Source organism: Symphalangus syndactylus, chromosome 10 (genome assembly GCF_028878055.3).
Source record: "Symphalangus syndactylus isolate Jambi chromosome 10, NHGRI_mSymSyn1-v2.1_pri, whole genome shotgun sequence".
NCBI classification, from domain to species: domain Eukaryota; kingdom Metazoa; phylum Chordata; class Mammalia; order Primates; family Hylobatidae; genus Symphalangus; species Symphalangus syndactylus.
The window spans coordinates 100,854,160-101,392,500 of record NC_072432.2 but is presented as its reverse complement, the minus strand read 5'-3'; the positions used below and the strand labels follow the sequence as shown (position 1 = coordinate 101,392,500).

At 39.3% G+C, this 538,341-nt stretch overlaps 1 protein-coding gene, 3 long non-coding RNA genes and 1 pseudogene across 4 annotated transcripts; 3 read left to right on the top strand and 2 right to left on the bottom strand.

The window, feature by feature from the left end:
• Positions 1-51,194: 51,194 nt before the first annotated feature.
• Positions 51,195-332,627, bottom strand: LOC134731655 (uncharacterized). Its single transcript, XR_010114113.1, has 4 exons — positions 332,537-332,627; positions 330,742-330,858; positions 76,696-76,837; positions 51,195-53,711 (listed from the first exon to the last, which is right to left on the bottom strand). It is a non-coding gene; the product is annotated as an uncharacterized lncRNA (long non-coding RNA).
• LOC129491261 (mitochondrial carrier homolog 2-like) lies at positions 268,835-269,335 on the bottom strand (annotated as a pseudogene).
• Positions 332,628-490,825: 158,198 nt separating the features above from the next.
• Positions 490,826-492,857, top strand: SOX14 (SRY-box transcription factor 14). Its single transcript, XM_055296285.2, has one exon. It carries the CDS (start codon positions 491,304-491,306, stop codon positions 492,024-492,026), a length of 723 nt encoding a protein of 240 aa, XP_055152260.1. The 5' UTR covers positions 490,826-491,303; the 3' UTR covers positions 492,027-492,857.
• An 8,416-nt stretch (positions 492,858-501,273) lies between these two features.
• Positions 501,274-505,309, top strand: LOC129491774 (uncharacterized). Its single transcript, XR_008660611.2, has 5 exons — positions 501,274-501,445; positions 501,552-501,815; positions 502,747-502,869; positions 504,508-504,661; positions 505,225-505,309. It is a non-coding gene; the product is annotated as an uncharacterized lncRNA (long non-coding RNA).
• A 119-nt stretch (positions 505,310-505,428) lies between these two features.
• On the top strand, positions 505,429-507,290 carry LOC129491775 (uncharacterized). The gene is made up of 2 exons (XR_008660612.2): positions 505,429-505,609; positions 506,473-507,290. It is a non-coding gene; the product is annotated as an uncharacterized lncRNA (long non-coding RNA).
• The last annotated feature ends 31,051 nt before the right edge of the window (positions 507,291-538,341 follow it).

The window sequence follows — 538,341 nt, the reverse complement described above, 5'->3', positions numbered from 1 at the left end:
AAGAGCAGAATCCCTTGGTCGTGAAGCTGAAAAATAGGACACTACATCTGTTATACTGAGGCTTTAGGCATCTTGGTGTTAGTTGCCCTCAAGATTTCATAATGAGAAGCAAATTTCTTTCTTCAAAAGCTTTAGTTTTCAGATATGAAGGAGCATAAATAGGCATTGTGTTGTTGATGTGGGCTCCTGGAAGAAACTTGACTTTCAGACACATACAATAACATCAAGATCATAGATGGCTCCTCGAGGCTCCTCCAGTACTTCACAAGGCTAAATGCATGATTTAGGGCACTTTTGGAAATAAAAAAGTAATGAAGTTGTGCATATATGTTACTAAAACAAATCCACTGAAACTTGTTGGGTTGCTGCTATAGGATACCGGTTTGCTGCGCATTAGAATCACCTGGTCACATTTTAAATCTACCAGTATCAAGTGGCCTACCTTAGACTAATTATATCAGAATTTTCGATGGTAAGACATACCAAAGATATTTTTTAAAAAGTTTTTCAGGTGATTCTAATGAGGAACAAGGGTTAAACAATGCCATTGGAAACAATAACATAAGTAAATAATGCCTACAAAGAGAGGAAAGACCAAATGTTAAACAGTGCTCCCCTGATAGCTCACACTCTCCTCCAGAATGGCCAACCAGTGGCATCATTGGTGTTCTCTCCTCTCCACTCTCTTCCAGTTTGAGATGCCAAAGACATGGGCAAAACAGACACCCAGCCTAGATTTGTTGACAGATCTATGGCTGGCTGGCTTGATGGGGGTTAAATGGCCTAAGGGTAGGTCAAGCTAAGGGATAATGGAGTAAATGGAATAAAATGGGGTAAAGAGTCTCTAAATTCTCATGAGTTAAAGAGTAGAATATAATTCTATCTTGGTAAAATGTATTATTAAGTTTCTAATAAACTTAACGTCAGATTATATTCTTAGATTGAACTTTCTTCATACAATTAAAGCAGATAAGTTCAATGTCAGCAATAGCTTCCCAACAATGTGTTAGTCATGGTACCCCAAAGTCATTCAATTTAACATTTATCAGGTGTCTATTGTCTGCCAGAGAATGTTCTACTAGGAATACAGAAAAGAAATTAAACTAGAAGAAGACAGACCAGAAGTCAAAATTAAGGTGTTTGTACTTTTCTGGTGTCTGGAAGTCCAAGCCATTTTCCAATGACTACAGGTTAGTGAGAGATTGCCAGGTGATAAGATGACCACTGCAGGAGAATGGGAGGCCACTGATTTGATGATCATCACATATTCATACAATGCTTTATCCTTGTTGCAGTGCAAAGGACTTTGCAAATTTGGTGGTCTCATCACTTCTCCCAACATTCTCCTGAATAAGGACATTTTAAAAATCATGTATATACATAGTCATACATACTGAAATATTTGAATGGCATGACCCATCCTCAAACTTTAAAAAATAAGTATCTAGAGGTGCTTTGGACATTTTATGTTTATATTCAGCAGTTTATTTTTCTTGTTAAAATATGTAGCAGTTTTACCATCTAATTTACTTATAAATATATATGGATCAAATTGTGTCTATATTTTCTAGCTCATTTGTCGTTGTTTGAGAGTTCACTATCTAGGGTGCAGGTTGTCCAGGGCTAGCACCTCCTCCTCCTTTCTCTGGCTGATAATTTTGGGGCCTCACCTATCCAGCACTAGTGATATGAGCAGGCAGACTGAGCCTTTAAAATGCAAATCTATTCTCTGTTAGGTAACCATGTTGGCTAATAAACTTTGAATTACTTGTGAATTTCTATTGTCTATGCTAGCCTCTCTCATTTCTTCAGAGGAGTAATCACTGACCTCTTCATTCTCTCTCTTTTTTATTCCCAGGAGGCCTAAAACGTCTAATCTTGGCCTTATTTGGAGGTTTTGTTGCTAGATAAACCACTGTGATCCTGGGCCCAGCTCCCTGGTCCCTGGCTGGCCTGGCCTGCTGCGTGCCAAACTCTCCTGAGGTCCCTGGAGTAAAGTCTAGGGCTGGAGGAGATCCTTTCTTCATCTCCCTGATCATGGTAGCACCACGCCTAGCAGGTTCTTACTTGAAGATGAACAAAGAAAGAGGGTGGGAAATATGGGAGAGACACCATTCAGAAAGTTCTCTCTCTCTCTTTTCCTCCACTGCAGTTAGTGCTTTGAAAACCAGTCTTGAGAGGAATCCAAATCCTCTGAGATGAAAACTCACATCATTCTGCAGGCCCTGGTGGTAGTGATGTGGGTGGAGGGAGGCAGAGAATTAATATTTTGGATGGGCCAGTGCCTTGCCTGCCCAGGTGTCTTTGGAAACCACCTCTTGTCAAAAGAAAGGAACAAATGAAAAAGGGAGAAAATAGGGGGTGGGGGAGGGAGAAACAGAAACAGAGAAAGGCCTTTGCTGAGCCCGTGCCTTTGTGCACCGCATTCAAACTGATTTGTACCCTTTGTAGTCTTAATTATTTGTGAGAGCAGGATAACAGGAGTACCCAGCTCACCCATTATTTCCTGCATAAAAAAAGGCACACAGAAGCCGCTGATCATTTCTGAATTAGCAAACATGATACTAAAAAAAAAAAAGCATAAAAAAATTCATTAATACCATCAGGGATTAGGAGGCTGATTAAAGTGTAGCAGTTAGCGTATGCAAATGAGCGATAGGCATTTATCGGGGCCTGTGCAAGCTGTCTTGGAGCTGTAAAGCCCACGTATGTTTTTCAGCTGATTAAAATAGTTTTAAGTTCTGCAGAATTTTTTTTGGTAGGGAATTAAAAAAAGAGACCATCTCCACTTTCCTTTTTGGCGAAATTTCTCTAAAGTATACTCCAACCATTCCACTTGACTGCACCCTCTCGTTCAGCCTCTTCTGAGAGTGAGGAGGTTGCTGCATTTCAGTTTTAGTGAGATGAGCTCTTTTCCATGTTTTTTTTTTCCCCTCTGGAGTTTACCAGAACTCCTGTGGCAAGGCAGATGGGTCCCTTAGCATTGGCCCAAGGGGCTACCAGGACTCCAGATTCTCCCCCAAGTTGAATACCCGCTTCTGGTCCCATTTCCCGACCCAGGCTAAAGGGAAATGAAAAGGTATTTGTTGCCCAAGCACAAGGTATCAAGTGCTCCCTTATATGAGAGGAGGCTGCATTCAGTCCAAGAGCCTTGGTTTTGTGAGGAAGGAAGGGTAGAGTGAATGAGAATGTCAGAGCTGGGAGATCAGGACAGATCCGTGCTGACATAGGCACAATACGAGTTGGGTGGTTGTGGCTGTCCTTGGTCTTGAAGCAAAGACATTGCGGGGAAAAGGACCCACTTTGAGTTCAGATTAAAATCTCATTTTCAAGACTTTCTGTTAGCATATGAGAGTGTTATTTTCACTTCTAGGGTTATGGAGGGCCATTGACAAATGGCCTATGAATAATAATAATAATAATAATGTTGTTCATTAAGCAATTGCTATGTGTCAGACACTGTTATAAACTCTCTACATGTTTAATTTTATTTGGTCTCTATCACAAGTGTAAGAGATTAGACTACTCTTATCCTCATTATGCAACAAAATAAATCCAGAATCTGATCCCATCCTAGCATCAACACTGCTAACATGCTGGTTCAAGCCACTCCCTTCTCTCATTTGGATCCTGCAGTATTTTACATAACAGTCTCCCTGCTTCCACTCTTTCTTTTGTCCTCTGCCTGCTGTTCTAAGAATAGACTGAGAATAGATAAAAGCATATCATATCATTCCTCTGGTCAAAACCCTCAGTTGCTCCCCTTTTCAGCTGGAGTAAAGGCTAAAGTCCTTTCAATGGCCCCACAGCTATACAATCTGAATTATTACTTCTCTCAACTTCTCTCACTTTATCTCTGCTTCCTCTCACTTACTCTACTCCTGCCACACTGGATTCCTTGGGTTTCCTCAAAAGCTCCAGACACACATTCCTGTCTTGGCTTACTTTTTCTTCCTTCTATATACTTATTTCATCTAATATAGGTTATACAGTACTTATATATTGTGTTTGTTGTCACACCTAGCTAGACTATAAACTCTCTGAAAGTAGGGATCTTTATCTATTTTACTCACCAATGTATCTTTTTTTTTTTTTTTTTTTTTTGAGACGGAGTCTCACTCTGTCGCCCAGGCTGGAGTGCAGTGGCACAATCTCCGCTCACTGCAAGCTCCGCCTCCCAGGTTCACGCCATTCTCCTGCCTCAGCCTCCCAAGTAGCTGGGACTACAAGCACTCGCCATCGCGCCCAGCTAATTTTTTTTTTTTTGTATTTTTAGTAGAGACAGGGTTTCACCATGTTAGCCAGGATGGTCTCCATTTCCTGACCTCGTGGTCTGCCCACCTTGGCCTCCCAAAGTGCTGGGATTACAGGCATGAGCCACTGTGCCCGGCCTCACCAATGTATCTTAACCATCTACACTAGGCACTAATTATGAGCTCAGTTATTATTTGTTGATTTAAAGAGCTCCAAAGTAATTTATGAAATTCTCATAAATAATAAACAATGTATGATAAAAGCTCCAAGAGGCTAGTAACCATGTCTGTCTTGTTCATCATTCTATTCTTTGTACTTAGCCCGTAGTAGACAATAAAAAATATTCATTGAGTGAACAAATAAAAAGGTTAAACTTGGCAACGAATATTTTTGTACAAAAATATCAATTTCCAGTTCTGGTCACACATTTTAAAATAAATGACCTTAGCCACATACTTAAATGATGATTGTTTTTAGGCACCCAAATATTTATTGTATTAAAATTTTTTTTTTTCTAGCTGACAAAGCCAGGTCTCCCTTGAGGAGTGTTTTCTTTCTCTGTACTGATCTGAAACCCAGAGCTGCCTGAGCTCCCTTTGGGGTGAGAGGTGTCTAAGAGTCAAGGTTATATGACAGGCAACACCAGAATAAGTTCCAGTCCCATAGCTGCTCCACCACTCCCTGTGGGGCCCTGAGGGTGTTGCCCCCCTGGTTTCACCACCTCCAAAGCCCATCTTCCTATCCACTATGGGGCCTCTATGAGAATCCAGGAGGAGGACTTCCCTGGCTCACTTGCCCATGTTACTGCCTCTGCTTGCCATGCATATGAAACAAGCTGGTTAGCAGGTGGGAATAAATGGGAGTTTGTTGAAACATCAAACAAAGGAATTGATTTATTGGGCATTAACTCAGTTATCTAATAGGAGGTTTGTGTGTGTGGGGGCGGGGGTGGTGAGGAGTGGAAGAGAGGATGGAAGGAACAATAATTTTAAAAAAGCGCTTGGTTTTAAGAAGTTTAAAACTTACTTCTGAAGTTAGTGAGTTTGGCCTGGCCTACATGGCCTGGGCCAATGTGGAGGCAATGTAGGATCTGAGCACAAGGACAGGGAGCCAGTCAAAGGTTCAGGAGGTGTCTTTTGAGGGAGGGAGTGGATCAAAGCTTTCTGTGTTGGGTGAAGCGGAGAGAAAAGGGACAGTGAGTGAGACAATTAGTTTGTTGGATTGGAGCCTAAAGATCAAGTTAGAATGGTAAATGGAAGTCATTCTGTGGAGGCCTTGACCATCATGTGAAGTGTTTCAGGCTTTGCTGTGTAATCAAGAGCTCCTGAACAGGGTCACCTCTAGGGTGAGGGAAGAAAGGCATCGGTCTCAGATGCAAAATGTAAGGGGGTGCCAAAAACCTCAGAAATCAAGAAAATAATACTTTAATGAAATATCATAAAAAATCAAATCGACAAACTACAGTCAGTGTTTTCGTAAATAGAGTTTTACCTGAAAGGCTTGATTTGGGGAACAATATGCTCAAAGGACCATGTGGAAGACTGATCTGGCAGTGGAGAGGCTCATCTGGTTTGCAACCACATCCTACCTTGGCCTCAGCAGAATAAAAGTGGGAGGCCCGGAGCTGGGGTAGCAGGTGGACCAGGAAGCACATCTTGCTACTTTTTTCCCTTTCATAATGCTGCCTTTCTGATTTCTGCTTTCTGCTGTTTACTGTTTTCAGGGACATTGAGAATATCAGAATTGAGTGGATATGTAAACAATTATCCAAGTCAAAACAAAATAACGGCTGTAAGAGAAGCACCAAGTGGTGTGAAAGAGTTAGCTGATTCCAGCTGGGAAGACCTGAAGGTGGTGGCATTTAAACCCGGCTTTGCAGCATGGTCTGATTTGACCAGACATAGATAGTGGGAAGACTGACTTGGGTTCAAATTTTAACTCTGCCATTTACTAGCTATGTTACCTTGGGTAGGTCTTTTGACTTTTCTGAGCCTCATTTTCCGTATCTGTAAAATAGGGATAATAATTACGTTTTCCTTACAGGGTCATCATGAGGTTTATGTGAGATATATGTAAAACCCTAAGATGGTGTTGTTAAGGATCGTTATTGTTAATAATGTTTCACAGGGCAGAGTCACAAAATAGTTCATTCATCAAATAAAAGGCAGTTCTATGAATGAAGACAGCATTGGCAACTTAAGTTTTCTGGAATGAAGTGTAGCCATTGTCTAGTTAGTAGAAGGGATTTGAGTAAATGCCAGAGTGATTTCTAATGTTAGATTTCCCAATTTGGCTAAATTAATCAATTAATTAACCATCACATGCTTATTGAATACCAGTTTTTTTTTTTTTTTTAATAAACTAGGCATTCTCTGGGTGATCCAAAGAAATACAAGACACACTCTCTGTTTCCATTGAGCCTAGACTGTGATAGATAAGATCTGATATAATGGGCATTCATTGTTTGCAGCTGGACATCCATTTATCCTTCTTCTGGTAATGCTACTTAGATTTTTCTGTAGGAAACCATCTGTCCCCCACTCTCAAGGTGGTTTGCATAGTGTTGGAACGAATCGTACTCTAGGTCCTGGGTGTATTTATGGCTCAGCCTCAGCCAGCAGAGCATTGACTTTTCCTGGCCACAGATGGGTTCAGGACTGGGCACATGACCCTAGCAAAGCCAGTGAGACCCAGTGACTTTTGCGGGGCCTGCAGCTTTTCCCACTAGACTTTAACCCAGGAGGAGGTAAGACTAAAGTTGTAGTTAACATATTGCCACGACAAATGACATTCTGAAAAGGGAGCCCAATTACAGAGCTGAAGCGGGGGGAGGGGGTGGAGAGAGCAAGAGCGAGAGCCAGAGCCAGAGAGAGAGAGAGAGAGAGAGAGAGAGAGAGAGAAACATGTCCTAGTGACTATTTGAGCCACAGAATCAAACCATATTTGAACTCAGATATTTCAGTTATTGCACCAACAAATCCCCTTCTTGCTTAAGTAAATTTGGGTTGAATTTTCTGTTTCTTGTGACACCAAAAGAATCCTAACTCATGCACTTAATATTTATTCATGAAAAGGCAAACCAAACCAAACCAAACCAAACCAAATGACAACAATAACGAAACCACCACCACCACCACCAAAAAAGCAAGACCTCAAAACCTTGATAAATAACAAATAGAAATCTTTCATGGTTGGCCAATGAGCAGACAAAATAGGAGGTCTCTAATCCAGGAACTAGTGGCTGTAGGAGCAGCTCCTCTTTTTTTTTTTTTTTGAGACTGAGTCTCGCTCTGTCACCCAGGTTGGAGTGCAGTGGCGCGATCTCGGCTCACTGCAACCTCCGCCTGCCCAGTTCGAGCAATTCTCCTGCCTCAGCCTACTGAGTAGCTGGAATTACAGGCGCACGCCACCATGTCTGGCTAATTTTTGTGTTTTTAGTAGAGATGGGGTTTCACCATGTTGGTCAGGCTGGTCTTAAACTCTTGACTTGTGATCTTCTCGCCTTGGCCTTCCAAAGTGCTGGGATTACAGGCGTGAGCCACCGTATCCCACCGGAGCAGCTCCTCTTACTCTGCCTTCCTTTGCAGCTGCCATGGGCTCTTGTAGTTGGTTTTGGGTGATTTGGGAGCCAGGTGGTTGGTGACATAAAGCTCATACCAGCTCTCAGATACCCTTCCTTACCAATAGGAGGGACGTTGGTTCAGGCAGCCAGAGTGATGGACAATCCAAATATAAATTAGTGTTGGCATAAAACGCCGTCTTACAAAGTGCTGAAACTTTATGATAAGTTTTGCCCAGCCAGCCTTCAACACATTCTGACTTATTTTCTCTGAATGTGTCCTATTCTGTACTCCTATCAGCCTATGTTTTTTAACCTCAGCTTTGCACATAACTCTGCTAGTGTTCTTTGGCAGACTACACAGGAAGAGCAAAAGACCTCACGGAGCACATACTCCACTTTTTTGACTTGTTCCCAATGAGAGGACTTATGGTTCTATTCAGTACAAATACCTAAATTTTTAATTCATACTGAGGACAAAATACAGCCATTGGCCCATAAAGATATTAAAGTGTACAAGATTTCAATTTACAAGATAAATCACCTCAAGAAGCCTTATGAAGTAGCATCAGTGCGTCATCTTCATTTTAAGATCGCTCCTATGAGTTTGTATTAGTTTTCTCCTCTCAAAGATCACAGTGGTGGGTTTAATTAGTCAGTCTCCCTTTTCTGTTTACATGCCTGGATGCTGTCTGTTAGGCACAATTGGGAGAACTAAATACCAGAGACACACGTTTCGCTATCATTTTTCCCATGTACTATATCTTGTTAGTGCCACCGATTAGCTGTTTTTGGTCAGAACTGCCAAATCTCTTAATCACATTCTTATTTGTTTTCTTTTATAAATTATTGGTGTTATACAAATTGCATGTCTATTTAGTAAGCACATAGTAAGTGAAGAAATAAAATTATTGGCTCAAGGAAGGGAATTGATAGCAAATACCTTTTCTGACATAGTAGGGTTCATTGTGACCAGCCAACATGTTAGCACAATTGAAGTTAGCATCACAACAGGGCTCCCCACTTGCAAATTAAATAAAAATGTTATGGTAAGTCATTGCTTTTTGGGTTAGTACTCAATCACCTATTGCGGATAAATTTGAACCTGATTTTGATCCTAAAATTTTTAGAGAAATTACAATGCATATTTCATCAAGATATTTGGCATCAATTTCCTTTCCTGAGCCAATGCTTTGATTTCTGCAACTACTATATGCTTGCTAAAAAGGCATGCTATTTATATGATAAAGACAATCTCCAAAAGGAGAAAAATAAGAATGCGAATAAGAGATTTGGCCATCTGAACCAACACAACTAATGATGCCTGCTTTGCCTGAGGTGAAGGCTGAGGCTTCCACATTCATAGGCCATGACAAATTGGAATGAGAGGACCTGTCCTTTGTGTCCAATTCTGTGGCGTAGATTAAGACCTAGCCATAAACCAGCACTGGTTTCTGCTCCTGATGACACCATTATCATTTTTAAACTTATCATTTATTCATTAAAGCAATCCCAGAGCCTATGGGGTTGTTGACAGAACATAAATACAAACATAAAAATAAATCACACAATGAAAGTCTTCTGGAGCTTCCTGAGATGTCAAGATCAACTGGTCCATTCCCCTGTTGCAGTGATATAGTTATCACCTTCTTTAGCTCTGTTCCTATGTCTTCATTTCTAAAATCTCCTTTAAGATGAAAGACCTCTCTGAGGGGTTCACTAGGTCTCATTCTTTTATCTGGTCTGTATGATAATGTGCCCTGTGGCTTGCTGTAACTTTGGTACACCTCAGCTGGGACCTCTCTGTTTCAGGGCGTGGGGCACGTCTACTTATGGATCTCACACCCTTTGGTCTTCTCAGGCCCAGGCTGAATATGGTTGAGTTCTCCTCAGCTTTGTTCCTATGTTGGATTAGCTTATTCTCTGGCTATTGACATCACCTAGCTGGGTACCTTTTTAAAAACATCCATGCTTACCTTTAATTGATATGTAGATCTGGACACAATGATAGTGAATAAATTTATTGAACAGCCAGATGAAAATCTTTTCACATATACACACATTGCTTTAAGTTATGTGACTTCACACAAGTAACAACTTTTCTGACTTTCAATTATTTTTATAAAATGATGAGATAAAGTAGATGATCTCTATGATCCCCTTCATGGATCTGTCTTGATAGATGAAGACTGAATATTTACACTTTCAGAATGAATATAGGAAGCAATTATACTGAGATATTCCCTTTCATGTGCCAATAATTTCACTTCTGATAAATTAAAACTTTTGAGTAGGATAGAAGAAAATAGAAAGTTATAAATCTCTTCCCTAAAGAAATTTACCTGTGCAAAATATGAACCTGACTCCCTCTCTTTTAAAAAACATTACTTGTAGTCGTTCAGCTTACTTAATTGGTAAAATAAAAGCTCTTGAGCTGAATAGCTGTTACAAAAAGGGCTAGTTTAAGTATTTTGGAAATGGAAGTTTGATTTTAGTTCCTGTTGCCAACATTATTTTTAATAAAATTCCTTCCTTTGTGCCCCTGTTTTGCCTCCAGTAAACAGATCCCATGCTACTTTACAGAAAGTTTATAAATTAAGTGAGGTACTGGATTTGGGTCGTACCACGTGTATTGCATAGAAAGCTTCGTAGTTCACAGTTTTTTATGCCTATGAAGATGTGCTGAGCTAGATTACGTCCTCTTTAGAGTAGCAGTCAAGTCTGGCATTCCCCTCTGACCCTAGGACACAATAACATTCAGTAAAGCCTGGTGAGTGATTGACAGCATGCCAGGAACCCCTGGGCTAAATCAAGGCATTCACCCTTTTCCATCTTGAAACAACAGGCAAACAAGTTTTCTGATAAGAAACTTGAGTTTTATCTTTTTTTTTCTTTTTTGCTAGCAACAGTTATGGTGATCACATTTAGCATTCTACTGATGTTTGAAGGGAGAGGAAAAGGGGAACAAGAATGGACAACCTTCAGAGCACCATATGTGAAATGTAAATACCTGAGTAGCACTTGTTCTTTCATTAAACTATAAGATGCTGTTTTCTAGTGATTTATATTTTGCGACAATAAAAAAGCATAAAGTTTCAGATGAAAAATGAGTAATGAGGCTATGGAAGATGCTTACAGCATTATTTTCATTGTTCAAAAAACCAAAACAAGCCTAAGCTAAAATGTCTTGCTGATGTCCCTAAAATATTCCATCTTTGGACAGAACCATCAACTATTTTTAAAAAGTCAATAATCAATAAGTCTTAATTTGTTGCACTGACATTTGTGCAGGTTTCATCTAGATGAAATTAATTAGAAAGAAAATGGTTTTTCAGCGATTGGTGAGAGGAAGAAAGTCCGTGGCAAGATAAGTTTGACCCTGTGTCGTGGAAACATTCTAATGAGGTTAAGCCTCAGCGCATTTGGATCTGGCTGCTTGTTGAGTGTGCACTGACATTTCTAATAGGCTACTAGAGGCTTCCAAAATGGGCCAATGACTTTGACGGCATTTTGTGGGTCATTGGAGTTCTAGCTGGATAGAGATAATAACAGGACTGAATAAAATGTAATAGTATGTGAAGTGAACACCTGGGAGAGGAAATTGTGAAGAACAATATTACAGCAGCCTTCTTTCCATATTTCTTAGCTGGGATACCCTAGTTTCTGAACACTATTAATTGAAGTGAGGTCAGATCCAATTTGCTGGCACCAAAGGGCGCTGTGCCTCTGTGAAGGTCTCTCTGCACAGCCCTGCTTGTGCTTATCACAGGGGATAGCCAGGCTCTGAAAAGAGTAGGGAAGGGATATTTATTCCAGAGCCCTCAGGGGATAGCACTTGCTTTAACTGCTCTAGGAACCCTTCCTATCAATGAGACTGATGGGGTTAGACAAAGAAAATACTGGCAAGACTTGATCAAATACATTGAATTTCCCCCAGGCATATAATTAGGTTAAGAGGAGTGATTCAAAGTAAACTCAAGCTACAGGCTCATCATTAACTGGTCTCCAGGGAAGCCCTTAAGGGCCTGGACAAGGAGGTTTTCAGTATTGGAGTTGTGGTGTTGCTTGGAAGAGATGGGCAGTTTTGCTCTGGTCCAGGACCTATGGAGGGGCAGTGGAGGTTGAATGTGGTGGCACTTTTGGTCACAACAGGGCTGTTCTCTTTTGAATTGTCTTTTACAATTTGGACCCCCTTTCTCCTTCCTGTTCTACCTTACTTTCCCTCTTGCACAGACTCAGAAAAACATCTTTTGTTGAGCAAGGGATCTCCCTCATCAGGTTAGAAGATGATAGTAGCTAAGTGAACAGTAGGAGACAAGAAGACTTAAAAAAAAAACAAAAAACCCTAAGAGTTGTGGCCAAAAAAACACAGTTTTTCAAGAATATAGCTAAGGTTTATGAAGAGCCTTGGGAAATGAGGGCAGCAAAATAATGTTTTTGGGAATTAGCAGGTTGCCTGCTACCCTTGTGTTCTATTTAGAGTGATAACAGTAATAAGAATGAACATTTATTTTGCAATCACTATGTGCCAGGTATTGTGCTAATCATTTTACATGCACGACTTTTTTTTAATGCCCATAACAACCCAAAAAACAATTTATAGAAAGGAGAACTGAGTTACAGAGTTTAAAGAACTTAACAAAGGTCACACAGGTGGCAAGTGGATGAAGACGGTTTGAGTGCATTTTCCTCGCCAGTTACGTCTGCTGTGTGCAGCCCAAGTTGGCCTCACTGAGCAAGAACAACTCTCTCTATGGTGGAGTATTAAAGGTATAAATGATGGCTTGCCAGAGAGGATAGCAGATAAGATTGCATAAGAAAGTTAGAAAGAAACAGAGTCTGTAAGGATGAAGGGAAATCAATATCAATGATGGTGACACATGACAGTGGAGAAAGGAGTTCTGCACCATTAGAGCTACACAGGTGTGAGACTCTTTGCAGGGAGAGTGAATTTAGCCCCTCTAATAACACCCCTCCAGAGGCACCTGGAACACTAGGCAGGCATTGGGGTGACAGGAATCTATATACTACCCCAGGAAAATAGTGTGTCTTGCATTTTGAGGGAGATGTAAGGGCAGTGGCATGTGCACCTGAATGTGGTTCAGTTGGAGGTGGGCAGCCTTCTAAGATATAAACACACATGACCTCCCAAGTCTTCTGATTTGCATGCCTTCATTCCCAAATAATAATTTACCCTCCACTGTGTGCCAGGAGCTGGGGAGACAAAAGCAAGTAAGGCAGCAACTTTGCCTTCAAGGTGTTCAGGGTTAAAAAGACATAAAACCAAACATCGCAGAAGAAGGAAACCTGATAGCGATGTTATAGTGGAGGTATAGGAATGTCACAGTTCAGTGCTAGAGGTCAGTTCCACTTGAGATGGTGTTTGAGGTCCTTCAGAAAATGTGATAGCTAAGAATAAAGAGAAATACCAGGTGGAAGCTGGGAAGAGGGAAGGACATTTTGGGAAGAAGAAAGGGAAACAGTGTGTTCAAAATGATTTGCAAATTCTGGGTAGGAAGTTGAAAGTCTTGGGAGCAGAGAGAGAATTTTCTTCTTCTATGTTGGTCTGTTAAAAGAAAGGAGGCCATGGTCAGTGAAGAATAGATTATAGATGATATCAAAGAGAAGAATTTGTTTTCCCAACCCATTTGAGAATTGATGGATAATGACCAAGGACACATTCTAAGGCTGTGTTTAATTAATGACCCACAGGTTTGCTGTAGAGACTTTCAGCCTAAGTATTAGGAGAGAGAGAGAAAACACCTAGGCAAGCTTGGAATACTCAGAAGGACCATGTGTATGATCCCTAAGGAAAAAGCAACATGGTTCAATGGAAGGAGTATATCATGGGAAGTCAGATATAGAGTTTTAGCTCAGGTTTTACAATGAATTTTGTTAAGTAACCTTGCATAACCGATTTTCCCCCTCTGGGCCTTGGTTTCACTTCACTTCCTTAAAATGAAGGAGTAGGAGCAGATGACCAAAATGTTCCTTAGCTGTGATAAATTCTTATTTTCTCTTATTAGAATTCTCTGGGAAATGGATTGGAAAAAACACAATTTTTGTAGGGCCTCGGCAAGAGAGGAAACACACACAAATTTAACACAAAAGAGTAAAGGCATTCCACTAGACATAGTTGAGACCTGTTGCTTAGTGCCACAGAATTGACAGAACCAGATGGCACTGAGAAAAGGAAGAGGCGGAGCCTTGCAGTTTCTTAAGAAAGGCTACTCCTACAAGAAATCTTGGGCAAACTGAAGAGGAGCTTCCAGGTAAGTTCCTTTCTCAGGAGAGAGGAGCAGAGCTTTTATAGTCAACACTGCAGCTCAGCCAGTGAAAGAGAGTCTGCAGGGCGAGGCTTGAAATATGGGACCTGAGGCCAGTAAGTGCAGGGTTGAGGGCTTCCCCACCTTTGCTAGAAACTGGATGTCTGTTAAATTCTTGGCATAATCTGCAATTTAATCCTTTAGGGAGTAGAGACGGCTGTGAGAGGATCTGCTCCTCTGAACTCAATTCTGGTCAAAAGGCCTAGGGAAAATATGCTCAAGGCAACAGGAAAAAATGTTCCTTAAAAAATAAACTTTGTGGAGTAAAAAGTTTAAGAAATTAGTAGCTCCATTACTGGGGAAAATTAGTGCAACAGTCTAAAAAAGAATAACTCTTATTTGTTTTCCATGTTGAGCCTCACCAAAACCCTACAGGATGGGTTGATTTTACACATGAAAAAGCAAGCGCAGAATGCAAAGATCTGGGCAAGAACCTGGCCTTCTGACACTCTATGCCCTACCCTTTCTGGGGCATCATCCTGCTGCCCTGATCATAGTTGGAGGAAAGTGCATGGATAGACACATTTTTATCCAGTATAAAACAATGACTTTCTTATTACATAAATATTTGGAAAACATAGAATAAGAATAAGAAAGAAAATTAAACACACTCTATCCAGAGATAACCAGCATTCATTTTTTTAGATGTTTCCCCCCAACTTCTTATTTTGAAAAAATTCTAAGCTACAAATGTTGACAGATAATGAACTCCTGTTAACTCTTCACCCAGATTCACCAATTGTTAACATATTGTGGTGTTGGCCTTATCTATCTTTGCTTCACTATTTGGAAGTAATGGAAAGACCTGACATTTCGCCACTTAATCTTTCAGCATGGTATCATTAGAAGAAGTTCATATCTCTACTAAGCCACAGTAACATTATCATATCCCAAAATTTAATATTCATCTAGTAATTTAATCTAAGAACTAGTCTACTTTCAAATTCTCCAATGGTCCCCCAAATGTCCATTGTAACCTTTCAATTTTCATTGAAGAACTAATTGAGTTTCGTGTATTACATTTATTGTCATGTATCTAGTTTCCTTTAAAATAGTCCTACCTTTTAATTCTTTCATAATGTTGACATTTTTGGAGCGTTCAAAGCAGTCCTCTCTGAATAATTTTCAGATTTTGTTGTCATTATTAGATTAATGTTAAACAGTTTTGGCAAGAATACTACATAGATGATGCTTTGTATAATATATTTTGGAGATTTAATTTTCTATACTAAACCTATATTGTTTCTCTAATCAGAAAACATAATAACACTTATTATTGTTTAAAAGAGCTTTAAAAATATTTCAACAATAGCGTAACACTTAGCGCCTGGCACTATGCCGAATATATTTAATACATTTATAAATAAATTTGGGAACTGCCTTGACTGGTAGTGAGCCTCTTGTCTTTGGAAGTATTCAAATGGAGGTTGAATGACCCCTGAAGAAATGAGTTGAAGAGGGGATTTGGCATTGAAAGGAAGGCTTCCCCTTTGGTGGCTTTTCTGGAAAGATTTCCTCTCATACTTTAAATTAGAGCTTAATATGAACATCATTGTTCTGTGTTCTCCTATTTTTCTCTCTCCCTCTGTTGCTGAGTCCCTGTTTTCTCTCTTTCAACATCATTTTCTTAGTTGCACTTCTCAGTGCTGTACAAGTCTTTTCAGCCTGTGACACCAAGAATGTACCTTCATGATCTTTTGGAACAAAAGGGGAGTTACACTGTCCCAAGGAAAATTATGCAATAAACTTAGCCTAGGGGAGAGCAGTTTGTTCCAGAAAACTACTTCAGGATGCCCAAGTGGGAATCTCTCAGCTGAAAGATGTGAAGAGTCCCAGAAGTGGTGGGGTGGTACCGGGAAGACACCTACACTAGGTTTCTTGTGAGGTTGTTTCTGCCACATTTCCTAGTTTTATCAACAAATTCTGGGGCCTGGGTTGACTTTAATTTCAAAGAGTCGTTTTGGAGTTTGTGCCCCTGCCTTTCCATAGTGCATGGAAAGAATAGCTTGCATCTGCCTGTGTGGGGCTGTTACATTATTCCACTGGCTTTTTTTTTTTTTTTTTTCCTGGGCTTGCCTGGGTAATGTTCTTCCCTTACAAATTTCATCTCACTGCACTGTGCATTGAAACGACGCAGTTATGGAGCACACAGGGAAAAAAATTATAATGCCATTAAAAGTTATCATAAATTTCAGATCAGCATCACTTCTAATCCGATACACAATTTTACTGCCTCTATAAAGTAGGTGATTTGCAGTGGTCTGAGGCGTCTCCTGGAGCGTTTTACTTCTTTTTAAATTAAACACACCAACTTTGTGCTGAATTCGGAGTGTGGACATAAAAAAGGGGGTAAAAAGGAGAGGGAAGGGACATCAGATGGGAATTGCAATTGAATCTTTATATATGCCATCTTGGCACTGTGGTACTAAATATAGTGCCAGGTAAATAGATGTGCTGAAATATTCAGAATAAAAAACAAATATTCCAATAGCAGAAGCTGTGAGCCCGGAGAATGTTGCCACAGTGGGTGTGCTTAAAATAATAAAATACTGTTGTTTAAAACTACTCAATCCTAGAAAACCCTACGTTGTAAAAAAATATAGTGCTGGTATATGTGTGAGGGGCTATGTGTGCTGAACATATATATGTATAGAAAAACTCCTAGGAAATTAAACAGAATATAAGGGGCTTGATTTTACTGGTTGGAAGGTTACACTGATTATTTCTTTGAGGTATACTAACTCTTCCTGGAAGTTTAGGACATCAGAAGTTGTCATTTACTAAATGGCTACCTAATATTCTAAAATGTAATGTCCCCAGCAAGGGCTGACCTGTTAGCCTATGTGCAAATGTGTATACTTGTGTATGTAGAAAGAGGTGGTACACACTCAAGTGCTAGTACAAAAGAGAATGTTTTTCACAAGGTTTCTGGTTGAAAGAATTTAATTGAATTGTGACGTTTTTTCTCCCCCACATCCGTGCTCAGTCAGTTGTTCTTAGCTACTAAGAATGCTAAGTCTACTGAGTACCTACTTTATGCGATAATCTGTGCAATACTGAAGATACAAAGGAAGAAACAACCATAGGTCTACCTGCAAGGAAGTCAGAGTCTAGAGTGGGGAGTTTACAGGAAGTAAACTCATGATGACAGTAGAGCTTGTTCAGTGCTATGATAGAGGAGAGCACTCACTTGGAGTGCACAGAGGAGTGGAAGACATATGCCTGTCATGACAAAATGACATACAGCATCTTATATCTCTCTCAAATTGGATCTAAGTTCTCCAGTCCAAATATTATCAGCAATATTAATTTATCAGTCAACAAATAATATACTAAACAAAATATGTATTGTTGGGCCTGGTGGCCTGCACCTCTAAAAGAAGCTACTTGGGAGGCTGAAGTGGGAGAATTGCTTGAGGCCAGGAGTATAAGGCTGTATTGCACTATAATCACATCTGTAAATAGCCACTGCACTGTAGCCTGGGCAACATAGTGAGATCCTGTCTCTAAAAATAAAACTAAATAAAAATGTATTAAACTGTAGCTACTGTATGTTATTCATTCCCATGTCTTTCCTCTAGAGCTTGCACAGTTCCTAGAGCAGGCAAAAATGAACTTAGTATATTTTGAATGAATGAAGCTATTGATACAAAATGAATAACAACATCCAGCGTGCAAGGCATTTTTACATTGGAAAGGTGTTCTTACTTAGGTTATGTCGTTTAATCCTTTACAATGAAGTAGGCATTATTTCAACTTTGCAGATGAGGAAACAGAGACTCTGTGGGGGAAAGTGGTTTTCCCCAAAGTATTTATTGGACTGGACCAAATCCAGATCATATCTTGAGACGTATCCCCTATAAATAAAAAAGGACTACTGTGCCTGCGCCTGTCAGCACATTATAATTTCTTTCAGTCTCACCACAACCCTACAAGGTACATACTATTATTTACCAAAGTGTCGGTCAACACTTGACAAAAGAGCTTTGCCAAAGAAGCTCCTGATATAAAATGAAATCTATTGTGAACTCTAAATACCTATTAACTAATGCATTTAATAAATTAATTTATCAAATATTTGTTAAATACCTACAAATGTGCTAGATACTCTGCTATGTGTCCGTTAGAACACTATTTCTTTTAATCAAGTCATACTATCTTACCTGAAACATACAGATGTTTAACCTTTAAGTGAAAATAAATAACTCTTAAAGAGTTTGGTGATGGCTTTTCCCTCCTGTGAGTATTGGGTGATATTTAGTTTTGACATGTAGCTAAAATTCTGTTTGAATACACACTGGAACGGATTACATTTGGAATAGATGGGAAGTCTTGCATCTTGCCCAGTTTCGGGGGACTTCTTGAAGAGAGTGAAGCTTTGACCTGACCTTTAAGACTGAATTTAGCTGGCCTTGGGGGAAGAAGAGCAGTTTCAGCTGTGGGACTATGTCCTGTGTCTGGCCAGTTGTTAATGCTCTTGACATATGTGCGTTTGCCATCTTACTGAGGGAGGCTGGGACTCATGACTGCCTGAGGTCATGAGCTTAAATAAAAGTACAATTGGCAGTGATGGAAGTAGGGCCGGAAAAAAAGTATTAATTAGTCTTTAATTAATGAATTTATTAATTCAACAATAATTCATTTCACTTTGTAAGGATTACTTTAAAACTAGTTTTAAATAGCTTTCAGATTCTCTGGTGAAATAATCCAACTGTGCTGAGGAAATATGGATAGAATTTTTTAAAATGGCATTTTATTCTTCAATTCAAATAAATGAAAAATTTCAGTTAGCAACAGATATTAGCATTGCTTCATAGAGAAGAACATAAATTTATTATACATGCAATTCTATATAACAGATTAGAAGAGCTAGAAAGTGTTTAACTGCAAGTAACAGAAAAACTAACTTACACTGTATCCTTATAAGTCCATCCATCTCTGGACATTTTTAAGCAAATCCTAGACATTATATCATTTTATCCATAAATATTTTAGTATACTTCTCCACCAGCTAAGAACTATTTAAAAAACCCTTATTACCACTATCACTCAAAAATTAAATAAATGAACAAAAATTATCTAATATTATGAAATATTTAGTTCATATTCACATTTTAACATTTTTTTTAGTTTGCTTGAATCAAGATATAATGTATTTTCTCTAAAGAATTAGCTATTTATGGTGGGGCGTGGTGGCTCATGCCTGTAATCCCAACACTTTGGGAGGCCAAGGTGGGCGGATCACGAGATCAGGAGATCAAGACCATCCTGGCTAACACGGTGAAACCTCTTCTCCATTAAAAATACAAAAAAATTAGCCAGGTGTGGCGGCGGGCGCCTGTAGTCCCAGCTTCTTGGGAGGCTGAGGCAGGAGAATGGTGTGAACCTGGGAGGCGGAGCTTGCAGTGAGTGGAGATTGCGCCACTGCACTCCAGCCTGGGTGACAGAGCGAGACCCCATCTCAAAAAAAAAAAAAAAAAAAAAAAAATAGCTATTTGTTATTTTATTCAAGATTTAGAAAATTTAAAAATTGATGTACTTAATAATGGTGGGTTTTTAAGTATCCATAGGTTATAGATAAATGCCTATGTATTCAAGTACTTTGAAATACCTTCAAAGTCAAAGATTTATGATGGCAGCTTAAGGTTTGATCACCTATACACAAGAATCATGCTCTACAGAGTCCACTGGATTTTGAGAATTGTTTCCACTGGATTTTGAGAATTGTTTCTTAAAGTTCATTTTGAAGATTGAGACACTGGAATATAGGTGTATCATTTGGAGCAACTCTGTGTGTTAAGAAGTCTTAAAACATAAGCTGTATGTAAACATCTGACTTTGGAGATAACTGAGAGCACATGTTGGGGTAGCAGCATGGCGTTGCCACTGTGGTGCCAGCTTTACTTACATGTGATAGTGCTGGTGCAGTGTGGCACACTTTGCAATTTGTCTGCAACAAATGGAATGCCCTTTTGAGATCCTGTTCAGACTTGCAGGTTTATATACTCAAAATCAACAATTAAGGAAGGTTTTTCTAAATATGACTTGAAGTCCAAAAGCCACAAAAGAAAATATTGATAAATTTGACTGTGTAAGAGTAAAATATCTGTGGATGAAAAGGGAGAAATATAACTCCCAAACATAGTAAGTTTAAAGACAAATGACAGGCTGGGCGCGGTGACTCACGCCTATAATCCCAGCACTGGGAGGCCGAGGCAGGTGGATCACCTGAGGTCAGGAGTTTGAGACCAGCCTAACCAACATGGTGAAAACCCATCTCTACTAATAATACAAAAATTAGCTGGCATGGTGGCGGGTGCCTGTAATCCCAGCCACTCAGGAGACTGAGGCAGGAGAATCGCTTGTACACGGGAGGCAGAGGTTGCCATGAGCCGAGATCGTGCCATTGCACTCCATCCTGGGCGACAAGAACAAAACTCCGTCTCAAAAAAAAAAAAAAAAAATGACCAATTAGGAAAAAAACATGCAACTCATATCATAGACAAAGATCAATCATGCAGGCAAGTGATGACTGTGCTTGAACTGGGGTGGTGTACTGGAGACAGAGAGAAGAGAACTGATTTGGCACATTGTGGAAGTAGAGCCAAATGAGGTACAACTATATCTACTATGAAAGAAGTGGATTAATTGTTCCCCTATGAATGCCAGGAACATAAAACTTCAGTGAGTATACTGAAATGCTTGGCCGAAGGTGATGGCCTTGCTATCACAGGTCTTGGAGGAAAGATTCTAATCAATAGGCAAAGTCAGCAATTTGTTGTGTAGGAAACAATAGTTCTGAGTATGGAGGCCTGTGTAAGAGTTCTGACTCTGCCATTTACCAGCTGTGTGATCTTGGGCTAACTTGCCAACTCACCCTCTCTGAGCCTCTATTTAGTCATAGATAGAAGGAGTCTAATAATACTCTAATCACAAATTTGTTGCAGAGTTCAGATAGACTTTTGTTATGCTTCATAATTATGAAAAGTTTAGCTAGTGATCTATTTTGGTTAACAACTTGGTTAAAAATGAGTACTATAGTTATATAATTGGGATTCTATACTGAAAAATTACTGAATAAAATGTTCTTCCCCTCTACTACCTTTTTAAAAAGCAGGACAGCATAGAATAGTCATTTTCTTTGTCAGGGAATTTGCATGATGACATGTCTACAACTTTAGGGCAAATTTTGATTATCTCAATGTCAGTTTTTTGTTAAATGGAAATAGCTAAGAATCCACCACTCCGTGGGAAATATCAGACCTCTCTCTCTCTTTTAAAACTAGCTTTATTGAGGTTTAATTGGCATACAATAAACTGCACATATTTAAAGCTCACAATTTGATAAGTTTGACATAGGTATATACCCATGAAACCATCACCACGATGGAAATAATGACTATATCCCTCTCCTCCAAATGTTTCTTTCTGGCTATTTTAAATTTTTCCTTTTCATCCCTTCCTATCTCACCCTGCCCCCATCTCCAGTCAGATCTATTATATTATCTAGAATTTTATATAAATGTAATTATATAGTATTTACTCTTTTGTTGTCTTGATTCTTTCACTTAGCATGATTATTTTGAGATTCGTTCATGTGGCTGCGTGTATCACTAGTTCATTTCTTTTTATTTATAAGCAATATTTCATTGTATGAATATATCAGTGTGTATGTATCCATTCACCTCCCAATGGAAATTTGGGTTGTTTCTAGTTCTCAACTATTACAAATAAAGCTATTATGAACATTTATACACAAATATTTGTGTGGACATATATGCTTTATTTCTTGTGTAGATTCATCTTTCCATGTGGTTTATTTTCTTTCTGTGTAAAGGATTTCTTTCACAATTTTATTTTTGGTAGTGCAGGTCTGTTGGCTATTAATTATTTCAGCCTTTTTTTCTCAACAATCTGTTTTTCCTATTTTCCCTTTTTCAAATCCACTTTTTTTGAAAGATATTCTTGCTGGATATAGCATTCTAAGTAGATTTGTTTTCCTTTAGTACTTTAAAGATTGATGCACTATCTTGCTGCTTATATTGTTTCTGTTAAGAAATCTGCTGTCATCCTTATTTTTATTCCTTTGTATGTGATTTTTTTTCCTCTGGCTTTTTTTTAAAAGCTTCCTCTTTATGATTAATTTTCAGCAGTCTGATTATGAAGTGACTTGATGTAGTTTTCTTCATGTTTCTTGTGCTTGGATTTATTGAGCTTTTTGTATGTGTGGGTTTATAGTTTTTATCAAATCTGGAAAATTTTCAGACACTATATCTTCAAATGTTTTTTCTTCTCCCACTTCTATCTTGATGGACTCCAGTTATACATATGAATAGGCTCCTGAATGTGTCCTTCAGCTCACTGATGCCATGTTAAAAATTATTATTGGCCGGGCGCGGTGGCTCACGCTTGTAATCTCAGCACTTTGGGAGGCCGAGGCGGGCAGATCATGAGGTCAGGAGATCGAGACCACGGTGAAACCCCATCTCTACTAAAAATACAAAAAATTAGCCGGGCGTGGTGGCGGGCGCCTGTAGTCCCAGCTACTCGGAGAGGCTGCGGCAGGAGAATGGTGTGAACCCGGGAGGCGGAGCTTGCAGTGAGCCGAGATTGCGCCACTGCACTCCAGCCTGGGCGACAGAGAAAGACTCTGTCTCAAAAAAAAAAAAAAAAAAAAAATTATTATTATTTTATCTTTGTACTCATTCGGAATAGTTTCTACTGTTATGTTTTTAAGCCTACTAATCTTTTCTTCTGCTGTTAATCCCCCCACCCCTGACCTCTCGCCCTCTTTCTGTAATCTTAGACATTGCAGTTACTATCTTAAGAAATCTGACTTGGATCTTGTAAAAAATCCTCTATGTTTCTACTTAGGTTTTTGATGTGTAGAATAAAAACCATTTTAATGTATTTTACTACTGACTCCAGGGTCTATGATCAGTATAAGTTGGTGTTGATTGATTAATTTTTCTCCTCATTTGAGTTGTATTTTCCTGCATACATGATAATTTTTCCTTTTCATGAATGGTAATTTTTGATTTGATGACAGACATTATGTATTTTATCTTGTTCAGTGCTAGATATATTCTTAAATTTTGTTTGGGATTCAGATAAGTTAAACAGTTTGATCTTTTGAGGTCTTGTTTTTAAGAATTTTTAGGTGGGACCAGAGCAATTTAGCTTATTTGTTTGAGTGTATTCCTTGACCTTTTAGTCAGTTCAGTTGAGCGATATGTTTATCTCTTTGCCACTACGGCACTGTCTTGACTTCTCTAGCTTTGTATCAAGTCTTAAAATTGGCTAGTATGAGTCCCTTCAGATTCATTTTAAAAAAAAATTTTTTTAAATTTATTCTGAAATATTTGCCTTTTTAAATATATTTTAGAGTCAGCTTGTTTATATCTACAAAGATGACTACTGGGATTTTGATCATAATTGTGTTAAATCTATAGATCATTTTTGGGGTGGATTACCATCTTTTTTATTTGCATCTTCCAATCCATTAATGTGGTGTGCCTCTTCACTTATTTGGTTTTCTTTGATTCCTTTATTAACACTTCACTCTCCTCTCCTCTGCCACCTTTTATTATTGTCTCAAATGTCCTGAGGTTGTCTTTATTTTTTTAAATCTATTTTTCTCTTTGTTGTTCTGATTAGATAATTTCTATTGAACTGTCTTCAAGTTTGATGACCCTTTACTCTGTCATCTCCATTGTGCTATTGAACCCACCCAGTGAGTTTTTAATTTCAGTTATATTATTTTTAAATTCTAAAATTTTCATTTGGCTTTTCCTTGTATCTTGTTTCCTTGCTGAGACTTTTTATTTTTCCATTTGTTCCAAGGAAAAGTATGATTAGTTTTTGGAGATTCTTTTTTAAAAAATATAAAGCAGCTGCTCTAAAGGCTTTGTCAGCTATTTCCAATATCTGTGTCATCTTAATGTTGGTGTCTTTGATTGTCTTTGAGATTTTCCTTGTTTATCGTCTGCTGAGTAATTTTGCATTGTATCCTAGATGTTTTGAATATAAGACTCTGTGAGTCTTCTTAAATCCTGTGGAGACTGCCAATATTTTGTTCCTGCAGGCAGTGAACCTGGATAGGTTCAGGATGTTAGTTCCAATCTACCTTCTGTAGGTTGTGGTTTTAATATTTGTTAAAATGTCAAAGCCTTTAGTCAATTTGACCTATGTGTGTGCCACCCAGAGGCTAATCTGAAGTCTAGGTGATGGTCTATCTGTCCAATTCCCAAATTCTTTGGTATGCTGTTTAGAATTAGATCCAAGCATGCTTAGAGGTGAGCAACTATATGGGTTTGCTTTCCTAAGCTCCTCTGTCTTGGCCATCTTCCTGGTACATTCTTGTTCTCTGGGGCTCCATTTTCAGTCCTACACCCAGAAAGCTGGGGCTTTGGTTACCCTGCCGGCTGCCTTCCTCTGATACTGCTCCTATGTCCAGAACCAGGTGACAAGGAGGGGAGGGGTCCTTGGAGAGAGAGAGAGAGAGAGATTGGGAGTTTGCTCCATCCTCTTGGGAACACACCACCATTAGTAGGAGAAGATTATCATCCTCTCGGTTTTGGCTCCTAAAGACTTCTGTTGCTGCCTTTGCTGCTGCCAACATGGGCTTACTTGGAGGCAGAGATGCTCAAGAACAGAAAAAGGAAAAATAAAGCAGGGATTTCCACACTCTATCTGAATATTGAGAGTTCCCTTTTCCACTCCTGGAGCCAGAACTAGAGAGCTGGTCGTGGAGGTTTCTCTGTACCTGAGTGTCCACTTCTAGGTTTTGGACTAAATTGAGATGAGACTGGGGGAAATCAGTGGAACAAAAATATGACTTCACTGCTTCTTCAGTGATACTTTGAATTCTGGTCAACCTGCTACTATTTAGTTTTTAAATGGCTTCTCCATGCAATTGTCCAGGTTTTAAAGCTGCATTCAGTGGGAGAACAGTGTAGAAAGTGCTTGCTTCATCTTACCTGAAACCAGGTACTTCAACTCTATTTTTACATTTGTTGCTCCTATTATTCCTATAACACTTATAATTCTAATGTTGCTTATTCAATTTCTGGCTTCAAAGGAATAGTAATTTTCTATTTTCTTCGATTTGTCATGTTTCCTCTACATTTTTTAAATTTTTGATTTTTGTGGGTACATAGTAGGTATATATATTTATGGGGTACATGAGATGCTTTGACACAGGCATGCAATGTGTAATAATCACATCATGGGTGATGGGGTATCCATCCCCTCAAGCATTTATCTTCTGTGTTGCAGACAATCCAATTATACTCTTTCAGTTATTTTTTATTTTTGAAATTTAAAATGTAAAATTTTTGCATTTCCTCCACATTCTAAGAGAGCTTCTCAAGTTTTCCTTCTATATAAATAATTTAATATTTTAAAAGAAATAGTTCTACTTTTTATTGTATCAAAGGAGAAAATGCTGCTATTTAATTTTTGATATCTTTTCAATAATTCCTCACCTCACCTATCTCCCTTTGTATCTCTTCTGGATCATTTGTGCATCATGAGTTTCTGTTTCTCTTCCATTGAGGTCCAATCTTGTATCCAATAAGAATGTTGAACAAGTTTCTAGGAATATATTCTAGGTCCTACAGGAAGTCATTTTCATAGTCCTGTCTTACTTTGGACCTTGAGGATGCCTTCTCTCCCTTTCTCTCTCTCTCTCTCTCTCTTGCTCTTTCTTTCTCTTTCTTTTCTTTCTTTCTTTCTTTCTTCCTTTCTTTCTTTCTTTCTTTCTTTCTTTCTTTCTTTCTTTCTTTCTTTCTTTCTCTTTCCTTCTTTCTTTCTTTCTTTTCTTTCTCTCTCTCTCTTTCTTTTTTCCTTCCTTCCTTCCTTCCTTCCTTCCTTCCTTCCTTCCTTCCTTCCTTCCTTTTATTTCTTCTTTCTTAATTTCCTTTTGTAACAACAGTTTCTCCCTTTAGGAAAAAGAGATTGTTTTAAATGTAGTGTCTGCCAATAGGTCGAATACCTAAGTTCCAACAGCCTCTGTCTCAACTCACTCTTAAGTTAAATTCCCTTCTTAATCTTCCTCAGAGGGTAAGTTGATATAGGTGTCTCCTGAACAAATTCCCAGTGCCCAGTGGGCTTTTCTCCAAGGTAGGGTTGACAGATTTAGCAAGTAAAAATGCCAAACACCCAGTTAAATTTGAATTTCAGACGTATAAAACATACTTCTACTAAAAATTATTTACTTTTATTTGAAGTTCAAATTTAACTGGATGACCTGTATTTTATTTGGCAGCTATAATCCAAAGTGATTGGGCCATTATTAAATAGGATCATCTCCCATTCTTTCTATTTATCACCCTAACAAGGGGATCAGAGAGAGTTCATGAAAAGTCACAATCACCACGAGGCCTTGCCACTCATATCTTCCTGTCTCCTTCTCTATAAGAGAGAAAAATATTTGTGGTTTTTTTTTTTTCTGAGAAGTCACAGGTGGTTTAATTTAGGCTAATAAAGAAATGAATATTATTCATGAGAGTGATTATTCACATTGATCATTCTTACATTTTTGTGTCTCTGATGCCAGTCTTAGAAGATCGTACTTTAAAATTATAGATTATGCAAAAATCAGAGCCAAATTCCTAGAGATGAGTTTGAAAATCATGATCTCTGGTATGCAGGCTAGAGAGTGAACAGCGTGAAGACAAAAACAAACCAGAACAAAAACAAAAACAAAAAGGACTGCTAAATAATAGAGATAGAGGTGATTTGGACAGTTTATTATCTTCAACAAAGTTTTTAAGCAGTTTTGGAACAGCTGGTGTAGGATGGGGACAAGCTTAGAACAAATGAAACAATGAGCAAACTAAGATGCAGATAACTATATGCTCCAGAGTGTATGTGCAGGCTTGGAGAGCTATAGGAAAAACAGTCTGTGTGCTTCAGAGCCAAGGCACAGAGTGTGACTGGCTTATTTAGGTTTGGGGAAGTCTGAGTTGCACTTTAAATAATAGAAACTACGATATGCGTGAGCTAGTGTTTAAGGCTGTGTCAGCACCTCTGACAGACAAAGGGTTAATAGCCTTAATCTGTAAGGAACGCCTACCAATCAATAAGAAGAAGATAAGCCTAGCAATTGAAAAATGGGCAAAAGACATGAATAAATGACAAAAGAAAAAATACAAGTGGATAATAAACGTCTGAAAAATGCCTAACATCATCAGTATTCAGTGATAAGCAAATAAAAACAAGATACAATTTTCTGCCTACTTAATTGGGAAATAATTTTAAAGTGGTTTAAATGGAAATATCCAGTATTGGTGAGAAGCAGATGGGCACCCTTACACACTTCTGTGGGAGGCTAAATTGATTCCATATTTCTGAAGATACATTTAGAAATAGTATATGCCAAAAACTTTAAAATGGTTTTAAACTTTTGATGAGGTAATAATACCTTTGGGAATTTATCTTTAGGAAATAATTAAAGATGCAAACAAGGATCTACGTACAAAGAAATTCTTTGTGGTGCAACTTACAAACAAGCACAAAAAATAAACTACCTATATGTTCTACAGAGAAGAAATGGAATAGGCATATAGTGGGTGGGATGGTAGGGAGCTGTCAGACGTTATGCTGTCAGAGAATGTTTAACCACACAGGAAAATGCCAAAGAGTCATTGTGAAGTCAGAAATGAGCAAAAACATCAAAAAGCCATATACATATTATAAATCTAATATTATGGGAAAATAGATAACTATATAGGAATATACTTAAAAGATTCTCTAAAATGTTTATAGATGACTTTAGGTAGTACGATTATGAATAATTTAAATTTTATGTATATGATAATATATATTAACTGATACTAATTTTTCTATTCTTTTTTCAAAGAACAAGCATTACCTTCACAATCAGAAAGAAAGGAATAAATGCTATCTTGAAAAAAATATGTATCATTTTGGCAAGAATAAGTAACAAAATAATTACTTAACAATTTCTGTTGATAAAATAACTGCTGAAGTTAATATTTGATTTTTCAACTGGTTGATAAGGTGTTGTCTATACATGGTGCAGTAGGACTTTTGTCTTTGGAAGTTTTGAAGTTGCTGGTTACAGCCAGCTAAGAAATGACTTACGACATGTATATTCTATAAATTCTTTTTTAAACCTTCAAGTTTAGGTAGCATCTCATCTTTGTGAAGGTATTGTTTTTTCCTTTGTGAGGGAGTTCTTTTCTGCTCTGAGCTATTCTTGGGTCAGTGTGCTCTGTATAGCTCTGAGCATTTTTCAGGGACCTTGACTAATTCATCTTGAGTTCAGTGGCCTAGCTGTGTTGATGACATACAGCAGGTGCCCAATGTTGATTGAATGGTGAGTGAATGAATAAATAAATACAGGGAAATAACTCTCACTATGTCTTAGAAAATGAAATGTAGTACCCTTACAGGAATAGTAGTTTGGGAGAGTTTTAACTACCAACTCAGTAGACTTAGACACTAGACATTGGAATTGTTCCGATTTGGGGTTAAATGCAGGCTTTGTTACTTCACTGCTGTGTGAGGCTGGGCAAATCATTTAACTTACTTGAGCTTAAGTTTCTTGATCTGTAAGATGAGGTTGATGTTTTCTCTCTTCCTGTGAGGATTAAAAGAGCTAATGAGTGCATTACAGAGGACTTCATACAGTTCCTGGTGTATAATTCTTGCTCAATTAATAGTAGCTAATAAGGATAATCATCACAAGTGATGTCATAACTGATAAAATAATTTGCTATATAAAATCCTCAATCAACTGATTTAATGGATTTCTTCCTTAAACTGATTAGTTTCCTTTTCTTTTTGAATTCACTGTAATGATTTGGATATACATCCAACCCAAAAGACATCCACGGCAAGAGAACCATCTTTCACTACCCCTTCCTCTAATTTTTTCCTCCAGCAAATTGCCCATTTCTAAAATTGTGAGCCTCAAGAACCGACTGATGTGTTGACTTGATATCTTGACCTTATCTTACTTTACACTAGTTATGCTTATTTATTTATTTATTTTAAATGGAATCAAGGCCTTGCTCTGTCACCCAGGCTGGAGTGCAGTGACGCAATCACAGCTCACAGAAGCCTTAAACTCCTAAGCTCAAGGGATCCTCCTGCCTTAGCCTCCCAAAGTGCTGGGATTATAGGCATGAGCCACCATGCGTGGCCTAGTGGCTTTCAAAGTAGCTGAAGAATGTGGATGAAGCCCACCCTTTGTTCCAGTGCTTTTTCCTCTTTGGTTCTAGCACCAGAAAATGGTGGGCAGTGCCTTGCGTTGCTCTGTGTTTGGCATATTTTGGAAAGGGGCCGGACTCCCAAACACCTGGCTGGGAAGTGAAAATCTGGGTCTCCTCCTGCAGGGGGCCCACCAGCTGTTTGTAAGGAGACACTTAGCTGAGATTCGGAAATCGTAAACCCTGTATTGTGGTCTCCTGCGGTCTCAAAGAAATGGAATTCTGGAAGGGAGTCTGGCAGGGCCCGCTGCAGTCTTTCTCTGAGACACTTGTTTTCTTTGTTTGAATTTCAAGGTTAAAAAAGTCAGGATTCAAGGATAGCTCTGAAAGATCAACTGGTAAATGTGTTAACAGTGAAAGAAAAAGAAAGCCAAATGAACGTTAAAACCTTTTTTTGAAGCAGAACAGAAACAAAGCTTTTGATCCTTTATCATGGAACAACAAAAACATTCTCATGATCTACATGTGTTCTGAGTGTTCCTATATCCCTCTATGTGCACATGGGTGTCCATATGCCCATGCTTAGACACACATGGTCAGATTCACACACACTTCCTTTTCTCTAAAAGCTGTATTTCCTCCCCCTACAGATTTTTCCTTTTTATTTATTTATTTATTTTCTTTTTTCTTCTTCTCTCTATTTTTTTGATATTTCAAAGCTGGCAGTTCAGGAAATGGCTGGAACTGCCACATCTCTGTTCTTGTTAAAGAAATCAATGCTAATCCTATTACTGGCAGTTATCACCTATCCCAGAACTCACAGCTAAAAGAAAAAAACACACTGAGATGTCAGAGTAAGAAAAAAGGACTGAGAAGGAGGGGGGCGCCCTTCATTCACTTTCAAATAGTGATTGTTTTTTCTCTCTCTCCTTTTTTGGTCATCTTTTTTTCTCATGTTAACAGAGAGACCAAACTACAAAACACCTGTGTTCACACAACATTATGGATCTGATTTAAAACTACATGAGTAAGAGAATAGCTCTAATGTAGATTTATCTTTCTCCAGCATGCTTTGACAAAGCACTGATAAATAATATTTATTATGGCTCTCAGTTTTACTAGTAACAATAATAATAACACATACCATTTAATGGTCACTGCAGGCCCTCCGCTAGGGGCTTTCTGCAGACCATCTCACGTAATACAAAACACCTATGAGCTAGGAATGATAAGCCTTCCCATTTTAGAGATTTAGAGACTAAAACTTGAGGTTTCTCATTCGTGCCAAGTCACATAGGTAAGGAGAGGTGGAATCTGGTTTGCATGGAGACCTTCTGTGTACAGTATGGTACCCAAGCTCTTCATATGGTCTTCCTCCACCTCCAGCCTTCCTCAGCAGGGCAGTGTGGGAAGTGACAGGGAAACATTTAAAATAGGGAATTTGCTGAGATTTCAGGAAGTTTTTTGGCAAGTCAAACAAACTTGATACCTTTGCGTTCCTCCCTTCTAACACTAAAGGCCATTCTCACATATGCAGCTCTCATTCCTGCCTTTGAGATCTAGCCAAATCATCAGATGGATCCAGGTATATATGACCTGGGAATCTTTACAAAATAACATGAGAGAGCTAATTCGACTGGATTAACAGGCACCAGAGTCCTTAAATTGACAACTTACACATCTCTTGGACTGAGGCTTAAAACTTTGAGTAGCAAAGTTAGAGGCAGTTAGAGCAATGTGGATGTCACCTGGGAGCTTATTAGAATTGTAGAATCAAAATCTGCATTTTCACAAGACTCCCCAGGTGACTTGTTTGCACATGTAAGTTTGAGAAGTACTGGTCTATGACAGTCTCTGTCCTGCTGAAGAAAACATCCCGAAAGTTAGGACCCTGTCTTTTCCTCTGGGCACCCAGCACCATGTTTGTCATTCAATGGGGGCACAAAAAATTTTCAACAAACAAACAAATGAACCACTTACTTTGCCAATTGATGAGGAAGGACAATTCATGAGAGCTACTCACATTCAGAAACTGTGATATAGTTGGTCCAAGGGTAACTGAAGAGGAGCACACACTTTATTCTGTCCCTAGGAATACTCGTAGGCTTTTTGCTAGCTTGTTTGTATCTGGTGTTCCTGTGATATTCATTGCTTCACTAGTCCATTAATCAATTCATTGATGTTTACTGAGTTGCCAGGAACCATGCTGAGCCATGTGACCACAAGAAAAGGCAGGAATACTTTGTGACATAGGGAGAAAATGGCATTTACTTCTCTGGGGGAGAGGATGGAGAAGTAACTTGTTTTCTGGGTTATTAAATGTCTTCTGCCAATAGGAAGGATTGTTCTGGGCTGAATTCCTGTTCCTTAGGGACTATTTTCCCCCAAGATAAGAATGAATAATTATAATAAAAGTTGCCAGGAACTATATTAAATGCTTTACATAAATTATCCCAACTCAATCCTTGTATACTTTATTGCCATTTTGCAAATGTGGATTCCCAGACCTAGGAGAGGAGTAAGTGGCAGAATCAGAATCTGAACACAGGTTTTTCTGATTCTGGAGCTCATGTTTCTAACCACTGCCTAATTCCGATGTCAAAATTAATAATATATTTCATATTACTGTTGGTTTCTCCTATAACAGAGACAAAAATATTAATGTATAACAGGGACAAAAATGATAACTGTATTGCTTCTTGCCATCTCCCCTTTTGCCTTTTGCCTCTGAGAAGAAAGAATTTTCTTCCTTGTTGCACAGAGTCCAGGTAAAAAAATAAAGCAAGAGATCTTTTTAAATTAAAGAAATCAGAGAAGCTAGAGGCAAAGCAATTAGGACCTGAAAGAGACCATAGTTTGAGAGAGAGGGAGGGATACATAGATTATAGATAATGGTCACTTGGTATCAGTGAGCATGTTGAAAGGTTGGATGTTGAGAGCAAAACTGAAAGAAATATTTGAGGACCAGCTGTGCCCTATGTGAAGGACAATGAGAGAGGCAGTCCTGCAGACAGAGAAGTTTAAAATTTTTATACTTTAATTAAATTGCACATCTCCCTTCGACATTTTTTGAGATACCTAGCAAAATTTAAAATAGTTTATATAGTACAAAGAATGAACTACGTGGGGCCATGGGTTTTATTCAGGTTATATTCCTAATTATTTATTATAAAATTTCTATCCATGGTTTAGATATTCTAATATTTAATAGGCATGTACTGTAGGTGAGGCCTCTGTGAGCTCTGCTGGTGGTGCTAAAATATTTTATTCTTTTATGTTTTATTTGTGTTCTGTAATTGCTTTAGGGCAAATATTTCAATGTTTAATCTAATTTATTTTATATTATGAAATTGTCTTAAGAGTTTGAGTATTAGAAAACAAAAAACTTCCCCATAGGACATTTTACTTCAGCTTCTTCTGCCCAGCTGTACTGATTTTAGATGCCCACCACCTCGCTTGTAACATGATAAAGTAGAGAGAACTTTGTACTGGGAGTCGGGGCAGGAGAAAATGAGCCAGAGCCCACAAGGCCAATCATTATCACATTTCCCCATACAATCTAGAATTGCTGCCTTACTCGGTTCCCTTAATTTTAAAAACCAAATAAGAAGGAATTTATCATACCACTGTTAAATGCATATGATTGCCTTCATGGGGAAGATCTAATTCTCAGGACACAGAGGTAAAAAATGCTGTTAAGTGTGACAAGCCCAAAGGCCATGCTGATCACTGTGATGATGCATTTGATTTAATCCTGGATGTTGGGGGACTTAGGAAGCTCAGCTCAGCTGATGGCCCAAGCTCTCCCAACAGCTTATGAAATGCTAATATAGTTAGTTGGATGATCTCATCTCAGTCAAGAGTGCAGAGAAGAACCAGGCTATTATATCTTCATCATCCCAACAATCATGCCAGCTGAGATTTACATAGTTTCAAAATTGGTTCATTCATTTAACTACCACCACCACAAAAACCAAAACAGCAATATTTCTTAAAGATTAGATACTATTCAGTTTCTCATCATCTCTTACTTTCGCTGCCAAAATAGCTTCCAAACTATTTTCTTGTCTCCAGTCTTCTGCTGCCCCATCTTTCCACTCCAAATTAACCTTTTATACTAATATCAGAGTGAAAATAGCATGAAAACAATAACAAATCACATGTGTTATTCCTTTGTTTTAAACCGTCTATGGCTTCTTATTATCTGTATGATAAAAGCCATAATTCTTTGGATGGAATTAATGGCCCTTTTAGTGTGGCTGCAGCTTCTCTTCCATTAAGCAATGATAACAAACTCCTGGCTGTGCTCTCCTGTAGGCAATGGTTAGCCTTATAAATTCTAAAGTAGGGGAATGCCATGATCAGATCTGGGTTTGAGATGGAACAGTCTGATGACCAGTAGGAGATCAATGCGGGGTGGGGAGTAGAAACAAGGAGAGTAATTCAGGAGAAACTGGTGAAATAGCCCAGTTAAGAGAGATCCAGGGCTCTCTTTTCTATTGCTGGAGCCGTTAGAGTGCTGGGAAGCTTACGGATCAATCTGGTACATGAAATCTGAGAGATTCATATGATTTTTCTTGGCTAGATATCATGGACAGTAAGGCATGAATATCTCCAGCCAAGCTTTGTAAAAGTGGGTCTAAACTAGTCTCATTTAAGAAAGCAAGACTCCTAGGTTTAACCCCCTCCTCAACACCATAACAACCCTTGAAATATGGAAGAAGATGAAGCACTATTAGAAGAAATGACAGGAGAAATTGGCTCCCTGGTGAAACCTTCACCTTTAAACTTGGAAGAGCCCTCTTTTCTTCTTCTCGTATGCTAGTGGCATCTTATGACACTTCATTCACAAGTACCAAAGGATACAGGCTTTATTAGATATCTTGATTCCAGTAGCAAAACTTGTTTCTACTCTTATTAATATGCCAGGTTCATAACAAAATTACCTAATCCTCTTATTCAGCCAGGGGAAAGGAGGAAATCAAAGAATTTTAAGGCAAAATATATTAGAGGTTATCACAAGGTGGCTCTGTTTAATAGATAATGAAATTGATGAGGACTGAAGCATCTGGGAAAACGGAAGAAATAGTAACCAGAACAACTTGATCCTATACTCCCACTGCTTATTATCCTTAATTCCAATTGGTTTCTAGTTTGACCACCTGGATCATGCCATTCCCTTTATATGAAATTCAGGAAGAAGAATGATTAGTTGTGTGTTTTTTTTTTTTTTTTTTTTTTTTTTTTTGAGACAGAGCCTTGCCCTGTCGCCCAGGCTGGAATGCAGTGGTGTGATCTTGGCTCACTGCAACCTCTGCCTCCTGGGTTCAAGTGATTGTCCTGCCCTAGCCTCCCAAGTAGCGGGGATTACAGGTGTGCACCACTATGCCCAGCTAATTTTTGTATTTTTAGTAGAGACGGGATTTCACTATGTTGGTCAGGCTGGTCTCGAACTCTTGACCTCGTGATCCACCCACCTTGGCCTCCCAAAGTGCTGGGATTACAGGCATGAGCCACCGCGCCCAGCCGGTTAATTTTTTACAGGTTGAACTGAAGTGCCTCTAGGTCAGTGGTTTCAATGTGTGGTCCTCAACCAGAATCGTCATCATCTGGGAATGTTGTAGAAATTCAAATTCTTAGGTCCCACCTTAGATCTACTCAGTCATAAACTATGGAAGTGGGGCCAGCGATCAGGGGTTTAACATGGCTTTCAGGTGATTTTGGTGAATGCTGAAAATTGAGAATCTCTGCTCTAGATCATTTAATTGGAGATGAACATCAGGTAGTGGGTGAATTCCCTACCTGTCGTGGCTAGGAATTCAGTTTTTCAGGTTTCCTTCCAGGTTTCCTGGAGTTCCTTTGGCCAAGAGGCAGTCCGTTCAGTTTGTGGGGGGATTTAAGATTTTATTTTTGGTTTATACATCTTAGACCACCCATCAGACAAGTCAATTGCGTGATGACAGCCACTACCTGAATGACTCCAGGTGAGGCCAGCATAACTGCTAAGCCAAACCAAAACTGTGACCCACAGAAATGTGTGCAAATAAGTAATTGTTTCAGTCACTAGATTTTTGAGGTGTTTTGTTAACAGCAATAGATATCTGAGATAGGCCCATTTCTGTGGGGGCAGGTGGGGCTCAAGAAAGTATACCCCAATAAGACCCATGGACTTTTGTTTCTTGGATACTCTTCCAGTAGGAGACCAACATGTGACTCTCAAAATAATCAACATACATTCTCAAGGGTTCCTCAGAATTCCTCAAGGTTTCTTCCTACTCAGCCCCCTAAGCTTTTCCAAATGCAGATGAACATAATTCAGTCATGACTCTTCTATATCCACTTTTCCTTACAAAGGAAAGACTCACTAAATTACAAAATGTGCCCAGTAGATTCTGGTATTAATTACTGTACTTTATTAAAATAAAGAGAGTGAAAATAAATATTGCCTGTGGGCAGACTTGAGATTCTGATAAATCCTTCCAACACAAAATACCTAAACTTTTTCAATTAAATATAATAAAAAGCCTTTCAAATGCACACTTGAGACTAAAATAAGGTAAAAGAAAATTGCATAGGCTAAAAGTTAAAAAGAAAATAGAAAACAGAAGGAGATGGGAACTATGTGGGAGCAACTTTTTAGGTCCATGCAGGGTGGAGAGTGGCAGCTGAGAAGCTTACAAAGAGGCAGGATCCTCTAAACGCCACCTACTTGGTCAAAAAGAAAACTAGAAAAAAAAGAAATCTTTCCACATCAAAGGGAGCAACCCACATCAAAGGGAAACTTGTTAATTTTGACTTATGCTCTAGGTAGCAAAAACAAGTAATTGTTGTTTTAAGCCACTAAATTTTAGGATGCGTTTGGGTTTTCAAATTTATACTTCTTGCATGATCCAGGAAACCCCAAGTTGATAAATTAGCTAAAGTATTTCTGGAATGGCACATTATTAAACTAAAATTATAATAAATTATAATTTTATATAATGATGACTATGAAACCATCATGCAAATATACAAATAAATATAGTTTTCTTATCCCAGGAGATTTGAAATATAGAATTTAGATTTAATTTTTTTTGAATCTGTCATTCAATTTGCTGTGTGATCCCAGGTGATAATTTATTTCTCTCTGGGTCTCCGCTTTTTCACCAGGTAAAGGAGGGGTCATTTTTAGTCCTAGCTTCCCACTGTTCTGTGGTTTTATAAAATTGTTAGTTCATGAATTATGATACAACACTGCAAGGTCTAGGGAATAGGAAGTTAAGATTTTATCTTGGTCACTGTTTCTGATTAGCAAAGCCATTAGTGCGGGCTCATTTTCACCACCCTGAGGCTCCAACAACCTGAAATAGTTGGTGAGAAAGGGCTTTTCTCTTTCTTGTCGGATGTCTTTTGGTGTCTGGGCCACACAGGTCTGCCTGATACAGTTTCCCTGCAAATGGCTCTGCAGAAAGCTCTCCTAGGCTTTGGAAACAGGAATACCTGAGCTGACTTAGGAAGCTACATCCCCTATACTTTTCTCCACGTGACCTCCATATGGACACCAGCTGAACACAGATTTAAGCTGACACGCTGCCTTCTCTGGATGTGGAAGTTAGAGGGCAAGAATGGTGTTACAGGAAGAACTTCTGTCCTTTTTTTTTTTTTTTTTTTTTAAAGTAATAACAGAAATTCATTTTCCCACAGTTCTGGAGTCAAGGAATGACTGTTCTTAAGGAAGGGATTGGCCAGGTACCACAAAGTTATTTCTAACCTTTAAGTGATGCACAACGTTGTGGGTAGTATCTAATATCTCTAATTTTTGGTGAGATCCCTCACTCCTAGGTGTAAATAGGGCTTGATCCTTGTCTTTAGGACAGAATAAGTGGTCCAGGCCCAAGTTAATCAGCACATCATGTTGCCCTGGACTCAATGATTGGTAGAGGTGTCAAGCTTGTGATCTAGGCCTAAACCATTGGGGGCATCCCATCTTCCTGACCACAGCAATTGGCTCAAGGGTTGACCTAATCAGAAGCTTAATCTCCTTGTAGTATATAGCATGTTATAATATATGAATTATGAGAATGCTAGGGAAGAGACAAGTGTTCTGCTTCCATTGAATTGAAAAGGCATGAGTAGAACTGCTGTGGCTACTTTGCACCAGTGGGGAAGAACCATTCTGAGATCTGTGCCAACAGAGAGCTGACCTGAAAGGGAGAAACAAGGTCATAAAGATATCCTTTGAGCGCCTATCCAGCCACACATGCATCTTTAATTAATGAGATAATAAATCCCCCTTTTGTTCATGTTTTACAGTTGGTTTGGATTGTTCTGACCCCTTGCAACCTAGACATTCCTGAATAGCAGAGGAAGCTTCCTCTTGTGACTCCACTGCCCAGTTTCCACCCCTGACCTCATCCATGGTGCCCTGGTTTCTTAATTGCTAAAAGTGGCTCTGAGGAACCCTTGAGAATGTGTGGTGATTATTTTGAGAGTCACGTGTAAGTTGGTCTCCTACTGGAAGATATCCAAGAAACAAATTTACGAATTTATTTGCTACAGAGGAGTGTCTGTATCTGGTAAACGGTCAGAGAAGTGATGTAGCATGTCACAAAACTCAGTAAATTAGGTATTACTCTAATTTACGACTGCTAGTCAAGGGTTCTTTTCATGACAGAACTTAATTTCGTGATGATGCAGGTTGAATAGAGACTAGGGGCAGAAGATAACCTAGTGCCCCAAATGCCATCAAGGCAACTGTTGTAGAAAGGAAGGTAAGCGGGAAACCATTATGGAAGATGGACTACAATCCACAAATGTGATTTCATTTAATAACCCTGATCACTTTGCTTTTATCTGTACTTTGCAAATGAAGCTCTGAGGAGGTAACTACCTTCTTCAAAGTAATAGAGACTATATTAATGCAGATATACTGGAGTCTTAAGCTCCTTGCTTTCTCACAGTGCCACCACCTATAAGTGAGATAAAGGGGAATGAGATTAGGCTGATGGTGGTTCTGAGACAGGTGATGGGAGGTGAAACTTAAAAGCTGTTTCAAAGAAAGGAAAGCATCTTCCCAAATTCTGAAGTCAATAGTGTAATCTTCCATGTTCATACAACATGGTTTGAGTGCCAATACCTCAGGCTTTAGAATGAAAAATGTCTGGATTTCAATCTTTGCCACTCCTTATAACAGTGACACTCTGGGGGAAATTATCTAACTCTCTATGTCTCAGTTTCCTCATCTATCAATTGTCCAAATCTCAGTATCACAAGGATTTGAGATAATGTTTAGAAATCCCCCCAAACTGTGGACATCACACAGGAGGTATTTACCATGTAAAATTATATATATTTAATATATAGTTATGTGATTAATGCTTAAATATGATCCTTTTGAGTATATTTCAAAAGTTTCTCTATATTACTGCAACCTGCCTCAGATCATCAGCTCCATCTTGGTGGAGCTACTTATCTTTGTGCAATCAGAGAAAGTACCTTTAAAATGTTGACATGGGAAAGGTCAGAAATAAATAGCAAGTGAGGAATTTCAAAGATAATCCTATCCTTCCCTTTCTTCTGCCAGACTCTGTTTTCAGCTGGTTCAGAGTAATTTATACCTCTGGTTTAGTTAAAGTATGTGGCATCATTTAGATACTGCAAATGTAACACCAATTTTACTGCAACCTAATTGTAGAGTGACAAGGGATAAATTTAGAAGATACATATAGTATGAAATGGCCAAGTGTGCTTCACTTCTGTAAGAACCACTCATAGAGAAACATTATGCTGAAAGAGAGGAATAGCTGAAGTTGTAATTCATGCAGATTGATATATAAATAATGGTGAGAACTCCTAGGATATCTGCAGCTTAATCAGTTGCCCATTAACATATTGTAGGATAAATGTGTATCTGTGATTATTGTGTGCTGCTAAAACCACCTTTGATTTCACTTAAAATCTTGGTTAAATGAGCTGTGATCTATCTTTGGAGACTTTGTCAACCTTTTAAATTGAGGATATATATAAGACATACTGATTCAGGTAAATAAATAAAAGAGCAATATTCTAAAACTGTTAATGGAGCTTGAAGAAACCCAGAAAATAACCACAGCTTAAAATCAAGGGACAATGATTACATTAAATATGAAATAAGGAAGCAAAAGATCACAATGAAACATAGGCTCCTATGCTTTAAAAGGTTTATTTAAAAATAGTCCCAAATTCCAAACCTGAAACACAGAAAATAGTGATTGTCAACCAACATTTATTGAGTACTATAGTAGGCATGTTGAACTTTGAATAATTGAATTGCACATTAAAAAAATAATCTGTCTTTTATGACAGAAATCAGGCAGTTTCTGGCATAATTTGACAGCAATGTACTGCCTTCTGCCTTTTCCTGTCAGCACAGTATGAGGCAATGCAATTAAAATTTAGCAGTGATTTGTTTTGACTGGTGAGATTTTCTCTTTTATGTAAAATACATATTTATTCACACATTAAGTTTTGTTATTAAATAAATATATGCTTTTAAGTAATTTCATTTTATTAGTGCCAATGGAGATACCCTTTGAAGATAGGACCTTGATTTAGAGTACAATAATGCCTAACATTCTCCCTGCTTTTCTTTCTTGCTCTCAGAAGCTACTCTAATGTTTGTTTCCCCTCATTAAAGGCAGCAACCAAGCTGTCCCAGACTAACGATGCCCCCTCATGGAGCAGCCTGGTCCTGTGGGTTTGCTTTCCACCTCTTCTTGTCTGTCCTGTAAGGCCAGCTGTAGATCGCTGCTGACAGTTTAGCTCCAGGCAATGTCTTTCCTTTACATACTGACATATTTTCTATAATAACGAACTATACTCCTGCATCCCAGCTCCACACATAAGAACATATGTGTATTTATTCATTTCTTTTCAAATTATTTCACAAGAATAGAAATATTAAGACTTTCTTATCTAGTCCTTCTTTCTTTTCACAGTTGGTTCAAAATAACCCCCAAAAGAGAAACTTCCATCTAAGAAAAGAAAGTATAATTAGATACAAAAGTAAAATTTTTCAGAAATAGGAATACTTAAGCTTTCAGAATTAGCCTACATTTACCTTTAGAATCTTCACACCTATCTTAATATCCTCCTATAAAGTGTTCTTTCCTCTATGTCAGAATTCAAGAGATAAATTCTTAATTATCTTTCAGTATGTTTTTGACAACAAATACATAGCTCTATACATGGTTAGAATTGCAAAAATTTGCTATATACTATTTTATTGTGTGTTTTCTCATAGGGTAAATAATGGGCTGGAGGAAAAAAATAACAGATCATAATATTTTTACCCTTATGGGGAAACGCATTTATTAATTACTGCAACTTAGTTATCATTTAAACACCAAGAACCTAACATCTTAAGGGAGAGAGCTATTCATTGTGGTCCATGGGAAGGCTTTCTTTTAAATATCCAGAGTATAAAGCAACCATGTATTTTTTCATCTTCAGGCAAAACTTTCTTCTCTGTGCCTCACTACCCTCAGTCTATTCTCTTAAAAATATAATTTGAATTGATAATACATTTACCTTATACATATATATGTTTCTATGTGTGTGTATATGCAACACAACACACACACACACACACACACACACACACACAAAATATCTCCCTTTCATTATCTCCCATACACTCAGGTCTTTATCATCACCCCAAACGTAACTATTCTTAGTTTTTTTTTTTTTTATTTTCTTCTAGAATTTATTTTGTAAATAATTTAACAAAAAATAATATATATTATCACTTCTCTTTTTAAAAATAAGAGGTTGCATGTAATATACGCTGTTCTACTCTAGATTTTTTCATTTAAAATATATAAACTAGAACTCTTCTTCAACTAACTACCCCAGCATTTTAGAGAATGCCTCCTCTTTATTTTTGAGAACTACACAGCATTCCATTCAATGCCATATTTATTTAACCAATTCCCTATTGATGGGCACTATGCAGTACACAATCTTTTGCTGTTACAAAACATGTTGCATAGAACAGCCTAGTACACTTCATATTTGTGTACAAGTATATCCACAAGATAGATCTCTAGATTTGGAATTGCTTGGTCAAAAGTTGTATGCATTTCTAAGTTTGATGAATATTGCCAAAATGCCTTCCATAGGTATTCCAATGTATATTTTCACCAATTGTCTGTGAGACTGCCTATTTTCCCCATGGCTTTTCCAGTAAAATGTGTTATTACATTTTGGATTTTGCCAATCTAATAAATGAAACAGGATGTCTGAATGTAGTTTTCATTTGTATTATTATTATTGTGTGTAGGATCAAGCGTTTTTTACATAGTTAAGAGTCATTTGAATTCCTTTTTGGGAGACTGGTCTGTTCTTATCCTTTGCCTATTTCTATGTTGATAATCTTTTTCTTATTGATTTCCAGGAATACTTTAAGTATTAGTAGTTTAGCTTCTTTATGTATCACAAATATTTTTGTAACATATTTTTCCGATTTTCCATTGTCTTTTGGCTTTATATATTTTTTATCTGAAGTCTCTTTTTTATTTTTATGGAGTCAATTTTTCTCACTTTTAAAATGGCTTCTTGATTTTGAGTCTTAGGAAGTTATCCTCATTCCAAGATAATGAAGGAATTCCCCTGTATTTTATTCTAGTGCCCTTTTGTTTTTATTATTTAAATCATTTATACATTTGGAATTTATCCTGGTATACAGTGTGAGATATAGATAAACAAATTTTTCTCCAGGTGACCTCCCAGTTTGCCAAATATCTTCTGTTGAATAGCCCATCTTGCCAGGTGCAGTGGCTCATGCCTGTAATCCCAGCTGCTTGGGAGGCTGAGGTGGGAGGATCACTTGAGCCCAGGAGGCTGCAGTGAGCTATGATCATGCCACTGTACTGCAGCCTGAGTGATGGAGTAAGACCCTGTCTCTAAAATGAATGAATGAATGAATGAATAAATAAATAAATAGTCCATCTTATTCCCATTGAGATGCCACCCTTGCCAGGTACTAAATTTTTGTGTATACTTGGATCTATTTCTGTGGTCTCTCCTCAGTTCCACTGATTAGTCTGTTTATGCATGCACCATAGTTTTAATTATTGAGCCTTTATTATATGTTTTAATATTTGTTAAGGTCAGTATAACTTTTACTGTTTTCTTCTGATTTATCCTGGCTAATCTTTATTTCTTTTCCATATGAATTTTTGAATAAATTGACCTAGTTTAAAAATATTGGCCTATTTATTGACATGACATTAAATTTGTAAATCAAATTACAGAATTAATGTTTTTATGATGCTGAGCATTTCTGTCCAGTAATGATATATCTTTCAATTTGTTCAAGTCTTCCTTTGTATCCTTCGTAGTGTTTTCAAGTTTTCTCCCTGTAGGACTCGCATATTTCTATTTGTTTTTTGCTAGATACTTACATTTTTGTTGCTAATATAAATAGGTCATTGTCTTTCATTATATCTTATATCTGTTGTGGTTTTGTGAAAGCTATTTATTGCTATGTATTATTTGTACTTAACTATCTCAAAGAAGTTTCTTGTTGCCTGCAGTGGTATTTTAATTCAAGATGAGATTCTTGAATTTTTTTTTACCTCCCCAGATGTATAATCTGAAATAGTGATATGTTTAACTTCTCCTTTCCAAATTTTATAATTATCTCCTATACAATTGCATTGACCTCCAATACAACATTAATTGTACAATTTTACCTCCACTATTATATTAAATAATGATGTTAACAGGAGGTATCCCTGACTTTGTTTCTGATTATAAAGGAAATAACTTTAGTGCAGTGGTTCTCAACCTTGGCTGCACATTAGAATAACTTGGGAGCTTTTAAAAATCCCAATGTTTAGGCCTCACCCTGGACTGACTAATCAATCAAAACCTCTGGAAACAGGACTCAACTATTGGTATTGTTTAAAGCTTTCCAGGTGATTCCCTGTGCAGCCAAGACTGCAAACTAATGCTTTAGTGTTTTTCTTTTGTAAGCATGCTGTTTTGCTGTTAAGATTAAATGGCTATATTGTATTAAGAAATTAACAATGATATTATTAATATATTTCAATTTTATTGAGATTTTTAATAAAAATAGTTCCTAAATTTTTTCACATATGAGGGTTATGTGATTTTTCTCCATAGAACTATTAATATAATGAATTATAATTCTATTACCTCTATGGTAATATAATGACTTATATTAATGGATTCCTAATGTTGAACTATCCTTGCATTTCTTGAATGAAACTCAGTTGGTATTAAATCATTCTTCTTTGAATATCCTATTTGATAAAATTACATGGAAGATGTTTACAATCTTGTGAGATTGCAATACTATTTATTTTATGTGTGGGAAATCATTGATAAACTGACATCAATGTTATACTCACATTATAAAAAGAATTTGGAACTTTTCCTATCACTTAAAATAACCTAGATTGGTACTGGTATGGACTTCTTTAAAATTTGACTGAATTCCCTTGAAGCTCCTGGGCCTGCTGTTTTCCCGTGTGTGTTGGGGTGGGGATGGGGTGTGGGAACATAGCTCTTTGACAGCTTTTCTTTTTCTTCCCTAGAGGTCAGTTAGTTTAGATTTTCTATCTCTTATTGGGCACATTTTAGTAAATTATATTTTCCTAAAAGTTAGCTATTTAATCCCGCCAGGTTTTCGAATTGATTTTCAGAGTTGACTATTCTTTCAGATTCTTTTAATTTCCCTTATTTTCCTATTTGTTTTCATTTTATTATTTTAAACATTTCCACAATTGTACTTTTTATCTTAATTAGGTCAGCTAGTAATTTACTTAGAGATATTTTTATTTTAAAGTCAGCTTTTGTATTCATTAGTATTATTTTTATTGTTTTCAAACTCATTAATTTCTTCATTTAACTGCTTACTTCTCTCTTTTTGGTTTATTTTGTTATTACCTTTTTTTCTAACAGTTTGAGTTAGACTCTACATCCATTTATTTTTCGTCTTTTTAAGTAACGTATTAAAGGCTATCAATTTTCCTCTGGGCCCGATTTTACCTGTTTATCATAGGTTCTGAAATACAGTGTTTTTATCATCATTGTTTTATAAAAATCCTCTGGTTTGGGTTTGTATTTCTTTTTTAACCCAAGAGTTGATTAACAGAGAGTTTAAAAATTTTTAGATAGAAATGTCTTTTTGTTTTCCACTTTTGTTGTTGAATTTCTAGTTTATTACATAGTGGACAGAAGATTTTTCTATACTTTTCCTACTTTCTGGAGATTCTTAAAGTTTTCTTTGTGGCTTAATGCATATTCATATATATGAGTATGTTCCATGGACACTTGAAAATAAGTCTAGTATACTTTCAAGGTGCAGCGTTCAATACAGATTAACTATATCTATCTTGTTAATTAAGTCTTTGATTTTTTTCTTTTCTGTCTCTATAATATGTCATGAACTCAGATAGCGGAATCAAAATCTACAACTACTAGTATATTTCTGAATATTTGTGACTACTACTGCCTATATATTAAATAAATGTTTAATTTGCATTGTGAATTGCATTCTTTGGCATTATAAAATGCCTTTTTTTGGACATGTTTAGTGCTTTGTAGTCTGAATTCTGTCTTGCTTGATATTAACATCAAGTCTAATGTTCTTTTTTGTTTATATTTGCCTAGTACACATTTACCCATTCTTTTGTTTTCAACCTGCTGGAATTGCTTTGTTTTAGGAGTGCTTCCTATATAAAGCTTGGAGTTAGTTTTTGTTTTGTGATCCAATCTAAAGATGTTTTTAAAAATAAATGACTAGAGTTTATTTACATTAATTGGTAAGATAGATGTTTTTAGTGTTACTTTGGTCATTTTATTATTTATAGAGACAGTTTAAATTGTTCACTGGATCTTTTATTTGCTTTGCTCTCTCTCCTTATACACATGTGAGTGGGTGTGTGTGTCTCATGCTTTGAGTTCTTTTAATATATAAAAAGTTGTAGTTTTATTCTAATGATTATCTTCATAATTATGACTGTTTATAATATCCTTAGTTCCAAAATTAAGTGGTTCTCAGCCTAGTTCACATCATGGCACACCTAAAAGATGGTATTTGCATGATGCATTTTGGTTAATGGATGAGACATCTGAAGGTGGCTGGCCTGGGTGAGGGTGGGGTTTCTTCTGTGACCTCAAGCTCTCCAGTGGCACTAGGGCCTAAGGGTATCACTGTCTCAGCACACCTAGGCATTTCAGTGCAACTGTTGATAAGCTCCACCATTTCTTGATATTGGAAAGATAAAATTTGGTTTTTCCTCTTCCTTCCCCTCTGTGTTGTATTTAGTATCTTAGTGTTTACCTTTGTATTACCACATGTGCTTATGTTTCTGTTACTGATCTACCAGCTCTAAACAATATCCTTTGACTTCCAGTCATTACAGATTCAGCAGTCAAGATATTTATTACTATTATTTATTATAATACCTCCCACTTCCCCTTCACCGTTCCTTCCCATTTTTCAGGGTTTTTTTTTTTTTTTTTGTATCTTTTCTACTTTATTGGGACACAGATGTCCCATAAAATTAGGGTCCCAATTAAGTGACTCTAATTCCCATATTTGTTTTATTGTTTTCTTGGTTTTGTTATTTGTAAGTTGAATTTGTTTTGCTCATCTGCTTCTATCATTTTATCTGTAATTTTAAAAACTGTTCCTTTATTTTCAAGTAATGTGGTTTCTTATTCCTTTCTTCTATATCCCACAGGACCTTTCTACTTCAAAGTGTCATCCACTGATAAACGCCAGCTGGGAGCTTGTTAGAAATGTAGACTCTCAGGCCCTATCTCAGACCTACTGAATTCGAATCCGTGTTTTAACAAAACCCCCAGCTGAGTCACATGCATTTTAGGTATGAGAAACATTGCTTTACAGTGTTTTTTGAAGAATCTAACCCTTGGGATCCACGATGGTTTTATTTTTGACTTTTACTTCTTTTTGGGGAGAGTGGGGTTGTACCAGCTTACCTTTCCTATCCTCTTGTTGTCTTGCCATCTTCTCCCTGATTCTTACATTTCTTTCTGTAGCATTCCTTCCTTCATAAAGGCTATTTATAGTTCATGGTGAAAGTCCTGATTACAGCAGTGGATTAAAGATAGCTGCAAATTCTGTGACTCTCCTCTCAATGAGGTGGGATCTATATCCTCTTGCCTTGAATCTGGGTGGCATCTGTGACCGCTTTGCTAAATAGAGTATAGCAGAGAAACTAGCTATGCTGACTTCAGTACCCAGGCCTTAAGAAACTGTGAGCTTCTCTTGTCTTTCTCTTGGAACGTTGAACTCCCGTGTAAGAAGGCTGACTATCCTGAGACCACCATGGTGGAGAGGCTATGTGAGAAGGCTTTGAGACTATATAAAGTGAAAAAGTAGCTCAGATGAGCCCAGGCTTCTAGACATTACTGACAAGGTACCAGGCATGTGAGTGAAGCCTACTTAGATCTCCAGACCAACCAAACCACCAGCTGAAAACTACCAAGTGACCCCAGTTGAAAAGATATGCAGTGAAAGAATCGCCCAGCTGAGTCCTGTCTGAATTCCTGACCCATAAAAATATAAGATATAAGTAGTCGCTGTTTTAACCCATCAGGCTTTAGGTAATTTGTTACACAGCAATAGATAATTGAAATACTTACAAATTTCCTCTGTTTTGGGGAACATTTTTTATTATGAGGATTCTTTGTATGTTGCTAAGTTTTGATTCTCTTTTCTGCATTTCTTCTTCCAATATCTTTCTTTTAATGCTATATCAATTCTCTTTTTTGTTGCTCACCATTGAAATAGTTGGATTTTTCTGGGCCAGCTATCTTTATTATTATTATTATTTAAGTTCTGGGATACATGTGCAAAACGTGCAGATTTGTTACATAAGTATCCACGTGCCATGGTGATTTGCTGCACCCATCAACCCATCATCTACATTAGGTATTTCTCCTAATGCTATCCTTCCCGTAGTCCCCCACCCCTCAACAGGCCTCCCTGTGTGATGTTCCCCTCCCAGTGTCCATGTGTTCTCATTGTTCAACTCCCACTTCTGAGTGAGAACATGTGGTGTTTGGTTTTCTATTCCTGTGTTAGTTTGCTGAGAATGATGGTTTCCAGCTTCATCCATGTCCCTGCAAAGGACATGAACTCATTCTTTTTTATGGCTGCATAGTATTCCATGGTATATATGTACCACATTTTTTTTTTTATCCAGTCTGTCATTGATGGGCATTTGGGTTGGTTCCAAGTCTTTGCTGTTGTGAATAGTGCTGCAATAAAGATACATGTGCATGTGTCTTTATAGTGGAATGATTTATATCTGTTGGGTATATACCCACTAATGGGATTGCAGGGTCAAATGGTATTTCTGGTTCTAGATAGTTGAGGAATTGCCACACCGCCTTCCACAATGAACTAATTTACACTCCCACCAACAGTGTAAACGCTTTCCTATTTCTCCACATCCTCTCCAGCATCTGTTGTTTCCTGACGTTTTAATGATCACCATTCTAACTGGTGTGAGATATCTCACTGTGGTTTTGGTTTGCATTTCTCTAATGACCAGTGATGATGAACTTTTTTTCATATGTTTGTTGGCCGCATAAATGTCTTCTTTTGAGAAGTGTCTGTTCATATTCTTTGCCCACTTTTTGACGGTTTTTTTTTTTTTCTTGTAAATTTGTTTAAGTTCCTTGTAGATTCTGGATATTAGCCCTTTGTCAGGTGGATAGATTGCAAAATTTTTCTCCCATTCTGTAGGATGCTTATTCACTCTGAGGATAGTTTCTTTTGCCGTGAAGAGGCTCTTTAGTTTAATTAGATCCCATTTGTCAATTTTGGCTTTTGTTGCAATTGCTTTTGATGTTTCAGTCATGAAGTTTTTGCCCATGCCTATGTCCTGAAAGGTATTGCCTAGGTTTTCTTCTAGGGTTTTTATGGTTTTAGGTCTTATGTTTAAGTCTTTAACCCATCTTGAGTTAATTTTTGTATAAGGTGTAAGGAAGAGGTCCAGTTTCAGTTTTCTGCATATGGCTAGCCAGTTTTCCCAACATCATTTATTAAATTGGGAATCCTTTCCCCATTGCTTGTTTTCATCAGGTTTGTCAAAGATCAGATGGTTGTAGATGTGTGGCATTATTTCTGAGGCCTCTGTTCTGTTCCATTGGTCTATATATCTGTTTTGGTACCAGTAATATGCTATTTTGGTTACTGTAGCCTTGTAGTATAGTTTGAAGTCATGCCTCTAGCTTTGTTCTTTTTACTTAGGATTTTTCTTGGTTATACAGGCTTGTTTTTGGTTCCATATGAAATTTAAAGTAGATTTTTCTAATTCTGTGAAGAAAGTCAATGGTAGCTTGATGGGGATAGCATTGGATCTATAAATTACTTTGGGCAATATGGACATTTTCACGATATTGATTCTTCCTATCTATGAGCACAGAATGTTTTTCCACTTGTTTGTGTCCTCTCTTATTTCCTTGAGCAGTGGTTTGTAGTTCTTGAAGAGGTCCCTCACATCCTTTGTAAGTTGTATTCCTGGTATTTTATTCTCTTTTTAGCAATTGCAAATGAAAGTTCACTCAGGATTTGGCTCTCTGTTTGTCTATTATTGGTGTATAGGAACGCTTGTGATTTTTGCACATTGATTTTGTATCCCGAGACTTTGCTAAAGTTAAGTATCAGCTTAAGGAGATTTTGGACTGAGATGATGGGGTTTTCTAAATATACAATCATGTCATCTGCAAACTGAGACAACTTGACTTCCTCTCTTCCTATTTATTTGCATACCCTTTATTTCTTTCTCTTGCCTTATTGCCCTGGCCAGAACTTCCAATATTATGTTTAATAGGAGTAGTGAGAATGGGCATCCCTGTCTTGTGCCGATTTTCAAAGGCAATGCTTGCAGCTTTTGCCCATTCAGTATGATATTGGCTGTGGGTTTGTCAAAATACCGTTCATTATTTTTAGATACATTGCTTCAATACCTAGTTTATTGAGAGTTTTTAGCATGAAGCATTGTTGAATTTTGTCGAAGGCCTTTTCTGCATCTATTGAGATAATCACGTGGTTTTTGTCTTTGGTTCTGTTTATGTGATGGATTACATTTATTGATTTGTGTATGCTGAACCAGCCTTGCATCCCAGGGATGAAGCCAACTTGATTGTGGTGGATAAGCTTTTTGATGTGCTGCTGGATTTGGTTTGCCAGTATTTTATTGAGGATTTTCACATCGACGTTCATCAGGGATATTGGTCTGAAATTCTGTTTTTTTGTTGTGTCTCTGCCAAGTTTTGGTATCAGGATGATGTTGGCCTCATAAAATGAGTTAGGGAGGAGTCCCTCTTTTTCTATTATTTGGAACAGTTTCAGAAGGAATGGTACCAGCTCCTCTTTGTACCTCTGGTAGAATTCGGCTGTGAATCCATCTGGTCCTGGGCTTTTTTTGGTTGGTAGGCTATTAATTACTGCCTCAATTTCAGAACTTGTTATTGGTCTATTCAGGGATTTGACCTCTTCCTGGTTTATTCTTGGTAGGGTGTGGGTGTCCAGGAATTTATCCATTTCTTCTAGATTTTCTAGTTTATTATTTTTGTAGATGTGTTTATAGTATTCTCTGATGGTAGTTTGTATTTATGTGAGATTGGTAGTGATCTCCCCTTTATCATTTTTTTATTGAGTCGATTTGATTCTTCCCTCTTTTCTTCTTTATTAGTCTTGCTAGTGGTCTATCTATTTGGTTAATCTTTTTAAAAAACCAGCTCATGGATTCATTGATTTTTTGAAGAGTTTTTCATGTTTCTATTTCCTTCAGTTCTGCTCTGATCTTAGTTATTTCTTGTCTTCTGCTAACTTTTGAATTTGTTTGCCTTGCTTCTCTAGTTCTTTTAATTGTGATGCTAGGGTGTTGATTTTAGATCTTTCCTGCTTTCTCCTGTGGGCATTTAGTGCTATAAATTTCCCTCTAAATGCTGCTTTAGCTGTGTCCCAGAGATTCTGGTATGTTGTATCTTTGTTCTCATTGGTTTCAAAGAACTTATTTATTTCTGCCTTAATTTCATTATTTACCTAGTAGTCATTCAGGAGCAGGTTGTTCAGTTTCCATGTAGTTGTGCGATTTTGAGTGAGTTTCTTTATCCTGAGTTGTAATTTGATTGCACTGTGGTCTGAGAGAATATTTGTTATGATTTCCATTCTTTTGCATTTGCTGAGGCGTGTTTTACTTCCAATTACGTGGACAATTTTAGAATAAGTGTGATGTGGTGCTGAGAAGAATGTATATTCTGTTGATTTGGGGTGGAGAGCTCTGTAGATGTCTGTTAGGTCTGCTTGTTGCAGAGCTGAGTTCAGGTCCTGGATATCCTTGTTAACCTTCTATCTCATTGATCTGTCTAATATTGACAGTGGGGTGTTAAATTCTCCCACTGTGTGGAAAATTCTAAGTTGAAACTTCTTTTCTTTAAGAATGTTGAATATCGGCCCCACTCTCTTCTGGCTTGTATGGTTTCTGCAGAGAGATCCACTGTTAGTGTGATGGGCTTCCCTTTGTGGGTAACCCGACCTTTCTGTCTGGCTGCCCTTAACATTTTTTTCCTCTATTTCAACCTTGGTGAATCTGACAATTATGTGTCTTGGGGTTGCTCTTCTCGGGGAGTATCTTTGTGGTGTTCTCTGTATTTCCTGAATTTGAATGTTGGCCTGTCTTACTAAGTTGGCATACTTCTCCTGGATAATATCCTGAAGAGTGTTTTCCAACTTGGTTCCATTCTCCCCATCACTTTCAGGTACAACAATGATATGTACGTTTGGTTTTTTTCACATAATCCCATATTTCTTGGAGGCTTTGTTCATTAATTTTCATTCTTTTTTCTCTAATCTTGTCTTCATGCTTTATTTCATTAAGTTGCTCTTCAGTCTGTGATATCCTTTCTTCCACTTGGTTGATTTGACTACTGATACTTCTGTATGCTTCGCAAAGTTCCCGTGCTGTGTTTTTCAGCTTTACCGGGTCAATTACGTTCTTCTTTAAACTGGTTATTCCAGTTAGCAATTCCTCTAACCTTTTTTCAAGGTTCTTAGCTTTTTTGCATTGGGTTAGAACTTGCGCCTTTAGCTCGGAGGAGTTTGTTTGTTATTACCCACCTTCTGAAGCCTAGTTCTGTCAATTTGTGAAACTCATTCTCCATCCAGTTTTGTTCCCTTGCTGGCGAGGAGTTGTGATCCTTTGGAGTAGAGGAGGCATTCTGGTTTTTGGAATTTTCAGCTTTTTTGCACCTTTTTTTTCCCTCATGTTCATGGATTTATCTACCTTTGGTCTTTGATGTCGGTGATCTTCATATGTGGTTTATGTGTGGACGTCCTTTTTGTTGATGTTGATGCTATTCTTTTCTGTTTGTTAGTTTTCCTTCTAACAGTCAGACCCCCTGCTTCAGGTCTGCTGGAGTTTGCTGGAGGTCCACTCCAGACCCTGTTTGCCTGGGTATCACCAGCAGAGGCTGCAGAACAGCAAATATTGCTGCCTGCTCCTTTGTCTGGAAGCTTTGTTTCAGAGGGGCACCCGCCAGATGCCAGCCAGAGCTCTCCTGTATGAAGTGTCTATCGATCCCTGCTGGGAGATTTCTCCCAGTCAGGAGGCACAGGGGTCAGGGACCCACTTGAGGAGGCAGTCTGTCCCTTAGCAGAGCTCAAGCACTGTGCTGGGAGATCTACTGCTCTCTTCAGAGCTGGCAGGTAGGAATGTTTAAGTCTGTTGAAGCTGCTTCCACAGCCACTGCTTCCCCTAGGTGCTCTGTCTCAGGGAGATCAGAGTTTTGTCTATAAGCCCCTGACTGGGGCTGCTGCCTTTCTTTCAGAGATGCCCCACCGAGAGAGGAGGAATCTAGAGAGGCAGTGTGGCTACAGAGGTTTTGCTGAGTTGCAGTAGGCTCCGCCCAGTTGGAAGTTCTTTGTTTACACTGTGAGGGGAAAACCACCTACTCAATCCTCAGTAATTGCTGACACCCCTCCCCCCACCAAGCTCAAGCATCCCAGGTCGACTTCAAACTGCTGTGCTGGCAGCAAGAATTTCAAGCCAATGGACCTTAGCTTGAAGGGCTTCTTGGGGGTGGTATCCGCTGAGCTAGACCACTTGGCTCCCTGGCTTCAGCCCCCTTTCCAGGAGAGTGAAGGGTTCTGTCTCGCTGGCATTCCAGGTGCCACTGGGATGAAAAAAAAACTCCTGCAGCTAGCTTGGTGTCTGCCCAAATGGCTGCTTGTTTTTGTGCTTGAAACCCAGGGCCCTGGTGGTGTAGGCACCCCAGGGAATCTCCTAGTCTGCGGGTTGCAAAGATAGTGGGAAAAGTATAGTATCTGGGTGAGATAGCACCATCCCTCACAGCACAGTCTCTCATGACTTCTTTTGGCTAGGGGAGGGAGTTCCTTGACCCCTTGTGCTTCCCAGGTGAGGCAACACCCCACCCTGCTTCTGCTTGCCCTCTGTGGGCTGCACCCACTGTCTAATCAGTCCCAGTGAGATGAGTCAGGTACCTCAGTTGGAAATGCAGAAATCACCCACCTTCTGCCTTGATCTCGCTGGGAGCCGCAGACCAGAGATGTTCCTGTTGGGCCATCTTGTCCAGGAATCTATCTTAACTATTTCTAAGTGTATTATTCAGTAGTATTGAGATATAGCTTTTATTTTCTTTAGCTTACATTTAAAGTTCTATGTTAATAACAATATATATTTGCTTTTTTTTGCTAGATATAGTATTGATTGATTTACATGGATTATATCATTTAGCACAATAATTTTATAAGTTAGGAACTATTATTTCATCCTGTTCAAGAAGTATAGATCTGAGTCTTGGCTAACTAACTAGTTTAATGTTACACAGTTAGTAATTAGGAGGACTGATGTTCAATGTGTTTAAATTGAACCCAAATGGACCGGGGAACTCATCTTCCTAAATACTCTTTTGAACCATATTTTTATTCTGTTTTTGAAAATAACAAATATGCTAATACAGATACTATATTCACTATATTTTCTAGTGTGTATGTAAAATGGGGACATTATAGATGCCTGACTTGTACTTTCAGTGATGGAGAAGTAATCAAAGCAATGAACAGAAACTTAATATGAAAAGGTATTTACTTACTCCTGCCAAATGTGTTTTCATAAGGTGAGTGGGCATAGAATAGGATTTCTCAACCTTGTCTCTACTGATATTTTGGGCTGGATAATTTTGAGAGGCTGACTTGTGTGTGGTAGGATGTTTACTGGCATCCATGGGCTCTTTCCACTACCTGGCGGGAGCACTGCTCCAGTTGAAACAAACGAACAAAAATACCTTCAGACGTTGCCAAATGCTCCTGGGAGGCAAAATCTCTTCTCGTTGAGAACCACTAGCCTAGAATACAAAAATATTTCATTATTTGTATCCGAACAAGTCATTTGAATGTTTTATGGTATTAAAAAATGTGTATTGTGTGCATAGTATGTGCCACGCACCATTTTTCTAAGTGCTTTGCAGGTACTAATTCATTTAACTCCCCAAATAACAACCTTGTAATGTAGTTATTATGTAGTGGGTACATGGGAAAGAGGAATTAGAAACCCTTCTAGTCTGATGGAATAAGCCCTAGTTCCTATCCACAATGCTTATCCACTTCCTCTTTGGCTCTGCTAGTGATTTCCAATTGCAAGTCCTTGATAAATTTTCAGTAATATGTGACAATTTGAGAAAAGTAATTAAAATATGATTTTTTTCCTTAAAGAAATAAACTTACATACTAGATTTAACAGAAAAAGATATAATAGAATAAGTGAGTCGGCTGCTTATGGTTCTGCACCATTCATCCTTCCAGAACAATGCCTAGAGGAAGAAGTGTTCAGTTTCTGTTGGTTAGAGAACTTACAAATGTTAGTCCCCCAGCTATAGCTCTAAGATAATGTTTCCCCTAGGTGCAATTTTATGGTTTATTAAAAAGGAAAGTTTTCAGTCAAAACGTCTACTTCTTCTCACCCACTGGCTTATCAAAGCTACTGTGGTAGACACTTCTTCATTTAATAGGAAGAGATGAGGAAGTCAAGTCTACTGGTTGGACTTTAGGCATCAGACTATGTTAAATTTTCTTTGTATTTTTTTAAAAAATTTTATTATGAAAATGTTAAGCAACTACAAATGTAAAGAGAATAGCTGAATAAACCTTTTGCCCACCATTTATTATTAATATATACTTTATACCTCCACTCAAATCAGACTTTTTTTGAGGCAAACCTCATCATATTATTTCACTTGTAGTATTTTATTATGCATATCTAAATCTAAAGGATAAAAAATAATTTTTAAACTTAACTATAAAGCCATGATCACATCTAAATTTTAGAAAAAACTTGATATCATTAAATATCTAGACAATGATGACATTACCCTGATTGTCATACAATTACGACATATATATTTTTATAGTGCTTGAATCCAAATAAGAAGTATGTGTTGTTGTTGGCTGATTTGCTTTTAAAATATCTTTCTTATAGTAATTTTTTTGAGGTAAAATTTATATCTTGTTAAGTCTCTTTTGATTTAAAGATTCTCCTTCCATTTTTTACCTGCAATTTTTATTCTTTTACTGAAGAAAGTAGCCATTTCTCTTGTAGAATTTCCAATACTCTAATATCTGATTTTCCTGTAAATTAGTATTTTGCTGTAGAGTCTTGTTTCAAATTCCTTTTAAAAATGTTTATTTATTTATTTATTTATTTATTTTTCACAAGAATACCTTGTGGGTGGTGTTGTGTTCTTCCCTGGGGAGGCACATAATTTCTGATTAGTGGCATTGATGATCACTTACCAGATCCATCAATTCATTAGGAGTTACAAAACTGATAATTTAATTATGTTAAATTGTTATTTCTTCTTCCTCTTTTTTTTTTTTTAACTGGAATGTCTATCAGAATAAACTTCCTTTCCTCAACTGCTTTGTTACGCTGAAGTACAGGTTACGTTCTACTACCATTTTCAAAACAATCAGTTGGTTTCCTAGCATCTTCTGAAAGTATTCATTGAGTTGTGTAGTTTTAAAAAAAGTTTTATTATGAATATGAATCATATAATTACATATATTTGATATGTTTCACCTATTGGGGTTATTGTGTGCATGCTCAAATTGTCCCAGTTTTGGCCAGTGGGAGTCTCTTCAGTTTGACTCAGGAGACCCTTGAGAATGGTCCTGATAAATTGTGATAGTTTCCTTGCTGTCTGCTTTGACAAACTGCTTTAAGGTCACATTTGTACATTTCCTGCCTGCATTAGTCTGTTTTCACACTACCATAAAGAACTACCTGAAACTGGGTAATTTATGAAGAAAAGAGGTTTAATTGACTCACAGTTCTGCAGGCTTAACAGGACATGTGACTGGAAGGCCTCAGAAAACTTACAATCAATCATGGCGGAAGGTGAAGGGGAAGCAAGCCTTTTCTTCACATAGCAGCAGGAGAAACAGAGCAAAGGGGGAAGTGCCACACACTTTTAAACCATCAGATTTCCTGAGAACTAATTCACTATCATGAGAACAGCATGGAGGAAATCTGCCCCAATGATCCAGTCGCCTCCCACCAGGTCCCTCCCCCAACGTTGGGAATTGCAATTCAACATGAGATTTGGGTGGGGAGACAGAGCCAAACCACATCACTGGCCCAGACCTGAAATTAACTATCTCCTTAAGGATCCTTGGTTCCTTTTGGTGGAAAATGACTTTTAGATAACATAGTTTAGGTATTAGTGGTGTTTATTGCTACTGAGTTACTATTATTTTGGGGCTTTTCAGTGTCATAAGTTAGAAAATATGTGCTACTTTAAAAGATAAAATACATCATGAGTTCATATTAATACTTCCTATTCAAATTCAGAACTTTCAGGCCTACAGAATTTTTACTTTAGTGATCCTACGTTTGTATTTCCTTTCAACAATACTGAAAATCCTGGTTCTCAGCAATGCTGGTATAATCATTCATTTAAATTTTCCCATAATACTACACAACTGTCTCATATTAATAATATTAGCATTATTACCAATAATATGCTTCTTAAAAACTATATGTTTTTTTTCCAGAGTTTTTTTTTTTCTGTTCTTAGAACAGAAGGGACATCCCTGAAGGGATATACAGTCAAATTACTGTATTTTAACATTATTTGGAATAACTTTTCCTAGTCATTATGCCAAATACTTTGAATTTCTTTATTTCCTTAATTAATTTTATCTTATAGTTAGGTAAAATATTTGCATGGTTTCAATGCTAAATTTGCAAAACAAGTTATATTCAAGGGAGTTCAGCTTCAATCCTTGTCCACCACCCAATTCTCTCCCCTCTTATATAGCTAACCATTAAGAAAGTTATGATTGGCTGGATGTGGTGGCTCACACCTGTAATCCCAGCACTTTGGGAGGCCGAGGTGGGTGGATCACCTGAGGTCGAGAATTTGAGACCAGCCTGACCAACATGGAGAAACACTGTCTCTACTAAAAATACAAAATTAGCCAGGCGTGGTGGCGCATGCCTGTAATCCCAGCTACTTGGGAGCCTGAGGCAAGAGAATTGAATTCTTGAACCTGGGAGATGGAGGTTGCAGTGAGCCGAGATTGCACCATTGCACTCCAGCCTGGGTGACAAAGCAAGACTCTGTCTCAAAAAACAAAAAAGGTATGATTTATCCTTCTTTGCATTTTAATATCAGCAAACATGTATATTTGTATCCCTTCACTTACATAAATGGTAGCCATAATAAATGGTGTAAATGGTAGCCATTATAAATACTTTCTCCCATCTTTTTTCAATTAACAATATATCTTGAGAGGGTCTCCATAGTATATCAGTATGTAGTATATTAAAACATTCCCCATTCCTTTTTGTGGCTGCATAGTACTCCATTGCATGGATGTACCATAGCTTACTCAATAAATTTTCCACTGATGGGATTTGGGCTATTTCTAGTCTTTCCCCATTCTGCATAATGTTACAACTAAAAGCTTTGTACATACATCTTTTAATTTATTTTGTCAGCATGGTTTTGAACATGCACCTTTTATTTTTGCCACTATATTTTTATTTATAAATATCACTTAAAAATTCTTTAGTGAGGATCTAGGAAGGATAAATTCTTTCATTTTCTTGTTTATTTGAAAATACATTTTTTTGTCTTTAAATGATAGTTTGGGCAAAAAGTTCCAAAATATTGATGATTTTTCTCCCAGCACATTGAAGACAGTATTTCATTAGCCTCTATTGTTGCTATTGAGTAGTTTGCTGTTAAAAATATATCAATTCCTTTATAGGTAACCTCAGTTTTCTTTCTGATTGCTTTAAGATATTCTTTTAGTTTCAGGTTTACTATAGTTTCATTAAGGTGTGCCTGGAATGGATATATTTTCATTTACCTTGTTTGGGATTTATTGTGATACCTTAATCTGAAGAGTCTCATCTTTAATCAATTCTGGAAAAATTCTTAGCCATTTTCCCCCTATATTTCCTCTCCTCCACTCTACCTCCTTTACCCTCCCACCTTTTCCTCTTAGTGCTCTTATCAGGTGCATTTGTACTTTCTTATTCTGCTCTCCATGTTCCTTAACTTCTCTTTAATAAGTTTTAAAAATTTATTGTAGTCTGTCTTTAGCAGGCTTAGCAATTTACTGCAATATGTATTCCTGTTTACATTTTTCAAAAAATGCATTCATGTTTTCGTTAAGCTTTTTTTATAGTGCAAAGTAATTGTGTGTGTAATAGGATGTTCACTGGGACTTGTGTTTGCCCTCAGATAGTCATGAAAGGATAAAAATTGAGAATAACGAGGCATCAAGTATGCCACATTCTAAAGACAGCCCCTAGCAATTGGTTTATTAAAGGATAGTCTAACAGACTCTGCTACGTCCAGACATAGCCGAGAGTTTCACTATGCAACCAGAATGTAAAGGGGAAGAAGGAAATGACTGGGGCCATGAGTCATCAGTGTAGTAGAAAGTCCTTCGCTGCCCCCTCAAAACCAGGGGATGGGGGAAGCACCAAGTATCATTGGCACCCCATTCCTCAGTTGGGTAGCAGATATGATGTGTCTCTGTGCCTAGCTGAGCAGCAGGTGAAGAGAACCTGAAGACCTGAGAATGATGATGGCAGAGTGGAGCAGCATGGGGGCTTCAGGGAGGAGCTGGGAGCCCTCTCCACTGTTTGGTGGGTCAAATTCATGTGGATCAAGTAGACACTGTGCAAAGTACCCTTGACTGAATATTTTACCAGTTGTCACCTACAAGGGCTGGCCACTGGGTGAGGAGATTGCAGCGGCAAGAGGCTGTGGAGTGAACCTGCCAGACAGAAGCTAAGCTGAATGTTGCCACCAGCTCTCCAACAGGGGGGAAGGAGCCCCAAAGGGTGTTCTGGAGAACTCACAAAGGTGTCCAACTATGCTTTGCCTTTCTGTTCCTCTCCAGAATCCTTTGTTTCTTTTGCTTGGGTTTTGATGTTACAGCATTAGGGTAGACCTCTTTTCTTCATTTTTTCTTGTGGGTTAATATATTTATTGTTGTTTGTTGGTCTTTACTATTCTGTATTATTTCATTTGCCCTATTAATCTCAATACTGACCTTTTAACCTCATGAGGCTGTATTTTGACATACAGCTCCCTTGTGTTTTACCTGACCCTTCATAGTTCAATGAGAGTCTGTTCTCTCATTGACCAGGTCATGGACCAGGTACATCCAGCATTTGAGCCTGGTTGCCTTCTCTGTACCAGGTGCCCTGTCAACACCCTTATTTTCTGTGCTTTGTGTTTGTAGCCTTTGCAGTTGTGGCCACTGTTTGTCCTCCTGCTCTTCATGACCAGCCCTCACATGTGCTTTGCGCTCCAATGAAGGGTGACTCATACAATCAGGTAAGGAGAGATATATTTTTCCATAGTGATTTATACTTTCTGAAAATTGAGCTATCATCAGTGACACTGCTGAACATGCAAAAAAAAAAAAAAAAAAAAAGTGGCACCTCTAGTCATATGAAAGTTCAGTCCTTGGGAGCATCCAAAAGTGTGACAGGACCATCAGGATATCAAAATGAAGTTCCAGCAACATTAGGGGTCTCTGGGCAACATACATGAATTTAGAAGAAAGAAACATCCTGTAGTCATGGGAAATCCTGCAAATTAGAACTGAGTTTTATAAAAGGTCATGGTGTGAAGCCAAAGAAATAACTTTGAACCTTGATATTATGCCCATATTTTTTGTGCGTCTTTCTGTAGACAGAGCTTATTAGGCAGGAAAGATGATATGCTCTCCTCTCCTATGGTTCTACTGCATCCGAAAGTACAGATAAATGCCACCAACCATGATGTAGCACAGCAAATAGGAGCATTAGACTTAGCAGTCAGAAAGGCTTGGGTTTGAATCTTAAAAACATTGCTGTTTACCTGTTGTATGGCCTTAGGCAAGCTACTCATTCTTTTTGAGCTTTAATTTCCTCATAATAATATCTTACGGAGTTGTGGTAAGAATTAAAGGTGAATTATGTGCAGAAACACTTGGCACCTTGCCTATAGTATTATATTAACCCACAAAGCTGGCTTCTCTTTGGACCATGCTGACAAAACCCACATTGGAAGGAACTTGGATTTGTATTCATCTTCTCTTTGCTTTTTTGCTTGATTCCATTAACCAGAGAGGAAGTCATACAAGTTAAATTGCTGGAGAAAGGTGTGATGGCTGAATTTAATAAATATTGAATATATAAATTTAAACAGAAGTTGTAAGAATTTTCTGGGTAAACAGTGAATCATGGGAGTGGATGGACCTTTCATATTTTAACTGGGTTTCCAGGTTATGTGCCCTCTTCTTATTGTCTTACCTTAGGCTGACCCCATTTGATGACAGCACTAAGAATTGATGATTTCTTTATCCCCAGAGCAGTTGAAAACAGAGGGGAAAGGAGTATATCTCTAGATTAGAATTTTTAAGGTTGGGACCATTAGCCAACGGTTGTCTTCCTGGGTGGAGGAATATGAAACTTTGAGTTCGCTTCCCCCTTGCTCATAAAACCCACCAGCTCAGAACCTTGGCAATCTCACTATTTTCCCTTGCTTTCTGCAGTCAAAGTCTGAATGCAGCTTAGAGACAAATACACCCTCCCAAGACTAAACCAGGAAGAAGTTGAATCTCTGAATAGACCAATAACAGGCTCTGAAATTGTGGCAATAATCAATAGCTTACCAAACAAAAAGAGTCCAGGACCTGATGGATTCACAACCGAATTCTACCAGAGGTACAAGGAGGAACTGGTACCATTCCTTCTGAAACTATTCCAATTGACAGAAAAAGAGGGAATCCTCCCTAACACATTTTATGAGGCCAGCATTGTCCTGATACCAAAGCCTGGCAGAGACATAACCAAAAAAGAGAATTTCAGACCAACATCCTTGATGAACATTGATGCAAAAATCCTCAATAAAATAGTGGCAAACCGAATCCAGCAGCACATCAAAAAGCTTATCCACCATGATCAAGTGGGCTTCATCCCTGGGATGCAAGGCTGGTTCAACATACGCAAATCAATAAATGTAATCCAGCATATAAACAGAACCAAAGACAAAAACCACATGATTATCTCAATAGATGCAGAAAAGGCCTTTGAAAAAATTCAACAACCCTTCATGCTAAAAACTCTCAATAAATTAGGTATTGATGGGACGTATCTCAAAATAATAAGAGCTATCTATGACAAGCCCACAGCCAATATCATACTGAATGGGCAAAAACTGGCACAAGACAGGGATGCCCTCTCTCACCACTCCTATTCAACATAGTGCTGGAAGTTCTGGCCAGGGCAATCAGGCAGGAGAAGGAAATAAAGGGTATTCAATTAGGAAAAGAGGAAGTCAAATTGCCCCTGTTTGCAGATGACATGATTGTATATCTAGAAAACCCCATTGTCTCAGCCCAAAATCTCCTTAAGCTGATTAGCAACTTCAGCAAAGTCTCAGGATACAAAATCAATGTACAAAAATCACAAGCATTCTTATACACCAATCACAGACAAACAGAGAGCCAAATCATGAGTGAACTCCCATTCACAATTGCTTCAAAGAGAATAAAATACCTAGGAATCCAACTTACAAGGGATGTGAAGGACCTCTTCAAGGAGAACTATAAACCGCTGCTCAATGAAATAAAAGAGGATACAAACAAATGGAAGAACATTCCATGCTCATGGGTTGGAAGAATCAATATCGTGAAAATGGCCATACTGCCCAAGGTAATTTATAGATTCAATGCCATCCCCATCAAGCTACCAATGACTTTCTTCACAGAATTGGAAAAAATGACTTTAAGGTTCATATGGAACCGAAAAAGAGCCTGCATCACCAAGTCAATCCTAAGCCAAAAGAACAAAGCTGGAGGCATCACACTACCTGACTTCAAACTATACTACAAGGCTACAGTAACCAAAACAGTATGGTACTGGTACCACAACAGAGACATAGATCAATGGAACAGAACAGAGCCCTCAGAAATAATGCCGCATATCTACAGCCATCTGATCTTTGACAAACCTGACAAAAACAAGAAATGGGGAAAGGACTCCCTATTTAATAAACGGTGCTGGGAAAACTGGCTAGCCATATGTAGAAAGCTGAAACTGGATCCCTTCCTTACACCTTATACAAAAATTAATTCAAGATGGATTAAAGACTTAAATGTTAGACCTAAAACCATTAAAATCCTACAAGAAAACCTAGGCAATACCATTCAGGACATAGGCGTGGGGAAGGACTTCATGTCTAAAACACCAAAAGCAATGGCAACAAAAGCCAAAATTGACAAATGGGATCTAATTAAACTAAAGAGCTTCTGCACAGCAAAAGAAACTACCATCAGAGTGAACAGGCAACCTACAGAATGGGAGAAAATTTTTGCAACCTACTCATCTGACAAAGGGCTAATATCCAGAATCTACAATGAACTCAAACAAATTTACAAGAAAAAAACAAACAACCCCATCAAAAAGTGGGCGAAGGAAATGTTGAAATAAAGAACATGGCTTTAGAATAAGACAGACCTGGACTTGGCCCCGGTAAATGATCAGTGCCCTGTCAATCGTGTCCATTATTACTTTTACTCCTAATTCAGCTTTTGTACTTCAGATACATTGATCCTTAATCCTCCCTTGAATGTTCTGTATAGAGGAGCCTTTAAGTGATTAGTTTTGGATTCTTAGCTTTTATATTTTGCATTTTGAATTCTCTCCATGTAGCCAACTTACGAGTGCTAATTGCAGTATTCTTACTACAGAAGACATTTCTTAGATACAGAGCCTACTCCAAAGGATTCAAGGAAGATTGATAGGTCATTCTGGAATGGGCTCCATTCTACTTCCCCAATTTATTTTTTTTCTCAATCTGTTCCATAATCTGTCACTTTAAAAACTCTCACTTTAGTAGCAGGGTTTTATGCAACAAATCCCCTTTCCCCCAATATATTCCACAATTTGGCCAGGAATCCTTACAGAAAGAGGTCAGAGGACTCTGATGCCTGGTTTAGAATATGTACATATTAGTGCTTCTTTTCTTCTCGTCTGTTGACAAGAGCTTTGCTATCCTATAGCTAATGACTCCTTTAGGATTTTTGCCAGCTTTTGGGTTGTTTCATTTTGGCATTTTCCTTGGCCCCAGCTTTTTTTCTCCCCTCTTCTTAACACGTTTTGTTCTAGTAGACACCCTCCTTTCCTGGCTATATGTTAAGTCATTCTTCCTTTGGGATGGGATGTCATTACAAGCCCAATAATAAGTTTAAAGATGATGATAATAGTAATAGATAAGGTTTACTGAGTATTCACCATGTACTAGACACTATTGTAACCACTTTTAATATATGAACACATTTAAACCTCACAACTGCCCTGTGAAATAGCTACAACTTTTATCTCCATTTTAAAGGTGGGAAAGCTGCTGCAAGAGAGGTTCAGTCCTTTGTGCTGGGCAGCACAGCAGCAGTGAGTAGACAGCAGTTAGCTTGGCTTCAGATGTGCCTGAATATTCAGGAGCTGACTGTGGAGAGATTTTCTCTGTAGGCACCTCTAGGCTCTGGACACTGATGTCCAGGATCCTGTCTTTGATGGTCCTGAATAAAGTGCTGTCATCATCAGCAAGGGCACAACAGAATAACGTTTCCTACAAAATTAATAAAATGCTGTTTCTGTGAATTTCTTTAGAAGCAAGTTGGCCAGACAACCTTTATGATCTTACCTTTGTACTCAGGAAAAAATATAAAATTATGAAGGAATTTTTTAGGAAGCTAAAATAGGTCACCTTCCCACTCTTAGTACTGAGAAAGACATTTTTAGAACCTGCTTTCCAAACAAACAAATTGAACTGAAGAAGTTACTTTCATTTGAAAATCAGGTGAAAGTCAACAACATTGATGATTACAAAATTAACAACAATAATTCCCTGGGAGAGTACCTTCCCATGTCAACTAATTCATAGGGTGAAAAAAATGACAATATTCAGCTCAACAACAGATAATTTTGAAAATAGTCAATTTAAGAATTACCCACTAAGTAGGAGTTAGAAGTCTATGATTATTTTTTGGTTTATTCTAAGTGACTTGCGTAGACACAGCCTGTGTAGGGAAAGCAGACCACGATTTGAAACACGCTGCTGCCAACCAAACAATAAAATGAAGAAAAGAATAAACAAAGGAAACCTTTCCAAAGGCTCTCTTCATTTACATTCTGAGATTACTGGCCTCATCTCTCTGCTGAAATAGCCTTGCTTTACCGACCATCCAAAAGCATAATCAGGTGCTACCGGCAGCTTTTGCTCCAACAAACTGCATGGAGAATATCTGAATGCTGCCAAGACTATAGGTGCCTGTTTCAAGTTGTCACAGAATATGCTATAACATGTCATAAATAAGGGAGGTATATTTATAAATCTGACATTAAAAATGTGTTCCTAAAATATCTCGCGTGTTCCTTGGCCATGTCAGCATAGAAATAATGTTTAGTATTTGTTTATTTTACTGGACCACCCCATGAACCTGGGGGAAACATGTTAGAAAAAAAATTATAGCTACGCCAACTATTCTGGGAGATACACGAGCCCTCCATGTTTATCAGGTTGAGGGCACTGTATTTTGATGTCAATAAGCAATTTTTCCAGCCCGGTCTCCTGCCCGACCCTTTTAATCCATCAATATATTATTAGAGATAAAGTTGGTGGATGCCTGCTGCAGTTAGAAGATAAATGACATCTCTGAAGTCAGGCATTAAAGACTAGATTAAGGCCTTGTGACACCGTTTTCAGTGCTCATCTGTGCACTTCTGTTCAACCTATCACACTGAGTGACAAGAAAGAAAAATAATGAACTGGGCCAGGGGAAGAAGAGGGAAAAAAAAAAGGCAGAAAAGGAGAGAGATATTTTTCCCCTAACACACAAACTACATCAGTTCACACTTGGGATTAGACTGCATTTAAAGAAAGGAAAAAAGAAAATAAAATGGGGAATTGGGAAGGACAGGGAAGGGACTGTTCTATAAAGATGAAAATAAATAGGTAGACAAAAGGGACATGAAAGCAAAGAATTCCATTTCTGCCTGGCCCATGTTGCCTTTGGTACCCCCACCTGCCTCCCAGCCTCTCCCATGCAGATATCTCCCAGTTGGCTTCCAGTTGCTTTAGGAATCTGCTCCATCCCTGAGTTCCAAATGCTGACACAAATCTTGTTAAGAGGCAGCACTTGGTTCTCAATCTTGGTGAATCGTGCTCTTCCCTCCTCACCAAAGGATTTCCTTCATGCTGCTATCATTGGTCTGGTTGGAGGTATTAAAGATTTTTATAACTCTGTGTTCTGATAGTGATTTGAATATGGCTACTGAGTTGACAAGTACGAATGTTGAATTTTCTCCAATTGTGTGGAAAACAGGAGCCATAAATGAATTGCTTGGGGGAAGTGAAAGGAAAGCGAGATGCTGGGCAGGTGAGAGGGGATTAACCAGTGGAAAGCACCCAGGTTTGTGGGGAGGAGGCTTGGGCCAATTAATTCCAAGTTCTCTTTCTCAATCACTTATGCAGGATCAAAACTGCATCCCCTCCCCATATGATATGCTGTGTTTGTGAGTTTAGAAGGACATCTCTTTTGTAGATCTCTTTTGCTCCCAGGACTTCAACAGTCCTTATTAGAATGCAAGTCCAGAAGACATTTTTGTGCATTGGTGGTGTTCCTGGCACCTTTCACTGTGGAACATATACGAGGTCCTCCATTGATATTTGGTAACTGATTGATAACTCTTGCAGCCCCAACCTCTTTTCTGTGCTCCTACTGAATGTATCATATAAATTATTCTGTTGTAAACATCCCCTATCTCTGATCCAACGCTGTATGGCAAGCCTTCTCGGCTGTTCATGTCGCCATCCACTGTCTATAGGTTCAGTTTGTTTCCAATTCCTGGCTTTTTTTTCTTACCCTCTTGCATACCCCTTGTATATTTCTTCCTCCCCTCTTCTTCAGCCCCAATTCAAGCCATCATTGTTGCAGGCTTTATCCCCAAATTCATTTTCTGTTCTTAAAATCCATTATGCCAACCATCACGAGATTGATCCTCCTCAAACTCTCCTTCAACTGTGACATTCCCTGTTCAAAATCTCCTACCATGTATAAAACAAAGTTCAAATCTTTATTATATCATTAAGACTCTGCAGATTCTGATCCAACTGCTTTTTCTGTCTCACCTTTTTCTCATCCTCCTCTAAAACCTAGCCTTCAGCAAAGTCATTCATATGCTTCAGACATTGTTATCATTTACTCATCTCTGTTTGCTTTTGCTCTTCCTTGTTTTGAAATTTCCTTCTGTGGACAAACCTTCACTTGTCCAAACACTGTACTCTCCCTGGTTCACTCTTCTTTTCCATGTGGCTGTCTCTGTCTTCTCTTAGTGGCAGAACCTAGCTTGCCTCAGAAAGTCAACTGATTACAAGGCTTGGTAATCATAGAAAAGGCATAGGCTGCTAGGTCTCAAGGAATCTAACCAGAGAATTGGCATATCCTTAAAATTTTCTTTCTTTTGCCTCTGCTTCTTTGCAAATGTTGAGTTCCTTCTTTCTAACTATCTTTGTCTGTTTGGGTTGCTATAATAAAATATCATAGAGAGAGAGTACCTTATGAACAACAGAAATTTATTACTCGTAGTTCTGGAGGCTGCAGAGTTCAAGATCAAGACTAGCAGATTCCAAGTCTGATGAGTGCCCTCTTCCTGGTTCATAGATGGTGACTTCTTGCTGTGTCCTCCTGTGGTAGAAGGGTCAAGGCAGCTCTCTGGGGCTTCTTTTAAAGGGGTGTAATCCTGTTTATGAGGGCTCCACCCCCATGACCTAGTCACCTCCCCAAAAGCCCCAGTCGACTTGGGAATTAGGATTTCAACATACACATTTTGGGGGAACACACAAACATTCAGACCATAGCAGCAGCTGATGGTAAGGATTTTTCCACATCAAAGGTAGAGCTGTGAGATGGACAAACACATTGCTGATAGCTCTAGTTTCATATTTTCCCCACCAGAGACTCTGACCCCAAAGGGAAAAGTCCTGAGCAAGAAGATATCTGATTAATCTAGTAGTTATCAGATGTCTATTCCTGAGCCAAGAAAGCAAGCCCTGGTTGGGGGATACAGAGGCATCAAAGGTACTAGGATTGGCCAAGTCTGAGCACATGCCCTCCAATTTGGCCAGGGAGGGAGATTGCAGAGGTGACCATGATCTTTCCCTCCTTGTGACTTTGTACCTCCTTCCATCAAGAGGTGTAGTCTACTTCCACACCACTTGAATCTAAGGCTGGACTTAGTCCTTGGTTGAGTGTCAAAAGAATGCAGCAGGAGTGACGTGGTGCCAGTTTCAAGCCTCGGTCTCAAAAGATCATGCACAATTCCACTCTTTCTCAGAGACCTGCCACCACCATGTGAACAAGTCTGGGCTAGCCTGTGTGATAATGAGAGATATGTGGCTCAGTCATCCTTGTTACTCCAATTGACAACCAACCAATCACAAGAAGCAGAGCTGCCTAGTGGGTCATCAGTGCCATCAGTATATTCAGTTGGGATCAGAAAAACCACATAGATAAGTCCAGACCAAAAAGCCAACTCATAAGCACATAAATGGTTGTTTTTTTAAGCCTATAACTTTTGGGTGTTTTGTTATACAACAAATCTAACTGACACAAAGGTGGAATATGTATGACAGCTGCTCCCCTGGTAACCACATAGTTTAGGGTAGAATATTTTCCAGAAGCAGGAAGACTGTGTTCTGAGCAAACAAAACCATGGATGGCAGGTACAGCCACTTCCACGGCCTTAACACAAGACTATTGCATTCTTTTTTATTTCTGAGTAGACAGGGAACCCCTGAGGGCAGTGGCTGGTCTGGTTCATTTCTCCTAGTGATTAGCAGAGGCTCTCATACCCATTAGGTACTTGGTGAATCTTAGTTAAATGAGTGACTAGATGGGATATTATTCCATCATCATTCTCATTTGTGGGTATATGAGACTTGAACATTTTATCACTGATATACCACTAAACCTTGGAACCTTAAGAATATTTTTTGGGAAAAAAATCTTTTATATGTTACACAAAAATGCAAATCTGGTGCCATACCCCAGTGATAGGTTTGATAAAATTCAAGACTAAACCACTTTATAAAAAGGACATACTTCTAGCAGTGCTCACAGAGCAGCTTTTATTCATGTTCTCTGCAGAAACTGAGCCCTTTCTTTGTCTATGAAACATCCATGGCTACCACTTGTTGATATCCACTATCAGCCAGGTACTGACTGTGCTTCTCATTATGTAAACATATTTAATTCAGTCCTCCCAGTGGCCCCATCAAGTAATCATTCTCATTTTACAGAAGAGGAAATTGAAACTCAGGGAAGTTAAATACAATTGCTCAAGTTCATATATATAGTAAGCATCCAAGCAGTGATCTGAACACAGGGCTCTCTTGCTCTGCAGACCTTCTGTATTTGGATAGCGCTGCTGGAGGATGGGGATGACTTCCAAATTGAGACAAAATCTCTCTATTTTGATCTAATTTTTAATCTTGGGACTATACTATTCACTAATTTCTTCATCCTAGATGTTTCTACTTTTCTTTTGCTTTTAAGATGTGCCTTAGACAAAATTATTTTATTTAGCTTACCATAGCCACTATAGCACAGGGACAGTTGTCCATTTAGAGTCATGTCTAACCATGGCTTGGTTATGGGCTGTAAGTAAAAGTTAGCATTACTGAAATGCTTGAGGAGTTACATCTAAAGATATTTAAACATATACAAAGCTTCAGTGAACACCTTTCAGCATGTTGGGAACACAAACTGCAAGTTCAGGAGGTAATCATAAGACATGATCTCTGCCTTTATGGACCTTATAGTCTGGTGGGAAAGAGCTATGTACCCAATAGTTTCCCTATGAAGGGGTATGTATTAAATGCTAGGAGCACAAGCCCATCACAAGAGGGTCACAGAGGAAGAAGAGACAACTTCCATTGGCAAGAACCAGGACATGTTTACAGGAGAGATGGGCACATGAGCTAAGTATTGGAAGACAAATGAGAATTAGACAGAGCCGGTGTAGCATTCCAGTTTCGTGTCCCTTTTCAAAAATGCTTAGTATGAGCTGAGTGCAATGTTGCCCAACTGTAGTCCCAGCTACTTGGGAAGCTGAAGAGGCAGGATAGCTTGAACCCAGGAGTTTGATGCCAGCCTGAGCAACATAGCAAGATTCCATCTCTCTTAAAAAAAAAAAAAAAAAAAAAAAAAAAAGCTTAGTATGTCCCTGAGAGAAAGAAAACAGCATTGTCTCCATCTTCATTACCTTCAAGCACTGTATGAGGACACTCACAGTGACAGAAAACGAGAGTAATTATAGGCTCAAGGGAGAGAAAATGGGAGATCCTCTGAAATGTTGGGAGTATCTGGGTCTCTGTGGATAGTTTAGACTGATTTTCTGTGAAGACAAACACACAATTTCAAGGTATGTTTATGATTATAAGGAAGATATTTTCAATTCTGGAGGTATAAAATTATGAGACCTACGGGGAGAATCATCAACTTACATGAGGTAAAATGAACAATGTAATGAAAGGAAATTTCAAGGAAATAGACTTCAACAGAAATCAGAAACTAATGTAAAATCTTCTATAAGAAAGTACTGCCAGTTGTGGTGGCTCACGCCTGTGATCCCAGGACTTTGGGAGGCCAAGGCTGGAGGATTGCATGAGGCCAAGAGTTCGAGATCAACCTGGGCAACATAGTGAGACCCGGTCTCTACAAAAATTAGAAAAAATTAGTTTGGTGTGGTGGCATGCGCTTGTAGTACAAGCTCCTCAGGGTGCTAAGGAGGGAGGCTTGCTTGAGCCCAGGAGTTCGAGGCTGAAGTGAACCATGATTATGCCACTGCATTCTAGCCTGGCTGGCAGAGTGAGACCTGTCTCAAAAAAAAAAAAAAAAAAAAAAGAGTGAAAGTACTAAAAACAACAGCAACAACAACAACACACACACAACTGAATGTTTCTTAATAAAATTTAAAAGAATTTTAAAAATCTAAGTTTATCCTCTGCTTTAGTTACTACCAGAGATTCAAAAGTCTCTTAAACAATTAGCAACTTTATTCTGAAAACAAGGCAAAAAGATTTAAAATAAAGCCAAAACAGTATATGATTGTAGGGAATTGAGTGGTGTCTCCCAAAAGAACTCATATTTACCCAGAATCTCAAAAGGGGATCTTATTTGGAATAAAGGTCCTTGCATATGTAATTAAGGTAAAATTAGTGATAAGATCATATTGGCTTAGGGTGAGACCTAGATCTGATACCTGGTGTCCTTTTAAGAAGAGAAGAGAACACAGATAGGAGAGAAGGCTGTGTGAAGAGGGAGTTAGAGCCTGAAGTCACGCTGCTGCAAGCCAAGGAAGACCAGAAGCCACCAGAACCTGGAAGAGGCAAGGAAGGATTCTCTCCTGGAGGCTTGGAAGGGAGTGTACCCCTGCTGTCACCGTGAGTTTGGACATCTGGCTTCCAGAATTGTGAGAAAATAAATTTGTTTTAAGCCATCTGGTTTGTGGTCATTTGTTACAGCAGCCCTAGGAAATGAATACAGTGATTAAAGCATTGGGTTTCAGAGAAGGAGGGGGTCTGGAATAAGTAGGACTTCCTAGAGGAGGTCAGGTGGGAAACTGAAAACTTTAGGGAAGTAAAGAGTCGAGAGCAGGACTTTCTTGGAACAAGGAACAGCAGTTGCAAAAGTGTTTAGGTGGGAATGGACAAGAAAGCGCAGACCTTCTGCATGGAGAACTAAACTTGCCTTGATTTGTACCTGGTGGGCAACTCCTGGCTTTTCTTTCTCTTGACATGGATGCATCACTAGAAATAGTCTATTTAAAAATAATAATAAGGAGAAGATTTCTAATTCCAGTATGGACCAAAGAAAATTAAGAGAAAATCAGTGAGGAAGATCATGAGAAATGAGGTGGAGACTTTCTTAACAGGGGAACAATATGAGCAAAGCTGTTGAAGCAGATGTTGGTATATATGTGTGAAAAATATTTCCTGATTCTATATATCAGAATATGTGTAAACAAACTAGCTCACTAACTTACTAACAAAAAGCAGGGGAGTACCGAGAGACAGAGAAAAAATGGATTCAGCATGTGCACATTTCTGGTTGGGTAGGAAAGGCAAGGAAGTAGGGAAGACAGATTAAATTAAGTTTTAATTATTAAAACTACTGTGAGCACTACTGTTCCCTGCTCCAAACAGCAGATGGTGTCATCAGTTTATCATAGCTGGGTTGCAGTTCAGAATGGCCAGAGTGAGGACAGTGGAAGTGAGTATGTTCTTTCAGAAGCTGGGGAGTTATGGGTTATTTGTAGGCTATGTACCTATGTCTTAGGTACGGGTCTGTAAAATACATATGTTCCCTAAAACATCTGGCCGCCAATTTTACAATAATTAAAAATGGCCATGGATTTTCCAACTGGCTGATGAAAGGGAAAAAATAATAAGAAAAGGCAAAAGAAGGTTTAATACATTCATAATTTTTTTTTTTTTTTTTTTTTTTTTTTTTTTTTTTTTGAGACGGAGTCTCGCTCTGTCGCCCAGGCTGGAGTGCAGTGGCGCAATCTCGGCTCACTGCAAGCTCTGCCTCCCGGGTTCACGCCATTCTCCTGCCTCAGCCTCCTGAGTAGCTGGGACTACAGGCGCCTGCCACCGCGCCCGGCTAATTTTTTGTATTTTTAGTAGAGACGGGGTTTCACCGTGGTCTCGATCTCCTGACCTCGTGATCCGCCCGCCTCGGCCTCCCAAAGTGCTGGGATTACAGGCTTGAGCCACCGCGCCCGGCCAATACATTCATAATTTAACATGTGTGTTGTCCTACCTTATTAGTCATAAAGAATTTTCGGGCTGGAAAATCCTGAGTGTTTTTGTGTCTGATTTTCTGAATATAGTCTTAGGTCCTGAGATAGATAATCTCTCTTTTTTTTCTCTTAGATTGCTTTTTTATTTTAAGTAAAGATTTGCCTTGCTTTAAAGAAACTGTGCCTTTTGGTTATGGTTTATTACAAGAAAGCCAAGGTCTCATAATAATCAGTGGACTAATGAAAAGATGGTGAATTTTAATGTATATTTATAAATTTTAGTTAAAATGTAGGTCTTCATGCGCATTTTTTAAATTTTTAAATTTTTATTATACTTTAAGTTCTGGGATACATGTGCAGAATGTGCAGGTTTGTTACATAGGTATACATGGAGATAGATAATCTTGAAACCCAAAGACTAAGTTATTCATTTCAACATTGAGCAGGCACAGAACATAGGTGCTTAATCAGTGTCTGGAGAATGAACTAATTAATAGATCCTATAAAATTGGTGAATGAAATTGGGAGTATGTTAAAACATGCTGTTTCTAATTGTGGGCATGGCTAAAATAATTTTTGTGAAGAAGTAGAATATAAGAAAACATGCCAGAAATTGGATAAGATATAAAAGTCCTGTGTCCCCAAGGTAATGGGGGCTGATATGGTTTGGCTGTGTCCCCACCTAAATCTTATTTTGAATTGTAGTTCTCATAATCCCCATGTGTCCTGGGAGGGACAGTGTGGAAGGTAATTTAATCATGGGGCATTTACCCTCATGCTGTTCTCATGATAGTGAATGAGTTCTCATGAGACCTGACAGTTTTATAAGAGGGTTTCCCCCCTTTACTTGGCACTTCTCCTTCCTGCTGCCATGTGAAGAAGGATGTGTTTTCTTCCCATTTTCCCATGATTGTAAGTTTCCTGAGGCCTCTCCAGCCATGCTGAACTGTGAGTCAATTAAATCTCTTTCCTTTATAAATTACCCAGTCTCAGATATATTCTTATAGCAGCATGGGAATGGACTAATACAGTAAATTGGTACCAAGAGTATGGTGCTGCTGTAAAGATACCTGAAAATGTGGAAGCGACTTAGGAACTGGATAACAGGCAGAAGTTGGAACAGTTTGGAGGGCTCAGAAGAACACAGGAAAATGTGTGAAAGTTTGGAACTTCCTAGAGACTTGTTGAATGGCTTTGCCTAAAATGCTGATAGTGATATGGACAATAAAGTCCAGACTGAGGTGGTCTTAGATGGAGATGAGGAACTTGTTGGGAAGTGGAGCAAAGGTGACCCTTGCTATGCTTTAGCAAAAAGACTGCTGGCATTTTGCCCCTGCTCTAGAGATCTGTGGAACTTTGAACTTGAGAGAGATGATTTAGGGTATCTGGCAGAAGAAATTTCCAAGCAGCAAAACAGTCAAGAGGTGACAGAGCATGAAAGTTCAGAAAATTTGCAGTCTGACAATGCAATAGGAAAGAAAAACCCATTTTATGAGGGGAAATTCAAGCTGGCTGCAGAAATTTGCATAAGTAATGAGAAGCCAAATGTTAATCACCAAGAAAATAAGAAATATGTTTCCAAGGCACGTCAGAGGTCTTCAAAGCAGCTCCTCCCATCACAGGCCCAGACTAGGAACAAAAATGGCTTCCTGGGCTGCGTCTAGGGTGCCCCTGCTGTGAGCAGTCTCAGAACTGCATCCCAGCCACTTCAGCCATTGCTAAAAGGGGCCAAGGTACAGCTTAGGATGTTACTTCAGAGGGTGCAAGCACCCAGCCTTGGCAGCTTCCATGTGGTGTTGGTCCCATGGGTGTGCAAAAGACAAGAATTGAGGTTTGGGAACCTCTGCCTAGATTTCAGAGGATGTATAGAAATGCCTTGATGTTCAGGCAGAAGTTTGCTACAGGGGTGGGGCCCTCATGGAGAACCTCTGCTAGGGCTGTGTGGATGGGAAATGTGATGCTGGAGCCCCCACTGGGGCACTGGTTAGTGGAGCTGTGAGAAGAGGGCCACTGTCCTCCAGACCCCAGAATGGTAGCTCCACTGACAGCTTGTACTATGCACCTGGAAAAGCCACAGACACTCAACAGCAGCCTATGAAAGCAGCTGGGATGGGGGCTGTACCCTGCAAAGCCACAGGGGTGGGAGCTTCCCAAGGCCATGAGAGGCCACCTCTTGCATCATCATGACTTGGATGTGAGACATGGAGTCAAAGGACATCATTTTGGAACTTCAATGTTTAATGACTGCTCTTTTGGATTTCAGACTTGCATGGGGCCTATAGCCCCTTTGTTTTGGCCAATTTCTCCCATTTGGAGTGGGTGTATTTACCCAAGGCCTGTCCCCTCTATTGTATGTAGAAAGTAACTAAGTTGTTTTTGATTTTACAGGTTCATAGGTGAAAGGTGATTGCTTGTCTCAGATGAGACTTTGAACTTGGGGTTTTGAGTTAATGCTGGAATAAATTGAGACTTTGGGGGACTGCTGGAAGGGCATGATTGTGTTTTAAAATGTTATGAAATGAGATTTGAGAAGGGCCATGGCAGAATGATCTGGTTTGGCCATGTTCCCACCCAAATCACATTTTGAATTACAGTTTCCATAATTCCCACACGTTGTGGGAGGGACCCAGTGGGAGGTAATTTAATCACGGAGGCATTTAGTCTCATGCTGTTCTCATGATAGTGAGTTCTTACAAGATCTGATGGTTTTTTAAGGGACTTTTACCCCTTTTGCTTGGCACTTCTCCTTCCTGCTCTCATGTGAAGAAGGACATGTTTGCTTCCCCTTCCACCACGATTGTAAGTTTCCTGAGGCCTCCCCAGCCATGGTGAACTAAGTCAATGAAACCTCTTTCCTTTATAAATTATCCAGTTTTATTCCATGTATGTCTTTATTAGCAGCGTGAGAACAAGCTAATACAGGGGCCTTGGCTGCAACATTTGAACTCTATACCCCCAAATCAGGATTTGACCCTTTGGGGCTCCCCAAGGATGACCCTTCCCAACATAGTCTCAAACAACCTTATTATTATTGCTGTCTCATCAGTAGATATCCTTGAGCTTCTAGGATAAGTTCCTAGAATTTAAGCTTTATCATACCTCACACACCATGTGGCTGTCACCTGGCTTCTGGGAGTGTTCATTCCTAATGAATGCTTATTGTCTTTGCCTGGCCTGAAACAGTCACTTCTTGATTTGCAGAGACACATCTGAACTGGGGATGTACCTTGCTTTCTATAGTCCAAGGAAAGGTCTCAATATTTCTACAAAAAGAGAGGACTTGGGAATGGGAAGAGGAGCCTATGAAGCTTTTCATGATTCCTGAGCTGCAAGTATAATCCTGCACAGAATTAGTACCTATGACCACCACTTTGATGTGTTGGACCAAGAATAATGTACTGAAGAGTTCAAGGTGGAGAGGATGGGTCTTGGTGTGGCCCATAAGGAGCAAAAGAAGTGAAAGTTAAAATTTGGTGCTGGCCTTGATCATATCAATCAAACCCAAATTCTGTAAATAACCCTCCACAGTCCAATACATTATGTGCCATAGCCACCATGGCCCTCTGAGAAGATGCTGATGTGTGTCCCATTGTCCCAGCCATACACATATACTTTGGCTCAATATGGCTAAACCAAAATAGAGTGTTAACCTATTCTACCCCTTACCACTAGGTAGAAACCTGGGGGAATAGTTTTGCTCCTTAAAGGTCTCAATATGGTGCTTATCCAAAGAAGGGAGTTGTAATAAATGGAGCCCTACCCCACCTGTTATGCCATCCAAAATTCTTCAGTGTTTCCTGTCAGATTTTCAACTATTTTATCTCACGTGTTCGTGTTTCAGATATTCTGATCATCTTATTCTGGAAAAAGTGAGTTCTCAGTTGTCCATGAAGTCCTGCAGACTTTTCATAAACTGAACTTTTCATTGATCATGACCCTTATCCTACATAACCCAAGTCATCAGGACCTATGCAGTGGAGAGGCTAAATTATGGCAGGACTGTGCTCCACAGGGAAGAAATGTGGTCCCTCAACACAAGCCATGTCCTCAATAGAGGTAATTTTAACAACTGGGGCCAAGATTCCAGCAATAGAGGCAGCCTCTGTGAGTCAATAAAGAACAGGAGAGACCTTTGTAGGAGGAAAATGGGAACAAACATAATCAATCCTTTCACAGGCAAAGATCTTTTTTTGGAGGTAGTGTGTTTGGTTTAACCCCTTAACTCTGCCAGTTCCCAGAACGAGGTGAAATTAGAAGCATCTTCTGCATAATAGGCCTAATGCCAACTGCTTTGAAAATTTGTTGTAATAATTAGAGAAAGTAATATATTTTCACACTTTGGAAATAATAGATTATTGACAAATATTACATCCTTTACCTTTACCCCCTTTCCTTCCCCAAATGGGACCCAATTTAATTAATAAGTATATTGCATCTTTACTAGACAACTTCTGGAATTTGGGATATATAAAATAAACTATCTCTACTGTGAAATCAGAAATAAAGGAATTCAGATGCTTTCCTCTTGGGAGCTCAGACTTTGTAAAAGAAGAAGTAGGTTTAGGCCTCTGCAAGGAAGACAAAGCCAGAAGCAGCCATTCCATTTCCTTGGGTCGATGGGAGGCAGCCAGGCCCACTGCACTGTCTGAGGCCAGGGCCTCCCTTTTTCCTCCTGCATCTCCTGGGGGCCTCTGGAACCAGTGACTGTATTGTTACGCATCTCAGTTTTTTCATCTGCATGATTGAGAACTCAATCATGTTGACCTCATAGGCAGGAATACGAAATAATTTTCATAAAGATCTATGAAATCAACTAAGTTATGTCTAAAAGCCACACTATTTGTTTTACAGATCTGCAGTGCAATTGTGCCCATGTGTGTGCCTTCCACATGATTTCTGGTCATCTGTGAGCTTGATTTCTCTTGTCTTGCCATGGTGAGTTATATCAAACATACCTGCAGATTTCCTGACTGACATAGAGTCTCCTTCTCCTTCCTGCGCCTTCATCATCACTGTCCCCTTTTGAAGATTCTTTTTTCAACTCTCTCTTTTTCAAAAGATTACTTTGTCACAATTATTCAGGAAAGGGTTTTGCGCCTGTAGGAAATATTAATAGACTATTATGAGGTCGTACAACTAATTTTTCCACACATATAATCTGTCTTTGCATGGTTATTAAACTTCAACAATATTTCATGCAATGCTTCCCTGCTAAATTAATTTGGTTCCTTCTTTTCTAGCTTCTTCTTTTCTGTCCACAAGCTTTAAAATTAAATTGAATCTTCATAATTATAGCTTTTTGTTGTTCTCCTTCATATCTTTCTCTTTTTTTCAATTTCTGTATCAAAGGAGCAATAAAGACATAAAGAAGCAAAATTATAATTCTAAAAGACCCAAATAGTCTTGAGTTTGATGAGTTTGAGGCTGGGTATCTTTTAAGTAGGAGGAGAGGGGGTAAAGAAATTCAGACCTGGAGTGTAGATAAATTGGCCCTGATTTATCCTGGGGCATTGGAAACAAATGAGAATTGTTCTCTCAATCATGAAACTTTTGTGGTTTTTACAGTGTTCTTATTTGTGTCAAGTGATACTCTCCTTTTTTAAAAAATAAATATTCTGTCTCTATATATCCACATGCACACATGAACACATATATTTTCTCTTGTGGTTAAATTTTCCTAAAGTCTCATGTAGTTATTAAATCTCTCTTAAAATCCCTTTCTTAGGCACTAAGGAATCTTCACTCTTATATTACATATCTTGAAAGTGGGAGATGACGAGCTAAAACAACATTCGTGCTTGGGGTTGACACAGCCAGGGTACCAACCAAGGGGTTTGTAGGAATTGGAATCAGGAAGGGGGCTCGGATAGGAGGTCCTGAGAGTCAGAGGTAAGAGTCAGTTAAAATCCATTGGGAAGAGCAGAGGCTCAAACACAAACATGGGAAGTATAGGTAAAAGAGACCCTTCAATCCCCTTCTGCTCTCACTTCCACCTTGGTCCACTGTTTACTACCTCTACCATAGGAGAAAAGAAATTGCCAACTGGATAGGTCAGATAGGTCTGTCTGACTGGACCTGCATTCCTGGTGGGTAGGATTACAGTGCTTCAAAGGCTGGTGCCTCTGCCTAGCTGATCCTCAGATGGAAGCAGGACATGACCTCCTTGGATGAGCCAACCATTCTTATGAGTCTACCCTTCAGTCTAAACTGGTGGTTGTGTAGCGGATCCAGGGCCTGTCTTGGGGCTTGGTGTCTCTCTCTCTTTCCATTTCTCCAGCCAAAAATCTGCTTTCTTAAACTAAGCATCACAAGGGAGACCTATATTTACCAGTTGCTGGCTTAGCTGTTACTAAGGACTTAGCTATTACTAAGTACTCCAAATTCATCAAATTGTATACATTAAACATATACAGGTTTTTTTTGGGGGGGGGGTATATCAGTTATACTTCAATAAAGCTGTTAAGGAGATACTATGATTCCTATCCTGTCACTGCTCCCTTGGGAACTCTCTGGCAGGATAGTGTATTAGTTTGTTTTCACACTGCTATAAAGATACTACGTGATACTGGGTAATTTATGAACAAAGGAGGTTTGACTCACAGTATCTAACTTTCAGGAATAACAGGAATAATTCCTGTAAGTTAGGAATTAGGAATAATTTCTGTAAGTTAGACAACCCCCTGCATGGCTGGGGAGGCCTTGGGAAACTTACAATCACGGCAGGAGGGGAAGCAGGAAGCATGGCAGTGGGTAAAAGAGAGCGTGTGAAAGAGGAACTGTCAAACACTTATAGAATCATCAGGTTTCCTGAGAACTCACTCACTATCATGAGAACAGCATGGGGGAAACCACCCCCATGATCCAGTCACCTCCCATCAGGTCCCTTCCTTGACACGTGGGGATTATGGAGATTACAATTCAAGATGAGATTGATGAGATTTGGGTGGGGACGCAGAGCCAAACCATATCAGATAGGAAGGCAGAAAAGGATTTCAGTGTTCCTAGGACTCTGGCCATGATATAATGTAGCAAACTATCTTAACCTCTAAAGTATGAGACCAAATGGAAACATTGAGTCAGACAGTATTCCAAATTGGACAGAGATAATAAGATCAATGGGAGGCTAGATTCAAGACAGGGATGAGGGTCCTGGACCATTGCTTTGAATATCATTAGCCATTTACATGTCACAGTAATGAATTGTGGGTTATATGGTGTGTGATGAGTCAGGCTGGGTTAAGGTACAGAAATACTTCTCCATGAAGAAAGGATTTTTAAAGCAAACAATAGTGTAATTAAATATCAGACAAATGTTTAATTTGCTTATGAAAATAAATTGAAACAAGGATTTAAAAAATCTCTTAACATATTTGCAAAGCAAGAGTTACTGTCCTGGTAACAGGGGAAGGGAATTTGGGGATGACCTAGTCCATTTATCTCACATGTTGAAGAAACTGAAGCTCAGAGGAGTCAGCTGGAATCAAGACCCCAAGTCTCACCAAATCTAAATCATATCTTATAATGCTTTCTTCTAGGAACATTACTCCTCTTCCTTAGCTCCTTTAGTCTGCATTTAAATATAATATATATTTATAATAATAATATAATAATAATAATAATAATGTATTTCCTTTCTAAACCTGTAGAATTCAGAATTTTTACTAATTTAGCTTTTGAGAGACTGGATTAGTATTAATGAAAACTACAATATCTCCACACTCTAATGGGTGTGGCCAAGAAGAAAAGAGACTAGAGTTTTAAGAAGTTCATTCTGAAAAATAATTTCAGCAATAGGAGTTTCTTTTGTAATGCTTCACTTTTAAAAGAACCCAACAAAACTTCCAATTATCTAATTAGCCTATTTGTTATTCCTGTAAGTTAGACACAGACATAATTTACCCCATTTTATAAGTGGACAAACCAGTTCTTAAAGCAGTTCTGTTATTCCTAAGATGATGGCCATTCTGCAAGGGTATGGTAAGTCACCTATAAGGCTGTCTCTACAACCTCATTAACCCAATGAAGTCTGTGATGTGATCGTAAAGAAGTAGTCTGGGAAATTGATCCTCAGAGGCAGATGGAGTGGCCCAACCCTGTGGCCCATCTGGTCACACTACACCATTAGGGCAGAGCTCGAGGTACAGGTATCTGATTGAGAAGCAAAAGGTTCAGTGCAGTGATGGGGGAAGAGGAGGCCATCAATTACTGAGAAATTTGTTAACCTCCCCTGAAACCAAATCAGATGGGTTTAAAGCTCAACCAATTTAATTGAATGGACATGAATCAGGTACCTCTTCTGAACTGAGTAGGGGATTCAACTGGGAAGGGGACCCAAGCCCTCCTCCCGAGGAGCTTCCTTCTCTCTATACTCACACCAGGCCCTAAGCAGGGCAGACTGTAAACAACGGTATAGTAGGATTAAGTATAAAATATACTAACCACCCTTATTGAGCGATTGCTATGTATCAGACTTTCGTCCAAGTCTTTTGACTAGATGAGTTTGCTTAACAAAGAGATAGAGAAAAATGGAGGAAGAGATAATGCACACTCATTATTCCATTGGTTCTTTCATACAGACAGTAAACAGTCCCAGACCATTCACTCTTTTCCAAGCTCTGTGCTAAGCACTGAGGACACATAAGTGAATAAGGCAAGTCAACATTCCATAGAAAAATGTGATGTGAATCATAAAATGATGTGCAAGATTAAAAACTTGTGGCATATGATTGTGTTGTGAGGCTATGGGAAAGAAGGGTCTTTATTGAAGAGCTACTATGGCAGCTTTAGTTCCCATTTTCACAGGAATGGGAAGAGTAAAAATGGGCGTCAGGGAGGCTGGGTGCCCTGTTCAGTGATGAAGCATCATATGTGAGAGTCTTGTGTGGGCCACCTGCCCAGGGCTGTCTGGGAGGCACACAGGGGAACCTGGAGGCTGAGAGAGGATAGGGGGTGGTTGTAGGAAGGAGAAGGTTCAAAATCCCCAAATGGTTATGAGCAATGCACATTCTGTCTCCACTGCTTGTCTTCCTCACTTCAGTTTCTCATGGCCTCTCTTTCTTTCCTCCCATTGCCAGCCACCCTTCTCTGCCACCAGCTTAAACTGTCTGAAGCTCAACTTCAATCATACTAATAATAGCTAATACTTATAAAGCCCTTCTTCTGTATACTGTTTTAAGCTCTTTATAAATGTATAAACGAATTTAATCTGCACAATCCGAAGAGGTAGGTACCATTATTATCCCCATATTACACATGCTATCACTGAGACCCAGAGATGAGACCTGTTTCAGGTCACAGAGAAGTGAAGGGAAGAGAGAGACTGAACCCCAGATAGTGGGCTACACAACCTACACTTTAAGTGGCCAGGCCAGGCTCTGGGGCTTCTTGTGTTATCTATTAGTTTAAAAACATACCCTGGCTCGCTATCCATATCACAAGTAAATCTAGATGTTCACTTGTGATTTGGCTGCAATTTCCAGTCCTTCGTCCCACTGTCCATAATATTCAGTCACTCGTCAGGCAAACAGAATTACTTAACAAGCTTTAATGTCCCCCTTGGCTTCCTGCCTCTTTACCTTTGCTTCTTTTTCCTCCTGCTGGAAGGTCTCGTCCTTTACAACTCCAAATCTACCTGCCCATATTCAATGACCAGCTTAAGTACTGCTTTCTCTATAAAGGCTTCTTGATTCCTGAGTTGAAAAATTTCTCTCCCTCCTCTGAGCTCTCATGATACTTTTATTTATTTATTCATTTATTTTTTGAGACAGGGTCTCCTCTGTCACCCAGGCTGGAGTGCAGTGGCATGATCTTGGCTTACTGCAGCCTCAACCTCCTAGGTTCAAGAGATCCTCCCACCTCAGCTTCCCAAGTAGCTGGGACTACAGGCATGCACCACCACATCCAGCTAAGTTTTGTATTTTTCATAGAGATGGGGTTTTGCCGTGTTGTCCAGGCTGGTGTTGAACTCTTGAATTCAAGCCCTCTGCCCACCTTGACCTCCCAAAGTGTTGGGATTACAAGTGTAATCCCACTGTGCCTGGCTGTCATGATAATTTTAAATTTACAATGTCTCTTGACCCCTTTATATACAAAGTCTTGTGGTACCTTATAGTATAACTAAGGTAGACATACTTTATTTCCATTTTAATTGGTAAGCTTCGTGAGGCCCTCTCCTCTGTTCTGCACCTCCCCTGCCCTTGAAGCTTCCTTAGCTGCCCACCACTTCAGTCCTTCCCCTGACTAACACTCTGGCCAGGACCCATGACACACTGAGCACTCAAGGATAAAAAACAGAGTGGCCAGATGTCCTGGGTTACCAAGGACTGTGCTGTTTTACATCTGTGGGTTGGGTGTTATTATCAATAGTGGCCTCCTCACTTTCAAAATGTCACAGTGTAGAAGATAAATCCTTATTACCCAGGTAAAAGATCACTCTCTAGGCAGGGCAGTGTGGCATTGTGGTTAAGACCTGGGACTCTAGGATCAGACACCGTGGGTTAGAAACCCAGCTCTGTCATTTGCTGGCCGTGTGGCCCTGAGCAAGTATGCCTGGAAACCCTCTTCTGTGAAGCAGGCATAACCGCAGTCCCCCACTCATCCGTAGGTAACTAGGAAGACCAGATGAGTCAACCTTGTAGACTTGCCTGGGATGCAGTAGTAGTGCTCACCAACAGGAGGCCATGCTCTTGGGTATCCAGGGGTCCAGCTGTACTCTTACCAGGTGTTAGTTGTCTTGGTTTATAAATCTGTTTTATAATAGCTGTGCTTAATAATGTAACCATGAAATTGAATTAAACATTACATAAACTGATGATAAGTGTGACAAGAGGAATTGTTGCTTCTTTGAACATTAAATTGAATGCTTTGGATTTGATAAAGGTGAGTCACTAAAAAATAGCTGTTGAATTACATGTGGGTAAAATCACTATAAAAGATTGGGAAACATAAACATCTACAAAGTTTCTGCACTTAGATGCCTTAAAATGACTTTAAGTTATTGCTGTAACTCATAGAAGCTGAAATTGTGGGTGTTTGCACAGGAAAGGGAAGGCAGAACTCCTTTAGCACATGCACAATGAAAGAAAAGATTCTGACCCAGCAGCAAAATAATAGTGAATAAATGCACATTTGTGTGTTTTAGTTGAAATAAAACATGTAAGATCTATTTACATAACTTTTTTTAAAGCCTCACAACTTTAGTGGACTTTTTTTTTTTCAGCAACTGCTCTCTCTTGTGTGGACTGTTGTAGATAAGAGGACAACTCTGAACACTTTCTGTATTAATGAGTAAACAAATGCTTGGGATTAGAGGGTCACTGTAGAAAATGGTGTTGGCTCTGCTTTTCTTCTGTTGACCGTCGCCTCTAAATGTCAAGCCTGCTTGCTAGGGATGCCTTGCACTCTTCATCTGAGAGCTTTTATTTCTGGCTGCAGGAATCACTCTGCTGACATGCAGGGCAAGTCAGGAGTGAGTGTGGGAGAGTTAATGCCACAGAAATCAGTCCCTCCAGTGACAGACAGGGACTTGCTAAATAAATAACTTGGGTTCCTCACCCACCATTGAGACATCTGTGGGGCAAGTTCTACAGTCTCCCAGAGTGCCCCAGGTGCCCACAGTGGTAATTTACTTGACAACACAGCCTCTGCTGCTGCCTCTCCTCCATGCTGCACCTCCTCACTCCCTCAGTGATGTTTCCCAGGATCACCTCCCAAATAAATGACTCGCTCCTGAATTCTTGTCCTAGAGTTTTCTTCTGGGGGACCCAAATGAAGACATAGCCCCAAACCTTAGGGCTTAGGATAATGTCTTTCACATAGAAGATGTACAATAAAAGATGTACAGATTTGATCAAACCAAAGAGCACAAATGTACTCAGAATGCATTTAAAAAAATTACCCAATTTGATTGAGGTTGAAACAAAGTATTAAGATTCTGAAGTCAATAAATGTTACCACGTTAGTTGTTACCAGACCAGTTACCATAATAGTTTTTTTTTTTTTTTTTAAATTTACATCCAGATGTTTTCTCTTGTACCTGAAGTCTTTGAACAATTTGAGCCATGGGAATTAAGCTTCAAATGCAGGCCCAACAAAGTCAGTAAGGTCTCCCTTATTTCCTGTCCTCTCTTATTATGTCCAAAGAGAGGGGTCTGTTCTCCAGGGGTTCTGCATGGGTCTGCTTCTGCTTCAAGTTGGTTGGGAGGCAGTGCAATGGCTCCCAGGTTCTCAATGATGAACCCTGTGTCTGTGGGCCAAATAGCCTTCTCTGAGCCTTAATATCTTCCCCTGACTAAAGGGCCCAAGACCTTGGTGTTTATAAAAATGTTCAAAAACCTCTCACTTGCTAATTCCCCAGTGTATCCCCACCCTACACTGAGCACGCAGCTTAGACTGTGTATTCCAGGATGAGCATAAGGCCCCAGGCACCATGCCATACCTGATGAGGTCTGTAGATTCATGTGAGCAGCAGCAGCAGCTGCCTGGGAAGTTATCCAATGCTCCATCAAATCTCAACAACTGTCCTGGGAAGGCTGTGCTGGCTGGGATTGCCCACTGCAGCCAGCAGAAGCCCATACACACCTGTGGTGAATCCCCCAAAGCAGCAGTTCGGTCTATGAAGGGCAGGCAACATCCGGGCTGGGCACGGAAAGGTGAACAAACACTACCAGTGCCCTGCCAATTGCCAGTCCCTTCATTCTGGTGTTTTTTCTTGGGCAAATTTGGTTCTTGAAATTAATTATTCAACAGGAGGTGACAGCCGGTGTATAGAAGCTCTGTTGGAACAGAGAATAAAGAGGCACATTGGACACAGCAGCTGCACCTCCCAGACCCTGAAATTTAAGATCTTTATAAATGATCTGTTAAAACTATAGTGACGATAAGCTTATGAATCATGATCTATATTAATCAGGGCTGCTGATATGGAAAGATTAATTGAAACGTGCAGTTCTACACAAATGATAAAGTGGTAACAATTTAATATCAGACAAGAAGAGTGAAGAAATTACACTCCAAGCTTCATGCATCATTACTATGGATATTAATATTTTACCCAGCGCAACAGCATCGGGAGTCATAATGAAAATCCATAAGTGGTGCACAGACATGATTAAATACAACAGTCTTTAGGAGCTGTTTGGTGGCGGCAGTTGGGCCATATTTCACTCGGTGGCTGGTGATTCCAGTGATAGAGTCTAGACGAGGGTGATTAAAAATTGTTCCTCCTAAAGGCTGTTAACCTTTTACTACTAAAATGAATTTCTTTGATTTTTAAATTATGTTGTTCTCTTTGCTCTTTTCAAAACCAAATTTGATCCCAAACCTTGACAGGATGCTGGGTCCTTGGCATAGTGACAGTCAAAGCGAAATTTCTCAGCTGTAGTCCCCTGCCTCAGGGTATGGCCTTGATCAGGTCATGCAGAATGTTGGGTCATTTTCTGCCTTCAATCAGGGCTGTCTGGAAAGAGTGAATGATGAACTATCAGGGGCTCCTACGGAGTTCCCAAAGACCAGAAGTTGATAAGGCTGACCTCCTTACCCAACCTTATGAGAGTAGAGATGGAAATGACTTATTTCGAGATCCTGGTCTCACTGGCTTAATTAATTCATTTATTCAATCACTCATCCAACCAATAAGCAAACAAGCTTGCACTCACACCTGGGAAATGCAAAAATCGGCCCCAATAAACACATATTCCATGCTGAGGAGATTAAAACCTGAATCAGTGTGATGGCTTTGAAAAAGAAACTAGAGAGAGTCAAGAACAGCATCTTTGCCAGACTGTTTCTTCCACCCTGTGAAATCTTAAATCCTGTAAGTCAAGAGAGAGTCTCCTGACCCCTTTTGTCTTCAGCTAGAACAGAGTTTAGTGTATATTTGCAGTAGTAAAATTTATCTCCACATCAGGTGGTAATAAGAAATGCAGCCTATTTCCTTAAGGACATTGTATCCATTTCTTCAATATTCTGGTTTCTTAGGTCTCTAGAAGTGATCCTCAAATTTTAGCATGCACGAGTATCAACTAGAGAGGGAGGGGCTTATTTAAAATGTAGTTTTAAAGGGTCTCCAGGGTCTCCCTGGAGATTTCTGGGAATCTTTTTTTCTGAAGAACTCTCTCCTTTCTGAAACTCCCCCCTGCAACTTCCAGCCACCTCAACCTCCCTGAACTCCTATTTATCTTCTCAACTCAGTGAGACTGTCCTTGGCTTGGGAGCTATTTGCGGCTTTGTGGTTCTGCAATGTGTTTTCAGGCAAAAAGCTGGAGTATCACAGAACTCATCTTCTCCGTTTTCCCTTTTTCACAAATCACAATTCTGGGCTGCTTGTTCTTTAATGTCTGGAAACAGTTGTTTCATACATTTTGCCTGTTTTTTAAAAGGCTTATAGTAGAAGGGTAAATATGGTCACAATTGCTTTCATATGGCTAGAGATGAAAGTTGCTACCATCACTTTTTACCTGAAATACTGCAATAATGTCTTGATTTTCATACCGTCCAACTTTTCTATCTGATGTTCTACCACTCTCTTTATTCATGAGGCTCAGCCACAAGCAATCTCCTTCTGTCCTTTAACTATGCCAGTTATCCCTGAAACATGGGGGCTTTGTGCTTGCTCTTCCTTCTGCATGGAATACTTCTCTTATTTAGGTTTGCAACTCAAATGTCACTTCCTCTGAGAGGTCTACCTTGACCACCTAGCTAAAGTCAACATCCAATATCAAAGTTTACTGTATTGTATCTAGACCACTTCCTCATTGACTTCATTGCTTTCTGATGTATTTGCTTACATGTTTACTGTTTGTTTCTCCACTAGAATGAAAGTTCCATGAGTTAGGAACCACATATACCTTGTTTATCATATATCTCTAGTGCCTAGAACCATGTGATACTCAAAACTACTTATTGAGTGTTGAATGAATTAATAAATGTGGAAAGATATACCAAGAAAATTCAGGATGAATATTGTGACAGGGTTTGAGGGAGAACCTGTCACTAGAAGAGAGAAATCTTGCTCTGATAAGGAAATAAATTAATCTTACAATATTTGGACTCTGGTTTAGTCAGTTATTTGAGACTATCATAATCCTGTAATGAAATGGTTAAGAGCATGAATTTTGAAGTTTGGAATATTTGAGTTTGGTTCTTGGCTGTACTTTTTAGTAAGTGTATAATCTCAATAAGCCTCAGTTTATTCTTCTGTAGAGAATAATCCATTAGAGTTATTGTGAGACAGTGTTTATAGAACTTGTGTTACAGTGCCTGGCTCTGTAGAATATGTGGTGAGGTACCAGACATAGACTTTAAAATAACTATGTTTAGTAGATATAAGGAGATAAGAAATAAGATTGATTTTTTTCACAGAGAACTGAAACCACAAAAAACAGTACCAAATAAAAATTATAGAACTGAAAAAATATAACAATCAAGTTAAAGAACTCATTGAATAGGTTTTACATCAGATTATGCATCCTTAAGAGAGGAATCCATGGATGGGAGAAGGAGGTCAGAAGACAGCAGCCCTAATGAAACACAGAGATACAAAATTTTAGGAAACACAGAAGAGATTATAAGAGATACACATACAGGGAGAGGTTCTAACATATGTGTCATTGGAGTCTGAGAAGGTGAGGATCAACAGAATAGGTCAGAAGAAAGTAATGGAAGAGAGCTTGTCAAAAACTAGCGAAAGACTTTGAGCCACAGATTTCAGGTGGCCTGCAAAGCCTGAACCAGGCAAAAAGAAATCTATACCTAGGCATTTAGTAAAAAGGCATAAAACCAAAAACATGTAGAAACATACAAGCTAGCAGAGGAAAAAGAACAGATTATTTTCAAAGGAACAAAACTTAGACTGACAGCTAACCACTTAAGAGAAACAATTTAAATGAAAAGACAGTGAAATGACATCAAAGTGTGAAAGAAAATGAATGTCAACCTAGAATTCAATATCTAGCCAAAAAGTCTTTCAAGAATGAAAGGAAAATAAAGACTTTTCAAACAAATAAAATCTGATAATTTGTCACAGGGAGAGCCAGCAGTAAAGGTGCTCTTCAGGCAGAAAAAGAAAATTATTCTAGATGGAAGCATGGAAATAATGGAATAATGATGTGTAGTGAAAATGATGTAGGTAAATAGAAATGAACAATGACTATGTCAAATAATTATAATGTATTATTAGGTTTAAAATATAGAGAACATTAACATGCATGATAATAATGCTATATATGTCAGGAAGGGTATGCAAATGGAGCTGAAGAGTTCAAATGATTTTGCTTGTATTGCCTGGGTAGAGAGTAAAATACCAATTAATATTAGACATTTGCAATGTCACTTAAGGATGCATGTGGTAATTTCTACTGTTATCATTACAATAGTAAAGCAGTCTATAATTTCCAAGATAATAGAGTCAAAAATTGAATAAAAACACTCAGAAGCTATTTTAAAATGCAGAAAAGAAGAGAAAGAGGAAATAGCACAGGTATGGTAAATTTGACCCAAACGTATCAGCGACTACATTCAAATCAAAAAGGCTAAATGCTTGAGAACAGGAGTTTGAGACCAGTCTGGGCAAGAGTGAGACCCCATTTCTAAAAAGAAAAATAAAAAGAAAAATAATTAGCCTGTTGTGGTGGCGTGCTTGCAGTCCCACCTACTTGGGAGGCTGAGGCAGGAGGATTGATTAAGCACTGGACTTTGAGGCTGCATTGAGCTGTGATGCACCACTGTACTCCAGTCTGGGTGAAAGAGAGATACATCATTATAAATAAATAAATTAATAAATAAAATAAAGGTTCTTTAGATTGAATAAAAAATAAAACTCATCTACACTGTTATAAAAGACACATGTAAAACACAAGGATAAACAAGCTGAAGGTAAGAAGAAAGAAAACATCGGAATAAAGCTGATATAATAAAATGTTTTACTCATAATGAGTACATAATAATTTTAAATTTTATGCACTTAATAATATAGGAGCAAAATATAATGCACAAATTTTATAGGACTATGAGAATTGGATACATCCATGATCAAAATGAGTAATTATGACACATCTATGAATAATTCATTTTAATAAACAGGCCAAAAATTCAGCAAAGTTATAGGGAATGAAAACATGTATGAGCATTCTACCCACCATCTATGGGATAGATATTCTTTTTTAAAAATTTTATTCTCCCTGACTCTCTATTTTTATTTTTTCTAAAGTTTTTATTTTTGATTTTTCTGGGTACATAGTAGGTATATATATTTATAGAGTACATGGTATATTTTGATACAGGATACAGGCATACGATGTGTAATAATCACATCAGGGTAAATGGGGTATCCATCACTTCAAGCATTTATCTTTTCTTTGTATGGACGTCTTCAAATAATCCTATTATATTGTTTTAGTAATTTTAAAATGTACAATAAATTATTGTTGACTGTAGTCACCCCATTGTGCTATCAAATACTATACCTTATTCATTCTTTCTATTTTTTTTTTGTACCCATTAAACATGCTCACTTTTTCTCTCCTTCCCCACTAACCTTCTCAGCCTCTGGTAACTATCATTCTACTCTCTATCTCCGTGAACTAGATTGTTTTCATTTTTAGCTCCCACAAATGTGTGAGAATATGTGAAGTCTGTCTTCCTATGCCTGGCTTATTTCACTGAGCCTAGTGTCCTCCAGTTCCATCCATGTTGTTGCAAATCACAGGATCTCATTCCTTTTTATGAATGAATAGCACTCCATTATGTATGTGTATCACACTTTCTTTATCCATTCATCCATTTATTCATTGATAGACACTCAGATTGATTCCAAATCTTGGCTGTTGTGAATAGTGTTGCAATAAACATTGGAGTGCAGATATCTTTTCAATATACTAATTTCCATTCTCTTAAGTCAATACCTAGCAGTGGGATTGCTAGATCATATGGTAGTTCCATTTTTTAGTTTCTTGAGAAATATCCATACTGTTCTCCACTGTGGATTTCCTAATTTACATTCTCACCGATAGTGTACAAGGGTTCCCTTTTCTCCACATCCTCGCTAGCATTTATTCTTGCCTGTCTTTTGGATAATAACTACTTTAACTGGGGTGAGATGACATTACGTTGTAGTTTTGATTTGCATTTCTTTGATGATCAATGATTTTGAGCAACTTTTTATATATTTTGCCATTATATATCTTCTTTTGAGAAATGTCTATTCATATCTTTTCCCCATTTTTAAGTCACATTGTTAGTTTTTTTTCCTATTGAATTGTTTGAGTTCCTCATATATTCTGGTTATTAATCTCTTGTCAGACGGATAGTTTGCAAATATTTTCTCCCATTCTGTGGGTTGTCCCTTCACTTTGTTGATTTCTTTGTTGTGCAGAAGCTTTTCAGCTTGATGTGATTCCGTTTGTCCATTATTGCTTTGGTGGCCTGTGCTTTTACTCAAGAAATCTTTGCCCAGACCAGTGTCCTGGAGAGTGTCCCCAAAGTTTTCGTATAGTAGTTTCATAGTTTGAGGTCTTAGATCCATTTAAAATGGTCTTAGATACTTTCTAAAAAGTCTTTAATACATTTTGATTTGATTTTTGTATATGGTACAAGATAGGGGTCTAGTTTCTTTCTTCAGTATATGGATATCTAGTTTTCCTAGTACCATTTATTGAAGAGACTGTCCTTTCCCCAATGTATATTCTTGGCATCTTTGTTGAAAATGAGTTCACTGTAGATATATGGATTTATTTCTGGGTTCTGTATTCTGTTCCATTGTTCTAGATGTCTGTTTGTATGCCAGTACCATGCTGTTTCAGTTACTATAGCTCTGTAGTATAATTTGAAGTAAGGTAATGTGATTCCTCCAGTTTCGTTGTTTTTGCTTAGGATAGGTTTGGCTATTCTGGGTCTTTTGTGATTCCATTTAAGTTTTATGATTATTTTTTCTATTTCTGTGAAGAATGTTGCTGGTATTTTGACAGGGATTGCATTAAATCTGTAGATTGCTTTGGGTAGTATGGGCATCTTAACAATATTGATTATTCCAATGCATGAACATGAAATATCATTCCATTTTTTTGTGTCCTCTTCCATTTCTTTCATCAATGTTTTATAGTTTTTATTGTACAGATTTTTCACTTCTTTGGTTAAGTTTATTCCTAGGTATTAAATTTTATTTGTAACTATTGTAAATGGGGTTTACTTCTTGATTTCTTTTTCAGATTGTTGGCTGTTGGCACATAGAAATGCTACTGATTTTTGTATGTTAATTTTGTATCCTGCAACTTTACTGAATTTGTTTATCAGTAGTAGTAGTTTTTTGGTGGAGTTTTTAGGTTTTTTCAAATATCAGATTATATCATCTGCAAACAAGGATAGTTTGGCTTCTTCTTTTCCAATTTGGATGCTCTTTATTTGTTTATCTTGTCTGATTGCTATAGCTAGGACTTCCATTATTACATTGAAAAGAAGTGGTGATAGCGAGCATCCTTGTCTGGTTTCAGATCTTAGAGGAGATGTTTTCAATTTTTCCCCATTCAGTATGATATTAACTGTGGGTCTGTCATATATGGCTCTTATTGTGTTGAGGTGTATTCCTTTTATACCCAGTTTTCTGAGGATATTGATCATGAAGGGATGTTAAATTCTGTAAAATGCTTTTTTTCAGCACTAATTAAAATGATCATATGGTTTTTGTCCTTCATTCTGCTAATATGATGTATCACATTGATTGATTTGAATATGTTGAACCAGCTTTGCACCCCAGGGATAAATCCCACTTGGTCATGATGAATGATCATTTTACTGTGTTGTTGAATTCAATTTGCTGGTATTTTTTATTTTTGTATCAATGTTCATCAGAGATATTTGTCTGTAGTTTTCTGTTTTTGATGTGTCTTTGGCTAGTTTTTGTATTAAGGTATTACCGACCCCATAGAATGAGTTGGGAAGTATTCCCTCCTCCTCTGTTTTTCAGAATAGTTTGAGTAGAATTGGTATTAGTTCTTCTTTAAATGTTTGGTAAAGTTCAGCAGTGAAACCATGGGGTCCTGGGCTTTTCTTTGCAGGGAGACTTTTTATTATGGCTTTGATCTCATTGCTTGTTATTGATTTATTCAGGTCTTGGATTTCTTCATGGCTCAATCTTTGTAAGTTGCATGTGTCTAGGAATTTATCCATTACTTCTAGGTTTCCTGACTTATTGGTATATAGTTGTTCATAATAGTCTTTAATGATCCTTTGAATTTTGGCAATATCAGTTAAATGTTTCCCTTTTCAGCTCTGATTTTTTTTTAATTTGGGTCTTCTCTCTTAGTCCAGCTAAAGGTTGATCAATTTTGTTTATCTTTAAAAAAAAACTTTTCATTTTCTTGATCATTTCTATTTTTTGGCTTCAATTTCATTTATTTCTGCTCTGATCTTTATTGTTTCTTTTCTGCTAATTTTGGGTTTGGTTTGCTCTTGCTTTTCTGGTTTTTAAAGATGCATTGTTAGGTTGTTTATTGGACGTTTTTGTACTTTACTGATGTAGGTACTTAATGTTTCAGCATTTCTCTTAGCTCTGCTTTTGCTGTTTTCCATAGGTTTTGTTATGTTTTGTGTCCATTTTTATTTATTTCAAGACATTTAAAAATTTCCTTCTTAATTGCTTTGTTGACCCACTGGTCATTCAGAAACATAGAGTTTAATTTCCATGTGTTTGTATAGTTTCCAATCTTCTTCTTATTATTGATTTCTACTTATTCCATTGAGGACAGAGAAGATACTAAATGCCCACAAGAGAAAGCAGGAAACATCTAAAATTGACACCCTAACATCACAATTAAAAGAACTAGAGAAGCAAGAGCAAACACATTCAAAAGCTAGCAGAAGGCAAGAAATAACTAAGATCAGAGCAGAACTGAAGGAAATAGAGACATGAAAAATGCTTTAAAAAAATCAATTAATCTAGGAGCTGGTTTTTTGAAAAGATCAACAAAATTGATAGACCACTAACAAGACTAATAAAGAAGCAAAGAGAGAAGAATCAAATAGATGCAATAAAAAATGATAAAGGGGATATCACCACTGATCCCACAGAAATACAAACTACCATCAGAGAATACTATAAATACCTCTATTCAAATTAACTAGAAAATCTAGAAGAAATGCATAAATTCCTCGACACATACACCCACCCAAGACTTAACCAGGAAGAAGTTGAATCTCTGAATAGACCAATAACAGGCTCTGAAATTGAGGCAATAATTAATAGCTTACCAACCAAAAAAAGTCCAGGCCCAGATGGATTCACAGCCGAATTCTACCAGAGGTACAAGGAGGAACTGGTACCATTCCTTCTGAAACTATTCCAATCAATAGAAAAAGAGGGAACTCTCCCTAACTCATTTTATGAGGCCAGCATCATCCTGATACCAAAGCCTGGCAGAGACACAACAAAAAAGAATTTTAGACCAATAACCCTGATGAACATCGATGCAAAAATCCTCAATAAAATACTGGCAAACTGAATCCAGCAGCACATCAAAAAGCTTATCCACCGTGATCAAGTGGGCTTCATCCCTGGGATGCAAGGCTGATTCAACGTACGCAAATCAATAAACGCAATCCAGCATATAAACAGAACTGTTGCGGGAAGTCAGGGACCCCAAACGGAGGGACCGGCTGAAGCCATAGCAGAAGAACGTGGATTGTGAAGATTTCATGGACATTTATTAGTTCCCCAAATTAATACTTTTATAATTTCTTACGCCTGTCTTTACTGCAATCTCTGAACATAAATTGTGAAGATTTCATGGACACTTATCACTTCCCCAATCAATACCCTTGTGATTTCCTATGCCTATGTTTACTTTAATCTCTTAATCCCATCATCTTCGTAAGCTGAGGAGGATGTATGTCACCTCAGGACCCGGTGTTGACTGCGTTAACTGCATAAATTGTTTGTAGAGCATGTGTGTTTGAACAATATGAAATCTGGGCACCTTGAAAAAAGAACAGAATAACAGCAATGTTCAGGGAACAAGACAGAGAACCTTAAACTCTGACTGCTGGTGAGCTGGGCAGAACAGAGCCACATTTCTCTTCTTTCAAAAGCAAATGGGAGAAATATCTCTGAATTCTTTTTGTCAGTAAGGAACATTCCTGAGAAAGAGAACCTATCCCTGAGGGTAGGCCTCTGAAATGGCCACTTTGGGGGGTGGCCGTCTTTTATGGTCGAAGCTGTAAGGATGAAATAAGCCCTAGTCTCTTGTAGTGCTCCCAAGCTTATTAGGACGAGGAAATTCCCGCCTAATAAATTTTTGGTCAGACAGATTGTCTGCTCTCAAACCCTGTCTCCTGATAAGATGTTATCAATGACAATGTGTGCCGGAAACTTCATTAGCAATTTTAATTTCACCCCGGTCCTGTGGTCCTGTGATCTCACCCTGCCTCCATTTGCCTTGTGATATTCTATTACCTTGAGAAGCATGTGATCTCTGTGACCCACACTCTATTCGTACACTCCCTCCCCTTTTGAAAATCACTAATAAAAACTTGCTGGTTTTGCGGCTCAGGGGGCATCACGGAACCTGCCGACATGTCTCCCCTGGACACCCAGCTTTAAAATTTCTCTCTTTTGTACTCTGTCTCTTAATTTCTCAGACCGGTTGACACTTAGCGAATATAGAAAAGAACCTACATGAAATATCTGGGGTGAATTTCGCCTGATATCTGGCTGAATTTCCCCGATACAGAATCAATGACAAAAACCATATGATTATCACAATAGATGCAGAAAAGGCCTTTGACAAAATTCAATAACCCTTCATGCTAAAAACTCAATAAATTAGGAATTGATGGGATGTATCTCAAAATAGTAAGAGCTATCTATGTCAAACCCACACCCAATATCATACTGAATGGGCAAAAACTGGAAGCATTCCCTTTGAAAACTGGCACAAGACAGGGATGTCCTCTTTCCCCACTCCTATTCAACATAGTGTTGGAAGTTCTGGCCAGGGCAATCAGGCAAGAGAAAGAAATAAAGGGTATTCAATTAGGAAAAGAGGAAGTCAAATTGCCCCTGTTGCAGATGACATGATTGTATATCTAGAAAACCCCATCGTCTCAGCCCAAAATCTCCTTAAGCTGATAGGCAACTTCAGCAAAGTCTCAGGATACAAAATCAATGTGCAAAAATCACAAGCATTCTTATACACCAATCACAGACAAACAGAGAGCCAAATCATGAGTGAACTCCCATTCACAATTGCTTCAAAGAGAATAAAATACCTAGTAATCCAACTTACAAGGGATGTGAAGGACTTCTTCAAGGAGAACTACAAACCACTGCTCAATGAAATAAAAGAGGATACAAACAAATGGAAGAACATTCCATGCTCATGGGCAGGAAGAATCAATATCATGAAAATGGCCATACTGCCCAAGGTAATTTATAGATTCAATGCCATCCCCATCAAGCTACCAATGACTTTCTTCACAGAATTGGAAAAAACTACTTTAAAGTTCATATGGAACCAAAAAAGAGCCCGCATTGCCAAGTCAATCCTAAATGAAAAGAACAAAGCTGGAAGCATCATGCTACCTGACTTCAAACTATACCACAAGGCTACAGTAACCAAAACAGCATGGCACTAGTACCAAAACAGAGATATAGACCAATGGAACAGAACAGAGCCCTCAGAAATAATGCCGCATATCTACAACTATCTGATCCTTGACAAACCTGACAAAAACAAGCAATGGGGAAAGGATTCCCTATTTAATAAATGGTGTTGGGAAAACTGGCTAGCCATATGTAGAAAGCTGAAACTGGATCCCTTCCTTACACTTATACAAAAATTAATTTAAGATGGATTAAATACTTCAATGTTAGACCTAAAACCATAAAAACCATAGAAGAAAACCTAGGCAATACCATTCAGGACATAGGCATGGGCAAGGACTTCATGTCTAAAACACCAAAAACAATGGCAACAAAAGCCAAAATTGACAAATGGGATCTAATTAAACTAAAGAGCTTCTGCACAGCAAAAGAAACTACCATCAGAGCGAACAGGCAACCTACAGAATGGGAGAGAATTTTTGCAATCTACTCATCTGACAAAGGGCTGATATCCAGAATCTACAATGAACTCAAACAAATTTACGAGAAAAAAACAAACAACCCCATCAACAAGTGGGCAAAGGGTATGAACAGACACTTCTCAAAAGAAGACATTTATGTGGGCAAAGTATATGAACAGAGTCTTCTCAAAAGAAGACATTTATGCAGCCAAAAGACACATGAAAAAATGCTCATCATCACTGGCCATCAGAGAAATGCAAATCAAAACCACAATGAGATACCATCTCACACCAGTTAGAATGGCGATCATTAAAAAGTCAGGAAACAACAGGTGCTGGAGAGGATGTGGAGAAATAGGAACACTTTTACACTGTTGGTGGGACTGTAAACTAGTTCAACCATTGTGGAAGTCAGTGTGGCGATTCCTCAGGGATCTAGAACTAGAAATACCATTTGACCCAGCCATCCCATTACTGGGTATATACCTAAAGGATTATAAATCATGCTGCTATAAAGACACATGCACACGTATGTTTATTGCGGCACTATTCACAATAGCAAAGACTTGGAACCAACCCAAATATCCAACAATGATAGACTGTATTAAGGAAATGGGGCAATATACACCATGGAATACTATGCAGCCATATAAAATAATGAGTTCATGTCCTTTGTAGGGACATGGATGAAGCTGGAAACCATCATTCTCAGCAAACTATCACAAGGACAAAAAACCAAACACTGCATGTTCTCACTCATAGGTGGGAATTGAACAATGAGAGCACATGGAAGGGGAACATCACATGCTGGGGCCTGTTGTGGGGTGGGGGGAGGGTGGAGGGATAGCATAAGGAGATATATCTAATGTTAAATGACGAGTTAATGGGTGCAGCACACCAACATAGCGCATGTATACATATGTAACAAACCTCCACATTGTGCACATGTACCCTAAAACTTACAGTATGATAAAAAAAAAAAAAAAAGTGTGCTGAGACAATTCAATGGGGAAAAGAATAGTCTTTCAACAAATGTTGGTGGGACATATCCACATGCAAAAGAATAAAGTTGGACCACTACCTCACACCATGTACGAAAGTCAATTAAAAGTGAATCAAAGGCTTAAATGTCAGAGCAGAGAGTTTTGTAACTCTTGGAAGAAATCATAGGTGTAAATCTTTGTGACCTTGAATGACGTAATGCTTTCTTAGATATAACAACAAAGGCATAAGCAACCAAGGAAATATAGATGAATTGGATTTTAACAGAATTAAAAACTTTTGTGCTTTATAGGACATTATCACATAAATGAAGATAAACCACAAAATTGGAGAAGATATTTGCAGTTCATACATCTGAAGAGTCTACTATCCAGAATATATAAAAACGTATTGCAATTCAATAATAAAAATGTAAATAATTAAAAATGGGCAAAGTATTTGAATAGACAGCTTTCCAAACAAGATACACAAATGGCCAGTTATATGAGAAATTCTCAATATCATTAGCCGTCAGAGAATTGCTAATTTCACTTAATACTCACTAAAATGGCTGTAGTAAAGAAGACACATAATAACAAGTGTTAGAAAAATTGGAAACCTCTTGCACTACCGGCGGGAATGTAAAATGGTGCAGCTACATTGGGAAACAATCTGGCAGTTCTTCAAATGACTAAACATGGAATGACCAAATGACCTGGTAATTCCACCACTAAGGATATACTTCCAAGAAATGAGAACATATGTCCACACAAAAGCTTACGCATGAATGTTCATGGTGGCATTATTAATAATATCCCCAAATTTGAAACATCCCAAATGTCAATCAACTGATGAATGAATAAGTAAAATGTGATACACCCATAAAATGAAACAGTATTTAGTGATCAAAAGAAATGAAATACTAGTGGGCCTTGACAACATTATGCTAACTGAAAGAAGCAAGTCACAAAGGATCACGTTATACAATTCTATTTATATGAAGTATCCAGAATAGGCAAAGCTACAGATACAGAAGATAGATTAGTAGTAGTAGATTGTGTATTCATCGTATCCTAGGCCTACGTAGGATTGGGAGATGGTAGGGCACAGTAGTTAAAGTGAGTGGAGTTTTTTTCTGAAGTAATACAAATGTTCTTAAATTGATTGTAGGGATGGATGTAAAACTCAATCTACCAAAAGCCATTAAACTGTACACTTTAAATGGGCAAATTATGTAATATTTGAGTGACCTGTGTTATATTGGATGAGTTATGTTGGCTTGTACTTTTTGAAGAATTGGTCTATTTCATCTAAGTTGTCAATTTCTTAGGTGAAGAGATATTAATTAATAATATTCCCTTATAACCCCTTGATGTTTGCAGGGTCCCCAGTTTCATTTTTGATATTAGTAATTTATGTTATCACTCTTCTTTTTATTTGGCAGTCTTGCTAAGGCTTATGAATTTTACCAATCTTTTAAAAGATGCAGCTTTTGGTTTCATTGATTTTTCCATTGCTTTCCTGTTTTTGGTTTTATTAATTTCTATTCTTATATTTATTATTTCTCCTCCTACTTGCTTTGTGTTTAATTGTTCTTAGATTTTTAGTTCCTTGAGATGGAAGCTTTGGTTACCTATTTGAGACTTTTCCTGATTTCCAACGTATGCATTTAGCGCTATAAATATCCCTTTCAGCACTGCTTTTGCTGTATCCCACAACTGTGGAAAATTTGTATTTCATTTTCACTGAGTTCAATGTATTCTTCTTGAAGTGTCTTCTTTGATGCATGAATTATATAGAAGTGTGTCATTTAGTTCCCAAGAACTTGGAACTTTTCCTATTATCTTTCCACTTTAAAATTTGACTTTCAATTCATTATAATCGTAGCTTTTCTATTATTCTAATTTTTAAAAAGTTTGTTGAGGTTTGTATTATGGCCAAGGATATAATCTATCTTAGTTTACATATTGTATGCACTTAAAAATAATGTGTATTTTGCGTGGTGGCGGGCGCCTGTAGTCCCAGCTACTCGGAGAGGCTGAGGCAGGAGAATGGCATGAACCCGGGAGGTGGAGCTTGCAGTGAGCCGAGATAGCACCACTGCACTCCAGCCTGGGCGACAGAGCGAGACTCCATCTCAAAAAAAAAAAAAAAAAAATAATAATAATAATAATGTGTATTTTGTTCTTGTTGGGTCTTTTTGACACTTACTTGTTTTATAAATTTCAATTAGATTCTGTTGGTTTTTACTATATTGAGCTATTTAATAGCCTTGTTAATTTTTTGTATAGAGATTCAATTGCTAATTGAGGGTTTTGACTTCTCCAAATATAATTATGAATTAGTTTATTTCTTTTTAAATATTTATCAGGTTTTACTTTACATGTTTTGGCCCTATTTTTGGTGCATATAGATTTAGGATTGCTGTCTTTTTGTTGGATGACTCTTTTATTCTCATCTATTGCGCCTTTCTATCTCTAGCAATTTTATTTGTTCTGAAGTATTTTTTATCTGAAATTAATTTAGCCTCTCTTACTTTTCTTTCATTAATGTTTTCATGACATATCTTTATCCTTTTACCTTAACCTGTCTATATCATATTTGAAGTTAGTTTCTTGTAGATAGTATACTTGTAGGATCATGTTTTTACTACACTCTGATAATCTCTTTTAGTTTTAATGTGAAGGTATTTAAACCATTTACATTTAATGTAATTATTGATGAGTTAAGGTTTGAGTTTGCTGTTTTATTTATTTTTCATTATACTGTAAGTTTTAGGGTACATGTGCACAATGTACAGGTTTGTTACATATGTATACATGTGCCATGTTGGTGTGCTGCACCCATTAACTCGTCATTTAACATTAGGTATATCTCCTAATGCTGTCCCTCCCCCATCCCCCCACCCCACAACAGGCCCCGGTGTGTGATGTTCCCCTTCCTGTGTTCATGTGTTCTCATTGTTCAATTTCCACCTATGAGTGAGAACATGCGGTGTTTGGTTTTTTGTCCTTGCAATAGTTTGCTAAGAATGATGGTTTCCAGCTTCATCCATGTCCCTACAATGGACATGAACTCATCATTTTTTATGGCTGCATAGTATTCCATGGTGTATATGTGCCACATTTTCTTAATCCAGTCTATCGTTGTTGGACATTTAGGTTGGTTCCAAGTCTTTGCTATTGTGAATAGTGCCACAATAAACATACATGTGCATGTGTCTTTATAGCAGCATAATTTATAATCCTTTGGGTATATACCCAGTAATGGGATGGCTGGTCAAATGATACTTCTAGTTCTAGATCCCTAAGGAATCGCCACACTGACTTCCACAATGGTTGAACTAGTTTACAGTCCCACCAACAGTGTAAGAGTGTTCCTATTTCTCCACATCCTCTCCAGCACCTGTTGTTTCCTGACTTTTTAATGATCGCCATTCTAACTAAAACACCAAAAGCAATGGCAACAAAAGCCAAAATTGACAAATGGGATCTAATTAAACTAAACAGCTTCTGCACAGCAAAAGAAACTACCATCAGAGTGAACAGGCAACCTACAGAATGGGAGAAAATTTTTGCAATCTGCTCATCTGGCAAAGGGCTAATATCCAGAATCTACAAAGAACTCAAACAAATTTACAAGAAAAAAACAAACAACCCTATCAACAAGTAGGTGAAGGATATGAACAGACACTTCTCAAAAGAAGACATTTATGCAGCCAAGAGACATATGAATAAATGTTCATCATCACTGGCCATCAGAGAAATGCAAATCAAAACCACAATGAGATACCATCTCACACCAGTTAGAATGGTGGTCATTATTTTCGTTTTGTGTTGGTTCTCTCTGTTCTTTGTTATTCTGTTTTCTTTTTCCTGCCTTCCTTGGGTTATCTAAACATTTTTTTAATTCCATGTTAATTTATTAATAGTGTCCTTGAATGTGTCTCTTTGTATAGTTTCTTTGTTTTTCCATAGGATATCTATATCTATATAATTATCTCCTATTGCGGTCTACAGATGCAGTCATTTTACCTGTTCAAGTAATATAAAATAATGTATCATATTTTAAGCCTATTTACACTTTACAGCCTATTACTCTTTTTTTTTTATTATACTTTAAGTTCTGGGATACATGTGCAAAATGTGCAGGTTTGTTACATAGGTATACATGTGCCATAGTGGTTTCCTGCACCCATCAATCCGTCATCTACATTAGGTATTTCTCCTAATGCTACCCCTCCCTTGCCCCAAACTCCACAACAGGACCCGGTGTGTGATGTTCCCCTCCCTGTGCCCATTTGTTCTGATTGTTCAACTCTCCCTTATGAGTGAGAACACGTGGAGTTTGGTTTTTTGTTCCTGTGTTAGTTTGTTAAGAATGATGGTTTCCAGTTTCATCCATGTCCCTGCAAAGGACATGAACTCATCCTTTTTCATGGCTGCATAGTATTCCATGGTGCATATTTTCTTTATCTAGTATATCATGGATGGGCATTTGGGTTGGTCCCAAGTCTTTGCTATTGTGAATAGTGCTGCAATAAACATATGTGTGCATATTTTTATAGTAGAATGATTTATAATCCTTTGGGTATATACCCGGTAATGGGATTGCTGGGTGAAATGTTATTTCCAGATCCTTGAGGAATCGCCACGCTGTCATCCACAATGTTTGAACTAATTTACACTCCCACCAATAGTGTAAAAGTGTTTCTATTTCTCCACATCCTCTGCAGCATCTATTGTTTCCTGATTTTTAATGATCGCCATTCTAACTGGCGTGATATGGTATCTCATTGTGGTTTTGATTTGCATTTCTCTGATGACCAGTGATGATGAGCTTTTTTTTTCATATGTTTGTTGGCTGCATAACTGTCTTCTTTTGAAAAGTGTCTGTTCGTATCCTTTGCCCACTTTTTGATGGCGTTGTTTTTTTCTTGTAAATTTGTTTAAGTTCCTTGTAGATTCTGAATATTAATTAGCCCTTTGCCAGATGGATAGATGGCAAAACTTTTCTCCCATTCTGTAAATTGCCTGTTCACTCTGATGATTGTTTCTTTGACTGTTCAGAAGTTCTGTAGTTTAATTAGGTCCCATTTGTCAATTTTGGCTTTTTTTGCAATTGCTCTTGATGTTTTAGTCCTGAAGTCTTTGCTCTTGCCTATATCCTGAATGGTATTGCCTAGGTTTTCTTCTAGGGTTTTTATAGTTTTAGGTCTTATGTTTAAGTCTTTATAATCTATCTTGAGTTAATTTTTGTATAAGGTGTAAGGAAGGAGTCCAGTTTCAGTTTTCTGCATATGGCTAGCCAGTTTTTCCAAAACCATTTTTTAATTAAGGAATCCTTTCCCCATGGCTTGTTTTTGTCAGGTTTCTCAAAGATCAGATGATTGTAGATATGTGGCATTATTTCTGAGGCCCCCTGTTCTGCTCCATTGGTCTATATATCTGTTTTGGTACCAGTACCATGCTGTTTTGCTTACTGCAGCCTTGTAGTATAGTTTGAAGTCAGGTAGCATGATGTCTCCAGCTTTTTTCTTTTTGCTTAGGAATGTCTTGGCTATATGGGCTATTTTTCAGTTCCATATGAAATTTAAAGAAGATTTTTCTAATTCTGTGAAGAAAGTCAATGGTGGCCTGATGGGGACAGCATTGACTCTATAAATTACTTTGGGCAGTATGGCCATTTTCATGGTATTGATTCTTCCTATCCATGAGCATGGAATGTTCTCCATTTGTTTGTGTCTTCTCATTTCCTTGAGAGCAGTGGTTTGTAGTTCTCCTTGAAGAGGTCCTTCACATCCCTTATAAGTTGTATTCCTAGGTATTTTATTCTGCTTGTAGCAATTGCGAATGAGAGTTCACTCATAATTTGGCTCTGTTTGTCTATTATTGGTGTATAGGAATGCTTGTGATTTTTGCACATTGATTTTGTATCCTGAGACTTTGCCAAAGTTGCTTATCAGCTGAAGGAGTTTTTGAGCTGAGACGATGGGGTTTCCTAAATCTACAATCATGTCATCTAAAAACAGAGAAAATTTGATTTCCTTGCTTTCTATTCGAATGCACTTTATTTCTTTCTCTTGCCCAATTGCCCTGGCCAGAGCCTCCAACACTATGTTGAATAGGAGTGGTGAGAGAAGGCATCCTTGTCTTGTGCCAGTTTTCAAAGGCAATGCTTTCAGCTTTTGCCCATTCAGTGATATTGGCTCTGTGTTTGTCAAAAATACCATTTATTATTTTGAGATACGTTCCATCAATACTTAGTTTATTGAGTGTTTTTAGCATGAAAGAGTGTTGAATTTTCAGAAAGGCCTTTTCTGCATCTATTGAGATAATCATGTGGTTTTTGTCATTGGTTCTCTTTATGTGATGGATTATGCTTATTGATTTGTGTATATTGAACCAGCCTTGCATCTCAGGGATGTAGCCGACTTGATCATGGTGGATAAGCTTTTTGATGTGCTGCTGGATTTGGTTTGCCAGTATTTTATTGAGGATTTTCACATCAACGTTCATCAGGGATATTGGCCTGAAATTTTCTTTTTTTGTTGTGTCTTTGTCAGGTTTCAGTATCAGGATGATGCTGGCCTCATAAAATGAGTTAGGGAGGAGTCCCTCTTTTTCTATTATTTGGAATAGTTTCAGAAGGAATGGTACCAGCTCCTCTTTGTACCTCTGATAGAATTCGGCTGTGAGTTCATCTGGTCTTGGAGTTTTTTTTGTTGTTGTTGTTGGTAGGCTATTAATTACTGCCTCAATTTCAGAACATGTTATTGGTCTATTCAGGGGTTCTATTTCTTCCTGGTTTAGTCTTGGGAGGGTGTATGTGTCCAGGAATTTATCAATTTCTTCTAGATGTTCTAGTTTATTTGCATAGAGTTGTTTATAGTATTCTCTGATGGTAGTTTGTATTTCTGTGGGATCAGCAGTTATATCTCTTTTATTAATTTTTTATTGTGTCTATTTGATTCTTCTCTTTTTTCTTCTTTATTATTCTGGCTAGCAGTCTGTCTAATTAGATGGTCTAACAAAACTCTGTTCAGTTTTGTTTCTTCTTTTAAGAAAACCAGCTCCTGGATTCATTGATTTTTTTTGTAGGGTTTTTCATGTGTCTATCTCTTTCAGTTCTGCTCTGATCTTAGTTATTTCTTGTCTTCTGCTAGCTTTTGAATTTGTTTGCTCTTGTTTCTCTAGTTCTTTTAATTGTGATCTTAGGGTGCCAATTTTAGATCTTTCCCACTTTCTCATGTGGACATTTAGTGTTATAAATTGTCCTCTAAACACTGCTTTAGCTGTGTCTCAAAGAACTTATTTCTGCCTTAATTTCGTTATTTACCCAGTAGTCATTCAGGAGCAGAGTTGTTCAGTTTTCATGTAGTTGTGCAGTTTTGAGTGAGTTTCTTAATCCTCAGTTCTAATCTGATTGCACTGTTTGTGCAAATTGTTTCTTATAGTTTCCATTTTTTTCATTTGCCGAGGAGTGTTTTACTTCCAATTATGTGGTCAATTTTAGAATAAGTACTATGTGGTGCTGTGAAGAATGTATATTCTGTTTACTTGGGGTGGAGAGTTCTGTAGATGTCTATTAGGTCTGCTTGATCCAGAGCTGAATTCAAGTCCTGAATATCCTTGTTAATTTTCTGTCTTGTTGGTCTGTCTAATATTGACAGTGTGGTGTTAAAGTCTCCCACTATTATTGGGTGAGAGTCTAAGTCTCTTTTTAGGTCTCTAAGAACTTGCTCTATAAATCTGAGTCCTCCTGTATTGGGTGCATATATATTTAGGAGAGTTAGCGCTTCTTGCTGCATTGATCCCTTTACCATTATGTAATGCCCTTCTTTGTCTTTTTTGATCTTTGTTGGTTTAAAATCTGTTTTATCAGAGACTAGGATTGTAACCCCTGCTTTTCTTTTTGCTTTCTATTTACTTGGTAAATATTCCTCCATCCCTTTATTTTGAGCCTATGTGTGTCTTTGCACATGAGATGGGTCTCCTAAATACAGCACACCCATGGGTCTTGACTCTATCCAATTTGCCATTCTGTGTCTTTTAATTGGGGTATTTAGCCCATTTACATTTAAGATTAATATTGTTATGTATGAATTTGATCCTGTCATTATGATGTTAGCTGGCTATTTTGCCCGTTAGTTGATGCAGTCTCTTCATAGTGTCGATGGTCTTTACAATGTAGTATGTTTTTGCAGTGTCTGGTATTGGTTTTTCCTTTCCATATTTAGTGCTTCCTTCAGGAGCTCTTGTAATGCAGGCCTGATGGTGACAAAATCCCACAGGATTTGCTTGTCTGTAAAGGATTTTATTTCTCCTTCACGTATGAAGCTTAGTTTGGCTGGATATGAAATTCTGGATTGAAAATTCTTTTCTTTAAGAATGTTGAATATTGGCCCCCACTCTCTTCTGGCTTGTAGGATTAGTCTGATGGACTTCCCTTTATTGGTAACCCTACCTTTCTCTCTGACTACCCTTAACATTTTTTCCTTCATTTCAACCTTGCTGAATCTGATGATTATGTGTCTTGGGGTTGCTCTTCTAGAGGAGTATCTTTGTGGTGTACTCTGTATTACCTGAATTTGAACATTGGCCTATCTTGTTTGGTTGGGGAAGTTCTGCTGGATAATATCCTGAAGAGTGCTTTCCAACTTGGTTCCACTCTCCCTGTCACTTTCAGGTACATCAATCAAACAAAGGTTTGGTCATTTCTCATAGTGCCATATTTCTTGGAGTCTTTGTTTCTTTTCATTCTTTTTTCTCTAATCTTGTCTTCATGCTTTATTTCATTAAGTTGATCTTCAATCTTTGATATTTTTCTCCCGCTTGATCAATTCAGCTATTGATACTTTTGTATGCTTCACAAAGTTCTTGTGCTGTGTTTTTCAGTTCCATCAGGTCGTTTATGTTCTTCTCTAAACTGGTTATTGTAGTTCACAATTCCTCTAACCTTTTCTCAAGGTTCTTAGCTTTCTTGCATTGGGTTAGAACATGCTCCTTTAGCTCAGAGGAGTTTGTTATTACCCACCTTCTGAAGCCTACTTCTGTCAGTTTGTCAAACTCATTCTCCATCCAGTTCTGTTCCCTTGCTGGTGAGGAGTTGTGATCCCTTGGAGGAGAAGAGCCATTCTGGTTTTTTCAGCTTTTTTGTGTTTCTTTTTCCTCATCTTCATGGATTTATCTTCCTTTGGTCTTTGATGTTGGTGACCTTTGTATGGGGTTTTTGCATGGGCATCCTTCTTGTTGATGTTGATGCTATTGCTTTCTGTGTGTTAGTTTTCCTTCTAACAGCTGGGCCTCTCTTTTGCAGGTCTGCTGGAGTTTGCTGGAGGTCCATTCCAGACCCTGTTTGCTTGGGTATCACCAGTGGAGGCTGCAGAACGGCAAAGATTGCTGCCTGCCTCTTTCTCTGGAAGCTTCGTCCCAGAGTGGCACCTGCCAGATGCCAGCTGCAGCTCTCCTGTGTGAGGTGTCTGTTGACCCCTGCTGGGAGGTGTCTTCCCGTCAGGAGGCACGGGGGTCAGGGACTCACTTGAGGAGGCAGTCTGTCCCTTAGCAGAGCTCTAGCACTGAGCTGAGAGATCTGCTGCCCTCTTCAGAGCCAGCAGGCAGGAATGATTAAGTTTGCTGAAGCTGCACCCACAGCTGCCTTTTCCCCCGGGTGCTCTGTCCCAGGGAGATGGGAGTTTTATCTATAATCCCCTGACTGGGGCTGCTGCCTTTCTTTCAGAGATGCCCTGCCCAGAGAGAAGAAATCTCGAAAGGCAGTCTGCCTACAGTGGCTTTGTGGCGCTGAGGAGGTCTCTGCCCACTCGAAAATTCCAGGCTGTGACTTTATTTACACTGTCAGGGGAAAACTGCCTACTCAAGCCTCAGTAATGGCAGACCTCCCTCCCCCCACCAAGCTGGAGTGTCCCAGATCAACTTCAGACTGCTGTGCTGGCAGCGAGAATTTTAAGCCAGTGGATCTTAGTTTGTTGGGCTCTGTTCAGGTAGGTTCTGCTGAGCAAGACCATTCGGCTCCCGGGCTTCAGCCCCCTTTCCAGGGGAGTGAACAGTTCTGTCTCACTTGTGTTCCAGGTGCCACTGGGGAAAAAAAAAGCCTCCTGAAGCTAGCTCTGTGTCTGCCCAAACGTCTGCCCAGTTTTGTGCTTAAAACCCAGGGCCCTGGTGGTGTAGGCACCCGAGGGAGTATCCTGGTCTGCGGGTTGTGAAGATAGTAGGAAAAGCATAGTATCTGGGCCGGATAGCACCCTTCCTCATGGCACAGTCCCTCATGGCTTCCCTTGGCTAGGTGAGGGAGTTTCCTGACCCCTTACACTTCCCAGGTGAGGCAATGCCTCACCTTGCCTCTGCTTGCCCTCCATGGGCTGCACCCACTGTCTAACCAGTCCCAATGAGATGAAATAGGTACCTCAGTTGGAAATGCAGAAATCACCTGCCTTCTGTATTGGTCTCGCTGGGAGCTGTAGACTGAAGCTGTTCCTATTTGGCCATCTTGTTCAGGAATCCAGTCCCATTGCTTCTTGTCAGTTTTTTCAAAGATCAGATCGTTGTAGCTGTGCAGTTTTATTTCTGCATTCTCTATTCTGTTCTATTGTTCTATGCCTCTGTTCTTGTACCAGTACCATGTTGTTTTGGTTATGGTAGCCCTACTGTACAATTTGAAGTAGGGTAGTGTGATGCCTTTAGCTTAGTTGTTTTTGCTTAGAATTGTCTTGGCTATTTGGGCTCTCTTTTGGTTCCATATGAATTTTAAAATAGTTTTTTTTTTTTTTTATTCTGTGAAGAATGTCAATGGAGTTTAATTGGAATAGCACTGAATCTATAGATTACTTTGGGCAGTATGGCCATTTTCAAAATATTGATTCTTCCTATCCATGAGCATAGATTTCTTTTTTGTTTGTGTCTTCTCTGATTTCTTTGAGCAGTGGTTTGTAGTTCTCCTTGAAGAGGTCCTTCACTTCCCTTGTTAGCTGTATTGCTAGGTATCTTTTTCTTTTTGTAGCAATTGCGAATATGGGTTCATTTGTGATTTGGCTCTCTGCTTGTCTATTGTTGGTGCATAGAAATGTTAGCGATTTTTTCACATTGATTTTGTATCCTGAGACTTTGCAAAGATTTCATGATGAAGATGCCAAAAGCAATTGAAACAAAAGCAGAAATTGACAAATGGGAACTAATTAAACTCAAGAGCTTCTGCACAGCAAAAGAAACTATCAATAGGCAGCCTACAGAATGGGAGAAAAATTTTGTTATCTGTTCATCTGACAAAGGTCGAATATCCAGCATCTATAAGGAACTGAAACAAATTTACAAAAAAAAAAAAACCCAAAACAAACAACCCCATTAAAAAGTGGGCAAAGGACATGAACAGACACTCCTCAAAAGAAGACATACATGTGGTCAACAAACATATGGAAAAAAGCTCAACATCACTGATCATTAGAGAAATGCAAATCAAAACCACAATGAGATACCATCTCACACCAGTCAGAATGGCTACTATTAAAAAGTCAAAAAACAACAGATGCTGGGGCTGGAGGCGGGGTTTTGCCATGTTGGCCAGGCTGGTCTCCAGCTCCTGACCTTGAGTGGTCTGCCAGCCTCGGCCTCTTGAGGTGCTGGGACTGCAGATGATGGAGTCTCGCACACTCGGTGCCCGGTGTTGCCTGGGCTGGAGTGTGGTGGCGTGGTCTTGGCTCGCTGCAGCCTCCGCCTCCCTGCCGCCTGCCTTGGCCTCCCAGGGTGCTAGGATTGCAGCCTCTGCCCAGCCACTGCCCTGTCTGGGAGGTGGGGAGCGTCTCTGCCTGGCTGCCCATCGTCTGGGATGTGAGGAGCAACTCTGCCCGGCCGCCCCGTCTGGGAGGTGAGGAGCGCCTCTGCCCAGCCGCCACCCTGTCTGGGAAGTGAGGACTGTCTCTGCCTGGCTGCCCATCGTCTGGGAAGTGAGGAGCCCCTCTGCCTGGCCGCCCCATCTAGGATGTGAGGAGCACCTCTGCCCGGCCACCCATCATCTGCGAAGTGAGGTGCACCTCTGCCCGGCTGCCCCGTCTGGGAAGTGAGGAGTGCTTCTGCCCGGCCACCCATCGTCTGGGAAGTGAGGAGCACCTCTGCGCGGCTGCCCCATCTGGGAAGTGAGGAGCGCCTCTGCCCGGCCGCCGCCCCATCTGGGAAGTGAGGAGCGCCTCTGCCTGGCCGCCGCCCCATCTGGGAAGTGAGGAGCGCCTCTGCCCGGCCACCCCGTCTGGGAAGTGAGGAGCGCCTCTGCCCGGCTGCCCCATCTGGGATGTGAGGGGTGCCTCTGCCCGGCTGCCCCGTCTGGGATGTGAGGGGTGCCTCTGCCTGGCCGCCTGTCGTCTGGGATGTGAGGAGCGCCTCTGCCCAGCCGCCCCTTCTGGAAGTGAGGAGGGCCTCTGCCCAGCTGCCCATCATCTGGGAAGTGAGGAGCACCTCTGCCCAGCAGCCCCATCTGGGAGGTCTACCACGGAGGCCAGACACAATGTGGAGGCTGGACGTGGTGGCTCACGACTGTAGTCCCAGCACTCTGGGAGGCTGAGGCGGGTTGATCATTTGAGGCTAGGAGTTCGAGACCAGCCTGGCCAACATGGCGAAACATATGAAAAATACAACAGACAAACCAACCAACCAACCCAGCAACAACAAAACAGATCTACCCTGGAGTCATACTCTAATTTTTTCTATTTTCTTCCCTTTCTGATCCTTTATCCCACTTTCTTTTTCTTCCTCTTCCTTCTCCTTCTTCTTTGTCAAATAGAGGATTGAGTTATTATCATTGATCCATACAAAGTCCCTCTCTCATTTATTTTCTTTAAGTCCCAACCCCCATTTCTATTCCCCGTCTTCCCATGTGCAACCTTACTAATATGTTTGATATGCATCTTTTTGTTTGTATGTATTTTTAGAAAATTTTTTTTTATTTTTTTTCTTTTGAGACGGAGTCTCGCTCTGTTGCCCAGGCTGGAGTACAGTGGCGCAATCTCAGCTCACTGCAAGCTCCGCCTCCCAGGTTGACACCATTCTCCTGCCTCAGCCTCTCCAAGTAGCTGGGACTACAGGAGCCCGCCACCACGCCTGGCTAATTTTTTTGTGTTTTTAGTAGAGACGGGGTTTCACCGTGGTCTCGATCTCCTGACCTCGTGATCCACCCGCCTCGGCCTCCCAAAGTGCTGGGATTACAAGCATGAGCCACCACGCCCGGCCAGAAAATGCTTATTGTTTTGTGTGCAGAAAAAAATTAATAAAAAAAAACCATTCTGGTGAGGTTGTGGAGGAAAAGGAACACTTTTACACTGTTGGTGGGAGAGTAAATTAGTTGAACCATGTGGAAGACAGTGTGGCAATTCCTCAAAGACCTAGAGGCAGAAATACTATTTGATCCAGCAATCCCACTACTGGGCATATACCCAAAGGAATATAAACCATTCTATTATAAAGACACTTGCACGCACGTGTTCACTGCCGCAGTGTTTACAATAGCAAAGACATGGCATCAACCTAAATGCCCATCATTGATTGACTAGGGAAAGAAAATATGGTGTATATATATATATATATGGAATACTATGCAGCCATAGAAAGGAATGAGACCAGGTCTTTTGCATGGACATGGATGGAGCTGGAGGCCATTACCCTTAGCAAACTAATGCAGGAACAAAAACCAACTACCATGTATTCTCACTTGTAAATGGGAGCTGAATGATGAGAATACATGGACACCTGGAGGGGAACAACACACACTGGGGCCTGTTGGAGGGCAGCGGGTGGTGGGAGGAGAGAGAGTATCAGAAAGAAAAACTAATGAATACTGGACTTAATACCTGGGTGATAGGATGATCTGTGCAACAAACCATCATGGCACACCTTTACCTATATAACAAACCTGCACATCCTGCACATGTATCCTTGAACTTAAAATAGAAGTTGAAAAAAGAAGGCTTCTATCTTTCACCCACACATCAATTCCAGAAACAAATTCTGAATGGCCCTGTTTGAAGCACATGCCTACTCCTGAAGTAATCCCTGTGATTGGGGGATGTGACACTATAAGTGGCCCAGCCTGAGCCACATCATGTGGTTACATATTAATTTTAAAATAGTTTTTTCTAATTCTGTGAAGAATGTCAATGGAGTTTGATGCCTCTTCTTTGGCATCAATGTTAGAAGTCAGGACACCATAACAGAGGTCCACCAGTGGCTCACACACTGTGACTACTGCTTGGGAGCAGAGAGGGATAAAGGTGGAGAAGTGGCAGTAATGGGTATGTGTTGGTGGTGAAAGCAGATTTTACATTTTTCTCTGTTTATTATTTTAATTTTTAATGAATAACTTGCATTCACACTATATATTTTTGAATAATAGTTTCTCACACCACATAAGAAAATGGGTATTGACACAAGACAAGGATGCCCTCTTTCACCACTCCTGTTCAACATAGTATTGGGAGTTCTGGCCAGGGCAACCAAACAAGAGAAAGGAAGAGTTCAAAGAGGAAGAAGGGAAGTCAAACTGCCTCTGTTTTCAGATGACATAATCCTATATCTAGAAAACCCCATTATCTCCACCCAAAAGCTTCTTAAGCTAATAAACAACTTCAGCAAAGTCTCAGGACACAAAATCAATGCACAAAAATCACAAGCATCCCTATACAGTAACAGCAGAGAAGCAGAGAGCCAAATCATAAATGAATTCCCATTCAAAATTGCTACAAAGAGAATAAAATACCTAGGAAAACTGCTAAGAAGGGAAGTGAAGGACATCTTCAGGGAGAACTACAAACCAGTGCTCAAGGAATAAGAGGACACAAACAAATGGAAAAACATTCCATATTCATGGATAGGAAGATTCAATATTGTAAAAATGGCATACTACCCAAAGTAATTTATAGACTCAATACTATTCCCATTAAACTCTATTGACATTCTTCACAGAACTAGAAAAAACTGTTTTAAAATTAATATGTAACCAAAAAGGAGCCTGTAGAGCCAAGCCAATCTTAAGCAAAAAAAAAAAAAAAACAAAAAAAATAAAGCAGGAGGCATCACACTACCCAACTTCAAATTATACTACAGGGCTACTGTAACCAAAACAGCATGGTACTGGTACAAAAACAGACACATAGACCAAAGGAATAGAATAGAGAATTTAGAAATAAGACCACACATCTACAACCATCTGATCTTTGACAAATCTGACAAAAAGAAGCAATGGGGAAAGGATTCCCTACTTAATAAATGATGCTGAGAAAACTGGCTAGCCATATGCAGAAAGGAACTGGACCCCTTCCTTACACTTTAAACAAAAATTAACTCAAGATAGATTAAAGATTTAAATGTAAAACCCCAAATTATAAAAACCCTAGAAGAAAATCTAGGCAGCAGCATTTAGGACATAGGCATGGGCAAAGATTTCATGATGAAAACATGAAAAGCAATTGCAACAAAAGCAAACATTTACAAATGGGATCTAATTAAATTAAAGAGCTTTGCACAGCAAAAGAAACTATCATCAGAGTGAACAGGCAACCTACAGAATGGGAGAAAAATTTTGCCATCTATCCATCTGACAAAGATCTAATATCCAGAATCTACAAGGAACTTAAAGTTACAAAAAAGCAAACAAACAAAACAAACAAACAAAAAACCCCATTAAAAAGTAGGCAAGGGACATGAACAGACACTTTTCAAAAGAAGACATTTATGCGGCCAACAAACATGAAAAAAAACTCAGTGTCACTGATCATTAGAGAAATGCAAATCAAAACCACAATGAGATACCATTTCATGCCAGTCAGAATGGCTATTATTAAAAAGTTAAGAAACAACAGATGCTGGTGAGGCTATGGAGAAATAGGAATGCTTTTACACTGTTGGTGGGAATGTAAATTAGTTTAATCATTGTAGAAGATAGTGTGGTGATTCCTCAAAGACCTAGAACCAGAAATATCATTTGACCCAGCAATCTCATTACATTGTATAGACCCAAAGGAATATAAATCTTTCTATTATAAGGATACATGCACATATATTTTCACTGGAGCACTAGTCACAATAACAAAGACATAGAATCAATCCAAATGCCCATCAATGATTGATAGACTGGAGAAATAAAATGTGGTACATATACACCACAGAATACTTTTTATGCAGCCATAAAAAGGAACAAGATCATGTCCTTTGCAGGGACATGGATGGGGCTGGAAGCCATTATCCTCAGCAAACTAAACTAACACAGGAGCAGAAAACCAAACACTGCATGTTCTCACTTATAAGTGGGATCTGAACCATGAGATCACATGGACACAGCGAGGGGAACAACACACACTGGGACCTGTTGTGGGGGTGGGGAGAGAGCATCAGGATAAATAGCTAATGCATGTGGGGCTTAATACCTAGGTGATGGGTTGATAGGTGCAGCAAACCACTGTGGCACATGTTTACCTATGCAACAAACCTGCATATCCTGCACATGTATCCTGGAACTTAAAATTAAATTAAAAAAAAGAAAACGTGTACTCTAAAGCCACATTCCATACAACTCTATATGCATTCTACTATCTTATCCACTAATATTAATTTCCAATTAAGGATGAACAAAATCTTCCCCAAGTGGCTCTGTGATAAGTAACTTCCAAGGCAAGTGAGCATGATATTAATCAGAGGATGCAAGGTGTCGCAGATAGGGCAACATAGCAATGCACAAGATTCCAGTCAACACTGCTTAGAAGATAGACCTAGAGACTATTCTTAGATAATGGGCTACCACAGCAAGCTAGCTGATGTTGGAGGGAGGTGTTCTGCATAGCTTCTTATCATAACATATTCATAAACTGTGGTCTTAGAGTGAGGGTACACCTAATAGACTATTACAAACCCTCACTTCTAAACAAAAAATGGTGGAGAATACAGAGACACATATCTGTGCTGCTTCAAACACTCTACCACAACTCTTTTTCTTACCAGCTAACTTCTGAGTTATGCTAAGTTATTCATTATAATAGGAATCTAGATCCTGGGTGTTTTCTAGTCATTTTTCATTCTAATTATTTTCTGGCAACTACTCATATTCAAGACATTAGTCATGAAACTGCTCTCTGGTAAGAGTTGAAGTTACCAAAGAAACTCCTCATTGTGCCAGAATATAACTTCAAAATCACATTAAATAGAACCTAGTTGAGCTTTTAAGTAGAAATAGAAAATATCTTCATATTCCATCAGTGTGTTTCCAGTTCCCTGGAACATATGATAGTACTAATTGTCACCTTAATGTCCTCCATTCTGGCTCCACAACATTGACACTCTTCTTATTTAACAGATGACCTTCTAGCCACTGCTACTCTTTCTTCTTCAACTCACTGGAAATAAGTTTTACGAACTGAAATTTAATTGACCTTCAGTATGCCAGGAATTATGCTTTACATATTTGATTGCATATATGTCACTCAATATACCAGCAATGTAAGGATACCTCCATTTTACAGATTAGAAGGTTGAGGAATTTCCTTAAGGTTATATATCTGGAGTGGGGTGGAGTCCAGATTCAAACTAGATCTCCTGGTTCTTCACTTCAGTCTGTACACCACGAATCTCTTTCTTGTCTACTTCTTTTAGCTCTTGACCTCTTCTTTTTTATCATTTACTCATTTTGCATTCATTCATTCAATGAATATTTAATGAGCGTCTAGTATATGCCAATCCCTGAAGATAAATAGTAAACACCATGGCTGACGAACTCTGTGGGGTGAATCAAAGAATAAGGCTCTCCTTCTCACAGCTAATTACATTCCCTGAAGTGCCTCTGATGGGCTGACACTACAAGAAAGCATTAACCAACTTGTTCCAATAAATATTAATGCTAGTGCTACAACAGGAATTCTGTGGTCAAATAAGTTTGAGGGAAACTGTGCTCTATAATTGCCTCTCAGAAATTTACAGCAGACATTGGTGTTAAAAATTCTAGGAAATGCTTCATGGGTGCTGGGGGTCATGGCTATAAACTATGCCTTACGTTAGAGCTGGAGCCTGACCCTATGTAGATAGAGCAGTTCTGGACCCTGACCCATAGCAAGACTCCTTTCCTAGCTTTGGACAGGTGGACTACGGGTGCCGGAAACACCTGATTGATAGGTAGGTGGACCTATTGGCGCCTCCATTTGCTGATGGATGTGCCATTTCTATGGCCAATGACATGCTATGGGTTTCCTCATTATTTTGATCTGCAAGTCTCTTAATTTTGATTTTCCTCTTATTTTTGAACATAGCTGTTTATTTCCCTTTTTAAAAAAATTCAGGTGTACAGAATTAGATTAACCATATTGCTTGGTTCATGACACACTTTCCTCCTTGGCCCACTTATGTTTATATATGTATGTACATATTTTTTATGCATGCGTGTGTGTGTGTATTTATGTATTTTGTCTTTTCTTTCCCTTCCTATCCCTTTCCCTTTTTTTCTGTCTTCTTTCCTTCCTTCTTTTCCTCTCACCACAAAGCTGTGTTTGACAATAATGTACATCTAGCAATATTGTTTTCCTCACAATACATCCCCTTTCCTCCACTCATATTTCTGAATCCTGTAGTCATCATTCCTTTCCTTTTTATATATAATTTTAATGGGTATATACATATACATAAAATAAAAAAGCATATTTTTATTTTAATTATTTTTTACATCCCCAACAATTTTATTTGTGTGTATAATCCTTTGGGACTATTCACTTCTTACTAAATACAGAAGATCCACCTTTATCATTTTGGGTCACTGTAGTTCATTTGTTTGGACCACTGTATAATAATCCATTTTGTAAATATACCATTGTTTATTCATCGACTCTCTTATTGACGAAATATGAGTTGCTTCTAAGATTTTGCTACTGAGCACTATGAACAGTGTTTCTATAAAATGATTCTGTTATACATCTGCCAAAGTTGCTCTTATACGTTTAAGAATAGAATCAGTGGGTTATAGGGCATATGAATGTTCAACTTTGGGGGTAATGCCAAAATGTTGATTGCACCAAATTACACTCACACAGGCAATATGTAAAGAAATCCTATGGCTCCACATTCTCTCTTACATTTGGTAATGTCAAACTTAGTTTTTTGTCAATTCAGTGAGTACGTCTTTTAGCCTAAAAGTATTTTTTAGTCATTCTAGTGTTTGACACAGAGAGTGAAGTTTATGCCTATGATAATTCTTTCCCTTTTTTTAACTTTTTATTTACTTATTTTTTGAGACGGAGTCTTGCTTTGTCACCCAGGCTGGATTGCAATGGCGCAATCTCAGCTCACTGCAACCTCTGCCTTCCAGGTTCTAGCGATTCTCCTGCCTCAGCCTCCCCAGTAGCTGGGTTTACAGGCACCTATCACCACTCCCAGCTAATTTTTGTATTTTTATTGGAGACGAGGATTCACGATGTCAGCTAGGCTGTTCTTGAACTCCGCTTTGGCCTCCCAAAGTGCTGGGATTACAGAAGTGAGCCACCATGTCTCTAATTCTTCCATTTTGACCTAAAAGTCACTCTGAGTTAAAACAATGCAGACTAAAGAGCATAGTAATGGGAGATGCACATGGCAGAAGGAAGTGAAATGTAGTGTCGAAAGACTGTCTATTAAAAAACAAAAAAGCACCATTGGAAGCCAAATGCACATTCCTGCATGAATTCAGACGTGTCTCACTTTCACTTTCTTTGTTTTCTGGAATCACCTCATTGAATAAATAGACCTTGTGCTTTACTCCCCCTCAGGTCCCAAAACCTCCACAAACTTTCACTGTGTGTGAATCTTGTTGCCATTTAGCATGGCACATTAGTCAGCTTGAGCTGCCATAACAAAATACCACAGACTGAGTACTTAACAGAAATTCATCTCCCACAGTTTTGGAGACTGGGAAGTCCAAGGCCAAGGTGCTGGTAAATTTGGTTTCCGGTGAAGTCTCCCTTCCGAGCTTGTTGATAGATAGCTCTTGTGGCCATGTTGTCACATGACTTTTCATCAGTGCACGTGTGTGGACAAAGTGAGCTCTCTACTGTCTCTTTTTATAAGAACACTGATTTTACTGGATCAGGGCCCCACCCTTATGACCTCATTGAATCTTAATTACTTCCTTAGAGATTTCTTCTCCAAATACAGCCACCCTAGGGTTTACGGCTTCAACATAGGAATTTCGGAAGGTCACAAAATTTCAATCCATAAGATTCCACTCCCACTATCCCAAAATATATGTCCTTCTTTCATGAAAGATACATTAATTGCATCCCAACAGCCCCCAAAGTCATTACTCATTCTAGCATCAATTTTAAAGTCTAAGGTCACATCTAAATTTCAAAATCAGATGTGGGTGAGACCTGAGGCATTATTCACCTTGAGGCAAAATTGCCGTCTAGCTGCGAAACTGTGAAACAAGACAAGATATGTGCTTCCAAAACACAATGAGAGAGGCATACAATAAACATTCCTACTCCAAAAGGAGAAATAGGGAAGAAGAAAGGAGTGCCAGGCTTCAAGCAAGTCCAAAACCCAGTAAAGCAAATTCCAAGAGATCTTAAGATCTGAGAAAAATTTTTGGTTCAGTGCTCTACCCTCCAGCCCCACTGGGGTGGCAACATCACTCTTATAGCTCTGTGGGGCAGCTCTACCTATTCACCTCCATAGGGCTTCCCTGCCTATGAAGCACTGGGTTGTGGCAGCCTGGCCTGCTGAAACTGAGGAGGAGGCCACAACTTCTGTAAGCTTGGAGACAGAGGAGAAAACAGCCTTGACCCTGGGCCTGTGATGAGAGTGGCAGCCCTGATGATCTCTGGATTATAGGATCATCCTCCTTTTTTGAAGAATAAAACACATTCTTAGTCAAATAATTTTATTGTTCCATCCTGTTTCCTTTGTTCTAAACTGTCACTGTTGTTGCTGGTGTAATCTCATCTTTATTCCTGGTTCCTGCTGAGATGGCTAGTTAAATCTGTTGTTCACACTCATACCAATCTCCTTATCAAATAGTTGTTGATCCACAGCCTTAGAGTTTTCTTCAGAACATGCTTTTTCATTTTTGCAATATTGATGAACTGAGAAATTTTCAAAGCTTCAAGTTCTGGTTCCATTTTTTCCTTAACAATTCCTTCAATTTATCTCTTCTCTCTCATTTTATTATAAGTAGTAAGGAGAAATCAAGTTGCTCCTTCAACAGTTAGCTTAAAAATCTCCTTAGCCAAATACCAATTTCATCACTCACGAGTTTTACTTTCTTCCAAACATTAGAACAGAATGCAGCCAAGTTCTTTGCCACTTTATAATAAGGATCACCTTTCCTCCAGTTTCCAGTAACTTATTCCTCATCTCTTTCTGAGGCCTTGCCAAAATGGCCTTTAATGTCCATAATTCTACAAACATTCTATTCATGGTGATATATATGTTCTCTAAGATGACAGAAGCTGTCTTTATAACTCTCTTTTTTTCCCCTGAGCCCTCACCAGAGTTGCCTTTAATATTCATGATACGGTTTGGCTCTGTGTCCCTATCCAAATCTCATCTGGAATTGTAATCCCCATGTGTCAGGGGATGGACCTGGTGGGAGGTGATTGGATCATGGTGGTGGTTTCCCCCATGCTGTTCTTATGATAGTGAGGGAGTTCTCACCAGAGCTGATGGTTTTAAGTGTGGCATTTCTTCTCTCTTTCACTCTGTCTTTCCTGCCACCACATAAGATGTGCCTTGCTTCCCCTTCACTTTCCACCATGATTGTAAGTTTCCTGAGGCCTTCCCAGCCATGCAGAACTGAGTCAATTAAACCTCCTTCCTTTCCTTTATAAATTACCCAGTCTCAGGTAGTATCTTTATAGTAGTGTGAAAATGGGCTAATACAATCCATATTTCTATCACTACTTAATTCAAGGCAATGTAAGCTTTTTCTACCACGTTTCAAAATTTATCCCATCTCTGTCTATCACCCAGTTCCAAAGCCTCTTTCATATTTTTAGTTATTCGTTACAGCACCACCCTATTCCTTGGTACCAAAATCTGTATTAGTCAGCTTGGACTGCCATAACAAAATAACAGACTGGGTGGCTTTAACAACAACTATTTTCTCACAGTCCTGGGAACTAGAAGTTCCAGATCAAGATTTGGCAGGGTTGGTTTTTTTGTGGGGGCTCTATTCTTGGCTTGCAGACAGCCACCTTCCTGCTATGTCCTTACATGACCTGTCCTTGGTGTGTGCACATGAAGAGAGAGAGTAATCAAACTCTCTGGTGTCTCTTATTATAAGTCCCTATTGGATCAGGGACTCACCCTTATGACCTACTGCAACCTTAATTACTTCTACTACAAATATAGCCAGCCTGGAGTTTATCGCTTCAACCTATGAATTCTAGGGCACCCAAAAAATTCAGTCTATAATACATGGTTATACTGGAGTTGGCCATTGGTATAAAGCTGGTGCTTTGTTCTCAAACCTTAGCCTTCTAAGCACTCTTGATGTTTGTTGCTGCCTGATTTGATTTATAGTATTAGATCTGATTAGTTCATCATCAGTTCCTAAGTATTCTGACTAAATTCTGAATTCTCTAAATTCTGTGATGGGCAAAGTTTGGGTTATAATTGCACAGACTACAATGCCAGCTTTCTGCAGGCATAGATTACCAAGTATTAGAAGAGTCGCATGTAATTCAGGTAATTATGTTCTTTAAAGAGTATAAGCATAATATTTAAAATATAACATGTATTTTTTCTTAATCATAAATGTAATGGATGCTTTTTTTTTATTTTTTCTTTTGCAACTGGCTTCTTTTTTATTTTATTTTATTTTATTTTTTTATTATACTTTAGGGTTTTAGGGTACATGTGCACAATGTGCAGGTTTGTTACATATGTATCCATGTGCCATGTTGATTTCCTGCACCCATTAACTCGTCATTTAGCATTAGGTGTATCTCCTAATGCTGTCCCTCCCCCCCCCACCCCACAACAGTCCCCGGAGTGTGATGTTCCCCTTCCTGTGTCCATGAGTTCTTATTGTTCAATTCCCACCTATGAGTGAGAACATGCGGTGTTTGGTTTTTTGTCCTTGCGATAGTTTACTGAGAATGATGTTTTCCAGTTTCATCCACGTCCCTACAAAGGACACGAACTCATCATTTTTTATGGCTGCATAGTATTCCATGGTGTATATGTGCCACATTTTCTTAATCCAGTCTATTGTTGTTGGACATTTGGGTTGGTTCCAACTCTTTGCTATTGTGAATAGTGCCGCAATAAACATACATGTGCATGTGTCTTTATAGCAGCATGATTTATAGTCCTTTGGGTATATACCCAGTAATGGGATGGCTGGGTCATTGGATGCTTATTATAGAAAATTTATGGAAGCAAAAGGAAGAAAATTAAAATCATCCAAATGTAATCATCCAGAGTTCAGCTACTTTTAAGATTTTGATGTAGATCATCCCCATCCATTATATATACATATGTAGGTACTGCTACGCAGTGTTTTTTAAAACTAAAAAGGACGTAGATACTCTTCTCTGTGGGATTCCATAGTTTAATTGATCATTAACTATGCTATTTTCTTTCTTTCTTGTTATTATAAAATGTACCATAATGAGTATTTCTATAGGAAAATATTTGTGCATCCATAATTTTTTTTTAGAATAAATTCCTAGGAGTAGAATTATTTGGTTAAAGGTTTTTAAAACTTTTGATACATATTTCAAAAAGGCCTTGTGGAAGCTGCATTAACTCTCCTTCCAACATTGCAAAAGAATGGCTGCTTCTTTTCATCAGCACCCTCTATGAGTATTGGCATTAGAAAACAGCATTACTGAATTGTTATGTGAAAATGGGTATGTGGTTGTTTTTATTAGCACATATTTTCCTCCCTTTCCTTCTTCCTTTTCTTCTTCCATTATTTTCCCTCCCTCCCTTCATTTTCTTTTTTTCTTTCTTTCCTTCCTTCCTCCCTCCCTCCTTCCTTCCTTCCTCTCTCTTTCTGTCTTCTTTTCCTCATTGTCTCCCTTTATTTTTCCCAAGTTAAACATTTTTATCTGTGGAACCAACTTATTGATCAAATGTCCCCAATAGGGTATAAGCAATTTTATTCATTTCTCTATTGTCCATTTAAACCACTTTGCAAACTCATTCTTCCTTGAAAGACTCTTCTGGAAGGTTCAATAACTTTTACAAATAGTCCTTCTACCACTTCCAGTTCCAAAAACAGCTTTATATCACAAATTAAAATATCCAGTTCTGTGTCATATTATATAACTCTATAGTACTTTCCACTCTAAAATTTCATCTTCCCCCATTTTAGAATTGCTCCAGTCTGGGAAATCTGTAATGGGGAGAAGGCATGGCTAGTTTCCCATTTTGTACAATTTAGTAAATTAGTTAAAAGTTTTTAGTAAAAAGTAATATATCTCTTTTTTACTTTATAACTTAGTGAAAGGTAGTTTCCCCTAAACTCAATATTTTCCCCAACTCCAGAAGAGCCAGACATGACCATTGTGAAAATTCCTTCCTAGGATTCTCACCCTGTTGGGCTCTTATGAGGTAGACAGTGCCTCTGTTGGCTGGCCTATTATATACCCCACCTCTCTGTGCATGCATAACCTTTTCCTCCTGAGATTATCCAGGCCCTGTCAAGAAGCTTGCTATGATGTTGTCTTTTAAAAAACTTTTCTTGCTCCTTCCCTTGGACTTGTTAACCTACAGGCAAACCCTACTATTCCTGGAAGAGACTAGCTCCCGATATAACTCTTCTTATTCTGTGGGTTCAGATATAGCCAACCACATTTAGTCTTCTCAGACAACATAAAATTCAATCACTATTCTTCAGACTCAGGAAACTACAGATCATGCTGTCTGAGAGATTCCTTCTTCAGTGACTGGAGGTGAGGAGGAAGTGTTGAAAAAGGCAGGGGAGGGGGAGGAAGCACAACACACTGATGACTTTTCTTCAAGTGGTTTCTTCAGCTTCCACTCTCTTTTAGGCTGGGGATGGATGATTACCTGAGCTGGCAGAATAGTTTTCAGTCATTCAGCATGTCTAGAACATGAGGATCCTTGGCACTTACTATTTTTCCTCATTCAGTTTGAACATCCTGTTGCATATGTATCTTTTTAACCATTTGGATTTTGTTGTTGTTGATTGCTTACTTAAAAAAATCTTGGCAGCCGGGCACGGTGGCTCACATCTGTAATCCCAGCACTTTGGGAGGCCGAGGCGGGAGGATCATGAGGTCAGGAGATCGAGACCATCCTGGCTAACATGGTGAAACCCTGTTTCTTCTAAAAATACAAAAAATTAGCCGGGCGTGATGGCGGGCCCTGTAGTCCCAGCTACTCAGGAGGCTGAGGCAGGAGAATAGCATGAACCTGGGAGGCGGAGCTTGCAGTGAGCCGAGATCGCACCACTGCACTCCAGCCTGGGCCACAGAGTGAGACTCCATCAAAAAAAAAAAGAAAATTCTTAGCTCATTTTCATATAGTTTTTTCCCTTTCTGATTTTTAAGAGTTCTTATAGAAGGACTATTATCTACCTGTGGCAAATAGATAATATATGATCGTACATAGTGTAAATAAAGGAAAAATTTGCTATTTTGCTATTTTTGATTATTGGTTTTGCAAAATAAATTTAAGGTGGATGCCATTTAGAGCAAACTAGAAAGAAATTTAAGCAACAGATCTTTCTTATTATCAACTGGAAGTATCAGCATATATTAATCCTACTGTAGTTTTTCTTATTCTTCTTTAAAAAGTATTTTTTGCTTTTTCTCATGTAGATATTAAATATCAAAAATTTGTCTAAAGTCATCTCAGGTTGACAGCTTTCTTCACTGTCAGCATTAATCTCCATGTACTGGCTTCTAGTTGCTGTTATATAGAAGCCTTATTTTTAGTCTTCTTAAACTAATCTGAGGGATTTACATTTTCTGTGCATTCTTTGCACACAGGGGAACTACTTTCTCCATGAGAAGTTTTCCTATGCTCCAAGTGACCACACTCAATCAGAAAAAAAGATTTCTCTATTTGGGACATTCATACATGTGTACATAGTAGCAGAAAGGACTTTATTATACTTTAAGTTCTGGGATACATGTGCAGAACGCGTAGGTTTGTTACATAGGTATACACGTGCCATGGTGGTTTGCTGCACCCATCAACCCGTCATCTACATTATGTATTTCTCCTAATGTTATCCCTCCCCTAGCCCCCAACGCCCCAACAGGCCCTACTGTGTGATGTTCCCCTCCCTGTGTCCATGTGTTCTCATTGTTCAACTCCCACTTATGAGTGAGAACATGCGGGGTTGGGTTTTCTGTTCTTGTGTTAGTTTGCTGAGAATGATGGTTTCCAGTTTCATCCATGTCCCTGCAAAGGACATGAACTCATCCTTTTTAATTGGCTGCATAGTATTCCATGGTGTATATGTGCCACATTTTCTTTGTCCAGTCTATCATTGATAGACATTTGGGTTGATTCCAAGTCTTTGCTATTGTGAATGGTACTGCAATAAACATATGTGTGCATGTGTCTTTATAGTAGAATGATTTATAATCCTTTGGGTATATACCCAGTAATGGGATGGCTGGGTGAAATGGTATTTCTGGTTCTAGATAATTGAGGAATAACCACAGTGGCTTCCACAATGGTTCAACTAATTTACACTCCCACCAACAGTGTAAAAGCATTCCTGTTTCTCCACATCCTCTCCAGCATCTGTTGTTTCCTGACTTTTTAATGATCGCCATTCTAACTGGTGTGAGATGGTATCTCATTGTAGTTTTGATTTGCATACCTCTAATGACCAGTGATGATGGGGTTTTTTTTTCATATGTTTGTTGGCTGCATAACTGTCTTCTTTTGAAAAGTGTCTGTTAATGACCAGTGATGATGGGGTTTTTTTTTCATATGTTTGTTGGCTGCATAACTGTCTTCTTTTGAAAAGTGTCTGTTCATATTCTTTGTCCAATTTTTGAGGGGGGGTTTGTTTTTTTTCTTGTAAATCTGTTTAAGTTCCTTGTAGATTCTGGATATTAGCCCTTTATCAGATGGATAGATGGCAAAAATTTTCTCCCATTCTGTAGGTTGCCTGTTCACTCTGATGGTAGTTTCTTTTGCTATGCAGAAGCTCTTTAGTTTAATGAGATCCCATTTGTCAATTTCAGCTTGTGTTGCAATTGCTTTTGGTGTTTTAGTCATGGAGTTTGCCCATGTCTATGTCCTGAATGGTATTGCCTACTTTTCTTCTAGGGTATTTATGGTTTTGGTTCCTGTGTTTAAGTCTTTAATCCATTTTGAGTTAATTTTTGTATAAGGTGTAAGGAAGGGGTCCAGTTTCAGTTTTCTGCATATGGCTAGCCAGTTTTCCCAACACCATTTATTAAATAGGGAATGCTTTCCCCATTGCTTGTTTTTGTCAGGTTTGTCAAAGATCAGACAGTTGTAGATGTGTGGTGTTATTTCTGAGGATTCTGTTCTGTTCCATTGGTCTATATATGCTTTGGTACCAGTACCATACTGTTTTGGTTACTGTAGCCTTGTAGTATAGTTTGAAGTCAGGTAGCATGATGCCTCCAGCTTTGTTCTTTTTACTTAGGATTGTCTTGGCTATATGGGCTATTTTTTGGTTCTGTGTGAAATTTAAAGTAGTTTTTTCCAATTCTGTGAGAAAGTCAATGGTAGTTTGATGGGGATGGCATTGAATCTATAAATTACTTTGGGCAGTATGGCCATTTTCACGAGATTGATTCTTCCTATCCATGAGCATGGAATATTCTTCCATTTGTTTGTGTCCTCTTTTATTTCATTGAGCAGTTGTTTGTAGTTCTCCTTGAAGAGGTCCTTCACACTCATTGTAAGTTGGATTCCCAGGTATTTTATTCTCTTTGTAGCAATTGTAAATGGGAGTTCTCTCATGATTTGACTCTCTGTTTGTCTGTTAATGATGCATAGGAATGACTGTGATTTTTGCACACTGATTTTGTATCCTGAGACTTTGCTGAATTTGGTTATCAGCTTAAGGAGTTTTTGGGCTGAGATGATGGGGTTTTCCAAATATACAATCATGTCATCTGCAAACAGGGCAATTTGACTTCCTATCTTTCTAATTGAATACCCTTTATTTCTTTATCTTGCTTGATTGCCCTGGCCAGAACTTCCAACACTATGGTGAATAGGAGTGGTGAGAGAGGGCATCTTGTGCCAGTTTCCAAAGGGGAAGCATATAGCTTTTGCCCATTCAGTATGATATTGAGTGTGGGTTTGTCATAAATAGCTATTATTTTGAGATACATTCCATCAATACCTAGTTTATTGAGAGTTTTCAGCATAAAGGGGTGTTGAATATTGTTGAAGGCCTTTTCTGCATCTATTGAGATAATCATGTGGTTTTTGTCATTGGTTCTGTTTATGTGATGCATTAGGTTTATTGATTTGTGTATGTCAAACCAGCCTTGCATCCTAGGGATGAAGCTGAGTGGATGGTGGTGGATAAGCTTTTTGATGTGCTGCTGGATTCAGTTTGACAGTATTTTATTGAGGATTTTCACATCCATGTTCATCAGGGATATTGGCCTGAAATTTTCTCTTTTTTTGTTGTGTCTCTGCCAAGTTTTGGTATCATCTGATGCTGGCCTTATAAAATGAGTTAGGGAGGATTCCCTCTTTTTCTGTTGTTCAGAATTGTTTCAGAAGGAATAGTACCAGCTCCTCTTTGTACCTCTGGTAGAAATCGGCTGTGAATCTGTCTTTTCCTGGACTTTTATTGGTTGGTAGGCTATTAATTACTGCCTCAATTTCAGAACACCTTATTGGTCTATTCAGGGATTCTATTTCTTCCTCGTCTAGTCTTGGGAGGGTGTATGTGTCCAGGAATTTATCCATTTCTTTTAGATTTTCTAGTTTATTTGCATAGAGGTGTTTATAGTATTCTCTGATGGTAGTTTGTATTTCTGTGGGATCAGTGGCAATCTCCCCTATATCATTTTTTATTGTGTCTATTTGATTCTGCTCTCTTTTCTTCCTTACTAGTCTGGCTACCAGACTATCTAATTTGTTAATCTTTTCAAAAAACCAACTCCTGGATTTGTTGATTTTTTGAAGTTTTTTTTATGTCTCTATGTCCTTCAGTTCTGCTCTGATCTTAGTTATTTCTTGTCTTCTGCTAGTTTTAAGTTTATTTGCTCTTGCTTCTCTAGTTCTTTTAACTGTGATGTTAGGGTATCAATTTTACATCTTTCCCACCTTCTCCTGTGGGGATTGAGTGCTATAAATTTCCCTCTAAGCACTGCTGTAGCTGTGCCCCAGAGATTCTGGTACATTGTGTCTTTGTTCTCATTGGTTTCAAAAAACTAATTTATGTCTGCCTTAATTTTGTTATTTACACAGTAGTCATTCAGGAGCAGGTTATTCAGTTTCCATGTAGTTGTGCGGTTTTGAGTGAGTTTCTTAATCCTGAGTTCTAATTTGATTGCACTGTGGTCTGAGAGATGGTTTGTTATGATTTCCATTCTTTTTCATTTGCTGAGGAGTGTTTTACTTCCAATTATGTGGTCAATTTTGGAGTAAGTGTGGTGTGGTGCTGAGAAGAATGTATATTCTGTTGATTTGGGGTGGAGAGTTCTGTAGATGTCTATCAGGTCCCCTTGGTCCAGAGCTGAATTTAAGTCCTGAATATCCTTGGTAATTTTCTGTCTCATTTATCTATCTAATATTGACAGTGGGGTGTTAATGTCTCTCAGTATTATTGCGTGGGAGTCTAAGTCTCTTTGTAGGCCTCTGAGAACTTGCTTTACAAACTGGGTGCTCCTGTATTGGGTGCATCTATATCTAGGATACTTAGCTCTTCTTGTTGCATTGATCCCTTTACCATTATGTAATGCCCTACTTTGTCTTTTTGGATCTTTTTTGGTTGAAAATCTGTTTTATCAGAGACTAGGACTGCAACCCCTGCTTTTTTTTTTTTTTGCTTTCCATTTTCTTGGTAATACTCCTCCATCCTGGAAGATCTACCAAGCAAATGGAAAGCAAAAAAAGCTGGGGTTGCAATCCTAGTCTCTGATAAAACAGACTTTAAGCCAACAAAGATTAAAAGAGACAAAGAAGGCCATTACATAATGGTAAAGGGATCAATTCAACAAGAAGAGCTAACTATCCTAAATATATATGCACCCAATACAGGAGCACCCAGATTCATAAAGCAAGTCCTTAGAGACCTAAAAAGAGACTTAGACTCCCACACAATAATAACAGGAGACTTTAATACCCCACTGTCAATATTAGACAGATCAACGAGACAGAGGTTAACAAGGATATCCAGGACTTGAACTCAGCTCTGCACCAAGCAGACCTAATAGACATCCACAGAACACTCCACTTGAAATCAACAGAATATACATTCTTCTCAGCATCACATCGCACTTTTTCTAATATTGACTACATAATTGGAAGTAAAGCACCTCTCAGCAAATGTAAAAGAACAGAAATCGCAACAAACTGTCTCAGAACACAGTGCAATCAAATTAGAACTCAGGATTAAGAAACTCACTCAAAACCACACAACTACATGGAAAGTGAACAACCTGCTCCTGAATGACTACTGGGTAAATAACGAAATGAAGGCAGAAATAAAGATGTTCTTTGAAACCAGTGAGAACAAAGACACAAAGTACCCGAATCTCTGGGACATATTTAAAGCAGTGTGTAGAGGGAAATTTATGGTACTAAATGCCCACAACAGAACGCAGGAAAGATCTAAAATCGACACCCTAACATCACAATTAAAAGAACTAGAGAAGCAAGAGCAAACAAATTCAAAAGCTAGCAGAAGACGAGAAATAACTAACATCGGAGCAGAACTGAAAGAGATGGAAACACAAAAAACCCTTCAAAAAAGTCAATGAATCCAAGAGCTGGGTTTTTGAAAATATCAAAAAAAATGATAGACTGGTAGCAAGACTAATAAAGAAGAAAAGAGACAAGAATCAAATAGACCCGATAAAAAATGATAAAGGGGATTATCACCATCGATCCCACAGAAATACAAACTACTATCAGAGAATACTATAAACACCTCTATGCAAATAAACTAGAAAATCTAGAAGAAATGGATAAATTCCTGGACACATACACCCTCCCAAGACTAAACCAGGAAGAAGTTGAGTCTCTTAATAGACCAATAACAGACCCTGAAATTGAGGCAATAATTAATAGCCTACCAACCAAAAAAAGTCCAGGACCAGAGGGATTCACAGCCGAATTCTATCAGAGGTACAAAGAGGAGGTGGTACCATTCCTTCTGAAACTATTCCGATCAATAGAAAAAGAGGGAATCCTTCCTAACTCATTTATGAGGCCAGCATCACCCTGATACCAAAGCCTGGCAGACAGACAACAAAAAAAAAGAGAATTTTAGACTAATATCCCTGATGAACATCGATGCGAAAATCCTCAATAAAATACTGTCAAACTGAATCCAGCAGCACATCAAAAAGCTTATCCACCACAATTGAATTGGCTCCATCCCTGGGATGCAACGCTGGTTCAACATACACCTATCAATAAACCTAATCCCTCACATACACTGAACCAACGACAAAAATCACATGATTATCTCAATAGATATAGAAAAGGCCTTCGACAAAATTCGACAGCCCTTCATGCTGAAGACTCTTAATAAACTAGGTATTGATGGAACGTATCTCAAAATAATAAGCGCTTTCTATGACAAACCCACAGCCAATATCATACTGAATGGGCAAAAACTGGAAGCATTCCCTTTGGATACTGGCACAAGACAAGGATGCCCTCTCTCACCACTCCTATTCACCATAGTGTTGGAAGTTCTGGCCAGGGCAATCAGGCAAGAGAAAGAAATGAAGCGTATTCAATTAGAAAGAGAGGAAGTCAAATTGCCCCTCTTTGCAGATGACATGATTGTAGATTTAGAAAACCCCACTGTCTCAGTCCAAAATCTCCTTAAGCTGATAAGCAACTTCAGCAAAGTCTCAGGATACAAAATCAGTGTGCAAAAATCACAAGCATTCCTATACACCATTAACAGACACACATAGAGCCAAAGTATGAGTGAACTCCCATTCACAATTGCTACCAAGTGAATGAAATATCTAGGAATCCAGCTTACAAGAGATGTGAAGGACCTCTTCAAGAAGAACTACAAACCACTGCTCAATGAAATAAAAGAGGACACAAACAAATGGAAGAACATTCCATGCTCATGGGTTGGAAGAATCAATATCGTGAAAATGGCCATACTGCCCAAGGTAATTTATAGATTCAATGCCATCCCCATCAAGATAAAAATGACTTTCTTCACAGAATCGGAAAAAACTACTTTAAAGTTCATATGGAACCCAAAAAGAGCCCACATTGCCAAGTAATCCTAAGCAAAAAGAACAAAGCTGGAGGCATCATGCTTCCTGACTTCAAACTATACTGCAAGGCTATGGTAACCAAAACAGCATGGTACAGGTACCAAAACCGATATATAGACCAATGGAACAGAACAGAGGGCTCAGAAATAACACCACACATCTACAACCATCTGATCTTGGACAAACCTGACAAAAACAAGAAATGTGGAAAGGATTCCCTATTTAATAAATGGTGCTGGGAAAACTGACTAGCTGTATGTGGAAAGCTGAAACTGGATCCCTTTCTTACATCTTATACAAAAGTTAATTCAAGATGGATTAAAGACTTAAATGTTAAACCTAAAACCATAAAAACCCTAGAAGAAAACCTGTGCAATAGCATTCAGGACATAGGCATGGGCAAAAACTTCATGACTAAAACACCAAAAGCAATGGCAACAAAAGCCAAACTACACAAATGGGATCTAATCAAACTAAAGAGCTTCTACACAGCAAAAGAAACTACCATCAGTTTGAACAGGTAATCTACAGAATGGCAGAAAATTTTTGCAACCTACCCATCTGACCAAGGGGTAATATCCAGAATCTACAAAGAACTCAAACAAATTTACAAGAAAAAAAGCCAACAATCCCATGAAAAATTGGGCAAAGGATACAAACAGACACTTCTCAAAAGAAGACATCTATGCAGCCAACAGGCACATGAAAAAATGCTCATCATCACTGGTCATCAGAGAAAAGCAAATCAAAACCACCATGAGATACCATCTCATGCCAGTTAGAATAGCAATCATTAAAAGTCAGGAAACAACAGATGCTGGAGAGGATATGGAGAAATAGGAAGGTTTTTACATTGTTGGTGGGAGTGTAAATTAGTTCAACCATTGTGGAAGACAGTGTGGTGATTCCTCAAGGATCTAGAACTGGAAATACCATTTGACTCAGCAATCCCATTACTAGTTATATACCCAAAGGATTATAAATCATGCTACTACAAAGACACATGCACACGTATGTTTATTGTAGCACTATTCACAATAGCAAAGACTTTGCTATTGGGAACCAACCCAAATGTCCATCAATGATAGACTTGACAAAGAAAATGTGTCACATATACACCATGGAATACTATGCAGCCATAAAAAGGATGAGTTCATGTCCTTTGCAGGGACATGGATGAAACTGGAAATCATCATTCTCAGCAAACTATCACAAGGACAGAAAACCAAATACCACATGTTCTCACTCATAGGTGGGAATTGACCAGTGAGAAAACTTAGACACAGGGCAGGGAACATCACACACCAGGGCCTGTTGTGTGGTGGGGGGCTGGGGGAGGGATAGCATTAGGAGAAATACCTAATGTAAATAATGAGCTGATGGGTGCAGCAAACCAACATGGCACATGTATACCTATGTATCAAACCTGCACATTGTGCACATGTACCCTAGAACTTAAAGTATAATACAAAAAAAAAAAAAAAATACTCTTCCATCCTTTTGAGCCTAGGTGTGTCTTTGCACATGAGATGGGTCTCCTGAATGCACCACACTGATGGGTCTTGACTCTTTATCCAATTTGCCACTCTGTGTCTTTTAATTGGGCCATTTAGCCCATTTACATTTAAGGTTAACATTATTATGTATGAATTTGATCCTGTCATTATTATGCTAGCTGGTTATTTTGCCTGTTAGTTGATGCAGCTTTTTCATAGTGTCGATGGTCTTTCCATTTTGGTATGTTTGTTTTTGCAGTAGCTGATACTGGTATTTTCTTTCCATATTTAGTGTTTCCTTCAGGAGCTCTTGTAATGCAGGCCTGGTGGTGACAAATTCTCTCAGCATTTGCTAGTCTGTACAGGATTTTATTTCTCCTTCCCTTATGAAGCTTAGTTTGGGTGGATATGAAATTCTGGGTGGAATTTTTTCTTTTTAGAATGTTGATAATTGGCCCACACTCTCTTCTGGCTTGTAGGGTTTCTGCAGAGATATCCACTGTCAGTCTGATGGGCTTCCCTTTGTGGGTAAGCCGACCCTTCTCTCTGGCTGCACTTAACATTTTTTCCTTTATTTCAACCTTGGTGAATCTGACAGTTATGTGTCTTGGAGTTGCTCTTTTCGAGGAGTATCTTTGTGGTATTCTCTGTATTTCCTGAATTTGAATGTTGGCCTGTCTTGCTAGGTTGGGCAAGTTCTGCTGGATATCCTGAGTGTTTTCCAACTTGGTTCCATTCTCCCTGTCACTTTCAGGTGCACCAATCAAACATAGGTTTGATGCTTTCACATAATCCCATATTTCTTGGAGGCTTTGTTCATTCCTTTTCATTCTTTTTTTTCTGTAATCTTGTCTTCATGTTGTATTTCATTAAATTGGTATTCAATCACTGATATTCTTTCTTCTGCTTGATCGATTTGGCTATTGATACTTGTGTATGCTTCATGACATTGTCATACTCTATTTTTCAGCTCTGTCAGGTCATGTATGTTCTTCTCTAAACTGGTTATTCTAGTTAGCAATTCCTCTAATGTTTTTTCAAGGTTCTTAGCTTCCTTGCATTGAGTTAGAACATGCTTCTTTAGCTGGGAGGAGTTTGTTATTACCCACCTTCTGAAGCTTACTTCTGTCAATTTGTGAAACTCATTCTCCATCCAGTTTTGTTCCCTTGCTGGTGAGGAGTTGTGATTCTTTGGAGAAGAGGCATTCTGGTTTTTGGAATTTTCAGCCTTTTTGCACTGGTTTTTCCTCATCTTCTTGGATTTATCTACCTTTGGTTTTTGATGTTGGTGACCTTTGGATGGGATTTTTGTGTGGACGTCCTTTTTATTGATGTTGATGCTATTCCTTTCTGTTTGTTAGCTTTCCTTCTAACAGTCAGGCCCCTCTGCTGCAGGTCTGCTGGAAGTTGCTGGGGGTCCACTCCAGACCGTTTGCCTGGATATCACCAGTGGTGTCTACAGAACAGCAGTTTGTTGCCTGTTCCTTCCTCTGGAAGCTTCGTCCCAGAGGGGCACCTGCCAGATGTCAGCCAGAGCTCTCCTGTATGAGGTGTCTATTGACCCCTGCTGGGAGGTGTCTACCAGTCATGAGGCATGGGGGTCAGGGACCCACTTGAGGAGGCAGTCTGCCCCTCAGCAGAGCTCGAACGCTGTGCTGGGAGATCCGCTGCTCTCTTCAGAGCTGGCTGGGAGGAATGTTTAAATCTGCTGAAGCTGTGCCCACAGCCACCCCTTTCCCCAAGTGCTGTGTCTCAGGGAGATGCGACTTTTATTTACAAGCCCCTGACTGGGGATGCTTCCTTTCTTTCAGAGATGCCCTGCCCAGAGAGGAGCAATCTAGAGAGGCAGTCTGACTACACTGGCTTTGCCAAGCTGTGGTGGTCTCCACCCAGTTTGAACTTCCTGGTGGCTTTGTTTATGCTATGAGGGAAAACTGCCTACTCAAGCCTCAGTAATGGCAGACGCCCCTCCCTGTACCAAGCTCATGTGTCCCAGGTTGACGTCAGACTGCTGTGCTGGCAGCAAGAATTTCAAGCCAGTGGATCTTAGCTTGCTGGGCTCCATTGGGGTGGGATCCACTGAACTAGACCAGTTTGCTCCCTGGCTTCAGCCTCCTTTCCAGGGGAGTAAACGGTTCTGTCTTCCTGGCATTCCAAGTGCCACTGGGGTCTGAAAAAAACTCCTGCAGCTAGCTCGGTGTCTGCCCAAATGGCTGCCCAGTTTTGTGCTTGAAACCCAGGGCCCTGGTTATGTAGGCACTTGAATGAATCTTCTGGTCTGTGGGTTGCAAAGACCATGGGAAAAGCATAGTATTTGGGCTGAAATGCACCATTCCTCACGGCACAGTCTCTCATAGCTTCCCTTGGCTAGGGGAGGGAGTTTCCCAACCCCTGCACTTACCGGGTGAGGCAATGCCCCACCCTGCTTCTGCTCACCCTCTGTGGGCTGCACCCACTGTCTAACCAGTCCCAGTGAGATGAGCTGGGTACCTCAGTTGGAAATGTAGAAATTACCCACCTTCTGCATCGATCTCGCTGGGAGCTATAGACTGAAGCTGTTCTTATTTGGCCACCTTGTCCAGGTCCCCTCAGGATATTAAAAAAAAAAATGTGGCAATGACCTTATCTACTTATCTCTTTCAAGCTGGAAATTATCTTGTAAGTTAGTTAAATCTATAGAGAATGCACTGTTTTTTAATATCAGACATCCAACAGTTCTTTTGAGCTTATTTCTGGAAGACTTTAAAAATTACGTGTATTTTTTCTGTTTAAAACATATTTGAATAAAATATATTAAAAATTTATCATAAAATACTTTCTTCCCACTTCTCAAATCCACTCATGACACTTTTGGAAGCTTCTTTTTGTCTTCATTAAGGCCTCTAGTAATTTTCCTCTGACTGGCCTCAGGCCCTTAACATTTGTCTAGCTGTACATATAGAAGCTTATTTATCAGGAGTTTTCAGTTAACTCCCAAAGTTAGTTAAATCAAATAATTGTAAAAATGATGTGGTGGAGCCAAGATGGCCGAATAGGAACAGCTCCGGTCTCCAGCTCCCAGCCTGAGCGACACAGAAGATGGATGATTTCTGCATTTCTGCTTGAGGTATCGGTTTCATCTCACTAGGGAGTGCCAAACAGTGGGTGCAGGACAGTCAGTGAAGCGCACTGTGCACGAGCCGAAGCAGGGTGAGGCACTGCCTCACTTGGGAAGCGCAAGGGGTCAGGGAGTTCCCTTTCCTAGTCAAAGAAAGGGGTAACAGACGGCACCTGGAATATCGGGTCAGTCCCACCCTAATACTGCGCTTTTCCAACGGGCCTGGAAAACGGCACACTAGGAGATTGTGTCCCGCACCAGGCTCGGAGGGTCCTATGCCCACGGAGTCTCCCTGATTGCTAGCACAGCAGTCTGAGATCAAGCTGCAAGGCAGCAGCGAGGCTGGGGGAGGGGCGCCCACCATTGCTCGGGCTTGCTTAGGTAAACAAAGCAGCCAGGAAGCTCGAACTGGGTGGAGCCCACCACAGCTCAAGGAGGCCTGCCTGCCTTTGTAGGCTCCACCTCTGGGGGGCAGGGCACAGACAAACAAAAAGTCAGCAGGAACCTCCACAGACTTAAATGTCCCTGTCTGACTGACAGCTTTAAAGAGAGTAGTGGTTCTCCCAGCACGCAGCTGGAGATCTGAGAACGGACAGACTGCCTCCTAAAGTGGGTCCCTCACCCCCAAGCAGCCTAACTGGGAGGCACCCCCCTAGTAGGGACAGACTGACACCTCACTTGGCCGGGTACTCCTCTGAGACAAAACTTCCAGAGGAACTATCAGACAGCTGAATTTGTGGTCTCACGAAAATCCGCTGTTCTGCAGCCACCGCTGCTGACACCCAGCCAAACAGGGTCTGGAGTGGACCTCTAGTAAACTCCAACAGACCTGCAGCTGAGGGTCCTGTCTGGTAGAAGGAAAACTAACAAACAGAAAGGACATCCACACCAAAAACCCATCTGTACATCACCATCATCAAAGACCAAAAGTAGATAAAACCACAAAGATGGGGAAAAAACACAGCAGAAAAACTGGAAACTCTTAAAAGCAGAGCACCTCTCCTTCTCCAAAGGAATGCAGTTCCTCACCAGCAACGGAACAAAGCTGGATGGAGGATGACTTTGACGAGTTGAGAGAAGTCTTCAGACGATCAAACTACTCTGAGCTACGGGAGGAAATTCAAAACAATAGCAAAGAAGTTAAAAACTTTGAAAAAAAATTAGAAGAATGGATAACTAGAATAACCAATGGAGAGAAGGGCTTAAAGGAGCTGATGGAGCTGAAAGCCAAGTTTCGAGAACAACGCAAAGATTGCAGAAGCCTCAGTAGCAAATGCGATCAACTGGAAGAAAGGGTATCGCTGATGGAAGATGAAATGAATGAAATGAAGCGAGAAGGGAAGTTTAGAGAAAAAAGAATAAAAAGAAATGAACAAAGCCTCCAAGAAATTTGGGACTATGTGAAAAGACCAAACCTACGTCGGATTGGTGTACCTGAAAATGACGGGGAGAATGGAACCAAGTTGGAAAACACTCTGCAAGATATTATCCAGGAGAACTTCCCCAATCTAGCAAGGCAGGCCAACATTCAGATTCAGGAAATACAGAGAACACCACAAAGATACTCCTTGAGAAGAGCAACTCCAAGACACATAATTGTCAGATTTACCAAAGTTGAAATGAAGGAAAAAATGTTAAGGGCAGCCAGAGAGAAAGGTCGGGTTACCCACAAAGGGAAGCCCATCAGACTAACAGCTGATCTCTCAGCAGAAACTCTACAAGCCAGAAGAGAGGGGGGGCTGATATTCAACATTCTTAAAGAAAAGAATTTTCAACCCAGAATTTCATATCCAGCCAAACTAAGCTTCATAAGTGAAGGAGAAATAAAATACTTTACAGACAAGCAAATGCTGAGTGATTTTGTCACCACCAGGCCTGCCCTAAAAGAGCTCCTGAAGGAAGCACTAAACATGGAAAGGAAAAACTGGTACCAGCCACTGCAAAAACATGCCAAATTGTAAAGACCATCGAGGCTAGGAAGAAACTGCATCAACTAATGAGCAAAATAACCAACTAACATCATAATGACAGGATCAGATTCACACATAACAATATTAATGTTAAATGTAAATGGGCTAAATGCTCCAATTAAAAGACACAGACTGGCAAACTGGATAAGGAGTCAGGACCCATCAGTCTGCTGTATTCAGGAAACTCATCCCACGTGCAGAGACACACATAGACTCAAAATAAAGGGATGGAGGAAGATCTATCAAGCAAATGGAAAACAAAAAAAGGCAGGGGTTGCAATTCTAGTCTCTGATAAAATAGACTTTAAACCAACAAAGATCAAAAGAGACAAAGAAGGCCATTACATAATGGTAAAGGGATCAATTCAACAAGAAGAGCTAACTATCCTAAATATATATGCACCCAACACAGGAGCACCCAGATTCATAAAGCAAGTCCTGAGTGACATACAAAGGGACTTAAACTCCCACACAATAATAATGGGAGATTTTAACACCCCACTGTCAACATTAGACAGATCAACGAGACAGAAAGTTAACAAGGATATCCAGGAATTGAACTCAGCTCTACACAAAGTGGACCTAATAGACATCTACAGAACTCTCCACCCCAAATCAACAGAATATACATTTTTTTCAGCACCACACCACACCTATTCCAAAATTGACCACACAGTTGGAAGTAAAGCTCTCCTCAGCAAATGTAAAAGAACAGAAATTATAACAAACTGTCTCTCAGACCACAGTGCAATCAAACTAGAACTCAGGATTAAGAAACTCACTCAAAACCGCTCAACTACATGGAAACTGAACAACCTGCTCCTGAATGACTATTGGGTACATAATGAAATGAAGGCAGAAATAAAGATGTTCTTTGAAACCAATGACAACAAAGACACAACATACCAGAATCTCTGGGACACGTTCAAAGCAGTGTGTAGAGGGAAATTGATAGCACTAAATGCCCACAAGAGAAAGCAGGAAAGATCCAAAATTGACACCCTAACATCACAATTAAAAGAACTAGAAAAGCGAGAGCAAACACATTCAAAAGCTAGCAGAAGGCTAGAAATAACTAAAATCAGAGCAGAACTGAAGGAAATAGAGACACAAAAAACCCTTCAAAAAATTAATGAATACAAGAGCTGGTTTTTTGAAAAGATCAACAAAATTGATAGACTGCTAGCAAGACTAATAAAGAAGAAAAGAGAGAAGAATCAAATAGATGCAATAAAAAATGAAAAAGGGGATATCACCACCAATCCCACAGAAATACAATCTACCATCAGAGAATACTACAAACACCTCTATGCAAATAAACTAGAAAATCTAGAAGAAATGGATAAATTCCTCGACAAATACACCCTCCCAAGACTAAATCAGGAAGAAGTTGAATCTCTGAATAGACCAATAACAGGTTCTGAAATTGTGGCAATAATCAATAGCTTACCAACCAAAAAGAGTCCAGGACCTGATGGATTCACAGCCGAATTCTACCAGAGGTACAAGGAGGAACTGGTACCATTCCTTCTGAAACTATTCCAATCGATAGAAAAAGAGGGAATCCTCCCTAACACATTTTATGAAGCCAGCATTGTCCTGATACCAAAGCCTGGCAGAGACATAACCAAAAAAGAGAATTTCAGACCAATATCCTTGATGAACATTGATGCAAAAATCCTCAATAAAATACTGGCAAACTGAATCCAGCAGCACATCAAAAAGCTTATCCACCATAATCAAGTGGGCTTCATCCCTGGGATGCAAGGCTGGTTCAACATACGCAAATCAATAAATGTAATCCAGCATATAAACAGAACCAAAGACAAAAACCACATGATTATCTCAATAGATGCAGAAAAGGCCTTTGACAAAAGTCAACAACCCTTCATGCTAAAAACTCTCAATAAATTAGGTATTGATGGGACGTATCTCAAAATAATAAGAGCTATCTACGACAAACCCACAGCCAATATCATACTGAATGGACAAAAACTGGCAGCATTCCCTCTGAAAACTGGCACAAGACAGGGATGCCCTCTCTCACCACTCCTATTCAACATAGTGCTGGAAGTTCTGGCCAGAGCAATCAGGCAGGAGAAGGAAATAAAGGGTATTCAATTAGGAAAAGAGGAAGTCAAATTGTCCCTGTTTGCAGATGACATGATTGTATATCTAGAAAACCCCATTGTCTCAGCCCAAAATCTCCTTAAGCTGATTAGCAACTTCAGCAAAGTCTCAGGATACAAAATCAATGTACAAAAATCACAAGCATTCTTGTACACCAATCACAGACAAACAGAGAGCCAAATCATGAGTGAACTCCCATTCACAATTGCTTCAAAGAGAATAAAACACCTAGGAATCCAACTTACAAGGGATGTGAAGGACCTCTTCAAGGAGAACTACAAACCACTGCTCAATGAAATAAAAGAGGATACAAACAAACGGAAGAACATTCCATGCTCATGGGTTGGAAGAATCAATATCGTGAAAATGGCCATACTGCCCAAGGTAATTTATAGATTCAATACCATCCCCATCAAGCTACCAATGACTTTCCTCACAGAATTGGAAAAAACTACTTTAAAGTTCATATGGAACCAAAAAAGAGCCCACATCGCCAAGTCAATCCTAAGCCAAAAGAACAAAGCTGGAGGCATCATGCTACCTGACTTCAAACTATACTACAAGGCTACAGTAACCAAAACAGCATGGTACTGGTACCACAACAGAGACATAGATCAATGGAACAGAACAGAGTCCTCAGAAATGATGCCGCATATCTACAACTATCTGATCTTTGACAAACCTGACAAAAACAAGAAATGGGGAAAGGAATCCCTATTTAATAAATGGTTCTGGGAAAACTGGCTAGCCATATGGAGAAAGCTGCAACTGGATCCCTTCCTTACACCTTATACAAAAATTAATTCAAGATGGATTAAAGACTTAAATGTTAGACCTAAAACCATTAAAATCCTACAAGAAAACCTAGGCAATATCATTCAGTAGATAGGCGTGGGCAAGGACTTCATGTCTAAAACACCAAAAGCAATGGCAACAAAAGCCAAAATTGACAAATGGGATCTAATTAAGCTAAAGAGCTTCTGCACAGCAAAAGAAACTACCATCAGAGTGAACAGGCAACCTACAGAATGGGAGAAAATTTTTGCAACCTACTCATCTGACAAAGGGCTAATATCCAGAATCTACAATGAACTCAAACAAATTTACAAGAAAAAAACAAACAACCCCATCAAAAAATGGGCAAAGGACATGAACAGACAGTTCTCAAAGGAAGACATTTATGCAGCCAAAAAACACATGAAGAAATGCTCATCATCACTGGCCATCAGAGAAATGCAAATCAAAACCACAATGAGATACCATCTCACACCATTTAGAATGGCCATCATTAAAAAATCAGGAAACAACAGGTGCTGGAGAGGATGTGGAGGAATAGGAACACTTTTATACTGTTGGTGGGACTGTAAACTAGTTCAACCATTGTGGAAGTCAGTGTGGCGATTCCTCAGGGATCTAGAACTAGAAATACCATTTGACCCAGCCATCCCATTACTGGGTATATACCCAAAGGACTATAAATCATGCTGCTATAAAGACACATGCACACGTATGTTTATTGCGGCACTATTCACAATAGCAAAGACTTGGAACCAACCCAAATGTCCAACAACAATAGACTGGATTAAGAAAATGTGGCACATATACACCATGGAATACTATGCAGCCATAAAAAATGATGAGTTCATGTCCTTTGTAGGGACATGGATGAAACTGGAAAACATCATTCTCAGTAAACTATCGCAAGGACAAAAAACCAAACACCGCATGTTCTCACTCTTAGGTGGGAATTGAACAATGAGAACTCATGGACACAGGAAGGGGAACATCACACTCCGGGGACTGTTGTGGGGTTTGGGGAGCGGGGAGGGACAGCATTAGGAGATATACCTAATGCTAAATGACGAGTTAATGGGTGCAGGAAATCAACATGGCACATGGATACATATGTAACAAACCTGCACATTGTGCACATGTACCCTAAAACCTAAAGTATAATAAAAAAAAAAGAAATAAAAAATAAAAAAAATAAAATAAAAATAAATAAAAAAATGATGTATGTATATGTTATATATTTTGCATAACTCAAAACACTAACATGTGCATTCTTTACTAAATTTTTCATGTAGGACCAAGGCCCTTTCTCTGAGTAGATGTCACTGACTGAAGGTCCACATGGTCTTCTTGCATATATGACTCCCATTATGTACAATTTACAATTTATAGTTTTAGTTTCATTAAGTGGAGGTAACATTTGAAGAGATTTAGGAAGCAATATGACTGTAGAATTATTCTATACTGATATGTAGTTTTCCAGCATTTTATGCTTTTCTTCCCACTCTCATTTTATGCTGTTTTTTTCAAAGTATTAATAACTGTTTTGTGAAGAGCCCAACTTTGTTTTTATGACAGCTGCATCCTGTGACCTTTCATTATTGCTTTGGTTTGGTTCAAAGACATGCTTCAATTTCATCATCAATTTTCCCTAGCACATAGCATAGCATAGCCCTTGGAACATGGGAGATTCCTGATGTATATTTAACAAAGGATAGATTAAGGAAAACAAAGGAAAGAAGAATTTGATAACACAGAATATTTTTCTGTTATGTGCCAGGTCCTGTGTTTCCATTAACTGGAAAACTGTATTTAACACAGGGCCTAGCACATAACAGAAAAATCACAATTCGTCAGTTAGTTAGAAGTTCATGATAGTCTGTGTTAAGAGGTCTGGCCTGAATCCAGGGTAGAGTGACCCAACTGGGGCTTGACATCAGAACCTGGAGAGAATTTCACTAGAAGTTAAGAGATGTGGAAGGAACTTTCCAAGAGCTTTTCTTGCACAGTGCAGACCTCCTCCTGCTATTCATCATGCATTCCTAGGAGGAATAAAGGAGAGGAAGAGAGAAGCCATATAGATAAGGTCTGATCGCAACCTTGGAAACAAACCTTGTTTCCATGTTTCCTCATTACAGCTTTATATCCATGATTTGGAATGTTTTTTAGAACTGCAGCTGACTTAGACTTTTTTTTTTCTCAACATTTATCTTGATTCCCTGTGCCACCAATCACAGAGCTAGACACATGGCAGGTCCTTACTGACTGACCAGGAGGTAAGGACTGACCTTTGCTTGATGGCAGAGTAGAAAAAAAGAACACCGATAGATTAGCAAAGAAAGTGGATGACAAAGACCTTGAAACATCCAGACAGAAAAAAAATTGAAGCCAAATCACTGAGAGAAGGCTGAGGATAGCATTGACATTTTTCCTCCCAAGTTTTATGCAACCAGGAAGAAGCTATTACATTCTGCAAGGTTTACGTAATATTTCTGTAAATCAGCTCAGTGAAGATAGTATGGAATAGTAATTAAGAGTCAGAACATTGACATCTGACAGATAGTTTCCCAGCTCTGGCTCTGAGAAGTCTTAGTTTCTTTGTTTGTAAATTGGCTATAATTATAGTGATCAATTCACAGCATTATGGTAAGGACTAAATGAATGCTTAGTAGAGTTTCTGGATCACAGTATTAATAATTTCTTCATAAGAGCATACAGATATCTATACTCTATAATACTGGGTGTGCTCAGTCAAATTCATTTATCAGGAAGTTTCCTAAGAAAAGGAATTGCCAAACAGCTCCCAGAAGAAGACGTAGACCTGAACAAATCTGGGGTTCCATTTTGAAATAGTCTCTTACTCCACTGATAACTTACTGAAAACTTGTTGTTAACTGGCATTTGCACACTCTCTAAGCAAGTGATACTTGGTCTTTACAGGGACTTGCCTCCTAAACCATCAGTGATTTAATCCTGTCCATTTAGTTTTAGTATTAAGTGAATTATATTGTATTCTAAAATTACTTGTCTGAATTTGTAACACAAAGTATTTTGGTAACCTTCTGTAAAACTGAATACCTTAATTAAGTGGAACCAAAATCAGGTCAAGAGTTACATATATAGACCAACTGCCTGGCAATCTTATTATGACAATCATTGGAACAAAGTAACTGTTTCTGACAAACTGACTTTTTTTTTCAACATTGGTGGCTCATACTTTCCATTAATTAGAAAACTGTTGTATTTGATTGAATTTGACAGACATTTATAGACCACCTACCATGAGCCGTTCTAGTTCCCAAGGATATCATAGTGTCAGGAGGAGAGAGATAGGTATATCTGAATTTCCACATAGTGTTATCAGTGTTATGATGGATTCAACACAGGTATTAGAAATGTATTGGTGTTTATAATTTTTGTAATAAATACAATCTGGCATACTTTCAATTTTTAAAGTAATTTTAGGAAGGATATCCATATTTATGTTTAACCTGCCTCATCTTACAGTTTGTTCGTCATTATTTTAGGGCCACTCGGTTAGACAAGTCACGAGCAAGTAAACCACAAGAGGTACAGTATGTGTTCACCAGAGTGGCTTCTTGTAAACTTCCCTGCAGAAAAGTCCCGGAAGGGCTCTGGGAGGAGATATTGGCATCTGTATCTCAAAATCAGGATGGTGGTGGAGACTTAAGAAGTCTAGTGGTGTGTAAAGGCTTCCATGCGATTATCCCCAAGCTGAGATGGAAACTCTCATCTCTGTTAGATGACCCCTGTGCCCCTAGCCCTTCACCTCCTCTACCAGAGCAACCCACACACTGAGGTGTCATTATCTGTCTCTGGTCTGTCTCTCCTGCCAGTTTGTGGCATTCAGAGGTCAGTGATCTTGTCCTGTTTATCTACAGATCCCTACTGCTTGGCATAGTACCTAGTGTACAGTGAACACTCAATAAATGTTTGTTGAATGAAGAATGAATAAATGTTACAGGCAAAGTGTATAATCGAAGGATTGCAATCAACTCCAGGCTAATTCCTAGTCAATTCCTAGCAGTGGCTTATGGCCATATTAAACCTTGCATTAGAATGATTTATGATGCCTGGTTTAACACAATGACAATAACATACTCAATGAAGTAATAAATGAATTGTGTTTTAGGCATAGTCATTTGTCAACTAGGAATTTAATTCAGAGTTTCTGTTTCAATCATCAATACTATTACATGCAAATATTTGAGGATCCCAGCTTCATGCTATGGAATTCAAGCACACTTAAAATTCAAGCAGCTTTTATGTACTAAAATCCCGTAATTGAGGACCAGCCTCTTCTTCAGTTAAATATATAGCTTCAGTAAATGTGGTTCATGAATCTACTCTGTTTTTAATTGCTGTAGACGTTTGCTCAACATTTGGTTTTATAGCCATTTAAATAAAGAGATTTTGCTATAATAAAATGTGTATATTTGTTTTGAGTAGGTATCATTATTTTTATATGAGCATATCTTGTACAATGCAATTAAAGCCTTCAGTAGCAACTTGCTTTCGAAAATGCATAGAAAAATATGGTCTCAAAAGACTTTTGCTGCAGAAAGATATGAATAAGTAGAAGTATATGAATTGAAGAAAATAAAAATTATTTTCCAGCACCCTGACGGCATTTCCATTATGTCATTTGCAAATTGTCAAATGCTTTAACCAAGAAAAAAGGAGCAATTTGTGGAGTGGAAAGTTCAAATCACATTCTCCTTATCCCTCACACCACCTCTTCGCCTACCCTTAACTTGGTCAGCTTGGTCCATTCTCATTCCTGCACCCATGTGAAAGTCATAGTAGTTAGAGACACACCTGAGGATTAGCTCTTAGACAAATGGTAAATTTTATTATTTTCTGATTCTGGTAACTTGGACAAGGACGGACAGTTAAAACTTAAAAATAATTGTGAGTATATTTTATGTTATTTATAGACATTTATGTTTATATACACACACACACACACACACACACATACATAATTGTTTAGTTTCATGGACACATTGAAAATCATTTCCAGAAATGCTCCATTCCATAATCATTTATTGAGTTCACCATCTCCTTCTTGGTATTTATTATTCTTTCTACAGCTTCCTGTCATCTTACCTAGGAGAGCACACATGCCAAACAGCAGTAAACTCATTTGGTCAAATTCCCATGAAACATAACTAAAGCTTGGCCAGTATGACTCTAAATATTTAGTTGTTTGACAAAAATTCATAGGACTCACCTAAATGCTGGTTTTTCACCCGAGAGCAGTGGTGAGTTAGAAAGGAGAGTAGTGAGACTCAGGTGGAAAAAAAAGTAACTTGCTAAACAGAAGAAGGTGCATTAATTAAGCTAATTGTGGTAATCATTTCACAATATACATATATATCAAATCATCACATTACACACTTCAACTATATACAATTTTTGTCAGTTATGACTCAAAAAAGGGGGAGTGGGGAAAGAAGAGCACCTTTTAGAGACATTGTCCAATTTCTATTTGCATCCCCATTATCCCTCCCTCACACACATCCCAGGAAGGGGGGATTATTTGTAAGACAGTTTTAAAAGTATCCTGAGGGTTCTAATGGATAATCTCAAGAATCTTTTCCCTAGAACAATGAAAGGAAAATTTTGTGTAGAAAAACCTGCATGTATATGAGGAAAATGGGTGATGGCACCACTGATTGAAAAACAAGGAAAACAAGTTTGGCCACACAGTGCTTTTTCTTTTTCCTTTTCTTTACGGTTTTATCAATCTCCTAAAACCCAAACAATATTTTAATTGTAGCCTCTCCAAATCTCCTTTTATTGTTTCCTTTAGCTTTGCTGCTTTCAGCCTTGCTCCTGAAATTTATGCTATTGTCAGAAATCCTAGATTAAAAATCTAGTAGTGTGGCTAAATATGCTTAACCCTCTTTCTCTCTAGGTGTTCAACATCCTTATCAAGGGTTCATCTCTTCATTTGGCTGTGTTTATGTAGATGTGCACAAGCAACACACTCACACATACATATAAACACCCACACACACACATACACACACACACACACACACATACATACACACACCCACACTGCAGGAATGGACTTTGGAGCCACTTTGCATCATCACCCCTATTAGGATTATCAGAGTATTGGATTGTGGGTAAAGGAAGATCTATTTCTTTTCCAAAGGGTGAGAAAAATGGGAGGGTGTCAGGGAGAGGGAAAAGAGAAGAAAATAAAGTGTGTGTGTGTTTTGGGTTGAGGGAGGGAGAAAAGGAGAGGGGGAATATGAGTGAGTGTGGAGGGAGGAGGGGAAATGAAAGGATATTATATATTTTTTTGTATCTGTCATTTCCCTGCTATCTCCCATATGACTTCTTAATCCATCAGAATGCTGGGAAGATAATGTTTTGGGCGAAATAACATGAGAGAGAGGATAGACTCCCAAGGACCAATATCTTTATTGCTCGGAGGATAAACGGATTATGTCAGCCATTTTCTGTTGCTGACAGCTTTTCTTATTAACCGATTTTATTTTTTAATCTTCCAGGGAAGAAATATGGTTTTATGTCACAATAAAACGCCGGTCACATCTAATTCTGCCCTCAAACAAACAGATTTCTGAAAGCCTTGCAGAGAAATTTGAAATAACTTTAAAGAGGGGGTTTTTGGATAAAGACTTTATCCAGGGGCTTGTTCAACTGCAGTGTAAAAGGTTTAGAGAGAGAGGAGAGGAGAGAGAGAGAGAGAGAAATAGAGGGAGGGAGGGAGAAGGGAAGAGGGAGAGAAGAAAAGAGGAGAAAGGAAGACCCACACAGCTGTTTTGTTTGGTGATCTCTCTTCAAACACACTGGGGTATAGCCAGGAAAATGCAGTTTGGATGAAAGAGGGCTGGGTAGATGAAAAGAGGAACAGTGGGCTTCTTCTGGGGCTTTGGGTGTGGGGAACTGCTTACCCACACCTCTCTAAAACTGACACTTGTTCCCAGTTTTTCTGGAACCATTAGGAGTTGATGGTGTGTCTTTCAAGAATCATAAACAAATCAATGTGAATTCTGTGAGGCATTTGGAGCTCAGAGGCAATTCTCATCTTTTTTTCCATGATTCCTTTGCTAGGAAATTTCAACCTGCTTGAGGATTTAGGTCTTCAGTTAGCCCCAAGAAAACCTTCTGCCAAACATCCCAGACAACTCTAGCCTTTGCGCACTTCTATAGGCCTGCAACGAGCACATAGCCATCACTAATATAAAAAACCACTCGTTTCTTCTCTTCTGTGTGGCACAAAGCAATTTAGCCAGACTCGGCTCCTGCCCACCAGGGGCTTAGCCCGGAAAACGTCCTTAATTTGTGCCTCGTGCTTTGTTCAGTGCCTGGCTCACTGCAGATCCAGTACCTTGACTGACAATGATGGCCGAGTCTTACGCTGTGCCCTGCTGGGAAGTATTGGTGATTTAGAGTACTTTAAAAATCTGGTAAAAATAAATGTCTTGGATTTTCTAAGGTGTTGTTTTTTATAAGAGAAATGGGCTTTTCAAAAAAGCATCCTGAAACCTGGGACAATTTGGGAACTTAAAGCTTGTCCTAAGGTGAGTGAGACAGACTAAATACCTCCAGCCAACTGTGAAAAGAGGGGAGATTCAAAGGAATAGATTGAGCCAAACCTCTTCTTACCTAAGAACAAAAAGATGGGTTTTCCTGCTTCATTTCTTTGCCTGGAGAGATAGAGAACTGGTAGAAATGGAGAGAAAAAGGTCATTTAAGGTCTTTGCACCAGAGGGTCATGAGGATAGCCACTCAAAGTGAGCAGCCCAGAGGCTGCTTTGATCTGAAACAAGCCTGAACTTCCAGGAAGTGCTTATGGCTCTAAGCTGTGATTAAATTTTCTTTAAATACACAGGTCTTAAGTGAACAGTTTTATTAGCTTTTGGACATATGTATATACGTGTGTGACTAACACTCCAACCAATGCTGAGAACATTTCCATCACTCCTGATTTAAGTGAATGGTGCCTCTGGATGTTTGCGTTGCACTATCTGTGTGGACCTTTTTGGTGGTCCAGCAGGCAGCTTTGATGAAGATCCACTGATATACAAGATAATGAACAGATTATTTGGCAAGATAATTATATTCTGCTTTTTGGTTTACCAAGCACATTCACATACACTATCTCAGCATATCCTTTCAAATGATGAAGACAATGATAATAATAATGCAATAACATCATCAATAACAATTACAAACATTGACATATGTTTATCTTGTGTCAAGCACATGTATTACTACATTTATTCCTTTCAACAGTGTTGCATCTATTTTATAGATGTTGAAACTGAAGCAAAGAGAGGTTAAGTAACTGGTCTAAGATCATAGAATGAATATGTGTTAAAGCCTGAGAATCTGTCTCCAAAATTTGTGCTTTTAACTAAATATATGAGGTCTGGAAATGGTAGATGACACATAAACAAAGATCCACAGCCAATTCAATGGTGGATCTGGATCCTATAATAGGTTTTTTAAGCTTACATCAACCTACACTTCAGCCTCACTCCCATTGTCCACCCCCATCCTATACACCTACCAATTCATGCCTCAACCCTACAGAGCTAATTAGTGGTCTCTGAGGTTGCTGTCATCTTTTAGGCCTTGTGCCTTTAGATACGTTCTTTCCTCTTCTCCTACTGGGAAACTCTCACTCATCCTTCGAGGCTTAGCTCCACTGCCACCTCTTCAGTGAACCCCCCTTGAACTGCCTAGTTGAACAGTTTTCACTAAATTATATTAACTAAGACTTATATCTTTAATATTTGATATGGTTTGGCTCTGTGTCCCCACCCAAAATCTCATCTCAAATTGTAATACCCATGTATTGAGGGAGGGAGGTGATTGGATCATGGGGGTGGTTTCCTTCATGCTGTTCTCATGATAGTGAGTGAGTTCTCATGAGATCTGATAATTTTATAAGTGTTTGACAGTTCCTCCTTCACACAGTTCTCTCACCTGCCGCCTTGTAAAGAAGGTGCCTGCTTCCCCATCCGCCATGATTGTACGTTTCCTGAGGCCTCCCCAGCCATGTAGAACTGAGAGTCAAATAAGCCTTTTATCTTTATAAATTACCCAGTCTTGGGTGTTTCTTTATAGCAGTATGAAAATGGACTAACACAATATTAAATGGGGAAGAAGTGCTTGTGTTTACTTCAACTAAGCCTTTGGTTTATGCCTTATCATTTGGAACTCATGGCTGTGAGACACCTACACCAGGTGGTGGCAGTATGCTTAGTTAAGGAGTTCCTTTCTAAGAGAGAAACGGTATTTTTTCAAAAATTTTTAGAGTTGCTAAAATTCAAGACCATTAGTTACAAAAAATATCATAACGTGAGATGATTTTTATTTACAATTCTATAACAGAAATAATATGGTCACACCTGTTGGATATCACTAAGGACCCATCTTCCTCCCAATGAACCTTTACCCAGATTTTGCAGTGTGTGGTCAGATCCTTCTTCCTAGAATGCTCCCCACCATTATCTTGCTCATTATTTTCATGTGAGCATCTTAGGGAAACTTTTATAATGCACTTTCACTTAGTAATTCATAACTAATGTCCTGCAACAGTGTGCTAAAGGACATTAATATATAATTCACATAATTCAGAGGAAGAGAGAGAGACACACATATCTAAGTGAAAACAAGCATGGAAAATGCTGAGCTAAGCTTTGTTAAATTGGTTTCTTGAGAGCAGTACTTTAAAAAGCCTCTATTATGTAGTGTTTCCGAGTAATATTTAAATAGAGAACCCATTTTGGAGAGACTCCAATTAGTATCTTCTATTAGTGCCTATATCATAGTTTGGTAGGCATCCTTCAACTCTGAAGCATAAACACCTTGAGACATTTTTTACTTCAAAGTATATCTTTAATTGTTGCTTTCATATACCTATGTATACGAGACAATATTTACCATAATCTGCATTATGTAATCACTGGGGACTGGAAGGTTTCAGACTCTATTATTCATGCCACTATAAACTGTGGAACACTTATAAACTTCAATTGACCAGCAAGTGAGGGACGCTTGGTCCCCATGCAGATCTGCAAAAGGAATTTGCTGTGGAGTCTGCTGTCAGAATGACTGACTGTGGACACAGACAGTGATCCCATGGTGTGGGACACGCAGAACACAAAGTCCTGGGCCATGCCCACAGCAGGCAGAGAAGTTTGTTGTGAGTCTTTGATGCATTGAGATGGATCAAATGGATGAATTATATTAATCATGAAGCATAGAGATGTATCTGGGCTTTTCCCAAAAACTGAGGTGCCAATGGCTGTCACTAGGTTCCCTTGCATTTGCAGTTCTAACTTAACAAGACATAAAATGAATCATTTGTTGAGACCTTCAGTTTCCTTGTTGTTAGGAATGTGGAATATCAGCATAACAGTACTGTTTCACAGGGTTGTTGAGATAACTGACTGAGATAATGTCCTGAAAAGAATAAACATAGGGTTGGGCATGTAATAAGTATTCAATAAATGGTGACACCTGTTAAAAACCACAATAATAATAGTAATACTTATAGCAAAGTTTGTGCACTGCATTATTTGGGTCATGCTGCCTTTTGCCACCTTGCAGTTCCCAGCACATAATAAGCATTAAATAATATTTTTAAATGAATGAATACTAGCTTTTGTGGCCTCTGCTTTCACTGACCAGTTTGTCTCAATGTACTTATAACAACAGGTTTTCTTTTCTGTTTCTTGTGGATTTTGTGGGACCTTAATGCATTACTGTATTAGTTTCCTGGGCCTGCCACAACAAAGTACCACAAACTGGGTTGCTTAAAATAACAGACATTTATTATCTCACAGTTCAGGAAGCTAAAAGTCCAAAATGAAGGTGTCAGCAGGGCATTGCTCTCTCTCAAAGGGAGGATCTGTAGGGGAGAATCCTTCCTTGCCTCTTCCTGTCTTCTAGTGGCTTCCTCTGATCCTTGTTGTTCCTTGGCTTGCAGCTGCATCACTCCAATCTGTTTCTGTTGTCACATGGTATTCTTCCTGGGTGTCTCTGTCTTTCCAAGGCATTTTTCTCATCCTATAAGGGCACCAGTTCTATTGGATCAGGGTCCACCCTAACAAACTCATAGTAACTTGATTACATCTTCAACGACCCTATTTCCAAATATTATCACACTCATACATACTGAGAGTTAAGACTTCAGCATATCTTTTTGGGGAACACAGTGGTTTTAACCTTAGGGGCATTAACATTTACTTTCTTAATAAAAGTTATTTTTTCACTTAATAAAAAGTAAGTAAATGTTAAGGCCCCTAAGGTTAAAACCATTGCTAGTTAGGGTTTCTGTCACTAACGGCAAATGTATCTTAGGTGATATAACATGGGAAAGACCAAAGTCACAAGGGAATTCTTGGTACTAGGTCCAAAGTACCACAGGAATTATGATTACCTGGCCTGAGACATATGCCTTCCCATTAGTCAGGATGGAGCCAATGTGCTATGATTGGTACTATCAGAACGATATGTGAGGAAAAGGAAGGACAATTTTCCAAAGAGAAGGTTGGGTAAGAGGGTGTAATTACCTGAAGAAGAAGGAAAGGATGTTCAGCAGACCAAAATAGTACATGCCAATTATACAAACTAAATGTCTAACTGGAGAAACGGTGCCAACTCTTAATGGAATATTACCTGGCCATTGAAAGTGTGTTTATGCACATTTCTGTAATAACAAGTATAAACGTTTATAATGATGTTAATATTATAGTATCATTATAAAAGTATATACAAAGTTGTTTTCAAGTTTTCTTTAATAAAGATAATACTTTAAAAATTGTTTGAAACATTAAATTTATGTAGATGAGGCAACCTTGTGCTAGCTATTATAAGAAGCAAACATGGTATTTATGTTGGTATAACAACAAAGGACTTATTTAGAACAAAAAATTGATATAAAACTTTATGCAAAGTTAAACTTACAAGACACTTGGCATATGAAAAGATATTTAAGGAGGTGAAGAAATGTCAAGAGCAAGAGTTTTGACTGGCACAAAAGGTTTAACCATGACAGGAGACTTTCTGAAAGACGGTGGATTAAAAATAGGTCCAAATTCTTTCTCCTGGCTACTGTTAACAGAAAAACAATAGCGTTGTCTGATAAAAAGAAAATCAATAACCCCCAGTGTAAGCTTAGAAAATAATGAGCAAATCTAAGTAAATGCAGGGACCCCGATTCAACTAAGCAATTCTGCAACACCAGCTGAAAAGCTAAGAGAGAGGCAGGACCAACTCCTGAAGGAGGCTTGAATGAGTTGATAAATTTAAATGAAATAAACAATAGTTGCTAAAAACAAAACAAGTTATGAAACCAAAGGACTGTACACAATGTGGAAATGCTATAAAGAGTAAAGAAGGGTCACAAGAGGCTGGTAAGAGCAAAAATCAAGCACAGAAATGCAGATACTCAAGAAAGTTTAAATATCTTAGGAAGAGAAGTGGAAAACTATGTATATAGAAGAAATTTATAAATAAAAGTGAACAGCAAATTTTCCCTGAATTTAGAAAGAACAGTTATTCATGTAGCCAAGCTAGATGAATAGGGACATTGGGGCAGTAGATCAGCAAGGAATGGGAGGCTTTCTGCTTTTATTAGCTTCCTAAAAAATTACCATAAACTAAGGGGTTTAAAACAGCAGAAATTTATTTCTTTCCAAATAAAGTCACATTCACTGGTTTTAGGTGGACAGTCATTTTGGGGAAACATTATTCAATCCAGTGCACTGCTGTTGAGCCATTCTGGAAAAAACTGAAAGAATTCTACTAATAAGGGCCAGCACAAAGGGTACTACTCCATGCCTTGTGGTGGAGGAAGCTATGAGCAACAGGCAAGGTAAGGAATGAGGAAACTCCCGTAGGAAAAGCCAGGATGGTCAAATGCATCCTGCCCTAACCCACCTCTCATACAAGAATAGTTATGGTGGAAAAAATGGAAATTTACAATTACTCTGTTTTCCATTTCTCTCTGCTCACTCAAGAACGCAATACAGGCACTGTCCTCTCAATCTTCTGAATCCTTAACTATGTCCTCTCTCAAGGCTCCTTTGCATCAAGATGGAGGCATAATATAAGAAAACTGTATCCGTATGTGTGTATTCAAAAAGAATACAATGTTGTACTTAACAAGGCAAAGCCTCACTCACAGAGACCTGGATTGAAGTCATGATTTTGGCCTCTGCTTGTTGTATGATCTTCTTTAGGCCTTAGTGTCCCCCACTTTAAAAATGGGAGTAATCGTAGCAACTCTTTCAGGAAGCCTTAAAAATAGTTTTAATGATAGTCATCTGAAGTCCCAGTTCAAGATGGCTGACTAGAGACACCTGACCCCCACTCTCTCCAGAAAGAAGAACCGAAATTATGAATAGTTAATAATACTTCAAATAGAACATTTAAGAGAGAACACTAGAGTTCAGGAAACACCTGAGGCACAGAAGAAGGAAGCAAGCATATTGGCTGGGAGCCCTGAGGAGCTCATTATTGCAGGGAAAGGGTAAGTGAGGGAACTTTGTGGTCCACATCCCCACCACAGACTGCTGCAATCCATACCACAAGAGAGCTGCTTTACCCACACAAACCTTGACACTAGCATGAGTGGTGATTTGAAGACTGTGAGGTCATTGCACCAGACAGGGAATTTGTGCTGAGTCACTCAACACCTCCGCCACCCAAACCTAAGCAACTGCAGCTGGGCACCATTGTGAGAGCATAGCCATCACAGGTCTATATCATGTCCTGGGAACCACAACCCCTAAATCTCCATACCCTGTGAGCCCCCACTGACATCCCCCTGTGTCCACCTGGAGGGCTATAGTGGTATAGCACTGATTAGATCCAAAGGTGCTATGGGGTCCCCAGTACTCTAGCCCACAGGGAATACTGCTTCCCAGGGAAAGGACAGTGCAGCACACCAAAAAGGCAGCCCCTGGGAAAAAGGCATACAAAGTGCATGTTTTCCAGAGCCTGAGAACTCCCTGTATGGGGCTGTGAGAAGTGACCCCACCCCCAGAAGTGGCACAAACTCTATGATCAACCTCACAAGTAGAGTGTGATCCCCTCCCATTGGCAGAACAGCCACTGTGCTCAGTCTCATGCACATAGAGTGGAACCCCTTCTCCCCCTGGACACACTGGTATGGGCACAGTCTCTGATACTGCTTCTGGGGGCTGGAGCAGGTGAGCCAGAGGGCTGCCTGTCTGGGGCTGTGAGTGGTCACTGTCTTCCCACTGGCAATGTGGCCTACATGCCTGGACTCATGTGCAAAGGGTAGGGTCCCTCCCCACCACTGCATGGAGCAGTAGTGAGTAGGAGAACCAGAGAGTTTTGGGTCTGGGGCTGTGGCTGGCAACCCTGCACCACAGCCACTGCCAACATCAGTGTGCAGTTCTTAGAATGCAGAGGGCTTTCCTGCCACTTCTATTGCCATTACCCACATAACACTGGCTTCCCAGGGACCCAAGAACTTGTTCATCCAGCTGGCCCACCACTGCTAATACCTGCATCTGAGCAAGCTACCTGGAGGTCCAAGAATTCACCCATCTGATTCCACTAACACTGGAGGCAGTGTATGCTGCCCTGGGGCCCAAGATTAGGCATGCTTAGACCACTGCTACCACCACAGGAGTCTGAAGACTGACCCACCAGGCATCTCTATCACCATAAAAGTTCAATAGAGCCTCCACTAATAACTGCATCCAAAGCCACCAAGGAAATCCGATGCCAATGGTGCTGTTTACCACCAAATAAATCATACAGAGACTACACTACTGTACACATCCAGAATCAAAGCAAAAGGTCCTACCCAACCAACATCATTGATATATCTTCAGGAAAAAGCTCTCCCCTATGAAAGCAGCAAATCCAAAAAAAAAAAAAAACCCGGAAAAAGTGACTGTTACGCCAGATGCACAGATATCAATGTAAGGAAAATAAGAAGCATGAAAAAGCAAGGAAATATGACACCCCCAAAGGAACACAATTCCACAGCAAGAGATCCCAATGAAAAATAAATTCGTGAAATCCTGGAAAAAGAATTCAAAATTATAATACCAAAGAAGCTCAGTGAGGTACAATAGAATTCCAAAAACCAATACAATGAAATCAGAAAAAGAACTCAGGATATGAATGAGAAATACACCAAACAGAGATACACATTAAAAAAGAATAAAAAAAAAAATTTTGGAAATGAAAAATTCTTTAAATGAAACACAAAAAGCACTAGAAAACTTCAACAATAGACTAGACCAAGCAGAAGAGAGAATTTCAGAACTTGAAGACAGGTCTTTTGAAATAACCACTCAGACAAAATAAAGAAAAAAAAATAAAAAAGGATGAGTGAAGACTTATGGGACAGTATAAAGTGACCAAATATATACATTATTAGTAGCCCCAAAGGTGAGGAGAGAATGAAAGAATTTGAAAACGTATTTAATGAAATAATAGATGAAAACTTCCCAAGTCTTGTAAAAGATTCAGACTTCCAAATATAGGGGACATATATGTGTCTTCTCTATGGCACATTATATGTGTCTTCTCTATGGTACAATATATGTGTCTTCTCTATGGCACATTATAGTCAAACTGTCTACATTCAATGACAAGGAGAAAATTCTAAAATCATCAATAGAAAAGAATCTAGTTACCTGTAAAGGAGCCCCCATCAGACTAACAGTGAACTTCTCAGCAGAAGTCTTACAGGCCAGGAGAGAATGACAAAATATATTCACAGTGCTGAAAGAAAAAAAACCCTGTCACCCAAAGATATTATATACAACACAAGTATCCTTCATAAATGATAGACCTTCCTTACAAGAAATGCTCAATGGAGTCCTAAACCTGTAAGTGAAAAGACTACACTTACCATCATGAAAACACATGAAAATATAAAACTCCTTGTTACAGCAAACACACAAATGCACAAGAGAAAAGACTCAATGGTACCACCACAGAAAATCAGCAAACCACAAGGTCAAGAAGTAAGAGAATCAGAAAGGAAAAAGAATATACAAAACAGCCATGAAACAATTAACAATTTGAGAGGAAAAAAACCCTCACATATCAATAATGACCTTGAATGTAAACAGACTAAATTCTCTATTTAGAAGATATAGACTGGTTGAATGGGTTTTTAAAAAAGATACAACTACATGCTGCCTACCAGAAATGCACTTTACCTGTTGAGGAGCATATATAAACTGAAAGTAAAGGGATGGAAAAAGATATTCCATGAAAATGGAAACCAAAAGCAAGCAGCAGTAGTTACATCAGATAAAACAGACTTTAAGTCAAAAAGAGTAAAAAAAAGACAAAGAAGGTCATTATGTAATGATAAAGGGATCGACCAGCAAGAGGATGTAACAATTCTAAGCATATGTGCACCCAGCACTAGAGCACACACATTCAGAAATAAAAATTGCTGGAGCTAAAGGAAGAGATAGAATTCAATACAATAATAGTTGCAGATGTCGATACTCCGCTGTCAGCATTGGACAGATCAAGTAGACAGAAAATAGAGAAACATTTAACTTAAACTGTACTTTAGAACAAATGGACCTAATACACATTTACAAAACATTTCATCCGCAACTGCAGAATATACATTCTTCTTATCAGCACATAGAATATTCTCTAGTACTGACCACGTTAGGTGACAAAACAAGTCACAACAAATTTTTGAAAATCAAAGTCATATCAATCACCTTTTTAGACCACAATGGAATAAAACTAAATATCAAAACCAAGAGGAGCTTTGAAAACTATACAAATACATGGAAATTAAACATGTTCCTGAATGAACATCAGATCAATAAAGAAATTAAAATAGAAGTTTAAAAATTCCTGAAACAAAAGAAAATGAAAACAAATGAAAATGACATATCAACACTTAGGGGACACAGCAAAAGCAGTGGTAAGAGGAAAGATTATAGCAACAAATGCCTATATAAAAAAACCCAGGGCTGGGCGCGGTGGCTCATGCCTGTAATCCCAGCACTTTGGGAGGCTGAGGCGGGCGGATCACGAGGTCAGGAGATCAAGACCATCCTGGCTAACACGGTGAAACCCTGTCTCTACTAAAAAATACAAAAAATTAGCCAGGCATGGTGACGGGTGCCTGTAGTCCCAGCTGAGGCAGGAGAATGGCGTGAACCCGGGAGGCGGAGCTTGCAGTGAGCAGAGATCACGCCACTGCACTCCAGCCTGGGCGACAGAGCGAGACTCTGTCAAAAACAAACAAACAAACAAACAAACAAAAAACCCAGAAAGATTTCAAGTAAACAATCTAATGATGTACCTCAAGGAATTGGAAAAGCAAGAATATCAAATTAACAGAAGAAAGGAAATAATAAAGATCAGAGGAAAAGTAAACTAAAATAAAGACTAAAAAAATACAAATCATCAACAAAACAAAAAATTGGTTCTTCCAAAAAATAGTTGATACGGTTTGGCTGCGCCGTCACCAAAATCTCAACTTGAATTGTGTCTCCCAGAATTCCCACGTGCTGTGGAAGGGACCCAGTGGGAGGTAATTGAATCACAGGGGCCAGTCTTTCCTGTCCTATTCTCGTGATAGTGAGTAAGTCTCATGAGATCTGATGGGTTTATCAGGGTTTTCTGCTTTTGCTTCCTCCTCATTTTTCTTTCCACTGCCTAGTAAGAAGAGCCTTTCGCCTCCTGCCATGATTCTGTGGCCTCCCCAGCCATGTGGAACTGTAAGTCCAATTAAACCTCTTTTTCTTCCCAGTCTTGGGTATGTCTTTATCAGCAGCATGAAAACAAACTAATATAAAAGCCAAAATGATAAACTGCTTACTAGAATAACCAAGGAAAGAAGAGGGATTATTTAAATAAAATTAGAAATGAAAAAGGAAACATAACTGATATAAGAGAAATGCAAAAATCACCAGAGACTATTGTGAATAACTGTACACTAACAAACTGGAAAACCTAGGGGAAATGGATACATTCCTGTACACATAAAATCTACCAAGGTTGAATCAGGAAGAAATAGAAAACCTGAACAGCCCAATAATGAGCAGTGAGGTTGAATCAGTAATAAAAAAAATTCCCCAAAAGAAAAGTCCAGAACTGGATGTTTCCACTGCAGAATTCTACCAAACATATACAGAAGAACCAATGTCAATCCTCCCCAAATGATTCCAAAATATTGAAGAGGAGGGGATTCTCCCTGAGTCATTCTATGAGCCAGCATTAGCCTGATACCAAAACCAGAAAAAAGATACAACAAAAAACTACAGGCCAGTATCCTTCATAAATACAGATACAAAAATCCTCAACAGAATACTAGCAAACTGAATCCAACAGCACATAAAAAATATAATACACATGATCAAATGGGATTTATCCCAAGGAAACAAGAACTGTCCAACATACACAGATCAATAAAAGTGATACATCACATCATCAGAATAAAGGATCTAAGGTTAAGAAAAAGACAAGGATGTCTACTCCCACCACTTCCATTCAACACTGTACTGAAGGGTCACAATAAGGCAAGAAAAAGAAATAAAAGGCATCTAGATGAGAAAGAAAGTTGTTTTCAATTCACAGATGACATTATCATCTATGTAGAAAATCTGATTGAATCTACAGAAAAAGCTGCTGCAACTAATAAGTGCATCAAGTGAGATTGCATGATACAAGATCAATATATAAAAATCAATTGTATTCCATATATTAGCAATAAACAATGAGAAATTGAAATAAAAATACTTTTTACAAAAGCATGAACAAATAGGAGTTACTTAAGACTAAATCTGACAAAAGATGTTCAAGCCTATACTCTGGAAACTAAAAATCATTCCCAAAAGAAATTAATAAAAAGATTCCATAAAGGCTTCTATTAATTAAAACCATAAACAAACGGGAGGATATACTGAATTTATGGGTTGGAAGACTTGATAATGCTAATATGTCACTTTTCTCCAAGTCGATCTACAGATTCAGTGCACTCCAAGTCAAAATCCCAGCAGGCTTTTTTTTTTGGTAGAAATAGACAAATCAAATCTGAAATTCATGTGGAAATGTGAAGAATATAGAAGAAGCAAAGCAACTTTTAAAAATAAGAACACAGTCAGAGGAGAAACAACATCTCATTTCAAGGCATATTATAAAACTGCATTAATTAAGACAATGTAATATTGATATCAGGATAGGCAAATAGAATATTGGAACACAACAGAGAGTCCAGAAATAGGCTCACACATATGTGGATGTATACTGGTTTTTTAAAAAAAAATTCTAAATTTTTAAACATTTAAATTCATCACTAACCATATATGGATTTTGGACAAAGGTGCAAAGACAATACAACAGAGAAAAGATTTTGACTCTTCAACAAATGGTGCTGAAACAAGTGTTTATAATATGCAAATAAATACTTCAAATCACATCTCACAATAATTCAAAAATTAACTCAAAATGGACCATATACCTAAATTTAAAGCATAGGTCTATCAGGTTTCCAGGAGAAAATATTAAAAAAATTTTTTGACTGTGGATTAAACAAATACTCCTGATACCATACCAAAAGCATGATCCAATAAAAGACAAATTGATAAACAGAATGTCATCAAAATTAAAATGCCATACCTTTGAAAGATACTGTTAAGAGAATGAAAATACAAGCCACAGACTAGAAGGAAATGTTTTAAATACATATATCTGATAAAGAACTTTATCAGAATATTAAAAACTCTCAAAACATAATAAAAAAGTAATTAATGGGCTAAACATTGTAATAGGCACTTTGCCATGGAAGTTATATGGATAGCAAATAAGCACATAGAAAGATGTACAGCATCATGTGTCATTAGGGAAATGCAGATTAAAACCAGAAGGTGACATCATTTCACACTTATTAGAATGGCTGAAATTAAAAAGACTGCCCATGCCAAGTATTGGCAAAAATGTGAGTAATTAGAACCCTCATAAACTGCTGATAGGAAGATAAAATGGCACAACCAATGTGGAAAACAAACTGTTAGTTTCTTCAAAAGCTAAACATTCACCTACCATATCATACAGTTATTCCACTCCTAGGTATTTACCCAAGAGTGAAACCGTATATTCAAAACTATACAAGATTTTGCAGCTTTCTTTATAATAGTACCAAATCGGAAACAACCTAGATACCCATCAATAGTTTAATGGATAAAAAAATCATAATTTGGATTACATTTTTGGATACATCCAAATAATGGAATATTATTGACCTACAAAAACAAATCAACTATTAAAACATACTATAACAAGGATGAATATCCATGTAATAAATATGGATGAAAAAGCTAGAAAGAAAAGACTATGTACATCTGATTCCATTTATTGAAAATTTGGAAAATGCATCCTAATCTATAGTATGGAAAGAAAAATCAGTGATTATCTGGGAACAGGGTGGATTATGGGCAGGGAGGAGTAGAGTAAGGGATTGGAAAGGAACAAGAAAACTTTTGAGAGTAATGGAGATCATCATCGTCTTGATAGTTTCATGAATGTATGCATATACAAAACTTATAAAATTTGACTATACCCTGTAAGGATGGATGAAATAGAAATAATAACAAATCCCAAGGTCAATGAGGATGTAGGGCAATTGTAACTCATACATTGCTAGAGTAATAAAAATTGACAAAAATCATTTTGGAAAACTCTTCAGCAGTGTTTATCTACTATCAAATACTGCATACCTTGTCTTCATACTGCATACTCTGTAACCCATTAATTTCACTTCTGGGCATATATAAACAACAAAATTAGCTTTTTTTTTTTTTGAGACAAGGGTCTTGCTTTGTCACCTAGGCTGCAGTGTAGTGGCGCAATAACTTTTGTCTTCAATGGCTCACTGCCAACTCAGTCTTTCAGGTACTCAAGTGATCCTCCTGCCTCAGCTTCCTGAGTGGCTGTGACTATAGGTGTATACCACCATGCCTAGATTTTTTTTAAATTTATTTTTTGTAGAGACAGTCTCACTATGATGCCCTGGCTGATCTCAAACTCCCGAGCTCAAGTGATCTTCTCACCTTGGCCCCCAAAAGTTCTGGGATTACAAGCACGAGCCATTGTGCCTGGCCTTATTTTTTTTAACCATGAAAAAATATGTACAAGAATGTTTATAACAACCTTATTCATAATGATTAATGACTGAAAGCAGCCTATGTCTATGATCCATATAATAGATAAGTAAATTGTGATATGTTCACGACTATGAAATCTATTGATATACATAACAACATAGATGAATCTCACGGATATAATGTTAAGCAATAGAAGCCAGTCACAATACATACTGTATATATTAGTTTTCTATTTCTTCTTTAACAAATTACCCCTTGCGATAGTTTACTGAGAATGATGTTTTCCAGTTAAAAACCAAACACCGCATGTTCTCACTCATAGGTGGGAATTGAACAATGAGAACTCATGGACACAGGAAGGGGAACATCACACTCCGGGGACTGTTGTTGGGTGGGGGGAGGGAGGAGGGACAGCATTAGGAGATATACCTAATGCTAAATGATGAGTTAATGGGTGCAGCAAAACAACATGGCACATGGATACATATGTAACAAACCTGCACATTGTGCACATGTACCCTAAAACCTAAAGTATAATAATAAAAAAAAAAAAATCCCAAACTAAGTGGTTTAAAACAACACAAATTCATTATTTTACGGTTCTAGAATCAGAAGTCCAAAATCAGTTTTGGTGGGCTAAAATTAAGGTGTCAACAGGGTTCTGTTTCTTCTGGAGGCTGGAGGGCAGAATTCGTTCCCTTACCTTTCACATTCTCTAGGCTCCGCCACCTTCAAAGCCTACAGCATAGCATCTTCCAATCACCTTCTCTCTCTCCCTCTCCTCCTTTTCAATATCTGTGCCTGTTGTCATCTCTCCTTCAACTCTCCTGCCTCTTGCTTTCTTTCATATGGGCCCCTGCGATTACACTGGGCCCACCCAGACAATCCAAGGTAATTCCCCCATCTCAAGATTCTTAATCACATCTACAGTCTGTTTTTTTTTTTTTTTTTTTGCCATGTAAGGAAATATAGTCACAGGTTTCAAGGATTAGGACTTGAGCATCTTTATTTGGGGTGGGAGAAAGGGCATTATTCTGCCTTATACACTGTGATTCAATTTATATGAAGTTTAAAATAGGCAAGACTAATCTATGGTGACAAAAGCCAGGACAGTAGTTACCTTTAGAAGCATCAACTGGTAGAACCAGAAAGGTATCTACAAGGATACTGGATATGTTTTATAGCTTAATCTGAGTAGCTGTTTTGTAGGTGTATACACATAAACCTACATATACTTAAAATGTTTGCACTTTATGTTATGCAAGTTATAGCTGAATAAAAATAAACATGAATTAATAGAAATCCTAGAATAAAAAATAAATTAAATCTTGTAGAATATAGAACAGCTAAAAATACTTGAAGGATATGGACAGGTAAAAGTACTAGGGAAAAGTTAAATGACAAAAAAGACCAGCCCAGGAAGGCAATATCTACTTATTAAGAATTCCATAAACAAAAAAATCAAGAAGATATACATGTAGGAAGAAATATTAAAAGAAATAATAAGAAAATAATATCTCAGAGTTGAAGAAAGACAAGCTTTCATTGAGACGATATCTGAGTGCTAAGCAGGATAACCACATGTGTCTTGATTATATATAAGAAGTTCAAGGATAAAAACCCTGAAAGCTTTCAAATAGAATAAGAGTATATTATCTATGAAAGTCCTATTGCCATCAGTAATATTGTATTTACAAGGCAATGATGCATTACCTTTATATTCAGAAAGAAAATCATGTTGAATCAGAATTTTATACCCAGCAAAATAATCATTCCATGCACTTTTTCTTAAAAAACAAACAAACAAAAAACAAGAGGCTGTAGTTCAGCAAAAGGAAGTGAGACAGTTCCAAGAAACTGTGGAGTTAGCTCAAGGTAAATATTCCAGCATGAGGGTCATGCAGCAGATCAGAAATCAATTGACCCAAATTAGAATAGGAAGTCAGAGGGCTCCAAAACTGTTGTCTTCAATATAGAAGTGAACTCTGTTGAGCAAACACTGTGATTAAGAAGCAACATAATTCTTATGATATGTAGATGTTATATCTCTTTTTTGAGCAACAACAAGAAATGCAATTAAAAACTCTAATGGTCCAGGATGGCTGAATAGGAATAGCCCTGGTCTGCAGCTACCAGCATGATTGATGCAAAAGACGGGTGATTTCTGCATTTCCAACTGAGGTACCTGGTTCATGTCATTGGGACCGGTTGGACAGTGGGTGCAGCCCACGGAGGGCAAGCTGAAGCAGGGCAGGGCGTTGCCTCAACCAGGAATCAAAAGGGGTTGGGGGATTTCCCTTTCCTAGCCAAGGGAAGCCGTGACAGACTGTACCTGGAAAAACAGGACACTCCCACCCAAATACTGCACATTTCCCAAGGTCTTAGCAACTGGCAGACAAGGAGATTCTCTCCTGTGCCTGGCTCGGTGGGTCCCACACCAATGGAGCCTTGCTCACTGCTAGCACAGCAGTCTGAGATCGAACTGCCAGGTGGAAGCCTGGCTGGGGGAGGGGTGTCCACCATTTCTGAGGCTTGAGTAGGTAAACAAAGCAGCCAGAGAGGCTCAAACTGGGCAGAGCCCACTGCAGCTCAGCAAGGACTACTGCCTCTAGACTACACCTCTGTGGGCAGGGCTTAGCTGAACAAAAGGCAGCAGACAACTTCTGCAGACTTAAACATCCCAAAGTCTGACAGCTCTGAAGAGAGCAGTGGTTCTCCCAACATGGTGTTTGAGCTCTGAGAATGGACATACTGCCTCCTGAAGTGGGTCCCTGACCTCTATGTAGCCTAACTGGGAGAGAACTCCCAGTAGGGGCCAACAGACACCTCATATAAGTGGATGCCCCTCTGGGAGGAAGCTTCCAGAGGAAAGATCAGGCAGCAATATTTGCTGTTCTGCAATATTTGCTGTTCTGCAGCCTCCGCTGGTGATACGCAGGCAAACAGGGTCTGGAGTGGACCTCCAGCAAACTCCAACAGACCTGCAGCTGAGGGACCTGACTGTTAGAAGGAAAACTAGCAAACAGAAAGGAATAGCATCAACATCAACAAAAAGGACATCTACATCAAAACCCCATCTGTAGGTCACCTACATCAAAGATCAAAGGCAGATAAAACCACAAAGATGGGGATAAACCAGAGCAGAAAAGCTGAAAATAATTCTAAAAATCAGAGTGCCTTTTCTCCTCCAAAGGATTGCAGCTCCTCGCCAGCAATGGAACAAAGCTGGGTGCAGAATGACTTTGACAATTTGACAGAAGTAGGCTTCAGAAGGTCGGTAATAACAAACTTCTCTGAGCTAAAGAGCATGTTCTAACCCATCAAAAGGAAGATAAAAACCTTGAAAAAAGTTAGATGAATGGCTAACTAGAGTAAACAGTGTAAAGAAGACCTTAAATGACCTGATGGAGCTGAAAACCATGGCACGAGAACTTCGTGATGCATGCACAAGCTTCAACAGCTGGTTCAATCAAGTGGAAGAAACGTATCAGTGATTGAAGATCAAATTAATGAAATAAAGCAAGATGACAAGGTTAGAGAAAAAAGCGTAAAAGGAAACGAACAAGGCCTCCAAGAAATATGGGACTATGTGAAAAGACCAAATCTACATCTGATTGGTGTACCTGAAAGTGATGGGGAGAATGGAGCCAAGTTGGAAAACACTCTTCAGGATATTATCTGGGAGAACCTCCCCAACCTAGGAAGGCAGGCCAACATTCAAATTCAGGAAATACAGAAAACACCACAAAGATACTCTTTGAGACGAGCAACCTCAAGACACATAATTGTCAGATTCACCAAGGTTGAAATGAAGGAAAAAATGTTAAGGGCAGCCAGAGAGAAAGGTCTAGTTACCCAAAAAGAGATGCCCATCAGATTAACAGTGGATTTCTCAGCAGAAATCCTACAAGCCAGGAGAGAGTGGAGGCCAATATTCAACATTCTTAAAGAAAAGAATTTTCGACCCAGAGTTTCATATCCAGCCAAACTAAGCTTCATAAGTGAAGGTGAAATAAAATCCTTTACAGAAAAGCAAATGCTGAAAGATTTAGTCACCACAAGGCCTGCCTTACAGGAGCTCCTGAAGGAAGCACTAAACATGGGAAGAAACAACTGGTACCAGCCACTGCAAAAACATACCAAATTGTAAAGACCATTGATGCTATGAAGAAACTGCATCAATTAACAGGCAAAATAACCAGCTAATATCATAATGACAGGATCAAATTCACAGATAACAATATTAACCTTAAATGTAAATAGGCTGAATGCCCCAATTAAAAGACACAGACTGGCAAATTGGATAAAGAGTCAAGACCCACTGGTGTGCTGTATTCAGGAGAAACATCTCACGTGCAAAGACGCACATAGGCTCAAAATAAAGGGATGGGGGAAAATCTACCAAGCAAATGGAGAGCAATAAATAAATAAATAAATAAATAAAAATAGAAAAATAAAAAAAATTAAAAAAAAACGGGGATTGCAATCCTAGTCTCTGATAAAATGGACTTTAAACCAACAAAGATCAAGAGAAACAAAGAAGGCCATTACATAATGGTAAAAGGATCAATTCAACAAGAAGAGCTAACTATCCTAAATATATATGCACCCAATACAGGAGCACCCAGATTCATAAATCAAGTCCTTAGAGACCTAAAAAGAGACAGACTCTCACACAATAATAATGGGAGACTTTAACACCCCACAGTCAATATTAGATCAATGAGAGAGAAGCTTAACAGGGATATCCAGGACTTGGACTCAGCTCTGCACCAAGCAGACCTAATAGACATCTACTCTCCACCCCAAATCAGCAGAATATACAGTATTGTCAGCATCACACTGCACTTATTCTAAAATTGACCACATAATTCGAAGTAAAGCACTGCTAAGCAAACGTAAAAGAACAGTAATCACAACAAACTGTCTCTCAGACCACAGTGCAATCAAATTAGAACTCGGGGTTAAGAAACTCACTCAAAACCATACAACTACATGGAAACTGAACAACTTGCTCCTAAATGACTACTGGGTAAATAACGAAATGAAGGCAGAAACAAAGGTTTTCTTTGAAACCAACGAGAACAAAGACACAACATACCAGAATCTCTGGGACACATTTAAAGCAGTGTATAGAGGGAAATTTATAGCACTAAATGCCCACAAGAGAAAGCAGGAAAGATCTAAAATTGACACCCTAACATCACCATTAAAAGAACTAGAGACGTAAGAGCAAACACATTCAAAAGCTAGCAGAAGGCAAGAAATAACTAAGATCAGAGAAGAACTGAAAGAGATAGAGACACAAAAAAACCTTCAAAAAATCAATGAATCCAGGAGCTGGTTTTTTGAAAAAATCAACAAAATTGATAGACCACTAGCAAGACTATTAAAGAATAAAAGAGAAAAAGAATCAAATAGACGCCATAAAAAAAGATAAAGCGAACATCACAACCGATCCCACAGAAATACAAACTACCATCAGAGAATACTATAAACACCTCTATGCAAATAAACTGGAAAATCTAGAAGAAATGGATAAATTCCTGGACACATACACCCTCCCAAGACTAAACCAGGAAGAAGTTGAATCTCTGAATAGACCAATAATGGGGTCTGAAATTGAGGCAATAATTAATAGTCTACCAACCAAAAAAAGTCCAGGACCAGGCAGATTCACAGCTGAATTCTACCAGAGATGCAAAGAGGAGCTGGTACCATTCCTTCTGAAACTATTCCAATAAATAGAAAAAGACAGAATCCTCCCTAACTCATTTTATGAGGCCAGCATCATCCTATACCAAAGCCTGACAGAGACACAACAAAAAAAGGGAATTTTAGACCAATATCCCTGATGAACATCGATGCAAAAATCCTCAATAAAATACTGGCAAACTGAATCCAGCAGCACATCAAAAAGCTTATCCACCACAATCAGGTTGGCTTCATCCCTGGGATGCAAGGCTGGTTCAACATACACAAATCAATAAACATAATCCATCACATAAACAGAACCAATGACAAAAACCACTTGATTATTTTAATAGATGCAGAAAAGGCCTTTGACAAAATTCAACAGCCCTTCATACTAAAAACTCTCAATAAACTAGGGATTGATGGGACATATCTCAAAATAATAAGAGCTATTTATGACAAACCCACACCCAATATCATACTGAATGGACAAAAACTGGAAGCATTCCTTTTGAAAAGCAGCATAAGACAAGGATGCCCTCTCTTACCACTCCTATTCAACATAGTGTTAGAAGTTCTGGCCAGGGAAATCAGGGAAGAGAAAGAAATAAAGGTATTCAATTAGGAAAAGAGGAAGTCAAACTGTCCCTGTTTGCAGATGACATGACTGTAGATTTAGAAAACCCCATCATCTCAGCCCAAGATCTCCTTAAGCTGATAAGCAACTTCAGCAAAGTCTCAGGATAAAAAATCAATGTGCAAAAATCACAAGCATTCCTATACACCAATAATAGACAGAGAGCCAAATCATGAGTGAACTCCCATTCACAATTGCTACCAAGAGAATAAAATACCTAGGAATCCAACTTACAAGGGATGTGAAGGACCTCTTCAAGGAGAACTACAAACCACTGCTCAACGAAATAAAAGAGGACACAAACAGATGGAAGAACATTCCATGCTCAAGGAGAGGAAGAATAAATATCATGAAAATGGCCATACTGCCCAAGGTAATTTATAGATTCAATGCCATCCCCATCAAGCTACCAATGACTCTCTTCACAGAATTGGAAAAAACTACTTTAAAGTTCATATGGAACCAAAAAAGAGCCCACGTTGCCAAGACAATCCTAAGCAAAAAGAACAAAGCTGGAGGCATAATGCTATCTGACTTCAAACTATACTACAAGGCTACAGTAACCAAAACAGCATGATAGTGGTACCAAAACAGATATATAGACCAATGGAACAGAACAAAGCCCTCAGAAATAACATCACACATCTACAACCATCTGATCTTTGACAAACCTGACAAAAACAAGAAATGAGGAAAGGGTTCCCTGTTTAATAAATGGTGCTGGGAAAAGTGGCTAGCCATATGGAGAAAGCTGAAACTGGATCCCTTCCTTACACCTTATACAAAAATTAATTCAAGATGGATTAAAGACTTAAATGTTAGACCTAAAACCATAAAACCCCTAGAAGAAAACCTGTGCAATACCATTCAGGACATAGGCATGGGCAAGGACTTCATGACTAAAATACCAAAAGCAATGGCAACACAAGCCAGAATAGACAAATGTGATCTAATTAAACCAAAGAGCTTCTGCATGGCGAAAGAAACTACCATCAGAATGAAGAGGCAACCTACAGAACAGGAGAAAATTTTTGCAATCCACCCATCTGACAAAGGGCTAATATCCAGATTCTAGAAACAACCCAAACAAATTTACAAGAAGAAAACAAACAACCCCATCAAAAAGTGGGCAAAAGATATGAACAGACATTTCTCAAAAGAAGACATTTATACAGCCAACAGACACATGAAAAAATGCTCATCATCACTGGTCATCAGAGAATTGCAAATCAAAACCACAATGAGATACCATCTCATGCCAGTTAGAATGTCAATCATTTAAAAATTCAGGAAACAACAGATGCTGGAGAGCATGTGGAGAAATAGGAACACTTTTACACTGTTGGTGGGAGTGTAAATTAGTTCAACCATTGTGGAAGACAGTGTGGCAATCCCTCAAGGTTCTAGAACTAGAAATATCGTTTGACCTAGCAATCCCATTACTGGGTTTATACCCAAAGGATTATAAATCATGCTACTATAAAGACACATGCACATGTACATTTATTGCGGCACTATTCACAATAGCAAAGACTTGGAACCAACCGAAATGTCCATTAATGATAGACTGGATTAACAAAATGTGGCACATATACACCAGGAATACTATGAAGCCATAAAAAAGGATGAGTTCATGTCCTTTGCAGGGAAGTGGATGAAGCTGGAAACCATCATTCTCAGCAAACTATCACAAGGACAGAAAACCAAACACCGCATGTTCTTACTCATAGGTGGGAACTGAACAATGAGATCACTTGCACACAGGGTGGGGAACATCACACACTGCGTCCTGTTGTGGGGTGGGGGGCTGGGAGAGAAATAGAGTTGGGAGAAATACTTAATGTAAATCACGAGTTGATGGGTGTACCAAATCAACATAGCACATGTATACCTGTGTATCAAACCAGCATGTTGTGCACATGTACCCTAGAACTTAAAGTATAATTTTTGAAAAAATAGAAAAAAACTCTAATGAAATATTATTTATTGGCAGTCAATTTTAAAACCCATAAAAGACAAATTGAAATTACTAGTATATTATTCTTACGATTGAAAAGAAGTGGTGAAACAGAATTCCAGGAAGGAGGAGGAACGGCAGTAGAGGACAGTACAAGAACATTAATTTCATCATTAAACACAATTAAAGTATCAAGAGATACTGTCTAAAATTGATTAAGCAATAAATAAAATTTAATGTGTGTCTTTTAAAAGTTATAGTAGTACAAGTAGTTCTCATTTTGCATGGATTAACATGGGATCAAAAAGTGACTGCGCATGCTTCAATTACACGGTTGCTTTAATTATCAATGCAAAAAATTTGTTTGTTCCATGACCTCTAAAAATTGTTGCCAAAACATTAAAATCTCTCTTACTGTTGTTCATAAATGTATAGAGAAATAAAAATAGTAAAACTAATATTTATACTATAATGTAAAACACTAGAAACATTTAAAGTGTTTTATTCATTTCTAAAGAACTATCAAGAGAAGTTTGAATGGTGCTTTACTTCTTAAAATGCGAAGTGAGAATCCTTTTGATGCCTTGACAAATGGACATCCTCCTTTGTAAGTTTGGATCAGCTCCTAATATTCTATCTTTTTTGCTTTCAATGTCTTAAAATATCCCTGATAATTCCTTTAGCATGAAGATTTTGCTGGCATGTTTTTCTGGGACATCTACATCCTTTCCATCACAAAGACCTATTTGTATCCCTAAGTTGCCATCAAGTTCCTCTGGCAGCATATCTAGAGTTTCTTGAATGGCAGCAGTGTCAGCATTCCTATAGTTAGCTATGTCTTCTATAACTCTGTTTATGTTTGATTTAAATTTAACCTCCAGTGTTACTACTTTCTATTTCCTGTTTTTTACTTTCGTCTTTTTTGGCCAATTCCTCTTCAATTATCCATTTTTGTAAAATGTCACATAGGGTTATCAATGGAAAGCAAGAAGGCAATACAACTAGGTTTACTGTCTATGTGTTTTGCTGTCTTTGTGATCAATCAGACAGATTTTGAAAAAAGTTAACTAATTGGTTCCTAACCACAATGTACATTACGTAGTGATTTGTGGACTAAAGAGTAACATCTATGTTTGTACTTTATGCAATTACTCCCAGGCAATATTTTAAAAACATTAATGTGAGTGTAGTTTAAAATTCCCTCTTGACCTTTCCAGTCAATTTCTTACCCTGTCCTTTGCACAATCAACCATAATTCTGAGTTCTATCACTGTAAATTAGTTTTGTCTGCCCCTAAATGAATATAAATGGAATCCTAATAAAGTGTGTACTCTTTTGTGCCTGACTTCTTTCACTTAACATGTTATTTTTGAGAGTCATTCATATTGTTGTATGTATCAATGGTTCCTTATTGGTTATTGTTGAGTGATGTTGACATATAATTAAAAAAATTTAAACATGTTCATAGTAAAACATTTAAGAAGTACAAAAGTAAAAAAGAAAATTTTTTGAACTCTCCCATTTCTATTCTTAACAAGGGACCATTATTAGCAGTTGCTTGTCTAGACATTTTTTCTGCATGTATAGAGTATTTCTAATCTTAAAATAACCGTAGACATATGACTAATGTTTATTTTCCTTATTCTCTTCAGGCAATAGCATAAACTCTTGATTAACTTATATCATAATAGAGAGACTCACTGATATTTCCAGACCTCACACTTGACTTTCTATTATTTTCCATCTTAGTTATTTGTAACCAATTCTTCTAATTGGTTAGGCCAGACATCTTATGATCATCTTTGACTCCTTTTAGTTACTTCCTTGGCACATCTTTTCACTCTACCTTTAAATGTATCCAGAATCTGATTATTTTTCACCTTTTCCACTTCTACTACCCAGTAAAAGCCAACATTACTTTTCACCCGGATCATTGCAATCTCTTCCCAAAGCATTTTAAAAATTACTCCTCCCTCCCTCTCTTTCCCTTTTCAGAGTAGTCCATTCCCCAGAGAGCTGCCAAGGTGATCATGTGAATATCTAACTTGGATCATGCTGCATCTGAGCATAAGACACTCCAAGGGCTTCCCATCCTACTCAGAGTAAAAGCCAAAGTCTTCACACTGTCCTACAAGACCTTACATAATTTAACTCCCATAACTCTCTGATTTCATCTTCCATTGTTATTCTCCTCACATATTCTCCTCTCATAAAGTCCTCTTTAACTACAGTAGTCTCTTTCCCTCCCTCAAAGACTCCAGAAATGCTTCTACCATATATGCCCCCTCTCCCAGCCCGCTGCCAGATACCAGAGGCTTACTCTCTGACCTCTTTTGTGTTTTACTGGGCTCAGATATCACCTTTTCAGTGCGGGCCATTCTTGAATACTTTGCTAAAAATTGCAACACCCTCCTCAGAATGTCCCATTCTCCTTCTCTGCTTTTCCTCCACACTACTCATCACTATCTAATAAACTATTTATTTCACTTATTTGCTTATTGCGTGTCTCCCTCCACTAAAATTTAAGATGTCCCATCCTACTTCCTTGCTTTTCCTCCATATTATTCATCACTATCTAATAAACTGTTTCACTTATTTGCTGATTGTGTGTCTCCCTCCACTAAAATGTAAGATCTGTGAATTGGGAGTTTTTTTCTCTTATTCACTGTTGTGCTTTGAACAGTACTTGGCACATAATAGGCACTCAATAAATATTTTTAAAAAGAATATGTGGTGGTTAATTATGAAACATCTAGAAACTTGATGTGCAAGTTTTTCTTCAAACCATCATTGAATTTTAGAGAGTTGTCCCTATATAAGCGGTCTTATTTCTTGCCAGAAGAATATACTACCTATGTGATTCCCTAGTGCTGACATTGGCACCATCACACACACTGTTGAGTTTTGTTCAGTTCAGTAAGCCTCAGGAAGAACAGAAATAAGATCAAGAGTCAACAAGATGTTCATATATAGGCAATTTCTTTCCTTTCGTTTACTTGAACTCTCATTTCTTCCCCTTATTTTGTTGAAATGGATTGGATTTGCAAGTTATGTCCCTAGGATATTTTTCCCATTTTTCTATGTCTGTAATTCTATTGATTGTCATAGGTGGACAAGGAAATTGCTTGGGACACTGGTTGTCAGGCCAGAATGACTTGTGAAATCTTCTAGATTTGTTGAATCTGAATTTTTTCAAGGTAGAGCTTTACAACCTGCAAGTTTGACAAATTTCCTAAATAGTTCTTAAGCAGACAGCCTAGCACCTAGACATACACTGGTTTTGGAAAACATCACACTGTGGTCCTAATTCTCTCCTGTTAGAATTGCTACAGAATGAGACAATTGAAAGTAGTTAGGGATGTTCCCAAGATCTACTCATGTTTGATTTTTTAGATAAATACAGGTGATTTTTAAGAAATCAGAAACTTTGTAAGACACCAAGCCCAGATTTCAAAAGGAATACTTCTTGAAGGAAGATCCAATGAAATAGAACACATAATTTTTGAGCAACTACCACAGCAGTCACAGTCCTAGTGATTTATATATGTTGTCTGTGTGGTCTGAAGTTCTGAAGTTTACCATCCTGTGAATACAAATGTGGCAGAGTGGGCATGGGGATTTACAGGAAGAGAATGGTCCTCTTGTCTCTACTTTAGACTTCACTTGGTCACCCACACCCAGAAAATTTGTTGTTCTGTCCTAAACAGATTTCCTACATGCAGTTCATCTAGTACCCTTTTCTTACCACCCTCTAGACCAGCACAGAACAGAAAACATCTCAACCTATACACCCAGGCCAAACTCCCTATGGTCTTCTCTCCTTAGGACCTCCTCACTGAAAAACTCCTTTCTCTTTCTTTCTCTGCCAATCAAATGCAGACATCCTCCAAATGCAAATAGACTGTATAGGAGGGTTCATAGACAGGATGCCACCATCAATCTAAAAGCATGTGATTCTCACCTCTGGCCAGCAAGAACACTCCCTTTCATCCAATTTAATCCTATGAGGGATAGAGAAGGAAACCGAGGGTCAGAGAGGTTGGGAACCTTGGTCAAGTTCACCAACAAAGAAGGATCCTAACCCAGGGAGAGCAAACTCTTAAACCTAGCATTATGTGATACTGCTCCCCTCCTCTGAAAAGAGATAGAAATTTGTTGAAATAAAAAGTGATTAATAGAGCCTTTCCTTTCAACTTTAGCAGTACCTAGTCACCACCTATGATTATTTCCTCATGAACTGATTACTGGCACTCAAGATTCAACTTCCCTGCCTCTGGTCTGAGGAGAAGTCTCTGGTTGAGCTGCTCCTGTTATGTGGCAGAACATGAAGTTGTGTAACTGTTTTCCTAAACAGAATCCCTCAGGGCCTTTCACTTATTTTGGGTCAACTGCCTCACTTCATCTGTTTACAGGGCTGCTTTTACCTGGAGTGTCTAGCCTGCTCATCTTGGTTTCTTCAACTGCCTTGCATTCAGTTTTCACTCTGCTTCTTAGTCTGGTTCAAAAAGAAAGCAGAAGAGACCAGATTTCTGCCTGCTTCCTGCTGCCTGCTGGGATTCTGCCATATTCTTCAATTCCCATTTGGTCATGTCTACTGGGACCATGACTCTATTAGGGCCACCAGCCTTGCTCTGAATTTTCTTGTTTTCCTCCTTTATACACAATTAATCATGAATTGAGTCCTTACTGCTTTGAGCCTTATAGCATTTCTGTTTTTGCAGTCTGATACAGTCCAGTGCTTAAACAGGCCAAGTTTGTATTTCTTCTTTGGCCTTTTTAACAGCACAGACCAGAACATCACCTGAATTATCCAAAGCTTTGGAATTCTCTGATGACTATAAAATAGAAGACAAGACTACCACCCCACCAGGGAATAATTTAATAAATCTGAATTCCATTTGTACTTATATAACAAGGCTATGGATACAGTTATGCATTGTTTAACAACAGAGATGTTATGAGACATGCATCATTAGGCAATTTCATCATTGTGGGAATATCATAGAGTATGCTTACACAAACCTGGATGGTATACCCTACTACACACCGTACAATATAGTATAGCCTATTGCTGCTAGCTACAAACCTGTACAGCATGTTACTGTATGGAATACTATAGGCAAGTGTAACACAATGGTGTTTGTGTATCTAAACATAGAAAAGGTAATGTGTTGTGCTACAATGTGACAATGGCGATGACCTCCGCAGTTGGAATTTTTCAGCTCCATTATAATCTTATGGGACCATTGTTGTTGGAGGGGAATTCAATATTTTGTGAAAAATGGCATTAAAAGATAAAACAGAAATATAAACTTTAACTCTCAATATAAGCTCCGTTAAGTTCAAGACACTTTTGTAATCAATGATATCAGCCATTTCGTTAATCGCTAAAGAACTGGGAATTTAACTGAAGAAAACGAATGCTCCTTAAATATTTTCCTTAAATATTTTTTTAATTAGGAAACTAAAAGAAGGCAGAAGGAGACAAGACAGGAGTGTAAAATGGATGCCAAATGATTGGCATCCAAAGGGCACCAAAATTGCCCTTGTTTGGTGACAGGAATAAGCAAGAGAATTGTCATGGTAGAGAAGGACTCTCTGGTAAATGTTTCCCGATTGTTTACTGCTACAGCTTTGGATACCCTCTCAAAACACCCTCACAAGTAGATGTTATTTTTCCTTGGCCCTCCAGAAAATCAACAAGCAAACTGTCTTGAGCAGCCCACAAAACAGTTGACGTGATGTTTGTTCTTGACTAATCTACTTTTGCTTTGACTGGACCACTTCTACCTCTTGATAGCCATGGCTTTGATTGTGCTCTGTCTTCAGGATTGTACTGGTAAAGCCATGTTTCATCTCTTGTTACAATTCTTCCAAGAAATGCTTGAGGATCTCAATCTCACTTGTTTAAAATTTGTATTGAAAGCTCTGCTCTTGTCTGCAGCTAATCTGGGTGCAATGGTCTTGGCACCCATCGAGTGGAAAGTTTGCTCAACTTTAATTTTTTAGACAGAATTGTGTAAGCTGAACTCACAGAGATATCTATTGTATTTGCTATTGTTGTGCTGTTAATCATCAGTCTTCTTCTATTAGGGCACAAACAAGGTGAAGTTTTTCCTCACAAATTCATGTAGATGGTCTGCTGCTGCAGGCTTCATCTTCAACATTGTCTCATCCCTTCCTAAAATGAGGTATGCATTTGTAAACTGCTGATTTCTTTGGGGCATTGTGCCCATAAATTTTTCATAAAGGAATAATAATTTCACCATTCTTCCACCCAAGTTTCACCATAAATTTGATGTTTGTTTTTGCTTCAATTTTAGCATAACTCATGTTTCTCTGATAGAAGATCTTTTCAAACTGAGGTCTTATTCTTTTCAGTTCCTCAAACTAGATACTATTTAGGCATGTTATAACAAATTAGTACAAGTTTATTAGGTTGCAAAAAATTATCCATGCATAGTTTTTTCATAATATGCATTGTCATGAATTTTTAAGACCCCCCCATATATACAGTTGACTGAAATGTCATCACCTGGCATATGGCTATAATTTGCTTGCCTTAAAAAGGACTCTGTTTTCTTTTATTTCCACTAAGTAATTAATTATACATTTAAATTTTTATGTGTGGTATTATTCAGGGAGAAATGTGTTAGGATGAGCTAGGTTTTACTGCAGTAACACAAACAGCAAAGGCTTAGTAGTTCTTAATAATAAGTGTCTTTTGTCTGCTCATGTCACAGGTCCATCGCAGGTTGGCTGGGAACTCAGTACCATGCCTCCTTACTCATGGAAGCAAGCTGATGGAGTATCTACCATCTTGAATGTTGCTGGTAGTCACAGAGGAAAACAGGTGTATTAGTCTATTCTCATGCTGCTAATAAAGACATACCCGAGACTGGGTAATTTATAAAGGAAAGAGGCTTAAATGACTCACAGTTCCACATGGCTAGGGAGACCTCAGGAAACTTACAATCACGGCAGAAGGGGGCACAAACATGTCCTTCTTAACAGGATGGCAGGAGGCAGAAGTGCCGAACCAAAGGGGGAAAGGCCCCTTACAAAACCATCAGATCTTGTGAGAACTCACTCACTATGAAGAGAACCGTAGCATGGGGGTAACCCACTCCATGACTCAATTACCTCCCACTGGGTCCCTCCCATAACACGTGGGGATTATGGGAACTACAATTTAAGATGAGATTTGGGTAGGAACACAGCCAAACCATATCTTCTGCCCCTGGCCCATCCCAAATCTCATGTCCTCACATTTCAAAACACAGTCATGCCTTCCAAACAGTCCCTCAAAGTCTTAATTCATTCCAGCATTAACCCAAAAGTCCAAATCCAAAGTCTCATCTGAGACAAGGAAAGTCCCTTATACCTATGAGCCTGTAAAATCAAAAGCAAATTAATTACTTCCAAGATACAATAAAGGTACAGGTGTTGGGTAAATACACCTATTCCAAATGGGAGAAATTGGCCAAAATAAAGGGGCTACAGGCTCCATGCAAGTATAAAATCCAGTAGGGCAGTCAGGAACCCTTAAAGTTCCAAAATGATCTTCTTTGACTCAAAGTTTCACATCTAGATCACACTGATGCAAGAGGTGGGTTCCCAGGGCCTTAGGCAGCTCCATCCCTGTGGCTTTGCAGGGTAGAGCCCCACTTCTGGCTGCTTTCATGGCTGGTGTTGACGGTCTATGGTTTTTCTAGGCGCACAATGCAAGCTTTCAGTGGATCTAGTATTCTGGGGTCTTGAGGTCAGTGGCCCTCTTCTCACAGCTCCCCCTTCTCACAGCAGTGCCCCAGTGGGGATTCTGTGTGAGGGCTCCAATCCCACATTTCCCTTCCACACTGCCCTAACAGAGGTTCTCCAGGAAGGCTCCACTCCTGCAGCAAACTTCTGCCTGGATATCCAGGCATTTCCATACATCCCCTGGAATCTAGGCAGAGGTTCCCAAACCCCAGTTCTTGTCTTCTGCACACCCACAGGACCAACAGTGCATGGAACCTGCCAAGGCTTGGGGCTTGCAACCTCTGAAGCAATGGCCTGAGCTGTACCTTGGCCTCGTTTAGCCATGGCTGGAGCAGATGCAGGGCACCGTGTCCCAAGGCTGCACGGAGCAGGGGGACACTGAGTCTGGTCCATGAAAGCATTTTTTCCCTCATAGGCCTCTAGGCCTATGATGGGAGAGGCTACCCTCAAAGTCTCTGACATGCCCTGGAGGCATTTTCCCCATCATGTTGATGATTAACATTTGGCCACTTATTATTTATGCAAATTTCTGCAGCAGGCTTGAATTTCTCCCAAGAATATGGGTTTTTCTTTTCTATCACATCATCAGGCTGAAAATTTTCCAAACTTTTATGCTCTGTTTCCTTTTGAATGCTTTACACCTAGAAATTTCTTCTGACAGATACCCTAAATCATCTCTCACAAGTTCAAAGTTCCACAGATCTCTAGGGCAGGGGCAAAATGCCACCAGTCTCTTGCATAGCAAGAGTGACTTTTATTCCAGTTTCCAACAAGTTCCCCATCAATATCTGAGGCCACCTCAGCCTGGACTTCATTGTACATATCATTATCAGCTCTTTGGTCAAAGCCATTCAACAAGTCTCTAGAAAGTTCCAAACATTCCTACATCTTCTTGTCTTCCAAGCCCTCGAAGTCTCCAGGAAGTCCAAACTTTCCCACATTTTCCTGTGTTCTTCTGAGCCCTCAAACTTTTCCAAATTTTGCCTGTTACCCAGTTCCAAAGTCGCTTCCACATTTTGGGGTATCTTTACAACAGCGCCCTACTCCCAGTACCAATTTATTGTATTAATCCATTCTCATGCTGCTAATAAAGACATACTTGAGACTGGGTAATTTGTAAAGGAAAGAGGTTTAATTGACTCACAGTTCTGCATGCCTGGGGAGGCCTCAGGAAACTTACAATCATGGAAGAAGGGGAAGCAAACACATCTTTCTTCTCATGATAGCAGGAAGGAGAAGTGCTGAGCAAAGGAGAGAAAAGCCCCCTTATAAAACCATCAAATCTCCTGAGAGCTCACTCACTATCATGAGAACAGCAGCATGGAGGTAACTGTGCCCATGATTCAATTACCTCCTAGTGGGTTCCTCCCACGACATGTGGGGATTACGGGAACTAGAATTCAAGATGAGAGTTGGGTAGGAACACAGTCAAACCATATCAAGAGGTTATGACAAATGTGCCAGGTTCTTTAATTTTCCTTCTAAAAGTGTGACATGTTACTGCCATCTACATTTTATTACCCAAGGAAGTCACAAGGCCACAACTAACCTAAAGGGGTCAGGAAAGTGTAATTCTATCACGTGTCTGAAAGTGGAGAGAGCCAGAAATATTTGGTGAGAAGCACCATTAACAACTACTGGGGGTTTGGGTAATAACTAATATCCAAACTGTGCCAAGAGTCTTAACACTGGTGAAAAAGTGAAAATGATTTTTTTTCAAGTTAGAAATACGTAGTAAACTCTGATTCAGTGAACATCTAATTGCTTCTCAACTCAGTTCCTTGAGAGTAGGGATTTTTTTTTTCTAAATTGTCTTATTGACATGACATAGCCTAGTAACTTTGGCATCAAACCTACTCAACTTCATGATTTATTTGTTGTATGAACCCATTTTTTTTAGGGAGAAAATAGATCATGCCAGCCCCTACACCCACAGTTGTACTCAGAGAATAATAGCTATTTTTTACTGAGTTCCCCTTGTACTCTAAGGCTATATGTTTTGGCTGAGACCAGCTAGTTGTTCAACATAACTGTTTTCTTATTTTCTTGGACACACAACTAGAATATAAACAGTCAAATGTGGCCATGTAACTGAGTTCTAGAATTATAATGAGAGTGAGAGTGATGTGTACCATATCTAGGCTGAGCTACGTTATCCTCCTGTGCATGATTTTCAGTGCTCTTTCTCCTTCTATTAACCTAATGCAGGCAAGCATGGTGACCTCAAAAGCCACGAGTGAGAATAGCAGAGCCAAGATAGAGAGAGCCTGGATCCTTAAATCATTACTTTGAGAGAAAAGCGGTTTGCCAATCAGAGACAGCCATTTTGGATTTATCTTGAATAAGAAAGAAACTTCTTTTTTAAAAAAATTATAATTGAGATGGGGTCTTCAAACTCCTGGCTTCAAGCAATCCTCCCATCTCAGCCCCCTAAAGTGCTGGGATTGCAGGCATGAGCCACTACAACCGGCCCACGAAAGAAACTTCTAACATGTGTGAGCCATTATTCTTTTTCCTTGGACTGTTAAAGGAGCCAACATTTCCTGAACTGATACAGATATCTTTGATGAGGTCTTGGTGGGCTAGTGGAGAGGTCCCCCTACTTTTTTTTTTTTTTTTTTTTTTTGAGATGGAGTCTCACTCTTTCGCCCAGGCTGGAGTGCAGTGGTGCAATCTTGGCTCACTGCAACCTCTGCCTCTTGGGTTCAAGCAATTCTTCTGCCTCAGCCTCCCCAGTAGCTGTGATTACAGGCACCCACCACCATGCCTGGCTAATTTTTGTATTTTAGTAGATGGGGTTTTACCATGTTGGTCAGGCTTGTCTTGAACTCCTGGCCTCAAATGATCCACTTGCCTTGGCCTCCCAAAGTGCTGGGATTACAGGCTTGAACTACCCCGCCCAGCCGGAGAGGCCATTTGAGGAGAAAATTTGCCCCCAGATTTTGGCAGAAAGTTCTACAAGAAGAGGGTGGTAGGAGAGAAAAGCAAGAAAAAAGGCAGGAGTCCTCTCTTAGAGATGGAGAGTCAGCCCCCAGCTAACTCCATCCCTGTGGAGAGAGCTGATGCTATGGGGTGAATAGTGGGATTCTTCTCATGTCTGTGTGAACAGACAGTCTTAGCCTATCTGTAGAGCCCCAGTGCCCTAGTGGTGGTGAGCTGAGCGCAGTGTGCAAGTAGATGGCAGCCACATGAAATGTGAGAAATACCCTCAAATTTTCTCTGCCACATGCTGGAAATCCCCACTAGGGAGTTCCTCTGAGCTTTGGCATTGACTCCAGAAGATTCTATTAAATTATATGCAAATTATCGAACAGCATAACTAATAAACCCCAAAGCATGTTTTAACTAACACGCAATGTCTGCAATATAAGAAAGCTAGGGATGAAGTGGGATGAGGCTGGGCAAGCATATCTGGGAACCTCTGTTTCAGTCCTGGCATGGCCAGATTGATGTGCTAATTTGAGAAAGTCCTTGTAACTCTGTTTCCTAACTTCCTCTTTTCACTCCTTTGTTTCTTTAGAAGGCAACAAATCTAGAGATTCAGCTCATATGTGATCTCCTTGAAGGCTTCCCTGACCCCTGCCTGGGATAGGTACCCTGGCAGATTAGACTCCTCCTCTATTTTCCCGCAGGGGAGCATGCACTGCAGCACCATGGTTGTGTGTCTCCACAACTGGACTCAATATTCTCAGAAGCAAGAGCTATGTCTTACTCACTGTTGAATCTCCAGCATGTGGCCCAGGGTCTGGCTTACCAAAGGTGTGTTGAATATATTAGCAACCTATTTTGCTGGGAGATTTGTGTCCCACATGAAAAAGGGATCATGGCAATCTTCATCTCAAAAGACAGGATCTGAGCTGGGACCTAAAGAAACGGAAGTGAAGAGGGGAGAGGAATTCCAAGTAGAGGACACCAAATGAGCAGGGCCCTCATAAGACTGATCTGGAACAGCCTTCACAAGATAATGCAGTGACCTAGAAGCCCCTTGAATTTTTGGTGGCATAGACTTCTCTCAAGGTTTCTCCACACAGACAATGGGAAGAGGCTGGTGGAAACAGAATTCTGCACTATTGACCACAGGAATGCCCTGTCACCTCTGGAGCTGTCTGGCTGCTGTCCCCAGGCTTGGGCTGTCATCAGTAATGGCAATGTCCATGGAATAAAAATAAATAAATAAAGCTATATTAATATCTGCTCCATTAGAAACACAGGAAATAAATTAATATTGGCCAAATGGGAAAAGAAGAAATCAATAGGGAAAGAAGTATTATTTTTAATCTTCTGAGAAGGTTTTTATAAACAACAGAAAGGGAAAAAAATACGAACCATGAAAAAGGATAGGCCGTCATCCTTTTAACCTTTATTATCACTCATTCTACATCATCCTGAACTGCATGATAATTTAAAATTTCATTTTAATTTCAATGTATAATATAATTCAACCTAGCCTTTTACAGCATTTTTTTTGGCTGAAAACTTTTTAAATGTCTCAGAAGGAAATGTAGCCAGGGGGAGGGTGGGTAAGAAGTCCTGTAACCTTCTAGAGTAGTCATTTAATTTCTGAGATTAAAAGGTCTGTGCAAAAATATGATAACACTAAAAGCAACAAATATGAACAATGTGAATGTTCCTCAAAGACATGCCGAATCATATAGCGTGTCTATGGCTTGGCTTTCTCTCTGTGTCCTCTGTGTTTCCACTTGAATTCAAATTATTTTAGCCATTTTGGTTGTTTTAGGAGAATATGCCTTCATTTGTTTCACTATGGTATATTCTGAGAGAATGGCTTCTCCTTTCTGAGACTTGTCCTTTATATCCTATCTGAGAGATTACTAGAGTTTAGGAAAATACTCATATTCATAGCTAGCATTTATTGAGCACATACTTTGTGTCAGACATCAAGTTAAGTGCCATAAATGCCCTTTGTTAATTAATTCTCGCTGCCTTGTGAGATGGAGGGTATTATTGTTCACATTTTATAGAAGAAAACTGAAGCTCAGATTGGTTGAGAAAATGCCCAAGGTCACATAGCTAGGAAGTAGTAGAGGAGTGAGCCCAAGCCTAGCAGATGCCCAAGACTGTGCTTTTAGACTCATTAAAAGGAGGGTAATTAATAAGAGGTACCAGAGGGTTCCTGGCTTCCTTTCTCACATTGCCCCACCCAGGATCCTGCATGAAAGATCCCACTCTACCACAGCTCTCTTGCTCTCATGAGAGCTATAGTATTTTTCCAAGCAAATAACTTACTGAGAAGAAGCATCCGCTGGGTGACCCCTGGCTTCGGAGCAAGGCTGGACCTTTAACACAGTCAGTAAGACCTTTACTTTACCTTACAGCCTCCATTTTGGATTTGGCCCTGGTCTTATGCTATCAGCTGTAGGCAAATCTGAGTTGGCCTCTGGTTGCTTTTGCCTGAGAGGTGTGCTGAGATCATCTGCCTATTTAATGTGTTCATTCATTCATTTATTCACTTAGTCACTATGTTAGGGCAGGTTAGATTATACCAAAGTAACAAACAACACCTCCTCTCCAGAGCTTAGGGGTATAAAATAGCAAAAATTTATGTTTCTGTGATAAATTTACAATACGAGGTGTCAGAGGTCATTTGCGCAAGTTCCACCTTGACATGTACTTCCCTGAGATGCAGGGACGGGAACATGCAGCCAGGGGAAGGGAACATAATGAATCACGCACTGTCTCTTAAGGGTTCACTTTAGAAATGATGTGTGTTACTGCTACTTACATCTCATTGACTAAAGCAAATGAGATGACCAAATGTATCTGGAAAGATATGAGCTGGAGTGTTTGTGAATAGCCTGGATGATGGCCATGGCACTGTTCTAGGCAATATGGATACTGTAAAAAGTCTTCATACTACTGGAGAAGGTAGTTAACAAACCTGGGAATAAACATAGAGTACAATTTTATGCTGAATTAAGTGCTGTGTAAAATTAAAGGAAGAGTAGAGAGTGATGGAGGCAACAGGTAGAGGAAACTTTTTTAGATAAGGTATTCAGGAAAGACCTCTCTGAGACATGGCATTTGAGCTAATAAAGTGAAAAAAAGAGATACAAAAAGATCTAGAAGAACATTTCGGGAAGAAGGAACAGCATGTGTGAAGGTCCTGAGGTGGGAATGGGCTTCACATGTTAGAAGGCCAGCAGGCTGAAGTGTAGTGAGGGAGGGGAGGGTGGCTGCTGCTGAGGGTAGGGAGCAGCCAGCTCACAGGAGCCTTGGAGGCTATGATAAGGCCTGTGAATGTAATTGGTGGTTTTTTTTAACAAAGGAGCAGCATGACTTAATTTACACTTTTATAAAGATCATTTGGCTGTTCCGAGAAGAAATTGTAGAGGGTGATGATATGAGTAGGGAGACCACTCAGGAGGCTACCATCAGCCTCGTGTCTTCTTCTCCTCCCTGGGAAACCAGAGACAAATAGAGACCAGTGCCCATGGTTTGGACCTTTCTGTCCCTGAGAGCTGCGCTCCTTAGCCTTCACTGGGTTATCCACACAGGTGAGGCCTGGCTTGGGGAGATTCTTCCTAAGAGATGCACGTTTTCTGCCCATGGCTCAACCAATAAATTGCAAAGAAGAATGGCACTCAGACTCAAGATCTCATTCCCTAATTCAAGAATAGAGAAGACATGGCGGCAGGGTTGAACTGAGGCCTGCGGAATCTGTTTATGGTGGCTGAGAGCCACTCCCACATTTGATTGCTACAGTTTTTCTCTATAAACATAACAAACATTATATCTATAAACATTAAAAAATAAACTCCTCGCCTCATAAACAAAATGTTATTTCAAAAACTCCTAAACATTAATTTGCTTAATGCTGCCCTGTTGCAGACCATGTGTTTCGCTTGATGCTTTGGCACAAGAGATGGGCAGAAGGTGCCTCATATATTTGTGTCAGGCTTCATCGGCAGTGGTGTTTGTCAGGGACTGCTTAAGTGACAGCCACAAAACACCTGATTGTATACCTAGAATTACCTATTAAGGAAGAGTAGCTCACGTCTCTATCTGCCATCAGTGATTTGTATATTTCAGCTGAAATGGGCATGAAACAAATCTGGAAGGAAGTAGATATCCAAATTAGTTCTCCAACCAACCTTCCACAATGGAAACAGGCATCTTCTCTGAAAGTTTTTGTGTGGCAAGTTTACCTGGGGCATTTGTTTTCTGTCTCTATTCTTTCCTCTGCCCAAGTATAAGCACTTAGGCATAGTTAAGCCCAGGGGAAGGGGCCTAATTCAGGCATTGCAAATGATTTTCAATTAGAGAGGATTCATTTCTATTATTTCTGAATCTAGCCCAAATTGGCATTCAATCCTCAAGACCAGAAAAGAGAAATAGATAAACTTCCTTAACATTTGTCCAAAACCCAATTTGACATTTTCTTGGATTAAATCTGAATTATTATGGAAATTTAAAGCAATGCATTAAAATAAAGGAGCATGAGAAAGACAGCACATTTATAACCCTGCCAGTTTTAGAAGCATATTGTCATGAATACTGCACAGTACCTATTTAGTTTTTAATTTTATTTTTTGAGTAGGTAATATTTTTACATGCTTTAAAAATAAAAACAATATATGTATATATCTGCAGCAATAACAATTAGAGATAATTTTTTTTAACTTCTGATTTTGGCATAACTTTAGACTGATAAAGAGTTGCAAAGACAGTACAGAGTTCTCAATATACCATTCACCCAGCTTCCCTTAAAATGAACATCTTACATAACCACAGTAAATTTGTCAAAATTAAGAAATTAACACTGGTACAATACTACTGACTAAAGACTTTATTCCGATTTCACCAATTTTTCTACTCATGTCCTTTTGTCTGTTTCAAGATTCAATCCAGGATATCACATGGATTTAGCTGGAGTGTCTCTTTAGCTTTCTCTTATCTGTGACAAGTTTCTCAGTATTGTGGTGTTTGCTATGACCTTAACAGTTTTGAAGAATATTGGTCAGATATTCTGCAGAATGTCCCTCAACTGGGGTCTATCTTATGTTCTTTTTTTTTTTTTTTTTTTTTTTTTTGAGACAGAGTCTTGCTCTGTCGCCCAGGCTGGAGTGCAGTGGCGTGATCTCGGCTCACTGCAAGCTCCGCCTCCCGGGTTCAAGCGATTCTCCTGCCTCAGCTTCCCGAGTAGCTGGGATTACAGGCACGCACCACCACGCCCAGCTATTTTCTTTTTTGTATTTTTAGTAGAGACGGGGTTTTAACCATGTTGGCCAGAATGGTCTCCATCTCCTGACCTCGTGATCCGCCCGCCTCGGCCTCCCAAAGCGCTGGGATTACGGTGAGCCACGGCGCCCAGCCATGTTTTCTTATTGTTAGACTGGGGTTGCAGTTTTTGGAAAAGTGTATCACAGAGATAAGGTGCCCCTCCGATTGCATCATATCAGGGGTATGTGACATGCTAAAGCTGATCACTTGGTTAAGGTAGTGTTTGTTGTCTTCCAGATTTCTCCAATGTAAAGTTATTATTTTTCCATTTCCATAATCTATGATTCGGACACAGGTCATTAACTCTATCCTCACACTTTACAAGAGGGAAATTCTACCTCCTGGAGAGGGGACTTTCTACATGTATTACTTGGAATTCTTCCGTAAGGAAAATTTATCCCTTAGTCTCTCGTTTATTTGTTCGATCATTTGTTTATATCAATATGGACTCATGGATATTTACTTTATTATGGGGGTTATAATTCAATACTATTGTAATTAATTTTCTAACTCAAATTGTTCCATCTTTGGCCATTGGAAGCTCTTTTTCATTGGCTCCTTGGTCCTTCTGACTTCACCCCATCCTTTGATTTTTTTTTTCTTCCTTTGATTGCTTTCTTGGTTTCTGAATCAATGAAATGTTCCAGGCTAATCTTGGAGTTTCCCTCCCTCAGCCATAGAATCAGCCATTTCTCCAAAGAGCCCTGGTTCCTTTCATTAAAGAATGGTATTTAGAGGCTGGGTGTGGTGGCTTATGCCCATAATCCCAGGACTTTGAGAGGCCGAGGCAGGAGGACTACCAGAGCCCAAGAGTTCGTGATCACCCTGGACAATAGAGGGAGACCCTATTTCTTAAAAAAAAAAAAAAATAGCTGGGCATGGAGGTGGGCACCTGTAGTCCTGGCTACCGAGAAGGCTGAGGTGGGATGATTGCTTGAGCCCAGGAGGACAAGGCCGCAGTGAGCTGTGATCATGCCACTGCACTCCAGCTTAGGTGACAGAGTGAGACCGTATCTCCAAAAAAGAAAAAAAAAAAAAGGGGATAGAGAATAATATTTAGAAATCAAAATCTGGGCAGTGGTGTGCCTCTTGCTAGTGGGGTGTCACTGCTTCTGGTTCTACTCAGTGAACAGAGCTAGGAAATAACCCATGTATATATACAAATCTATACCTCTCTCACTCTTAAAACACTCACACTCACATCTCTGATTCTAACCCACAGGAGAGATGGTCCAGAGTCCATCTCTGACTCTAGTTCACAGGATTTATTGTAGTCATCCACCCTTGCTTATTTTTAATTCCTTTCTATGATGGAAAATTGGCTCCCATTATCTACAATGCATTTATTTTGTTCAATCCAGCATATACTAAGTTTTAGGATTGCTAACCTACATGCCACTGAGAAATAAATGTATCAACTAGAATAGTAGTGTTTACACATAATTCCTTTGTCTCTGGCCTTAGTATACAGCTCATACCCCACTTTCCAAATCTACTTAGGTCAGCTCCTTTTTACTCTCCTCTTTTCAGTGAAGTTATGTCATACATTGATAATACAGTTAGACTCATTTGTCTCAGTTTGCATTCCACCCTGGGATCCCTTAACTTTCTGCTTTAGTGTTTTTTAAATTAGCATACAGTAAAGTTCATACTGTATCGTATACAGTTCTGTGAGTTTTGACAAATGCCTCCACCACCCCACAACCCTACGGAGCCGACATGCCTTTGTGTGACCCTTTGTAATCAGCCCTTCCCTCTCCCCCAAACAACCACTGATTTGTTTTCCATCCCTAGATTTTTATATATACTGATCACTTTTCTTCCATATTATTTTAAAATTCAGGTAGCTCCTTGTTACATGGACTTAGATACATCATAGTCCACATCTTCTCAATATTGAATATTGACTGTGTCAAGGGACACCCATCTGCAGTAAGCAAACAGCATAATGTGGAGTCACATTGCTTGGGCACATACCCGCTCCAATATTTACTAACTGTAGGACTGTGATCAGGTTGCTTAACATTTAAATGTCTCAGTTTCTTTTTTTCTAAAGTGAGGATAATAATAGTAATAATAAATAATAATAATACCTGTTTTCTAAGATTGTTGTGTGAAAAAAAATGGGCTGACATATGTAAAGTTCTTAGAATGGGGCCTAGAACATAGCAAGCACTCCAAAAATGTTAGTTGTTGTTATTGTCATCATTATTATTACTAATCTATATGCTGAGTCACCTCGTTAAAACTGAAAAAAATCTTCTTTGTTAAATATTTCATCCACTAAATTACAAGTAGAAAATCTGGGGGTTGGGGAATGGAAACTTTATTTTCTTTCTTGCTGATTGCTTCTTTTCTTTACAGTTTAACTCTTGCTCACTACACAGACAACACACAGATGCAAGAATTTATTCATGATTTAGTACTGTAATGGCAACCAACTTTCTTTTTACTTGCTACTGCTAGCACATGGTAGATACTCAACACCTAATTGCAGCATCAATGAATGGGACCTCCCTGTGTGCTGGTGGTCCTTGGAAATACAAAGCTGAATGAGTACTGGTCCTTCAGTTGAGCAAGCAAGACAGGCAGGCAAGTGCTATGACCAATGCCTCAGCCTCCCAGAGGTATGTCTGGCTGGCTTTTCCGGAGTGGGAAGCAAAGTCGGCACTTGGAGACAGGTCTCCAAGGAGAATTAGAAAGCTTCTATGTGGACAAGATGGGAAAAGGCATTGTAGGTGGGGACCTACCACATGTAAGCATATGGAGGCTTGAGAGATCTCAGTATGTTCCAAGAATGGCGAGTAGATGATGTGGCTGACAGTGGAACGCTTGGTAATGGGAGGCAAGAGCTGAGGCCTGTGTGGAGGCCAGGGCCAGATCTTGATGGTTCTTATGTTTTATGCTGAGGAGCTTACAATCTCTTCTCAGGGGTGTGGAAGCCATGGAAGGCTTTTGAGTAATGGAGTAGAAAGGTCAGGTTTGTGTTCAGTGGATCAATGAGGCTGCAATAGTGAAAATGGGTAAGAGGTGGCAGGCAGGCATTTCAGAAGTAGAGTGTCCAACTGGAAGCCATTGGAGATATCTAGGCGAGAGATGGCTGTGGTCTGAACTGGAACAGTGGGAGGGAGAATGGAAGGGAGGGGGTAGTGGAAAGACATTTTGATGGTAAATTTGACAGCATTTTGAGATTCATTATATACAGAAGACAGAGGACAGAATGGAGTAGAGAAACTGACAGCCAGCGTGTCTACTTAGGTAAACTACTGGATGGTATACTTATTCCTGGACATAAGACTTAGGCCTGGATGAATAGGTTTTGGGATGAAAGTAGGAGTGAAAGAATGAGTTCAGGTACACACAGACATAAACTTTGCATACACACCATTCATCCACCAATAATTACTGACATTACAACAGGAAACATAGAATCAAAAATGACAAGGGAAGTTGTATGTGTGCTTGAAATGAACATAAGAAAAGGATGTGTCTTCCCAGGAAGGTTCAGATTGAGGTTGGGGCCAGGAAAGTGACTAGGTGCATAGTCACTGGGTTGTGGGGTGACCTAGCCCTGCTTTGTCTTCAGTCACCTCTGACTGGCATGGCGTTTTCCCTCTAATGGTGACTTTCAATTAATAAAATAACATCCTGCTGCCCATTGCCCACAAGAGAGGCCCCCTGAGTTCCTTTCATCCTTTGGATGGTGAAATTTTCACAGCAGCAACTGATCGGGACTACAGGTACAGCCACAGACCGTGGAGCAGAAGGAAACTGTGGACTGGTCCCCATAAGAATGGAGGCCCTGTGACCTTCCCCTTGTTAATGATGCTCTAATCAGTGGAGCAAACCAGCAGCACCAGGCAGAAGTGCTTTATACTCCAGTCACTGCCTGTTTTGCTGAAATAACATGCCCTGTGATATAATGTTGAAATGAAATGCTAGATTCAGAAGAAAAGTCCTATGTTATGGAAAGGCAACTCAAAGCACAGAAGCAAAGAGAATGAGGCCTTCATCCTGACACCTTGAGGGGAACAGGGGGCGCCTAGGCCTTTAACTGTCCTGGGCACCCCTTGCCTATCACTGTACATGTGCATTGCGGGGCAGATGGGAGTCGGTCTCACTTGGTGCTGCCAGAAATATAATAGGACAGCTTTATGTCAAGCAAAGAGGCACATTTATTGCATAGAATCTCTTGCTCCAACCTGCAAATGGAAAAATCCTCTAATCTCACTCAATTTTAATCCTGGATTAAGGCAGATTTGTTAATAAAACACTAGTAAAATCAAGAATAGTTTGCAATTATCTTTAACTTCTATTACTTACATTACAATATATGGTTTTAAAAATACACACAGATGAAGTAAAGTATGTTTTAAATTCCCTGCACCCTTGAAGAAAGAGTTCAAAAAAATTAAGAGTTCTAGTGATAAAGCCACTATTAGAAAACTCAAGGAAGAGAAGGAAAGAGAGCAGAAGAGAATGGCTCAATTAGGATAATATTTTCAATTTTTATATAAACAGGCTAACCCAAATCAGAAAGATGACCCCAAACAGTGTTGGCGGAGGGTAATGCTGAGTTTGCTGGGATGAGTGTAGTGTATGTTGAACTCAGACACAGGTATGCTGACCCAGGCCCTCCCTCCCATCTAAAGGGACAGCAGCATTATCTATGCAGACAAGTGTTTCTGAGGCAAGGCAGGGAAGATAAGCTGCCCTCATTCATCAGCTCCGTACATAGAACTCAGCCAGAAAGAGCATCACATACCTGATGAATCTGTGAAACCCTGAAGGAGACAGCCATGGTTAGACTATTCTCAAACAGTCTGCAGCTCCAGGAAATGCCTCAAGTAGCTACGTCTTTTCTTATTTCTAGAAGCTGGGGTGCTGTCTGTGCCAAGGCAGTGCCAATTGGACAGCAAAGAAGCCTTGTTTCCCTGAATCCCTGTGAGGGTGCCTGGGTAGCACTCATCTTTGAGAACTCATCACTTTCCAAACATGCTTTCTGTGTAAACTTCTCCACTTTCATTTCCACTTTGCTTTAAATTTAGTCGTGCCCATCTCCTCCTTCTCTGGAAGTGCCTCTGGAACTTCTGTCTTCACTGAGTACTGGTGTGGGAGGTGGGGAGGGTACAGAGAAACAGCTATTCACAGCCATCCACAAGCTGGACCAGCTCACGTACACGTTTTGTTTGTTAGCACAGAGTTAGCTCAGACAACGTTGGGGGGAAAAGAATACACTTCACATAACAACCCAGATTTACGGCTCCTGAAAAATTTGAGAGCTGTGGTAACCCTGGGCTGCGTTTCCACTGGGCAGCAATCTGCAGAAGGGCAGAGGCAGCTTCTTGTTGGATCAGGTGGTGTGCACACACTTTGCACTGTCTGACCACACCACTCCCTGCTTACCAGTCATCACTGAGGTGAGTGTCAATGTCACTGAATGCTCTTCTAGTGCTGTTGTTCACCGTATAGAAAGAAGAAATGAACTCTTTCTTGTTCCCATGTTTCTCTCAAGGAAATAATAGACCACTGAGTCTGCATGCATGTCTCTTACCATGCTTCACTCATTTATGGTACTCGTCTGGCCCCTGACAACATCTGTTTTTGTAATTCCTACAAGTCTAGGCATGTACATGGCTGAGAACCTGAGCTCTTTGGGAATTAGCAATACCAACCATAAGAGCACACATATTTCTCTTGGCTCAAACTGCCAAGTTTCAGTTAGGAGCCATCACTTTATCCCATCTCTCCATTTCCATCACCAGCTCTAGCAGTTGGCTCTCTTTTCAGAGCCATTTTCACTAGAAAAAGAAATCACTTCTTGAGGGTTATCATGGCCTGGACTTGGAGTAGAGGCAGACTGTGGACTGTGATTTGTGGGCAGCAGCTGGGCTTGCTCATGGGCTTGGTGACTGGCCGCTGCCACCTTCATCCAGAACAGGATTCACTGTTACAGAACCTGTATCTCAAATTTGACGAGAAGCCATGGAACTTTGGGGACACTAACTTGTCCAAATCATAAATGTTAAATCCACAAATCTCCTTTATATAATTTTGGGGAATAATTTCCTAGAATTCGGGCATAGCTTTAGGAAATCCAGAACACCTCGAAATTCTATACAAAATTTCATGTTACTAAGAGGATGTGGTTTTTGCTGATGAGAAGGTTGATAACTTTCATTAGACTCTCAGAAAATTCTATATTTCAAAAGAGTTAATGACTGTTAGTGTTTTGTGTGTATTTTCACCCCTTCTTGTTCCCCCAAAGTTAAGGTTACTTGCAAAATTGTCTACAACATTAAAGTTATAATAAATTAGAGCCATGTATTAAAAATGAGGGCTGGTTCAACTGATATGGCTGGTTGGAATAAAAACTCCTTACCTCTCACCCTGTCATATGTCTTTCTGTATCATTCATTATTCATGACCATTGGGGTGCTGGTGCATCCAGGCTGTGGCTCCCAGCAGGTTCTTAACGGAGAAATGACTTTGGGAAGGCCCCACATCTCTGGGCCATATCAGAGAGAGGAGGAGTTGACAATTCTTTCTCAGAAGCAAAACTGGGAAATCGTGCATATGCACAGGTATAGGTATGTTTATGTGTGTGTACAATTGTAATTAGGTGTGTGGAAGAGTATATATATGTGTGAGTTTGAAAATATGATTGTGTGTATATGGTAATGTGCACACAACTACATCAACTACATATGCGGGTGAGCTTCATTATGTGTTTGTGTTCAGGTTTGAGTGTACTTACAGGTGTGTCACAGTCCATAAATATACAGAATATTGAGGATGAGAAAGGGCAAGGCCTAGGAGAAGCATCGTAAGTAAAGAGAGGAGAGAAAAATTCCCTGGAAATATTTTTAAAGAAATGAGGAGCATAAACAATATTTCAAGATATCTTCAATGAGCTAAATATATATGTGAGTTCTATTGGTGATAAAGTAACAGGTACTGCTAATACTACTATAGTTGGTTCCCTACATTAATTATAGAAGGGAACACTAAATTTCAGTTTCCGCTAGTAAAAATGAAGATGTAAAATTTCCCATTAAAAGTTATGAACCCTCTGAAATATATTCACAGCCCTTGTTTAAGTGCCCATTGACCCTGTGTTAAGAAACCCTGATTGAGACAGTCACGACTAACATTTTAAAGGAAAATATAGAATAGAATGGAAAACATCAGAAAATATTTCACATAGGAAGAAGAAGTATTATACGAATATATTGTTTCAATTATTAGGTGGTGTATGTGTGTGTGTGTGTGTGTGTGTGTATTGGGTCTGATGTGCAAATAGGCAAAACAGGAAAACATTATGCCAGGGAAATAAATCCTAAACCTCTTGGAATGTCAGCAACTATAGGAGGCACCTGACTGGGGTTCAGTTTTTGAAAGCCTTTTTCTGATAGCTGTAAGAAGGATGGACCAGAGTCAGGTGAGGCAGAAGGCAGCAGGTAAGAGCTTACTTACCATGGAATGAGGGGAAAAGGAGAGTATCTGTGATGGCAAAAACCAAGGTGGGGCTGGAGCAGTTCCAAGGCTACCAAGGAGGTAGAATCTAGGGATTTGGTGACTCACTGGATGTGACTGCTTTTAGGAGATTGGCTAGGGTGAAAATTCAAAGAACTCTTAATAACTCTGTGTCCTAGGAAGCCCCATTAAGGGAGGGAATCAAGATTTAGCAGGTGGAGATGTCTACAAGAATTTTGAATATCTTCTAGATTATTAAATTGAGGGATTTCCTAACTTCTTCATGCATTGGACAAGAATCTTCCTGAGCCTCCACAGAAGGGACAATAGCAATTGCCCCCCTTCACCTGCTCTACGCACTCAGGAGCCTCTGCACTTGGAGCCTGTTCCAGCTGTTTCTTTGGGCTGGGTGCCCTAGGACAGGCAGACTAGGCTTTCAGAGATAAGTTTGTGGTTAGTACTTTAGCTCTGGTCAGTTGACCATAAATAGATTTTTATACTTGCACATAAACTACTCTGATTGCCCACACATACCTATAAGTGGATTTGCACGTGTGCATGCGTGCGCACACACACACATGCACACACACCTCAAAAAGCAATTTTCCCCCCAGAGCATCAAGAAAGTTCCCCTTTCCACTTAAATGCTTTTCCAAATAGTCTTATTTTATTTTATTTTTTTTTATTTATTTCTCTGCCATATCCTTTTCAATCTGGAAAGTGACTTGGCCTCTTTTCCCCCATCTATTTTCTGCCTTCCTGCTATTCAGTTTAGGCATGAAACACAGAACTAGATTGAAAGCATTCAATGGCTATTCAATCGGAGAAGAAAAGAGCCCCTTGGAGCTTTATTAGATATGAAGATCCACAATAAAAATCAATTTCTGCCTCTTTATGCAGTTTAAATGACAAAGCACCCACCCATTCTGCGGCCATTGTGCTGGGGAAATGTAATTCAGTCCCTGAGCTGGGCCCAGAGCACCGCGGACTCCCTGACCTGCACTGACAGATTCCAATATGATACAGACCTTCGGAGATAATGACAGCCACTTCATCTCACTGCAAGGAAAAAGTTATCTGATATCTTTGAGGGTTAAAAGGCTATGTGGGCAGCATTTTCAATAACCCACTAAATCAGCATCTTAAAAAATACCTAAGCTTTGTTCCTTTAAAAAAAATTTGCCCCTTACTCCAAACTCCATTTCTGAGCCCCATCTGATAGTGTCACAAGTGTCTCCTACCAAATCTATTGAGCCTTCCCTTCCTTGCCACAGAAGGGGACCCTCCTAGATAATTAGTCCAAGGGAAACAAGGTGAGAAGAACGTCTTTATTCCTCTGAGGTATACAGATCCTCAGGTCTCCAGGTCCTGATAAAATGAATGGTATGAAACTAGTGAAAGGAAAAAAACTGGTCCCCAAATCTGTCCTAACCTGTTTAAAATGTTACCATAAAAATATTTTTTTTAAAATATAGTAATGACACACAGTCCCTTTAATAGAAAGAAGTTTGTAGTAGAAGAAAGTTTGTGATGGAGTTGTTGCCAAGGGAAGCAGTGAAAACCCTGTCTTTGGTCTTTAATTTTCAATGGTTGAAATCATCTTGATAGAAGAGAAGAAAGTCAAGAAACGAGGTGTGTATTTCCCCTTTCATTTTAAATGGTTAACTTGAAGGAAAACATGTATTTGGAAAATAAACCTTTGGAAATAGTGGTTTATGCTCTGAGACTTACAGAGAAACACTTATGTGAACTTCATTCTCTCACTACTACGGAGGAGGAAGGAGGGTAAAGAGATGGTGGAAAGACAAGGTATATTGCTCTCTGGTCTCTAGGAAGGACTCAGAGAATGAAAGAGCTACAGGATATTAAATAAGGAGCGTGGAAAGGACTAAGGACTCTTAAGCTGAGAAAAGTGCATTATGTTACAAAACCACCTGGTCACGGTCTATAAATAACGTTAGGAATGCGAATGAGTCAAAACAATGATGCATTGCTGGGGTAGCAGTGGGGTGCAGTGGGAGTGGGGTCGTATTCAAAGAGCTCTATGTGACTTTAGGAAAGCTTCTTCATTACCTGGGCCTTAACTCCTTAATCAATGAAATACAAAGTCTCTGCAAAATGATTTTTGTAGTCCTTTTTATCATCCTCCAAATCTATGATTTGTTCCCCACATTTACAAAGTTATTTGCTATAGAGATACTATCTTTCAGTTTTGCATTTTAAAAATGCTTTGCAACCAACTGTTCTAACAAAGTGTTCTTTAAAAAATAAGGTGGAAAATCTCTATTTAGCTCCATAGCTAGGAAAACATGGCACTGTTGCTCAGACCTGACATGGCAAATAGGTTTCATCCTGTATGCCAATTCTGTCTGGCAGTGGCTATCTAGAGCAGTGCCATCTGATAAAAATGCCAGACATAAAAGTGAGCCACATATGTAATTTTAAATTTTGTGTATGCTGCATTTTTAAAAAGGTAGAAAGAAACTAGTACAATTAATTTTTAAAGTATACTGTATTTAACTCAATATATCTAAACTACCATCATCTCAACATATAATCACAATTTAAAAACTTTAATGAAATATTTTACTTCCTTTTTTTTTAATAAAGTCTTCAAAACCCAGTATATTTCACAGCTCTACTTAGATTAGCCACATTTCAAGTGTTCAATAACCACATGTGGCTTGTGGCCACCAAATTGGAGATTGTATGTCCAGATCCTTGTGTTGGGAAAGGTTGTGAGGTTGTCCTATCGGCAGCCAGAAAGAGTTCTTTGCTTGATTAGTAATGTCTGCAATGAATAAGCTTGGGGACTGCACCTGTGAGCATGCTATGCTAACTTAGTCTGTTTAGGTCACAACCAGAACTCAGGCTCCCCGTTTACTTTAATTTCAAATTTGGGTCTTTGTGTTGACAGACATCAGAAAGATCTCAGCTTTTGCTGAAAAAAAAAATAATAGCTTTAGGAATCTGGGGTATTGATGTAGGTTTTTCTCAGCAGATACAAATTTCTATCTTTGGAGGAAAGTTTCTGTGTACTAAAAGAATCCCTCCTAGGAACTGAAGTCCGTGTTTCTTCCCTGTGGTTTGACTTAGCAGAATACTTCACTGTGAGAACAAATAGCAAACACCAATCTACCCTTCAGTTGTATATTTGGAAGTTCAGGTGGAAGAAAGGCAGACTTAGGATGTAATCTTATTTTTGCTGACAGCTCTTAAATTTGTCATTGTGGCATACTGTTCTAAACTAGAGAGTTTTAAAGGAATTAATCAGATCATTTTTTAAAAAGAGATACATTTTTAGTAATAAAAGCATCTTCCCAGTTTTCTAAACCTTTATCTGAATCTGCAACCATATAATCGTTCCCTTTTTCAGAAGTGTTGGGGTTAATTTCTGCCTGTTTTATTATAATAAAGGACAGCAGGAACTAATTTTTCAAAATATGAGTAGTTATTATCTTTCTTCTGGTTTCTCTTTGTGATCTCTTTGTCTTTGAGGAAAGTTATGGAATAATCTTTTACATTAAAAAAAAATTTATTTTCCCAACTCCAGTTTACTAGAAATAATGGATAGTGTTTGTCTTCAAGTTCAAGAAGACCAAGAGAATGAGACTGGAAGGGCAGCCAGGATAATTTAATAGAATCAGCCTTTTTAGGATTTTATACTGTTTCGAGGAAGTTCAGTCTATACTGATTCTTATTTTATGGAATGGCTGTTTTCTAGGGAAATGATCTTCAAATTTTTTGAGTAATGATATACATAGTTTATTCACTATAGAATATTTCTTGGATAGACATCCTAAAACCTAATGACTCTTGCTTCTTTTGTGGCCTTGAGGAAATTATCTGGTCATACTTGTCCCATTGTAATTCAACTGAGTTAGGATTTGAAAAGTATTAATGAAAATGTTAGTGAAGCCCTTGAAACCTGTTGAAGAAAGATAAATAACAAGATGAGATAATTCTTGATTAATTATCTTTGATTACTCTCTTAATTTGGAATCTAAGGTTCTTGAACTGGACTCATCCCAATTTTAATATTTGGAGAGATCAAATACTTAAATGCACCTATGTGTTCACAGAAAACTTTTTGGAGAATGATAAAGCCTAAAGAGCTCTATCATTAAATCAGATCCTGTTAGACAAAGTATTAAGCAAAGGCTGATAAAACTGCTCATACCGTTCATATATGATCTCACCTTCCACTCTAAGTAGTAGAGCAAGGTTGGCTGACTCCATGGAGCAATGAATTAGGGGAAGAATGCCTTTGCCACATCTCAAAAGATCACCAACTGACACTGGAAAGGGCTCTCAACTGAAAGGTCCCTGCTTTTGTTTACCTCACAGGTTATGTGGTTGAAGAGAGAGGACTTACTTGGCCCAGCTCTGGAAATAGAAGCCCTATCTATGGATGCTGTGACATAAACCTAACTTTGGTTGGACGGCATTGGTCCAGCTTCAGGAGATGAATTGTTGTTGTTTAAGCCAATCATTAGCTTTCAGGTGGGCATGTGAACGTGTTCTAGACAGAGAAACATAAAGAGAAAACTAGGGGATTTCAAGAAGGATTTCCCTCCTCTATAAAAAGTGAAAGGCCACAGTGAAAAATCCCCTGTCCCACACTTGCCTGCTTCCTGCTTGGCAGTTTATGTTAAACCAATCCTTCTCAAAGTGTGGTCCCCACTTTGAGAACCACTTGGGTACTTGCTAAAAATGCAAATTCTCAAAAGTTAACATAGCAGGCCTGAGACTAATTTCCTTAGAAGGTCCTACTTGAAAAGTTAGCACTGTTTGGTATCTAGATTTCACCCTCTAATCAGAGTGACCCACTGTGCCTAAAATGTACAAACAATGCCATTTATGCTGAACACCTACTTTCCTTCTGGGAGTCTGAAATTTTGGTATATGCTAGGCAGCGGACGCCTATGTGACTAGCCCCTAGTGAAAATCTTGGCCACTGAGTCTCTAATGAGCTTCCCTAGTAGATAACATTTTACATGTGTTGTCACAGCTGATTGCTGGAGAAATTAAATGCATCCTGTGTGACGCCACTGGGAAAGAACTCTTGGAAGTTTATGCCTGGTTTTCTGCAAGCTTTGCTCCATGTGCCTTTTCCTTTTTTGCTTTACATCCTCCTGCTGTAATAAATCTTAGCCATGATAACTGAAAAAAAGTAAATCCTAAGTTAACCCTCGCCCCCCACCAGACCTACTCAATCATGAGCTCTGCAGTTGGAACCAACTACTGTGTTTTAACAAGTCTCCTAGGTGATTCTGATACACATTGAAGTTTCAGAGCCTCTGGTAAGGCAGTGATGCTTGCAGCTACTGCAAGCTTTTTGGCCCTTGACCTCATGACCCCAGTAGTGATGACAGCACTAAGTGACTTAGAGCCTGAATCCTTATGCTTCTGAATTAACCAATTCAGGACTTATCTACCTTTAGACTTCTTGAATGAAAGAATAATATATTATGGGCTGGGTGCAGTGGCTCACGCCTGTAATCCCAACACTTTGGGAGGCTGAGGCGGGCAGATCACCTGAGGTAAGGAGTTGGAGACCAGCCTGGCCACCATGGTGAAACCCTGTCTCTACTAAAAATATACAAAAAAAATTAGCCAAAGATGACGGTGGGCACCTTTAATCCCAGCTACTCGGGAGGCTGAGGCAGGAGAATCTCTTGAACCCGGAGGCAGAGGTTGCAGTGAGCCGAGATTGCACCATTGCACTCCAGCCTGGGTGACAAGAGCGAGACTCCCATCTCAAATAAATAAATAAAGTAAAAATTAAAATTAAAATTAAAAAGAATATATTGTTTAACAACTTATTAAATTAAAATAAAATTGGCAGCAAGTTCTTTGACACTGCTCCAATCAAGAGGAGACCCTTGTGCAGGCCTCTTGAATCTGGGCTTGCCTGTGTCTGCTCAACCCGTAGAACAGGGCGGAAGTGATGCACTTTCAGTCCTAGGCCCAACTTTTAAAAGGACTGTCAGTTTTTGCTTCCTTCCTCCTGGAGCCCTGAGCCACCATGAAAGAAGCTCAACTGCCCCAATGCCACTACACTGCTAAGAAGCTTAAGCTAGCCACGTGGAAAGGTGGTATGAAAATAGAGTCTTACATGACCAGTCCCTAGTTCCAGCCCCCTGCCCTTTGAGACCTCCTAGGGGGAACTCAGGAGTTGGCAAACTATGACCTATAGGCCAAAGCTGATCAATTCCTTATTTTTGTATGTTTTTTGAGCTATGGGTGGTTTTTAGATGTTTAAATTGTTTAGACAAAATTAAATGAAAAATATTTTGTGACATGAAAATTTTATGAAATTCATGTTTCAGAGTCTATAAATAAAATGTTTTGAACACTCACTTGTTTGCATATTTTCTCTGGCTGCTTTCATACTAGAGCAGCACAGTTGAGTAGTTGCGATAGAAACCATGTGACCAGCAAGCTCAAAATATTTACTATCCGGTCCTTAAAAGTTTATTGACCCTTATTATAATTGATTGACCTGCTTTACTCCACTTTCACAGGGATGGAAAAAAGACCATATGCTTCCAGATTTTCCAGTTATTTATGTACATATTCTTGGGCTCTTATAAGCAGGAAGTGCAGTATCTCTTTCCGAAGACCATTGTCCCTTCCCCAGAATTATCCAAAAACTCTGAAGAGTAAGTCTTACTTCTAATTTCCAGACAGAGAGGAATTCAGTAGTCCACCTATTGCTTCATCTCTGCCACACTGGTGGATCCTTGTCCTCTGCTACCCTGAGGCTCTTACAGGTAGATACCAGACAGGCCAGGGTGGTGAGCTCTCCGTGTCACATATACATGGCTAAGCTTCACTTTTAGAGCAAAGTTGTTAACTGAGATGGCTGGGTCATAGCCCAGCTGTCACAGCAGCCCTTTCCCCTCAACCTGTAGGCTCATATGTGATCTGGATCACTAGACCAGATGCCCCTTCTTCACACTAAGTTCCTCTCTAGGAACTCTGGTGTTATTTTCTGCCCATAGATGTTGGCCAGAATCACTGTCATCCATCCCCACAGTATACCTTAACTGTGAACCTTACTTCCCAGAAAGCTCTTGGGTTCCTCATATGGATTTGCCTGGACTTCCTTCAGAGCTCTGGACAGATTTTGCCAAACTATGTGGGGGAAGAAAGGTCTTCTTATATTTTTCCACCTAAGTAAGAGAGGAAGGCTTCCTAAGTGACTCTTATCAGAACAGAAGAAATGTGCTGTAAGGTAATGTGTTCCTCTCCAAGACATGAAATTAGCTGATACAATTTTTACCTACAGCAAAATGAAATTGGCAGCAAGTTCTTTGACACTGCTCCAATAGAGTGAAAGAGACCTTTGGTGCACACCTCTCAAATCTGGGCTTACCTGTGTCTGCTTCAACCCATAGTACAGGGTGAAAGTGATGCACTGCCAGGCCCAGGCCCAACTTTTAAAAGGACTATCAGTTTTGGCTTCCTTTCTCATGGAGCCCTGAGCCACCATGAAAGATGCTCAACTGCCCCAATGCTACTATAATGTGAGAAAGCTTAAGCTAGCCACGTGGAAAGGTGGTGTGGAAATAGGGAGATTCTTCTATGGCTAGTCTCTGGTTGCAGCCTCCTGCCCCTTGAGTCCTCCTAGCTGAGACTCCCGAAATCATGGAGCAGAGATGAGCATTTCCCATTTTAACTTGTCCAAATTTCTTACCTGCAGAATCATGGCTGCAATAATAAAATACTTGTTTTAAGCAACTACATTTCTGGACATTTGTTATGCAGCAATAGATGCCATAGAACCTACTGTGTTGCTAAATTTTGCTCTTGCCATAGTTTAACACAGATTAAAGATAAGCTAAAATCTGCCTAAAGAGAAATTTCCTTCAAATAAGCCCTGTAGTTTAGTTAATAGTGTTGTACCAGGTTAATTTCCTAGTTTTAATAATTGTGTTATGGTTATATATAATTGTTATATAAATTGTTAGGGGAAGCTGGATGAAGCATATAAACTCTCTGAACTGTTTTTGCAACTTCTCTGTAAGTCTAAAATTATTTCAGAATAAAAAGTAATCCAAGAAGTCTTACTTTATACCTCTTATTTTTTTCTCTGAGGCATCATCTGCAAAATGTAAGCCTTCTGATGGAAAATTGTCATCTGCTTAAATCTCCCAGAAGCCTTGGAGTGGTATGGCTATAATATGAAAAATGTAGATCTCTAAATTTCCACCTAAGTTGTATTCATCTTAGAACACTGCACCCAGAGTTTGGAGAGAACTTCTGAAACTTCTCTACAAGGCTCTCAGTGGCCCTGTCTAAAGGGACAGTAAACAAGATGAGAGGAAAATCTAAATGGGAGTCACTTATCCTGTAAAAGATACGGCAACCAGAACAACCAGTCCCATCAGTTATGCAATTACACCTACAGAATGTCTTGCAACACAACTCTTCCTTTTTTGCTCAGAACATCACTTTGCTTGCATCAACCCTCATCTTAAAACACAATTAACCCAATACTTACTTTCTTCCGACATCTCACCCAAAGAACTTTCAAGCCCAACCCAAACATAATAAAAATTGTGCAATTTTCCTAATGAAATACCATTTCTGAATTGCCTATGTGATATTCCTCATCACTGGAGTAAGCCAATAAGACTTACTTTACTTATTGTGTAATAAGTTGCCTGCCTGTCTTCCTTCCTTCCTTCTTTCCTTCCTCTCTCTTTTTCTTCCTTCCTTCCTTCCTTTTCTTCCTTCCTTTCCTTCCTTCCCTCCCTCCCTCTCTTTCTCTCTTCCTCTCCTCCTCTCCTCCTTTCTTTCTTTTTTTCTTCCTCTCTCTCTCTCTCTCTCTTTCCTGGAGACTCGCTCTGTCACCCAGACTGGAGTGCAATGGCACGATCTCGACTCACTACTGCAACCTCTGCCTCCCAGGTTCAAGCAATTCTCCTGCCTCAGCCTCCCAAATAGCTGGGATTACAGGCGTGCACCACCATGCCCAGCTAATTTTTGTATTTTTTAGTAGAGATGGGATTTCACCACATTGGCCAGGCTAGTCTCAAACTCCTGACCTCAGGCGATCCACCCACCTCAGCCTCCCAAAGTGTTGGGATTACAGGCGTTAGCCACCGCGCCTGGCCACAAGTTTCTTTCCTGAGGAAGGGCCTTTCTGCAAAGAAGAGTGAGGGAGGTTGCAATTGAAACTCCACTGTATCAAGGGATTTTTAGGTGGGTTGTGGAGAGAAATTTTTCTTGTAAAAAGAATAGATTTAAATTTGAAGCAGGACAAAAAGGCTGTATGTCATTCATTCATTTCATTTTTCATGTAAATGTGCCAAGTGCTGAGGATTTAAAGGATAAAATGATATCTCTTTTTGTGATGTAAGAGACAGATGTATAAGCAGTCAGGAACAAACAGTGATGGCCACAAGGACAGAAGAAAGTGCATGGGCCTTGGGAGCAGGAGGCCGGGGAAACTGTCTTTGCCTGGCATCCCATCAGTGCCACTTCCTTGCCCTCACTCAGTCTGCTGCAGCCACACTGGCCTCTTCGCTGTTCTTCCAACATGCCAAGCTTGGGCTATGCCTCATGGCCTTTGTGCTGGCTGTTTTCTCAGTCTGGAACATTCTACTCCCCAAGTGTTCATGCAGTTCATTTCCTCACTTGCTTCAGCTTACATGTCACCTGGCTAAAATTTCAACTTTCCCCATGCTTCATTCCCTTTCTCTTCAGGCTTTAATATTTTTCTAGCACACGTTTTATTTGTCTTGTTTACTGGCATTTTCCCCCAGTAGAATATAAACTTAATAGGGGCATAAAATTTATCTGTTTTGTTCACCATGGTATCCCCAGAGATTGGAACAGTGCTTTGCTCTAGTAAGTGCTCAATTAATGTTGTTGAATGAATAAATGAGACAGTGAGGTCTTTCCTGACTTCCCTGTCTCTTCCTATAACCCTTGCTCTGCTTAATTTGTCTTTATAACACTTGACAAACTTCCTATTTATCTATTTTGTTTGTTTGGTTGTTGTCTCTGCTCTCTAGAGCATAAGCCCCATGAAGACAGGACTTCGTTTTGTTCTTTGCTATATAACTCATGTGCCCAGAGCAATATCTGGAAGTAGGTTAATACCCGGTGTTTTTGAGCAATGAATTAATAATTGGGTAAGTGAGTGAGAAATGGATAAACAAATAAGTGGACACAGGTCATTTGGTGACCATTTCCACACATCTTGGGTACAATTCACTAGTTATATAGAGTCATGAGGCTCAAAGACCAATCTTCACTAAACTGGGCCTCTCTGAGGGTATTTAAGAAAAAGCCAATCAAGAGTGAGCCAACAGAATAAGAAGCCAGGAGCACCCTGCCTGAGCTGAGCAAGGGCTCAGCTCAGTTCATCCAGGTACTTATCCATAAGTCCTGCTAGACTTTTAAGCTGGCCGGGACGTGGGCAGACAGGGTGTGGACACTCCTTTCTCTCAGATGGAAAGCTGCTTCACCCAGCAGATGATACAGAGACTGAGATTTCTTCTCCTAAATAAATAAAACTCTCCATTTGTCTGTTCTGACAGTGCCTTTCGTTTTACTCCTATCACCATCCTAGGTGTGAGAGGGTGTAAAAGAGAAAAAAAGAAGATGCCATTGTTCATTCCCCAGCATCCTTGGCCTCAGTAGAACATAAGAACTATCTGAACTAGAGGGAATTTGCATAGCTTCCTCATTACATCCTCATTCTCTACCCTCCCACTCCCCACTCCCTTTAATTCTGGCCTTTAGAAGCTTTGCAGGGTTTTTAATTACAATCAAAAAAGGGCATGTTCAACAGTTAAGTAAAATAAAATAACAATACTTAAAATTACAATGGAGCACCCCAAACGATCGACGGTTTATTCTCTGCCTTAAAATAAAATAGCTTTCATCTTTTCCCCCCTACAACAGCCTCCTCTGCCTAGATAATGCATTTCGTTAGATTTATTTGCTCAGCCCTGAAAACTTGACACTAAGGGGATTATTTAGTTTTAGATTTGCTGTAGTCCATAGTAATAGCCAACAGGAAAAGGAATGAAGCAGCAATATTAGCAGGGCGATGGGAGGGGAGGGGGCTGTGCAGTTTGCAGCTAAGCAAAACTGCTTGCATAAACACCATTAAGAAGATTTAGACATCGCTTTCCTTATCATCAGCACTCCTGGAAGAAATAAAAAAAAAAAAAAAAAGAAAAAGAAAAAAGAGAAAAGGGACAGGCCTTGACTTGCTGTGTATGCATTTCCATTAAAGGTTCAATAGGAAATAAAACCAGTTGAGAGTCCAAATGCAATGATGCTACAGACCTATCCATGCTACCTCATCATAGTCCAAAAGAGACATTTGTTCCACACGTTACCGGAAGAAGCAACTGGACAGAGAACAAAACACCCTGCATTGCCCAATCTGTGTCTAGCATATGAAACTAAGGCTGCTTCCTAGGTTGGCCCTGCCTTCTTTACAACCCCTCTACACACACACACACACACACACACACACACACACACACACACACACATCCCAAGATAAAATATTCCTGATTTTCCATGCTCTACCCAAACCACTAATTATCAGGGTGCTGAGAACAAGAACTGGTGTGAGACAGGAGGGACTTGTAATGATCAGAAAGGCTAGTCCTGTGTTTGGCTGCAGTTGTGTGACAGAAAGAAAGATGAGAGGAAGCCAAGCAGGAGGGAGAAGTAGTAGAGGAGACTGGTCAAATCTCAAGAGAGAAAGTGGGAAAACATTTCAACAATTGAAAGTGGTTTTAAAGAAGTGCTGGAATCAAATGGGCCATTCCTGGAGAAGCGTCTGTTGGTCTGTCTGTCTAGACAAAGGAAAAGCTGCAAGTAGGCATTGCATGTTTATGGAGCACCAAGAAAAGAAAATAACTGCTGTGGGAGTCCAGAAAATAACATTTGGGATTTTAACCACTGTTCCATTTTCTAGATCCATTCTTAGCAAGAAATTGCTACTCGGGAGGCTGAGGCAGGAGAATGGCGTGAACCCGGGAGGCGGAGCTTGCAGTGAGCCAAGATCGCGCCACTGCACTCCAGCCTGGGGGACAGAGAAATACTCCGTCTCAAAAAAAAAAAAAAAAAAAGAAATTGCTAAATGGTAAAAGGGTGTGTGTCTACATATATATTTTTTTAATGCAGACATAAGGGCTCTTGGGGTTTGTAGTATACACTCTTTAAAAATCTAATTAGTAACTAAATGTTATTAGCAAAACACACAGCAACAACACCAGGAAAAGTATTTTTCATTATCAGATTGTGGACAAAATATTGGCATCCCTGGAGCTCTACACTTTTTTTTTCCTTCCCTCCACTCACCAGACTTTCCATTCTGTGGGTTCATTTTCCTGGAGGCCAGATATCTCAGGAGCTGCTGAGGATTGCACCCACAAAACCTCTAATTTTTTTTGTTTTTTTTCGCTTTTTTTGAGACAAGGTCTCACTTTGTTGCACAGGCTGGAGTGCAGTGGTGTGATTACAGGTCACTGCAGCCTCGACTTCCTGGGCTCAAGCAACCCTCCCACCTCAGGCCCTCAAGTAGTTGGGACTAAAGGCATGTGCCACCACGCCTGGCTGATATTTCTTTTCTTTTTTTATTTCTTTTTTTCTTTCTTTTATTTTGGAGAGACAAGGTTTTGTTATGTTGCCCAGGTCTGAAACTTCTGGACTCAAGCGATCCACCTACCTAAGCCTCTGAAAATGCTGAGATTACAGGCATGAGCCACCACTCCTGTTTTTTAGAGGATATAGATAGAATGGATCCTGTGTCCCATAGCAAATTAAGGGCAACTTGTTACACCCCTTCCATACAAAGACTGAATCAGCAGACACCACAGCCAAATCAGACAGAGGGAAGGATGGCATGGGCTTGTTTGGTTAAGCAACAGAATAACAGCAATAATAACATAAATATAATTGCAATTTATGAGTTCTTTTTATTTGCCAGGTTCTGTAATTAATGCTATCATTACTATCTTCTTTTTTTTACAGATTCAGAAGCTGGTGCTTGCAGGAGTTAAATAATTAGGCCCAGTCACTCACTTAGAATATGAGAGCCTTGTTCTGCTTGTTTCCCAAGCCTGTGCTCCTAACAATGACTTACACTGCCCCAACAAGATGAGACGCTGGTGTCTTCAGGGCTGTTCATTCTCAGAACCAAGTAGATCATCCATAGCAAATTCTGTCTAATGCACCTCTCCCAGGCTCATTAAACTCTTATAAGGGAGGGTGGGAGTCGGGGATCTTAAATCTTAGACTCTCATAACTGTGAAAGATGGGAATAAGAATGAGAGTTGCTTTGACATGACCATGGCTGTGATTTAAGTCCTCAGACCAAAAACCAGGACTGACTAACCCAAGCCCTCATAGCCATCTATTCACCATGAACCAGGAAAGTCTGCTTCCTCCATTTGGGCATGCCAAATGAGCAGACTTTTGCTTATGCTCTCATTCTTAGCACATGTATCAGGTATCCAAGGTCTGATATGAGAAACATGTGGCCAGTCAACTCTGGTTCCCTGTGGTCTTCAAACTCCCTGTGCCCCTAGATCCCCTGGAAACTTGCCCCACACCTTGAGCTCACTGATGTCAGGGATTGTGCTGGTTCAGCTCTGCATCCTCAGCATCCAGAATGTCTGGCACAGAGAGCTCAGGAAACACCTGTTTAGTGCCACTGTCCATTTCACTGCATCCATGGGTTGCTGGGAACATTTATTTGTCCACTGCCACCAAGTGGGACTGACTTAACAGCCCCATGTAGGCAAGTAGCTATGCTTTAAAAAAAATTGTTTCTAGTAAATAGTTTTCCACCAGACTTAATAACACATTACAGCATTTAATAACTCCCTTGTCAGAAAGTTTTTTTCATTAACCAACTTCTATTTCTCTTGTGAAGCACCAAACTTACTTTCATGTCCATCCACTGTAGAGATAGAGAATAATTAATGATACACCATCCCTTATGTAATAATTCTTTATCTGCTTGAAGGTTATTTACTGGTCTTGTAAAAATTATCTTTCTATTGCCCTAGTCCCAGGGTGCTAATAATGATAGAGAAGTAACGACTGACACAAACCCTAACCTCCAGTTTTTTCTTGCCATGATTTTAATCAAATATCAGACGAAAAGATGGGCAACTAATAAGGGTCCAGGTCAATACTGCTCAGAGATGTCCCACCCATGCAGAATAGTTTCTGTGCAGTTGTAGCTCATGCTGACATTCTGCAAAGCCCAACCACCCTCTGCCCCTGGGCCCCAGAGCACATCCATTATGGACAGACCCTCACCTTTTGGAGGGCTGCTGCCATTATCTGGGATCCTTGAGTTCAACACAAATGTCTCAAATGCTTAACAACAATAGCCTAATTTTTGAGTGCTTATGCAAATATATATATATATATATATATATATGTAATATATATGTAATACAGACATAAGGGCTATTTGCATAAGGTATTTCTAATAATGGCAGGGTTTGTAGTACAGATTAAAAAATAATTGGTACCAAATGTTAGCAAAACACAAACACAGGAAACTTTTTTTTTTTCATTAACAAACTTGTACATAAAATGTGTCAGACATTGTTCCATCTCTTTTGGTCCTCATTACTACCTATAAAACAGGTTTTATTATTATCTGCATTTTACTGAAAAGGAAATATAGGACAAAGTGAGTTAGTAAACTTGCACCAAATTCTACAGTTTATTATTGGTAGAGCTGAGAGCTGAACCCAAATAGTCTGACTCCAGAGCCTGTGTTTATAGCCCAACAACATAACACCACCAAGGCTTATCACAGTGCCTGGCATACAGTGGACACCCAATATATATCTAGTGAATTTCAATGAGATGGGTGGTATATTTTCTAGAGATCTGGTTATCCAAAGTGATTGTCCCCAAGAGGTCTCAGCTTTCAAGACATTATTCTGTCTGTCAGAGAGTTAAAGGCAAAACTTCCAAAATTCAAGAGTAGCAGTGGTGCAAGGAACATAAAATCTTTAAAGCCAAAAAAAAATCTTAATCTATTGGGGAGAAATAATGAGTTTTATTTAAGAAAGAGCATGAAACAGTTTTCAAGGAGAATATGAGCAAATAAACTAACAAATACTAAGCCAAGCGTCCAGTATGAACTCATCCGTGACACAGAAAAATATAAAAACTCTTTTTCATATGATTGTTGACTGCATGTACATCTTCTTTTAAAAACTGTCTGTTCATGTCCTTTGCCCACTTTTTACAGGTTTTTTTTTCTTGTAAATTTGTTCAAGTTCCTTATAGATGCTGTATGTTACACCTTTGTCAGCTGCATAGTTGGCAAAATTTTTCTCCCATTCTGTATGTTGTCTGTTTACTCTGTTGATGGTTTGCTGTGCAGAAGCTCTTTAGTTTAATCTGATCCCATTTGTCAATTTTTGCTTTTGTTGCAATTGCTTTTGGTGTTTTGATCATGAAATCCGTGTCTGTGCCTATGTCCTGAATGGTATTGCCTAGGTTGTCTTCCAGGGTTTTTGTAGTTTGGGGTTTTACATTTAGGTCTTTAATCTATCTTGAATTAACTTTTGTATGTGGTGTAAGGAAGTTCAGTTTCAATCTTCTGCATACGGCCAGCCAGTGATCCCAGCACCATTTATTGAATAGGAAATACTTTTCCCATTGTTTGTTTTTGTCAAGTTTGTTGAAGATTAGATAGTTACAGGTGTGCAGTATTATTTGTGGGTTCTCTATTATTTTCCATTAGTCTATGTGTCTGTTTTTGTACCAGTGCCATGCTGTTTTGGTTACTATAGCCCTGCAGTATAGTTTGAAGTTGGGTAGCATGATGCCTCCAGCTTTGTAAAAGCTCAACATCACTGATCATTAGAGAAATGAAAATCAAAACCACAATGAGATACCATCTTAACACCAGTCAGAATGGCTATCATTAAAAAGTCAAAAAATAAAAGATGGTAGTGAGGTTGTAGAGAAAAAGGGATGTTTTATACACTGTTGATGGGAGTGTAAATTAGTTCAACCATTGTGGAAGATGGTACGGTGACTCCTCAAAGACCTAAAGACAGAAATACCATTCAACCCAGAAATCTCATTACTGGGTATATATCCCAGGGAATATAAATCATTCTATCATAAAGACACATACATGCTTATGTTCATTCTGGCACTATTCATAATTGCAAAGACATGAAATCAACCTAAATGCCCATCAAGATAGGTTGGATAAAGAAAGTGTGGTACATATACACCATGGAATACTATGCAGCCATAAAAAAGAATGAGATCATATTCTTTGCAGGGACATGGATGGAGCTGGAGGCCATGATCCTTAGCAAACTAACACAGGAACAGAAAACCAAAGACTGCATGTTATCACTTATAAGTGGGAGCTAAATGATGAGAACACATGGACACATAGAGGGAAACAACACACACTGGGGCCTTTCAGAGGGTGGAGGGTGGAAGGAGGGAGAGGATCATGAAAAATAACTAATAGGTACTAGGCTTAATACCTGGATGATGAAATAATCTTTACAACCAACCTCCATGACACAAATTCACCTATGTAACAAATTTGCACTTGTACCCCTGAACTTAAGTTTTAAAAAAAGAAAAATACAAAAGCATGTCCACTTAATCTCAAATATTTTACAGTAGTGACAAATTAATGCCATAGAATCTTGGAAGAAAAAAGGACCATTGGGCCATCTGGACTAGTGCCATCAGGCCATCTGATATGGTTTGACTCTGTGTTCCCACCCAAATCTCATCTCAAATAGTAATCCCCACTTGTCAAGGGAAGGATCTGGTGGGAGGTGATTGGATAATCGGGACAGTTTCCCCCATGCTGTTCTCATGATAATGAATGAGTTCTCATGAGATCTGATGGTTTTATAAGGGGCTCTTCCCCCTTGGCTTTCTCTTCTGTCTCTTGCTACTGTGTGAAGAAGATCCTTGCTTCCCCTTCACCTTCCGCCATGATTCTAAGTTTCCTGAGGCTTCCCAGCCATGCGAAACTGTTGAGTTAATTAAACCTCCTTCCTTTATAAATTACCCAGTCTGGGGTATTTCTTTATAGCAGTGTGAAAATGGACTAATACACCATCTTTGCATTCATGGGCATTGAAGCTCTGCATGATCAGCATGCTGCCAACCTCTCCCCCTCACTCACTTGCCCCTACCCCAGTGGCCTTCTCTCTGTTCTTTTGTACTAGCAGCTTCCCCTGTCCAGAAGGCTCTGTCCCATGTCTTTAACATGGTGTCTCTTCATGTCACTCAGGTGTCAACTTCAATATATCTTCTTCAGAAAAGCCTTCTCTGAACTCTGAGGCCAAAGCAGACCCTCTGCATACACACAGACATACACAAGCACATACACACACAAGCCAGTTTTAGTCTAGCTCCTGTCGAAATGACCAGATCTTTATTTGCTTACATGTTTATCATCCGTCTCCTCCACTGAATTTATTCTCTTTAAAGTATGTTTACTGCTCTGTTTATCACTGTATCAGCACCTACATTAGTACCTAGCACTATTTTTGAGTGATTTGATTTCTTTTTAAAAATATTTAAAAATTGATACATATTATCTATATATATTTATGGGTTATGTGTTATCTTGTCACATACATAGAATGTGTGATGATCAAGTCAGGGTATTTGTGGCACCCATCACCTTGAGCATTTACCATTTCTATGTATTGGGAACATTTCAAATTCTCTCTTCTCACTAGAAGCACCATATATTTTGAAATATATAATACATTGTTTTTAACTATAGTCACCCTACTCTGCTATTTTTTCTACCTAACTGTATGTTTATGCCCATTAACCAACCTCTCTTCATCCACCCATCTGCCTCCACACCGTTTCTATCCTCTAATAGCTATCATTCTACCCCCTACCTTCACAAGATCAAATTTTTTAGCTGCCACATATGACTTAGAAACATGTGAGATTGATCTTTCTGGACCTGCCTTATTTCAATTAACATAATGACCTCCTGTTCCATCCATGTTGCTGCAAATGACATAATTTTATTCTTTTTATGGCCAAATAGTATCCCATTGTGTACATATATACCACATTTTCTTATCCATTCATCCATTGATGCATACTTAGGTTGATTCCATACATTGGCTATTGTGACAAGTGCTGCAATAAACATGGGAGTACAGGTATCCCTTTGATATACTGATTTCTTTTCCTTTGGATAAATTCCCACTAGTGACATTGCCAGATTATGTGGCATGTCTATTTTTAGATTTTTGAGAAATCTCTATACTGTTTTCCATAGTGACTGTACAAATTTACATTCTCACCAACAGTGTATAAGATTCCCCTTTTCTTCACATCTTTGTTACTTTTTATCTTTTAAGTAATAGCCATTCTCACACTAGAGTAAGATGATATCTCATTTGGTTTTGATTTGCATTTCCCTGATGATTAGTGATGTTGAGCATTTTTTCATATACCTGTTGGCCATTTGTAGTCTTCTTTTGAGAAATGTCTATTCATGCCTTTTGTCCACTTTTAACTGATTTTTAAAAAAAATTCTTTACTGTTGAATTCCTTGTACATTCTGGGTACTAGTCCTTTGTTGGATAAATAGTTTGCAAATATTTTCTTCCATTCAACAGGTCATCTCTCACTCTGGTGACTGTTTCCTTTGCTGAGCAGAAGCTTTTTAGTTTAATACAGTCCCATTTTCCTATTTTTGTTTTTATTGCTTGTGCTTTTGAGGTCTTGGCAATAAAATCTTTGCCTAAACCAATGTCCAGAAGAGTTTCCTCTATATCTTCTTCTGAGTAGTTTCATAGTTTCAGGTCTTACATTTAAGCCTGTAATGTATCTTCAGTTTATTTTTGTAGATGGTGGGAGATAGCGGTTCAGTTTCATTCTTCTGCACATGGGTATCCAATTTTCTCAGCACCTTATTGAAGAGGGTGTATTTTCCCCAATGTATGTTATTGATGCCTTTGTTGAAAATTAGTTGGCTGAAAATATGTGGATTTATTTCCAGGTTCTCTATTCAGTTCCAGTGGTCTATGTGGCTGTTTTTATACCAATACTATGTCGTTTTGGTTATTATAGTCTTGTAAAATATTTTGAAGTCAGGTAGTGTGATGCCTCCAGCTTTGTTCTTTCTGCATATGATTGCTTTGGCTATTCAGGCTCTTTTGGGGTTCCATACAAAATTTAGTATTTAACAAACTTCTGTAAAAAATGATATTGGTTGGTATTTTGATAGAAATTGCAAATAGGAAAAATTTAATTTCCTTTTTTGCCAATTTGGATGTCTTTTATTTCTTTCTGTTGCCTGATTGCTCTGGTTAAGACATTCAGTACAATGCTGAATAGGAGTGGTGAAAGTGGACATCCTTGTCTTCTTCCAGTTCTTAGAGGAAAGGCTTTCAGTTTTTCCTCATTCAGTATGATGTTAGTGGTGGCTTTGTCATATATGGCCTTTATTATTTTGGAGCATATTCCTTCTATACCTAGTTTGTTGAGAGTTTTTACCATGAAGCAGTGTTGAATTTTATCGAATGCTTTTTCTGTGAATATTGAGATAATCATATGGTTTTTGTCCTTCATTCTGTTGATGTGATGTATCCCATTGATTTGCGTATGTTGAACCATCCTTGTATCCATGGTATAAATCCCACTTGATTGTGTTGTATTATTTTCTTTGATAGGCTGTGGATTCAGTTTGCCAGTATTTTGTATCTATATCCATGAGGAATATCAGCCCACAGTTTTATTTTTATGGTGCATCTTTGTCAGCTTTTGGTATCAGAATAATGCTGGCCTCATATAATGAGTTAGGGAAAATTCCTTCTTTGGTTTTTGGGATAGTTTGAGGAAAGTTGGCGTAAGTTCTTCTTGGAAAGTTTGGTAGAATTCCACAGTGAATCCATCTAGTTCTGAGTTTTTCTTTCTTGGGAGACTTATTGAGTCAATCTCATTATTCATTATTGGTCAGTTCAGGTTTTCTATTTCTTCCTGATTCAATCTTGGTAGGTTTTATGTGTCCAGGAATTTACCCATTTTCTCTAGGTTTTCCAGTTTGCCAGTGTGTAGTTGCTTAAAATAGCATCTGATGATCTTTTGCATTTTTGCCGTACTGGTTGTAATGTCTCCATTTTGATTTCTAATTTTGGTTATTTTGCTCTTCTCTTTTTTTCTTGGTTAGTCTAGGTAGTAGTTTGTCAATTTTATCTCTTTAAAAAAACCTGCTTTTCATTTCATTGATTCTTTACATTTTTTAGTCTCAATTTCATGTAGTCCTGTTTCATCTTTATTCTTTCTTTATTTTTTAACTAATTTGGGGTTTGGTTATTCTTGCTTTTTTATATCTTGGGGTGCATTGTTAGACTGTTTATTTTAAATCCTTCTGTTTTGTGATGTAGGCACTTATTTTTATAAACTTCTCTCTTAGCACTGCTTTTGCTGTATCCCATAAATTTTGGTATGTTGCGTTTTGATTTTCATTTGTTTCAAGAAACTTTTAAATTTCTCCTTTAATTTTTACGTTTGCCCAGTGGTCATTCTGGAGCATGTTTTTTAATTTCCATGTATTTGTACAATTTTCAAAGTTTCTCTAGTTCTATTCCCTTGTGGGAATACTGAGTTCTAGTTTTTTTCTCTTGTGGTCTAAGAAGACACTTGAAATGATTTTGATTTTTTGAAATTTGTTGAGACATGTTTTGTGCCATAACATACAGTATATGCCGGAGAATGATCTGTGTGCTAATGAGAAGAATGTGTATTCAGGAGCTGTTGGATGAAATTTCTCTAAATGCCTCTTAGGGGCTTTTGGTCTAAAGTCAGTTTAAATCCAATGTTTCTTCATTAATTTTCCATCTAGATGATTTGTTTATTGCTAAGAATGGGTTGCTGACGTCCTCAACTATTATTGTATAGGAATCATTCTCTCCCTTTAGCTTAAATAATTGTTTTACATATCTGGGGCTTTGGTGTTGGGTGCATATATGTTTAGAATTGTTATATCCTCTTGCTGAATTGATCTCTTTATCATTATATAATGACTTCTTTGTCTCTTTTTACTGTTTTTGATTTAAAGTCTGTTTTATCTGGTGTAAGTATAGCTACTTACACTTGCTTTTAGTTTTCATTTGCATGGAGTATCTTTTTTCTATCCCTTTACTTTCAATCTATATGTTTCTTTACAAGTGAGATGAATTTCTTGTAGGCAGCATACAGTTGGGTCTGTAGGTGACATACAGCTGGATCATGTTTTTTAATCCACTCAGCTGGTCTATATCTTTTAAATGGGATGTTTAATCCATTTAAATTCAGGGTAATTATTTATATGTGAGGACTTGATGTCTTGTTAATTAGTCTTTTTCATAGAGGATAATTTACATACTAAGTAATTCACCCATTCTAAATGTACATTTCAGTGAATTTTGACAAATATGTAGTCATGTAACCATTGCCATAATCATAATATAGAACATTTTCATCATCTCAAACTTCCCTCTTGACTTTGGTAATTAATCCCCCTCCTCAATCTAGTCCCTGGCAGTCATGAATCAGCTTTCTGTATGTGTGTATTATGTAATTTATAATTTCTGAATATAATTTTGAAATATTTTAGTAGCTCTCTCCTTTCATCATTTTTTATTGAGTAATGGCTCTCTAATCAGTTTTTTGTTTTAACAGATTTAACATATTTAATTGTAATAAGACACACATATTTTAAATGCACCATTTAGTAGGTTTTAACACACTTATATACCTATTAAACCATCACCACAATCAAGAGAGTGATAATACACATTGCCAAAAAGATCCCTCATATCCTTTTGTAATCACTTTTTCCCATCCCTTCTCCTCACTCCCTATCCCCAGACAACTATTTATCTACTTTCTATAACTATTGTTCACATTTTCTATAGTTTTATATAAATAGAATCTTAGCATGTGCTATTCTTTCATTTGGCATAATTATTTTAAGACTTCCATATTTTAGGTGTTTCCATAGTTCATTCATTTTTACTGCTGAGTAGTATTCCATTGTATGTATATACCACAGTTTATTTATCCATTCACCTATCCATGGACATTTGGGTTGTTTCCACTCTAGTTATTGCAAACAACCAACAAAATTTACATACAAGTATTTGAATGGGCATATGCTTTCATTTAGATATTTTGAGGTCAGACAAAATCATAGCGTACATACTCAATGATTACATCATATGAAATTCTAGAAAATGCAGGAACTGATAAATGGTTGCCTGAGACTAGGAATGGAAAGGGGTGGGATGGAGGGATTATAAAGAGATATGAGAGAAAACTTTTGCAAGTGATGGAAATGCTCATTATCTGGATTGTGGTGATGATTGCTCAGATATATATTAGGTTAAAACTGAACAATTTATAATTTTAATTATGTGTAATTTATTGAATTTCAGTTATAGCTCAGTAAAACTTTTAAATTATCAGTCACTCAGAATTAATAAACTGTGATGCATCTATACAGTGGAGTTCTACTCAACAACAAGGAAAAGCTGCTGATACATATAACAACATGGATGAATGTCAAAAGCATTAGGCTGAATGAAAGAAGTCAGACACAAAAGACTACAAAAATATGATTTCATTTACATAAAATATTAGAAAAGGCAAAACCATAATGCCAAACACCTGCTTCTAACTAAGAGAGAACAACAGGTTCCAGATTTAGCCTCTTGCCTAAAAGAATAAAACAAACAAAAAACCACAACAGATAAGATATATAAAATCACAGATTCATAACTGATAAACAGATCTTTTTACCCAATTTGTTTGAACTTTATTGATACAAGTCTAATCCCTTGCAAAAAAGCAATGGTTTCCTAGTTACTCAGAACAAAAGCCAGAGTCTTGGGAGACCACATAAGATCTGCCGCTTTCCCCTGAGCCCCATCATCATGGCATTCACATCACACCAATAATACTGGCTTTGATAGTTTTTCTCAAATACTGCAAGCCCACTCCTATTTTGGATTTCTTCCCCTAGTCTGGCTGGGACACAGTACTGTTGACAGATTTATATTTTATGCCCTCCCATTTTCAGGTCTCTGCTCAAACCTCACTGTCCAGTGAGGTGGTCACTACTGTCCTTGAGATTTTAACACCCTCACCTTTAGCCTGCCTGGTTCATCTCCCTTGCTTGATTATGCTTCATAGCACTTACTATGATCTGACATACTCTATATTTTACCTATTTACTTATAGCTCGTCCCTGGAATGCAAGCTTCACGTAGAATGAATGTCATATATGTGGTAAATTACAGCAATAATTAATAGTAAAATAATGATAATAATGGTTAACATGTATTAAGCACTCTGTAAGGCAGTATTCTAAGTGTTTTCTGTGTATTAACCCATTTAATCCTCGCAAGAATGTTATGAGATAGGTAGAATTATTATACTCATTTTACAGATGAGAAAACTGAGGCACAGGGAGTTAAGTAAATTTCCTAAGGTTATAGAGCACAACTGTGATTTGAACCCAATCAGTCTAGTTCAGAGCCTATGCTTACGACTGCTATGTTATACTTCTTGTTGAAATCCTAAAACTGACAATTTTTCCTTCCATCTAAAGCTTTCTTTGTCTATTAGAAAATGTTGCAATGTAAAGAAACCAATATTCTAAATGCTGGGTTTTGATACAAACTTTGTGTTTACTTTACATTAATAACAGGAGCCTGAGATAATCTCTCCATTGTCAGCATTGTTCTTAAAGAAGTGTTCTGACAGTACTATGGGTCAGACTGATCACTGTGATTTCCATCTATGTGACTGGCAAAGGCCTGGAAGTGCCCAGCAGCATTCCACCTCCAAACAAGCCCCACACCCCGGATGGTCACAAGGTAAATATATCAAGGACATATTGACATTTTTGTCACTGTCATAAGAATTTACAGGATCATGAGGATCCACATTCTCTAGTAGGCTTCGCAGGTCAGCATGCTGCTTTGTTCCCATTAGTGACAAGGACTGACTACTTTAATAGCTGAGAATGCTTAGATACGTAAATGCATTGACAAGACACTCCAGTTTCAGCTGAAATACTGTTCACCCAAGGTGAGGATTAATTGATGCTCCTGAACTGGCCTCAAGTTAAGAGATGTGTAGACAGCCTTATTGGCCTGATTTTCTTCTCTTTATAAAGTTACTACACAGAACCTACGCAGTGGACGTACCCTAGATTTGAAAGGGAAGCTGGTATTTGAATTAGGGGTTTTGTGCAGAAGATGAAATGGGATTACAGACATCATATTTAAGTTTACTGAGTATCTGCAACATAAGAGCCTACATGTAACCAAGTTAAATGTGAATGGAAAATAAGACCAGGATGAAAATAGATTTTGAATCTGGGACTGACTTTATCTAACTGAAACATCTCTTTGTAATGTTCTGAACTGGCAAATCTATCCCAGAAGCAGCCACATATATGACAAATCATTTCTTGATGAACTGGTCCCATACACGGTCTCCTTCAAACAAGACCTCACACTTGGGATACAATTTACCACCCCATTCACATCCCCCTATAAAGTTATTTTCAATAATTCTGAATTCAGAATTTTAATTTAGGTATCTTTTTAGTTTGAAGTAAATTCATGTTTTCTAAAACCACCACAGGAAGAGCAAGATTACTGCCTAGGCCATGCTTCAAACTTGTCTAAGGATCAGTAAAACTTGGAAGACCCTAAATAACTATTTAAAATATTTAAAAGAGCTTTAAAGAGCTTCTCTGCTTACTATGTGAACACCACTCAGATTTAGTTATAAACCAAGGGTCTTACATGAGAAAAGAATGAGGTCTAGAAAGTGGATATGTGTACAATCCAGTGATTTGGGTTTGGGTAGGGGTTGGAATAGAACAGAATTGTGGAAGTATGTTTATCCTCTTTAGAACCTGGAAGCAAACAGTGAAGGGATAAAGAAACTTCAGAATGGAAACAAATATGAGACCGGGTTTTTACATTAACCCAGGCTAAGAACACAGGATCTATCTTAGAGAAATCTGTGTGTGAAAGTCATCAGGGATGTTCCCTCTGGGAATATCAATGGTTTGTATTTCTTCACCCACTTGAAATTAGCTGTGGCCCTGCACTTTGCCTTGCTGAGTGAGATATGAACAGAAGCATTAAGAATCAGTGTGTTCTTTGCTATATCTGCTTTTCCATCTGGCATAGTGAATAGCAATATTTACAATATGGCTGCTTCATAAGCCTGAGTTCCTGCCATTCTACAATGACATGTAAGTGAGCAAAACCCTTTGTTTTTTTAAGCCACTGGGATTTTGGGCGATGTTTGTTACTGTGTATGCTTAACCTGTCCTGACTAATACATTAGAAGAGCCAAATGATTGAAGTATTTAAACATAAGATATATTTGGAATTAAAATGGGCCTTGGGAACAAGATATTTAGGAAACAGCTGACCCAATGGCTAAATCACAAATGAGCAACACAGGTGTTTACTACGCCAGGAGAAAAGACCACAGGAACACTAGCCAGGAATACTCTGGCAACATGGTACACTGAGGATGAAAGGATGGCAGAAGAGTAAGATGAACTATTTTCTACCCTCTCCTTCGTCACATAGCCGCAGGACCCATTTATGAGGAAAAGAGATGGAAAAGAAAGAGGCAGAAGAATTTCCCAACTGACTGAGCTTAAATCTAGAATCATTTGATTAATTACCTGAAATAGACTGAATTACATTTAATTGACAAAGAAAAAATTTGCCTCATTATCACTGTGAATGGGGGAATACAGCATCGTCTTCTGTCAACACTTCTGTGGTGTTTCTGACAAAAATGCTTATATCATGAAGTAATATCAGGAAAACTCAAAGGAACTTGTCTGTGCTTTTAAAAAACATCAACTTCATTCAGTCAAGAAAAGTGTAAGCAAATATTCCAGACAAAAGAGACATGACAACTAGTTGCACCAGGTATCCTGGATTGGATTCTAGACCCATAAACAACATTTCAACATTACAATATTTGCAAATGTGAATGGGATCTGTAGATTAGATAATATTGGATTAATATTAATTTCTTGATTTTGATGGTTATATTGTGGCTGAGAAAGATTTCAGAAAATATACCCTAAAAATTAAGAAGTATTTCTTCTTTATGTTTAAAACTTACTCTCTAGGGTTTAGAAATGTTGTCAATTGGGAAATCTGGTTGAAGGATATATAAGAGCTCCTTGTGTTATTTTTTCAACTTTCATGTATTTAAAATTATTTAAAATAAAAAGGTTAAAACATACAAAAGCAAATAAAAATTAAAGTAAATAAATTAAAAATTTGATAAAATTATTGTCTAAATAACATAAATACATAGCTAACAAAGTCAACTCTATACTAAAAAGCAGAGAATATACATTTTTTTCAAGAATATTTGCAACAATTCACTATACAGTAGTGTCTTTAACACTGACATTTATTGATAAGAACAAAATGAAAATAAATGTATATAGCATTTATAGCCATCAGGACATAAGTTATTTTGCTACAGTAGATAATGGCAAAACATCTGAAGGACTGAAGATAACAAAAGTTTTTCTTCATTCTATTCATTCAGAGTCATTCAGGTCGATGGAGGCTTGCATGATTACCAGAGGACAGGAATAAGGACATGGAAAAGTGTGCACTGGCTCTTACCCCTTCTCTGTCAAAGGGTGAGACACATCACTTCTACTCATATCTCATTGTGCAAGGCAAATCTTATTTCCATATTGAGTTACGGAGAGAAGCAGTTCTATCATAATCCCGGAAGGAGCATATTTTAAGCAATCCTAATGCTACATGCAGAAATCAACTCCAAAAGTTAGCAAAAGAATAACAGTAAGAACAAACATTAAACAAAGCAGACTGATATGATTAATTAAAAAACAAAACAAATAATAAAAATCAGTACATATGCTTACAATGTTGCAAATTGTAAGTCCCTCGTAAATCTAATTTCCCTTTCTTTCATAGCAAGAGGGTACATGGCAGTCTTGCAGAGATCACAATTTCCAGTCTTTCCTGTGGCTCTGCGGGCCACTTGATTAAGCTCTCACTAATGAGTGTGAACAGAAATGCTGGGTGCTCATTCTATGTCACTTACTTTAAAGAAAACGTATGGCCTTGGGTTTTCTTTCTTTTCTCTTTTCCATTCTGGAATGCAGACCTGGTGATGATCCCACTTTGGCTATACAGATGAAGAAAATACCCTTGGAGTGGATGAGGTTTCTGGAGAAGAAACCTGGGATCTTGGATGACTTTGAGAAACAGGGTGACTAACCCGGACTAGCTGGACTGTTGTATGAAGAAGAACAAAACTTCTACCTGGTTTACACCACTGTACTTTGGGGTCTTTTCCTTATATCAGCTTAACCTTTGCCCTAATTAAAATTACATACAAAGGCCAGTCTCTTAAAAAGGGCTATGAAATAGATGAAGGTAGGTAACAACCAAGTAAACAAGAGCCAGCACAAAATTAGAAGCAAGGGCAGGGAAGTATCCTCAAATAATGAATTAACTGGACATATAACATATACTTTCTTTGACACTATGCAAAGTGATGATTTTTCTATAAAAATAGAAATTTCCAAAATCTACCTCAAAGAAAATATATGACTGAAATTGTTTCAGAGGTGAATGCAGTAGAATAATCAAGACAAATAAAATTCTAATACTATGCACACTGTCCCAAGCCATAATGACAGAAATAACTCTTTTAAATTCTGTCTGCAAAAATGAGCACAATTTTGACAGTAGAATTTGACCCAGATGGCACAAAAGTAGAAAATTATAATGACCAGAATATCATTATAAAAATCACAAAATATTACTTGCCTACTAACAAATACCATCCAACAGCACAATATAGACTATATCACAATAAAAGAATAATTTGCTACTATGAAACATTTTAATAGAATTATCTACATTAGTGGAGAAAAGGAGAAAATTTAAGATCAAAGGATTTTTTTAACAAAACATAACATACATTCCTCATTTTAAATGTCTTATTATACCAAAATTAATAGAAACTTTCTTATTGTAATTTTATATATACAGAAGTATGGTTCATTTTATATAGAGTGTTATAGTTAATTTCACTAGAAGCATATTTCCATTAGAGTAGAAATGCCCCCATCAACATTTCTATATAGCATTGTTCTGGAAATTCAGGCAAATGCAATTTAGCAAGAGAAGGAGTAAGTGCTATAGTATTTAGAAATGAGGAGACAAAATAATTATTTTTAGCATGAGATATGCCTTTTAACTTGGAAAACCCAGGAGAATCAACTGAAAAATACTTTATAGAAAAGAGACAATTCAGTTAAGTGCCTAGTTGCAATATTAAACAGAAAAAATAGCTTTTCAGGGGACAAGCAAGCTCTAAACACAGATGGAAAATATGTTATTTAAATAGCACCAAGAAATTTAAAACACTGAAGAAAAATTTTGAGTACTGTTTCATCTTTCTTTGAAGAAAAATTTTCAGCTTTGTTGAGAGATGCAACAGAGTTGACTGAAAGATCTACTATATTCTTGCTTAGGAGGACTAGATAGGATAACAATGTTAATTCTTTCAGAATTATTCTATAATTTCAATAAAAATTCAATAAAGCAAATGATTTTTCTTTTAGATAAAAGTATTCAAAATTTCAGATGAAAATATAAATACTTGAGGATAACCAGAACAAATCTGTAAAAAAATAATATGAAGGGGCACTATACCAAATAATAAACATATGATAAACTTACAGTAATTAAAACAATCTGGTACTGGCACAAGAATAAACAGATTATTGGAAAAGAGAGATCAGAAATAGGTCCAAGTTCATATGGGATTTTAATTTATGAAATGTGGCATTACCATTCAGTGGAATAATGATACATTAATCAGCAAATGATGTTGTGGCAACTGGCTAGCCATTTGGAACAAAATAAACCTTGATCACTACCTCATTTATTACATCAAAATGAATTACTTGGATCACAGTTTTAAACATAAAATATTAAATCATAAAAGTAACAGTAAACGGGGGGTGGAGCCAAGATGGCCGAATAGGAACAGCTCCGGTCTCCAGCTCCCAGCCCCAGCGACACAGAAGACGGGTGATTTCTGCATTTCTGCTTGAGGTACCGGTTTCATCTCACTAGGGAGTGCCTAACAGTGGGTTCAGGACAGTCGGTGAAGCGCACTGTGCGCGAGCCGAAGCAGGGCGAGGCATTGCCTCACTCGGGAAGCGCAAGGGGTCAGGGAGTTCCCTTTCCTAGTCAAAGAAAGGGAAAACAGATGGCACCTGGAATATCGGGTCAGTCCCGTCCTAATACTGCGCTTTTCCAACGGGCCTGGAAAACGGCACACTAGGAGATTGTGTCCTGCACCTGGCTCGGAGGGTCCTATGCCCACAGAGTCTTGCTGATTGCTAGCACAGCAGTCTGAGATCACGCTGCAAGGCGGCAACGAGGCTGGGGGAGGGGCGCCCGCCATTGCCCAGGCTTGCTTAGGTAAACAAAGCAGCCAGGAAGCTCGAACTGGGTGGAGCACACCACAGCTCAAGGAGGCCCGCCTGCCTCTGTAGGCTCCACCTCTGGGGGCAGGGCACAGACAACCAAAAACTCAGCGAGAACCTCCACAGCCTTAAATGTCCCTGTCTGACTGACAGCTTTGAAGAGAGTAGTGGTTCTCCCAGCACGCAGCTGGTGATCTGAGAACGGACAGACTGCCTCCTAAAGTGGGTCCCTCACCCCTGAGCAGCCTAACTGGGAGGCACCCCCCCAGTGGGACAGACTGACACCTCATTCAACCGGGTACTCCTCTGAGACAAAACTTTCAGAGGAACTATCAGACAGCTGAAGTTGTGGTCTCACGAAAATCCGCTGTTCTGCAGCCACCGGTGCTGACACCCAGCCAAACTGGGTCTGGAGTGGACCTCTAGTAAACTCCAACAGACCTGCAGCTGAGGGTCTTGTCTGGTAGAAGGAAAATTAACAAACAGAAAGGACATCCACACCAAAAACCCATCTGTACATCACCATCATCCAAGACAAAAAGTAGACAAAACCACAAAGATGGGGAAAAAACAGACCAAAAAAACTGGAAACTCTAAAAAACAGAGCACCTCTCCTCCTCCAAAGGAACGCAGTTCCTCACCAGCAACGGAACAAAGCTGGATGGAGGATGACTTTGATGAGTTGAGAGAAGAAGGCTTCAGACAATCAAACTACTCTGAGCTACGAGAGGAAATTCAAAACAATAGCAAAGAAGTTAAAAACTTTGAAAAAAAATTAGAAGAATGGATAACTAGAATAACCAATGGAGAGAAGGGCTTAAAGGAGATGATGGAGCTGAAAGCCAAGTTTCGAGAACTACGCGAAGAATGCAGAAGCCTCAGTAGCAGATGCGATCAACTGGAAGAAAGGGTATCGCTGATAGAAGATGAAATGAATGAAATGAAGAGAGAAGGGAAGTTTAGAGAAAAAAGAATAAAAAGAAATGAACAAAGCCTCCAAGAAATTTGGGACTATGTGAAAAGACCAAACTTACGTCTGATTGGTGTACCTGAAAATGATGGGGAGAATGGAACCAAGTTGGAAAACACTCTGCAAGATATTATCCAGGAGAACTTCCCCAATCTAGCAAGGCAGGCCAGCATTCAGATTCAGGAAATACAGAGAACGCCACAAAGATACTCCTCGAGAAGGGCAACTCCAAGACACATAATTGTCAGATTCACCAAAGTGGAAATGAAGGAAAAAATGTTAAGGGCAGCCAGAGAGAAAGGTCGGGTTACCCACAAAGGGAAGCCCATCAGACTAACAGCTGATCTCTCAGCAGAAACTCTACAAGCCAGAAGAGAGTGGGGGCCGATATTCAACATTCTTAAAGAAAAGAATTTTCAACCCAGAATTTCCTATCCCGCCAAACTAAGCTTCATAAGTGAAGGAGAAATAAAATACTTTACAGACAGGCAAACGCTGAGTGATTTTGTCACCACCAGGCCTGCCCTAAAAGAGCTCCTGAAGGAAGCACTAAACATGGAAAGGAACAACCGGTACCAGCCCCTGCAAAAACATGCCAAATTGTAAAGACCATCGAGGCTAGGAAGAAACTATAGCAACTAACGAGCAAAATAACCAACTAACATCATAATGACAGGATCAGATTCACACATAACAATATTCACGTTAAATGTAAATGGGCTAAATGCTCCAATCAAAAGACACAGACTGGCAAACTGGATAAGGAGTCAGGACCCATCAGTGTGCTGTATTCAGGAAACCCATCTCACGTGCAGAGACACACATAGACTCAAAATAAAGGGATGGAGGAAGATCTATCAAGCAACTGGAAAACAAAAAAAGGCAGGGGTTGCAATCCTAGTCTCTGATAAAATAGACTTTAAACCAACAAAGATCAAAAGAGACAAGGAAGGCCATTACATAATGGTAAAGGGATCAATTCAACAAGAAGAGCTAACTATCCTAAATATATATGCACCCAACACAGGAGCACCCAGATTCATAAAGCAAGTCCTCAGTGACCTACAAAGGGACTTAAACTCCCACACAATAATAATGGGAGATTTTAACACCCCACTGTCAGCATTAGACAGATCAACGAGACAGAAAGTTAACAAGGATATCCAGGAATTGAACTCAGCTCTACATAAAGTGGACCTAATAGACATCTACAGAACTCTCCACCCCAAATCAACAGAATATACATTTTTTTTCAGCACCACACCACACCTATTCCAAAATTGACCACATAGTTGGAAGTAAAGCTCTTCTCAGCAAATGTAAAAGAACAGAGATTATAACAAACTGTCTCTCAGACCACAGTGCAATCAAACTAGAACTCAGGATTAAGAAACTCAGTCAAAACTGCTCAACTACATGGAAACTGAACAACCTGCTCCTGAATGACTATTGGGTACATAATGAAATGAAGGCAGAAATAAAGATGTTCTTTGAAACCAACGAGAACAAAGACACAACATACCAGAATCTCTGGGACACGTTCAAAGCAGTGTGTAGAGGGAAATTTATAGCACTAAATGCCCACAAGAGAAAGCAGGAAAGATCCAAAATTGACACCCTAACATCACAATTAAAAGAACTAGAAAAGCAAGAGCAAACACATTCAAAAGCTAGCAGAAGGCTAGAAATAACTAAAATCAGAGCAGAACTGAAGGAAATAGAGACACAAAAAACCCTTCAAAAAATTAATGAATCTAGGAGCTGGTTTTTTGAAAAGATCAACAAAATTGATGGACCGCTAGCAAGACTAATAAAGAAGAAAAGAGAGAAGAATCAAATAGATGCAATAAAAAACGAAAAAGGGGATATCACCACCGATCCCACAGAAATACAATCTACCATCAGAGAATACTACAAACACCTCTATGCAAATAAACTAGAAAATCTGGAAGAAATGGATAAATTCCTCGACAAATACACCCTCCCAAGACTAAACCAGGAAGAAGTTGAATCTCTGAATAGACCAATAACAGGTTCTGAAATTGTGGCAATAATCAATAGCTTACCAACCAAAAAGAGTCCAGGACCTGATGGATTCACAGCTGAATTCTACCAGAGGTACAAGGAGGAACTGGTACCATTCCTTCTGAAACTATTCCAATCGATAGAAAAAGAGGGAATCCTCCCTAACACATTTTACGAAGCCAGCATCGTCCTGATACCAAAACCTGGCAGAGACATAACCAAAAAAGAGAATTTCAGACCAATATCCTTGATGAACATTGATGCAAAAATCCTCAATAAAATACTGGCAAACCGAATCCAGCAGCACATCAAAAAGCTTATCCACCATGATCAAGTGGGCTTCATCCCTGGGATGCAAGGCTGGTTCAACATACGCAAATCGATAAATGTAATCCAGCATATAAACAGAACCAAAGACAAAAACCACATGATTATCTCAATAGATGCAGAAAAGGCCTTTGACAAAATTCAACAACCCTTCATGCTAAAAACTCTCAATAAATTAGGTATTGATGGGACGTATCTCAAAATAATAAGAGCTATCTACGACAAACCCACAGCCAATATCATACTGAATGGGCAAAAACTGGAAGCATTCCCTCTGAAAACTGGCACAAGACAGGGATGCCCTCTCTCACCGCTACTATTCAACATAGTGCTGGAAGTTCTGGCCAGAGCAATCAGGCAGGAGAAGGAAATAAAGGGTATTCAATTAGGAAAAGAGGAAGTCAAATTGTCCCTGTTTGCAGATGACATGATTGTATATCTAGAAAACCCCATTGTCTCAGCCCAAAATCTCCTTAAGCTGATTAGCAACTTCAGCAAAGTCTCAGGATACAAAATTAATGTACAAAAATCACAAGCATTCTTGTACACCAATAACAGACAAACAGAGAGCCAAATCATGAGTGAACTCCCATTCACAATTGCTTCAAAGAGAATAAAATACCTAGGAATCCAACTTACCAGGGATGTGAAGGACCTCTTCAAGGAGAACTACAAACCACTGCTCAATGAAATAAAAGAGGATACAAACAAATGGAAGAACATTCCATGCTCATGGGTTGGAAGAATCAATATCGTGAAAATGGCCATACTGCCCAAGGTAATTCATAGATTCAATGCCATCCCCATCAAGCTACCAATGACTTTCTTCACAGAATTGGAAAAAACTACTTTAAAGTTCATATGGAACCAAAAAAGAGCCCGCATCGCCAAGTCAATCCTAAGCCAAAAGAACAAAGCTGGAGGCATCACGCTACCTGACTTTAAACTATACTACAAGGCTACAGTAACCAAAACAGCATGGTACTGGTACCACAACAGAGACATAGATCAATGGAACAGAACAGAGCCCTCAGAAATGATGCCGCATAGCTACAACTATCTGATCTTTGACAAACCTGACAAAAACAAGAAATGGGGAAAGGATTCCCTATTTAATAAATGGTGCTGGGAAAACTGGCTAGCCATATGTAGAAAGCTGCAACTGGATCCCTTCCTTACACCTTATACAAAAATTAATTCAAGATGGATTAAAGACTTATATGTTAGACCTAAAACCATTAAAATCCTACAAGAAAATCTAGGCAATACCATTCAGGACATAGGCGTGGGCAAGGACTTCATGTCTAAAACACCAAAAGCAATGGCAACAAAAGCCAAAATCGACAAATGGGATCTCATTAAACTAAAGAGCTTCTGCACAGCAAAAGAAACTATCATCAGAGTGAACAGGCAACCTACACAATGGGAGAAAATTTTTGCAACCTACTCATCTGACAAAGGGCTAATATCCAGAATCTACAATGAACTCAAACAAATTTACAAGAAAAAAACAAACAACCCCATCAAAAAGTGGGCAGAGGATATGAACAGACACTTCTCAAAAGAAGACATTTATGCAGCCAAAAAACACATGAAGAAATGCTCCTCATCACTGGCCATCAGAGAAATGCAAATCAAAACCACAGTGAGATACCATCTCACACCAGTTAGAATGGCCATCATTAAAAAATCAGGAAACAACAGGTGCTGGAGAGGATGTGGAGAAATAGGAACACTTTTACACTGTTGGTGGGACTGTAAACTAGTTCAACCATTGTGGAAGTCAGTGTGGCGATTCCTCAGGGATCTGGAACTAGAAATACCATTTGACCCAGCCATCCCATTACTGGGTATATACCCAAAGGACTATAAATCATGCTGCTATAAAGACACATGCACACGTATGTTTATTGCGGCACTATTCACAATAGCAAAGAGTTGGAACCAACCCAAATGTCCAACAACGATAGACTGGATTAAGAAAATGTGGCACATATACACCATGGAATACTATGCAGCCATAAAAAATGATGAGTTCGTGTCCTTTGTAGGGACATGGATGAAACTGGAAAACATCATTCTCAGTAAACTATCGCAAGGACAAAAAACCAAACACCGCATGTTCTCACTCATAGGTGGGAATTGAACAATGAGAACTCATGGACACAGGAAGGGGAACATCACGCTCCGGGGACTGTTGTGGGGTGGGGGGAGGGGGGAGGGACTGCATTAGGAGATACACCTAATGCTAAATGACGAATTAATGGGTGCAGGAAATCAACATGGCACGTGGATACATATGTAACAAACCTGCACATTGTGCACATGTACCCTAAAACCCTAAAGTATAATAAAAAAAAAAAAAAAAAAAAAAGTAACAGTAAACAACAGGAGGAAATTTATTTGTGACACTTGGTGCAGCCTTACTTATAATTATGAAAATATGCATTGAAATGACAAGATACCATGTTTTGTCTATCAAATCAAAAATTTTAAATCTATTTTTAAATTTTATAGTTGGAAAATAAATATTTTCACAGCTAGTAGTGAGATTGCACATCAATGCAAGCTCTTTAGAGGGAAATTTGATAATTTAACCCAGCAATTCCATGTCTAAGAATTTAACTTTCAGATGTACTTGCAAATTGTGTAAATACGTATTTACAAAAATGTTTACTTCTGCATTGTCAGTAAAAGCAAAACACAAAACAAAGCAAAAAACCCAAACATCCCTCTCCCCCAAAGAAACAACAGAAAGGAAACAACCTAAATGTCTTTTACCACATGACTGGCAAATGAAGTATAGTAAGTCTTTACAAAGGAATGCTATGCAGCCATAAAAAAGACTGTGTTAGACCTGTATGTGCTACCAAACAATATTTAAGTTTTATTGTTAAGAGAGAAATGAAAGAGACATGTAGAGCATGGTATGGTCATGTGATTTAAGTATATAAATTTAAACATACATCACAGGTTTAATTGTATATACATATATATCTTACATCTTTAATTGTATATATGTATCTTATGTAACTTGTGTATATATAAAATACACATATATATGCCTTTATACTCAGGCCACACCAGACTTCCTACTGTTCTGCTAATGCTCCAGCACATTCCTGCCTCAGAACTGTGCCCTGGGCATCTGGCTCCTGTGTATCTTCATGGTTTACTTTCTCCTCTCCTTACATGTTTGCTCAGATGTCACCCTCTCAGTGAGGCTGAACCTGACTACCCTACTTAAAATTACAATCCCTCAAGACCCTTTAATCTGCTGTGCTGTTTCTCTTCCTCTTTCAATTACTTATTTATCCTATTTGTTTACTTTTTCTGTGGGGTTTTCTTCTCTGTGTTGATTTATAATAAATCTTTTCATACTGTGGAAACTAATCACTTATTTTTATATCAATGGCAGATGTCTTCTCCTAGCCAGTGGCTTGTTTTATAAAGTGTTTTTAATCACACAGAGGGTTTTTTTTCTGCTTTAACATGTTCAAGTTTATCAACATTTTTATGGTTTGTGATTTTTGTGTTCTATTTATCTTTTCCTAATGTCATGAAGACATTGTTCCATATTTCTTCTGAAAGTTTAAATTTTTTTTTACCCTTATGTCTTTAATCCATCTAAAATTTGTTTGTGGTGTGAGATGCAGATCTCATTTTACCTTTTCAAACAGTCAGTTTTCTTAGCCCTATTTATTTGGTAGCCCATTCTGTTCCTGCTGATTTGTTTTGCCACCTTTGCCATACACCAAATTTCCATGTATGAAAACATTTTATTATGGGCTCCATATGATGCACTAGTTAAGAGCATGAACTCTGAAGCAGACTGTCTATGTCTGAATCCCAACTTCGTTGCTTACTAGCTACGTGACCTTGGACAAATTACTTAACCTCTCTGAGCTTCCTTTATCTCATTAGTAAAATGAGGATAATAATAGTGCTTACTTCATAGGGCTGTTTTAAGGTTTAAATGAACTAATATTTGTAAACTGCTTAGAACACATAGTAAGTACTATATGTAGTGTAGTATAAGTCCTACCTATAGTGTAATATATACATATGTTTGTATGTTGTTAAGTAAAAATACGTATTTTAGAATAAGCTTTTGAAGAACTCTATTTAGATCTTGATTATACACTCATTTGGGAGTACCATCTTTACAATATTAAATCTTCCCATCCATGTACATGGTAAAGGCTTCGATTAACTAGGGTTTTCTTTTACTTGCTTCATTAAAGATATGCAGCCTTTTCCATGGTCTTGTGCACATTGATTAGATCTATCCCTGGGTACTCTGTAGTTTTTGATGCTGGTATAAAGACATTGTGTAACAATGTTACTGTTCTTGAAATCATCAACCTTGCTGACCACTTTACTTGTTCTAATATTTGTAGATGCTCTTGGATTTTCTACATACACAATCTTTTCTTCTGTGTGTAATGAATTATTTCTTTCTTTCTGGTTCTCTCTCTTTTGCTTCTTTCTTGTCTGATTATCATATATATTATTTATTTATTTCAATAGTTTTGAGGGTACAAGTGGTTTTTGGTTACATGGATGAATTGTGTAGTGGTAAAGTCTGAGACTGTAGGGCACCTGTCACCTGAGTAGTGTGCATTGTACCCAATATGTAGCTTTTTAATCCCTCACCCTTTCTTCACACTCTTATTGGACACTCTCCAAAAGTCCATTATATCACTCTGTATGCCATTTCATACCCACAGCTTAGCTCCCACTTATAAGTGAGAACATACAGTATTTGGTTTTCCAATTTTTAGTTTCTTCATGTAGAATAATGGCCTCCACCTCCATCCAAGTTGCTGCAAAAGAACTTATTTCATTCTTTTTTATGGTAGAGTAGTATTCCATGATGTATACATACCACATTTCCTTTATCCACTTGAATAGGCACTTAGGTTGGTTCTATATCTTTGCAATTGTGAACTGTGCTGGGATAAACATGCCCACAGGTGTTTTTTATTTTAATATAATGACTTATTTTCCTTTGGATAGATACCCAGTAGTGGGATTGCTGGATCAAATGGTAGGTCTACTTTTAGTTCTTTGAGAAATCTCCATACTGTTTTCCTTAGAGGTTGTACCAATTTACATTCCCACCAGCAGTGTGTAAGCATTCCTTTTTCACCACATCCATACCAACATCTAGTGTTTTTTGACTTTTTAATACTGGCCATCTGGCTGGGGAAAGGTGGTATCTCATTGTGGTTTTAATTTGCATTTCCCTGATGATTAGTGATGTCAACTGAGCATTTTTATATCGTTTTTGGCCACTTGCATATGTTCTTTTGAGAAATATATGTTCATGTAATTTGCTCACTTTTCGATGGGATTATGCAGAGTTTTTTCTTGCTGATTTGTTTGAGTTGCTTGTGGATTCTGGATATTAGTCCTTTCTCAGATGCATAGTTCAAGAATATTTTACCCCATCCTGTGGGTTGTCTGTTTATTCTGATGATTCTGATTTTTTTTTTTTGTACAGAAGCTTGTTAGTCTAATTAGGTCCCATTTATTTATTTTTATTTTTGTTGCATTTGCTTTTGAGATCTTAGTCATAAATTATTTGTCTAGGCCAATGTCCAGAAGAGTTTTTCCTAGGTTTTCTCCTAGAATTTTTATGGTTTCAGGTCTTATATTTAAGTCTTTAACCCATCTTGAGTTGATTTTTGTATATGGTGAAAGACAGAGAACCAATTTTATTCTTCTACATGTGGCTTGCCAATTATTTCAGTACCATTTGCTGAATATGGTGTCCTTTTGCCAATTTAGGCTTTTGTATGCTTTGTCAAAGATCAGTTCATTGGAAGTATTTGACTTTATTTCTGAGTTCTCTATTCTGTTCCATTGGTCTATGTATCTATTTTTATACTATTACTATGCTGTTTTGGTTCCTATATCCTTGTAATATAATTTGAAATTGAAAAATGTGATGCATCCAGCTTTCTTCTTTTTGCCTAGGATTACTTTAGCTTTTTGGGATCTTTTTTGATTCCATAAGAATTTCAATTTTTTTTCTAATTCTGTGAAAAATGATGTTGGTATTTTGATTGGACTTGCATTGAATCTGCAGATTGCTTTGGGAAGTATAGCCATTTTAAGATATTGATTCTTCCATTCTATGAACATGGGATATATTTCCATTTGTGACATTTATGATTTCTTTCAGCAGTGTTTTGTAGTTCTCCTTGTAGAGATCTTTCAGCACTTTGGTTAAGTATATTCCTAGGTATTTTTGTTGTTGTTGTTGTTGCAGCTATTGTAAACGGGGTTGAGTTCTTGATTTCATGTTCATCTTGGGAATTGTTGGTGGATAGCAGTGCTATGGATTTGTGTACATCGATTTTATAACTGAGACTTTACTAAATTTATTTATCAAATTTATGAATCTTTTGGAGGAGTCTTTAGGGTTTCCTACATGTGCAGTCATATCATTGGCAAACAACAATAGTTTGACTTTCTATTTTCCAATATGGATGCCCTTTATTTCTTTCTCTTACTTGATTGCTCTGGCTAGGACCTCAAGTAATCTGTTGAATAGAAGTGAAAGTGTGCATCCTTGCATTGTTCCAGGTCTCATGGGGAATGCTTTCAACTTTTTTCCATCCAGTCTGTTGTTGGTTTTAGATTTGTCATATACGACTTTCATTATTTTGAAGTATGTTCTTTCTATGATGTTGCTGGAAGTCAGGGACCCCGAACGGAGGGACCAGCTAAGCCATGGCAGAAAAACATAAATTGTGAAGATTTCACGGACATTTATTAGTTCCCCCAAATTAATACTTTTACAAATTCTTGCGCCTGTCTTTACTGCAATCTCTGAACATAAATTGTGAATATTTCATGGACACTTATCACTTCCCCAATCAATACCCTTGTGATTTCCTATGCCTGTCTTTAATTTCTTATCCCATCATCTTCGTAAGATGAGGAGGATATATGTCACCTCAGGACCCTGTGATGATGCGTTAACTGCACAAATTGTTTGCAGAGCATGTGTGTTTGAACAATATGAAATCTGGGCACCTTGAGAAAAGAACAGGATAACAGCAATGTTCAGGGAACAAGAGAGATAACCTTAAACTCTGACCGCCAGTGAGCCGGGTAGAACAGAGCCATATTTCTCTTCTTTCAAAAGCAAATGGGAGTAATATCACTGAATTCTTTTTCTCAGCAAGGAACATCCCTGAGAAAGAGAATGCGTCCCTGAGGGTAGGCCTCTGAAATGGCTGCTTCAGGGGCAGCCATCTTTTACAATCACAGCTGTAGGGATGAAATAAGCCCCAGTCTCCCGTAGTGCTCCCAGGCTTATTAGGACGAGGAAATTCCCGCCTAATAAATTTTGGTCAGACCGGTTGTCTGCTCTCAAACCCTGTCTCCTGATAAGATGTTATCAATGACAGTGTGTGCCGGAAACTTCATTAGCAATTTTAATTTCGCCCCAGTCCTGTGGTCCTGTGATCTCGCCCTGCCTCCATTTACCTTGTGATACCTTATTACCTTGTGAAGCATGGGATCTCTGTGACCCACACCCTATTCGTACACTCCCTCCCCTTTTGAAAATTGATAATAAAAACTTTCTGGTTTTACGGCCCAGGGGGCATCACAGAACCTGCCGACATGTGATGTCTCCCCCGGACAACCAGCTTTAAAATTTCTCTCTTTTGTACTCTGTCCCTTTATTTCTCAGAGCAGCCAACACTTAGGGAAAACAGAAAAGAAACTATGTGAAATATCGGGGGTGAATTTTGCCCGATACTATGCCTAATTTGTTGTGGGTTTTTATTATAAAGAGATTATTGATTTATTGGCTGCTTTTTCTGCATCCATTAAGAAGATCATATGGTTTTTGTTTTTAATTCTGTTTATGTGATGTATCACATTTATTGACTTGTATATGTTAAATCATCCCTGCATCTCTGGGATGTGACCCACTTGATCATGGCATATTGTCTTTTTGATGTGCTGATATTGAATTTGCTGTGCTAGTATTTTGTTGAAGACTTTTGTATCTATGTTTATCAGGGATATTGGTCTGTAGTTTTCTTTTTTTGTTATGTCCTTTCCTGGTTTTGATATTAGGGTGACACTAGCTTCATAGAATTAGTTAAGGAGTATTCCTTCTTATTCAGTCTTTTGTAATAGTTTCAGTAGGATTGGTACCAATTCTTCTTCTTCTTCTTTTTTTTTTTTTTAGAGGGAGTTTTGCTCTTGTTGCTCAGGCTGGAATGCAAGGGTGCAAGCTTGGCTCACTGCAACCTCTGCCTCCCAGGTTCAAGTGATTCTCCTGCCTCAGCCTTTCAAGTAGTTGGGATTACAGGCAACTGCCACTACACCTGGCCAATTTTTGTATTTTCAGTAGATACAGGGTTTCACCATGTTGGGCAGGTTGGTCTCAAACTCCTGACCTCAGGTGATCTGCCCACCTCGGCCTCCCAAAGTGCTAGGATTATAGGCATGTGGCACTGTACCTGGCCCCAATTCCTCTTTGAATGGTAGAATTCGGCGGTGAATACATCTGCCACAGGGCTTTTTTTTGTTGGCAACTTTTTATATTGGTTCGATCTCATTGCTTGTTATTGGTCTGTTCAGGGTTTCTATTTCTCTCTGATTCAATCTAGCAGGGTTGTAGGTTTCCAAGAATTTATTCACTTCTTCTAGATTTTCTAGTTTGTGTGCATAGAAGTGTTCATTGTAGGGTCGAATGATCTTTTGTATTTCTGTGATGTCAGTTGTAATGTCTCCATTTTCATTTCTAATTGAGCTTATTTGAATCTTTTCTTTGTTAATCTAGCTAATGGTCTATCAATTTTATCTTTTAAAACACCCAACTTTTTGTTTCGTTGATCTTTTGTATTTTTTTGTTTCAATTTCATTTAGTTCTGCTTTAATCTTTGTTATTTCTTTTCTTCTGCTAGCCTTGGGTTTGGCTTGTTCTTGTTTCTATAGTTTCTAGAGGTGTGACATTAAGATGTCAATTTGTGATTTTTCAACCTTTTTGATGCAGGCATTTAGTGCTATAAACTTTCCTCTTAGCACTGCTTTTGTTGTATCCCAGAGGTTTTGATAACTTGCATCATTATCATTTATTTTAAATAATCTAAAAATTTCCATCTTGATTTCATTGTTAACTACCAAGTCATTCAGAAGCAGATTGGTTAATTTCCATGTATTTGTATAGTTTTGAGGATTTCTTTTGGAGTTGATTTCTGAGAAGATACTTGATTTTTAAAAATTTATTGAGGCTTGTTTTGTGGCCTATCATATGTTGTATCTTGGAGAATGTCCCATGTGCTGATGAGAAGAATGTATATTTTATAGTTCTTGAGTAGAATGTTTTGTAAATATCTATTAGGTACATTTGTTCTAGAGTGTAGTTTAAGTCTATTGTTTCCTTGTTGAGTTTCTGCCTTGATGATCTGTCTAGTGCTGTCAGTGTAGTGTTGAAGTTCCTCACTGTAACTGTGTTGCTGTCTGTCTCTTTCTTTAGGTCTAGTAATACTTGTTTTTATGAATCTGGGACTCCAGAGTTAGTTCTATATATATTTAGGATTATAATATCTTCTTGTTGGATTGATTCTTTTATCATTTTTTAATGACCTTATTTGTCTTTTATTTTTAGTGTTGTTGCTTTAAAATCTGTTTTCTCTGATATAAGAATACCTACTCCTGCATGCTTTTGGTTTCTGCTTGTGTGGAATATCTTTTTCCACCCCTTTACCTTGAGATTATAAGAATCCTGTGTGTTAAGTGAAGCTCTTGAAGACAGCATATATTTGGTTTGTGATTTTTTAAATCCATTCTTCCAATTTGTATCTTTTAAGTGGAACATTTAGACCATTTACATTCAACACTAATATTCAGACGTGATATATTGTTTCAATCATCATGCTAACTACTACCTAGATACTTTGATTTCATCGTTTTGTTATTGTTTTGTAAACCCTATGAGTTTTATGCTTTCAAGAGGTTCCATTCTGATATATACTGAGCCTTTACTTTAAGGTTTAGAACTCCCTGTAGCATTTGCGGTAGAATTGATCTGTTAGTGACAAATTCCCTCAGCATTTGCTTGTCTAAAAATAAATTATTTCTCCTTCATTTATGAAACTTAGTTTTGCTGGATACAAAATTCTTGGCTGACAGTTATTCTGTTCAACGAGGCTAAAGATAGGATCCCAACCCCTTTTGCCTTATAAGGTTTCTGCTGAGAAGTCTGCTGATAGTCTCATAGATTTTCCTTTATAAGTTACTTGTTGCTTTTGTCTCATTGCTCTTAGAATTCTTTCCTTCGCATTGACTTTAGAAAGCCTAATGACTATATGCCTTGGTGATGTCCTTTTTGTAATGAATCTCCCATGAGTTCTTTGAGCTTCTTGGATTTGGATATCTAAATCTCTAGCAAGAGCAGGAAAGTTTTCTTCAATTATTCCCTCAAATAAGCTTTCCAAAGTTTTTGCTTTCTCTTCTCCCTCAGGAACACCAATGATTCTTAGATATGACTGTTTTACATAATCCCATATTTCTTAAATACTGTTCATTTCTTTTAATTCTTTTTTCTTTGTTTTTATCCCATCAGGTATTTTAGTTGTTTATTTGCTTTCAGTCTTCATTTCTCTGGTTATATTTCTACTTTTGATTTTTCAATTTTAGACAGTACCTATGATTTTCTTCTGTGAAAATTGAGTTTTGTTTTTTTTTATACACACACTTTCCTGCTCTCCACAACCAAACCTCCATATACAGCTCAATTTTACTTTGGTTAAATAATGCCGGGTGTAGTGGCTCACCCCTGTAATCCCAGCACTCTGGGAGGCTGAGGCGGGCAGATCCGTGAGGTCAGGAGTTTGAGACCAAACTGCCTGGCCAACATGGTGAAACCATATCTCTACTAAAAATACACAAATTAGCTGGGCGTGGTGGGGGGGTGCCTGTAATCTCAGCTACTTGGGAGGCTGATGCAGGAGAACTGCTTGAACCCGGGAGACAGAGGTTGCAGTGAGCTGAGATCATGGCACTGCACCCTAGCCTGGGTGAAAGAGCAAGACTCCATCTCAAAAAAAGAAAATTTAGTTAAATCATTATTCAGTGTTTGCCTTGTTATAATTACATAAATTCTCTTGATAGAAGAAACGAGTATTTTATTTTGTAGTAAACCAAGGTAAAATTTTTCCTGCAAAACCTTTTTATCTGAATTTTATGGTTGTTTTGGTTTTTTATTTGCTTAGTTGTCTATGTACTTATCACTAATCTCTACTCTTAACAGTTGTCTAAATCTACTCTTGATACATTCAGACACATGATACTAATTTCACCTTCTTCAGTAAACATTCTCTAGAGACTTCCAACCTCTTCCAATCTGGACAGATTGTCCTTACTGCTCAATTGTCCTTTCAGGAGCTCTCTTTACCATTACCCAGTGGATTCTATTCTCTCTTAATCCTGTATGAAATCTTCTGTTTCCTAATCTTGTGTTCCTCATTTTGGTGGAGTATATCTTCCATTAATTTTCTAGAAAAAGGGCAGGTAGATACATATTTTGAGACCTTGAATGTCTAAAAATATTTTTAACCTAACCTCATATTTGATTTATAGTTTGAGAGGGTAAATCATTTATAGGTTATTTAAAAAAATTTTTCAAAAATTTGTGGCATTTTTCCTTTGTGTTCAATTCCTATAAAGGCGCATGTATTTTTGTTTCATTCTTACTCCTAAGAAGTAACCCTTTGGGTTCCAACAGAAAATCTAGAGTGATTACTACAATCTCTCATCTTTGGTGAACTATAACTTTTGTCTCCTGTGACCCCATGAAACTTAAAAACTCTGCTCAGCTTCTCCAGCTTCTCAGCTACTTATCTCTACTTATGTTTTCAACTTTTCAGCTACCATTTTCAAGTTAGCAGATGTCACAAGAGAAAAAGCAGTGCCAAAAGTCCAGTACCTCCTTGGACTTCCCTTCATTTTGGGATATTTGCTCCACAAATATTCACTGTTTTACTGCCTTCGTAATTATATGATGACTTCATACTGATTAGACAGGTGACAGATGAATAGATGATAGAAAGATAGAAAAAGAGATAGGTATTCCAGCATTTCTCAATAAAAGAAATGGTTCAAAACCAGCTAATCCAATTTTGTCTACCTTTCCAATAGTGAAAACGCTTCTCAATCTCAAACCGCTTCTTAATCACATTTCTAAGCAATTCTGTTCTAACCTCACTTTCAGCCTCATGTCCAGAAATACTTGTTCTTTCCATTCTTGAGTTTTCTGTGTCTCTGTGGGATAAATGGGGTTTCTTCTCTGTTTCCTCCAATTATGGCTAACTTGTAATTCAAAATTTTTGGCTTTGCTAATTTATTACTACTTCTTCATCTGCTTTTTAGCTTGTAACCTTATATTGCTGCTATTTTCTTTCTCTCTTTTACTTGTGGGTCAAATTTAGTGGTTTTTGAGTCAGTGTAATGCCTCAGTTTACCAAATTCTTAACTAATTTTAACTATTTTATTTAAAAATGTTCATTTTAAGGCTATAAATCTTCCTCTAAGAATTGCTTTAGCTGCATTCCATAAGATTCAAGATACATTATTTTAATTTTAAATTTTCATTATTATACTGATTAGTTATAACATTTCAAAAATTATTAAAATATATTCATTTTTCTATTAATTATTTTTAAGTTTCTTATATAAATATCAAAATATTTCAGGTTTGATTATATTTTCCATATTGATCTCTTATTTTTATTACATTTTGGTCAGAACATTTTTTAATATAATATCAATTACAGTATTTGAAATATATTGAGATTAACTTTGCAGCCTTTGTATAGTAAATTTTCAGGACTGTTCCACGTGTACATGAAAGGATTATATATTTTTGAATTGTTGGATATAAAACTCTATCAATTAAATCAAGCTTTTACTTGCATTATTAAATTCTCAACATCTTTTACTACTTTTTTGGTCTAGTTGATCTGTTAATTACTGAGAGAGGCATAAAGGTAGCAATTTTTAATCTCTCCTTTTAATTCTGTTAATTTGCTTTATATCTTTAGGGCTAAATTAGTTGAAGGTGTAGGATTGTTTTATCTTCCTAGTGAATTGTTCCTTTTTATTATGTTCTATTGATCTTTATTCTTCTTTTTTTTTGCTTTAAAGTCTATTTTGCTGACATTAATAAAATTATTTTAGCTTTCATGTGGCTAGCATTTGACTTGAAATATCTATTTCCATCCTGATAGTGTCAACATTTCTATCAGTATCTTTTAGGGTGTCTTTTGAAACTGTAAATGTGTGGACTTAAAAAAATATTATCCAATCTGAGACTATCATTTTTAACTGGTGTATCTGATTTGTATAAGTGTATTGTTATTACTTGAAATACCTGAATTTTTTACAACCTATTTTGTCCTTCATATTTACTTAGTATCCTGTTTCTTTTTTCTACTTTCCTATATTGAGCTATTTAAATTCTTTTTTTTTCTACTGTTTTGAAAGTTTTGCCTTCTATCCCTATACTTGTAATGTGTATGTGAATTAACACAGACAAAAACTAAGCAATACCTCTAGTTTTAAGCAGTACAAATCTGGTTTAAATAATGCACTAATTTCAATTTTCCCCACCTTAATTATTATTGTGAAGCATTTTAGTCCCATCTCTCTCTCTCTTTTTTTTTTTTTTTTTGGTAAAATCCCTGCTAGTCTGTGTAATTATTATTGTTTTACTTAGTCAATGCTTGCTTAGATTTGCCCAGATATTTACCATTTTCTCCAAACACCATTGCTTGTTTCATTGCACACATTTATTCTGGGTTTCAGTTTCTTCTTTCTGAACTATATCCTTTATTAATTCTTTCAGAGGGAGTCTGGGAGTAATAGATTCTCTTCATCTTTGTTTTTCCAAAATTTTTCTTCAATTTTCTCTCACTATTGAGTAATAATTTATCTGGTTATAATATTATTACTTTGAAATTATTATTTTTCTGTCTTCAAGCTCTCACTGTTGTGGAATGTTTGTGATGGTCTGATAGTTATACATCTTTGGATATTTTGTCTTTTCTTTTTGGTTGCTTTTAAAGTTTTATCTTTATATATGATGTTTCACAATTTCACTACCATATATTTAGGTAGAAAGTTTTGTATTTATCCTGATTGGGAATCATAATGTTTCTTCAATTTCAGGATTTATGTCTTTTATAAATTCCGGGAAATTTTCTGCCTTTATCTTCTCATTATTTGAAAATATTGTCTCTTCCTATTTTCATTGTGATATTGTTCTTAGAATCTGCTTATTGCACCCATCCTACAAATATCTTGATATCTTTCTTTTTTTAGTTCTTTTTATGTGCTAGTACTGAATTCTGGATAATTCCTCAGATCCACCTTCTAGTTCCATTTTTTTCTTTATCTATGCCTAATTCATGTTCAATCTTCTGTGGAATTTCTAAACATTGTATTTGGCAATTATAAATAAAGCTGCTATAAACATCAGTGTGCATGTTTCCACTTTTTAATAAAAGCAAAATAAACCAGAAAAAATGGGCTGTTCAAGGAAACACACACATATGTATATAAACAACAAATGTGACCTTGTATACCTATGATGATAATAGTTGACATTTATTTGGTACTTACTTTTTTCAGTCACTATGCTAAGGCTTTTACATATGTTACCTTATTTACTCTCACACAATCCTATTTAAAACAGGATCAAAATTTAAACCAACTACTGCTTGGATATGTAATGAAAATGTAGCATCCGTAGATCTCTAACTAATCTAAGTTTTATGACCTTTCGCCCAGCTGAAGAGGGGTCCAAAAGGGTGGGTGGAGAGAGATTGAACTTGCTAGTTTTCCGTATGTTGGTTTCTTACCTAGTCAAGGACTTTGCACTTTGGAGGGACTCAGTAAGTATCAGTGATTGAATGAATGTTGACAAGATATAATATTAAATAGTCCAAGCTACAATGTGTTGAGTGTAGTACATACAACTAGTGCTGGGTACTTTATATAAACATCTTCTCCTTTAATCCTTATAACAGACAGCTTGCAAGATAAACATTTTAAAGAAGAAACAGGCTAAGTGACACATCCAACTTCTCACAACTGGTAAGTGAGAGAACTATATTTAAATCACAGTCAAGAACACTGTCAGTGCACTACCTCCCAATAACCTCAAGTGGGCTGTAGAATTATAAGGTGGGTGCCCTGCTCTGGAGATGCATTTGAGATCATCTAGAGTTCCTGTATTTTTCAGATTAGAATATGTTACTGATGCCAAGTTCCCAGGCCTTCTGAGATTGCTCTGGGGACCAATAAAGGTGCCCTTGGTGAGTCATTAGTAGAGTGTTCACACAGTTCTCAGGTATTCAAATGGTTTGGCAGAATTTCCATTTCTCTTGTTAAACCTCTGACTTACTCTGCCTACCATAACCTAACCTAATTGAATTAGCTTTTGATAAAATATCATACATTTTTAATCTAGTTATTTTATTCTGTGTATAGCTCTCAGAAAAGGGAAAATTAAGATACAAAGACTGTGAAGTGTAAGCATATTAGTTTAGGTTTATAAGTTTGTATTAACAAGTATTCAAAAAACCAAACACTGCATGTTCTCACTCATAGGTGGGAATTGAACAATGAGAACTCATGGACACAGGAAGGGGAACATCACATTCCGGGGACTGTTGGGGGGTGGGGGGAGGGAGGAGGGACAGCATTAGGAGATATACCTAATGCTAAATGACGAGTTAATGGGTGCAGGAAATCAACATGGCACATGGATACATATGTAACAAACCTGCACATTGTGCACATGTACCCTAAAACCTAAAGTATAATAAATAAATGAAAAACAAACAAACAAGTATTCAAAGCCCAGTTCAAATCATTTCACCTCTAACAAACCCTTTCAGATTCCCTTTTTTTCCTTCAAACTTCTATAGCACATTGCTTGTAGTTCAGTACTTATTATAGACTACTTTTTATTAAAATTATTTATGTGCCCCCTCCTACCTAAATTGTGAGTTCCTTATGTATCAAGACCACCTCTTACTCTTCCTTGGTACCTCATGGAACCTAGCACCATTCTTTGTATATGGAATTTATTTAACAAGTATTTGTTGAAGTGATCCAAATATGTTTATATTCAATGTTTAACATGAACTCCTATTCCAGTTTAGATTACTATATCACAGCCTGATTTTTATAGTTTGGTTTTTGAAATATTAGCCTGAGAACATTTCATTCTTTCAGTTTATATTGTTATTTGTTTGTTTGTTTAATAATATTCACAGGATTAAAACAAATCCCAGAACTTGGCATCTTTCCAAATACACCAATCGCTGCTTTGCCCTTTTTAGTTGCATTGAACTCAGTCAACCTAATATTCCACAAAGCCCAATGGTGAGAAGTGAGCCGATTGATGAAGTTGTAGAGATTATTATTGGTTTATAATTGCTCCAAATCTCCCATGATGAGCTTTCTCTTGCTCACTGTGATTTCTGAAAATTCCTTGCCTTATCACCTCTGGGCACAGTGGGTGCCATGTAGTGGGCACAGTGGGTGCCATGTAGTAGGCACCCAATTAACGTTTAATGATTAGAGTTGAATTACTCTTAGTTCCTGGACCCATTTACCAGATCTAAACAGGTGTGTCCTAGAAAGTTCTATGATAAAGAGTTAATCTCTCAATGAAAAACCAGAGAGGGCCCCTACTTTGTGACCAACCCAGTGCCAAATGTAGTCTGAAAAGTCTTCTTTAAAACCACAAATTAAACATCTCACCATGGTTCTGTTCTGCAACATTGTAAAATTCCTTCTACATCCAAATGATGTTCAAACAATTTAAAATCAAAAAATTAATTTAGCAACTAAAAAGATTCTTGGTATGTTTCTAAATAATTACTGAAACTGATTTTTTTAAAAACTCAACCAATATATTTGGGAATGATGACGGCCAAGCGGTATGGATAAATTTGGCTGTGACTTATTAAACTGTCCTTGCAAGCAGTCTAGATATCCCCATTGAAAAATGAAGCAGCAATGTACACATGACAAATGCAGTCCTTGGTGATTCAATTTTTTTCACCAACCTTCTCTGTGATGCTCCTACCTAGCTGCTGACTTCACATACTTGAAGGGTTCTCATGGGAAATATTAGACTTGTCTGTCCAGACTCAGGGCTAAAACTAGAAACAAATTCGTAGAAGTTACAGAGACACAGTTTTCAGTTTAATATTTTACAAAAGTTTTAATTATGTGCATAGATGTTTTTCTCATAGTCTAACAGCATAATTTTGTAGGAATATGGAAAATACGAAAAGTCACTCATAATTCCATCAACCAGAAATAATTACTATTTTGATGACTATCATACATGTACTTTTCTTTAAAAAAAGAATTCTTCCATTAGAACAATCCTTAAATGGATTGGGCCATATGGGAAGGGAGAGGCACCCCATCTTTGGAAGTTTGCAAACAGCAGCTAACCTCTCTGCCAAGACTTTAGGTGGAAAGTTGGACACATGAACCCTTGTAAACCTATGAGCTTTGGAGCCTGGGGTGCCCATACAGTGATTGTGAGGAGTCTTCAAATCCATATATATTTTTATTTGCTCCAATGAATGGCACAAATGTTACTAACAGTAAAAGTGGTCCTTATGTTGGAAGTTTTAGGAAGCAATTGACTAGAAAATCTTTAAGGCACCTTCCTCCCTACAGGCTTAGGAGAAAGCCGGTTTCACTTCCACGCACTGTGCTCATCAGCATTAGAGGTCTTTGCACATTGAGCTCTTAAATGAACTAGCACTTCCCAGGCTTTAAGCCACACAGCCCTTTGACTAGGCACTACTTTATTTTGATTTCATGGATGAAGAACTGAGATTTGGGGAAGTGAGGTAACTTACTTAGCCATTCCATAAAGGAAAAATATTGTTTTTCCGACGATTGTGCAGACTCCACCTCTGGCTCTGAAAGAAAGTCTGCGATACAGGAGTAGCGCTGGGGTAGTGCACGTGAACACCCAAATTAATTCGTCCAGATCTCCCAAAAGTCCCAAAGGGAGAGCCAACCCCGCGCCCCTGCCGCCCCAGCTCATTCAGTCCTGCGGTGCTCTGGGAACCTGGGCTTTCCTGGCGCCAGGCCGGAGCCACATTGCCTGTCCCAGGTGCCTCGCGCTGGGACCCTCTAGCCCTGAGTGCCAGGTCGTTCTCAGCTCTGAGTAGGCGGCATTTTCCAGCTCACATCCCGGCAGAGAGCACACAGACCTCGGAATGGTTATCGGCCAAGAGCTGCAGGCGAACAGCTAATCCAGTCATGGAAGGGGGCAGTGGTAGTTAAGCCCTTTAATGGCCCCAGTCCTATTATAATTAGTCCTGGCCTGGAGCTAGCGAACAGCGAGCGCCTCTAACCTGAAACGGAGCCTCATCCACTGCTTGGCGCTAATCCTCTGCACAATGAAAGCCGAACTAATTCACTGGGTAAACACCCTCTCCAGTTACTTACAAGCTGTCTTATTTCAGCCCCAAACCAAATAGAAAGGCGGTCAGTGACTGGGAAAAAAATCAAATATTTACGACCTCATTTTGCCTGATACCGCCCCTGGGATGCTTGCTTATCGCTCACGGGATCGCTTTATGCTGCTGCTTTTGTGACAGGCGTCTACTTTGCAAAGGAGGCAACAGCCACCTGAGAGGGATTTCCCTGGCTTGGTCTTTTTCTGGTCTCTTGGTAGCTGAACCAAATCACAGCCTCTGAATATAGGACTAGGCACATAATAGGTGCTTTAAAAATGCTCAGCAAAGATCAGCTTCTGCCTTTCTCAGAAAGTGGTTCCTAAAATATTTTAGGCCAGTGGTCCTCAAACTGTAGCGTGCACCAGAATCACCCAGAAGCTTGTAAGAACTCAAATTGCTGGGCCCCAACCTCACAATTTCTTATTCAATAGGTGGGGAAAGACAATTTTCATTCTAACAAATTCCCCACGAAACTGTTGATCTAGAACAGGGACCCATAAACTTTTATTTTTTGTAAAAAGCCCAATAGTAAATGTTTTAGGCTTTGTAGACCACACAGTGTCTGTCCCAAGTACTCAGCTGCACCACTGTAGTGCAAAAGCACCCACAGACAATACTTAAATGAGTGAACATGTAAGAACATGTAATTTTCATGTTGTGAACGACTCTAATTTAGATTCCCGCCCCCAACCCCCATCCCCAACACTTAAAAATGTAAGTTCCTTCTTAGCCTGCAGGCCACACAAAGCAGGTGATGGGCCGGACGTGGCTCTTAGACAATTGCTTGCTGACACTGTGGTTTCTAGAATGATTGTGGTTAGATAAATAACTGATGATGGCAGAAACAATGGCTCAGGGACTGAAAACAGAAAAGACAGAAATGATTTCTTTAAGAAAAATTCTTCCATGCCTATAAACCCAATTTCTCATGCTTATAAACCTGACTTACAAATATTCAAGATAATTTTATTGTATATCAGGTGCTGTTCTAGACACTGGGGTTAGAATGGAAGAAAAACCAGATCTGCCTCCCTCCACATGAATTCTGTGTTGCTGAACAATGGGTACTGGCTTTGCACAGAGCTCAGAGACTATGATATACAAATTTACAGGTCAGGTGCCCAAAAGCCCAATAGTAAATATTTTAGGCTTTGTAGACCACACAAATTCTGTGCTCCTGAGAGTACAGAATTGCCTGAATTAATCAGCTAACTACAATTAGGAAATGCACACCATGAGCACAGCCCTATTGTAAGCATGGTGGAGACAGACTGAGAAAAACAGAGATTTGACCCTGGGCGTGAATGTTAGTAGTTACATTTTTCTCAATGCCAAGCATCTTGTCTTTAAGAAACAAAAACAATTATGTCCAAAACTTTCAGTAGAGGGTGACATTAATATGAGAAGATTCTTTATTCAAAAAGCCAAGATGAAAGCAAAATCTCATGTTCTACAGTAAGACATAGAAATTGTTCTTCTTTGAAAAGGAAGATTCAAAATATCTATATTCCTGTGCTCAGACTAAGTAGGACTTCTTAAAACAAATGTTGCCATGTTTATTCTATTTTAATCTGGAAAATCAGAAAAGCAGCATTAGAACATTAGTGAGATTTTTATCTTTCACAAATTTAACTAAAGGAAAGAAGTATTTTGGTAACCACCATCAACATACAAGGGTCATCTTTTAAAAGCAAGCCATTTGCTCAGAAGTGTCGATTCTTTCCAAATAAATTTTCTATAGTAGTTTTCACAGATCTTTAGGATTAAATTGCAATTGTTAAGCTGCTTTTAGACCTGCCCTTGATCCGATTTTGGGTTTCCTGGAGTGTAAGGATAAGGTGCATCATTCCTTGGACACAGACGTGGACTCCAGTGAACGGTTATGCATCAGTACATTTTCAATCAACATTCACTGAGCTCCACTGGGTGCCACACATTCATCTGCATCCTAGATATGAATTGCATGGGGGCAAATGAGACAGACCCCTGCCCTCTAGTGGTTTATAGTTTAATGCTAGAGACAAGCAGGCAGGCAAGCAAACACGAGTAGGTGGCACTGGCATTGTGTCAACCTGGAATGATAGTCATCACAGAATACAGAGAAGCATGGAATGGGTGTAGGTTTTTAAGTCAGGCAGAACTTAGTTTCAATTCTGGCCATGATAATTCCTAATTTTGTGACATCGTGCAAATTATTTTACCACTCTGAGCCTCATTCCCCTCATGTTAAATGGAAAGAGCACTCTTCAAAGTCAAAGGGGTGGTTATCAGGATTAAATGATAAACTGTAACTAGCATGCCTAGCACACGTCCTGGAACTTGCCAGAAGCCCAATAACTGTTAGTTCTGTCTCTTTCAAATATGTGTCAATGTTATTTGTGAAAATTGCTTATTTTACCTGAGCTCTGTGACTGCCCTCAAGTGTTCAGAAATACAAAATTATTGTGGACTATGGTGTGGGACTTGGGGTATAGGGCTCCCAAGAACGGCATTATGCTCAAATCCCTGCTTGACTTTTCAGAGATGTGGGTTAGCATGTAAACCTACAGGAGTCCAGAGGGATGGAAAGTGTGCAGCTCCAAGCCAGGGAGGGGCTAAATCAAGATGGGGCAGGTCAAAATCCACCTTGTCAAAACAGGGTTGATTCTGGAGTTGATGAGTCAGGAGGCATGCAGTAGTCTTCACCAACCAGTTCTCTGCCCCCAGTTGGGCATCTCATGAGTATGTAGTGGCCCTGGGTCCAAGGAAAAGGGGTACAAAAGTGAAAGAAGGGAGGAATAGCACCAAGAGCAAGTTAAAGGCTGCAAGACACTAGGGGCTCAGGTGCCAGAGACCAGACAGGGACTACAGGTGCCATCGTGGCATGTCCCAGGGCCATGAAAAGTAGGAACCAGGCAGAGAAAAGCAGACAGTCTGATAGTCAGCAACTGCTTCCAGCCAGCCTTCAACAGGCCACCAGTGATTCCCTTGCCACTGAACCATCAGCCTTTCCCCACTCACCTGACAGTAAGACATTTACTGCTCACCTGCAGCCATTCTGGGACTCCAAACTTTAATTTCTAGTTTACCTGATCTGCCTTTGTTTTGAGATTTTCTTCATTTCACAATTTGACTTTTCTTTTTTTTTTTTTTTTTTCTTTTTGAGATGGAGTCTGTCACCCAGGCTGGAGTGCAGTGGCGTGATCTTGGCTCACCGCAACTTCTGCCTCCCAGGTTCAATCAATTCTCCTGCCTCAGCCTCCTGAGTAGCTGAGATTATAAGCATGTGCCATGACACCCTGCTAATTTTTTTTTTTTTAAGTACAGACGAGGTTTCATCCTGTTGGCCAGGCTGGTCTTGAACTTCTGACCTAAAGTGATCTGCCAGCCTTGGCCTCCCAAAGTGCTGGAATTACAAGCATCAGCCACTGGACCCAGCCCACAGTCCAACTTCTCTTAACTTTACATTCTGATTTTCGCTGCCTATTTTAACACTCTTCTCTGCTTACACTCTCACCTAAGTCCTTGAGGTTGGGGACTGGAGCCCTGGAGGCCCGTACTGGGCTGGGCTAAGATTACCTGGCCCTAGCTGTGGTAATGGAGGCTATGGCAATCTGAAAGACTGTGTCTGGGGTGAAATTAAAACCAAGCACATAATCCACACCGGTCATCACTGGGAAGGAGCCAAGCTATCACAAAAGAAGAGAGGGCAGGCAGAGGATATTTTTATAGCATGGTAGAAAAAAAGCTGTTATAGGCACTGTGTTGTTTTGGACACACCCATGACCCCATGTTCTCTGACTAAACCATGCCAGCATGAACTTAAACAGGACAGAATCGCCATTCTGTTTCAGGCTCCTTGAATATGCTGTGGGATATCACATCTTGGGACTGCTCTGAGGTTGCAATACTTTTCCTATAGCTAAAGCTGGGTCCCAGACTCAGCTAATGCTATAAATGAAACCAGCCTGCTCTCAGGATTTCCACCCTCTTAACCCCCAAGAGCATGCATTCTGAGGGATCTCATTATTGGGAGGCAACTGCAGAGACTCTTCTTGTTCACTGGGATCACGGGGCTCTCTTCTCAGCCCATTGTTTGAAGCCTTGCTTGTTTGAACATTTGAACCCACTGAACATTTGTCAAAGAAGTGGCATATCAGGGTACAAGGAGCTCTCTTTCTGTTCATGTGTGTCTACCTTCGTGTCATAACTCTCGAGTTGTTTGGGGGTCATATTCATCAGAAAGCCAATTGAGGGAGGTGGTAGAGGTCTTCCCAATTGCTGGTTTTCTGCATCTTCAACTATGAATTGGATTACACTACTGAGTCACAGGGGCAGGAATAATTGTGCGGTCTACATTGCTGAAGCCTTATTGGGTGCCTTCAGTGTAGAAAGACAGCACTGGGTCACATTAGATAGATCTTGGAAGTAACCAGGGAAACCTGAAAATTTCGGGCATCGATGGACGCAGGACTGTCATCTTTGCCTTTGGAATCTGCACACCTCGTGATCTGTTAACTAAAATGAGCTTACAAAGTTAAGGCTACACTTTGAAGCTTTAGCCACGTGAGGTTTTTTGTGTGTCTCTGATATGGTTTGGATGTTTTGTCCTTTCCAAATCTCATGTTAAAATGAAACCCCCAATATTGGAAACAGGGCCTGGCAGGAGGTGTTTGGATCATGGGAGCGGATCCCTCATGAATGGCTTTGTGCCACCCTCAAGGTGATGAGGGAGCTTTTGCTCAGTTAGTTTACACAAGATCTAGTTATTTAAAAAGCATTGTATCTTCCCTTCCCCTTTTGTGCCTGCCCTTACCATGTAATACACTGGGTCCCTGTCACCTTCTGCCGTAATTGTAAGTTCCCTAAGGCCTTCACCAGAATCAGATGCCAGCATCAAGATTCCTGTATAGCCTGCAGAACCATGAGCCAAAATAAACCTCTTTTCTTTATAAATTACCCAGCCTCAGGTATTTCTTTAGAGCAACACAATAACAGATTCACATAGTCCCTAAATTTCACTGAAGCCCAAGGGAGGCAGGATCAGGCTTAAGGAGAGGGTGTGAGGGTGGCTAGCTGAGCGTACTCCTTCCCTACCTCCCCATAGTTTGGTTGTTAACTTCTGATTCTCAACTTTAGATGCATAACTCAGAAGCCCCCTAGAGGCTCAGTTCCCTCCTCTATGAGGAGGATGGAGCTAATGAGACTGACCTGTGTTTTAGGATTGTGCTGAGGATTGAGTGAAATAATGGATGGAAAGAACTCTTTCAAAGTACTGCACACATGCAAGATATTATATTTAAGTGCCTAATGACTAATTTTACATGAAAATAACAATGTTATTTCATACTTTCATGGAATTTTCCAGATTTTTGTGTTAGACAAGTTAATCTTCTATTCTGTTATCTACTCTGTCATCCAAAAGAGAGACTCTTAATCTCCTCAGGAAATTTAGTGAACAATAAAACAAGACATAAAGGCACAATCTGGATATTTATGGTCCAAAGACTTGTCTAAAGTATGAACTTCTTATAGAAAGCTTAAATCAGGTTTAATCAAACAAAATCTCAATTGTGGTGGGGACTTTTTTTTTTTTTCATTATAAGGATGATGGACTTAGGGGAAAATAACTTCTATTATTGTTATTATTTTTATAGATGGCATCTGGTTGGCTGTTGCCCAGGCTGGAGTGCAATGGTGTGATTGTAGCTCATTGGAGCCTCAAACTCCTGGGCTCAGGTAATCCTCTCACCTCAGCCTCCTGAGTAGCTGAGACTACAGGCACATTGCACCACCCCTGGTTATTTTTATTTTTTGTAGAGATGGGGTCTCACTATGTTGACCAGGCTGGTCTTGAACTGGCCTCAAGTGATCCTCCTGCTTTGGCCTCCCAAAGTGCTGGGATAAAAGGCATGAGTCACTGTGCCCAGCTCCACTTCTGTTATTATTGAAAGAAATGTAAAGTTATGTTATTACACATAATGCTGCTCCTCTGGGCATTTTTTCACATACACATTTATATCTGCCTATTTATCAGTGTTTGAATCCTTTAAGTGGTTCTCATCTAGTATTTTTTTTAAGTAGGTATCGAACAATGTGCCCATCAGACCAGAATAGACCTCCTTCCTAGGAGGACAAAGCCAACAGCCTTTTTTCTGATAAGAATAGTTCAGAAAACTGAATGCTGGAGGATCTGTGGTCAGCCTTTGGCAGTGACCTGAAAACATCCACTTACTCATCTCAGGAACCAAGACAAAGTACCATTACCCCATTGCCAAAGCTTCCAAAGGCCCACTCTCTCAGGAGGGTGGAAAAAACCAAGGATTTGGAGGCCAAAGCCTACACTTTAGTCCTGGCCATGCCACTTAATAGCTTGATCACTTTAGGGAGATCTGTTAACTCCTTTAGAAGTTCAGGTAACTCATCTGTAAGTTAGTAATAATTAAAAAACTGCCTCACTTTCTGCACAAGGGCTATTATAAAAACAATACCTGGGAAAGAACTTTTAAAATTATAATATACCAAGAAATTGTTGGCATCAATACTGGCCTAATGGAAAACTTGCCTTGCCTTCTCTAAGACCAGTGCTTGTGATATTATTATGTTATTATTCTCACATTATTACGATAATCCCTAAACACTGGGAAGTCTCTGTCCTTGAATCTATTTCCACCTCTAAATATTAAGGCAAGGATTTCAGCTCCACCATTTTACAGGGAAATTGGGATAGTTAACAATGCAATATCAGCATGAATGATTTGTGAACTGTAAGACCATCTATACATTATGATTCAGAGGCAAGGGTCCTTAATTAATAGGACTTTATAGGCACTTGGTAGTAACAGGATATGCACATCTTGCTATAAGTGGATGCAGCCAAGAATGACCCAGTCAGCAGCTACTGTCCTGTCTTACTGATCAACCATCAAAACCTGATTTGCCATCAGAAATGAGTCACCAGGCAGGGGCTGGAAGGGGCAGGGTCCTAGAGACCTCTTAGACATGTCACATGGGGATGACAGGCAGGAAAGGGTCCCTCAGCAAGTAATATAAAAGCATCTGGCTAGAGTATGGCATTAAGGACAGTTAAAGGCAGGCAGCAGGGGCTACCCAGGCTAGGATGGACGTTAGGGAGTTCCAAGTGGGGACAATGAGAAGGTGATGTATTCAGTCTGGAGAACAGCAGTAAGAATGGACATGAATGTTCACATTCTGATTCTAAGACATGACCGTAGAGACCAGGTATAACTGGATTGGTGCAGGGGGTAGACACTGGGAAGGAAGCTCAAAGGCAGGCATCATGGAACAAGATTAGGGCCCTGAGATACAAGGCGACGGTTTAGACACAGAAAATAAGGTTAGAGATATAGTCCTCAAACCTGAGTTTCAGACTAGAATGTAAACAGCAAGTCCTGCAAGGCTGAAAAAATAGGGAAACTGCTTGGAACTTGATGGATTCAGAGCAAAGATAAGCCTGAGACTTAAGTGGAAGTAGTTGGAAAAGAGCTATGAGGATAATTTGGCCAAGGGTGGGCTTTCAGACATCATGTATTTCTGGATAAATAATCACATAGCAAAATCCTGGGCTGGAATAGCAGGGGCAGGTTCTACAGTGGCTGAGTGGTCAGTGCCAGAATAACAGGATAGAGTGAGTCTGGACCAGTTTAGCTAAGTTAGACTTGCTACAGATACTGGCCCCAAAGAGGGCAAGACAGACACCCCAGTGGGCCAGAGTTGGTGCCAACCAGGACTCACTGGGGTCTGAGGTTTTTGTTTTTGTCATGAAGCTCTGGTCCTGCTCCTGGGGCAACCTTCCTCCAGGGACCTCAGGCCTGGGGTAGCTGAAGATGTTGAGTCTCCTGGGGAAGATGCATCCTCCTAGTCTAGCCAGGAGCCTTTACTTTCCAGTACTCATGGTCTTGGGCATGTTCCTCAAGGCCTGGATCTCCCTCTTAGGGCCAATGGCTAGTTGTTACTTAATATTCACTCTCCCTTTCCTTAATAATGAACCCTGATTTTGTTGGGGTTGATGGTATGCTGACATTTAAAACAACACAACACACATTGTCAAGTTTTCTTAATGGATAGGAGTGGCTGTGTGATGTTCTGATAAATCAGGTATAAGCTGAAGATGATGGGAGAAGGATTTTCTGAACGGTGGAAGTTGTTGAGTAGTGTGCTTCTAGGAATATGCCTTAAAGGGAGAGATGACTCCCTGCACATGTGCCCTTTTACAAGTTCCTGTTTACCCCTTATCTTTTTCCTTCCCTCTTCTCCTTTCTCCCATCCAAGTACTAACCAGACCCAATCCCGCTTAGCTCCTGAGATCAGAAAAGATCGGGTGTGTTCAGGGTAGCATGGCCATGGACTCTCCTTTCTCTTTTCCTCCTCTTCCTTCTTCTTTCTTCCTGCTTCTTTTCTGGAACTTTGATATGACTGCCAGAGCTACACTAACTATTTCATAACCATGAGGCAACTCTGAGGTTAGAAACCATGCTAAGGATTGTAGAGGTTAGAAACCTCTACAGGTTAGAAACCAACTAAGGATTGTAGAGCATCAGCAACAACAGCCCTAGATGCCAACCACCAGAATTCACATGAGGGATTAAGTTCGTTTTATTGAAGTGACCGTAGTTGGGTACCTGTACTTTGCAACTGAACCTAATCCTGATTAATACACATATCTTCCAGCTGAACTGCTTATTTCAGGTGGGAGGTTGGAGGGAGGGAGGAAGAGTCTCTTTTACTTTAGGAGATCTGTTGCATTTAGTCCTTATCATCAATGAATAACATGATTTTTAGTGAGGAGTCTCCTGATTCAGTTGTCCTCACAACTGATGGGCATTGCAGACTGTCTGGAGGACCTAGCAATAAGTTTGGAACAAGCAGAAGCAGACACTTGCCCCAGAAGCTCCATCTGGAACCCACCACCTGCCTGCCCATCTCTTGGTTTGGCCAGAGAAGTCTCTGCTCTAGAGGCCACTCACCTGGGCTCCCATTGAACCTGATGAATTTTCCCATTCTTGCTGAGGTTCCTCCTGATTTAGAATATCTCTTTTGAATGGTGGAGGAATTCTGACAAAAATCCTTCTCTCTGACTCCAAAGTCTGTATTGCATAGTCAGTCTCTTGGTAGACTTTATGTATCAAGAAGGAACATAAACGGGTGATTTATTTAAATTAAGCACTCCTGGTCTACAAAGTGAAACTTTCGGAGGGCCTGATACTTCCTGATCACATCTCTAGATATGGGTCTTCTTGACTTTTGAAAATTTAGTTCTCTGGCTCTGAATCTATTCCTGCTAGTTCTTTAGCAGGAAAAGTTCTGTTTTTGTGGGGTTAAGGGATGAGGGTGGGAAATGGCATAGAGCTGCTAAAGTTAAATGACTTCTCCAAACTTATTGCAAGCACTAGGTGACCTGACTGCAGATAAATACACATTGGAAAAACACACCCCTCCTCTCCTTTAATCCTGAATTAACATAATTAATCATGTATAATGTGTGTTTATAAATTGTATTTTTCTGTGAGGCCGTTCTGTATTACCTTTAAGCAGCACCAGCAAACCCCTTCCAATATTCCGTGTCTTCAGATTTTCTTCCTTCCCTTCCCCACCTTGATCTCCCAAGTCCCTACATCTGTAGAAGACCCATTAAGAAAATCATTTTCCACCCCACCCCCAACAGCACCACATACCTGGTAATAAATAATATGATCATTGCCTAACAGGCACTCAGAAGAGCCCGGTGATAAATAAAGAGACTTCTCATCTCTCCACAGGCTCTGCAGCTAGGGCTGGCAGAGGAGAGTTAGCTATTAAAGAACTCACATAGCCACAGGCAAATTCTCTTACCCGCTTCTCCTTGTGGAGACCTTTTCTTAAAAGCTGAGATTGCTCTGATGGTTCAAGGTGCTATTGAGCTCTAACCAGGGACAATTATAAGAGTCCAGTCACAGCATCTGAGGCGATGCTTGTGCCTGATAAGGTTGCTGGAGAATAATGCGAAGGAGAGAGGCCTGATAATGGATTGCTGAAAGGATGGGATGAGGCATCTTTGCCCAGAGCCCAAAGACAGAGCAGCTGCTGTTGCAGAAAGGCCTCCCCCTACCCCACCCTCAAATTGTTTTACATTTTTATTGCATTAAAAAACCACCCTCTAAACATGCACTTCAGAAATGATTTTTCCCCCTAGCTCCAAGCTAGTAATACTGCTCACCAACTGATTTTATACCATGAGAGATTTTGAGAATGATTCTTCCTTTCTCATTCATTTTTTCCCTCCTGTTTTGTATTGAGAAAACCAGAGATAGAACATTGGTTGTATTTTGTCTCCTCCCTTTCTCTGGTTGCATGGTTGCTTCATATAATTTTCCACCCTACCTTATTCTTTGGCTTTAAAAATCTTTTGCAAAAGCAAAAAACCCATAGTCATTTTCAAATGGTATTTTCTTTTTTTCTTTTCATTTTCCTGCTTATTGTCTGTTGTCTTTGGAATCTCTCTCTTTCTCTCTCTCTCTCTCTCTGCTCGAATTTGATGAAAGGGAATTTCCCAGGTTTAGCCAAATTCAGAAATGCAAGCCACTTTGTGCAAATTGTGTACAAGCACAATTTAAAAGACAAAATATATGAATTCTGTCCAAAGACACGTTATCTTAAGGCAACCTGAAAACTGCAGAAGCAGGGATATAAGAGAAATTTTATTAGCTTGAATTTCTCATTGTGACTAGAAGCCTACATTTCCCACTGGGTAAAGGTGGAGCCAGAGGATTAGGTACAGTGGAATGTTTTGGAGGCTGGGCTTTGGGGTGAGAGCACAACATCAGTCTTGTGCTTCTTTTACCCATTGTTTGAAGCCATTTCTATGAGTGAATCACACTAAGAAGAATATCAGCTCAGATATAGCAGATGTACAAGAACTAGTTGCTGAACTCTAAGAACTTAAGTTTGGGCCAAAATTAGCAATAATGGATTAATAACACAAAAGAGTACAACAGGGCTATGTGGTACAGGTGCCAGGTGCTGATGGCATCCACAGTACCAAGGAAATGGTGAGGGTTTAGGCAGTCAGGGTCATCATTGAGGACAAGGTGAGATTTAGCTGGGTCTTGAAGGCTTAAGAGATTTGTACTTGACCACAGGCTTCCAGAGAGAAGCCACCCACCTCTAGTATTCCCTCTAGGGCTGTCTCCATGACTTTAGGTAAGGCCAGGAGCCCGCTACTACAGCATGGGTCACACACCATGAAGTTGGCCCTGCCTGGAACCTTCACAGACTACTGCTTCAGTGTGTCAAGGGAGGGTCCAGAAGGGTCGTTTTGCTCACTTTGTAGAATGAGCTTGGCATAGATTCAACCAACTGCGATCCCGACACAAGGTGAGTGCAAGGCTAAAATGTTCAGGTGATTCAAATTTAAAGCACTCTCTAGTACTATTGCCTATTGTTTAACTATGTTTCACTATTCTGTTGTTGTTCTGAAAGCATGGACATCAAATACATAAAATATGTTCAAAAATTTTTGGCTCTTCTATTTCAGTGCAAATAGTATGTCTTGGATTGATGTCCCAGGGGGTGTGAGGGATGCTGAATGCTGCCCTGGCCTTCAAAGAATGGTGATGTACATCCATTCATCACAGCAGGCTTAGAAGCACCACTCCACAGGATGCTTTGTCAGGCATCAGAGGGTCCAGTCTTAAATACCTCAACACAACTAAAGGGACTTCTCTTAACCGTACTTTGTGGATCACACCTGTGACATTTGCAGGCACAGGCTTAACATTCAGGAGTTTAGTAATTTAACAATGACCCAAAGATGCATAAAATGTTTCAGTAAAATCTTTTTGCTGAGGCACAAATATGAACCAGAAGCTGCAGATTGGGGTACAAGAACGAGGCACTTATTCTGGCCACTTATGTGAGCTGAAAGTGCCTTTCATTGTGGCATCAGAGCTTTTCATTCATGTTATCTGTGTAGTTATGGGACTAATTCAATTCTATGGTGCAGCAATATTTATAAGGTGGGAGATTCAAGAGGGACTTCGAATTTACTCCTCTAAAAAGCTAAGGGATGAATGTGAGTGAAACTTTTCACTGATTCAGACCAGTATTTTCCTAATTAGTTTGGGCTGAATTTCTCATTCTGTATCTCTATTTTTATGCCCTGGTTCCCCACTGCACCTCTTGGTTTGTACTTTCTCACTGTTTCTCACATTCCTCATTTCTGAGCCTGAACTCTTTCAACATAAGTCCTGTGTCTATGTCTTTTCCCACGTTGGTGGTGGGAGTTAGTTTTTGTATGTGCCAAGGAAATATATATGTCTAACAGAATTTATTAGCACGATTTGTGCTTGTATGAAAGTATTTGTAAAAAAAAAAAAAAAAAAAAAAAAGATATTGCTTATAAGTCAATTAAACATTTGTGGCCTCAAGTAGTGAATGCTAACGTGAAAAGGCAGGATTTCTAAACTCTATGACATTTCTAGGTTTTCAAAACAGATCTGTACACATTGCTATTCACCAAAGAACTTATTTTTAAAGATCCATAGTCCTTAGAGCTAGAAAACCCCAGGAATTTCATAGTGATCATCTCAGCAAGCCCCAACTCTATGCATCGAATGGCTCTAAGACTCCCTATTTTGCTCCTCGAAGGTCTTTAAATCAAGCCTTCAGCATGAAGGCCAATGTCAGGACTAGAGAGTCATGAGACCTGGGTTATTCAAGGGAGAATAAGCAGCTGCTTTTCCCATGGAGACATTTGCTGTGTGTTCTTGAAGAACTTTTGAATACCAATATCATTCCCTCTCCACACAGCCCCCACATGAAGAGGGTTTCTCAGAGTTCCACAGCTTCCATCAAAAAAGCCATGGCTCCTTTCAAAAGTGTGTACGTGCTAAAAGCCCTCATCAATTCGAGAGTTTACTGTAAGAAAAGTCTCTCATGTCTTTTTTTTTTTTTAAAGGCAAGTAAGGAAAAAAAAAACCTCTCAATTTTCTAGAGCTCTAAAACTTATTTTTTAAATTAAAATTTTAAGCTGAGGATTTACAAATCGGCTATTAACATTTAAGAGTTTCATTATGGTTTTTAAAAATCATAATTACTTGAGGTAGGGGAGAGGAGATGTCTACTTTATTCCTAATGGAAACTATACATATAGATGAAGTGTCTATATAAAAAAATGGGAGCCATGATTATATTAACACTGTCTAACTGATATTCAATAACTCACCCTTCTATTTCCCATTGTCCATATTTAAATACTTCAAAAAGAATTCTAATCAAGTGGAAATTAATAGGGGAGGAAAGACTGGGGCTGGCAGGAGAAGGTTCTAATCCCACTATCTCTTAATATTTCAAAGTCTTTTTTATTTTCTTAATAAAAGGGCAAGAGAAAGACAGAGAGAGAGAGAAAAGGGAATTAATCCGGTGCTCTGAACTGTCCTCTCATCTTAATGCTTTAAATAAATTCTAAGAGAATATTATACATGAGAAGGCTATATGGCCAACGGCCAGGCTTTCCTTTTGCTTCTCAACTTTTTTTCCTGTCTTTTCTTCTTCCTTCTCTTTATTCTACCTGTCTTCTCTCTGTCTTCTTCCCTCCATTCCCAAGATCTTCAAAACCCAGTGATGAAAGTTGTATGTAAAGCCCAAGTCCCCCCTTACCTTTGGCCACATATCTCTCCCTCCTTGCTTTCTTTCGCATCCCATCACCTGTAGGCACGCTTCCCTCAGTAGACCATGTGCCTCCCTTTCTTTGTGTTTCTAGACTTGTTTTTCCCTCATTTAGCCTATGTCTACTCTCTCCTCTTGCCCCCAATTCTATTAATTCTTCAAGCCTCACTTTCTCTATGAAATACCTAGCTTCTGAAAGTTATAATAAAATATTATAACCATTGATATTTATTGAGCAATTCCAGGGCTCTAGGCAATTTACTTGCATTGTATCATTTAATTCTTTCTGAAATCCCTAGGAGATTATCCCAACTTCATAGGTGGGGACTGGGACTAGGAAGAGGTTGAGTCAATTGTCAAAAGTTGCAGGAGTGGGAGAGCTAGAGCGAGGGGTCTAACATCTGCTTCCTTTCTTGCCCCTGAACCGCTAATGCAGTTATAGTCAAATCACAGAGGATTGAGAACTTCGAATTTCTCTAATTAATTCATATAATGCCAATTTTCTTAAGCAAAATGCTAAGTCTTGTGATGAGGACTATCATATCTTTATATTTGCTTGTATCTCTTGTATCTCGGTTGGGGTAAGTACATAGTAGATTCTCGGTGCCTACTTGATGATAAAGATCTGGTTTCCCCCTAGGAACTTTATCATTTTCACTGTATGTATGCACTCAATCACTATGCATACCCAATTTAGGTCTTCTAATGACACATATTATTCTAGTTTTCTTCAAAATTGAACTAAATGAGTCAATACTGACACATTAGAAAGTTGCTCTCTAGGCCGGGCGTGGTGGCTCATGCCTGTAATCTCAGCACTTTGGGAGGCCGAGGCGGGCAGATCATGAGGTCAGCAGATTGAGACCGTCCTGGCCAACATGGTGAAACCCTGTCTCTACGAAAAATAAAAACAAAATGAGCCAGGCCTGGTGGCGCACAGCTGTAGTCCCAGCTAGTCGGGAGGCTGAGGCAGGAGAATTGCTTGAACCCGGGAGGCGGAGGTTGCAGTGAGCCGAGATTGCACCACTGCACTCCAGCCTGGTGACAGAGTGAGACTCCATCTCAAAAAATAATAATAATAAAATTAAAAAACAAAGTTGCTTTCTAATACATATTATTGATTGATTGATTCATTCATTCATTCATTCCAAAAACACTTATTGAGCACTTATATGAATGGCACTACTGTAGACACTGGAGGGAACTTCATTACAGCAGTGAAGAAAATATACAGAAAATTACTGCCCTCATTGTGTTGCCTATATTCTAGTTGGGAGAGACAGATAAACAAAATAAATAAGTATAATATGTGTTAGAGGGCAATAAAGCTATAAAAAATAAAGCAGGAGATGAGATAGGTAATTGATAGAAGAAGGGAGGGGCTATGACTTTAAATAGAATGATCAGGGAAAGACTGAGCACAGACCTGAGGGAGGTGCAGGAATGTGGATGTCTGGGTGGAGAATAGTGTAAGCAGAAGGCATAGAAAATACAAAGGCAGGAATGTGCCTGGAATGTGCAAGAACCAGCAAGCAGGTCAGTGTAGCTCACTTATCCTTAATTATAGAAGAGAAATTCTATCTCCTATGTATGCATGTTTGAAAGCATTGTTAAAAGTTGCATATAGAGTCACATAGGCAGGCAGATCCCCAAAGTACCCATGTAAATTTTGAGCAGAAAGATAGAAAAAGAGTATAAATATGTTACCATTTTTTAAAACTGGTCAGTGTTTTAGTTCACATTTTCTGGAAAACAAAGGCTGAGGTGAGGATTAAGATTAAGGTTTGTCTTTATTTGAGAGATAAAATCTCAGGCTGGAGAAAGCATAAAGAGAAGAGAGTCAGGGAAGGAAAGGGGACAGTGCAAAGTGATGCATGACTTCTCCGTCTACTCTCTCACAGGGACCCTGGGAGACACAGAGCAGGTGACCTTTCAGGGACATCTGCACAGCCATGCAGGGCAGCACCAGAAGTTGTGCCTTGCCCAATCTATGAAAGGGAGAAAGGAGAAGAAATTTATCAGTGGATTCCCTGACAATACTTGTTTTCAATTGGCCAAATTTCATCCTTTAGATAGATAACCCCCGCCACACACATACCCCACCTGTACCCCCACACTTGACTTCCTGGTTGTAAAATCTGGCTTTCTTGTCCATGTCTGTAGTGTGACATTTCATTAAAGTTATAAGTGATGAGAGAAGACAGAGACCAGACATGGTTAGCCTGGTCATACAGCAGCTGCCAAGTAAGAGGGACCAGCATTCATAGGCAAGCAACTGGTTGGCCTCAGACAGTGAGAAATGTGGGTTCTGAGTGGGACTGGTAGGCAGAAATAGCAGCTGAGGCAGAGCAGGTAGCTAAAGGCCTGAAGGTGTTTAAGAAGTGTCCAATATAGTCAGTTAATAGCAATATTTAACAAGAGCAAATGCTTACACAATCCTAAAAATAAATGAGACAGAGGCCCCATTTCCCCTTAGTTTGTAATAAATTGTGTAGAGGAGATTAGTGATGTGTGTAAATGTTTTATGTCAAGAGGAGAAATAAAGAGGGATTGGGAAAAGAACAACCTCGCCATAACTAGGAAAATGTAAAACAGAATACTATGAGTCTATTACTTTCTTGGGAATACCAACTAGCCACACTAAAGATACTCTAAAAATCAGTTCCAGTCAAGTGTTCCACACAAAGTTAAAGCCAATGGGAGAGTACCGGAATCTAGGTCAGAGGATAAAATAAACATAAAACCAATTTAATTGACTTAATATGGCTGAATCTCCTTTTTAAAATGAGCGAACGGGGGAACTTGGCGGATTTAATCGCTGCTGAAATTCACTGTGTGAATATTCTAAGTATCTAAAATACTAGATAACCTATTCTGTTATGTACGCTTTCCAATTTTCAAATCATTTAGTTATTGGAGAGATATAGTTATAGAAGCAACTCTAAAAATTTAATTTAGTAAAATGTAATATTATTTATAAAGTGAAACAAGTCCAGAAGGAACAGAAACACAAAAATATTATCAAGTATATCGCTATGGCAGAACTGTATGCAACACAATTTTGAGGTATGTCATGAGACACTTCTTTATGAAGATTAAACTTAGAATTAGTGAATTCCCTGCGTTCTCTCCAGTTCTTTCTTGACTTGCTCTAGTCTGCCTTCTCTCTGAAAAAAATTGTTCGAAAATTCAGTCAACGGAATTGGTCTGTTGAACTTTAATTTAGCATCATAGTGAGATTATGTGTGTTTTGTGAGCAACTATCTCATTCAAGAGGTTGCCCACGGAGTTTGCAGCTACAGACGACCTTCAGAGTATCAGGGCAACCCTTCATTTTACATCTGAGTAAGCCAAAGTCTAAGCAGTAAAAGATATTCACCCAATGCCTCACAACAAAAAGATGCCTCCAGACTTCTATCAGTATACATCTAAAATATCTACTTTCATGTCTATACACAGGTAGGAAGCAGGAATAAAGAGGTTTAAGATTCAATGGAAACAAATATCTCTTACATAATTTATTTATTATCACATAACAAATTACCTCAAAACTTAGTAGGTTAAAACTGATCATTTTTCACTCACAATTTCTGTTGGTCAGGAATTCGGGAATAGCTTATGTGAGTGCTCCTGGCTCAGGGTTTCTCATCTTGCAGTGAAGATACTGAATGGGCCTGCAGTCATCTGAAAAGTTAACCAGGACTAGAGGATTTGCTTCCAAAATGGTTCACTTACATGGCTGTTATCAGGAAGCCTCAGTTCTTTGTGGCTAGGTCCCTCCATAGAACTGCTTGAGTGCCCTCATGCAATGGTGACTGGTGGCCACCAGAGTAAGTGATCCAAGAGCAAGGAGGAAACCACAATGCTTTTTATGACCTGGTCTTGGAAGTCACACACCATCACTTCTGTTACATTCTATTTGTTACACCAGTCAGCCCTGTTAAATGCAGGAAGGCCCTATGCAAGGGTAGGAGTACCAAGAGAATGAGGATCATTTGGGGGTCCTGGTGGAGGTTTGGCTACCACAACTCCTTTAAATCACAACCAGAAATTCCTTAAATTTGTTTGGAGACACACTCCAGTGCTTAATACCTATAAGTATCAAGAAACCCTAACTTCACTCTGACTGGTTTGGCTGCCTTTTCCAAACTACTTTACCATTTACCACTATAGTTGACTCCCACAACAGCCTTTGAATATTAAACTAGAGTTGGAATTTGAAGAAGCATGGACACACAGAGATTAAGTGATTTCTTTAAGGTCACCCAATGGTAGAGCAGAGGGTTGGAGACCTCTCCACTAGGGTTCATGCCATTTGACTACATTACCCTCTCTCACTTTCTTGGTTATCTTTCTTCCCTCTGATCCTTACCTATCATTCAGTAAAAACTCTATCTCATGGCTTACACTTTTTCTCTCTGTCTCACCTGACAGCATCCTAGATTTCATTGTCCAAGTGGATGAATCCAGTCATTATGCTGGACTCATTATGCTTGATCTCCACGTCACCAGTGATCTTCTTGTTGCCACCCTAGTTATCCACATTTATCATTCCATGGACTCTGTCATACTGCTCTGCCTCCAGATTCACCAGTTTAATCATCAACTTTCTAACTACAATCTTGTCTCCTTTCATTGCTACCTGTGATAACTAACTTTATATGTCAACTTGACTAAGTTTTGGTGCCCAGTTGTTTGGTCAAACACCAGCCTAGATATTGCTGTGAAAGCATTTTTCAGATGGGATTAAAATTTAAATAAGTAGACTTTAAATAAAGTAGATGACCCACCATAATGTGGGTGGGCCTCATCCAATCAGTTGAAGGCTTTAACAGCAAAGACTGAGGTCCCCCAAAGAAGAAGGAATTAAGCCTCCATACCATAACATAGAAATTCTGCCTAAGTTTCCAGTCTTTTAACTCAAGACTGCAACATCAACTCTTACTTGAATTTCCAGCCTGTAAGCCTATCTTGCAGATTTTGGACTCACAATTACGTGAGACAATTTCTTTAGGTCTCTGTCCATCTCTGACTGTCTGTCTCTGGCTCTCTCTCTCTCTGTCTCTTGCTTTTCAACCTCACAGAGTCCTCTATATTGAATCATATATTGTTTCCAATATATCAATAATCTTTATTTTCCTCCATGGTCCTTCGTGCAATAACACTGTTTCAAAGAGACTGTCTTGTACAGTGGAAAAAATGTTCAAATATAGTCAGCACCCCATACCTGTGGGTTCTGTATCTATGGATTCAATCACTGATCAAAAATATTCAAAGAAAAGTGAACACTTCCATCTGTACTGGACATGTAAAGACTTTTTCTTGTCATTATTCTCTAAACAATACAGTATAACAACTATTTACATAGCATTTACATTATATTAGGTATCAGAAGTAATCTAGAGATGATTTGAAGTATATGGGAGGATGTGTGTAAATGATATGCCAATACTACACCATTTCATATAAGGTTCTTGAGCATCCATGAATTTTGGTACCTATGAGGGGTCTTGTCACTAATCCTGCATGATACCAAGGATGATTATATTTGTTGCCTATCTACTACGTGCTAGTCATGGGGGATACATAATTTTTAAAAAAGAAAGGAAGAAAACACTTCATAACTGTCCAACAAAAACCTGACCTCCATGAAGCCAAGTATTTATTTTCTCTGCACCTGCTAGAGGAAGTCACTTAATAGAGCAGATTGGTACTACCCCATCAAAACAGGCCCCCACCCTGCCGGCAGTTGTACAATAGTTCTCTGATAATTTGTTCACTCATGCTGTTTGACTACAGTATTTTAAAGGATTGCTACTCCCCACAAACCTTCAATCCACCTATTTTTTTCTCCCACTCTCAGAAGATGATCTTGTCTTTTATTTTGCAAAGAAGTTAAAAATTATTTGTCAATACGTCTTTATTTTCCACCTTCTAAACTCGTAAGTCTGTTTTTATCTGCACCCATCCCCTTCCCTCCAAAGAAAGAGACAAGTTGCTTCTATTGTTTAATTTTTTTCATTAAAAATATGTTTTATCCATATTTCTTTTAGATGCTACTTTCTTGCCTCTCTTTTAATATTTGTATGATTGGAGTGACAGTTATCAATTGATGGACAGCAGAAGTTGAGATGAGGAACTGTGAAGCTAGGTTGCTGGACAGATGAAGATTCCAAATGTTGGGATCTCCCCAGATATCAGCAAGAGTGAAAGAGGAGAGGATAACTAAGAGCCTAATGCCAGTCTTAAGAGAGTGAAGGGAAATGACTGAATGGTTAATAATACATGATTGGGTTGAGAAAGGTTAACAAGACTAAATAGGGCAAAAGCCTCAGAGGAAGATCTTTTATCAGAGAGTGAAAGATGAAAGGTTTAGAGAGTAGTGCAACATGAACTGAATGCTAACATTCCTCTTCTGGCTTTATGGAGAGTTGGTAAGTTGCCTGCTGTGACTCCCAGGGCAAAGGGGAGAAAGGGAGAATATAGTAAGTGGAGCACAGTGAAAAGTTCCAGGAGACAGTCAAGGAATTAGAAGTGAGGAATTACAGAACAGTGGATGACGTTGGGAAATGGGACTGCTGTCTTTCAGTGCCAATTGGCTGAATGTTCTGACGGTGGCCTCAGTGACTATGACACCAGATCTGGCTGACAATCCCAGATGCACAGCCTAGCCCAGAAAGGTAGTGAGAGGTCTTTTCTCAAGGTGTGGGAGTGGAGAGAATCTGTTTAAGGCAAGTGATGTAGGATTTGCTTGCTAGGAAAGGACTTGTTCTCGTTCACTTCACAGGAGAGAGGCTAACTTGGCAGGTTATTTCCAACTGTTTATTCAAATCATAGTTCTGAATTAGATCTTCAGTGGCATTAGGATGCTTCTAGTGACTCCCCTTCATATGCAAATTTCCCCTTAAAAAAGGAAGTTACCTGTGTCCAAATAAAGTCACTAAATCCCATTAAGGGGGCTCCAACCTCATGGCCTCATCTAAACATATTTCTCTCCCAAGGGCCCACCTCCTAATACCTTCCCACTGAAATTTAGAGTTTCAACATACAAACTTGGTGGGGATAAACATGCAATCTATAACAAACATATGTTGAGAACAATAATTATCACCAAAAGTAGTTTTCCTATAGCAAAACAAGAGCTGTATAGATCATCCTTCCTTCATGCTTTACCTGGAAGAGTCAAAAAAAATTTGTGGAACTGTCCTTTCACTCACCTTCCAGCTTCTGGGATCAAAGCAAATGTTCTGTGATTCTAGAAACCCTGACTAGAGCTTGGGACTTTAAATGTTTGAAAAAGAAATCTATGCCTTTGGAGTTTCAATGAGATCTTCAATGCATTTAATGCAAACCAAAAGAACAAGCTCACCAAGAAGTCACTTGACCCTGAGCCAGAGCCACCATTAGAAGCCTGGCATTGTGAGGAACTTTGGAGGAGAAGCTGGCTTTCTACTCTGTGGCTCTTAATCAGAGATATGCATCAGATTCTTGGAACCTGGGAAGCTTATTTTCAAAATGTACCTTCCCAGAATCTGCTCCAAATCTATGAACAAGTACCTCAGAAGGTGGGAGATTTTTTAAGGTGAATCTGAAATATGGGCATTTTCAAAGCTTCCCAGGAGATTCTAATGCCTAGCAATGGTTAAGAACCACCGTTCCTGTCTAATGCAGGATCTCTGTCTTGGCAGACAACCATGGGTGGTCATGGGTGGTCTCTGCTAAAGACTGCACTGGACTCCCATCGTAGGTTGCATTTATATCTAAATATTTGCTGACCCTTCTTACTGGGTTCCTTCCTTTGCCCTTTCCTGGCCCACCCTGTCCCCTTATGATGCCTGATATATTTGTTTCCTAGGGTTGCCATAATAAAGAACCACAAACTGGGTGACTTAAAACAGAAATATATTCTCTCACAGTCACAGTTTTAGAGACTAGAAGTCTGAAATCAAGGTGTAAACAGAGCCATGGTCCATTTGAAGCCTCTAGGGGAGGGTCCTCCCTCGCCTCTCCCAGTTTCTAGTAGGCCCAGGTGCTCCTTGGCTTGTGGAAACATGACTGTAATCTCTGCCTCTGTCTTTACATGGCCTTCTCTCTGTGTCTGTGTCTCTTCTCTTATTATAAGGAATCAGACATAGTGGATTAAGGTCCCACCCTATTCCACTATGACCTTATCTTAATTAATTACATTTGCAATGGCCCTACTTTTAAATAAGGTCATATTCTGAAGTACTGGGCATTAGGACTTTGATATATGTTTTTTGAGGGATACAAGTCAACCCATAAGGCCTGGATTAATGTGGCCCTGCATTTGGTCCTGCATTGGCCAAAGATATATGAAAGGAAGAGACACGGACCACTACAGAGAAAATGCTTTCAGAGCTGTGTTTTCATTCTCCCATCTTTCTGTTCCACTACTATTAGACATGCATGTTGCAGATAGGGGCTGCCCCTTTACCCTTGCTCCTAGAATAAAGATACAGCTGACTCTCACATGGCCAGTAACTTGGACTAGAGAAAACCTATTGTAGGGCTGACAGGATTTTCAGGTACTTGCTATCACAGCATATCCTAGAAAAGTCTGACTAATGCAGCCCCTTTTGTTGGATGCCCCAAATGTTAGACAGTTCCTTATTCTAATAAGCTGAAGCAAACCTGATTCATCTCTATTGGGGAAATCTTTACTACATCATGTTTTTACTTCCAGGAAGTAACACTGGGCTTGGAGGTTGAGGAGAAGTCAACAATTCATTTACAATTTCAGCTAGATATTAGAATCTTAGGAACTTACATTTGTCCTTTAGTAGAAAGCAGTGTTAGAGTCATATGCTTTGGGATTCCAAATAAGGAGATATCAAAAGAGCTTTCTTGTCCTTTCTTAACTGCTATATGAGTTGTCTTCTAACTCCTCTGTGACACAGGGCCAGCTTGGGTCAGCTTCATGTGCTGTCAGGCACCATCTTCATCTTCCTCTATTGCTTAGTAATAGTCAAATGAATCTTCTGGGCTTGGCTAAACATTTTTTAAATTAATGAATGTAAATGTGTTACTATATGAGGACAGAATTGAACAGATATTTATATTTTCTGTAAGTAACAGAAATATTCCTAAATGAATAGGCAGAAAACTAGAGTAGGCACTAATTTTGCCTACTAAGACTTCTGGGGTCCTCAGTTCAGCCAGGACTGTTTAGACAGCAGTTGCTTCTGCAATGGAAATAGTCAAGTAGGCCACATTTAGGAAAGAGTCTTTAGTATACTCCTATTATCTAATTTTATTTCAGTTGAAAATACTTTGTTACTAGAATGGAAATTCTACACACTCAAAGGCTAAATAAAGTCCCAGTTTGGATTTTTGCAAATAAGGATAACCATACCAGGCCTGAAGTGAGACAAAGCTTTACAGAATCTCTTTGCAGTGCAGAGCTTTATCCATCCACTCACCTCCTCCATCCAAATATCTATCATTCAGCCATTCACCCAAAAGGCATTTGCTGAACTCCAGCTATGTGCCAGCTACAGCAAAACACTGGGAACATGAGGATGGATATTCCACCTGCGCTGCCACATGCACCTCTCTTCCAGCTCCACATGATGGCTCATGATGTATCTCACATTCCTGAGGGTTTTCAGGCCTGATTTTGGAAGGTTTTTGAAAGCCCAGCCACAGCCCAGGCAGCTCCTGACTTTGTCAGAACATTCAGGCACATCCTACATAAGCAGAAGGAGTTTAGAGACAAGGCCCAGGTTGCCACTCACTCTATCAAACAGAGTGATTTCCTGCCTGACCAAGATCTGGGCCTGCATTTCCAAGACTTACAAGAAAGTGAAATAGAAATCATAGTTATCTTCTCCGTATCAATAGAAGGGCTGCTCCACATTTCTGTGTAGCAGTCATGGGCTTGTGGTTTACCCTAATCCATGAGCGCCAGGAGAGGCCTCTGAAATGATCAGAGAGCTCCAGATTTTTCCTTACTCCCCTGATGCTGCTCCATGTATCCTGAGCACCAGTGGAAGTCTGAGATGGTGAAAACACCATCTCTCTCTCTGTATTCAGCCAGAGAGATGGATACACCATGGTTTCTGCCCCTTAAGAACTATCAGACTGGTGGAGGTCACTTCTATGGATAGGGAGGTAGTAAGGAGTAGTCAAGAAAGACTTTATAAGCTGCATCTTGCAGTTGGGTTGGGGGTCTCTATTACAGTGAATTTTTTCTCGCTTGTGAGGAGGAAAACACTAGGTGGAGAGTCAAGGGAATTTTAGTCCCAAAATGATCACCAAGAAGCCATTCAACCTTGATCAACTATCTTTACTACCTTCACAGCCTTAGTTGTGTTAGTAAAATAAATACATTGAACTAGCTTATTTCTGACATTCCTCTGCGTTTCATGGTTTAAGACTCTACATTTAAAATCTTCTCAGCTGCTATTTATTTTAACAGGTCTCCCCAGTGATCTCAAGTAGCTTATAATCATGGCTTTTGAGGAAAAAATACATTTATTTAAGTTACTTTGGTTGTGACATTTGTGCACTTTGCCCATTCTAATCAATATTTTCATGATTACGCTTACATTTGAATTATGCTACATACACATAAAGTCAGGTACGTATTCTTTTCTGCACTGTGTTATCAGCACTCCCATTTTATAGATGAAATAACTAAGAGTAAGAAAGAATAGAAAGCTTGCATACCCTAACTTGATAAGCGAAATAGGTTTTAGATAAAACTGCTTCCCAAGTACCTCATTCCAAAGCCAGGGTTCAGGCTGGGAAGCAGGTCTTTATCACCTTGAGAACAGAATGTTGTGATTTTTCTTTCTTGGGAATTTCTTTGAAAGTCATCTCAATGCAGCAATTCTTACAGAATATAAGAGTACAACTTTTCTTTGACACAATCTCTGGGGAACTGATCATGTCTTTCTTACTGGTGGTGCTGGTCCTATTGGAAAAACAGTCTGAAATCAGTTCTTTCATCCTATATCCGAATGATGACTAGTTTAAACTTTTTTCCCCCTTGAATGGGGACAAAATTCTTCATTTTCTGATTTCTCCTTTTGAATGACTTTTTATCTAAAAACTAGAGAAGTACATTGAAACGTTTTGCTATTTAAAATATTTCCTACGTCTTCAGCTCCAGAATTGGGACTCTATACAGTTTGGGTTTTGTTGTTATTTTCTGTTGAAGATAAACCAAGCAATGGCTTACATCTACTTTAGGACTTAGAGAATTATTTCCCTGCTCACAGCATTTGTCTTGATCCCAACCCCAAGACGAATGGCTGAAAAAATTTTTCTTTCCCTGATTCTAACTCAGTTTTAGGTGTGTCTTCTCTGTGGCTCAGGAAGTGTTCCCGGCCCTCCTCCCACTATTTACGTCAGGTGTTCTCTACCTTCAGCAACTGTAAGTCTTCACCTTCTCACTGGATGTCAGATTTTTAAAATAAATTCCTTTGAGTTGACAAATGCATTTTGTTTCATTTTTATTTATTACAGTGAAACTTCTATTTCTAATTAAATAAATAATACATCTTTATAATTTAAAACATGAGCAAAATACAAAAGTATAAGGACATCAGTGAAAAAAATCACATGAAATACAAACTTCTGAGGAATCTATCATTAACAAAAATTTTGTGGCCATCTTTTAATACATATCTTTATTATTATTTTTCTTATTATACTTTCAGTTTTAGGGTACATGTGCACAATGTGCAGGTTTGTTACATATGTATACATGTGCCATGTTGGTGTGCTGCACCCATTAACTCGTCATTTAGCATTAGGTATATCTCCTAATGCTATCCCTCCCCCCTCCCCACACCCCAGAACAGTCCCCAGAGTGTGATGTTCCCCTTCCTGTGTCCATGTGTTCTCATTGTTCAATTCCCACCTATGAGTGAGAACATGCGGTGTTTGGTTTTTTGATGCATTTTAACTAAATTGGGTATGCTACATACTATTTTTTATTATGACATTGTTATGTAATCTCTTACTCTTCGATTACCTCTTCCCTCCCTACAAATTCCTTACCTTTGCTATACTCCCAAATAACAAAGAGAAATAACTGCATGTGCATTTTCTTTTTGTTTAAATTTAGGATTTTTAAAAATTTTTCCCAAGATTAAATGATTATTTAAAAATTGTGCCACAATATAAATAAATCCACACTCTCTCCCTTAATTCTGTGCATCTGGGACTACAGAAAAGTCAGTGTTCCTGCCTTACATCTTCAAATTTACATTGTCAGGCAAGAATAAGTCTTCCCAAGAGGGATCTTCCAGAAAAACAAGCTATTTCCTCGGTTCATATTTCCCTTTTTGTGTAGCATGCACCAATAATCTATCAAAGAATATCTTGGAGAGTAAGGAGGGCATTCACCAGCAAGACCACAGGTGTTGAAAACCATAAGACTGGAGACAAGTACAAAGAGGTAGGTCAACATACTAGCAAAAAAATCCTGTGACAGCTTGAGAATAACTCTTCATTTCATTCCTGATAGAAACCCTGTCCAGGTATTGATGAGGTAGGCCAGTGAGTTACATAGCCACAAAGAAATTATGTCACCCAGAAGGCCAGGAACAAGACCCATGGAAAATCCTAGGATGCTCTCTACCCAATAGGTGGTTACCAAGGAGTCACAAAGTCCACAGTACTTGGATTCTCTGTCAATGACTTATACCATAGATCTCAGAGTAATCATATAGAAGGAGTGTGTGATGAGGGTACAAGCAGAATGAGTGATCATATCTTAAGTGGTCTCCTTGTTAACTATGTCAAAGAAAGATGAGACTTCTTTTTTTTTTAACTTTTAGGTTCAGGAGTAAATGTGAAGGTGTGTTATATAGGTAAATTGAATATCATGGGGTTTGGTCACCCAGGCGAAAAGCATAGTACCCAATAGGTAGTTTTTTGATGCTCACTCTCCTCCCACCCACTACCTCAAGTAGACCCTAGTGTTTGTTGTTTCCCTCTTTGTGTCCATGTATACTCAATGTTTAACTCTCATTTATAAGTGAGAATGTGTGGTATTTGGTTTGCTATTCCAGTGTTAATTTGCTTAGGATAATGACCTCCAGCTCCATCCATGTTGCTGTAATGAACATGATCTTGTTCTTTTTATGGCTGTGTAGTATTCCATGGTGTATATGTATCACATTTTCTTTAATCAGTCTACGATTGATGGCCATTTAGGTTGATTCCATGTCTTTGTTATTGTGAATAGTGCTGCAAAGAACATATGTGTGCATGTGTCTTTATTGCAGAACAACTTATATTCCTTTGGGTATATACCCAATAATGGGATTTCTGGGTTGAATGGTAGTTCTGTTTTAAGTTCTTTGAGAAATCAGCAAACTGCTTCCACAATGACTAAAATAATTTACACTCCCATCAGCAGTACATAGCATTCTCTTTTCTCCACAACCTCATCAGCATCTTTATTTTTTGACTTTTTATTAATAGCCATTCTGACTCATTCTGACTGGTGGGAGGTGGTATCTCATGGTGCTTTTGATTTGCATTTCTCTAACGATTAGTGATGTGGAGCATTTTTTCATATGCTTGTTGGCTGCATGTATGGCTTCTCTTGAAAGTGTCTGTTCATGTCCTTTGCCCAGTTTTGATGGGGTTGTTTGTTTTTTGCTTGTAAAATTTGTTCAAGCTCCTTATATTAGTAGATTCTGGATATTAGACCTTTGTTGAATGCATAGTTTACAAATGTTTTTTCCCATTCTGTAGGTTGTCTGTTTACTTTCTTGAGAGTTCTTTTGTTGTACAGAAGCTCCTTAGTTTAATTAGGTCCCATTTGTCAAATTTTGCTTTGGTTGCAATTGGTTTTGGCATCTTCATCATGAAATCTTTGCCAGGGGCCTATATCCAGAATGGTATTTCCTAGCTTATCTTCTAGGGTTTTTACAGATTTTCATTTTAGATTTAAGTATTTAATCTATCTTGAGTTGATTTTTATATATGGTGTAAGGAAGAAGTCCAGTTTCAATCTTCCGCATATGGCTAGCCAGTGATCCCAGTGTCATTTATTGAATAGAACGTCTTTCCCCCATTGCTGTTTTTGCCAATTTTGTCAAAGATTAGATGGGTGTAGGTATGTGGCATTATTTCTGGGGTCTCTATTCTGTTACATTGGTATGTGTGTCTGTTTTGGTAGCTGTACCAGGCTGTTTTGGTTATTGTAGCCCCATAGTATAGTTTGAAGTCAGGTAATGTGATGCCTCCAGCTTTCTTCTTTTTGCTTAGGATTGCCTTGGCTATTTAGACTCTTTTTTGGTTACATATCAATTCTAAAATAGTTTTTTCTAGTTCTGTGAATAATGTCATTGGTAGCTTGATAGGAATAGGATTGAATCTGCACATTTCTTTGGGCATTATGGCCATTTTGACAATATTGATTCTCCCTATACATAAGCATGGAATATTTTTCCATTTGTTTGTCATCTCTGATTTCTTTGAGAAGTGAGTTGTAATTCTCATTGTAGAGGTCTTTCGCCCCCCTTGGTTAGCTATTTTCCTAGGTATTTTATTCTTTTTGTGGCTATTGTAAGTGAGATTGCATTCTTGGTTTGGCTCTCAGCTTCGATATTGTTAGTGTATAGGAATGTTACTGATTTTTCTACATTGATTTTGTGTCTTGAAACTTTGCTGAAATTATTTATTAGATCAGGGAGCTTCTGGGTAGAGACTAGGGATTCTCTAGATATAGAATCATGTAGCCTGCAAGCAGGGATAATTTGACTTCCTCTTTTTCTTTTTGGATGCCTCTTATTTTTTTTCTCTTGCCTGGTTGCTCTTGCTAGGACTTCCAGTACAAGGTTGAATGAGAGTAGTGAGAGTGGACATCTTTGTCTTGTTTTGATTTTCAAGGGGAATGCTTCCAGCTTTTGCCTGTTCAGTATGATGTTGGCTGTGGGTTTGTCATAGATGGCTCTTATTGTTTTGAAGCATGTTCCTTCAATACTTTGCTGAGTATTTTCGCATCTGTGTTCATCAAGAATATTGGCTGAAGTTTTCTGTGTGTGTGTGTGTGTGTGCGTGTGTGTGTGTGTGTGTCTCTGCCAGATTTTTGGTATCAGGATGAGGTTAACCTCATAGAATGAGTAGGGAGGAGTCCTTCTTCTTCAATTTTTTAGAATAGCTTCAGTAGGAATGGTACCAGCTCTTTTTTATACCTCTCACAGAATTCAGCTATGAATCCATCTGGTCCTGGGCTTTTCCTGGTTGGCAGGCTTTTTATTACTGATTCAATCTGAGAACTCATTATTGGTCCATTCAAGGATTCAATCTCTTTCTGGTTCTTTTTTTGGGAGGTTGTATGTTTCCAGGAATTTATCCATTTTTTTTCTAGGTTTTCTAGCTTGTGGAAATAGAGGAGTTCATAAAAAAATTCAACCGAGAATTTCATTTCCACCCAAACTAAGCTTTATAAGTGAAGGACAAATAAGATCCTTTGCAAACAAGAAAATGCTAATTCTCTTAGTATTTACTTGTCTAAAAGGATCTTATTTGTTCTACTGAAACCATTTCTACTGAAACTGTAATAATCTCTGAGGGTTGGCTTTTTTGTTTTTTTTTTTTGTATTTCTGTGGGGTCAGTGGTAATGTCCTCTTTGTCATCCTTGATTGTGCTTATTTGTATCTTCTCTCTTTTTTTCTTTATTAGTCTAGCTAGTGGTCTATCTTGATAATTCTTTCAAAGAAGCAGCTCCTGGATTCATTGATCTTTTGTATGATTTTTCATGACTCAATTTCCTTCAGCTCTGCTCTGATTTTGGTTATGTCTTGTCTTCTGCTAGATTTGGAGTTGATTTGGTCTTGCTTCTCTAGTTCCTCTAGTTGTGAAGTTAAGTCATTAATCTGAGATCTTTCTAACTTTCTGATGTGGGTGTATAGTGCTATAAACTTCTCTTTTAACTGCCTTGGCTATGTCCAAGAGATTCTGGTATGTTATATCTTTTTTTCTCATCAGGTTCAAATAATTTCTTGATTACTGCCTTAATTTCATTATTTACCCAAAAGTCATTCAGGACCCAGGTTGTTTAATTTCCACTTAATTGTATCATTTTGAGAGATTTTCTTAGCATTTATTTCTATGTTTATGGTATTGTGGTTCAAGAGTGTGGTTGCTGTGATTTCTTTTTTTAATATACTGAATATTGTTTTAGCCCCAATTGTGTGGTTGACTTTAGAGTATGTGGCATGTGCAGGAAACAAGAATGTACATTTTGTTGTTTTTTGGGTGGAGAGCTCTGTAGATGTCCATAAGGTCCATTTAGTCAAGTGTAAAGGTCCCAGATATCTTTGTAAGTTTTCTGTCTCAATGATCTGCCTAAAACTGTCAGTCAGGTATTAAAGTCTCCCACTATTATTGTGTAGTTACCTAAATCTCTTTTTAGATCTCTAAGAACTTGCTTTATGAATCTGGGTGCTCCTGTGTTGGGTGCATACATATTTAGGGCAGTTAGGTCTTCTTGTTGAATTGACCCCTTTATTGAATTCACCCCTTTAACATTATATAATGTCCTTCTTTGTCTTTTTTTGATCTTTGTTAAAGTCTGTTTTGTCTGAAATTAGAACAGCAATACCTGCTTTTTTCTGTTTGCTTGGTAGATTTTTCTCTATCCCTTTGCTTTGAGCTTATGGGTATCATTACATGTGAGATGGGTTTCTTGAAGACAGCAAAACCTTGAGTTTTGCTTCTTTATTCAACTCGCCACTCTGTGGCTTTTAATTGGGGGCATTTATCCCATTTACATTCAAGGTTAGTATTGATATGTGTGAATTTGATCCTGTCATCATGTTGTTAGCTGGTTATTATGCAAAGTTGATTATGTGGTTGTTCATAGTGTCACTTGTGTATATACTTAAGTGTGTTTTTGTAGTGGCTGATAATGGTCTTTCTATATTTAACACTCCCTTCAGAACCTCTTGTAAGGCAGGTCTGGTGGTAACAAATTTTTAGCATTTGCTTGTCTGAAAATGATCTTATTTGTCTTGCACTTATAAAGCTTAGTTTGGCTGGATATGAAATTCTTGGTTGAAAATTATTTTAAGATGCTTAACATAGGCCCCCTATCTCTTCTGCTTTACAGGGATTCTGCTGACAGGTCTGCTGTTAGCCTGATGGGTTCCCTTTGTAGATGACCTGCCCCTTCTCTCTAGTTGATTTACCATTTTTTCTGTCATTGCAATCTTGGAGAGTCTGATGTCTATGTGTCTTAGAGGTGGTCTTCTCGTTTAGTATTTCACAGGGATTATCTGCATTTCCTGAATTTGAACATTGGCCTCTCTAGCAAGGTTGGGGAAATTGTCAGTTATGATATCCTCAAATATGTTTTCCAAGTTGCTTGGTTTTTGTCCCTTTCTTTCAGGGACACAAGTGAATCACAGATTAGATCTCTTTACATAATTCCATATTTCTTGGAGATTTTTTGTTTATTCTTTTTTTTTTATTTTTCTCTGATTATTTCAGAGAGCCAGTATTCATGCTCTGAGATTCTTCCCTCAGCTTGGTCTGTTCTGTTATTAATACTTGCAAATGCATTATGAAATTCTTACAGTGTGTTTTTTCAGCTTTATCAGATCACTTTGGTTCTTTATTATAATGGCCATTTTATCTCTCAGCTTCTGTATTATTTTATTGTAATTCTTAGACTTTTTGGATTGGGTTTTGACCTTCTCCTGCATATCAATGATCTTTGTTCCTTCTATATTCTGAATTCTATTACTGTTATTTCAGCCATCTTGGCCTGGTTAAGAACCATTGCTAGAGAACTAGTGTGGTTGTTTGCAGGTAAGAAGACACGATTCACTGGGCACAGTGACTCAATCCTGTAATCCCAGCACTTTGGGATGCTAAGATGGGCAGATCACTTGAGGTCAGGGGTTCAAGACCAGCCTGGCCAACATGGCAAAAACCCATTTGAAACCCTGTCTCTACTAAAAATACAAAAATTAGCCAGGTTTGGTGGCATATGCATGTGGTCCCAGCTACTCAGGCGGCTGAGGCATGATTTGAAACTGGAAGGCGGAGGTTGCAGTAAGCCATGGTTGTGCCACTGCACTCTAGCCTGAGTGACAGAGCAAGACTGTGGAAAAAAAAAAAAAAAAAAAGACACTCTTGCTTTTTGAATTGTCAGAGTTCTCACATGGGTTCTTTGTCATCTTCGTAGGCTGATGTTCCTTCAGTCTTTGAAGTTGCTGTCCTTTGGTTTTTTAAATTCTATTTAATGTCCTTGGGGGTTGATTGTGGCATACGCTGAAAGATTTTCGGGGGCCAAGGCTTAGTTCAGGACTCATGGACTGCTTGTTCTAACTGTGGGAGCCTGGTATTGGGCCCTTGACTTTGTTTTTAGCCCCTCATGTTTAGGAACCTGCTGCACTGAAGAAACCAACGTGTTCCTGGTCCACTGGCCACAACATTCCAATAGGTGGTGCTGGCCAAAGTGCTTCATAGAGCAGTGGCAGTAGGATCTGCCCTCATTTGCACATGCCAGCAACAATGGCAGTGTGGTTGGGTACATTCTTTTTGGCTGCAGCAGGGGGTTGGTGGTTGCAGGGGTGCTGGCCTCCATGTGAGTGTTTGCAAAGGCAGTATCTGCAGTGGCAGCAATGGCAACACAGAACAGGGGAAGGGCCAGGATGTCCCTCCAGCATCCACACGTGCACTCATACCAGTGGCAGTGTTAGCACAGGAGCGGGGCACTGGTGGGCACAGGACTATGTGTGCCTTCTATGTGCATGTTCATGTGGGCAGCTGTGGCAGCACAGGGTGCCGAGTGAGTCCACTGGTGACCATGCATAGTTCACCCTGGCAGCAGTGTTGGTGAAGGAGCGGGGTGCCAGCAAGTGTAGGGCTCTCTGTCTGTGTGCCTGCAAATGCTCTGATGGCAATACCAGCACAGTGCGGGGGATGGGGGCGAGGTGCACTCATGCTGGCGTCAGTGGCCTGGCAGGGTCAACATGCTCCCATACACTGATAGAGAAGTGGAGGCAATGTCTGCCCCGCACACTCGTGCTGGCAAAACAATTTGGGCATTGGCTATGGGTGACTGCGTACAGGCAAAGTGGCATGGGGGAGGCTGCAGTTGGGGAAGGGTGCAAGCAGACTGGTGCTGCTCTGCTGAAGCTCTCTGCCAGTAAGTCACAATCTACCAGTGCAGGAACTATGCTGGGAGCCCCCCAAAAGGCACACCACGTGGGCATCCAAGGCTGCACTGCAAGCAGGTGCAGCCATGCTGTGGTCCCAAGAGAGACCAGCAGACCAAAGGGTGCTCAGGTCAGACCAGCCCTATCTCAAGGGCAAGACTGCCCTGCACTGTTCAGGTCTGACAGTTCCCCTTGGGCTAAGGTCTCCCAGGGGAACAAGGTGAGCCTTGGGGATGGTCATCCCTGGCTGTGCTCCACTACAGATCCTCCCATACCAAACCCTCTGGGCTCCACATAGGCTGGAGTTCTGCCCCTACCACTTCTCTAAGCAGCTCTCTCTGCCAGCTCAAGTGTCCATGGGGATCATGGCATCTCCTGGTGCCACGATTACAGAGACCCGTGGCAAGAGTGGGTTGCTCCTTGCCTATTCAACTCACTTATTCCCCAAGAGTTGTTGGGGGCTAGGAATGACTCCCAGTGCTGTTCCAAGCTTCACCTCCCTTCAGCCTAGCATCTGTATCTTTCCTCCATTCACTCTCAATGCCTTCCCTCTGAAGGTCTGCTAGAAGTGCGCTCAGTCTGCCTGATGTCCTGATCCATCAGTGGCAAATGTTTCTCCTGACTGTGTCTACTCAACCATCTTAAGTTGCTCTCCCTGAAAATTCTTTATATAGTCAATTATGTTTCTCTATTATTTTATAATTTCTGAGTTTGCTATGTTGGTGAAAATGGTATCCTCAGCCTTAAAGTTGCAAATGTAATCTCCTATGTTTTCTAATATTTTAAAATCTTTTTTCCCACTTATCTTTCATGCATCTGAAATTTTTATAGAGACGTCTAACTTACTATTTTTGGATGATGTGGATTGTAATCCAAAATGGCACATATGGATTGCCAATTGTTCCAGTACCATTTATTAAGAAACTATTCTTTTCCACTAGGTTGGAATGCTATTGTTTTCATATATTAAATTCAGTCAGTCCCCTGTTCCAAGTTGGCCAAATAAGAACAGCTCCAGCCTGCAGCTCCCAGCATGATCAACGCAGAAGATGGGTGATTTCTGCATTTCCAATTGAGGTACCTGGTTCATCTCACTGAGACTGGTTGGACAGTGGGTACAGCCCACAGAGGGCGAGCTGAAGCAAGGCAAGGTGTCGGGGGATTTCCAACGCACAAGGGGTCGGGGAATTTCCTTTCCTAGCCAAGGGAAACCGTAACAGACTGTATGTGAAAAAAACAGGACACTCCTGTCCCAATATTGCACTTTCCCATGGTCTTAGCAACCAGCAGACCACGAAGTTCTCTTCCATGCCTGGCTCAGTGGATCCCACACCCACGGAGCCTTGCTCACTGCTAGTGCATCAGTCTGAGATAGACCTATGGGGTTGCGGCCTGGATGGGGGAGGGGCGTCTGCCATTGCTGAGGCTTCAGTAGGTAAACAAAGTGGCGGGGGAAGCTCTAACTGGCAGAGCTCACAGCAGCTCAGCAAGGCCTACTGCCTCTATAGACTCCACATCTGTGGGCAGGGAATAGCTGAACAAAAGGCAGCAGAAACTTCTGCAGACTTAAACGTCCCTGTCTGACAGATGTGAAGAGAGCAGTGGTTCTCCCAAACCAGTGTTTGAACTCTGAGAACGGATAGACTGCCTCCTTAAGTGGGTCCCTGACCCCCATGTAGCCTAACTGGAAGACACCTCCTAGTAGGGGCCGACAGACACCTCATACAGCTGGGTGCTACTCTGGGACGAAGCTTCCAGAGGAGGGACCAGGCAGCAATATTTGCTGTTCTGCAATATTTGTTATTCTGCAGCATCCACCGGTGATACCCAGGCAAAAAGGGTCTGGAGTGGACCTCCAGCAAATTCCAACAGACCTGCAGCTGAGGGACCTCACTGTTAGAAGGAAAACTAACAAACAAAAAGGAATAGCATCAACATCAATGAAAAGGACATCCGCACCAAAACGCCATCTGTAGGTCACCAACATCAAAGACCAAAGGTAGATAAAATCACAAAGATGGGGAGAAACCAGAGCAGAAAAGCTGAAAATTCTAAAAACCAGAGCGCCTCTTCTCCTCCAAAGGATCACAACTCCTTGCCAGCAACGGAACAAAGCTGGACGGAGAATGACTTTGATGAGTTAACAAAAGTAGGCTTCAGAAGGTCGGTAATAACAAACTTCTCTGAGTCAAAGGAGCATGTTCAATGAACCCATCGCAAGGAAGCTAAAAACCTTGAAAAAGAGTTAGATGAATGGCTAACTAGAACAAACAGTGTAGAGAAGACCTTACATGACCTGACGGAGCTGAAAACCATGGCATGAGAACTACATGACGAATGCACAAGCTTCAATAGCCGATTCGATCAAGTGGCAGAAAGGGTATCAGTGATTGAAGATCAAATTAATGAAATAAAGCGAGAAGAGAAGTTTAGAGAAAAATCAGTAAAAACAAACAAACAAAGCCCCCAAGAAATATAAGACTATGTGAAAAGACCAAATCTACGTCTGATTGGTGTACCTGAAAGTGACGGGGAGAATGGAACCAAGTTGGAAAACACTCTGCAGGATATTATGCAGGAGAACTTCCCCAAACTAGAAAGGCAGGCCAACATTCAAATTCAGGAAATACACACAACACCATAAAGAGAAGAACAACCCCCAGACACATAATTGGCAGATTCACCAAGGTTGAAATGAAGGAAAACATGTTAAGGGCAGGCAGAGAGAAAGGTCGGGTTACCCACAAAGGGAAGCCCATCAGATTAACAGTGGATCTCTCAGCAGAAACCCTACAAGCCAGAAGAGAGTGGGGGCCAACATTCAACATTCTTAAAGAAAAGAATTTTCTATCCAGCATTTCATATCCTGCCAAACTAAGCTTCATAAGTGAAGGAGAAATAAAATCCTTTACAGACAAGAAAATGCTGAGAGATTTTGTCACCACCAGGCCTGCCTTACAAGAGCTCCTGAAGGAAGCACTAAACATGGAAAGGAACAATCAGTACCAGCCACTGCCAAAACATGCCAAATTATAAAGACCATGGATGCTATGAAGAAACTGCATCAATTAACGAGCAAAATAACCAGCTAACATCATAATGACAGGATCAAATTCACACATAACAACATTAACCTTAAATGTAAATAGGCTAAATGCCCCAATTAAAAGACACAGACTGGCAAATCGGATAAAGAGTCAAGACCCACTGGTGTGCTGTATTCAGGAGAACCAGCTCACGTGCAGAGACACACATAGGCTCAAAATAAAGGGATGGAGGAAGATCTACCAATCAAATGGAAAGCAACAAAAAGCAGGGGTTGCAATCCTAGTCTCTGGTAAAACAGACTTTAAACCAACAAAGATCAAGAGAGACAAAGAAGGCCATTACATAATGAAAAAGGGATCAATTCAACAGGAAGAGCTAAGTATCCTAGGTATATGTGCACCCAATACAGGAGCACCCAGATTCATAAAGCAAGTCCTTAGAGACCTACAAAGAGTAGGTCTCTAACGAGGCAGAAGGTTAACAAGGATATCCAGGACTTGAACTCAGTTCTGCACCAAGCAGACCTAATAGACATCTACAGAACGCTCCACCCCAAGTCAACAGAATATACATTCTTCTCAGCACCACATCACACTTATTCTAAAATTGACCACATAATTGGAAGTAAAGCACTCCTCAGCAAATGTAAAATAATACAAATCACAACAAATTGTCTCTCAGACCACAGTTCAATCAAATTAGAACTCAGGATTAAGAAACCCACTCAAAACTGTGCAACTACATGGAAACTGAACAACTGCTCCTGATAGACTACTGGGTAAATAACGAAATGAAGGCAGAAATAAAGGTGTTCTTTGAAACCAATAAGAACAAAGACACAACATACCAGAATCTCTGGGACACATTCAAAGCAGTGTGTAGAGGGAAATTTATAGCACTAAATGCCCACAAGAGAAGGCAGGAAAGATCTAAAATTGACACCCTAACATCATAATTAAAAGAACTCGAGAAGCAAGAACAAACTAACTCAAAAGCTAGCAGAAGGCAAGAAATAATTAAGATCAGAGCAGAAGAAGAAGGAGATAGAGACACAAAAAACCCTTCAAAAAATCAATGAATCCAGGAGCTGGTTTTTTGAAAAGATCAACAAAATTGATAGACTGCTAGCAAGACTAGTAAAGAAGAAAAGAGAGAAGAATCAAATAGATGCAATAAAAAAGGAGAAAGGGGATATCACCACTGATCTCACAGAAATACAAACTACCATCAGAGAATACTATAAACAGCTCTACGCAAGTAAACTAGAAAATCTAGAAGAAATGGATACATTCCTGGACACATACACCCTCCCAAGACTAAACCAGGAAGAAGCTGAATCATTGAATAGACCAATAACAGGCTCTGAAATTGAGGCAATAGTTAATAGCCTACCCACAAAAAGAAGTCCAGGACCAGACAGATTCACAGCCAAATTATACTGGAGGTACAAAGAGGAGCTGGTACCACTCTTTCTGAAACTATTCCAATCAGTAGAAAAAGAGGGAATCCTCCCTAACTCATTTCATGAGGACAGCATCATCCTGATACCAAAGCTGGGCAGAGACACAACCAAAAAAGAGAATTTTAGACCAATATCCCTGATGATCATCAATACAAAAATCCTCAATAAAATACTGGCAAACTGAATCCAGCAGCACATCAAAAAGCTTATCCACCATGATCAGGTTGGCTTCATCCCTGGGATGCAAGGCTGGTTCAACATACTCAAATCAATAAACATAATGCATCATGTAAACAGAACCAACAACAAAAACCACATAATCATTTCAATAGATGCAGAAAAGGCCTCGACAAAATTCAACAGCACTTCAAGCTAAAAACTCACAATAAAATAGGTATTGATGGAATGTATCTCAAAATAATAAGAGCTATTTATGACAAACCCACAGCCAATATCATACTGAATGAGCAAAAACTGGAAGCATTCCCTTGGAAAACAAGCACAAGACAAGGATGCCCTCTCTCACCACTCCTATTCAACATAGTGTTGGAAGTTCTGGCCAGGGCAATCAGGCAAGAGAAAGAAATAGAGACTATTCAATTAGGAAAAGAGGAAGTCAAATTGCCCCTTTTGCAGATGACATGATTGTGTATTTAGAAAACCCCATCGTCTCAGCCCAAAATATCCTTAAGCTGATTAGCAACTTCAGCAAAGTCTCAGGATACAAAATCAATGTGCAAAAATCACAAGCATTCTTATACACCAATAACAGGCAAACAGCCAAATCGTGAGTGAACTCCCATTCACAATTGCTACAAAGAGAATAAAATACCTAGGAAACCAACTTACAAGGGATGTGAAGGACCTCTTCAAGGAGAACTACAAACACTGCTCAACTAAATAAAAGAGGACACAAACAAATGGAAGAACATTCCATGCTCATGGATAGGAAGAATCAATATTGTGAAAATGGCCATACTGCCCAAGGTAATTTATAGATTGGATGCCATCCCCATCAAGCTACCAAAGACTTTCTTCATGGGATTGGAAAAAAACTACTTTAAAGTTCATATGGAACCAAAAAAGAGCCCACGTTGCCAAGACAATCATAAGCAAAAAGAACAAAGCTGGAGGCATCATGCTACCTGACTTCAAACTATACTACAAGGCTACAGTAACCAAAACAGCATGGTACTGGTACCAAAACAGAGATATACACCAATGGAACAGAACAGAGCCCTCAGAAATAATACCACACATCTACAACCATCTGATCTTTGACAAGCCTGACAAAAACAAGAAATGGGGAAAGGATTCCCTATTTAATAAATGGTGCCGGGAAAACTTGGCCATATGTAGAAAGCTGAAACTGGATCTCTTCCTTATGCTTTATACAAAAATTAATTCAAGATGGATTGAAGACTTACATGTTAGACCTAAAACCATAAAAATCCTAGAAGAAAACCTAGGCAATACCATTCAGGACATAGGCATGGGCAAGTACTTCATGACTAAAATACCAAAAGCAATGGCAACACAAGCCAGAATAGACAAATGGGATCTAATTAAACTAAAGAGCTTTTGCACGGCAAAAGAAACTACCATCAGAGTGAACAGGCAACCTACAGAATGGGGAGAAAATCTTTGCAATCTACCCATCTGACAAAGGGCTAATATACAGAATCTAAAAAGAATTTAAACAAATTCACAAGAAAAAACAACCCCATCAAAAAGTGGGCAAAGGATATGCACAGACACTTCTCAAAAAAAGACATTTATGCAGCCAAAGGACAAATGAAAAAATGCTCATCATCACTGGCCATCAGAGAAATGCAAATCAAAACCACAATGAAATACCATCTCATGCCAGTTAGAATGGCAATCATTAAAAAGTCAGGCAACAACAGATGCTGGAGAGCATGTGGAGAAATAGGGACACTTTTACACTGTTGGTGGGAGTGTAAATTAGTTCAACCATTGTAGAAGATAGTGTGGTGATTCCTCAAGGTTCAAGAACTAGAAATACCTTTTGACCCAGCGATCCCATTACTGGGTATATTCCCAAAGGATTATAAATCATGCTACTATAAAGACACATGCACAGATATGTTTATTGCAGCACTATCCACAATATCAAAGACTTGGAACTAACCCAAATGTTTGTCAATGATAGACTGGATTAAGAAAATGTGGCACATATACACCATGGAATACTATGCCGCCATAAAAAGGATGAGTTCATGTCCTTTGCAGGGGCATGGATGAAGCTGGAAACCATCATTCTCAGCAAACTGTCACAAGGACAGAAAAACCAAACACCACATGTTCTCACTCATAGGTAGGAATTGAACAATGAGAACACTTGGACACAGGGCAGGGAACATCACACACTGGGGCCTGTTGTGGGGTGGGGGACTGGGGGAGGGATAGCATTAGGAGAAATACCTAATGTAAATGATGAGCTGATGGTGCAGCAAACCAACATGGCGCATGTATACGTATGTATCAAGCCTGCACGTTGTGCACGTGTACCCTAGAACTTAAAGTATAATAAAAATAAATAAATAAATTCACTCATATATCAACATCTATTTCTGGGCTCTTATCTTTCATTGATTTTTTTTATTTTAATTTTTTAACAATGTAAGACAAACTTCCTGAACATTATCTAATTTCATAATAATCTTGGCCATTCTCAGGCACTTATTCTTCTATAGCAATGTTAACATGATCCCCCATGCCAACTCTTCAAAACAGAAACAAATGAGAATTGATTGAATTGATATTTTGAGTGATATTAAGTCTTCTTTCCCAAGAACATGGTACATTTCAGTTTGATCAGATTTTGTCTTTCATTAAGGTTTGATTCTTCTCTGAGCATACATTCTACAACATTTATGCCAGATTTATTTCAAAAATTTTATAATTTGTATCATTATGTGTATAGAATCATTTCTTATAGTTTGTTGTAACTAGTAGATAAGTCTGTTAACTTTGCATATTTATCTTTTATTAAGCTACTCTATTACTAGCTAGTAGTTCTTTTACTAAACTCTGTTTGTGATATGTATACAATAATGTTATCAATTGAAGCAAATTCTATTTTTGTAATATTTATTATTTTTATTTTACTTTTGAATTTACTTGAACTTCCAAAACAGTGTTGATTTTAATGGAAATGGCTTTAGTGTTATACCACCAAGACTGATGTTAGTTTTTGGTAAATAATTTGGTGTTAGTTTTTATAAGTAATTTTTATTATATTTAAGGAGTTTTCTTATATTCCTAGCTTTATAGCTTTTATTAAGAATAGCTGCTGAATTTTATTGTGATTTTTTGAAATTTTTTAAAATTATCATAACATTTTTCTCCTTTAATGTGCTCATTAATCAATTACATTTATAAATATCAGGCACAGGACCACCTATGCATTCCTAGAATGAACCCTACTTGATCATAAAATAATCTTCTTTTGATACACTGCTGGATTCTAATGGATAATATTTTATATATCATTTTTATATTTGTCTTGACAAATGAGATTGGTGTCTAGCATGTTTATTTTTTCCATCACTTAATAAAGTTATTTTGCTAAGGTTATATTTATGTCATAAAATAAATTACAAACACTTTCTCTAAATGGTTTGGAATAGTTTTAATAATATTGGAATTATCTTATTAAAACATATTAAATAAAGCTCAGCTTTGAAACTATCTGGCAGATTTCAGATCAATTTTATATAATCTCTTCTTTTATAATTGGTTTAAATTTTCTATGTCTTGAGTCAGGATTGGTAGCTTATATTTTGCTATGAAATAATTCATTTTGAATTGAATGAAAATGAAATTACAATTTATCAAAATTTGTGGAATGTAGCTAAAGTATTGCTTGGGGAAATGTATACCACTGAAAGCTTATACAGTCATGCATCACTTAACAACAGAGACACATTCTAAGAAATGCATCATTAGGCAATTTCATTGTAGTGTAAACATCACAGAGTGTACATAAATCTAAATAGTATAGCCTACTACATACCTAGGCTATATAGCATAGCCCATTGCTCCTAGGCTACAAACCTGTAGAGCATGTTACTGCACTGAATACTGTAGGCAATTGTAACACAATGGCATTTATGTATCTAAACATATGTAAACACAGAAAAGGTACAATGAAAATACAGTATAAACGATTTTTAAAACTGTATACCTGTGTAGGGCACTTACCATGAATAGAGCTTACACGACTGGAAGTTGCTCCGGGTGAGTCAGTGAGTGAGTGGTGGTAAATGTAATGGCCTAGGATATTATTGTACACAACTGTAGACTTTATAAACAGTGTACACTTAGACTACACCAAATTTATTTTAAAATATTTTTCAATAATAAATTAAACTTAGGTTACCATATCTTTTCTTGCTTTATAAGCTTTTAATCTTTTTAACTTTTGACTTTTGAAGTAACACTTAGCTTAAAACACAAACACATTGTGCCACCATACAAAAGTATTTTCTTTATCCTTATTCTATAAGCTTTTTTCTATTTCTTTTTTACTTTTTAACTTTTTTGTTAAAAACTAAAACACGAACACACAAACACTTAGTTTTGTTAAAATCTAAGACACATCAGCCTAGGCCTACACAGCCTCATCTTCCACTTTCATATCTTGTCCTACTGGAAGGTCTAGAGGGACAGTAACAGGCATAGAGAGCTGCTATCTTCTATGAAAAAAATGCCTTCTTCGGGGGTATCTTCTGAAGATCATGCCTGAGCTTATTTTACAGTTAAGTTTTTTTTAAATAGGAGTACACCCCAACATAATGAAAAAGAGTATCGTATAGTAAACACAAAAATCACTAACATGGCCATTGATTAAGTATTATGTACTATACATAATTATATTGCTAAACTTTTAGACTACTGGCAACACAGTAGGTTTACATCAGCATCACAACAAACACATGAATAATATGTAATGCTATGCCCTTAAAATGGCTACATCACTAGGCAAGAGGAATTTTTCAGTTCCATTATAATCTTATGGGACTATTGATGCATATTGACCAGAATGTTGTTATGCAGCACGACTGTATTAGAAAAGACGAAAAGTCTCAAATCACTAATCTAAGCTTCCACCTTAAGAAATTAGAGAGGAGCAAATGCCAACTCAAAGAAAACAGAAAAAAGATATAAAGAGCAGAAATAAGTGAATTTTTAAAAAAGAAAAAAAATCAATGAAACCAAAAGCTATTTTTAAAAAATTGTCAATGAAACTGATAAATTTCTAGCTGGTTTGAGGAAGAAAAAAGAAGAAAGGACAAAATTATTGATATAAAAGAGGGCCATCTCTGCGAGGTCCACAGACATTAAAAAACACAAAACAACAACAAAAGCCCACTACACTAAGAGAATATTATGAAAAACTCTATGCCTATATATTTGAGAACTAAGATATAAATTAACCAAATTCTTGAAAAGCACAAGTTATTAAAACTACATTAAAGGAACAGATAACTGAAAGTGCCCTATGTTTATTAAAGGAGTTAAAGTTGTCATTGAAAATCCTTTCAGCAACAGTAAACAAAAAAACTTTAGGCCCAGATAGTGTCAATTAATAAATTCCACCAAATACTGTGGATGAAATGTTATTTCTACACAATATCATCCAGAAAATAGAAGAGAAGAGATCAATTTCTAACTCATTTAATGAAGTCAGCATTACCATAATTTAAAAACCAGACAAAGACATTACACGAAAAGAAAACTGAAGATCTTGGTCCCTCATGAATGTAGATGCAAATATCAACAAAATATTAACAAATCAAATATTACATTGCATAAAAAGGGCACTATATCACAACCAAGTGGGATTTATCTCTGGAATGCAAGGCTAATTTGCCACATTAACAAACTGAAGCAGGAAAAATCACCTGATTAAATAGTTGAAAAAAATTGAACAATATTCAACATCCATTCATGGTAAAGACTCTGATTAGACTTGGATAAAAAGAAAATTTACATAACATGATCAAGGACACTTGTATGAATCCTACACAAACATAATATTTAATGGTGAAAAATTGAATATCCTCCCTTCCCCTAAGATCAGAAACAAAGCAAGGATGTCATCTCTCACCACTTCTATTCAACACCATACTGACAGTCTTAGCCAGTAAGACTTAAAAGGAAAAAAATAAAGCACATAGTTTGGAAAGAAAGAAATAAAACTCTCTGTAACCACAGTTCCCAAGATTTCTTATGCAGAAGATTCTAAAGAATCTTAAAAAAAACCCACACATTTTAAAACTGTGAGTTTTCCAAAACACAAGTCAATTTTTAAAACTCAATTGCATTTCTATATACTAACAGTAAATAATTAGAATTTAAAATAAAAATGACTACATTTAATTATACCAAAAAAGAAAAATATACTTATGTATAATTATGTAACAAATTATGTGCAGGAACTCTGTGCTGAAAACCAGAAAATATTTGTGAAAGAAATCAAAGAATACCCAAACAAATGAAGAGATATATCATGTTCATGGATTGAAAGATTTAATACTGTTAAAAAATATATTTCCCCCAATTTGGTCCCAGCAAAAACCCCAGTAAGCTTTTATACAGATATCCCCAAAATGATTCTAAAATATATATACAAAAACAGTGGAATCAAACAGCAAAAATGATTTAAAAAAAAAAAAAGTTGGAGAACTCACACTATCTAACTTCAAGAATTATTGTAGAGCTATAATAATCAAATCAGCATATTAGTGAAAGATCAATGAAACTGAAGAGAGAGTTCCAAAATAGACCTATGCAAATATAGTCAACTGATTTTTTACAATGATACAAACACAATTTAATGGAGCAAAAATAATATTTTAGCAAAGAGTGCAAAACACTTGGATATTCACATGTAAAACAATGAACTTTGACCTGAATCTTATAAACCTTATATAAAAATTAACTCAAAAGTGATCTAGATCTAAATGCAAATGATAAAACTTCTAGGAGACATCAGAGATTTTGGATTGGCAAAGCATTTTAAAAATATAGCACTAACCACTAGACCAACCTTACAAGAGATCCTTAAGTAATTTTTAAACATGAAAGAATGATATCTGCTACCACAAAAACATGCTTAAGTACACAGCCCACAGACCCTATAAAGCAAGCACATAATAGAAACTACAAAGCAACCAACTAACAACTTCAAAGCAACCGGCTAATAACTTCATGATAGGATCAAAACCTCACATATCAGTATTAACCTTGAATGTAAATGGTCTAAACACCCCACTTAAAAGGCACGGAGTGGAAAGTTGGATTAAAAAAACAAGACCTGGCCAGGCATGGTGGCTCACGCGTGTAATCCCAGCACTTTGGGAGGCTGAGGCGGGCAGATCATGAGGTCAGGAGATCGAGACCATCCTGGCTAACACAGTGAAACCTCGTCTCTACTAAAAACACAAAAAATTAGCCAGTCGTGCTCGTGGGTGCCTGTAGTCCCAGCTACTCAGGAGGCTGAGGCAGGAGAATGGCGTGAACCCGGGAGGCAGAGCTTGCAGTGAGCTGAGATAGCGCCACTGCACTCCAGCCTGGGCGACGGAGCAAGACTCCACAAAAAAAAAAAAAAAAAAAAAAAGACCTATCTGTCTGCTGTCTTCAGGAGACCCATCTCACATATAATGATACTCATAGGCTCAAAATAAAAGGTTGAAGAAATATCTATCATGACAACAGAATACAAAAAGGAGCAGGGGTCACTATTCTTATATCAGATAAAACAGACTTTAAACCAACGAAAGTCAAAAGGAACAGAGTGGCATTATATAACAATAAAGGATTCAATTCAACAAGAAGACTTCACCAAAATACTTACACATCCAACACTGGAATAGCCAAATTCATAAAAGGAGTACTTCTAGACCTACAAGGAGTCATAGACAGCCACAAAATAATAGTGGGGGACTTCAACACCCAACTGACAACATTCTGCCTTATTTCATCAAGGCAGAAAACTCACAAAGAAACTTTGGACTTAAAAATTTGACATTTGACCAATTAGACCTAGTAGATACCCACAGAATACTCCACCCATTAACCACAGAATACACATTCTTTTCATCTACACACAGAACATACTCCAAGATTGACCACAGGCTTGGCCATAAAGAATGTTTCAATAAAATTTTTTTTTTTTTTTTTTTGAGACGGAGTCTCACTGTCGCCCAGGCTGGAGTGCAGTGGCACAATCTCGGCTCAAAATCATAGCAACCATACTTTCGGATCTCAGTGTAATTAAAATAGAGGTCAATATCAAGATCTTTTAAAACCACACGATTACATGGCAATTAAACAATGTCCACCTGAATGATTTTTGGGTAAACAACAACATTAAGGCAGAAATCAAAAAATTCTTTGAAAGAAATGAAAACAGAGACACAACATACCAAAATCTCTAAGATGCAGCAAAAGCACTGCTAACAGGAAAACATGAGAAAGATCTCAAATTAACAATCTAACATCACACAGAGAACTAGGAAAAAAGAATAAACTCACCTCAAAGCTAGCAAAAGACAAGAAATAACTAAAATCGAGCAGAAGTGAACAAAATTGAAACCCAAAAATCCATACAAAAAAATCAGTGAAACCAAAAGTGTGGTTTTTGAAATAATAAACAAGATTGCTAGACTGCTAACTAGATTGACAAAGAAAAGAGAGAAAAATCAAATAAGCACAACCAGAAACAACAAAGTTGACATTACAACCAATCCCACAAACTACAAAAGATCATTAGATACTATTATGAACACCTCTATGCATACAAACTAGAAAATCTAAGGAAAATGGTAAATTCCTGGAAGCACACAACCTCCTACTATTGAATCAGGAAGAAGCTGAAACCCTGAACAGACTAATATCAAGTTTCAAAATTGAATCAGCAAGAAAAACCTACCAACCAGAAAAGCCCTGAACAAAGTAGGATTCACATCCAAATTCTACCAGATGTACAAAGAAGAGCTGGTACAAATCTTACTGAAATTATTCCAAAAGGTGAGGAGTGACTCCTCCTTAACTCATTCTATGAAGCCAGCATCACCTTGATACTAAAACCTGGCAAAGACACAGTGAAAAAAGAAAACTGCAGGCCAATAACCCTGATGATGCAAAAATGCTCAACAAAGTACTAGCAAACCAAATCCAGCAACACATCAAAAAGTTAGTTCACCATGATCAAGTAGACTTCATTCCTGGCATGCAAGACCAGCTCAACAAACACAAATCAATACATGCATAATAAACAGAAATAAAAACAAAAACCATATGATCATCTGAATAGACACAGGAAAAACAACTTTTAGTAAAATCCAACACCCCTTCATGATAAAAACCCTCAAGAAACTAGATATTGAAGGAACATACCTCAAAATAATGAGTCATTTATGACAAACCCACAGCCAACATCATACTAAATGGGCAAAAGCTGGAAGCATTCCCCTGGAAAACTAAAACAAAACAAGGATGCCCATTCTCACCACTCCTATTCAACATAGTCCTGAAAGTCCTAGCCAGAGCAATGAGGCAAGAGAAAGAAATATAAGGCATCCAAATAGAAAAAGAAGTCAAACTATCTCTCTTCACTCATGATATGATTCTATACCTAGAAAACCCTATAGGCCATGCCAAAAGTCTCCTGAACTGATAAATGACTTAGGAAAGTTTCAGGAAACAAAATAATATACAAAAATCTGTAGCATTTTTATACACAAATAACGTTCAAGCTGAATGCCAAATTCAGAACACACTCCCATTTACAATAGCCATAAACAAAAAAAATCTAAAAATACATCTAACTGAAGAGATAAAATATCTCTGCAAGAACTACAAAACACTGCTAAAGAAATTACAGATAACACAAACAAATGCAAAAACATTCCACGCTCAAGGTTTGGAACAACTAATATTGCTAAAATGGTCATACTCTCCAAAGCAATAGAAGGATTCAATGATATTCCTATCAAGTCTAACAATGTCACTTTTCACAGAACTAGAAAAAAACTATTTATTCTCTAGGGGCAGGGCATAGCCGTACAAAAGACAGTAGAAACCTCTGCAGACTTAAATGTCCCTGTCTGACAGCTTTGAAGAGAGCAGTGGTTCTCCCAGCATGAGTTTGAGATCTGAGAACAGACAGACGGCCTCCTCAAGTGGGTCCCTGACCCCCGAGTAGTCTAACTGGGAGGCACCCCCCAGGAGGGGCAGACTGACACCTCACACGGCTGGGTACCCCTCTGAGAGGAAGCTTCCAGAGGAATGATCAGGCAACAACATTTGCTGTTCAGCAATATTCACTGTTCTACAGCCTCTGCTGCTGATACCCAGGCAAACAGGGTCTGGAGTGGACCTCCAGCAAACTCCAAAAGACCTGCAGCTGAGGGTCCTGACTCTTAGAAGGAAAACTAACAAACAGAAAGGAAATCCACACCAAACCCCCATCTATACATCACTATCATCAAAGACCAAAGGTAAATAAAACCATGAAGATGGGGAAAAAACAGAGCAGGAATGCTGAAAATTCTAAAAATCAGAGCACCTCTCCCCCTCCAAAGGAATGCAGCTGCTCACCAGCAACGGAACAAAGCTGAATGGAGAATGACTTGGACGAGTTGAGAGAAGAAGGCTTCAGACGATCAAACTTCTCCAAACTAAAGGAGGAAGTTCAAATCGAACAAAAGGAGGAAGTTCAAACCCATCACAAAGAAGCTAAAAAACTTGAAAAAAGATTAGACAAATGGCTAACTAGAATAACCAGTGTAGAGAAGTCCTTAAATGACCTGATGGAGCTGAAAACCATGGTATGAGAACTATGTGATTAATGCACAAGCTTCAGTAGCCGATTTGATCAACTGGAAGAAATGGTATCATGACTGAAGATCAAATGAATGAAATGAAACAAGAAGAGAAGTTTAGAGAAAAGAGAGTAAAACAAAATGAACAAAGCCTCCAAGAAATATGGGACTATGTGAAAAGACCAAATCTACATCTGATTGGTGTACCTGAAAGTGACAGGGAGAATGGAACCAAGTTGGAAAACACTCTGCAGGATATTATCCAGGAGAACATCCCCAACCAAGCAAGGCAGGCCAACATTCACATTCAGGAAATACAGAGAATGCCACAAAGATACTCCTTGAGAAGAGCAACTCCAAGACACGTAACTGTCTGATTCACCAAAGTTGAAATGAAGGAAAAAATGTTAACGACAGCCAGAGAGAAAGGTCGGGTTACCCACAAAGGGAAGCCCATCAGACTAACAGTGGATCTCTCAGAAGAAACTGTACAAGCCAGAAGAGAGTGGGGGCCAATACTGAACATTCTTACAGAAAAAACTATTCTAAAATTCATATGGAACCAAAAAGGAGCTCAAATAGCAAAGACACTTCTAAGAAGAACAAAGCCAAAGGCATCACACTACCCAACTTCAAACTATAATACAAGGCTACAGTAACCAAAACAATATGGTCGTGGTATAAAAACAAACACATAGACCAATGGAACAGAATAGAGAACCAAGAAATAAAGCTGCATACCTACAGCCATCTGATTTTTTTTAGCATAATGTTATTTTTTTAAATTTTATTATAAGCCATCTGATTTTTAACAAAGTTGACAAAAATAAGCAATAGGGAAAGAACTCCCTATTCAATAAATGGTGATGGGATAGCTGGCCAGCCATATGCAGAAGAATGAAGCTGAACCCTTACCTTTCATCATATACAAAATGATCTGAAGATGAATTAAAGATTTAAATGTAAAACCTCAAACTGTAAGAATCCTATAAGAAAACCAAGGAAATACCATTCTAGGCATCAGCCTTGGGAAATAACTTATGAGTAAGTCCTCAAAAGCAATTGCAACAAAAACAAACATTGACAAGTGGGACCTAATTATGCTAAAGAGCTTCTGCTCAGCAAAAGAAAGTAACAACAGAGTAAACAGATAACATACAGAATGGGAGAAAATATTTGCAAACGATACATCCAACAAAAGTCTAATATCCAGAATCTGTAAGGAATTTAAACAATTGAAACTGGGAATGATGAAAGTGATTACAAAGGGACGGCAGCACAAGGGTATTTTTGGATCAATGGAGCTGTTTTGTGTAACTGTACTTGTGGATATATGGTTTATGCATTTGTTAAATACTAAATGGGCAAAACAGTTCATTCAAAGAGTGAATTCTACTGTATGCAAATTTTAAAAATAAATCAAGATGTCAGTGAAACCCAGGATGAAATGCAAACTATGACAAGTGAATCTAACCATATTGCAATAAGTGACTTAGCCACGCTGAAGGGGATGAGACAAAAAAGGAACCGACCTAAGTAACTTTGCAAAACAGTGTTTTCCCTGGGTACTGTTAAGGCTAAAATAAAGAAGAACTGTATACAAACATTGTGCTCTAGTTGATCAACTTCTCTCTCAGGAAAGTATGGGTTAGCAAGGCTGATACTATTTTACATGTATAACAAATACGTAAATATATTTTAGATTACAAAAAGCAGTTTTCTTACTGTTAGAGGAAGAAACTATAAGCAAATTACAAATGCTAGAATGAACTGTTTGGTGCTAGATTAGAGTTGAAAATTTTAATGCGAACTTGTGTGTTTTTTAAAAAAATGTATGTATGTTTATGTGTATATGTATGAATATATAACTAGCAAAATAATATGTATTTTCAAACCAGAACCTGTATGTAAATGCTTATACACTAATAGCTTTATTTATAATCACCAAAAACTGTAAACCACCCATGGGCCCTTCAACAGGTGAATATCTATCTATCTATCTATCTATCTATCTATCTATCTATCTATCGATTGATCTATCTATCTAGATATAGATGTATGTAGAATCAATATAGATTCAATGCCATCCCCATCAAGCTACCAATGACTTTCTTCACAGAATTGGAAAAAGCTACTTTAAAGTTCATATGGAACCAAAAAAGAGCCCACATTGCCAAGTCAATCATAAGCAAAAAGAACAAAGCTGGAGGCATCACGCTACCTGACTTCAAACTATACTACAAGGCTACAGTAACCAAAACAGCATGGTACTGGTACCAAAACAGATACATAGATCAATGGAACAGAACAGAGCCCTCAGAAATAATACCACACATCTAAAACCATCTGATCTTTGACAAAGCTGACAAAAACAAGAAATAGGGAAAGGATTCCCTATTTAATAAATGGTGCTGGGAAAACTGGCTAGCCATATGTAGAAAGCTGAAACTGGATCCCTTCCTTACACCTTATACAAAAATTAATTCAAGATGGATTAAAGACTTACATGTTAGACCTAAAACCATAAAAGCCCTAAAAGAAAACCTAGGCAATACCATTCAGGACACAGACATGGGCAGGGACTTCATGTCTAAAACACCAAAAGCAATGGCAACAAAAGCCAAAATTGATAAATGGGATCTAATTAAACTAAAGAGCTTCTGCATAGTAAAAGAAACCACCATCAGAGTGAAGAGGCAACCTATAGAATGGGAGAAAAATTTTGCAACCTACTCATCTGACAAAGGGCTAATATCCAGAATCTACAAAGAACTCAAACAAATTTACAAGAAAAAAAGCAAAAAATCCATCAAAAACTGGGCAAAGGATATGAACAGACACTTCTCAAAAGACATTTATGCAGCCAACAGACACATGAAAAAATGCTCATCATCACTGGCCATCAGAGAAATGCAAATCAAAACCACAATGAGATACCATCTCACACCAGTTAGAATGGCAATCATTAAGAAGTCAGGAAACAGCAGGTGCTGGAGAGGATGTGGAGAAATAGGAACACTTTTACACTGTTGGTGGGACTGTAAACTAGTTCAACCATTGTGGAGGTCATTGTGGCGATTTCTCATGGATAAAGAACTAGAAATACCATTTGACCCAGCAATCCCATTACTGGGTATATACCCAAAGGATTATAAATTATGCTACTATAAAGACACATGCACATGCATGTTTATTGCAGCACTATTCACAATAGCAAAGACTTGGAATCAACCCAAATGTCCATCAATGATAGACTGGATTAAGAAACTGTGGCACATATACACCATGGAATACTATGCAGCCATAAAAAAGGATAAGTTCATGTCCTTTGTAGGGACATGGATGAAGCTGGAAACCATCATTCTCAGCAAACTATCGCAAGGACAAAAATCCAAACACTGCATGTTCTCACTCATAGGTGGGAATTGAACAATGAGAACACTTGGACACAGGAAGGGGAACATCACACCCTGGGGCTGGGAGCGGGTAAGGAAAGCATTAGGAGATATACCTAATGTAAATGACGAGTTAATGGCTGCAGCACACCAACATGGCACATGTATACATATGTAACAAACTTGCAGGTTGTGCACCTGTACCCTAGAACTTAAAGTATAATAAATAAATAAATAAATATAGATGTATGTGTTAATATATATTTATATGTTTTCCAGGTCTGTCTAGAAGTAGAGACACCTTAGAAGCAACAAGCATATCTAGTGCTGAGATCTTGGTTTTACATACAATCCTCCAATATAAGGAACCAGGCTTTCATTGAAGAAATGGTCAAGTCCAGGGGTATGGACAAGAGCATACAAGCATCTTGTCACATCAAAAATTAAGTGCTAAAACTTACACAAAAATTAAAAGTATAGTCATGTCAAAAGGACACAGAAGCCAATCTGGTGGACCTCCTAATGAGCAAATATGGAATAATTTGAACAAATGATAGTATTGGATAATGGGTCAGAAAATAAAATAAATATCCATGAATCCATACTGATACAAATAAATGATTGAATCAATAAATAGAGGATCAAGAAAAGTTCTTCACAAGAATTTCAATTAATAAATGTAGAAGGAATGAAGAAAATAGAAAACCACCATTAAAAAAAACATTACAGTAATAATCAATGCACACAATATCCTCCAATGAATGCTAAAATTAGTAGGTGAAAGTTTAATAAGAAATAGGATTATCTGAGTAGCCTCAAAGTTATCTTCCTCCCAAATATTTATTAATTTTTGTTTGTTAGTTTGTTTGTTTTGAGACGGAGTCTTGCTCTTTCGCCCAGGCTGGAGTGCAGTGGCCTGATCTTGGCTCACTGCAAACTCCACCTCCCAGGTTCACGCCAGCTATTCTCCTGCCTCAGCCTCCCAAGTAGCTGGGACTACAGGCTCCCACCACCATGCCCGGCTAACTTTTTGTATTTTTAGTAGAGACAGGGTTTCACCATCTGAGCCAGGATAGTCTCGATCTCCTGACCTCGTGATCAGCCCGCCTCGGCCTCCCAAAGTGCTGGGATTACAGGCGTGAGCCACCATGCCCGGCATATTTATTAATTTTAAAGAGAAAAAATGGTAAGGTTGGAGTGGAAAAAATCTGTCAGACACCACTTTAACCAAGTGATCAAGGTTAACATCACCAGTAAAAAGACATATCGACATCATATACCCACTGATACGAGGTACTGAGGAGGGCAAATTCCCCAAAATCCATAACTTGAATCTGATCACAAGAAAACATCAAACAAACCCAACTTGGGAGACAGTTTATGAAGTACCTGGTCAGTACTCCTCAAATGTGTCAAGGTCAAGAAAGACAAGGAATGACTGAGAAATTACCACCAACTGGAGACTAGTGAAATCCGACAACTAACTGGCAATGTGGTATCCTGGATTAGATGCTGAACACACACGCTACACACATACAAAGAACATTAGTGGAAAAACTAGTGAAAACTAAATAAAGTCTGTAGTTTAGTTAATAGTATTGTGTCAATGCTAATTTCTTATTTTTGATAGTTGTACCATGCTCACGTGGGGAAGGCTGGATGAAGGGTAGATAGGAACTCTTTGTACTACGAAACCCCTCAATAAGTCTAACCTTTTTCAAACTAAAATGTTAAAAATAACATTTTAGTTATAGTTATTCTTTAGTTATAAAGAATTATAACTGTATCTCTCTGGCTGACACATTGTTTAGTGTATATAGCTTTATGAGTTTTTGTGATTTTTGAAAACTCTACTTTTATCATCATGTAACATCCTTTTTAACCTATTTAACATAATTATTCTTATATTCCACCCTACCTGGTATTAATGTTTGTTTTAATTTGCCTTGCATTTTTCACTCCCCACCCAACAAAGGTATATCCCCTTTACCCCAAATGTTCTTTATCACTTTAAATGTCAAGTAATGTAAAACAAATTATTTAAAAAATAAAAAAAATTTAAAACAAAGGATATGTAGTGCTCAGTGTTTTAAACTCAGTCTAGTAGTGTCTCCTATGAGGAAAATTTATCAGGTTGGTGCAAAAGTAATTGCGGTTTTTGTCATGGCTTTTACTTACCTTTAATGGTAAAAACTGCAATTATACTTTTGCACCAACCTAATAATTTACATTGGGAATAAAAGTCAATATACTTAATTTTATTTCAAGCAATTTTATATATACTCTTTATTTCATTTGTCACTTTCTCTTTTTACTTTTCATTATTAGTTCTAATGTGATGCTATTACTATTTTTTCATATATTAATTTGCATGTTCTAGTACACTTTAATTGCACTTTTATGACACATATAAAATACACATTTTGTGCTACTGGTCTATAGATACCAACTCTTTCTACCACCAATGTACTCACTTCCATCACTGTCCTCCTCCATCCCAATATAATGAGACATTTAGAATAAGTTTTACTTATTCTATTTTTATAAGTTTTATAAGTTTTACTTATTCTATTATTTTTTACTTCTCCCTTCCAGATGAGGTCAAATTAGAATGCTTTTACTCCCATACCTCAACTCCATTTCCTACGTTTTGCTGAAATTCCAGATTTTGGTTACATTTTCTCTGGAAGTATGTCTCTTTTATTTTGAAAATCCTAATTTGGTAGTTACAAACATCAGCATTCACACTGAAATTATCTATTTAAATTAAGCCACACACATGGCACGGTTCATTGCTTGCTGCTCTCATTTTCCTTCTTCATCTTCTCTTTTAGTAGGTCTCTGCTCTGCTCATTTGTTTGGCTAGAATTCTTTCTCAAACATTTTATTCAGATATATATGCAGACAGTGTATACTCTGACTTCCTGGATTTCAGCAAATATTTTTCTTTTACCCTGATAGGTAAATGATATCTTGGCTAGGACTGGAATCCCTGGGTTGCAGTCATTTTTTTCTCATGATCTACAAATATTACATAACTATCTCTGTCTTCCAGTCTGATCCACTCTGATTCTTTTTCAGTTTAAAAAAATTTGCTCTGTTTGAAAGTTTGTAAGATTTTCTCATTATAAGTTCAGAACTTTTTCTAGAATGTGCATACGTGTATTCTTATTTATTAATCCTGCCTGAAACTTGAATTTATGGATTCAGTCTGTGTTATGTCTGCCTTCAGCTCAGGGATATTTTTTCTTATTATTTGTTTAATTATTGCTTTGCCATGTGTTCTTTGGTTCTCCTTCTGGAACTCTTATTATTTTTATGTTAGAGCTTCTGGTTCTGAACCCTAGATCTTTATTTTTCCTTCTCTGTCTTTTTGCTGGGGGAAACATTCCTCCTACTTTATCTTCTAGACTACCAATTTGAGTCTCAATAGTGATCATCCTCTTACTCAGTTCCTCTTACTAATTTTAATTCATGTCTTTCTTCTAGAAATTATTTCACTGCTATGATTAAAGCTCTATAATTGCTGTATTTTTTTGTGCATGTGCGATCGTCCCATCCAGCAGTTCCATTCCATCAGAACTTCCCATTTTGGGCTTTTGGTTTATCCTTTATCTTTCTGTCTACTGACTTTATTTAAATGTATCATCAGTTTTGTCCACCTTTACAACTCAGATCCAGCTGGTGATCTTAAGTTATGGCAATCTCAAGACCGATGGACTGGTGGTATATCATTCAGAAAATTGTCAGTCTGATATAGTTTGGACGATGTTCCCTGTAAATCTCATGTTGAATTATAATCTACAATGTTGGAGATGAGGCTTAGTGGGAGGTTTTGGGTCATGAGGGTGGATCGCTCATGGTTTGGTGCTGTCATCACAATAGTGAATACATGAGTTCTCACAAGAACTGGTGGTTTAAAGTGTGTGGCCCCTCCCCTGCCTCTCTTTCTTGCTCCTGCTCTGGCCATGTGACGTGCCTGCTCCCCCTTCACCTTCCACCATGAGTAAAAGCTCCCTGGCCAGGCACAGTGGCTCACTCCTGTAATCCCAGCAGTTTGGGAGGCCGAGGCGGGCAGATCACGAGGTCAGGAGATCGAGATCATCCTGGCTAACACAGTGAAACTCTGTCTCTACTAAAAATACAAAAAATTAGCCGGCCATAGTGGCGGGCGCCTATAGTCCCAGCTACTCAGAAGGCTGAGGCAGGAGAATGGTGTGAACCCTGGAGGCAGAGCCTGCAAGTGAGCCAAGATTGCACCACTGCACTCCAGCCTGGGCTACAGAGTGAGACTCCGTCTCAATAAAAAACAGCAACAACAAAAAACAAACAAACAAACAAACAAACAAACAAAACGCTCTCTGAGGCCTCCTCAGAAGCCAAGTAGATGCTGGCAGCATACTTCCTACACAGCCTGCAGAATTGTGAGCCAATTAAACCTCTTTTCTTTATAAATTACCTGGTCTCAGATATTTCTTTATAGCAATGTAAGAAGAGCTTAATACACAGTCTCTGGCTGAGGTAGCAAGATGGAACCTTTCTTCTTTCTGATCAACTCAGCTGGAAAAGCTAGAATTTTCCAGCCTCCGTATGCCCTCAGCCATCTTGGACATGGAGATGGGCAGGTCCTTCCAGGAATGCACACATAAGCTGATGCTGCTCTTCCTTGAAAGGATACACAGATTTCTAAGTGTATCAATGCTCTTTTCTGATTCTGAATTCTCAACTCATGACTTTCTCATCACTAGTTCCCAGGCACTTATCAAGCCTAGAGAAGAAAAAGGCCTACTCTTTTGCTCTTCAATTGGCCTGGTAGACATGAACCTGGTTCACACTAGTCTCCATCTATCTACTGGTTCTTATGGTTTGATGCTCAATGGAGAAAATTGTTGGGCAAATTCGAATTAGGCAAAGGGGCTAGCCAAAGTTATCAAAAGACATCACCTCCAATAACTACTTTTCAGTTTCATAAACTAAGCCCCAGAAACACACAAGGCCATTCCCAGCTTATTTATGGGACAGCTTTATGCCCAGTTTTTCCCAATGGGATGTCCTATTCCCAGACCAGGAAGGCCTTAATGTCTCAGAACCCACCTATTCTGAGGAGGTGGATTGGAAAAAAAGGTTAGACTTCTCATATCATTATTTATTATTAGTAATCACTACCCTGATTGTGGCAAATACATTTAATCTTATTTGTCAAATTCAATTCATTAATCTGTCTACAATAGCAACTGAGCACAAAGAAGGCTTCAAGAACCGTCCTAGATGCTAGAGATACATTGGTGAACTGGAAACCATTACTGACTCCTGTCAGGAGTCCTGTATTAAAGAGCTTTTGAGATCATGTCCCAGCTGTCCCAGTAGAGTGCTATAGTTAATTAGTGGTATCTGGACAGAGAATTTGAATTTGAACTCTGTCTCTGGACAGAGAATTTGAACATGGCAGCATATGTGTCAAGAAGCTTCATTTTATATATTGGTTGGAGTAAAACATATCTGTCTATTTTACTTTGAGCTTTTATTTTTGTGGCTTGGTGAAGTTTTTCTGATTCTGGGAAATCTAACAAATTTTGGATCAAATTTAGATCTACAAACCTTGTAGTTTCCTTCACAGTGATTGCTACACATTGTCTCATCTTCTCATTCCCACAACCATAAAAGTATTTCTCTAAATGATTTTAGACGCTTTTTCTTAAGGATGACTTGGCAGAAGGTACAAAGGACAAAATTTTATAGCTCTTTGGCCATATCAGTTGCTCTAAATATCATTTTTAAATTGAGAAGGAGTAATTTTCTGTTCTTAAGGGAGAAAGCCACTCCTCTCTCATAAGAGTTTTTGGGTCCTTATTGCTGTTGAACTGGAGAGTATCTCCTTAAATTTTATACTCTGTGAACCTGTTGTGTCTAACCCTAGTCCAACACCTGTCTAACTATCATTCCTTTATAAGTAACTGATCTTCTCTCACTGGCTGCATTAAAGATTCTCTCTTCTTCTTCTTCTTAGGTATTCTGTAGCTTCACTGCGATGTGTACAAACAGATTTGTTTTTATTTGGTGTGACAATTTTTATCTCTCATCAAAGCAGTAAATTCTCATATATTATCTCCTTAAATGTTGCTTTTTCCCATTAACTCAGTTTTTCCCCTCTGGGACTCTGATTTGATGTTTGTTACTTCATCTCTTTGCCTCTCTGCACTATATTCTGGGCAATTTTTCACATTTCTTTTCCATTTCATTAACTCTTTATTCAACTCTGTCTAATTGGCCTTTTAACACATTTGTTAGTTTTCAACCTCAATGATTATATTTCTATTTTGGGAAGTTCTGTATGTTTTTTCTTGAAACCTCCCACCTTATTTCTTCTGGTTTTTTTCTTTCATGGCCTTAGGTTAAATTTTCTCTTTTAGTTCTTTAAATATTTATGCAAGTTTAGTTTATATTTCCGTGCCTGTGATTAGAAAATCTGAAGTCTTTATGGTCTTATCTTGCTGTTTGTGATTGAGTAAAAAGTTTCTCACTCATGGTGCCTTGTTTCCTTCTGAAGGTCTTTTTTTAAATTGTGAGTTTGCATTTATTCAATTTTATATGGGGAGTCATTTGAGGCTTGGGCTTAAGGTGTGCTCTTCTACACAGTGTCTCAGAGCATTACCAACCAGAGAGTACTTTCAATCAAATGCTTAGTTTGACTTTTTTTCTTTTTTTGGCTCACACGAATAGTGTAAATTTTGGTCCCACACCTATGAGAGGGCCAATTTGTGGTTATACATTCTCAAGGAAGATATTCTTTCTATTTAGAGTCAAGAAAAATTTCCTTTTTTTTCCCTTTGTAGGGCAACTTCCTTATCCTCCCTTCTCCAATTTGTCTTTTCTCTGAGTGCCATTCCTTGGGAAACAATGATTTAGATAGAGATTTCTGATCTGACTTTCCAACATGTAATATTAAGTTTTGCCCTTGTTCCCAGGATCAGCCCCTGAAAACTGAAGCTCTAATTTGTCTGGAATAGGCAAATATCCACGGTGGCCATTGGCTCATTTCTCACCTTTTGGGAATAATTGCTTTATTACTTTTGGCCTTAAGTATTTTCCTTCTATTTTTGCAAGCTTAGCTATGGATTGCATATATTCAAACATTTTATCCAGCATTTTCTGGTACTTTGCACTGGACAGATTCTCAAAATATTTTGTTTCATTATACTGCTAGAAACAGACATCTCCATCATGTTTATATCTACCTTCAGCTGTTCACATTTTACATCTATATGCAGTTAATTCATTTATTCATTTTTATGGATAGTCAGCTTTCTAAAACAGATTACAGCCTCTAAAGGAATTGGGTTCCTCTCTGCATACACCTACACCCTCCTTTTTATTGCCCATCACTGAAATCTATTAATCCATTAATGAAAACAAATCTAAACAGAACATAGCAATGCCTTCCCTTAGAGATATAATTGTTTGTAAAACATTCTATGCTCTGGGTGAAAAAATAGATACATCTTTAATTCTAAAATCTTTTCTCTTTCCCAGATTTGCTTCCAGCCTAGTAGTGGTAAAGAGATCACATTTTTAGTAAATTAGAATAGCCAAAGACAGAATCTGAATGCTTAAGACATAATCATGTCATTTCAGCACACAATATATGTCTATTCAGCAGATAGTTGCTGAGCGCCACCAGCTGTTTCAGATACTATGGTAAGCACCAGGGATACCACAGCAAATGAGGCCAACTCAACCCCTGAGATGACACTAAACATGTTGTGGCATGAAATACTAACATAGGCATGAACAAATTTAGTCCACGCCTGGGCCCTATCCTGCATACTTCCACCAAACTTAGCCCCTAAGGGCTCTCTCCTTTTTTTTTTCTTTTCCATTTCCTTCCCTAATATGCAACATGGATACCGAAAAATATGAGTAGAACCTTAGCTTTCTCCATTGCTGAAAGAGTAAATATACACAATAGCCAGCAAAACTCAGCAAATCTCCCAGTTTTTCCTTATTGAAAAGAAATAGCTTTCTTTTAAAGAAAGAGGAATTTTAAGTTATATTCATTAAAAATGGTTGACACATTTTGTATTTTTTAGAAACTCTGTCTAATATAATGCAGTGTCCAATGTAAAAGAAGTGGTCCCTTATTAGAGATATGATTTATTCTTAGATAAATCACAGATTTATGGCTCACTGGGATATATTTAATACTGTCAAAATATGAAAGGACACCCCAAACTATCTGCAGTGCCACAGCCACTCATTCTGAAAAGGATCTGAGGCCGCAGAGACCCCTGGGTGTTAAATGTAATCTTTGCCTGGGATAAAAGCATGGAGAATTGCTGATCTTTATAAAAAGATCTGTCTCTACCCACCGCCTTCCTCCTCTCCCTTCTACCACAGTGCAGTTCATCATAAGAAAGCTCAGAATTGAAAATTAAGAGGGAAAACGGGTTGTGCTTGTGTCATTTAAAAAAATCTACAGCCAGACAGGACACTTTTTTAGTGCCTGCTAGAGGAAAGTTCATCACTAAAACAAATATAGTCTCTTGATGGTAATGGATAAATTTGACTAGAGAAATAATGGAAAACCTATAGAAAAACACGAAATATGTTTTCCCAATCTTACTGTTATCATCAACTGAATGAAATGTAGAACTGGCTGCCAAAAATAACTACATAAAAAACTCATGTAGCACCAATTCCCAATTCTTAGAGTCAGAACTTATGTCTTTATTCTCACTCTGAGATTTCATCCACTTTTATCTGTATGGATTTGATGTTGACGACTTTTAGAGCTACAGCTTCTATCCTGACCTCCCACCTTCATGGAACATTCCCATTTTTAGGCCTCTTAATACTTTCCACTTGGATACTCAATAGCCACACCAAATTCAATAGGACTAAAACACAGCCTTACTCCTTTTCTTCATTTTCTTTCACACTGAATTTTTTTCAGCTTTACCATTTCACTCAAGGGCACCAGAACTCTTCTGGTCTCCAAGTTGAGAAAATTTGAAGACATCTTTCACTTTAGTCTTTTTTCTTCAAACCATATAACCAGTTTATCACAAAATCCCATTATTCCTTTTCTGAAATGCCTCTCAGATGTGCCCCCTTACTCTCCATTCCCATAGCCAGCACCCTGGTGCACGCTCAAACCACCTCAGGCCTCAGTTTGACTTCTCAGTGTAGATGATCCCTGGTTTCATCCATTCCTGTCTCTCTGCCTCTTTCAGTTCAACCTTCTGAGCTTAATTCCAAGCACCACACTAAAGAGCTTCTGCTCTCTTGCTCCAACATAACATCCTGCTTTCTCTGCAAACAGCTTTGTGTAATTCCCTATATTCACCGCAGCCATGCCCACCCTTGCCTTTTTGCCCATTTTGCTTTCCTTGCTGGGGATACCAGCCCTCCCATTCCCCAGTATCTTGCTACCCCAATCCAGCTCATCCTTCCAATTCACATATGTAAATTTAGTTAAAAATCAGTTTCATTTTCATGTACTTTAAAATGCAACAATTAATTGACAGAATGACTACATCCAGTTACTCTCTCTGCCTCCTACACCCCCAAACTACCATATTTAAACATTGTAATAACATCATCCCTTCCTCAGGGGCGGGGCAGAATCATGTTTTTATTTTAACAGAATTATATTTGAAAAGAGTTTTGTCTTCATTTCAAGATGACCCAGTCATTTTTATTACAAACCTTTTTCTGCTATTATACTGGTGTCATATATGACATAATGATCCTATTTTATAGTGTATAATGGTTGCAAATTTTCATAGACCCTACTATACAACGGTGAGACAAATGCTGGCTTCCAACTTCTAGGCTTTGTCAAAGTATCATAGGTACTCTATTTGCAGAGTTAAGGGCCCTATCACTCTGAGTTTCCTGTGGTCCCCACATGCTCCCTTCCCGGTGGATTTGGAGCACCAACTTCCGATTTCATGGAGCCAGGACACTATACTTGCTTTATGGTATGACAGAGGACACATTCTAAGTCACTCTTAGAATAACCTGTTTTCCAAAAAAGTATCCCCTGAATGCTTTTCTAAATCCCCCGATGGACAACTGGCATGGACATTCCCTAGTATAGAGATATAAAGTGAATTCTGCTTTGGAGAAGCCTCTTGGCACAGATTCTTCTGCCAAGAGTCTCTGCTGTGTAGTCCTAGAATTTCAACAGCATGTTATGAAGGTCTGCAGAAACCTACCCAAGAAGTGCAAAAAGAGGTTAATTTTGATTTGGTCTGCTGTAAATTATGAAAGATATAGTTTTCAAAACTGTAATAGCTTCCTATGTTTGCTACAGTGTTTTATGCACATTGGAAAAAAGAGAGGGAGATGTTATATTTCTTTGAGCCTGTAATTTTATTTCAAACAAAAACTTTAACTAATAAATACATTTGGAATAACTCGTTGAATAAAGGTTATGCTAATTTTATGAGCATAACAAGTTTTACACATACAAAACTTGTAATATACACCATTTATAAAGTAGCAATGTGACTTTAGTGCTATAAAAATAGCATAAAAATAATTGTTAATTACATATTTCCACTTGAAATGAATAATTTTTAATCTTTTGACTTTTGGCCATAGAAGTTGTGGAAAATGTTTCTGAATGAAAGATGTCTTGGGTTGGGAGTGGAAGACAGATCATGACTGGGAGACACAGGGCGGTGGTTGGAGTGAACATCATGCATAAGCACAATTGGTCAAAGTCAGGACCAAGGTTTGAGAAAGCTGATTTTGTTCTGCCTCAACTGCCCACAACTTGACACAAAACCTATGCCTTTCACCACTATCTTCCACAAGACATGTAACCTCCACAAGCATACTGTGCTTTCAATAATTTTGATGAAAAGTCCCAGGACATGGTTACAAAACACAGGGCATTTCCTTGGAAAAAAATTCCCATTGTATATCTCTTTACTGCAGGAGGCCTGGAGAAGGGGTCCTATCCTCTCTTCTCATTTTCTCCTCCCACGCACATCTCAGCATATGGCCACAGCTGTCTCTGTCTCCTTCCTCCTGGATTTCTCTATTTCCATCTCATTTACTCTGAGCCCCTTCTCATGCAGAGCAATTTAACTCTGCCACAGCATCTCTGCCTCAGAACTTGCATCCTCCACTGTTTCAAGAGGTAAAAGAGAGAAACTCAATGAGCAGCCTGACAGTACCAGTCTCAATTGGCTGGGGTGCAAGAAAGGGCAAAAGAACTCTCAGACCTAACATTACTTTGAAAGAGAATTCTTACACTCCTGGAAAGTAGCCCAGGAGCCTTTCTTACACGAATTTCCAACTAATAGTTGATTTAAAAGAGTATTCATATTTAAGGTGAGTAATGATGTAAAGAGAACTTAAATAGGAATTGAGTAGAAACGTACAAATGGTGAGGGAGGTTGTAAAGAAAGCAACAGCAAAGAAAAGTAACTCAATAAAACTTTGCCACAGAGTAGGACAAAATGGTGACTAACATGTTACTATGGCAAGAATTAAAAGTTTTAAAGAGATAAGACCATAAAGAAATAGCAAAAAGTGAACATGCAAGGGCTCAAGGATGAAACTGAATGTGATTGTTGAACTTAGGAAGAAAGAGAAAGGCTAGAGAAGGACTATCAAGGCTGTGCTTGTGAAAACTTCACTCCGCAGAGCTGAATGAGGCACGAGGACGGTGCCTGAAGCAGCCTCACCAGAAGAGGCAAACTTGAGGGCCCTAAAGCAAACAGGATGGAAGGAAAAAAGCATCAGAGCCAGGAGTGGCCAGAGAGGAGAGGTCATTGTTTTAGTATTTAAAAAAATCTAAAATTGGAATCATTTACTCTTCAAATTAACATTAATATACAATGATTCATTTATTTTAGAATATTTTATGCTGAGCAAGACTTCTACTGAAGGATTATACCATGTTTAAATGTCAAATCAAACAAAGAAACATTCATTTTAAAAGTTTTATTCTACGCTCATTTTCCTCAAAAAGTAAAATAATATGACAGTTAGCAAGAAAAAGCTTTTAATGTAAGAAAATTCTTATTTTAGCTCAACGATTTTCAAAATAAATGACATGTGATAGTATTGAGATTGACTCAAGTAACTCTTGTCAAGAAACTTTAACTGTATTGTACGAAAGAAAACAAAAAAAATCCATAAATACTTTCTGGGAGACAATAACTTTAGCTTTTTGACTGATTAGAAACAACTGCAGCCAGAGTTTCACTACTGCTTACGATGTAGAAAGTTAGGACCAGTGTCACTCCTACCCTGTCAACTCAAAAAGACCAGACAAAGCACAGAATCGCAGTTGTATTTCAACCCAGCCGAGAGCTGAGATTTTAGGGCAAAAAGTAGTCAGAAATCCAAATAAAAATGAGGCCCACCCAGGAGAGATAAGGTGTAACACCAGCTCACCTGTGGCAGAACATGGGAGGAAGACACACCAGGAACCATAAAAGAAGACAAAAATAATGCAGCTAAATTTTTTAATGAGTTGATAAAGTCCAAGTGTGAGCAAGTATGACAGTACAGAATCCCTAAGAGCTGTGAATGCAAATGGAGTTCATATTCATTCACAAAGTATTCTCCACAGACCACAACCAGGCCTTACAAAAAAAAAGCTTGAGGAGCAGACAGAAGACGGGCAGGAGGTTCCCCAGGGAGAGGGAGGTGGCTGCTGCTGCAGGAACTCCTCTTACCCGCCTTAAGGTAAAAACCCATCGTAGCTGGGAGGCCGAGAGGGATAAAAGAATAAATCCCTTTACTTATGGGGAAGGAACAGTAAGGAGTTCTGGCAACTATGCATAAAGCTGCTATAAACATTTGTGTACAGTAGTCCCCCTGTATCCATGGAGATGCATTGCAAGACCACCAGTGGATGCCTAAAACTATGGATAGTACCAAACCCTATATACACTATATATTTTCCTATAAATACGTATCTATGATAAAAAAGCAATTTATAAATTAGGCACGGTAAGAGATTAATAACAATAACTAATAACAATAGAACAATATACTGTAACAAAAGTTATGTAGATATAGTCTCTGTATATCTCTCCCTATCCCCCTTAAAATATTGTATTGTACTATACTCACCCTTCTTCTTGTGATGATGTAAGATGATAGAATGCCTACGTGATAAGAAAAAGTGAGGTGAATGACTTAGGCATTATGACATAGCATTAGAGTATTAGTCTACTATTTGTTGACAAATAGTAGCATTAGTCTATTATGTGTTGACCAGTGGTATCTTGTTGTGGTTTTATTTTGCATTTCCCTAATAACTGTTGTCGAGTATATTTTCATGTCTTTATCTTCCATTTATAGTTCTTCTTTGGTGAAATAACTGTTTGTGTCTTTGCCCCATTTTTAAATTGGGTTGTTTACTTATTATTAGTTTGAAAGTGTTTAATATATATTATGAATACACGTTGCTTATGACACATCTGTTTTACAAATGTGTCTTCCTGATCTATGGTCTGTTTTTCATTTTCCTAACAGTGTTTTTTGAAGAGCAAAGGTTTTAAAATTTTGATGAAGTACAATTTGTCATTTTTACTCTTTTACGGATTATGTTTTTGTGAGTTTTTAAAGAAATTTTTGCCTAATTAATGTTCACTAAGACTTTCTGTTATATTTTAGAAGTTTTATAGCTTTAGGTTTTACATTTAATTCTATTATCCATTATATGTTAATTTTATAAATAGTGTGATCAACTTTCCTTTTTGTATATTGATATCCAACATTTTTAGCACCATTTGTTGAATGGACTATCTTTTCTCCATTGAATTGCCCTTGCATCTTTGCCTGATGTTATTTCTACTCTTCCTGAGCATAGAACAAAAGAGAACTTGCAATTCTCAAATTCATTTTACAAAGTTACGATTGTAAAACCAACAAAAATAGCCCCAAAGTATCCCACAGAACAATTTTACATATGAACATTGATGCAAAAATTCTACATAGGATTCTTCGTTTGGGGCTATTTTAGAAATGCAATATTAGGATATCTAAAAATATAACTTACTATATTAACTGCTCAAATAAGAAAAATCACCAGCAGAATAAATCATTCCAACTGATTTTAAAACACAGTAATGTATATGGTCATTCCTTTTGGAATATTGGTAATTGTTTAAAAATTTGCAAGATATTTTAGGCTTTTTAAACTAATCATATTCTGGAAAGTACTGCTAGTACTGTTACCCTCAGACTACTCTGCGTTTAGTGTGGTAATTATATTGGTGTTACCAAGAGCAGAGGTTTTGATGTAGAAGAAAGAAGGCAACAGTCAATGTAAGATTAATGAAATTAAGTTAAAACTCTATAGTCTGACTCTGTATTAGAAGAATCAGTATGAGTTCATGATGTATTTTATCTTTTAAGACATTTTCTATCTGTGTCCACTGAAAAAAAATATATAAATAGTGATAAAGCCAGGTGCAATAAGCACTAGTAGCACCCAGATTATGGTCTCTAAATACCTTAGGACTCCTTGAAGAAACGGCTGATTCAAATCTTGGCATACCAGAAAGTAAGGAAGTAAGGAAGTTATCAAATACTACTAAAGTTGTTTCCAAAGGACTTGGAGTCCAACTTGAATAAGCTCCCAGTAGCCCAACATAGAAAAACGTGTGCACCAGTAAGGGCAACAACTGCAATGGATTTAGAATACCTCATATATGTGTTCATCATGATGATGGGTTCATAATAATAGTAAAAAAGCACTGGTCATCATTTGGGGCATCCCAGGGAGTCACTTTATATTTTAAAAATTGCTCAATAAAGGGAAAGAGTCAAGCACCTCTCTTGTCTTTCTTTTATGAACTGTACCTCAGGGAACTCTAGTAGTTGTTGAGAAGTTTCTCTTTAGCTGGACAATTCTAGCTAATAAAGAAATAAAAACAGAACATTACTCTTTGGAATGGCTATGAATTAAAGGATCTAGAGAATAATCATCAGTGGTTGCTAAAGTCCCCAAAAGAGAAAAAAAAAAAAAAAAAAAAACCAATACTATGTACCTCCTGCTAGAATACCCAGCACAGTTTATGAAGTAATATTACCAAAATAAATTAAATCTAAATTTGTCCAATCACTAAATTTAACTACCAATTTATAGCAAAACAAGGCTCAGGGGAGCACATTCATCAATACCATAGAAATGCAATTAACACAATACAAACTGCAGAAAACTCCACAGACATGATCACTTCAACAAAAACATCACAAGGAAAAAAAGACATTCTAAGGTACCTTCTGAATTATCTAAGAAATATGTAATTAGTGGAAGGTTAATTAACATTTTAAATAAAATTTTTTACCAACATGTAATATACATAAAGAAAAGTGCAAAAAGCCTAAGTATACATTTGATAAGTTTTCACAAAGCAAATACACCTGAGTCACCAGCACACAGATCACAGAAGAGAATATTCCTAGCACAAAGAAAGGCCCCTGCATACCCCCTTCCAGTCACTAACCAGCCTTCCTCAAGGGTAACCACCATCTTGACTTCTAACATTACAAATTAGATTCGACTATTTTTGAATTACACATAAATAAAATCTTACACTGTGGTGCATTTTTTGTTTTGTTTTGTTTTTGTTGATTATCTGTTCTCTTTTGCTTGACATTAGGTTTCTGAGATTCACCCATGTTGTTGTGTATTGTGGTGTCATCCTTGTACAGTGTTCCATTGTGTGACTATATTACTTTATTCATCATGTTGATATGCATTCAGATTGTTTCTAGCATTTGGATAATGGATAGTGCTACTTTAGATGTTCTTATACATGTCTAAATGAATATATATGTACTTTTCTGTGGGGTTTATACCTAGGAATGGAAGTTGCTGGGTTATAGGGTGTGCAAACATTTTTAGTAGTTATTTAACTAAACAGTTTTCAAAACATAGCTGTACCACATCTTTACCATCATTTTGTATAATCAATCTCTTATATTTTAGCTGTTCTGGTAAGTAAGTACAAAGCTATCACATTGTAGTTTTAATCTGCACTTCTTTAAGAGCTAGTGAAGTTGATCATCTTGTGTGTGTGTGTGTGTGTGTGTGTGTGTGTGTGTGTGTGGAGTTAAGTGCCTGTTTGGAGTTTGTGCCCATTTCCGTACTGGGCTGTCAGCCTTTTGTGATTCATTTGTAGAATTTTGTTTTATATTCTGCATAGGAGGAGTGCTTTGTCAACTACACACTGCAAATATCTTCTTCAACTTCATGGTTTGCTTTTTCACTATTTTAATTGGTATATTTTCATAGACAGCTAATTATATTTTAATGAATTAAAATGCTTTGAAAATGGCAAGTTATGCATAATTACATGCATAACAACTGTACTCAAAAACTGAATTGCTAGCCAAGTAAAGCACCAACTTGCAGGTATATGATTTACACAGCTTATTTTCTACATATATGTACATAGGTTTGTTTTCATTGTTGTTATCTCCATATAATAAGCTCTCGTTGTAGCTAAGCCTTAAAAATACAAAAAAAAAATCACTCAAATTCACTCAAACAATTCAGTCACTATTTATTTGATACCTACTATTTGCCAGGCACAAAAAAAGTCTCCATAATCATGGAGTTTATTTTCTATTTGGAAAAAACATACAATATGTACATAAACAATCAGACACAAAAATGTTAGATGACGAAAAACATTGTCAAGAAAATGAGAAGCTACAGACTGGAAGAAAATATTTCTAAAATACATATCTGATAAAGGATTTTTAATAAAAGTTAAATGTTCTTATAGAGAGAACTCAATACTTAACAACAAGAAAATTAACAATCTAACTAAAAACTGGGCAAAAAATCTGAACAGACTTCTTACCAAATAAGACACACTTTGGCAAATATAGATAAAGCATATGAAAAGGTATGCAACATCATACATCATAAGGTAATTACAAATTAAAATGATATATCACTATATACCTATTGAATAACCAAAATCCAGAACACTGACAACATCAAATGTTGGTGAAAATGTGGAGCAACAGAAACTCTCTTTCCTTGCTGGTGGGAAAGTGAAATGGTACAACCACTCTAGAAGACAGTTCAGCAGTTTCTTACAAAACTAAATACACTGTTACTGTACAATCCAGTAATTAGACTCTTTGGTATTTACCCAAATGAATTAAAAACTATGTTCACATAAAAACCTGCACACAGTTGTTTATAGCTGTTTTATTTATAATTCCCAAAACTTGGAAGCAACCAAGATGTCCTTTAATAAGTGGATGGATGGATAAACAGTGGTACATCCAAACAATGAAATGGTATTGAGTGCTAAAACAAAATTCACTATCAAGCCATAAAAAAGACATGGAGAAACTTTAAATGCATATTATTAGGTGAAAGAAGTCAGTCTGGGAAGTCTACATACTGTAAAATTCCAACTATATGACATTCTGGAAAAGGCAAAACTACGGAGGCAATAAAAAGTGTGTGGTTGACAGGAAGGAGTCTGTGGGGAGGAAGAGATGAATAGTTAGAGCACAGAGGATTTTTAGGGCATTGAAACTATTTTCTGTTTCTAAAATTGTGGATACATGATATTATACATTTGTCAAAACTCATAGAATATACAAAACTAAGAGTGAACCTTAATATGAACTATGGACTTTGGGGTGCTAGTGATGTTTCAATGTTGGTTCATTGATTGTAACAAGTGTACCACTCTACTGAGGGATGTTGATGGCAGGGGAGGCTGTGTGTGTGTTTGTGTGTGTGTGTAGATGTGTGTAAATTTAATGTCTTAGTTCAGGCTACCATAACAAAAATACCATAGACTGAATGGCTTAAACAATAGGAATATATTTATCACAGTTCTGAAGGCTGGAAAGTCCAAGATCTTATGCTTTAAGTTCTGGAGTACATGTGCACAATGTACAGGTTTGTTACATAGGTATACATGTGCCACGGTGCTTTGCTGCACCCATCAACCCTTCATCTACATTAGGTATTTCTCCTAATGCTATCCCCCCCCAGCCCCCCACCTCCCGACAGTCCCCAGTGTGTGATGTTCCTCTCCCTGTGTCCATGTGTTCTCATAGTTCAAGTCCACTTATGAGTGAGAACATGCCATTGCTTGGTTTTCTGTTCCTGTGTTAGTTTGCTGAGAATGATGATTTCCAGCTTCATCCATGTCCTTCTACTTCCTTTCTAAGTACAGATTATGGCAAAGGAAGTCTTATTCCCAGGATATTTCCAACTTTGCTTATTATTTTGTCTTTTAAAATTTTTTAAAAAACTGGAAGTCTCTTCCTTTCATTTCAGATTTCCTGGGCCCTTTGCTGAAACTCTCCCTTTGGCTGTCTGCCCGCAGTGTCTGCTCCCTGAAGCTGACTTGCAGAGAAACTGGGGAAGGAAAGGATTGTTGGGGCCATTGTTCCCATGATAACAACTCACCTTTGAACACTTCTTGAGAATTGTCAATAGTTCTGCATTCACTATTTTATTTTTCATTGAAATAAGGACTTTTAAGGTTTATCAAATGCCAATGCCTCTATGCTTATTTTAAAAGTTATACCTAGCTACTTAAAAAATTATACATGCTCAATGAGAAAAATTTGGAAAACACAGTAAGTATAAAGAAAAAAGTGAACTAATTTGTCAATATCATGAATCATATAACCTATTTTTCATTCTTTTTCCTACAATATACTAGGTTGTTTTTTTTTTTTTTTTTTTTTTTGAAAGTCAGGATTGTATTTTATACCCTACATTGTATATTCTCCGGTCATTCTCACAGAGACTCACAGTGACGGGTGTCATCATCTCTGTTTCATAAAAGAGGAAACTATTTTTAATGGGGTTATTTGGTTTTTGTTTGTTGATTTAAGTTCCTTATAGATTCTGGATATTAGACCTCTGTTGAATGCATAGTTTGTGAATATTTTCTTCCATTCCATAGGCTGTCTGTTTGCTCCCTTGGAAGTTTCTCTTGCTGTGCAGAAGCTCTTTCATTTAATTAGGTCCTAGCTATCAACTTTTGCCCTTGTTGCAATTGCTTTTGAAGACCTAGCCACAAATTCATTGCCAAGGCCAATATTGAGAAGGATATTTCCTATTTTTTTCTAGGATTTTTATAGTTTGAGGTTTTATATTTAAGTCTTTAATCTATCTTGAGTTAATTTATACACCTTTGTAACAAACTTGCACATGTACCTCCTGATTCTAAAATAAAAGTAGAAAAAAATAGAACTTTCATCTGAAAATGTGAACAGTTTCCCTGAGGACCCAGAGGAGAGCTGTGCTTGCACTCTTGATGTTCTAACCAAATCATCCTTTATGTCTCCCTCCACCCCAGTTCATCCTATTACAGCCACACTGACCCCCTTGTTATTCCCTGAGCAAGGTCTGCTGCCAGCTTATGGTTTTATACTTGCTGCCCCCTTTACTCCACATACTTTTCCCAGAAAACCCCAGATATCCACATGGTTCTCTCCTTCACTTTCTTCAGGTCTCTACTCAGATGTCACATTATTATTGAAGCCCACCCCGACCATCTATATAGCAAACCCTCCCTCTCCCCAGAGAGAGAGGAGAGGGAGAATGAGAGGGAGGAGAGAGGAAAAGAGAGAAGGAGAGGAAGACTTCCCATCCCTACTGCCTGCCTTGATTCCTCCTCAGTACTTATCACCACATAGTATGCTGCATAGTTACTTGTTTATTCTTTCTAATTTCTCTTCCCCTCCCACCTTTTTCCTAAAGTCCCTTATGTTGGAGATTTTGCTTTGTTTGTTGAAGTGAACTATAACAATGCCTGGAACACTGGAGGCTCTCGATACATTTTTTGTTGGATGAATGGGTACAGGCTAGATGCCCTACACAGTGATTTATATGCATTTTTCTCTCTCTCTTTCACTGTCTCCAAGTCCCTGATGAAAAGAGCATAAGACGTGCTATTTCCAAATTCAAACATAGGCATTTGTAATAACAATTACACAGATTCTATTATCAGAAAATGATGTTTAATGTTTAAGAACTGAAAATTAAAAGTCACCTTTGACAGCCTGGCCAACATGGTGAAACTCCATCTTTACTAAAAAATACAAAAATTAGCCAGGCGTGGTGGTGCACGCCTGTAATTCCAGCTATTCAGGAGGATGAGGCACAAGAATTGCTTGAACCTGGGAGGTGGAGGATACAGTGAGCCAAGATCATGCCACTGTACTCCAGCCTGGGTGACAGAGCAAGACTCTGTCTCAAAAAATAAAAAGTCACTTTTGATTCCAGGGATCCAAAAAAATCCATTTGACTCCCTGTCTCCTTGTTTTTCCATGAAACGTCTGCAAAAGTCGTTGTTCTAGCATTGTATATACACTGAATACATACTATTTTACAAAAGAAATAAAAAGGAAAATCAATATCCTAGTTCAAGTACTCAACTAGCTTTTTAAAAATGTGATGAACTGATTAAGTCAAGCTCCAGAGAGCCAATCAGCAAAGAACTAATTGCTTGAGTGAATTCATTATTATTTTCAATTCAATCAGTTGTGTAAAGGTGTTTATGTATGAGTGTTAAAAGTCAGCTAGTTTGAGGTTTAAAAACTTTCTTCATGACTGTAGGAAGATAGAGAGAATGCAGCTTCAGTTATACCCACTGAATATAAACATTACTTTGGATAACTCTAATTTATCTAACAAGCATTTACTAGACATTGCATCTCTGTATAGGGCTCAAGCTTGTTTCCTGAGGTCCCAGAACTGACAATCTAGCTGGGAAGAGAAGGTGTGTGCCTAAGTAAACTGGCACATAAGATTAGGTTAACAAACAAAATGCATTATCCTCCTTCCATCTCAGCCTCATCTCTGAGCTGACTTGGGCCCCTGGCTGTAGGCTGAATGAAGTCTCTGACTTTAAGGGATTAAGCACAAAGCAGCACTGCCCTGCCTCTCTCCTAATCCGCTTTAGGACAATAGAGGTGACTAGAAGAGAGTAATTCATTTGTGCAGATGGTTTAATTTAAATAGCTCTTCATAACAATTGGGTTGGGCCAACAGCAGAACTTCTTAGGTTTTCTCTCATGCTGGGACTTAGGGCTACTCCTCACTGCTCACTGAGTTTCCAAGGCATGATATGTGCTCGCCACCTAGGCAAATTTACACAAAATTGATTAATACTTCACTTTATGTTATTGAATTTGATATATGAGTTTTAAATCATACAGCTCATGGCATTTAGTCAACAAAACACTGAAATGCCTCTTTTTGAAAATGATTTGGATGATGTCCTAAAAATTTCTAAGTTATTGAGACTGTGTAAACCAATTTATTAAATTTAGTGAACAAATTTCCTGTATTAGGGTAAGATGACTCTTTGTGTATGCAAAACTTTTTATGAAAGGCTAAATAACTTTTCCATCATTCTTTCAATGTCTAAGATAAATGGTCTTAGGTTATCAGGTAGATGATATTTAATGCAGTAGTATACCAAAATTAAAAGCAATCTATAAGAAAAAGAAGAAAGAGATAGAGGAAAAGGATTTGAACAAAATAAATGGCACATTCATGTTTATATGTGAATGTTTAGATTCCTAACTAGACCATAAGTGATCACAGAAAGATTCATTTCTTCACCCTCTTCATACTGTTCAGTGTACAGTGTGATGGCATTACACAATCAACTACTGGAAAGGCAGAGTCCAGAGCAGGAATACTGACCTTTGGAAAAATTGTGAAGAGAAAATGGTGTATCTTGTCTGCAGTTTTTTTCTCCATCTAACCTTTCTAATAACCCTTCATCCTTGCAAACATTTTAATGTTTTCAAGGGTCCATGTTTCCTTCTCTCAGAGAGAAAAATAAAACATTCATAGAATACCTAACACATCCAGGTATTGTGCAAGGCACGAGTTTTCCATAAATAATAAAGAAGATTGATCTTGCTAGAAGTACATTATATAAAATGCATCATATATAGACCATATACGTGTGTGTTTAAAAGCTATTGAAACAGAGAAGTAATAGGTTTTTGAACAAAAATGTAATTAAAGTTGAAATTGTTAATAAAATAATATCTAGAAGTATCTCAGATATTTGGTAAACAAATAACTTCTAAATAATCCATGGGTCAAAGAAATTATTAGAAGAATTAGAAAGTAGAAATGGGTGCTAAGGAAAACACAATATTATTTGAAAATGTTTATAATGCGTAAAAAGAAAATTATGCTTTTAAATGCTTATATTAGGATAAAAAGAAAAGTTTCAAATCAGTAATCTCAACTTCTGTCTTAAAAAGAAGATCAAAGTGAACTGAAAGTAAGTTGAAGGTACTAAATCATAAAGATGAGTGCAGAAATCGATAAAACAGAAAATGGTAAATACTCTGACACTAACTGATAAACTGCAATACAGTTCTGATGGCAACCACCTGGAGTTAAAGTCTGACTTCACAGGGTTGACAGCATGGTCCACAACAAGACTCCTATTACTTCAGATGCCAGCCACACTTCAAGGGTTCCGAGGCTGCTCACATGTCTTGCCACCTGGTTGCAAATCCAGGAGTTTCCCATGTCCTCCCTCAGGTTTGATAATTCACTGAAATGTCTCACAACTCTGGAGAGAATTATGCTAATGATTACAGTTTTATCATAAGGGTTATAAATTAGGACCAGCCAAATGAAGAAACACACAGAACAAGTCTGTAATGGTCCTGAATGCAGATCTTCCATGCCCTCTCCCTGTGGAATCAGGGCACATTACCCTCCCTGGCACATCAAGTAAAGTGATAAATATTCTACATCTTGGTAAAAAGACAGTTATATGGGTCAAAATGCACTGAATTGTGCACTTAAGATTTGTCTATTTAACTCTGTAAAGTCTATCCCAACCACACCTACGCCTCCACACCCTCTCCCCACCAAAATACTGGAAACAACTATTGAACTCTGTTGAGAAGATCTCTTCTTACAAGTATGCAGTACCAATTCTGAAACTACCTTATCTCTATTCTAGGCTTAAGCAAATGTATTAGTTGGTTTTCACACTGCTGATAAAGACATACCTGAGACTGGGAAGAAAGAGAAGTTTAACTGGATTTACAGTTGCACATGGCTGGAGAGCCCTCACAATCATGGCAGGAGGCTAAAGCACTTCTTACATGGTGGTGGCAAGAGAAAATGAAGAAGATACCAAAGTGGAAACCACTGATAAAACCATCAGATCTCGTGAGACTTATTTACTACTGCGAGAACAGTATGGGGGAAATCAACCCCATTTATCAAATTATCCCCCACCAGGTCCCTCCCACAACACATGAGAATTATGGGAGTACAATTCAAGATGAGATTAGAGTGGGGACACAGAGCCAAACCAGATCATCCTGCCCCTAGCCCCTCCAAATCTCATGCCTCACATTTCAAAACCAATCATGCCTTCACAACAGCCCCCCAAAGTCTTAACTCGTTTCAGCATTTAACCCAAAAGTCCACAATCCAAAGTCTCATCTGAGACAAGGAAAGTCCCTTTTGCCTATGAGCCTGTAAAATCAAAAGCAAGTTAGTTACTTCCTAGATACAATGAGGGTACGGTTATTGGGTAAATACACTCATTCCAAATGGGAGAAATTGGCCAAAACAAACAGGGCCCATGCAAGTCTGAAATCCAATGGGGCGGTCAAATTTTAAGGCTCCAAAATTATCTCCTATGACTCCAGGTCTCACATCCAGGCCACACTGATGCAAGAGGTGGGTTCTCATGGTCTCAAGCAGCTCTCCCACTGTGACTTGGCAGAGTACAGCCTCCCTCCCAGCTGCTTTCACGGGCTGGCATTGAGTGTCTGAGGCTTTTCCAGGTGAATGGTGCAAGCTGTCAGGGGATCTACCATCCTGGCGTCTGGAGGATGGTGGCTCTCTTCTCACAGTTCCACTAGGCAGTGCCCCAGTAGGGACTGTGTGTGGGGGCTCCAACCCACATTTCTCTTCGGCACTGCCCTAGCAGAGGTTCTTCATGAGTGTCTCACCCCTGCAGCAAACTTCTGCCTGGGCATCCAGGCATTTCCATACATCTTCTGAAATCTAGGTGGAGTTTCCCAAACCTCAATTCTTGACTTCTGTGCACTCACAGACTCAACACCACATGGAAGTTGCCAAGGCTTGGGGCTTGTGCCCTCTGAAGCCACAGCCTAAGTTTTACGTTGGCCTCTTTCAGCCATGACTGGAGCAGTTGGGATGCAAGGCATCAAGTCTTTGAGTGCATACAGCACAGAAACCCTGGGCCTGGCCCACAAAACCATTTTCTCCTAGGCCTCTGGGCCTGTGATGGGAGGGGCTGCTGTGAAGACCTCTGACATGTACTGGAGACATTTTCCCCATTGTCTTGGAGATTAATATTCAGCTCCTGGTTACTTATGCAAATTTCTGCAGCTGGCTTTAATTTCTCCCCAGAAAATGGGTTTTTCTTTTCTATCACATTGTCAAGCTGCAAATCTTCCAAACGTTTATGCTCTGCTTCCCTTATAAAACTGAATGCCTTTAACGGCACCCAAGTCACATCTTGAATGCTTTGCTGCTTAGAAATTTCTTCTGCCAGATAGCCTAAATCACTTCTCTCAAGTTCAAGTTTCCACAAATCTCTAGGGCAGGAGGAAAATGGTGCCAATCTCTTTGCTAAAGCATAACAAGAGTCACCATTGCCCCAATTCCCAACAAGTTTCTCATCTCCGTCTAAGACCACCTCAGCCTGGACCTTGTTGTCCATATTGCTATCAGGTTTTTGGTGAAAGCCATTCAACAAGTCTCTAGGAAGTTCCAAATTTTCCCACATCTTCCTGTCTTCTTCTGAGCCCTCCCAACTATTCCAACCTCTGCCTGTTACCCAGTTCCAAAGTCCCTTCCACATTTTCAGGTATCTTTTCAGCAGCGCCCTGCTCTACTAGTACCAATTTATTGTATTAGTCTGTTTTCACACTGCTGATAAAGACATATTTGAGACTGGGAAGAAAAAGAGGTTTAATTGGATTTACAGTTACTACATGGCTAGGGAGGCCTCAGAATCATGGCAGGAGGTGAAAGGCACTTCTTACATGGTGGTGGCAAAAGAAAATGAAGAAGATGCAAAAGCAGAAACCCCTGATAAAACCATCAGATCTCATGAGACTTATTCACCACCGCAAGAACAGTACGGGGGAAACTGCCCCCATGATTCAAATTATCTCCCACCAGGTCCCACCTACAACACATGGGAATTGTGGGAATACAATTCAAGATGAGATTTGGGTGGGGACACAGAGCGAAACCATGTCAGCAAGTTAGTAAATATATTGAGGATAATGGGATATAGAGAGAAGGAAGACTAGAATGCATCCTGTCGTGTTAGATTAGAATTAAGGTATTAACGTGAAGTTTTTAAAAATTATAGATTTTATACACAAAAAAATACATACATGTATACACATGTACTTCCTAGCCCTCACCTCTGAGGGGGTCTGGAAGCTTTAATGCTCCAGAAGAAATGAACACACTTAGCACATAGTTACTGGTTCCCAAACACCATTCTCTGCTATATAAACTAATAAACTGAATACTCTTGGAGAAATAGTTAATTCCAACAGTAGGGCATGAAAAATACCAGATGAACCTAAAACATTTTATTGAATTATGCTCAAAAAATCAATGGCATATGTCAAGGGATGTAAGAGTCATTTTGAAGGCATTCCCACTGGCCAAATGTGGAAAAATTTGAGTATTAAAATAAATATTGGTAGGAATGGATTATAACTTACTGAATAGAATAAGAATCTATGAATTATCCTTATATACATAAGTGCACACATACAAAAATCAATATAAGAGGAGAAGAGAAAACTCTCACAGCAGAATTCAAACTAATGATTAAGTAATAAATGCTGAGTTAGGAAATCCTAAATGGAGGATAAAAGTAGTAGGCAAAAGTTTGGTAAGCATAGGACACTTACATAATTTTCAAGTATCTTCCAACAATCTACGTTATCATTTACAAAGGGAAAATGGTAATTTTAAGTGGGAGATTCAACCTGAACTCTATGATCATGGCTAACATCACCAATATTGGGACAACTGACATCATATGTCTCCTAATACGTTGCACTGAGAAAGACACAGCATCACTTCTGTGATATTCTTGCCAAAAATGCACAACCTAAATTTAACCAGGAGGAAACACCATATTTAAAGATACTCTACAAAAAATGACTGTACTCTTCAAAAGAGTCCTCCTGATTCTTCATGTCAAGGTCAAGAAAACAAAGGAAGTCCAAGGAACTCTTCCATATTAAAGGAATCTAAAGAGACATGACAAACCAGAAAAAAAGTCACTGATAGGATGCTTTCAGATAAAATAACATTTTGAGACAACTGATTAAATTTGAATGTAGACTATGGATTATATAGTAATGTTGTATTCATATTAGATTTCCTGATTTTAATAACAGTATTATGGGTATGTAAAATAATTTTCTTCTCCCTAGTAAATACACACTAAAGTATTTAAGTTTAAAGAGGAGAAACCTTTATGACTAAAAGGGAGGAACACCATATCAATAGTGAAGACCCATTATTGTTACTGTTATTGACAAATACCCAAGGTGATCTCAGGACAAAGTAAAACCATGCTTTGCCTTTAGAGGACCCTAACTTTTCAAAGGCTTTAGGTTGAGATGTGTGTAGCACAAAATTTACCATTAATTTGTACAAATTCTTGAGGACAGTGACAGTAATGTTATAGATAAGCCTGAATTTATGTTCTATCTTTTCTAAACATTGGTTCTGACCTAATTTAAAATTGTCTAAACTATGAGAAGTAATCTTGAAATCAGCCAACAATGAGTGGCAAGTGGGGCTACAGAGGAAGATAAAGCTTTATAATACTGAGTCATCCCCATATCTGGTCCCATTTGCAATCAGGAGACAGAGAAAAGAGGTGAATTACAATATGTTCCCTTAATAGTCTCTGTGCAATTCTCCACACGACCACCAACCTCTGCCACTCCATTGTCCTGCTCAACACACATGTTCCTCCCTCCCCCACATCCTTTCCATTCGGAAATGGACTGCAGTCATTTTTCATATGTTTTTGTTTTTAATCTGAGCATCTATTGAATATTATATGCTTTTTAAAATCCATACACCCTGGCAAGAGTTAACAGGATTCCAGATAGTATCAAATATATTTAAACATGATGCTTGAGTGGTCTTTGCAGCTGGTAGGTTATACATAAAATATGTTCAGCCAGCGATAGCGTCCTTATCTAAAGACAGAAGCTAGCAAAATTTCATCCTGTGTGCTCTGTCAGATTGTTCCCTTGGACAGATGGCAGAAGACTCCCTATGACAAGTGTGAGATGCTATCTGGGTGTCATGGCAGTGGTTTTCTCATTGCCCTGGACAGAGCTCCCTGGCCACTCTCTTCATTTGAAGCGTGCAAATGAGTAGAGGCGGCTGGCAGAATGTGTGTGATCAATAAACTCATGTAATTAGAATCTTTCTGAAGGAAGTCCCCCTGTGAGAGAACCCCTTTAGGGCTTGGTTCCTCTGGCTAGTTGGGGTTTCACATCGTCTCGCCCTCTTATATATTTTTCCAAGTGAAAGGAATAAAAAGACAACACAAATGACCAATTTTTAATGTGTTGCACACTTATCCAGAATTAGGCCTTTAATCCTCTGCCTCATGGAATCAGTTGGGAGCTCACTAGGAAATTTAAACCCAGCACCCTCCTCAGTATCCTGTCTGGTTTTTTTCTGTTGTTGTTGTTTTTGTTGTTTTTTTTGTTTTGTTCTGTTTTGTTTTAAGACGGAGTCTCACTCTGTTGCCAGGCTGGAATGCAGTGGGGCTATCTAGGCTCACTGCCACCTCCACCTCCTGGGTTCAAGCGATTCTCTTGCCTCAGCCTCCCAAGTAGCTGGGACTACAGGGGCACGCCACCACTCCCAGCTAATTTTTGTATTTTTAGTAGAGACAGGGTTTCACCATGTTGACCAGGATGGTCTCAATCTCTTGACCTCGTGATCCGCCTGTCTTGGCCTCCCAAAGTGCTGGGATTACAGGCGTGAGCCACCACACCCAGCCTCCTGTCTGTTTTTATCTGATCTCATCTCCCTGCTGCTAAAAAGCACTGCCACTCAATGCCCGTAAGTCCATGTAACCACAAGCAAAAGTTCCTCTGTTGAATCCCTACACTATGCCATTTTTATACTTATGTGCACAGGTTCCTTCTTTAGACCACAGGTCGAGCTCACACATCTCCTTGGAAGCCATCACTGGGTAAGCCTCCCTACTCACTCTAGCTATTTGTCCCTGGCTGAACAGTAAATATTCCCTCCATGCACTTTGGCAGGTATTATATTTATATACCTCTATAATTGCATATATATACAGAGAAAGAGATCACTTATATATTTACTGGTAAAAACATGTAACATAAAATTTGCTGTCTTAACCATTTTTAACTGTATAGTTCAGTAATGGTTCAGTATATTCATGTTGTTGTGTAACCAATATCCAGAACTCTTTTCATCTTCCAAAACTAAAACTTTGTATCCATTATACAACAGCTCCTCATCCCCTATTTCTCTATTCCCTGGCCATCAGTATTCTATTTTCTGTTTCTATGAATTTGAATACTCTAGGTATTTCACATAATTGGAATCATATAATATTTGCTTTTTTTGAAACTGGCTTATTTCACTTGCCATAATGTCCTCAAGGTTCATCCATGTTGTAGCATGTGTCAGAATTTCCTTCTTTTTTAAGGCCAAATAAAATTCCATTTTATGTATATACCACATTTTATTTAACATCGATAAATGGATAATTAACTCTTCATTAGATATATATCAACTCTTTATCAGATATATGATTTTCAGGTATTCGCTCCCATTTCATGGGTTGCATTTCCACTCTGTTATGTGCTCATATATTTTAAAAGTTCTTTTAGTGTGCAAGTTTTTTGAGAGGGGAATCCAAAAGCCATTCATTCTTTAGTTGATATTCATGCCAAGTATTTAGAAACTCAGTAACATGTCTCAAAATTCACATCATTTGATAATGTTGTAACCACTTCAGAAAAGTATACAAAATCATGATTACCCAATCACCCTGACGTGATTATTATGCATTGCATTCCTATACAAAAATGTAACATGTACGCCATAAATATAAATACCTATTATATACCCACAAAAATTAGAAGTTAAAAATTTTTTAAGTGTAAAAAATCATGAAGAGTTTATAAACCTATTCTTCTTATATCTTCCCCTTCTAGCCAGAGTGACCACCTTCCTGGTATGTTCAAACCTTAGCACTTATTGTCATCACTTAGGCACATGTTTCTCCAAATATATCTGTGGCCTTGAAGGCACTAAATAGCTCCCTTGATATTGCCCTGACTTCTTGCTAAGCCTGAGAAAAGGAAGGTGGCTTTAAAAAATTGTATTTGCTCCAAGAAAAAGAAAGCAATCGGATTACTCAAGAAACTATTCCAGTCAACAGAGTATTTGGCTAATTACAATGTTGATAGACTACATCAAAAGGAAATAATATAGAACTCGCCCTCTAGAGTGATGAAGTAGGACTCCATCCCTTCATAAAAGCAAGGAGAATACTAACAAAACTGTCAAAATTAGCTTTTTCAGAACCCTGAAAATTACTAAAGTCATGTAACAATCAAAGGAGAGTTAATTCAAGAACAACAACTGCATTTCTCTAAGAACAGGCACCTTATGTCCTTTTGACTTGTCCTACTCCCGTGCCCTTCTCCACAGCTCTGTGGTAGCTTTGAAAGCTAGTAACCTCACAAACACAGTAGTTGTGAAAAACAGAAGCCCAGTAGCCACTGGTGAATGGGAAACAAGGCACAAATTGGTTTCAAGCTCTCCAAAATTGCCATCCCCAGATACCTGTCACTATTTAAGCTGTCTGGGAACTTGTTTGAAACTTCCATTCTCAGGGCTTGTCTTTTACATGAGTCAGGGTTCATTTTGTGTGACCAGCCCTACCCTCAGACACTTGTCAAAAGCAACAGCTGCAAGTGTTTGATATCACAACTGCCCACATTGCAAATGACTCAATTGTTTAAAATTTAAATTTTAAAAAATGGGCAAAGGACTTGAATAGAATTTCTTCAAACAAGAGGTCATTTGTCAATAAACCATGGGGGGAAGAATGCTTAACATCATTAGCCATTAGAGAAACGGAGATCAAAATCACAATAAGGTACCACTTTATACCCACTAGGATGGCTATAAAAAAAATAGGGATACTAACAAGTGTTGGCAAAGATATGAAGAAATTTGAACCCTTGTACGTTGCTGATGGGAATGCCAAATGGTGTATCCACTTTGGAAAGAAGTTAAACAAAGTTATCATATGACCCAGCAATTCCACTCTTTGGTATATCTCCAAGAGAATAATAACGTACGTCCACACAAAAACTTGTTCATGAATGGTCACAGCAGCGTTGCTCGTAATATAAAAAAAAAGAAACAAAATGCCCATCAACTGATGATGAACTGATAAACAAAATAGGGTATATCCATATAATGGAATAAGGTTTTGAAACATGCTACAAGATGGATGAACCTTGAAAATGATAAGAAGTGTGAAAGAAGCCAGACACAAAAGGCCACAATTACATGCTTCCATTTATTTGAAATGTCCAGAATAGGCAAACCCATAGAGACAGAAAGTAGATTGGTTGTGGTCAAGGAATGAGGGAGGAGAAAATGGGGACTGAATACTAATAGGTACAGGAATTTTTTTAAGGGTTGATAAAAATGTGCTGCAATCAGTGGTGATCAATGCATAACTTTGTGAATATTACAAAACACTGAATTGTACACTTTTTAAATGTTAATTTTATAGTATGGGAATTACATCTCAGTAGTTATCTTTTTAAAAAGGAAATGATGCTGAAGGGACCATAAGCCCAGGATTTGTGATATTCAAGGTATCAACACTGATGACTTCAAAATCATCTCTCCAAGTCTATTATCTGCTCTTTGTTATTAGACATTGTTTTGAAGTTATTCTGTGATTGTGCTTTGAGAAATGTTTTTCAACCTTGTCTCCTGCCAAGTTTACCTGAACTACTTAACCAACATTTGGGTTAAACATGGCCTTTGTTCTTCTAACATCCCATTAAGTAGAGTTTATACACTGACCTTAGAACTAGCCCTTGTATAGTAGAGTGGATTAGAAATCTTGGGCTAATTTAGCATCTGTCAAGAATAAAGCTACCTCCAAAAGCTGTTCAAGGGCCATGATAAAGGGAGACTCCAGTTCCAGAGAGTGTATTTACTTGGTACCACCACTTCAGCTATACTCTTATGTGGCTTGACCAAAGTTTAGAATATCTCATATCTTAGTAGCACAGTTCTTTATAGCCCTCAATCTCTAGACCTCTTTGGTTCCTAGATAGTGTGCACAATTTTCTTCTAAGCTTATTGCCAGCCAACGTTCTCCCTGAGAAGCAGGTGGTGCTTTGGGATGCCTGCTCTATTATTGGCCATTTGCAGACTTAAAAGCATCTTTGTGACATTTTCATGAGTCAGATGCCTAGCTTTGTTGATGTTTCCTTGGGCTCTGTGGAAAGAATTAGTTTACTGGCTAATACACCTATATTGACTCTAAATTATACACACTTACGCTGAATCTGCATATAATATTCCCATGAGACAGCTCCCCACCACCGCCTTATTTCTAACTTTTACCTTAATGACTTGAAACTATAGTCCACTATCCATCCTCCATCAGACACTCTACTATAGGCGCAGAAAAATCGGCAAACGCCTATGTGTAGATAATGTTATTTTATTTCCATGAATGGAAAAGTCCATGTAGAATGGACTTTTGCTCTTCTGGTCCGTCTTGCTCTTACTTTCTAACTACTACTAGGGAGTTCAATTGATAGCAAGATCAGTTACCCCAAAATGAAAGTCATTGATTTTAGTAAATATTTTTCATCTTTTAACTAGCCTTAGCTAAAATGCATTATCAAAAAGTCTGTATCCATAATTGGTTCCAGGGCTAGAGGCTTAATTTAACATTTTTGTAAGTGATTTTGTAAACTGATAGAGCAAGCATTTTACTATCAGCTTATCTTGGATAGTTGACCTGGAAATACATTGTTTAAAGTTAGGGGCACTTTACTGAGGTCTGCATTCATCTACATGTATTTAGGAGTGTTCACAAGCCAAAATGGTGTGGCTGTGAGCACCTGCCTACCCAAATATTGGCTCTGACCCCAAACTGCTTTTTGTGTAAAGGCTTGGTTTTCACTTGTGGGCATTTCATGTGGAGGACAATTGGTTTTATTTTTAGTTGAGGTCCCAGCAATGTTTCTCCACAATCATGATACTCAACCCTTGTTCAGTTGGTTGTTAAAGCACTGAGCCCTGCATTCACCTGGCCACATAGAATATATTCAGGCCAATCACTTGCCAGGGAGGATGCTCTTGAATCCATTATTGCTTAATACTTATTAGAAGTTCCCTTGAGTCATCCATAGTACTGTTCTTACCAAATTCTATGCTGCCATTTGTGTAGTAATCCTACATGGGGGAGCACACTAAGAAGTTAATTGTTGAAACATGTTGCATTTACTGTAAGAATGTTATTGAGGATGTATCAGGACCCAGGAGAGAAATTTTGAACCTCTGAAGAAGACGCTTTTGTGCCTTTCCTAAGCAACTGGTTTAACTCTACCTCAAAGACACTCTAAACCATGTAATTGATCCTATTCCCTTCTTCATTCTGGCCATGAGGAAACTCTGAGGCAGGTTTATAGCACACTCTAACAGTACTCAGCACTTATGGTGGATGAACTCATTCTGGCTACATCTTATTTTTCTACCCTTCTATTACCTTGTCCCTATTTTCTCGCTGAATTTTTTTTTTATCTTTGTGGGTATTTTTGTAAGCTGCTTCAAACACATCTTGCAAAGAGGATGGATAAATAAATACATTTTTGTAATACTGCTGTGTGAAGGATAGTTGTACAAAGCAGTAGGATAAAAATCTTATCAGAAAAAGGGACTTCTGTAGAATCTCTGTGGGTGGACATTCTATTCTCACATAATTAAAAAGTCATAATAGGAATATGTTACAGCCCACCTGACCAGGAAACTGAGATAGAAACGTTAATTGAGATTGTGGAAACTGCAAAATTAGGCCAGGTAGTAATAATGAGAGACTTTAATTACTCAATCATAGATTGGCAAAATGCCTCACAGGGACAAGGGTTGGAAGTGAGATTTTTAGATAAGAGAAATTACAGCTTCTCAGAGAAAGTACAGAAGGAGCCTGTATGGTCAGGGAATATTCTAGATGGGGCTCTGACACTGGATGGAAACTGGTCCACAGGGTGATGCAAAAGCATTAACACTGACTACATGCAATTTAATTCCATAGCCTAGTGGGCAAGTTAAAATCCACTAGATATCTACCTTATATTATAAAGTGTCTTATGATAAAAATGAAAGTTAGAATTTTAAAATTCAATAACAAGAAACAAACCAAGAGAATATTTTCAAAGCAACTTATCAACAATCCAGGGAAAATTCCAAGGGGTTATGATAATCCTCAGTGGCTAGTTGACAGAGTCAGAGATGTTAATGCTGAGGCAGGGGAAGGGAGATGTCTTCAAAAGCAGAAAAAAAAAATGGAAGAAGACATGTGAACCCACAAAATATACAGGTGAGGAATAACTTAAAATTATACAAAAAACAAAAAATATGAATCATCACATAGAGGATTCCAAAGGTCCTAGTGTCAGGCCTCTGAGCCCAAACTAAGCCACTGCATCCTCAGTGACTTGCATGTATATGCCCAGATGGCCTGAAGTAACTGAAGAATCACAAAAGAAGTGAAAATGCCCTGCCCCACCTTAACTGATGACATTCCACCACAAAAGAAGTGAAAATGGCTGCTCCTTGCCTTAACTGATGACATTGTCTTGTGAAATTCCTTCTCCTGGCTCATCCTGGCTCAAAAGCTCTACTGAGCACCTTGTGACCCCCCACTCCTGCCCACCAGAGAGCAACCCCCTTTGACTGTAATTTTCCTTTACCTACCCAAATCTTATTAAACGGCCCCACCGCATCTCCTTTTGCTGACTCTCTTTTCAGACTCAGCCCGCCTGCACCCAGGTGAAATAAAAAGCTTTATTGCTCATACAAAGCCTGTTTGGTGGTCTCTTCACACAGACGTGAGCGAAATTTGGTGCCGTGACTTGGATCGGGGGACCTCCCTTGGGAGATCAATCCCCTGTCCTCCTGTTTTTTGCTCCGTGAGAAAGATCCACCTACAACCTCAGGTCCTCAGACCGACCAGCCCAAGAAACATCTCACTAATTTCAAATCTGGTAAGCGGCCTCTTTTTACTTGCTTCTCCAGCCTCCCTCACTATCCCTCAACCTCTTTCTCCTTTCAATCTTGGCACCACACTTCAATCTCTCCCTTCTCTTAATTTCAATTCCTTTCATTTTCTGGTAGAGACAAAAGAGACACGTTTTATCTGTGGACCCAAAACTCCAATGCCGGTCACGGACTGGGAAGGCAGCCTTCCCTTGGTGTTTAATCATTGCAGGGACGCCTCTCTGATTATTCACCCAGGTTTCAGAGGTGTCAGACCACACAGGGATGCCTGCCTTGGTCCTTCACCCTTAGCAGCAAGTCCCACTTTTCTGGGGGAGGGGCAAGACCCCCAACCCCTTCTCTCTGTGTCTCTACCCCTTCTCCACTTTTCTGGTGGGAGGGACAAGAACCCCTCAACCCCTTCTCCTTCACCCTTAGCGGCAAGTCCCGCTTTTCTGGGGGAGGGGCAGGAATCCTGACCTCTTATCTCTGTGCCCTGATCCCTTATTTCCATGCCCTGACCTCTCAACTCTGCACCCTGATCCCTTATTTCCATGCCCCGACCTCTTATCTCTGTGCCCCAACTCCTTATTTCTGTGCCCCGACCCCTTCTCTGCTTTTCTGGAGGGCAAGAACCCCGCACCCCTTCTCCCTGTCCCTACTCTCTTTTCTCTGGGCTTGCCTCCTTCACTACAGGCAAGTTTCCACCTTCCATTCCTCCTTCTTCTCCCTTAGCCTGTGTTCTTAAGAACTTAAAACCTCTCCAACTCTCACCTGACCTAAAATCTAAGCACCTTATTTTCTTCTACAATGCCACTTGACCCCAATACAAACTCGACAGTAGTTCCAAATAGCTGGAGAATGGCACTTTCAATTTTTCCATCCTACAAGATCTAAATAATTCTTGTCATGAAATAGGCAAATGGTCTGAGATGCCTGACGTTCAGGCATTCTTTTACACATCGGTCCCTCTCTAGTCTCTGTTCCCAGTGCAACTCATCCCAAATCTTCCTTCTTTCCCTCCCGCCTGTCCCCTCAGTCCCAACCCCAAGCATCGATGAGTCTTTCTAATCTTCCTTTTCTACAGACCCTTTTAACCTCTCCCCTCCTCGCCAGGCCGAGCTAGGTCCCAATTCTTCCTCAGCCTCCGCTCCTCCACCCTATAATCCTTTTATCACCTCCCCTCCTCACACCTGGTCTGGCTTACAGTTTCATTCCATGACTAGCCCTCCCCCACCTGCCCAGCAATTTATTCTTAAAAAGGTGGCTGGAGCTAAAGGCATAGTCAAGGTTAATGCTCCTTTTTCTTTATCCCAAATCAGATAGCATTTAGGCTCTTTTTATCAAATATAAAAATCCAGCCCAGTTCATGGCTTGTTTGGCAGCAACCCTGAGATGCTTTATAGCCCTAGACCCTAAAAGGTCAAAAGGTCGTCTTATTCTCAATATATATTTTATTACCCAATCTGCTCCCGACATTAAATAAAACTCCAAAAATTAAATTTCGGCCCTCAAACCCCACAACAGGACTTAATTAACCTTGCCTTCAAGGTGTACAATAATAGAGTAGAGGCAGCCAAATAGCAACATATTTCTGAGTTGCAATTCCTTGCCTCCACTGTGAGACAAACCCCAGCCACATCTCCAGCACACAAGAACTTCCAAAAGCCTAAACTGCAGTGGCCAGGCATTCCTCCAGAACCTCCTGCCCCAGGAGCTTGCTACAAGTGCCAGAAATCTGGCCACCAGGCCAAGGAATGCCCGCAGCCTGGGATTCCTCCTAAGCCACGTCCCATCTGTGTAGGACCCCACTGGAAATCAGACTGTTCAGCTCACCTGGCAGCCACTCCCAGATCCCCTGGAACTCTGGCCCAAGGCTCTCTGACTGACTCCTTCCGAGATCTTCTCAGCTTAGCGGCTGAAGACTGATGCTGCCCGATCACCTCAGAAGCCCTGTAGAACATCATGGACGCCGAGCTTTAGGTAACTCTCACAGTGGAGGGTAAGTCCTTCCCCTTCTTAATCAATACGGAATCTACCCACTCCACATTACCTTCTTTTCAAGGGCCTGTTTCCCCTGCCTCCATAACTGTTGTGGGTATTGACAGCCAGGCTTCTAAACCTCTTAAAACTCTCCAACTCTGGTGTCAACTTAGACAATACTCTTTTAAGCACTCCTTTTTAGTTATCCCCACCTGCCCAGTTCCCTTATTAGGCCGAGATATTTTAACCAAATTATCTGCTTCCCTGACCATTCCCGGACTGCAGCTGCATCTCATTGCCGCCCTTCTCCCCAACCCAAGGCCTCCTTTGCGTCTTCCTCTCATATCCCCCCGACCTTAACCCACAAGTATGGGACATCTCTACTCCTTCCCTGGCAATGAATCACATGCCCATTACCATCCCATTAAAACCTAATCACCCTTACCCCGTTCAACGCCAATATCCCATCCCGCAGCATGCTTTAAAAGGATTAAAGCCTGTTATCACTCATCTGTTACAGCATGGCCTTTTAAACCCTATAAACTCTCCTTACAATTCCCCCATTTTACCTGTCCTAAAACCAGGCAAGACTTACAGGTTAGTTCAGGATCTGCGCCTTACCAACCAAATTGTTTTGCCTATCCACCCTGTGGTGCCAAACCCATATACTCTCCTATCCTCAATACCTCCCTCCACAATCCATTATTCTGTTCTGGATCTCAAACATGCTTTCTTTACTATTCCTTTGCACGCTTCATCCAAGCCTCTCTTTGCTTTCACCTGGACTGACCCTGACACCCATCAGGCTCAGCAAATTACCTGGGCTGTACTGCCGCAAAGCTTCACAGACAGCCCCCATTACTTCAGTCAAGCCCAAATTTCTTCCTTATCTGTTACATATCTCAGCATAATTCTCATAAAAACACACGTGCTCTCCCTGCCGATCGTGTCCGACTAATCTCTCAAACTCCAACCCCTTCTACAAAACAACAACTCCTTTCCTTCATGGGCATGTTTGGATACTTTCACCTTTGGATATCTCTGGTTTTGCCATCCTAACAAAACCATTATATAAACTCACAAAACAAAACCTAGCTGACCCCATAGATCCTAAATCCTTTCCCCACTCCTCTTTCCGTTCCTTGAAGACAGCTTTAAGAGACTGCCCCACTCTAGCTCTCCCTGACTCATCCCAACCCTTTTCATTACGCACAGCCGGAGAGGGCTGTGCAGTCGGAATTCTTACACAAGGACCAGGATTGCATCCAGTAGCCTTTTTGTCCAAACAACTTGACCTTACTGTTTTAGGCTGGCCATCATGTCTCCGTGCAGTGGCTGCTGCCGCCCTAAGGGCTTTTAGAGGCCCTTAAAATCACAAACTATGCTCAACTCACTCTCTACAGCTCTCATAATTTCCAAAATCTATTTTCTTCCTCACACCTGAGACATATACTTTCTGCTCCCCCGGCTCCTTCAGCTGTACTCACTCTTTGCTGAGTCTCCCACAATTACCATTGTTCCTGGGCCGGACTTCAATCCGGCCTCCCACATTATTCCTGATACCACACCTGACCCTCATGACTGCATCTCTCTGATCCACCTGACATTCACCACATTTCCCCACATTTCCTTCTTCCCTGTTTCTCACCTGATCACACTTGGTTTATTGATGGCAGTTCCACCAGGCCTAATCGCCATACACCAGCAAAGGCAGGCTGTGCTATAGTACAAGCCACTAGCCCACCTCTTAGAACCTCTCATTTTTTTTCCATTGTGGAAATCTATCCTCAAGGAGATCACTTCTCAGTGTTCCATCTGCTATTCTACTACTCCTCAGGGATTGTTCAGGCCCCCTCCCTTTCCTACACATCAAGCTCAGGGATTTGTCCCTGCCTAGGACTGGCAAATTGACTTTACTCACATGCCCTGAGTCAGAAAATTAAAATATCTCTTAGTCTGGGTGGACATTTTCACTGGATGGGTACAGGCCTTTCCCACAGGGTCTAAGAAGGCCACCACAGTCATTTCTTCCCTTCCGTCAGACATAATTCCTCAGTTTGGCCTTCCCACCTCTATACAGTCCGATAGCGGACCGGCCTTTATTAGTCAAATCAGCCAAGCATTTTTTCAGGCTCTTAGTATTCAGTGAAATCTTTATATCCCTTACAGTCCTCAGTCTTCAGGAAAGGTAGAACAGACTAATGGTCTTTTAAAAACACACCTCACCAAGCTCAGCCACCAACGTAAAAAGCACTGGACAATACTTTTACCACTTTCCCTTCTCAGAATTCAGGCCTGTCCTCGGAATGCTACAAGGTACGGCCCATTTGAGCTCCTGTGTAGACGCTCCTTTTTATTAGGCCCCAGTCTCATTCCAGACACCAGACCAACTTGGACTGTGCCCCAAAAAACTTGTCATCCCTACTATCTTCTGTCTAGTCATACTCCTATTCACCGTTCTCAACTACTCATACATGCCCTGCTCTTGTTTACACTGCCGGTTTACGCTATTTCTCCAAGCCGTCACAGCTGATATCTCCTGGTGCTATCCCCAAACTGCCACTCTTAACTCTTAAAGTAAATAAATAATCTTTGCCGGCAGGACTATGCTGAATCTCTTTAGGCACTCTCTAATCAGATGTCCTAGGTCCTCCCAATTCTTAGTCCTTTAATACCTGCCCCAACACTTCAACATTATTTTGTTTTATTTTTCTTATTAATATAAGAAGGCAGGAATGTCAGGCCTCTGAGCCCAAACTAAGCCATTGCATCCCCGGTGACTTGCACGTATACGCCCAGATGGCCTGAAGTAACTGAAGAATCACAAAAGTGAAAATGCCCTGCCCCACCTTAACTGATGACATTCCACCACAAAAGAAGTGAAAATGGCCGCTCCTTACCTTAACTGATGACATTGTCTTGTGAAATTCCTTCTCCTGGCTCATCCTGGCTCAAAAGCTCCCCTACTGAGCACCTTGTGATCCCCACTCCTGCCCGCCAGAGAACAACCCTTGACTGTAATTTTCCTTTACCTACCCAAATCTTATAAAACGGCCCCGCCCCTATCTCCCTTCGCTGACTCTTTTCAGACTCAGCCCGCCTGCACCCAGGTGAAATAAACAGCTTTATTGCTCACACAAAGCCTGTTTGGTAGTCTCTTCACAAGGACGCGAGTGAAACCTGGGAAAAGTTCTTTGAACTATCAGGGAAAGGAAGAAAGTTAACAAAACAATGAGATATCTTTAAAATAATGGCACCAAAGCGGAACAAAAGGAGAAAGAAATAGCAAAAGGTTGATAAAGTCTTTGCCTCAATTTTCAGAGAGATTCACCTCTTATAAAATATCCCTTGAAACCCAGGTAAGAATTAAGACTACTATAAATATGATCATTGATCACAATAAGCTAATGTACCCAAAAGTGTAGATAATTTGGAGACTTTGGGGGTAAAATATTCAAAGAAGAAATAGAGCAATTTTTAGTTACACTGTGTACCTGTCATAGATTGCCTCTGTCTTAGAAATACGGAGCCAACACAGGGGAATTATAATTAAATACAGGCTCATTGTATACTTTTTATTTTTTTAAATAAAATCTACTAGGAAGAAAGAGAATATAGCTTATGAATGGGTGAACAAATTAATATTTTTGGTGCCAAATATATAAATACATTAAAAATGCTTAACCAAGAAAATATTTTTAATTGAATTAAGATTTGAGGAAAGGGATGACAGCATGATGATTTTAGGCAAAAGACATATAAAAACATAGTGTGCCAGAGATTGGTTCCAGGCCTAATGATTTAATTTAACATGTTGGTAAGTGATCTGAAAGAGGGAGAAAACAGCAAATGCTCTAATAATTCTGGTTATTAAAGAGACATAACTATCAAGAAAAAATCTTCACGTGTTTTGGAGGATGCAAATAGAGAGCAAAACAATGGATGAACAATACCTCTAGGAATAAATAAATCAAATTTTCCTAATAAAAGGAGAGTTTCAGTTTGAAAAAATATTCCAAATAAAATAATGTTCTTCCTAACTTTCTACCCAAATCCTTTCCTTCTAAGTAATCTACACACTGAGGCAGCCTGCAGGAGTGGAGTCTGTCTTTCACAGGCACCCTCTCAGAAACACCATTCCTGGAGTCTGCTGGGGCTAGCAGGCAAGCCCTGTTGGGCACAGTTTGTTTCAACAAAAGCAGCATCATTCGTGGTTTATAGTGCCTTACCATGCACAAGTCATGTTCCTATCCAGTGCTGCACTGCATCCTGTCACAATATGTTATTCATTTCTTTTACAGATCAGGAAACTGGGGGGTAGTAAACACAAAAGCAGGGCTGCCTGGCTCACCTCCACTACTGGATGTGTTTCCAGGGCTAGTCCACACCCTCGCCAAGCACCCTTCTCCAAAATATTAGGATAAAGAGACACTCTTTGAAACTTGAAAAAAAAAGAGTTTCGGACAAATTTAAAAGAATGCAGATTACACAGTGGATAATAAATGAAGACGATTCATTAACCAAGAAGTACCATTGAGGGAAATGAAAATAAACGCAAAGGGTTTTGGCAGACTTTGAGAGGAAAGGATATTCCCGGTTGACATCTGGGAAGTTCATCTTTCCATACTCGAAATCTCACATGAAACTGCTCCTGCGAAATGAGTCCAAAATTGAAGCTGGTTCTCCAGCCCTGAATGCTTCACTTCTTTCAGAAGCCCATTCCAGCTCTTAAAATCTGCACTGCTCTGCTGTGATTGACTCCCACTGTCCAGCCCACAGTCTCTGGGGTATGGCCTTGCTCCTGCTCCCTTGTGCAAGCGTCTCTATCCCCTCTGATACTAGAGAATCTCCAGCTCATCCCTCCAGATGTCACACAGCACTTCCCTGTGGACCCCTGGCCTGCTGCTACCCTTGATCTACTTTGTGAGTGCCTTCTTGGCTGCTGCCCAGATCCTCACCCTGGTCACTGTCTCTGGCCTTTGTGTTGCCCTGTTCTCCTGTGGGTAGAGGAGAGGCAGCCCACTGAAAGATCTCACTTCAACAGACTGTAGGAAATGCAGGATTTGCAACCTTTTACTAACATGAAGTCGAAGCTGCAAATCAATCCAGTGTCTGTAATCCCCCTGATTGCATCTCTTTAGGAGAAGTTTTGTTAAGTGAAGTGATTTGCAGGTGGTCTCTTTGATGCAGATACCTGGGACAAATTGTAGAGTCTGGTTTGAAGAAGCAAGACTGTGAAGGACTCAGCACTCTTATCATCATGCTGAGTATGCATGGCATACACTAAACTCTTTTTTTCTGGGTTTGCCTTTTTCTCCAGCCAGTGAGAAAACTATTAAATATCTTGTTCTAAGATGGTTTTGTTCTGGTCCCTATACAAGAGACAAGCTTGTTTTAAAAGGGGATTTGAAGAAGTGGTAAAGAAAATAAACGATCACTTTGTACTGGCAAATTATGACAAAGAAGTTGAGGATGTTTTGACAGTAAGCATATATGAGATCCTGAAATAACAACAGTTATATACTAACTGTGACCTCTGCAAAGAGAGCTGAAAGTAAAGATTCCTCTCGAGAGCTGAAAAAAAAGCAATTTGTTAAATGATGATAAATAATATGTATAGTTTAGACAAACATGTACCTAATGCCTAAATAAGAGGGAACTAATTTTAAGAATGTTGTGAAGGAACCTGAAAAGTGATTTGAGTCTATCTCTTCCCAAGACAGTCTATTAAGGTGTTTAAGAACATGGATCTGGAGCCAGGCAGCATGGATTCAAGTCCCAGTCTGATACTTAGCTGTGTGACCACGGGCAATTTGGTAACATCTATGATCTTGGTTTCCTCAACTGTATGAAAGGGATAATAGTCCCAACCTCACAGAATATAATGAATAATATCAAAAAGCCTCTAGAATAAATAAATAAAGAAACCACCTCACGAGGCAACCAGATCCTCACTTCTGTCTTACCTTCAGCTGCAACTAACCTCCTTATAAAATTCCACTTATTGGCCTAGTTTGGCAATATAAAATACTCACTTTTCCAGATGGCAACCCTTTAAATACTAGAAGACACTTACAGAATTTCCTTCTTAAAATACTTCTTCACACTGAACAGACTAATTTCTTTGAATTTGTCATATGTGACAAACTCAATGGGTTGGCTAGCTCAGCAGCTGACTCCAACCTCTTTTATTCTTTCTTCCTTGCTCTCTCCCACTCCAATGCTAGGTGCCAATATTTGCTTTCCCAGCACCCCCTCACATCTAGGAATAGATGGGTGGCCAAGCCTTGACCAAGAAGACCAAGGAGACAGAAGGAAAGTTTTCTTGGGGACTTTCAACTTTTTCATAAAAGAGATGGAGCCACCTACACTGTCCACGTTGCCCCTTCTTCCTGCCTTTAACATGGATGTGATGCCTGAAGCTGGAGTGGTTGTCTTGCAACCACGAAGCCCCAGGCATAGGGATGCTAAAGATGGAGGAACAAACATATGCAAAGAGTGTGGGCCTTGATGTCAGGGTTGAGCTGCTGAATAGGTGCCAGTAATTGTGCATAATGTATATGAAGAGAGAAAGAGAAAATGTGACAGTCTTCAGGTTTGATGGATCTGTGGAAGCTCTTTGTACTATTTTAACACTTTTCTGTATGTTTGAAATTATGTCAAAATAAAAAGTGAAAATGACATGTTGGCACAAATATCTATGCAAAAGGATACTGCAAAATTTGTTTTTATGAGCAAAAGTTCATCATGACCTAAGTGGGCATCTTTGGGAGAACTCTCAAATAAATCACGTATACCCATACTAAGGGCAGCCCTTGAAAAGAATGAAATATATCTCATTCTTTACTGACCTAAAAAGCCCTTCAAAATATATTGTAAAGTGAAAAACAGCAAGCTGTGTAATAACACGCCAAGTATGATTCACATGTGTGAAAAAACACAGAAAGAATATTCTTTCTGAGTGTGTATAAATTGTTAGAAAATGGGCTGGAAGGATATACATCGACATCTAAACTGTGGTTATTTTCAAGAATGAATGTTAGACTGGGGTGGAAGTGAAAAACTTGGTGAAGTAAAACTTTTACATTTTACTGTACTTTGAATTATTTTTCAATTAGTATGAACATATATATTTAGAAAAATAGATTTTCCTTCCCTCTGCCATATGGGAACAGTGCACTAGTATTCCTAACTGATGAATCTTGTCATAACTTGTGCTAAGGCCCATTCTCAGCTTTATTCACTGTGATGCTTTTTGATAGGGTTCTGTTCCTGTTTTTAATTCATCCTTATTTGGGGTTCTTTTGTTATTTTCGTACATATCTCTGAGGATACGAGTCCACCAAAGGCAATAGGAGAGGCCTTAAGAATGCCTTTCACTACTTGTCACTATTTTTTTCACTGCAGCTGTGTAGAACACTAAGAGCTTCAGTGTAGACCCTGTAGGCCCATCTCAGGCCATGAGACTACACCCTAACTGGGAAAAATAAATGTCACTGTCAAGTTCAAATGAAAATGTATATTTTTGGTAGGAAAATGTGCAGCTGCACACATTTTATGGTAAAAGACTGCCTTTTTCATGTTTGATTTTTCAAAATCTCACAAGGGAGAACAAAAAATGTTCTTTTTATTTATCATCTCTCCATGCTTCCTCATTAAAATGAAGCGAAGCTAACATTATAACAGTGTTGATTAATTACAGATATGAAGCATTTAAGTATGTCCCCATTTCTTCTTCTGGGAACACTTGGAATGAGGTGACAGGCATTCAGGACAGTGGAGAGTGTCGTGAACTGTGGGACTGCCTTTCTTTTCTTGTAAGCAGACAGGAGAGCTGGCTACTAATTTTACTTCAAAAACTGTTCGTTTCCAAATTCTCCAACTGGCCAGTACAGAAGTGTTTCCTGAAGGTCTCCATTGCCTATTTCACTCTCTGTGTTTTAGAGAATGCAGAAAAGTATGAGTCTCCACCTTACTTAACTGTGTATCGGTCAAATTATAGTAATTCCTATAAATAACTCGAGTATTTGGAGTATCTACAATATTCAGTTGCCTCCAGTGAGAGAAGCAGCAGAAAGAAAAAAGACAAATAAATGAAAGTAAAAATTACTTATTCTTTTTGACTTCTCAAAAGTTAGAGAAAGACCGATTGCAAGAACTGGAGAAATACATGTAGTCAAATGCTCTAAGGGATACACAATTCTCCCTTCCTCTCTCCCCACTCCCCACCTCTTTCCTCTCCCTCCCTCCTTCCTCCCTGCCTTCCTCTACCTCAGAAAGTAATCTCATCCTTTCGTCACATATTACTGAAATCCCAGTTCTTTAAGAAACTCTCATTTTTGCCCAGACTGAGAGCATGTCATTTGGAAGTGATGTGCAAGGCAAGAGATAACCAGGTAGAACTCAGCGATTCGCCACAGAAAATGGTTCCATGTTTGGCCGTAATGCTATCAGAGTCTGTCCCTCAATAGCTCTTTACTGCTCTGAGCTCAGAATCTGCTGATTCAAGACTTTGCCTGCATGGGGAGGCGTGAGGGTGGGAGAGAAAGGGAAGCCTAGCAGTGCAGGAAGAGTTAGGAAGAAATATTAATAGTTCTTCCAGAACACATAAGGGGATTTTTTTTTTTTTTTTTTTTACATAGAAATAGTGCCGCCTCCCCTTCTTTGCCTCTCTCTACCTCTCGTTCTGTGTCTTCATTTCATGCTGTGGTTGTGTTGATTGGGAGAGAAGAATCTTCTCAGCTAGCTGCTTAGTACCAAGCAGATGCACTCAGTTGAAAATGGTTAGCGGTTAGGGGTTAGCCAAACACAGGCAGTAGACGTGATAAAGGTAAGTACGGATGTTTGGGTGGTGCGGTAATGGGAATTCAAAAAAATGAAAGACTTCAAATCACCCAAAAGCACATTGGAGCACACATACATTTCCATTTGTATAGGTTCCAGAGAGAATCAACACACACTCCAAATGGGCTGACAAAATAGAAACATCTAGGAATAAGTTAGATATGATTCTATTTCATTAATAATTCATCTTTCAGTTCTAATAATTTCATACAAATTCAGAGAGAGACACCAAACTTTCATTGTCTTTGGATCTGATGGATTTTAAATGGTTATATTTTTGTTTAGCAATTATCCTCTTGTTTTAATGGTGGCTCTTCAACTTTTCCTTTATTTGAATCCAAAAGTATTTTAAATTCATTGAATAAATAAGTTCTCATTTTTCAAAACTTTTGTTCTAGTATTGGCTTTCTAACTTTCCCTTGTGCTTAAATCATGGAGTTTGAGAGTCATGAACACATTCATGTCCTCATTTATCAATAATGATCTTGAAAGTATAGAGGAAGCTCCATCAGAGTGAGGTAATAAATTCACAAATTATATGTATGTTTCCACATATTTTAAAGTGCTTCATTTCACATCAGGAGACTAGACTCTTCAATATTATTCTGTGATGATGTCTTCAATCAAAAGAAGGCATTAATTAAGGAAACTGATAAGGAGCTTTGTGGATCAAAGTGAACATAAAGGCATAAGCCATTAATGTTTAAACTTTTATTTATTTCTATTTAGTTGATCTTAGTTATTTAGTTATGCAAATAATTTATCTACTATTTTGGAGAGTGAGAAAGTGAAGGAGAGAGTCCAGTCTTCACTGTTTCCCCATCTAATAAATCAACCTGATCTTAATGCTGAACTGCTTTTCATCTGGCTCTTATCTTTCCTTCCTGTTCAGTCATGCCAGCACTTAGTAGCCTCCAGTACTCTTTCTTTTTTCTTACAACCTCAAACCTAATGCCAAGCCCCATCTACAATTAAGCTCCCTCAACACATGCATATATATGCTGTGGCTAATAATTGTATGTATAAGGGAACTAGAATTGTGTCTGTGAATGAGAAAAATCTGTAAGTAACTTTATCCATCATCTTTCCTCTTTAACTCCTGAAAATACTCTTGTATTTTGATGTGTGATTTTCACCATCTATTACTGTCAAGCAGTAATGATGGTTGCAACCAAGGTGCTTGAATTTATACTCATGTGTGAATGGCACAGAATTTGTATTTCTTACCTGGGTTGATGCTCCAGGTAATTGTCACAAAATCTGACAAAAATGGGTGATCTCATTTAAGCTAATCAATTAAAAGGTAAAACAAAAAAAGAAGCCTAATTTATAAATACACTGGTACAACACCTTATCTACCTATAATTATTAAGAAATTTTCAAAATTATTGAATGAATAATTTCAGTATCAAATTTATTTTACTTTACATTTATTTTACTTCACCTGTTTTAATAAAATAGAGATCTACAGTCTCTTACATGCCTCTGCTTTTCTAAAGTAGAGAAAAGTGAACATAAAAACTTCTAAAACATTCAAAATTGCTATCAGCATCATTAATTATTACAATTTTATTTTCAAAGAAAACTAAAAAGAAAATAAAATATGGGTGCACTAAAAATTTCTCACGGACTAAGTCCATGCCACGTCCTGTGCTAAGGCTACTTTTTCATAAGTGCCTTAAGAATAAGATAACCAGCCCCATACACTAGGAACTCCTAAGTGACTTGGATCCTCTGCTAAGATCTTCGGCAGTGTCCATATCTAGGACAAATCAAAAGACTTTCACCACCACTATCATTATCATCATTACCATCATTATCACGATCATCATAGCTGGCATTTATTCCAGATAGTTACATTATCTCATTCAATCTTCACAGCATCAACAGGAGGTCTACAGTATTGTTTTGCAGATGAGGCAACTGAAGTTTAAAGGGATTTTGTAATGTCCACAAGGCCATACAGCTGGGACATTATGGAGGTGGGAAAGCCTATATTCATTATCATTAAGCTATACTTATCCCGATCCTACGAATCTACAGAGTTTTATCCCTGTGGTGTCTGATATTCCCTGAGGTAGACCCCTGACACCAGCATTTATGTCCACTTGCACATTCACTTTCACGACCTTTCAAATTCCTCACCTCCCAGTTTCACACCTACCTTATATTCAAATCAGCCTCACTGCATAACTGGCCACCAATGCATCCCACCAATATGACTGTGCCCTGGGTTATGACATCTCTTTCCACTGCTCTACCCTCCAGCCTTCTCAACTTTCCTACTTCCCCACTCCCATGAAACCCTTTTCTCCCTCTCCATCCTTCTATGCCTCTCCCTGACCTCCACTCACTGGGCTCACTATCAGTTCATCTGACTTCTTCAACTTCATGAGCTCCTTCTGGAAAACTTATCCTTGCTTCTTGGGTTGGCTATTTTTAACATGGCCTTCAGCCACCCCAGCTTCTCAGACTTCCTCCCTCACAAACTGCTGTTCACGGCTCTCTTCCCTTCTCCTGTTCCACGTGATGTTTCTGAACACAAAGTCCACTTAGACTTGCATAAGAGTAAGATGCAGTCGAGAAACACTAGCCACTCTTTCCTAATATGTGATGCTTTGCAAAACCTTTATTCATTTCTTCATTTTCCCTACTTCTCAAAGTTAACACTCTAAGCCTCTTTTGTTTTCCTGGGTCCACATTTCAGGACTCTACAACAGGAGTATACAGCACCCTAAATCCTACTTTGAGGCTATTCAAGTTGCACCAAGTCACTTTTTGTTTTCATCCCTCAGCACCTGTGGCTGTCCACATTCATTCTCTTATCTTTCTTTTATCTCTAAGAAAAAGAGATAGTCTCTTTATTATTTGTACTCTCACATCTGTGCTCTGCTGCCCAAATATATCCTCCCCTTCAAGAACCTTGCTCTTCATTTATTATTTCCAGCCTCTCTTTGCAGGGCCCTTTTCTTCCAAGACTCGCAGATGTCCTCAATCCTGGAGAGCACTGCTTTACTTTTTCTCTGCTCATCCCTCTAATGACCACTCTCATTCTCTTTTTTTTCACTGCCATAGTTTTTGAATGAATGATTTTCTACCATGTGACTTGTATTCTCACCAATCTCCAGAAATGGATTGTTTCTCTAAGACTCCAATAAGGGTCCCTTCTCAAATTCAGCGACCTTTCCTCTGCATCATTTTCCTTATCTTTCTGAAATAAGGTATTTTGTTTTCCACACCATTTTTCTTATAACTCCCTCTTTTAGTTTTCCATTATCTTGCATTAGTTTGTTTGAATTCGTTCTATTTCTCTACATAGTTTTCTGTTTCTTTTACCGGTCCTTTTTTACCTTCCCACTCACTAACGGTCCCTATACATAGGTCTTTAATGACCACAGTCTTTTTCTTGGATTAATTAACTCTTATTGTTTCATTTATGCTGATAAAAGAAATCCTCCTTCTCCCTCGACAGTGTACCTAACACCAGTCCCATTTCTTCCACTAACCACAGGACAGCTCCTTAAATGTTCTCTCGCAGCTCAAAGTGATACACCAAAGTGTTGTTTTGCACAACAGTACACACATACACACACACACACACACACATAATAAAGTCTCCATTCCTCATCACTGTGCCCTGTTGTCATTAAGCATTGTTGGTACTACCTTTGAAAAATACCTGTCACACATCCCCTTCATCCTATTCCCAGACTAGCTCAGGCCATCAGCATGTTGTGATTTTGTAACATCTTCTTAACTATATTTCTCTCTGATTTACTATCCAGCTCAACCTTTCCATTATAGAACACTTTATTTTACTAACAAAGTCATTCATACTATTTTAGAAGTTTATAAAATAAAGATATAAAAAAAATAAATCTGACTTATAAACCCATCATTAGATATAACCTCTAGTAACATTTCAATGTATTATCGGCTTTCATACACAGCTTTTCAATATTTTATAAAATGGCATCATATGTTGTGTTTAAAACTTAAACACGTACCATGCAATGTCAACAAGAACCCTTCATTATTACATCATGGGATAAAATTTACGTAACCACTGGTAAACATTCAACTTGTTTTCAGCATTTAGATTTGTAAACAATACGGTGAAACACATTCTTGAAGCTAAATTTTGTACACACACTTTTATTTAAGTAAAATTTTTGAGTCAGAATGGGTATTTTTAAGGCTTTCAACATAAATTGCAAAATTGCTCCTCAGAAAGGTTATAACAATTTGGAATCCCACTGTATGAAAAATCTCTACTTTCTTGGACCTCATGCACACTGGGTACCATTTTTTAAAAATCTATCCCAGGTGAGTGAAATGGTAAATTGAAGTCGAATCTCTTTTCATGTTTGTTAGCCATTTGGAGTCAAACCTACTAGGAAAAAAACAAAAAAAAACCGTGTGCCTATAGTTTACATAGAAAGGAGGAAAGGAGGGTAGAGAGAAGGCTAGGAAGCTGAAACAGAGCTATAGTCCTCATATAGCACAGGGTTCAGAAACACTCTAATCCCCATCAGCTCTTAATATGTAGAATATTTAAATATCTCCACTAGAGATCTCCCCTCTTCCTCCCCTTGCCAACCCAAAGAAATAACAGCATCTAATGTTTTGAGGTAGAATATGGAGAGGCAGCAAATGTGTATGTTTCTTCATTCCTTCTATTAGCTTCAAAGCACCCTTTAAAACGTGCCATTTCAATGAGAGTTATACAGCTGTCAGCTCACCGTCTCCTCTAGCTTCTGCACAACAAAAGTGAGATCTCCAGCCACATGCTCATTACAGAATTCCACTCCAACTAAACAAGTTGGATACACTATGAAGCTCACTGAGCAGGGTTTGACTGGTATGGAAATGTATCTGCCTTTGATCCTGGCAAAATGTGTTTGTTGGAAATTTGGGATCTGTCAGAAAAGGAGGTAGTTTTAAATGAAGGTGAGGTGAGGTTTCAAGATGTGGTCTGGGTAAGACAGAGAAGAATTATCAGTGTGAAGCCACGAGAAAGGCTTGGATACGCTGTAAAAAAAAAGAGTAGTCATTATCACCCAAAGCATTTATAGCACACCACTGTAGATATATTCAACTTTGGATGGAGTTTCTTATTATAATTGAAGGTTTAAATTCTACCTTCTCCCTCACAGACAGATTAGGGAGATGTTCTTAATCCTCTCTCCTAGCAGTTGCCAAAAATGATCAGGGATTTGAAATATGACACAGCACATTGACAGAGCTATAGAAGAAGAGTTGCAATAATTTTTGTTTTTCTGAAATCTAGGATAATGACTTTTCCTTTCATCTGTAATTCCACTTAAAACTAAAATTAAAAAATTAGATCACATACATTCTCTCAAATGTTTAGCTATGTTTCCATTTGGTCATCCTGAGCTTTTCAATTCTAGAATCTCAAGCCCAGAAAGGAAAGTCATTTGGCCCTGACTCCTTCTTCTACAGTTAAGGGAACAAGAAGTCCCAAGATGTGAGAATGCACTCAGGTTCCCTCTGCAACCCTGTGGGGGAGTAAGGACTAGAATCCTGGCTTTGGAATCTGGATCCAGTGTTCTTTAGGACGCAGCCAATTTCCTGGCATAACATTCCAGGGAAGATTCCTTCCTTTATGGGTCTGAGACTGGAAAGCAAAGCAGAAATAAATTCCATGGATTCAGGGGCAGATTCTTTTGTAAAGAACATCAGCTCTCTGTGTTCTCCCCTCCACTACATTCTCCCCAGGCTCCTCATTTTCTTTATCATTCCCTTCAGAGGACTGGACCTGAATCTGCTTGACTTGTAAATTAAATATCTGGAGCTGGAGTGACTATTCCCTTTAATGACTATTATTTGATTATCTTCATAACTTTACTTGTAATGCTTAAATTATTTTTAGCATTTTTAGCTCATATGTGATTAATCTTTAATGATAATTTGACAGTTTACTGACATGTTTCTAAATGATCTGTAATTAATTTTAAAGCATAACTCATTTTTCTCTAATTGCACACTTGCATTTATTTCATTATATGTGTTGGATTAAATATAGTAATGTTCCATTTGATCAAAACATATATTTTAAGTCTCACATTGCTGAAATGAAGTAGGGAATTTTGACAACATGCAATTACATTTTTCAAAATTTCTGAACATAAAATTTATGTAAACCCTCATCCTCCAAATATATTTATTACATTCAATGCAAAAATTAAAAATCAGAAACTCAGAGCCTAAAATTCAATTCAGTCCTGAGACTAAGAACTAGGTCTTGTAGCTCTCAGCCCAATTCTTTCTCTTCTCTGTCACTTGCTTCATTTTTACTGTGATTATACAGCTGCTACCCTAAAAGTGACTGCATAGTGAAATACACTTTATTGAGGGTATGAGCTGCTAGGGACTGGGGCAAGCAGCAAGAAGAGCAAGAGAGATTTAAAACAGCAACTTTGGAGAGAAGCAATAAATATTATCAATAACTAAGTCAGGAGTCAAGAGCAAGATTCCAGAGAGGGCTGATATGATGTCATCATTAAAATGTCACCCCAGGGCGCGGTGGCTCGCGTCTGTAATCCCAGCACTTTGGGAAGCCGAGGCGAGTGGATCACTTGAGGCCAGGAGTTCGAGACCAACCTCACCAATAGGGTGAAAGCCCGTCAATACCAAAAATACAAAAATTAGTCAGGTGTGGTAATGTACACGTGTAATCCCAGCTACTTGGGAGGCTGAGACACAAGAATCGCTTGAACCAGGAGGCGGAGGTTGCAGTGAGCTGAGATGCACCACTGCACTTGAGCCTGCATGACAGAGCGAGACTCTGTCTCAAAAATAAATAAATAAATAAATAAATAAATAAATAAATAAATAAATAAATAAAATGTCATCCTAAGCTTCTAGAGAAGGTCAAACCCACTGGGAGGAAATTCACCTTCTTATTTGCCATGGAATGCCTCTTGTTCCCACTGCACAATAAACCCTCCTGATGCCTGCCATTCCCACCTTTTGCAGCTGTTTCTTCCATGTATTTTTGGAATGTGGTTTGTTCTCAATGTGACATTGCAGGCTCTGCATTTTTCAGGAACTCTTTCACAATTTCTAGTGTACCAAAGAATCTTCTTACTTTTTCCGGTATGGTTATCAAAAGACATTCTACTAATATGTAATTTAATACAAAGATGTGTTCTCAAACAAGAATCACTAAATATTTGGTGAAACTCCACATTATGACAGCCAGTAACTTCAACAATGGAGAAAATGTTACACAAGAAAGCATAATTACTAGAAGTAGCATAACAGTAAACTAACTTCAATTAACTACCTCAAAAACATATTAAAAATATAATATGTACATGTATACATACATATGTGTGCAGTAATCATTTAGAGATCATAGATATTAAAAACTAGATTGTTGAAGTCATAAATTCAATAGATGCCTACAAAGCAAAATGCACTTGGGAAAAGAACAATTATCAAGCTGGAAGTTTAAGTCAAGGAATCTTACCAGAATGAAGCAGAAATGAATAAATACATGAGTATGACAGCTAAATGAAGACACAAGGCCAAAAGTTCTATCATCTGATTAAAAAGAGTTCAAGAAAAGAAAATAAAGAAAATGTAAGGGAGTAAATTCATGAACACATAGATAAAATTTAAAAGTATTGAGAAAAAAAAAAAGCCCTTTTGATTAAATGGGCTTAGCAAGTATCGAGTAGAATAAAGATCCAACATGCACATATATGCACATACACACTTACTTACATCACAGTGATATTTCAGGACACCAAAGAAAAAAGAGAAGATTCTGAAATCTTTTATGGGAAATAAAAGAGTATATACAAAGGGACAAGAATAAAAGAGGAAGCAGAACATACTAGTTACAAGCTGGAGTGCATGGATTTGAAATCTGACTCTACCATTTGCAAACTACGTCACTTCAGACAAGGTATTTCTCCTCTTGCATCTTCATTTTTCTATGCATATGAATACAGCAAACCCCACGTGGCTTTGGAATTTTAAAACAAGTTGTGCTCAGTGATAAAGGGGATGTTTAATCAAGAAAACATTCATTGTCAGCTTTAACGATATCAACATCCTCATTTGTCTATATATTGGAGAGTATATAAATATAGTATTTCCAGGAAGCAGTTAAAGTATTCATTGAATAATATAGTTTCAATTATCCAAGTTGCTCCTCAAAGCCCTGATAATTAGTCTTAGGTAAGCTTGACTGGAGTTATTGTTGTCGTTGCTGCTTGGTTTGTTTGTTTTTTACTATTGGAAGGGGTATTTGCTACTAATTTGCCTATAATTACTATAGGCAGTTTATTTAAAATCTCTACCCCCAGTTTGCTTAACTATTGATACCAATACCTACTTTGCAGGACTCCTGTGTGGATTTAACCATTTAATGTAACATAGTCAAGTAAAGAGAGGAATGATTGGCCTGTGATGGATGTCAGCCAAATAGCCACTCCCTCCTATTTTCTCTCCTCATGCACAAAACAACTCATGTGCAAAGAAATTCCAAGAAAAGAGTTTTTCTTCTCCCTTTTCCATTCTTTCTTGCCTCTGACTTCTTTACTTTTGCTTCTGGGATGTGGGGTTTTTTTCTTATAGGCATTAGTGAAAATTATTTTATTTAGAGGTATTTAAGGTCTTAATCCTTTGTCTTCACTCAGAATTTTCAAAATGTCTAGATGGCCTTTGAAGATAGAAAACAGCAAATATGAGACATGAACTGAGAATCACATGCAAAGAAATAAGAATTAAATTAGGACAGTGAGGTCTGTTTCAACGTTAGTATTTTGAGTTCCAGATAAATGTAAACGTGCTTAGGCATTATAATATGTTCTGTTGGTCTCATATTACAAACTATTTCAAGATTATTCAGAGTAAAGAATCTCCACCCCCCCAGCACAGATATGAGACTGCTATTCAATATTCATATGAGAAATACATGTGGGACACCCTTGACTGCAGCCTCCACATAGGACAGTCACCGGGAAGTATCTGCCCGAGGAAGATCTTCTCCCGTGTGGCACAAATGCACATTCTATTAATAAACATTCTTTGCTTTAGAACCAAAGGGAAATTCTGGCTTGAAATTATTTTGTAAAAGACAACGGTTACTGTGTGTTTCTTCTATGCCTGCATAAGTGTAACATATTTTAAGGAAAATCTTTCTTTTTAAAAAATTCATCTACAGGTTAGATGTGTTAAAGGACCTTCCTTACATTATGCAAAGACTTGCTATCGTATTCCTCTTAAAACAACCTCCCTTAAAAATGTTAATTCATCTACAAAACCACTTTACTTGCCCTATTTGCTTTATTTACAAGAATTGGGAAGCAAAGATGAGTGAGGGTAGAATTTAGAAGCACTTTGGAAGGTAGAAGTGCGAGGATCACTTGAGGCCAGGAGTTTGAGACCAGTCTGGATAACATAATAGGATCGCAGCTCTACAAAAAAACAAACAAACAAACAACAACAACAAAAACAAATTGCCAGGTGTTGTGGTGCATGCCTGTAGTCCTACCTAGTCAGGAGACTGACATGAGAGAATTGTTTGAGCCAGGAGGTTAAGGCAACAGTGAGCCATGATCACACCACAGCATGCCAGCCTGGGATGACAGAGTGAGATTCTGTCTCAATTTTTTAAAAAATGAATGAAACAAAGAGTCTTTGTTCAACACGGGTTCCATAATCTCACTATGCTTAGAAATGTGTCAGGACAGAGCTTTCCCCATTCTCTCCTTTCCCTGAACTATCTGTTCTTTTAACCACTCTCCACGAAAATGCAGGAGGCATTAGGAAAAGAAGCTAACTGTGGCTACTTAGGCATCTTGGTGTCCATTTTAAGGATACATTTTCTTACCTTCGAAAGTGAAATTAAGGTGTTTTCACTTCTCCCTCTGCTTGAAAATTACATCCAAATGCCAAGGAGAAAAAATAAGCAAGGAAACAAATGTTTCCATTGACCATTGAAGTATAACGGGGCGGGGCGGGGCGGGGCGGAGAGAGAGAGAAGGAAAGCAGATGGGTAAGTAGTAAATTACTTAGAGGAATGAAAAAGGTAACAAGTGAGAAGGAAGCCAATTCAACCACAGAACCCCAGAAAGGTTCAGTAAGTGTCAGATATTTCAGAAGACAGGGTAGAGGGGACCTGAAAACAGGAATTGTTTAGTCTGTATAAAGAACAGTTAGAAAGACCAGCCAAACTCGGCTCCTGTACTCCCAGTTACTCAGGAGGCTGAGGCAGGAGAATGGCGTGAACCCGGGAGGCGGAGCTTGCAGTGAGCCAAGATCGCGCCACTGCACTCCAGCCTGGGCAACAGAGCGAGACTCTGTCTCAAAAAAAAAAAAAGAAAAGAAAAAGAAAGACCTGCTAAACTCATATCACTTAATTACATAGTCAAGTGATTAACTCCCATCTTTAGGGAATTGGAAGTATATTATCTGGAAAATTAGGACAAAAGAACTCCAGGCTTGGATCAGCTAGCATGGAGGAGGTAGGGGGTGAAATGCCAAACTACAATGGAAGGGTCCATTAAGTGAAAAACAGCTGAATAGGGAAACCCCTCCCCAGTGTTCTTTCCCACCCAGTTCCAGAGGGCTGTCAGCCCAGCTCATACATGCAGATAAAAGTAAACTACCCCAGAGGCAAGTCCTCACCCACATTCACAAAACTTTCGATGACTTTTTTAGAACCTCTTAAATACAAGTGAATAACAATATTTTACTGTGAAAGCAGAGGCTAAAAACTATGAAACAAACCAGAATTGGAAGGAAACAGAGACAATGCTTAGAATAGAAGAAAACTCCCAAAGACATAATAAAAACATCCTTAAAGAGAAAATATTACATCAATAAAATAAGAACATATTTTCAAAAAGAATAATCAGAGAAGGAAAGAGATATTAGAGATTACACATATCATTAGCCCGAATTAGAAAGCCAATAAAAAGATAAAAAAATAGAACAAAAGGAAGAAAGAGTGAAAATGGATACGAAAAGATAAGAAAATTTAAAAATCACTTCTAGAAGTCCAACATACAAGTAAGAAGAATTTTAGGACAAGAGACAGACAAGAAGGTGGAGAGAAAACTGTTTTTTTAATACTACAAGTATGCAAAAACCAGAGGACGTGAGTTTTTAGATTAAAAGAGCCTGCTCACTACCTGCCACATGAACAAAATAAAACCTGTGTTAGGGCGCATTCTCATAAAATTTAAGAACATATCAGAGGACCGGGGGTTGGGAGGAGGAAGAGCGTCAGGAAGAATAGCTAATGGATGCTGGGCTTGATACTTAGGCAATGGGGTGATCTGTACAGCTAATCACCATGGCACATGTTTAACTATGTAACAAACATGCACATCCTGCATATGTGCCCCTGAACTTAAAATACAAGTTGGAAATTAAAAAAAAGAAAAGAAAAAAGAATTTCCTGAAGAAAAAGCAGATTACCTGTAAAGAATCAAGAGAAGAAGTCATGAGACTTTTCAACAGTATTTGAATGAATGTGATTTTTTCAACATAGAATTCTATACCCTGCCAAAGTATTCACCAAGAGTGAAGACAGAATATATTTACGTACATGCAAAGTATCAAAATTTTATGTTTCATAGACTCTTTTTCTGATAGATATGCATTGCTGAAAAGAAGGACAGCTATGGGCAGATACGGGATTCTGGAAACATGAGATCTGGGAGCGTGTATGTCCACGATGACAGCATAGAAACTGTCAGGGCACACATTAGGACTAGAGAGGAACCAGTCAAAGGTGAGCTGGAAAACAAAGAATTTTAGGTGGAATGTCTCAGAGCAAAGAGATGAACTGAAAGTTTTTACCCTGTGGGCAGTTGTGGTTATCGAGAGTTGGAGAGTGTCGGAAAACACAGCCAAGGATCAAAGAAAATTAAGCAAATAAAAATGTAAGACAATACTTAAATCTAAGAAAAGCCAGAAATCATATGAGAAAATGAAGGTATACACCCTACATTATAATATCCCATAACACTATAATACCCTATCTTGTACAGCACGGAAGAGTATTTTCCTAGTTATAATAATAAGAACACTAAGTAGGCACTTAACTAAAAATTGTGGTACTTATAAAGGGAGGAAAAAGAGTGGATAATGGAGATAGCTGAGACTGCTAAAATTTTCATCTACTGTAATGTAAACTCAGTGTGTAAATGCAGTGAAAATAGGAATATTTATAGATATGTGGAGTATTAGGAAAAGAAACTAGAAACTTTAAAGTTGTTGCCTTTTCTGAGGGTAGAGAAGGAAGGTGGAAGAAGGTGGGAAATAACTGCTATTTTTGGTCATAAGTCATTTAGCACTATTTGACTATTTAAGGTAATATGTTGATAAACAAAAATTAAATGGGTTGAAAAACACTTTTTTACTTTTTAATATTAACTTGTCAAAATTACAAAAGAAATGTAGACACACTGAAGAAGATTTTAAAACTACATAAAAATTTAGAAAAGAGCATTTAAAACTATCCATCCAGTGTCATTATTCTTATGTGTATTATTTTATGCAATGGAAACCATTTTGTGAATACCATTTATATATTTTTAGCTTGACATTCTATAGTTAGAGGTTTTCATATCTTTAAAAGTTACTCCTAAACATTTTTACTAGCTGCATAATAGTCCATCTGATGACATGACATAATTTAACTATTGCCATATTTCTTTTTTAAGATTTTCCAGTTATAAATAATGCTATTAAATATAGTTGTTCAATCATCTTCCCCAGTGTTGTATTATCTTTATCTAGGAAGGCTTTCTGAAAGCAAAATCACTAAACCAAGTGGTAAAAACATTTCTGAGGCATTTGGTACATGACATTAAATTGCTCTGCGGAAAGATTCTTCCAATCCATATCCCCACCAGCAATATATGAAAACACTTCATTTCAATGCCACTCTTCTGGCATTGGATTTTCTCATTTAACAAAAAATTTTAAACTAAATCTAAAGTAAAATGGAGTAGTTTTTCCCAAAACACTATATTTTTTCAGATTTTTCAAAATTAGTGACAAAAAAATGAGTATCTAAGAGAAAGCCCCATAGAAACCCCACCTTGGCTTCTACACACAGATAACCACGCAGGTATGAACACTGCGGGAAAGGACCTTAGTTTTATTGGCTGCAAAACTTGTCAATATCGGGGGCCTTGCCAACACCACAGGAGCACTCACTTCTATAAAACTAGGAGCTAGTAAGATGCAGGTCCTTTTCCCCAGCGTTCATACCTGCACGGTTATCTGCGTGTGGAACCAATACCCGGTGAGATCATTCAGAGAAAGAAAACAGAAACAAGATCTGAATCATGCTATTTCAGCATTAACCTCAATATAAGAAATATTTATTCTGTAAAGACACTCTGAGTCATGAAATTAATTGATAAATTAATTTGTAGAGATTTCCAATCTCTCATTATCTAAAAGGAAGGAACACATTAACCAAGATACTGTTAATCTGCCTGTAACTGTCCACTTGGACTAATGGGGGCCTTGCCAACAGCACAGAAGCACCCACTTCTATAAAACTAGGAGCCGATAAAATAACAGTGGCTAACATTTACTGAAGTTTTCCAAGATGCCAAACGCTTTACTCAGCAATATCTCATTTAACCCATACAGTAACCCTATTAGCTTAGCATAGGAAGCTATGATGAACTCAATTTCCTTAGGTGAGGAAATTGAGCTAGTTTGCCGAAGGCCAAGGAGGCTGTATGACTTAAGAGCCAGAGCCCTTGACAATGGCACTGCTCCTTCAGTCTCCTAGGTCTTTACCTGACAGCCAGTCAGAAAGTAAGCTAAAAAGCCTTTGTGCTTCTGAGCTACACACTGAGAGGGTTCAAGCACACCTTTATTAGTTTCAAGGTGGATATGCAAGTTAGAAGCTGTCTTTTATTTTAAAAGTCTGCAGGGTAATAAGAGAGCCACAGTAAAGGGAGGGTGAATAGGGGCATTTGGTCTGGGAACAGAAGACCTAGGGGAGACTGAGTGATGGCAAAGAAGGATTTGTTCTATGCTACCTATGAAGACAGAATCTGGTCTAATAGATGAAGTTTCAGGCAAGACATTTCAGTTCAATATATTTGAACTGGTTTCTAATTACATTTTGAACTTTAAAGAACTATATAATTAGAAGTTTTTGTTATTAACAAGAACTTCTTAACAATGAGGCAGGCTCTCTCCTAAGGTAATGAATAAAAATTAATTTCTGATAATTCTTTGGGAAAGATCTACCTTCACACACGTGGTCTGTATGTGTTTGGAAGGGAATGCCAGTCATGGAAAGTAACCCATATTAATTAATCCCTGTCACTGCCCAGCCTCCACCAATTGGCGCCGAACCACTGTACCCAATAACTACTTCCCCCCACATCCTCCTGACCATGATTCTCATCCAAATGGGCATCAGCCATAGCGAGCTGACACCAGGAGAGATTGTGCCCCACTCCCATACACCCTAGATACATCTTAGGATTTAGATTTTTTCCTTTTGTTATAAGTCATTCTATACATACAGGAAAAATGTAACAAACCTCCTTATACCTACTACCAAGTTCTGTCAATTCTTATTTTCCAATATTGTAAAAGAAAGAAAACATTACTGATACAGTTAAAGCCTTCTGTGAATCTCTTCTTAACCTCCTCCCTTCCTCTCTGAAGTTAAACAGCATCTTGAATTCGGTAGTCATCATCCCTTGCATGTGTGACAACATATACATTTTCATCTATATTCATAGAGATGAATATATCTGTATGTTTCCTAAGGCTGCCATAACAAAGAACCACAAATTTGGTGGTTCAAAACCACAGAAATTTATTCTCCTGCAGTTCTAGAGGCTAGAAGTCAACAAATTGCTTATCCATTCTCTGCTATTTCATTAGTACAAAAAGTACTGCAATAAATTTTGTGCATTTTGCTTGTGCACCTGTGTGAAAGTTTGAAGTCAGGGTGTTGGCAGAACCATGCTCCCTCTGAAGGATCTAGGGGGGGATCTTTTCTTACCCCTTCCAGTTTCGGGTAGCCTCCAGTGTTTCTTGGCTTGCAGCTGCATCACACCAATTTCTGCCTCCATTATCAAATGGCATTCTCCCTGTGGTTTTCTGTCTTCTCTTTGTATAAGAACACCAGGCATATTGGGTTAGAACCCACCCTAATGACCTCATCTTAACTTAACTAATGATATCTGAAACAACCCTATTTCTAAATAAGGTCACATTCTGAGGACAGGAAGTCAGGATTTCAACAAATCTTTTGGGAAGACACAATTCAACCCACAGCAATATCTGTGAACAATACCTAGAACTGATCGGATGTTTTAAAATCTGTATAAATGATATCATTCTGCAACTGGCTTCTTTTTTCATTTATGAATTTGAGAGGAATCTATATCGGTACTTGTAACTGTTGTTTGTTCATTTCAATAAAAGTATGGTATTCCATTTTGTAATCTTACCACAATTACTTATCCATTCTCCTTTTATGGGCATTTGTTGCTTTTGTTATTTGTTAGTGCAAAAAGTACTGCAAGAAACTTTGTACATTTTGCTCATGCACTGTGTGAAAATTTGTCTACGGTGTGACACAGGAATGTGGTAATGGATTTGCAGGGCTTGTGCATCTTCAGTCTTTAGAACATACTGCCAATTGCTCTTTAAAAGTAGTAGTAAAAAATTAGGGACGTGGATGAAACTGGAAGCCATCATTTTCAGCAAACTAACACAGGAACAGAACACCAAACACCACATGTTCTCACTCATAAGTGGAAGTTGAACAATGAGAACACATGGACACAGGGAAGGGAACATCAGAAACCGGGGCCTGTCAGGGGCTGGGGGCAAGGCAAGGGAGAGCATTAGGACAAATGCCTACTGCATGCAGGGCTTAAAACCTAGATGATGGGCTGATAGGCGCAGCAAACCACCATGGCACATGTATACCTAAGTAACAAACCTGCACGTCTGCATATGTATCCCAGAACTTAAAGTAAAATTTTAAAAAAGTAGTAGTAACAAATTAAACAATCATCAGCTCTGTTCTAGAGTTCACACTGCTCTATTGCTAGTACTTAATATGAGTAGATTCTTTCATTTTTTACCTATACAGTTAGTGCTTTAAATTGCATTTTTCTAATTACTAGTGGGTTGAATAATGATGCATATTTAGTAGCCATTAAGCTTTCCTCTTCTCTGAGTTGCCTGTTACATTCTTAGTCGGTTTGTTTTCTCTTGCTGATTTGTTGGGATGTTTAATAGCCTTTGATCCTAACTAGTTACAAGTTTTGTAACTGTCCCTTAATGTGTGACTTGTCTTTGCACTTTGTTTATAATCTTTTCTTTTGCTTTTAAAAACCTTTTATATAATCAAATTTATGAATCTTCCTCTTCATGATTTGTGTATTTAATATATGGTTTTGTAAGTACAATTTTCTCCTATATTTCCTTTGTTTAACTTTTAATTTTGAAATAATTCAAACAGAAAAGTTACAAGTCCTGGGTACTCTTTATCCAGATTCATCAATTAGCAATATGTGGTCACATTTGCTTCATTATTCTTTCTCTTTGTATATGTATATAATTATTATATTATTTATTAATAAATCATGTGTTATATATTATATAATATCATATATAATAAAAATTGAAATATAATTATATACATAATTATATAAGTATAATTTAAATTACATAATTATATTAATCCCTATATATTATTTTTATTTTTATACATTATTGTTAAAATGTTTTTCTAAATCATTTGGGAGAAAGTCACAGACATCATGCCTCTTTAATATTTCAGTATGAGTATTCTAAACTAAGACATTCACTTACATAGCCATCATATAATTATTAAAATCAGGAATGTTAACACTGATGCAGAACAATTATCTATGGATCATATTCAAGTTTTTCTAATGTCATTTTTTGAAGTATTCTTGATACAGGATTCAGTTCAGGATAATACATTACATTTAATTTTATGTCTGTTTAGTTTCCAATCTTTGGCCTATTTCATGAAGCCAGGGACTTTCCCTGAGCTCCACAGGTACACGTGCAGAGAGACTTAAACTCCAACCCATAGTTACCCCTTCCTCATTTTAATGCTAAAAATCATGCCCAGGGTGGAGATTTAAAATGGTAATGCTACATCCAATGTACGAAGAAACATGTTGAGCCACTGTGCAAGTACGAGAAAAAACCCTCCTATACATGCCCTGGCATAACCCTTCCCTATACAAAGACCTTATAAAACCAACCCACACTCTACCCTCTGGGAGCAGCCCGTTTCTTTTTCTCAGTGCTGGATATTTTGTGCATAACCTGAAATAAACTTTCCTTTGCTGCTGTGTTTGGTGATCTCTCTTGATTTTTATTTTGGGAAATTACAAGAACCCAGGGAAAGAATAACACTTTGAATTTCTTTGGAATTTTTTCAGGTGTTAATCTAATTTTTTCTTTTAATTTAAAGTAGCATCAAAATTTCTATCAGGATACAAACATACTGCATTATGCCCTTTAATCCCACATTCTGTTCCACCTCAGCTTCATTTCTCAGTCCTTTTTAGAGCAAATTCTTCAAAAAGTTGTCTATATTACTTGTCTCCATTAGTTCTTTTCAGAGAGTCTCTTGAATCCATTCCAATCAGGCTTTTATTTTAGCGCTCCATTTAAATTTCCTTTGTCAATATTACCATTAATCTCTACCTGGCCAAATAAAGTTGGAGGCCTCAACTTAACCTCTCAGCAGCATTTGACACTTTTATCACTCGGTTTCTGAGACACCATGTTCTCTGGGTTTCCCTCCTTTATCACTGACTCCTTTTCTTATTCTCCTTGGCTGAGTCCCTTCCCTTTTGCATTACATTATGGGAAGCTGCAGAGGTAGTCCTCATCACTCTCTACTTTCACACCATCCATAGATAGGTTCAGCCCATCTCCTGGCTTTAACAACCAGCTCTGTGCTGAGGACTCCCAGATGTATATCTCCAGCCTTCATCCTTGACTTTAGACTTGTATATCCACCATCCTACTTGACATCATTGCTAATATGCTTAATAGGAACTTACACATAAAGTGGAGAAAACAATCCCTTAACGTCTTAATATTACCTCCCAGCAAGCTTTCTGATTTCAGGAAATGATATTATTAGTCCTCAAACTTTAGCATTCTTCTTGACTCCACTCTTTTTTGTTCACACTCCACATAGCACGTGTTAGGAAATTCTGTTTACTCTACTTCAAAACATATCTGTAGTATGAATAAATAAGGAAAGTTAATGCCTCTAGATGAGCCATGTTTAATTTTAGGTCTCATGGATTCATAATGTACATACTCCTGTTTCAAAAGCATGGCTTTAAGATAATCTTGCACAAGAAGCAATTAAAGTACAGAAATTCCACAATAATTAAGACATATATGTACTTATGTTTTTGAGTATCAAATAACAGCATATCAAAAGTATACCATCACATGGCTACCATTTAAAAAAAAACACCTCTTGGTTCTGCTTTCCATATTTTCCAATTTTGCTATTATAAGTATGAGCATCACGGTATCTGCCACAGCTCAGGTGAGTATTGTCTAGAAGAAAATATTTAAAAATCAATTTGTCTTTTTCTAACTTCTCTTTACATAAGGTGAGCATAGTACCTTTATTAGTGGGCCATTCTTCTCATAAGGGTGGTGCTATGGTTTGAATGTTTGTGTCCCTTTCAAACTTTATGTTGAAACCTAATCCCAAATGCAATTGTTTTAAGAGGTAGGGCGTTTAGGAGATGATTGGGTCATGATAATCCCTTATGAATGGGATTAAGGCCCTAAGGGCCTAAACAAGCTTTACACAGTGCTCAGTCCTTTTGCCCTTCTGCCATTCCACCATGTGACGATGCAGTGTTCATCCTTTCCGGAGGAGGCAGCAGCAAAGTGTTATCTTAGAAGTAGCGAGACCAGGCCTTCACCAGACACTGAACCCACCGATGTCTTCATCTTGGGCTCCTCTGTCTCCAGAATTGCAAAGAAATAAATTTGTTCTTTATAAATCACCCAGCCTGTAGTATTTTGTCATAGCAGCATGAAGGGGTAAAAACCGGTAGCAAACTGAGTTAAAAGAAGAGCACACTTTTCTTCTCAACTGCGCATTTCTTATAGAAATCCTAAATGGCATCAAAGATCCTTAACTTAATAGGACAGATAAGTATAATTTTCAATTAGTACAATATCCCATAAATGATAGAAGTAGATGATATATAATTTAGAGTAAGATTTGAGGAAATTAAATATCTAATGTCAATCAGTGCTCTGACTCCCCACTCCTCCTTTTCTCCTTTCTCCTCTTGGCAAAGGGAAGCAAATCTTTGGCTCTTTCCTTTGCCTGCTTCTCCAGCAACTATGTTATTTTTTACTTTGAAAGCTGAAGTTTTTAGAGGTTTCTTCACAGTGGTAGCTATCTGCAGACTTGATCTCTCACTTGTCAGCCATAGGAGTAATTTCCAAAACACTGCATCTTAGTCCATGTGTGCTGCTGTAACAAAACACTACAGACTGGGTCATTTATAAATAATAGAAATTTATTTCCAACAGTTCTGGAGGCTGGGAAGTCAAAGATGAAGAACCAGCAGGTTCAGTATCTGAAAGGCTTTTTCTCACAGATGCACTGTCTAGGGGTCCTCACATGACAGAGGGGGTAAAAGGGATGACAGGCAGCTCTCTGAAGCCTCTTTTATAAGGGGATGAATCCCATCCATGAGGAAAGAGCCCTCATGATCTAACAACCTCCAAAGGGTCCCACCTCTTAATACTATCACCTTGGGGGTTAAGTTTCAACATACAAATTTTGGAGGGGTGCATATACATTCAAACCACAGCAGGCTGACTGTTTTCTTCTTTTCAGAATTCATTTTTGGCTTTTCACGCAATCTGTAGATTTCAAAAGGCTAAAAAGTAATACATATTTGCCTCGTGAAACCTCAAGATTCGCTTTCAAATGAGATTCAGCTCCAAATATGAATGTGAGAAGAGGACAGTTATACCAACAACAGTTCCTTCTAGTACCTTATGTTTTTGCTCCATATAGGTAAGTAACCCGCACAGGGAGCACAAAGGGCCCCCAACTCACCTGAGAAGAGTCACAGCATGATTCCTGAAGAAAAGGCCCAAGCCAAACTCTGAAGTAATCCGAGACAGAAAACTGGGCCTGGGTCTTGGCAGGGCTCAGGCAGACAAGTTTCAGGCAGAGTGGAAGAAGTGGATAAAATCATGGAAACAAGAAGGCAGTCTGTGCAGAGAAAAAACATGGATCATGCAATTAAATTCAAATACAACGCAACAGTGCTGAGGCATGGGAGTGCAGCAAGTGAACCCAAGAGCCTTGTTCACCATGTTAGGAGTGTATTAGTTGCTAATACAAAGTACCCATTGCTGTAACAAACTACCACTAAGGTGGCTTAAAAAAACAAATATGTTCTCTCACAGTCTGGTGGCCAGAGTCTGGAATCAGGATGTTCACAGGGTTAATTCCTTCTGGGGTATCTGAGGGAAGCCAGTTCAGGCCTCTCCTAGCAACTAGTGGCTGCCAGCAATCCTTGGCACTCCTTGGCTTGTGGACGCACAACTCCAATCTCTGCCTCCTCTGTATGTCTTCTCCCCTTCTATTCTCTCATAAGGTCACTTGTCATGACATTTAGGACCCATCCTAATTCAGAACAATCTCATTCAAAGATCTTTAACTTAATTAAGACCCACTTTCCAAGTAAGGTCACATTGATAATTTCCAGGTGAACATACCTTTGGTAGGGGATTGGATCATCATTCACCCCACCACAGAGACCTCAGGCATTGACTCATAGGCAGTGGGGAGCTTCTCAGACTTTAAACAAGAAGAGATAGTCAGATTTCTATCATAATGTCTCAGCAAGGGCTATGATAGTAAGAATGGAAAGAAAGAATTGGATTGAGAAATATTTAGGATTTATGCTCAGTAGGACTTGACTACTTAGATGTGGGAGTTAAAGAAAAGGATGGCATATGATGCGTCTCATATTTCTAGCTTGGACAAGTTTGATGATCATCAAAAGACAACCAGAAGAGAGAAGTGCTTGGGAAGACATGATTCTTCATGTTGACTTTGATGGTCTTTTGAGTACCCTAGTGGAAAGATCCAATAGGATGAGCTAGAGATAATAATTTGGAGGTCATCTCTGAATAAGTGAAGATAAAAGCTTATGAGTTTTCAGTAGTAATCGCTGAGGATTTAAAGTACAAAATTTAGCCCAAGAAAGAGCTGGAAAATGTAGGCAAAGTTCCCAAAGAGACAGAGTTCAAGTAAGAGAGGCCTGGAATAACTGTCAGGAAACCAGACCAGATCACAGATGTATGAATGGACTGGAATAGTGGGCATTAGAGAATGGCCACAGCCCTGTTAGTTTCTAGTGGCTAGGCTGCTCCCAACACACCAGACATGAGGAGTATAGGCAGCACAATGGCATATATGCTCAATTTGCTCACAGAGCAAAGTGCAGGCCCGACCTGAGCCAATGCTAAGGGTTAGAAAGTCTCTATGTTTAGAGTTTCAGCATTATTGGCATAAAACTATACACTAAAATATGACATTGTGAGCCAGGAGCGAATAAGAGGGAGACAAGTCACATTCTAGACAGTAAGAGGCTGCTTTTGGAAGAAAAGAGAAAAATAGCTTCTGGTTGAGTAGATAACTCTGAGACTTATAGCCAAAGGATCTAGAAAGGATCATAAGCTTTTCTGATATGCTCTCTCAATGTGTGTGCCAAAGTTCCTTGTGCATGGAGATAGACTATCTCTTAAGCAAAGATGTTTTCTAAAAGGACTTCAGAAGTCACAGTGTAGACTTCTAGCCAAGATAGTCTATTGAGTTTATTATGAGAACCCTCATCATCACCCCAAACACGTACATGTTTGATAAAAATTTTTGTGAAAAAAACTTTAAAATATATAGCCAAGCTCAAAAGAAAGAGAAGGAAATGGCCACAGGTGATAAATGAGATGGAAATGGGAGACTACCCATACTTTTGGGTCTGGGATTAGACTGCCTGCCTGGGGAAGAGGGTTTAGACTAGAGGCCTCAGGGAAGAGCTGTCCTGTCCTTGAACAGTGACACTCTTTTCCTGATCCTAGGATTTAACCTTGAGCAAGCTGCTCCTAAAAATGATTATTCATAACAGCTCCCTCATGCATCACCTAATTCTTCATTCATAAGTACATATTGACAACTGAAGTCCACCCACCACTGAGGAAAACAACAGGATGAAAGACAACCAAGACAAGTTCATCAGTTGGCCCCAGAAGAAGCAGAAAACGATTCAGGGAACAGGAGGGCTTTTAAAAATCCCAGTGAATTTACTTGGAGAGATTTGAGACGATGCAGCAGCTACAAAGTAAGTTTAGGCTATGGTGTTGACAGAGCAATAAGAAACAAGAAATAAATCTTGGGAATTAAAAGTATGATGGACAAAATTAAAAGTGCTATGGAGCAGCTGGAAGAAAAAGAAATCCCCTGCAAAGTAGAAGAAAAAGGCAGGAATTGAAAGCATAAGGGAAAAGTCAAGAAAGAGACTATTATTATAATTTGTATTGTATAATATCTGACATATACAAGAGAATACATGTAACATGGATGTAAGTTACGACAATCAAATAAACACCAATGAGTCCACCACCCAATTCAGGAACCAGAGCATCACTGATGTGCTTCCACTTCCCTGTTGCCATGTCATGCCTCCCTATCAGAAGCAAATGCAACTGTCAATTTTCTGTTAATGATGACCTTGTTTCTAAAATTTTATTTTTAGCGTATATGAATATACTCTTAAGCAACAGTTTTACTTGTTTTTGAGCCTAATAAAAATGACATTATACTGATAGATTTATAAAGAATGTTAGATTATATATAAGGCTACACTGAGAGGCAGCAAAGCACAGTGATTAAAGGTACTTCTGCCACTTCACATGCTGACTCTATCACTCCCAAGATAGGTGAACTTGTGCAAGTTGCTCCTTAGAGCCTCAGTTTCCTCACCTGCAAAATAGAAATAATGCCTCCTTCAGAAAGTTGTGATGAGGATTGAGTGAGGAAACACATGTGTATTGCTCAGAATGAGCTTGGTGCAGACAAACCACAGAGTGGATATTAGCCATAATCCCTGTGACTTCTTTCCACTCAACTTTATGTTCCTAAGATTTATCAGTTTTGTTGTATGTAGATGTAGTTCATGCTACTTTATTTTTTTTTCTACTGCATACTATTACATCATGAGAATATGCTTTATTTTACCTTTTCATTCTTCTGCTAATCTACATCTGGGTTGTTTCACTTTTGTGTTATTAAAAATTACAATGCTATATGCATTCTTGTACATATTTCCTGGTACATGGGTGCAAAACTTTTTATAGAATATATGTTATTATACTTAGGAGTGAAATTGCTGGGCCACAGCATATGAGAATGTGCAACTTTATATGATAAAATCAAATCACCAAATTATTTTCCAATATGGTAAACACAGTATCTTTCCATTGTGTTACAGGCTGCTGGTATTGTCAGACTAATTTTTTCCTCTTCAATAAGAGTAAAATACTTCATTATCTTTTTTTTTTTAAGAAGGAGTTTCACTCTTGTTGTGCAGGCTGGAGTGCAATGGCACGATCTCGGCTCACTTCAATCTCTGCCTCCCGGGTTCAAGGGATTCTCCTGTCTCAGCCTCCTGAGTAGCTGGGATTACAGGCATGGGCCACCATGCCTGGCTAATTTTGTATTTTTAGTAGAAACAGGGTTTCACCATGTTGGTCAGGCTGGTGTTGAACTCCTGACCTCAGGTGATCTGCTCGCCTCAGTCTTTCAAAGTGCTGGGATTATAGGCATGAGCCGCTGCGCCCAGCCCTACTTCACTATCCTAACTTGCATTTCCATAATTTTGAATAAGGTTAAGTATCTTCCAATATATTCATTATTATGTTTTCGATTCTGCAAAATACCTGCTTATAACATTTAACCATTTTTCTATTGGTTTTTGTTTCACTAATTTTACTGATTTGTAAGAGTTCTTTATATATTCTAGGAAATAGCACTTCATCAATAATATGTATGTGAATATCTCTTCTAAGTTTAAGGCTTATCTTTTTACTTTATTGATGGTAGCTTTTGATGAACAGAGGTTCTCAACTATAAAACAATCAGCTTTATCAATTATTTAATTAACATTTTCCATATCTTGAAGTACAAAAGCATCTCCTGCACTTCTGATGTATAGTGTATAGTTTTTGCTACTTATATTTAACTTTTTAATCTATTATGGATTTTCAAAATATATATAAGAACAATTCCATTTTTTCCGTATTCTTAATACCTTTCTCAACATTATTTATCAAATAGTTCTCCTTTCTCCATTGATTTCTAATTAGGTATCTTTGTTTCTCCAGGCTGCTGTAACAAAAAACCACAAACTTGGTGACTTAAGGCAACAGAATTGAATTATCCTGCAGTTCTGGAGGCCAGAAGTCTAAAATCAAAGGATTGGCAGAAACGTTTCTTCTGGAGGCTGTGAGGGAGAAATTGACCCTTGCTCCTCTCCTAGCTTTTGGTGATTACTCATTATCTTGGTCCATTTAAGCTGGTATGAAAAATACCATAAACTGAGGGACTTATGAAAACAGGCATTTATTTCTCACAGTTCTGAAGGCTGTGAAGTCTAAGATCAAGGTGCTGAGCTCAGTATCTGGGGAGGGTTTGTTTCCTACCTCATTAATGGTATCTTCTTATTGTGTTTTCACATGATGGAAGAGGGAAGGCAGCTTTCTGGGATCTCTTCAATAAGGGCACTAATTTCATTCATAAAAGCTCTGTACCGTGAGCACATTCAGACCATAGCACCTGCAATACTTGGTGTTCTTTGGCATGTAGACACATCACTCTGATTTCTGCCCCCATCTTCACATTGTCTTCTTCTGTGTCTCTGTGCCCTCTTTTCTTATAAGAACACCCATCATTGGATTTAGGGCCCACCTTAAATCCAGGATGACTTCATCTCTAGATCCTAAACTAATTACATCTGCAAAGACTGTATTTCCAAATTAGGTTTCATTCTGTGGTTCCAGGTGGACATGGATTTGGGTGTGAAGCGACAATAGTCAACCCCTACAATGGGTCGATATCAAGTTTCCATATAATGAAGTATCTTGTTCTGGGCTCCCTGCACCGTTTCATTCACCAGTTTTTCTATCCTTGAACCCAATGCACACTGTCTTAACTTAGTGATCTAATACTTCTATAATTATTATTGATAATTGAAAGGCAAGTCCCCTTTTATTCTTCTCAAGAGTGTCTTGGCTATTCTTGGGACTTTGCTCACCTGGATAAACCTAAAAATGAGATTGTAAAATTCCTTTTAAAAATCTTGTTGGGATTTGAATTAAAATTGCACTGAATTTATAGAAAATTAGAGAGAAACTGACATCTTTACGTTATTGGGTTATTTAATTCACAAATATAGTATAATGCTCTCTGTTTCCATCTCCTTGAATGTCTTTCAATAAAATATTGTTTCCTTCTTATACTTGTTTTACATCTGACTTTGGTAAAATTTTTATCTTGGGATAATTTTTAGATTCATAGATAAGTAGCAAAGATAATATAAAGGGTCTAGATATACCCCCATCCAGTTTTTCTTAATTTTAACACCTCACATATTTTGTTAGATTTATTTCTGGTTAATTTATATATTTACATATATAAAATAAATATATATATATCTTGCTATTAAAAATTATAAAACAGAATATTAATCTAAGTGGCTCAGCATCCAAATAATAGGAGTCTCCAAAATAAAAAAACAGAGAAAATAGAGGGGGAGAGAATTATCAAAAAATGAAATTTCTAACATCTGAAGTGACAGCAATCTTTAAATTGCAAGAGCCCTCTTGGTGCAGAACAAGATGAATGAAAAGTAGAATCTCACCTAGACCCTTCTTTGTGAAATTTCAGAACACCAAGGGTAAAAAGATCTTAAAAGCTGAGTAAGATTGTTTGCTATAAAGTGTGTTATCTTGGAGAGCAGCTTCTGCACATAACTCAGAGTCCCTGTGTTGAGTTTTTCCTTCTGAAGACATGATCTCTTTTCATGCCCTCAGTAGTTTTGAAGTGTTCTCATGTAGGTCTTGCATATTTCCTTCTAAATTTATTCCTAGGTGGTTTATATTTTTGCTGCTATTATAAATTGAATTATTTTCTCATATTTTCTGATTACCACTGGTATAGAAAAGCTATTGATTTTCATTTCCTCTTATCCATACACTAACCACTTACTAAAGTCATTATTTCCAGTGGTTCTTAATTGAATCTGTGGTGTTTTCCTATTAGATAACTACATGATCTGCAAACAATGATAATTTTGTCTTTATTAGCTCTCTGACTGCTTTTTCTTTTCTTATTACTCTGGCTGAAACATTCAAGAAATGTCGAGTAATAGAAATTATAGTGAGTATCTTAGTCATGATTTTTGCCTAAAATATTGCATTTCTAAGGTGACAAGAGCTTTTGGTTTTAGAAAGAGTCTACGATCTCCTAAAAGAAATAGATGTTGAAGTTTAACATATCTTTTGCATTAACTGGCATGATCTAATTTACCTTTTACTTTGATGGATTTAATAAAAGTATTCCAACCACCAAATCATTTTTCCATTCCTGGTATAAATCCTACTTAGTTAAAGTGTGCTATAGTCTGAGATGTGTCCCCCCAAAATTTATATGCTGAAACTTTAATCCTCAATGTGATGACATTTGGAGATGGGGCCTTTGGGAGATAATTAGATTTAAATGAGATCATTGGAGTGGGCCTTCATGATGAAATTAGTGCCCCTCATAAGAAAACACACCAGAGAGTTTGTTCTTTTCGTTCTGTCTGCACCATGTAAAGACACAGTAAGAAGTTGGCTGTCAATTAGGCAGCAAGAGAGCCCTCACCAGCAACCAACCGGCACTTTGATCTTGGAATTTTAGCCTCCAGAACTGTGAGAAAATAAATGTCTGTTGTTTAAGCCACCCCATCTATGTTATTTTGTTATGGCAATATGAGCTACGAGACAATTCTTCCCTCTCCTTAGTCTCCAGCATGTTCACTGAACATCTTGGGACTCCATAATTTCTTGGGCCAATTCCTTATAACAAATATCTTATAATAAATAAATATCCACATCCTATTGATTCTGTTTCACTGAAGAACCCTGACTAATACAAGGTAGATTGCCCTTTTAATTCATTCCTAAATGTATCTGCCAATGGTTTGTTTATACATGGTTGACTATTCTTGTTCTGTAGTTTTCGTGTGTGTGTGTGTGTGTGTGTGTGTGTGTGTGTGTGTGTAATTTGTTAGCATTAGGCTTTGGCACTGGGTTCATTTTAACCTCATAAAATTAATTGGAAATATCAATCTTTTTTCTTTTCTTGGGGAAGTTTAAATACCAAAGAAAGCAGTATATGTTTTCTGCAAGTCTGTGCTGAGATTTTCTTTTAAAGCCATTTGGGCCTAGCATGCTTTATTTATTTATTTATTTATTTTGAGACAGAGTCTCACTCTGTTGCCCAGGCTGGAGTTCAGTGGTGCGATCTCAGCTCACTACAACCTCTGCCTCTTGGGTTCAAGCGATTCTCCTGCCTCAGGCTCCCAAGTAGCTGGTATTAGAGGTGCACATCACCACACGAGACTATTTTTTGTAATTTTATTAAAGATGGGATTTCACCATGTTGGCCAGGCTGGTCTCAAACTCGGCCCGCCTCAGCCTTCCAAAGTGCTGAGATTACAAGCGTGAGCCACCGTTCCCAGCTAGCATGTATTTTGTGAATAGTTCTATGATAAGTTCTATAATAATAATTATTATTATTACTTCTGCCACGGTTTTTTCACTTAGGTTTTCCATCTTTTTTCAGTCAATTTTAATACTTTTTATGTTCCCAGAAAATTGACCATTTTATCTAGAGTGTTTATTAAGATCGAGTTGCACATCATGTTTTAAGTTTTTTAATCTCACTTTTTACATGGTGATATTTCCTAACATTGTGTATTTGTGTGTACTCTCTTTTTTCTCTTTCACATTTATCACAGGTTTGTATACCTGCTGGAATTTGTGTAACTGGTTGAGTTTGGTTAAACTAATATTTTGAATAAAACCAATTTTTTGCTTTTTTTTCTATTCTTAATGGTTGCATTTTTTAAAATTTGTACTAATTTCTTCATTTTTCTTCTCTTTATTTTTTGAATTTTTCCACTTTTAATTTAATTTTTATAATTAAAAACTGACATTACTTTCAAACTTTTTCATGTTCTACAGCATTTCTAGTTATATTTAGTCCTGTAAACTCACCTTAAATTCAAATTTGGCCATATTCCATAGGTTTTTATTTGTAATGGTTTCATGATTGCTAGTTTTTGAATAGATTGTAAATTTTTGAGTAAACAAAACTAACTTAAAAAATTAGAAATGCTTGAAAAATTCTAAGGCAATAAAATTAAAATGTTATGGATTCCTATTTAAATACAGTTATGTGCTGCATAATAATGTTTGGGTCATCAATGAACTGCATAAACAACAATGGTCCCATAAGATTATAATACAGTATTATTATTGTACCTTTTCTACATTTACATATAAAAATACCTATTATTGTGTTACAATTGCCTACGGTATTCAGTACAATAACATGTGGTACAGGTTTGTAGCCTAGGAACAATAAGGTGAAGCATACAGCCTATGCATGCAGTAGGCTATACCATCGAGGTTTTACACTCTCTGATGTTCCCACAATAATGAAATCACCTAATGACACATTTTTCAAAATATGTCCCCATCATTAAGGGACACATGACTGTGTTATGGATCTGCAGGAGTTGGGAGTTGGATCAAGGAGAAAAGAATAAAGTTAAATCATTATTCAATTTATGTTACAAATGTTTTACCCATACATAAGATCCTGATTTTGAATCACTTCCTATTCTATGGCTCAATTCTTTTCTGTGTATTTCAACACTTCTTTCCAGACACTATGTAAATGTCTGGTTGAGATTCCTTGTAAGTCTATAAATCTGTTCCCTTTGCCTTCTTATTTGAAGGGTACAGAAATCCCTTAGGTCTTAAACTGTTCCTCTTAAAAATTTTAGACATTGCTCTATCATTTTCTGGTATTTAGTATTTCAGATGAAAAGCCCAATGGTAATAAAATTTTATTTTCCTTTTTATGTATTTGTTTCTGACTCTATACTTAGAGGTTAAATTTTTATTCTTAAAATTTAAAATTTTCATCTGAACTTTTGAATTTCAATTATGGGAAAGACTTCAAATCTTTTTTATAAACATAATGTACTCTTTAATCTCATTGCACTTAAAATGAATATTTTCTTATATTTACTCCTATGTCTTGGTCAATTAATCAGGTACTTCTTCTTTAGTCTTCTTCCTCTGAGATTCTAGGTCTTTTCATAACTTTAGTGATGTTTTGTTTGCCTATTCTGATTGAGAAAGGTTTATGTTTGTCCAGCATCATGAATGCAAATGGACTCTGTCACAGATTTAAAGGAACATGTTTCTATTATTTTAGTCTCAGACATTGTGAACACATTTATTTTCCAGAGTTTTACCATGATAATTGAATGAATAGTTGGCCTTGGGAAGTATGAAGAGAGCTACTTCTCTCAGTCTCTTTTTCATGTCAGCCAAAGACTCATGTTCTCCTCTTCTACAAATGGCATGACTACAATACTCAGGACTCTACTGGCTTCTGTAGAAATCTATTGGCATTGCTCATCATGCTATCTATACCAGCTGGTGGCTGGGGATGTGTCTCATGGTCAGGAGCTTAGAAAATATTCTCTTTCATTTATAAATATGAGCACTCATGATGTAGAAGTTACAGGGCTAGACACTGGAATAGAACAGTGATTAAAAGACACACAGTACCAGCACTTTCATCTGAAAAGATAGACACCAATTAAGTACAGGCATACCTCAAAGATTTTGTGGGTGGGTTCAGCTCTAGGCCATTACAATAAAGCGAATATCATAATAAAACAAGTCGCACCAAATTTTTGGTTTCCCAGTGCATATAAAAATTATGTTTATGCTATATTGTAGTCTACTAAGTGTGCAATAGCATTATGTCCAAAAAAAAGTATACACCTTAATTTACAATACTTTATTGCTAAAAAATGCTAACAATCATCCAAGCCTTTGGCAAGTTATAATCTTTTTGACAGTGAAGGGCCTTGACTCAATGTTGATGGCTGCTGACTGCTCGGGGTGGTGGTTGCTGACAGTTAGGGCGGCTATGATTATTTCTTAAAATAAGACAAGAATGAAGTTTGACTGTTCCTTTCACACAAAAGATTATCTGTAGCATGCAATGCTCTTTGATAGCATTTTATCCAAAGTAGAACTGCTTTATAAATTGGAGTCAATCCTCTCAAACTCTCCTGCTGCTGTATCAACTAAGTTTATGTATGTTCTAAGTCCTTTGTTGTCAGTTCAACAACGTTTACAGCATCTTCAACAGAAGTAGATTCTATCTCAAGAAACCACTTTCTTTGCTCACCCATTAGAAGCAACATCTCATATGCTTAAGTTTGATCATGAGATTGCAGCAATTCAGTCACATCTTCAGGCCATACTTCTAATTTTACCTGCTGCTATTTCCATCACATCTGCAGTTACTTCCTCCAGTAAAGTTTTGAACCCCTTAAAGTCATCTATGAGGGTTGGAATCAACTTCTTCCAAACTCCAGTTAATGTTAATATTTTGACCTTCTCCCATGAATCACAAAAGTTCTTAATGGAACCTGGAATGGTTAATCCTTTCCAGAAGTTTTCCAATTTGCTTTGCCCAGATTTATCAGAGGAATAACTATCTGTGACAGCTATTGTCTTACTAAATGTATTTCTTAAATAATAAGACTTGAAAGTTGAAATTACTCCTGATCATGAGCTGCAGAATGGATATTGTGTTAGCAGGCAGGAAAACAGCATGAATCTCCTTGTACATCTCCATTGGAGCTCTTAGGTGACCAGGTACATTTTGGATGAGCAGTAATATTTTGAAAAGAAATTTTTTTCTGAGCAGTAGGTCTCAACAGTGGCTTAAAATATTCAGTAAACCATGCTGTAAACAGATATGCTGTCATCCAGGCTTTGTTGTTCCATTTATAGAGCACAGGCATAGTAGATTTAGTATGATTAAGGGTTCTGGGATTTTTGTAATGGTCAGTGAGCATTAGCTTCAACTTAAAGTTACCAGCTGCATGAGCCCCTAACAAGAAAGTCAGCCTGTTTTTTGAAGCTTTGAAGCCAGGCATTGACTTCTCTCTAGCTATGAAAATTCTTGATGGCATTTTCTTCAAATATAAGGCTATTTCATCTACATTGAAAATCTATTGTTTAGTATAGCCACTATCATCAGTTATCTTAGCAAGATTTTCTGGATAACTTGCTGCAGCTTCTATACTGCACTTGCTGCTTCACCTTGTACTTTTATGTTATGGGATGGCTTCTTTCCTTAAACTTCATGAACTAACTTCTGCCAGCTTCCAACTTTATTTTTGCAGCTTCCCCACCTCTCTCCTCCTTCATAAGAGTAAAGAGAGTTAAGGCCTCATTTTGAATTAGGCTTTGGCTTAAGGGAATGTTTAGCTGGTTTGATCTTCTATCTGGACCACTCAAACTTTCTTCATATCAGCAGTAAGGGAGTTTGGCTTTCTTATCATTATGTGTACACTGGAGTACGACATTTAATTCCTTCAAGAACTTTTCCTTTGCATTCACAACTTGACTAACTGTCTGACACTAACTGTCTGACACTAACTGTCTGGCCTGGCTTTTGGTCTATCTCGGCTTTCCATGTGCCTTCTTCACTAAGCTTAGTCATTTCTAGCTTTTGATTTAAGGTGAAATAAGTGTGACTCTTCCTCTTACTTGAACACTTAGAGGTCATGGTAATGTTATTAATTGGCCTAATTTCAATATTTTTGTGTCTCAGGGAATAGGTAGGCTCAAGGAGACAGAGAGAGATAGGAGACCAGCTGCTCAGTGAAGCAGTAAGAACACCTACCACATTTATCCATTAAGTTCACTGTCTTTTAAGAGCATGGCTCATGATGCCCTAAAATAATTACAATAATGACATCAATGATCACTGATCATAGATCACTGTAAAAAATACAGTAATAGTGAAAAGCTTGAAATACTTTGAGAATTACCAAAATGTGGTAAGGAGACATGAAATAAGCACATGCTGATAGAAAAATGGTGCCTTGCTTGATGCAGGGTTGCCACAAAACTTCACTTTGTAAAAAGCACAGTATCTGCAAAGTTTAATAAAACAAGTTTGCTTATAATTATTCAATTAATTTTTTTTTTTCTTTTTGAGACAGGGTCCCACTCTGTCACCCAGGCTGGAGTTCAGTGGCACAATCTCGGCTCACTGCAAACTCTGCCTTCCAGGTTCAATTTTTGATAATATCTCTTTTTAAATTTTGGAGCTTACAAGAGAGTTCTTGGATGAGGACATAAATTTGGGAGTCATCAAGTTTTATAGGGTGAAGGTTTTGGGAGTAAATCCTAAGTAGAATATAAAATAAAAAAATTAGAGGGACTAGGACAAGGTTTAAGAAATCCTAACCTTTAAAAATCTGGTACAGAAGGATAAATTAGAGAGCAAGAAGAACTAGTCAGAGAAGTAGAAGAAAACTTTAAAAGCTTATTTAAACTAAATAGATTTCTCAATACTTATTTCCTGCTTATTCCTTGCTAACAAAGCTCAACTTGGTTTGAGGTAGCCATGTTTCCAGTCCCACGTGAGATACTCACTTTCTCAATCCCCACTGTACGTAGAAGTGGCCAGGTGACACGGTTCCGGCCAATGACAGTGACGCTTCCTACAGATTTTCTGAAAAGTTTTTTGTATCCTGGTTTTTAAAAACAGAGAAGGGGATGTCAGATGCAGCTGCCGCTATTCTTTGTCTTTCCCCTTTCTTCCTGCCTTGAAGACAAACCAGCTCTCTGGATTTTCAACAACTATCTTGCTACCATGAAGCAACATGCATGAAGACAAAAGTGAACTCTCTAAAGATAGGAAGGTTGGAATATGTAACCAACGGAATTATTTAGCAACACAACCAATGCCAACAGCTACCCACATCCAGATTTCTTGTTAGATGAGAAAATTAAAGTTACTTTTGTTTTAGCCATTGTAATGAGATTTTGCATACTTGCAACTGAACATATTTCTAATTAGTAAAATTTCCATCTTAAATATAAATTTAAAATAGTTTCTTCACCATATATTTAATTGTACTTGATTTGGGGAAAGTAGAAAAAAATAAAAGCTATGTAATTCTCAAATACTTTTAAAATATATTGCCCAGTTCATAAGAAAGAATAAAAGAATAGCAGAAAACAACAAACACAACTCTCTTGTTTTCATTTGATTTTTTTTTTTTTTTTTTTTTTTTGAGATGGAGTCTTGCTTTGTCGCCTAGGCTGGAGTATAGTGGCACTATCTTGACTCACTGCAAGCTCCGCCTCCCAGGTTCACACCATTTTCCTGCCTCAGACCCCCGAGTAGCTGGGACTACAGGTGCCCACCACCACATCTGGCTAATTTTTTTTTTTTTTTGTATTTTTAGTGGAGATGGGTTTCACCGAGTTAGCCAAGATGGTCTCAATCTCCTGACCTCGTGATCCACCTGCCGTGGCCTCCCGACAGTGCTGAATTTTTTGATAATAAAAAGGAAAACTAAATTTTTTGGCTTTGCTATCTAATTCATTGTGTTCAAAACCTAGCCTCTTTTCAGTAATCAGACATACACTGTCAGTAGAGACTGAACCTAAAGAACAGTTTTCTATGTTTTGTGGCAATTGGAATAAATGAGGAGGCTGCATCTGAAAAAGAGCAGTGAGTCCTCCTTACCTATAGCTGGTGGAAATTGCGCATGCCTGACCAGAGGCATGAGATCCTGGTAGAAACATAGTAGAAGTCTACAATTTTCCGAGCAGGCTCACCAGACCAAAGACACTTAAAGTCAAAGACTTTTACATCTGTGATACTTTCATCAAAACTATTCTCTGCCCTGTCCCCTAAAATTTTCCTTAGGAATGTTGCAATCATTACTATTTAAGACACAGACTCTTATCTGACCCTTTTCTTTAACCAGAATTTTTAAATAAGTTGTTATGATTTCTCAGGCACGTGCTGACTTTGAAGATAAAATGTCAAATAAGACTATGAGTCATAATTTAAAAATCAATGATAGAGAAACAAATCAAATAAAAATAAACTCTAAAGTTAAATAGAACATAAAACCTGTGCCCAAGGACCTTCTTGGGGAAAACAGACAAAAGATATCCATAATTATAGTTTAATGTAACAAAAGGTGTGACAGAAGTATGTGTGCACTAGAACAGTGGTTCTCAAACATTGCCTCCCATTAGAATCCCCTAGAAAATTTTCTAAAGTCTTAATTCCCAAGTTACACTAATGAGGCTGTCTAAGGATGCAACCCAAGCATTAGCATTTTTTAATATTCCCCAGATGATTCCAACATGCACCCAAGTTTCAGAATCACTGCACTAGTGGCAATCCCAGCAAATTCAGGATCAAGATTAAGAGGTATGCTATCAATGTTGTTATATAAAATTAATATGAAATTTGTGTCTAATGTAAAAAGGGATAAATATTAGAAATCATTTAGAACTGATATCACTGCCAACTATAAAAGTAAACAGAACTGATAAACTATTAAAACTAATATGGCTGCTTACCTAAGTAGCCAAATGCCAAGTATTGGAGAAATTGGAACCCTCCTACACTGCTAGTGGATATGTAACATGGTACAGCTGCTTTGGAAAACAGTTTGACAGTTCCTCTGGTAGTTAAACATAGAGCTACCATATGATCCAGCAATTCCACTCCTAGATATATACCCCAAAGAAAACATATGTCTGCACAAAAATTTGTCCTTGAGTATTCACAGCAGCATTACTCATAATAGCCAAAAAGTGGAAACGACCCAAATGTGCATCAACTGATGAATGGATAAACAAAATGTGGTATAGACATACAATGGAGTATTATTAAGTAGTAAAAAGAAGTGAAGCACTCATACTTGCTGCAGCATCAATGAACCTTGAAAACATTACACTGAGTGAAAGAAGCCAGTAAAAAGGAAAATATAATTTACGATTCTATTTATATAAAACATCCAGAACAGGCAAATCTATAGAGTCAGAAAGTAGATTAGTGATTTGGTTTTCACATATTTATTGTTAGCGTGGAAATATGATAGATTTGTGTATGTTTTATATCCTATGACCTTCCTAAATTTACACTTACTAGATCTAGGATTTTGGGGGTAGATTTCTTGTAATTTTCAATGTAGATAATCATGTGATCCACAGAGTTTCATTTTTTCTTTTCCTGTTCTTAGTTTATTGCCTTGGCTAGGTGTACCGTGTTGAATAGCAGTAGTGAGAACAGACATCCTTGCCTTATTCGTGATTTAGGGAAAAGGCATTTAGTCATTCATTATGAAGTATGATGTTAGCTGTAGGTTTTCTGTAGGCTCTCTTTACAAGTTGAGGAAGTTCCCCCTATTTCTAGTTTTCTGAGAATTTTTATTAGAGTAGTGTTAAATTTTGTCAGATGCTTTTTCTGTATCAAAATACAACACTATTTATAATTACTCTAAATAAAATGAAATAATTAAGTGTAAATCTGACAAAATACTGCAGCTTGTATGCTGATGAAAGAAATGAAAAATTGAAATAAATGGATAGATACTGTTCATGGATTAGCAGTTCAACATAGTAAAGACATCAATTATCCCCAACTGATACACAGTTTTAATGCAATTTCCATCAAAATACCAGCAAGATTTTTTGTAGATATAAGTAGAACTATTCTAAAATTCATATGGAAAAGCAAAGGAATTAGAATAGCTAAAATTTTTTGAAAAAGAACAATAAAGTGAGAAGAACCACTCTCTCTGATTTCAAGACTTAATATATAGCTACAATAATCAAGACTGGAGGAAGAGACACATCGATCTGCTAAGTCAGCTTGCTATAAGCACTGTTGAAGAAGGTCTTCAGGAGAATCTGAGACTAAAATTCAAATAAACTTGTTCTACAAACAGTTACAAAATACTATGTTTAGCTCCTCCCCAAAATCTATGGATTTCCTCTGCAGAAATACCCTTTTCAGGTGCCTTGAGAGCTTTCATTTCCTGTGCTTTCCTCAACCCTGTCCCCTTTATTCAAAGGCAGTGGTCCTCAAAAAGTGGTATCCAGACCAGCATCAGCATTGTGGGGAACGTTAATACAGAATCTTGGCCTCACTCTAGACTTACTGATTCAGAAACTCTGAAGTTACGCCCAGCAATCTGTGTTTTAATGAGCCCTTGGGATGATTCTAATGCACACTCACATGTAAGAACCACTGGGCTAGAGCCTGATAAGTCTAGAGGCTTCTTCCACCGCACATAAAATAAAACTCTAAAATACAGTGCTTTCAAACTAGAATTGTTTTTAATATTCATTGTGGAAACAAGTTCTGGCACCGTGGAAACTGGATCCTATTATTCAAGAAGAAATAAAACAAAGCACACACATCACAAAGAAAAATCCACCAAACTATTACCAGTTGTTTTTGACTGGGTGGTAGAATATTTGATGCTGTCTCCACTGAACTTTTCTGTTTCCAAATATTCTATAATAACCTTTTTTTTGAGACAGGGTCTTCCTCTGTGGCCCAGGCTGGAGTGTAGTGGTGCCATCTTGGCTCACTGCAACCTCCACCTCCCAGGTTCAAGATTCTCCTGCCCTCAGTCTCCCAAGTAACTGGGATTACAGGTGTGCACCACCACACCCGGCTAATTTTTGTACTTTTAGTAGATATGGGGTTTTGACATATTCACCAGACTGGCCTCGAACTCCTGGCCTCAAGTGTTCCGCCTGCCTCAACCTCCCAAAGTGCTGGGATTACAAGAGTGAGCCACCACGCCCGTCTAACATATTATTTTTAAGTGGACAAGAAACAGATCTCAAAACGGAAGGAAAAATTTGTAGTCCATCAAGCATGAACGTTCAAGAAATACATACCAAAAATACTCTTCAGCCATTTCAATACTCCAGTCAAACAACAGTAATCATGTGGCTGATACTTTCTCTTTTAGTCCCTGAAGAGTCTCAGCTTCTTGGCCTTCAAATACATTTACTTGAGCACTGGGTGCAGTAGCCGTGATTTTAATGAGTCAGTAAAGATCAGGACAGGTCATTTTAGAAGACTAGCAACAAATCTCAGAACCCAGGGATTCTCAATGAGCAGAGAGGCGCCTACTACCTCCCTGATGCAACCTGTCTTAGATAAGGCCGCAAGTCCGCCAAACCCTCACCTTTTCTCAGGACTCTGATAAGACCCAGACCCACAAACTCCCCAGGGTCCTAGTCAGTCTAGCAACATACCGCACCCCCACCCCAGATTTTTTTTTTCTAAGCAGACAATGTGGTATTGTGATTAGATATAAACTGAAAGTGTATTTTCTGCCCTTCAGTAATTACACTGCCTTATGGTAGCATTATTCAGTGTGAAGCCTTATTATACCGCAGAATGAAATTCTGTATAATTTTCTTCTCCTCCAATGCACAAATGGAAATCATATTTTGGTCTGAGTTGGGAAGAAAGGCTCAGTTATCACTTGTGAGCGTGGTGTTATTTTCCCCAGAATTAAAAAATCCATCTGGGTGTCCGACCTCGCTCACCCTGCTGCCTCTCCATTCAGCCTTTTGTATGCAGATGAACCTTATCAATTTCCACCGCCTCAAAAGCCCGCACCCAGCTTGGTGCTTCCCCCTGGTCCGCGCGGCTTTAATGGAAATGCATGAGGCTTTTTTTTTTCTTTGATGTCTGTGCAATATACGCATGTGGATAAAAACCTGTGCTTTTATTTAGGGGGAGGGGGAGGGGGGTTCAAATCAAAGTTAAAGTCTCTACCGTATCGCTCCTCGCTGGCGATTAGCGGAGGAGAGAAAGGAACAGCAAATCCAACACAGAAGCTGTGAAACTGGGGTTATTCAGATTATTGACTAACAAATAAAGGGGCATGGGATGTCACATTTGTATTCTAAGGGTTTTCATCCCGCCACAGGCCTCATCAACAACTTAGTGGAGTGCTACTAAATCCCCTGTGTTAACATGCGGGGCTCCGGGGGGGCTCCGTGTGATTAATGCATTAATTGCAGCTCCCTCAGGCCTGGCGCAGGCTGTGTCAATAATTCACTTAAGGCCAGTTGGCCCTTGAGTTACTCTACAGTCTAGTGTAAACAACTCGCAAATAACACCACTCAACCATTTACCCCAATCCGATTGCTGTTTCCCAGGCTATTAGCAACTTCCAATGAATGATTCATCCGCTGGTGACAAAGCCTAGCCGGGAAATTGTCTGAAGCTGCTAGGACTACAGGAGTAGATCAAAGCAGCCTGGCTTTCACCCAACCTGAAGGCCCACGTGGCTATCTGAGATGTTGCTTTCCCAGGCCAGATCTATTCAGTGCAAAGGAAACGGTTGTTTGAAAAGAACGCCTAATAATTTGGACAAAACCCCTCCTGCTCATCCAGATAAATCATCCAGAAAGAAGAAACAAAGCACCCAGATTTTCTTTGGCTCTAAGTGTGCCACCTACTCGTTACATTTGTGACAGATAAGTTTAATTCTGTTGACCAATATTTTTATATTGTGAAGCTGTTGATGCAATTCACATGAACCTTGAGTTTGGAGGCCTGAATAAGATCACCTTCCCTGAACTAGTGAGAACTGGCTGTGTGAACTTGAGCTTAACTGCTCAAACTCAGTTTGCTCTTCTTAGGGATAGAGACAATACTTGTCCTATTATTTAACCAGATTGTGGTAAGGATTTTAAAGTAATGGTAAATATGTAAACATTTTTTGAAAACATGAAAGAACTAACCTAAATGAGGAGTTAAGGCTCTTACTGATTAATATGCTAAAAATAATATATCTTTAGTTTTTGTAGTACTTTAAATTTCTCACACTAGTCATGTGTGAGTTTTCTTAGCGAAGAACTTCAAATATACTCAAATATATGGAACAAGGACTAACCTCTTTTAGATCTGAATAATCAGGTTTAAGGGAAGAAGCCGAAATCTCAAGGTTAAAATATCTACCCTCTTCTGGCCTCATCTGTCTTCTTCCTGAAAGGAAACAGTTCCTCCCAGAGGGGTTTATTTCTCTTTGGATATCTCTAATTTGAAAAAAGTTCTTCCTCACATTAAGCTGGCATCTGTCTTCTTGAATTCTATTTTTCTTTTCTTTTTTTTTTTGAGACAGAGTTTCTCTCTTGTTGCCCAGGCTGGAGTGCAAAGGCGTGATCTCGGCGCACTGCAACCTCTGCCTCCCAGGTTCAAGTGATTCTCCTGCCTCAGCCTCCTGAGTAGCTGGGATAAAAGGCTTGCACCACCACATCTGGCTAATTTTGTATTTTTAGTAGAGACGGTGTTTCTCCATGTTGGTCAGGCTGGTTTCAAACTCCCGACCTCAGGTGATCTGCCCGCCTCGGCCTGCCAAAGTGCTGGGATTACAGGCATGAGCCATCGTGCCTGGCCTGTCTCCCTGAATTCTCTACTCATTCTACCTAAATCTGCTCCTTGGGATCCCAAAAAAACAAATCTCTTTTCCAAGTCAAGGGGATAGTTTTCAAAAATACACATTTTAATTCTCATAATAAGAGAATCAAGTCTTATAGAAGTTCTGGAAATAAGATCCCTGATCAGTGATCAATCAAAACCATTCATTTTTTCCTCCATTTGGTTTTTAAAAATTTAAAAGTAAACACATTCGTGATTTTAAAAAAAGTTCAAACAGAACACAAGGTGTAAAGTGAGAAGTAAATGTGCCCATCTCCCTCCCCATTTTCTACATTCATACTCCTCTACTCCCCAGAAATAATTACTACTAAGAGTTTCTTGAGTAGCCTTCTGGCAATTCAAATGCAACAAACTTACGTGGATACACAAATTTGGGTAATATCATGCACATTTTTCCACAACTCTTTTATGGAACAGTATCCTGGACATATGAACATAGTAGCATATATAAAACAACAAGGTATTTACTGCAAAAGTATTTGTTATAGAATTTTGCATCTAAATTCACATGTGAGATTGGCCAGCAGTTTAACGGTGCTGTAATGGTAGGTTTTGTTGTCAAGTTTGCTAACTTCATAAAATGATTAAGTAGCTGCCGTCAATCTTTTTTTTTTCTTTCCTATATTTTGGAACAATGTAAATGGCATGAAAATTATCTGTTCCTTAAAAATTTGATGGAACTCATCCTTAACACTGTCAGGAACTCATGCCCTTTTTAGAGTATATTGTTTTATTACTCCTTCAATTACTTCTATGATTATTGTTCTAGTCAGGTTTTTTGGTTTTGAGCAACTTTTTGTGATTTATATTTTCCTAAGCATTTTTGTCTATATTTTTAATTTATTGGAATAAAGTTGTACTTTGTAATTTTATCTCCTATGTATACTGTCATGTTTCTTTTAAATTTTTGTTTATTTATGCCTTCTTTTTTCCTTAAATGTATTTGCCAAATATTTATATAGTTTAGTAATGTTGTATTTTCAAAAACAAGCTTGTGGTTGCATTTATCTACTCTGTTTTTTATTTCATAATTCAATAATCTCTACTTTCATTTTTACTAATTCTTTTTTCCGAATTTATTTGGAGTAATTTTGTTGTTATTTTTCTAGTTTCTTAAATTGAATACTTAGTTTATTTTTAATATTTATTGTGTTCTAATACATTCTTGTAATGCCGTGCATTCTCCTCTGTCTCTGTCCCTACTCATAGACTTTACTGTGTTCTTAATTTTGTGCATTTTCAGAATTGGTAATGACCATTCTTACCTCCTTTTCAGCTACAAAGTTATTTAGAAACGTGATTTTTTATTTTCAAGGACAAAGTTTTCCTTTGCTTGTTAATTTATATTTTTATTGCCTTGTGATCAATAAGTACAAATCATGTAAGTTTTGTTTTCTGGAATTTATCAAGTTTTTTTGTAACCTAAAACGTTCAATTTTGCGAAAAGTCTGGTTTAAAAATAATGTTTTCTCTATCAGAGTAAGGCAAGTATGTTAATTATGTTAGGCAACTTTCTTTACATTCTTTCATTCATTTCATTTTATCCTATTACTTCTAATGATTGTGAGTGTAGTAAGTTAAGGTTTTTCACTGTGATTATAGATTTATTCATTGACCCTGTGTTTCTGTTTGGTTTTGCTTGGTTGTGAGGTAGATAGATTTTCTAGTGACCTATCTCTCAATTCCTATCAAATGTGTTTAGAACACATGCCAGGTGCCTTAATTTTTCTTTCACATTTTGCTTTCTAGGAGAATTGCTCAGCTTGGTCTTCTAGCTTACTCGTTTCCTCTTTAACTGTTTCCATTCTGCTATTCGAACTATTTAATTTTTGGTTCGAAAATAAACATTTTAGTTTTCTATATCTCTAGTTGATTATTATGGATACAGAAGCCTCTATGACTTTCTTTTAATTATGTTTATTCTAATGTCCTGGTTTTTTTGCTTTTAATTAGGCTAATTTCCTGGTAGCGGCCCATGAACTTACTGAGTTTGTGGCATCTCTTTCATAGCCTTGGCTTTCCTCAAATGTTCAGGGACTCTTCCTTGTATGCTCATCTCTGTGTGTGTGATCCCCTCAGCCAGCCTCCAAAGATTGTTGGGAGGCAAAGAACATGCATCAGGCAGTGTGAACCAGGATTCCTGGATATTGGAAACACCAGCCTCCTGAAGCACTGTACTTCCTCCCTAACCAAAAGCCCATCCTCCTCCATTTGTGGCTTGTTGCCTGCCTTGACAGATGACAAAGTTGAAGTCATGTTCCCCTGCCAGAGGAGGTTCCTGCTTTGGCTCCCAGACAGCCACATTATCAGCTGTCCCATCCAGTCCCTCTTGCCCAGGGATCTTCCACCTGAGGCTTACTGCTCCCCAGCAACCACACCCTCCTGTGCAGCAATGCTCTTCTGCACATATTTCCTGCTTCTGTCTGATTCCATCTGACTCATCTCTCTAGGATTCCCCATAGTTTCGAATGCATTGATGACACCTCTTATTTTACATTCTGGGTTTGGATTCTTTTTCTATAAGAACTACACCTCTTTTCTATCATTCCCACAGACTTGCAGAAGGGGAGATGAGTCTGTAGTGTGTACTTTTAAATTGCTTACCGACTGTTTGCCGTGAAATGGGCACTTCCCCTAGACACTACTTACACGTCCTTGAAACAATGGTTGTTTAAAAAGGGGCCTTGGAATTGATACTGGATAGAGTGTGGGTAGAAAGAATTCTTGTGACTGTTGAACATGCATTTTTTAGGAAGAGTACATGCATTTACCAGAATACTGGTGTTTAAAACAAATTAGAACACCAGGCGATTGGTACCCACTCCTGTTCCCTGGTGGCTGCCGTAGGAAGGGCCATGGAGGCTGGGCTTCCTGGGCTAGGCTAGGAACAGCTGCGCCTATTTAAATAAGAGAGAGGGAAGGGAGCGCCAGTCTATTTACAGGTCAACAGCAGCCCTGCTATCTGATGCCTTGTGGAACTAATTCCTAATTGGGGCAGTGTTTGTCAACACTGACAGGACCCTAATACACTGTAATCGCTCCAGCCACAAGCTCCGATAGAGATCTTAATCTCCACACTGTGTCCCCTTCACAGGCAGCAGGCCTGCTGCCACCCCCTCCTTCCCCTTCCTTGGCTCTGTCTCTCTCTCAGTCTCTTTTCCCTCCACCCCCACTCTTTTGTACCATTTACTTCTCTATTGCCGTCTCCCTTTGTCTCTCATTCACAGGCTGGTTCTTTCCTTCTTTCACTCTTTGTAGGGTCTTGGATCTCCTGCTCCATCATTCTCTCTCATTCTTTGTCTGGAACATGCATCAAATTTAAATCCTCAAGAGTACCCAGAGTTTAGGCCACATTTAGTTTTAATATGTGGGTGTTCAATAATTCATTGTAAAAAAAATCTCTGAAATCATTTATTTAGGAAGTTAAATTATATTTTGGCAAATTTTTATAAATAGAAGTGGAGGGTTAAGATAAATATCTGTGGTAAATGGAAACTGTGTGGCTTTTTTTTTTCTTGGTGCCTATAGTTTGCTAATTTTGCAAAATAAGTGTCTCCCCTTAACCAGTGTCCTGGTTGGTAATATTTGCAGCATAATCTGAACTGGGCCTTGGAAGCAGAGCCACACACAGCAGGCACCGCTGAATCAGGGTGAAGCCTGACTGTTAAATACCTGTGCTGAGAGACCACATGGAGACTGCCCCAGTTCCCATATCTAAAGAGACCTGGGTAGAAAGCACTGGCCACGTGTGCACTTGAGTTGGAGGCACTGTGAGCAGATCCAAGACAGGAGGTAATAGAGTCACTCCATTTCATTCCTTTCCAGTCAATTTTCAATTTTGCCTCCAAAATGGCCTGTTAAGACTTGAGTCACACTATTGACCCTGGGTCTAAAGCATCGTCACTTTTCTGGATTATTGCTAGTAACTTCCACCTCTCTCTGTCCTTCAAATCCCCTCTTGAGGATGTTCCTTATGGAGCTTGGTTGTTCTCATCTTTAGAGTCCCAGCTCAAATTTATGCCTTTACAGAGAGGTGAAACCCTACCACCCTAACCAGAGTATGTGTAGCTCTCCATACGCCAGTTACTCCCTGTGTCCTTATCCTGTTTATTTTCTCCACAGCACTTATTATAAATTGTAAGTACTTCATTTGTTTCTTTTTTCTCCAGGAGCATAAGCTTCTTGAGGACAGGAACTATATATTTACCTCACCATGATACCTCACTACAGTACCTGGCATATAGTAGGCCTTTAATAAATATTTGCTGAATGGATGAATGAAGGGATGAATGAATAAGGAACCAAGGAATGGGGAGATCATCCTCTAATCTCACTCTTTCCTAACAATAGTGATCATAATTCCATTCCTTTAATTTTCTCTCTTCTTAAAGTTTCTTAGTGACTTATATAACCAAACCCACACTTCTGAATTTCTTTTTTGAGATCTCTTAAAACTTTTCCCAGTCTCTCCAGCCAGTCTTGTTGATGTATTTCTCACAATTTCCCATGTAGAACTCTGGGCTCCATTCATGCTGTCTCCTATGTACCTTTGCTCAAACTGTTCCTCTTCTTCTAGGATGCCAGGAAGCTGAGAGCAAGGCATGTGTCATCCTTCTCCGCATCCCTAACCCACAACAGACTTTTCAAAACATCTCTTAATGGTTATTGGCACTACTGTTCACCAGATTTTTTAGAGCTGGCTCTCGAACTATATTATCACATAATTCAGACAAGAATGCCCTCGGCCGGGCGCGGTGGCTCACGCTTGTAATCCCAGCACTTTGGGAGGCCAAGGCGGGCGGATCACGAGGTCAGGAGATCGAGACCACGGTGAAACCCCGTCTCTACTAAAAATACAAAAAATTAGCCGGGCGTGGTGGTGGGCGCCTGTAGTCCCAGCTACTCGGAGAGGCTGAGGCAGGAGAATGGCGTGAACCCGGGAGGCGGAGCTTGCAGTGAGCCGAGATTGCGCCACTGCACTCCAGCCTGGGTGACAGAGCAAGACTCCATCTCAAAAAAAAATAAAAATAAAAAGAATGCCCTCACCTACAGGTGTCATGAAACTAAATTTACAACCAATACAACAACCTTACATTCAGTTCCAATGGAAACTCCCTATGCATTAGTCTAACCTCAGGTTTTTGGGGGCCAGGCTGTAGAATAGTTTTTCTTCTTAAGCTGCAGATATATCTAAATAATTAAGAAAAATGTGTGGCAAGGTGAGGCACTAAGGAAGGGAGAGCTGGAATCACTGTAAAGGAAAAAAAAGAAAAACACAAAGGACATTCTAAAAGTGGAAGAGACACAACCACATCCCCAAAGCCTGGGTCTAGGGATGAGAACCGGCAAGCCAAGGTGACAAGCAAAAGTAACTGAGGGCTAGTAAATAGGGAGTGGGCGGAGAGTTGCAGGAGGCCTGGGATTGTGGTCTCTGGGGAGTGCCTTAGAGCCAATTAAGGCAGAGCTCAGAGGTAGGTCAGGGATGGGGAGTGCTCCTTCTTTTCCCCTGTCTTCCTCTCTCTCTGTCAGCCTCCTCCCTCCCTTTGCCCTCCTCTGTCCCCTAGTCCTCCTCCATACCTTCTACTTCTCTCCCTCCTCCTTGACTTTCTTTTCCTGCTTGTTGTCTCACACTGACAAATCCATTCTTGCACATGCTGATACTTTTCTCCCTTTTTCGTACACTCTCTTTCTCATACACAAATGGGGCTGAAGGCACATCATCAAACCACTACAGAACTTCCCACCTTCTTTTAAGGGACACAGTCAATGTCTTTCCGAGATATACTTACAAGACCCCCAAAAAATAAGTCCTAAAAGTGCAGCACTTAGTGTTCGCTGTCACATGCTTTTGGTTTTTCCTTCTCCCAGTAGCTCACAAAGTCTTCCTACATCAGTCCCAGCCATGGATACACTTACCTGTGATTTATTGATGATAATTGTAGGAAAGCCATTTGTAATCAAACGTTAAACAAAGACATTCTCTCGCTGAGAGGGAGTGATAACGAACCATTTAGTAATTTTTGTGCAGTTGGTAATTTGGAGAATGAATGATAATTTCTGAGCCTTGAAAAGCCACATTGACAATGCCTGGTGCTATTCACCTAGTGAATAAAGACACCTTCCTCTCTATGTCTTGTGATAAATTTCTTTTATTAGGGTAACTTACGTGGGACTTTATCTTAATGGTCTCTCATATGGGGCAGTTGTGCTTTGGCCGTTAGGCTGTTTTTCATCATGCCTTAAACACAGGGCTCGGAGAAAATAAATAGCAATAGTAGTTCCAGGAAGCTCTCAGGCAGCTCAGCTGCTGCAGAAATTAGGCTCTAAAACTCACGGGTTTGCCCAATCTCAACTGGCAAAAAAATATTAACAGAGGAAATGGGACCCTACACTCTCAGGGGGATGGTGAGGCTCCCTCACCTACCCACCATTCCACTCCTGCTTGCCCTTCCTCAGTGACTGCCTACTTGTGCAGTTTTCCATCTAGTTTCCCCTCTTTGTCCCCATTCTCCATTATGTTCTCTTAATTAAACTTTTCCCTGTGTTAACTCAGTCAGTATCCCTCTCAGTGAGGAAGGAAGTTTATGGTATATCCAGTAACTAAATAGATATTATGTTGGCCAGAACAGGTTCTTTGCAACCTGCCTTCACCAGAGAGAAATCCTGGCAGGAGGTCAGAAGAATCTGGGGAAGAGCAGCCACCCACTCCATACCACACCAACATATTCTTATGACACTGACAACACTGCCCCATTGACAACCTGCTTCCATTACCAGTTATGTATATCTCACTGCATTCAGCAGCGGCAGGCTGCCTTTAGGTACTGGTCTTCTGAGTACTCTCCCTGGAAGAGGCAGGCTGCCTCAGTGTGCTTTTCACTAGTTAAGGGCCTTGTTATAGGTATTGTCACCAACCCTTCAGATGTCAAAGAATACCCATGAATCCTGTCCTTGGGTCATTTTCCCTTTCCCACAGTCTCCCAATCCTTACCCCTGTCTCCAAGCCCCTCACCCAGTTCCCACCTCCAACAGTGTCACAGACCCCCAAAAGGGCTGTCAGTCATTCTCTGCCCCTCCCAGTTTCTCTGCCAGGTAGGGAGAGTAGTAGAGAGGAATGGAGGGATGCTATCTTAGTGAGCCAGTAGCACAACTAGCAAACCACTAGACATCTCAACTGCCTTAGTATACTAACATAGTAACTGTCTCTTTCTCAGCCTTGAATTGCGTTACAGATTTCCTTTCATTGCTTTAGCCTAGGACACATAGCTCTGGGAGATAGGGGGGAGAAATATTAATAACATCTAACATCTAATTCACATTTACTGTATGTTAGGCATTGTACCAAGAACTTTTCATTTATTATGTCATTTAACCTTCACACCATCTTTATCAGGGGGATACTACTATTAGCTGCTTTTTACTGGTGGAGAAATGCTGAGAAGGCCTATGTTACTGGCCCAGAACTAGTAATTCTTGGTGCTGGATTTGGAACCCACAATATCTGACTGGAAAGCACTCACTTTTTTCCTCTCTGCTGTTCTGACAACGGCAATCTCCTCCAAACACACTCTAAGTCCTCATAAAGGGGGCTAACACATGCACTCTCTACCATGTGTGGGTAAAGAGAGATGGCTCGTCCAAGTCCATTTCGTTGAGTCTCCAGACACGATGCTACCACACACCTCTGAGATGCTGGTGGATTTCCCATCACCCTCAGTGGGGAGCTGACACTTGTTTCTCTCCCTCAGAGGATGGATCAACTCCTGCTCAGAGATACCTATCATTTATTCCTCAATCATACCCTCTTCCTCACTGGAGAAGTACTGGCCATGTCCCATGAGCTCAAATACTATTCCTGCAGATGCAAACCCACAGAAGGGAGTCTACCATCCACCCGACTTAAGGAGCCACCACTGTCTTTCATCCTCAAAGAGCAGCCAGTCTCATAACTGCCCTCCACTATCTACCCATCTCCCCTGTGTCTGGCCATGGAGTAACAAGGTTGTGTTTTGGTCTAGTTTAGATACTGACTATAAATTCTGTCTTGGGCTTTAAAGGCCATGTCCCACAAGAGGGCAGATTCCCTCCCACTGACTGCCCAGGAGAGAGAAGATTATTGTGATGCACCACCTTGACACTATCCAATCTCCGGCTGTCTTATAAGCTAGTACGGACCTTAACGAGGCTACCCCCAGTTAATGGATCTTTTGTCATTATGAAGAACCTGCCAATTCCACAGCTATCTCTAGTCTGTTGTTCCTGGTGCAGAACCATAGTATCACACTGTCTTTTCTTTCTTGCAGTGTTGTGTTGAACTACCAGGGTGCTAAGCCATCCTTCAGCTTATTGATCTTTACCCATACTACCTCTTTCTTTGCCCCAAATCAAAGGTCAGTGGGCAGCCAGGGATCCTACTGAAAAAAACAAGAAATGGGGGCTACATCAGAGGTAGCACTCTTACTGTTATATAACTGTAAACACAGATCCTATGTATTACCCCCATGAACGTTACTGCTCTGGGTACAGAATTGCAAGTATTTAAAAAATAATGTTCTGTTAAAGCTTTTGATGTGTAAATCCTTCCTGGAATGGTAGGGAATTCTGTAAAGTAATGTAGGAATGACCTACTATACTCCACCACAGTCAGAGCAACCCATCAGGATTCTTGTTGGAACAAATAGAAAGACAGACAAGAATCTCCAAGCAGAGGAGAACAAGCAGCACAATAAAGAAAAGCAAATTTAAAAATATGGTTGTCTCATTTATTGGTAACCTCTGAATGGATTATGTCTCAGACTAAATACCCAATCAAGACTGTGGTACCAGCAAATCCTTTCAGTTGGTCAAACTGACTCAGAAGGAAGAGAATAAGGCATGGCTTTCCCACCTACACCTGATAGATTCAAAATACCCACATTTAAACAGAGAAATACAAAAAGGAACTAGGGGGACAAACACAGTTTAAAAAAATGCAGCAACAGGTATTGGCATACAATGTGGACTCGAATCAAATAAGTAAAAAAAAAAAAAAAAAAAAAGGCTAAGTTTTTGAGAGTGCTGTGTTTATTTCCTTCTTCCCCAAAATATGCTAAAGGTCAAAATCAACCTCTATTCTATGAGAAGGAAGTGGGCTGAGTAAGCTGCTGAAACACTAAGGAGGACATATTCTTCAATGCCCACTTCAGATGTGGCCAGGAGGAAAGAAAGAATTTTAGAGAACACTGGATGAGGAGCTACGCCCTAGGAACAGGATCAGGAAGATGCCTCAACCTCAGGAGATTAGTCCCATGCAATATGCAGCAGCAAGATTTTAAGATTGCTTCATGCCTGCCTTTGCTGTGTCTCCCAATTTTCCCCTTAATGAAGGGTAGCTATATTTTGGTTATCTCGTTTGTGTTCCAAGGTTGTTATTGGATATAGAATGGGGATATACTGTCTTTTTTAGCTCATAGGTCTCTGAATAAAGAGGCACGTTTTAAAACGATGGATGAGTGTAATCATTTGTTTTTACCTTAATGTTAGAAGCATCTTTCATCAAACAGCTCAATGATCATTGCATTGAATGATTATTGTATTTCATTTCCTTCTCTATAGAAAATAAAATGCAAGCCCACTACATGGACCATAAAAGTTCAATATTTATGTAGTAAAAATTATTAATAATGTTTATTGTTTAATGTTTTAGAGTCAATCTGTGAACAAAGCACAGAAGACTTGTTTGTGATCACAGAACAAAATGCAAACATCAGCAACCTTGACAATGAGAAAGAAAAAGTGAGCTTATGAAAAGAGGAAGGAAGGGAGGAGTCTGGCAAGATGGCCAAATAGGAACAGCTCTGGTCTGCAGCTCCCAGTGAGATCAATGCAGAATGCAGGTGATTTCTGCATTTCCAACTGAGGTACCTGGTTCATCTCACTGAGACTGGTTGGACAGTGGGTGCAGCCCAAGGAAGGTAAGCCGGAGGAGGGTGGGGCGCTGCCTCACCTGGGAAGTGGAAGGGGTCAGGGAACTCCCTCTCCTAGCCAAAGGAAGCCACTAGGGACTATACCGTGCACTCTGGCCCAGATACTGTGCTTTTCCCACAGTCATTGCAACCTGCAGACCAGTGCCTACACCACCAGGGCCCTGGGTTTCCAGCATAAAACTGGGCAGCCATTCGAGTAGACACCAAGCTAGCCACAGGAGTTTTTTTTTTTTTTTTTTTCATAACCCAGTGGCACCTGGAATGCCAGCGAGATACAACCGTTCACTCCCCTGGAAAAGGGGCTGAAGCCAGGGAGCCAAGTGGTCTGGCTCAGCAGGTCCCACCCCCACAGAGACCAGCAAGTTGAGATCCACTGGCTTAAAAGTCTCGCATTCAGCACAGCAGTCTGATCTCTACTCGGCCTAGGGTGCTTGAGCTTGGTTGGGGGAGGGGGGTCTGCCAGTGCTGAGGCTTGAGTAGGAGGTTTTACCCTCACAATATAAACAAAGCTGCCAGGAAGTTCGAACTAGGTGGAGCCCACCACAGCTAAACAACGCTACTGCAGCCAGACTGTCTCCTCTAGATTCCCTTTCTGAAAAAAAAGACAGCAGCCCCAGTCAGGGACTTATAGATGAAACCCCCACCTCCCTGGGACAGAGCACGTGAGGGAAGGGGTGGCTGTGGATGCAGCTTCAGCAGACTTAAACATCCCTGCCTAGAAGCTCTGAAGAGAGAACGGATCACCCAGCATGGTGTTCGAGCACTGATAAGGAACAGACTGCCTCCTCAAGTGGGTCCTGACCCCCATGTATCCTGACTGGAAGACATCTCCCAGTAGGGGGCTACCGACGCCTCATACAGGAGAGCTCTGGCTGGCATCTGGCAGGTGTCCCTCTGGGACGAAGCTTCCAGAGAAAGGAACAGGCAGCAATCTTTGCTGTTCTGCAGCCTCTGCTGGTGATACCCAGGCAATCAGGCTCTGGAGTGGAACTCCAGCAAACTCCAGCAGACCTGCAGGAGAGGAGCCTGACTGTTAGAAGGAAAACTAACTAATAGAAAGGAATACTATCAACATCAACAAAAAGGACATCCACTGAGAGACCCCATCCAAAGGTCACCAACTTCAAAGACCAAAGGTAGATAAATCTGCAAAGATGGGGAGAAACCAGGGCAAAAAGCCTGAAATTCCAAAAACCTGAATGCCTCTTCTCCTCCAAAGGATCACAACTCCTCACCAGCAAGAGAACAAAAATGGAAAGAGAATGATTTTGACGAACTGACAGAAGAAGGCTTCAGAAGGTGGGTAATAACAAGCTCCTCTGAGCTAAAGGAACATGATCTAACCCAATGCAAGGAAGCTAAGAACCTTGAAAAAAGGTTAGACAAATTGATAACTAGAATAACCAGTTTAGAGAAGAACATAAACGACCTGATGGAGCTGAAAAACAGCACGAGAACTTCGTGAAGCATACACAAGTATCAATAGCTGAATTGATCAAGCAGAAGAAAGGATATCACACATTGAAGATCAACTCAATGAAATAAAGCAAGAAGACAAGATTACAAAAAAAAGAGTGAAAAGGAAGAAACAAACAAACCCTCCAAGAAATATGGGACTACGTGAAAAGACCAAACCTATGTTTGATTGTTGTACCTGAAAGTGATGGGGAGAATGGAACCAAGTTGGAAAACACTCTTCAGGATATTATCCAGGAGAACTTCCACAACCTACCAAGACAGGCCAACATTCAAATTCAGGAAATACAGAGAACACCACAAATATACTCCTCAATAAGAGCAACTCCAAGATACATAATCGTCAGATTCACAAAGGTTGAAATGAATGAAAAAATGTTAAGGACAGCCAGAGAGAAAGGTCAGGTTACCCACAAAGGGAAGCCCATCAGAATAACAGCAGATCTGTCAGCAGAAACCCTACAAGCCGGAAGATATTGGGGGCCAATATTCAACAATCTTAAAGAAAAGAATTTTTAATCCAGAATTTCATATCCAGCCAAACTAAGCTTCAAAAGTGAAGGAGAAACAAAATCCTTTACAGACAAGCAAATGCTGACAGATTCTGTCACTACCAGGCCTGCCTTACAAGAGCTCTTGAAGGAAGCACTAAATATGGAAAGAAACAACCGGTACCAGCCACTGAAAAACATACCAAATTGTAAAGACCAGTTGTTTCCTGACTTTTTAATGATGGCCATTCTAACTGGTGTGAGATGGTATCTCATTGTGGTTTTAATTTGCATTTCTCTGATGGCCAGTGATGATGAGCATTTTTTCATGTGTTTTTTGGCTGCATAAATGTCTTCTTTTGAGAAGTGTCTGTTCAAGTCCTTCGCCCACTTTTTGATGGGGTTGTTTGTTTTTTTCTTGTAAATTTGTTTGAGTTCATTGTAGATTCTGGATATTATCCCTTTGTCAGATGAGTAGGTTGCAAAAATTTTCTCCCATTCTGTAGGTTGCCTGTTCACAGGTGCTGGAGAGGATGTGGAGAAATAGGAACACTTTTACACTGTTGGTGGGACTGTAAACTAGTGGAAGTCAGTGTGGCGATTCCTCAGGGATCTAGAACTAGCAATACTATTTGACCCAGCCACCCCATTACTGGGTATATACCCAAAGGACTATAAATCATGCTGCTATAAAGACACATGCACATGTATGTTTATTGCAGCACGATTCACAATAGCAAAGAGTTGGAACCAACCCCAATGTCCAACAACAATAGACTGGATTAAGAAAATGTGGCACATATACACCGTGGAATACTATGCAGCCATAAAAAATGATGAGTTCATGTCCTTTGTAGGGACATGGATGAAACTGGAAAACATCATTCTCAGTAAACTATCACAAGGACAAAAAACCAAACACCGCATGTTCTCACTCATAGGTGGGAATTGAACAATGAGAATTCATGGACACAGGAAGGGGAACATCACACTCCGGGGACTGTTGTGGGGTTGGGGGAGAAGGGAGGGACAGCATCAGGAGATATACCTAATGCTAAATGACGAGTTAATGGGTGCAGCAAAACAACATGGCACATGGATACATATGTAACAAACCTGCACATTGTGCACATGTACCCTAAAACCTAAAGTATAATAATAAAAAATAAAAAAGAAATTATTGAAGAAAAAAAAGAATAAGGCTGCTATAAAAAAAAAAAATTGTAAAGACCATCGACACTATGAAGAAACTGCATCAACTAATGGGCAAAATAACCAGCTAGCTAGCATCATAATGGCAGGATCGAATACACACATAACAATATTAACCTTAAAAGTAAATAGGCTAAAGGCCCCAATTAAAAGACACAGACTGGCAAATTGGATAAACAGTCAAGACCCATCAGTGTGCTGTATTCAGGAGACCCATTTCACATGCAAAGACACACATAGGCTCAAAATAAAGGGATGGAGGAAAGTTTACCAAGCAAATGGAAAGCAAAAAAAAAGCAGGGGTTGCAATCCTAGTCTCTGATAAAACAGACTTCAAACCAACAAAGATCAAAAGAGACAAAGAAATGCATTAAATAATGGTAAAGGGATCAATGCAACAAGAAGAGCTAACTAAATATACATGCACCCAATACAGGAGCACCCAGATTCATAAAGCAAGTTCTTAGAGACCTATAAAGAGACTTAGACTGCCACACAATAATAGTGGGAGATTTTAACACCCCACTGTCAATATTAGACAGATCAACGAGACATAAAATTAACAAGGACATCCAGGACTTAAACTCAGCTCTAGACCAAGAAGACCTAATAGACATCTACAGAACTCTCCAACCCAAATCAACAGAATATACATTCTTCTCAGCACCACATTGCACTTATTCTAAAACTAACCACATAATTGGAAGTAAAACACTCCTTAGCAAATGCAAAAGAATAGAAATCATAACAAACAGTCTCTCAGAACACAGTGCAATCAAATTAGAGCTCAGGATTAAGAAACTCACTCAAAACCACACAACTATATGGAAACTGAACAATCTGCTCCTTAATGAATGCGGGGTAAATAACAAAATTAAGGCAGCAATAAACATGTTCTTTGAAACCAAAGAGAACAACGACACAATGTACCAGAATCTCTGGGACACATTTAAAGCAGTGTGTAGAGAGAAGTTTATGGCACTAAATGCCCACAGGAAAAAGCAGGAAAGATCTAAAATTGACACCCTAACATCACAATTAAAAGAACTAGAGGAGCAAGAGCAAACAAATTCAAAAGCTAGCAGAATACAAAAAATAACTAAGATCAGAGGAGAACTGAAGGAGATGGAGACACAAAAAAACCTTCAAAAAATCAATGAATCCAGGAGCTGGTTTTTTGAAAAGACCAACAAAATAGACAGACCATTAGCCAGACTAATAAAGAAAAGAAGAGAGAAGAATCAAATAGATGCAATCAAAAAGATAAAGGGGATATCACCACCATTCGAAAAGAAATACATAATAGCATCAGAGAATGTTATAAACACCTCTATGCAAATAAACCAGAAAATCTAGAAGAAATGGATAAGTTCCTGGACACATACACCATCCCAAGACTAAACGAGGAAGAAGTTGAATCCCTGAATAGACCAATAACAAGTTCTGAAATTGAGGCAGTAATTAATAGACTACCAACTAAAAAAAGTCGAGGACCAGATGGATTCACAGCCAAATTCTGTGAGAGTTACAAAGAGGAGCTGATACCATTCCTTCTGAAACTATTTCAAACAATAGAAAAAGAGGGAATCCTCCCTCACTCATTTTATGAGGCCAGCATCCTGATACCAAAACCTGGCAGAGACACTACAACAACAACAAATTTTCAGGCCAATATCCCTGATGAACATCAATGCAAAAATCCTCCATAAAATACTGACAAACTGAATCCATCAGCACATCAAAAAGCTTACCACCACGATCAAGTCAGCTTCATCCCTGGGATGCAAGGCTGGTTCAACATATGCAAATCAATAAATGTAATCCATCACATAAACAGAACCAACGACAAAACCACGTGATTATCTCAATAGATCCAGAAAAGGCCTTTGACAAAATTCAACAGCACTTCATGCTAAAAACTCTCAATAAACTAGGTATTGATGGAACGTATCTCAAAATAATAAGAGCTATTTATGACAAACCCACAGCCAATATCATACTGAATGGGCTAAAAACTTTCAATAAATTAGGTATTGACGGGACGTATCTCAAAATAATAACAGCTATCTATGACAAACCCACAGCCAATATCATACTGAATGGGCAAAAACTGGAAGCGTTCCCTTTGAAAACGGGCACAAGACAGGGATGCCCTCTCTCACCACTCCTATTCAACATAGTGTTGGAAGTTCTGGCCAGCGCAATCAGGCAAGAGAAGGAAATAAAGGGTATTCAATTAGGAAAAGAGGAAGTCAAATTGTCCCTGTTTGCTGATGACATGATTGTATACCTAGAAAACCCCATCGTCTCAGCCCAAAATCTCCTTAAGCTGATAGGCAACTTCAGCAAAGTCTCAGGATACAAAATCAAAGCAAAAATCACAAGCATTCTTATACACCAATAACAGAGAAACAGAGAGCCAAATCATGAGTGAACTCCCATTCACAACTGCTTCAAAGAGAATAAAATACCTAGGAAACCAACTTACAAGGGATGTGAAGGACCTCTTCAAGGAGAACTACAAACCACTGCTCAATGAAATAAAAGAGGATACAAACAAATGGAAGAACATTCCATGCTCATGGGTAGGAAGAATCAATATCGTGAAAATGGCCATACTGCCCAAGGTAATTTATAGATTCAATGCCATCCCCATCAAGCTACCAATGATTTTCTTCATAGAATTGGAAAAAACTACTTTAAAGTTCATATGGAACCAAAAAAGAGCCCGCATCGCCAAGTCAATCCTAAGCCAAAAGAACAAACCTGGAGGCATCACGCTACCTGACTTCAAACTATACTACAAGGCTACAGTAATCAAAACAGCATGGTACTGGTACCAAAACAGAGATATAGACCAATGGAACAGAACAGAGGCCTCAGAAGTAATGCCACATATCTACAGCCATCTGATCTTTGACAAACCTGACAAAAATAAGCAATGGGTAAAGGATTCCCTATTTAATAAATGGTGCTGGGAAAACTGGCTAGCCATATGTAGAGAGCTGAAACTGGATCCCTTCCTTACACCTTCTACAAAAATTAATTCAAGATGGATTAAAGACTTACACATAATACTTAAAACCATAAAAACTCTAGAAGAAAACCTAGGCAATACCATTCAGGACATAGGCATGGGCAAGGACTTCATGTCTAAAACACCAAAAGCAATGGCAACAAAAGCCAAAATTGACAAATGGGATCTAATTAAACGAAAGAGCTTCTGCACAGTGTAAGAAACCACCATCAGAGTGAACTGGCAACCTACAGAATGGGAGAAAATTTTTGCAATCTACTCATCTGACAAAGGGCTAATATCCAGAATCTACAATGAACTCAAACAAATTTACAAGAAAAAAAAAACAACCCCATCAAAAAGTGGGTGAAGGATATAAACAGACACTTCTCAAAAGAAGACATTTACGCAGCCAAAAAACACATGAAAAAATGCTCATCATCACTGGCCATCAGAGAAATGCAAATCAAAATCACAATGAGATACCATCTCACACCAGTTAGAATGGCCATTATTAAAAAGTCAGGAAACAACAAGTGCTGGAGAGGATGTGGAGAAATAGGAAGACTTTTACACTGTTGGTGGGACTGTCAACTAGTTCAACCATTGTGGACGTCAGTGTGGCGATTCCTCAGGGATCTAGAACTAGAAATACCATTTGATCCAGCCAATCCATTACTGGGTATATACCCAAAGGATTATAAAACATGCTGCTATAAAGACACATGCACACATTATGTTTATTGCGGCACTATTCACAATAGCAAAGACTTGGAACCAACCCAAATATCCAACAATGATAGACTGGATTAAGAAAATGTGGCATATATACACCATGGAATACTATGCAGCCATAAAAAGTGATGAGTTCATGTCCTTTGTAGGGACATGGATGAAGCTGGAAACCATCATTCTTAGCAAACTGTCACAAGGACAAAAAACCAAACACCACATGTTCTCACTCATAGGTGAGAATTGAACAATGAGAACACATGGACACAGGAAAGGGAACATCACACACTGGGGCCTGTTGTGGGGTGGTGGGAGGGGGGAGGGATAGCATTAGGAGATATACCTAATGTTAAATGACGAGTTAATTGGTGAAACACACCAATATGGCACACGTATACATATGTAACTAATCTGCACGTTGTGCACATGTACCCTAAAACTTAAAGTATAATAAATAAATAAATAAATAAATAAAGTTATAAGAACAGAATATATATATATATATAATATTAGGGATAGATAAGGGGAAAATTGTGTATGTGACACAAATCTCTTATGTGTAGTGAAAAATCCATGTATGTTATCTAAAGTATATAAATCAAGAAATTGAAATATAAACATATTATATTGCATTATAGCATAAGACCTACAAGAAAAAAACTATTTTAAGAACTAATTCTCATGATTAGTACTAGAAATAAGGAGTGGTGAGACAAGAGATGATCTATTTTCATCATAAGAATTTCTGTCCCATTTTAATCATTACCATGTAGATACATTTGTTTAATGAAAACCAAATAAACAGAGCCTTTCTGTGAGCAAACTTTAAAAAACATTTTCACTGAAGGGTAACAAGCATACTGTCAAGTGCACAAATCTTGATCGCACAGCTCAAGAGCAAGATACAGAATATTCCCAACACCCTAGAAAGCTCCATCCCATTCAATACCCCAAAAGCAACCACTATTCTGACCTCCATCACTACGGATGTTTTACTGATTTGATAATTATATAACTGAAATCATCCAGTATATACTCTTTTGTTTCTGGTGCTTTTTGTTCTATCATGTCAGTGAGATTAACTCATGCTGTATGTAGTTGTTGCCAGGTAGTATTCCATTATACGACTATAACAAAATTTATTCTTATGTTTTGTTGATTGATAGTAAGGTTATTTGTAGCTTAGAGCTACTATGAATGCAGCAGCTATGATCATTCATATATGATATTTTGACGTACTCTGCACACATTGGCTGTATACCTAAAAGTGAAATTGCTGAGTTGTAAGGTAGATGTGTGTTTTAGATTTTGCCAAACTGTTTTGAAGCTTGGCTGTATCAATCCCACCAGCACACATAAATGTTCCAGTTGCTCAGCATCCTTACTAACACTTACTACTGTCAGCTTTTTTCATTTTAGCCTTTCTAATATACATATAGTAGTATGTCATTATGGGTTGGACTGGCATTTCTCTCATAACTAATGAGGTTGAAGATCTTTTTATGTGACTGACCATTTGGATATCCTCTTTCGTGAAGTAACTGTCAAGTATTTGCCCATTAAAATACTGTTTGTCTTTCTTTTTCTTGTTCTTTATATATGTTATGTTCCTTATATGTGCCATATACATGCCAAATAGATATAGACGTAAATATAACTATATATGGCAAATAATATATTCTCCTTACTTCTACTCTGTGGCATATATTTTCCATTTCATCCTAGTATTTTCTAGTAAACAGATGTTCTTAATTTTATTGAAGTCCAAGTTATCCATCTATTTTTACAGTTGCTGTTGTTGTATCCTATTTAGCAATTTATACCTGCCCCAAGGTCAAAAAGATACTTCTACAAAGTTGTCTTTGAGAAGTCTTATTGTCTTGTCTTTCACATTTAAGTTTATAATACTTCTAGGATTCTCTCTCTCTCTCTCTCTCCCTCTGTCTTCTTTTTGTTTTCTACTGCATCCAAACAGCCCTTTTTTGGAGTGGAGGGCACAGAAGTCCCACGACAGGTGGAAGACAGACTCTAAAGGAGAAAAATTTTCTCTATCAGTTTGCTTGCAGCTATTGCTTGGGCAACCCAGTCTCAGATAATCAGATGATTCTGTCTAAGCTGATTTGAAAGTGAGTTCTACGAATGCACAGTGGGGCCCTCTGAGGGAGCCAAAAGTCCAGAACCACAGGGGCAAGTTTCTGGAGCAAAGCACTCCTGGCTGTTAGCAGCAGTGCCAGAATGGTGTCTTTAGCAGATTTACAGTGAGGTCTTCGTCACCAGTTCTTCAAGTATAGTTCTCCATCCCTGTCCCTGTAGATTTTGTGATCTACCCAATATCCTTCCAAAATTTTTCTTTTACTCCAATTAGCACAGGTTTTATGTGAGATCAAGAATTCTGTCTGATAAAAGCAACAAATTCAAAACTCTACAAAATGACATAATTAAGAAAACCACATGCCCACTGGAAGCTGAAGTTATACAGTTATACAGATCCTCATTTGAACTGGGATTGAAGACATTTCTCAACCATTTCCATAAGCTTCTCTGTGGCTGGGCACAGTTAGAGGAAGGCCCGTCTGAGGGGTAGACGCAGTGCTGACAAATGGCCTTCAGCACCAGTTACGTACTGAAGCACCACTCACGTATGGTCCTAGGCTAATTTGAACACAAAGTTCTAACCCTTTACCCCATTCCCAAAATTACCAGGGACTGCTATAGACATTTTGCTGCACCTATTATCTCTGAAGAGAAATTCAGTAAAACAAAATTTTTAAATAATAAACTACATTAAAATTAATAGAAAATTTCAAATTGTGTTGCAATTGTCTTAATTAGGAGGAATTTTTAAACATCTCTTTATGATGGAGTACTTTGGAGCATTGATATCAAGCAAGAGGACTTAAAGAGCCTTGTGGAGGAAAGGAAACACCCCTGGAGTTGTAATTTTTTTTTTTTTTTTTTTTTTTTTGCTAAGGGATTCTCTGCAGCCTGGAGCATCATGTAGGCAAAACTACATTCTTTGAAAATGTCCATATTGTTTTCCCCTTCTCCCTTTCCTAAACCCTTACCCTAATACTGTATATTAACTTCATAAAGCCAGTGTTTTCCTGATACCTCTTCTGGAAAACCTCTATCCCTTCCCAGATCCAACCACACTCCTTCAATCCCCTGGATCTCTCTCTCACTCTCTTTCTCTTTCTCTCCCTCTTTTGCATTCCTGTGTCATCCTGGGTTCACCCTTATAATAGCATTGATGGCAGTATTCTGTAATCAATGATTTATTATATGTCCCACCCACTGGACTACGAACTTCTTGAGTGAGGATCACATGTTGTCTAGTATTCTGGCCCCAGGGACTTACCCAGAGGAATATCTGTTGAGTAAATGACCCAAGGAATGGCCAAGTAAATAGAATAACTCAACAAGTCATCTTTACTTAAACATTGGCTTTAACTAAATTGAACATGTAATTTATTCTCTTAACTGTGACCCTATTGAGCATGAAAGGAAGTGATCATTGGACAGTACACTGGGACGACATGCATTCCCCAGGAACAGTCTGAGCAACTGGAAACAGATGGTCACCCTACCTTTAGCCCATTCTACCCAGGCTGATTTTACCTTCTCTTGCCATTATATAATGAAAGTGAACCATTGTGTCCTTATCTTTTATAACGAGCACCCTATATAGTGAGGTGGGACTGACACTTGAGTTAGAGGTCAGAATAAGGGATAATGATTAGAAAGTCGTTCTCATTTACCCAGAGTGGGGCAAGCAAAAACCACAGGAGAGATCCAAAAGAGAGGTGTTGACTGAGATGACAGAGGCTCAAATTCAGGTACCTGAACACAGGACACACTTGAAGGGAAGAAAAAAGAGTCGAGCCAGAGGGCTCACTAATTATTTCACATATATTTGTTTATTTAATTTTCATCTTATGGAACCCTGTAAAATAGGGTGATACTGTTATTCTTACTTTATGGATAATCAAACTGAGGCACAGAGCAGAATTGACTACTTCCTAGCTCATAAAGTCAGAAAATGGCAGAGCAAGGATTCAAAGTCAGTTTGGTGGGATTCTAAAGCCCATGACTCTAACCAGGATAGAACAGGTAGAAAAGAAATCAGGAAAAAGGGAGTATTTAACACTGTCAAATTCTTGGAGAAGTCAAGGACAAGAAAGCCTGGGAAAAAGTCATCACATTTGACAACTGGGAGGCTAATCATGACCTTTCAGTGGTCATATTAAGGGAGATTAATAGAATGAATTGATGGGGACAAAAAGTGGGCAAAGAATGAACATGAATAGACATTTCTCAAAAGAAGATACACAAACATCCAAGAAACATGAAACAATGTTCAACATCACTAATCATCAGGGAACTGCAAATTAAAACCACAGTGATATATTATGTTCCTCCTGCAAGAATGACCATAATTTAAAAGTCAAAAAACAATAGATGTTGGCACGGATGTGGTGAAAAGGGAACACATTTACACTGCTGGTGGGAATGTAAATTAGTACAACCACTATGGAAAACTGTATGGAGATTCTTTAAAGAACTAAAAACATAACTATCATTCAATCCAACAATCCCACTCCTCGGTAACTACCCAAAGGATAAGAAGTCATATGAAAAAGACACATGCACATATATTTTTATAGCAGCACAATTCATAATTGCAAAGATAAGGAACCAGCCTAACTGCTCATCAACCAATAAGTGGATAAAGAAGATGTGGTATGTATATATACCATGGAATACTACTCAGCCGTCACAAGGAACGAAATAATGGGATTTGCAGCAACCTGGGTGGAATTGGAGGCCATTATTCTAAGTGAAGTAAGTTAGGAATGGAAAACAAAACATCTGTGTTCCCAGTTATAAGCAAGAGCTAAGCTATGAGGATGCAAAGGCATAAGAATGATATAATGGACTTTGAGGACTTGGTTGGGGGCTGGTTGTGGGGGTGAGGGATAAAAGACTACATATTAGGTACAGTGAACACTGCTCAGGTGACAGGTGCACTAAAATGTCAGAAATCTCCACTAAAGAACTTATCCATGTAACAAAAACCACCTCTACCCCAAAAACTATTAAAATAAAAAGAATGAATTGGTGGGGAACAAGTGGAGATAATAATATAATAAAAGATAATTACAGGGATATGACTTCATAACAATATACTTATGAATATATGTGTATCTGATCTATCTATCTACCTATCTATCTATCTCCATAATAATAATTCAGCTAAATTACCTAGCCTGATGGTAGGATTTCACTGAACAATTCTTAGATAATATTTCCGTCATTCATAAACAAATTGGAAAATGTAATGAAAAGGAGCAAACTATGAGCTCGATGAGGGCAGGAACCATGTCTTCTTCATCACCATATTCCAAATTTGCCGCTATACCCAGATGCCCAATATGTGATGAATTAATAAATAAAAATGAATAAAATGAGAAAGAAATAAAGGAATGAGCCAAAGTCAGGGTAAGGAATGGTTCATGTTTACACCTTGCTTGTTCTTTACAAATAATACAGATCTACCACTGCTATCTATTTACCACAGGACAAGAAACACTTTCTGTACTTTTGCTTAAGGTCCCATAACTCGTGCCGGTGAAAACAGTTTTTCATCTTTTCCAGTTTTTTCCTCTAACCCTTTCCTTACCTACCACTATTTTTTTCTCAAAAGTTAACTTTCATTTATTCTATATCCTCAGATTCCAGGCTTCTTAAAACTGGTAGAGCATTCATTCTGCCTATCTGCATATCTGTCAGGAAATATTTTTAAAATTACATTATAATAGGAAATCAAGGGCTCCCAGAAGACATAGTAAAGAGCAGTGGTGATTTACCCATTTCCAGAGTAGAGAACACTTACTTTTCTGTGCTGGACTCCTAGCAACAGAGAAGGCATAGGAGGGATGATTATTCTATGAATTTGGTAGTGGGTCCCAAATAGATCCACAGAAATGGGAGATCTTAAATATAGTCCCAGTAATAATGAGTGAGGGGAAATTGACAGAAACCAGCTCTTTCTAAGATAACATATTCGCAGAATCAATAAAAGGTCAGCAGGAATTAAACACCTAAGCTGATAAAGGACAGATCACCAAGGACTCTGGGTTTTGAAAAAATCTCCAGAGAATGTAGCAAATTGAAAGATACCTGGTGGATCTGTTTTTCTTGGAAGCAAATAACTCACTGTATTTTGTATACAACATCTGCTACCCCTAGTCCCCATCAGCCAGACCTCATTCAACAAAACGCTTTTTATATAGCATTTATCAATTTATTGCTCGTATAATGTTTTTAGATAAGCACAATAAGTATCTTAAAAAAAAATCAGCCTAAAAGTCAGTAGTCATTCCTCTAAATAGAGAAAGATGACTCTCATAAGCAAAGGCATGGGGAACTCTTAGGTACATCCACAAATTCTCTGTCCCCACTCACCCTTCAGAGGCAATCAGCCTCTACTCCCATTCGAATTCTACAATTAGTCTTCCCAGGAACACATTTTCTCACCTCCCTCTCACCTTCCCTCATCCAATGGAACAGAAGAGGAATCCCAAGAGAAATGACTTTCCTAAAAATTCAAGCCTTTAAAGATGGATGTACTTTTACAATATTTACATTATAAAAGCAAAATTATGTTATTTTGTGTACCATGCAATTCTTATTGGTCAATACTTAATTGGGTGGAGTAGAATCTTGTCACTAAAGATATGACATAATTTGAACTCTAATAAGCAAACTACTGGATTTGACTCTAACACGGGAAAATGAAACAAAAGGATAATGTGGCTCTTCAATATTACACTGGAGCATCATCAAACAGACCCACAGGAGGACTCCTTAATTCTCTAGGAGAATAACCATGGTCAAAACCACAATGAGGAATTATTTTACACAAGTTAAGGTGGCTATTATCAAAAAGACAAAAAATAACAAGTGGTGGTGAGGATGTGGAGGAAATGTAACTCTTTTTTTATTTTAATCAACTTTTAAGTTCCGGGGTACATGTGCAGGATGTGCAGGTTTGTTACATAGGTAAACATGTGCCATGGTGGTTTGCTGCACGTATCAATCTATCACCCATGTGTTAAGCCCAGCACCCATTTGCTGTCCTTCTTGATGCTCTTCCTGCCCCAAACCCTCTGACAGGCCCCAGTGTGTTGTCCCCCACCAATGTGTCCATGTGTTCTCATCGTTCAGCTCCCACTTATAAGTGAGAACACGTGGTGTTTGGTTTCCTGTTCTTGCATTAGTTTGCTGAGGTTAATGGCTTCCAGATTCATCCAAGTCCCTGCAAAGGACATGACCTCATCCTTTTGGGGGGCTGCACAGTATTCCATGGTATGTATGTCCCACGTTTTCTTTATCTAGTCTACGGTTGATGGGCATTTGGGTTGATTCCATGTCTTTGCTATTGTGAATAGTGCTGCAATGAACATACACATGCATGTACCTTTATAATAGAATGATTTACATTCCTCTGGGTGTATACCCAGTAAAGGGATTGCTGGATCAAGTGGTATTTCTGCTTCTAGATCTTTGAGGAATCACCACACTGTCTTCCACAATGTTGAACTAATTTACATTCCAAAGGGAACTCTTATATACTGTTGGTGGTAATGCAAACTAGCACAACCACTAGGGAGAACAATATGGAGGTCCTTCAAGAAACTACAAATAGAACTACGATATGATTCAGCAATTCTACTACCAGGATTTTTTCCAAAGGAAAGGAAATCATATATCAAAAATACATCTGCATCTTCATATTTATTGCAGCACTATGCACAATATCCAAGATATGGAATCAACCTAGGTGTCTAATAATAGATAAATGGATTAAGAATATGTGGTATATACATGTCATGGAGCACTATTTAGCCATATAAAAGAATAAAATTCTGTCATTTGCAGTAATATAGATGGAACTGGAGAACAATATGTTAAGTAAAATAAGCCAGTAACAGAAAGTTAAACATTACAGTTCTCACTCATATGTGGAAGCTTTAAAAAGTTTGTTTTATAGAAGTAAAAAGTAGAACAGAGGATACTAGAGTCTGAGAATGGTAGGTAGAGGGAGAGATAGGGAGGATAAGACTCAATGCTGTCCTGGCTTCAGGTCTGACCCAGCACAGTCCCAGTGGTGGTAGCCACAGATGTGCTTGTGTCACCACTCCTCTAAATCCAGGTGGCTCAGCACAGAAAGAAAGAGAGACTCCATTTGTTTGGGAGAAAGGGAGGGAAGAGAACAAGAGCCTCTGCCTGTTAATCCAGACAATTCTTCCAGATCTTATCCAAGATCACCAAGGCGGTACTTCTACAAGTCTACAAAAACACAGTGTTAGTGGGCTTGGAGTATCGCTTAATGCAGATACAGCTGCAGCAACCACAAACTTAGGTTACAACACCCAATTTCCTTCAAATATCTGGAAAATCTTATCAAAAAGGATGGGTATAAATGAGCCCAGACTGTGAAGACTACAATAAATAGCTAATTCTTTGATGCCCAGACACCAGTGAACATACACAAACATTAGTATCATTCAGGAAAACATGACATCACCACATGAACTAAATAAGGCACCATGGACCAATCTCAGAGAAACAGAGATATGTGACCCTTCAGACAGAGAATTCAAAATAGCTGTTTTGAGGAAACTTAAAGAACTTCAAGATAACACAGAGAATGAATTCAGAATCCTACCAGATAAATTTGACAAGGAAATTGAAATAATTTAAAAGAGTCAAGCAGAAATTCTGAAGCTGAAAAATGTTAACTGGCTACTGAAAAATGCATCAGAGTTCTTTAACAGCAGAACTGATCAAGCAGAAGAAAGAATTAGTGACCTGGAAGACAGATTTTTTGAAAACAGTCAAATGAGACAAAAAAAAAAAAAAAGAATAAAAGATGAAGCACATTTACAAGATCTAAAAAATAGTCTCAAAAGGGCAAATCTAAGAGTTATTGGCCTTAAGGAAGAGGTAGATATGGAGACAAAGGTAGAAAGTTTATTCACAGGGATTATAACAGAGAACTTCCTAAACCTAGAGAAAGATATCAATATCCAAATACAAGAAGGTTATGGAACACAAGCAGATTTAACCCAAAGACTATCTCAAGATTTTTGATAATCAAATTCCCAGCTGTAAAGGATAAAGGATCCTAAAAGCAGCAAGAGAAAGAAACAAATAAACAATGGAGATCCAATATGTCTTGCAGCAGATTTTTTAGTGGAAACTTTACAGGCCAGGAGAGAGTAGCATAACATACTTAAGGTGCTGAAGGAAAATATTTTTATCCTGGAATAGTATATCTGGCAAAAATATCCTTCAAACATGAAGGAGAAATAAAGACTTTCCTGGACAAACAAAAGCTGAGGGATTTCATCAACACCAGACCTATCCTACAAGAAATGCTAAAGGGAGTTCTTCAATCATAAAGAAAAGAATGTTGACAAGCAATATGAAATCATCTGAAAGCATGAAAGTCACTGGTAATAGTAAGTATACCAAAAAAACACAAAATATTATAACACTGTAATTGTGGTGTGTACACTACTCATCTGTTAAGTAGAAAGATGAAAAGATGAACCAATCAGAAATAATAACTACAATGACTTTTCAGGACATAGGTAGTGCAGTAAGATGTAAATAGAAATAAAAATTTGAAGTGGGGAGAAGAGGCCAGGTGCGGTGGCTCATGCCTGTAATCCCAGCACTTTGGGAGGCCGAGGTGGGTGGATCACAAGGTCAGGAGATTGAGACCATCCTGGCTAACATGGTGAAACCCCATCTCTACCAAAAATACAAAAAATGAGCCAGGCGTGGTGGTGGGTGCCTGTAATCCGAGCTACTCACGAGGCTGAGGCAGGAGAATGGCATGAACCCAGGGGATGGAGCTTGCAGTACGCCGAGATCGCACCACTGCACTCCAGCCTGAGAGAGAAAGCAAGACTCCGTCTCGAAAAAAAAAAAAAGTGGGGAGAAGAAGATAAAGCATAGAGTTTTTATTAGTTTTTGCTTGTTTGTTAGTTTATATAATCAGCATTAAGTTGTCATCAGTTTAAAATAATGAGTTATAAGATATTATTTGCAAGCCTTACGGTAATTTGAAATCTAAAAACATACAATGGATATACAAAAAATAAAAAGCAAGAAATTAAAATACCAGAGAAAGTTATCTTCACTAAAAGGGAGACAAGAAGGAAGAAAAGAAAAAAGAGAAAACCACAAAATTACTGGAAAACAAATAACAAAATGGCAGGAGTAAATCCTTACTTATCAATGATAACATTGAATGCAAATGGACTAACTCTTGGATCAAACGACATAGACTAGCTGAATGGATAAAAATGAAAAACAAAAAAAAACAAAAAAAAACAAGAACCAATGATCAGTTGACTACAAGAAACATAATTAAACTATACAGATATATATATAGACTGAAAATAAAGGGATAGAAAAAATTATTTTATGTAAATGGAAACCAAAAGGAGCAGAAATAGCTATACTTACATCACACAAAATGGATCTCAAGACAAAAACTATAAAAACAGACAAAGAAAGAAAGAAGATCATGATATAATGATAAAGAGGTCAATTCAGCAAGAAGAAAATTACAGCACCCAGATATATAAAGCAAATAGTAATAGTGCTAAAGAAATAGAGAAAGACTGCAATACAATGATAACTGGCTACTTCAACACCCCACTCTCAGCACTGGAAAGATCATCCAGACAGAAAATCAGTGAAGAAATATCAGACTTAATCCACACTATAAGGCCAAACAGACATAACAGGTATTTATAGAACATTACATCCAAGAGCAGAAGAATACACATTCTTCTCCTCAGAATACAGATCATTCTCAAGAATAGACCATATGTTAGTCCACAAAACAAGTCTTAAAATATTCAAAAAATCGAAGTAATATCAAGTATCTACTTTGACTACAAGGGAATAAAACTAGAAATCGGTAACAAAAGGAATTTTGGAAACTACACAAACACATGGAAATTAAACAATAAGCTCCCAAATGACCAGTGGGTCAATGAAGAGATTAAGAAGAAAATTGAAAATTGAAAATTTTCTTGAAACAAATGATAATGGAAATACAACATACAAAAACCTACGGGATACAGGCTGGGTGCGGGTGGCTCATAACTGTAATCCCAGCACTCTGGGAGCCCGAGGTGGGCTGATCACTTGAGGTCAGTAATTCAAGACTAGCCTGGACAACATGGCAAAACCCCGTCTCTACTAAAAATACAAAACAAAACAAAACCCATGGGATACAGTGAAAGCAATACTAAGAAAAATTATAGCTATAAGTGCCTACATCAAAAAAGAAGAAAAACATCAAATAAACAACAGAACAATGCATCTTAAACAACTAAAAAAGCAAGACAAATCACACCCAAAGTTAGTACTAGAAAAGAAATAATACAGATCAGAGCAAAAATAAATGAAATTGAAACAAAAAATACAAAAGATCAATGAAACAAAAAGTTGATTTTTTTAAAGATAAACAAAATTGACAAGCCTTTAGCCAGATTAACTAAGGAAAAAAGAGAGAAGCCCCAAATAAATAAAATCAGAGATGAACGAAAATAAAACATTAAAACAGATACTGCAAAAATTCAAAGGATCATTACAGGCTACTATGAGCAACTATAGGACAATAAATTGGAAAACCTACAAGAAATGGATAAATTCCTAGACACCTACCACCTACCAAGACCAAACCATAACGAAACTAAAAACCTGAACAAACCAAATTAACAAGTGGCAAGATTGAAGCTGTAGTAAAAAAACTCTCCCAGCAAAGAAAAACCTGAGAACTGATGACTTCACTGATGAATTTTATCAAACACTTAAAGAAGAACTAATACCAATCCTCTTCAAACTATTACTAAAAGTAGAAGAAGGGGGAATACTTTCAAAGTCATTCTATGGGGCCAATATTACCAGGACACCAAAACCAGACAAAGACAAGAAAGACAGACAAGAAAAAGAAAGAGAGAAAGAGAGAAAAAAAGAAAGAAAGAAAGAAAGAGAGAGAGAGAGAGAGAAAGAAAGGAAAGAAAGAAAGAAAGAAAGAAGAAGGGAGGGAGGGAGGGAGGGAGGAAGGGATGGAGGGTGAGAAGGAAGGGAGGGAGGGAGGGAGGAAGGGAGGAAGGGAGGAAGGAAGGAAGGAAGGAAGGAAGGAAGGAAGGAAGGAAGGAAGGAAAGAAGGAAGGATGGAGGGTGAGAAGGGAGGGAGGGAGAAAGAAAGAAAAAGAAAGAAAAGAAAGAAAGGGAACTACAGGCCAATACCTTGGATGAATGTTGATGCAAAAATCTTCAACAACATACTAGCAAACCGAATTCAACAACACATTAAAAAGATCATTCACCAGTACCAAGTAGGATTTATCCCAGAAACGCGAGGATGGTTCAATATATGTAAATCAATCAATGTGAAACATCATATTCACAGAATGAAGGACAAAAACTATACGAACATTTCAACTGATGCTGAAAACCCATTTGATAAAATTCAACATCTCTTTATGATAAAAACCCTAAAACAACATACCTCAACAGAATAAACACCACATATGACAGACCTACAGCTAGTATTTGAATGGGAAAAAACTGAAAGCCTTTTCTCCAAGATCTGGAACAAGACAAAGATGCCTACTTTCACCATTGTTATTCAACATAGTACCAGAAGTCCTAGCTAGAGAAATCAGACAAAAGAAATAAAGGAAATCCAGACTGGAAAGGAAGAAGTCAAATTATCCTTGTTTGCAGATCATGTGGTCTTATATTTGGGAAAACATAAAGACTCCACCAAAACACTATACGTTATTAAAACTGATGAACCAATTCAGTAAACCTGCAAGATACAAAAGCAACATACAAAAATCAGTAGCATTTCAATATGCCAACAGTGAACAATCTGAAAAATAAATCAAGAAAGTAATCCCCAAAAGTCTCAGCTGGCAAGATGGCTGCATAGGAACACCTCTGATCTGCAGCTCCTGGTAAGAATGATGCAGAAGGCAGGTGATTTCTGCATTTCCAATTCATCTCATTGGGACTGGTTGGACAGCAGGTGCAGCCCACAGAGGATGAGCCAAAGCAGGGTGGGATGTCACCTGACCCAGGAAGAGCAAGGGGTCAGGGGATATTCCTCCCCCAGACAAGGGAAGCTGTGAGAGACTGTACCAGGAGGAATGATGCACTCCAGCCCAGATACTGCGCTTTTCCCATGGTCTTCGCTAGCGGCAGACCAGGAGATTCCCTCTGGTGCCTACACTACCAGGGCCCTGGGTTTCAAGCAAACACAAAACTGGGTGGCCGTTTGGGCAGACACCAAGCTGGCTGCAAAAGGTTTTTTTTCATACCCCAGTGGCATCTGGAACACCAGCGAGACAGTATCCTTCACTCCCCTGGAAAGGGGGCTGAAGCCAGGGAGCCAAGTGGTCTGACTCAGCGGGTCCCACCCCACAGAGCCCAGCAAGCTAAGATCCACTGGCTTGAAATTCTCGCTGCTAGCACAGCAGTCTGAGGTCAACCTGGGTCACTCAAGCTTGGTCGGGGGAGGGGAGTCCACCATTGCCGAGGCTTGAGTAGGCAGTTTTACCCTCGCAAGAAAGTTTGAACTGGGCGGGACTACCACAGCTCAACAAGGCCCCTGTGGCCAGACTGCCTCTCTAGATTCCTCCTCTCTGGGCATGGCATCTCTGAAAAACAGGCAGCAGCCCCAGTCAGGGACTTATAGATAAAACCCCCATCTCCATGGGACAGAGCAAAGGATTATAAATCATTCTACTATAAAGACACATGTACACATATGTTTATTGCAGCACTGTTCACAATAGCAAAGACTTGAAACCAACCCAAATGCCCATCAATGATAAACTGGATTAAAAAAATGTGACACATATACACCATGGAATACTATGCAGCCATAAAAAGGATGATTTCATGTCCTTTGCAGGGACATGGATGAAGCTGGAAACCAGCATTCTCAGCAAACTAACATAAGAACAGAAAACCAAACACTGCATGTTCTCACTCATAAGTGGGGGTTGAAAAATGAGAACATATGGACACAGGGGTTGGGGTGGTGCATCACACACTGGGGACTGTCAGGGGGTGGGGAGATGGGGGAAGGATAGTATTAGGAGAAATACCTAATGTAGATGATGGGTTGATGGGTGCAGCAAAGCACCATGGCACATGTATACCTATGTAACAAACCTGCACATTCTGCACATATACCCCAGAACTCAAAGTGTAATTAAAAAAAAAGAAAGTAATCCCAGTTATAATAGCTACAAATACAATTAAATAACTAGGAAATATCCAAAGAAGTGAAAAATATCTACAATGGAAACTATAAAGCACTGATGAAAGAAATTGAAGAAGACACACAAAAAAATGGAAGGATATTACATGTTTACGGGTTGGAAGAATTGATATTGTTAAAATGTCCATACTACCCAAAGCAGCCTACAGCTTCAATGCAATTCCTATCAAAATATCAATGGCATTCTTCACAGAAATAGAAAAAACAACCCTAAAATGTATATGGAACCACAAAAGACCAGAAATAACCAAAGCTATCCTGTGTAAAAAGAACAAAACTGAAGGAATCACATTACCTGACTTCGAATTATACTACAGAGCTACAGTAAACAAAACAGCATGATACTGGCATGAAAACAGACACATAGACCAATGGAACAGAATAGATAACCCTGAAACAAATGTGTAGATCTACAGTGAACTCATTTTTTACAAAAGTGCCAAGAACATACAATGGGGAAAGAACAGTCTCTTCAATAAATGGCTGGGAAAACTAAACATTCATATGCAGAAGAATGAAACTAGACCCCCTAACTCTCACCATATACAAATATCAAATCAAAGTGAATTAAAGACTGAAATCTAATACCTCAACCTATGACACTACTACAAGAAAACATTCGGGAGACTCTCCAGGACACTGGACTGAGCAAAGATTTCTGAGTAACACTTCACAAGCACAGGTAACCAAAGGGAAAATGGACAAAAATGAATCACAGCAAGATGAAAAGCTTCTGCACAGTGAAGGAAACAAGCAACAAAGTGAAGGGACAACCCACCAAATGGGAGAAATTCTTTGCAAACTATCCATCTGGCAAGGAATTAATAACCAGAATATATAAGGAACTCACAGAACTCTATAGGGAAAAAAATCTAATAATCTGATTTGTAAGTGGGCAAAAGACCTAAGTAGACATTTCTCAAAACACATACAAATAGAAAACAGGCATATTAAAAACTGCTCAACATCACTAATCATCAGAGAAATGCGAATCAAAACTACAATGAGATATCATCTCAACCAGTTAAAATGGCTTTTAGCCAAAAGACAGGCAGTAACAAATGCTAGCAAGGATGTGGAGAAAAGGGAACCCTTGTACACTGCTGGTGAGAATGTAAATTAGTACAACCACTGTGGAAAACAGTTCGGAGGTTCCTCAAAAAACTAAAAATAGAGCTAACATATGATCCAGCAATTCCACTGCTAGGTACATACTCAAAAGAAAGGAAATCAGTATATTGAAGAGATAGCTGCAGTCCCATGTTTACTGTAGCATTGTTCACAGTAGCCAAGATTTGGAAGCAACCCAAGTGTCCATCAACAGATAAATGGATAAAGAAAATGTGGCACATATACACAATGGAGTACTATTCAGCCATAAAAATGTATGAGATCCTGTCATTTGCAAAAACATGGATAGAGCTGGAGGACATTATGTTAAGTGAAATAAGTCAGGCACAGAAAGACAAACTTCACATATTCTCACGCATATGTGGGAGCTAAAACTTAAAACAATTGAACTCATGGGAACAGAGAGTAGAAGGAGGTTACCAAAGGCTGGGAATGGTAGTGTGTGGGGTGGTGGGTGAGGGGCGTGGTTAGTAACACAAAGAATAAATGCTTGAGGTGATGAATACCTCATTTACCCTGGTGATAATCATGTAATTATTACACATTGTATGCCTGCATCAAAATATCTCATACACCCCATAAATATATATACCATGTACCCACAGAAATTAAAAATAAAGCAATTTTTAAAAAGAAATTATTGTCAAATAAAATGTGATAACAATATTTAAGTTATGCTTAAATAATGAGTATATCTTAGAAAGATACATCTAAAAAATTTATAAAATGAAATGGTATGATGTCTCAGATTTGCTTCAAAATAACTCAGGAGATAGGGAATGGTTGAGACTACAAATGAAACGAGATTGGCCACAAATTGATAATTATGGAAAATAAATGATAGGTACATGGGCGTTTATCATACTATTTTTTCTACTTTTACATATGTTTGAAGTTTCCCTCAATTAAAAGTTTTAAAAAAGTCAAGTGCTATTTAAATAAAATCTTTAGTGCAATTTAAATCTGTCATTTCATTTATATCTTGTCTTCGACATTCCTGCCTCCCACCCCCACATTCAGGTTTAAGCTTTCGGTGGAAAAATAGGGATAGTGGGATAAGACATGTTTTTTTCTTTTTCTTTTATCCAGTCCCTTCTACCTCCAACCCCAACTGGGGGCAAATCAGGGAGAAAAAAATTAGAGGAAACGTGGGTAATACTTCTCTAATTTAGGTGGGAATGTTGGTAAGTCTTCCTCAGTTGTTAAATGTCTTTACCATTGCAGGAACCCAAATCCTGTCTCTCTCTTTGAAGGAGTGCCCAACAGACAAACACTGTCTCACTGCCTCATTTCCTGATGAAGATGTTCTCTTTAGCTAACCACTTGCAAACACTCTAAGATTTTGCTTCAATGACACAGCCCTAAGGTGTTCAACAAACTTCCTTTTTAGAAAACAACTTTCTTCCATTGACTGGTTCTTTTTAAGGCAACTCTCTTTTTTAAAAATTTATGCTATGGATTTTACATGACGCAAGAAACACAAATATTTGTCATGTGACTACAGGAGACCTCTTTGGTGTTTCTATAGAAAAGTCTTGGGTTTCTAATATCAAGATCACACTTTGATTATTACCACCCTAGCTAATTCTGATACTTAGAAAATGCAGTTACCTTTTTTACTTGTGTTCATTTATATTTTCTAAATATGACACATTTATTATGAGATAGGTTGATGGATAATGAGGGTTTTTTAACAGGTTTATTGAGATATAATTGACATACGAAAATTATATATATTTAAGGTGAATAACTTGATGTTTTGTTCTACATAAACATTGTGAAATGATCAACACAATTAAGCTAGTTAACATATCCATGATCTCTACATAGTAGAGGTATTGTGTGTGTGCATATCATATATATTAATACGTGTGTGTGTGTATGTGTGTGTATGTGTAATGCAGCCTTATAAAACAAAAAAATGCCTGTGTCTGTGATCCCAGCTACTTGAGAGGCTGAGGTGGGAGAATCACTTGAGCCCAGGAGTTTGAATCCAGCCCGGGCAATATAGCAAGACCCCATCAGAAAAAAAGGAAGGAAATAAGGAAATCTTGCTATTGGAGACAACATGGATGGAGCTGGAGGGCATTATACCAAGTGAAATACAGCAGTACACAGAAAGAAAACTACTGCGTGATCTCACTTAGATGTGGAATCTAAAATAGTCAAATTCATAGAAGTGAGGAGTAGGATGGTGGTTGCCAGGGGCTGGGGGAAGGGGAAATAGGGTGATACTGATCAGAGTACAACGCTTCAGTTATGCAAGATGAATAAATTCTGGAGAGCTAGCATACAGCATGATGAAGATAGTTATCAAGACAGTGCTTGCCTCGTTACCTCCCATGGCATCCCCGTGGCCTACAAGGAAGATCACTAACCCTTAACCGCCAAATGAAGTGAAGGTCACTACCTCAGCTCCCCTCTCTCCAGCAATCTTTCCATTCATTTCCCTGAGAAGCAGTTTCCAGGCCTTGAACTCCAAGTGACATATCAGAGTCTCCCAAGAACTCTCTCAAGTCACACTCTGCCAGCAGCACAAGAAGTGAAATGAGGGTCTCCCTTTCTCTTCAGCACCCCCAATCTCTCTAAGTCACTCTTTTGGGTTGTTTCTCATTTGGCTAAGGTAGGAGAAAAGCACTTCTGACCTTCCCCTACCAATTCCTTTCCAATGTTCTTCCCCAAAGCGCCCTCTAAACTTCTGTTACATAAGCTGTTGGAGGAGAAGCTACTAGACTAGTATGGCCACCACTTGGCAAGCCCTTGGGAGATTTATTTTAAACTATATCAGGCATTGTCCCAGGTTTGTCAACCAAGTCAACAGGAAAAGTCCCATTCAACATCCTGTCACTCTCATACTACTTCCGATACTTACCACACCCTGCAAGGTGCATATTTTTCACAGGTAAGAAAACAGATGCTCAAAGACTTGCCCAGGATCACTTGCCTTGTGACTCATGAAACATGGATTTGAACCTGAGATGCCTGACTCTAAAGCCCACACCTTTTGCACTACACCTCAAGATGTTCTGGCCCACAGATCAAATCAATCAAAATGCCTTTTTTTCATTCTCAAGCTAAAATATTGAATAACACCCCAATGAGCTGCATAAGACTGCTTCGAGTTCTGTTGCCAGAGAGATATAGTATCCACAGTCAAACTGTCAAATTGCTGGAACAAAAACAAACAAACAAAATATTATCTGCCAAGGAATACAGCAGCAGATTAAGGGCAGTCATTTCTGTTCTTTTCACAACATCTGTATGAACAAGATATTGAGAATATTAACCTTGCTTCTGTAAACCTTCATCCAAAAAGTTGCCTGATTTTTGTCCCAGCTATCCTGCTCTGCCTCCCATAAACCTGTCTGGTCACATGTCAGTGGGGTTTTCGGAAACTACAGGACCCAGGAGACAAGGAAGCTGTTGTCCCCATGTTTTTATTATGATTGTTGGAGTGGACAGCACATCCTCTTGGCCCACAGAAATGTACAAACCTTGCCCCTCAAACCCTTGAAGCCTAGCCACCCCCACTGCTGCTCTCTCTTTCCCTCCATCCATCCCAAACCACTCCTGTCGGCCCCCATCTTTAGACTTCCAAGACAAATTCACTATCTTTTACCCCCAAACTGTTCTGCCATTACACCTTTTCTAAGTGAATGGCACACCGGAACAGGCCACATAATTCGTGGGGCCTGGTGCAGAATGTAAATGCAGGACTCTTTGTTCAATGATTAGGGATTTCAAGACAGCAACAGCAGAGCATTAAACGAAGTGTGGGGCCTTGTATGACTTTAATTAAGACCTTCAACTCCTCTGTATTACAGTTTATTATTTTCTCATCAGTTGTCCCCACTACACTGTGACCAACTTGAGGACGGAAGATGCACCTTAATTTTGTGTCCTGGCGCTAGCTCAAGCTGGCACATAGTAGGCTTTCCATAATGACTGAAATGAATGAATAAATGGGCAAGAGTGTCACTTGTCTTCCACAGCTCTGACCCTGCAAGCTCATTCTGCCTTCTAAGAACAGAAGCAGCAGAGCTGCCCACCTGGAAGTTTGTCAGGATTGGGGCCTATCAGGGGTGCATGAAACACGCCCATGAAGCCGGTCTTGGGCACCACTATCCACCAGTCACTCAAGCCAGAAACCAGGACATCTCAGTTCCCCGCAGCCCCAACATTCCTTGCCCCCTCATTCACACATATAATAAACTACCCTATTCTATCAATTCTAAAGTTGTAAAAGCACTCAAATATGGGTCCTTCTTTCTGTCCTCACTGCCACCACCTCACTTCAAGCCTGAATCATTTTTTACTTGATGTATTAGTTAGGGTAAGGGGCTGACTGCTGTAGCAGAGAGACTCACGATGCAGTGGTCAGAGTTTGAAACCAGATTTATCTCACTCCAAAGCATAAGTCCTTAACCTATACCTGTATTTTCTAAGAAATCGAAGAACATCCTAAAAAAGTGGGACTATAAGGGTATATTATCCAGGGCTCCTTTGGATGCAAGTGATATAAATCCAACTTAAACTAAAAAATAGAGAGGAGGAGGAATTTATTGGTTTCCATAACTGAAGAGTCCGGAGGACAGCTATTTTCAGGCACAGCTAGATCCAGGCATTTGAACAATGTTATCAGGGAGCCATCTCTTGACTTTACTTTTCTTCGTTTGTTGGCCTCATTCCTTCCTACTGCAAATGGCTTTCTTCAGGCGGCAATGGAAGCAGCTCCAGCTCCCATGATCCTTTTCGTTCCAAGGCCTGGTCCTCAGCTTTGTAGACCTGGATACTTGATCTGACCAGGGTCAGGAGTTGGTGGGACTCAGGAAAGCCAACTTATGCCAATGACAGGACCCTCACAGAGTCATTAGGATGTTCATTAGGATGTTGATATATTAATTTACAGTGAAGCATTTCAAAACAGGACTCATGGTCTGGAGGCACAAGCCTTGCAGTAAGCTATAAGTCGCACCCACTTCTCTGGCTGAGCAGTGGTTCCTGAAGCTTCCCTGTGGGGAAACTTTTATGTACCCCAATAGACCCCTTGCCCTAGTGAACTTCCAGTGGGATGGCTCTTCTCCTTCCATTCTCTTAAGGCAGAGTGAGTTTGCAGTGTCAGAGCTCTGGAAGACCAGTGACACTCTCTTTTAACTCATTTACTCCACCCTCATAGAAAATGCACTGTGCTGGCTTGAGCTGGCATGAGGACACAAAATTGATTAAGGCAAATTCTCTGCCCTCCAGTTGCTCACAGTACAGCAGGGGTGACTGATGAGAAAACAATAAACTGCAATACAGATCTGTTGAAGGTCTAAAGTTAAGTACAAGACGCAGTGGGGAACATCTAAAACAATGGAGTCCTGGACTGTTCTAGCATTCACCACACTAGGTTTTAGAGCACTCTACATTCATCTGTCTGTCCCTTATGAGAATATGAACCTTTAAAGGGAAAGGATCATGTTCTATTTCTCTCCATATCCCTAGCACTTAATGCACACTATGGAAATAATAAATGTTTGAACCAAATAAAGGAGTAAAATTAAAACACTGAGAATTCTTTTTTCACTATCTGTTAAGCACTCACCAAGTTCAAGGCTCTGTGATTGGTGTGAGGGAAACACAAAGATGACCCATTCTCACTGGGAGTGGGCTCATGGCACTGGATTTTTTGGAAGACAGCTGAGACCTCTTAAGAACTGGAGTGTTGTGTCTAAAGAACAAAAGTTTCACCCTACTGTCTCCTAGAAGAATTGAGCCTGAGCATAAACTAATTACTCTTCTCTGCCCTGCAATTGAATAGACAAATACCTCTTTAGTTAGTCATTAGGCTCTAATCAGAGTAATTTCCATACAAGAATGTGTGTAGATTGAGTTTTTTTCTCCAATTGTAACATTTGTGAAATTCAACCACAATTCTACTTATTAATAGTCATTAGTGGTCTATAAATAATGCACAATCCTTTAGGTTAAAAAAAACAAGCTGTGAGCTTAGCTGGTTTGAAATGTAAACAGGCTATTCATGAATTTGCACATTGTAATTCCCTGTTTGGCCTTTGGCAAACCTTCATTCCCTGGAAGTGGCCACTGATGGAAACGTTGTATGTCATCTGATGATGAGTCCTGGCCAGTCAAGATCTAGATTTGTAGATTTACAATCCAGCAGTCTGCAACTCTCTTTCACCCATTTACTTAAGAAATATTGATTGATCCCTTCAGCGTTTGGGTGCCATGGGTGGTACATGTATGGATGCAGCACAAGTCCAGCCAGGAAAGAATTTAACTTCTGTTGTTAGATGTGGACCTGGATATTAGCAACGTCCAGCAGGGATGTGGGTGGGGAAGGAACGGGAAGGGGGAGTCAGTCTAAGCAAAAGAAGCTGAGATCTACAGCTTAGGGCACAAAATTGAACATTATAAAATATTCCAACTTTTTAAATTGGGAGACTTGGCATAGACTTCCACATTTCTAACTTCTCTTGTAAAGTAAGGAGATCTGACAGCACTGAGGCCACCTTCCATTCCTTCTAGCAGCAATCAGCTGTGTCAAGTGTTTCAAAATTCCCCACAGATATTAATCTTTAGGATTCTGGAACAAGAAACTGGAATATTATATTCAGAAATTCCCCACAAATCATGTTGTTCTCAAAAATATTTTCAAAATTCTTCATATACATTACTCGTTACTGTGGATATTTTTAAAATTCTTTAATCAATGAATATTGTTTAGCTGTATTTGCAACTAAATGTAGGCCATAGTAAACACTACAAAGGCCAGGGAGAATCACTGGGTAGTACCAAATGGATCCAGCAAGGTTCACTACACTACACAGAACCATACGTCAAAATTGCCTGTTAAGGACTGACTTTGCTTTGAAATTTGTTTTTTCTTGGAACAGCCATTCATAGCATTTAAGTATGCTATTAATATAAATTTACTAATATTTATTTTATTTGCAAGATTGACACACTCTAAGTAGAATACAAGGCCACAAACACACACTTAAAATATGGGACAAGTCATAAGAAAGATTGACCAATTAGACCATAAAGACTACTTAAATCTTCATCACTTTCTCTCCTCCATGCTCCTGTACTTATTCCTTGAAAAGTTAACCTTAATCTTCAGTTCCATACATCAGCATTTACTGCTCCTATTTTCAACTTGGCATCAGGGATTTCTTTGAACGAGTTATATCTACATTGATGGTTAAAGTTTGATTCTTGGCAAAGAGCTGTAATACCTTTTCTTGACTTATTGACTGATTTTTCTCAGACAAACACGCATTTTCTAAGAAATGCTGGAACAGAATTCCTGCATGGAGACATGAGCTGGATCTCACCAGCAGCTACTACCTTAGTATGGAATGTGTGTTGTGTAATTCTCCAGAGTCCACAGTAGCCTTTACTTCCATCCTCTAAATTGAGACCAAGTGTTGGGTACCATTTATCATGTTTCTTTCAGTTATATGATCTGCCTGGCTCCAGCCTTTTCTCTGGGCTTAGGGGGATGAAGGCCAGGGACATTTAGAGACACTGCAAAAGGAGCAGCTGCTTTGAGTCAGGTAAGTATAGACCATAGGGAAATATTGCTGGAACATCATTAGTTGCCAAGCTAAGACATGTATCTTCCCTGGTGGGAAGCTATTGAGGGTTTTAGAGAAGTGTGTCCCACCACCAAAGCCATGCTTAGGAAGATCAATCTGGTGCCAGCCTGTAAGATGGCCTCAGAGGCCACGGGCGGAAGCCAAGCAGTCCATAATGGGGGTTTCTTGCAGGAGGGAATGAAAGCTTGAAACAAGACTCAGGCAGTAAACCAAAGAGGAAAGGAAGGACACTGAATCCCCTGTGAGGGACAGTGGGCAACACTTGGCCACTCATTGGAAGGGAGTACAGAGGGGAAAGCTCTGAGGTTTTGAATCTACAGGTTCTGAGCCATCCAGCCAGCATAGGGACTCCAGAGAAGGGAGTACCAAGGCCACCGGACAGTAAGGTCCAGTTGCCCTGGGTCCCCCTCAGATGTGTTCACAGGTAGAGCGATGAGGAAGGGGTCCCGCACATCTTCCACACCTTTGCCCTATACACATCTCACTTTCTTCTCCCTTTTACAAAGCTCTCAAATTTCAATTGACACCATCTTCATATCTGCCAGCCATAGAAAGGCAGATAAACCTTATTTCAAAGAAAGGACTCTTACAAGTGATTAAAATCTTTTATTCACCCCCTCGCCATTAATATGGTCTCTGTTCCAGCCACGGAAAAAGATGAGGTGCTGTCTCCAATGCAAGGACTTGCCTAGTGTCCTTACAGGATTTTTGTATAAAACTTCGACTGGTGTCCACACCTCAAGTCCCAGGCCCACAGCACACCCGCTTCCCACCAGGCTGCACACTGCATCCATCAGGCCCTCTCTGAGTCCTCCCCAGCCCTCCTCAACCCTGAATAATTCAAGTCCTTCACACAGCCCTAGCTGCAGCTACCCATTACCTGGGAGAGTTAATAAGAAATTCACCTTCCCTCCCCGGCACAAATGACTTCCAGTCAGTTCATTCTCACAGGAAATAAATTTTAAAATGGAAATTAAACAAAACAATTGCTAGCAAAGGTAATAACATGTCACCCCTGCAATCTACCTCTGAGAGGAATATATTACTATTCCAAGATTGCAGTGGGCTTAGGGAACCACCCCCGCTCAGCCCGCTCCAGGCTGCAGGGTTTTGCAGTGCTGGATGGGCTGGCCCTGTGGCTCGGGTGTCCATGCACTGGTGCCCATCAAGCTGCTGAATGGGTCTCAAAACCACGTATCTACTCCTCAAAACACATGGGCTACACATAGGTAAAGGCCTCTGCACTCACTTCTGAGTTCTCTGTGGCCTAGAGTTGTGAGGCCTTTGTCCCTAAGACTGTGCCCAACACCAGTCAAGACTTTGGGGACTATAACACAGTGATTAGGAGACAATATTGTAGTGGATACAGGCTCTTTCATTTACTACCTGTGTGACCTTGGGCAAATTACTTAAGCTCTCCAGGCTTTAGTTCCTTATCTGTTAAATAGGATAAAAAAAAACAAAACAAAAAACAAAAAAACCTACCTCTTAGGATTACTATGAAAGCAAATAAATTAATGCTTGCAAAGCCCAGTGCTTCACAGATCATAAGTGCTCAATAAATGTCAGCTTTTATTATTATCCTATTTTTTAAAGGCCTCCAGGGTTGAGACAGATATTCCACAATGTAAAGCAGGTCCCATGTGATTTATTATTTAGAATTGTATATGCTATTTAAACATGCAGTGTGTTTCTTTAAAAGGCATCATATCTTTAAACAAAACTTACAGAGTTAGAAATCTGAGTCAGGAGTTGAGTAACAAAATTGAGTAGAGATGGCTGTTAAACAGCTTAGAATCCACGGACCAGAAAAATCACAAAACTTGAATTGAAATGCCACTAGAAGTGGTTCCAGGCTGCATACATATAAATGTACAGGCAGGATTGCATATTTTTCACTGGAGGAGAAAAACCTAAGACAATATTTATATAAAAAGAGATAAAGACTGTAATCAAATAACTAACTGGAAGGACTAAGAAAGCAACATAACTCCTACTTGCTGATTCATACAAGCAGGTAACTAAAGAATATTGACATGATAGAAAAACCCTCACAGCGATTTGGATGCCAAACTTTGTCTGTGTTCCAAAGTGAATGTTTTTATCCTGTGGGGAAGTTTCATCATGAATCAGGTTGTTTTTCACTTAACCCTGGGATAAAGGATCAGTCAATTCTATAAGAAAGGTTTAAATAAAAGCTAGATGAAAACCTTGAAGTTCGACATGACTATATCTCCACCTTGTGATGGAATACTATGCGGCCAGTAAAAATGATGGCAGAACTGTTAGTGGGATGTACATACCACCTAGCTGAAGGACAATTCAACAATACATATATTTAAAATATTTAGGAATTTGTGCACCCTTTGATAGAAGAATTCCATCTCCATTACTTAATTTTAAGAAAATAATCTTGACAGTATATAAAGAGAGAAGTACAATGATATTGAAGATGTTCATCAAAATGTGTTTTTCATTGTCATTAAAAGTTGTCTATAAGTTAAATAACGAACATTAAAACATTTGATCAACTGTTTAGCTCATATAGATGTGTTTTCTTGCTATTATTTGATAAAATTCTCCCCAGTCACATCCTACCTTTGTGTTTTATCTTGCCCAGGTCTATCAGGTGTCAAGCAAGGAGATACTTTAACAGTGATTGAGCTTGAGCTCTGGGGCCAGAGGGCCGTGGGTTTGAATCCTACCTTTGCTGCTCGTCTGGTACATGTTCCTTAACTTTTCGATCTCTTCATCTGTAAAATGGGAATGATAATATTACTTACCTAATAGGGTTAGGAAGAAGATTAAATGAGTTAATGTGATATCAATTATATGGAGTAAGGCCCGATATTTACTGTGTTCCAATAAATGGTAGCTATCATCAATAGAGCCATTTTTTTTTAAGGCAGAGTCTGGTTCTGTCACCTAGGCTGGAGTACAATGGCGTGATCTCAGCTCACTGCAACCTCTGCCTCCTGGGTTCAAGCAGTTCTCCTGCCTCAGCCTCCTGAGTAGCTGGGACTACAGTCGTGCACTACCACACCCGGCTAATTTTTGTATTTTTAGTAGAGATGGGGTTTCGCCACGTTGGCCAGGCTGTTCGCAAATTCCCAGCCTCAGGTCATCTGCCTGCCTGGGCCTCCCAAAGTACTGGGATTACAGGCATGAGCCACCGTGCCCGGCCAACTGAGCCAATATTTCTAACATCATCACATCAAACACATCTGGACTCTAAATCCCATGAGCCCTCAATTAATATTTAGCTAAACCATTTGTGAAATCGTCAGGAACATGAACATGGATGGATGTTCATGTTCCTGATGATTCTTCAGTGCTTTCACTGATGATCTAGAAATGGTGACACTTCGCAGAAAATCAGAGATGATACCCTCTCTCCCCAGTACACTCCTCAGTATAGAGCTCAACATTCAAAACAACCTCAGACATTCCTCAGACCCAAAAGATCCAAGACCAAGGTCTGCAAAGCATAGACAGCCAAGAGTCAGTGTACCCAGCCTGTTCATTCTAGGAATCTTCTGCTGGACCAAATTCTAGGAATAAACATCAATCCGTTAGAGCAGGGGCCCAAAGTAGGAGCCCTAGCCAGAATCCATATTGCCCATTTTAGCCCACACTGTGTTTTAATTTTTCTAAACATGTCAACAATTAGTAGGTTTCACGTTAACATTTCAGGCTTCTGAAATACAAGAAGAGTTGGCCACACCGGGCCCTCATTTCCCAAAGGCAGTAATCCCTGGAAGCTGAGCAGCAGCTGCCCCCTTCAGGCAGGGCATGGGATCTCCAATATGCCACAGTCTGGGTCCACTAGCTTGACTTATCTATATTCTGAGCCCTGAAAGCACTTGGTTTTCTGATCCTGCTCCACACCATGCATTTGTGTGTGTGTGTGTGTGTATGTGCACATATGTACGTGTGTACACACCTGTGGTGGGGAAGGGTCTTGGCTGGAGTATATTGTTGGGAGTCTCCTAGGACTTAGGAATGTTTGAAAAGATGGAGGCAGGCTTTAGCGCACCAATGGAAGTGCTTTTAAGTAAGCAGGATGTTTGGGGCTGCAGGGTTTCTGAACACTATTTGCAAGCTATGCCTGTGTGGCCCAGGCCGTAGGCAGTCTCGCAGGACTGGTTAGAAGTTACAGAATTCCTGTGCTGTCCCCTGTCAGCAAAGTGCTGAGACAACAAACTTAACCTCTCTGTCCAGAGTGAACCTATCAGCCATGGTTATTAAATCCCACAAAAGGGAGAAGAGGAGAAGTGAATAGGGCTCAAAGAAAAAGCACTTTCCCCATTTGGATAGCTGTGCAGAACAGGAGCTGCTGGAGAAAGGCACGGAGTGTAATTGCTGGCCTGAAAGAAAAAGAAAAACTATAAAAGGAAAGAAAGAAAGGCGGGGGGAGGAATTGATAATGAACAATTTATTCTCAGAGCTAACAGTTAATTAATTCTGAAAATATCTGTCAGGCTAATAGAAATGGGGGGAGGGCTTTGCCACATACACAATTAATAAAATAATAATAACAAAAAAGGAAAGAAAAAAGATTTTTTAAAGGTGTTACTATCTTCTTACAGGCTGGGCCCTTGGCTTCCCAATGTCATTTTCAACACAATTTTTTCCCCTCCATCTCTTTTCAGAAATTGTTCTCATGAATGATTTATATATGTCTAGTTATCTGGAGTGATTTCTATGGACCCCGGCGCATTGCTGCATAATTGTTAATTTTAACGCCATAATAGCTTCAGATGGAGGAAGAGATTAGGCATTTACTGCACAATTAAATGAAACATACTTGAGAATCACAAAGGGTTCCATAATTATTTCAGACCATTAATAAAATGGGCATTAAATTATATGGGACACAAAAGGGAAAGGAAATAGATTTTCATTACAGCAATAGAAGCTGAGAGTAGTAATAGATCCTTGTTGAATTATCTTTCTCTCTCTCTCTCTGAAATTAATTGTTGCCCAGCTTATTTCAAAGCAAAATAAAGGAGAGAAAAAAAGTGTTTTAAAGAACCTCTGATGAAAGGGCTTTGTTTGATGGGGACAATAGCCAGTGATACACTCCAAAAAACAAGGTAATCTTTGATTCTAGCTCCTTGCCTTTAGTTCTGAAGACTTAAAAGGCAGTGTGTTCAGCAACATGGGGCTTCCCCACTCCTACCCAACTCCCAACACAACATGAAGATTCGGGTGGGATAGGGAAAGGTGGGGAGGTCAAGGAAGGGTGGGTCACTGCTTCTCTTTTCAACTGCTCCTGAGGGGAGAGCTCAGACCATTATACATGACTCCACACTGCTTGACGACATTAAGATTACCCAGCTTGAACTTCTTGAAAGAGAATAAAAATGGAAGGAAAGTCACTTCATTCATTGTGTTATTTATTCAACATGCGCTAATCTTCACACCAATATTATGAGGTAAGTACTATTATTATCCCGATTTTACAGTTGAGGAAACTTGAGACGGTTAAGAAATTGCCCAAGGTGCTACATGCACTAAACCAGCATTTTAAAACAAAGGAAACAGTGTCCCTGCCCTCAAAGTACTCATTCTCTAGTGGGAGGAGACAGACAAGCACAAAGAAAACTCTGATACCGCGTCACTTACTGCTGGACTTGTGAGCTGCACCCAGACGCCAGCACACATCTGTTGTTGCAGCAGTAGAAAATGCAGTGGGATGAAGCTCTCCCTCTCTTTTTCCTTCACGTTACTAATGTGATATCTTCCCAACAGAATTCAAGCCAGTGCTCCCTCCATTACTGTAATGTGATCTACCTTTGTCCCTTGGGGGTCCTGTGAGCAAGATCCCTGCCTAACTCCTTTTGGCATTAATGGCAAGATGACAAAAAGAGGCCAGCGTTCCTGGAGTGGTCTTCAATCCACATAGGCTACCTCTGCTATGAAGCAATGACCATGATGAAACTAGTATGGCCACTGCTTTAAACTAGAGGCATTAGAGTAAGGACTAAAGGTCAAAAGGTCAAAAGCTCTAGTGTGAAAGCTGCAGCAGACCTCAAGCAACCAAGAAGCTCCTGCCATGGATATTGCGCTATCACTATTATCTCAGGCCTCTGAATGTCACTGTGGTATCCAGGCATGTCTGTTGCTGGCTCTAACTGAAATCCGGTGGGGCTATACCTCAGAGTCCTGAACTATGAACCGAACTTCTCTGTCCTGATGCCACAGTTCAGCTTCACAATGTCTGCCCAAGGCTGCCCAGGAACACTAACCTTTTACTCCAAAACCTCAGCTCTTTGTCCCAGCCCACGGATCTCGTAACACTTAACAGGAGTCATGGTGTATAGAACTCAGATCAAAGAGCCCCCTTAACTCTATTAGCAAAACAGAGAGCTTGGCAACGGGAGCCCAGGATTTAGGGAGATAAGGCACACTGTTCTTTAGAGGAACTCACCCAGAAGTAGCGGGAACAGCACAGAAAGGAAGGTAGGGGGCTGAAGATACCTCTGAAAATGACCCAGATGTCAGCATCACGCAGAAGGTCAAGTTAAGAAGGACACGTACCAAGTTAAGTGACTTAGAGCCATGTGAACATAAGACCCATAGCCTATAGATTTCTCTTTTTGACAAGGTAAGCCACTCATAAGGTAATGTTTCGCCTAACAATTCTTCCACAGTTTGTGTATTAATAAAACTTTTATCCTCTATATTAAGAAGAATCATCTCCAAGCAGGTAGTAAGAAAAAATGAGTTCTAAGACAGATAAGGAGAAAATATATGAGCACTTTCAGATCCAAATGAATTACATAGAAGAGGCTAAAGAGAACAGAGAGAGGCAAATGCCAAACTGTAATTGGTCATTTTTATGGAATCATGGAGAACAGGAAAGTTCTCAAGAGATTAGGATAGACTTAAATAGTCTCAATTTTTACTAAGATAGATTCTTGGGACAGTGAATCAGTGGTTTTGAAATGGTTTTTCCCCTGCCTTTCATTCACACACAAAAATTCTAGATTTTTATTTAGGTTCAACAAAGAAACTAATAAGGAAGACGTGGTGTATTAAATGAAAAGGTCTAAGGCAAGGGACTTCCTTCCTTGAAGTGTGGCAGACTAGATATTCCAAAATGCCTTCCCTGGAGGTCTAATATGACTAGATTCTGAATATGTTACAATAAACACATATTTAAATGTATAAGTGAACTCAAAATAAGTAGGAGAAATTCCTATCAAAGACAAAACAAAACAACACACAGATAAATTTTTTAAAAAATTCATAAGTGATAACCAGGAGCAAAATTTTGTGAAGCCTTAAGGGCAAATTCCAATTCAGGGACCCAAAGTCTTGGGGATTGACTACTGTGCAGGGAAATGGAAGAGTAAGACGTAGTCCAGAAAAACATGGGAAATATGCCCAAGACTCTTGCAAGACCCTTGAAAAGGGTGGCATCATGGGTGAAATAAGGGGTAAAATTAACCAGCTACCAATGAAAGGAACCTGTAAGAATTATGTTTGCTCTGCCATGATTCTGGATAGAAAATAACTGCGGCAACAATAACAATAATTGTACTAGTCTCTAGAGAATTTGCTATCCTAGACTCTCTTCCATTCAGACCTGGAGTTCAAACGTATAATATTCATAGGTTAGCTAAGAAATTCGAGTAGTTCAGAATTAATAAAAACCTGTCACATCTGGTAATAAGAAGGGAAAACACTCTCTAACTCCTCAGGATTCACACAGATTAAGTTCAAACACAAACTTGTGATACAAAAGGAAAGAAAATACAAAAAGAATGAGCCACCATTAGGGAGATACAGTAGAAACAACAAACCACAGTTTTGGATACTCTCCTATCCCAAGTATTTTAGTTACTAAAATTGTGTATATAGTTTATAAAATATTTCTGTATAAAATGTTTTTAAAAAGAAAGAGAAATTTTTAATACAAAATATAAGAAACTATAAAATTATTTGATAAAGGAATCAAATAAAATATTAGAAGTTTATATAATACAATTTTAAAACTCAGTGGATAGATTACAAAGCAGATTAGATACAGCTGAAAAGAAAATGAATTGGAAGATGAATCTAAAGAAATTACCCAGATTGCAGTAGAGAGAAGCAAAGGAAGTAGAATGTATGAGAGATTAAGAGAGTTCCAGAAGGAGAAAACAATGGGAAAGAGGCAAAAATCAAAGATGTGAATTTTCCAGATCTGTTGTAGAATGTGAATCTACAGCTCTAGGAAGCCTGACATATACCAAGACGTATGAAGTTCGTGTGTAGACACATTATAGTTAAATTACAAAACTCCGGAGATAGAAGATTTTAAAAGTGGCAACAGAAAAGAAAAGAACAGAAAAGAAAAGAAAAGGAAGGAAAGGAAAGAAAGGAAGAAAGAGAAATCAGACTTAATAAAATGTAAACCTATTGTGCACCAAAAAACATCATTAAGAAAGTTAAAAAGACAACCAACCTAGAAAGTGGGCAAAAATAGCTGAAGTTATACACTTGATAAAGGTTTGGTATCCACAATATATACAACTAATCAACAAAAAGACACATAATCTAATTTTTTTTTTTTTTTGAGGTGGAGTCTTGCTCTGTCGCCCAGGCTGGAGTGCAGTGGCTCGATCTCGGCTCACTGCAAGCTCTGCCTCCGGGTTCACACCATTCTCCTGCCTCAGCCTCCCAAGTAGCTGGGACTACAGGCACCTGCCACCACGTCCAGCTAATTTTTTTGTATTTTTAGTAGAGACATGCTTTCACCGCATTATCCAGGATGGTCTAGATCTCCTGACCTCATGATCCACCTGCCTCGGCCTCCCAAAGTGCTGGAATTACAGGCCTGAGTCACTGGCGCCTGTCCTGGAAATGCAAATTTAAACCATGATGAGATACCACTCCACACCTATCAGAATGGCTAAAATAAACACTATATAGTGATAATAACAATTCCTGATTATGCAGAGAAACTGGATCACTTATACATTGCTGGTGACATAAAATGGCACAGCCACTCCAAAAAAATTGTTTGGAAGTTCCCAAAAATCTAAAAAATGCATCTACCGTATGACCCAGTAATTGCAGTCTCGGGCATTTATTCCAGAGAAATTAAGACTTATGTTCACACAACCCAAATATCCTTCAATAGTGAAAAAGTTAAACCATGGTACACCCATATCTTGGAATACTACTCAACCATGAAAAAAGAATGAATTATTGATACATACAACAATCTGGATGAATCTCCAGTGAACTATGCAAAGTGAAAGAAGCAAATTGCAACGGATTACAATACTGTATGATTTGTTCTACAGGGCATTCTTAAAAAGACAAAATCATAGAAATGGAGAACAAATTGGTGGCTGACATGGGAACACAGAGGATTGGGCAGGGGTGTGGCTATAAAAGGACAACAGGAGAGGTCCTTGTAGTGAGGAAAATGTTCTGTATTAACTCCAGTGTTCTCATTATGACATTGTACTATTATCTGGAAGATGTTACCATTGAGGGAAACTAAGTAAAGGGCACCTGGAGGTCTCTGTATTATTTCTGACAACTGCATGTGAATCTACAATTATCTCAAAATATTATAAAAAGTTTAATTAAAAAAAAACTCATGGGATGAAGCTGAAGCACTAATGAAAGGAAATTTTGTATCCTGAAATGCTGATACTAGAATGAGATATGCATCCTACTTAAAAGATTTGAAAAATAGCATCCAGATAAATACAAAGAGGAATGATATGACAAAGGGCAGAAACAATAAAATAGAAAACAAAAATAGAATGAATAAAGAAGTTTGTTTTTTTGAAAAGGTTAATATAAAACAAACTTATGGTAAGATAAATCTAGCAGGGAAAAAGAAAGAAAACACAAATATTCAATGTTAGGAATAAAAAAGAAGACAGAATCAAAAGAGATTTAAAAAAAAATCAAAATATACAATTGAGACTTTTATGCCAACACATTTGTAAGCTGAGATGGAATGTACATAATTTTAAAAACTAACTTTTTAAAACAGTTTCCAGGAGAACCAGAAAGCCTAACTAGATTTTATAATTATCTATTAAAGAAGTTGAATCAGTAGTTTTAAACCTTCCCACAAATAAAACACCAGACCTGATGATTTTATAGTTCACTCCTGCCAACTTCCCAAGGAATAGATCAATTATACGAATTCTTCCAGAGACTAGAAAAAAAATGAAATGCCTCCGACCTCATTTTATGACATTGTTATAATCTTGATATTAAGATCAAGCAAGAAAATACAAGAAAGGAAAAGAGAGTGAGAGAAACTAGGGATAAGGCCTATAAAAGATGTGAAAAAATTTTCTATAGCTAACTATAAAATGATACTGAAAGACATTACCGGAGAATAAAATAAATGGAGAGTTCTACTTTGTTCATAGATAAAAAGGCTAAATATTGTAAAGATGCCAGCTCTCCCCAAATTAATCTATAAATTCAATTTAATTCCAAACCAAATCCCAAGAAAGTTCTTTTTGAAACCTGACAGTCTCATTCTAAAATGTATATGGAAGAGCAAATGGCTCTGACAAATGGTCGAGACATTTCTTAAAAAAACAAGTTAGGATGACTTGCTCTATCAGATTGCAAAATTCTAAAACTAGAATTATTAAATATGGCATTTGTGCAGATGCAGACAAATATGCAAATGGAATTTTGAAAAGAGCACTCAAAAACAAACCAACACATAATTAGAAAGTTGGTATATGACTAAAGATGGACATGACAATGACTAGAGAAAGTAGTGAGAGGTGACAGTGTGCTGGCAGTCCTCACAGCCCTCGCTTGCTCTCGGCGCCTCCTCTGCCTGGGCTCCCGCTTTGGCGGCACTTGAGGAGCTCTTCAGCCCACCACTGCACTGTGGGAGCCCCTTTCTGGGCTGGCCAAGGCAGGAGCTGGCTCCCTCAGCTTGCAGGGAGGTGTGGGGGGAGAGGCGTGAGTGGGAACCGGGGCTGCGCGCGGTGCTTGCAGGCCAGCTGGAGTTCTGGGTGGGTGTGGGCTTGGCGGGCCCCTCACTCAGAGCAGCTGGTAGGCCCTGCTGGCCCGGGCAATGAGGGGCTTAGCACCCGGGCCTTAGCTGCCTTCCCATGGGGCAGGGCTCGGGACCTGCAGCCCACCATACCTGAGCCCTGCCCCCCATGGGCTCCTGTGCGGCCCGAGCCTCCCCGACGAGCGCCACCCCCTGCTCCACGGCACCCAGTCCCATCGACCACCCAAGGGCTGAGGAGTGCGAGCGCATGGCACGGGACTGGCAGGCAGCTCCACCCGCAGCCCCAGTGCGGGATCCATTGGGTGAAGCCAGCTGGGCTCCTGAGTCTGGTGGAGATGTGGAGAGCCTTTATGTCTAGCTCAGGGATTGTGAATACACCAATCAGCACCCTGTGTCTAGCTCAGGGTCTGTGAATGCACCAATTGACACTCTGTATCTAGCTGCTGTGGTGGGGCCTTGGAGAACCTTTATGTCTAGCTCAAGGATTGTAAATACACCAATCGGCACCCTGTGTCTAGCTCAGGGTTTGTGAGTGCACCAATCGACACTCTGTATCTAGCTGCTCTGGTGGGGCCTTGGAGAACCTTTGTGTCCATACTCTGTATCTAACTGATCTGATGGGGACATGGAGAACATTTATGTCTAGCTCAGGGATTGTAAACGCACCAATCAGTGCCCTGTCACAACAGACCACTCGGCTCTACCAATCAGCAGGATGAGGGTTGGGCCAAATAAGAGAATAAAAGCAGGCTGCGGAGCCAGCAGTGGCAACCCGCTCGGGTCCCCTTCCACACTGTGGAAGCTTTGTTCTTTTGCTCTTTGCAATAAATCTTGCTACTGCTCACTCTTTGGGTCCACACTGCTTTTATGAGCTGTAACACTCACGCTAAGGTCTGCAGCTTCACTCCTGAAGCCAGTGAGACCACGAGCCCACCGGGAGGAACGAACAACTCCAGACACGCCGCCTTAAGAGCTGTAACACTCACCGCGAAGGTCTGCAGCTTCACTCCTGAGCCAGCGAGACCACGAACCCACCAGAAGGAAGAAACTCCAAACACATCCGAACATCAGAAGGAACAAACTCCAGACACGCCACCTTAAGAGCTGTAACACTCACCGCGAGGGTCTGCGGCTTCATTCTTGTAGTCAGTGAGACCAAGAACCCACCAATTCCGGACACAGTAGGACTATTTGGTAAATTCAATCCCATCTACACACACACACACACACACGCACACAAATTTCCAAGTGAATTAAAGATGAGAATGAAAACTTCAAAGCTTTTAGAAAGACATAGGGGAAAGGTTTGATCTTCCTTTTGTTGGTGAAGGTTTGCCTTTACCACCAATCACCTGATCTATCTGGCTATTATCTGTGCTATTGCATGTCTATAAGAAGTACAAAGAGAAGATGTATATAAGTTCCATAATTCTATTGTTCAATCAAGCCTTAAGGACCATTGAGTAAAAGGTCTTTATAGACTGGAATTCTAAGACAAAATTTGCCTTGGGTCACAATAAGAACCTAATAAGAACATTTCTCTATCTGGTCTGTGTATGAGAACTGGGCTTTGAAAACACTCCTCTCTCCCAGCATTAGTCTGCAAAGGATTGATGATTTATTGAGTCTGAAGTCAGGATCAACTTGATCTTAGGGTCACAACAACTGTCAGATGTGTTTGTTAGTAAATTGTGCTACCTCGTGGAATAACTCTGATTTACGTATTCTCGTTCTTGCCTGTATCTCTCTACATGTAATGGTTTCATCCAGGACAATTTGGAATTGCACTAGCTACCAAAACCACTGGAGAGGTTCTGTGGCATCCATGAGAGTGACCTATTCAGATCTTCCTTTAAGAGAGAAAGGCTGCAAGGAATGTAGTCAACTGACCTGCCCCGATTTAAAGATCCACCACATTTATGCCAAGGCCATATCTTCTCCAGGTAGTTCATTTCCAGTAACTTAGCACTGTAGGCATACGAGATCTGGGAAATTCCTGTTCAATATAAGACCCCTCTAACAGGAAACCTTTGCCCTGAACTCCCATTGGCCTGATTGATGCTTTCTCAGAGGCTCTTTATACCCAATCTTCCTCACTCTTTCTGTCTCCTTTCACATGTATCATGCCTCCATTGCAGTCCGAAGATTCTCCCTGTTTATTGTTTATTTTTCCTCTCCTTTTACCCTTTAAGAAATTCCCCCCTTCACGAATATTTTTCACATGTAATTCGATTTTGCCATCAGCTTCTCAGAAGACCAGAAATGAAATGGGTGCCTCAGAACAAAAAGGGAAGAACTCTTTATGAGAAAATTATCTGCTTCATCTGATTAAAACATATATTATTTTAATACGAAAGATCACTGTTCTTTGGGGCTTTTATTCAGGTAGTCCTCATAAAATTATTAATGTCCTAAGTTATTTAAACCAACTGTAGCAACTGTCTCTGTCTCTTTCTCTCCCTCTCTCTCTGGTGTGTGGGGCGGGGGGGCACGTGTGTGTGTGTGTGTGTAAAAATATATCTTCCTGCATCCAAAGCTCCTTTGGTGGTCTGTAATGACTTCCGTATTTGTTTGTAACCAGCTCCTCTCACTTCCTCTTCTTGTTATACCCCTTTTCCTCTCTTCCTCCCTCTCTCTAGAAGCTTTGAAGATCAAATACTCTTTGAAAAATTGTCTTCTTATGTTCAATTCTAAGAACATCAATTTAGATAAATATATCTAATATGAAACGGGAATGAATCACACTGCAAAATCTCTGAAAATTTAATGGGTCAAGTTCAGTTCCTACTGGCTTCAGGTGAAAAAATGATATACTAAATACATAAAGTTGAAAAAAAATACAAGAGTTTTTCAAAGGAAAAAAAATAACTCCTAATTTTTGTTTATTTTGGCTCTTCCAAGGGAAAAATACCCATTACAACTATAGCTCTGAAAAAGAAGAAAAGCTTTACCTGTGAATTGAGTTAATGGCTTCAGTTACTTGGTTACAAGGTAAGAAAGAAAGTGAGATATTGGAAGCTTTTAAACATGATTTAAATCATCTTTAAAGTTTGTTTATAAATTCAAATGTATTCAAATTGAAATTAATATAATACTCCTATCAGTAGGCTTTGGTCAAATTAGACTAACAATTTTAATTTAAAAGCAACTCTGTCTTCTCCATGTTTTTACCACCTTGTAAAAATAATGTAAATACAATATTCTACTTCATACAAGGGTAGAGTTTATTTTCTCATGACTAAAATTTTCTAAATTTCATATATTTTATTAGTCAAAAAGTTATTGTCTTCACAAATTGTTTAAGATTTCAAAAGTATGTTCAATTAAATTATGTAATAACAGATGTATTTTAAAAGTGTTATTCTAGTGAAATTTTCCAAACGTTACAAATTATAAGAACTTGATGTGTCAACTTGATCCTGTAATTTTAATATCCTTGGTTAACTTCAAGATCTTGAATTGATATTAATTTTTGTTAATTTATAAATAACTTTTGGATATCTGGACAGCATAATTTTCATTTACCTACACTCTTTTTTCTACATTTTAAAGAAGACATCAGTTAATGTGTCAAAAAAGAATGCACACATATCTTTACATTTTATTAATATCTATGTTCATTTTTGAAGTAATAAGAAAGAATAGTGTGCTGTTAAAGAGACGTATATGCAAAATGATGGATGTTGAAAGTGGAAAATAGGTAACAGAGACTGCAAAGGGTGAGTAGGAGGAATGAGGAAGGATGCAGTGGCTTAAAGGGTCCAGACACACAGTAAGACAGAAGGAATAAATGTTTGATAGCAGCTAAGGGTGACTATACTTAACAAAATATATTGTACTCAGGTGAAAGGCACCCTAAACACCCTGACTTGATCACTATGCATTATATACATGTAATAAAATTTATGCACTCCATACATTTGTACAAACAAAAATAATAATGATGAATATATTTTTGTTTATCAAGAAAAAGGAGAGAATAATTTTGTCTTAAATAATAACTGGTTGATTGTACCAGGGCATGAAAGAAGATAATAAAGATGAAAAAAATAAACTTTATTTGCCTGGGTTAAAAAAATCCATAAATAATGAGCTTTAAGGAATGTGTGAAACATTGAAAAAGTATGTTAAATGTGATGGATTTACACATAAGAAAGACCCTTTTCTTAACTGCAAATCATTAGAAAGGTGATTTGAGATTTCCTTGTGTTGAAATGGCCAAGTGAGTTGGTGCCCAGATAACATAGATCTTTTTTGGCACCACAGTATTTGTTAGCTAGCTATACTTTTGACTGATTCTGGAATCGCATTTGAAAAAATACCTTAATTTTGAAAATGGTTAAGTTCTTAATAATTATTATTACTTATTGCTGTTTTTTGTTGTGCGTATACAATTGTAGTTGTTAAATCTTCTTGAAGCATTAACCCTGTTGTCATTATGAAGTGACTCTCTTGTCTCTAGTAATACTCCTTGTCTTGAGGTCTATTTTGCCTGATACTCTAGCTTTCTGATGTTTATTGTTTACATGGTATATCTTCTTCAAATTTTTTTTTTAATTTATTTGTGTCTGTATTTAAAATGTGTCATTTGTAGGCAGTATATACTTGGTTTTTACCCATTTTAATATCACTTGAAAATCTCTGCTTTTTGTTTGGACTATTTAGTCCATTTACATTTAATATAATTATTGATATGGATATATTTAGGTCTGCCATTTTGCTATTTTGTATTTGTCTTATTTATTTGTTGTTTCTCTATTTCTCTTTTTCTGTATTTCCTTCTTTTTGTGTTAACCAAACATTTGTTAGTTTTATTTATTTTCATGGGTTTCTAGCTATACTAATTTACATCATTTTTTAGAGGTTGCATCTATAACTTATCTCACTATATTTAGAATATTGAATTACTTCCTGTAATGTAGAAATTTTGCAACAGTATTTTTCAATTCATTTTCCCCATCCTTAGTACTATTGTTTTAATAATTATATATACTACAAACACAATAATATAGCATAATTTGCATTAAATGGTTAGATGTCTTTTAATATATATAATATATGTAAATATATAACACATATAGTTATATAGTCATACATTGCTTAACAACAGTGATACATTCCAAAAAATGCATCATTAGGTAATTTCAATGTAGTGTTAATATCACAGAGTGTACTCACACAAACCTAGATAGTATGGCCTACACATACACAATGTGGTATGGCTATTGCTGTTACAGGCTACAAACCTGTACAGCATGTTACTGTACTGAATACTGTAGGCGATTGTAACACAATGGTAAATACTTGTGTATCTCAACATATCTAAGCATAGAAAAACTACAGTAAAAATACAGTATAAAATATTTTTTAAAGTGGTACATTGTATACTGCCTGTCACCATGAATGGAGCTTGCAGGACTGGAAAGTTGCTCTGGGTGAGTCAGTGAATGAGTGGTGAGTGAATGTGAAGGCCTAGGACATTATTATACACTATTGTAGACTTTATAAACACTGTACACTTAGACTACACTAAATTTGTATAAAATATTTGTATTTCTTCAATAATAAATTGCTTTAGCTTATTGTAGCATTTTTACTTTATCAAATTTTTAAAGGAGTTTATTTTTAAAAAGTAAAAAGTAAAATTTTTTACTCTTTTGTAATAATACTTAGCTTGAAACACAAATACGCTCCACAGCTGTACAAAAAAATTTCTTTCTTTATATCCTTAAAGCTTTTCCTATTCTAAATTTTTTTGGCTTTTACTTTTTAAACTTTTTTGTTAAAAACTAAGACATAACACACACATATTAGCCTAGGCCTACACAGAGTCAGGATCATCAATATCACTGTCTTCCACCTCCATATCTTGTCCCACTGGAAGGTTGTTAGGAACAATAGCATTCATGGAGCTGTCATCTCCTATGATAACATTGCCTTCTTCTGAAATACGTCCTAAAGGACCTGCCTGAGGCTGTTTTACAGTTACCCTTTTTTAATAAGTAGAAGAAGTACACTCTAAAATAATAATATAAGTATAGTCTAGTAAATACATAAGCCAGTAACATAATCATTTATTATTGTTATCAAGCATTATGTACTGTGCATAATTTTATGTGCTATACTTTTATACAACTGGCAGCACAGTGGATTTGTTTATACCAGCATCACCACAAACACGAGTAATGAATCGTGTTATGATGTTATGATGGCTATGACATCACTAGGTGACAGAAACTTTTCAGCTCCATTATAATTTTATAATACTGTCATATATGTAAGTTTGTTGTTGACTTAAATATCCTTATGCAACACATGACTATATATATATATGCAGACATAAATATATAGAGAGATATATACACATATACATTATTCATTTCTTTGTTACTTCCTACAGATTTAGTGTTATTTCTCTCTAGCCTGAAGAACTCCCTTTAGCATTTCTTACAGGACAAATCTGCTGACAATAAATTCTCTCATTTTTTTCTATACAAAAATGTCCTTCTTTTAGGTTTATTTTTGGAGGAGAGTTTCATTGAATATAAAATGCTTGGTTGACAGTTTTTTCTTTTTTTTTTTTTTTTTTTTGAGACGGAGTCTTGCTCTGTCACCCAGGCTGGAGTGCAGTGGCACGATCTCGGCTCACTGCAAACTCCGCCTCCCGGGTTCATGCCATTCTCCTGCCTCAGCCTCTCCGAGTAGCTGGGACTACAGGCGCCCGCCACCACGCCCGGCTAATTTTTTGTATTTTTAGTAGAGACGGGGTTTCACCGTGGTCTCGATCTCCTGACCTCGTGATCCGCCCGCCTCGGCCTCCCAAAGTGCTGGGATTACAAGCGTGAGCCACCGCGCCCGGCGACAGTTTTTTCTTTCAGTATTTTGAATATGTCATTCCAATCTCTTCTGACTACCACTGTTTGTTTATTTATTTATTTATTTATTGAGATGGGGTCTCTCTCTGTTGCCCAGGCTGGAGTGCAGTGGCAAGATCTCGACTCACTGTAACCTCCACCTCCTGGGTTCAAGCAACTCTCCTGCCTCAGCCTCCTGAGTAGCTGGGACTACAGGTACACGCCACCATGCCTGGCTAATTTTTGTATTTTTAATCAGCCCTTTCTTGTATCATTGTTACCATTAGGTAATGTGTCATTTTCTTTAGCTATCATAAAAAATTTTCTCTTTTATCATTGTAGTTTAACTATAATGTGCCTAGTAGTAGCTTTCTAGGTAGTTTACTAAGAGTATGTTTTTGTATTTATTCTATCTGTGATTTGTTAAGCTTCTTGTATCTATAAATTACTGTTTTTCATAAAGTTTGGAAAGTTTTCATCTATTATTTTAAAAATATTTTGTTCCTTTTGCACCTTTCTTTCTGGGACTGCAATGACATGTATTAGATTATTTCATATTATCCCACAGGTCTGTGAACTTCTGTTCACTTTTCTTCAATCTTTTTTCTCTCATCTTTGAAGTGGATAATTTCCATTTATTTATCTTCAAGTTTACCAATTCCTTTTTTGCCATCCTCAGTTTTCTGTTGAGCTCTTCAGGTATACTTTTCATTTCAGTGGTTGTATTTTCAGCTCATAGATAGATTGATAATAGATTCCATTTCACTGATAATATTTTTATATTTCACTTATTAAAATTATTTTCCTTTAATTTTTTAAATGTATTTTTCTTTGATTCTATGAACATATTTTTGATAGCTATTTTGATGTCTGTCTGCTAAATCCCACATTTGGTCCCTCTTAAAGACAGTTTCTATTTACTTAGTTTCTTAATGAGTATAGATCACACTTTCCTTTTTCTTTGCATTTCCATAATTTGACTAAAAACTGAACATTGTAAATAACACATTGTGGCAATTCTGGATTTGGCTGCATTTGAAAATTGTTGGATTTTGGCCAGGCACGGTGGCTCACACCTGCAATCCCAGCACTTTGGGAGGCCAAGGTAGGCGGATCACAAGGTCAGGAGATCGAGACCATTCTGGCTAACATGGTGAAAAGCTGTCTCTACTAAAACTACAAAAAAGGAAATTAGCCAGGAGTGGTGGCGGGTGCCTGTAGTCCCAGCTACTTGGGAGGCTGAGACAGGAGAATGGCCTGAACCCGGGAGGTGGAGCTTGCAGTGAGCCAAGATTGCACCACTGCACTCCAGCCTGGGCGACACAGCGAGACTCCGTCTCAAAAAAAAAAAAAAAAATTGTTGGATTTTTTTATATTAGTCAGTTAACATGCCTGGACTAAAACTGCAAAGCTTGAATCCTCCACTGTGTACTATAGTTATATACATATATATAGTTATATAGTTAAATACATATATATAGTTATATAGTCAGACATTGCTTGTTTTGTCTCTGTCCAGTTTTTATGGCTTCTTCCAACGCTTTTTGTTTTTCTGATGCATTTTTAGCCTGGCCCCCTTAGGAACTCCAGTGAACCCATGTAATTTGAAGTATCAGAGATAAAATTAAGCAAGGTTCCTCCCCTCAAGCTCAAAATTTACTGAGAAAACAAAAAAATAAGTAGGCAGTATCAATATTATCCGACTAATTGTATAATAAAAATATGCAAAGGGCATACAAGTAGTTCAGAGTAGAAAGCAGTTAACTCTAAAAGAAACAAGTGATCCAGGAAAACTTTATACAGAAGGTGACACCGAGGCTGGGTGTTGAAAGTTAAGTAGTAATTTAGAGGTGAATGGAGAAAAAGGACATTTTATGTAAATGGATATCCAAGAGCAGATGGGTATGACAAATCATGACATCCTAACAACAACAGACTATTTGATGTAGCTAGAGTATAAGGACTTGTGGGTGGGGGGGCAAAGCTGGAGATTAAAACAGAATGTACATCATAAACAACCTGTATACCAAGTTAAGGGGTAAATGCTTAATCCTGGAGATGATGATGAGCCACTGAAAGGCTGTAGGCTATGTTAAGGGTGTATTAGGGTAATCCAGATAGGAGACAGTTATAGCATGATCTAGGATGGTAGGAGTAGAGTGGAAATAAATGAGCAGCCACGATGGGTAAAACAGGAAGCAAAATAGAGCTTGGGATGCAGGAGTGGGAGGCAGCAAGGATGACAACAGAGACCTCCACTTAGGCAGCCAGGTAGAGGATACAGCCATTTATCCAAGGTAGAAAGTACAGAAGCAACAGAGCATTGAGGTTGGGGAAGAACAAATAACGTGCTTAGCTTTTGATGTGCTGAGGCCAAGGCGCCGGGGCAAATCAGAAAATTCTGGCGGGCAGTTGAAAATATAGTCACCAGAATACTCAGGCAATGCAGTGTATGACCAAGAGACTCTGGAGAGAGTGTCCAGATTGAGAAAAGAGATGATGTGAGAACAACACCTGGGGGACCCTGATACTTAAGGAAAGGGCTAAAAAGGTGACTGAAAAGATAAGAGAGAGGAGTTGATGATAATGTATATGGTAGAGGTAGTCACAGGACTAAAGATAGTAGCGTCTCCTACTACAGATACCTTATCTGGCTGCAATCTTGAGAAGGGCTGGCCTCAGCTACATCTTTTTCCATACTTCTCATTGGTCCCTCTAACTCTTGCCTCTAATCCAGACTGTATGTCAGACCCCTCCCCTTACTAATTAGAAAATTCCTAATAGATACATTATCCCAGAGGTGTTATTGTCTTACTAGCAACTTTGGTCCAGTTGTAAATTGATTGTACTTATTGAAGCACAGCAAAACAGTCCCCTGGCAACTTCACTCCATCCATCAAATCTCATTATGAGGTACCAGTGATGGAGGCCCAGAGTCTCAGGGTCAGGCTCATTAGCCAGAGCATCCTTCAGTTTAATTCTCTATGAACTTCTCATAATAGCCTTCTCCACAGGGTCCCTAGGTCCTCGGCCCAGTATGTCCTGACAAAGATTAATCAATTGGAAATTGCTGCAGTTCTCAGGAACCCGAAAGTGGAGGGATTTTTCTGCTCTACAAACACATATACGTACACATGCAAAACAGCATGAGAAGTACATTTAAACAGGGAAAAGACTGGGTGTGGATTTGGACAAATGTTCCCTATGGATCCAGAATTCCTTTATCCCAGTAATTCCAACTTGCATGAATTTCCAAACTGAAAAGAAAAAAAGATATGTACTCCAAGAGAAAAATTAATTACTAACAGCAATCAAAGGTTAAGTGCTGATGCATGTTATCTTTCTTAAATATCAGAAGACATATCCATAATTTACAACCAAAGAGAAAGGTTTAGGTTAATATTTGAATAATCCTGAATTGGAAGCAGGAGGATAAATTTGGAAGTAAGAACAGGGGTGTTGGAAAGAGGATGGAGAAGGAGAGACTGGAGATGGTGGTGCAGAGGAAGGAAGCAGGAACCAGATGGAATTTTAATGGAACTTGTAATTCTCATGAAGACTCAGGGTGTCTAAGGCCAGAGAAGATTTTGAAGCAAGATTTGATGACAGAGCTTAATGTACGCCTATCACTTGCCATAATTACACTGTGATTTAATCTACAGGTTCAATACCTCAGAAGTATCTTTACCCCTCCAAAGATCTGAAGCTGCATTTGGGGTATGCTGTCACTAGATGGCAATTAGTGCCTTGATCTCCAGCGGGGCAATGCCAAAGAATAAACAGCATGCATGTCCATATGTAATCCTTAAGAAAAAGAAAAAGGAAAAGAAAAAACAAAGCTCATCTACGATATATTCTGGTCAAAAATGTTTAATTTGAATCAAGTTTTTAAATGTAACTATATAGAATATACCAAAGATATGGGAACAAGCTAATGATTTCCAGGAAGAAATATCCAGATGAATCTAAATAGGACAATTTGCAGGACACTGATCTGGGTCACTTCGAAACAATAATATCATGCGGAAGGGAACTGGTCTAGAGATTAAGACACTTGAGGAATATAACATCCAGGTATAATGTATGGCCCTGGGTTATGTCCTGGGTTGGACAAAGCTACTTTAATTTGGGGAAGGGGGGATAATTAGGGAAATGTGAATATGTATTAGATGTTATTTAGAAGTATTATTTACTTGTTAAATAAAATAGTGTTATTTTGGCTATGTAGTAAAAAAACTTTAATGCATGCTGAATTTTGTTTTAATGAAACTAATGAAATAATGAAGTGAGTCCATGTCCACCTGCTATGCCCAGAATACCCAGCCTCCTTCCCTGGCTCTATGATCACTCACAGGCTCTATTTTTTTTTTCCATGCTGTGGCTGATATGGTCTTCTGGTTTACAAAGATGAGCATTCACAGCTGAATGTTTCTGGATCCTCAGTTTGATCCAGCTTACTTACTGTCTTGGTTCTGACCCATTGTGCCCTTAGCCACCATTCCTGGACTTCTGTGGCTTGGCTGTAACAATCTGCCCTTTTCCCCAGACTCATGAGCAGTGAGGCTGTCTCCTGCCAGCAGCTTGTCAGTACCTCCCCCTGCAAGAAGCCCTCTGTGTCCCAAGCTGGCTGCCTGCAGCTGGCTTGGCCTGCCCTTCAGAAATTGTAGCATAAAACATAGTAATTGAGAGGGTAGGCCCTGGAGCTAGACTGAAAAGGTCTGAATCTCACTGGTTAGGTTCTTGGGCAAGTTATTCAATCTCTCTGTGCCTTGGTCTTGTCATTGCAAAATGGGGATGATGACATTACCTGCCTCATAGGGATGCTGTGAAGATAAATGATTCAAAAAATTTAACACTTTTAAGACAGCCCTTGACACGTCATGAGGTGCTCATTTGCCACTAGTCATTATTAAATGTTAGCTATTCTTGTGTGGGATACTAATTATGTAACAGGTATAACCCATGTGACACCTTGGGGCTACAAATATGGTCTCATTCTGATTTAACTGGCTCCATATTTCTGTCACATTTTACATCACTGTGATGCCCCTTGTTGGATTCTAGCCTCATCAGTCTTGGGCCAGTTCCTAGAATATGCACCTCTTTTTGCTCTCAGGCTATCATAATCAATTCCTTTTACCTGGGATGCTCTTCACATGGCTGACTCTTTCTAATCTTAAATCTCACCTCCCCCTTCATCAGGCTACACACATCCTACCATGTAAAGTGGCCCCACCCTACCCACCTATCACATCTCTGTGTTCTTTTTTAAAAAATCATTATTTATTTATTTACCTTGCTTAGTTTCCACCTCTGCTCATAAAGATTAGCTCCACTTCATTCACTCTGTCACCCCAAGTGACAGAGGGCGTGGCATACGGAAGAACTCTGTGAATAGTTGTTGAATAAATGAACAATTTAGAAAGGCCACTCAAGTCATTCTGAACAAATGTTTAAAGAAAAGGTGATGATGTTCCCTAGTCAAAGAAGCAGTGGATGTGGGTGTCTTTTAAATGGCATTTTCTCTTCCTTGGAAAAAAAAAAAGCTAACATTTTGCTCTATCAGCCACACCACTACAAGTTTGAAAACAATAATAATAACTAGAATGGAAGCCAGAGATAACATAAGTCAAAGGAGATATAAAGACAAAAATGACTAAAGAATAGAGAAGTAGCAGAATATGACATGGTAGCAAAAAAGAAAAACTAGCCAGGTAGATCTTAGAGACCAGGAGCTTACACAATACTGGGGAGTCTTTTTAAAGAGAACAAAATAAAATGGCAAATAGACATATGAAAAGGTGCTCAACATCATTGATCATCAGAGAAATGGAAATCAAAACTGCATTGAGCTATCATCTCACCCAGTTAAAATAGCTTTTATCCAAAAGACAGGCAATAACAAATGCTTGCAAGGATATGGAGAAAAGAAAGCCCTCATGTACTGTTCACGAGAATGTAAATTAGTACAACTACTATGGAGAACAGTTTGGAGCTCCTCAAGAAACTAAAAATAGAACTACCATACAATCCAGCTATCTCCCTGTTGGGTATATGCCCCCAAAAAAGGAAATCAATATATTGAAGAGATATCTGCACTCCCTCCTATGTTTGTTACAGCACTGTTCACAATAGTTAAGATTTGGAGGAAACCTAAGTGTCCATCAACAGATGTATTAATCCATTTTCACACCAATGATACAGACATACCCTAGACTAGGCATTCACAAAAGAAGGAAGTTTAACGGAGTTACAGTTCCACATGGCTGGGGAGGCCTCAAAATCATGGCAGAAGGCAAGGAGGAGCACCACGTCTTACGTGGATGACGGCAGGCAAAGACGGAGAGCTTATGCAGGGGAACTCCCCCTTTTTAAAACCATCAGATTTTGGCCGGGCGTGGCGGCTCATGCCTGTAATCCCAGCACTTTGGGAGGCGGAGGCAGGTGGATCATGAGGTCAGGAGATCGAGACCATCCTGGCTAGCATGGTGAAACCCCGTCTCTACTAAAAATACAAAAAATTAGCCAGGCGCGGTGCTGGGCTCCTGTAGTCCCAGCTACTCGGGAGGCTGAGGCAGGAGAATGGCGTGAACCCGGGAGGTGGAGCTTGCAGTGAGCGGAGATCATGCCACTGCATTCCAGCCTGGGTGACACAGTGAGATTCTGTCTCAAAAAAATACTGTCAGATTTTATGAGACTTATTCACTATTGTGAGAACAGCACAAGAAAGACCAACCCCTACGATTCAATTACCTCCCACAGGGTTCCTCCCATTACACATGGGAATTGTGGGAGTTACAATTCAAGATGAGATTTGGGTGGGGACACAGCCAAACCATATCAACAGATGAATGGATAAAAAAAATGTTGTAAATATACACAATGGAGTACTATTGAGCCATAAAAAAGAATGAGATCCTGTCATTTGCAATGAAATGGATGGAACTGGAGATCATTGATGTTAAGTGAAATAAGCTGGGCACAGAAAATCAAACATCACATGTTCTCACTTATTTGTGAGATCTAAAAATCAAAACAATTGAATTCGACCACATAGAGATTAGAAGGATGATTACCAGAGGCTGGGAGGGGTAGCTGGGAGTTTGGGGGGTAGGGAGTGGGGACGGTTAATGGGTACAAGAAAGAATAGAAAGAATGAATAAGACCTACACTTTGATAGCACAACAGTAACTATAGTCGATAATAACTAAATTGTACATTTTTAAATAACTAAAAGAATGTAATTGGATTGTTTGTAACACAAAGGATAAATACTTGAAGGGATGGATACCCCATTCTCCATGATGTGATTACTATGGATCCTACTGGGAAATTTTCATGGTCAAAGACAGCTGGAAACATGACTTTTTTCATAGCCTCCATTCCTAACTCTTTCCACACTAGTCAGTTTTATTCAGACAGTGGACTATTTTATTTCACCACATTGTCTATTTTATTTCCAAGTAATCAGAATGTAGAACGCTCTTCAAATGGCAAGTGGACAAAAAGAAACATCACAGTGTAATTGTCCCTAGCATTGAGTTGTGAAATAACAAAGCCCTGAGTCATGTAGTATATTTGAATTCAGGTCTCCAAATCCTGCATTACAGACAGGCAGGCTGCATCTCAGGACCATTTTCAATATTGGAAATGAGGGCCAGAAGAATGAAGACAAGCAAATACTATACTAATTTTTTTGAAAAGTAAAAAGGCATATTCACAAGGACATGGATGAAGCTGGAAGCCATCATTCTCAGCAAACTAACACATGAACAGAAAACCAAACACCGCATGTTCTCACTCATAAGTGGGAGTTGAGCAATGAGAACACATGGACACGAGGGAAACATCACACACCAGGGACTGTTGGGTGGTGGGGGCAAGAGGAGGGAGAGCATTAGGACAAATACCTAATGCATACCGGGCTTAAAACCTAGATGATGGGTTGATAGGTACAGAAAACTACCATGGCACATGTATACCTATGTAACAAACCTGCACATTCTGCACATGTATCCCAGAACTTAAAGTAACATTTTTTTTAAAAAGGCACATTTAAGTATCTACAGACCAATAAACTTGCCATGATATACAGATGGAGTCTAAGGAAGTGACACTAGGCCTGTAAAGTGTACATTTCAGGGCATCTTTTTTCTTCTACAATTGCAGTCTTGGTGTTGTATAAATCCAGACATGTTTGTGTAACTTCACATAGATATCAGGAAGCTTCTACCAGTTACTATGCACAGAGGACACAACAATGAATGAAAATCAACAGCCCATCTAGACTGGAAGCCAAGTATCCCAGACTAGAAGAATTTTTATGAGGAAGATTTGAAAATAGCAACACACCATAAAGTTGACCTTAAAAAAAAAAAAAGAATCAGTCAACCAGAACAAAAGAGTTTACAAACAAAAGGGCACAGAGCTCTATCCCTGGAGTCACCAAGATCAAGGAAAATTGCTATAGACTCCTCCATATCTACCTTTTGATAGTGTCCAGAATTCATGGGTTCTTGGTCTTACCAACTTCAAGAATGAAGCTGCGGACCCTCGCAGTGAGTGTTATAGTTCTTAAAGGTGGCTTGTCCGGAGTTTGTTCCTTCTGATGTTCGGATGTGTTTGGAGTTTCTTCCTTCTGGTAGCTTTGTGGTCTCACTGGCTCAGGAGTGAAGCTGCAGACCTCCGCGGTGAGTGTTAACAGCTCTTAAGGTGGCGCATTTGGAGTTGTTCATTCCTTCGGGTGGGTTCGTGGTCTCGCTGGCTTCAGGAATGAGGCTACAGACCTTCACAGTGAGTGTTACAGCTCATAAAGGCAGTGTGGACCCAAACAGTGAGCAACAGCAAGATTTATTGCAAAGAGCAAAAGAACAAAGCAGAACGGGACCCCAGCAAGTTGCTACTGCTGGCTCAGGCAGCCTGCATTTATTCTTTTATCTGGCCCCACCCACATCCTGCTGATTGGTCCATTTTACAGAGAGCCAATTGGTCTGTTTTACAGAGAGCTGATTGGCCCGTTTTGACAGGGTGCTGATTGGCGCATTTACAATCCCCGAGCTAGACACAAAAGTTCTCCACCTCCTCACTAGATTAGCTAGATACAGAGTGCTGATCGGTGCATTCACAAACCCTGAGTTAGGCACAGAGTGCCGATTGGTGCATTTACAAACCCTGAGCTAGACACAGAGTGCTGATTGGTACATTCACAATCCCTTAGCTAGACATAAAGATTCCCCAAGTCCCCACTAGACTTAGGAGCCCAGCTGGCTTCACCCCCTGGATCTTACACCAGGGCCGCAGGTGGAGCTGCCTGCCAGTCCTGTGCCATGCGCTCGCACTCCTCAGCCCTTGGGCGGTTGATGGGACCGGGCGCCATGGAGCAGGCGGCAGTGCTCGTCCGGGAGGCTCAGGCCGCACAGGAGCCCACGGCAGGGGGGTGGGGGAGACTCAGGCATGGCGGGCTACAGGTCCCAAGCCCTGCCCCTCGGGAAGGCAGCTAAGGCCCGGCGAGAAATCAAGCGCAGCGCTGGTGGCCGGCACTGCTGGGGGACCCGGCGCACCCTCCACAGCTGCTGGCCCGGGTGCTAAGCCCCTCACTGCCTGGGGCTGGTGGGGCCAGCCGGCTGCTCCTAGTGTGGGCCGCCAAGCCCACGCCCATCTGGAACTCTAGCTGGCCCACAAGTGCGCAGCCATGGTTCCTGCCCACGCCTCTCCCTCCACACCTCCCCGCAAGCTGAGGGAGCCGGCTCTGGCCTCGGCCATCCCAGGAAGGGACTCCCACAGTGCAGTGGTGGGCTGAAGGGCTCCTCAAGCACCGCTAGAGTGGGCGCCCAGGCAGAGGAGGTGCTGAGAGCGAGCGAGGGCTAGGAGGGCTGCCAGCACGCTGTCACCTCTCAATATCAGTAAGCATTTGACACAGCTGCCCATGGTACTATTTTGGATAAAATGATGGCTGTGAACTCAATGATATTACTGTCCGGTGCATTCAAATCATTCATCAACTAGAGTAGAAGCTTGATGCTATTAGGCTCCGTAGTTCATCCATTAACTGAAGAACAAATTGGTTAAAGTGAAGCATCATTTAAAAATGATATATATATACTTTAAAATTTTTATTTGATGCTAAATCACGTAACAGTGCAATCATTTGGCAATTTTTTATTGAGGCCAATGTCTATGTTTTAGTCTCTTTCTTTCAAAAAGCACACCTTTGAAAAATAGTTTATGATCTCAAAGGATTTTTTTTTAAGCAAAGCAAAAATTTAAAACAGTTTGCAATTTGAGTGCAAACTCTTTCTAGGGTTTGTTTGTTTTTTAAATGATTTTCACCAATTTTCTACAGTGCTTTGCCCATATCTAATGGGCAGGGTTTTTGTTTTGTTTTAGCTACTCAGCCTTATCAATTTTTTAAGGTACGTGACTCAGTTTTCATATAAACAACTTCTTTTCACGCTAATATTTCATTGGTTCACGTGATATTTAATTTACATAATTACAGTAGCAAGTGCAACTGGCATAAGCAGGCTTGGGGCAAATAACCCTGACTGTTTGAAAGCGTGGACCTCAACTGCTGAAAACAGCAGGAACCCCCAGACATAGTAGAGCAGGCTGCCCCGCACTGCACCAACCCTGCAGAATGGGTTTACTCCTCAGCAGGTTTACAGAAGAAATGGGGAGGATTAGTTATCAAGAAGTCAGTTAAATGGAAACTGGTAAAGTCCCCAAAATAAGAATTTTGAACCTGTAGCAAAATTGTGGGGATTCTCTGGTACAGAGCCAAGTAGTTTTCTCAAGTTCAGCGTTTTATTCAGTGTCATGAAGATCTAGAAGACACATGAATCAAATTTTCAGAGGGCACAGAGCTGTAAGGAATACTAACATGGCAAGGATCATCTCAAAATCAAAACACTCTCAACTTCCGTAAATTCCTCGATGTCCTTCCATAGGGAACTTGATATGTAAAATGATGGCAGCTCTATTAAATGCTACGCAATTGCATAAAGACTGTTAGATGCCCATATGTGGATTCAGCAAGCTCTCTGGAATAGTTCAGATCTCCAAATGCCTGGATCAGTGCCTGGCATACAGACAAGGCTCAAGAAATACGTTTGAATAGATAAGCATGCTATAGAAAAAATAAGTGCTAAACAGTGTGCATGATGTGTTTATATTTGTGTTAAAACAAAGAGGGTATTTATAGAATCTTTACTACTTTGTGCATAGATAATTTGTGCTCAGATTATCACTGGAAGGAAGGTCAAAAAAATTGATTAGTGGCTGTCTGCTGAGAGAGGGAACTAGGGCATCTGGAGTATGTTATAAGGGAAACTTACTTTTTGTTCCTATGTATTTTCATACTACTCAGATTTTCACTGTGTATCTTTCATTTTAACTTTTATTTTAAATGTAGGGGTACATGGACAGGATGTGCAGGTTTGTTACATAGTAAATGTGTGTCATGGGGTTTCTTGTATAGATGATTTCATCACCCAGGTATTAAGCCTAGTATCCATTAGTTGTTTTTCCTGATGTTCTCCCTCCTCCCACTCTCCACCCTCCAGTGAGCCACAGTGTGTGTTGTTCCCCTCCACATGTCCATGTGTTCTCATCATTTAGCTCCCACTTGTAAGTAAGAACATCCATTATTTGGTTTTCTGTTCCTGTGTTAGTTTGCTAAGGATAATGGCCTCCAGCTCCATCTATTTCCCTGCAAAGGACATGACCCAATTCCTTTTTATGGCTGCATAGTATTCCATGGTGTATATGTACCACATTTTATTTAATCAGTCTATTATTGAGAGGCATTTGGTTTGATTGCATATCTTTGCTATTGTGAACAGTGTGGCAATGAACATACGCACGCATGTGTCTTTTTGTTCATCTGTTTGTTTTCAGATGGAGTCTCACTCTGTTGCCCAGGCTGGAGTGCCGTGGCATGATCTCGGCTCACTGCAACCTCCACCTCCTGGATTCAAGTGATTCTCCTGCTTCAGCCTCCTGACTAGCTGGGACTATAGCCGTGCACCACCACGCCCAGCTAATTTTTGTATTTGTAGTAGAGACGGGGTTTTGCCATGTTGGCCAGGCTGGTTTCGAACTCCTGACCTCAACTGATCCACCCACCTTGGCCTCCCAAAGTGCTGGGATTACAAGCATGAGCCACCACGCCTGGCCCGCATGTGTGTTTATAGTAGAACGATTTATATTCCTTTGGGTGTATACCCAGTAACGGGATTGCTGGATTGAATGGTATTTCTGACTTTAGGTTTTTGAGGAATTGCCACACTGTCTTCCGCAGTGGTTGAACTAATTTACACTCCCACCAACACTATAAACATTCCTTTTTCTCCACAACCCCATCAGCATCTGTTATTTTTTGGCTTTTTAATAGTAGCCATTCTGACTTGTGTGAGACGGTATCTCATTGTGGTTTTGATTTGCATTTCTGTAATAATCAGTGATGTTGAGCTTTTTTTGTATGACTGTTGGTTGCATGTATGTCTTCTTCTGAGAAGTGTCTATTCATATCTTTTGCCTACTTTTTAATGAGATTGTTTGCTTTTCTCTTGGAAATTTGTTTAAGTTCCTTATAGATGCTGGATATTAGACCTTTGTCGGATGCATAGTTTGCAAAAATTTTTCTCCCATTCTGTAGGTTGTTTAATCTGTTGATAGTTTCTTTTGCTGTGCAGAAGCTGTTTAGTTTAATTAGATCCCACTTGTCAATAATGTTTGCTTTTGTTGCAATTGCTTTTGGCATCTTCATCATGAAATCTTTGCCCATGTCTATGTCCTGAATGGTATTATAGGGTTTTTATAGTTTGGGGTTTTACATTTAAATGTTTAATCTATCTTGAGTTAATTTTGGTATATGGTGTAAGGAAGGGATCAGTTTCAATTTTCTGCATGTGGCTAGCCAGTTGTCCCAGCACCATTTTGAATAGGGAATCCTTGCCCTGTTGCTTGTTTTTGTCAGGTTTGTCAAAGATCAGATAATTGTAGGTGTGTGGTCTTATTTTTGGGTTCTCTGTTCTGTTCCTTTGGTCTCTGTGTCTGTTTTTGTACCAGCACTATGCTGTTTTGGTTACTGTAGTCCTGTAGTATAGTTTGAAGTTGGGTAGTGTGATGCCTCCAGCTTTGTTCTTTTTGCTTAGGATTACGTTGGCTATTTGGGCTCTTTTTTCTAGTTCTATGAAGAATGTCAACGGTAGTTTATTGGGAATAGCATTGAATGTATATATTGCTTTGGACAGTATGGTCATTTTAATAGTGATTCTTCCTATCCATAAACATGGAGTGTTTTTCTATTTGTTTGTGTCATCTCTGATTTCTTTGAGCAGTGATTTGTAGTTCTCCTTCTAGAGATCTTTCACTTCCCTTGTTAGTTGTATTCCTAAGTATTTTACTGTTTTTGTGGCAATTGTGAATGAGAGTTAGTTTGTGATTTGGCTCTGGGCTTGACTGTTGTTGGTGTATAGGAATGATGGCAATTCTTGCACATTGATGTTGTATCCTGAGACTTTGCTGAAGTTGCTTATCAGCTTCAGAAGCTTTGGGGCTGAAATGATGGGGTTTTCTAGATATAGGATCATGTTGTCTGCAAACAGGAATAGTTTGACTTCCCCTCTTCCTGTTTGAATGCTCTTTATTTATTTCTCTTGCCTGAGTGCTCTGGCCAGAACTTCCAATACTATGTTGAATAAGAGTGGTGAGAGAGAGCATCCTTGTCTTGTGCTGGTTTTTGGTGGGAATGCTACCAGCTTTTGCCGATTCAGTGTGATGTTCACAACCATATAATTACAAGGAAATTGAATAACCTGCTCCTGAATGACATTTAGGTAAATAATGAAATTAAGGCAAAAATCAAGAAGTTGTTTGAAACTAATGAGAACAATGATACCATGTACCAGAATCTCTGGGACACAGCTAAGGCTGTGTTAAGAGGAAAATTTATAGCACTACAATGCCCACATCAAAAAGCTAGGAAGATCTCAAGTTACCAACCTAATGACACAACTAGAGGAGAACCAAGAGCAAACAAATCCCAGAGCTAGCAGAAGACAAGAAATAACCAAAATCAGAGTTGAACTGAAGGAGATTGAGACACGAAAAACCATTCAAAAGATCAATGAATCCAGCAGCTGGTTTTTTTGAAAAAAATTAATAAAATAGATAGAATGCTAGCTTGACTAATAAAGAACAAAGATTCAAATAAATACAATCAGAAACTATATGAGGGATATTATAACAGACCCCACAGAAATACAAACAACCATCGGAGAATATTATAAACACCTCTGTGCACAAAAACTAGGAAATCTAGAAGAAATGGATAAATTTCTGGTTGTATGCACCCTCCCAAGACTGAACCAGGAAGAAACTGAATCCCTGAACAGACCAATAACAAGTTCTGAAATTAAGGCAGTAATAAATAGCGTACCAGCAACAACAAAAAAAGCTCAGGACCAGATGTATTCACAGCTGAATTCAATCAGATGTACAAAGAAGGGCTGGTACCATTCCTACTGAAACTATTAAAAAAAAATGAAAATGAGAGGCTCCTTCCTAATTCATTCTATGAGGCCAGCATCATCCTGATACCTAAACCTGGAGACATGTAACATAATAAGAAAAATTCAGGCCAATATCCTTGACAAACATTGATGCAAAAATCCTCAACAAAATACTGGCAAACTGAATCCAGCAGCACATCAAAAAGATTATCCACAAAGATAACTATGCTTCATCCCAGGGATGCAAGGTTTGTTTAACATACACAAATCAGTAAATGTGATTCATCACATAAATAGAACAAAAGACAAAACCACATGATTAGCTCAACAGATGCAGAAAAGGTTTTTGATAAAATTCAACATTCTTCATGTTAAAAGCTTTCAATAAACTAGGTATTGAAGGAACATACCTCAAAATAATAGCCATATATCACTGTGCATATTTTAAATCAATCTACTAAATAAGTATCTGAAATGTTACAAGTATCTGAAATGTTAAACTGAAACCATGAAATTTAAATTTGGTGGGGAGAAAGTGTATCATCCTGCATTTTGCTTCAAAAATTAATTTCCTAACCTCAGATGAGGATGGCAAAGTCCTGCACATGCAGCCTCTGTGAAGGGTCTCAAATTCAGTCTCTCAGTCCTTCCTAATGACCCATTAATTTAGGACCTCAGTGTCTACTGTCTGAGCCACCTCAGAGAACTGACTGAGCTCACTGCCTGCCTCCTCACTGACTCAGCCCCATTCAGCACATGACAACACTCCCAAAGTGTTAACTCTGATGTTATCACTCTCCTAGTCAAAAACCAGCTCTCATTTCCTATCATCCTTTTCTATTTTGCTTTTTAAAAATTCAAATCATAGTGTACTTACTTAAAAAAAGATTTTTCTACTAGGCTTATAATGGAAAAACCAGAAGCCCCTGACCTCCCCCTGCACACACCAAGGTGTTACCACCCAAGATACTATCTATTGATTTGTTACTATGGAAAATGTTTAATTGGACTCACAGTTCCACATGGCTGGGGAGGCCTCAGAATCATGGCGGGAGGCAAAAGGCACTTCTTACATGGTAGCGGTAATAGAAAAATGAGCTAGAAGCAAAAGTGGAAACCCCTGATAAACCCAGCAGATCTACTGAGACTTATTCACTATCATGAGAATAGCAAGGAAAAGACAGGCCCCAATGATTCAATGATCTCCCCCAGGTCCCTCCTACAACACATGAGAATTCTAGGAGATACAATTCAAGTTGAGATTTGGGTGGGAACACAGCCAAACCATATCATTCCACCCCTGGCCCCTCCAAATCTCATGTCCTCACATTTCAAAACCAATCATGCCTTCTCAATAGTCCCTTCTACTTATGAGCCTGTAAAATCAAAAGCAAGCTAGTTATTTCTCACATAAAATGGAGGTACAGGTATTGGATAAGCACAGCCATTCCAAATGGGAGAAATCGCACACAGTCTTGTGCAGCTCCGCCCCTGTGGCTTTGCAGGGTAAAGCCTCCCTCCCGCCTGCTTTTATGGACTGGCTTTGAGTGTCTGCAGCTTTTCTAGGTGAATGCTGCAAGCTGTCGGTGGATCTACCATTCTGGGGTCTTGAAGACAGTGGCCCTCTTCTCACAGCTCCACTAGGCAGTGCCCTAGTAGGAATTGTGTGTAGGGTCTCCAACCCCACGTTTCCCTTCTGCACTGCCCTAGCAGAGGTTCTCCAGGAACACCTCGCTCCTGCAGCAAACTTCTGCCTGGGCATCCAGCCATTTCCATACATCTTCTGAAATCTAGCAGGAGGTTGCCAAACCCCAACTCTTGACTTCTGTGCACTCATAGGCTCAACATCACATGGAAGCTGCCAAGACTTGAGGCTTCACCCTCTGAAGCCACAGCCTGAGCTCTGCGTTGGCACCTTTCAGCCATGACTGGAGCAGCTGAGCTGCAAGGCCCCAAGTGCCTAGGCTGCACACAGCACAGGGACCCTGGGCCTGGCTCACGAAACCACTTTTTCCTCCTGGGTCTGGGCCTGTGACGGGAGGAACTGCCGTGAGGGTCTCTAACATGGCCTGGAGACATTTTTCCCATGGTCCTGAGGATTAATGTTAGGCTCCTTGCTACTTATGCAAATTTCTGCAGCCAGCTTGAATTTCTCCCCAGGAAATGGATTTTTCTTTTCTATTGCATAGTCAGGCTGCAAATTTTCCAAACTTTTATGCTCTGCTTCCCTTATAAAACTGAATGTATTTAACAGTACCAAGTCACATCTTGAATGCTTTCCCACTTAGAAATTTCTTCTGCCAGATACCCTAAATCATCTCTCTCAGTTCAAAGTTCCACAAATCTCTAGGGCAGAGACAAAAAGCCACCAGTCTCTTTGCAAAAACATTACAAGAGTTGCCTTTACTGGGGTTCCCAAGTTCCTCATCTCCATCTGAGACCACCTCAGCCTGGATTTAATGTCTGTATCGCTATCAGAGTTTTGGGCAAAGCCATTCAACAAGTCTCTAGGAAGTTCCAAACTTTCCCACATTTTCCTGTCTTCTTCTGAGCCCTCCAAACTGTTCTAGTCTCTGCCTGTTACCCAGTTCCAAAGTCACTTCCACATTTTCATGTGTCTTTTCAGCAATGCCCCATTCCCGGTATAAATTTACTGTATTAGTCTGTTTTCATGATGCTGATAAAGACATATCTGAGACTGGGAAGAAAAAGAAGTTTAATTGGACTTACAATTTCACATGGCTGATGAGGCATCAGAATCATGGTGCGAGGCAAAACGCACTTCTTACATGGCAGCAGCAAGAGAAAAATGAGGAAGAAGCAAAAGCAGAAACCCCTGATAAACCCATCAGATCTTGTGAGACTAATTCACTGTCATGAGAATAGTATGGGAAATACAAGTTCTCATGATTCAATTACTTTCCCCTGGGTCCCTCCCACAACATGTGGGAATTCTGGGAGATACAATTCCAATTCAGATTTGGATGGGGACACAGCCAAACCATATCACTTTATTAAACTATCCTTTACTTTCATCCACATGGTTATTTCCATGAAAAACATGAAGTTCCAAGGGACTCTCTTCTATACCAGTATCTATTTTGTTTATTATACTGGGGTCATTCAATATAATTCCTGGTACATAGTAAGTACTCAGAGAAGTTTCTTTAATTGTTTTTGGCATATACAGCTTTTCCTGTCACCAAGAAAATTATCTCCAATAAACACTGAGCGTTTTCAGTATCTTATGAACAAAATTAATTCTCAATTTTATTTTCTCCTCTGTATCTTCTATTATTCAGAGTCTACTTTCCTTTACAATTTTAATAACCTTTTCATACCCATTCTGTCTTCACAACAATCCAGTTTCATTCCCAATTTATAGATCATGATGAGAGAGTAAGTTACCTGCCTCAACACAGCTACTAAGGAGTAGGACTAAGGTTCACACCTTGGTCTCACCACAGGCTCAGGAGTCTGCCCACATACCAGATGCCCGTGGTCATTTCTCACCTAAATATCCATTTGGCATATGTTTTGGTTTTTCTGCTCTCAAGGCAGTTCATCTGTCAGTGGGATCATAAACTTCTGCTCTTCCTGTTTCCCTTTCGATAAATTGATTTTTTCTTATATTATTGGGTAGCTAGCTTTCTGAATCTTTTGCTACTTGCCAATCAGAGATCAAATGTTGACAGGTTTCCTCTTCCCCAGACCCTTGCTTTAAACACATGGTCCTTTTACTATACAAAATTTGATGCTAGTTCTGTTTTTTTAATTTCCAGATGATTTTAATGTGAAATATATTGTATAACTTCTCTACTTGACCAAACTATTGCATTCCCTGGAGCCTCTACAAATCCTTTTTAATAGCTTCATCTATTCATCTATCAATTTCTATTGTATTGGTATGGCTCTCCAGCTCTCCTTTGCTATTTCCTTGTGTATGAAGTTCTTGAGGGTTTTTTTAGGTGTTCAGCATCTATCCTTCCCTGACACTTCCTTTTCAAAGACTAACACTCATAACATTTTGTGTTTCTCTATAGGAATTATTTCAACAACAACAACAAATCTTCCCCAATGTATATGCTACATTTTGGTTATTTGTTTGAGAATTCAAGGGTTTCACAACTATCAAAATAAGTTTGAATTGACAAAAACTGGGTCATGTTTTCCTTCCACTTATAGCTTTCTTTGGAATGAATTAAAAATTATATGTCAAATGCTCACAGTTTAAAAAGCTAGGAGGATGGTGAAAGATGATTAGAAGCACATTCTGAACCCTGCAAAACCTGTATTAACACTGTAAAAAAATAGAAAAGGTACATTGTTAATTTGATTTTTTAAGGCAGCCATCATTAATTTTTACTCACCTATCTTCAGCTTTTATACATCTACACATCCAACATATATTTACTGATATCCTACTAGTTAACAATTAGCAGAAAACCTAGCCTATAAATTAGCATTCAAAAAATATCCAGTGAACTGGACTGAATTGTTTAAGCAATGAAGATGCAAATATAATGAGGATAGCATGGTGTCTTGAGCTTACAATCTGGAATGGAGGATAAGAAGGGGCCTGATATTTATTGGAGTACTGGAAATTTTTAACTTAACCTCCCATTTACTCTTAATACCTGATACTTTAAAAATAAAAATGGAAAAGTAAAATTACCTTCAGAATGCATTGGGTGAAGTAGCGGTAAGCCCAATCAATAGTGACCTAAACAAATAGGAATTTATTTTCCTCACATAACAAGAAGGTAGGTGAATTGTTGGAGATGAAATAACACACTAACAATGTCAGGAGCTGTATTTCTGGGGTCCTTTTGGTCTTTCCTTCCTGACTGTTGCCTCATAGTCATAAGATGCCTGCTGCAGTGCTAGATATCACATTCACATTCATACAGGACTAAGGTGAAAAGGAGAAGAATGGTGTCCTTTATTTTTAACTTGGTTTGGAGAATTTTATTGAAATCCTTTTTAAGCTCAGGCAGTTTTGTGGTGTAGGGGTGGCCCTTTTCTTACCATCTTCACTTTGACCTGTTTCAGCCCCAGTCATAGCTTCTTTTGTTTTATATTATTTTTATTTCAGTAGGTTTTTGGAGAACAGGTGGTGTTTGCTTACGTGGATAAGTTCTTCAGTGATGATTTCTGAGATTTTGGTCCACCCATCACCCAAGCAGTGTACACTGTACCCAATATGAAGCCTTTTGTCTCTTACCCACCTCCCACCCTTCCCCCAAAGTCCCCAAAGTCCATTGTATCATTCTTATGCTTTTGCATCCTCATAACTTAGCTCCCACTCATAAGAGAGAACATACAATGTTTGGTTTTCCATTCCTGAGATACTTCACTTAAAATAATGGCCTCTAATTCCATCCAGGTTGCTGCAAATACCATCATTTTGTTCCTTTTTATTGCTGAATAGTATTCCGTGGTTTTTTCTTTCCATTCATTGATTGATAAGCATTTGAGCTGGTTTCATCTTTTTGCAATTGCTAATTGTGCTGCTATAAACATAAATGTGCAAGTTTTTTTTTTCATATAATGACTTCTTTTCCTCTGGGTAGATACCCAGTAATGGGATTGCTGGATCAAAATGGTAGATCTACTTTGAGTTCTTTAAGGAATCTCCACACTGTTTTCCATAGTGGTTGTACTAGTTTACATTCCCACCAACAGTGTAAAAGTGTTCCATTTTCACTGCATCCACATCAACATCTTTTTTTTAAAATTATGGACATTCAGGAGTAAGGTGGTATCACATTGTGGTATTGATTTGCATTTCCCTGATAATTAGTGAAGCTGAGCATTCTTTCATATGTTTGTTGGCCATTTGTGTATTATCTTTTGAGGGCTGTCCATTCATGTCCTGAGCCCACTTTTTGATGGGATTGTTTGTTTGTTTGTTTCTTGCTGATTTGAGTTTCTTGTAGATTCTGGATATTAGTCCTTTGTTGACTGCATAGTTTGCAAAGATTTTCTCTCACTCTGTGGGCTGTCTCTTTACTCTGCTGATTATTTCTTTTGCTGTGCAGAAGCTTGTTAGTTTAATTAAGTCCCACCTATTTATTTTTGTTTTTGTTGCATTTGCTTTTGGGTTCTTGATCATTAAGTCTTTGCCTAAGCCAATGTCTAGAAGGGCTTTTCCAATGTTATCTTCTAGAATTTTTGTTCTTTCAGGTCTTAGATTTAAGTCTTTGATCCATCTTCAGTTGATTTTTGAATGAGGTGAGAGATGAGGATCCAGTTCCATTCTTCTACATGTGGCTTGATAATTATCTCAGCACCATTTGTTGAATAGATTGCCTTTCCCCACTTTGTTTTACCTTTCTTTCTTGAAGATAAGTTGATGTAAGTATTTGGCTTTATTTTTGGGTTCTCTATTCTGTTCCATCGTTCTATGTGCCTACTTTTATGCTGGCACTATGCTGTTTGGGTGACTATAGCCTTATAGTATAGGTTGAAGTCGGTAATATGATACCCCCAGATAGGTTCTTTTGCTTAGTTTAGCTTTGACTATGCAGGCTCTTTTTTGGTTCTATGTGTATTTTAGGATTTTAGGATTTTTTTCTAGTTCTGTGAAGAATTATGATGGTATTTTGATGGGAATTGCATTTAATTTGTAGATTGCTTTTGGCAATATGGTCATTTTCACTATATTGAATCCACCCATCCATAAGCATGAGATATGTTTTCATTTGTTTTTTTATTTAGGTTTTTTTTTATTATATGTTAAGCTTTAGGGTACATGTGCACAACGTGCAGGTTTGTTACATATGTATACATGTGCCATGTTGGTATGCTGCACCCATTAACTCGTCATTTAACATTAGGTCTATCTCCTAATGCTATCTCTCCCCCCTCCCCCCACCCCACAACTGGCCCCGGTGTGTGATGTTCCCCTTCCTGTGTCCATGTTTTCATTGGTTTGTTGTGATTTCTTTCAGCAGTGTTTTGTAGTTTTCCTTGTAGAGGTCTTTCCCCTCCTTGGTTAGTATATTCCTAAGTATTTAATTTTTTCTTTGCAACTATTATAAAAGGGGTTGAGTTCTTGATTTCATTCTCATCTTGGTCGCTATTGGTGTAGAGGAGTGCTACTGATTTGTGTACATTGATTTTGTATCCTGAAACTTTACTGAATTCATCTATTAGTTCTGGGGGATTTTTGGTGGAGTCTTTAGGGTTTTCTAGGTATACAATCATATCCTCGATGAACAGTGGCAATTTGACTTCTTTACTGATTTGGATGCCCTTTATTTATTTCTCTTGTCTGATTGCTCTGGCTAGGACTTCCAGTACTATGTTGAATAGAGGTGGTGAAAGTGGGCATCCTTGTCTCATTCCAGTTCTCGCAGGGAATGCTTTCAAATTTTCCCCATTCAGTATAAAGTTGGCTGTGGATTTGTCATAGATGGCTTTTATCACCTTAAGGTGTGTCCCTTCTATGATGATTTTACTGAGGGTTTTAATTATAAAGCAATGCTGGATTTTGTCAAATGCATTTTCTGCATCTATTGAGATGATCATGTGATTTTTGTTTTAAATTCTGTTTATGTGGTGTACCACATTTATTGACTTGTGCATGTTAAACCATCCCTGCATCCTTGGTATGAAACCCATTTGGTCATGTTGTATTTTTTTCATATGCTGTTGGATTTGGTTAGCTAGTATTTTGTTGAAGATTTTTGCAACCATGTTCATCAGGAATATTGGTCTGTAGTTTTTTTTGTTATGTCTTTTCCTGGTTTTGGTATTAGGGTGCTACTGGCTTCAAAGAATGATTCAGGGAGGATTCTCTTTCTCTATCTTTTGAAATAGTGTCAACAAGATTGGTACCAAATATTTAAATGTCTGATAAAATTCACCTGTTAATCCATGTGGTCCTGGACATTTTTTGTCAACAATTTTTTAATTACCATCTCAATACCACTACTTGTTATTGGTCTGTTCAGAGTTTCTATTTCTTCCTACTTTAATCTAGGAGGGTTGTATATTTCCAGGAATTTATCCATCTCCTCTAGGTTTTCTAGTTTGTGTGTGTAAAGGTGTTCATAGTAGCCTTGAATAATCTTTTGTATTTCTGTGGTATCAGTTGTAATATCTCCCATTTCATTTCTAATTGAGCTTATTTGGATCTTCTCTCTTGTTGGTTAATCTTGCTAATGGTCTATCAATTTTGTTTATCTATTCAAAGAATCTGCTTTTAGTTTCACGTATCTTTTGTATTTTTTTGTTTCAATTTCATTTAGTTCTGCTCTGATCTTTGTTATTACTTTTCTTCTGCTAGGTTTGAGTTTGATTTGTTCTTCTTTCTCTAGATCCTTGAAGTATGACCTTAGATTGTCTATTCGTGCTCTTTCAGACTTTTTAATGTAGGCTTTTAATGCTATGAACTTTCCCCTTAGCACCACTTTTGCTATATCCCAGAGGTTTTGATAGGTTTTGTCACCAATATCAAAGAATTTTTTAACCTCCATCTTGATTTCATTGTTGACCCAATGATCATTCAGGAGGAGGTTATTTAATTTCCATGTATTTGCATGGCTTTGATGGGTCCTTTTGAGTTGATTTCCAATTTTATCCCACTGTGTCTGAGAGAGTACTTGGTATAATTTCAATTTCCTTAAGTTTATTAAGACTTGTTTTGTGGCCTATCATGTGGTCTATCTTGGAGAATGTTCCATGTGTTGATGAATACAATGTATATTCTGCATTTGTTGGGTAGAATGTTCTGTAAATATCTGTTAAGTCCATTTGTTCTAGGGTATAGTTTATTGTTTCTTTGTTGACTTTCTGTCTTGATGACCTGTCTAGTGCTGTCTGGGGAGTACTGGAGTCCCCCACTATTACTGTATTGCCATCTATCTTATTTCTCAGGTCTAGTAGTAATTGTTTTATAAATTTCAGAGCCCCAGTGTTAGGTGTTATATTTAGGGTTGTGATATTTTCCTGTTGGACTAGTCCTTTTATTATTATATAATGTCCCTCTTTGTCTTTTTTTACTATTTTTGTTTTAAGGTCTGTCTTGTCTGATATAAGAATGGCTACTCCTGGCCAGGTGTGATGGCTCACACCTGTAATCCCAGCACTTTGGGAGGTCAAAGTGGGTGGATCACGAGGTCAGGAGATCAAGACCATCCTGGCCAACATGGTGAAATCTCATCTCTTCTAAAAATACAAAAATTAGCCAGGCATGGTGGCATGTACCTGTAATCCCAGCTACTCAGGAAGCTGAGACAGGAGAATCGCTTGAACTAGGGGGCTGGAGGTTGCAGTGAGCTGAGATCATGCCACTGCACTCCAGCCTGGTGGCAAAGTGAGACTTTGTCTCAAAAAAAAAAAAAAAAAAAAGAATGGCAGAATGGCTACTCCTGCTCACTTTTGGTGTCCATTTGGGTGAAATGTCTTTTTCCAACCCTTTATCTTAAGTTTGTGTAAGTCCTTGTATGTTAAGTGAGTCTCTTGAAGACAGCAGATACTTGGTCAGTGAATTTTTATCCATTCTGCCATTCTGTATCTTTTAAGTGGAGCATTTAGGCCATTTAGATTCAACGTTAGTATTGAGATGTAAGGTACTATTCTATTCATCATGCTAGTTGTGGCCTGAATACCTTGGGTTGTTTTTATCATTATGTTATATTTTTATAGGTCCTGTGGGAGTTTTGCTGTAAGCAGGTTCCATTTTGGTATATTTCTAGGTTTTGTTTCAAGATTTAGAGCTCCTTTTAGCAGTTCTTGTATTTCTGGCTTGGTAGTGGTGAGTTTTCTCAACACTTATTTGTCTGAAAAAGACTGTATCTTTCCTTTATTTATGAAGAGTAGTTTCACTAGATACAAAACTCTTGGCTGATAATTGTTTCATTTATGGAGGCTAAAGATAGGACCCCTATTCCTTCTAGCTTGTAGGGTTTCTACTGAGAAATTTGCTGTTAACCTGATAGGTTTTCCTTTATAGATTACCTGATGCTTTTGCTTCACAGCTTGAAAAATTCTTTCCTTTGTCTTGACCTTAGATAACCTGATGACTACGTGTCTAGGCCATAATCTTTTTGCAACTAATTTTCCAGATATTCTTTGAGCTTCTTGTATTTGGATGTCTAGATCTCTAGTAAGGCCAGGGAAGTTTTCCTTGATTATTCCCTCAAAGATATTTTCCAAACGCTTAGATTTCTCTTCTTGGGAACACAAATTATTCTTTGGTTTAGTCATTTAACATAATCCCAAAGTTCTTGGAGGCTTTGTCCATTTTCTTCAATTCTTTTTTCTTTGTCTCTGTCACATTGGGTTAATTCAAAAGCCTTATCTTCAAGCTCTGAAGTTATTTTCTGTACTTGTTCAATTCTATTGTTGAAACTTTTCTGTGTATTTTGCATTTCTCTAAGTGTGTCCTTCGTTTCTAGAAGTTGCAATTGTTTGTATTTATGCTACCTATTTCTCTGGAGATTTTCCTATCCATATCCTGTATCTTTTTTTTATTTCTTTAAATCAGTATTTATCTTTCTCTGTTGACTCCCTGATTAGCTTAATATTCAAACTTCTTAATTCTTTTGCTGGCAATTCAGATTTCTTCTTGGTTTTTGGATCCATTGCTGGTGAGCTGGTGTGATCTTTCAGGGGTGTTAAAGAGCATTGTTTTGTCATATTACCAGAATTGCTTTTCTGGCTCCTTCTCATTTAGGTAGACTATGTCAGAGGAAATATCTGGGGCTCATGGGCTGCTGTTCAGATTCTTTTGTCCCACCAGGTGCTCCCTTGATGTGGTGCTTTCCCCCTTCCTCTAGGGATGGAGGTTCCTGAGAGCCAGAGTTCAGTGATTCCTATTTCTCTTCTGGGTCTAGCCACCCAGTGGAGCTACCAGGCTCTGGGCTGGTATTGGGGAGTGTCTGCAAATAGTTCTGTGATGCGGTCTGTTTTCAGGTCTCTCAGCCATGGATACCAACACCTCGTCCAGTAGAGGTAAAAGAAGAGTGAAGTGTACTTGCTCCAGTGGAGGTAACAGGGGAGTGAAGTGGACTTTGTGTGAGACCTTTGTTGTAGTTGTGTTTAGTGCACTGGTTTTCTCAAATCCTAGTTATGCTGGCCATAAAGTTGTCATGTGGACAGACTCAGCACCTCTGGTTAGCCAGGAAATTACAGGCGGTGGAATTATCTGTTGTTTTCTCCTTTCTTGGGGCAGGGTTGTTCTTTTATGAGTTGTTGTAATGTTTTGAGTTGGTTGGAGTCAGGAGGTGGCGCCTTCAAGAGAGCATCAGCTGTGGGAGTATAGGGAGGATACAAGCTTGCCTTAGGGTCACCTGGATGAGGTATTTCTCGAGTGGTAGGTGGGGCCATAGAGCTGCCAAGAGATTATCTTTTGTCTTCAGCTACAGGGTGGTTAGAGAAAGACCATCAGGTAGGGACAGGGTTAGGCATGTCTGAGTTCAGATTGTCCTTGGATGGGGCTTGCTGAGGCCACTGTGGGGGATGGGGGTGTGGTTTGTAGACTGATGGAGTTTTAACCCAGGGGGATTATTGCTGCCTCTGCTGCATCATACAGGTCACCAGGAAAGTGGGGGAAAGCTGGCCATGACAGGCCTCGCGCAGCTCCTATGCAGCTAGAAAGGCCAGTCTCACTCCCACCATGCCCCACCAATAGCACCAAGTTTATAGCCAGGCAGCTTGTGAGTAGGGCTGACATCTAGCCCCAGACTACATGCCACCCCTTTGAGAAAGCAAGCAGGGCTTTCAGCCCTTGCCCCTCCCTGACTGCGGCGACTTTTGTGCTCATATCTGCACTTCCCATTGGCCCTCTATCCTGGATTCTGTCCAGGAAAATTGGCATTTGGTTGAAATTATTACAAAGTTCAGCTAGAAGTTTCCTTCTCCCTGTGGGCTTTATCCAGTTCCACTGGCAGCCCTCCCCAAGGACTTCTGTGAGATAAAGTAAAAAATGCCTTCCCTGAGCTTCCTTGGGTTCCAGAAGTGACTATAGGGCTCTTCCTTATGCTTCTTCTACATCTATATTTTGCTTGGCTCTCTAAATTCATTTTAGCTCTAGGTAAAGTTAAGTCCTTCTCCCATGATCTGGATTTTCATGTTCCCCAGTGAGAATGTGTGTTCAGTGGCAGACTTTCCCCTTCTCACACTTTGGGTACTCACAGTTTTTCTTCTGTCTCATGGAGTTTGCAGCAGCACACTGCTTCTTTTGAAGTCTCTGTGAATTCTTTCAGTTTTCCTGGTATGTTCCTGCGGTAGTTCTTGGAGCAAAATTTCATGATACGAGTCTTCACACACTATTCTGTTCATCCAAGTGGGAGCTGCCTTCTATCTGCCATTTTCCACCCAGTTCTCCATCCCTTTTAGTAGTAGAGAAGAAACAGATTTAACATCATAACAAATGTTTTGTATGCAATGTCTCATTTAATTAATTTTCTTCTTTTTGGAGTAAATCTTTTGGAAGTTCTTTTGGTGAGGATCTGTGTTAAAATTTCTGAGTTCTAAACGTCTGAAAATTTAGTTATTTATATGTACGACTGAATTATAGTTGGGCTGGGTGTAAAAATAATTTCAACATTATTTTCATCAGGGTTTTGAAGATATTTCTCCACTGTCTTCTTGGATTTGATGTCATTAAATAAAAATCTGATATCATTCAGATTATTGCACCATTGCAGTGGTATGCCTTTTTTACTTGTGGTCTCTTAAACTTCCTGTTTTTCTTTAATGGCCTGAAGTTCCATTAGCTTTCTAAGTTTCTAAGTATAGTTTTATTTTTTAACCCTGCTCTATATTTGGTAGGCTCTATAAATCTGAAAACTTCTGACCATCCCAAGCTTTGGTAAATGTTTATTATTTTTCCAAATATTGCCTGTCTTCCATTCTCTCTATTTTCCTTTTCTGCAACTCTTATTAAAATGTTTGAACTTCTTTGTCTATTGCCATTTTTTCATTGTCTTCTTTTATACTTTTGTCAAAGAATAAAAAGAGACATTCAGTTTAGTTAAAAGCACAGCTGAAATGTACTTGAATAAGAAGATTAAACATGTGTTGATTGATTGCCAGATGACAAAGGTGAGACAGAATTTATAAAAGGAAAAATAAAACACATTTTGTGGAAAACTAAGGTGTAGTTTATGTTCAAGGTTGATGTTTGGCTTAAATTGTGTGCCCTGGAGCAGCTTGACATAATAGTCAGGAAGACAGCTCAAGTTGCTTAGGGATTTTCCACAAAATCTTGTGCTTTCACCCATAGAATACTTGTGGGATATTCATCTATGGGTATTGGTCCTTTTTCTTGTCCCTCTGTTGGTTTCTCCATCTCAGTTAGCTAGGATTGTGCCATTTCCCTCATTATTATTCTTCATTTTTTATTCTCTATATAATGTTCTAGAAGAATTCCTCAGCTTAGCAGTTCAAATCACTGATTCACTCTTCAGCTAGCTCCATGTGCTATTTTTCAGACCATAAATTGAGGGTTCTTTTTTTCAATGGCTATTAGTAAATAGATAAAATAGACTCATGTGACTGGCAAGTTAGTGTTTGCTGTCAGCTGAAAGCTCAGCGCAGGCTGAGAATCAGGAACGTCAGCTTTTCTCCATGTGGGTCTCAACAGTGAGGTGCTTGGGCTTCATCACGGGGTGGCTTAGTTCCAAAAGCAAGCATTCCAAGAGACCCAGGTCAGAGGTGTGTTTGCTTTTATGGCTCAGCCTTAGAAGTCCCATAGCTGCCACTTCTGCCATAGCCATAAGCCTAATCACATTTAATGGGTGGGACTATAAATTCCATCTCTCAGTAGGAAGAATGTCAAAGTCACATTAGAAGAAGAGAAAATTGAATATGAGATGTTTTTATGGCCACTAATAAAATAAAATCTGTCATATTGTCTCTCTTTTTGAGTGGTAATCCTCCTGAGATATGTTACCAATTTTGTGGAGATCACTTACATATCCTGTCCCCTCTTGATGGGATAGTCTCATGACAGCAACAGCTTCAGACTCACAGCGAAGATACAAAAGCTCAGAGCCCTTTGCAGCAGTATGGTAGCCTCTACTTACTGATCTGGTTTCTGTTCTGCTTTTTTTCCATTAAGAAAGACTCTCCGTTTCTAGCACATGGACAATCCTCTTTGTTGTTTTAAAGCTTGGCTATGTTTTATTTATTATCATCGTGGTAATTTGGTGTATGAATGAAAGGTTTTAGTGTTTCCTCAATCCATCATACTGAACATAATTTCTTCAGGTTGTAAATTTTATTGTCCATATTTTTTAGTTAAAAATCTGAGGCCTAGAAAGGTTAAGTGACTTGCTTTAAGCTTGAGAAATTGAAACCAGTTTGACATCACAGTTACTGTGCTCTACTCCCTCTCTCTTAAAATTTCTTGCTCATGTCCAAACTATTAGTAGAGATAAATGAGAGAGATTTCACCAACCATCCATATAAGTCAACCCCATTCCCTTCTAATCAAACCTCATATATGAAGTATTTTAGTATCATCAATACATATGGCTTATGAAACTTTGATAGCTTGAATCTAACAGTTTCTTATTCTATGATTTCAAAAGATATATGCCACCATTCTAGATAACAAATTCTTTACCAGGAAAAAATATTATTGTAACTGGTACTTATCAGGCAGCTGAATCATAGATAATCTACAAGATAATATTTTTAATAAACCTAAAACTACATGTTTAAAATGGAAAAAATTAACTACCCTCAGGGAGTTTAATCATTGTAGCTTCCCTGAAACAGGCATCATATCTTTATTATTATCTATGGACAACTAACTTACCTAGAACATACTGTTTTAACACAAATTATATTTCAAACTTGTATTGAGAATCCTCATCGGACCTTTCTTTACTATAACATCCTCCAAGTAATTTCTCTCTTTCTTTCTCTCCAATTCTCAGTGTTTTACAACCTAAAATAAAACTCCTGATTAAGCTCCCATCTGGGCCAGAGAAGGAGTTCCTACATGTGTGACAGTACAACTGCAAATAAACCACAAGAAAAAGTCACATAGAAAAAATGTAAACCATGGGACTAACGTGAGAGTTAATAACATTTCATTTTGCCAAGTATATTAAAAGTCTTTTTAAAACCCCAGCTACTATCTACTATCATTTCCTAACCAAGGGCACATACACTTCTAAAGACTGGGAAAAATATCTCATACTTTAAACTTTATTTTTAATTGATGAATTTAAATTGTATATATTTATTATATACAAACATGTTGTTTTGAAACATGTATACATTGTGGAATGGCTAAATTGAGCTAAGTGACATATGCATTACTTCACTTTTTTGTAATGTGAACATGCAAAATCTACTCTCTTCGTGATTTTCAAGAATATACTACATTGTTATTAACTATAGTCACCATGATGTATAATAGGTCTCTTGCACTTATTCCTTCTAACTGAAATTTTGTATCATTTGACCAATATCTTCCCAATCCCCATTCCCCCCAGTCCCTGGTAACTACTATTCTATTCTATTCTCTACTTCTATGAGCTCAACCTTTTTAGATTCCACCTGTAAGTGAGATCATGTAGTATTTGCCTTTCTGTGCCTGGCTTATTTTACTTAACATAATATCCGCCAGACTCATTCAGGTTGTCACAAAAGACAGGATTTTCTTCTTTTTTAAGGTTGAATAGTATTCCTGTGTGTGTGTGTGTGTGTGTGTGTGTGTGTGTGACATTTTCTTTATATATTCATCCATTAATGGACACTTAGGTTGATTCCATATCTTGGCTATTGTGAGTAATGCTGCAGTAAACATGGGAGTACACATCTCTCTTCAGCATACTGATTTCATTTCCTTTGGACATATACCCAGAAGTGGGATTGCTGGAAAATACGGTGGTTCTATTTGTAATGTTTTGAGGAACCTCAATACTGCTTTCCACCATGGCTGAACTCATTTACATTACCACCAACAGCGTGCAAGAGTCCCCCTTTCTCCACATCCTCTCTAACATTTGTTATCTTTTGTCTTTTTTATAACAGTCATCCTAACAGGTGTGAGTTGGTATCTTGTTATTATTTTAATTTTCATTTCTCTAAGGATTCATACTTTAAACCTTAAACATTAAAAACTCACCATATTCTTTTTTTTCTTAATTCTCTTGCTTCCCCACAATAGAGAACTGGCTTGTGTTCAGGAACTTTTGCTCTAAGTAACATGAATACTTGTTTCTCCTCTTGTTCCAGTATTATATCAATATAAACATCGCTCATTAGCTGTCATATCATTGTCCCTTTTCCTCTTCATACTTCTACTACCTAGAGGTTGACTTCCTGTTGAGTGGGTCTGCAGAGTCTGACTACAGTGACTGACTGCAGGACAGCTTTGCCTCACTCCCCAGGCAGTGCACTGCTCCTCCACTCACTCATGAAACATGGGGAAGCCAGTCATGTACGCCAAAAGTAACTGTACAGATTTCAGTCTGCTTAGAATTCAATAACTCTATGTGCTTTTGTGACTTGGACATGTATATTGTGTAATCAACAATTCATTTAGCTCAATGGCTCGTTGGTGAGGTTTGGGTAGTTTGTGTTTTTTATCCACATAAGTGAAGATTTTACCGTTATCCACAGAACATACAATGTATTCCTCTACTTGGGAGCATAAGAATCTCTGAGAATCTAGGAAGATTTTCTTTAACTCTCAATGGAAAGAAGATAATAGTGAAAGGAAAAGAGGCTAGGCTTTCTTAACAAAGACATCATTCTGCTAGGTGTCAGATACTGTGCTGGGGAAACCACAGATAAGTTTCCAATTGTAGGTTGCTTGGAGAAGGCACACTGGCCATACCAGAGGGAGTATTGACTTAAGTATTGCTCCCAAGATAAACTGATGTCCTTGTTAGCTATTGTCTCCAAAAGGGAGACGTCAGTTGTAAACAAGGCACACTGTCAGAAATGTGGGAGGACAAAGTAGGTTGATCATAATTCCATCTATGTGAGAATTTTGCATTCTCAATAGAGCATCCACCATTTCCAGTTGTAGGTGCGTCATTTTTACTGGATCCCATACTAAGATTTTTGTTAGGTTGGGTCAGTGCTCCCCAAAGCATATTTCACTAGACTAGACCACAAAAGCAAGGATTCCTTGGCCAAATAAATTTGAGAAAAGATTCGTACAGCATTCTTTGCTCAAAGATTCACAATGCCCATTGGCACATTGAAGGACACAGAAAACCTGCAGCAAAGAAACTTTATACCTACTTTTAACCTAAAATTTCTTAAAATAATCAGACTTCAGGACCCTTGTAACATTTAATAAATCTGGTGGAGCTGATGTCTGCACATTTCCCACCAAATCTGCCATTTATTCCATTTTCACCCCATCTGGAGATGTCCTTATTTCTACTGGTTGATCCATGTGGTGACAACAAGCAAAATTTCCCCCAGGTACAGTTGGGAGGTCTCATAATAGTCTTGAAGGACCACTAGTGTTTTGTTTTTCAGATGCTGCAATTTCACTCCTTGATCAGACGATAACATGCAGCATGTAGCATCATGTGGCATCTTTTACCATTACTTTTACATGGCATAACTATTCTTAGATGTTAATTGCAGGAGTGTAAACTACATACCATGGCAGCCCATGCAACACTGACCATGATGCTCTGCACGTATCAGCTGCTTTGAACAAATTCGTTGGATTGGGTCAAATTGACTTGTCTTTTCCACCATGAACAGGTCACACCTCACCTTTGGAGCTAATTCTGCACTAATTAGTTACAAATGTTCCCTCTCATCCTTCCTATGGGATTCCATGAAATTCAACAGCCATTTACTGAGTGTCCAGCAAAAACCAAGCTCTCCTCCAAGGAGGATCCATTCTACGCTCCTCTGGAAAAGCCGTCTCCCTCCAGTTGGCAGAGGTAGCTCAGCAGTGCCCTTGCTAATTCCTTCTTATTTCTTTACCATGAATACTCTCCAGTGCTTGGGGGAGCAGAAAGAGAAAAGAGGAAAATAAGAACTAAAAGAGGAAGAATGCAATAAGCTTGAGAGATACTCAGGAAAATTTGTTCCCAACCGTTTGGAGAATGCAGATCCCTTTCTAACACCCAGATATTTCACAGACTGGGGATTCACTCTGAGTATCTGTTAACTGAGAATATGTGGAACAGAAAATACTAAATTCAGTAACGATTTGAAACAGGATGCTTTCATTGGCAAGACACAGAAATTCACACACACCTGGCTTTAACAATATGGATATTATTATTTTTTTATCTCATACAACAGAAAGTCCACAGGAAGAAATTCATAGAGGGCTGATTCACCAGATCAGCATTGTCATCCTGAACCCAGGGTCTTCCCTTCATGCCACTCTGCATCCTCACTATGAGTCTCATGCTCAGACTGTCAGAACAACAGCAGTGACACTCCAGCTGTCACATTCAGACACATATCTGTAAGGTAGGAGTCCATCTCTTCCCATAGTTCTGTCTTAGAAAAAGGAAATTGTCCCCAGGAACCTCCTGAAAACCTTTCCCTCAAATTTCTTTGGCCTAAATATATATGCATGCCTATATATATTAGCATGGGCTAATCAGGAACAAAGATTAGAATTAGACAGACAGATGAGGATTACTCCTAAAAATGGGAGTAGAGTCAATTTAACTCAGGTTCTTAGATGCAAGGAAAGGGAGTAGATGCCTGGGGAAAAACTGGGATTCTGTTAAGAAGAAGGAAGGAGCACACATTGGGTAAGCAACAATAGTGTCTATCACATTCTTTTAAGTAAATCCATAGTTCACGAACATGCATTTGAAAAATAGAAGTGAATAAATGGCACTTTTAATGGCAAAAACCACAAGTATTTTTGTAACAACCTAACATCCCTGAAGCCCTTTGTAGATACCCCTTTAACTGATGTCTCATGGTTTCATTGTCCACGACTGTGTGTCGTGCTCATCCCTAAATGCAAAGGAGGCTATGAATATGTGCATGTGCCATTTATAGCCTCTGGAGTAAAAGGTGGGCTTTGCCAGCAAAACACATGACAGTGGGTATGTCCTGATCCGTGTAAGGTATTCTTATAAACTCCTTGTTAAAATTCTGTGCCCGAGGAGAAAAGAGGAGAAAGTCACCAAGATGATTTGGATGAGACTGCTGGTTATTCTCTAGCATCCTCTCTTCCCTTCCTCCACACTTACGGAATATTTGGGGCAGCACATGTCTGCCCAAAACAAAGGCTGCAATTCCCAGCCTCCTTCACAGCCAGGTGGGTTTTGTGACTCAGGTCTGGACAATGAAATTGAGCAGACGTAGTATGTGTAACTTAGCGGGTGAGAGTCAGAAGGCTTTTTGGAACCGCAATAAGAAAAAGGAAAAATAAAGAAATAACAACATTTTATTCTGTTTCTATTTTGTTCTCAGCCAGGTCTGTTGCTTAGATGCTACTTCATTTTTTGTCTTCGTGTCAACCTGTGAGGAAGGCATTATCATCTCCATTTTATGGCTTAGGAAACTGAAGCCCAAATATACATTTGGAGCTGACATTAAAGACAGAGGGCGTCACGTAAGAGAGGCAAGATTATTTCCTTTAGTAACTGTCCTTTTGTTTCAGCGTATTTCCTTCTCCTCTCCTGTCCTCTCTCACAGGTGTCTTGAGGGTCTTTTCCCCTCCCCCAGCTACTGTCATAGTTGTCAGGGTCATTCAGTTGGTGAGTAACTGCAAAGACCAAGTGCCTCAAAGCAAAAGACAGAGGTTTGGGGTGCTTGTTTGCCCAGAGAGGATTTTCTTTTACCCAAAATAAGATTAGACCCAGTAGAATAAAAGGGAGGAAGAGGATGAGCAGGGCAACTGTGATGCTTGGGAAGGAAGTGAAAATTTAGTTCTACTGGAGGATGGATTGGTGAAGTCTCAATGACCAGGGAGCTGGAAGCAAGTTGAATCATGCTCAGTGACAACAACCTGAGGACCCTGCCAGGTATTCTGCACCCCCACTGGCCCACCATTTACACAAAACCCACTACCTAACAGTCCTAATACCTTAGGGTGGCAGGTGGCCAGAAAGGAAAGGCTCTCCCCTAACCAAAGGGGGTCTGGGGAAAACCAATTGGATATATCTCTACAAGCCATGTCATGAAGGTAGCTTAGCACAGGAGTGACATGTGGAGTGTTGAGTTCGGTTTTAAAATAGATATCTAGTAATTGTGCAGAGTAGTTGAAAACAAAGAGAAACTCTTGTCAGTTCAGGTATGAAGAGACAAACACAAAAGATGGGAAAGAAAAAGGAAGGAAAAATTGGTAGGCATTAGAAAGAAAGACTAGACAAGGCTCAGTGGTTGGCAGCATATGAGAGAAGGAAGAGGAGGAGGAGGTCTGGGAGTATTGGAGTTCTCATGGACCCCAATGAAAAGGGTGAGTGATGCTATTATAGGCTGAAATAAAGAAGGAGAAAGAATGAGGAGTCAGCATCTAAGGAAAAATAACTTCTGCTTTGGACATAAGGAATTAGAAGCAATGTCTGAACGCCTATCTGGAAATGCCCACTAAGCACAGAAACAGTTCAGGAACTTGGAAAAGATATCAGAGCAGAAGACAGATCTAAGTCCATTTAGCAGGCATCTGTTGAGCTATTGGGTAAAAGACTGTGAAGTGTCCTGGATACAAGATTAACAAGATTGTTATTGGCCAGAAGCTCATCTGATCTCAGCTGGTAGGTTTTCAGTACATGACTGGGCTTTCCCAGGGGTAAAAAAGTGAAAAGAGAGGAGTCAGAGCGCTGAGGTTAGGACCTTTTGGAGGGGAACATTTATAGGATGGAGAGACACTCCAAGTGCTGTAAAGCAATCAAGGGAAAGAAGAGCTGAGTAAAGACCTGCTTTTGCAATCAGGAGGACCTGGATGCCTTTGCTAGTTCACTTTTGATAATCTGTAGGAGCAGGGAATCGAATGAAGAATATTAGGATTGAAGTTACAGGAAAGATATGGAGCCAGAGGCATGGACTTTTCATTCTAGACACTGGGAGCTGTGCCCACTATTCCTGGAAACTCAGTACAGCTCATTTCTATTCCTACTGGAGTATAAAACCAAGGAATATTTTAAAAAGGGAAGAGGGACCATAGGAGGTACACTGAGGATATAGCACAGTCAGCTTGCCTTTTGCCTTAGGACAGGAGAAACCAGTGCCCATCCCTAGGCAGAAAGGATGAAGTATTTACAGAAGGCATATTAATATAAAGGGTCCATGCTCTAGAACAGGGAGAGGATACAGGAGTGATGCAACAGTGGTAGAGGAAACTCTGGAGAAAAAGGAGGGTACTTCCTTTGAGCCTTGGAGAGAAAGGAAAGATGGGGAAGAACAAGCCATGTTTAGGCATGGAGAGGGGCTAAAAGAGACCTCACAGTTTTACCTGGCTGAAATCTGATGGATCTTTAGTGCAGCCCCACCAAAGTAAGTGTAGTCGGAACAACAGATGAGAAAAGAACTGCTAAGCAGCCACAGTCAGCTGGAACTGGATGGGCAAATTCAGCACAATTGTCTCTGAGGAGATACAACCCCAAATCCCACTGGGGCCAACACCATGTATTTCCAGCAGTTGTAAAGGAAGAGCAGTATCTACCATCCAAAGGTCATTACAGGGAGAAACTCAGCACAGCTCATTCCTATTCCTCCTGGATTGCAAAACTGAGGGATTATTTATACAGCAAGCAGATGCCAACCCAAATAAACTAGTCAGTAAAAATAATCACAATTGTACTACATTAAAGTATGTGAAAATAGAGTATAGCCGAACAGAAAATCCATAAAAAGAAGATTCAGATGTGCATACCAAAAGAGCTTCAGCTCCTATACATAAAAACTTAGCTGTGATTGTATCATTCAGCTAAGTCCAATTCCGGGCAAAACCTGAGAAGTAGGGAGGATTGGGTAGGAGGCTTTGCTATCACATAGGGAGCATTTGGTGGCACAAACAAAAAAGCCTAACTAGAGAGGACTTAAACAATAAGAAAAATGAATTTTCTCACACATAAAGAAGTTTTAAAGTTGAGTTTCAAGGTTGGTTAATTTAGCAACTCTACAAAGTTACCAAGAAACAAGAATTTCCCCTTTCACCGCTCCCCATCCTCATCTTACTGACACATTCTCTTAAGCCATTTCCTCTCATGGTCTAGAGGGGGCCACCCTAGTTACAGTGGTGAAGTGGTGAAATGCAGACAGCGACATCCCAAAACAGGAAAACTGAAGATCCATTCCTTTTGTGCAACTCTTCTGAAGAGCAAGGAAAACTTTTGCCAGAGCCCCACCACAGAACAGACTTCTGCTCATTAGCCAGACTGGGTCATATGTCCACCTTTAAATCAATCACCGGCGAGCAGATGAAGTGTCTATTATTGATTTAATCAAGCAACCCCTGGGAAATGGATAGCGAAAAATATTAAAGTTCTATTAATAAGGAAGAATAGGGGAAATTACTGTTGGCTGGGCAGTCACCATTGTCTGTCACAGATTTTGTGTTAGCAAGTCAGAGAATCATGATAGGATGGTTTACAAATGAGGAGGAGGTTCTACGCCGTCCACCAGGGCAACAAAAGAATTTCAGGGTTTTTGACCTAGTTACTCAGCTCCAATCCATTTTCACATATCCAAAAAACATGCTCTCCATTTAGACATCTTTAAGCAAGCATTTCAGTAGCATTGCCTGATAGAATAGGATCAGACAGACCTAGCTACATATTTTCACCCAATGACACGCACATACATAAGTGACCTTGGCCAAGCCATTCCAAGGTGGCTTACTTTTCTCATAATCTTGTGTCTGCTGTGAAGATTAATAAACAAAGGATCCCAGTGTGTAATAAGTACTATGAAATACAAGGATTGCGATTATCTTCTATATTATAATCCAAGAATTATAAATAGACTGCCCTGATTTATAGTCTAGGCTAATCATTGCTAAAATTATTCTACTGAATTTAGCTCTTGAATATAGGTTGATAAGGGAATCAATCCACTCTAGCATCATAAATACCAACCTAAAGGTATTTTTAGCAAAGAACTGCTGAAAGATATATCCAGTTAAAACCATAATAACAGACCAAAATAAGCCCTTGTCAGCAGACCAGACATTCTACTTTCTGATAAAAGTAAGTTCTTAGGGGAATTTATTGAAATAAATGTAACATTAGCAAAGACATTGCACTTGCTTACACATAATAAATAAGGACGGTAAATAAGTAGAGAGTAACTTCCAATTTTTTCCCATCTCTCTTCATCTGTATATAACCCTCATTCTGAACTTCATAAAGTCCCACTTTTAATCTCACATCTCATCTCCTAAATGTACTATTTTGGTTGCCCATCTAACAGATTACCAGTCTCTCATTCTGACATCCAATGCCATTACCATCTGGTCCACCTTACTCTTCACTTTTTCCCAGCTCACGTGAGAACCTCATCCCGTCTCTATAACATGCTCCCAATGTGCACATCCTCCCACCTCAACTACTTCCTTCCCTCCCGTCAGCCTATTCAACCCATTCATATTTTCTTGAAAGAAGAAAGTCAAGGCCCTTGCTTCAGGCAGCCATCTGTGAAGATCTAGCTCTCAAGGATCTACACAGTTCTCCTCTGCCTCCTACTACACTTAGGTTCCATCCAAGTTTACACCTGGTTATAGCAAGGACAGTCAGGATAGAAATGGTGAGGGCTCTTGAGTCACACAACACCTGAATTCAAATCCTGGATGCACCACTTACTAGCTCTATGGCTTTGGGAAAATCCTGTCTAACTTTTTGATCCTCAGTTTTCTCATCTTCAAAATGGGTATAATAACATATCTCTCTTCCTAGGTCTGTTGCAAATTAAATAAAACAATGTGTGTAAAAAGTTTATGCATAATACATGGGACATGATATCAGTAAAGAAGAGTTCAATTATTGTTGGCTGCTATCTGCTACAATTGCCTGCTCTCAAATTTCAGTCTTGCCTCACTGGTCCAACTGAAATCTCTATAGACAATGACCAGGGTGGACAAGTCCCTTGCCCTTCTCAACTTTCTCCATCAAGTCCTGTTGGACCTTCACCACCTAGTATGAGGAGGCTTTGACAGGTTTGGATCATGACTGAATGTTTGTTCCTGCACGAGCTCATGTTCTCACCAATAACCCGTTCTAGAATCAGAGATGAGAAGTCTTCCAGGTCCCAAGGCCAGGGATGTTTTAGATACAGTCTTTCCTTTCTACATTTTTAGAGAGAGTTCCATATACCACTTCTGAGAGAGCAGGACTGCCAACAGGGCAGCATGAGGGCACTGGCTCTCAGCAGGGAGGGAAGAAAGAACGTTAAGAGGTAAGATGGAGAGAAGTTCAGAAAGTTAGAAATAGGTGGTCAGAGGCAAGAGAAGGAGCAAAAGTGAAGACAGGACACAGAAACCATGAGGGATAAAACCTGAGAAAAGACAGGACACAAAAATGGGCTTCAAAATGAGAGAGAAGGGAAGAGAGACCCCAGGCACCAGGCACAGAGCAACCATTCCAGATTGGAGCAGCAGGACTTGAGGACTGCTGAGGACTGCCATTATCATGCCATCTCTTCAACCTGATGAAAATACTGGAAGATACAATCAACAAAACATGGGAGTCAGATGAGAAAGGGGAAGATGTGAGAAACTGAAATAAGAAAGTCAACCCAAAAGGAAAAAGCTTCCAGAAAGGATGTCTCCAAGAAACAGACTGGGATAGTAGATTATCTGATATGACTTACTTTGTAGAAAATTGTGTGACCGGCTATGGGAAAGTGTGAGGAGAATCACTAACAGCTACAAAGCAAATCAAGTAAGTGGAAAATGGGGCAATGTTTAGAAAGTAGGAAAGGAAAATAGTCACAATACATTACAATGCTCAACTGTGAATATTTGCATAGGTATAATAATGTAAACATTGCTAATTAAACCAAAGAGAAAAACTATACTAGAACTACATTGGAAGGGTGAAAGAGGGGAAGCAGAGGGGATAGAAGGATGAGAGATCTAAATGATGGTTTTTTTTGTACAATTCTGCCAAAAGGTAGCTGTGATCCTGTCAGGAAGCAACGAAATCAGTGAGTGTGATTTAGATTATGGAGTTCTGCTGCTTACAAAGCTCTTCCCAGTCTGTTGTCTAGTTGGAGCTTGTGGTGGGCAGCCCTCAAGATGGCCTCCAAAGATCCTTGCTCATGGTATCCACATCCTTGTGTAGACCTCTCCCACACTGTACCAGGCTTCTGTCTCGGTACAGGCTTGGTCACTCACAGACCATTTGCACAATGGAAATCAAGCTGCCTAGTTAAGAGCAATCTTTACAGAAAGGCTCATGTGTTGAGAAACTGAAGCCTCTTGCCAACAGCCACAGGAGTGAGCTTGGAATCAGATCCTCCAGCTAAGTCAAGCCTTCAAATGACTGCAGCCCTGGAGACATCATGATTTGTTCCCTTGTAAGAGACCTTGAGTCAGAATCTCCCAACTAAACTACTACCTGATTCTTGACCCTCAGAAACCATATGACATAATAAATACTTGTTGTTTTAAGCCACTAAGTTTTAGGGTAATTTGGTACATAACAGTAGATAACTGATACAGGGAATGACAGACCACCAGTGTGGTGGTTATCCCCATTTAGCAGGCAAGAAAATGGAGGCCAAGAGAAGTTAGTAATTTGCCCTGAGTCTCACAGTAATTGGCAGACTTAGGTCTTGAACTCCATTTTTATAGTTCTTTCTGCTTAACCATCAGCTGACTCAGCAAATATTTCACTGTCTTATGAGATAAAATGTTACATGCTGTTGGTCTTCAGAACATGGAAAATGCTGCTTGAAAGAAAAAACAGGTGGGATTCTGTTCCAAGATGGCCGAATAGGAAGAGCTCCAGTCTGCAGCTCCCAGCGGGATCAATGCAGAAGATAGGTGATTTCTGCATTTCCAACTGAGGTACATGGTTCATCTCACTGGGGCTGGTTGGACAGTGGGTGCAGCCCATGGAGAGTGAGCTGAAGCAGGGTGTGGCATCACCTCACCCAGGAAGCACAAGGGGTAAGGGGATTTCCCTTTCCTAGCCAAGGGAAGCCATGACAGACTTGACCTGGAAAAACGGGACACTCCTACCCAAATACTGCACTTTTCCCATGGTCTTAGCAACCAACAGACTAGGAGATTCTCTCCCGTGCCTGGCTCAGCAGGTCCCACACCCACTGAGCATTCCTCACTGCTAGCGCAGCAGTCTGAGATCAACCTGCGAGGCTGCAGCCTGGCTAGGAGAGGGGTGTCCACCATTGCTGAGGCTTGATTAGATAAACAAAGCAGCCAGGAAGCTTGAACTGGGCAGAGTCCACTGAAGCTCAGCAAGGCCTACTGCCTCTATAGACTCCACCTCTGTAGGCAGGGCATAGCTGAACAAAAGGTAGCAGAAACTTCTGCAAACTTAAACGTCCCTGTCTGACAGCTCTGAAGAGAGCAGTGGTTCTCTCAGCATGGTATTTGAGCTCTGAGAATGGAGAGACTGCCTCCTCAAGTGGGTCCCTGACCCCCGTGTACCCTAACTGGGAAAAACTTCCCAGTAGGGGCCAACAGACACCTCATACAGGTGGGTGCCCCTCTGAGACAAAGCTTCTAGAGGAATGATCAGGCAGCAATATTTCCTGTTCTGCAATATTTGCTGTTCTGCAGCCTCTGCTGGTGATACCGAGGCAAACAGAGTCTGGAGTGGAATTCCAGCAAACTCCAACAGACCTGCAGCTGAGGGACGTGATTGTTAGAAAGAAAACTAACAAACAGAAAGGAATAGCATCAACATCAACAAAAAGGACATCTACACCAAAACCCCATCTCTAGGTCACCAACGTCAAAGACGTAAGGTAGATAAAACCACAAAGATTGGGAGAAACCAGAGCAGAAAAGCTGAAAATTCTAAAAACCAGAGCACCTCTTCTCCTCCAAAGGATCACAGCTCCTCACCAGCAATGGAATAAAGCTGGACAGAGAATAACTCTGACAAGTTGACAGAAGTAGGCTTCAGAAGGTCAGTAATAACAAACTTCTCTAATCTAAAGGAGCATGTTCTAACCCATCACAGGAAGCCAAAAACCTTGAAAAAAGGTTAGAAGAATGGCTAACTGGAATAAACAGTGTAGAGGAGACCTTAAATGACCTGATGGAGCTGAAAACCATGGCACTAGAACTTCATGATGCATGCACAAGCTTCAATAGCTGATTTGATCAAGTGGAAGAAATGGTATCAGTGATTGAAGATCAAATTAATGAAATAAAGTGAGAAGACAAGGTTAGAGAAAAAAGAGTAAAAAGAAACGAACAAAGCCTCCAAGAAATATGGGACTATATGAAAAGACCAAATCTACGTTTGACTGGTGTACCTGAAAGTGATGGGGATAATGGAACCAAATTGGAAAACACTCTTCAGGATATTATCCAGAAGAACTCCTCCAACCTAGCAAGGCAGGCCAACATTCAAATTCAGGAAATACAGAGAACACCACAAAGATACTTCTCCAGAAGAGCAACCCCAAGACACATAATTGTCAGATTCACCAAGGTTGAAATGAAGGAAAAAATGTTAAGGACAGCCAGAGAGAAAGGTTGGGTTACCCACAAAGGGAAGCCTATAGGACTAACAGCAGATCTCTCGGCAGAAACCCTATAAGCCAGAAGAGAGTGGGGGCCGATATTCGACATTCTTAAAGAAACGAATTTTCAACCTGGAATTTCATATCCAGCCAAACTAAGCTTCCTAAGGGAAGGAGAAATAACATCCTTTACAAACAAGCAAATGCTGAGAGATTTTGTCACCACCAGGCCTGCCTTATAAAAGCTCCTGAAGGAAGCACTAAAAATGGAAAGGAAAAACCAGTACCAGCCACTGCAAAAACATGCCAAATTGTAAAGACCATTGATGCTGTGAAGAAACTGCATCAATTAATGGGCAAAATAACCAGCTAACATCATAATGACAGGATCAAATTCACACATAACAATATTAACCTTAAATGTATATGGGCTAAATGCCCCAATTAAAAGACACAGACTGGCAAATTGGATAAAGAGTCAGGACCCATCAGTATGCTGTATTCAGGAGACCCATCTCACGTGCAGAGACACACATAGGCTCAAAATAAAGGGATGGAGGAAGATCGACCAAGCAAATGCAAAGCAAAAAAAGAGAAGGGGTTGCAATCCCAATTTCTGATAAAACAGACTTTAAACTAACAAAGATCAAAAGAGACAAAGAAGACCATTACATAATGGTAAAGGGATCAATTCAACAAAAAGAGCTAACTATTCTAAATATACATGCACCCAATACAGGAGCACCCAGATTCATAAAGCAAGTCCTTAGAGACCTATAAAGAGACTTAGACTCCCACACAATAATAATGGGAGACTTTAACACCCCACTGTCAATATTAGACAGATCAATGAGACAGAAGGTTAACACGGATATCCAGGACTTGCACTCAGCTCTGCACCAAGAAGACCTAATAGACATCTACAAAACTCTCCACCCCAAATCAACAGAATATACATTCTTCTCAGCACCACATCAAACTTATTCTAAAATTGACCACATAATTGGAAGTAAAACACTCCTCAGCAAATGTAAAAGAACAGAAATCACAACAAACTGTCTCAGAACACAGTGCAATCACATTACAACTCAGGATTAAGAAACTCACTCAAAACTGCACAACTACATGGAAATTGAACAACCTGCTCCTGAATGACTACTGGGTAAATAACGAAATGAAGGAAGAAATAAAGATGTTCTTTGAAACCAATGACAACAAAGATGCAACATACCAGAATCTCTGGGACGTATTTAAAGCAGTGTGTAGAGGGAAATTTATAGCACTAAATGCCCACAAGAGAAAGCAGGAAAGATCTAAAATTGACACCCTAACATCACAATTAAAAGAACTAGAGAAGCAAGAGCAAACAAATTCAAAAGCTAGCAGAAGGCAAGAAATAACTAAGATCAGAGCAGAACTGAAGGAAATAGAGACATAAAAAACCCTTCAAAAAATCGATGAATCCAAGAGCTTGTTTTCTGAAAAGATCAACCAAATTGATAGACCACTAGCAAGAATAATAAAGAAGAAAAGAGAGAAGAACCAGATAGATGCAATAAAAAACAATAAAGGGGATATCACCACCGATCCCACAGAAATACAAACTACCATCAGAGAATACTATAAACACCTCTATGCAAATAAACTAGAAAATCCGGAAGAAATGCATAAATTCCTGGACACATACACCCTCCCAAGACTAAACCAGGAAGAAGCTGAATCTCTGAATAGACCAATAACAGGCTCTGAAATTGAGGCAATAATTAATAGCCTACCAACCAAAGAAAGTCCAGGACCAGATGGATTCACAGCCGAATTCTACCAGAGGTACAAGGAGGAGCTGGTACCATTCCTTCTGAAACTATTCCAATCAACAGAAAAAGAGGGAATCCTCCCTAACTCATTTCATGAGGTCAGCGTCATCCTGATACCAAAGCCTGGCAGAGACACAACAAAAAAAGATAATTTTAGACCAATAACCCTGATGAACATCGATGCGAAAATCCTCGATAAAATACTGGCAAACCAAAACCAGCAGCACATCAAAAAGCTTATCTACCATGATCAAGTTGGCTTCATCCCTGGGATGTAAGGTTGGTTCAACATACATAAATCAATAAATGTAATCCATCACATAAAGAGAACCAATGACAAAAACCACATGATTATCTCAACAGATGCAGAAAAGGCCTTTGACAAAATTCAACAGCACTTCATGCTAAAAACTCTCAATACATTAGAGATTGATGGAATGTATCTCAAAATAATAAGAGCTATTTATGACAAACCCACAGCCAATATCATACTGAATGGGCGAAAACTGGAAGCATTCCCTTTGAAAACTGGCACAATACAAGGATGCCCTCTCTCACCACTCCTATTCAACATAGTGTTGGAAGTTCTGGCCAGGGCAATCAGGCAAGGGAAAGAAATAAAGGGTATTCAATTAGGAAAAAAGGAAGTCAAATTGTCCCCATTTGCAGATGACATGATTGTCTATTTAGGAAACCCCATCATCTCAGCTCAAAATCTCATGAAGCTGTCAAGCAACTTCAGCAAAGTATCAGGACACAAAATCAATGGGCAAAAATCACAAGCATTCCTGTACACTAATAACAGACAGAGAGCCAAATCATGAGTGAACTCCCATTCACAATTGCTACAAAGAGAATAAAATACCTAGGAATACAACTTACAAGGGATGTGAAGGATCTCTTCAAGGAGAACTACAAACCACTGCTCAACAAAATAAAAGAGGACAAAAAGAAATGGAAAAGCATTCAATGCTCATGGATAGAAAGAATCAATATCATGAAAATGGCCATACTGCCAAAGGTAATTTATAGATTCAATGCCATCCCCATCAAGCTACCAATGACTTTCTTCACAGAATTGGAAAAAACTACTTTAAAGTTCATATGGAACCAAAAAGGAGCCTACATTGCCAAGAAAATCCTAAGCAAAAAGAACAAAGCTGGAGGCATCATGCTACCTGACTTCAAACTATACTACAAGGCTACAGTAAACAAAACAGCATGGTACTAGTACCAAAACAGATACATAAACCAATGGAACAGAACAGAGGCCTCAGAAATAACACCACACATCTACAACCATCTGATCTTTGACAAATCTGACAAAAACAAGCAATGGGGAAAGGATTCCCTATTTAATAAATGGTGCTGGGAAAACTGGCTAGCTGTATGTAGAAAGCTGAAACTGGGTCCCTTCCTTACACTTTATACAAAAATTAATTCAAGATGGATTAAAGACTTAAATGTTAGACCTAAAACCATAAAAACCCTAGAAGAAAACCTAGGCAATACCATTCAGGACATAGGCATGGGCAAGGACTTCATGTCTAAAACACCAGAAGCAATGGCAACAAAAGCCAAAATAGACAAATGGGATCTAATTAAACTGAAGAGCTTCTGCATGGCAAAAGAAACTACCATCAGAGTGCACAGACAACCTACAGAATGGGAGAAAATTTTTGCAATCTAATCACCTGACAAAGGGCTAATATCCAGAATCTACAAAGAACTTAGACAAATTTACAAGAAAAAAACAACCCCATCAAAAAGTGGGCAAAGGATATGAACAGATGCTTCTCAAAAGAAGACATTTATGCAGCCAACAGACACATGAAAAAATGCTCATCATCACTGGTCATCAGAGAAATGCAAATCAAAACCACAATGAGATACCATCTCACACCGGTTAGAATGGTGATCATTAAAAAGTCAGGAAACAAGAGATGCTGGAGAGGATGTGGAGAAATAGGAACACTTTTACACCATTGGTGGGAGTATAAATTAGTTCAACCATTGTGGAAGACAGTGTGGTGATTCCTCAAGGATCTAGAACGAGAAATACCATTTGACCCAGTGATCTCATTACTGGGTATATACCCAAAGGATTATAAATCATGCTACTATGAAGACACATGGATAGGTATGTTTATTGCGGCACTATTCACAATAGCAAAGACTTGGAAACCAACCCAAATATCCATCAGTGATAGACTGGATTAAGCAAATGTGGCAAATATACATCATGGAATACTATGCAGCCATAAAAGAGGATGAGTTCATCACATGGACACAGGAAGGGGAACATCATACACTGGGGCCTGTTGTGGGGTGGGGGTGGGAGGGGGATGGCATTTGGAGATATACCTAATGTTAAATGACGAGTTACTGGGTGCAACACGCCAACATGGCACATGCATACATATGTAACTAACCTGCACATTGTGCACACGTACCCTAAAACTTAAAGTATAATTTAAAAAAAAAAAGGATGAGTTCATGTCCTTTGCAGGGACATGGATGAAGCTGGAAACCATCATTCTCAGCAAACTTTCACAAGGACAGAAAACCAAACACCACATCACATGTTCTCACTCATAAGTGGGAATTGAACAATGAGAACAATTGGACACAGGACGGGAACGTCACACACCGGGGCCTGTTGGGGCTGGGGGGCTCGGGGAGGGATAGCATTAGGAGAAATATCTAATGTAAATGACAATTTGATGGGTGCAGCAAACCAACATGGCACATGTATACCTATGTAACAAACCTGCACATTGTGCACATGTACCCTAGAAGTTAAAGTAAAAGAAAGGAAGACAGAAAGAAAGAGAGAAAGAAAAGAAAGAAAAAGAAAGAAAGAAAGAAAGAAAGAAAGAAAGAAAGAAAGAAAGAAAGAAAGAAAGAAAGAAAGAAAGAGATAGGTATATGAAAATAAGCACTGTTAATGTAGCACTTTTTGGAACTGCCAACTGCCCTAATATTTCTTGCTATTTAGGCTAAGAGCAGAAGCAGGTGCCACAAAAAATAAAAAAGGAAGTGTTGTTCTGATCCTTGACTGGGTCTTGTTGCCAGCGTTTGGTCTTACCCTCTGCATTGAATAATTTGTGATAAAACTGGCAAGAGAATGTATGCTTCGATAACTTGGCCGATTGCATTAGGCAAACACAGAGCCTTAAAGAGTATTGTTTATGATAAAAGCTGACCAAGGATTCTTACCTTAGAAGAATGGGGTTAGGGGAGCCTTAATGCATGAGAAACACCTGAATACAATAAAACTTGAGGCAGAGGCACACAATATTGGCACTCTTTTGGCTTTTATTCATAGAAACAAAATGTGTCTTTCCTGATCTTATAACCACTGGGAATTTTTTTTTAATCTTAAGAAACCTCATTAGCAATAAGAAACCTCATATACAAATCCTATATTTCTCAGGCTGAGATATTCAAGATGCCTAAATGTGGACTCAGTTTCTCTGGAAAGGGTCAACTCAGAGGTTCAGGAGGGAAGTATAACTCCACTTGGCAGGAAGTGGGAAAAGTAAGTCAGACGGACAGTGGTCTGCTAATACCTATTGGGTATAGATGGATATGTCCCTCCTTGTTTTATTCCTTAGTTTCCTAAGGGAACAGGAGACTGTTAGAGGAGTTCAAAGCATTTAGCAGGGGTTCCCTTGCTCTTTAAAGGATGGTCAGACAGCTGATCCCAAGGCCAGTAAAAGACAAACAAACAAAAAACTGTCAATTTAAAAAGTTTCTGTCCTATGGCTACAGGTGACATTCTTCCATAAGTAGAATGTTCAATAATCAATATTTCTTTGTAAGTGATTGTTAGGGTTATTGTGAAATAATTCTAGTGAGTCTTATTATAACGATTTCTCAGTACATTTAGAATAAAACCCAAACCCCTTATGGAGTTTACAAAGCCCTGGATAATCTGGGCCCCACCAATCTCATCCAGCCTTTTCCTTATACTCTCCAGGGTCATGGCCAGGGTTCAGCCACACTGGCTCTTTAATTCCTTTGCGGCTTCAGCAGTTCTTCTCCAGGTAGTGGAGTTTCCTGCTCCCGCTGCCTGGAATGACCTCTGCCCTGTGTCCTCTTCCTTCAGAAGGCTGGCTCCTCCCAGGTCCCTGACTGCCAATGGAAATTAAACCACCTTTCTTTGTCCACCCCAGTTTCATCATCCTGATTTACTTCTTAGCACATACCACTATCGGAAGTTACCTGCTCATATTAAAAGACAAAGTAATATTATCTGACCAATTATTGAGCAGTTTCTATATGTCCAACACTATTCTAAGGATGTTTCTCATATTAAATCATTTCGTTCTGATAATAATTCCTTATATCTGTTTTACAGTTCAGGAAGTGGGGACACAGACAGGCTAAGCACCTTGCTTTAAGTGACACAACTACTTGGTGGCTGAGCCAGGAATCACCCCAGGAATTTGTTTCTTGTTCATTCTCTGTCCTCCCATTGGGCTGTAACCATCACTACTGGAGAAGGACTGTGGTAGGTCCTGTTTACTGCTGTGTCCCAGCACCTAGCACAATGCCTGGCACATAGTAGGTGTTCAATAAATAGCTGTTGAGTTAATGAATGAGTAAGGAGATTTCAAAACCCTATTCCTGCTCCCACCCCCTCCATTTTCTGGGAGATTAGTGTAGATGTTGTGCAAACTTCTATTAAACTTGTACTGAGTTGGTGAGTCACATGAGCTCTGCTACAAACAGACTCAAACTACTCAAGTTAAGGCAGTTTGAAGCAAAAAAGTCTCCTTACCTGGGCGTGCTTGGGATGTTAAGATAGAAGTATCCTTCAGCCCAGCCCAGCACCGCTCTAACAGCTCCAGGATGCCAAACATGTCCCCCTGGTTGTGTTCGGCTTCTCTTTGTTTCTTGGTGTAAGCGGTGTCCTCCTGTGCCATCTTGTCTGCAAGAGACAAGTGGGATTTTACAAAATTTCAAGATGCCGGCATGGGCTGGGCTGGGTTGGGTTCTGGAGGGAAAACTCCGGAGAAATTACCAAGAAATGTCTTAAGAAGACCAGAGCTCTGGATCCTCTGGGCACTCTCTAGAGGCGGAATATATACAGTCTCTGAATTTTAAAATAGAAAACACTGGGCAGCGGGGAACGGGGTAGAGGGAATCAGAGGTGCCAAACATTAAAGATATTTTGGGTAATAAAAATTAAAAGTTCATGTATCACAAGGACAAAAAACCAAACACTGCATGTTCTCACTCATAGGTGGGAATTGAACCATGAGAACACTTGGACACAGGAAGGGGAACATCACACACCAGGGCCTGTCGTGGGGTGGGGGGAGGGAGGAGGGATAGCATTAGGAGATATACCTAATGTAAATTACGAGTTAATGGGTGCAGCACATCAACATGGCACATGTATACATGCGTAACAAACCTGCACGTTGTGCACATGTACCCTAGAACTTAGAGTATAATAAAAAAAATTAAAAGTTTATGATTTAAACAAAGAGTCTTATTTCCTGGGATCATTTTGCCACTTCAATGCTTGCTTCTGGGTTGTGGACACTTGCGGGGTGGGCCGGATTAACTCTTTTGTCTCTAAACACCTCGGTGCGCTGGCGCTCACTCTCAGCTGCGAGCTGAAGCGCACGCTGCTCTCATGCTCCCCGCAACAGGCATCTGCGACTTCGCTCACCAAAATCTTCCAGTGGCCACAGTAAGCGGGCAGGACTGGTGCCAGCAAGCCCCAAGCATCCCGGGCCCTCTGGACGCAGGTGACTCTCCTGGCCTCTTCGGAAAGCCACTGGAGCTCGAGACGCATAGCCAGCTCCCTCCTTTCCGTCCATCCCCAACCGCGTTCTCTAAGCCACGTTCTGTGCGCCTTACTCTCAGCACTCAGCCATTCCGCAGCCCCAGAGGCCTTGAAGTGGTGACCTCTGCCCACCAGAGAGGAGGGGGCCGGAGGGTGGGGCGGAGCCTTGTGGCAAGGCAGGTGGGTGCAGGCCTCTGGGGCCCCAGACTGCGGTGTCTGGCTCTACCAGGCTGTGTCTCCGGCCCGGTGCCTGCAGCTGCAAGGCGGGGAAAGACCTATAGGGAAAATCCACCTGCACCTGGGCCTGGGCAGAAGGAAACTTTACTGAGCGTCTTCTCTGCGTTTGGAATTATGCGGAAATTGAACTCAAGATGAATAACATGCAGCCACCGCCCCAGAGAAGCTCGAAGTCTGGTGGACTGCACGGACTGCGACAGGGACCCACGCGAGGCTGGGGAGCAGGGCTTGAAATGCAAGTGTGAGAGTGAGAGCATAGAAGGGGTCCTAGCCCAGCCCAGGAAACAGAAAAGTCTCCCCATAAGCAGTAGGAGGCTTGTACTGATACCTGAGGTACGCGCAGGAGCTGCGTGAAGGGAGAGGCCCAGAGCCAGAAAAGAGGAAGGCGCATCCTGGACGCTATGCGCCCTGGAGGGAGGCGAAAGGCCCGAAGAGAAGCAGATTAGGTCGTTGCCCTTAGAGGCCTCTTCCTTCACTTCTGGGAAACAGAGACGGTTCCCTGACAAAATCCCTGTTGCTCCGGGGTTCGGACGCCTTGCTAAGGCCGGCACGCAGCGGACCTTGAGTAACTGCGCTGTATATACTGAACGTGTGTACAGATTCTCCAGGCAAATGTGCAAGCGGAAAGACCTCATCCAAGGGACATCTCCAGCCATGGAGAACGAACTGGTAGCCTGGGGCCAAACTTCAGGCTGTGTACAAAGCAGGAGGAGTATTTAGGCAACCTCTGTCCTAATGCTTGTTCTGGTGGTGACCGAAGTTGCTGACTCTCCTCAGGGGTCACGTCTCCAGAACGTGCTACCCGGTGGTCTAGACCCGTCAGGGAGGCACAGCGTGAAGGGACAGCGCAGCGCAGTAGAGGCACCTGCTGGAGACAGCACCAGGCCAGACCCCAGGATCACGGGAATTCCTGCGCCCGCCCCAGCTCTAAAGAATATTGAATAAACCAGTGATCACCGGTACTGCGTAAGTGGTGTGCGTGGTTTTGCAGTTCGCCTAGGAGAAAGCTGATGCACGGCCTGGAAGGTGCGGCCCTCAACCCTGCGTTCCCTCCCCGCGCGGAGTTCCTGTCTCAAGGCCAAGACGCGCAGCGCAGATGCTGGCCCCCTCCTAGGTCAGTGCAGCTGGACCAGGCAACCGGGGTCTCCGAAACGTCGGGAGGTCAGCTGGCGCCCTGCCCACCATGGAACGCCCTTCGTATCACTCCGCTCCTCATTGCGAATAGCTTTTGGACTGCGACCCAAGGCTGAACAGAAGAAGCTTGGAGAGGAGCTCGGGCGTTTGAGGAGAAGGAAATATGAGGAATTGCAGGAAGGCGCTCGCCTGCCCCGAACTGCCTCCGGGCAACTGGAAAGGATTGTCCTGGAAACTGAGAGGAGAAAAGACGAAGGACCTTGTGCCAGATCCCCTTGCTGAGTAATTTCCAAGAGCTTGCATTAACCCAGACCTTTAGATGTGCATTTGGTGTCCCCTGGGGGGTTCTAGAGTGAGAGATTGGCGGGTCCCCTCCGAACGTTGGATCTCGCTGCAGATATCAGTATTTCTCTCATTCCTTCCCAAAGCCGTCGGGATCGCCCAGTAGAATTCGAATTGGGCGGTTCCTGAATCTCCTATCCCTGGCTGGCTCTGAACATAGCGCACCGCTGGTCAGACCTGAGTAGGGGTTGCCAGCAACGCTCGGAAACCCTTTCCAGACTGGGCTGAAAAGTGCCTTTGCTTCCTGAGACCCTAAGCTGAATGAAACTTCCTGCAGAGAAAGCAGGGCTACAGGGCTGGTTGGAGGCTCTGGAGAAAGGCCAGAGCTGGGGTTGGGAAGGAATGTAAAGGCTGTGCACCTGTTTGCCAGCCCTGGGAGGTGGAGCCCATGGCTAAGCAAATCAAGCGCAGGATCAGTCTTTCCAGGGTGGTTTATCTGCATGGCAGGTGTCGATTGCCCCAATAGTCTCATCAGGTGTTCCACATTGGGCTGCAGCGCCATGAAATCACTAGATGTGACGTCTAGTGGAATGGGGGAAAAAATAGGGATTTTAAAATCCTATACATCAAGCATTACTCCTGGAGTCACTTTTGACAAATCACCTAGTTTTTCTCAACCTTAGTTTCCTAATCTGTAAAATGGGGATATTGCCCACCACTCTGAAGAGTGCACCAAGGGTGAGAAGTTCCACGCGTCTAATTTTAGGAAGGGGAAGCAAAGTCTTCTCCTCAAACTTGATACACTACATGCTAGAGAAAGACCCTTCCTTCCGGCCTCCTCATTCCCTGTCACCCTCCCCCACTCCTAGCCCCTCGGAGCCAACGGAGCCTTGCGCGTTTCTGGCCGGTCCTCTCAAGAGAGGCTGGTGCAAAAGCCAATAAGCCTGGAACACACGCAGGTCCCGCCGGGCCTGGGACAATGGTTTCCATTTAATAAATATTTCCCCCAAGGGCATTTCACATCGAGCAGGCAATTATTCAAAGGAAACAGGCGCGCAGGTTGGCTCTGCGGGTTATTTCGTCCTCTTTACCCGAAGAATGCTCATTTGACGCAAGAAACGAGTCTCGCAGCCTCCCTGGGTGGGAAGAGGCGCCCAGGGACAAACCGACCCTGGTTGCAGATACACCGTGAGACTCCGCTCTAGGGCCGCTGCAGAAGGGGCACCCGGAAGAGCCCCATGCCCAGCCTCCAGGCTCTTCTTACGATATGAACATTTGTGGAGTAAAAGTTGGAGGTTTAAAGACGCTAAATAATAGTAACGTAAATGGGAACTGCGATAGAAATCTCAGCCCTACCCCCGCCCCAAAAGTGAAGAATAGATCGTAGCGCTTTTAAGGGCTCACCAACTAGGGTTCGAAATCTCTGCATTGCCTGACGCGAGGCCTTCCGGGAGCAGGTCAGACAACATTGCTCAGCCACCCAGGGTCCCAGCGCTACCCCCGGGCGCCGCATCCTGAGGCAGGGGTGAATGCCCAGTTGCAGGGGCTTCCCGGGAGAACACTGCCAAAGCACCGCCGAGGGTGGGGCGCGAAAAGTTTATTTCGCTTTTACCCTGAGCGTGCTATGTTCTTTTTCTCTTCCAAGGATCTTTGACAAGAGAGGAAAGTGCTGTTCTTGCATTTCGTGGCAAAGCTGTCCTATTTATCAACACAAGCTCTCGCCTTGCTCCCTTTGCTGTCCCTTCCCCGGCCTTTGTATTCCAAGCCTTAATTCTCTTTCACCACCGGGAAAGGAAACAGGAGACGCGGAAGAGTTTTATTTGTTGACAGTGCCGGAGACAATGTGGAACCCAAGTCCCCAGTCTAGAGCTAGCCGCTCTGCTCTAGCCCTCTCTCTGCCTCTGTCCCTCACACCTCTCCCCGCCCCCACCAGTCGCGCTCCCTGTTTCTTGCACCGGCGTGTTGGCAGGTGCGCCCCCTCGGCTTCTCTGCTGCTGATTGGCGCCCAGGTTGGGGAGTCGCCGCCCCGCGCTTATGTCAGAGTGCGTGCAATCCCGGCCCACCTCGCCTTTGAACTTCGCCGCTTTTGGCTCTCGTTCACCAGCCTCCCCGCATTCTCAGCCAGGTGCAGCGCTAGGCGCGGCAGCTCCGGGAAAGCCACGGGAGGGGGGAGCCACGACTGGAGACGCAAGAGGAGAGAAGGGAACTAGAGAAGGCAAAGGTGGAGAGGGGGAGAAGGAGGAGCTTCTTGCCCTGGCAAAAAAATTACCTGGCCACTTAATCCCGGAGACTCCGATACTTGGGCCCCAGCCCTTGGTGCCTGAAGCTCCCCGGCCGATCGCCCTCTCCTCCCCCGCCCTTTCTGCCCCCACTCGCTCCCCCGGGGCTGCCTGGGCGCTGGGACTGGCATGATCAGCTGAACTTTGTGGGGTCAGCGCTTCTCTCTGGCTTCCCCTCAGCGGCGCCAAGGCGAGGGGAGCGCAGAACCCCGGCTCAGGACGGACAGACAGACGGCCAACCGCGCCCAGGCTCGTCTGCAGAACCCTTGCACTCCCTACCCCCACCCACCTAGCCGCCGGGACCATGTCCAAACCTTCAGACCACATCAAGCGGCCCATGAACGCCTTCATGGTATGGTCCCGGGGCCAGCGGCGCAAGATGGCCCAGGAAAACCCCAAGATGCACAACTCGGAGATCAGCAAACGCCTAGGCGCCGAATGGAAGCTTCTGTCCGAGGCAGAGAAGCGGCCATACATCGATGAAGCCAAGCGGCTACGCGCCCAGCACATGAAGGAGCACCCTGACTACAAGTACCGACCTCGGCGCAAGCCCAAGAACCTGCTCAAGAAGGACAGGTATGTCTTTCCCCTGCCCTACCTGGGTGACACGGACCCGCTCAAGGCGGCCGGCCTGCCCGTGGGGGCCTCCGACGGCCTCCTGAGCGCGCCCGAGAAAGCCCGGGCCTTCTTGCCGCCGGCCTCGGCGCCCTACTCCCTGCTGGACCCCGCGCAGTTTAGCTCGAGCGCCATCCAGAAGATGGGCGAAGTGCCCCACACCTTGGCCACCGGCGCTCTGCCCTACGCGTCCACCCTGGGCTACCAGAACGGCGCCTTCGGCAGCCTCAGCTGCCCCAGCCAGCACACGCACACGCACCCGTCCCCCACCAACCCTGGCTACGTGGTGCCCTGTAACTGTACCGCCTGGTCTGCCTCCACCCTGCAGCCCCCCGTCGCCTACATCCTCTTCCCAGGCATGACCAAGACTGGCATAGACCCTTATTCGTCAGCCCACGCTACGGCCATGTAACCCCCAGCCCGGCCCGGACCTGAGGCGTGGTCTGAAAGCCAGGTCTGCACCCTGTCCTCTGAGCCTAGCCCCGGCCTGCAGACGCCTCCGGGGTCAGCCCTGCCGCTGTCCCTTACACCACCCAGACTTTTCCTCTCTCTTCCAGGGGGAAGGGAGGGGCGTCCTCCCGGACCCAAGGCGCAGACAGGTGCCGGAAACTTGCAAACGTTATGACAGCTACACAGCTGCCCCTATCCCGACTCTCCCAAAACAAATCTCCGACTGTACCCCCTTTGGACAAAAAAGTAGGCAGTTTTGCTTTATTTATATCCCCTTCACTCTCCTCGGATAGGCTTTGGACTCTGAACTCCCAGATTCTGATATTATATCTAGAATATGCATATATTTTTTCCTTTTGTCCCCTGAAGAAAAGAGTTAGCTGTGTCTCTGTGTTTTGCCATCAGACACGACTAGGAGCCATCTGCTCTTCATGTATGGGGGGGAAAGGCTTCAAAGTTTTAAACTACAGAATGGGAAACATTTCTATTTAAAACCATGCTATGATAGTGTTTGCTTCTTTAAAGGGAAAACAAAAAGGACCCACATGGTTATTTACTTTGTGTAAAGCAGTGCTTCTAGAGACCTAAGTTTACTTTTAGACAGAATGTCGGGTTATGAAGTCAGGAAGTAGAAGGTGAACAAAAAATTAAAAGAACAAAAACATCCTAAATGGTCATAAATGTTTTGACGATGTCTTGGAAATGTACCTAGAAGGATTTTACCTCGTTACTCTGTTCATTTGTTGAACAAAGACGTTTTGAATAAAGACAATCTGTCATTGTAAAAAAGTAACCTTTGATGTGCCTAAAATCTGAAGTCAGGAGCCAGGTTGGAGGGGCTGGAAAGCCGGGTGCGGGGAGGCTGAAAGTGCATAGAGCGACTTTAAGCAGTGATGGCTGGTGGCTGCCCCCCGTTGGCCCAGCTTGGTGGTCTGCGGGTTGGGTGTAGAAGGGCCTAGAGTTTCGGATCCGTCCGGAATGCGCCCTGGAGATTGTTTTTTGCCGTTAGAGGCTAGACAAAGGTATCGTTCACCCGGGACTTCACTCTCTCCTCCCATTCTTCCCAAAAGGATCAGGCCACTTCGAGGAGTGAATGAACTAAGTCAAAGGCCGACCCAGACCGCTGAGATCTGGGTGAGTTTACTTTTTAAAAAACCAAACGCTGAAGGAGTAGGGAGAAGCACCGAGTCTCCTGGGAACCAGTTGCGCCCTGAACACCGCGTCCTGCAGTGGATGTTTAAGTTCAAAGCATGGGAGAAGACTGGGGGAATCAGGTATTCTGCCTTTTTAGGTGTTTGGAAACGCTGCTGCCCACTATTCTGCGGATTTGGGGCTTGATACTGGTTCCTAAGTTAAAAAATAAAACTCTAAGAAATGCAGAAAAATGTGCCATAGGTCCCCGCCCTAGACTGTCGAACACTTTTTACTGAGACCCTGTAGGAGCAAAGGGAAAAGGAAGGCGACATTGTCATGGCTCAGGCAAGGAGTTTTTAAAAATCGTAAAAAATCAAATAACAGCACAGCCCATGATGTTAAACAAGGAAAAGAGTCCTTTTCTTTCCCCTCCGAGTGAATGTTTTCTTGAAGATTATTGTCTTTCCTGAGGAGAAAGGACCCTCTGATGTTATCCAGCAAAACTCTTTGAAATTTGTTCTCAAAAATCGAAGGGTGCTTTCCACCCTCCGTCTTGGACTCTCACCCCCAAAGCCGCGCTCACACGTGGTTTTCCTTAATTTGCGTGCTTTTCCCACTGGCTTTGATATGCTACGGGGTGGGAGGTGGGGCAGCCTAGAGGTTTGTCGGCTTTCTGCTGCTGTTGAGAGATTTGTGCGCTTGCCTCTGCTGTTTCCAAAGGAGTCGGTGGCTCGAAGTGCACGGGAAACGTTGTCAACAGACACCAAAGCCGAAACCCGCGGATTAGCATATTGTCCTCAAAACAATTAGAAGTGTTTGAGGTGTTATTTGGAGCCTATTCATCCGAGCCCCTTTGTCAAAAGGGGATTTTCATTATTAAAAAAAAAAAAGTTAGCAGTTGTCCATCTGGCTAAGCTGAATAGCAAAGTGATCCATGTTGTATATGCTTTTCTCATTAAGAGCTCTTTTGAGACCGATGTTAGAATTAAATGGTATAACACAATTAACATACACGGGCGCTGAATAGGAGAGGACGCCTATAAATAATAGATAGATAAATAAATGAGCGATCAGGCGAAGGTAAACAAAGGCGGGCTGAGGGAGGTGTAGGGGGAGGCCGGGCTGGCTGCGCCACGCTTACTTAGCATTACAAAACCCTCTTACAAATCGAGACAATTAGGAAGTGACTTGCCTCTGGTGGCCGTCCGGTCTGGGGGCTCTGAGCGCTTAGGGAAAGCCCCTCCTCCCGCCCCCTAGGAAGCCCAGGAGGCCTGGGACGGAGACGCCACGGTTTTCCTGTCTGATATAACCCCAACTGACAGTCCTGTCAGCCGCTCTGATAGCCCCCATAGCTCAGTGTCCCTTAATATCTCCTAAGATGAAGCTTACAGGGGTCTCGGTATCTCCTCGCAGATACCAGCGCGGGAGCGCCCTGGGCGCACAGAGCCCCCCAGCTGGAGAAAGAACCTGGCGCCCACGACCCCACCTGAAGCAAACCTGAAGGGTTAGGCTGGAAAGGGGCACGTGGCGAGTGCGAGGGCAAAGGCCTCGGACGGTGGCTGAAGCTGGAAAACCGAAACCAGGGTCCCGGGTTGCGCTGGTCTTTGGCTCAGATAGGGAACTAAGAAACTAGGGTGCGCTGTAGCAGAGAGGCGCTCAGGGGGCTGCGGCCTCACTCAGAGGTGGCTGAGACCTCTTTCCAGTCTGCAAAGAGCCGGGGGCCCAGTTCGGGTCCTGGGACCTGAAGTCAAAGACTTGGCTCAGGCGGTTTTTGGCCATCACACTTCGTTTCCTTCCTTCTCAGACTGGCCTACCCCAGCCATCTGCCCTCTTTAGACCTGGTCCCAACCTCTCCCCCCACCCCCATCCCCGCAAGGGCCTGCCTCAGCTTTGCCTCCTTCGCCCCGAGGGCCGCGGAGCGTCCGCCGAGGTGCGCGGCCGCGACTCGCCCTAACAAACAGCCAAAATCCTTCTCGTCACGCCGCTGACAGGGGCCGATTACTGACTTTGAAGTCAGGCGCAGACAAAAAGAAATCCCCTGGGGGGTGTGGGGGGGCAGCAGTCCCTGTCAAACCTGTTTGCTCACAACTGTCTCTTTCTTTCAAGAAAATCATTAAAGCAAACCTGTAGGGAGAGGAGCGCCCCGCCCGCCCGGAGTGGAGAAGAGCCGCTTCTCCCGAGCGCGCGTCGCGCAGCAAAGAGCAGCCAAGAGTTGCCCTGGACAGACTCCTGGCATCCGGAGAACCCGAACTCCGGCGCTGCGTGGGGCTCCCGTGGCCCTGCAGGAGGAGGTTCTGCAGATCCCTCTGCGTTAGGCACACGTCCGGCAGCCAGGGAGCCCCAGACTGCTCTCGCTTAGCAGCCTGGGCCTCCTTCGAGAGGGGTTGGCAGGGAGGGCCCGGACCCCTCGCCTGAGGCTCCCATTACTTCCCCGGGACCCCTCTCCCCGCCAAAAGTTACCCAAATACATGCCGCGTTCAGCGCCGTCGCTCCTGTGTTGGGTGTTCCCTAGGACAGCAGAGACCTGAACAGCATGCTGCTGGGGTGGCAGCCATCGGCGCCGGCGCGGCAGGAGCAGAGTTGTTTGGGTTTTACCTAGGTTTGCTTTCTTAAACCTTGGCTGCCATCTGGCTCAGGGGTACACTGGCTACATCTTCTGAGAGATGCGGAATTCTTGGCCCCTTTCCGCCTCTGGCCTCCCTCATTCCGAGAACTCCGTCAGCCTTTTATGCACTTCTCGGTTTTGGATCCGACTCCAAAAATCTTTGATTCCCTTCCAGTTTCCGAGTTTTTCTATTTAAATATTAATTCATTAGGCCCGCTGACTTTAAAGACGGAAAAGACCGGCTACTTTGAGTAAATTACACTGAGGTGTGAGTGACTGACATCTGAGACCCCCTTAACGTTTGCATTTTGGAAATGGAGCGAGCTAACTTGTAGGAATCTCCTGTGAACCAAAGCGGGATGATGTTTCCGTCTGAGTAGGGCCAAGGGACTTTCATTACAGCTCACCATTTAGGGAAGTGTGTCCCGCCCGGTCAGCTTCTCTGGAGAGATCCGAGACTGCCAGGGCCCGGAAAACTTGGCCAGCTGTGGTGCCAGCACTCTTGTTTCCTTCATCTCCTCCCCAGTTCAGGCCTTGTTACCATTGTTCAAGTGGACAGTGAATTTCAAACCATTTGAATTTGAATATCACCTAATTCACAAGATTCGTGTAAAGAATTCTCATTTATTTGCTGAGTGGATTGTGTGTGAGTGTGAGGGGAAGAGGCACAGGGACAGAAGGGGCCCGTTAGATTTGGGTGCAGGAGAGCCGGGACCCGTGCTTCCCGCCTCCACCGAGGTGCGTGCTCTCCTAGCCTCCGTCCTGCCCTGCCGTGCCCTGCCTCCTAGGCTCTAGTGGACCTAGCAGTGGGAGAGCTACTTGGGCTGGTTTCTTTCCTGACGCTGCAGGGATGGGCATTGGCCTGGAACCAGAAGCGCAGGCGCTGGGCCACGGCAGAGTAATTAAGAAAATAATGAAAGTGATGGCGGATGGGGGCGCTAGAAATCCTGGGGCGTCTACTTAAGACCAGAGGCTCGCGGTCGGCCCCACGGAATCCCGGCTCTGTGTGCGCCCAGGTCCCGGGGCTCGTTACTCACTTCCTAGCCCAGTCCCTGGCCCTGGGTCCCGCAGAGCCGTCATCGCAGGCTCCTGCCCAGCCTCTGGGGTCGGGTGAGCAAGGTGTTCTCTTCAAAGCGGGAAGGGCTGCGGGTCGGGGACGTCCCTTGGCTGCCACCCCTGATTCTGCATCCTTTTCCCTCGAATCCCTGAGCTAGGCATCCTCCCCGATCCCCCAAAAGCCCAAGCACTGGGTCTGGGTCGAGAAAGGGAACGGGTGCCCAGGCCGGACAGAGGCTGAAAGGAGGCCTAAAGTTTCCTCTTTGCTACAAAGTGGAGAAGTTGCTCTACTCTGGCGGGCAGTGGCCTTTTCCAAACTTTTCCACTCAGGTCCGTAAGAAAAGCAATTCATACACGATCAGCGCTTTCGGTGCGAGGATGGAAAGAAACTTCAGAAAAACTCTGCCAGACAACGCGGCAGCACTTGGCCTCGGAACAGAGAGGAGAGAAAGACCTGACCGCCGCACTCAGGGCGACCCGCCGCACTAAGTTTGGGGGTTCCCTCTGCCTCCAGGCCTCTGTCGCCGGAGCTCAGGCTCTCCTAGGTGCTTCAGGGCCAGGCTGCACCTCTGAGCCCCGAGAAGGCCCTGCTAGCGCTAGCGCGGCGGTGATAACCGAGGGAGGTGGGTGAGAGGTGCGGCTGTCGAGGCAAACGCGGAGCACCCGCCCAGTCCTCCAGGGGCCGAGAGCCGGGAGTCCCGAACGCCGCTTAAGCAGCTCCTTGCTTCCCGCAGCCCGGCCACATCCCTGCGGGATTTCTGGACGCCCCGCCAGGGGACCTAGGGAGGAGGGAGAGAGGAGGGAGAGGGAATGGGCAGCCTGGGCGCACGCCACCGGTCCCTGTACACCCGGCACCCCCCGTGGCGCGGCGAGTCAATGGGATTTGCACACTCGAGGTGTAACAGCATTACTGCATTAATTACCATTTCCATTTCACGTCCAGATTGTTTACTTATCTGCGGGAAACATATGTCGGGAGAAGTTCACATTCTGGATTCTGCTCCGCTGCCCAAGGTGCAATTCCGGGGAGGCGGCGAGGGAGGAGGGGAGGGCTTCAGATTTTTTATTACACCCTCTAGCCTTATCTGCCGCTGTAAATTATGAGGATCCTCCATTGAGCGGCATATGGAGATTCTATACTTTTTTGAATATCGTTTCCCAAAGCCTGCAGATTTTCACTTTGAAATGAAACAATCCTCCGCTGGCTCCCCCGGGGACAGGCGTCTCCTGCGTTCCCCCGCGCGGCCTGGGGGACCCTTCTCGCAGAGCAGGCGCGCACCCACATCCCCAATGCCGTGGCCAGCGCCCAGTGGAGGCTTCTTTCATAGGGTCTAGAATAATCTTCCGGGGAACACCCATCCATAGGCAGTGTTTGAGAACTAAGGCAGCTCCCTTGCTCTGTTTTCCTGCGCCTAGCCCCCGGACCTTTGTGCCGTTTGCAGCTCTTTTTCATTTCGAATACCCGCATAGACGCGAGCCCACTTCTGCCCTCTTCCTACGCTGGGCGGCTCCGAACCCGCCGCGAGGGCTGAGGTGTTCACACCTGCCCACAGCAGCCTGCCTCGCCCTCAAGCGCCTCAAAGCTTCCTAAGCGCTTACATTGGTCTTGGGACAGGCGACTTTGGCTTCTTTGTTTGAGGGACCGCGGAAGTGGCGGGGAATGTGCCCCCGCTTGAGACCGCTTATTGTGAGCCCTCAACGGAAATCCTGCACGGAAGGCAACCGCCTCCCCGCTCGCGGTAAGCAGGACCCACCCGAGTAGCGAGGACCGAATCCCATCTTTCTTATCTCTCGGAGACTCCTTTCAGGCTGAGATCAGAGAGGGAGGGAAAAAGAAGAGAGAATCATTGTTCTTCTTTTTTTAATTTAATATACCAAGCCACCCGCTCAGGTCATTTATATGCTTAATTTAGTGATAAAAGTCAATAAGCGGAATCACAGGGTTCTTCCCGCTTTCTATTTCTTTTGACCACATTTTTCTACAGTAATTGGGAAAACAGTAAAATATATACACCCGCTTTCCCCCTTCAATGCTTTGTCTGCAATGAGATTATAATAAGTGTACTTTATTAATGTAATTTGTTTGCTTTTTTAAAGGATGCAAGGGAAAATGTGCCTTTTAAGAGATTTTTTTCCATCTTATCTTGGTTCAGTTTGCAGAATTACACATACTCTGTGTAGACACCCACCCTCAAAAGCCAAACTCAGAAATTTCCTTGAAATGCCCGTTTTTATGATTCAGAAATATCCCGTGGGAAACCTATTGTGATGTTATACCAAGAACAATTAAATGGACCAAAGCAATGCAATTAAGGCAGAGAAGAAATAAGATGGAAAATGGGGAGAAATAAACAGATTCTTTTCCATTAAGTATTGTTTTGAGATTTCCAATTTTTTCAGGACCTCTAAGAAAATTGTGAGGTGTCACTTCTCTCTTCTGGGTCTATCTGTAATTGAATCTAGGTCACTATTCTAAAGCAAGAAAAGTCTGCTTTCCACTTTCCTACATCAGGCTGAAATTTGGGGGAGGGACAAGGGTCTTGCAATTTCATTTAAAATGTAATGGTGGATGAACTGATAAGCAAATAGGGAAAAAACAGTCTGCTTAAAAGAAAAAAAAAAGCATGGTTTTAATATGCTACAGATGGGGGGAAAATGATTTACATGAGAGTTTATTTCCTCTTTGCTGATATGAAAGAATTACAGATACAAAACCCACTGATCTATAGAATAAAAAAAGAAAAGAAATGTTATTTTCCTGTAAAGGTGTCAGTTCATTTATATTCATTTAACCATCCATCCATCAATTCACTTTCTCACTCCTTGCACATTCTCTCTGGCTCTGTTAAACCTTCCCTTACCAATACACTTTGCTAGAATATGCAATGAAGTTTTCTTTTAAAAAATAGTGTGACATTGAGATGAAGTAGGTAAAGATAAGTAAAGAGAGAAGGTTTTGTTGTTGTTGTTAAATAATTACCCCCAATAATTCAGCATTATGACTTATGATTTTAGAACAAAATTTTACCCATATTCACATCTCATTACTGCTGCAGTTTGAGTACATACAACATGCCAGTGGTTAAGAATATACGCAGAGGATATGCAATTATTTTTTCATAAGATATGCATGCAATACAAAGAAATTTATTAGTTATAAACCTTCCTGTAACTTAAAAAATGTAGTAAAAGATGAGTCAGATGTTGGGTCAATAATTCATTGTTTTATTAAAATGGCTGTTTTAATAAGTATGAACTAGTTCACATTTCCCTAAGGATTTCCTGCTTGCTCAAGGTATGAGCAACATCAAATCTTTTGTGTTTAAAGTTTCCAGGTCCAAAAACATGTATAGTAAAATTTGCATATATTAAGAAAGAAATGAAAGGTGCAGTCATTTGAGGAGCTTCCAAATGCTGGAGAAGATTACATAAGAATAGGTTTTACTTTTCCTGAAATAAAAATTGATGACCAGTATAACAGATATTTCCTCCATATTCTCCCAAATAAAGGGGTAACATAGTGTCATCTCCTCTTTCAATGACACCCAAATGAATGACTGGAGACCTATAGATCTAAGCAAGGACAAGACCAACAAGCAGCATCTGATGCTGGTTTTCATAAGTAAGAAAAGCAGTACATTGTTTAAGACAGCAATGCATTCCCACAGGAGGAATCTTCTCCAGACTGAAGACTATTTCCTTCAACTTTTTTTTTTCTGTCTTATCCCTTTCTCTTCCTCATGTTTAGTTTTCCTTTTTTTTTTTTTAATCTGTAAATACTATTGATGAATCAGAAATTTTCTTTCTAGGTCTTCATAAATTATCAGTATAATTCTTTGTCATGCCTGCTTCTTCCTGGTCTAACTTTCTCTCACTGTGGTAATCCATTTTCTTACTCACCTAATTTTTAATCAACCCAACTAAGCACGAGGCAAAAGGATTAACAGTTTGGGCAGAAGTTAAAATGTCTCATGGATGTTTTGACTCAAACTCTATAGACTTATTTGTAGCAAGTGTTTATGATATAAATCAGCTGGATGAGAGGGCAGCTTTAAGACATTTTAGAATTGTTTCTTACCATTGCCTTTTACTTCCTGGGCTCTTCAATGTTTGTCATAATTATACCTAGTTAGAAGGCTTCATTTGCTCTGAGTTATCATTGGGAACTAAATTGAGAAGAAAAGAACTGAAGGCCTGAAGATATGTCATCTGTAGAAAAGGTGAGCTGAACTTTTCTCTGTCTGAATATACTTTGGGTTTACAATGAGACATTTACGTATCTGTATAAATCGGTTATACTCTGAGCTAATGTGAACACAAACTTGGTATAAATACAGATGACTCCCTCTCTGCTGCTGTGGCAGGTTCAACCAACAACTGGGGCTCAGACCAGTCTTGTCACCACAGGCTTGGTGAAATTCAAAGTGTGTCACAAAACTACAGCAGCATTCATGGCCAACCTATTTGGTAGAAAGGATTGAAATCAGATGGGAGGTCAATTTGCTGTCTAAATCAAACAAACTTAGCTCCTTTGCAGATAATTGAAGATGCTGCAACATTGCTCGAAAACATTTTATAACAAGCAGGTGAAATAAGCGATAATGAAGGTGGGTTTGGATTTTTTATTTTAGAGGGAGAAATTTCATAGAAAATATGAATCCTTGTCTCCTGATTAGTGTCTCTCTGCAACAGCCCCATCCTTCTGCAGGTGGCCTCTTCTCGAGCTTTCTTGGCAAATCAAGAGCTTCTGCCTTTTGGGGGACATCCTCTTGACCTCCCACCCATATCAGCTCTTAGAGGACATTCCACGGGAGCATTGTCTTCTTGTCCTCCAGTATTTTTTATGGAAACAGAAATTAGGTTATCTTCCTTATGCTCTAGATGGACATCTGAAATCATCAAACCCTTGAGAGAAATTGCCCTCATTCTTTTATGAGACAACGTGGAAGGAAACAGGTAAATTTCATCTGTGATGAACTGTTGCCAGAAAGAAAATTGCCATTATGATTTCATTCTTCTTCACTGGGGAGGGCTTAAGAGTAGGATAAACTCAGAAAGAAAAATAGTTCTTTGGATTGAGGCCAAAAAGGATATTCATTCATTTATGTCTTTTGGTCATCCTCTGAGTTGCAACTAGAAGTCAAAATGTATTCCTTTAGTTAGTAAGGGGGAAGCCAGTTGAAAAGGCCTTAATTAGTTAATGCATTTGCCAGCCCCTTGTGGTTCAAATTCCTTACTTTCCTGAACAGCAAATAATTTCCTACTCCCCTGAAGAATTTAGACCCTCTATGCTAAGATTCCACACCTCTGTCAATGAAGCAAGGTAGGAAAGTGATGATGAAGGGATCAGCATGCCACTGCCAATTAATCATGAAAATTTTAATAATTGGCCTTTAGTCCCCTACTGATGGTGTCAACTTCATTCATATATTCTTTCCCCTGATAAGAAAGGGCAGCATCAAAAGCTCTGACGGTCTTACTAGGAGAAATCTATGATACTTAAAGAAAAAAAACTGGAGTGCCATCAGGCCAGCCCTGGAAGTCTGCTGGAACCTGGTAGAGATATTGCCTGGCACAAAAGCCAAAGGCTGAGCACCAAGCCTCAGACCATTCATTTAATGAAGTCCTGGCTTGGATGCAGAAAAAGAAGTCAGGAAACTTGTATTTTACTTCCTGTGGCATCGACTATGCCTGGATTGGTGTAAAATAGTCCACTGGATGCGAATGAGTAAGATTTTGATTTCTCTGCAATCAGTGACTGAAATAAAATCCAACATTGTTAACAGTGTTTAAGTATCATCTCAACTAATGAATTAAATGAGATTGCTTTTTCTTTCATTAAAACGTGTTTTAGGAATATGCTTTAATTTATTGTATCTCTTTCCAGGACTCTGAAGATTTGTCTCCATATTCTCTGGAAAGATGTACTCTATTTGCAATAAGAGGGAGCCACATGGTTTATTAGATGGTTGTTAGTTGAGCATTCTGTGCAAAGAAGTTTGTGCCTTAGGTATTTTATCTTGTTAAATTCTCCCCAAAGCATTATTAGGTAGGTGCTGCTATTATGCCAATTTCAGATATGAGGAAAGTGAGGCTCAGAGACATTAAGTGACTTACCCAAGAGCTCACAGACCTCACGTGGAGCTGCTATATCCAAGCTCTCTGTCTTCCCACTACTGTCTTTAAAATCAAAGGCTTACTGGAGGTGAGTAAAGGAAGGAACAAAGAACCCATGGCATTCACAGCTGAGGAAGAGTCCAAGGAAGGGGGGTAAGGGGGAGGAGCTGAAATACCTTCCCTGTCTCAGTTTGACCTAGAATATTCAGAATCAAAACTGATCAACATCTCCTGTCACTGAACTCTTACTAGTTGGGCCCACACTGCTTCAGCTTTATAATCCCAAGTCTCACTGGCTGCTTCTAAGTCTTGCAGACACAGCCAGGGACCAGGACACCACCAGGATGATCCCAAATCATCACATATGAGAGGCACATTTACAGACACGGATTTCCTGTAAAGCCTACCAGATGAGCCCCCGGCCCCTTCCAGTCCCATTTCATGATGCTCATTCCAGAGCAGCCTTCTTTACCACACAGCTTAGCAATCGAAGGTAAATATGTTGGGAAGGAAAGAAAAAATATTCCTGAAAGTCCTATGTCTTATTCTCCTGCCCTTAATCGGGTTTAGTAAATCTGTTACCCTGATCATCCCCTTGAATTTCTAAACTAGATTCTTCAAATCTGCCCAATCTCTATGTCTTTGCCTTGAGATAGGAACAATGTTTCTTGCTTGCTCAGCCTGCATTGAGCTGTTGGGTATCAACCGTGGAATACCAAGTGGCTTTTGCATTTCTCTGCTAATAATAATTTGCATTGGATGCATCTTTCTGGAAGGTTCAAAGCTTGCCATAAATAAAAAGTTACTGATTACAATATTTATGTTTAAGGCAATATTGGGACTTTCCAAAGCCTCTCAGTTGTTTTGGGCTCAACTTTTATAGAGCTTCCCTGAAACATGCCCATTTACTCATTCTTCTAGATTTAGAATTCCACTCTCAGTTGGAATACAGATGATCCCTAACAAGTCACATGAAAAAATGAATTGTGGAGCCAGAAGAGTGAGTTCTTGGAGAACTAAGGGCCAGAGATCTGTGAGCAAGATTTGATAATTTTATAAAAATTAAAAGACGATTTGAAATGTTGTTGGTCTTACTAAAACTTTTACTTGTGAACTGCAATTGATGACATGATCACTTGTGCCAATTATAATTGTATACCAAAAGACTACAGAGCATTGGATGGGTGTGTTGGGCAGGTTTCTCACAAACGCTGACAGAAAGGCCTGACGAAGGATGGGAGGACAAACTGGGGGGGTGCCAAGTAGAAAAACAGAAGCGATGGCTAAGTGCTCGTCCTGGACTCTGCCCTTTGATAAGGGACTGAAGGTCCCTTATGATCTTCTTTCAAATTCCACCATCACAGTTTTAGTCACATCCATCTATAATATTATTTACTTTCAGACTTTTCTTGAAGTTGACTCGCTTTTTCACTTTAACCTTACCCAAAGCAATAATGCATATAAATCGTAAGTTTGTTGTAATAGATTTTTTGTAATACTAACCAAAATTAAATTTATTCCCCTGTAACAGAGATAATTTCTCAAATTACTTTGGAAAACACCAATGTAAAGTGCTCAGTTTACCACTTGAGGAAAACGAGAGAAGATCAGAGGAGTAAAGCCATTTTTCCAAGGTCACACAGCCTGACAACTGGAAAGCCTGGCCTCGCACCTAAGTCTTTTAGGTATTGGCCCAGTACTCTTTCCTTCTATCATCTTTCCCAGAGGCAAAGAAAAAAAAACTATCAGGCAATTAGCACTATCTCTTCGGGGTATAGGGCGTGAAGATTCACCAGCTTCTCTCATAAAGTTTAAACACTTTCTCAATGGCGCTAAACCTTATCTTGGTTACTCAGACTGTCTTCAGTCTGTTAATTACATTGCATAAAACCTAACACATTTCCATGGAAGGAGCTCTAAGAGAAGAAGGACCTGAATGGGTTTTGAGAGCCAGGGCCTGCCTATTCTTTAAGAAGGTCATCTGGGCAGGAGAAAGCAGGAAGGGAAGGGAAAGGCCACTAACCATAAGCAGTCCAATTGTGGGTAAGTCACTAGTGTCAAGGAATGTAGTCTCCCCAGTCAGGTGGGGTCCAGGTGCTGCATACTGCCCAAACTGCCTGCCTTCCCCTGGATATTTGTTTTATCTTGGAGCATGTCGTGGCCTCAGAGAACTGAATTCTTGATCTGTGGCCTTTCAAAGTCTATGGTTGTTTCCAACATCACATTGTCTGGGATTTGTTACTCGCAGCACAGATTCCAAAGGAGACTTCAGTGAAAGTAAAAAGAAAGAAAGAGAGACAGAGAGAGAAAGAAAGAGAGAGAGAGAGAGAGAGAGAAATAAATAAAGAAAGAGAAAGAAAAGAAAAGAAAAGAAAAGAAAAGAAAAGAAAAGAAAAGACAGCAAGCCAGCCAGTGGAAGAGTTTAGCCCCCACAAAAGCAAAAAGCACCCAACGAATCAAGCATTCTGTTGCAGACTTGTGCTAATTTTGTTTATTTGTTTATTACAAGGTGCTCTAAACCTCCTGGGGTATTCCACAGCTTTAATGACTATGTGTAACACCACCTAGCTAACACTGCTTTTCCATTCAGTCAACTCAGTCTCACAGCAGTCCTCACAACTACGTGGTCTCGGGTATTATTTTACAGAGGAGGCTGGAGCTTTGGGAAGTTAAGTGGCTTGCCTACAGTCACAAAGCCAATACGAAGAGGACCTGAAACTCAGATCTTTTTTCCTCCCAGTTTGGGATTCTTGCTATCACCCTGTCACTCTTCTAGACCTGTATCTCTCGCATCTCTATCGTTCTTTCCTCAACATACATTTCTCCAGAGTCCTGATGTCCTTCATCAGTCTTACCTTGGCACGATAAGTAATTCATTGGGACTTTTCCGCTTTGGATTTGTTTTGTCTTTCTCATTCTTTTGAGGCTGCAGATTAGCATTTTGGCTAATCACTTGGGTATTAAAAGTTAGACCCCCTGGGCCTAAATCCTGGAACTACTCCTTGCTAGCTATGCCAACATTAGCAAGTTGCTTAACCTCTCTGTGTCTCACTTACCTCATCTGCAAAATGGAAATTGAAATAGTCTTCCTAGGTAATTATAGCCCTGAAGGCCTCACAGGATTATTTTGAGGATTAAAGTATTTAAGTACCATGCCACACAATTAATGTTAGATATAATTTTGAGTGTTTTCTCTTTTTTCACCCCTTTAAAAAATCTTCTTCTGAATTCAGGATTCCTTTTCCCCATATATTTTTATGGTGAATGAGAATATCGGCTTAGGGTCTACTCTGTTCATCTCTTGAAAACGACATTATACTTTTTCTTTTAAAAAATGACACAAAGAGAATCCCCAGCCTTTTCCCCCTCTCCCTGTGGCTACAGTTTTCCCATCATTTTAAAAGGTTATTTCTTTTCTTCATAGCACAATGTGGTGGGATGAAGGGGAAATGGTTTAGAAAATTTTAAATTGATGTATCTTATTTGTTTCCCCCAGTTATACTGAAAAGAAGAAAATCTCTCCAGTTTCAGAAACACTGGCCTTTTGGATACTGAGGAGTTGGAAATGGAAAGGGGATTTTAATGAGTTTCTCAGCAATAAGGCTAGAGAAAATATTATCCATCTCCCCCTGTTCCCCAATTCAGCAGCTCCCTGACTCCTGTTTTCATCACAGTCCTGTTAGATAATTACAGCCCCGAAGCCTCCTGTTCCTTCTTTCTGTGCTCCCTGAATCTTCTTTCCCAGAGCCAGGACCTCTTGGAAATTCTCAGCCTCTGTTAGTTGCCTGCTCTGGGAGCCTGACTCCTCCCATCCGTCATCTCTTTCTTCTCCCCCTTCACCTGCTGTAGTGTCCCCGCTGTCTGTCTTTACCTCAGCTCCTTACCTTTCCTTTCCCTCTACACCCTTTTCCTTTGGTTCATAGTCAGGATGTGCTAGTTGCATTCAGGCCCTTTTTGACACTAAGAATTCAGGGGGACAAAGCCAAACCCTGGAGACTACTGTCTTCCCCTTAGTGACGCTAATGAATATAATTCCTGATCTGAAATTACCTGCACTTTATTCGGCTCCACCTACTTTTCTGCCACTTACTCCCTGTATAACCATAGGCTATGGACCCTACCTCTCTCCAGGTTTGTTTACTCCTCAGTTAAAAGGAGGATTAAAACGGCAATCACAACAGCTTGCTACAGATATGTTAGGAAGATTAAATGGGATAAAATGCAGGGTGCCCAACCTTCCTGGCATATAGTAAATGCCTATAAAATATAACAAGTGTCATGTATTATTATTAAATTGTATCTACATCGTAGAAACTAATGGAGTGGACTACTTTATTAATTTAGATTTCTCTCTTTTTCCTTTCCTATGATATTTAAGCTGGAAAACCCAGTATAGTTTAAAAAATCAGTTGTTCAGTCATTGTTTACACAATCTAGATTCACTTAAATAATCTTTCCAGTTTTTATGTAAACTCAATGACATGCAGAATAATAAACTGAGGGAGAGGGTTTGGTCCACACCTTCAGGGTCAGAAAACAGAGTTTTAACCCAGATAGAATGGTGAAAGAGCTTATAAGAAATCACTAAACTTTAAAGCTGTGGTCTGTGCATACCCAGAGTCTTTTTCTCTTTCTTTCTTTTTTTTTTTTTTGAGACAGAGTTTCGCTCTTGTTGCCCAGGCTGGAGTGCAGTGGCACAATTTCGGCTCACTGCAACCTCTGCCTTCTGGGTTCAAGTGATTCTCCTGCCTCAGCCTCCCGAGTAGCTGAGATGACAAGCACCTGCCACCATGCCCAGCTAATTTTTTGTATTTTTTTAGTAGAGATGGGGTTTCACCATGTTGGCCAGGCGGGTCTCGAACTCCTGACCTCAGGCTATCCAGCCACCTCAGCCTCCGTGGCATAAGCCACCGTGTCAGGGCTCCCAGAGTCTTATTTCATTTTATTTTATGTATTTTTTGAGACAAGGCCTTGCTCTGTCACCCAGGCAACCTCGACCTCCTGGACTAAAGCTATACTCCCACCTCAGCCTCTCCAGTAGTTGAGATTACAGGCATATGCCATCACATCCAGCTAATGTTTTTTGTATGTTTGTAGAGATGGGGTCTCACTATGTTGCCCAGGCTGGTCTTGAACTCCTAGGCTCAAGCAATCCTCCTGCCTCAGTCTCCCAATATTCTGGGATTACAGGCATTCACCACCATGTCTGGCCTACCTGGGGTTTTAGAAGTTTAGAGCTTAGAGAAACACTTGAGAGCTTTGAGGTCACCCTCCCATTTCCAGATTAAATAAAAAAAAAAATCAAGGGCTGGAAACAGCAAAGTGCCATGGTTAAGGTCACACAGGGGACGGTGGCAGAGAAAAGTCATTTGGGGCGTACATTTATGTAGGCTACACTTCCCTATGCTGCCAGAACAATGAATGAGAAAAAGAAAAATTTAGTCCATTGTTTTGGGCCTTCTTTTGATACTGAATGCTTTTGTTTTTTTTTTTGTTTGTTTTTTGTTTTTTTTTTTTGAGACAGAGTCTTGCTCTGTCGCCCAGGCTGGAGTGCAGTGGCGCAATCTCGGCTCACTGCAAGCTCCGCCTCCCGGGTTCACGCCATTCTCCTGCCTCAGCCTCTCCGAGTAGCTGGGACTACAGGCGCCCGCCACCACGCCCGGCTAATTTTTTGTATTTTTAGTAGAGACGGGGTTTCACCGTGGTCTCGATCTCCTGACCTCGTGATCCGCCCGCCTCGGCCTCCCAAAGTGCTGGGATTACAAGCGTGAGCCACCGCGCCCGGCCCTGAATGCTTTTGTTTTTGTGCCTGAACACATGCGAAGCCTCTGGTGGAATGGTCTGCGGGCACTGTGACGGACAAGCAGCACTATTAATACTGGTGGCTCAAAGTAATGACTGCCTGTGTGTTGACTGCCTACGCTATGCCGGGGGCTTTCTGTTCATCTTCTCATTCCATCTTTACTAGTTACTGCAACTCTTCAGGGTAATGTGATTCTACCTCGAGGATCCAGGAGACTAAGTACCCAGCCCACTGTCCTTACAGACCCAGGTGCATGTTGAGATCTGTGTGTGTGCAGAGAATATGCACTTTTTCCTGTGTCATGCTGCTTAATCCATGCTCAGAACTGACTTCCTGAGAAAGTGACAAGGAGAGAAGTAGAGTGTGAGAGGACAAGGCCCAGAATGAGAGGGTAAAGATGTCTGGAAGAATCAATTCGGGAAGACTTCCTGGGAGAGGTAGTTTTGTAAAGAGTTGAGGGTAAGTCTGTACGGGGGCATGGAAAAACAAAAGTTTAGTTTACAAATGTATCTTTTTACTGCCTCGTATTCCGTTTCTGTGTCAAATGTTTAAAAAGGCTCGCTGTCTTTACTTAAAAATATAAAACCAGGCAAGGCTGGCTTTTTCACTCAGCATAATTTCTTTCATTTACGTGACATTCTTAAAAAGATAAAAATATGGTGATGAAGAACAGATCACTGGTTGCTGGGGGCTGAGAACTACGGGAAGGTGTGGCCAACAAATGGGTCACACCAGGAAATTTTCGAGGCGTTAGAACTGCTCTGCATCCTGATTGTAATAATGGTTGCATGAATCTACCCACGTGTTAAAATTTGTAGGACTGTCAATTGCATTGTATCTTAATTGTTTCAAATTTATTTATTTTAAATTGACATATAAAATATGTATTTATCATGTACAACTTGATGTTTTGAAGTGTACATACATTTTGTATATACTTTTTAAAATAAAACAAAATTATAAAACAAGGCACAGAAACATATTGAAGAACACTTGGGTTGTATTCACAGTGATGGGGAAGTATCTCATTAAATCAGCCCCTCTTCAGTATGTCACCTGGTGCCTCTCATAGTATAAGCCTGATGTTCAGCTAACAACTGACCTTCTCAGGGTACCAGCTGAGGGCTAGGGGCTTGTCCCTTGTAATTCTAGGTTCCAATTCTTCTGTGGGCCCCTTTAGTCACTCCATCTGAGGCAGTAGGTATGGGAGTAGGGATGGATGAACAAGGGAAGGAGGGGGATCACATTTGGGTGGGAATGTACATCTTGCTAACAATGTTTTTTTATTTTTTTTTTAAGAGGCCTTGCTATCGTCCCAGAGTATGGATGACATTTCCCCTAAACCTATTATCTCATGAAATTAAGTACAGATAAAGAAATTCTGTAAGACGGAATGTTACTCTAATGTAGCGTTAAACCCTCTTGCAACCATAATAGCAACTGCTACCATTTACTGAGAGCCTTCTCACGGGATCAGGCATTTTACCTACATGTGCTGCCTCTGTTCTTCCTCACAATCATCCTGTTGAGGAGGTTGTCATTTCCTCATTGCTCATGTGAGGAAATAAGAGCTGATAACTTTGAGCACAGTTAGAAGGCTAATCCTTGGCAGAGCAGGGATTTTAATCTAGGTCTCACACTCCAAGGGCTGGTGTCCTTCCTGTCACTTCCACTGGCCATTTCAGCTGGGGTCATCCAGGTCTACTGAGGAGACTGCCCTGCCCCACCTCTCCTCCTCTTCCTCACTCACCACTACGGGCAACCTCATTTTCCAACCTGCCCACTTGGACTCCTCTTACCTTTACGACCTGTCCCCACTGTCACCTAGCCTCTTAAGAGGTTTGTCCCTGCTTTGACTCTGTCTATTCCCAGCCCTCCCATTCTTCCCCTTTATGCTCTTGGAACTATCACCAGTAGCTTGGAAACAGGGAGGATACACAAAGTCAGGAGAAGATGAGCTCCTGGCACTCCACATGGTCAGCCACACTTATCCTTACAGATCTTGTTACAAAGGGTGGTCAGGCAGCATAAGCTGTTGGCTGATCAGACCGTTACTCTTTTTCTCTTCATGCATAGATATGAGTGTTGGAGGGAACCTCAGCCCTTATCTTGTCTAAGTTGTAGGAATTGCCAAGACCTTGGTGGGCTGACTTGGGAATCCAGTCATCATGCAGAGCTGTGATCCTCAAAGTGTGTGCACCAGCATCCACTGGGAGCTTGTTAGAAATGCAGATTCTCAAGCCCCTGCCAGATTCACTGAATCAAAAATTCTGGGGGTGGGGCCCAGGAATCTGAGTTTTAACAAGGCCTCCACGGGTGCTTCTGAAGCATGGTAAGTTTGGGATTTACTGATCTAGACCAATGCTTCTCAGACTTTAATGTACATAAAAATGCCAAAGAGTCGGTTGCCAGATTTAGCAAATAAAACTACACGTGTACTTATGGAATATGCTTATACTAAACAAATGCATTGTTTATCTGAAATTCAAATTTAATTGGTTGCCCTGTATTTTATCTGTCAACCCTAACTGAATATTTTTTTAAATGCAGCTTCTGATTCAGTAGGTCGAAGGTGAATCCTGAGATTCAGTATTTCTGACAAGCTCCCAGGTGACGGATGCCCAAGCTGCCAGACGCACTGAGAGCAAGGATCTAGAGCTACTTGTTACATGCAGATCCTGAAGCTCTCCCTCAACTTACTGAGTCAGGTTGTCCCAGGGAGACACTGATTTAGAATGTTGTAACCAAGGGACTGTGTGTTCTGAGTCACAAACATCCCATTTACGAACTGTAAGTTCAGGATTCACACATAGGTGAGACTCTGCATACACAGTAGTGGAGATAACCAAGAATGGGGTGGTTTTGCTGAGAGGCAGGGAGGAAAAGAGAAAAGTGCTGAGGTGGATGATCAACTCACTGTGGGAGTGGAGGACCCAGGAAATAGGAGGCTTGTTGCAACTCTGGGAAGGAGTAAAACTTGGGGCTGCCTGTCCGCCAGGACCCCAAAACACTAGCAACATCTCCATGTGCAAGATGCTAACAGTCACATTTATCGAGCCTCTCCTGTGTTGAGAAACTCTAGGTGATATCTCATCTCAGTTTATTCTCAAGCAACACTTTGAAACTGAAATTCTTTCCCCCGTTGAGGAGATGAAGAACCCAAGGCCAGAAAGTGCTAAGATCATACAGCTAGCAAAACCTGGAGTCAGGATTTGAACACAGGTCTGCTCTCAAAGCCTCTCTCCACTGCCTCATGTCTCTCTCTGCTGATGCTCATTCTGTGGTAGCTATTGAAGCACAATGGTGGTTCCAGGAGATAAGTGGCCACTGTCCTCTATAGCTGCAGCAGCAGATTCCTTTTCTTACGGCATCTGCCTTCAACACCCTCCCACATGGGCCTCTCCATTCTATCACATGATGCTCAGATCATGACCTGCACAGACTCAGCATGCTCGGTGACTCACCTACGGCTTATTTCTCTCCAGAAGTCTACCCCACATGTTGGAAGCTACTAAAGAGGGCCTGACTACCCGCTTCATTAGGCCCATTAACCTTCTTCTTTTGCAGGAGCCAGATTTGTCATGTATTTATTCTTGATGCATTTTTTTCCTTTGATCTTCCAGAACAGCCACTTCAATTTAGGTTTCTACCTGGACATGATAAAATTCCAAGCATGTTCTCACCCCCATCCCAGGTTTCAAGGTGTATTAGTTTAAAGAATTCCTCTCCATCTGAGGAAATGTTATTGTCTGAGCAATACCAGAGTTGGAGGTCCCAGACTCACTGAGGGTAAGACGTTAGAATTTCAAACTCTTAATCCTATTGATTCCCAGTCCTTTTGATCTTTTCAGCACCTGTCAGGAGAGTTGAGTTTATATAATTGGGGGCAGGGTGACTGATTGGCTTTGGTTTTATTACGACCTGTTTGTGCCATTTAATTAATAATAAAAACAGCTGCCAGCTGCTGAACCACTTGAGGACATCTTTGCAGCTTCTGCTTTTCCAAAACTCAGGAAATTATTTGGGTTTCAGGAAGGTGACTGAATCAGATCATCAGCCGGGATGGATTTTGTTTTGCCTTTAAGCAACCTCCAGTCGTCCTTTGTAGAGTCCATAAGTGAATTGAATAACCAAGAAACACACAGCTCTTTTCAAGGACAGGAAAGGGGAAGAAAAGTAATATTTTCTGAGTGTTTAGGTTGTGCCAGGCACTTAACTCGCTTAATCCTTTCAACAGCTTTGAGTCATAGATCTTATTATCCCCATTTTACAGATTACAGAGTCTAGCCTCAGAGGTTAAGAAACATGCCCCAAGTTCAAACAGCCAGAAAATGACAAGGCTGGGATAAGAATTCATCTGTCTGATTTCAAAGTCATTGTGTTTTCACGCTGTGTAGGTTGAAGAATTTCTTAATGCATCCTGAAAAGTAAGAAAACTTGTTTGGTTCTGTTTTGTTGTTTCTGCATTTTTTAAATGAATAAAACGTGCTATTTAAAAGTCCTAGGTTCTCACTCAACCAAATGTGAAGACTCATTAAAAGCTCTGCTAAGTAAGTGAGAAATATAAACAGGTCAGTGAAATGATATAGGAATCTTGAGAAACAGCTCAATGAAAATCAGTCAGGGAAGTGATAGACTAATAAATAGTGTTGGGGAAACTGACTTTCAATATTAAAATAAAGCTAAGTTCCTATCTCATCTCATACACAAAAACAAATTCCAGATGGCTGAAGTATCTAAAGCTTAAAAGAGAAAAAATTAAACATTTTAAATTATTAGAAAAAATAGGAGAATATCTTAGGGCAGAGAAGACACCAAACAATAGAAATAATAATGGAAAACATAAATAAACTTAGCTACCTCAAAATTTAATTTTTGTAAAACAAAAAACCCAGCTTACAAAGTTAAAAGAAGAGAAGTAGCCTGAGAGAAGATATTAGCAAGACTTACAACAGTCAAGATTAGTATTGAGAATGCATTAAGAAAGAAATTAAAAAAAAAACTCCTACAAATCAATACCCAAAGACAGACAACCTACTAGGTAAATGGGCAAAGATTATAGAAGAAGAAGTTCACAGAAAAGAAACCCACACCCTCAGAATGAACAAATAAAAAAGTGTTCAACCCAACAGGGAAATAACAGCAAAAATAACACAATTGGCAAAAATTAAATAATATATCCTTGTTATGTATGAGTGAGAATATGGGCTAATGGAAATGTCCACAAATTACTGGTATCAGTATAAATTTGTACAGACACCACGGAAATTATTTTGGCAGTATCAGGTAAAAATTGACAATGTGCATCACCACCCAGGAACCCGCTTCTAGACATATCTAACAAAGAAATTCTCATGCAAGTTTCATGGACAGAGAGTTCTGCCCTCAGAAGGGCCCTGTGCTTGGTTTAATGCTCTGCTTTCACTGTCTTGAAGTTCTTAATAGTTTTACTTTTGAACTTGTGCTTTTAAGTGATGTTCGCTGGGGCACTGCAGCATGTCGTGAATGGAGGAGATGGGCGCAATATGCATGTCATCCACATCTTGCTGCCCTGTTCATGTATAGTATTCAGGATGCCCTACGAGCACAGAATCCCAGCGGACCCGTGAAGTGTGGGAGTTCAACAGGACTCAGGGCAAGAACAAGGTAAGTATGTTATGTCTTCAGCTGAGTAAGTGGGGAGGTAAATACTCGAAGAGGCCACTCTTTCCCTTTGAACTAGAACTTGCTTCAAATGCAGAAACAGGGATTGGCGAACCAAAAACTATGAACAACCAAGGAACCCTGTTGTACGTTTTCTAACTCATGTTCTTCCTGTATTTGCCAACCGCTTACACTGAAAATGATGGCAGAGAAGGAAAGGGAAAGATTGGACATCTCACAATCCCTTTTTCTTTCAGTCCTTCCTTATTCATCAGTAAGCCAAAGGTAGAGAGTGTTGGTAGACTGTGCATGAGCTAAGAATGAAATAAAAACAGTTGGGTTCATTTTGCAGCATTTCCACTCTTCAAGTGAGAATGAAATACATACACATTTAGGAGCTGTAAAATGCAAGTTGTATCATTTCCATGATTTTACATACAAGTTAAATATGCTTATATTTGCATTTAAAACAGGTATTGCACAATATAAAAATGAAAGGTAAGATTTATGATAATAGCTTACATTTTTAATTTTTCTTAGAACAACATTAGGATGACAAATAAAAAAACACCATCATGACAAGTCAAGAGAGAGATCATAGAAGAAAGGAAAAAGCCTTAGCTTTTATACCTTTAATGGCATTTTTTTCCTATATTTTGAACAGAAGGGCCAGCTTCATTTTGCACTGGGTCCACAAATTATGTAGCCAGCCCTATGCATTTGCACAAGGAAACATGAACAAGAATGTCCATTTTAGCGTAATTGTAGAGGTTAAAAAGAAGGAAAATAATCCAATGTCCAAGAATAGGAACATGGAGAGATTACGATATAGTCTATAGGATGGACTACTGCATGGCAGTATTAAGTATATTAAATAAATTAACCAAATCCATAGGTACATAGAAGGAGATAAAAAAATTGAGAAGAAATTCAAGCTGAAGATCATTACAAGACATAAGAGCATGCATCTATGTAATTTTATAAAGCACCCCAAAATTCATTATTTATGAACACATTTATATATATGGTAAAGTATAAACACATCCACCAGGCACACACCAAATTCATGACAGTGATTTTATTTAGGGAGAGAAAGAGAATGTCACCAAGATGAAGAAAATGGAGGATTTCATATTTAATTTTAATCTTTTATTTCTTAAAAAATTTTTATAAGAAAATGTTAACTTTATTAGCTTTAACAAAATGTTTAGTGCTGAACGCATGAGTCTGACATGCTGTTCTTAATGATCTCTATATTTTTTAATTAAAAAAACTCCTAATTTAAATAAAGTAGACCAGCCATTCCTTCCACTATCCCTCCATTCCAAGCACAATTTCTAAAAACCAAAAAGAAAATTTGGTGAAAATGCAGAGGGGAGCCCTCCATGCATATGTTTCTTTGAACAGGATACTAAAACATGATTTTACCTACTTATCAATATGAGAGAGATGGCAGAGAGGCCTGGAGTAAATCTCCTCGATGTTTGTGAATGAAAGTTATGCACAGACCGTTGGCAAACCATCGGATTGGCACAGAAAGACACTAGTTTCCAGAGTAATGCTGTTTTTTAACTCTCTTGAATTGACTTTTTAAAAAATGCATGTGACTTTTGTGTCCTGAATTTGCTAATAAGTCAGACCTTTGGAATCTTCCATTACCTTCTGGAGCATGGTTACATTCTTGGCCCTGGACCAAACAAGAGCACAGTAGTGATTTACTGATGCATGCAGCCCCGCAGTCCTGGCTCACACACAGAGCTGTAATAGCTCTTTAAACTCTGAGGGCTTGAGTTCCAATTCATTTACCATAAGCACAATATAACATGGAAATTATTTTGGCTGCAGAGGCAAATGTAGCCCATTCATGTATAAAACCATTTCAATAAAAGGAAAAGAAACTTAATCTAGGAAAGTGATGCCTGTTATTGGTTTCTTTTCTAATTCTCTTTCTTTCTAGATGCTGGCTCGTTACTGGGAATTTGGCTGCTATTTGAGGCCTGGCCCTCTTAAGAGCAACATGGCACTGGTAATAGTCCCTGGAAGGTGACTTTCTCAAGCTTAGCCCAATTATCCATTTTTCTTCTGGCCACTAATCTTTAACTCCATCCCATCCCCTAATCCATTCCCCCATGAGCAAACCATGAACAGGTAAGTAGCAGGGGACCTCCATGACACTTTTAATTAAAATAACACTTAATCCACAACCTGCACCGCTGTCACTTTTCTACGCATACCTCAAGACTTGGCAAGGATGAAACATGACTAGTATTTGAAGAATACGAAATTCAAGTATCTCTTCTGTTGAAAGTAGAAAGAGAACAAAAGCCTTTCTATAAAAGCTAGATGGCATTTGGAATTATTTTAATAACTCCCCCACAACTCCTATTTTATCCAAGTTGGTTACAAAGACAGAATTAATCTTTTCAGAATAATTTATAGTATTTATTCTAATTTACATAGGAAATAATAAATATTCACAAAATTATAAAAGTCTCTGTCACTGACATTTGTAGACACTCACAATTGATCTGAAGTGTCTTCACACTAACTGTTCACTCTATGGAGTGGTTGTAGCCAAGGTAGGATCGTTAGCAAATGAAGTTGGAGAAGCCATTTTGTGTCTCAAGGTGAGACTGACATGCTGAAGGGAGCTTGCTGAGCCAGGGCAACCTCCTCCAGTCTTACGGCTTTGCCTGTCCTATTACTTTGATTCTGATGGGTGTGTAGTTAGGAACCTGGAATTTTATCAGCTTATATTATACTGTATCTGCACAAAAATCAATATACAATTAACTATTAATTATTTGGAGTCCTGTAAAGAAGAACTGACAAAAATATCCACCAGAAGAACCCGTAACTCTATCCATAAATCACTAATATTTGTCTTTGGAATATATGATATGATTTATATTTCAACCAATTTGCCTCGCTAATTGTGTATGATTTTGACTAATGTGAAAACTGTTTGCAGTCTGTGTAGGTAGCAAGTGGAGGAAGATAAGAAGTCTGTTAGATGGTGGGAGGAGGGGAGTCGGTCATGGAGAAACCACGGTTTTACCCTATGTAACCCATAAAGTTGATAACGTGCAAAGTGGATGCTACTTGATAGAAAGAGTAAAGTTGATTTTCCTTTACTTGCTTATAGCGTTTTTTTTGTTCACTAACTCAAATCACTGCCAGGTGAGAGGGGAGAAGTTGGGGGACAGTTGTGACTTCTTTGTTTCCATTTTGCAGGTTGCATTCAGGAATACAGGAGAGTTCTTAGCATGACTGAGACCATATAGCCATTTACTTGGAAGCTGAAGTCCCTGTCATGGATGTCCTAACACCAAGCTCAATTCTGCAGCAAAGCAAAAGTGTACTCACTGGGCAGACAGATACTGATTACAGGACTCTCTCGAGACACGGCCATACCCTGAATCTATTTACTGCCCCCTGAACATACTAGGCACCAGGCACTGTTTAGAGAGAAGCCCCATTGCTACAACTGGCCTAGCAGGGCTATTCCTTGTCCCATTGCAGATCATTATTTTCACTATACCTCATAAAATTAGCATTTTTAAATGTTACTAAATGGTATTTATACTTATTTTTAATGCTGTGTAATGTTTCATCCAGTAGCTAGGTACACCTTAAATATCTAATGACTGTTTTATCATCTGTTCAACATTTAATTTTTTCAGTTTTTGAGAATTACAAATACTACAAAGAATATTTTTGCAAATGGCTTTTTTTCTTTTTTTCGGGGGTTGTGGGTGGTACCAAACTACTTAGAGAAATGGTACAAATGAAAGAACTTATATGTATGTTTTGGTATATGTGTTTTCCCCGCCCCCCACCATCAAATTATTCTCTTAGAGTAATTCTCACTAGTGCTTTTACTAAGTCAAAGTCTAGAAAAATTTTTAAGTCCTTTGCATTTTGTTTTTTTAAAAGGGGTATGCCAATTTATAATGTCAATATTGAGTGTTGCTATTTTAAAATTTTTAGTCTAACTTTATATATTTTTAAGTACTTTCTTGATTTTTTTCTTTTGATTTTCTCAGTTCCAGCCCTGTCACATTCAGTGCCTATGCTGTCACATTACTTGACCTAACTAGCCCCTGTCAAAGCAAGAAAGTTGCTGGGGTTTGCTGGTAACCCATCCCACTTAACCAAAAGGGCCTGGAAGTTTTTCTTCCTAGGATAAAAGCAGGACACTTCTTGTAGAAAATACAACCAATATGGTTTGAATGAGGGTTGCTGGACGCTGTTTTCCTATTGACAAATCCTTCTGTTCTGCAGGTACCCAGGGGTGGGACGGCTGGAGGATGGGAAAGGCAGAGGATCCAAAGGCACTAAGAACTGTCTTGGCCTTTCTACGATAAATTTCCCAGCATGACACAGAAGCACAGTTACACACTTGCACACACACCACTGAGCCTCCCAAGTGTTGAAACACTACATCCGGGCATATATTTAAACTAACAAATTTAGAAAGAAACTACCATGTCCAGCAATACTCTAATCATCCAAAGTAGTAATAGTAAAGGTAACTGATGCTGATGTCTATTAATGCACCAAACATTTAAAAACTCAAAAGAAAAAGAAATCTACCCTGATAAATATGAATATGTTTTTAATTTATGCTTTATTTTTAATTTACGCTTTTCTTGAAAAATAACTGTCTTCCAATGATTAATTCTTTTGAGTCAGGGTGATGTATGGTTTTGCCCTGAAACTTTCTTTCTAAAAGAAATCCCTGGTCTTAGTTTGCTTTCTAGACAAATGATAGGAGAAACCATAGGAAAATGTAATTCAAAATCCAAAAGGCCCATAAGTTTCACTTTCTGAAAAAGTTGCCAGCACCTGGATATATAAAATTATACTATTTCTACAAACACAATCCTTGAATTGGAAGCTGGCCCAGATTTCTACTTCCCCAGATTCCTACATTCCCTGTGCAACCCTCTTCAATCCTGGGCTTGGTGTCTTTTTGGCTTTTCACCAGTATTCAAAACATTCCCCTAGTTCAGGCTCTGCAGCCAGCTGTCCAGGAGGCTCCCTGGTGGTTGCATTAACATCCTGGGGCAATACTGCCGTCTTGTGGGCATGTAAAATGCTGCAAGTTCATCCCAAAGTGAAGTTGCATTTTCCCAACTACAGGCACAAATGAGTCTTCTCTCTGCTCTTTCACTTCTAGGTTAATGGGGCTCCTGGGTGACTGAAGATGTCAAGAGGGTTTTGGGTAGACAATTGGTAGTGCCTGTTTGTCCTGTCTCTGGGATCTTGAATAAACTTTGGGAACCTATTGGGCGAGAGTTATTGGAAAAGTAAATTTACAAGATGCATTCTTAATATATCAGATCGAATTAAAAATTTTGCCAATAAAACAATGTGACAACCCTGTACCATGTGGGATGGCATGCTTGTGACTTGATTTATCCTTGTAAAAATGACTCTACTGGATATGTGGTCACCAGACCTAATGGGCTTTGTGATTTAATTTTTTAAATATGAGAATTATCTTTGCTGCAGAAACTCACTAACATCTTTTTGAACTTTATGGAAATTGATGTTTCCAGTTGAAAGATGGATTTAGAGTTTGGGACAGAAAACACAGTGATGCTAAAAACCAAAAGTTATTCGGGAAAACATTTGAATCAGCACCGAAATGATGCAGCTTAGCAAAAACATTAACAATAAAACACTACCTTTCTTGTCATAAAACTATTTTCTTTTTTACAAACAGCTTATAAACTTTCTCTGCGATGAACCTTCCTATATAGTTCAGCTGAAGACTATAAGCCTGTTAGAGTCCCTTGGGAAGAAGAAACCTGTGCATCTAGGTTGTTCATAAAAAAGCTGTTGTTCAACTAAGGCATGCTGTCCTTACAGTGCTGTCACTGCCAGAAATAATCTTTGATTGTGTCTTCTTGGTGTGAATTCTCAACTAGTAAAATTCTATATTGAAATGCAAATTAGCTCTTCCCAGTACAAGCTTGCAAAAATGTCAAAACACCTCACAAAAATTCTAATTGCCCCATAATTAGGTATCTAAACAAAAGTTCTATGCTGATATTTTAATTTTGCTTCATTGCAATAATGTACATTCAATAATGGGCCCAACTAGGACAAGGTGATACATTAGGGAAGAAAGTAGCTAATAGCACCAAATGAGGATGCCCCTGAACCCAGAGCCTGGCAGAAAATAGAATGGACTTCCAGAGAAACATCATGGGGCCTGGGGAAATAAACACCACTTAGAAAGAATCAGATTAGCCAGAGTACAACAAACTTCCATTACAAGCTGGAATTTCTTTTGGAAAAAATACGTGAAAATGTGTCTTTACAAAGAGGTGGTATCCTGGGGTGAGCACTAAATCAGTCTAATGCCTTCAATCTTCTTGATTTCCCCCTACAGAACTGTACTTCTTATTAATGTTTGTAATGACCACCTGTGGCACTGTAGGATGCTGAATTATCAAAGAAAGATCAAATTATGTCCTATTGATGACACTTAATAGATGTCTAGCAGGTGCACATGTTACAGAATGATATTTGACAAATGTAGAAATGATAAGCATTATCTGATCTGCCTGAAATTAATCAGAAGCTTCAATTAAGTAGAACTCCAGTTCTGATAATATTCCATTATTATTATCATCATCATTATTGTTACTATTAAGAATTATAGCCCCTTTTCAACTCATCACTACCTTTATTGTGGAATCAACTGTGTTCAATGTACCTACATTTTAGAAGGACGATGGGGCACCAAAGTTGCTAGCCTCATCTTATGATTGCCATCTTCATCTTTCAGTATGGAATATATTATATTTACATTAAAATTATCCCTTACAAGATCCCTTTAAACAATTTTTCAAATATATGTTTAAAGACAAGTACATTAATTTCAAGAAAATTTCTTATGAGATTAGGGGATGTAATGTTAGTTTGATCTACTAATAACCTAGTAACTATCATTTATTGATTACCTACAAAGTCACTTGTGTTTTATATTCATTATCTCTAATTTTTAAGGTACCCCTGCAAGGTTGGCAGTATTATCTTCACTGTCCAGAAGAAGAAATAGTTTCAAGAGGCTAAGTAATCGCAGTAAGATCATACGGTCAATAAGTGCAAAAACAAGACTCAATCCTCACTGGGTTTTAATGGAAGAACCATGCGGTGTTTGAGTAGAAAAATCTATTCCCTCTCCTCCCTCTCTCTCTCTCTCTCTTCCCAGTGATAAACAGTAGGAAGCGGGATTCGTCTGTGTTGAACCCTACTACTTCACCCCACATTCATTGCTCATCTTTCCACTATTTTTAGTTTTTCCTCCTGTTCTGGACTCTTCCTTTCTTCCTTCAAGTAGAAAAAGGTCACCTCTCTATTGAAAACATCACAGAACACCCATATTTTTGCTCTTCTATCAACTTACCATTCTAAATCTTTTTTATTTTCAGCTAAACTTATTAGATGAATGTCCTAATTGCCCCATTTTCACTTGGCTTTCACTCTCATGGCCAAATGCATCTCTTTATTTCCCACCACAGGAATGAAGCTGTTCTTCTCAGACTTACTTATGACATCTGCTCCAGTTTCAAAGGCTGTCTCCCAGTCCTGACTTTCTGAAATTCTCTGCAGCATCTGACACAGTTAATCTCATCCACCCTCACCTACCAGTAAAAACACTGGCAGCTGACACATGTGGAACAGCAACTTGGTGCTAGGCTCTGGGTTAAGCACTTTATATGCATTGTCTCATTTAATCCCCACAACATCCCTGTGAGGTTGGCTCTGTTATGGGTCTCCATTTTACAGATGAGGAAACTGAGTCTCGGGGGTAAAGTAACTTGACCAGTATTACACAAGCAAAAACATGGTGAAGATAGCTGTTGATACAATATGCTATGCGATCTTTAAAAGTAGCCAGTCTTTTACTACCTGCTGGGCACAAAACCAAGTTCATTAGAGGTATTATCTGATTATTTTGTGTTATATTTTCTCCTATTATACCTAACTCTAGGTCTATTGCAAGGTCAAGTTTGTGATCCTCTGCCTATTTCTCCTCTTCACTACTTCAAATTCCAAGTATTTTTTAGAAGTTTTTAACTTGCATCAAATAGTTATTGATGTACAGGGCACGGTGGCAGGGCTCCGGACACAGGAAAATGAACAAGGTAGGCTTGCTGCCTGCTTGAAGTTGACAATATAGTGGAGAGACAGTGAGACAGACACGGCACAAATCATTACCTGAGCCAATCAGTGGCCCACTGAGAACACTCCTTCCAGGTCATGAAATTTCAGGTGAAGCAACACACCAGCTCACCTACCTACTTCCCACCCTCACTCCAGAATCCCCTTCCTGGAAACCTTGTGCTACCTCCAAAACCAAAATCTCAAATAAACCCCGGCACCTTCCAGAGATGCCGTTTCAGTGGTGGGGTTTGAGGCGAGTACTCTGGGACCCAGCCTGGGTTTCACAGAACTAGGAGACGACCTGCCCTGGGCTGGCCCCAAGGCCAGTGTCAGAGGTACCCCCACCATCCTGGTTATCAGTCAACCCAGAACAAATGCTTTCCTCTATTTTCCCCTAATTGTACTTGGTGCTAGTCATCTCTGTGGCAAGAATATGAGCTTCTCACAAGCTAATAATGAAACATATCTTCAGTTGTTTCACAGCACCCAGCTTTGGGCTAGGTATGTAAATGTGTGCATCAGATACACCTGCTTGAGTAAATGTCTCCTCTCAATACCTGGAAGAATGACTAGTGTTTGTTCTTCTAAAAACCAACTCAAGACACCCAGAAAGTAAGGATGCTTCCAGAGAAAAATGGAGTTATATTAAAAGGACATAGGCATCATCTTGAAGGGTTTTCTACTGGTAAAAGTTGGGATAATTTAAGCATCAAATAAATGATAGCTGTAAATTGAATATATAAGAATCCATGAATCTATAATGATAATCAAAAGAGAGAAAGCCAAATGGAAAATCACTCATCACCAGTGAAGGAAGCTATTATAATAATATTATAATATTAAGTTATAACATTATTATACAATATTTAAAATTCTATAATAATGGGAAAGAATTAGGCATCAGCCTGCCTTTCCAACTAGTACCAAATGACGATAGAACGTTCTTCTTTACAGTAAAGCCCTAGCTAATAATATATAGATTAACAGAATTTAAAAATCACTATTTTGTATCCCCTAATAAGAGAAATGATTCAGGCATGTGTCATCAATACATGTCAAAACCATAATGGGATAGTTTGGTGCCAAAACGTCACCCCCAAGATTATTTCCCAGCACAGGGGGGATAGTCTGACTTAATAAAAGAGGGACCTGGCTGTTGCCACCTAAATTCAAGGCTCTATCTCAGCATTCAGTGAAACAACCAGACAGTAGGTGCCTTCCATAATGAAGCAATGTGAAGTACAACATCAGCTATGACATGCTCTTGCCAAAACCACTTAGGCCAAAACTAAGCAAGTCTTAAGTTTTGACTTTCAGTTTACAAGAAATACAAAGATTAGGGAAACGAGTGAAATGATATCACAAACGACCAAAAGTCCAGAAAGTGGGACACTGTAAAGGACCAGTGGCCTGGTCTTTGACCAATTATTGTTAAGGGGAATAAAAGGAAGGAGGTTGTTTAACATTAAATAAGACAGTAAGACTTAACAGACATAACAATGAAATGCAATGTGTGGTCCTTGATTGAACTCTAGTTTGAATAACCACTAGGAAGATAGTTTGGAGAGTTTTTCACATAGACTGAGAATTACATGATGTTAAGATATTGTTGCTAATTTTGTTAGCTGTGATAATGGAACTGCAGTAATATAGGAAAATATTCCCAAACTCCTCCACCCCAGAATAATCATTGTTAATATAGATAAACTTCATTTCAGACATTTATTTGAGAATGAGAAAGAATAAGCATGAGAAATATTTTATAAAAATAAAATAATGCTATATACTAACATTAAGAAAAAATATTACATTGAAATTTAATTGAATTTAAAGAAGAAAGATAAATCAAAATGAAATGAAGAAATGCCTAAACTTCAGATAAATGCTTTTTCATATTAGAGATTCCCTAAATATAGCACTAAAATTGATAACAAAGTTTAAGAAGTACTCTTAGAGGCTGGGGTCATTACCTTTTTAAAAAAACAGATGCTTAAATTTGAGGCAGCATTGATTGATTCATTCATCTAAGAACTAAGGAAATTCGCCTTCTTTTCTGTCCTCCTGTTATCTCCTTCAGATTTTAAATCTATTCTTACTTGTTTTTATTGATCAAGATGCATAGCCATAGTTCCCACAGTTGTTGAGTCTTAGTTTATATTTAATAGATTCAATTCCCAACACCAATTTGTTTGTCATGACTTCTCTATTTTTAGCTCTTTATTTGTATTCATCTCTTAATTGGCTGGATTTTATCAAGCCATTTTTGCAAGGCTCAAGAATGCCTCAAAACACAGGTAAAGCGATGGAGATGGAAATATGGAAAGCTTCATCTTTCCAAGTATTTAAAAAAACCACAGGATTTTATGATAGCAAGTGTACAAATACACTGAATGAAATTTATTTTCAGATTCTATCAGAAAGGATGCAGGAAGTCAGCATTAATGATTAAGAGAAACAGCACCAGAGCAAAGATTCTGAAACTGACTTTTTGCCCCAGTAAATGCTAGTTATAAGTTTTGGGGGCTAGTTATAGCTGTAAGGTCCTGAGCCTTCATTTCTCTATCTGGAAAGAAAAATTTATGAAAAGAATTAAAGAATAAAAATCTGTGTAAAGGGCCAGGACAGTGCCTGGCACATAGTGAGTACTCAATAAATACTAGCTATCCCTAATGGGAATCCTAGGAGGAAGACTTTCATCTCTTCTGATTAAGTTAGAAGGAAGTCAAATTAGAAGAGAGAGATTATCAGGAGTTGCCCTCTAAGGTTTCTGACGCAGAGTTGGCCAGAGTTCTATCACTGTCAGTATATCAGTGGGCAAGCCCTAAATGAAGTTAAAACACATAAGGAATTAACCTGAAAAGTCCTGTCCACCTCTTAAAAAGAAATAAATTAGGAAAAATTGTGATTGATACTAAGTAGTCAAGGATTAGTGAGAAAAGCACCTGTTCATAACTCAACATTTCCATTTCTTCAAATTTTGCTCTAATAGAATTTTTATTTAAATTTTGGTGATAAAACCAGGTTTGATTGTTCTAATAAAATTAAGGAAGGTAATTAAATCATTAAATAATATGCATTTATTATCAATACAGTCTCTCCTTCAGGGATCAAGTGACAAATTGACAAAGTATATTTCTTTTGAGGCTTTGGGGACTGGCTATGGGATATGAACATCTCTCGGAACAGCTCACAGGCCAAGGCTATTGTCTCATGGCACCAACGTTTATTGAACTACCTGACTTCCTCCAAAACTTTTGAGAAACTGAATTAAGGAGGAAATGACAGTGATGTAAGCCTAGATCTTATTCTTACTATAACAAGCCTCAATCTCAGTAAAACTCTTCCTTCACCCTTTCATTCCACAGATATTTATTGAGCACCTGCTATGTGCCAGGCACTCATGAATGTGATGCTGAACATAACACATAAGGTCTCTCAAGTACAGTTACAGTCTATCATTCAAAGTAGCATGCAAATTAATGTAGAATTACATCTGTGACAAATGGTATAAAGAAGTGGTGTCTGGTACTTTCCAAGTCAATGAATACGGGAAGAAACCAACTGTTTTTCCTCTCATACGCCAGTCTCAGTACTTCACTTCTGACACCAGACATGTGGAATTTTTTCCATACCAACCAGTTCTCTGACATCAAATAGGTGTCCTACAATTCAATTCAATTCTGACGCTAGTGCAGACTTGGCACAGACCTCATAAGTGAGGAGTTCAATCCCACATGACATCCCCCCTCTTCAGATGCTAGTCACAAGTGCCAGGTTGTGACCTGTACTCTGACCAACTGGCTATAAATTGAGGATTCCCAAAACCCCCTCCTCAGGTTTAATCTTTTGCTAGAATGGCTCACAGAACTCAGGAAAACACTTAGGTATACTGGCTGATATAAAGATACTACGAAGGATACAGATGAACGGCCAGATGAAAGGATACAGAAGGCAAGGTTCAGAAGAGTCCTAAGCACAGGACCTCCCTCCCCATGGGGCTGGGGTGCACCACCCTCATGGTCGTGGATGTGTTTTTGTTCACCAATGTGCAAGCTCTCCAAACCTCATACTTTGGGGATTTTTATGGCAGCTTCATCATATAGGCATACTCAGTTATTAACCCTATTTCCAGCTCCTTTCCCCTCTGTCAGAGAATGGAGATGGGACTGAAAGCTCCAAGCTTACAATCATGGCTTGGACTTTCTGCATCCGTCTAGGAGCCCACCAAGAGTTGCCTCACTGAACAACAACGACAAAAACACTCCTATCACCCAGGAAATTCCGAGAGATTTAGGAGCTCTGTGTCAGACACTCCTATCACTCAGGAAATTACAAACTCTTTAGGGCTCTGTGTCAGGAACTGGGGATCAAAGACCAAATATTAGAAAAAAAGACCCTCCTAAAGCACCATCATCTACAAGAGTTTTAGGAGCTCTATGTCAGAAACAAGGGGGTAGAAACCAAAATATATGTATTATTATTTCACAATCAGTAACAGAGCTGTGTAGTTTGAAAGACTATTGCACCAGGAAAGGCATCTTTGAGGATGCAACATTTTAGCTGAAGGCTAAAAGATAAGAGTTTGCTATTGAGTAAAGCAGGGTATGTGGGAAGAGTGTTAAAAAACAAAGGGAATAATAAAGGTCAAGATTCCATAACAGGGAGAAACATGTCAATTCCAGGAAGACCAGAAGGGCTAGAGAACAGAATGCTGAAGAAAGTGTGGTCTGAGAAGAGGCTGGAGAGGTGGGCAGGAGGCAGGCCTCCAGTGGCTTTGTATAAGAGCAAGCAGAAGGTATTGGGAGATCTTAAGCTGAGGCTGAATATAGCATGGACAGATTTGTGCCTCAAAAAGTTCACTGTTTATTGGAGTAGGGAACAAGAAAGGAGACTACTGCAGTTAATGCTGTACTGGTTAAAAAAAAAAAAAAATGAAAGCTTGGGCTATGGTAGTGGTGGTAGAGATAGAGAAAATTGGTTAGATACAAGAAATATTTAGGAGATAATTTGATAGCACTTGATGAGTCAGCTATGGAGAATGAGAAAAGGGAAGCCATTGAAGACGTCCCCTAGGTTCCTAATTGTGGGGTTAGATGGGTGATGTCAGTGTCACTCACTGCAGTAGGAAACAATGGAAGAGGAAGAGGGTTGAGGAAGGGGGTGATAAATCATAGATTCCATTGGGACGAGTGGAGTTTGAGGGCTTTTTAAGTATTTTAAAACTCTAAAACAGGGCCTGGAACACAAGAGACTCTAGAAAAATATTCACTGATTTAATAAATGAAACTGTAGAAAACAGGAAGCTGAATTATGTGTCTGGATCTAAATGACAGGTGTGGCTGGAGCAACATGTTTGTGAGTCATTGGCCTACAGGTAGTTAGAAAATGTGGATATTGAAGAAGGTTCCTTAGAAGGGAATACAGTAGGAAGAAAAGAGAGCTATGGACTTAATGGAATCCCAAAATTTATGCTTTGGTGAAATAGAAGAAATCCGCCAAGGAGACAGAGGAATGGACAGAAAGGTTGGATGAAAGCAGGACAATGAGCTGTCATGATGCCCAGTAAAATATGTTTCAAGCAAAAAGAAATCAATATATATTGGCATATCAAAAAGAGGTGATGAAAGCTTTAACGAATGGATTATTTGCAAAGGGGTGAACAGTGTTAAGGAAAACCAGCAAGGAATATTGAAGCACCCCAGGGCCAGCAAAAAGTTAGTCTTACCACCCCTAGGCTCAAAGGGGAATGGGGAGAGAGGGATTCTACCTGAATCCAGTAGAGCTGTAGCTGTCAGAGTGGGCTGCCCAGCAATTGCCAAACTAAGCCTGGGGGGAATAAGCCAGGGGAATAAATACCCTGACCTTTCTCTCTTCTTTCTGATCTCCTCCCTGGACTTTCATTGGCCAAACCTAAATGTTACTCGGAAGGCATGGGGGCCTGTTGATGTAATCTGGGGCATAGAACAGGGTGGCAAGGATAAAGAACAGATCTAGAGGGGCAACAGAGACCATCCAATACAAGCAAACAGTGAAAGATTGAGGCTGAAAGGGCAACTAAGATAAGGGCTGAAACATGTTCACCGGGAGGCAGAAGTCCTAGCTAACTTGGAGGTGTTAAGGGAGGCAGAAGTCCTAGCTAACTTGGAGGTGTTAAGGACAGAGATGTTGTGTAAGTCTGAATGGAGTGGGTTGAGGAGTGAATGGCAGGTGGAGGAATGAAGAGACTTCACCAAGTTTGGCTGAAAATGGTGACAAAAGAGAGCCACCGCTGGAGGGTGATGTGAAATGAGAGACGGTGTGGATAATATTTCAAAGACTTCATTGATGTGTTCCTTGCATTCCCACCCTGCTCAGCACTCAGTGAATTTCCTTCCTCATACCCTGGGGGCTTTCCCTTATCCCAGCCAACCCAGTTAGATGTGAAGCATATACTGATTTGAGAGAAGGGGTCACTGTGAAACCAGATAGACAATGGCAGCAAATTATGGTTCTTAAGTTCAAAAACAACTTGTCTGGGTGTAAGATAGAAAAACTCAGCCGGCAACTTGTAGAACCAGTTTATCTTACTCTCTGCAGCTGAGATAAAAGACCCTCTGGGCTGCTTTACCCATATTCACCTCTCACACCTTGGGCTGAGTCTGACACACCCTCCCTTAGTTGGGACAGAATTTTAGAGAGGAGTCATGCCTCACACCAAAGTGCGACCCAGGAACATGGTGGATGTCTTAGAATAGTTGCCCATGCGTCCTGTGCAGCAGCTGTGTAGTAGAGAGATTTCTGTCATTTTGGCAGCCCACAGAACATCTGTCATTTCGGCAGCGCACATAACATCAACCTACTTCATCACAGCAATGACATTATGCTAACTGTAGCCCTGCTAAGTGAACCTCGGAAGCAGCAAGAACCCTGGATTCCCTGGTATCTTTAATTCTCAACATGAACCTCAGGACCAGTTATAGAAAGAGGGACTATAAAAGCCATGCTGTATATTAATTGATGGGCTCCTACCCCTTTTCCTCATACTGTGTATGAAGAACATTGGTGGTGGCTAATGCTTTAGATTTCAGAAGAAAGTATAACCAAATTTTAGTATATGTGGAAAAGGAAAATAAAGACTTTTTTTTAAAAAAAGGTATGACCAAATTGACATCACTGCACAACAACATGGTACCTGACGGGACTTTATGTATTTCCAATGTCAAAGACATGAGCCTTTCGCCTCAAGAAAGGGAAGGAAGGGATGCTATGGGGCAGAAGGGTGGATTTTGCTGGACACCTTCCATTTACTTTTCCAGATTCATTGTCTTCCCTCCCCTACCCTCGTGGGAGCCTTAATAATGGCTCCCAAAGATATCCAGATCACAATCTCTGGAACCTGTGAATGTTACCATCTATGGCAAGAGGAATTTTGGAGATGTGATAAGGGTAGACTATCCTGGATTATCCCATTAAGCCCTAAATGTGATCACAGTGTCTTTACAAGAGGGAGGCAGAAGAAGATTTGCTGACCATGAGAAATAAGCAGAGAGAAGCTGTACATCTGCTGGCATTAAAGATAAAGGAAGGAGCCATGAGCCAAGGAATGCAATGAATGTAGCTCGAGACTCTAGAATAAAGACAAGGAAACTCATTCTCCCTTAGAAACTTGCAGGAGCATAGATCTGCTGATACCTTGATTTTAGCCTTCTAGGGCTCACTTCCAACTTTTGGCCTACAGAACTGTAAGAGGATAAACTTTTGTTGCTTAAGCAACCAAATTTGTGGTAATTTGTTACAGCAGGAATAGAAAACGAATACAACTCCATTCTCTGCCCTGAAGATGCTGACCTGCATAGGCTAAATTGAAGGTCTTTTGCCCTCCGATTTCCGGTTTTGTTTGGCCTGAAAATGTTTAGTTGGTCTTATCCAAGATTGAGGTTTTTTGTAGTAGATTCAAGGATATATTGGAGCTGGTTTGTACTAGCTTGCAAGAACCAATTGTGTGCATCTCTTCCAAACCCACGTTCAGTTGCATCCTAATGATAGCTTGAAATCATTGACAGTAGGAAAATTTACACCAAGAAAATTAGCAAATGGTACAAATCAATACACACACACCCAAGCTGCTTGTTGAACATTTACAAGCACTCTACTAAACAGGTTCAATGAAAAGAGAAAGAGAGAAAAGAGATTATGATATTTGGAAGAGAATTACTGATTTTTTTAAAACATGCTATATAATAAGTGGGCTGATGGATTCAAAGAATGTAGAGAAAGTAAAGGACTGGGTCACTCATTAAAGTTAAAGACCAATGTAGTGAGAGGAGTGAAAAAGTCATCTGCTATTTATAGTTCTAAACCAAGGAGAAAACAAAGCACTGTATGATTTAAAGATATCAACGTGTGCTAAAACAATCTAGAAAGGCAAAGAATTGATAAGCACAAAATTCAGGTGTGGTTACCTCTAGAGATGTATGGAGGGAGACACAGGGCTGCTAAGGTCCTTATGATGATATACTTCTTAACTGTGGTGGACACATGGTGTTCATCTCACTATTATTTTAAAAACTTACAGCTATGTTTCATATACCTTGTTTGTAGGTATGGCTTACCTCAATTCGGTATTCCTAAAATTTGTTTACAATGGTTTTAGGCTGGCTATTATACAGACTCAAATATTTTAATTGAGAGTGAATATCATTGAATGGTAAAGAATTTGGGCTTTGCAGTCAGACACAAGGTCCAATTCTCAGTCTTTCAATATCAGTTACATGACATATATACACCATGGAATACTACTGAGCCATAAAAGGGAACAAAATAGTCTTTTGCAGCAACTTGGATTTCACCATTTTGGCCAGGCTGGTCTCGATCTCCTAACCTCAGGTGATCTACCTGCCTCAGCCTCCCAAAGTGCTGGGATTACAGGCGTGAGCCACCACACCCTGCCTGAACACTTTTCAAATGAAGACATACATACAGTCAACAATCATATGAAAAAAAAAAAGCTCAACATCACTGATCATCAGAGAAATGCAAACCAAAACCACAGTGAGATACCACCTCACACTAGTCAGAAAGGCTATGATGAAAAAGTCAAAAAACAACAGATGCTGGCAACGTTGTGGAGAAAAAGGAATGCTTTTACACTGTTGGTGGGAATTTAAATTAGTTCAAACATTGTGGAAGACAGTGTGGTGATTCGACCCAGCAATCCCATTACCGGGTATATACCCAAAGGAACATAAATCATTCTATTATTAAGACACATGCAAGCATATGTTCATTGCATCACTATACACAATAGCAAAGACATGGACTCAACCAAATGCCCATCAGTGATAGACTGGATAAAGAAAATGTAGTACATATACACCATGGAATACTATGCAGCCATAAAAAAGAACAAGGTCATGTCCCTTGCAGGAACATGGATGGAACTGGAGGCCATAAATCTTAGCAAACTAACACAGGAACAAAAAAACAAATATTGCATGTTCTCACTTATAAGTGGGAGCTAAATAATGAGAACACATGGACACATAGAGAGGAACAACACACCCTGGGGCCTATCAGAGGATGGAGGGTGGGAGGAGGGAGAGGATCAAGAAAAATAACTAATGGGTATGAGGCTTAATACCTGATGATGAAATAATCTGTACAACAAACCCTCATGACACAAGTTTACCTATGTGACAAATTTGCACATGTGCCCCTGAACTTCAAATAAAAGTTAAAAAAAGGAAATTTAAAAATTAGTTACTTGACATTGGACAAAATATTTTCCCTTCACAAATGTTTATTGAGTACTAACCATATTCCAGACACCAGTCTATGTGGTGGGGATACAATGATTCCGAAGACAGACAAGCTGCAATCACAGATACAGTTCCCTGTTGTTGAGGAGTTTACACTTTAGCTTCTCCGAACCTCAATTTTTATTGAGGACATGGAATTTTTGAAGACTAAATGAGTTAACTTTACAGGCATTAGCAGAGGGTATGGTACTTGAAAAAATTCTCTGTCAGTGGTGGCTACCTTTACAATTAATATGTATGAGGAAGCAAAATGATCCTTAATTTATAGCCAACACTGGGAAATAAGATGTTCCATATAAATGAATTTTTCCAGAATTTAATACTTCATCGTCTAGGATTTTTATATATATGTATAACGTACATATAGTAAGTGCACAAATCTTAAATAGGTCTATATTTTTATGTAAGTATACACCTATGTAACTGCCATTGTAGATCACAATATAGAACATTTCCAGAACTCCACAGAGATTCCTAAAACTTTTTGATTTTTCACATTTTTAATAGTCAAATTACTGAAAAGTTCTACAAATTTCTGAAACATCTTGTATTTAGGAAAGAAGGACCAGAAACATAACTTAACCGTGTCCTGATGGCTACTGCCAAAGGCTATTTTTCCTTCATTTTCCCCCTTACAATTTGATGGGTTTATTTTGAATCAAACTAATACATGCCCAAAATATAAAGTTTCAGCTACTTCAGTATAATTTGCTCTCTCATTTTCTCCTTTTTTCTTCTGTATCTCTTTTAGATATGCAAACAGAACATAAACACCTTCTCTTTGTAAAAGGTTGGATACATTTATGTCTGATTTTTGGTAAGGCTGATCATCTCTTTCCTAGAGAGCATTATACCTTTCCTTTAAGGTCCAAACTTTCTTATTGTGTGTTGCTTTTAATTTGTTGTAGAATAATAAATGCATTACTACTGATAACTGCATATTAAATAAGAATCAACATGGTGCTAATGGTCAATAAAGCCCAGTGAAGGACTCTGTAGTACTAAATTCTGGGACATCCACCTTAGGGCTTCAAAGGGATTTTGTTTGCTTGTTTGTTTTTAATTATCTTTTTTCTCTTCCATGAGAAGCTTTGCATATGTTGGGCCTGAGATAGAGTGTCTTTACCTACTGACTTATTTATCCTTGTAGCATCCATGCAAGACTGGTAATAATTTGATTCCTTCTGATAGATGGGGAATGAGACACACTGCATAAAGGCTGGCCTCACAGCAGGGCAGCATTCTTATCCAACATCTTTCCCCTCCCAGCTGGGCACTTGAGATTTTAGAAATATCTCTTTTCACTTCTTTAGGAACAAAGTAAAACTGAGAGTTGACAATTATCTGAACAGCCAGCTAATCCCAGCAATTATTTCCTTTAGGATGGACTGTGGTCCACTGGAGATATACCCCAGATGACTATTTAATCTTGACTAATTTCCTTCTGTTCAGCCATGGATAATTCTAGACTTCAGATCACATTAGGGGATGAATTACTGGAATGGGATGGATGAACTGTGTATGCAGCACAAATTTCTGAGTGGGTGCAGGCTGCCCAAATATAACCCCTACGGCTGTTTGTGGATACTCATCCCAGCAGGTTTAATTCTTAAACAGAAATTGAATAAATAAAATATTAAGACTACACCTTGGGAATGTATGAATCTCACATTCATTCATTCATTCACAACTTGCCATGTGCCAGGCACTGTGCTTGGAGGTTCAGGTAACTCCTAAGAACACCTGGGCCATCCCTTCCTGCCACCTCTGGATGGATATGCTTTCTTGGCTTGGTTTCATTTCTCTTTTCTCAGAAGCCTATCATCTCCATGCAGTATGGACCCAGTTTAATCTTGGCTTGGAAATAAGCTCATTTTTCTCCCCATTTATGGAAGGGATTCTCCACAGAAAAGAGGTGATGTTGCTTGCTGGGCTGCTGGGGACAGATCATCACACTGCCTGAGATGGCTTTTCTCCCCCTGCAGATTCTTAGAGTCCCACTTGGACTCCAGAGTCCCATTGAGAGTATGACAGCAATGTTTACGTGCAATTCTAATGCTGGTTTTAGCAGCATAAGTGCTTTTTAATGCATAGCATTACAGCGAGTGGGCCCTATTCTCTCAGCCTCTGAATAGCTGTCTAGAGGGGCGTAATTCCCAGCTCTGCCTCCAAGCACAGTTATTTACAAGCTCAGTTACACGTTTACGTCAAGTGTGGTGAAAGCCGGGATGGAGACAGGCTGAGTTTAAAGCAATTTGGCAAGTCTTTATTTCCTGCATAATCACTCAGGTCCCTCAGCAGCCCTTGACCAGAGCGTCTGTTCACATATGTCAAAGGAAGCCTGGGAATTTGGGGAGACTGGCTGCAGGAGTAGAATTCCTTCCTTCTACCTCTCTCTCCCTCCAAGGTTACCCACTGGCCTTTCAGTTGCCCATTAGAGCTCCACTTAAACCAAGATTCTCAGTCCAAATCTGGCTACTGGTTTCTACCTCCACAGTCTTCACCCCGTCTGGAATTCTGTTAAAGTGTTTAAACTTCCTGTCCCACGCTGGCCTCCTGTTTCCACCCTCAGCCCCAATTCAGCCCCAGAAAATCAGACTCATTTTTTAAAAGAAAAAAATCAGATACTGATACTACTCTGCTGAAAATCCTCCAGTTACTTCCCATCAAACTTAGAAAGAAATCTCTTTACAAGCACCTACGAGGCCCAGCAGGATTTGGTTTCTGCCTGCTTCATATACCCATCGCAGGCTCCCTTCCCCCACCGCTCACTACCACCCAGTCACATTGGCTTCCTGGCTATTCCTCAAACACACCAAGTGTGTTCCTACCTCAGGGCCTTTGTATGTTCTAAGCTCAGAACACGTTACCTCTGCCTCTCCCATGGCTGCCTCTTCATTGCTCAGGTCTGAGCTGAAACCTTACTTCTTTAAAGAAGCCTTCCCTGACCATCCAGTCTGAATAATCATTTCTTTCTCCCAGTTACTCTCCACTCTACTATCCTTTATTTTCCTCAAAACACTAACATTATTAAAAAATAATCTTACTTATTTGATTATTTATGAACTTTTCTGTCTGCCCCACCAGAATAGAAAATCTAAGAGAGCAGGAATCTCAACTATTGTAATTACCATGGCCTGGCACATACTGGATGCTCAATAAATACTTATCAAATAAGTGAACTTTCTTACCAAAGTATTAACTGATGCATGTTGTCTTATTGTTATTGCTATTACTGACAGTACTGTTTTGTCCGTGACTATTACCTTTTTCTATATAGTCATCTTAAAATAAATGAAACTGGGTCAGCATGATTTATTTTTCCTTCATTTTCCCTCTTACAATTTGATTGGTTTATTTTTAATCAAACTAACACATGCCCAAAATATAAAGTTTCAGCTACTTCTATAATGTATGTTGTTTAAAAAATAAACTAAAACAAGCCAGGTGTGGTGACTGATGCCTGTAATCCCAGATACTCAGGAAGCTGAGGCAGGAGGATAGTTTGAGGCCAGGAGTTTGAGACCAGCCTAGGAAAAATAGTAAGATACTATCTCTAAAAAAATTAATAAAATAAAATGAAACAAAACAGCGGGCTCTTCCTCATCTCTTTCTTCCCCCTTCCCACAGGCAACCATGTTTTCCTGTTTTTGCTGATTATTTTCTGATTATTTTAGGATTTACCTCTATGTTTCTAAATAACATATCTATATTGCTGATTCGTGATTTTTCATTTTTAGGCATTATTTGTTGACTACTCTCTATCAAAGATGACAATTTATTGAGCTCTCACTATGAGAGATGGGGGTTTAGGTCTCTTTCCTACTCCCTGGCCAACCACATATATGTGCTCTTCTCAGCCATGAGCCTTCCACTAGAATTAATTTTAGTTTTGGTGAAATTAATATTCCATGTTTACATTATTACAGCCAAGCCATAGAATAAAATAAAAATACTTTTCCTGTCCTGCACAATCTCTGGTCACCAAGCAGGTGCCCAGGTATTCCTATCCAAGATCCATTTGTCTTCACAAGAACCAGAGAATTGGAGATTCCTCCTTGGACTTCAGAATTGTGATGCAGCTTGGAGATTCCATCTGTGGAAATCGAAAACACAAAACTCTGCTTAAATCAGTTTCCCATGCCTTCATATGTTCGCTCATCCAAATCACTGAAACTTGGGAAATTGGTTCAGAAGCACATCTGATTATGTGTCTCATGTATTCACACTGTGACACCATCATGCAGCATCCCTCTCTAGGGGGCTCTTCTCCATGGAAGCCTGAAGTTGTTGACAAACATTGTCATCAAGAGATGTAGCTTCCAGTGCACAGCTTTGTGGATGATTCCAGGCTTGGCTAATGCAAATTCTTCAGTAGGAGGCTCTGAAGAAGGGCCATTTGGTCATTTGGTTCCCATTGGAGTTAAACAGAACTTATTCTAGAATAGTACAACTCTTTCCCAATCGCTTGTGTTATGAGCTGAATTGTGTCTCCCCAAAACTCATATATTGAAGACCTAAACCCCAGTGTGACTGTATTTGGAGAAAGGAACTTTTAAGAGGTAATTAAGGTTAAGTGAGAGCATAAGGATGGGGCCCTAATCCAATAAGGCGGGCATTCTTTTAAGAAGAGGAAGATACACCAGGGGGCCTCTGCACACAGATAAGGCTATGTGAAGACATAGAGAGAAGACAGCCATCTGCAAGACAAGGACAGAGACCTCAGGAGAAACTGAGCCTGCCATTGCCTTGATCTTGGACTCCATTCTTCAGAACCATGAGAAAGAAATTTCTGTTGTTTAAGTCACCCAGTCTGTGGAATTTTGTTATGGCAGCTACAGCTGACTGATACACCTTGTGATGTCCATGGCATTTTAGAGCCAAGAAGGGCTCACTCTGGCAGAGAGGAACATTTACTCCTGCCCAATTTACTCGGCCCCTACAATTTCTTGGGTGCTGATTATTTGATTATTTTAGGATTTACCTCTATGTTTCTAAATAACATATTATATTGCTAATCCATGATTTCTCATTTTTAGACATTATTTGTTGACTACTCTCTATCAAAGATGATAATTTATTGAGCTCTCACTATGAGAGATGGGAGTTTAGGTCTCTTTCCTACTCCCTGGCCAACCATATATATGCGCCCTTATATCAGCCCCAACCCCTTTTCTGGACCATACTGGGTCCACACTCGGACCATACCCCTTTTCTGGTGTATGCACATGCTGAGTGGAATTTAGAATCCCTTTCTTACGGACCTACATGCTGCTCAACTGCTTTTTCTACACAAGTAGAAGTATTTCACTTTTAGAATTCATCTTGATTCCTGAGGATTTACATGCTGAGTTACTTCAAGTTGAAGGAAGCCAGAATTTGTATGGACCTCATGCCTCCACCCAGGTTGGAATTTACAGCATTATAAAGGCTTTTCATGGCCTTTGTAAAGTTTTAAAACTGTTAAATTTTAACAACTCAGGTTGTAGGTTCATAGAGACACCCTATACATATTCTCATAATGAGCAATGAATTTTCTTCTGGAAATGGATAGAAGCTCATTTCTGCTGGGTGCAGGTTCATCTTTTCTAAGGAAGCCATTTTTCATTTGTCATAGGATTTGAAATTTTAAAAAATTGTCTAGAGTTGTATAGCATAGCTGTCTTCATCAGAAATAAATTGGCTTTTAAATGCCATTCACATATTGTCTTTCTCATACCTCAGCTTGAGTTAACTTTTTATTATTTGCTTCATTTTTTATCAATGTAATGCATGCATGTTTTTTAAAAATTGTACTTTATCAAAAAGGAAACAATGGCCCTTTATCCTAGCCACCTCCATCCTCATTTCTGTTTCGCCAACACCGGCATTTTTTTTTACTTTTTTAAGCTATTTTTTTCTACTAGTTACTTCTATATTTCCAGATAATGTGCTTCTA

Excerpts from the sequence above, each read along its gene's own strand:
- SOX14 (XM_055296285.2), top strand. The coding sequence starts at position 491,304 with ATGTCCAAACCTTCAGACCACATCAAGCGGCCCATGAACGCCTTCATG.